General features: G+C 44.5%; 3 protein-coding genes, 2 long non-coding RNA genes and 2 pseudogenes across 21 annotated transcripts; 2 read left to right on the top strand and 5 right to left on the bottom strand.

Moving 5' to 3' along the window:
* The first annotated feature begins 39,210 nt into the window (after positions 1-39,210).
* On the top strand, positions 39,211-42,221 carry LOC116576716. The gene is made up of 3 exons (XR_004280255.1): positions 39,211-41,291; positions 41,634-41,764; positions 42,197-42,221. It is a non-coding gene; the product is annotated as an uncharacterized LOC116576716 (long non-coding RNA).
* Positions 42,222-78,504: 36,283 nt separating this feature from the next.
* Positions 78,505-265,693, top strand: POU2F1 (POU class 2 homeobox 1). Of its 15 annotated transcripts, none has more exons than XM_032317601.1 (17): positions 79,060-79,175; positions 180,884-180,949; positions 207,999-208,099; positions 212,562-212,615; positions 214,443-214,562; positions 216,851-217,045; positions 218,515-218,641; positions 219,713-219,807; positions 225,573-225,746; positions 231,018-231,159; positions 232,130-232,275; positions 233,514-233,693; positions 235,535-235,652; positions 248,012-248,354; positions 248,982-249,070; positions 252,715-252,856; positions 264,714-265,693. In XM_032317601.1, exons 1-17 carry the CDS (start codon positions 79,115-79,117, stop codon positions 264,772-264,774), a joined length of 2,214 nt encoding a protein of 737 aa, XP_032173492.1. In that variant the 5' UTR covers positions 79,060-79,114; the 3' UTR covers positions 264,775-265,693. The 15 variants fall into 15 exon arrangements, with proteins under 15 accessions (XP_032173491.1, XP_032173492.1, XP_032173493.1 ...); XM_032317598.1 differs by lacking the exon at positions 264,714-265,693 and adding an exon at positions 103,618-103,651 and having other exon boundaries at positions 79,126-79,175; positions 252,185-252,806; XM_032317597.1 differs by lacking the exons at positions 79,060-79,175; positions 264,714-265,693 and adding exons at positions 176,836-177,335; positions 179,187-179,297 and having other exon boundaries at positions 252,185-252,806.
* On the bottom strand, positions 126,236-126,612 carry LOC116576675 (annotated as a pseudogene).
* Positions 148,442-163,376, bottom strand: LOC116575986. Its single transcript, XR_004279997.1, has 2 exons — positions 163,037-163,376; positions 148,442-148,803 (listed from the first exon to the last, which is right to left on the bottom strand). It is a non-coding gene; the product is annotated as an uncharacterized LOC116575986 (long non-coding RNA).
* A 14,908-nt stretch (positions 265,694-280,601) lies between the features above and the next one.
* CD247 (CD247 molecule) lies at positions 280,602-349,029 on the bottom strand. Of its 3 annotated transcripts, none has more exons than XM_032317611.1 (8): positions 348,799-349,029; positions 287,186-287,289; positions 285,969-286,031; positions 285,406-285,486; positions 283,985-284,017; positions 282,975-283,031; positions 281,959-282,000; positions 280,602-280,852 (listed from the first exon to the last, which is right to left on the bottom strand). In XM_032317611.1, exons 1-8 carry the CDS (start codon positions 348,905-348,907, stop codon positions 280,787-280,789), a joined length of 555 nt encoding a protein of 184 aa, XP_032173502.1. In that variant the 5' UTR covers positions 348,908-349,029; the 3' UTR covers positions 280,602-280,786. The 3 variants fall into 3 exon arrangements, with proteins under 3 accessions (XP_032173502.1, XP_032173500.1, XP_032173501.1); XM_032317609.1 differs by having other exon boundaries at positions 283,985-284,020; positions 348,799-349,026; XM_032317610.1 differs by lacking the exon at positions 348,799-349,029 and adding an exon at positions 290,063-290,186 and having other exon boundaries at positions 283,985-284,020.
* A 47,405-nt stretch (positions 349,030-396,434) lies between these two features.
* LOC116575984 (protein kish-A-like) lies at positions 396,435-396,834 on the bottom strand. The gene has a single exon (XM_032317615.1). It carries the CDS (start codon positions 396,789-396,791, stop codon positions 396,573-396,575), a length of 219 nt encoding a protein of 72 aa, XP_032173506.1. The 5' UTR covers positions 396,792-396,834; the 3' UTR covers positions 396,435-396,572.
* Positions 396,835-407,641: 10,807 nt separating this feature from the next.
* LOC116575983 lies at positions 407,642-408,736 on the bottom strand (annotated as a pseudogene).
* Positions 408,737-451,100: the final 42,364 nt, after the last annotated feature.

The raw sequence follows: 451,100 nt of genomic DNA, 5'->3' as shown, positions 1-451,100 counted from the left end.
CCAGGCGTGGAGCTGGAGGCCAAGAGAAGACAGGCACAGCAGAGGCAAAATCTGGGGGCCAGCACACCAGCTATCTCGTGACCTATTACTGTGAGGCTGGTTATAAGACTCTGCCTGTGGTGTCAGGAAAGTTACCAGAAAAGGGCTATGGATTTCTCCGGCCTCTCTGAAGCGTTCGCGCCTGGTGTGGCTGGGGAGCATTAGCAAGCGGGGACAGATGTGCGCAGGCTTCTCGGTCTTCCGGATCCTTCGGAAGAGCGTCGTTCGTGGAGGTCACGTTTGTCCCCTCCCTGGCCCTCTTGCCTGCAGCCGGGCCAGGTAACCCCCGCCCATTACATTTGCCCCCTTCGTCCTAGTCCTCTCACGGCTCCCCAGACCAGGCCCCCTCCGCGCACCGCCTGGCTATTGCCGCTGCCTTTCTAACCAGTTTTGGCCTCACCTCTTGTCTATCTGGTCTAGAACCAAACTAATCTTCCCAAGGTTCACAATTCTGGTTCTTTGTATTCCTCTGCTTCAGAGCTGTAGTGCTCCCCACTGCCCTGCAGTGCTCCCCACCGCCCAGGCAGTGACGCTTCAATCCCTTCAACGGCCATCAAGGCCTCCCTTATCCTGCATGTCCAGCCGTTGGTTGCTCCCCTTGTGGGCCACACCTCCCACCCTGTGTGAGCAGCCCACCGTTCCACACCCTCTACCGTGCTCCTCCCGAGGCTGTCCCCTCTGCCTCCGGCGCCCCACTGTGCCCCGCCACCTCACTGCAGTGGTCCCACCACCCTCCAAGCCTCTCCTCTGCTACTAACCCTCCTCCAGCTCCCCTGGCCACGTGAGTCTCTTGCTCCTCTGAAACCATGCAGCGTTTTGCTTGCACTTGACTTTGATGCTTGGCCCAGTCTGGTCTTTATCATAGGAATTTGGTTCATAAGGATAAGAATGTCTTTTAGGATTATTATGGACTTATAATTAAGTAAGATATAATTTTAACATACCGAAACAGGTGATGGCACACTGTAGAATTTAGTAAGCTGTACATTGTTAGGAGTAATTCTATAATAACAATGTGATTACCGTTATAATTATTATAGACACCGTGCAGTAAAGTCTTTAAGAACACAGCTTTGGTATCCGATGGAAAACAGCCGACACTGTATCAAGTGTTTACCATGTTCCAGGCACGAAGCTCAGAGCTTCGGCAGGGATTACCTACATCTTCTCCTCAAAAATCTTACCCTTTACTTTTTTACCCCCCCCCTTTTTTTTTAAGCCTGTGGTGTCCTAAACACAGCGAGAGCCACTGGAGAATCAGGAGAAATCAAGAGAGATGAGAACTTGTCCTCAAGGAGCTAATAATTTTATGAAGGGAGATAGGCAATAAAGAGGAATTTTGAATATTTAGAAGATTATTTGTTTATCTGTTATCCACTTGCCTGTCTGTCTCTCTACCTACTAAAATGCAAGCCCTGGGATGCCTGACGGGCTCAGTCAGTGGAACATGCAACTCTTGATGGTGGTTGTGGGTTTGAGCCCCAATAGGGCATAGAGCTCACTAAAAAATAAAATAAAATGACAAAATGCAAGCCTGCAGTTCATGGATGTAGCCCCACATGTAGAAATCAAATCTAGGACAAAAGGTGCTCTTCACAACCTTGTGTTGTGGCTGGAGAGAGACCAGACAGGTAACAGTGAAACAATGTTGTGTGTGGGGAGTGCTGCCGTCATACAGAGATCAGGAGACCCTCTCTGAGGAGCTGAAACCGAAGCAATGAGATGGAGCCAGCCTGGTTAGGACCTCGAGGAATCCTCTGCAAAGGAACTGACAGAGACACTGGGTTTGGAGGGTGAAACCATGAAGGACCCGAGGCCATATGGCAACTCCAAGTTGAAGCCAAAATACAAATCGAGACCATCTGACTTCAGAGACTGCACACAGCACAGAGTATGTGACATCTGTAAACTGCTTAGGACAATGCCTGGTCCATAATAAGTGCTCAGTAAGCATTTTATACATCCACAACTAGATGGTAAGTTTTTAAATCAATCTTGTTTTAAAAGCATAAAATTATTGATCAGCTACATAATTAATGATTCAGCTTGGATCTTTTTAGGACCCAAAGAAGTCAGGGTGTTTCTGGCTACTTTCAGAGTGATCTTTTTCCCCCCGATGAGTGAGCAAGGGGGCTAGGCGGTGAGAGTAGAGAGAATGTCCCAGGGACTCGAGGTTGGAGAGACTCCCAGAGGTCTGTGGGAGGCACAGCAGATCAGCCCCCCACTTGGGAGAGCAGCCCCCATTTTACTGGCACTACTGGGCCAGAGTTGCTGAAAGCACTTTGCTCCAAGTCACAGTGACATGGAAGTTGCTTCAAGAGAGGCCAGTTTTGACCAATGTCCATGTTCTCAAAGGTGGAACAGAGGCTGGTACGGAGGGCCAGCAGGGAAAGGAAAGTCAATCCAAAAACCATCACAGTTGTGACTGGTCCTGGCCCCGCGGTGGGCCAGCGACAGCTAGCCAGCTCTGACCTCACTCCCAGGAGGCTGCTAAGAGCTGTTTTCGGAGAAGTAGGCATTCCTCAGAGGAACACAGAGCCACAAAGTTTCCCTGCAGCGGGCAAAAGGGCAGGTGGCTGGCATGACTCATGGCCCTTTGCAGGACTTTGAGAAGATTTGGCTTAAGTGGATCTTTGCCTTGTTCAAGTTACTGGAACACGACGACAGTACAAAGAAGCCCTCAGACAAGAAGACAATTCCTGTTCCTGGCCCCGGTGGCCCCAAAGACAGAACACACACACACACACACACATACACACACACACCCTGCCCGCTATTCTTTTGGAATTGCATTTAGACCTGCAGCTGACCACCTCTCTGCCAGGTCCCATTAAGCCAAAATCACTGTAAAAATCCCCCTTTCACAGATGTGAAAAGTCAGACATAACGGGGTGATGTGCCCCAAATCACAATGGAAGTAGGAGAATAAAAATTGGACCTAGATATGTCTGATTTTAAAGCCACTCTTTCTCCCACACCATTTTGCCTTTAAGAGGGATCTATGCCCAGGGAGGGATTAAAACCCAAATTGCAGAGAAATCTGAAATCTGACTGGAGGGCTGCCACCGTCCAGAAGAAGCAGTCTGCGAACAAAGCCGGCGCTCCAGCCGGCCTCCCGTTCTCGGTGTCGGCCCTCTCGCTAACAGACAGCCCAGGGCAAAGAAGTGTGGGGGGGTGACAAGGATGGGGCCCCGGGGGACTGCTCTTAAACGGAACCTTACCTAAAGGATGCGATGTTCAAAGAGGTTCAGTTTTCAGTGCGCGCGCTCCTTCCGACTCCTGGGAGAGAAGCTGTCATTGAAGGCAGTCACAATATTTGTGCGTATTGCAGACAGCTTTTCTCTTTTGAAAGCTGCACACACAGGTAATTAGTTACGTAGCTCTTGATTTATCACAAAGGCTGCTGGGAGATGGCAGAGAGCTGGAGGGCCCGTGTGCACGTGTGCCTGTGTGTGTGTGCGAGCGCGCGTGTGAGACAGAGACAGAGCAAATCACTCACTCCCACAGTCCCTCCAACTGCAGGAAAATGGCCCCTGCTTGATTACAGTGGGGTCAAGAGGAAGGAGGACCTCACATACAGCCAACGTTTAGACCCTAGTTAACACTAGACCCATTCAGTTGACTTGTGTTATAATATATTACACAGCAATAGTTGGGACCTGCCGTAAAAGATCTTCACTGGTTTCATCCATTCTTTCCTCCTTTCGCTCAACCAGCATTCAGGAAGTACTTGCTAGAGGACAAGATTGTTCTGGGTGATGGAAATGCAAAGAAGAATGAAAGACAGTGTCTTTCTCTGAAGAGTAAATGCATCTGGTGGGTTCTCTGACAAAGAACGACACTTGGGAGCCCAGGGGCAATGCTGGCTTGAAATCCCAGCGTTAGGCTCATTCCTTTGAATTAAGGCCCAGCTGCGGTTAACGTGTCTGTGAATTGGGGGTAACTCAGTGGTGTGGATTAGCTGGTCCCTTTGAAATGAAACAGACCCGGAGAAAGTAAGTTTCTATGAGGATATCAAAAGGTCCAGGAGCCTGTAAATTGTGGCGGAGGCATAACAAGGGCAGCATGAGGCCATTTGCAAATCAAGAAAGACCCCCTTCCTTCCTTTTTCCGCTATCGCGGTAAGTTTCTTGAAATACACAGCTCAGTGTATGCTGCAGGGAATCATAAGACAGACAACACAGCTCACTTTAAACTGATTTTTTTTAAAGATTTTATTTATTTGACAGAGAGAGATCACAAGTAGGGAGAGAAGCAGGCAGGTGGGGCGGGGAGCAGGCTCCCTGCTGAGCAGAGAGCCTGATGCGGGGCTCGATCCCAGGACCCTGAGATCATGACCTGAGCTAAAGGCAGAGGCTTGACCCACTGAACCACCCAGGTGCCCCCCCCCCACCTTTTTAACTGATTTTTTTCAACACAGCTCACTTTAAACCTACTGGCTCTCCACCCCAAGAAATTATCTTTTTTGAAAAATTTTTATTTAAATTTTTACTCAAACACAGTACAATATATTGTTTTCAGTATAGTTCAGTGGTTCATCACTTATATGTAACACCCGGTGCCCATCATAACAAGTGTGCTCCTTGCTACCCACCATCCGTCGGGCCTTTCCCACACCCATGTCCCTCCATCACCCCTGTTCGTTCTCTGTTGTTAAGAGTCTCTTACGTTTTTTTTTTTTTAATCTATCTCTTTTTTTACCCCTTCCTGTATATTCCTCTGTTTTGTTTCTTAACTTCTACAAATGAGTGAAATCATATGGTATTTATCTTTCTCTGACTGACTTGTTTCACGTAGGATAATACTCTAGTTCCACCCATGTTCTTTTTGATGGCTGGGTAATATTCCATTATATCTACATACCACATCTTCTTTTTCCACTCATCCATTCATGGACACTGGGGCTCTTTCCATAGTTTGGCTACTGTTAATAATGCCACTGTAAACATTGGGGTGCGTGTACCCCTTTGAATCTATATGTTTGTATCCTCTATGTAAATACCTAGTAGTGCAATTGCTGGATCAGAAGGTAGTTCTATTTTCCACTTTCTGGGAACCCCCATACTGTTTTTCATTGTGGCTGCACCAGTTTGCATTTCCACCAGCAATGCAAGAGGGTTCCCCTTTCTCTGTGTCCTCGCCAACACTTACTGTTTCTTGTGTAGTCAGTTTCAACCATTCTGATATCTGTGAGGCAGGATCTCATCATGGTTTTCATTTGTATTTCCCTGATCATAATTGATGTTGAGCATCTTTTCATGTGTCTGTTAGCCAGTTGCATGTCTTCTTTAGAGAAGTGTTGTTCATGTCTTCTGCCCATTTCTTAACTGGATTTTTTTTTAATTTTATTTATTTATTTGACAGATCACAAGTAGGCAGAGAGGCAGGTAGAGTGGGGGGTAGAGGGGAAACAGGCTCCCCGCTCAGCATGGAGCCCAGTGCAGAGCTCGATCCCAGGACCCTGAGATCACAACCTGAGCTGAAGGCAGAGGCTTTAACCCACTGAGCCACTCAGGTGCCCCTTAACTGGATTATTTGGGGGGATTTTATTTTGATATCGATTTTGGATACTAACTCTTTTTTTTTTCTAACTCTTTATCAGATATATCATTTGCAAATGTCTTCTTCCATTCCATAGGCTGCCTTTTAGTTTTGTTGGTCGTTTCCTTCGCTGTGCAGAAGCTCTTTACCTTGATGAAGTCCCAACAATTTATTTTTGCTTTTGTTTCCCTTGCCTCTGGTGATGTGTCTGGTAAAAAGTTGCTACGGCAAAGCTGTAGTTATCAAGACAGTATGGCACCAGCACAAAAACAGACGCATAGATCAGTGGAAGAGATTAGAGAACCCAGAAATGGATCCACAGTTATCTAGTTGACAAAGTAGGAAAGAATATCCCATGGGAAAAAGGCAGTTTCTTCAACAAATGGTGTTGGGAAAACTGGACAGCCACATGCAGAAGAGTGAAACTGGGCCACTTTCTCAACACCTTACACAAAAATAAGTTCCAAATAGATGTAAGACCTAAATGTGAGTAGGAAACCATCAAAATCCTAGAGGAGAACACAGGCAGCAACCTCTTTGACTTCCACAAAAATTTTCTCTTTTTTTAAAATCTATGTGTCAGCGGTTCAGCCAAACCAATCAAAGTTGTTGGGGTTTTGTTTGTATTTTAAGATTCAATTATGTATTTGAGAGAGAGAGAGAGCAAGTGAGGGGAGGTACAGAGGGAGAGAGAGAATCCTGAAGCAGACTCCCCACTGAGTGCAGAGCCAGACTCAGGGGTTGATCCTGAGATCACCACCTGAGCCTAAATCAAGAGTCGGACGCTTAACCAACTGCATCAACCAGACATCCCAAGCCAATTAAACTTTTTTTTAAGATTTTATTTATTTATTTGAGAGAGAGAGCACAACCAGGGGGAGGGGTAGAAGGAGAAGCAGACTCCCCACTGAGCAAGGACCCCGATGTGGGACTTGATCCCCAGAACCCTGGGATCATGACCTTAGCAAAAGGCAGAGGCTTAACTGACTGAGCCACCCAGGTGCCCAGCCAATCAAACTTTTTATTTGATTGCGGAGTTTTAGGTCATAATATTTACTTGACACAAAAATATTGTTTCTGCTCTGATAATATACTGGATGGTTTTTAAAAACTCTGTTTACTATCATAAAATATTTTCACCACAACCACAATAATAAACGATATGAACTAGGCCTTCTAAACTCTGACCCTCAGTGAAGTCTCAGCGTTGAGACGATGTTCTGTCCAGATGAATGCCACACAACTGTGATAGTTGGCCTTCAGGTCCCCACAGTACCTTCATTATCACCACTTGCGTGGCAAAGCCAAGGCTATTTACTTTGGAAGACAAGTGAGCAGACAATTTAATTCCATGGACAGCATTCAAATTTCCCTTCCCTTAGCCCATAAAATGTCATTTCATTAACTTGTGCATTCATTTATGCAGGAAGACTAACATGCTGTGTTTATTTCATTAAGATAAAACTAAGAAACCATCAAAATTATAGAATAAAATGGCTTCAGACATTATACTTCCATTTTTTTTCTTGTTAAATAAAATTGTGTTTTTTTCAAGTCTGAAGCTGTAAGTCAACTTTCAGAGAATCTCCCCTCTGCATCTTAGCTGCATGGTTGTAGCTCAAGCTACCCCTATCCCCTAAGTCTCCACGAAATTTCTCAAATTGACTCCCCAAGATGTTCCTGTAAATCAGGGTCAGCATATCTCAGCTTTTGTGACTCAACATCATCTCAGTGATCTAACAACAACCACAAAAAGGTATTTTATTTTATTTTATTTATTTATTTGACAGAGTTCACAAGTAGGCAGAGGCAGGCAGAGAGAGAGGGGGAAGCAGGCTCCCCGCTGAGCAGAGAGCCTGATGTGGGGCTTGATCCCAGGACCTTGGGATCATGACCCGAGCAGAAGGCAGAGGCTTAACCCACTGAGCCACACAGGCGCCCCCCCCCCCAACAAAAAAGCATTTTAATCACCATTTTGTAGATGGAAAAATAGGTTTGGGAGTTAAAGAAATTATTCAAGGTTAATCAATTGGGAAAGACTGAGTAGGGAATCCAACATGTAACTTTGAGCCTAGATCCCAAATTTCTTCATTGTGCTTTGATTGATTTTAGTTCTAGATCCATAGCAATATGTGACAGAATTTTGATTATTTTACTTAAAAAATAACTAGTTCATAATTAAAATGTAACTACTACATAGCAGACTTTTCTCTATTTTTTTTTTTAGTATAATGGATCAGTAAAGTAATCTTTCATATTTTTTACTTCAGTGCCCACCCTCTAACCATAAGAACTTTCTAGAAAATTATCAATTTCCTTGGGGTGATTTTTAAAATTTTCTCTTTAAATGAAATTTTGATTTTTCTCAAGAATACCTTTAAATTTCTAGACAACACTTCTCCCCCTCCCAAGGTTTTTCTGGAATAGTGATATCTTTTTGCCACATTTTGAGTGTGGAAGAGTTGAACTCAAGATTGGTTGCTTTAACCCCAGGAGTACTCTTAAACAAAAGTGTTATTTTCTCCAGTAAGGAACTAGATGCCTTAGCATGCAATCATTTGGGTTTGTTTGTTTGTGTATCAAAGTGTCTTTTGCTGCTCTGTGGTATTCTATACCCTGGTCCCTTAATGTTTACCAGTAATTTTCAATGCCACCACTGGTGGGATGTCCACAGGCACTATGCATTCTTTTATTTCGTATTCACAACAATCCTAAGAGACAGGCATTTCTATACCTATTTGACAGGTAAGGAAATGTATTCAGAGAAGTTTAACTCCTGGCTCCATATCAGACTGGTGGGACTCACCTTAAAACACATTTCTGCCTGACTCTGGAGCTAAAACCCTGTCACACCCTACTTGGCCTCCCAGTTGCAAAATGCCTGAGCAGATAGGACAGGGGATCTTGAGAAAGTCCACGGATTTTTTCTGATACTCCTACATCACTTATTTATTTATTTATTTATTTTACTCCTGCATAATTTTATCTACCATTCCCAGGCCCCCAAATCAGGAACTAATATCCTAAATCAACCCTGGGCACATAATGTTTAATTGAGTGGTCTATAATACAGATGTCTCCCCAGCTGGACATCCTGATATGCGGGGGATTGTTTTCTTTTGGTTTCTTTTTCCTTCGGGGAGGTATGTTTGATTTGAAATCATCTGTTCTTTTCTGGAACAATTTTCTTGTTCGGCTTTAAGCTTGCTCTAGGTATCTCCAGATTTGTTGGTGCACGCTGCAAACATCATTAGTACTTGTTGCTTGAGCAAGTTTGCGTAAAGCGTGAATGACCTCTGTTAGTGATGCCTCTCTCAGCTTAAACACAATTACATTGTGGCTACTGGGTGTGCTAGGGACCTTGAAGGAGAGAAGGGAGATTAGACCTGCTCATGATGTTCTGCCGCCAAGCACCTCAGCACAGGACCAGTAAGAGATTCCATCACACAGTGATTCCATCACGAATCACCAGGAACTGCAGGTAAAGGGTTGTAAGATTAGTAACTTCTACAGACTTCTGAGGTCATTGTGAGTAGAGTTGAGGTTCAGGGGCATTCATGGCTCTGGTCTGACAGAAACATTGAGGATAAGAAACCCCACCATGCCAAAACAGTTTCCTGTAAATAAGACTACAATTTCCAGTTCAGAAAAGACAAACCCAATGCCCCCTGATGAATTAGAGAACAAATTAAAGAATGTAAAAAAAAAAAAAAGTAGATAAGGAAGCATGAACTCGGGCAATATAAGTCTTTTTTTTTAATTTATTTTTTATTTATTTTTCAGCATAACAGTATTCATTATTTTTGCACCACACCCAGTGCTCCGTGCAATCCATGCCCTCTATAATACCCACCACCTGGTACCCTGACCTCCCACCCCTCACCCCTTCAAAACCCTCAGATTGTTTTTCAGAGTCCATAGTCTTTCATGGTTCACCTCCCCTTCCAATTTCCCCCAACTCCCTTCTCCTATCTCCCCATGTCCTCCATGCTATTTGTTATGCTCCACAAATAAATGAAACCATATGATAATTGACTCTCTCTGCTTGACTTATTTCACTCAGCAGAATCTCTTCCAGTCCCGTCCATGTTGCTACAAAAGTTGGGTATTTATCCTTTCTGATGGAGGCATAATACTCCATAGTGTACATGGACCACATCTTCCTTATCCATTCGTCCGTTGAAGGGCATCTTGGTTCTTTCCACAGTTTAGTGACCGTGGCCATTGCTGCTATAAACATTGGGGTACAGATGGCCCTTTTTTTCACTACATCTGTATCTTTGGGGTAAATACCCAGTAGTGCAATGTCAGGGTCATAGGGAAGTTCTATTTTTAATTTCTTGAGGAATCTCCACACTGTTCTCCAAAGAGGCTGCACCAACTTGCATTCCCACCAACAGTGTAAGAGGGTTCCCCTTTCTACACATCCTCTCCAACACATGTTGTTTCCTGTCTTGCTAATTTGGGCCATTCTAACTGGTGTAAATTGATATCTCAGTGTGGTTTTAATTTGAATCTCCCTGATGGCTAGTGATGATGAACATTTTTTCAGGTATCTGATAGCCATTTGTATGTCTTCATTGGAGAAGTGTCTGTTCATATCTTCTGCCCATTTTTTGATATGATTGTCTGTTTTGTGTGTGTTGAATTTGAGGAGTTCTTTATAGATCCTGGATATCAACCTTTTGTCTGTACTGTCATTTGCAAATATCTTCTCCCATTCCGTGGGTTGCCTCTTTGTTTTGTTGACTGTTTCCTTTGCTGTGAAGAAGCTTTTGATTTTGATGAAGTCCGAAAAGTTTATTTTCGCTTTTCTTTCCTTTGCCTTTGGAGACATATCTTGAAAGAAGTTGTTGTGACTGGTATCGAAGAGATTACTGCCTATGTTCTCCTCTATGATTCTGATGGATTCCTGTCTCACATTGAGGTCTTTTATCCATTTTTAGTTTATCTTTGTGTACAGTATAAGAGATTGGCCGAGTCTCATTCTTCTACATATAGCTGCCCAGTTTTCCCAGCACCATTTATTGAAGAGACTGTCTTTTTTCCACTGTATATTTTTTCCTGTTTTGTCGAAGATTATTTGACCATAGAGTTGAAGGTCCATATCTGGGCTCTCTACTCTGTTCCACTGGTCTATGTGTCTGTTTTTATGCCAGTACCATGCTGTCTTGGTGATCAAAGCTTTGTAGTAAAGCTTGAAATCAGGTAACGTGATGCCCCCCATTTTATTTTTGTTTTTCAACATTTCCTTAGTGATTTGGGGTCTCTTCTGATTCCATACATATTTTTGGATTATTTGCTCCAGCTCTTTGAAGAATACCGGTGGGATTTTGATCGGAATGGCATTGAAAGTATAGATTGCTCTAGGCAGTATAGACATTTTAACAATGTTTATTCTTCTGATCCAAGAGCATGGAATGGTCTTCCATCTTTTTGTGTCTTCTTCAATTTCTTTCATGAGTGTTCTGTAGTTCCTTTACCTCTTTGGTTAGGTTTATTCCCAGGTATCCTATGGTTCTTGGTGCTATAGTAAATGGAATCGATTCTCTAATTTCTCTTTCTGTATTTTCATTGTTAGTGTATAAGAAAGCCACTGATTTCTGTACATTGACTTTGTATCCTGCCATGTTGCTGAATTGTTGTATGAGTTCTAGTAGTTTGGGGATGGAGTCTTTTGGGTTTTCCATATAAAGAATCATGTCATCTGCAAAGAGAGAGTTTGACTTCTTCATTACCAATTTGGATACCTTTTATTTCTCTTTGTTGTCTGATTGCTGTTGCTAGGACTTCTAATACTATGCTGAACAAGAGTGGTGAGAGTGGGCATCCTTGTCTTGTTCCTGATCTCAACGGGAAGGACGCAAGCTTTTTCCCATTGAGGATGATATTTGCTGTGGGTCTTCCATAGATAGATTTGATGAAGTTCAGGAATGTTCCCTCTATCCCTATACTTGGAAGCGTTTTAATCAGGAACAGATGCTGGATTTTATCAAATGCTTTTTCTGCATCAATTGAGAGGACCATGTGGTTCTTCTCTCTTCTCTTATTAATTTGTTCTATCACATTGATTGATTTGCGAATGTTGAACCATCCTTGTAGCCCAGGAATGAATCCCACCTGGGTGGGCAATATAAATCTTTACTCTTTTCCCAGTAACGTTCTTGAGTTTTTCCCTCCATTGCCAAAAATTTTTTTTTAAACTTGCAAATAGGAAAATTTCATGAGAGCAAATTTGGAACACACAGAGAAACACACAAAGAAAAGAAAACATGCCTGTAGTCATAGTTCACTGTTGGTATATTTTTTAAAAGATTTTATGTATGTACTTGTCAGAGAGAGAGAACACAAGTAGGGGGAGCAGCAGGCAGAGGAAGAAGCAGGCTCCCTACTCAGCAAGGAGCCCAAAGCAGGACTTGCTCCCAAGACCCCAGGATCCTGACCTGAGCAGAAGGCAGAGATGAACTGACTGAGCCAACCAAGGACCCCTCACTGTTGATACTTTTACATGTATATAAATACATATTTTTTCACATATTTGAGATCATATTATACGTTTTTAAACTTAACTTTCACTTACTATGTTTTCATTCAGTATATTTCCCTAAAACACGATTTTTATTTAATTTTATTTTTTTTTTAGATTTTATTTATTTATTTGACAGAGAGAGAGAGATCAGAAGTAGGCAGAGAGGTAGGCAGAGAGAGGGAAGCAGGCTCCCCACTGAGCAGAGAGCCCAATGCGGGCCTTGATTCCAGGACCCCAAGACCATGACCTGAGCCAAAGGCAGAGGCTTAACCCACTGAGCCACCCAGACGCCACTAAAACACGATTTTTAACAACTTCATAGCATTCTGTCTTGGAGCTGCCTTTTTCATTTTACAGATCTTTATTACAAAACAATGATGTTTTCTAGTTTCCCCTGCACTCCCTGCAGACCCACCGTCTTCTCTGAGTGCCCTCATCCTCTCCTAGCCTTAAAAGAAATCTGGCGTTTCATTCAGGACACAACATCAGTTGAAGCCTTCTTAAGCAATCACTGTTTTTGCCTTTACTCATCCCGTGCCCCAGGGCCGCATGTCACACTTGCTAGATGAACAAGCTGAAGAGGGCTGCCCACAGAAGGCAGAAATCAGCAGAGATGAGAGCAGATACCGGAGTCGGCTGATTTTTGTGATTACTTTTGTCATTTTATTTAATGTTGGAAATCATGTCCATGTAAAGCAACACACGTGTACTACTTTGATAAAAACTAAAATTGAATTTCAAAGAATTGTGGGAACTGTAAGTAGCTTGCCCCAAATCACATAATAAAATGCCACCTCATCATTTTGACTTTTTTAAAAATATTGCTCCTGAATTTGACTTTTTGCTGTCTTCTGACTTTTGATGTTTTGTAATTTGTAAGTTGCTTTATTTGCACCGGCACTCCCCTTTGCGCTTTGGGTATTGACCTTCTAATTTACATATAGTCTGTAGTTATGATACTGTTTGACTTTGTCCTATACATTGCAAATCATTTCCTCAGTTGATTTTCTGGTAGTTTTATTAACGTTATTTTTCAGATATATAGATATTTTATGCTTTCAGATAGACAAAATTTCAGTCTTTTTCTTGATGGTTTCTGCTCTGAAAATCCTTCCCTATTCAATGATTCCTGCAAATCGTTTGTGTATATAACGATATATTTATATGCACAGATGTTCATACTATTCCCTTACAATCCTTTTTATTTCTGTAAGGGTGGTAATGACATTTCCTTCTGCATCTTTGCCTTTAGTTAAATTTTGTCTTCTCTCTTTTCTTCCTGCTTAGTCTAGCTAAAGATTTGTTATCCAAGGGGCCCCTGGGTGGCTCAGTCAGTTAAGCATCTGCCTTTGACTCAGGTCATGATCCCAGGGGCCTGGGATCAAGTCCTGCATTGGGCTCCTTGTTCAGCAGGGAGCCTGCTTCTCCCTCTGCCTGCTGCCCAGTCTATCAAATGAAAAAAAAAAAAAAAAAAGATTTGTTACTCAAGTCAATTTTTTTAAACAATCAACTTTTTATTGATTAATATTTTCTATTCTATTTTAATTATTTCTGCTCTACTAAGAGTTATTTACTTCTTCTATTTGCTTTGTGTTTACTTTGCTCTTCTATTTTCTTATGTTAAAAGTTAATTTTTAAAATTATTTTATTAACATATAATGTATTATTTGCTTCAGGGATACAGGTCTGTGACTCATCAGTCTTCCGCAGTTCACAGCACTCACCATAGCACACAACCTCCCAATGCGCATCCCCTCCACTCAAGCAACCCTCAGTTTGTTCCCTGAGATTAAGAGTCTCTTATGGTTTGTGTCCCTCCCCTGTTCCATCTTGTTTCATTTTTTCCCTCCATTCTCCTCACAAACCCCCCGCCCTGCTTCTCAAATTCCTCATATCAGAGAGATCATATGACAATTGTCTTTCTCTGGTTGACTTATTTTGCTTAGCATAATACCCTCTAGTTCTATCCACATCATTGCAAATGGCAAGATTTCATTTCCTTTGATGGCTGCATAGTATTCCACCATACACACACACACACACACACACACACACACACATACATACATATACATACACACACCACTTCTTCTTTATCCATTCATCTGTTGATGGACATCGAGGCTCTTTGCATAGTTTGGCTTTGTGGACATTGCTGCTATAAACATTGGGGTGCACGTGCCCCTTCAGATCACTACATTTGTATCTTTAGGGTAAATACCCAATAGTGCAATTGCTGGGTTGTAGGGTAGCTCTATTTTCAAATTTTTGAGGAACCTCCATACTGGTTTCCAGAGTGGCAGCACCAGCTTGCATTCCCACCAACAGTGTAGGAGGGTTCCCCTTTCTCCACATCCTCACCAGCATCTGTTGTTTCCTGACTTCTTTCTTTTAGCCATTCTGACTAGTGTGAGATAGTATCTGACTATGGTTTTGATTTGTATCTCCCTGATGCGGAGAGATGTTGAGCCCTTTTTCATGAATCTGTTATCCATTTCAATGTCTTCTTTGCCAAAATGTCTGTTCATGTCTTCCAGTTCTTGATTGGATTATTTGTTCTTTGGGTGTGGAGTTTGATAAGTTCTTTATAGATTTTGGATACTAGCCCTTTATCTGATACATCATCTGCGAATATCTTCTCCCACCCTGTTGGTTGTCTTTTGGTTTTGTTGACTATTTCCATTGCTATGCAAAAGTTTTTTATCTTGATGAAGTCCCAATAGCTCATTTTTGCCCTTTCTTCCCTTGCCTTTGGTGAAGTTTCTAGGAAGAAGTTACTACAGATGAGGTCAAAGTGGTTGCTGCCTGTGTTCTTCTCAAGGATGTTGATGGATTTCTATTTCACAGTGAGGTCTTTCATCCATTTGGAGTCTGTTTTTGTGTGTGGTGTAAGGAAATGGTCCAGTTTCATTCTTCTGCATGGCTGTCCAATTTTCCCAACACCATTTGTTGACGAGACTGTCTTTTTTTCCATTGGACATTCTTTCCATCATTTTCAAAAACTAGTTGACCATAGAGCTGAGGGTCCATTTCTGGGCTCTCTATTCTGTTCCATTGATCTATGTGTCTGTTTTTGTGCCAGGACCATACTGTCTTGATGATCACAGCTTTATAATAGAGCTTAAAGTCTGGAATTGTGATGCTGTCAACCTTGGTTTTCTTTTTCAACATTCCTCTGCCTATTGGCAGTCTTATCTGGTTCCATATAAATTTTAGGATTATTTGTTCCATTAATTTGCAAAAAAATTGATGGTAGTTTGATATGGAGTGCATTAAATGTGTAGATTGCTTTAAGTAGCATAGACATTTTCATAATATTTGTTCTTACAATCCATAAGAATGGAACATTTTTGCATTTCTTTGTGTCTTCCTTAATTGCTTTCATGAGTACTTTATAGTTATCGGAGTACAGATTCTTTACCTCTTTAGTAAGGTTTATTCCTAAGTATCTGATGTTTCTGGGTGCAATTGTAAATGGGATTGACTCCTTAATTTTTCTTTCTTCTGTCTTGCTGTTAGTGTATAGAAATACAACTGATTTCTGTGCATTGATTTTATATCCTGACACTTTACTGAATTCCTGTATGAGTTCTAGCACTTTTGGAGTGGAGTCTTTTGGGTTTGCCACCTGAAGTATCATATCATCTGCAAAGAGTGAGAGTTTGACTTCTTTGCTGATTTGGATGCCTTTTATGTCCTTTTGTTGTCTGATTCCTGAGGCTAGGACTTCTAGTACTATGTTGAATAGCAGTGGTGATAGTGCGTAGCCTGTCGTGTTCCTGACCTTAGGGGAAAAGCTCTCAGTTTTTCCCCATTGAGAGTGATATTCGCTGTGGGTTTTTCATAGATGGCTTTGATGATATTGTGGATGTACTCTCTATTCCTACACTGTGAAGAGTTTTGATCATGAAAGGATTCTGTACTTTGTCAAATGCTTTTTCAGCATCTATTGAGAGTATCATATGGTTCTTGTTCTTTCTGTTATTAATGTATTATATCCATTGATTGATTTGTGGATGTTGAACCAACCTTGCAGCCCAGGAATACATATCAGTTGATCGTGGTGAATAATCCTTTTAATGGACTGTTGGATCCTATTGGCTAGTGTTTTGGTGAGAAGTTTTGCATCCGTGTTCATCAAGGATATTGGTCTGTAATTCTCCTTTTTCTGATTTGGGGATCAAGGTAATGCTGGCCTCATAAAATGAGTTTGGAAGTTTTCCTTCCATTTCTATTTTTTTTGAACAGTTTCAGGAAAATAGTTATTAATTCTTCTTTAAATGTTTGGTAGAATTCCCTTGCGAAGCCGTCTGGCTTCCTCTGGTAGAATTCCCCTGGGAAGTCCCTGGGCTCTTCTTGGGAGATTTTTGATGACTGCTTCAGTCTCCTTACTGGGTATGGGTCTGTTCAGGTTTGCTATTTCTTCCTGGTTCAGTTTTGGTAGTTTATATGTTTCCAGGAATGCATCTATCTCTTCCAGATTATCAAATTTGCTGGTGTATAGTTGTTCATAATATGTTCCTATAATTGTATTTCTTTGGTGTTGGTTGTGATCTCACCTCTTTCATTCATGATTTTATTAATTTGGGTCCTTTTTTTTTTTCTCTCTCTCTCAGATAAGTCTGGCCAGGGGTTTATCAATCTTATTAATTCTTTCAAGGAACCAGCTCATGGTTTTGTTGATTTGTTCTGCTGTTCTTTGGTTTCTATTTCATTGATTTCTGCTCTCATCTTTATGATTTCTTTTCTTCTGCTGGGTTTAGGCTTTCTTTGCTGCTCTTTCTCCAGCTCCTCTAGGTGTAGGGTTAGGTTATGTACTTGAGAACTTTCTTATTTCTTATATTGCTATATACTTTTCTCTCAAACTGCCTTTGCCATGTCCCAAAGATTTTGAACAGTTGTGTTTTCATTTTCATTTGTTTCCATGAATTTTTGTAATTCTTCTTTAATTTCCTGGTTGACCCATTCCTTAGTAGGATGCTCTTCAGCCTCCATGTATTTGAGTTCTTTCCAACTTTCCTCTTGTAGTTAGGTTCTAGTTTCAAAGCATTGTGGTCTGAAAATATGCAAGGAATGATCCCAGTCTTTAGGTACCAGTGGAGACCTGATTTGTGACCCAGGATGTGATCTATTCTGGACAATGTTCCATGTACACTAGAAAAGAATGTGTATTCTGTTGCTTTGGGATGGGATGTTCTGAATACACTTGTGATGTCCATTTGGTCCAGTGCATCCTTTTAAGCCTTTGTTTCCTTGTTGATCTTTTGCTGAGATGATCTATCCATTTCGGGGGGGGGGGTGTCAAAGTCCCCTACTATTTTTTTGTATTTTTTGTTGGTGTGTTTCTTGGATTTTTTGTTGGTGTGTTTCTTGGATTTTGTTATTAATTGGTTTATATAACTGGCTGCTCCCATGTTAGGGGCATAGATATTTTAAATTGTTAGATCTTCTTGTTGGACAGATTCTTTGAGTATGATAGAGTGTCCTTTCTCATCTCTTATTACAGTCTTTGGCTTAAAATCTAATTAATCTGATATAAGGATTGCCACCCCAGGTTTCTTTTGATGTCCATTGGCATGGTAAATGGTTTTCCACCCCCTCACTTTCAATCTGGTGGTGTCTTTAGTTCTATAATGAGTTTCTTGCAGACAGCATATTGATGGATCATTTTTTTAATCCATTCTGATACCCTGTGTCTTTTGACTAGGGCATTTAGCCCATTTACATTCAGGGCAACTATTGAAAGATATGGGTTTAGTGCCATTGTATTGCCTGTAAGGTAACTGTTACTGTATATTGTCTCTGTTCCTTTCTGTTCTGTTACTTTTAGGCTCTCTCTTTGCTTACAGGACCCCTTCCAATGCTTCCTATAGCACTGGTTTTGTGTTTGCAAATTCTTTTAGTTTTTGTTTGTCCTCGAAGCTTTTTATCTCTCCCAGGTGTGTCTGAGTGTGGTAGAGCTCTCAGGCACCAGAGCAGGGAAACTGGGGGACAGAGAGCCGAGAAGGGGGTTCTCAGCTCGGGGTTGTCATAAACTATGATCTGAGGGACAGTCTGACCACTGCTCTTTGAGCAGGGACCCCACACGTGGCAGATCTGGAGAGACTTACCTTTCTCCATGGGAGGAGTGGCGAGGGAGCACCCTGCAGGAATCACCTGGGTTTGGAGACTCCAAACAGGGAAATGTGCCAGAGATAGAAACACCCGGTCACAGGCCAGGGGAGCTCGGAGCACGGCCAGAGACCAGGGAGATGGGAGAGATTAACGGCTTTTTCCTGAGGGTGCACTGAGGAGGGGGGGCCCGAGCTCTCCGCTCCTTCTGCCAGAGACTGGGCGGCCGCCATCTTCATTCCCGTCCTCCAAAGCCGTAGGGAAAGCACTCAGGGAACAAAAGCTCCCAGAGCGAATCAGAGATTACTTAGCACGGCCCCTGGCAAGAGCGGTGCAATTCCGCCTCAGGAAAAGACATTTGAGAACCATTGCAACAGGCCCCTCCTATAGAAGATCGGCAAGAACATCCAGCCTGATCAAGCTCATTGATCAATGAGAAGTGCAGAACTCCGGATTAGGAGAAAGCAACACAGAGAATTCATGGCTTTTCTCGCATGATTCTTTAGTCTTTCAAAGTTAAAATATTTCTTAATTTTATTTTTTTCTTATTAAATTTAAAAACTTTTTCCTCTTTCCTATTCTAACCCTTTTAAATGATTTTATTTTATCATTACCTTTTAAAAAAATCTTTTTAATTTTCATTGTCATAGTCATAGTCTATCCCTTTATTGTAATCAACCTTATTTTCTGTATACATAGAGGTTTTTCTTTCTTTAAAATTGTGGAATTCAGTTTCTTGTAATAGATCAAAATATACCCTAAATCTAGCACATGGCTTTGTTTGAGTCTCCAGCTCTGCCACACTCAGACACACCGGGTCTTCCTGTGACCCGAAGGATCCTGAGACCACACTGTCCCCGCAAGGGCTCCACCTCCCACTTAGCCCCTGGAGTGACATCCCTCAGCAGAGCAGACTTCTAAAAGCTCTGATTTTAGGGATGCTTGGGTGGCTCAGTGGGTTAAACCTCTGCCTTGGACTCAGGTCATGATCCCGGGGTCCTGGGATTGAGCCCCACATCGGGCTCTCTGCTCAGCAGGGAGCCTGCTTCCCCTCTCTCTCTGCCTACCTGTGATCTCTCTCTCTCTCTGTGTCAAATAAATAAATAAAAGTTAAAAAAAAAAAAAAAGCTCTGATTTTGTGTTCTGCTGCTCTACTGCTTGCTGGGAGCCCCCACCCCAATCAATCTTTGCATATATCACCTCAGCTTCACTTCTCCACACATCCTACCTTCCAGAAAGTGGTGGGTTTTTTATTCCTAGAATTGCTTCTATTATCTTCATCTCCTGTTGAGTTTGTAGGTGTTCAGAATGGTTTGATAACTATCTAGCCAAACTCCTGGGACCCCACGATATTTAGGTCTCCTATTCCTCTGCCACCTTGCTCCTCTCCCCAGAAGGTAAGATTATTGACCTGAAGCAATTCTTTTTTAAAATATAAATGTTTACAGTTATAAATTTTCCTCTAAGCCTGCTTTAGCTTTAGCTTTAGCTGCATCTCATAAAATTTGGTATGTTTTTTCATTTTAATTCATCTCAAAGTATTTTCTAATTTCCCTTGTGATTGAGTCATTGACCCAATCTTACTGAGGAGTGTATTGTTTAATTTCTTTGTATGCCCATTTTTTACTGATGTCTAATTTAATTCTATTTCATCAGAGATCATACTTGTGTGATTTTGATCTTTTTAAATGTACTCACTCTTGTTTTATGAGTTAGTGTATGGTCTAGCTAGACAAAGTGCTTTTGAGAAGAATGTGTATGTTATGCTTTTGTGAGCTATAGAGTCTTGTAGATGGCCATTAAGTTTGTGGGCTTATAGTGTTATTCAAGTTTTCTTTTTCTGTGGTGATCTTCGATCTAGTTATTCTATACAGCATTGGAAGTGGTTCTTCCATGGGCTTCGGCTTATTATTTTTTGTTATATATTTTTATTTTTTATATTTATATTTATATTTATTTTATATTTTTATTATTTTAAAATTATTTTTATTATTCCTCTTTTTGAGGAAATTTTAATTGTCTATATTTTCCTATAAAATTGTTTGTTTAATGCAAATTTTCAAATGTATTATATGAAGCATCTTATAATATGAATCTTAAACATTTATGTTGTATTTATGACTCTATTCTTTCTCATTTCTTAATGTTTTATATTTATCTATTCATTTTTGTTTCAGACTAGATAGTAGTTTACCTACCTCCTTGTATTTTGACAAAAGAAATTGCATTTTGCTCTTTTTTTTTCTAATTAGAGAATGTCTGCTCTTATTTTTATTAATTTTATATCCTTACTTTCCTTGTGTTTGTTCTATTGTTGTTGTTGTTGTTGTTTTTTGCTAATGTCTTGATAGAACATTTGATGCACTTATTTTTTATTTATTTTTAAGACTTATTCATTTATTTGAGAGAGAGAGAGCATGAGCAGGGGAGGAGCTGAGGGAAAGACTCTCAAGCAGACTCCCTGCTGCACATGGAGCCCTACGCTGAGCTTGATCCCACAATCCTGAGATCATAACCTGAGTAGAAATCAAGAGTTGGGTGTTCAACTCACTGAGCCACACAGGCTCCCCTATTTACATCTATTTTTAAATAAAAATATGATATATTTAATATAAATGTATATTTACTTATATTTTTATTAAATTCTCAAAGGCCACAAAGTTGACTCTGAATATAGCTTTGGCTATTCCTCATAAGTTTTGCTATTTGTTATTTGTTATTTTTAGTATAATTTTCTAAATATTTTACAATTATAATTTTGATTTTTTTTCTTTGATCCAGTAATTACTTAAAAGACCATTTAAGAATCTCCAATCATTTGGTTGTATATTTTTTTCAAATTTGTGGCTGAAAATTTGCGTCAATATTTGTCAGTATTCAATTCTATAGGGTATAGAGCGGGAGTCAATAAACTAGGTCCCTCTAATACTGAATAAGCACTATTTGGAGTACTGCCTGTTTTTGCAAATAAAATTTTATTGCAGTATATCCACATCCTGCCCATTTTTCATTGTCTATGGCTGCTTTCACACCACAAAAGAGTTGAGTAGTTCTGGGCTTTTTAAAAGACTTATTTATTTATTTGAGAGAATGTGTATGCAGCACACACAAGTGGAGGAAGGGGCAGAGGGAGAGAATCCTCGAGCAGTGTCCATACCGAGCATGGAACCCCATGGGGGCTGGATCCCATGACCCATGAGATAATGACCTGAGCCTAAAACAACAGTCAGACACTTAACCAGCTGAGCCACCCAGGGACCCCACAGGGTTGAGTAGTTTTGATATTGACTGTATGGCCCACAAAGCCAAGTGTTTGCAATTTGGCCTTTCATAGAAAAACTTTGCCAATCACTCCATAGGAGTAAATTATGTAGGGTACAAAAACGAACAAGACTGCCCTTAAACAGAACATCTATTTTTGTAAATAAGTATAAATTACCACTATACAATATAATTTCATAAATAAATAGAACACAATGAAAGGATTTACTGTCACCAGAAGTGACTATGTTCCTGCAAGAAATACTGGGAAGTGTCCTAAGCCAGTCAAGGTGATCATAACTCAATACCAAAAGGAAACCAAAGAAAACCCAAATTGGGGGGCACCTGGGTGGCTCAGTTGGTTAAGAGCTGAACTCTTGATTCCAGCTTGGGTCATGATCTCAGGGTCTTCCATTGGAGCCCAGCATGGTGCTCTGCTCTCCGTGGGGAGTCTGCTTCTCTCCTTCTCTCTCTCCTTCTGCCCCTCCCCCTGCTAGCGCACTCTCTCTTTCTCAAATAAATAAATAAATCTTAAAAAAAAAAAAAAGCTCAAATTGGATCATGCTATCTGGAAATACATAAATATTATGGAAAAGTCAGTCCTGGGATATCATTCCTATTTCCTGGGATATCAATATTACCAGACGATTACTGAGTTAAAAATATTAATGTAGAGGTGCCTGGGTGGCACAGTTGGTTAAGCATCTGACTCTTGGTTGTGGCTCTGGTCGTGATTTCAGGTTGTGAGATCGAGCCCCACGATCCCGACACTGGGCTTTGTGCTCAGCTGGGTGTGCTTCTCTCTCTCTGTCCCCCTCTCCCTCTGTCCCTTCCCTTGCACTCGTGCATGTGTGTGCTCTCTCTCTCTCAAATAAATAAATCTTTAAAAAATATATTAGTATAAATTCAACAATGCCAAGGAGTAAAATGTAGAATTTGTATCCACTTTTTAAGACAAAACAAATTACTAAAATATATTACCCTTGATTGCAGTAGGTTAATTAAGCTTCACCCTAGACACCTTTATTTACTTTGTGGTGGGAAGTTGCTGTGGAATAATGTTATAAGAGTAAGATGTTCTTTGTAGTAAGTATCAGTGTGTGTTTATGTAGCTGGGCCAAGTTCCCAATTCACCTCCGTTCAATACCTAAGAGGCGGGCCCAGAAGGCATTAAGCTTAAAACATTCTGAAAGTGAAGCAGAAATTGGCAATGTGAATACCAGCCAAAGAAAACTTGATCTAATACTACATAAAAACTGTAGGTCAAGGCAGAATTCAGATGCCTAATGTGGAAAAGGCATCTGAATGCCCACACAGGACAATGGGAATGAGAGGACCCCCATCCTGAATGCAGACTTCTGGTACATACAGAAATTCAACTTTGTAGTTCACTGGGAGTACAGAAGTCCTTAGGAGCTTGTTCTAGCCACCAGGTACGTTATACCAACCTCAACTGAATGAACACAAGCTTTGAGCAGCTTCCCAATTTCCATCCAAAGGACCCGAAGGAGTGTTCCTCCTGTCAGCATAGCCAGGAAGCCAGAATTCTCTAGCACCTTCTCTTCCCAGGACCCCCTGTTATGTCATTGGTTTCCCTTTGCTCCCTCCTTTCTGGCCTCATAGTTAAAGGGCATACAGGAAGACTCTTCCTCTCTGAGGGAAGTCATAAGCCTCTGCTTTTTTCTCCCCTTTCTTAGAGTGAAATTATCAACCAAAGAGGAAACGTCAGGATCTTGTTCAGTATTCAACATTCTATTCATAACAGAAATGGGTGTCTCAGTGGAAATATAAGTGGCTGATCAGGCCCACCATAGTGTGGTCTGCACGATTGTATGGTGGAAGAATGTTGTGAGCACTCTATCAGTTCCACTGGGGGGCTCAGTTGGCTAAGTGTCTGCCTTCAGCTCAGGTCATGATCTCAGGGTCCTGGGATCGAGCCCCGCATGGGGCTCCCTGCTCAGTGGAGAGCGTGCTTCTCCCTCTCCCTATGCCCCTCCCCTGCCATGTTCTTTCTCTCTCTCAAATAAATAAAATCTTAAAAAAAAAAAAAGAAAGAAAGAATCTGATCCTGTTTCCTCAATAATGGCGGAGATTGCTAGTTGTCTGCCTGGTATTCTTTCTGTCCCCTTCTTTACGACATAATCATGATTTTGGAAAGAGTGAGAGTCGTGAAATCCCCAGTTCCTCTTAAAGAGATTAGGTAGCCCTGTGACTAAGTTCTGGCTTCTAAGATGTTGGAAACCTTTGGGGAGAGCCCCATAAAGAGGATATTTGAGTCCGTTTGGACTCCCCATTGGCCTTGCCGTTCCTTTTCTTCCTGCCAGAACTGTGGATTCAATGTGGAGAGGCAATGTCCAACTTGTGACATTGAGTGACCTTGTGAATGGAAGCCATGCAGTAAGGATGCTTATTGAAGGAGTCAGGAGCGCTGATGACTCTACAAAGCCCACATATCAGCCCTTCATCGCCCGCATCTAAACTTCATTTACATGAGAGAAAAATAAACTTCTATCTTCCTTAAACCACCATTATCCCAGAGCTCTGTTGCCAATAGTGGCACACAATTCCTAATACCCTATATGCCAAGCAGAATGCCTAGGGCTTGCCGGTAAGGGATATCTCCCTGTGCAGATACATACACCAATCTCCTGTAAATCTGGTTAATAGGAAACAAGCTCCTAAGGACTTCTGTACTCCCAGTGAACTACAAAGTTGAATTTCTGGGTCCTGCAACATCAAGAGTAGGAGATAATAAGATAATAATATTCTACTTAGGACAACAGTTAAGGAAACAAGTCCTTGAATTGGGATCAAGGGAAAATGGTAGTGAGAAGGTTCTCTGAGAAGTTTGGAAATAAAACACTATTAACTCAGAGAGGTAGGAGTGTTCTAGACAACGAAGGCAGGAGGCACGTCAGTATTCTTGCAAATCCAAGCTGCCATCCACCCATCCCACCACTGCCATATTCACAGAGCCCTGGGAGCCCAGAGCCCAGGCAAGGTCCCAAGCTTCAGGAATCGGTAGCACTGACACCACTGACTTTCCCCATGGGAAGCAAGTTTCCTTTCTTGCTGCCCCAAATCAACATTTGGTGTGTTTGCAGCATACTGGTCCATCATAGGATTTGATCGTTGTCTCCTACGTAACCCATGCGCGGTAAATACTAGTTGGTTAATGGAGAAAGAAAGAAATCACCAAAGTTAAAAGTTGCTGGAATTAACCAAAGTTAAAGTGGTGAATGGTATTTAAAAATAAAATCAGGCAATGAATAGTTAAGATTTGTCCCAGCAGTTAATGGAAGGTAAGGGAAAAGTCGCATGTAAGAATACTCGGGCTCTGGCCCACGGTATCATTACTTTCCAAGAAACAATGTTGGTGGTGGGGGACGGTGCTGAAGAGGAAGTGAGGAGAGGACACTGATGACCAGCCTCCCTGGGCAGGGCCAGCCCTGGTCACCATGGTGATCATGTCTCTCTCTGGACGACCCCTCTTCAGGCCAGCGGCCCACTCGGTCCTGCTTGGCTTCTGCTCTCTGCGGTGGCCAGTCCATTTATTTGCTTGATCCACGCACAGAAGGACCTGCCCAGGATGCCCGTGTCTCCCAAAAGCAGGGGAGCTGGGACCCCAGGAACACAGGCAATGACCACCTCTGAAGGCTCCCCGTGAGGATGGGTGGTCCAAACCAACCCCAGAGAAACCCGCTCTTTCAAAGTCACAGCCCCGGAGTAATTTCAGCTGCGGAGCACTGCGACACCATGGCTAGTTCACCGATTCCTCCCTCCCCCACGGAGTCTGTTCTGGCAGGAGCCTGCTCTGCACTTGAGGGAACAAACCTAAACAGGGCAAGTCCTCATTTGTGTCAGATCACGGTTCCTGAGCGCTAGTCCTGGAACTCCCACCCAGCCAGGGCACTCTTGAGTCACTGTTTTCTATAAAATACAGAAGAGGGAAAGGAAGAGAAGAAAATCACCGCTGATTTCACCAACAGAGATGACTGTTGGTTTTATTTCCTATCTGCGGTCCTTAGCACCAGTCCCGCAGTAATGTCAGCTTTTCAGCTTTTTCAGACATGTTCCCATGGGAAATTATGTCTCATCTTCCCAGTGAGGGGCGTATCTTGAGACTTGCCTTGGTAAAGTCTGTGCCTGCCGCCCCCTCCAGGGGACCCCTGCTGGGCCCACACCAGTGGGGTTTCGTGACCAGACCCAAGGCCTCACCTGTTCTCCTTTCCCACACCAGGGCCTGGTTTCTGCAGAGGACAGCTCTCTCTTACATCCACAGCCAACCTAATAATCGCAGGTAATAATGCTGAAGTGTTTGTTGGGGAATCCTCGCAGGTGACACATTTCTAAAGAGAAAGAAATCTTTAAGACAGCTTTTAGCTGGAAGTGCAGTATAGAGATACACTGGGCTCAGCCAGACTTTTTGTATTCTCTTCAAGCATGCCATCCCTTCTTCGGGGCTTACCAGTGGGAGAGAAGGGCTTTCACAGTAAGACCTCCAGTGGGGGGAGCTGTGATGAGGAGCGTGGGCAAGTGGGGGAAACAGGGGAGGTGCTTCTGCTGCAACACAGGCAGTCACCGAGCTGGGAGCCCCTGAGTACTCTGGTGAGGTCCATTCATTTTGAAGGTCATTCTCTCCGGCCTCAAAGCCTAGACCGACTACAAGGCTCCTTCTGCCCCCAGAGCACAATTGGAGGGACAGAAGCCGAGTGCCAGGGCCTGACAATGGAGCAGTGCAAGGAGAGAGAAAGTTGATGACAGCGCTCTTGGACACCATGCTTCCCTTTTGTAAGAAATATTTCCTAATATCCCTTTTACTTCTGCAAATGAAATTCTTAAATAATACAACCTACAAAATCAAGAGGATGTCCTACCTGTACTATAAGGTAAAAATAAAAGGAAAAGAATCAGAAATAAAGTATGCTTAAAAATGTGATCCTAGGGGCGCCTGGGTGGCTCAGTGGGTTAAAGCCTCTTGCCTTCAGCTCAAGTCATGATCCCAGGGTCCTGGAATCGAGCCCCGCATCGGCCTCTCTGCTCAGCAGGGAGCCTGCTTCCTCCTTCTCTCTGCCTGCCTCTCTGCCTACCTGTGATCTCTGTCTGTCAAATAAATAAACTAAATCTTTTAAAAAAAAAAAAATGTGATCCTAGCACAGGACTACACCAGAAGACACAGCAAAGAGTCCGACGCTCGCACCTTTACTGAAAATCATCATGAGCACAAGAGTTGCAAAGACAGATTGATGTTGTTGTGGTTAAATTGGTGATTTAGTATCACGAGAACTATAGCTGTCAGAAACATGCATTTCCAAAACTGTGAACTTCTGGTAAATAAAGTTCCAAGCAAAACCTAATATCATCTCCCTTTGATTCACAGTTACATTCTAGGCTTAGATAATTATCTGTAGGATTTTCAACTACACTAATGTCTAGTGCAATTTTCCAAAGTCGTATGAGACTCAGAGCAGGTGCTGTTAGTGGGGAAGACCTTGTGCATTTCAGGAACTGCTTCATTCTTGACCCCCTCCCTAAGACATCAGTGGTGATGTAGGAAACAAAAGCAGAAGAAAAATTATTAAATTTCCTTACTACCTACAGCCCATTGACAAGTCCTTGAAACAGGCAGAGGGACATTCTTTAGGAACTCAGCTGCTGCCTTGATGTTAATACTTTGCTAAGGGCAAAAGACAATCCTAGCCTGACCCTTGGGCTCCTGTAAGTCTACTTTAACGTATAAAAATTCCTTTAGAAACTTCCTTTCTCTCTGACCTCCCCTCAAGATATGTGTTGGCAATCAGCCCTCAAGCATATGACACACTGATATATATCTGAAGTGTCTCACGACTCAGATTTATTAGATGGTAATAAATGACCCTTTCCCAACAACAGCTAGCCCCCTCAAGGTCCTGGAAACCTTGCTTCCAAAATTCCTTGGAGACTTACACTATCCCTAACCCTCTCCCAACTTGAAAGTATATACTGGGCCACTCCTCATGACCCCAGCGAAGCTCTTTCTCCCCATGGGTCCTGTCCCCATGCTTTGATAAAATTACCTTTTTGCCCCAAAGACACCTCAAGAATTCTTTCTTGGTTGTCAGCTTCAAACCCTAATGTCTTTCTACATCAAGTGGTACCCTTTATTTGTTTGTGACAAAACTGCCCCCATAAATTTCCAAAATACTCCCAGTGGTGTGACCCTCCTTGAGAATCAATGCCTGGGGAGACCCCAGGAAACTATTTACAAGAAGATCGCATGCCCTAACCAGGTGTGTGCTGTGAATAATTCAGTAGAATCCTAGAAACAGAGACTCAAATTCTGATAAACAGTACAGGCATGTGTTAGTGACATTGTTTCCCAAGAAACTAACACTACGCTTGTCCTCAGACTAAACTACACAGTCAGCACAGCAGGAGTCAATCGGGGGTTTGCTAAGTCACTTAAGATGACTCTCTAAGAGCTAGAAGTGCCTAAGTCCAGAGATTTAATGCTAACCTGTATGATGGCGGTAATAAATTCAAAGAACTTTGGGTAAATTTGATGAAAACCAATTGATCAATCACCAAAAGATAAGTCACTCAGTGGCCAATTCATCAAAAGTCAACACGATGAAAATTACTTTACTGAATGAGTAACTTACCCCAAACCGCCAAACCTGGTACCTGAAACCTTAGACTGCTGGAACTGCTCACCGGAGTGATTGCCGTGGAAGTCAGTTTGCTACAGTTGTGTCACCGAGACAGGCCAACTGCTAGTGAATTTGGCCCTTTGGGTCTATGTCATTAAGTCACAAGAGGATCTTGTACATTTCAAATTTCACAGAGTGTGCACATCTCCCATTCAAGGATTTGATAAATAGTAAGGTAGTTTTCTCTCTGCAAGTACAATTCGCCCATTGTCTTTCGTATTATCCTCAATCATGGCCTTGTGAATGAGCTCAATCAGATATCGTGCGCCTGTCTCAAATTTCACACTCCTTTCGCTTGAATGTTACATACGTGAAAAAATGGTTTGCCTTTAGACACAGTTTTATACTAATTTGCCCTTCCCTATTTTTGTTGTCTTTACCCGTCTTTTGGACAAAGACTTTTGTCTACTTGTTAATTTTGCTTACCCAGGACAAACGCGGAAACTAGCAAAATCCTTTTCATGAAATGCATTCTCTCTCTCATTTTAGGTGTGTGGCCTATAAAATCCAAGTTATGTGTGAGGCCTCAAAACGAGAGAAGGCAGGCAGCTGTGCTGAAGAGTGAGCTCGGCTGTGAGCATACAAAATGCTGCGTGGTAGAGATTGAACAGCAGAGAACATACAACCTGCCTTCCACCGGGTAGACCTGGCAGACCGTTAGTGGGATTGCTGGGTTCCCAGGGGCCACACCAGACAGACCCTGGAAACAAAGCCTCCAAGACAATGGAAGCAACATTCTACGGCCGCCTGCGACGAGCCCCAGAAGTAGGCAACAGGGGCAAGGTGTTGGGGAATCAGTAATTTGGTAAGTTGTTCGCTTGGCTTTTAGCAGACTGGGATACTGGCCGTTGGGAAGTTGGTTTGCCTCCTGTAATGATGTGAGAGGCAGAACGGGAGTTGGAAACAAGAGTGACACAGCGAGCATGGGGTCCCCCTGTCAGCAGCAGGTTCACGACGCCCATTTTCATTCTGACCTGTGCGTGGATCCCCCTCGGGCTAGCTCGGGCCCCGCCAGGAACAGGGGGCCCTCAGAGCCCATCCTTCTGGCTCCACACTCACCTGGAACGCTTCGGATGACAAATGAGCTTCCCCACAGCTTTCCCTCAGGGAGCGAATTTGTAGGTCAGGGGCCAGGGGTACCTAGTCACCTTGGCGGACATAAATCTAAACGTGCATTAATAAAAGGCCGTCTCTGTTTTGCCATCTGCCCTTTATGAGCTCTGTAAAGTGTGGGTCAAAGCCACCGGGTCTGATCACCCCGAGGACCTTGGTAAGATTAATTTCTCGCCGTGGCTGCGAGTCCCGGCAGGACCCAGGTCTGGTCTGGGCCCACACCCAGGTGGCTCTGCGGCCTCGCTTTGTATCTTTACAGTCACTGCAAACATGGTTGAGGAAGACTCTGCATTTCAGGAGGGGACCTACGAGAATTACCGAGAGAAGAAAGTATCTTTATTAGAGATTTCATCTAGAAGCCCTGACGCACTGGCCTGCGTCCAAAGCCACGTGGGCCTGGGGGCTCCGGCAGGGTCACAGGAGCAGAAAGAAACGGGATTTCTCTTCGGTCGGCTACTGGGGCCTTGCCCCTTGCGCCCCTCCTCCGCCCAGCCGTGCCTTCAGGGGTTTCCACAGAGTTCTTGCGCGGGTGAGGGGACCCCCTGGCGACCCCCTCCCGCTGCCCCGCTCTGCTTCGCTGGCATCTGCCGCGCCCCCTGCCCAGGGAGCTCCTTGCGACGCTCGCAGCCCGGTGGGCACCAGAGGGCCGCCCTGGGCTGGGGGCCTCCGCCCACTGCTTCTCCGGCAGGAGCGGGAGCCTCGCCAGCTCGGCCAGGTCCTCCGGTGCAAACCCGGGCTTCGCTTGCCGCTGCCCTGCTCTTGGCACACACGCACGGAAGGGTGAGTGAGGAACGTCTCCCTCTTCCCCTGTCCTTGCGGTGCTGCCGCATGTCCCCAAAGAGTTGTCACAAGTGCCCGCAGGGACTGCCACTAAGGCTCAGCCAAGGCCCCTGGAAGAGAGAGTGACGCCCGCTCTGCAGGACGGAAAGGTAAACGGGGTCCGCGCATCAGACGGTCGGGAAGCCATGCAGACTCACCCCACCCCAGAAGACAGGTTTCATCAAGGTCAGGGTAAAGGGGGGCCCTGGGCTACCCCTGACCTGTCGGACCACCCTGGAGAGAGATGGAAGGGAAGATGCCATCAACACACCCTAAAGAACACGGGTCACTTTTACAACCACGAAAAAAAGGTAGCGTTTCAAACTGCCATTGTCACCCAAGAATACATTCCTTTGGTTCATGCTTCCAGCGGGGTGTGCCCGCGGCCACCAGAAGTCCCAAGAGTGTGGGTGCCGTCACTCTCGATGAATCATCTTGCTGCCCCCAGAAAGTCACAAGTGAGCAAAACCCTTCAGGTGGTGTCGAAAGGCGCCTGACCTCACAGGACCCAAGGAGCAGCTGCTTCCCAGGTCCTCTGACCCTGAGTGGGCAGGCCAGCTGAAGAGTTTTCCATCCCGCCCTCCTGCTCCTGCACCGCTGGACTGGGACCCCCGTGGGGTTTGGTCCGGCCCGCTCAGGTTCCGTTTCTGGTGGCTAGGACTTCCAAGCCCCTCCCTCGTTCTGTGTCCGTGAAAGATCACATGCACACACACGTGCGCGCACGTCCACACAGTTTGCTCTTGAACCAGGTGATTCCCGACTGCTGGTCCACCTGGTACTGGTTTCCTGTCAATAGTTGCTCACGCCAGGCTTCACCTTGTAAACCTGAAGAATTTTCCCGGTTCTGCTCTGTTGCTCCGAGAAAGCAGAGACCCTCTGAGCAGCCCGGAATCCCCCCTTTCCAAAGTCATTTCCAGACAGGACTCACGGAGGACATATGTGTCCTCCGGGGGGATCTAAATTGTCATTCGGCGGGTTCCTCTAATTAGTTTCGGCTTTCCCTTTCTTGTGGAGTCTGTCTTTTATTCCATGGGTCTCCCTCTCTCTCAGTCTCACTCTTTTTTCAAACCAAGTTAGGAGAGGGACTCTGCTATTTACGGTTGACCTTATCCTGTGTTTTATAAGGTACGCTAAAGGATTTTTTCCCCACCCCTGCCACACGGTTTCAAAATTAATTTTGAAAGAGAATGCGAGCCCGTCTGAGCCCGTCCTTCCTTGAAGGGCATTTTTTATCCTCTGTGCAGCATGTGCACAGACGACTCGTCCATAGAAGAAATCGTTTCTGGACCTCTGTTTTGTCTTATTCCTGCTGTAGTTTGGGGGATGGGTGACCCGGGGACACAAGGAACAGGAAGGGAGCGTCCTCACTCTCTGTCTGAGCTTAGTTTACGACCTAATCAGGGCTAGCGGTGGATATCCTGAAATGCTGGCCACGCTCTCTACAGAAAACATCGTTCTGCCCCAGGCCAAACCTATTCACGCTTATGGTTACTCTTAGTCAGTGTCTAGCATCTTGCTCGCAGCTACCATTCTTGGTCCCCCAGTGATTAAAAAGAATACACAGGGCTTGTTCTACACACACACACACACACACACACACACGCACACTCTGGGGGAAATGCGTCTTCCAGAAGTGTTCCTTTTATTGCTGCCCAAACCTGAACCTCTGTCGAGTGCTGTGCCAGCTGGGGACTGTGTCTCCACACCTCCGTGGTGGGCCGCAGGGGGAGGGGGCGAGGGAAGTGGCCCCAGCAGGTGGACCGCGGCTGCTGCAGGGGAAGCTCTTCGCTTTCCCCTGTTCCGTGGCCAGGGTTGACACCCCGGCCCACACGGGTGGGAAGTGGAGACGTTTCCGTTTGGGGACATTTCCATACTCAAAAACAAAATATAGGAGCTCCTGGGTGGCTCCGTCGGTTAAACACCTGCCTTTGGCTCACATCACAATCCCGGGTCCTGGGATCGAGTCCCACATCGGACTCCTCGTTCAGCGGGGAGCCTGCTTCTCCTTCTGCCTGCTGCTCCCCCTGCTTGTGTGCTCGCTTGCTCTCTCTGTCAGATAAATAAAATCTTTTAAAAAATATATAAGAAACCAAAATATAGCACCCAGACTCTCTGAGTTCGTTCTAAAGAAGTGGTAGGACCATTGGTTGGTGGAAACCCTCCCAGGGCTAACTGTGGACCATGTTGATACTGGTTGAGGATGAACACAGTGGTGATGGGTGTGTGCCAGCACGTGGCTATGTATCCTTTATTTTCTCTCTCTCTCTCTCTCTCTACTTAGTTTTGCATTTGTCAGGACAGGTGAGGGCAGCTGGTCATTCCCAATTACAACCAGCCACGAAGCCCACAAAACCGAAGGCAGACCACTCTGAGTCCCTGACCCTGGTTCTACCCAACCATTCCGGGTTGGGGACTCATCATTCATCATTCAGAGGGACCCAAAGGCGACTGCTGCCCATATACGTATCTGACTGTGTTTTTAAAAGACAGTGAACCTAAAAAAACAAAACAAAAAACACACACTCACTTCGACTGGCTGAACGCCAACTAACTAGAACCCTTGTTTTATTGGGATTATAAATTACAAAGAAAAGACAGAAGCGAAGTGATAACAAAAAAGATAAAAAATAATAGCTATTTGTTGTGTCACTTCTACGTGCCCAGTAGTTAGTTTATATAATAATTTTATATAACATACAGTATTATATACAATATATAAAATTTATATAATATTCCCCCCTGAGGGAAACCCTAAGGGTCACAGAGGTTCAAGTCACTAAGACAAGATCCTACCACTGTTTGCAAGTGGCGGAGTCAAAATTCAACCCCAGGTCCTGTGCTCTAAACAGCTATGCTGTGTTTGTCTTGTTTTGTTATTGTTGTTGTTGTTGTTGTTGTTTGGTTTTTGTATTTGAGCCCTAAATCATGCAGTGGGTAAGGATTTTACACCTACAGGAGTAGTTATTAGTGCTGTTCACCAAATATTTTCAGATCGCCACCTGTTGGATACAGATTTCCTAACCTCACCGGGTTGCACGAGGGCCCGAGACGCATTTGGGCGGATGAGCTGTGAGCGGAAATACTAGACAGTGATGCGTGTCTCTTCCCTGTGAATGGCCCGGTTCCAGCTCCGTCAGCGCAGGTCCTGAAGTGAGAACGACACTGAGCCAAGCCCTGGCTGACCCAAGGTAGATGTGCTGTGTGCCTGGAATTTGGGGGTTATTTGATACTGTCTCGTGGTCCCGCCTACCCTGACTGAAACAGCCTAGAAAGCACAGAAATGTGCCTTTATTTCCTCTTAACTGAACTTCATGATCAAGCTGTCACTTTGACCAACGTAGAAAATCTGGTCTTACCCGTTGTGCTCACATTCAGTGTAATGGTCGGCCATTTTTTGAGGGACGGATACGTGGCAAAGTCAAGGTCCTTCTCCCCGCCTTGTCCAGTGGGGTATGGGGAGGGTATATCTAAGGTTTGGGTACTGGAGGGAGTAAGAAGAGTAGGTAAGTGGACCCCAGTGCAGGAGAGGCTCGGGGGATGCCTTTGCCCCACAGCTGCCTTCCATGCTGCAGGCCATCACGCCCGGCATCTTTCCTCTCAACCTTTGCTGTGGATGGCCGGCTCTGCCACGGCCTCCGAAGACCAGAGGCACCACTCTGGCCCCTTTCATGCCAACCCAAGGCCTCCGGTATCTATCAGCCCTTTCACAACATTTCTCCTCCCGCCATGGACCTCAAGGTCTTTAAGATGCTGTGAGGTAATGACCGCCGCTCGGCACCATTCCCCATCGCGGGTGGTGTGGTGGGAGATGTCTTTCTCGAAGAGCCTCACCCGCTCCCGAGGCTACACCGTGCGGAGCAAAAGGCATGAGCGTCCGCTCCACGCAGGCCCTGACCTGCCAGCGCTGACTGTCGGGTTTGCTGCTGGGATCAAGCGCCAGGAGAGGAGTGTGGAGATGGCGGTCAGGACTCCACGCCCTCTCACCGGGAAGCGACACAATGGCGTCTTCTCTTGTTCTCTCTCTCACCTCCTGCTCTGGGACGGGAAACCGTCTCTTCCGTGCGGCTCCTCAAAGTGCAGGACTGCGGGAGAGAAGGACGCTGCGGCACCGTGGGAATCCACGCGCTGTTCCCGTCCTCCAGGAAGTCCGGCTACCGAAAAAGAAAGCGCCAGCTCAACTGAAGAGTGCTCGTGGAGACGACGCTGACTTACTCGCGTTATGAGCTCTTTATCTCAGTAATAACCAGTTCTCGGGAGGCAGCCTATCCTGTCATGCTTTCCTACCTGTCCTGTGGTTTGTGGATCAATGTGATGCCCAGCTTCCTTCCCGCCTGGCTCCTGATGCTCAAAGCCAGCTTCCGGAATTTAAAAAGCCTTTCCACTCTCTGGCACCTTGCCTTTCAAGACCTTTTTGTTTCAGCCGCGACTTTAAAACAACCTCATTCCGCAACCCGGTTGACTTCCTTGGTCCGTTCTGGATCTGCGGTCATCCTGGGAACAGTTTTGAGAAAACCATTGCCAAGAGACGGGCGAAGAAAAGCTGACATTGATGCCTTTGTGCTCTTTAGCTTTTAAATTGTATTTCCTGTTTCCCTCCTTAGAACACTGCATCGTTCTTAAGGGAGAGACTTATTCTATAAATGAGAATTAATTCTCTAAGTACTCAGATTAATCGAAGTTTGCCTAGCTCTTGGTGTGGATGAATTTTATTACCAGTCATTTTGAAACTGTTCCCTTCTAACAATACACATAATCAGAAAGTTGCCTGGTTAATGTGCTATTTAGTAAGAATTTGTAATAACACGAATAAATCCTTCTTATAAGTTGAACTGGAAAATGAGTGTTATAATATGAGGTAGCTCTATGAAGGTAACTTTAAAAACAATCCCAAAAAGGCTAGGAAAAAAAGACAATAGAAATAAATACATGAATTGGTATTTTTAATTTATATACTGCTCTTTAATAGAAAAAAGAATTTTATTTTTTTTAAAAAGTGAATTTCCCAAATGACTTATAACTTGACCAACACATTATTCTTGGTTACATTTTGCCTTATAGTGTTCTTTAGTGAGTTTATCTGCCCAGCTTCTTTTCTAGGAATCTTTTCTGCAATTTTAATAACCTTAGAAGGTAATCAAACCCCTCAGTTGTGGTACATTGTTACCATCATTAAACCCATTTAAGACCCTTCCCCTCATTCCTGACCATCAGCCCAGCCCAGCCCCGCATGCCCATGTCTGCCCCAGGTCTAGGAAGGTTCGATCACTTTGCTCAGCCGATGCAGTGTTTTGGTGATTGATCCCATCACCAAACACTTCTTCTGTCCTATCTTGAACAGTTAATGTGTTGTCATTTGTGACTGCTTTTCACTTAGCAGAGTGTTTTCAAGGTTCATTCGCGATGAAGCATCTCCTATGTTCCTTTTACCGCCCAAACAATAGTCCACCATCTGATATTTCGTGTATCCCGTTTGGCTTCTACAAGTAAAACACATCACTTCCCGTGCTTAAACTACAGTCAGTTTGGAAATTGCTGTAATACATACTTACTGTCAAGTACTTAGAATTAATGTTGTCTTTTTTTTTTTTTAAGATTTTATTTATTTATTTGTCAGAGAGAGCAAACACCGGCAGACAGAGTGGCAGGCAGAGGCAGAGGGAGAAGCAGGCTCCCTGCTGAGCAAGGAGCCTGATGTGGGACTCGCTCCCAGGACACTGGGATCATGAACTGAGCTTAGCCAAATGAGCAACCCAGGGGTCCCAAAGTTGTCTATTTTTTAAGCAATTTAGGCATTTCGGCAAGGTGAAGGGGAAAAAAAGAGAGAAAAGGCTTGGGGAAAATAGGAAATCTCCGTGTTTTTCTATTCTTTCAGACAAATGGAATTTTATGCAAACCAGAAATGCTTTTCCACTTGTTCCCTATGGCCACACTTCGCTCTACACTTTCTTAAGCCCAGAAAACTCAGCATACAGTACTAGGGCCGCTGGGTGCTGAGTCCCCAGCAAGTGTCGCATAAAGGCTGCTGAAGGAATGAGAGCTGGCACCTGGCTCTTCCCACTGTCTCCCTGTCTCCCTGTCTCCCTCTCTAACTGCCCCCCCCCCCCCCCCCGCTGTGCCGGCCTCTTCTGGTGCCCTGCGTTGAGGAGGCAACAGCAGAGGGGCTGTGGGAGAGCTCTCACTTAAGCTTAATTACAAGTAAATACAATTTCTCCAGGACGGCGGGGGAGGCAGCAGATAAGATCAGTGAAAGTGCTCAGAGGCTCAGAGGGCCTTGGAAGGCAGCTCCTCTACAAATACGGGATTGGCGTTTATTGTTGCTGCTGTTAATAAAACAGATGTCCTCAAAACATTCCTCCAACCACTGACAGGACTTGGAAAATTGCTGTCCCTTTATTGGTTGCTGAAACCAAATAAAAATCAAATTAAAGTTTAATTCACGTCATAATTTTCTTCGTGGCAGTTCTGCTTGGCCAGCCGTGAGGCAGAGCCAACTCCCTCCTCCTCCTCGGGGGTATACATCACCTTCAGCCTGAAGCTCCCCCAAGGTCAGCTGCTCCTTCTCCCTCCGCCAGAGACCCGGTGTGGGTGGGATTTGCAGCTGGAAGAAGGGCCACAGCTTAGGCCAAGATGAAAGAAGGTTGGAAGCTGCTGGATGGTATCAGAGAGGACCTCCCTCCTCGTGGCCCTGGGGTCTCCATGGTAACTGAGGGGGAAGCTGCTAGGTATTCCAGCTATGTGACCTGGGCCAGGCATATCCCCCCGGGCTGGCAAGGGCCGCTGGACCGCAGACACTGAGGCCCACAGCCACATCCGCCATGTTCCCTCTTACGTTCCTTAGATCCAGGACAGGGCCTGGGATCACGGAGGCCCAGTGAAGAGCTCACGTCTCTGCTCAGGAAGTGTTTTATTCAACTAATCCATGAATGTGTGAAAGAAGAAATGAAGTCATTTTCTAGCTCTTTCCTTTTTAAATCATCTCCATTCCTTCCTCTTCTTCCTTCATCTCTTCCCTTTTCCCCCATAATATATGAATAATCGAGGATTTCCAGACGCTCTTCCAACTCTGGCAGGTGATTCCACACACACTGGGAATGAAGCCCTTGCCACTGACCGTTAACTCGGAGTTGGGCGGAATTGGGCTTTGCTTCAAGTGTTCTACGAACGCAAACCAGTGATACTTTCCTGTACGTCAGACAAGACACAAAGCTGAGGAGGGGATCACAAGCACCAAGCACAGTCTTTGAGGTCAAGACGTGTCTCAAGTAAAGCTACTGCCGTTGGCATGAAAACTTCAAAACTAAAACCCAGGCAGGTCTACAAAGGCCCCTCAGAAGTGAGGCCCGCACAGCCCCTCACTCAGCCCGTCTCGTACCATTTCTGGGCCTGGACAGCAGACTGGACTCTCAAGGGATAAGAGAGACCAGGAGGCTGACACGGGGGCGCCTGCAGGCTAGTGGGGGGAGGGGCACACCACACGGAAAAGGGTTGTCACCCGGACGTGCCAGGAGGGTCCGGCACAGACACAAAGCCCAGGCGGCACAGAGGGATGCCGGCGGGATCCTCCGTGGGAGTGACACGGGAGGGCGTGGGTTTGGTGGCGTGAAGATGAGGTCCGGAGGAGCAAACATGAAACAGCGTGTGTCTCGGTCGCCCTCCATCCTGTCTGAGGCGAGCACACCTCCGCCGGGCGCTTCCCTCCTGAGAGGGAGACGCTCCGATGGGCGGATTCAAGGCAGCACTGATCTTTGCACGTACGGATGGGAGGAGTCTCTCTTAAGGAGAACTAATGATGGCAAATCTTCTGGCATAAGTTCAAAGAGAAGAGGATGTGGAAATTATGCCATTGTTAAGAGGGATTTTTCCTTCTCTTACAGAATGTAATGCATTTTCTGGAACTGTGTACAAGAGAGACAACCTCTGTTCCCTCCATCACAGAAGGAGCTGAGCAGGTAACATTCTGATTTCAATGCCTTAACCAGGACATCTGCAATGGCAGGTCCTGGTGAGTTTCCAGTCTGGCTGCTGACAGGTAGAGAAATGTGTTCTCTGCAGTCCCTTCCTCTCCATCCGTGTCCTGCTTCCCAGACTCCCCCGAGCTGGCGGGAGACGTGGTGGACAGTTGAGGGAAGGCAGCGCATGTTTGAAGAACTGAAGACGGCTCTGCAGGCAGCCCAGAGCCAGAGAAGGGCTATGTGTGGACCGAATGTCACTCAGTGAGATGGATTCTTCTTTCTATTCTTCTCACCCACCTCTTAAAAATTTCAGGATTTCGTGGACAAGATTGGGCTTACTTACTCCAAGGTAGTGCTAGATACAGCGGATGTTAGGTGAAGAAGGAGAAAATCAGGGAAGGAAAGGGAAGAAGAGAAGTTGTGGGAGAGATTAGAGAAAAGGAAGGGGAAAGAGGATGAGGAAACTGGAGAAGGAAAGAATTAAAAAAAAAAAAGGGTAGACAACAATAGTATTGACTTTCCAGCTTTGTTGTGAGAGCCTACCTCAGGGCCTTTGCACTTATTGCCTCTACCAGGAACTCCCTCTCTTCAATGTTTTCACTTTCTCAACTCACTTCAAATGGCAGCGCACAGGGAGGCTGTCTTGATCTCCCTGTAGTCCACTGCTTGTCATCACTCTCTAATCGCTCAACTTGTTCTGTTTTTCTTCAGAGCAATTACCATCACCTGCCATATTTTATGTTTTTTTGGTTTGTTTTTCTTCCCTCAAAGGAACGTAAACTTCATGAGCACAGAAGTTTTTCCTGTAGGTTTTTCAGTAGGCTGCCTTGTAGTTTTGCTGATGATTTCCTTTACTGTGTGGAGGCTTTTCAGTTTGACGTAGTCTCACTTGTTTATTTTTGCTTTTATTGCCTTTATTTTTGGTATCAGATTCAGAAATTGCAAACTGACTGATGTCAAGGAGCTTACTGCCTGTTTTCATCTAGGAGTATTATAGTTTGGGGTCTTGCATTCAAGTCTTCAATCCATTTTGAGTTAATTTTTATGTGTGGTGTAAGATAGCAGTCCAGTCTCATTCTTTTGCATGCAGCTGTCCACTTTTCCCAACATCATTTATTGAAGAGACCATCCACACAGGGAAGTTCTTTATTTCATTTCTTGCTGTATTTGAAGCATCTGGAACAGTGTCTCGCACATAGTTGTTCAGTATTTGTTCAGTGGATAAATGAAAGGTCCAGGGACTCCTTAAGAAAATAAAACTAAACCTTCCTCCTTCCCCACCCAATCCCAGTGTCTCTGGGAAGAATGGGAATTTTGATGTAGAATCTTTATCTCCTGGAGAGATTTTGGTTTATTTGCTTAAAGTTTGAACCTTACCCTCCCTTTCATCATTTTTTCCTAAAAGCACCCCAAACCCCAACAGAAAGAGAGAAAGAGAGAGAAAATTCATGGATGCGCACACACCATTAAAGGAATCCTTTCTTTCATGGCCATTCTTTGGGACCAACCTCATGCCTGCAAGGCGAGGACCATGATGATCCCTTACCACCTCCCGGAAGAGGACAGGGAGAAGCCGGTGACGAAGGGAACAGCGTGACGAGAGACTGGGCTCACATCACAGAGATCCTAGGGGATGTTATTTTTTTTCTTCTTTCTAAGTCTCTGTAAAAAGCTCCATATTTTTGTTTCTTCGTTGTGACCACTTGGAAGACTGCAGAACGCGAGCGAGGTGACTGCCATGTGATGTCACCTCTGACTGCCGGTGTGAGACATAGCCCTGGGCTCTGGTGGGGCGGGTTTGGGGGGTGACATCTGCTTGCGGCCTTGGGGAGGAGTGCAGATGGAAACAGATGGAAAGGATGGCTCTGTGGGATGCTGCTGTCAGTGGAGTCTGGGGCTCTGGGCCAGAACTTTCAGGCAGGAAAGTTGGAAGGAACTGATGAAAAGGCACGGCAGGCAGAAGTGGAGGGAGATACAAGGCTGAGGACAAGGGAGAAGCTAAACAGAGGTGACTTGTGCGGTCTTTAATCCGGGCTAAGCTCCCCTGCTGCCCTGTGGACAGGGACCAAGGGAAATCTTCAACTCCGTTTTTGGTCAGTGTAGGCCAAAAATCTACACTTGCAGCAACTCTTAATCATTCGGTAAAGTTTTCTACCCAGTGTATCTTAGTTGGTATAACAAATTTGTTATGTTGTAAAGAGTCTGTGGGATTTTTTTCCCCACCAGGTTCCTAGCATGGATCTTCTCACATCCTTGGGATTTCCTGAGTGATCGAAGTACCTTTGTTATTCCTGAGTCCCATGGGTCACCATGCTATCATTGCGTTAGCAAGGTGACTCATTGTGGGCCCCTAGATGGCTTCAGAATGGGAGCGGGTCACCAGGAAGACGGACCATTGGATTAGAGGGTCTTTAGCGGGGTCATTGGTGCTCTGGCTCCAGGGAGGGAAGAAAGACTGGTAACGGGGTTTAATCATGGGGCCAATGGTTTAATCAGTCGTGCCGAGGTAATAAAACTCTGGCCGCCAGAGCTCCGCAGAGCTTCCCGGCTGGTGAGCCCTTTGATGTTCTGGGAGCATGACGCACCCTCCTTCCTCGAGCAGAGGGCCCAGACACCCCCAGACCTCACCGTATGTGTCTCTTCATTGGGCTGTTCCTGATCTGTATGTGTTTTTTATAACAAATCTACTCGTAATATAGCTCTTTGCTGAGTTCTCAGTTGTCCTAGCAAATTGTCAAAACTCCAGTGGTCATGAGAGCCCCTAAATTTATAGACAGTTATCCAGAAGAAGGGCAGGTGGCGTGGGAACCCCCGAACTTGTGGCTGGTATATGAAGTGAGGGCGGCCTTGTGGAGACTGTGCAAGCTCTGGGAACTTAGCACAGGAACTGAACAGCAATAAGCCACTGGGTGTCAGACTAGCCTACTTACTCAACTCAGCATAAATGTCCACTCCGTGGTGAAACCTTCCTTGACTACCCCACCATTCGGGGCTCTGTCTCTTGTCTTTTCATAACAATCTATTGAGGTCTCTATTACAGCACCTGCCTTCTTTTGGCACAAACACAACTCTTCTGTTAAGAAGTCGGCTTCCCCTCCCGTCTAGGCTCCTGGAGGACAGGGCTGTGTCCTGCTCCCGTCTGTCCCCGCACCTGGAATCATCCCTGGCCTGCAGCAGGTACACAGCAAACGTTAGAAGAGCAATGGGTTGTTCTATATACAAAAAATACATTTTTTGGTGAGAATTAGTTTTTGAGAGTCATCAGCCCAGAATAGAGAACTAATGACGGCAGAGTGAATTTCCTATAACTTCATTTAAAAAAAAATTATCTACCCCCTATTATCGATCATCTGTCTATATTTAAATAACAAGGCTATACAGACCAAGTAAATGTCTTATTTGTGACCATGAGCCCCACAGAAAAACGTAGCCCTCCTCCAAAAACGGTTGTGGATTGTGGGGCATCCATGGGCACATGGGATAAAATGCAAAGCGGAGGTTCAAAGGTGTTCGTTTAATGAGACAGAAGCTCCTCAGGGGTGGGTGGCGTCTATGTCTAAGATCTCGATGTGCATTTAGGTGCTGGACATAGGTAAGGAGGTGCCGCGAACAGTCCCAGGAAAGTCACCCGCGCCCTGTCCACAGGACAGACAACCGTACCTGCCCTGAAGAAAGTGCCAAATTCGTAAGGAAAACTGACGAGCCTCTCGGTTAGTCTTTCATCTCCAGGACTGCGATTCAACGTGGTCGTGCACAGTTTCCCATCCAGCCCCAGCTTCCAAGAATCCCTCTGCACACCGCATCCATCTTCGCCCCGGGCCTGGCCGCATTCTCAGCGGGGGCCCCCCACCAGCCTCCCCTTAATTCCCGCTCCTCGTCCTCCCCGCCCCCTTCCCTCCTTGGAGCTGGCAGGAGCAGCAGCAGGTTTTCTGCGCCTTTTATTGGTTGCAAGGTGGAGGGTGTGACAAGAAGGGTTCTATTCTGGAAGCCCTTGGAGCTTCATCTGGGACTAGGGTGGCCGGTCTCCAGAAAGGGAAGCGGCTCCAGACAGGGTACAGATTGGAAATTAAGGTGAGGAGATTTTTTGCCTTCTTTTTTTTCTTTTTTTCTTTTTTTAAAGATTGTATTTATTTATTTGACAGAGAGAGAGAGACAGTGAGAGAGAAAACACAAGCAGGGGAGGAGAAACAGAAGGAGACTCCCCACTGATCAGGGACCCCGATGGGGGCTCGAACCCTGGGATCATGACCTGAGCTGGAGGCAGACGCTTAAGGACTGAACCAACAAGGCGCCCCCAAGGTGAGGGGGTTTCTGCAAACTGGGCTCCAGCTCCATGAAAGCAGGAGGAGGAGGGAGCAGGGGGCTGGCGCCGCAGGAAGGCCGGGTTTGGGGCTCACTAATGCAATTACCCTTTTGGAATTCATCTTAGGAGAGGGAAGAAGTAGACCAGAGGTGACAAGCTTAGACATTCTTGGTTTTGTCTGTCTCCAATCCTCTGCTGGTTAAGGGGACTGAGGAAGGAAGAAGAGGTGGAAAGAGACTAAACAGAAAGCAAGCGTGTACTGTGGCAAGGAGTGTGGCTCGGGGGGTTAACACTGGCCCTCAGGCAGGAGAGGGTACCAGTCGTGATCTTCCCAGAGGTCTGGCTGCAGTGAAAATGCATGGCTTTGGGGCAAGGGCTGGGTGGCAGGGACAGCGGGGCAGAAAGTCATGACACAGGAGCACACAATCTCTCTCCTCACCTGACAGATGGAGTCCCTGGCTTGGGAAGGCCTAGGAACTGGGAGAAGAAACCACAGGAACTGGATTCATTGGATCAGAGGGTGAATGGCTTCCTGCTGCTGTCTCTGCCCCTCAGAACAATATCGTCTGGCCTGTCCTTAAGGTTCTAGAACACTGGGAGCCTGGATCTGGCGATGCTTGGAGGTGCACCTCACAGATCCGCTTGAGACGAACACGACAGTAATACTCCGGCGTTAGAGGCCCGCCCAATATTTGGTATCTCTCAATTAGGAAACCCTCCACACACACACACACCACGCTCCAGGCTACTCTCTCGGGAGATTATGTAAGCAATGATTTCTAAGCTGGGAAAACTCACGTAACCTTGCAAATGAGTTTGAACTCTTCTCTCTGCTTCCTCCAGCTGGTTCCTTGCTTAAGAGAATATAATTAGCAGGAAAGTCAATAAAGTCTGGACTTTTGCAAACTCTTCCCTAAACTGTTATGCGGCGGTGTTGGACGGCTGTTAGCGCTTATCGAGAACGCCCACTGCAGTTGGGAAAGCACCTTCCCTTCACTTTCTCACCTCCTCAGCCCAGGAAGGATGGTTTTGGCCACCGGCTAGCAGTCCCGAGTCTAAAGGCAGAACCACCTGTTTTCATCTGATCCCGCGAGCAGCCACGTGCAGGACCTCGGGCTGGCTGATGACGAGGCGCGTCGGTGCTTCTCGATCTGTCTGTCCGCACACCCTGGGGCAGGGCTGTAGCAGCTCTAGCTCTCTTCCCTGCATCTATGATCCCTCAAATACATCAGATCTCTTTTAGCCCCAGTAATCCTCCAAGAATCTACAGCAATGGAAAGCAGTTTGAATTAGCCTGGAATATGGACAGTCTGTAGCTGTCTCAGCCAGGACAGGCTAGATTATGCTGTGATGATAAACAACTCTAAAATCTCGAGGCTGACAGCCACAAAGATTTATTTCTTGCTCACGCCTCACATCCGTCTTGGATCAGCTGCATGGAGCTCCGTGCTGCTTTCACTCCAGGACCCGAATCGATGAAGCAGCCTTCTTGCGGAAGGGAGCTGGCATCACGATAGAGAGAAAAGGGAACACGGCAAACGCAGGCTGGCTTCGAATGCTTCCAGACTGTGCCAGACAACCCACATTGCTCATACTGGTATTAACTCCATGTGTAACAAACCACTTCAAAAAATGGTGGCTTACAACAGTAAGCATTTACCATCTCAGTTTCTGTGGGTCGGGAGTTCGGGCACGGTGGTTCTCTTGATGTCTCTCATGAGAGTCCAACTGAGGCCGCTTCATCCAAAGGCTTGTCTGGGGCTGGAAGACTGTCTTCCAAGGTGGCTCACTCCCAAGGCTGTTGTCTGGGGCCTGAGTCTTCTCTACATGCATCTCTTCCTGGGGCTGCTTCTGTGTCCTCCCAGTGCAGCAGGTGACCTTTTCTGGACCAAGTGACCCCACAGAGGAAGGCAGAAGCTGCTAGGCCTTTTATAGCCTCATCTTTGAAATCATGCATTTTGCCATATTCTGTGGATCTCAAGGGCCAGCCCTGACTCGGTGTAGAAGAGGGTTCCACAAGGCCATGGGTACCAGAAGGCGGAGATCACGAGGGCCCATAAGGCTACCTTGCTCACATTTCTTTTGTCAGATGTTGTCTTGAGGCCCAGGTGACGTCAGTGAGATGGCAGTGCCCAGCCCCCGTATGGAGGGAGCCGTAATATTGAGTAAGCTAGAATACCGGCTACCATCGTGGCCGACTGAGTCTCTCTTTTTCTCTAACACATCACTAATCCAGTGATGCAATCTTTTTCCTGCTACTGCTGCTCAAAGTTCTTGCCTCTTCCAACAGCACAGCCTAATCCTGCTCAATTTTCTTCACTGGGCTTAGGGACCACTTTCAGGAAAACCTTAGAAATGTAAAACCAAAAGCCCTCAGTGGGATGAAGAAGGCTAGAGGTCACTGGTGTGATGACTCTTACGTCTCTTATTGTAAGCCAAGGCTTTGGAGAGGGGTGCTAATGTCTGCTAGGTCTGCATGGAACAGTGGGAAATGATAGCAAAGCCTTGAGGTAGAGCCCAGGGAGCTAGACAGAGGCTCGCGTCAGACCCCTGTGTACTGGCCAAAAACAATGAGGCGGGGCTCTCAGGTTCCAAGCCAAGAAGAAGCAAATCAAACACCAGAAGAATAGAGCAGTGGCACCAGGAGGGTGTAGACCTTGAAGACCATGGCAAGAGATTCAATGCTCGTGTATCAGCAGGAAGTCAGGGGTTGGGGTGGGGTCAAGGACCAGCCTCACAGCACCAAAGAGACCTCAGTTCTGAGATAAATTCCTGTCTCGGATCTTAGAATAATGGTGCCCTTGACCTGATCTTCTAGACATGTTCGATTTACATGAGTACAGCCCTATTTTATCAAACCAAGATTGTGATTCCTACAGTTATTGTGATATTGAGCTCTGGGATTGTTATTACGGTACAAAGCTCTGTCTCTCGTGGGTGCTCCGTAAATGCCTCTTGACTATTAACAATCGCCATCAAGTTTCAGCACAAAATAGAGTAGTTCAACATGATCGGGGATCTAGGTCCTGAATTTTGAGTTTCCCTCAGCAACCTAGATGAATGATCTCACCAACGAAAGGGAGCTGGCTGCGAATGTTTTACACTCCTCTTGAGCGATGGGGCTCATTTCCCGCCCCCTCTGAACCGGGGAGGCCTGGTTGCTTTGATCAACGGAGAGAGTGACAGTGTGGCAGACTGGGCCTGGCTGCTGAGAGGACGGACACTTCTGCCTGGGCCTTTGGGGCCCTGAGCTGCTGTGTCTGGCTACCCTACTGGAGAGACACTGCGGAAAGGACAGAAGAGGAGGAGGCCTGATTGAGCCCAGCGCTCCAGCTGTCCCCACCAAACGGCCTACAGAAGAGCCCAGATGTCACCTGCGTCCTACCAAGTGACCTTCTTCAACCACATGGCTCACAAACACTTGCCAGCTCCCCCATTTTGGCTGAGCCCACAGACTCCAGGTGAGCGGATGAGAAAACACACGCTTATTTACATATTGGAAGCGACAATCACGTCTCAAGTTCTTCCCTTCTACAAAGCACTTGGAGTGCTTTCAGCAAGAGGCCTGCCACTACCAAGTGTCTTTACCACTACCAGCCCCAAGATGCACCCACAAATCCCATTACAGAGAAGCTACTCGGACGTTCTGTTCCTGCGGTATTTCACGAAGCTGCTCTCCAGTTCAAGCACAATCAAGTGGCAAGACACTCAACTTTGCGATTACAACGTGGGGTAACTGGGTGGCCCACATCCCCTTGAGATCCTTTCTAAACAGCTAAGCACCTGCGGGCCACTCTGGCTCAGGTGTGGCCCACACCTGACAGTGGTCTCATGGTGGTCCCGGGACCAGTGCTGGACTGGCTGCCTCAGTGTCGCCCGGGAGCTTCTGGTGCAGTCTCGAGGCTCTCCCTCTGGTGACAGAGTCTGTAGATCTGGTGTGGGATCAGAGGGAAACCAAAGGGTTCATGGGACAAACTTGCAGCTACAAGCTAATGAGCAGAGCTGCAACTTTCCCCCCAAACTTCTTTCTTTTGCCTTTAAATTTCTCCAAGTGTCCTTTGGAAAGGCCGACTTGAAGCTTGTCTTCCCGCTTCCTTGTTTAGCCGCCTCTCCAACCAACGCTTCCCTTGCTGCGGACCAGGGGTCTCTGATTTCCTTTGCTGTACACCAGGCATGCAAACTTGGGTTTGATTACGAAAGGATGTGTCTTTTCCCCAAAGCTCCCAGCTAATGCTGATGCGCAGCCCGGGTCGGCGGCTACTAGACGAACATCAGTTTAATTCAGCCACTCGAGATGAGCCCGACATGTACGGAGCCAAAGGCCACAGCCCCGCCGGCATCCGTCACACGAGCGCGAGTCTGAATGCTGCCCCTGGAGAGAACGACAACAGACACCTGCCACGTCATCAGTAATTGTGCGGATTTAACGGAGGCGTCAGCAAAAGACGGTTTGTTACAAAGAAACGGGACCTTAACAGAGCCCCAGGCTGAGAAGCAACGGCCGGGAATAAAAACTAGAAGCTCGTCAAGAGCCAGTGTGTCTTTCTACCACATTAAAAAGCAAATAAACATCAACCAGCCCTGGTTCTGCCATCGTTACCTTCTTCCTCTGCATCTGGCTGGCCCTTCTCCAGATGCACAGACCACACCCAGCGGCCGCGGACCTGCCTCACCCGCTTCCCTGTCCTGCTTCCCACACACCCGCCCGAGCAAGCCCACGGTGCAAACTCGTGCTCCCTAGCAGAGACGGACGACACCCTTCGCTTAATGTAAGATCAGCTCAGTGTTGTCAAATTGTGACTTGAGGACGTCTACAAGCCTCAGAAAACCTGGGCAACAGGGCTCCCATGTGGCAGCCTCTGGCCCGAGGGAACTAACCGCCAGCCCTTTGCACGGAGCACACGCCCTCCAGCCTACCGGCTCCAGCTGGGCGCCTCACCTGTCCTCCCCAGTCCCGGCTGCTGTGGCAAGAATGCAGAAGATCGGCGGGTTCCACACCACACACTTACTTCTCATGATTCTGGAGACGTTCTGGAAAGTCTGCGATGAGCGTGCCAGCCTGGTTGAGCTCCGCGGAGAGCTGTCTTCCTGGTTGTCTCACATGGTGAGGGAAGGAAGAGAGAAGCAAGTTCCCTCTCGTTCCTTCTGACGAGGGCACTAATCTGTCCACGAGGACGCCACCCTTGCCACCCAGCTACTTCCCAAAGGTCTCATCTCCAAATACTACCACAGTGCAGGTTGGAGTTCCAACATAAGAATTTGGGGGACACAGACATTCAATTCAGAGCGGGGTCCCTGACCCCAAGATTACAGGCCAGGAGAATTGGCTTCCTGACACCTGGCCGCCATCATCCATCATGTTACATCTTTGACTCTTGCAGGCATTTGAATTTGCAACCCCTGTGACTTTTCTAAGTGCATATTCTGAAGTCCCAGAAGAAGAGCTAGACTGGTCTAGATGAGGTCACCCAGCCGTGACCTCGGACCGGCCTCTGGTCCAAGCAACTTGGCCACAGGAGTCATGGGACACAGGCCTCACTCAGCAGGGCCCAAGGGAACAGCAGGGCTGAGAGGTTGTGCACAAGTTCGGCAAGAAGACAGGAAGGGGTCAGAGAAAAAAAGGTTAGTAAGTTTCTTTAATTTTTTCTTCTGCGGGGCTGGGGCAGGGCAGAGGGAGAATATTAAGCAGGCTCCCTACTCAGCGTGGAGCCTGATTTGAGGCTCGATCTCACAACCCTGAGATCACGACCTGAGCCAAAATCAGGAGTCAGATGCTTCGCCGGCTGAGCCCCCCAGTAACCCCATTAGTGATTCTTGAAGCAGGATTCGTGCACTGATCTTCCGTATTTTATCTCCCTACCCTTATGACCAAAGCACAGGCATTTGCAAGAAGGTCAGCAGAGTTCCTGGGTGCCAGTGAGTCGGTGGACAGTGCAGAGCTCTGGGTGAAGATGTTTTGTTTTGTTTTAATATACGCTGCAGAATAAGCTCCGAAGGACAGGCATTTTTTCCACTTTGTTTTCTGATTAATTCCACACACCTAGGGGCACCTGGGTGGCTCAGTAGGTTAAGCGTCTACCTTCAGCTCAGGTCATGAACCGGGAGTTCTAGGATAGAGCCCCACATGGGGGCGTCCCTGCACAGCAGGGAGCCTGGTTCTCCCTCTCCCTCTGTTACTCCCCCTACTTGTGTGCTCGCTTGCTCTCTTGCTCTCTCAAATAAATAAATGAAATCTTAAAAAAAAAAAATTCCACACACCTAGCCTAGTGCCTGACGCATAGACATGTGCTGTACAGAATGTGACCGAGGAAATCACAGAGCCGAGCCCGCTGGTACACTGTGCTGCGCTTCTCAGCTGGACGTGCCCTTGCAATTATCTGGAAACCCTTCAACAATAGAGGCTCCCTGGCCACATCTTAGACCTACGGAAGTAAACCTTCCAGGGACAGGGTAAAGGGTCTGCATTATTAAAAAAGCATCCCAGGGGTACTGATGAGCAGAGGTTATTTTAAAAACCAATACAGAAAAACTCCAAGATCTTTTCCAAGGTCGCAGATTCTTTCCTCAAATTCCATAAAATAACTAAAAAAAGCCAAGGAAGGGGGATAAGTAGAAGGAATATGGATAAACAGAAAAATCGAAACCCAGTGAGATAGACAAAACAAATTTTCCAGGCTTTTCCAGCAAGCATTTCTATCTATCAGTGTTTACTTAACACAAGCTAAATTAGCGCGGACTGGATCTTAAATCTTTCTGAAAATACGCTGTATGTTAAGTAATTAGAATTTAAACAAAAACCTAAAATAATAAATAGGTATTGGGGATTAAGGAGTACACCTGGGATGGCCACCGGGGGTTGCAAGGAGGTGTTGAATCACTGTCTTTTACGCCTGAAACTCCCCATACATGGTATGTTCTCGAACTTGAATGGAAATGGAAACTTTAAAAATAAAGAAATAAAGTTCCCTGGAAGCAATTGCTTCCATTTTCCTCATGAAAAAGCAAGCGGCCCCTTTGCAATTTGTAAAAGGTTGACTTTCAGGCGACTGCTTTGTCACCTTCACTGCCCGAGAACGTCTAAATGGCCCACAGGATGGCGTGCAGAGTTTTCTCTCCGAGGAATCAGTTCTGTTCTGAGTGTTAGAGGCTGGAGGGCTTTAAGGAAGTCCGAGGGGGCCCGGAGCCTGAGAATTCCTCTGGGCGAGGCTGGCCTGCTGGGGTTCGGCCCGAGGCGCAGAAGACACAGACGCCGGTGCCAGCACTGCTGTCCTCGTGGCCGAGTGTGTCGGCGAGTGATGGGGCCGGATCCACCGCGGACCCCATGGCGCTCATGTGAGCCCCGCACGCGGCTGCCCCAAGGTCACTGGCGTTTGCAGGCGCGGTCGGAGCTGGTCAGCTTTCACTTTCATCACAACAATCACGTGTGGGCAGGCCGCGCTGGGCGTCGGGAGGGCTTTGTGTGCCTGGTGGTGAGCTCCCCGTGGCCTCCCAGAACACTGGTGACCTGGGGCTCGGCAGCAAGTTCATGGGACACAGAGAACGGGAGTCTGGGTCCCGGGTCAAGCCCAAAGGTTTTGAGTAGGAGCCTGACAGCAGCAGCAAGTCGGCGGGTGGGAGAGGGCCGGGCAGGGGGGCGCAGGGGGAAGTGAAGGGGGGGATAACAGTGCAAAGAGGATTCTCGAAAGGATGGAAACCAGGGACCCAAAGACTCAGGGAATGAGCCCACCATCCTCTTTCTCATGTGGTATGTGTGCGCTGGCTGGAAACAGGCCCAGCATTTGTGTTTATTTTTGTTTTGTTTTGTTTTGTTTTTTAAAAACGCCCCTGCCTTTCTATGTGGATCTGTTTGTTTCATGATGCACACGGAGTCTCTGGAAAGACATGCAAGAAGTAGGTGGTGATAGTTGCCTCCGGGGAAGGAGACTGGGTAGCTGTGAGATTTCTTCTCTCTCCTGGTGTGACTCTCGCGTGTTCTATCAAACAATTATTTCACCTATTCAACAAGCTGTGTGACAGTTAAACATTGTACCCAGGGGGAGAATGTACCTGATGTGGCCTGGAACTCAGAGCTGATGTGGAGCACTGGGAGCCCTGCACTCTGACCTGGGGGCAGAGCCTTCCTCGGGCTCAGCAGACTGGCCCTACCAGACCAGAACCTAACGCCAGCCTCCCTGTCCCCCAGGTCTGATAGGAGGGGAAGAGAGAGAGTGGGTCACTGGAGCACAGGCCAGTGGTCACCCGCCCCGTCCCTTCAGTGCGCGCAAGCTGGCTGGTCCACCAGCCTCCTGGGGTGGGCTCCACAGCCAGGGAGTCTCTGTCCTGCCCCTGCCCACCCCCGCCGCTGGCAACCTCACTCCTGGAAGGCAGGGACGAGGTCCGTTCATCATTCAATCCGAGCCCCAGCACACTGCCTGGCCCATGGGAGTGCTGGGTACAATGTTTGTTGAATGAATAGACAAGTGCGTGAATGAATGAGTCCATGACATCTTGCCCTTTACTGCCCAAAGTCCCCAGAGAGGAGAAATGTTACCCGAGGCTGACAAGTCTCTGGACAGTATCCAGTGTTTGTAGACAGGGCTTCACAGTCTGCACAGCACCTTTGTGCAAATTAGGAAAATGCCCTCCTCTGGGCAGATGCCACCGCACAGGCCACAGCTTGGTGCAGAAGGAGCCCCTAGGAGAAGGAAAGGGGAGACAGCCTACATCGCTGAGTTCGGGTTGGATTTTAAGCCCTATTCACCCCTGGGCTGGGCACCTCTGTGCAGGGCCCAAACCACAGGAGCTGGGTGGCTCTGGGATTCCTTCCCTTCGCCCCGCGGCTCCTCTGTTGGCCACCTCGTTCCCCCATTCTCCTGTCCAGCCTGGCCACTGGCTTCCCCACAGCTCTTCCCTGTGTCCCACACCCACTCAGCCTCTCTCAGCACCTGTTCTCCCGTATTTCTCAGCTGTACCCCTCTGTGTTTTCAACCCATACCACACGCTGGAGGCATTTTCTCATTCCGTCCTGGGGTGCTGAGTTGAGGAAACTCATCTCTACACACACACACACACACACACACACACGTCAGGCAGAAAATCCGCTGAGGCTCAGGCAGTTCATGGAGCCGGATGGAGGTCCCCCGAGTCTTAAGGAACAAAGTCAGCAGTTTAACCCAAGTTCACAGGACTTCAAACGTGCCCTTCAGGCTTCTGCTCCGGCTGAGATGGAGTAACGGACACTGGTTTCATCCTCCTGCCTGAAATAACAACTAAAAGGCACAAAATAGATGAAACAGCAGTTTTGATCACTGAGCGTCGGGTGACAAAGGGCAGTGAGCCTGGAGAAGTGGAAAATAAACCTAAGGAGCCCTGTGATTGCCATCACCTCCTGCTTTGAGACCGTGTCCTGATGCCACTCAGGAGGGGAAACTGAGGCCATGCCCTATGACCTCAGTGAGTGGAGAAGACAGAGCTGAGAGTCTGGGGACATGGAAGCAGCCAGAGTGGAGGACAGAATGTGAGAGAGGACGGAGAACCCTGGAGATCGCCGAGCAGGGACCCTGGTCAAGACACCGGCTTTGGGGAAGGAACCCAAAAGGCTTGGATGGAACCATGCCTGGGGCCAACACAGGGCCAGGAATTGTGCCCGGATTGTGTTCTTTTCAGCCATACTGACAAAAACTTCTAATTCGTGGCGCATGGGGCAGTGCACTCAGGAAAGCCTTATGTCCGTGTGGGGAATATTTAGCACGAGCCTAAGCCCTGTTCTCAGCCCACCTAACAAATCACGGCGGCAACACTGGAAAGGATCAAACTGCCTCCAAGTAACAGCATCCCAGAACAGTGTCCAGGAAGCTTTATAGTAATACACAAATATCCAACACAACAGCAGTTCACAGTGCCTGGCATCCGATCAAAGACTGGCAAAGAGGCAGGAAACGTGATCCCGACTGAGAATAATTAATCACCTGCCGCAGACCGGTCCACCCCAGAACTGGCCCTGTTGTTCGAATTAGCAGAGAAGGTCACGAAAACATGTAGTAGGTGCTCAGTAGATCAGTAGATGTGAGCTACCATTATTATTTAATCTCTTCCTCAAAAAAGCTTATCTCGAGAAGGACATTCTCGTTCTCTGAGACAGAAGATAAAACTGAGGCACAACCGAGGTCCCAGAGGGAATAACCTGCAGAGCAGGGGGCTAGAATGGGTTGCTTCCTTTGCGTGTTGCCCAGGATTGGAGTCACAGGGATGCAGCCTTCACTGTAGCCTTCACTGATGCCTGCTGCCCCAGCTGCTTCCAACAGGGCAAAGCCCTGGGACCTACAGGACATCTCTGGCTACTGCAGTTCAGGCTTTGTTGTGCTGAGATGCCTCCTGGCATCAGTGGTCTGTGCCCACTCAGCCCCTGGAAGGCCTAAGACATTGACCTTACCTGGAGGGAAAGAATTTGAAATTTGACTGAACCTCTCGCTCCCAAATCAGGCAGCTGGGAGAGGCCTGCTGGTTTGGCTACCTGTTGGTTTAAGATAACTTTGCAGTAAAATCCACAGACCAGGGCGATTTGGCCATTCAGCATTGTCTCTGCATCACTTGAGTATGAGCTTTGATGAAAGACTCTTCATGAACATTGGCTCTACCGGCATCGGGGGAGTTGGGAGAAGCAGCCGTCCAGAATTAATTGCTGCATTGAATCTGGAGGGGGGAAAACCAACCAACCAAACAACCACACAAAAAAGAGAGTATTTTAAATACTGATTTGCATTATCTGTAGGGCGGTATGAGAATCAGTTGAGATAGCCCATTCTACTCAAAGCCATCACAGAAGGAATTTTGCACACGAAAATATATAAAATGATTAGTTTTAATTTATGTTGACTATGCCTTTGTTTCAGAGAGTCAGAAGTTGTGGTAGCAATTCATGGCATTAGTGTCTGTCGGGCACTGGAAGTAGACTGGTTGGATTACAGCTTGGCCTTGAGTGTCTTTCTCTTGTTACTAGATACTGTTACTGTGATTATCTCAAAAAGAGCAGCCCTCCTCCAGTTCGTGGCCGACTAAAACCATGAGGCCTTTCTCTTATGCCATGTCTGCTTTCTATAAAGGGGAGGATGCTTCTTTGTTCAATCAACATATTCCTCCCCATTTTTAGAAGGTAATGTTGCCTTCTAGCCAGACCTTCACAAGTAACCCTATTTATCTTGTCTTCTGAAAAAGTAATGATTGAACTAAAAGTCCATCATCTAAATTGTTGATGAAGATATTAGATGGCTAGAATTAAGTTCTGCAGGACTGTCCTTAACACTATACACTTTCATTGGCTTCAGACCAACTGGGTACCATCTAACACACTCTACCCACTAATTCTAAACCACCGGGTCATGAATTTGGGGGTTTGGGGTAGAAGGGTGTGTGGGCAAGGAGTTATCCCTAGGTTTCTGAGTATCTCTCATTGTTTGTAGATGTTTGTAAATAATGTGTCATGCATATGTGTATTTCTGCTTTTAAAACGTATCTGAAGGCTGTAATGAATACTAAATCACAAATTCATTTAAAATTGTGACTTGGGCATCATGTGCTCACTGGGACGTTACTTTGTGGTGGCTTTCATACAGCTGGCATAGTCACACAGGCAGCCTTTCCTATGTGGCCCTAGGAGGGGCCCTCTGCCCCTCCCCCTTCTTTTCCTTTTGCCCCTCCCCCTCCCTTTCCTTCTGCCCCTCGCTTCTCCCGGCTCTCTCTCTCTCTCTCAGTAAATAAAATCCTTAAAAAATAATAAAAAATAAAATTCAAAAACAAAAAAACAGAGGCTTAAATGTGGGATGAAACTCAGTATTGGCAAATATCTCCATAACCCCCAGGTCTCCTTTTCACAGCGTAAGTAGCTGTGGGGTATCTCTTCCTCACCCCAGCAGCAGAGAAGTGGTTAGTGCCTAGAAGTAGAAGCAGAGTATCTCTGAGCTTAGGGACCCCTAGCAGTGCTAGAGGTAGGAGGGAGACACCGTACTGAAAGATAGCCTATTGAGTGGTAAGAATCCCCAGATTCTTGGCTTGAATTCTAGAATGCTCTCAGCTAAATATACCTCTTGGGCATAACTACTGCTCCCAGAAAAAGTTGAGAAGATTCCCCTCTGGGGAAATTTCCCATCCCAAGCAAAAGACCCATAGATACTAACATTTGGGCTCTCCTAATGAAGAACAGTTCCCTGTGGTTAGCCCATTAGTTGACAACCTTTGCCCACACCCACAGAACTTCCAGTCAGATTTGTGGTGCCTTGTTCTTAAATATGAATGGACTACTAGACATGGGAGGAAATCCTATAGCTTTGCAGACAAAATAACTAAAGAAACAGAAAAAGTATTTTAGAAGACTGACAGTGCAGGGAGCAGAGTCAAATTCACAGAAGGGATGAGTAATAGGGGCAGACAGATAAAAAGATATTGCATCTATTAAGTAAGAATATAGTGTTATGAAAAAGGAACATTTAGAAAATGAGAAAGAGCTCTTTGTAGTAAAACAACTGACATATAATATCAAAAATTAAAAGTCCATTAAATGGGTTGGGAGATCAAGTAGAGAAGATATACCAGAGAATGCAACAACAGAGACAAACAAATAGAAAACAGAAAAAAAAAAAAAAAAGACAGCAATTTAGATTAATCTGCAAAGTACGAAAAATCCAGAAAAAGAAGAAACAAAGGAGAGGAAATTATCAGTAAAGTAATAACAATAGCAAACTTCCCATACTATAGGGAGAAAGAGAAGATTTGGAAAGTTTTTGGAGCCAAAAAAATGAGAACGATTCAAAGGAATTAGCAGGTAGAAGGCATTGCAGTAATGCTTTCAAAATTCTCACAGAGCGTTATTTCAACCTGCATTTCTAGTTCCAGCTAAATATTTAATTAAGTAGATAGTAGGATTAAGGTTGTTTAAGACCTAAAAAAAATAAATTAAAATAAAGTATTTCTATGCCACCTTTGGCACAGAAATACAAATGGATTTGTTTCAAAAGAGTGAGGAGACAAATCAAGGAAAAGGAAAATGTGGGTTCCAGGAAGGTGGGGATACCACAGGGGGCACAGTGAAGGGGATTCTTGGGCCGTTGGCAAAGAGAAGTTCAGGATCAGCAGGCTTGGGAGGTACCCAGTAGAGGCCAGAAAAAAAGGGGAGGAGGGCCCTGGAGAGATCACTTCAAGAAAAACATAAGCATAAAATTGATCAATTTATGTTGATCATATTGAGAAGAGTAGCCTATTCCCAGAAAGTTTGGAAATGAATTCATAATTATTACATGGAAGCCTAAGCAAACAAAAAATAAGCCAATTCTTTATTTTAGGGGGAAAAAGTAGTCCCTGACAGTAAAGAGAATCAAAGAAGACTCAGTGGTTGAAACGGACCTATGTCTGCCAAGCAATAAAATGTCACATATGATTTTTATATTGTTTAGTGTAATTTTATTTATTATTTTTACTTATTCATTTATTTGATAGAGAGAGAGAGAGATCACAAGTAGGCAGAGAGGCAGGCAGAGAGAAAAGGGGAAGCAGGCTCCCCGCTGAGCAGAGATGTAGGGCTCGATCCCAGGACCCTGGGATCATGACCTGAGCTGAAGGCAGAGGCTCAACCCACTGAACCACTCAGGCGCCCTTGTTTAGTATAATTTTAAATGTTGATTTCCTAAAAATAATAGTAACATAGCTCCTTCAGTAGACAGAAAGTGAGGAAGTATGGGTATGGTGGTGTGGGGGGGTATAAGGAAATAAATCCTTGTCTTCTATAATCAGAAGTGAGTAAGCAATGTCCAAAACAGAAAATTTTGGGGAAAAAATAGCAATATAAGCATATTTAGAAATACGAGAGTAAAAAACAGAGGAAATAGCTAAAAGATTTTCATATGGTTGCCCCTAGGAGCAGGCAGTAGAATGGGGAGAGAGATTGGGCACATGGGTACATTTGTAAATTCTAGAAGTTATAGGGCTATTGAATATCTATATATATACATATATGTGTATATATATATACATGTTTTAGTTTGATATACTTAAAAAGATTTAATGACAGGAGAATAGGAAATGAAAGTGCTTTTTTAGTGATAGGAGGCAAAGTTCCCATTAATTTAATGGACTTAAGGCAAAAATGAAAATCATTGTGCTAAAGTGTTCTGTCTTTAGGCTAAAACACATGTTCATCAGGCTTGATGTTGTCAAAGAAAAAGCAAAACAAAACTCCACACCCCAATCCAATGCATTGAATTATAAATTATAAAGGCACATCAAAATAAAATTGAAACAGAGTAAAGATTCTGTCTTAAAGGCACGGTGAAATTATGGTCTTTGTGATCTTTTTAAGATTCCAGAAATGAAACATAAATCCATTTGTTCACTATTTTATGTCTACTTTCCAGGCAGATTCTTAGAAATACTTTACAGGAGGGTGTGGAAATAGGGTGTGTGAACCTCTAAGGCGCTTGCCTAAAGTAAGCAGACCATCTTGATTTTCCTCTTCAGTGAAAGACATTTCATTTTCTTTTTCCAGGTTCTCAAAGACCCATTCCCCTGGTGCATTTTGCTGCACAGAGGCCCTTGTAAATATTAATCACTTTGGGTTTGTACAGCAGAAGGCTCTCTTTTCATTCCGTGGGGTTTGTTGCGTGCTTCCAGCTGGGGAGAAGCTGTCTTTCCTCGGGTTTTTGGATTCTCCTTTGCATCCGGGATCTCGGCCAGCCAGTGGACTACTGGGCTATTGCAGACTCCAGATTATGTTCGAATGATTCTCTTTCCCCCTGCCCTGAAACCATCACCATCATCAGTGTGGACAGGCTGTTCTTTTTTTTTTTAAGAAAGCACGAGAGCAAATCTCATGTGTGTCAGATGTCAGAGAAACAGTGTTATGTGATTTCCAGCAAACCAAGTTCTCCCTTCCAGTTTACCCTGGTCCCACCAACAGGTAAGTTTCTGCTCGGTTCAGGGGCCACTCATGGCATTCACTGCGTGGCACGGAAGTGGCCTAAACTTGCCTAGTGTTCAGATTCTAAAAATACCTTGGCTAAGAGGTGCGGTGGTGAGCAGAGCAGTGGGGAGTATCATGTGTTAAGGGACCATCTGGACCGCCAGGAAGATGGAAGGGGCAGAAGAAGGAAGTACGGAGAGTAATTTGGCTCTACTTTCTCGAGTTCTTTTGCAGCCAGAGTTGCATTAGGGCAGCTCTTTAGAAGGCTTTCACAGCGAGGCAGGGAAAGGTTCATCATCCTCCCTCCAGCGTGGATGAGCACCTGCCAGGCACGGGGTCTGCCTTGCCCTTTAATCATGTCAGGGAGAACAGAGATGAGAGGCTTTTCATGATCTTCTGAGATCTCCAAAGAGCTATCTAGAAGTGCTCCCCTACCCATTTTGTGAACTTCAAAAGTCTCTACCTCCAAGAGCAGAGATCCAGACCATCTCCCCAAGGGGATCCTCCTGCTTTCCTGGATCACAAGTACCTCAAGGACAGAAAAAGTTCACGTACAATTTGGCATCAGACATGAAACCCAATGAAGGTCTTTTCCATGGCAGGACAAAGGATGCATGACCATGGACGCATGGTCAATGAGGAACTGAAGATGCCTAGAGACATGTCTTCTCCTTTGGATGTTTAAAAATGATATTTATGGTGTCTGGGTGGCTCAGTCATTAAGCGTATACCTTCAGCTCAGGTCATGATCCCAGGGTCCTGGGATCGAGTCCCACATCAGGCTCCCTGCTCAGCGTCCCCTGCTTCTCCCTGTCCTACTCTCCCTGCTTGTGTTCCCTCTCTGTCAAATAAATAAATAAAATCTTTTTAAAAAAATTATTTAAGGGGCACCTGGAGGTCAGTTGATTAAGGTCTACTTCTTGGTCTCAGCTAAGGTCTTGATCTCAAGGTCAGGAGTTCAAGTCCTACACTGGGCTGTACGCTGAGTGTAGAAGCTACTTTAAAAAAAGTTACTGGGGCATCTGGGTGGCTTGGTCATTAAGCATCTGTCTTTGGCTCAGGTCATTATCCTAGAGTCATGGGATCAAGCCTCACTTCGGGGTCCTGCTCAGAGGGAAGCCTGCTTCTCCTTCTCCCACTCCCCCTGCTTGTGTTCCTACTCTTGCTGTCTCTCTTTCTCTGTCAAAAAGTAAGATCTTTAAAAAATTCAAAAAATTTAAGAAGTCATTACTTAATTCAAAGGGATGCATGCTTTCCTATGATTATAGCAGTATTACCTACCATAGCCAAATTATGGAAGCAGCCTACGTTTCCACTGACAGATGAAGGGATACAAGGAAGTGGTGTAGAGACACAGTGAAATACTATTCAGCCATAAAAAAGAAAGAAATTGCCATTTGCAATGACATGGTTGGAGCTAGAGTATAAAACTTAGCAAAATAAATCAGAGAAAGACAAGTACCATATGATTTCACTCATATATGGCATTTGAGAAATGAAGCAAATGAGTAAAGATAAAGAGAGAAAGAGACAAACCAAGAAACAGAGTCTTAACTATAGAGAACAAACTGATGGCTGCCAGAGGGGAGTGGGGGGAGGGGTGGGTGAAACTGGTAAGGGGATTAAGGCATGTGCTTGTCCTGGTGAGCCCTGGGTGTTGTATGGAAGTGCTGAATGACTGTATTGTGCACCTGAAACTAGTAGAACACTGTATGTCAACCATACTGAAATGTAAGAAAAGTGATTATTATTCTTATCCAGGACATATTTTCTTTTATTTATCTTTTTATTTTTTTGTTCATAGCCAACGGACCAAACTCCAAGGAGTGATTTTTACGGAGTTTTTATTTTTTTATTTGTATTTTTTTTTTAATTTTATGAATTTATTTGGGAGAGAGAGCACATGCGCAAGAGCCGGGTGGGGGCAGAGAGAGCAGCAGACTCCCTGCTGAGTGGGGATCAGGACCTGAGCCCAGGGTAGGAGCTTAACTGACTAACCCACCCAGGTGCCCCTTTTACATAGTTTCTAAACGAACAAAACTTTACCCAATTTTCTTCCCGACTGAGGCTACCAAGAGATTACTTGAAGCAAGAATTGAAGTTCCAGAGACTTTTCAGAGGTGCAGCAACTATCTTTACACCAAGAGCTCCCATCTCTGTTGGTTCTGTTATCTCTGTGAAATGATCCTAATTTCCTTAAAAAAAAAAAAAAATCAAGACACATACAGGCTATTCCTCTGCCTTGATTACTAGGGTCCATCCCCTGACCTACCTTTAAAACCCAACCAAGTAGTCACCTTTTCTGGGAGGCCTCCCCTGCCGTTGTCCCATCTCCCGACTACATGAAGTTATCTGCTCCTGTGTGGCTGGAAGGTCTTCGGATGGTTATATGAATCACCGAATTGTAGCTTATTGTTTACTTTGTAAGAGCCTTGAGGGCAGAGACAATGCCCTATTTACATGTAGGCTCCCTAACTTAAGAACTGGCGTACCTTAGAGCGGTCGGTAAATGTTGGTTGAATTGAATTGAATGGTAATAAAAATGTTTCCTTATCTGTAAATGTAATCATACGAAATCTCATCATTCTATTAAATGATCCCATGTTTAGTTATATGCTTAACAAATTGCCTTTATTAAGATTAAAATTACATGAAATCAGTGTCCTGGAACATCATCGACATATGGCCGTGCGGCTTTCAAGTCACATAACATCACCAGCTTGGACTTAGTTGATCTGACAAAGCGAGGTGCTCATTGGCATTCAAGGAAATGTCAGACAACACCATGGGGATGGAGGATGGGGGTGGGGAGGGGGAGAGGGAGTTGTTTCAATTAATTTCAGTTGCCAAAGGGAAGTGATTCACTTCCAAGTGATTTGTTTTGACTCTGATATTATTTTCCTAGCACGGATCTGGTCTTACATCTTCTAGTAATTGGTTTAATACCATAGGGTGTTATTTGGCCCTTTTTCACATACGCACTGAACAACTCACTTACAAAATATAAGAAAGCACTTATTTTAAGAACTTGCCGATTAAAGAGCTAGATTCTCCCACTGTTAAGTTCGGTTCTCAGGGAAATTAGGAGGACTATTAGTACAGAGTTACTTTAAAAGCAGTGAAAATTATTGGGGTTAAACCCATTGGATTAGGAAAGAATAGGGGAGAGGGGTGGGAATTTCATCTTTCTAGACTGGAGAAATAAGACCGGGTGTATTAAAGCCTTTCACTAATTCATTTGTTCATTCAACAAAATTACACTGAGGCTCCCAAATAGCATGGCTGTGGCCATGGCATACAATGGGATCTTCCAAAAAGTGCTGGAAAGAATGTCCCAGAAGCTTGACAAATTAAACATCCTTCTCTAATAACTCAGCTGAATGTCCTAACTTATTTTGGCTGCTGAAGCATAAAACAAGTTATAATTGGGGTCTTAGAAGGATGGTCAACATAAAGCCGGACTCAGTCTCATCTGAATTGGATTAACCCTAATATTGTGTCCTTAACTGTATATTTCTGCAGACAGGACTTAATCTACAAAGAAGCACTGGTGTTAGCAGGGTTTGTGTGCACACAGTTCAACCGTGAGTTATTGCTTATTTGTTTGTTTGTTAATGAGCTATACCCTTTGGTATGAGAAAAATAGGCAATTGAGTGTCTAGAATCTGGCTTCTTCTGGGCTTCATCCTTTGTTTTCAAGAACCTCAGAATCGGGGCACCTTGGCAGCTCAGTGGGTTAAAGCCTCTGCCTTCGGCTCAGATCATGGTTCCAGGATCCTGGGATCGAGTGTTGCATGAGGATCTCTGCTCAGTGGGGAGCCTGCCTCCCCCTCTCTGCCTGCCTCTCTGCCTGCTTGTGATCTCTGTCAAATAATTACATAAAATCTTAAAAAAAAAATAAAAAAGACCTTCAGAATCAGATAATTGAATGTGGGTGTTCATCTGAACCAATAAGCTATCATGTAAAAACAGTAATTTTGTACCTGTTACACCAAGTGTATAAGCTATGGTCTCTGTCTTTACTGGGCTTTTAGACTCTCAAAGGGAAGAACATATGTATAAGAAAATTTACAAAATTGGAGAAACATGCCAGGTGCTTACTGTGAAATAGACCATAGGTCCATATAGTCTGTAGAGATCTACTGCAGTAAGACCCAGGCCGGAGAGTCTGGGCGGGGAACTGGAGGAGGGAGGACTTGACTAAGGCCTTGACAGAGGGGAATTAGGATTGTAGGGGTGGGAGAACTGGAGGGCCTGCCAGGGGGCAGGGAATGGGGTGGGGTGGGGCTGCCAGAGAGGAACAAACAGGCCGGTTTTGTCCCGGTGCAACGTTAGCATCGACCAGTTTATTAACTGGAGTCTGATGCCTGATTTGGGGCTGTGGCGTATGTATCATGCGGCCTGGATGTAGTTGGGTATTGAGAAAATGGCAGAGGTCGCATCAACAGGCAGACGGTGGGTATCTCGGAAAACCTGGCAAGTCTGGTAGCCGTGGGTCTGGGTCCCTGGAGGGCGCACATCCGGGGAGGCTCCGCAGAGCAGAGCGAGGCTTCTCCTTCGAGGAGGTCCCCGCCTGGCCCACTTGCTTTGCTTCCCCCGCTCGCGCTCACCAGCATTCAGGCAGTGCCCTCCTGCGAGGTTGTGCTGTGGTGACCGACACTCGCCACGACCTCGGTGACTCACGACCCCCAAGTTCGTCTCTCACGCTTAGCACGCGTCGCTACAGTGGGTTGCGGCCGTGCTGTGCGCGTCTCCCCTGCCCTCTGGGCTCTGAAGAAACGACACCTGCCCCGGATTTAGTGTCCTCCGGGTGGGGGGTGGGGGGAGGAGACAAGAGACCGGAGGCGCCTCTTAAAACCTGCGCTCCGACCCGGCACGGGTCACTGCTTCCGAGAGAGCCCTGGGCGCGGGCAGGTCACACGCGAAGCCCGCGCGGGGCTTTGGGAAGACAGAAGCCTTTCCCGGAGCTTCAGTGACTGACCCGGAACCTGCGACACGGTCTGAGTTTACTTGTCCCCTGGTGAGGACACGTGTCGGAGCGCGGGGTGGGAGCGAGGAGCAGAGCGCGGGCAGCCGGCGACCAGGCTGCTGACCGACGGCACATCGGACGCACACGCACACACACACACACGCACCGGACACACACACACACACACCATACACACACACACACCCCGGACACACACACACCCCGGACACACACACACCCCGGACACACCGGACACACACACACACACCATACACACACACACACCCCGGACACACACACCCCAGACACACACACCCCGGACACACACACACCCCGGACACACCGGACACACACACACACACACACACCAGACACACACACACCCCGGACACCCCGGACACACACACACACACACCATACACACACACACCCCGGACACACACACATACACACACACACACACCCCGGACACACACACACACACACACACACACACACCCCGCGCCGGGAAGGCCTGGCTCTGGGAAGCGGCGCCCACACACACCGGCCCGACGACCGAGCGTGACAGAAGCTAATCGCGGAGGAGGAAAGGCCTGGATCCCTCTGCTCCCGTCTTTATTTACAGCAAAGGACAGAAGCTTCGTCGCCTTGGAAACAGCCAACAAAGGCCGAGCGCAGAGCTCTGAGGACGGTGGGCCGTCCCAGGGGCGCTGGGCTAAGTGCAGGGGTGGGGGTTCGGCCGCGCCCCGGCCCCGGCCTCGGGTATCGTGCGGTCAGGGCTGCTCCGGCGGGAGGAAAAGGCTGTTTGGCCTTTGATGGCCGCAGCCGTCTGCGGAACACGGACGTCCTTGTCTCCGGTGTTCAGCGACGAGCCTGCGGACAGAGGGCAGCGTGGCCACAGCGCTGGAACCCGTGACTGACACGGGGGACAGTCGGTCTGTCTGCTGGACGCCTGCGCTCCGCGAGTCCTGCGGTGGCTTTCCAGCCTCTCCGGCCTCTGTTCGGAACAAGCCACAGCCACCTGCGGACTTTGCCTTGGTCCCCAAAGGTCATCTGCGCGCTGCTGCCTGCACCTGTCTAGCTCCTACCCTTCTCTTGCCTGTCTATGCTGAGTCGCATACACACGGCACTGGTAAAAATTCTTTCTTTTAAAGATTTTTATTTACTTCTTTATTTTAGAGAGAGTGAGTGGACGGGGGGGAGGGGCAGAGCGGGAGGGAGAGGGAGAGAATCTCAAGCAGACTCCGCACTGGGCGCGGAGCCCGATGTGGGGCTCGATCTCACGACCCTGAGATCATGACCTGAGCAGAAACCAAGAGTCAGTCACTTCACCGACTGAGACACCCAGGCGCCCCACCAGGGAAATTCTTTAAGAAGCTGGATGGGCTTCTGTCACAGAGCAGAAGGTGACTCTGAATTAGAAGATTGGGGCACCTGGGTAGCTCAGTGGGTGAAGCCTCTGCCTTTGGCTCAGGTGATGTTCTCAGGGTCCTGGGATCAAGCCCACCATCGGGCTCTCTGCTCAGCAGGGAGCCTGCTCCCCGCCCCCCCTGCCTGCTTGTGATCTCTCTCTGTGTATCAAAATATTTAAAAAATAAATCAGAATATTGCTCGCTCTTACTGCTGTGTCATCTTAGAGCCCTGTGGATGCCACCGTCACAGTGTTCTTGGCCTGGGAAAGAGGACTTTGAGCTTCTTCGGGTTTCCAGGCATTACCAGTTAGGTAAGAGCACACAGTGAAGGGAGCCCAGCCTGTCTTAGTCCCACTTCCCGGGGTCCTGGGATTGAGCCCCGCATCGGGCTCCCTGCTCAGTGGGAAGCCTGCTTCTCCATCTCCTACTCCCCCCGCTTGTGTTCCCTCTCTCACTGTGTGTCTCTTTTTCTCAAATAAATAAATAAGTCTCTCTTTTTAAAAAAAGATTTTATGTATTTATTTGACAGAAAGAGACAGCCAAACGGGGTGGGTGCAGAGGGACAAGGAGAGAGAATCTCAAGCAGACTCCAAATTTAAGGTGTTCTTACTACTATATATTAGTGATGGTCACAGGAAATCTGTGATCGTGTTCAGAATATTGGGTGCTGATGTGATTTGTGTCTTATTGGCACCATCTGTAGTTGTAGTCTAATAGTCTAAATGCCAGCACTCCTGGCATTTTTAAGTGAGCAGGTACTATGGCAGCAGTTTCAGAATACAGAGCAAGGACAGTGGGGACTGCTGGGGAAGCCATCGGGGAGACACGCTAACTCGGACTGGAAGCCCGGTTTCCCCTTTTAAAGTGTAAGAGCTGGGCAGCCTCTCTGAGCCTCATTTTCCCCTCTACGCGGTGGCCTTTGTGACTTCCTCTTAGGGTCATTGCCAAGTTTATGTGAGTTACCACAGGGAAACTGAAAAGCAAAAGATGTGACCCATGGGCTGTGCCCTATAAATGTTAGTTCCTGAGGCTGAAAAGAGAGTTTAAGAGCAGCACTCCAGGAACTTTTACTCAGTTTCTGAGCAAAAGACTGATAAACTTACGAGTCAGGAAACACTTTCAGTCAGAGATAATATATTTTTTTTATTTTAGTGCGAGAGAGAAGCACCCAAACTTAGCTCACCGTCTTCCTTCAGAACAAGGGGAGGGCTGGAGCACAAGCCCTCCCTCCGTGAGATTGGCGTCTTTCGCCGAGCGAGATGTTGCAACTTCTTTTTATTTAAAACAATTAGAAAGTGGGGCGCCTGGGTGGCTCAGCGGGTTAAGCCTCTGTCTTCGGCTCAGGTCATGATCCCAGGGTCCTGGGATCGAGCCCCACATCAGGCTCTCTGCTCAGCGGGGAGCCTGCTTCCCTCTCTCTCTGCCTGCCTCTCTGCCTACTTGTGATCTCTGTCTGTCAAATAAATAAATAAAATCTTTAAAAAATTATAAAGTTTCAAGGGGACGAAAACGAAACGAGAATGAGAAAAACGAAATGAGAAAAATCCACGGGGAGAGTGAAAAGGCGAACGTCGGGCTGGGAGGAAGATTAGGTTCCCTCCAGGCAGCGGAGGGTCAGCGCATCCGGCCGTCCTACTGCAGACAACACGGTAGGAAAATGTGCAAAACCCTGAAAAAGGCATTTCACAAAAGAGCTCACAAACGTCCTAGAGGTGACTCAGCTCTGCAAGTCCAGAGGGAGAAGCGGAGCCACCGCCCGGGGAGAAGCTCCCCTGCTCTCCGAGGGTCCCGCGGGCCCGTCACACGGGCGGGAGGACCCCGACACACTCAGGAGAAAGAGTCTCCTCTTCAGTCACACCCTGAGGCGCTGCCGGAGAGTGAACAACAGAACTATTTTCCAGTAATTATCGAACATTATTTTTCATCAGTGTCTATGATTGTTTTTAAGTCATTTGGAAAACTTTGCTGTTCAGGCCGCCAGGAGAGTTTTGTTCTTCTCAGCGACCCCGCTGGGTTGTCTTTGTGGAGTCCCGAAGCGGAGGCAGTCAGGGGAGGCCGCGGAGGATGTCAGGGGAGGCACATCACACAGGCGCTTCCAGTGAGGCGCTTCCGGTGAGGCGCTTCCGGCGAGGCGCTCGCGCACGACGGCTTCCCGGCAGGTAGCGCAGGCGTCCCCTCGCCGGTCAGGAGCCTGTCGCCGCGCGGCTGCGCCCACAGAACCACGTCCCGGAATCTCTGTTCCTGGGTCGCCCGCGCTCCTCGACGAGCACCGAGTCCTGTCAGGTGGGGATACAGTGGGGGCTGCCGGAGCCCCAGGACGGGCTCTTCTAGAGAACACCGCAACGCTTTACTTTTTAGGAGGGACCAGAAGCTATCCGGTGAGGCGACGCGCCGTGAAACAGGGAAGGACGAGCTCAGCATCCAGTTAGGGAATGAGACGGTCCCCGGGAGGAGGCATGGTCGGAGGTCACGGATCCTGCTTCAGCCCAAAGATGTCACTGCGCTGCTGAGGAGATGCGGCGGCTCCTGGGACCGGGACGGGGGTGAGGGAGCAGAGCTTCCGAGTTAAGACTGGGTTTAAAGGGAGCGTTTCCATGATTTAAAAAAAAAAAAAAAATAGGACTCCATATAATGGCTTCTACTTCCTCCTCTCCTCCTCCTCCTTCTTTCACAATTTAAGAACGTCAGGAGCACCACGGGGGCTCAGTCCGCTGGGTGGCCGACCCTGGATTTCAGCTCCCATCGGGACCTCAGGATCCTCGGATCGAACCCGCGTCGGCTCCGCGCCCAGGACGGCGTCGGGTGGAAGATTCTCTCTCCCTCTCCGTCTCCCTCCCCGCCCCTTCCCCCCTCCTGCGCACGCATGCGCGCTCTTTCTCTCTCAAATAAGTATTCAGAAAAAGAAAGGAATTTAAGGGTTCCGAACGCGTCCTGTCCCCCGGCCCCGCTTCCCGCGAAGCGCAGCTGTGGAACCCGCGGGGGCCGCCCCAGGAATCTGTGCTGCTCGCGGGGCGCGTGGAGCGAGGGACGTTCGGGGGAAACACTCAGGACGGGGAAAAGGCGTTGAGGAGGGCGCGCGTTCCGCAGGCTGACTGGGAGCAGGACGGTAACCCCAACCGAAGGCAGGGTACTTGGTGGGGTCTGAGGCACAAGACTGCAGAAAAGTGAGACGCCTCTCCGCGGGAGCCAAACACCCGGCCCCTGCGGTGGCCCGGGGAGGCCCCCTTCTGTGGCAGGCACGGCGGGTGGCCCTGCGCAGAGAGGACACGGCAGGACAGCTTCTGTGGGACGTGCTGATGTCCTGCGGGGACGCGGCTGGTGCTGCGAACGGGAACTTTGGGACAATCAATGATAACGTGACTTCATTTGTACCCACAGGCCCGGTAGGGTCTTGGGACATCTGGGGTGTATGATATCAATGTGGTTTGCATGGTTTATTTAATTTTTTTAAAGAATTTATTTATTTGAGAGGAAAGAGAATGCGCAGGTGCACATGGGTGGGGGAGGGGCAGAGGGAGAGGGAGAAGCAGACTCCCCCCGGAGCAGGGATTCCCCACACAGGACTCGAGGGGAGGACCCTCAGGGATCTTGACCCCACGGAAGGCAGACGCTCAACCAACTGATTCACCCAGGTGCCCCTGCTTTATTACTATTATTTTTTTTAAACAGAGGAAAGAGGATTCAACTTATATTGTATAGTAAGACCGTCACTTATTTTATATTATTAGGAAATGTGATATTCCAAGTAAGTTTTCCAAACTATTGGAATAGCCCTCTAAGATCGCACCATTTCAATCTTTCTGATGGAAAGACTGCCAAAATACACTACACTCTGGTATTTTCTCAAACAGAAAAAGAAGGAATTTAACCCTTCCCTGGTATCTTCAAGTCATCATGAGCACTGATGACTTTTTGTGCCATGGTATGGCAAGGCCCTTGGGCTGTGACCTAAGAGCCCTCCCGAGATAAGTTGGGCCTGGTCTTCTCTACTTTGTTGGTTCCTGTGTCACTCTGCTGGCTTTTCCCTCTTGCGTGGTTATCGGCTGTCAGTGACACGTCTTGCTTCTCTGGAGGGGACAGTGTCTAGGAATCTACTTTAAACTCATCATCCTTTTAATTCGATATTTAATCTGCTTTGGATCTAGAAGTCATGACTTTTACGCATGTTCTCTCTTAAAAAAGCAAAAAAAAAAAAAAAATGCATTCTGACACAGGGTCCGAAAGGTTTGCCCAGGAATGAAGTGCAAATCTTTAAGATAGTCATTTTGTCTCTTTGGAGACATTTTGATTTAACTTTTGTTCTTGACTGTGTTGCTCCAAATTGCAGTTACCGGATAAGGGGCTTCCAGGGAAGTGGTTTTAGTGTACGTATAATTGAGATCCTGGGGAGATGGGAAAAGATGATGGTAGCCCCCCATCTTACCCCGAGCAACATTATCCTATTTGTTTTATGGAAATTGTAGTTAATATTTGGAATTAATTAGATTGTACAATCAGTTTCAAAAGCATAATGCAGTGGTGTATAAAATTTAATAATGCATAAAACTTGTTATGGAAATTTAAAATTTTAGGGCCTAGATGAAATTCAAACATGAATTTTGTATGAAGAAATGAAGCAAAATAGTTTTGTTAGAGTAATTTGCTTTATTACAAGGGAGAATAGCCACGGCATCATTTAAATACTATATTCATCACACGCAGTGCTTCCCAGCAAACTAATTTAAGATAGACTCTAGACTTGATAAATATCAAAAGGGTATATCACTGTCCTGTCTCTGCCTGTTTTTTTTTTGTTGTTGTTGTTTTTCTTTTTAGATCGGCAGGCTTAGTAAAAACGGATTTTTTAAAAGAGGCATTATCATATACAGAGAAGACTGGAAATCATAAATGATGGGAGCAACTTCCCTTGATTATGACAGGAAGTCTGCATATGTAATCTTTGTAGCGAATAAACATCTTCAATTTCTAGTATTATATCATCCAATTCCAGGAAAACATTATCATAATATGAAATAGATGAGAAAGTAAATAGCAATCAGAACTATCTGGCAATGGAAGTACTAGGTTTTTGTCTCTCCTGAGTTGGAGCTGCTTGGCTTAATAAGAAAAGCTGATGGAAGGTGGTCTTGGGTTCAAATCCCAATGCCTATGTGACTTTGGGCAAGTTTCTCAATTTCTCTCAACTTTTGTCCCTCTGAGCATCATGCAATGGAAATGATCTTTCCTTCACAAGGACGGATAATATTTAAATGGGATAGTATACATTTAGCACTTCATCCTACATCCCTCTGTTGGGAATCTGTAGTCCTACACCATTGGTGTACTGGTTCTCACCTCCAATCCCTCTTGTATCTAATATCTTTGTAGAGTCCTCCAGGCACCCGGCTGGGAAGCTCATGGTTGTCCCTTTCCTCCCCTTCCTCCCACTAGTTCTGAATGACTCCCTGCTCCCAATTCTTGCTTGAGTTAGGAGTCAGATGTATCTACTTTGAGATTGCCTGATCTACGCATGCTACAAATTATGTTTAACCGTCCCTGGTGAATACTCTATAACCTGGAATTTTCTTGAGGGGAGGAATTATAGTTTTTATCTCTGGAGATGATATCTATGGAGCTGAAGTAAAATAAAAGAGAAATAGCTTAAAAAATCCCAGTTGGCTCTCTCCCTATTCCCGCTTAGGCTCACGATGCTGGCTTGTGTGGTTCTGGTGTCACTGGCCTTGCCCCGCCAAGCCAGGCAGGTCTGGTCTCCAAGGGGATTTCTGGGAGCCTTGTGGGTATGTCCCACGTTCCTTCTACCACCTGCGATGGCAGCACTGGGGGACCACTGTGATCCCCAGGGCCTTCAAGTCTCTTGCCTGCCGTCAAATGGTGAGGGGAGAGGCAGAATGGGACGGATCTCAGATCTAGCCAATGCCGGAACTCAACTCATCTTCTCACTCAATTTTCTCCTTTAATACATCTGATCAGAGGGTGCCTGGGGAGCTCAGTCACGTAAGCATCTGACTCTTGGTTTTGGCTCAGGTCATGATGCCAGGTCCTGGGATTGAGCCCTGCTTCCTGCTCACAGGGGAGTCTGCTTTTCCCTCTTCCTCCTCAACCCCCCCCCACTTGTGCTCTTTCCTTCTCTCTCAAATAAATAAATAAAAACTTAAAAAAAATGCATCTGATCGGGTTACCCATGGCATCCCCCATTTTGTACCCTTTCATTTACTTGAGCTTCCCTCTCTGAGCATTGCTGTCATGCTGGGTTGGTGCTACTAGTCACTTCGGTTTTTTATTTGCCGGAGTTGGGCAGAGTTCTCTCTCTCCCCTGCATTAAACTTGATCAGAGAAGTGCTGGAGCTTCTCGTGTCTCATCATCCTACAGAAAGTTGCATAGAATTGTCTTTATGAAAAGGGCTGAAATTCATCATATATGCCCTAGTAAGGCATGGGGCACAGCAGGCATCTACTCTGACGGGTTGCTTCTCTTTTCAGTTTGGTCAATGCTTGTGCCAAACCGTGTGCAAAATATTTTGAATATCCCCTCCGATTCCAGAGCTGCTTCTCCGTAGGAATCCACAGATGAGTGCTCATGGGAGTCTGAGCCAGAAGTTCAACCAGAGTTTAACCAAACCTTGTTGCCCTTCCCCTTGAAAGACCAAGATGGACTGGGATGTAGAGTCAAGCCCTCAGTACCAGAGTCATTTAGGAGAGTTTTTCTCCCAGAAGTTTCCTAGACCTTTAAGCAAACAGGTGTCTGCTGATCCATTGTCCTCTGCCAGGTATGTCCAGACACCAACAAACATGAATGCTGTGCAGTTGGGGCTCAGTCAGAAGGGTCCAACTCTCCTGATTGTAATGCGAGGGGAATGGGCATCATGGTTACTTTCCATTTCTGGTTAAGTAATAACAAACTCCTTTTATATTAAAATCTTCTATGCTTATGATCTTGTCAGTCCTTGTCATTTAGTTTTTATTTTGTGTATTTCAAGGTAGGTCGCTAATCGCATACAAATTCATGATTGTGATAGCTTCTTGATGGATTAACCTTCTTTTATCACATATTTTTATTCCTTTTTCCTTAAATTCTAATTTTCGTGATAATAGTGCTAAATAGCTTTCTTATTAAGGACTTCATTCATGTTTTCTTCTAGAATTTTTATTTTTATTTTTTACATTTAAAGCTTTGACCTATTGGGAATTGATCCTCGTCTAGGTCTGAGATACAGACCCAATTTTATATGTAATATATATTAATGCATACACACATGTATTTTGCTTTTGAAATATGTATATATCTGCACAAATCCATATGTACATACTGTTACAAAGTCTCTCTCCCTCTCTCTTTTTTTGAGTTTGATAGTTTTGCGGTTACCTTCACCCTACCTGCCAGGTCTCTAGTCCACATCTGGGTCTTCTGGTGGTGGTTAGGGCACCTGCAATATTAGAGAAATCCAGGGAGCAGATCTGTTCACTTCCTGGTTGCCACGCTGTGTCTTGGTCTTCCTATTTGGCTAATCGTCAGCTTCCTAAAAAGCTGTAGCCTCAGGCAGCAGTCAGGAAGCAATTCTGTTCAGCTTCCGTTCACAAAGGCCTGTGAGAGTGAGTGTGAAACGGCACAGGTGAGAAGGTTGCTCCTTATGAGTCCCAGGGAAATTTGTAAATGACTTGTCTCGCCAGAGAGGAGGGCTGGTTGAGTAAACCACGGTTCACACACACGATGAAGCACGCAGGTATAAAAAAAGATGAGTAAAATCTCCATGTCCTGATAGGGATGATGCAGGTCAGTGAGAAAAGCTTGGCATGGAACAGTGTAGATGGTATCTTATCTTTTGTGAAAGAAAAGGAGAGAAATAAGAATTTATATAGTTGCAAGAAGAAATGGTTAAGGATAAGCAACAAATTGCTATAAATGGTTTCCTAAAGAGGAGGAGAAGTAGGGACTGGGGTGAACAAGGGAATTCTGTGTATCATAAAATGCTGTAGTTGAGTTGTGATTTTTCTAAGATGTGTCTATAGAAGATGATTTATGTAAGATAGAATTATAACAAAACCACACCAGATAAAAAAGAAGGGTGTGTGTGTGTGTGTGTGTGTGCACGCGCGTGCGTGTATTCTGACTCTTCTCTGTGGCACTAAAACTCCAGGCAGTACTTCGTGCCTCCCGGGCTGGAACTCTGACGGGCCCCAGGACACACTCCCTCATGTGCTCTTCCTGATTCATGGAAATGGTAACTGCCTTTGAGTGCGCTTTTTTTTTTTTTTTCCAGTTTTCAGTCTTTATACTTTATCTACCGTTGCTGTATATTTATAGCAGAGGAAATGCTTGGATGTGTGAAGCTTCTCTAGCCATGGAAATCTTTTTCCTCTGGTTTTAACCCTTATGATTGAAAACCCTTTAAAATATTTCTTTTCCTGGGGCACCTGGGTGGCTCAGTGGGCTAAAGCCTCTGTCTTCGGTTCAGGTCATGATCCCAGGCTCTTGGGATCAAGCCCCAAATTGGGCTTCCCTATTTCTCCCCCTCTCTCTCTTTGCCTGCCTCTCTGCCTACTTGTGCTGTCAGATAAATAAATAGAATCTTTAAATTAAAAAAAAAAATAGGGGCGCCTGGGTGGCTCAGTGGGTTAAGCCGCTGCCTTCGGCTCAGGTCATGATCTCAGGGTCTTGGGATCGAGTCCCGCGTCGGGCTCTCTGCTCAGCAGGGAGCCTGCTTCCCTCTCTCTCTCTCTGCCTGCCTCTCTGCCTACTTGTGATCTCTGTCTGTCAAATAAATAAATAAAAAAAAATCTTTAAAAAAAAAATAAAATAAAATACTTATTTTCCTGCCTTAGAAAGTCTAGTATACTCAGTATAATTAAGTATTTCTTGGCTGATAAACCATGTTAGAATGAAGTTTTTAAACCATAAATGTTAATATAAAAGCCATATTTCATAGAATTTAAAATGCCATTGATTATAGGATATACCATTATTTCATGTACCATTTAAAAAGGCTGCCAATTAAACTATGATGCAATGTTTTGTTGCATATCCTTTGTAAGATGCATTTTGATTTCAAAGATATTAAGATGTGAAAAAATAAATGTGTATCTTAGGGTAGATAAAACATAGTTATAGATATAGACCTGAAACATTAAAAGGTCAAATTAAATGTGTACTCATCACAAGATGTTCCAAAAACCACAAGGAAATATTTTGCCTAGAGCAATGCTCAGTACCTGGCAGAAAATTAAGAATGCTTGTGAGAAAATAAAGCCTTCACACAGACATTGGATGATCACTAAAATACAGAGAGAGGTATGAAAAAAATTGTTTTAAAAAAAATTAAGCATAGACTATGTCCAGCTCCTGAGCTATGACCTTAAGTATAAGAAGATAAAAAATAATGAGGACAAGATGGACGGCCCCTTGAATGCTTTATACTCTAGTGAAAGAGACAAATGGAAACAAATGTAACAAACATAGTCGGACACTGGAGGAGAAAGCAGGATGGAAGGTGTAGATTTGGGGGTTGTCTTCAGAGAGATAACAGCTGAAATTGTGGGGATAGATAATGACATCAAACAGGTTTGCAGCTATGAGGGGAAGGACAGGGACAAATCCTTGGAGAGTACTTATATTAGATGGGAAGAAAAAGAGGATCCAATGAGGAAAACCAAGACCTGGTTAGAGAGATAAGAGGAGAAATTGGAGAGCAATTTGCCACTGAAGCCAGAGAGAGAGATGGGTTAAGAAGGAAGGAAAAATCACCATTGTCAAATTGCCGAGAGATGGAGAGGATGAGGAGTGAAGATGTTATCAGAACTGGCAGTTGGGAGGTCATCAGTGACTTCCAATAAAGTAATTTCAGGAAAATGATTGGAGCAGATGTCAGACCATAATGAGTTGATGAGTAAATGCAGGAAGAGTTTATCTTGAAAAGCTTATGAGAAGGGATAGGAAGAGGCTGGAAAAAACAGGAAGGGCAGAAATGGAATCAATGAATGCAGGAAAAAAAGAGACACCAAAACTCATGGAAACAGAGCAAAGGGCTGGATGTCTAGATGTAGTCAAAATGTCAGGATGGGGAGGCAGATGGCCGCCAAGGCAGAGAGGACAAGGGATCAGGCAATCTTTGGTCCAACTCCTAGCTCTGTTGCTTACTGTATGAATTTGGGCAAGTTACTAACGCTGCCCTTCAGATATTAAGAAAGAATACCCAGAAAGAAGACAGATACTCCAAAAACACTCATACAGTAAATATGATACATTTCTCAGAGGTTTTTTTTTCTCTTCTTACGATTTTAATGTAGGCTGATGACATAAGTCCAAAGCATTATTCTAGGAAAGAAGGCTACAAGGGGATTAAATGATGTATTTCAAGTGCACAGCTTTCTGACAGTTCAGCTTTTAAGAGTATCTAGGGTTGGAGTTACAAATGGATTTCATCCTGCATGCCAGGGCTGATGAGATGCCAATGACTGCCCGAAGCACTGGCTGGGCAGAATCATGTTTGAGTAAGAGTCTAGGCTCAGCATAAGAAAGGGCTGTGGATGAAAGAAGTTGGCCAGAGGCTTGGAAGCGATGGTGGTAAGAATAGCACAGTGAATTTGCTGACCCTGAACCAGAGGCGGAGAATGGGCTGTGTATCCATCAGGTAGTTTTCCATCAATGGTATTGAGCTTTTTGATAAGTATTGACTTGTTAAAAACATCAGTGTCCATTTTCTGAAGAGTACAAATACTCTAGTTTCTACCTTCAGAGTAGAAACATAAATTGCAGCAGTCAGCTATAGCCAGGGGTTTGACGTCCTTTTGTTAATGTTAATACATATGATTGGAATCTGTGCATTCATAATAGAAGTCCTCTCCACATGTTCAAGGTAGAGGACCATGGAAACACTGGAGGCAAGATCAAAATGTTCCCTGGCCAGACTCTGGGTACGAAGTAAGACATGGAGGAAATGGAGATAAGCTCCTGTTGCTTCATATACGATGGCCATAGATCATTTTATTTTGAGAACTTTTAAGTTACTACTACCAAGCTTGCTTTACTGCAATGAAGTATCCATAGCCTATGCATCTTTAAGCAATGAAACAGTAAATTTCGTGTGTGTGTATGTATGTATGTGTGTGTGTATATTATATATACATACATATATATATTATATATATATAATTAAAAACAGCGATACCATGTTTTCCAATGAAACCTTGTCTTGAACTCCAATACAGGTAAAGCAGAGCCTTTCTGATTAAAGAGGAGTTGGAGGAGTGATTATCATCCCACTTTAAGGGGCTTGGAAGCCTCTGCTATAAGATTAATTAGTTACGAAATGCAGCCCCAGGTCATTAAGCACATTAATTTGCTCTATTAGAATGATAATCTTTATGAACAGGCAAAATGTTGGAGATGTTCATAAAAAAATGACAATTTTTAAAAATTTAGTCACTTAGGGTCATTACAATCATTAAAACACATCCCCCAGGGCCTGGATTCCTCAGTCTTTTTAACAAAACTAACCTAGCAGCACCAAGAGTTAACTTCCGTACAAGGAAGGCAGTGCCAGACCCAAGCCCACGCTTTTCTTAACATCTCTGTGCCTCAGTTTTCCCCATCCTGTAAAACTGAAGCAGCTGGCAGTGTTCCCACACTTGATTCCCTGACCTGTGGAGTGAGGGCTATTATAGTGGTAAGGCCACATGGAAGCCACTAGATCGGCCACGATCTAGGAAAATAATATACCCAAAGCAACACTGCTTATTGGAGGGATTGGAGACATCAGTGCCACCATCAAGGATTTGGGAAATGTAGGGATGGCTGTTCCTAGCACATCCCCACGAAACTCTCCCATGTGCCTTGTACCGAAGACAGGTGGATCTCAGAGAACGACAGTGGATTATTGTCAAGCCGAGCTGTGGTGATTCCGCTTGCAGCTGCTGTACCAGATGTGGTTTCGCTGCTTCAGCAAATTCACTGGAAACTGGAAACTGGAAGAAAAACTCCTGGAAACTAATATGCAGCTACTGGGCTGGCAGATGCCTTTTTCTCCATCCCCATCCATAAGAACCACCAGAAGCAATTTGGTTTCAGCTGGCAGGCCAGACACCGTCTCTGTCCCACTTCCCAGCTGTATGTCATAACTGAATTCATAGGAATCTTGAGCTCCTTTCCCTTCCACAGGCTATCACACTAACCCATTACACTGACGATATCATGCTGATTGGACCCAGTGGCCACTTAGACTTATTGGTAAGACCTTGGTGTATCGAAAGATGGGAAATAAATCTGGCACAAATTCAGGGGCCTTCTATCTCAGTTAAATTTTTAGGGGTCCCGTAGTGTGGGGCATGTCAACATATCCCTTCTAAGGTAATGCATTAAGTTGTTGCATTTGGCCTCTCTTACAATTAAAAAAAAAAAAAAAAAAGGCACAATGCTGAATGGGCCCCTTTGGATTTTGGAGGCAACATATTCCATTTGGGAATGGACTCCATTTTCCAAGTGACTCCAAAAAGTTGTTGACTGAGAAGACTCTGTAATGTGTCCAGTGTGCCAGGCAAGGTGCTCTGCCGTTTGGGCCATAGGGCCCAGCAGATCCAAGGGTGCTCGAAGGGTCCGTGGCAGGTAAGGATGCTACTAGGCGTCAATGGCAGGTCCCAACAGGTGACTTGCAGCTTGGACTCAGGATTTTAGAACAAAGCCCGACATCTATCCTCTATGGATAACTATTCTTCATTTGGGAACTAGCTCCTGGCCTGCTACTAGACCTTAGTAGAGACCTAAAGCTTAACCATGGGCCACCAAATTACCATGCGACCTGAGCTGCTCATCATCTGGCTCACGAGGAGGGATACTACACTCTGAAAGAACTATGTGAGTTTACTAATTTATACAGACAGAAATCTAGGGAGCATGTGTGGGAATGGGTATTAAGGGTATGGGCTGTCAGCAATCCTAACTGTGGCTTGTTGAACTATCAACTACATAATGAAAGTAACATATATATCACCTATTGGTTTTGTTTCTCTGGAGAACCCTAATATAGGCAAGTTATGTAACATTTATTGTCTCAATTTCTTCATCCTGGAAAATTGGGGAAAACACTTTCTACCTCCTAGAGTTGTGAGGATTTAAAAATTTTTTTTTGATATACGGAGTTTGCTGAGGTCAAAGCAGTGTTTTATACATTTTCGTATTTTTATCACCTAGTAGAGCTTATGGCAGAATGCAGATGTTCATAAATATTTGTTGAGTAAATGACTTTATCAATTTTTAAAATAATCCTAACATATATCACTGTATTATTCATTACTTTTTATTCAGTAAATATTTATGAATACCTACTAAGCCAAGGCATAAATATTTTCATTAAGAGGAAAATAAATCATTGATACAGACTATTTTAAACTTACTTTTTTTCTCACAGAGCTATCCTTCCTTAAATAAAAATTCATTCCATGAAAATTTCTTTTTATGGAAAGGAGATAATGAATAGCACATGCAGTAGCTTCAGTTACTTTCAGAAATTCGTGTTAATTCACTTTTAAAACTAAAGAGCTAAACAAAGATCAAATAGAAGCTAGGAATTCAAGTAGTTATTTAGGCTCTTTTTCTTAGGGGAGGTAATTTCAAATTCCCTGCCGTCAGAGCAGGGGTAGGTAATTGACTGTGTTCCAAATAGTTCGATGATTTTGAGACCTTCCCCCACGGTACTGCAGGTGAATCTAATTTAGGTTGTATTTCCGGATTAATTGCAACATGATTGAAATTTGCATTTCCTTAACTGTGTTGGATGGTGTGGCTGGAAACAATTAATTATCTGGTGGCCCAATTACTTGGTCTGAACAGTCCCGCACGCACCCTGCGGCTTCATTACCGCGAACCCGTCGGTCCCACCCCGGGTTCCCCGGGCTCGCACGCGCTGGAATCCCAGAGGCCGGGACCCGTGAGCGAAACGCGAGCCGTTGGGGTAACCGCTCTCCTCGAGATCCGTTTATCTTCAGCGCAGAATCTGCAATTCCACTCGGCGGAAACTTCAGTTCTCTCTTAAAAACAGACAAATTAGGTTTGAATTTTTTTTAATTAAAAAATTATATTTAAACAGTCTCTACGCACTACCCGAGGTGGGGCTTGAACTCAGGGAGCCTGACGCCCGGCGCCTCCCGCGCTACCCCTGGGCCACGCGGGCGCCTCGCGACGCGCTTCTCCAACCTCGCTCCCGGGATGCGCTTTTCTTCTCAGCCTTACAGAGGAGGAGGAAAAAAGCCGGAAAAGCCTAGGACTTTTCAAAGACTTCGTAGTCAGGCGGGGTCGCGCCCCGGGAGAGGCACCACGAGGGACTCGCAGAACCGGACTGCGACAAAGTCCCCCACCGCGGGCGCGCCCGTCCGGTGCGCCCGGGGCAGCGCCGCAGAGCCGAGCTCCGGGCGAGCTCCCGAGTTCCGCCGCGTTGCCCGGTCCTCCGCTCCCGTTCCCGGCCGGCTTCGCTCACACTCGGCCCCCGCCCGCGACAGGGGGAGAACGCGCACCCTCGGGCGGGGACCCGGCGGGCGGCCCCCCCGGGCGCGAAGCCCGCAGGAGCGGCAGGGCCGGACCTCGGCGCCCGGAACGCCGGCTCCGGGACGGCGGCGACCGCCGAGCGGAGCGGAAGACCCCGGGGCTCATCCGGACCCGCGCGAGACACGCCCCCTCGCGGTGGCCCGGCCGCGTCTCCAGCTTCGCCGACTTGGGGGCGGGGACTAGGTAGGATTCAAATTTGAAGCGGGACGTCCGCGCCGCGCTCAGCAGGTGCCTCCGGCCGGCTCCCCGCGGCGGGCGCTTCCGCCCCTACCTGCCCCGCGGGCCGGAAATTACCTAGCGGGGGAGCGGCCCCTCCTTTGTTGTGCGCGGCTCTCCAGCGCCCAGAGCCTTAAAAAGTGCGCGGCGGAGGGGACGCAGGGGTGGCCCGCCCGCGAGCCCTCCACGCGCCTCCACGCTCTCGGCCGCCGTGTCCCCTGCCCTTCCTTTAAAAATGCCACTGTCCACTGGGGGCCGGCGGAGTAGAGCTAGGAGAGCGGAGAGGCGGGAGGAGAGGGAGGACTGTGAGAAGTGACGAGCGCTCCACGTCCCACACAGGTTACGCTTCGAGAAGGAGCCCAGGAGAGGTAACGCATGCGCCGCCTGCGTTTCAGGCGCGTGGAGAAAGCTGCGCATGTGCAGAGCCCAGTGGAAAAAAAAATGCAGCGGAGGGGTGACTGGCAGGTTGAGGGCGCTTTCGCTACTGGAGAACCACGGCGGCCAAGAGGCGCGTGCGCAGAGCGCCCGAAGGGGTGGGGCTCCTCCAAGGGGACGGCCTCGCGCGCCCCCTGGCGCGCGCCCGGGGAGAGGAAAGAGCGGGAGGGGGCGGAGAGGAGGGAGGAGGCACGGAGGGCGGGAGGGGGGAGGGGAGCCGGAGCGAGGGAGGGTTTATCGACCGGGCGATTTTGGTTAAAATATTCAAAATGGCGGACGGAGGAGCAGCGAGTCAAGATGAGAGTTCAGCCGCGGCGGCAGCAGCAGCAGGTAATCATTACAGCATTTTACATATTCATATTCATACTCAACCCCGGCTCCCGCTGCCCCCCCCGCGACTTAGCATAATTTATTAGTACTCAGGATTATTATAATTAACGGCGGGGAGATGGGGGGCCGGGGAGCACGGAGCCCCCGCCGGGCGCCGAGCGGAGGGGGAAAGAGGCTCGGAGCGGCCAGGCGGAGGGGAAAGACAAGGGGCAAAGGGGGCTGCGATCCACCGCCCTCCTCCTGCCCCCGGCCCACCCCGCCGCCGCGGCTCGCCCGCCCGCCCGCCCGCACCGGCCCTCCTCCTCCGCCGGCCGCCGCCGCCTCCTCGCCGCGGTGCCCGAACCCGAGCGGGTCCGCGGCGGGTCCGCGGGGCCGGGGCACAGGGAGAGGACAATAAAGACATTTTACATATTCATAGCCGTGGGCCGGCGGGGCGCGGGCGGGCGACCCGGGCCGGGCGGGCGCGGGGTGGGGGGGGGCGTGGAGGGGGATGGAGGTGGCGGAGAGCACAATGCCGGGGAGGCGGCGCGGCCGGAGCGGACCCCGGCGGCCGGACAGCCGCACGCGTCCCGCCCCCCCCACCCCCCGCCCCGGGAGAGGGCCCGGGAGGGGCGGGGGGGCGGCCTGGGGGTGCGCCCGGGGAGAGCGTCCTGCCGGCGCCCGCGCCCCGCCGCCGCACGGGGGGTCCGAGCGGGGCTGCGCCCGGGGGTCACGGCCCCGGGCACCTCGGCCGCGCCCCGCTGGTCCCCCGTGCGGCGGCCTGACCGGAGCCAGGCCTGCGCTCTAGGTGGGTAGGGGCGAGCGGTCGTGGGCGCCGGGAGGTGGCCTGGGGAGCGGCGGGGGTGGGGAGCCCGCGCGGGGTCCGCTTCGCCCCCTCCGCGGCGGACAGGGCTGAAAGGCGGCCCTCGTGGAAAGTTCCCGTCGGAGGGGGTTGTCCTCCGGGGCAGCCGCATGTGCTCCGGGCCGTCGGTCCGCGGTGCCCGCAGGTCCTGGAGAAGCCCCCGCGCCCTCGTGGGTCGTGCCTTCTCCGGGGAGCTGGGTGGCAGGTCCCTGGCGTGGTCTGGTCTTCATCTGCCCCCGCGCGTCCCGCGCCCCCGCCCCCGCGCCGCCCCCGCACCCCGACAGACGGGGCCGGGGGCCCTCGCTCCCAGGCCCCAGCAGCGCCGGAGGCCTCTCGAGAACTCGGCTGTGGAGGGCTGCCCTCCCGCGCCCGCCCCCGAGCCGGCCTGACAAGTTGAGAGCGTTCCAGATCGCCCCTCTCCCGCTGGGGGGCCGGGGGGCGGGGGGCCCCCTCCCCGGGGCCGCGGGGTTGCTTCCCTGCTGGGCGCCGGGTCCTCCTCGCTCTGCGGAGCCGAACCTCGCTCATTTGAATAATGTCTAATTCGGGGAGGTTTATATTATTGAAATGGCCGCCTGGCTTTCCCCGCCTCTCATGTTTAGTAATTCAGACCTTTAATAACAGCCACTCACAGCCCAACGCCGTGTTTATATTTTACATTCGCCCCATGTGCTTTTGTGGTTCGATATGATTCTTCTTTTTTTTTTTTTTCCTTGGCAATCCACGGGGCTCTGAGATCAAACCCAGGCTGTGCTGGGAGAGCAGGGGGAGCTAGGCCTGGCTCCTCTAGCAGTTGCCTAGGCCTCGCTCTCTGCCGCCTGATTTATTTACTAATAACCAAAATGACTTTCCCCCTCCAACTTCCATGCACAGACCCGTCCTCCGCGGGCAGGACCAGCCCTCCTGGGGCCTTCACCGGCACTGAAGCAGCTCCTAGCTCGGCTTCAACTCTGTCGTGTTTTGTTTTCTCTTAAAAAGACTTTCTTGGAGTTTGCAGCAATATTAGGCCTAAGGAAAAAAAAAATCTCATTCTCAGAGACGAAATGGACCTATTTTGATTTAATACAAATAAAATCACTTTAGTGATAGTTCTCCCCTGCCCCTTGGCTTCTACCTCTAAGTTAAACACTTTCAGGCTTTGTAAAGGGCTGCAGTATTTGTAAAACCAATGGTTTTCTTTCTCTTTTTTTTTCCTTCTCCCTAGGAGTTGTAGAGTAAGTGTTTTAGAAATTCCAATTAACAGCAGTTTCAGAATGTCTCAGTGCTGCATTTCCCTTTCAGCTTCTTCATTCTGATTTAAAATGGGGCTGATATTAATTTTGTGCTATCCCTCCCTGTCAAGGCCTGCTTGTTTTAATGTAGCACTCCCTAAAGACAGAAGCAGGCTTATGTTTTCTTTGAGTGTTTGTGTCTCAGTTAAATGAGAGAACATAGAAGAATAAACATAGGCATTGTGTCTCCCCTGATCTTGGAACTTCTTCTCCTCCCAGCACACCCACCCATCTTTAAGTTGTCAAAATTGATTTTATGTTTTATGTAGAATTAGGACAGTTGGTCTGAGAAAGTCAGGCTGACTTTTGTTATTTAGAAAAAACAGTAATTTCCATTTTTCAGTCTTTCCCTTGGTAAAGTTTTCTTTCCTTTTTATTTTATACAGTTTTAGTGTGTTTCTTAAAAACACAGTGTTGCTTCTCACTGGTGTTTTTTTTTTTTTAATCCCTGCTGATAAAGTACCAGGGAAGTGTTATTTAGCACTGATGTGTTAAGCCTTTGAAATTATGAGGCACTTTATGGTCAGTTGCTAGGTACATATTTTTGGAGACATTAGTCTTCAGTTTAATTTGTAACAAAATTGTAGATTTGATGGGCTAACAGCAAGCCAATTTCACCTGACCAGTTCTCATCATTTTTCCTCTCTCACCTTCGGTAGGCAGGCCCTGAATGTAGCAGGAAAAAAAAATCTGTAGCTTTCATGTGAATGTCCAGGTGAATGACTGTTTCGGAGACCTGAAGCATGAGGTCGAATGGACAAGAAGCAGTAATATGATTTCATGCCTTAAATAGCATATGTTTTTGCACCCGATTCCCAAGATGTGGTCAAACTGATGATGTCATTGGACAGAGGACAAGGTGCAGTTAATTTGATTTATTGTCCAGGGGTGAAGTGTAGCAGTGAAACCTTCTCATAGGGAAACCATTTATCTCAGGACAATTTCCTTTATAGCTGCAATTTAGCCACTACCGAGGCTGTAGATATTTTATCCAAGATGATAAAATGTATGCTGCATTTTGTAAACAAAATTACACCGTTTGAATTTTTGTAATAGAGGAAAGGATCAGTATTGTTAACTGGCCTTATATTTTGGTTGGCATTCCATGCTATTGTAAAAATTAATTTCTTCAAATTCTCAGAAGGAGACTAGGGGTTTTAAGGAAGTATAATCATGGAAGAGATCAATATAAATGCTATTTTAGAGAGGTTCTTTGTGATCTCCCAAACTCAAGTAAGAAGCTGCCAGGCTAAAGGAGAGATCATTTGCCCTCGAACCTATTTCAATGAGTAAAGCAAAGTTGATGAGCATGAAGGCTCTGTATCTTTTAGGTTGGAATTATAGTGTTTACAGTAAGGTAGATACTTGTAAGAAAGCATGTGCTTTGCAAACAGTTTTTTAAAAATAAATCGAACTTCTTTTTGGATAAGGTTGTGTATTTATTTTGAATGGTGATTTTTAAAGTTGTTATGTTGTGAGGTCATGATTCTACCTGTGATTTCTGACAGAATACTTTCCTTTTAGACGTTTTTCATCATAGTTTCTATCAGTTTGTTTTAAAGTACTTATTCAAATGCTCTGAGAATGTTGTAGGATGCTGTGCCTTATTCCTAAGTGTTCCAACCTTGATACAGAATTTTAGATTACTGTTAAGCTTTAGTTTATAATCTTTCTGTCCCCTTATGCATCTGTCAGGCAGTTTCTCAAAAGTTTTCAGAAGATCCACTGCCACTTCCTTCTTAACTTACCCCACCTATTAATTATAGTGGTACTTTTGAGGTTAGATCTTGAAAATTAATGTGACAGCTGACCAAATATTTTTAATATCTGAAAGGACCATTCTGTTTCCAAGGTGTTAACTGTAATTTTTAACATCTTTCCCAAACTAATTTTGAATTCCTTTCATTTTGTCATTGTCAAAAATCCCAGTAGTCAAGGAGAAGCAAACAGTGACTATTATTCAGGTTTGAATTGTATAGTATTATTCTGCCATATTTTTAATTTTCTATTCTCTGCATCAATAAGCAGCATAAGGGAGAAGAAATAAGTGTGTTTTATTGCTGCCTAGATTGAAGTAATTGTTAATCTGTTATTCATCTGGTTATTGGATTTTGGAATAAGTTTAGGGCTCAGAATATTAAATTGCTCTTATCAAGCCACCAAAGATGTTTAAAGGAGCCTTGAATATCTTAGGTCAGTGCTTCTAACATGACAGAACTAGAAATTTGAATGTTATCTTTCATATGTATTTTGCATTAAAAAGGAAATATTTGAAGTTTCTTGAATCTAAATTATTTGATCTTGGATTTATTTGTGTGTCTCTGTGTGTATGTTTAAGTTTTTAAAACTGGTCACTCACTTTAGTGAAATGTGTTTGCTTTGTACTTAGGAAGACTGTAATAATACGTAGTAGTGAATGCCGTCTTATTATTAACGGTTGTTTTGTTTTGTTTTTATGTTGAAAAGCCACCGCTTTAGTCTTTGCATATGTCTTTCAAGCACTATTAAAATTAGTTTTCTTTTAAAATACTGGTATATGGCTGTCATTAACTTGCTTTTATACAACATTATTTGTTCAATCACACAGTTTTTGTGACTAGTAAATACTATGAAAGCACAATTTTAAGCAGGATGTGTTTTCCCAATGGAAGTGATTATGTTTAGAACTATTTAATAATTGTTTCCTGAACGGAACAAGTCATGGGCAAAACATGCTCCTTTTAGGTCACTAATGTTCTTGTTTCTGTTTCTTCTTTTAATGTTAAATGCTTGGGCGACATGCTTATTACTTATTTCTTAAAGGAAATCAGTGTTCGGTGTTAAGAGTATGTATTTAGTTATCATACATCTCTCTTCCTTGAGTTTCTGTATCCCTTCTGAATGAATTCTTTCGTCCTCTTCCTCCTCTCTTTTAGGAAACTCTTTGGGCAGGGATTTTGCTTAATTCTTGTATTGTATTGCTTAAATAAGATAAGTATTCTTTGCAGGGGATCGGGCTTGAAAGAAGTAATGATTACAGATTGTAGAGAAAAGCAGTTTCCTTATCCATCTTTTGCTCAACATTTTTGCACATTTTGTGAATAAAGATAATAACTGAAGTTACATTTCTTCTTAGGTTATTTACACTGATGTAAGTATTAGCCAGTTGTGTCCGTGGAAGGAGGCGAGCTTAGGGCGCTTCTACTCCGCCATCTTTCCAGCCTTCCTCCTGTAGTTCTTTTCTTTATTTTTTTTGTACTGAAACATTTCTACGTTCTAAACTAGCTGTGAACCCTTATAAACTCTTTCAGCAATAATAACAGTGGGGAAAAAATAGTATGAGTGACTTTCTGATCCATTTACCACATATTTAGAATTTGGAATATGAGAATTATCTTAAGTTTCAGGTGCTCTGATTTAAAGAAGCTCCTTACACGGTGTGCATGTAGTTGATAGTGTGCATGTAGTTTATACAGTTCGGTGTGTCTTTACTAGAGGGTGTTACTGAGCATTTGATAGGTTATCTTGTTTGTGTTCCATGGCTGATAGAGCTTCCTTGTTTTTTGTTTTCCAATTAAGCAAATACTCAAGTTTTCACTGTTGCCTAGATTTGCTGACAAGACTATTAATGAACAAAAGAAGAATCAGTAAACCTTTAGATTTATCAGATTTTTTTAAGTACTGTCCATAAAACTAGGTATTCATCCAGAAAAGGGTATATAATATTTATTAAAAGAAAAAAAAAAGACAATGTGAGAAGAACTACAATAAGCTCAGTGTGAGTACTGTTAGTAGTTTTACTTAGTCTGCAACCTTGAAAGTCATTGCAAGTACAGTTTAATTTGTCGCATGATTTATTTCATAATTCTCCGTAACTTCATTGGTTTTTATGTTGGAATCATAACAATAGTATATAAAGTTCAATCAGTAAAATAAAAATTATGGGTGGTTTTTTTTTTTGTGGTTTTTTTTTTTTGACTAGTCAACTTTCTCTTCGCAGTAGAAGTTTACAATACAAGATATAAGCATTTATGGCTGGGAAATGAACATTTGTTTTTTGTTTAACGTGGTCACCTCAAATAATGGAGTTGTACTGACTGGCTTTGTAACTTATGGACTGAATATACTTTTTTAGAGAAAAGTGACTCACCTGTTTTCTTGTTTTAGTACACTTATTTTAATGGTGTGCTTAATGAAAAAAAAGTTGTTTTTGTTTTTTTGCTGATTCATACTGCAGCAAGAAAGTATATTCTAATCAGTCTTTTAAAACAGTTATTTCATTGCTTACAACATGTATCTGCTGTGTATCTGGTCTTATGCCAGTTGTCTTTGGGGATAATCAGGGAAATGGAAGACTCTGTTGTGGAGGAGTTGGTATGTTTTCTTTGCAGAGAAAGTTAAAAAACAGTGTGTGTAATTATATATTAAAATATGTAACAGATAATAATGATCAGAGTAGAGATCAGGGTGTGTCCAAATTTGTAGGCACCAAAGCATCCTAGAGCCGTTATGGCTGGAAGGTAGTGTAGATACCATCTGTCCTAAAGCCTTTGCAGATGAGGAAGTGCTCTCACCGTGGGTTAGTGTCTTGCCCTCAGTCTTACCTGTTAAGCATCAGAACACCAGGCTTCTGACTTCCTAGGCTCCTCCTCCCCACACCCCCAGTCCTCCCTCTACCACACTGCTGCCAGTCAGAGGAGACTTGAAGGAGAAGATGAGTCTTAAAGCTGAGCTAAGAAAAGCAAAAAGAATTTGGAGGAATGAGAAGACAGGGAAGCGCATTGCTGGGGAAACAGGATCGTAGTTGAAGAATGAGGCATTTGTTCTATGTGCGGGGAAGCCTTTGGAGGTTGTAGGAGTAAGGAATCCTGTGATAGAAGTGATTTTTTAGGAGTAATATGGTGGTGTGCAAGATGGTTGGAAATAGGAAGCAGAGACCATCTGTGGAAACCAGTATTTAAAAATTGAGGCATGTGGTTTGTTGACTAATAATTGCTTTTAGCACTGTTAGAGGTACAAACAGGGCAGTTACCTGACCTCGACAGGCTTTCAGTCAAATAATGATATTATAAAATAGAGAATCCACGATAAATATGTTGAAGATGTGTCCAGGTGATCACACAGAATAAGGACCTTGGGAAGAAATTCTTGCCAGGTCTTTATATGAGGAACTGTTTTATTTCTGAGCAGTGGTTTTGTTTTTAGTCTTCTGCACAGTGGATTATCTAAGTGACATAGTTTCCTTTTAATCAACTACAGTGTTTAGACCAAGTTATTAACCTGAAGGGTGAGATGGGTAATTATGGAATGCGTTTTTCTTAGCCTCCTCATTCCCAGTTCCATTTTGTGTCGTTAACTTTTGTTTTAAATTTCTTTTATTGCTTCCATCTTTAAATGCTTGTTATTTTGTGTTTCATGTGGGCTGCCTTTATATCCTTTCTGGAGCAAGTCAGGTGTAAATAAAATGAAATTACCATCACCATGACATAATGATAATGTCTGTATTTTTATAGTACTTTAAAGTTTATAGCAGCACTCTCATTTTCATTACCTCAGTTGGTCCTTTCAGGCAAGTATTATGATGCCCATTTTATAGTTGAGTAAAATAAAGCATAGATTAAGTAGCTTTCACAAGGTCATGTGCTCGGTAAGCACGAAGTGTTTAGGGAACAGCAGGACTTGCAGGTCATTTACTGCTGAGCCTGTGCGGTGCGGAGTGGTGGGAGCTGGTTTGGGACTCCGTGCGGGAGAGCTCTGAGGGCTCGGCTTTGGTGGTGTGGGAGTCTGGATTTCTGCTGCTGCGCAGTAGGGAGCCATTGAGGTTTTTTTGGTTGTTCTGGACTGGCCATGATCAAAGCCCTTAATTTTAAGTGTTTAGCAGCCAATTAGAGTCAAGGGGGATGCTAAGGTTTTGAGCTTAAGATTACCAAGAGCAGTGCCAAATAAAGAGAAGTGGGGAGGTGGGAAGAGGGAGCCATTTGGAGAATGGGCAATGAATTCAGTTTTGGAAATGAGACATGATTGGGTGGGCAGTATTAGGTTACAGATTCATTGTGACGGTCAAAACCGTTCTGCTGAACTCTGTGTGTGATAAACATACACATATTAGGATGGAGATCCGTGCTTAGGCCACTCTGACTGAGCATGGAGTCTGAGCCTCTTAAATTCCAGACCTCTCGTTCCGACTTTGCCACTGACTGTGCTGGTTTCCCCGACAGCAGGATGGTGATGACCTCAGTGCCAGAGCGATGCTGTGGGGAGTCACAAACTGATGGCAGAAGCATTTTTAAATACTGTCATAGTTTTTCTTACAGGAGCGCGTGGGTAAAATCAGCAATTTTATTACTTGTGCTGCTGTAGAGAAGGAGAAGCTTCAGCTTCAGAACAATTCTGTGGGCCCTTCCTGCGGGTGGTCAGGGTCTGTGGGCGGCCGCGCCTCGGGAGAGGAGGACACTGCCCGGGGCCTGCGGCGGGTTTGACCAGCGGAGGCGCTGCCCTTGCAGCGAACATGAACTCTCGAGGTGTCTGTTGTCTAGCCCCGTCCCTGCCTGTCCATTCCTGTCTTCGGCTACTTCCTTACAGAGCGTGACTCAACAGTTCCACCCAGGAAGTCCCCTTAGACAGGCCCACCACAAAACACTGTTTCTGTGGCAGGTTTCAGTTTTTTTAAAAAAATCTACCTAAAACTTGGTGCCAAAGAGCTGTTCAGGGAGGGTGGCAGTATTTTACTCTGATGCTTGTCTGGGCTCTTTTTCATCCTCTGTCCCCAGCCCCTCCCCATCCTGCTCCACAGCCCCGTCCCAGCTTGAAAGGAAACGCACCAGGGCTTCTAGGTGGCCCAGTCGGTTTAGCATCTGCCTCCGGCTCAGGTCCTGATCAGGTCCTGATCCCAGGATGAGCCCCACGTCAGGGGAGGCTGCTTCTCCCTCTCCCTCTGCCTACCTCTCCCCGCCCCCCCCCCCCCACCACTCCTTGTTCTCTCTCTCTCTCTCTCTCTTTCAGATAAATAAATAAATAAATAAAATCTTAAAAAAGAAGAAGAAGTAAACCTGCTGCTCCGGTCACGCCGGCACCTGGGTGCTCTGTGAGCAGCTCTGCGCGCATGGGCCCTGCGGAGTGTCGTCGTGTGTGGTGTGGTGTCTGGGTTGAGAGACCTGGTTCTAGGTCACTAATCAGCTTTGTGACTTCCAGACAAGTTACTTCACTGGTATTTTTTTTTTTCCCTTTTCTTCATATTTGTAAGTGAAAGAGTTTTCACACTTTTAAAAGTCATTGGAGTTTTTTTGAGTTCTTTTTAAAATGAATTTTAGGCAGATGCTTATTGTGACTGAAACAGCCGTCGGGCAGGGAGAAGCACCCTCCCTCTTTCCTGTTGTGGCCCTTAAGACACTTCCACGGGATCCTTAAGGACTCTTGCTGAGCACATTGTCTGAAAGCTGTTGTCCTTGTTTACCATAAAGGACCTGTCTGCTATTCTGTCTCCAAAAATAGCTGATCTCTCAAGCCTGTGCTACTGTCCTAGTTTCTCTGACTTTAACACTTAATTTGTGTTCGTTTAGCTAATTCAGCACTTCATTATACACAGTCTTATTTTCTTCTGTAATTGAGTTATGTAAGTAAATCTTGTCTCCTCTAAGAGCCTTGAAAGCAAGAACACATTGCAAGGGACAGAGAAGACATTTAGCAGATAATGCTTGATGGATTAAATTAGGGGTTCTCGGTCTTTGCTGGGATTAAGAATCACCATTGGAACTTTCTCAACATGCGAAGCCCGAGGCCTTACTCCAGAGTTTCTAACGCAGTTGTGATCTGGCCATCCCTAGTTTCAGAAAGCTTTACAAATGATTCAGGAGCATTGAATGAGTAGGATAATTTAAATTAGGGTAGTTGCATTTCAAGACTTGCTTAGACTGTTTTGAGCAGTGGTTCTTAATGTACCAAAAAGGCTCTATAATGGAAAGATACACAGAACTAGGAAACCTAGGTCTGGGGCCCCTGGGTGGCTCAGTCCGTTAAGCTGCTGCCTTGGACTCAGGTCATGATCCCAGGGTCCTGGGATCAAGCCCCAAGTCAGCAGGGGCCTCTCCCTCTCCTCCCTGCTTGCACACGCTCTCTCTGTGTCTCTCTCAAATAAATAAGATCTTTAAAAAAAAAATGGAGGAAGTTGAAGTCCTCTTCAATACCAAAATTAAAAACATTAACAAAACACCCAGGTCCTTATTCTGCTTGTAGCACTATGTAGCTTTCTTTTCTTTTCTTTTTTTAAGATTTTATTTATTTATTTGACAGACAGAGATCACAAGTAGGCAGAGAGGCAGGCAGAGAGAGAGGGGGAAGCAGGCTTCCCGCTGAGCAGAGAGCCTGATGCGGGGCTGGATCCCAGGACCCTGAGATCATGACCTGAGCTGAAGGCAGAGGCTTAACGCACTGAGCCACCCAGGCGCCCCGGACTGTGTAGCTTTCTGATGCTTAACTTTTCAGGGCCATAGGATTCTCATTGATAAACTGTGGTTTGTTTTCATCCTTCTTTCCTTTTTTTTTTTTTTTTTAAAGATTTTATTTATTTATTTGAGAGAGAGAGAATGAGAGAGAGCATGAGAGAGGTTAGCTGGAGAAGCAGACTCCCTACCAAGCAGGGAGCCGGATGTGGGACTCAATCCTGGAACTCCAGGATCATGGCCTGAGCCGAAGGCAGTCGCTTAACCAACTGAGCCACCCAGGCACCCCTACTTCTTTCCTTTTAAGCTATGGAATTCTTCAGTACTGTGTTTTGGGTGAAGGCCAGTAAACATAGATATTTTAAGTAGTTTGGCTTTCATCTAAATACCATTTTAATAAGTATATTAAGAACATAGACTGACTGATAGGGATGCCTGGGTGGCTCAGTCGTTAAGATTCTACCTTCAGCTCAGGTCATGCTCCCAGGGTCCTGGGATTCCACCCCTCATTGGGCTCCCTGCTTGGTAGGGGTCTGCTTCTCCCTCAACCTCTTTTTCTAGCTTGTGTTCTCTCTTTCTGTCTCTCAAATAAATAAAACCTTAAAAAAAAAATAGACTGATAAATTATTGAACACCACATCTGAAACTAATGATCCTAGTGTAAGTTGGCTAATTGAATTTATATTAGAAAACAACAAACAAAAAACCTCCAAACAAAAAAAGATTACAGAGCATGATAGACTTGATCCTGTCTTCGCAATAGAGCTCAATCATTTGAGATAGGTAGTCCAGAAAGGTGGTATTTAGATTTTAAACTTGAAATATATTATTAGAATGTGAATGAACAAGGACAGCGCTTATCAGGAACTGCAGTAGCTTTTCAATGTGAGCATGAATTGGATTCTTATTAACCAACCCAACTGGTCCTTCTGCATTCACTTAATTCAGTAAATATTTATAGAGTGTCTTTTATTCCTTGCTATGCACCCAACGATTAGAAATAAAATAGTGAGTAAGATGGATACAGCTTTAGCCTTCAAAGCTTACAATCTGTTGGGTAAGTCCTACATTAAATAATGCTGTTCTTACTTAACTGAGTAAAAAACTCTGGGAAATCCAGAGTGCTCTGAGGAAGATACGGCCATAAGCAAAAGATACCTTATGGGACACCTCATCTGGACGAGAGGATTTGGGAAAGGCTCCCTATGGAAGTGATGTTTACACTGAGGCACGAGGGATGAATGGAAGTTCATCAGTGCAAGGCCAGTAGGAAGTCGGATTGCAAATGTTCATACGTTACTCTTGAAACTGGTGAAAACACAGCACTGTCAAGGAACTCAAGTTTGGTCTGTCTGATCCGGAAAGAGTAAGATTTAGCTGAAGATGATTTTATTAGAAGGCTGTTGTTTTTTTATGATCTTTGTCCTTTTTAATGGCCAGATACACAGGCACAATCTGTGGAAGAGATTTTCATACCCTCCAGCAAGCGTATTAATTCCCAGTGACTGTCACAAAGAACATTTACCGAGTGTTTGTGCCATTACAGAGTGCTTCATGTGCGCTTTTACATTACTCTTTCCAGTGGCCCGCGAGGTGTGTGCACTTGTCCTGCTCCTCTTCCATGTGAGAAAACTGTGCTCGGAGGAGGCTCCGTGGCGCACTAGGTCTCTGACCAGTTTTGATTGGGCGGTAGGCAGTTAAGAGAATTATCATGCTCTTAACCATTGAATTCTGTCTCAAGGCACTTGGATGACGAAGTATACAGCAACTGTTATTTTTGAGTTTATCCTTAGTGCACTGACACAGTTGTGTGGTCCAGCGCCGGCTATATATTCATCTCTGTCTTGCTGTTTGGAGAGATGGACAACTGATGACCGCATCTGTTACTGACTTTCAGGGTATCTCCAGATGTTGGTTATTAAAAATATTTCACAGGGTGCCTGGGTGGCTCAGTCGGTTGAACATCAGGTTCTGTGCCCAGCGCAGAGTCTGCTTGTCCCTCTCCCTCTGCTCCTACCCCTGCTCTCTCTTTCTCTCTAAAATAATAAATGAAATATTTAAAAAAAACATATTTTGAAACTGTACAGATTGCTGAATCTGGTATCCTATAAATCCTGAACATTTTGGATTTCTGTTAAGAAATTAAACTATTTGCAGATGTTAATATTCAGATAAATTTTATTTGGGGCATCATTTATTTTATATTTTTTCATGTTTTCTACATAGGAAATTAGGACTTAGACTGTTACATATTATCTTGATTAGCATGTCTTTAAAATATTTTACAGAGAGGGAAGCAAACCATAAGAAACTGTTGACTTTAGAGAGCAAACTGAGGGTTGCTAGAGTGGAGGTGGGTGGGGGGAGTGCCAATCACGGTGATTGGCATTAAGGAGGGCACTTTTTTAAATTAAATTAACATAAAATGTATTATTAGCCCCAGAGGTATGGGTCTGTGAATCTTCAGGCTTACACATTTCACAGCACTCACCATAACATAACCCAGTATCCATAACCCAGCAAGCCTATCCCTTCCCTCACCCCCTAGCAACCCTTAGTTTGTTTCCTGAGATTAAGAGTCTCATGGTTTGTCTCCCTCCCAATCCCATCTTGTTTCGTATTTTCCGTCCCTATCCCCCATGACACTCCATGCCCTGCCTGTCAAATTCCTCAGATCAGAGAGATCATATGATAATTGTCTTTCTCTGATTGACTTATTTCGCCTAGCATAATACCCTCTAGTTCCATCCACATCATTGCAAATGGCAAGATTTCAGGGTTTTTTGATGGCTGCATAGTATTCCATTGTATATCTACACCATGTCTTTATCTGTTCATCTGTTGATGGACATCTAGGTTCTTTCCATAGTTTGGCTATTGTGGACATTGCTGCTATAAAAATTCGGGTGCATGTGCCCCTTCAGATCACTACATTTGTATCTTTAGGGTAAATACCCAGGAGTGCAGTTGCTGGGTTGTAGGGTAGCTCTATTTTCAACGTTTTGAGGAGCCTCGTGCTGTTTTCCAGAGTGGCTGCACCAGCTTGCATTCCCACCCACAGTGTAGGAGGGTTCCCCTTTCAGGGAGGGCACTTGTGATGTGCGCTGGGTATTGTAGGTAAGTGGTGAACCACTAAATTCTACTCCTGAAACTAAAACTACATTACATGTTAACTAACTTGAACTTAAATAAAATCTTGGAAGAAAATATAAATAAGTAAATAAATAAAATATTTTAATGTTTAATGAGTTGTGACTTAAAGTTGATGTACAGGTAAGTTGCATGCACTTGTCTACCATCCCTCCTACCCTCCCTTTACCCCGTACCAAGCTGCTGTCGGACCAATGGTGTAGCTTTCATTTGAGGAAATGCGGCCGTTGATTATTGTTTCTGAGAAGTCAGTCATTATTTCATCGTACTGGTGTTCTCAGTCGCATATACCTTGTTTAGTCTTGCCCAGTGTCACCCTGAGTAGTTATGCTATTTGTGTCTGAAGCATTTTCTTTCCACTGCCTTGCTGAGAGCCACTCCCCCCACTCTCCTGGTGCTTTCTCACGCAGTCAGCCAAGAATGCTCTTCAGGGAGACTGATACGTACACACTCGTACACCATGCCAGTCAGCTAGAAAGGAATTGGTGAAAGTCCTTTGATGTTATGAGAGACAGTGTAAACATCACTACAGCCTGTGAGGACGAATTAATAATTTAATGAGTATTGCTGTAAGAAGTCACGTTGTGAGTTCAGGGACTTAGACGGTGGTGTCAGGCGCCGTGGCGGGCTCATGATGCTGGACTCTTGTCTTTTCAGTGATGTGATGCTACAGGGACCGGTAGGATACTGGGTCACTAATTGAGCCCCTTTCTGGAATGTGCTCGTGAGTATGTGCCCATACCCCCGGTGCACAGAGCGTCATCCTGGGTGTGCCTGACCCCTCACGTATGTGCGCATAATTTTGAAAAGGAATCCTAGTGTACATCTGTGATGTAATCCACGCCTTCCTCTTTTCTTAAATTTTTGCAAACCTCCCTCCCTATTTAGGATTTGTTCAGGTCAGTGAAATAAACAGGGTTTTTGTTTGTTTGTTTGTTTGTTAGCTAGGTATAACCTTTGGGTTATGAAGGCTAACTTATTTTTTCTTTACTTTTTTTTTTAAGGTGTATTTAGTTGAATAACTTCTAGGGGCATAAATAGCAAATGATAAATTAATTGTTGAATTATGACTCAGTGTGGCCATAGCTGATCAAGGGTGATTCTTTTATTTTATTTATTTATTTGACAGAGAGAGAGAAAACACAAGTAGGCAGAGAGGCAGGCAGAGAGAGAGGGGGACGCAGGCTCCCTGGTGGCTGGATCCCAGGACCCTGAGATCATGACCTGAGCCGAAGGCAGAGGCTTAACTCACTGAGCCACCCAGGTGCCCCTCAAAGGGTGATTCTTAAGTTGAACAGAGAGGCCCAGTGAAGTCAGCAGAGGGGCAATTTCTACCTTGTCTTATAAAACTGGAAAATACTGACATGGCTGCAGGTTTCAGTTCTTCAAAACTAACAGAACCTGCCCTTCTTTTCCCTAAAGAGTTTATTTATTTGAGAGAGACCAGGGCAGGGGGTGGGGATAGGTTGTTAGTGGAAGAGAGAGAAGACGACCCGCTGAATAGGGAGCCCTGACACGTGGGGCTCCATCCCACGATCTCAGATCACGGCCGGAGCCTAAACCAAGAGTTGAATGGTCAACCGACTGAGCCACAGAGGTGCCCCGGCCTTTTTTTAATCTAACAATTGTTAATAAATAGCCTTCCACATCTTACGTCATCTTTTTCAGTGGTTACACAGTATTTTACTGTATAGGTGGACCAGCCAGTTTACTTGATCTCTTTTGATGTTAGGTTTTTTCCCATAGTTATAAGCATCCATCTATAGTGATTTTTTTTTTTTAAAGATTTTAAATATTCTCTATACCCAACATGGTGCTCAAGCTCACAACCTCAAGTTTGAGGTGCATGTTCCACCCACTGAGCCAGCCAGGCATCCCTATAATTTTTTTTAAAAATATAAATTCTTAGGAATAGAATTACAGGATTAAAAAAATTACAGCTTTAAAGATTTTGGATATGTTGCCCTTGTGTATTTTTACCTACAGTATGGATTTTATCTGCAGTATTTAATAGTATCAGTTTCCCCCACAAGCTCTTTTAAATTTTTGCTATGTTGATAGATGAAAAATATCTATCAACATATTTTCATTTTCATACTTTCACTGTATGTTGGGCATCTTCTAAAAATTTTTTTCTGTATATTTTTCAGATGTAAAACAATGAGGTTTTGTTGTTGTTGTTGTTGTTGTTGTTTTTGCTGTATTGCACTGATTCTAGCCTTTCAGAATATTTGTGATTTTCCTGAAAATTTATAATTTAAATACTCTTTTCATGAATACCTTCCCCTTATTCCTTCTAATAATTCTTACCTGTCTATTGAGAAGTAGTTTAGGGATGAGAGAAGCAATTGGGTCACGGGCCGGGAACTCTTCAGCTTCCTTATCGCCTTCCCCGTTTCCCCAGACTTTCAGAGTCCAAGTCAGAGTCCTTTTTCTCTGTTTCTGTACATCCTATTCAGCCATCTAAGGTAGCACTTTTAATTATTGGTGAACTTGTTTCATTTTTTCGGAATAGCCTGAGCTCTGTGAGGTTAAGGACTGCATTTTATCCATGACGTTTAACACATGCTTCCTATGTTTTTGGCGCTTAACAAGGATGTGTTTATTACTTGTTTCCTGCTTCTACAGAATTAATTTTACATCTGTTACACCAAATAGCATCTTAAACACTGACCTGTATCAGCTCCCTAATGAGATGAAGCAAAGACAAAAAGCATCACCCGAGAAGCCGCACCAACGCTTAACAGTCTTCGCGCTTTATTGCAGTTTGACCTCCGTAATTTGGCCGCGGAGGCGGCTGGTTTTAGCGCGGAGCAAGCGGGCAGAGCCCACTGCTTCCTTAGCTGAGCACTGCGCAGACGGGACGGGTGTGGCGGGGGAGCTGAAGAGCGCGGGCTGTCCCCGGGCTGCGCGTGTCCGGGAACGCGCGCGTGTCCGGGAACCCGCGCGTGTCCGGGGACGCGCACGTGCCAGCCCTCGCGTCCTCCGATGGTGGGGACTGGTCTGCTGGTGCGCGGGGGTGGCAGCGTTTCTTCCCACAGCTTAATGGAGTGGACCAGAGGGGACAGCCCCTGAGAGCTTGTGTGTGGAGTCCTCACCCACCCAGGAAGAGCTGGGGGCCCTCCGAGCCGCGTAGCGAGGTCCAGCTCGCTCCTGGGCACCCCCGAAGGCTTGGGGCCGATTCGGCTGGTTCATGGGGTGCTGGCCGGGCCTGCGGGGGGGCGGTCCTTAGGGACTGGGCTTCTGCGGCCGCGGTGCCCGCCAGCCCTCGGCGGGGCCAGAGTGCTGGAGCGGGCGCCCCCCGCGCCTCCAGCGCCCAGGCCGCGCGGCCTCCGCTGCTGCCTGCCCCGCAGCTCCTGCGCGCTTGGGAGCCCGTCTTGGCCTCGGTTTCAGCGGACGACCTCGGCCCGCTGGGGGCGCGGTCAGCAAGTGCTGATGGACGGGAATTTGGTTTTCCGGTTTTCTTCGGTTAGCGCACGTCTAGTGCAAGACGGGAATGAATTTGTATTCCTGAGAGAGCCCGGGCTTATCACCAAATGAAAAAAAGTCATGGCCCATGTAATCTAAAATTAGTAATTATGAATTATTTATTCTATTTCCTAAAGCATTGGTGTTCGTTTTATAGATCAGATATTTAAAATTATGAAACTTTGAGTAAAATCGACTTTCCAGGGAGATCCAGCACGTGTATCTGCTCTCTCCGCCGTCCTTGGCACAGATTTCCCACCGTGGGAAGCACGAGGGAAGGGAGCAGAGCTCTGTCTCCGGACCGGCCAGATCCGCGCTGGAGTCTGTTTCCTGGCTGTGGGCCAGTGGGCTAGTTACTTCGCCTCTTTGTAGTAATCTGCAGAATAATTTATTTCGTGGCGTGCCTGGGTGGTTCAGATGATTAAGTATGTGCCTTCGGCCCGGTCCTGGGATGGAACCCCGGATCGGGCTCCCTGCTCGGTGGGAAATTTGCTTCTCCCTCTCCAGCTCCCCCTGCTTGTGCTCTGTCTCTCTCTCTCTCTCTCAAAAATGAATGAATAAAATCTTAAAAGAATAATTTATTTCATTTAGCAACTTTATTCGTAGCATATATTTTCTGAATGTTTACTGTTTGCAAGGCAGTCTTCTGAGTTTGTGATAATGGCCGTGGTGCTTGCTTTTATGGGGTATCCCATGTGCCAAGGTTCTCTTGTCTGTGACTGTTACACATTTGCCCTCTTTCCCTGGGTCTGTAGCTCACTTCCCTTGCACTTAGCAGGGCTTTGGTGACAGCCAGATCTTACTTGTATGCAGACTAACACATTGTTTAAAAGAAATGGTGCATTTTTGAAAGAGTAAAAAATGATCAGCAGAAACATCTACCTGTTTTAAGTGATCTCTCCTTGACCCTTGTATGGTAGTCTGTAAATGCTAGCTGTATTTATCATCTTGGCAGTCAGATGCTGCATTTTTCTAGCCATCTATTAGCTGTTCCGTCAGAGAGGGGACAGTTGCAGTCTGGGTAGGGACTGGTCAGTGGCACTGTGATCTTAGCACAGTCATACCTTACCCTTGTACAGAATGTTCCTTTTAGCACAGAGAAAGTAGAGTGAGCGTAAATTTTTACTCTGTGTGCTCTTAGTTTAATTTTTTTGATCAGATATTTGGGAGGGGAAAGTAAGGGAGGAATGGAAAGATAATGCTGTTTGGACAGTATAAGAGTTTATTTAGACATAACGTACTTGATGGAACTCAACCTAAAATCGTTCCAGTGCTGGATTGAACTGAGGTCTAACTTGTGAGCAAACACCGGGTTCTCTGAGACATGGGTGGAAAGAAATATAAAGAAGCTGACCATTGGGAATAGAACTTAACTTCTGAGTGGAGATGGCTCAGTGGTGTTCTGTGTGAACCGAAATTGACATACAGCAGTGACAACATTGTAAAGTCTCTTGGTGCCTAGGAATGATGACAGCGGCCTTGAAGGAGAGAGGCCACCCAGCAAGAACATGATCATGCTTGTTGTGGTGTTTACACATCTATGGAGATGACGCTGGGTTGTTTAGAAAGCCAAGAGGTCAGTAGTCTCAGATTTTTGCAATGTGTAGGGCTTTTCCTAATACTTGAGGGGCGGGGAAGGGCTCAGATAAGATACAACTCAGGTTAACAGTCTGTTTGTATCCAGGTAGTATCCTTTTGGCCATTTTTCAAATAGTTATGTTTTTTTGTCATTTTTACAGTGTTGAGTGATGCCTGTGGAACAATAAACATTTCTAAGTATCATGCATAACATTAACTATACAGTAAGTTTGGTTAAGTTTCCACAGTCATTTTTTTAATTTGTCTAATTTCATTTGTCTAATTTACATAAATAAGCCAATTATTTGGGTATTTCCTCATCTTTTCTCTGTACCCTTTTTCTTAATTTTCCTTCATTCTTTTTCCATTTAATTGAGAGTTGGCTGTTTTTGATTTTTCAATCCATACATCCTATTCTCCAAATCCTTCCTCTCCTTTGACTTCTCATGTGACACTTTTTTCCTGACCCCTTAAATTTAGAAAGAAAATTGTTCTTATGATGCATTATGCAGACTGTCCATTTGTTTCATTTTGACCTGTCCCCACCAAATTTAAGGTGGTTTTTAAAGATTCAAAAACTAGCAAGAAATACAAAAAAAAGATGTAAAATAAAATCAGAGGCCCAATATAAAAATCAAATATTTGCTTTCAGTGGAGCATAAATACTTCTCTAAACTTCATATTAGGTGGTGCAAATAAATTTATGCCCATAACATTTTAAAAGCAAACACGCTTTTGTTTTAAGGAAAGTGCAATTCTTTGACACTAAGATTAGAAGGAAGTTTCTCCTCAGAGGCTCTACGAACAGGCTGGCATCGTGTGGAATGAGCCCTGGCCGCACTGCAGTGTGCTGTGGGCGCACCAGTGGATTTCATGGCGCCCCTCTCTGTAGGCCAAACGGAGCACCTGGGGGACCTCAATTAGAAGCCCTTCTGGGTGGAGAGGTGAGGACCATTCAAAACCAAGTCTGAGCTAAAAGAGGAAGAGATTTTGGACTATTGAGAAGGATAGTGGACTATTGAGAGGTAGTGCATATCCTTTAGTCAATCTTCTATCAATATGCCTTCTCTGAACTTTTGGTTGAGGAACAGAGTATATATCTATGTTCACGCTAGTGCAGGAGAATTGGCAGTAAGAAGTTTTTTCAGAATAAATATGAAGCTGCACTGTGTTTGAAATTCTGTTTGTTGGTGCTTCCTATCGGAGGTGGAGAGAGAGAAGGTGGTCTTGCTCAGGAAGATTAGGGGGCTACTCAGGCGGCCCCTCAAAGGGTGTTACTACGTTGGCAGGCTCATTGGCAGGCCTGCTTCTAACTCAATTCGATTACCGAAATTGCAGATAACTCAGTTCAAGGGAACTGTTGCTAACCAAATACGGGATCAGACAGAAATAGAAACAATGCTTGTTTGTGCGAACCTGTCATAAGAAATGTACTTGCATGGTAGACGAGAATCCTTGACCGTTCAGCAGTACGCAGTCGTGCTTTAGGAGAAGCCAAATTATAATCAGAAGAGTTGCTTAATGACTCTTCCTTGGTCAAGGCCAAGAAAATGAGTTAATTATGCTAATGGTCAGGACATACCTTTTCTGCTCGGTAAAGTATATTTTGCCCTGAACAGTCCTGGGCACCTCCTGAAAATTTTTGTTTTCTAGGCTTCCCTTTCTATTCTTAATCTAGGAACTGTCCTCTAAAAACACTGTTTGCTACTGACAGAGAAACCTTGGTTAAGTAGGCTACTTAAAAGGTGTTATAAATAAGGGAAAAGTTTGATATTTGATATTTGCATTATGTGTGAATTTCAGCTCCTCATTTTGTTCTTGTTTGCCAACCTGTTAAGGCGTAGTTAGCTCTCAGTTAATAAATATGGCTATCTTGCACAGTTTTCACTGCTTTGCCAGCGTAAAAGAACATATCTTAAAGTGCTGCCTGTAGGCAGCAGTTCATATGGTAATTTTAATGCATATGACAGGTGTACACATGCATATTAAATTGCTCTGGTGGTTTAATGGTTATATTTTGGCATTGTAGTCAAATTTGATACTCCGATCCCGCCTTTCTTCTTATGTTCATTCTGGCAGGTGTTGGGAGTGCTAGAAGCAGAATACATAGCCCCTTGAACAACAATATGCTTTGAAAGTGATCACTTTAATGCAGACATGAAAATTACTTGTCAGCATGAAACCAGGGTTTAGGGGCCTGGAATGATTGAAATTCATTAGGTGGAGGGCCCGGTGGTATTTAGGACAGTTGGCTGTTTGAAAAAAGAGATTGTGTGTCAGGATCATTCCTTATTCCATACACAAAAATGAGCTCTGGAGTGATTAAAGATTTAAATGTTTAAAGAAAAACTCAAAAAAGTACTAGGACGAAAGTAGGAATAATTTTACTTTAGTTTTAGAAATGGAAAGCCTTTCTGACATGACATACAACTCATAATAAGATTTGATAGGTTTAATTGTGTAAAAATATGTGAGGTTCTACCTGCCAAAAGAATCTACAGATATAAATAAACTATGTAATATGTGGAGAAAATACTAGCAGCCTATATGATAGAGTTAATTTTTTCTTAATATGTTAAATACTTTTAGACATCCAAAACAAATGACAAGTATCTCAGTAGAAGAATGGTCAAAAGTATGAATAGGCAATCGCTTAGGGCTGTGAACAAATATTTGAGCCCTGATGAAGATTCTCCGCCACAAAGACAGAACCTCCTTCAAGTTAGGAAGATAAAAACTGAAATGAAAGGTGCTTTCGGTGGGGTAATGGGGAAGTTAACATGTTAGCTGGGAGAAGAGAGTCGTAATCAATTTGGCAATTACGTAGAGGTGATTTATGAGTGTCTTTTATATACTTGGTAACTTCATTACTTTAAAGGAGGAAAAAATATTTAAAATCAGGAAGTAGCTCAGTCGTGAGGGGATTCCTGCTACTCCTGCCCTGCTGTGTGGGACGGCAGGCGGGTGCTTTGTTAGGCCCGCCCCGGCTTGTGCGTGATCATTAGTTTGTTCCAAGACAAGCGTCTCACAGGTGATTGAAGGTCATCTGTTGTGTTAACTCACTTTTCCTTGTGCTCCCGCACAAACATGAATAAACGCGTCCAGCGTCCTGATGAAGGTACCGTTTTGTGGTGGTTTGAAGCCCCACCCGAATTTTTCAGCATTATGGGAATTTCCATTCTGATTCAGAACTGAACTCTGGAACTTGTGAGTTCAGGGACTCCTTGTTTTGTAATGAAGTTGTCACCCAGGAGATAGGAGTTAGCTAGCAGTCTCCTTCTGTCCTGTTTCTCATGGCCCGCAGAAAGCAGTGACCTCCACCCGGCCGTTTCCTCTCTGAGACCTCCTTGTCTTCTCCAGGCACGACTGCAGATGGTCTACAGAATCTTTTCTCTGGTGCCGGGTGAAATAACTCCCCTGTCTATCTGTCTGTCTGTCTGTCTAGATATTTATTTATGAAGATTTTATTTATTTGACAGAGACACAGCGAGAGAGAGAACACAGCAGAGGGAATGGGAGAGGGAGAAGCAGGCTTCCCACAGAGCAGGAGCCCAATACCGGGCTCAATTCCAGGACCCTGGGATCCTGACCTGAGCTGAAGGCAGACGCTTAACGACTGAGCCACCCAGGCGCCCTGAAATAACTCCTTTAAAAAGGAGTAAGAAATCTCCTGTTTCTAAGTACAGCTGGCTTGTAGACATAGTGGTATCAGCAAAGTTAATTGAGCGGATGCAGTGATGCTGTTACAAGGATTTTAAAGCAAGATTTGCTATAGGTAAATTAACAGCAAGTTTTTTTGCTTGAGCTGAAAAATTAATTAACAATCTCAACTGGTGGTATTAGCTTCACAGAATTGTTCTGTGTTATATAAAATAATTTATCACGGTTGTTTTTAGCTCATGTGCCCGCCACTGTTTTCTGTTTATTGCCTCATTTAATCCTACTTCAGCACTACCACGTGTATACTGTTTTCTGTGCTTTAGAGATGTGGAAACTGAAGCACAGGGAAGTTACGTAATTTTCCAGTGTTAACTGGGAATTGATGAACTTAAGTTTAAAATAATTTGAGAGTATTGCTTCCAGTTTTCAGCTAACTTTGCTTGACTTCCTTATTTGATTGTTTAAGGAAGATATTAACAGCAGAAAATCTGTTACTGTCGATTGCTTTTCAAGATTTGGAAATCTATTGAGTGGTAAAATATTTTTAGGGACAGTCGTGCATTGAAGGGCTGCTTACTCTTTTGCACTTGTGGACACTTGTACTGTGGACATTAATTGTGGCTGGAAAGTAAGAACCAGCTTTAACACTTTTAGTTTGGGGCATTGAGGTATCAGTTCGGAGCTGTTCAGCCTATCTGGTGACCGTCGGAGTAAGTGCCATGAATGCAGCTTTCAGCACTACACAGGGTGATAGAAACAACAGGACAGGGGCGCCTGGGTGGCTCAGTGGATTAAGCCGCTGCCTTCGGCTCAGGTCATAATCTCAGGGTCCTGGGATCGAGCCCCGCATCGGGCTCTCTGCTCAGCGGAGAGCCTGCTTCCTCCTCTCTCTGCCTGCCTCTCTGCCTACTTGTGATCTCTCTCTGTCAAATAAATAAAATCTTAAGGAAAAAAAAAAAAAAAAGGAACAACAGGACATGGATGTCTTTGAAAAGTATGTGTGTTCCAGCTTTCTGGTCTGGACCTCTTGGAAGAGCTGTTTGCCCTTGATGATTCTGAAAGACGGTTAACGTTAGTATTTGAAAAACAGAATGAAAAGCTCCTGGTGTGAGAACCCAAATCACAGAACTTTCTTACACTGGAGTTATGTTGAAACAGTAAATGCTTAAGTCTATCCCACAGGATGGTCTGGGCTCTAGAATTGACTTGATTTTGTCCTGAGGTAGATGAGAAAAGCAAATGGATGCTTTTTCCCTGTAGCTTAACTTTTACTTATGTACCTTTTATGTAAACTTAATCCAGATCAGGAGCCACAATTTAACTGATTTATGTGGACCCAACTTTGCATATTTGGAATTGTTACTTGTTTTCATTAGCAGAGTAACCAAAAAAATGAAATATCTTCATGAGTTTGTACTAATTGTTTTGCTGTGAAATGAAACTCAGATGTAGTAATATATTTATGATTCTTGCTTTGGATAGGATAAATATATCTCTACATGAATAAACAATTCAGAAAATGGTATATCAGTCCTGCTTATTAATATGCAAACATAATGAGTATATTCTCTCTCTCTCTCTCTTTCTCTCATTCTTTAGTCTCCCAGAATGAGTGCTTTTTTTCTTTGAGTTGAATCTTGAAGAATTCTCTGAGTTGATCCTTTATTCTTGACTGCCTCTATGTAACTTACAATCCCTGCTTCTGCTTTTGTCTCTACTTTGTATCTTAACGTGAAGCATTATTTTGTGGTAATTAAGAATACTGGCCCAAGAATCTGACAAATTGATGTTTGAATACCTCACCAGTAACTTTCTTTCTTTAGCAGATATTTCATGCTTATTATGTGTCAGACATTATTTTAGGCACCTAAAAGAAAGAAAGAAAAACTAGGCTCTGAGAATTTACCTGTAAAAATCCTTCCTTACATACCTATGTTTAGGATTAAATGTAATAATGTACATAAGTTGCTGAGCACATTGCCTAGTAATTGGAATCCAAAAATTTTTCCTACCCCAGAACCTATTAATTTATATAAGCTCTTTCTTCTTACTATTTTCAGATCTTATGATGACTTGGAACCTCCTGATAAAAACGCAAGTGTAAACAAGTGCTATAATTTTTAATGTGTCATACAAAGTTATAAACATACAAAGCAAATGATTATCCATATAAAAAAAAAACTCCTTTGATTATAAAATGTTGTAAACTGTGGAAGACAAAATTTTTCAATAGCAAATAAAACAAAGCCAACAACATGTTTAGTGTTACATAATTTTTATTCTTTTCAAAGTGGGTTTTATTTTCCATTTTATTTTTTTTTAAAGATTTATTCCGGGGTGCCTGGGTGGTTCAGTCAGTTGGTCTGCCGTCAGCTCAGCTCAGGCCATGATCCCAGGGCCCTTCCTGGGACTGAGCCCCGAGTGGGCCCCCGCTGGCTCTCCCTCTCCCTCTGCCCCCAGCCTCCTGTTTGTGCACACTCTCTCTCTCAAATAAATAAATAAGATCTTAAAAAAAAAAAAAGATTTATTCCAGAGAGCGACAGCAAGTGTGCATGTATGAGTGGGAGGAGGGGCAGAGGGAGAGTAACAGATTCCCTTCTAGGCCCAGAAGGGAATCTGCTTCTCTCTCAAACGAATAGATAAAGTCTTAAGGAGAAAAAAAAAAAAAAAAGACTAGAGAGTGTACTGTGGACCTTTGAAAACCCGGTGGGCTAGGTGCCTAGCCCTCCCCCTCCCCCCAATAATTTTGCCTCCCCCCAAACTTAACTACTAGTAGCCTACCTGTTGACTGGAAGCCTCATTGAAAATATAAACAGTTGATTGATGTGTATTTTATATGTTATGTGTATTATATGCTGTATTTTCAGAATAAAATAAGCTAGAGAAAAGAAAATTATAGGGAAGAGAAAACACATTTACAGTACCATACGGATATTTATTGAGAAAAACTGTGCATATGGGTGGGCCGGGCCAGGACAGGAGTGAGGGACCTCGGCTGGGGAATAGCAATGTTCTGCAGCCACTGGTGGCCTCGGCTCAGCAGGGGCAGCTGCAGGGCAGCCTGACAGACAAGGGCTCCCAGACAGCCCGATCTGCCTGGAGGGAGACCACTAGCCCATGGCCATTGGCAGCTTCGGCTGCACATTAACGTGCTGGCTTCTGGGAGACCTCCAGACTGGGTACCACACCGCGCAGGGATTGATGCCTTGCTGGAAGGGGCGCCAGGTCCACAGCTACCCTGTTCCACAGCAGGGAGGACTGGGGTGGGGAGTGGGGCTCTCCTACTCAATGCAAACCCTTCCCCTGGGCTCATTCCTCTGTGTCAGCCCAGCATCTTGCCCACCAGCCACTTAGCACATGGGGGCTCCCAGGAGATGCTGATGGCCTCCCCAGTACTTAAAGGGCAGCAGGTGTGATCCCTCTACCAGGTGCCTAAGAGTCAGCCCTGTGGAGACGAGTGGGCACTTGTAAACAAATGCCATGTGTTTTTGCTGTCAACTCTTCAAAACAAACAAAAATCCGCGTGTAAGTGGATCCACTCAGTTCAAAGCCATGTTGTTCAAGGGTCAAGAAAGGAGTGTTGGACAGAAGTCATAGCCGTTGTAGCTTAATTACAGAAGTGCTATCCCATTTTTTTTTTTTTTTAAGATTTTATTTATTTATTTGACAGACCGAGATCACAAGTAGGCATAGAGGCAGGCAGAGAGAGAAAGAGGAGGAAGCAGGCTTCCGGCCAAGCAGAGAGCCCGATGCGGGGCTTGATCCCAGGACTCTGGGATCATGACCTGAGCCGAAGGCAGAGGCTTTAACCCACTGAGCCACCCAGGCGCCCCATCCCATCTCTTTTGCACTGTTGTGTTAGAAGCAGATCACTTGGTGCAGTCACACGCCAAGGGGTGGGGGATACACAGAGGCTCCAGCAGCAGGATTTGGGCTCATTTGGGGCCAGCTTAGAAATCTGTCTACCATGGAAGCGTCAATAATTTTTAAGGGTGTAAAGGGGCCCTAAAATTAAAAAAAGTTAGAGTACTGCTAATCTAGACATACTAAATTGATAGACTATGTCTGGGAAATAATCCCTTCCATAAAAAGGTATTTTTTGGGAGTCCGATCTTGGGCCTGCTGAGTGAAAATGAAATGAGGAAAGCCTCTGATTTTTATGTATGTCATTTTCTGAAGAGAGGGATGAATAAGTATTACATATTTTACATAGCGGTTTTCTAGCAACATCTTTTAGGAAAGGACACAGCGTAACAGGAAGAATAGCAGATGTTGTAAAAGCCGGAACATCTCTGAAATTTGTCATACCGGCTTTGAGAACACAAAGCGCAATTTTGTCCCAGTCACTGAAACTTCATGTCATTGGTAGGAGGAGAGAATGCAGTTAATTAGGGTACCTGACCGACAGGAGAAATAGCATCTAACCAACATTTGTGTTATCCTGTGGGACCTGAGAAGCCAGAGTGCTTGCGTTCTCAGCCAGATTTTGAAGAGGTTCCACTCCCCAGTTGCCACTGTGACTTCAGTGGTCTTAATCTCTAGGGACAAAAATTTTGTTATCTGGTAAATGGGGCCATTTGTCTTCGGACTTAAAAATGTCTTAAGATGCTCTGCATTGGGGTAGAGAGAGAATGAATTACCAAAGCTGTGATGAATCTTGCCATTTAAAAAGGAATGGATGTGAATGATCTTGTTCAATCTAAGTGCCACAATAAAATCTTACCACAATTTTTAGAAATTATTTGGGTCCTATAATGGATTTTAGCCATACTGGAATTTGTCTGGAACATTTTAGCAACCATTTAAAAATTATTACCCCAAATTCCTTCTCTTTGAGAATTGAGTTCAAGAGTTGCATGCTCTTCTGACTGAGGGGGCCAGCTAGGAACCCCTGGAAAGATCTTTAAAATGTTTATGACTCTTGGTCTGGAGATGGTAAGTTTGAGCCCCACAATGGGTGTCGTGATTACTTAAAAATAAAATCTTTAAAAAATGTTTTTCATTTCAGAATATGAAATATAGTTAGATTTTTGGTTTGGGAAAGCCCTCTAATGACACTGCTACCTCACATCATTTTTTTGTTTTTTAAAGTATCGGGGCACCTGCGTGGCTCAGTGGGTTAAGCCTCTGCCTCCAGCTCAGGTCATGATCTCCAGGTCCTGGGATCGAGCCCCGCATCCGGCTCTCTGCTCAGCAGGGAGCCTGCTGCTTCTCTCCCTCTGCCTGCTGCTCTGTGTACTTGTGCTCGCTCTATCAAATAAACAAATAAAATCTTTAAAAAAAATGATGTGTTTATAACCTTAGTTGCCATTAGAAAATAAGTAAATTGGGTTGTGTGGGTGGCTCAGTCGGTTAAGTTTTTGACTCCTGATCTCAGCTCCAGGCTTGATCCCAGGGTGGTGGGTTCAAGCCCTGCACAGGGCTCCAAGCTGGGCATGGAGTCTACTTAAAAACAGCAACAAACCATAAGTATGTTGTTAACTGTGAACAAACGGTGCTTTAAATTTAATTCTAAATGTAACTTTGTAAGTAAATCAGGTTATATATGCATCATTCAATTATTGTATCTCCAATTTTTAGAAAGAATTTGAATTTATAAAGGACCCTTATGAAGCAGTGCGTAAGTTTTAATAAATAAATTACATAAATTAATTTTCTCCTCCCAGCTTTTCCCTCTTGCAGATCTCTTCCTCTTTCCCTCTTTTTGTTTATTGTTACAAAATTTTCTGAAAATAGTACGTCCCCCATTGAATTTGTTTTGAGCTATATAGTACTTCTGAGGCTTGTATTTTCTTAGTAGTTGGAACATGGGATTTTTCTAAGTTCTCTTTTTTTCCTGCCCCTAGTATGATGATCTAGGATATATACTCTACCATACAGTTAACTTCTCAGTAGGAATTCTGTTGTTGGTCAGTAATGTAAGTATAATAAATCTTTCTGACTTACTGGGAAAAAAAAGGAGCTTGGCTTCGATACTTTTTTTTACATATATATGTTGAAAAGGTGTGCTTAAAAAGTTAGCTTAAACAAAAAGTGCAGGTACAATGATTACAGCACACAATCAAACCGTTCATGTTTTGAATTGTTTGAATTTTGCTGCCTCTAGGGGTTTTTCAAGCTTTATGTAGAGAGAGACACAATGGACTCTAGTCAGTTTCTGATCACCAGTGAGGGTGAAGTATCAATTTCTGGTAATAGAATGAACTAATATTTATGAAAAGTTGTGTGGTTGGGAGTTGTATGTTTTACTTTACAATGTATATAACAGTTTTACTTCTTTTAAACCATTATCAGATTTATTTTGGAAAGACTTAGTTGTTTGAGTAATACGTGTTTAAGCTGTTTGAGTAATGTGCTTGTATATTCTGAATTTAGAAGCATTGCAGAGATTTGTGTGTGGTGATTCTTTGCAGCACAGTGCTCTTCAAGGACTTGGGGTGGTTATATGTTTTAACTTAAGAGTTTGACTGTAGCACATTTTATAAATGATAGACATTAAGTTAGTAGATGAACTTGTTTGCTGCCTTGCATAAAACAATCCTCTAGACTAGAATAGCTGATTTATTCATTTATTTTGACATTCATTGTTACCCATCTAGTACAGTGTTCTACTGATTTACATACATCACTTATTCTTAAACCCCCTGAACTTAAATTAGAAAAGATGGCTTCCATCCTGGAAGAACTCACAGTTCAGTTTGGGGGAGGGGGAAGACAGATGTATCAGTGAAAATTATAATACCTTGTGATAAATATTGTGAGAATATAAACCCAAGCTTGCAAGTGGAAGAGACTCACTTAGCGCAGGTGTCTTACAGGGAGGAGGGAGAGGAAGAGCCAGGGGAGATGTGGATCCAGAAGCTAATAGAAATTAGGTTGGGAATATAGGGGTCAGGGAAGTCTGCTGTATTGTGGACTGAAAATGAGAACATCTAACTAACATTTTAAGTTTTTAGCCAGAAGAATAGCTAACATTCCATATAGTGCTTATTATGTGCTGGTCACCATTCCAGGTATGTTCTGTGTATTAACGCCTTTCATTTTCACACCATCTTATAATACATAGGTATTATAATTATATCCCCATTTTACGGATGAGGAAACTGAGGCACAGAAAGATGTGATAACTTGTCTAGGAAATAACATAGGTAGGAAGCTGTAGAGCTGGAAGTCAAAGTCAGGCTGTCTGATTTCAGAGTTTGGGCTTTTACTATGCAAGACGTTAAACCATGGGTTGCACTGGAAATAAACCCTTTTTAATTAACTTGTATTACTGAATCAAGTATATTATTTTCATAAAATGTGAAGCAATGGATCCTGTCCATTTCTTTCCACTTTGGGAGGAATCCTGGACATCTTTATCTTCTTCTTGCCTCCAGACTTGCTCCAGTTACCAACCCTTTTAAACCTCAGCGGGATCCCACTTTGTTTTGGCTCCCTTGCATAACCAGCCTTTTCCATCTCTTTCCTTTTCTCCAAGCTTCTTTGAACATAATGTAAACTCATCAACTCCCTTCATCTGCTCTACACCTTTAATTCCTTCCTCCACCCATTGAAATCTGGGTTCTAAAGAGAAGTTCATGGGGACACCTTCAGGATTGTGAGGACCGGCCTGTAGGGCTGTGCCTTCTGTTTTTAATTTTGCTAGCAGTGCTTGGAAGCCCAAAGTGTATGAGTGGAGAAGACAGTCAGATGGAATCTGCCAGGCCTAGGAGCGTTGTTGGGAGGTACAGAATGACGAGGAAGCAGGGGAGTGGAAAGTAGCGATAAGAAAGTCGTTAATGGACCTTATGGTCTCCGTGATTGATACGGAACTGAAGAAAGGAGCCGATTAGTGGTCTCAGGAGACATGGAGGGCAGGAGGTTTGCCTAACTAACTTGTTGAGTTGGGGGCTAGTAGATCTGTAGTGGGACTGAGGGAGTGACAGATCCAAGAGGAGTGGGGTTGCATTGCGAGAGTTTAAGGTGTTAGAGAAAGAAGAGCTCGGTGGTGGGGAGGGGGGTTCAGGATCTGGCTTTGGTGTGAACAGTTATTTCAGTGGAAGATACTCCTAATTATAGTATCATAAGTAAAGGAACTCCTAACTAAAGGAACAGTTATTTAAGTGGAAAATACTCATCCCCTGGGGTGCAAAGAGGCCTTGTGTGTTCAGTGAGCACTGTGATGAGAATGAATGCAGAGTTTGCAAAAATGCTTTCTATTATCTCTGCCCCTTGCTCGCTGTTAGATGAAGATACTCATTTTATTAATGGGGATGTGTTTACTTTTGTAATTGACATATTAATTTTGTTTGCATAGAATAATGCAAAGGCTTTAGTGACAAGGAACATTATTTGTATGATCAGGTTGTTGTATGTGTCTTCTTTTTGGTATATTTCCTAGCATAGCAGTATTTTGACCTTAACTGTCATTCTGGGCGATCTGTTCTGGCATTTTCTTTCCAAAAATCAAAGAAGAGAAAAGGATATGAGATGAAGATGTGGATGGACACTCATCTTTACTAGTTCAGAGTGTTTGAATTATGCTGATAGTTTTGGGGAATGTTCACCTGGGTCGGGTAGAAAGAAGGCAATAATCATGGTTTGGGAGATACCGTTGTTTTCTTTTTGTTGTTCTTGTTTATAGGTTCTTATCAGAATTTAAATTATGGTGTTTAAATTTTAGTAAAAATGGAAAATGATGCTTAATAGTACTTTTGTATTTGATGATGTCACCACAGGAACATCAGGGGAAAAAATGTAATCTTCTGTTTGAGAGAATTAGTTCATTGTCAGCCTCCCCCCAAAAGAATACGACTTTGGGGCTAAACATTGATGTACACAAGCAACAAAGGTAGTAGTACAGTCTGTTGGTTTTCTATGAGCTTTGGGCATAACTGTACCTTTAGTGGACTCTGGAAGCACCCCCCCCCCATTATTTAAGTCAACAGAGTGGATTAGACAGACTCTAAAACATGGTTTCTTATAACCTCATAAACAGAGGAAATCTAAGTGCCTGGAATATATTATGTGCTTCAGTTTTCTGGTGCACTGTGGTGTTATTTTAAAAATATATCTTAATAACACCCTGTCTACTTTTATTGTAAGTTATTTTATTTCTTCAAATTTTGTTACCTTTCCTACTTATGTTTAGATTAGATTAAAAATGGTACACATACACAGACTTTATTTTGCTAGGATTCTGTAAAAATAATTAATGTTATTGTAGTAGCTTCAGAACTGTGTCCCTTAGGAGATCAGTAAAGATGTATAACCAACTCAACAGTTTCAGGTAATAGATTGATGTGTGTATGAAAGAGCGACCTATTTTAAGAAAATCTCATGAGCAGACTACGAGGTTTTTAGCTTTAAAACTAATCTTGGATTCATTTGTCCCTCAGAAAATTAGAGCCAATATTTATCAGTATTTTCCTGAGTATGGAGAGAAAAGAGTTTAGAGAGAGAGTTTTAACTAATATTAGTGGGAAATTTTAATTTTTATTTTTTTTAAAGATTTTATTTATTTATTTGATAGACAGAGATCACAAGTAGGCAGAGAGGCAGGCAGAGAGAGAGAGAGGAGGAAGCAGGCTCCCTGCTGAGCAGAGAGTCCGATGTGGGCCTCGATCCCAGGACCCTGGGATCATGACCTGAGCCGAAGGCAGAGGCTTAACCTACTGAGCCACCCAGGCGCCCCTAATTTTGATTTTCTTTCATGTTTTCTCCATATCAGGTACTAGGAAAATAACATTTTTCCATTAAAAGGTCATACCTCTTAAAAGTTCCCCTGGTTTGACAGCCTGAGCTTGTGTCCTGACCATAGGATGTTTCCTGCTTGACATAATAGGCTTTGCAGAGTGAGTGAAGACACGCTACCATTTTTGTCATCACTGAATATATGGTGTGACAGGCTTCATGATGTATAGTGTAAAATGATTTTCTGTATTTTGTCATTAAGAGACAAGGATGGGAGAATAGATATGACATAAGATAATATTAAACTTTTCCTGTTTATTCTGGATACACTGATTATTTAAGTCAGATGTATTTCTTTTCTAAGGGTTGGCAATTTTCTCCATTTTTTAAATGTGTTTTCTTATCTTTTTATGTCATAACAAGATCCCTCTGGATGCTTCTACAAATAAAGGCCATCCTGTTTGCTATTAGGATTATCTGAACAGATCTCCAGAGAGTCTATATTTAGAACCAGTAGTTCAGGTTTCATGTGTTGTGTCTTTGCAAATGAGGAGAAGCACAGATGTTTGCAGTTTCTTCGTAGAATATACCCGCAAAACAGCAGTCCCCACCAAATCTTCCCTGAAAGACTTGAGGAATTCAAGTGCGCTTTTCCAAAGTGCTATCCAAATTTAATTCCTGTATAGTTTTCCATATTGAAGAAGCCCATGCAGGAATGGCTAATGATGAAATTTTGTAGGGGGACCTGAGATCCCCAGATCTGTTTCCACTGTTAGTTTTTTCTCACCGTGAAGGGGAACTAGCACCATAATAAACTCCATTGTTGATAATTTGAGAGCACTAACCAGATAATTATCTGTATTCTGTGTAATTGTGTAGTTAAGTTGCAGCTTTAAAAAAAAATTTTTTTTTTATAAATGTATAATGTATTATTAGCCCCAGGGGTACAGGTCTGTGCATCGCCAGGTTTACACACTTCACAGCACTCACCATAGCACATACCCTCACCAATGTCCATAACCCCACCACCCGCTCCTGACCCCTCTCCCCCAGCAACCCTCAGTTTGTTTTGTGAGATTAAGAGTCTCTTACGGGGGGTGCCTGGGTGGCTCAGTGGGTTAAACCCTCTACCTTCGGCTCAGGTCATGATCCCAGCGTCCTGGGATCCAGCCCTGCATTAGGCTCCCTGCTCAGCGGGGAGCCTGCTTCCTCCTCTCTCTCTGCCTGTCTCTCTGCCTACTTGTGACCTCTGTCTGTCAAATAAATGAATAAAATATTAAAAAAAAAAAGAGTCTCTTATTGTTTGTCTCCCTCCCGATCCCATCTTATTTCCTTATTCTTTTCCTATCCCCCAACTCCCCATGTTGCATCTCCACTTCCTCATATCAGGGATATCATATGATAGTTGTCTTTCTCTGATTGACTTATTTCGCTAAGCATAATACCTTCTAGTTCCATCTATGTCGTTGCAAATGGCAAGATTTCATTTCTTTAGATGGCTGCATAGTATTCCATTGTATATATATACCACATCTTCTTTATCAATTCATCTGTTGATGGGCATCTAGGTTCTTTCCATAGTTTGGCTATTGTGGACATTGCTGCTATAAACATTCGGGTGCACGTGCGCCCTCGGAACACTACATTTGTATCTTTAGGGTAAATACCCAGTAGGGCGATTGCTGGGTCAAAGGGTAGCTTTATTTTCAACTTTTTGAGGAACCTCCGTGCTGTTTTCCAGAGTGGCTACACCAGCTTGCATTCCCACCCACAGTATAGGAGGGTTCCCCTTTTTTCCGCATCCTCGTCAGCATCTGTCATTTCCTGACTTGTTAATTTTAGCCACTCTGACTGGGGTGAGGTGGTATCTCATTGTGGTTTTGATTTGCATTTCCCTGATGCCAAGTGATGTGGAGCATTTTTCATGTGTCTGTTGGCCATCTGGATATCTTCTTTGTAGAAGTGTCTGTTCACGTCCTCTGCCCATTTCTTGATTGGATTATTTGTTCTTTGGGTGTTGAGTTTGCTAAGCTCTTTATAGGTTTTGGATACTAGCCCTTTATCTGACATGTCGTTTGCAAATATCTTCTCCCATTCTGTCAAGTTGTCTTTTGGTTTTGTTAACTGTTTCCTTTGCTGTGCAAAAGCTTTTGATCTTGATGAAATCCCAGTAGTTCATTTTTGCCCTTGCTTTCCTTGCCTTTGGCAGTGTTCCTAGCAAGAAGTTGCTGTGGCTGAGGTCGAAGAGGTTGCTGCCTGTGTTCTCCTCAAGGATTTTGATGGATTCCTTTCGCACATTGAGGTCCTTCATCCATTTTGAGTCTGTTTTCATGTGTGGTGTAAGGAAATGGTCCAGTTTCATTTTTCTGCATGTGGCTGTCCAATTTTCCCAACACCATTTGTTGAAGAGGCTGTCTTTTTTCCATTGGCCATTCTTTCCTTCTTTGTCAAAGATTAGTTGACCATAAAGTTGAGGGTCTATTTTTGGGCTCTCTATTCTGTTCCATGTGTCTGTTGATCTATGCGTCTGTTTTTGTGCCAGAACCATACTGTCTTGATGATGACAGCTTTGTAATAGAGCTTGAAGTCCGGAATTGTGATGCCACCAACTTTCGCTTTCTTTTTCAATATTCCTCTGGCTTCGAGGTCTTTTCTGGTTCCATATAAATTTTAGGATTTTTTGTTCCATTTCTTTGAAAAAATGGATGGGATTTTGATAGGGATTGCATTAAATGTGTAAATTGCTTTAGGTAGCATAGACATTTTCACAATATTTGTTCTTCCAATCCAGGAGCATGGAACACTTTTCCATTTCTTTGTGTCTTCCTCAATTTCTTACACGAGTACTTTATAGTTTTCTGAGTACAGATTCTTTGCCTCTTTGGTTAGGTTTATTCCTAGGTACCTTATGGTTTTGGATGCAATTGTAAATGGGATTGACTCCTTAATTTCTCTTTCTTAAGTTACAGCTTTTATTAGATTTGGTTTTTTACTTTTTTTGCAAACTCCGAACGCAAGAATGTTCATAACTGAGCCACAAGTGCCCAAATGAGTAGTATTTCTGGCCAATAGAAAAGGTGGACAGTCCTCTGAGTGTAGCTGCATTGGGTGGTTTCCTTGCTCACAGCAGCGTCTACAGGGTGACTAGGTTATAGCTTTCAGTCTGATGTGTTTTAGCACTAGAGAAAAAAGGCACATATCCCTCTAGGATGGCATTTCTAATGTTTCTTATGCCAAAGACTGCTGGCTGGCATTTTGCTAGGAGCCTTGGGTATTGACTGATTTATGTATGTATTTAATTCAAATTTACATAATCTAATTGGGCCTTCGGGTTTTTAAGAAATGGCCTTGTTTTATTGCAGTACAGTATTCATTACAATGCATATTTTTAAGTGGACTAGCCCAAAGAGCCCGTTATGATGAGTTTGCTAATGAAATATGTCTGAAACTCGGACAAACTTGATCATCACTTATGAGGCCAAGAGTTTCACTTCAGAAGGGAAGCCTGTAGTACTCACTTTTAATGGTTTGAATTATGCTTTTATTTCTCATCAACCCGAGACTTTGTAGCCTCTGAGAATTTACTCCTGGTACAGTAAGTTATCATTTTGTAGCCTCTCAGAATTTACTAACTCTCTTATACAATAAGGTGTCATTTTTTCCCCCCACTAACATGTTTCATCCTTTATTTTTCTAGTTCTTTTTTTTCCCAGAGTGAAACTTGGAACTATATTAAGGGTTTTTTTCTTTTTTAAAGTATTTTGTTTATTTTAGAGAGAGGGAGAACGCGTGCGTGCATGATTGAGAGCCAGCACAAGGGCGGGAGTGTGAGCAGAGGGAGGGGGCGAGCCGACTCTGCACTGAGAGGGAAGCCAGATGTAGGGCTCCATCCAGGGCCCTGAGATCATGACCTGAGCCAAAATCAACTTAAGTGACTGAGCCACCCAGGTGCCTTTATATTAAGGATTTTAAAATTTTATTTGAATTTTTTAAAAAGATTTATTTATTTATTTATTTGACAGAGAGAGACATAGAGAGGAAGCACAAGCAGGGAAGTGGGAGAGGGAAAAGCAGACCCCCCCTGAGCAGGGAGCCCCATGTGGGCTTGATCCCAGGACCCTGGGATCATGATCTGAGCCGAAGGCAGATGCTTAATGACTGAGCCACCCAGGCACCCCAAGGATTTTTTTATTTTAAAAAATAAAGTTCCTCTTAGATTTTTTTTTTCCTTTTTAACTTGATGCTAGGTTTGTTTGTCTCAGTGTGGAAAAGAATAGAAAATACTGGCTGAAGGAAATTTTAATGTCTTTTCTGTATCACTTCATTTTTTACCTATTTGCTCCCTTCTTTTATGATTCTAGAAAAAAAATATGGCAACTTTTTTTTTCAAGAGGAAAAATTTGGATAATCCATTTCAAACTAGGAAAATGCCTTAGTGTTCTTTTAAAAACATTGTATAAGATAAGAATATTGATCTTACTTAAAGGTTATAATGGAATACAGATAAAACATTTAGTAGTCTCACTTCTGGCTAGTGAAAATTTGAGGACCAGAACATTCTTTAGCTGCTGTGTTCCTGAATCTCAGCTCCCTGAGGACAGCTGCCGAACCTCTTGTTCTCCTTATTAATATACTGAAACTAGTGTTTGGCCCTGAAGGTAGGCAGGAAATATTTATTAAGTTGGATTTGACATAGGGAGTGGTTGTTTCTTTGAGTATTTAATTATAATTCATAATAGAGCTGTGTTCCGTATCTTGATTCCCGCTGCATAGAAAGCTAATGCAGGCAGTATTAGTTTTATTCATCGTTAAAAAACAACAAGTACTCCTGATCATAGAGGACCTTGAAGCTGAAGTTAGAAACATTGGTCCTTGGCTTCAGCAACTGAGCATACAGGACAACGTTCTGTTTTTGGTTATCAGAGGAAAACATGGTTCAGGTAGTTTTCTCATCTGTCTTTTTGCTCATCCCCTCACCCAGTGTATAAAAATTTTTACTTAGTTGGAATGCCTGAAGATGGTATGTTATGGTAATTTTCTTCCATTGGGTGATTTTTGGTAACTGTAATTCACAGCGATGTATAAGATTTACATTCTGTAACATTCCATAACGTTTATTGTTTCCCTACTGTCAGGAACAGTTTGAAGGATTGGATATATTTAATAGGAATTGTTTTCCTCAAGTAGATTATCACCTGTAAGTGGTTTTTGCCTGGAGAGATAGGTTAGGTAATGTTAACTGCCCTGAAGCTTTTTCGTAGTGCACAGGCCTGGGGCTGAACTCTGCTTTGGTGTGTCTGGTGTGGCGTAGGTTCAGGCATCTGTGCTTTAGAGCTTTTCGGATGATGCTAAGGCCTGTTTGCTTTTGAGAATTACTTTTACCTGCAAATAGGTGAGTGCAATAGATTGTTATGGGTGCTGTGAGCGAGAACTGTACTGGGTGTTGTGAGGGCACAAGGAAAGAAGTCCTAGCAGGTACCTCGGGACAGGTTTCATAAAAGTGGAGACACCTTAGTTGAGTCTTGTTCTCCCAAGTGGTTTAGAGTTAAGGGAATCCCTTGAAGTCGCAGAGTAGCCCAGGCAAATTTCGATCTACAGAGCAAGGTGAGCAAAAAGACTGGTAAGAAATAAGTGATTAAGTTTTGGAAATTGCAGTAATTGGCATGATTAAACTATAAGGTGAAGATGGTAAAAAATAAGATCGTTTTTATACTACCAGAAACAAGGAGACATTAAAAAGTATTTTAAAGGGCGCCTGGGTGGCTCAGTGGGTTAAGCCGCTGCCTTCGGCTCAGGTCATGATCTCAGGGTCCTGGGATCGGGTCCCGCATCGGGCTCTCTGCTCGGCGGGGAGTCTGCTTCTTCCTCTCTCTCTCTCTCTGCCTGCCTCTCTGCCTACTTGTGATCTCTCTCTGTCAAACAAATAAATAAATAAAATATTTAAAAAAAAAGTATTTTAAAAAAAGAAAAAACCCAAAATATAAAGAAGGAAGAATAAGATTGGACTTGAACTTTGGAGGGATACAGGTGACAGTATGGAACATGGATTTTGGGGTGGTGGAGACCGGAGGTGGGCGATGGGTCGGAGACAGTCTCAACACCTGGTCGGGAGTGGTGGGAGGGAGGCCTGCACGCAGGGAGGGGGGTGCGAGCAGCTGGGGGGGAAGAAGACTGAAGAAGAAGCTGAGGAGGTGGAGCCTTGGAGAATTTGTGACTGACTGGATTCCGGAGATTAGGAGAAGACGGTGATTTCTCCCATAGATGGAGAGTGTGAGTAGTGGGCAGGAATGGAAGGGAAGGTTTAAAGGCTCATGAAGTTTTGGAAGAAGATAGTGGGCTGGGGATGTAGCTGATGGAGGAGCGAAATGGCCGCGGGGCCTCAGTGGAGGGATTTACCTTGGGTAGGAGAAGGTGTAAAGAACATCTGTTTGGTGTGAAGCGTCGCACTCCTTCCCGCTCCCAGCTCCTGCCCGATGTGTGGCGCCGACTCCGCTCTGGCATTTACGTTGTGTTCCCTCAGGTGAGTGATCGAGTGACCGGGCAGCAGCTTCTCAAGTGAAGGCAGCTTCCGTTGTTGCTGGAGCAGAATGGGAGGAACTGTCCTTGCTGAGCCTAAACCTGGGCCCACGAAGGACACGGGCGGCTGCAGTCAGCTGGTACCGCATGGCGCCCAAGAGTGAGGTCGGAGTAAGAAGAGAGACAAGTTGAGCCGGAGGGAGGGAGAGAGGGAGACGGAGACGGAGGAATAGGGCCTTGAAGACGCTGCTTGAGGGTGGGTCGTCTGGTCTCCTTCTGGCTATTCCAGTCACTTGGGCCACCCCTGCCCCCTTTTTTAACTTATCTGTCCATGATGGATTTCCTGTGCATTGAAATTGATAGGATCCTGAAGTGATAGAGAAATGGTAGTGATTTGTTGTTGTTGAGACAGGAGAATAAATGTTGGAAATAACAGGAGTTCTAGCTGAAGACTTGGTGAGCATGTTCACACCAAATAACTTTGAGTTCCTAAGCAGGAAACAACTGAAATTAAGTGACTTGTTAGAGATCAGTCATCTGACAAGTAATAGCGAGACTAGAATTCAGATCTTGGACGTCCAGCTCAGCGGTTTTTATACCACATTATCTTACGTAGGCTAACAGGAGAGTTTAAAAAAAAAAAAGTGATTGTCTTTTGATGAGCTGCCTGTGGATAAAGGGAGAGATGTGTCTCCCCCCAACCCCCACCCCTTTTAGTGATAGTATTGGACAAGCTCTTTGGGATACAGCAGTACAATGACTTTCCTGCTCCGAAGCGCCTCAGTGCATATCTATTGATGTATTAGGGTCTGGGTACACTGGTTACAGCTACACAAATCTTTATTTTGAGGCAGTCATAATTTTGAGTCGCTTCAGGGAGAGAGATACTTATAAAGCAGTAAAATCCTGTTTGAATGTGGCAGTGCCTTTTCACTGTCTGGATGTGCTTGTGGAAAATGTCTCCCTAGGACCTTTAATTTTGTTCCTAAATTTATAACAGAGCCACTTCCTGATGCTATCTAGTGCTCAGGGTACTTCTGGTGATAAGATTGTTATTAAGTTGGGTAGGTGAGCTGGAGACTGTATCCTGCAGGGAGCCATTTATTGTTTTGTACAGGAATAGGTAGTGCTGGAGATCATGTCTCATTTTGGGCATCAAATGGTCTCTCACTTTAAAATCTGACACTGGCACTACTTTTTCTTTGATTTAAACAGAAAAACCAGCAAATGCTCATATGCGCATGAGAAAGATAACTTAAAAACAACCTCTTTTGAGGCATTGGCTCTATTTTATTTGTTCTATGGAAAATAAAAACGAGGAAGAGCACTACAGTAACATTATATACACCTGTGTCCAAATGATGAGAAGTAGATGGCAGTTTGGTCCAATGTCAGTTACTATAACTCTTTCCCCTAGAAAAATATCTTTCTTTTGAGCCCCAATATCGATTTTTAGTTGGAAATGTTAGAAATATATAGGGCTAAGAATATATATATAGTAGCTACAAATCTGAAGAAATTGGCTGAGAAATAAAACAAAAGCTTTATTAAGGACTGTCTGAGGCAGAAGAGTATTGGAGAAATTGGAAAATGCAGACTACAGATGATTGGCTTTCTAGGAAATACTAAGGGATCCGTTGAGACGAGACTCCGGTGACTGGTCCTAATGATACCCTCGTGCGTTGCTCACTGGGCCGAGCTGTGTTACCCTCTCTGCGCGCAGGAGTCTTGGGATGCAGATGGTGTTTTTAACCATCGTTTTACAGAAGAGAAGTCCTGAAATTTAGGTTAAGTACCTTGCCCAAGGTTTCAGAGCTGAGCTATCAATACCGGACCTGAGGTTTGAACACGGGCACGTTGATTCTCATGCTCCACTCTTAATCAGTAGCTCTGCTGCCTGCAGGTGTGTTGTTAACTCCAGAAGTGACCACAGAAGGAATGCACCTCATTTTGAAAAAGATTTTATTTTCTTTTTTGAGAGAGAGAGAGAAAGAGAGAGCGAGCAAGCACGAGAGCAGAGAGGGTTAGAGGGAGAAGCAGACTCCCCATTAAGCCAGGAGCCCAGTGCAGGGCTTGATCCTGGAATTTGGGGATCATGACCTGAGCCGAAAGCAGACGCTTGACCAACTGAGCTACTTAGGTGCCTCAAATGTACCTCATTTTTTGCTATTTCTCATGGCTTGGGTATGTCTCCATCTCTTGAGGGCTGTGACTTTAGGGACAAGAATCAGCAACTCCTCCCCATTATATTTCTTTCGTATTTATTCCTTTTCTGAATGTGATCCTTAGGCACTTTTTGGTGTCCTGGCTGTTACCTGTCTCTGTCCTTTATTTCCTTGATAGCACTTACCGTACGTTGCAAATCATTGTATAATTGTGTTTTCTTTGTTTGTTTTGTTTTTGTGTTTTCGTCACTAATAATAATATCCTGTATTTATTGAGCCTTTCCTAGTGGTCTGGTTTGTTCTATATATTTTACTTCTATTATTATTTCTTTTCTTTTTTTTTTTTTTTAAAGATTTTATTTATTTATTTGACAGACGGAGATCACAAGCAGGCAGAGGCAGGCAGAGAGAGAGGAGGAAGCAGGCTCCCTGCTGAGCAGAGAGCCCGATGCGGGGCTCGATCCCAGGACTCTGAGATCATGACCTGAGCCGAAGGCAGCGGCTTAACCCACTGAGCCACCCAGGCGCCCCTATTATTATTTCTAACAACTCTTTTAGATAGATAACAGATAAGGAAACTAAAGCATGGGGAGTTTAAGAACCTGCCTAAATTTCCACAGCATTCACCATGGCTGTTGCTCTTAATTAGAGGCTGGCAAACCTTTTCTGTAAAGGGCCAGATGGTAAATATTTTAAGCTTTGAGGCATTTCAAGAATATGATATAGATACTTTTTTTAAATGGAGATACTTCTATAATAAGAGAAAAAAACATTTTCCATGTATTTCTAGTTACTGAAATTCAAAATACAATAATTGAGTAAAAATTTTTGTGATATGTCTATTTTTTAAAAAAAGATTTTATTTATTTAACTATCAGCACAAGCAGGGGGGGCAGCAGGCAGAGGAAGAAGCAGGATCCCCACTGAGCAGGGAGCACGACATGGGACTCCATCCCAGGATCCTGGGATCATGACCTAAGCCGCCCAGGCATCTTTGATTCAGGTCTGTTAATGAGGATAATAGAATTGTTGGGGGGGAGGCGGGTAACATTTCACTTAATTGGGGTTCAAAATTAGTGTCCTCTGTTATCAAATCAATTGAAATGTTCTTCTGTAAAGACTCTTCTTAGCCTGCGGACGGACCACATGAAACAGGTAAGAGGGCAGATTTGGCTGCAGCCTGTAGGTCGCCCGCTCCTGTCCTTAGCTGCGGCCATGGCACTAACTGTTCAAGGCCGCAATTCTCTGTCAGGGGTGGAGATTATCATTACCTGGAAGCCTTAAATTAGAAGGCTCCAGTCATTATTCTGGGAGCTACAAACACAGTACAAATCTTTGCTTTTATGGAATTAACTGATGGTAAGTGCTTAGTAGAAAAATAAAGCCGAGAAGGGAATATGGAACAGGGTGTATGGGGAGGTTTGAGATTTTAGGGAGGGTCTCTCTGGGGAGCTTGAAGCCCCTGTGTGCCTCTCCCCAGTGGCATTTCCTTTCTCCAAACCTGCAGATAACCATCATTCTTCATGCGTATGTCGAACAACTCTACCCAATGCTTTTAAAACATATGTATGTATGATAACATAGATTTTTCTGCAGTTTTTTACATGTAGTATTATTTGTCCAGTTTATTCACATTAATATGTATTGCTTTAATCCATTTGTGTATCTGTTATCTGTCACTTTGTGACAAGCCCCCAGACGTAACTGACTTAAAATAGCAACCACTGGTTCATGGCTCATGAGACTGTGGTCAGCCACGTGACTCGCGCATCAGGGCTGGGCTTGCTCCCGGAGTCCGGCCAGGTGCTGGAGTTGGCTCCGGTTTGGGCGGGTCAGGATGAGGTGGTTTCTGCTTCACATGTTTTATCCTACGGAAGGCTGGCCCAGTGTTGCTCTCCAGGCAGTTGAGCGGGGTTATAGGAAAGCAAGAGGAAGTGTGCCTGGCCTGGAGGCTGAGGCTAGGAACTGGCACATTCTTTTATTAATGCACATTTCTGATGTTCTCAGGTCTTGGCGCTTACACGCAGTGCTGCTGTGCGTGTCCTTGGGTACATGTGCTGCAAGAGTTTTGTTAAGGGGTGTGTGTGTGTGTGTGTGTGTGTGTGTATGTGCGTGCACGTGCACGGGTGAGAAAGTATGCATGTGCACATGTGTACGTACACACGTAAACCGGAAGGGAGATTGTTGTGTGTTGTGGGGGATGCCTGCTGTTAGCTTGGTTAAGTATTACCGAGTGACTGGATCAGTTTGCAGCCCTAGCAGTGGCGTAGTTCCCGCTGCTCCCACATCTTTGCTGAGGAGTTTTCATTTTTGCCAGCCCCAGTGGCTGTGAAATTGTGTCTCATAGCGGGTTTAGTTTGTATTTCCTTTCTTATTAATGAGATAAGCACCTTTTCATATGCTTATTGGTCATTGTGTCTCTTCTGTGAATTGACAGTTAATATATCTTACCCATTTTTAATTGGACTGTTTTGTCTTCCATTGATTCATAGCAATTTTTTGGATTCCAATCCTTTGTTGGTATTATGTGTTATAACATCCTTTCCCAGTCTGTGGTTTGTCTTTGCATTTTTTTTTAAAGATTTTATTTAATTATTTGAGAGAGAGAGAGAGAGGGAGAAGGCCAAGCAGACTCTGTGCAGAGCCAGAAGTGGGGCTCAGTCCCAGGACCCCGAGATCATGACCTGCGTAGAAAACGAGTCAGAAGCTTAACTGACTTCCCCCGTCTTTGCATTTCTTAAATGGACCTTGAGTAACAAGTTTTTAATTTTAATACTGTTGGATCTACAGCCTTTTCTTTCATGGTTTATACTTTTTATGCCTTGTATTTACTTGAAGTTATAAAGTTTACTTTTTTACTTTTTGGTCATAAATCAACTTGGAATTTATTTTTGTGTATGGTGTGAGGTCAGGACATTTTCATGGACTTACAGTTCTTCCAGTGTGATTGGTTGAAAAATTTTTCCCTTTCCTCTGCTTTTATGCAATGTCAGCTCTGTCATACATTGAGTTTCTATGTGTACACAGGTTCTGCATTTCCTTTAATGTGAATTTCATATAATGTGAATTTCATATGTGTCAGGGAGGAAGACCTCCCTCTGGGTCCTTCCAACTGGACTTAGAATCAAATCGACATGAGACAAAGTAAAGGAGAAAATTAAATTTAATAGATGTCCGTACGTACAGGGAATCCACAAGACATGAAATTCTGAAGACCGGCAACAGGAAGCTTCTAGGAGCTAAGGGAAAAGGGAGGGGCCTGAGCACAGGAAAGGGAGAAGACTCAGCAGAAAGGTGAATGGATATGTTTAGCAAAACAAGATTGTTCTATCATGCAGATAATGCAGTTCCTCCTTAATACTTCAGTGCCCTTGCAGGCTCTACTTTCCAGTGTAAATCAAGGCTGTTGGGGGAGGCAGAGGGCCTTGCCTGCGTCTGCTGGGTCCTTACTACTTTTAACTCGAAATAATCTTTATGCCAAAGGGGCCCATTTTGGGGCAGCCTACCCTGGGCCCCGACACAGTAGAAATGCCTAGTTTTTACTTTTGAAGCTGGTACTTTCTGTTTACTACCGTCATCCCCCTGTATCTGTGGTTTGGCTTTGCGTGGTCGCAGCTCCGCGTGGTCGCAGCTCCGCGTGGTCGCAGCTCCGCGTAGTCAGCTGTGTTCCGGAGGCGCGTCGATGTGCACATCGACATGCACATCGACATTCCGACTGGGCAGAGGTCAGGAGTGGCCTGATGCTCTCCCGCAGCGCCTGTGCCACCCCCTACTCCGGAGGGTCCCATCCCGTGGGCATTTCTCCCCACATCATCAGTGCGATGTGTGAGTGCGGTACAGTGAGATACTCGAGAGAGTCCATTCCTACAACTTTGATTGTGACATGTTGTTACAGTTGTTTTGTTTCATTATTAGTTATTGTTAATCTGTTACTGTACATAATTTTTAAATGAAACTTTATCATAGTTAGGTATGTATGTATGTAAAGAGAAAACAGTGTATGTTGGGATTCTGTATTATTTGAGGTTTCAGCATCCGGTGGAGGTGGTGGAAAGTATCCTCCGTGGGTAAGCGGGGGTGGGGGGGGTGCTGTTACAGTGTGTTAGTGCCTAGGTCATCCTGAGTTAGTGTCCTTCATTCCTTTGAATAATAATAATCGGTCTTTTGGTTGCTCGCTCTGTGCTAGATTACTGTACATGTTACTGATGCTTCGATGCATTTGTTCATTTGTCTCATGACCATACTAGGAGTGAGCTGGTTTTTGTTCTCCTTTTAGAGATGAGTAAACTGAGGCACAGAGGAGGCCTGATTAGTTGGGATTATGAACCCAGGCCAGCTGGCCCACAGGTCTCAACTTCAAACCACCACGCCCTCTGCTTTTTCTCATTGAATGAGTTAAAAGTGACTCTTCTAATCTCGAACAAAATTTGTTCAATTACTGATGCTTAAGGTGGTAATTATTAGACTGAGTCAGGCTGGGGCCATAAAGATTTATTTAGTTTGTTTTTAAAATTTAATTTGGCTTCCTAAATGGTCATCTTTGAGATTTCCCTTTTTTCCTGAGGAAAATGTAGAAAATGATTTTTTTTGTATTTTGGAAAATGCTGTGTTTTCAGATTTCTGGATTTTACATCTGAGGGCTAGTAGAGGACTTCTGTGTAAAGTGAATGGGGCCAGTGAGCATGTACATTTATAGGTCATTGTTTTTTAAACCAAGATGTAGGGAGGATATGACTGTTGGAGCAACCTGAGGGAACACATTGTTTTGGATAATCTTGCCTCTTCTTGCCTGTCTAGCTGTGCCTTTCAGAAGCATTCTTCGTCCCGGCTAGCCAGCTGCGGTCGCTCCGTTCCACACTTCCATGGCACTTGTCATCTATGCCAGCTCTTTTGAAATTCATAGTTTAGAATTTAATTGTTTGATAACAATTTTATTACTTTTCTGAGTGCTGTGGAAATTGTCTTATGTTCCTAGCAATATAGTGATAAGCTTCTTAGGACAGGGGTGGTATTTTATAGTTCTTATTAATCGTCTATACTGCCTCTTAGCACAGTAGCTAAATACAGTGCAGGTGCTTAATAATTGTGTGTGTGTGTGTGTGTTTAGAGAGGGAGTGGGGGAGGGCCGGAGGAAGAGGGAGAGAGAGAGAATCCCAAGCTGAGCATGGAGCCCAGCACAGAGCTCGATTTCATGACCCTAAGATCATGACCTGAGCTGAAATCAAGAGTTGGATGCTCAACTGACTGAGCCGCCCAGGCGCCCCTGTTCTTTCTTTAAATGCGACTCCGTGAACAAGACTGGAGTGAGAAGGGGTGTATTTATTTTCAACTTAAAATTTTTGAGTCTTATTACACAAAGATTTTTAAACAGACACTTTGTTCAAAGAATTGCAAGAAACAAAACATGAATCATAAACAGTTCCTGCCCTCCAAAGGAATAGGCTATTAGAACAGTTTACAAACTGTAAATACAGTTGTTAATTTTGTGTACGTAAGTACCCATCTTCCTTTCACAAAAAGGACTAGAAATTTTTGATGATTTAATCAGGAAGATCAAACGTATAAGGAGAGAGAAAGTCATTCAACATAAGCATGGAGTAAGTTACAAAGCACTGGGGCTGTGAGTATCTATAGAAGGAGAAGTTGTTTTGTACCTGCGGGGGTTTGGAGTGAGACTGAGGGAGGTAGCGTGTGACCTGGGCCCTGAAATAGGAAGGTAGGATTTTGACAGGTGAACTTGGCACGGAGGGTGGGATTGTGTTTAGAAAGATGGAACAGTATGAACCAAGGTCTAGTAGAGACAGAAGAAGCTGGCTGTGTTGGAGCAAAAGTAGTTCAGTTTGGCTAGAATATAGGGAAGTAAAAGCAAGTAAGTTAGGGTCAGTTTGTATAGAGTCTTAAATATCAGGCCAAGGTGTTTGTTTGGACTTAATTCAGTAGACGGTGGGGAGCCACTGAAGTTTTCTGAGTAATATGATATGAGCCATGCTTTGGAAGATTAATCTGGTTACATCGTAGGTGATGAATGAACAGGAAAATCCAAGTGTTTTTCGTTGTTGGTTCCTTTTTGTTTTCTGTATAAAATATAATTAAAACAAACATAAGCTTAATTTGGTCATTAAATAATGCTAAATATCTTCATTAATTATTGTGTAAGAAAGTATATATTTGCGTTCTTACGTTCAACTACCTTTTAAAAGTAGTTGAGGCCCTATTTACCTGTTGGATTCTAATTTAAAAATTTTTTTATATGACTGGCATTTCTTTGGGGGCTTCCCCACTGTCAGAAGTCATTGTTGCATTTGTTTTGTTTTAACAAAAATACAAGAGAACAAATCTACACCTTTTTTTACTTTCTAGTAAGTTTAAATCCTTGAGGGTTGTAGCATCACATGGACTCTGTGGCCAATGGCTTTAGGAGGGAGATTGCTTTGGAATTCGGCAGGGACCGCGCCCCTGTTTCCATGAGCATGAGTTACTTTTCCCCAGATTATTCTGGTACCTGCCACCAACAGGTACCGTGTCATGCTTTGCTTTGTACATATAAGCTCATCTCTTGCCTAGGTAGAGTTCAGTTTCATCTCGAGCGTGAACACCGTAAATTTTAGGAAGAGCTGTGTGTTCTCTCTTGTTCTGGAGACCCCACTTACCACCAGCAGAAATGGCCTTGGACCATAGCCTTTCAGAAGTAATTGTCATTTTAGAAGCCCTGTTCCCAGTAGGCCTCCACAGGCTCCAAGATGGCAGAAAGAGCAGAAGTACTTGTTGCGTTTGGATTCTATTTTGCATTCGGATTCTTCTTCAGTTAGTTATACACTACAGAGAGCTTAATTTCCCAAATACACTGTTCTGCTTGTAGCATTGTAAAGCTCAAAAAGCCTTCAGTACCCCTTCCTTTGGCCACTGAATGAAGTCTGAAGTTAATAACCCAACAATCAAGGCCCTCCGTCATTTCTCTCCCACTCCCTGACTGCTTCAGGAAAACTGTTCCGAAAACTTCTGTGGTGTCCTGTTTGTCTCATTTACTCTGTTTTCTAGGACTTTCTTATAGTCATAAGATTAAAAAGGGGGAAAAGTATGTTGAGGCCCTGAGAACTTAAGAGACTAGATTATGTCTGGCAGAGCTGTGATGAAAGCATTATCGTTTGTTCAAAAATTATTTTTTGGGGTGCCTGGGTGGCTCAGTGGGTTAAGCCGCTGCCTTCGGCTCAGGTCATGATCTCAGAGTCCTGGGATCGAGTCCCGCATCGGGCTCTCTGCTCAGCGGAGAGCCTGCTTCCCTCTCTCTCTCTCTCTGCCTGCCTCTCCATCTACTTGTGATTTCTCTCTGTCAAATAAATAAATAAAATCTTTAAAAAAAAAAAAAATTATTTTTTGTACTTGCTAGGTATGAGACGTTGTGTCACACCTTGCGGTTGTGATGGTAAGTGACACAGACGTAGTCTCCGCTCCTGATATCCCGCAGTCTTGAGAGACACACATTAACCATGAATTATAATTAAACCAGTGTTGTAATTACTAACCAGGGTGAGCGGCCCTATCAAGGAAGAGTCCTTTGGGGTACTTGGGGAGAATATAATGGGGGAAGGGGGCAAAGCAAATTCACAGTGACACGTTGGGGAAGGTCTCTTTGTGGAAGTGAATTTTCCAAGCTGCGAATTGAAATGTGAGCGCTGCGGTGATCATGGGAGCCAGGCCACGAGTGAGAAGTGCTTTTCAGGCTGAGAGAACCGTATGCACGAAGCCCTACCCCATGGAAAAGAATTTGGGGTAGTAGAGAACCTGAAAGAAAGGTCAGTGTGGCCAGAAGGTGTTTTGGTTACTGAGAATTCAGATGACGCTAGAAAAGTTAGGCAGAGACCAGATCTTACAGAGCTGTGTAGGTCATATTAAGGATTTTTCATTTTATATAAAGTGCAGTGGGAAGAAAGTGGCAGCTGAAGGGCTTTTGAGTTGAGCACAACCATTTATGTTTTAAAAAACATTAATTTACGATTAATAATATATCTTAAAATCTGACCATTTCTTATCTTCACTACCCCACTCTGGTCTAATGTCATGTAAATTAACTGGTCTCTGCTTCCGCCCTTACAGCCCTACAGCCTATACTTGACATAGTCCCGTGGTGTTTTCCTTTAAAGTGTTAAGAGCACAGTTCTCTGCTCCAAATCTCCTCATGGTTTCCCATTTAATGCACAGTAGAAGGCAGAGGCATGCTGCCACCTCAGGGTCTTTGTACTTGCTCTTCTCTTTGTCTCAGATACTTTCCCCATATGCACATGCTTCACTTCCTGACCTTCTTCAGGTCTTCATACAACTGGTGAGTCTGTCCCTGGCCACGCTGCGTAACACCAGTCTCCACTCCTGCCCATCGTTCCCTGCCTGCTCTTTCTGCCTCCTACTGCCTTCCCACATATGTTACATTAGAATTTAAGTTTCCGTAGGTAAAGTATTCTGTAAGAAAATTTCGTGCACCAGTGTATTCTCAGTGCATAGAATGCCTGGCATATAGCAGACGTTCAGTAAATATTAGTTGAATGGGTGGGTGGGTGGGTGGATGAGAAGGGGTTGGAAGGGTCTAAAGTAAAAGCTGAGTAGAAACTGAGAAGGCTCTTTGGATGAGTCATGATGTTGGCGGAAATGAAGGTTGTGAAAGTTGCAGAGAAATGATGGATTTAGGATACATTTTGGATATATATTGGGTTCAACATCTATACTTGGATAGTTTACAGTTCCTAGTTCACTTAACAACTTCAGTGTTCTTTCCGTTAAACCACATGAAACGTATTGTTAGCTGGTGATATGTTAGTAACCAGATGAGTCTTTTTTCTTTTTTTTAAAGTCTGTGCCTACTGGTGCCATCTTATTCACTGGTGACTGTAGAATGTGGTGTGCAGGTTATTAAGAATTTGATAAATATTTCGAGTGCTTAACATATTTGTTACTTTTATAAAATTGAATGTGTGAGACAGTAAAATTAGCAGAAGTAAAATTAGCATGCAGTAGTTGTTTTAGTTAGCCTAGGGTAGTGGTTCTCCAGTGAGGGATGATTTTGCCTTCTGGGGAGCATTTGACAATGTGCAGAGACATTTTTTTGGGCCTCATAACTTGTGGGGTGGTGCTGATGGCAATAGTCGTTGGAGGCCGGGAATGTTGCTAAAACGCCCCACCATGCGCACATTAGCCCTCCTCCCCCCACAGAGTTATCTGGTCCAGAACAATGGGATTAAAACTTCACTTTCTGTCGGAGCCAAACCTACAGTTACTCTGTTACAGCCGCATCTAACATAGCTTCTTGTTCACGCAGGCTCTGATCAGAACAGTGGGTCTTAACTTTTAAACAAATACACATGACTGACACGTGCATGCTCGCGTCCTTAAGTCCGGTTGAAAGCTACGTCTGCAAAGTAGTTCCCTTGACAAGGTTATCTGTCTGTTTATGCGAGCCTTCGTTTTTAACAGATGCTTTCAAAACTCGTAGGAAAGTCTTTAAAAAATCTCCTTATTGGTACCACATTTTCTTCTGAGGGTGGATTTGGAAATATCCAGTACTTTCTGAAGGTACTTTAATGAGTAATGATGTTGTGTAGTAATTTTTTTGTAAGATGAAATTGAAATATGACCATAAAGAAATAATTGTTTCTAAAGGTAGTTTATTTTTACTTATTTATTTGAGAGAGAGGGCACGAGTGGGGTGAGGGGCAGAGGAAGAAGCAGACTCCGCCCCGAGCAGGGAGCCTGCCCAGCTGGCACTTCGGAATCATGACCCAAGCCGATCCGAAGGCGGAGGCTTAACTGACAGAGCCACCCAGGCACTGCAAAAATAAATCAATTTTAAAGCTGTGATCTTTTATTGTTTTGAAGCAACCTTTTGTATTAATACATAACATAGCTAAGGATCTTTGAGTCCTGTATTTATATTCATGGATACCTAAAATTGGCCAAAGGTTCCTAGGGCTTTATCTCCATCTGAAATTTTTCACTGATTTTTAAAATTCTTTTTAGTTTAGTTTTTTTTTTAAAGATTCTATTTATTTATTTGACAGAGACACAGTCTCTGAGAGGGAACACAAGCAGGGGCAGTGGGAGAGGGAGAAGTAGACTCCCCTCTGAGCAGGGAGCCTGATATGGGGCTCCATCCCAGCACCCTGGGATACATGACCTGAGCTGAAAGCAGATGCTTAACGACTGAGCCACCCAAGTGCCCCTAATTTTTTTTAGTTCTTGACTTTAAATTGGAAGTGTCAGGGCACCTGGGTGGCTCAGTTGGTTAAGCGTCTGCCTTCAGCTTGGGTTATGATCCAGGCACCCTGGAATGGAGACCTGGGTCTGGGTCTCTGCTCAGCGGGGAGCCTGCTTCTTTCTCGCCCTCTGCTGTTCCCCGCTCTTGTTCTCTCTCTCTCTCTTTCTCTCTCTCTCAAAAAAAGTGTCAAAGTGTCAAAGATTAATGTGACTTTTTTTTTTCTTTTTAAATATTAGGCTTTGAAATGTTGCGGAATGCTCATCTGTGTGTATCCTGCAGGGGGCGCTGGTGGTTTTGCAGAGTTTTTGGTGCTGTTTACCACTCAAGTAAAATTCCCCTAAACTGGAAAATTATTTAATTACTGGTTCTGCTTGTAGAATGCTGTCTTGTAATTGTTGAGAATCAACAGTTTTATTACTGTTATTTTAAGAGCTGTGGTGTAGCAGAAAAAAATTGTAACAGGTTCTAAGGACATAATTCATTTTGTTCCTTATTTATCTATGTTATTTCTTGTTACAGTCTCTGGGAAAATTAAATTTATTCCAACCCTGAGTGATATTCTCTAACTCCTTTAAAGTTCCCAAACTTCATCAAAACTGGCAAGAGAACTAATTTTTACAAATGAATTCCTTTTGAAGTCCCCCCTTTCGCTTCCCTTTGTGTGTTCGACTCCCCCGCTCTTCTCCCTCTCTTTCTCTCCGTCTGTCAAGTTCAAGAGCAGCTCAGATGCCATGAATTAGGTGAAACACAAAAGGGGGAAAGGAGACCCTTTTGAAGAACAAAGGCCTCCCATTAGGCTGCCATGTTCTTTTTTGACCAAACGTGCCCCCTGCATGGTTTCTATTGTTGCCCACATGCCCTGCACATAAGGTAAATACAGTAGATCCTCATTACCTCACGTCTTCCTCCTCTTCCTCCTATGCCACACACAGCCAGTGAAGCTTGCGGGCTTTGATGTCGTTAGGCATTCTTATACAGTTGCTTTATCTCCTTTAAAAAACTACAGGGGTAGAAATGGCCGTGGAGAGCAATGCACACCAAGTAAAACCCCACACTGAGAGAAAATTAGCTGATAGAGAAGCTGCAACCCAAGAATCCAGGGCAGGTGGAAGGAACCAAAGATTTTCCTGCTTTTATTCTTCTGCTCTGGGCCTTTGAATACCCTGTATTTTTAAAATAATAACTTTGATTTATGCTCCCTATAGGTTGGTGAGTTAGTTTTTGCTTTCTTTGTCTATGTAACAAAACACACAAATGGGAATAAATTTAATTGCTGAGAACAGTTCTTGTCCTCATGAGAAACTCCTGCCAGTCTGCGCCTGCTTATTGGGTGTTTGCTCTGGTGTCACGTAGATGGCTTCACTGTGGGTGTGTTGTCTTCGCAGTACTTTTCACTGGGATGGAGCAGAGAAATGATTTTTTAAAAAGCTTTAAATGGGAAATAACAAAAGGGATAACCTATGTAGAAGAAACTTAAAATTTCACGGAAAATTATTTCATGTTTTACGTACTTGAAATTTAGCCTGCTTATGGTCAAGTTGTTTAATGTTGCTGGCAAAGGTTATTTGCTTTTACAAGAAGTGTGAGGTTCTATATATTTACATACTGTTAATCATTGAGAAAAACATGATCAGGTTAGCAAGTCTTTAGGAATGGCCTTAATTCACTGTGAAGATGGCGTATCAGATGATTAGAATTTTAGAATATGGTTTGATTTATTTTTATTCTTCAAAGAAATTGGATAGTAAGTGCTGTGTGGTAGGGTTTGGGGGCTGTCCAAAAGATTTGGGAGAGAGAGAATGTCGATGGGGAAAGAAAGAATGATATTTCCTTTTTTTGTATTTTTGAATTAAAAATTGCCATCTAGGGAAGAGCAAGGTTAGAGCTTCTGACTGTGTTTTATTTGATGTTGAACTTATGGTGTGCTGCTTGTGACAACATACGGTAAGGGTGTTGCCTTTTTAGGATTATAGAAGTCATTCAGTGGAGTAAAAAAAAAATTAAATAATTCCTTTGTAGGAATTTGTGGGAACTGTAGTGCCATTTTATTTGAAATTTGAAAATTCTATGAGGAAATTTTTAGTATTTGTTTCTTTTTCCACAGGCATTCAAATAAAAATATATAGTACAATAGCCCTTCTCCCTTTTCTTGGTACTGAGGATTTTTTTTTTTTTTTTTAATACTAAAACCTCGCTAGAGCACTTGAAGTAAAACAAAACAAAACAAAAATTAAACGTGTTAACTACTTGAGGAAATGTTTTGACCTTCAGTGGACCCTGAATGTTGCTTTTCAGGAACTGTATCCCTTGGTTTTTTGTTTTGGGGGAGGGGGTACAGTAGTTTGCAAGAAATCCTTTGGTTTATGTAGTTGACAGCAGAATAAAAGGCAAAGAGCTTCTTGCTTTGTGCTGTGTAGGAAATTACCATTTCTGTTGTCTGTGCAGGACGCTCTAAAGATGGAGCCAGGGAGCCTCAGAGGCCAGAGGGAGAGAGACTTGCAGTTCTAATCTTTTCTTGCTGTTGCCTCTGGTCATAGGATGGATTGTTTTTCTGCTTTTGTTCCTTGGGGTGGCATCTGTCTTTAGGAGAAATCACTTCACAGTCAAACACAGATTGCTGAACTGTGGCATTTTTGCTGTTACTGTTATGCTGAATTCACTGGGAACCGTTTCAATATAGGTGCATTTAAACACTTGTTATTTATGAATGGGGAGAGGTGGAGAGCGAAATCTCATTCTTTACTGAATGCTTCATCTCCTGCCCATCACCTTTCACAAACACAATTCTGCCCTAGCACATGGCTTTTCACGAATGCCTGACTATTTATGCTAATCTGAGAGATCCCCTGCACCAGGGATTGCACATTTACACACTTTCCACATAGAAAGACACTTACGAAATTGATGATTTCTTGACACTTTCCAGTTTATGATTGTACCTTTCCAAATTAGTATTGATTTTATTTCAAATATTATACTTTGATGTGTACTTATAATGTTTCAGTTATTAAAGTAACATTTTAGGACTTTGTGGCTTTAAATTTAAAGAGATGCAAGTTTTTAACATATTATGAAACATTGCCTTCGTAATGATAACAATAATAATAGTAACTGGAAAAATAATAAAGTTAAATAATTAAAAAATAGAGAAGGCTACTTAACCAGGGAAGTGGAGACAGAGCATTTTAAAGCAGTAGATCATCTTTTTTCTTGAGATGCCATCTGAACAGTTACAGGCGAGATTTTAAACATTAAGTGTATTTGTGACTAAAACCTGCCTTCTCAAGAATGCAGCCTGATTGCCACAACCTCACAGGGCTCTCACTGTATAGAACCAGACTTAAATGATGGCTGAAAGAGACGGGGCATGATAAGATTGGCTAAATCTATATTTATTGAAAGATTGAGCATGAAAAGATTTGGAGCTCTACGGGAGTTCAAGGAAGTAGGATTTATAAAAAATTGCAACGAGTGACTCCCCCCACCCCCCCACCCCCCCGCCATGGGTAGATTTTGATTTAAAAACATCCAAGGGACTGGCAAGCTGTACCCTGGGGAGGGGGATGTGCGAGGAGGGAAGGAATCTGATGAAATCGGACTTTATTATTATTTTTTTAAAGATTTTATTTTTATTTATTTGACAGAGAGAGATCACAGTAGACAGAGAGACAGGCAGAGAGAGAGAGAGGGAAGCAGGCTCCCCGCTGAGCAGAGAGCCCGATGCGGGACTCGATCCCAGGACCCTGAGATCATGACATGAGCCGAAGGCAGCGGCTTAATCCACTGAGCCACCCAGGCGCCCCGAAATAGGACTTTAGAAAGTTACTGTGGAAGGCTTGAAACTGGGAATGGAGAAAAAAAAATTAAAGAAATATCAAGAGAAATATTTTTATAGACATTCATAAATTTTTTTTTCTGTAAATATTGTTAAAAATAACATAGGGATGGCATAAAATGGTCCTCAGGCTAAGAATGAGTTTTACATTTTTTGCATTTTTAAGTGGACAGATATAAAAAGCATAATACTTCATGACACTTGAAAATTATATGAAATGGACATTTGTGGATCCATAAAGTCTCACTGGGACACAAGCATACCCTCACGCTTAGTGTCCGCTGTGTAGTGTGTTTGGCTGCACCACGCGTGCGGCAGGGACACAGGTGAGCAATTGTGAAGAGACTGGCTCGGAAAGACGTAAATGTTTGCCTCCTGGCCTTTTCCAGAACGTGTTTGCTGTAATAAAGGATTGCCTGCAGAATGTCAGAGTGAACAGTGTAGACTCTTTGCTAGGGTTAGGTATGTTTGATTTGTGTTTGTTTTCTGTGTTCTCGTACATATTCATCAAGAATCAATGCTCTTTTTAGTGAGTTTTGTTAATTCTGCAGAATGCCAAGATAGTAAATAAAGCCCTTGCGGGGTGGGGGGGCTTGTAATGCTTTTATGGGGGGGGTATCCTTATTCAGGTTCATTCAATATGTTCCTACTCATTGAGATTTCAGAAGATCAAGCCATACTGAGAACTCAGTCTGAACTCAGTTTTGTTGTGCTCTCTCTTGAGAGAGCATGGGAGATGCCATTGTTTGAACACCAGGAGAGGTATTTACTGCTGTTACGGAATAAAATTCAGCCAAGGAAATTCAGAAGTCTAATTAGCTGTATTAAAGGATTCATGAATTAGATTGCATCCCATGTAGCAAGTAGAGGGGAACTCTCAGGAGTTGTACAAAAATGGAAGGTTTTTATTGGGAAGGAGGATGGAGCAAGAAAGTTATTCCCGAAAGAGAAGGATTGTTCCAGGCGAGCTCACTTTTCCTTCGGGGTAGAGGCAGGTTGTCTTATCCTCTGGACTACGTCATTTTCCTTTGGGGGGTAGAGAGGACCCTTGTGCCAGATTACCTCACCATCACCAGTCAGAAAACTGCTGACTGACCAGCTGTGAGTACGTTTCTGCGGGCGGTTGAAAACAATCAGATTAGGTTTTGAGCCTCAGCTTGGTGACTTGGCCTGAGTGCTGCTATTTTGGGCCTGTTCTTCACGCTGCTGTTTGTGCAAGTTTGAGGTCTTAGAATTAGTACCCAAAGTTTGCCCCATTTGAGCCAACTACATTGAAATGGGCAGTGAATCTTTCTTGAGAGTATTAGGCCTTCCAAAATTTGTAAATCGGCCTTTTAAAATGCATTTAAAGAATTGCACTGTAGACTTGCTCATTAGAACAGTTGATTTGTTGGGGTTCCTGGCTAGCTCAGTCTGCAAAGCTGGTGACTCCTTGATCTTAGGGCCCAGTGTCGGGGTAGAGTTTACTTAAAAAATTAAAATTTAAAAATAATAAAGTTAAAAATAAGATAAAACATTTTCCTTTCTCTTATCCTCTGGACCAGTAGCTTCTGTGCTTCCCTATTATACCTGCTAGGAGGTGGCCCTTGTGGGGAAGTAACCCGGAGCTCTCCTGGGCTTCTCTGGGAACAGATAGGACGACCCGCGCATGCTGGGATCTACTGCTGATTTGCCTGGCTGGAGGGAGCGGTGCAGACAAGAGTTTGAACTTGTCCATTTCCTCTGGTTCTTCTGCCTTCCTCCCTCCTAACAGCTTCACATGCTCAGGAGAATAGAATTAGGGATTTTGAAATGTCATAATGAAATAAATTATTGGGTTTAACCAAATTATAGAAGTCATAGTTAAAAAGAAGTTATTTAATTTCCTTGTATTTCTTCTCTTAAATAATTGAGCCTGAACCATGAGCACTTTGTTTATGACTAATTTCTGTGAAAAAACAAAGGTAGTAAGTGTAGATCAAACTCCTGATTTATGCTGAATGACCACTAGCTGCAAATTAAGTGACCCCCCCCCCCCACCCACCGAACTAGGTCTCTTTTCCTAATCATATCTAAAGAATGACAAGGTTGATATTTTCTTTTTTACTGCTTTTGGTTCACATTGTATTACTCTATGCAGGATTTTAAAAAGTACTTTAAGTTATTATGCATGTTTTTACTCACTTATTAGAGCTGTAATCTCTAGCAGGAAATATTTTGCAGTTAAATCCATTGCTTCTGTCTTCTAGTCACACCCTTCCTCCCCAGCACTTTTAGGTAAAGTTTAAGGAATTTTGTAATAATGTGCCTGGATATAGAATGAAGCTGTCAAAAATCCATATAGCTATAGAACTAATCACAGTACTCAGTTTGATTATTTTGATTTCTTTTTTAAGATTTTATTTGTTTGTTTGACAGAGTGTGCACAAGCAGGGGAAGCAGCAGAGAGAGTGGGAGAAGCAGACTCCCTGCTGAGCTGGGAGCCCCACATGGGGCTCGACATGGGGCTGGATCCTAGAGCCTTAGGATCATGACCTGAGCCACCTAGGCACCCCAGTTTGATTATTTTTGATAATTTCTTTCCCTAATTTTTTTTTCTTAGCCTTCTAGCTCCAAGTACTGCCTAAAATAATACCTTTTCTGGTAAATGTGTAGAGGAGATGTGGCAATATTTGAAGAGGCCGATGTAATTTTAAATAAGTTACCTATTCATGTTGTTTGATTGGCTTTGCTTTTCGAAGAGTTTGCTGTATGTATTTGGTGTGTGCTCTGCTTTAGAAAACTTCAATATTTACTCACTGCCCTGAGTTCTAACGTAGTTAATATGTTTGGTAATTAGGATTACCTCTCTATAGACTCAACTGTTCCATCAGAAAGATTGAGGAGTTAAAGTAGTTTGGTTCTTATTTGTTAATAAGTTCAGTTGTGTATATAAACCATGAATTTTGGTAAAGTTACTTTTTTTTTTTTAACAAATCAGTTTTTGTAAGAATTCTTGTCACTTTTCATTAATGTCAGCATCTCCGTCTAAGACTATTGGCACTCCTTCCACTTTCCTTTGCAGTCTTTTCTTGTTTTCAGCCTTTTTTCTTATCTTTTTGAGATACTTGTTTGGAACATGCTGTTTTAGCCCTCAGCTTTGCTGCTGCTGAATTCCAGGATTAAGTTAACTTTTATCAGATGAATGAGATCATTATAGATGGTGGAAGCACTGTGATGAGACCAGCAGTGTTCGCTCGTTCATTTGCTCATTCGTTCTTTCTTTTTCCTTTTTGGAAGTCCTTGTGCATTTTGCAGCAAGGAAGGAAGGAAGGTAGTGGTGAGGAGCTTTATCAATTTGCCCAAAAGGAATTAGTGTTTTTGGAAGGAGTATAGAGGAATGGTTTGATTTTTATTTTATTTTGTTATTCTTGCAGTGGTTGTCCTTTTTTCCCCCTGCAGATTATTAGAAGTTTCATTTTACTGTTTCATGACTTCCCTTGCTATGTCTGTGATAAAGAAAAAGGACTGATTAAACCACACAAGAAATCTGTTGTCATTATTTAATAGCTTTATTTCCTTTTTAATTAATTTTTCTCCTTACCATTTATATTTATGCGTATTTTTTGAAAGTCATGGTTTCTCCTACTGGAATGTATGTTGCATGCGGGCACAGGTATTGGCATGTTCTCTGTGCTGTCCCCAGCGCCTGAATAGTGAGCCGAGCTCAGGCGGTCCTCGGATACCTGTAGAATCAGTGCACCGACGTGCAGACCGCGGAGGCCAGGCCGGGGGTGGCAGGCGCTCTTGTCTGGGAGCAGCTTGCTGAGGAGAAGCCACGCTCCCACCAGTAACGTTTTCTTAACACCAAGTCAGAGTCTCTGGAGTCTCTGGAGTCATTCCCAGTAGCCCCCCTCACTCCCCAAATCCTTATTATAGCAAAGTTTGTGTATTTTCTATTCTTTAGGAATTCCCAGATCTGCCCAATTCTCTGTCCAGCTTCTCTGCGGCCCCAGTCTGAAGAGCAGCAGCGCACCCCTGTCTTGCAGAATAGCGCCGGTCCCCCCAGTGCCCCCAGTGCCCCCAGTCTTCCTTTAACTGATTCTCTACACTGAAGCCGGGATGATATTTGAAAATACAAATCCAGTCACGTCATTCTCCCGCTTAGAGTGATTTCCGCTGCTCTTAGGCTGAAGACGAACGCATCCCATGCCCGAACGCATCCCATGCCCGCTTCTCCAGCCCTCCTCCTCCTCCTCCTCCTCCCTCCTCCCTCCTCCCCTCCCTCCTGGCACTTGAGGCACCCAGGCCTTTGTTCACGTCCTCACAGGGGCCGAGCTCTGACCTTCCACATCCCCTTTTGCCCAGTCAATTCCATTTCATTCTCCAGATCTAACAGAAAGAGAGTTTCCATAGGAGAACTGCTTCTTGATGTAATGTTTTCCATTTATAGCATTTATCATAATTTATCATTGATGTCTGCGATGAGACCGAGAACTCCCAGAGGATGGAACCATGTCTTGTATCCATTGCTGAACTCCCGGTGTCTCTAACACCTGGCACCTGGTAGGTGATTAATAAATAAATAGTGGTTAAATGGCTTAAGTTTGTCTTTTCTGTAGATTTAAGGGATCCATTACTGGTCCATAGATTTTACTTTCAAGAAATCTTAGGGCACAGCATAATCTTTTTAGGCCTCAAAGTTAAGGATAATATTATGTTTATCTTTCAACACAAGTTAGAAACTAATGATCTAGTAAAATCAGCTGATTTCTGAGCCGGACTTGAATCTATTCAGGGTGTCTGGGAACTCCCATTTTTTCCTGCCCTGACATGCTTCCTAAGAGAAGATATGCTGATTTAGGGATTTAGCTTTAATTCAACAAACATTTGAAGACCTATGTTATACCAGATACTTTGCAGACTTTAATCGGCTATTTCCCCTTCATTTATCTTTCAGTGATAATAGAATTTAAAATAATTTTAACCTAAGATTTCGTTTTCAAGACCTCTGTTTCATATGATTATGTATTTGGGTGTTTGAGTGTGATTCTTTAAACAGTGCACTTTGTAAGTAAAATGTTCACTGGAAAGCTGTTTTTTCACTTGGCTGATAAGTTAAATAAATGCTCTTTAATTAGTACATAACTATGCATGTTAAAGGTATTCAAATGCTATTGGAATAAGGTTTGTGTCCCCAAGTTCTTCTCTTTCCCCTGATCATGATGGTTCTTAACCGTTACTGCGTAAGCCTGATAGTATCTAATGGTTTCACATTATATGTAGAATACTGCCCAGATATTTGGTTGGGGTTGGCAGTATGTAACAAATGTCATTAATGGACGAGAATTAGCAAACATAATTGGGGGGAAAAAGGTTTAATCTTGAGGAAGAAATTCAATCCCCTGTTTTACAGATAGAATACAACCACCGACTGCTCAAAGATATGGACCAAGAGCTGTTACAAGTTTTCAAATGTAGGCTTATGCGGAACCATTTCTGTTTCCCGTAGATGTCTTCCCAGCCGTGACAGAATGTGTATACCAGAGTTAAGGGCATAACCTGTGACCTACCCTTGCAGCTCAGATAACTATTGAAATACTTGGTAAATTACTTAGAAGAGCTTGAGGAATATGTAAAAGCTGAGAAGAGATGTGATTCAGAGTGGGGGCGGATACGCAGTTCTTGGTGGAAGGAGCTACAGCATAGACGGTCCAAAGGGAACAAACCAATATTTGTTGGAGTTGGGCAGTGATGAATGGGATCAAGTAGAAGGCTTAGGAAGCAGGTTTCTTGGGAGGTGAGGAAAAATTTTTCCCCTATCCTTCTAGGTTCTTTTGACTGAACATTAATTAAATTCATGTTAGATTAGCAGGAGAGAGGCTCCAGATAGGCAGTGGGGCTTTATATGCATCCTGACCCAAGGAGAAGGGGTGAGGGGGTCTGGGGCCTCAAAGCAGAGGAAGAAACATCTCCTCAGGAAGATGAGGAGAGCGAATGACAAACAAATGTTTGTCATCAGGTAGAATGGTACACCGAGGAGAAGCTGAACAAGCCAGCCCCGCAGACACCCGGCATGCCTCGCCCGTGTTCTTTGTGGTTGTCCCCAGTGATAGCTCTCTTCCTGGACCAGGCCCCTCAATCTTAGAGGCAGTTACAGGGGAGGTAAAAATAAACAAACCTGAACTTTCAGGGCCTTTCATCTTCAGCCTAAGATAATGCACATGTCAAAGTGACACATTTTGGGGAGGCTCTTTCTGAACCCCTTCACTGTGTAGAGTGAGAAAAAGGTGGTGATTAGTCGGAATTACGATTGGAAACATAAGCTAAGAATTCTGACTTAAGACAGTTATTTGTATTTTAAAATATAGTACAAATTTGTGATGTAAAAAAACTTCCTCTGTTGGTCTTGTGAAAATAAAAGTGGACATGATGGGTAGCAAAGATGTTTTATATTTGAGCTTGACTTTTGTTTGTTTTGTCTTTGAGGTTTTATAGCTGGTCTGTTCATTCAGAGAATTTGGAAAAATAACTCCGAACACTTCTCATTAGTGAACATGTTGTTAGGCTCTCAACAAAACAATTTCTGGAGCCTTTTATTTTGTGCCAGTATCAGCCAATGTCACTAAAGGGTATTGTTGGGGAGGAAGAATTTCTCCTGCCTGTCCAGGTCCTTGTAGCTAGACGAAGAATCAAGAGTTGACAGGAGACAGAGTAACAGGAGAAAATAAAACTTAATAGCATATGTATGGAGAATCCACATAGACATGAAGTCACAAAGACAATGAGGCTTATTTGAGCTTGGGAGAGGAGTAGGGGCCTAAGGGCACAACAGGGAGAAAATGCATTAATAGGAAGCTGAGGAGAGGTTTGGAAAGCAAAGATATTGTCCTACCCGTTCAGATTGCAGAGAGGAATCTTCGTTAATACCTTTCATGCTGGTAAAACGACAGTTTTGAGGGGGCAGGTAAAGAGCTTTTCCTGAATCTCTGGGTTTGGATTACTTTTAACTCAAAATAATGTTCGTGCCAAGGTGCGCCATCTTGGACAGCCTGCCCTTGGCCTCTACAGTATGAATAGTGCTATGATAGTTACCTTTACAAAGATAGTTGATAGTTGACATTACGTTTTTACATGACCCCCCCATTTTTTTGAAGGTGAGAATCAAAGTGGGTTATAAACCGATTTTGCTTTTCTTTGAAATTATTTTAATTTAGGCTTTTGTGAACCTTTGACTTTCCTTCCCTTTTCATCAAGATGGTTTCCTTTGCATGTTCTTCCATGTTCTTTATTTTTCAGCCCCAGCTAAGCATAGAAAGGGTGATCTTTCTTCTAACCCCTTCCCTGAAATTAATTGTGCTAAATTACCAGCTTCTTAGATATCATGCAGTCCTCATACCAGAGGCATTTATTAAGTGTCCATATGTGCTTGCTGCTATGCTAAGTGTTGTAGTAATAAAGTAGGAACTCTTGGGACTCATGTCTATTAAGGGCTTTTAAAGTGCCAGGTAACACTAATACAAATCACATTATCAAAGGCATTCATATAACTAGTGTCCCTCTGCCCCTGTCCCACCAAGCTAAGTGCCTTAAATGCTTTAAGATTGCATCCCCATAGGAGGAGGGTGGAGTGTTTAGTTTTCATTTGGGTCTGGTTTAGATGAAGAAATGTAAGTTATACAGTTCTCCAGAGGTCCATTTATAGGCTAGTCTTACTTAAAATGTACATAAAGTATTTGGGAATGCTCTCTCAGTAGCAGAATGCGCAAGACTGCGATTGTCTGAATGAAGAATAGTGGCAAAAGAGCTATGGTGTGCAAGTTAAAAGTAATGCGTTTGGGGGGAAATATTCTAGTTAACACTTGTAGGATTATGGTTTTCAAGCTATTGCTAGGGAAAGAGAATTGAAAAGTTACTGTTTATTATTATTGCAAATAGCAGATTGATGTACTGCGGCCAAAAGACTAGTAAAAGAAAGGTTATTGGAAACAAAAGAAAATATTTTTCTACTCTTACACCAAAATGATCTCCGTATGTTATATATAGATTTGGACACATCGCTTTGGCAAAGAAGGAAGGTCCAGAAGAGCGACAATGAAAGACCAGAAAGACAAAATAATTGCAACACTTCCATCTGGGTTTTTATAAAATGTAGGATATGTAGGCTTTCATTCAAGCGGTTGTTTATTGAGGGACAACTGTGCTCTAAGCCTTGTGCTGGTCTCACAAACGTTGTTCTTTGTTGCCTTTGTCAAACAGGATACTACTCGTCTGTGTGAACTGTGTCCCACTAACTATTTTTTTTACGCTGTTATGGGAAAACAAAAAATCAAGAAATACAACACAAATAAAACCTTGAAATTGTGTAAGATCACAGGTTTTAAATCTTGAATGAGCGGAATAACGAAATGCAGAGTTTGGTTTTGTTTTATCAACATTTGGGACACAGGGTTGATTGAGTAGGATTTGAGAAATGGGGTTCTAGAGCCGGACTATCTGCATTTGAGTCTTGGGTTCGGAGCCTGCCTCTGTGTGTCTTGGCTGCCTCATTTATCATCTGGGCTGTTTTGAGGATAATGTATGCAAAGAATTTAGAACAGTTACTGAACCACAGTAAGGGCTCAGTAAATGGTAGCTGTTAATTTGAGGAACACTAGAACTTCTTAAGGATTTGGAGAACTAGATACTGGACAAATGAAAAATAAAAAACATCCCCACAATTAATCAGCATGTCCTTAAACAAATTTACTGGCAAACTGAAGATCAGATCCAGTGGAGAATGCCTTCCAGTAGAATGTAAATATTCATGTTTTTAGAATCCTGGGATATAATTATGGTGCTTGAGATTTATTAAAAGGGGTTTTAAAGGGTTGTTTGAATAACAAAAGATTGGCCTGCTGAATGTGGAAGAGCATTCCAGGAATCAGGATTAGTTTAAGAGGAGAGTTCAAAGCTGGAAAGGGAAGCACAGAAAACAGGATGTTAAATCCGTTTGGATGGGTCTAGATCAGTGTTCTCAAACGTGGGCACATTTGTCTCTGAGGAGACATTTGACTATCGAGACATTTTTTATTGCATTGCCCCGAGTTGGGGCAGAAGGGCGCCACTGGCATCTAGTGGTTCGAGGCGGGGCGTGCAGTGAAATATCCTGCAGTGCCCACGATAGCTCCCCTAGCAGAGACTTGCCAAAATGTAAGTAGTGCTGAGGTTAAGAGTGTAGTAATGGCTACCTGGTAATAGAAACCTACATTTATAATCTTATCTCCACCACTTCCTCCATAAAACAAATATGAACACAGATTTAGCTCAGTTTAATCTAATTTGCCATGGTGCATACAAACACATTCTTAAACTGACCACCCTGCTCTCAGTGTTACCTTTTCTCTTTTTTTTCAGTAGATCACTTTATTCCCAATGGAAGAAAATAACAATAGATTTAGATTAAACGTATCAGGGATATGGGGCGCGTGGGTGGCTCAGTGGTTAAGCCTCCGCCTTCAACTCAGGTCACGATCTCAGGGTCCTGGGATCAAGCCCCGCATCGGGCTCTCCGCTCAGCAGCGAGCCTGCTTCCTCCTCTCTGTCTGCCTCTCTCCCTACTTGTGATCTCTCTCTGTCAAATAAACAAATTAAATCCTAAAAAAACAAAAACAAAAACAAAAAAAACGTATCAGGGATCTAATCCCAGCTTTTCCATTCATTTCCTATGTGCCATCAAGCAAATTATCTTGCTTTTCTGAGTCCACCCCCCGCCCATTTTTTCTCACCTATAAAATGAGTGTAGTTAATAGTTACATCCAGAGTTGATAGACAGACTCAGTGAGTCAAGGGCAGAAACTCAGATAGAAACAGATTGGCCATAAATGACAGGGAATCCCTGGAAAAGGCCTCGTAAGACAGGTTTTGTTATCCTAGCTCATATGCCGAAGTTCAAGATTTAGTCTCCAGTCCGACGGGTTCAGAACCCCATTTATCAGTACGTGTCTTTAGACAGGACTCTTACAAACCAGGCTCAAGAACGCCAGTTTGTAGCTTCAGATTGTTTCCATTGCTTGGATCTTCCTTAATCTTCCTGATCTCTAATTGTTAGTGTCCAGAACTCACAATCAGACCTTTCTCTCTTCTTGCCACTCTCTTTCCCTGGGTATGTTCCTGGTTGCAAATACTATCTGCAATTTAACTCTCAAACTTATATATCCTGCTCTGTCGTCTTCCTTGTTTTCAGGTTTTTTGGTTTGCTTTTTTAAAAAATATTTATTTATTTGACAGATTACAAGTAGGCAGAGAAGCAGGCAGAGAGAGAGGGGAGGCAGGCTTCCTGCTGAGCAGAGAGCCCCATGTGGGGCTCGATCCCAGGACCCTGGGATCATGACCTGAGCTGAAGAGGCCTTAACCCACTGAGCCACCCAGGCGCCCCTCTGGTTTGCTTTTTAACACTAAGTAGCTAATGTTACTGAAATTTCCATAATGCCAGATGCCTGGCTAAGTGTTCTACATACTTTTTTTTTTTTTTTAAATTACAGTACAGTTAACATATGGTGTTACCTTAGTTTCAGGTGTACAATACAGTAATTCAGCAATTCTGTGCATTATTCAGCTCACCATGGTAAGCGGACTGTTCTTAATCCCCTTCCCCTCTTTCACCCCCGCCACCACCAGTTTGCGCTCTTTTTAAGAGTCTGTGTTTTTGTCTTTTTTTTTAATTCAGTCAGCCAATATATAGTACGTCATTAGTTTCAGATGTGGAGTTCAGTAATTCATCAGTTGTGTATTGTCTTTTTTATCTTTTCTCATTTGTTGTGTTTCTTACTCCACATGTGAGTGAGATCACGTAGTGTGTGTCTTTCTGTGACTGCCCTGTTTGACTTAGCAGTACACCCTCTAGATCTATCCACGTTGTTGTAAATGGCAAGATTTTGTTCTTTTTATGGCTGAGTGATACTCCATTTTGTGTGTGTGTACACATATATATGTATATATCACATCTTTATCCATTCATCTGTGGATGGACACTTGGGTTTTGTTGCTTCCACAAGGTGGCTGTATTAATAATGCTATAGTAAACATAGGGGTGCGCTTTATTCCAGACCTGCAGATTCAACTGTTTGCTAAAACTCTGCCATGGGCACATCGACTTAACCGTATTCAAACTCCTCCTTTCCCTCCACTCCCAAGTCTTCCCGTCGCGGGCTCGCTGTCCTCGGTAGCTCCACCACCGCCCTGCCCGGGGCTGCAGCTCGAACCTGGTCGTTACTGCGCTCATCTCCTTCACTTAACTGTCAGCGCTGCCAGCCCTTCCGGCTTACTGTGCTCGTACCTGTTTGCTGTCCGTTCTCTTAGCTGCTGCCGTACTTCTGGCTTCCACTCTTGCCTCGGGACATGTGTTGGTTCAGTTTTCAGATTTAGTCCCTGTAACCTGCATTCATAGAGCTACCAAGTAAACTGTCAAAAAAAATGGGCTTTTAAAATTATTATCATATCACGCTAGGCCTAAAACCCACACAGCTTTAACGACAAAATTTAAACTTTAAGTTGAGCTCAAAGTTCAGCTTGAGGAAATGATCCTGTCCTTGCCCACCTTTCCACCCTCACCCCCGACACCTGCTCACCTTCCCCTCCGACTGGCTCGTAGATTGGCCATTTCCTGGGCTGCTTGTGCCTGTCACAGCTTTTTCCCTTCCTGTGTTTGACATTGTATTTATTCCTTTATTTTCAGCTGGAGTGTAGTTGGAAATGTTCTGCTTTTTCTGTTCTCGTCTGCCTCAGTCTTCTTTGCTTCCCTTGTTTCTGCCTCTCAAGGAAGCGGCAGCTCCGACCGCGCCTCCGGCGGGCGCATCTCTTCTCTGCCGGTGCGGCATCCTTGCAGACGCTGAAGGCGAGGCTTGCTCCCGAGGCAGACTGTCCGGCCTCAAAACAGCCCTGCTCTTTGCTGATTCGTCTCCTTGGGCAACTTACTCAGCATCTGTATCATTCGGTTTTCTCGTGCAAAATGAGAGCAATACTAGAACGTACCTTACAGGCTTGTTCTTCTGAGAGTAAATGAGTTCCTGTGTCGGACTCAGGGCCTAGCGTGCCTGGCACCCGGGAACCCGGACGGAGCGGTAGTTTGTTGTTATCTTGTGCGTCCCTCGTTCGTAGCAGATGTTACTGGCACCGAATCACCAGTTTAACATGTTCCCTTTTCCAGTGAGTTGTGAGCTTTTTTGAGAGAAGGGACTAAGTTGTACTCAACTTAAATTTTATTAAAAAATACTTATGGGGCATCCACTAAGTCAGGGATAGTTGGCGGAGCCCAGACTGTGGCCTGCTTTTGTAAGGCCCTTGAGGTAAAAGAATGGTTTTTACATTTTAAAAGGATTATTCGTGGTGGGGGGAGGAGGGCAACCAAAAGAGGGAAAAGTATGTGAGCGGAGAGCAGGAGCCCACAAAGCCTAAGATACTTACGACCTCTGATACATTTATTCGTAGAAAACATTGCTGATGTCCGAGCAGAGGCCAGAAGCAGTGGCACTTGCATGGGATGGTTGGGTGGATAGATAGTGAGTAGGTCCTACAGATCAGGGTTGTGGGTATTTGTGCGAGGAAACGGCAGCTACATTGTGAAAATACGAAAGTCACTGGAGGAGGACGCCCTGGTGGCTCAGTGGGTTGTGTGCCTGACTTGGTTTTGGCTCAGGTCATGAGCTCATGAGATTGAGCCCTGCGCTGGGCTCTGCATGGGCTTGGAGCCCACTGAAGACGCCCTCTGTCTCACCGCCTGCCCCCGCCTGCCCCGGAGAGTCCAGAGTCATTGCTTTCTCATTTGGTGACATGGGTTTAGACTGTCTGTTCTTCGTGTGTAGGGACATTTTCAGGTCCTGCGTTTTTCTGTTGTGTTTGAGAAGTTGGGTATAGGAGTGCTGTTCAGATTCCCAGGTCTCAACGTGTGAAAGAAGACAAGCATTTGCTGGCTCCTGCGGTTGTAAAAATGAGAAGTTACGGGGGGTTTGTGTTTTCCATGAGGCATTCCTGCGCATCCATGCTAGTAAACAAATAGTAAATACTGACTTTAAGTTTAACTGGCTTCATATATTTTGCCTGTGTAGATTTGTAGAAATAGAGAAGGCTGAGTCATAGTAAATTTAGACTAGATTCTTTAATACTTATTTTTGCCGTTCTTAGGGACTTTGGCCAAAGCAATTTACCGTCTATCTTATTTTCTTTTTATGGCATTGAAACAATTTCTTTTCCCTTTTATTTCCTTAATGATTCAACTTTCTATTTGCTCTAAATAGTATATGTCTTAAAGGTAATATCCAATTATAATAAATATTGATTTTTAACATTTTTATAAAAAGATTTATACTTACTTATTTGACAGAGCGAGAGCACAGCAGGCAGAGCAGAGCGGCAGAGGGAGAGGGAGGAGCAGGGAGCCCGATGTGGGGCTCGATCCCAGGACCCTGGGATCATGACCTGAGCTGAAGGCAGTCACTTAACCAACTGAGCCACCCAGGTGCCCAAATTAATTATTTTTTTTTTTAAGTTAATTGGCAACCATTTGCATATTTCTAACCTGAAAATACCAAAATGTATTTCACAGGTTGGTCAGTTGCGTAAATCACAAAGGCAGGTAGCAGTATAGTGAGAGCTGGAAGCCCAGTGCTTCGACTTCCGCACGTTTTGCTCCCTGGTAGACTGCACTGACTGCTGGTCCTGCGGTCCTGCGTAATGGATGTTCTTGGTGCAACTAAGATCGATGCATTTTAATATATGTAGTTCCCACCTCTGTATTCTGATTTGGAGGAAAAACTTTGCCCTAGAACACTGCTTTGTGGAAAAGACTTTATGTCACTATTAGGTTATGTTTTCCTCTTAAAGGGATTTTTTTTTTTTAACAAAAAATGGAGAATAACTTGATGTTTAATCTTTAGTGTTAAGCTATAAAATTTCCCTCCATGCTGCCATGAGCTTTAATAGTTAACGATGATAGACTCTCTGCTTTAATATTTTTCTTAGACTTTTTCTTTGAGAATTCTGTTAATGCCTTTCACAATAAATATTTGTTGAATTGAACCTGCTGAGTCGATGAATTGTTTTGCTTTGCTGAAACAGATTCTCTCACAAGTGTAAAAGAAGAACTTGTGGCTACTTGCTGTCTGTACTGGGTTCATTCCTGTCTATGAAACTTTCAGTGTATTTTTTCTTATTTACTTAGATGTGGAAATGAAATGATACTGTAAATCAGTTGTTTGCTATGATGTTAGTGTAAGAGCAGGAAGCTTGAAATCGGAAGATCAAGTCTGTGCCTCGACTCTGGCACTTTGGAGAGCATTTGTGTTAGGGCAGTCTGCGTCGATTCCCTCATCTGTAGAAGAAAGAAGAGAGTAAGGCTTCATAGGGTTTTATTAGGATTAAATGGGATCACATTTAAGCCTACCTAGCACGGTACCTGGTACGTGAAGAGTGGATAATAAATATTTACCGGATTAAAAACCAAACAGTGCTTCAGGTATGTCTTAAGACTATTTTACTAGAAGTTTTATAGAATCACAAAACCTTAGAATTAGAGGGGCTGTCAGAGTTCAAGGCCAGCCTTCCTTGTAAGAACTTAATTCCTTCTCTGGTACCCTTGCCAGGTGTTCGTTTCCCAGCTGCTAGCTTTCGTCTTCAGACCCGACTCCTGGCAGGTTTTCCGGAAGCTCTGACTTGAGACTGCTGAGGGTCTGGCTTCGCCAAAGACCCGGCCCTGGAGCGCGCTCTCGGGAGATGGGTTGAATCCGGTGTATTTACGGGGGCTTCTCACTGCAGGAGTCGGTGGAACACAGTAAAGGATATAGGGCAGCCACGGAAAATCATGAACCCGAGTCATTGCCTTTAATAGGAGATTAGGGGAAGGTAAAAGGATAGTGAAAGGAAGGGCCGGAGCAGGTTATGGCCAGAGAGGAGACTCCTCGATGCACAGCTTCAGCCTGGCCTCCTCGTACCCACCGAATGTAGTACAGAGAGAAGTTCAACTGGAAGTGATACACTCGGATTTATTCCATTTTTAAGTAAATGTTCTGATTTTTAAATAGTTCTCCCTTAACTACTAACTTGAAATAGATTCCCTTTTTGTTACTTTCATCTCTTTATTCTAGTTCATTCTCTGTAGCCTTACAGAGTCAATACCTTTCTCATCCCTCGTATCAGATCAGACACCTGCCAGCTTTACCTCTAAAACACACAGAGACTCGGTCCCTTTTGCTACCATCTGAGCTTAGGCCACCATCATTTGTTTTCTAGATTACTGTCATACATGGCCCAGAATCAACCAGTAAGTTTCCATTCCAGCATTTGTCAAAACCTCTGTAGTCCTTCATTCTCAAAACAACTGCAGAGAACAACTGCCCCTGATCTTTATCTCCTGAGTTAGAGTGAAGCTGAAGAAACACTCCCCTAATTCCTGTTTTCTTGTAGGAATTGCTGAGGTATTGTCATTGTTCCTATGTTCCCTTGGGTTGCCGAACACTCAGAATGTCTGTTGAAATCCAGGCAGGGAGGAGAGGGTCCACCACATGACAAGGTGGGGTAAAGGAAGAGCGATCACGGGGTGTGCTCTGGGCTGTGGGAACACAGAGGAGCAGACAAAACTCAAAGTTTGCTTGTGAAGATTGAAATTGCTTGTTTTAAGCAGTTAAAACTCTCAGACTTCTGTTACTACACCAGATTATTCTGAAGTATTCTGCAAAATTCCTACAAATGCCCATGATATAGCTCTTTAATGTTTTCTTGCAAGATTAAGGATATAGGGGATTTCGCCAGGGCCAGTGAATAGGAGAGGGTGTGATCATCTAGCTAATGGAGGGCCCTTGGCCCGAGCTACATTCTAGATCCTTCTGTTGTAATGTCTGAAGACTAGACTTTTTAGGATGGTGAAATGGAGCTGAGATCCCTTCATGAAGTTGTAACTCTTGAATACCTATATTCTGTAGCAAAAGGGTAGGCGAGGAAAAAACCCACCCACTGGCAAAGTATAGCAGTGAAGTCTTTTTTAACTTTAGATCTAGGGAGATGTCCTCCTGAGAATTCATACCAGAGCTCTTTTTAAGAAACAAATTCTGAGTTTGAATTCATGCCACCTGTGTGATCTGGGAAACCAGGAATAAGAAATAAAAGTGATAGTGGGGTAGAGGCAAATATATGGTCTTTTTGAAGGAACGTACTTTCAACCCAGGCTTCTCAGACTCCTCCAGAGCCTGTATCCCCAGATTATAGAACCTAGGAAGGAAGAAGCCAACATCAGAGTTGCAGCAAAACAACCAACAATAGAAGTAGACTCTCCCCATCTCCATGGACCTTAGATTATTGGAATTAGTCAGATTATCATTCAAATTAACATACAAATGTTTTAATAATAAAAGAGGGGCGTTGAAAACCCGGGCAAGAAGCAAAGTAAAAAATGACAAGGTAGATTTGGCAAAGGAACAATTTCTAGAAAGGAAAAAAATTTAGAAACTCAGTGGATAATAGTGGACTACGAACTTTTTAAAGAGTGAATTAATAATAGAGCTCAGGAGATTAACCAGATGTAGTACTAGTAGTTATGGATGAAAGGCAGGAATGAGAAGGTAGGAGATTTGGAGGATGGGATGAGAAGATTTAAAATGAATCTAATTTTGGAGTTCAGAGAGAATAGAAGTAGTTCTCAGCTATTGTCAATTCAAATACTATATAATGGTTGAGAATTCTCTAGAATTGATGAAAGGCATGAATTCTCAGCTTTAGGAAGCACAATGAAACCCTAAGTAGGATAGATAAAAATTCTGTCCCTAGAAATATTATAGTGAAACTTCAGAAAATCCAAAGAAATAATCTTTAATAGGGGACGGGAAGAATAGATCATTGCCCACACAGAGCCACATTTCACAGTACTCAGTAGCAGTAATGGAACCCTGAAGACAATGAAATTATAAAATGCTGAGAGAAAATAACTATTAGTCTTAAAATTATTACCCAGCTAAACTTTTATTTGAAAATAAAGATGAATTGACATTTTAAACAAATAAAAACTGAATTTGGTGCTGTCATACCTTCACTGAAAGAACTTTAAAATGATATACTTAAAGAAGGAAATTGAACTCGGATGGAAAGACCAAGATTCCAGAGGGAATGAAGCAGATACTGGTCACTTGGGTAAATCTAAGTAACCTCCATACACCTGTCTTAAGATGTTGGTACTGAGTAAATGCTGGATTGACAGATAGTTGATCCATCAACTTTCCTGAGAGAGTGTGCTCTCTCATTCCTCCGTGGCAAAGGGGGACACTGACTTCTTAATTTAGAATTTTTCAAGGGAAGCTGGAATTTCAGCAGGACTCCCAACATGGTTAGTCTTATTTTACAAAGTTAGGAGACACATTCAATCTCTTGGATGTGATTTAGAATGGCTGAATTTCATGAAAGATTTCTATTTATTGGTTGCCGAGCAAATTTTAAATTAGGTATCAACAGGGCGCCTGGGTGGCTCAGTGGGTTAAGCCGCTGCCTTCGGCTCAGGTCATGATCTCAGGGTCCTGGGATCGAGTCCCGCATCGGGTTCTCTGCTCCGTGGGGAGCCTGCTTCCTCCTCTCTCTCTCTCTGCCTGCCTCTCTGCCTACTTGTGATCTCTCTGTGTCAAATGAATAAATAAAATCTTTAAAAAAAAATAAATAAATAAATTAGGTATCAACAAACTTTACCCCCTGTTTACCAAGATCTTAAATGTCACTCTTGATTTTTATTTGAAGATTTGAATTTCTACTCAAAATGTTCTCAGATTTTACATCCATTATTTAAAAGACAGTTCTAGATTTATTGTTTCTGAGAACCCATGCTAATCTAAGGCAAATTTTAAAATAATAAATGAAATAGAATTTGATACTCTTTAACTGGCCAAGAACATCACAACCAGAAACTTCTCTCTCTCTTATGGTCCTGACTCTTAAAAAAGTATTTGCTAGACAGAATTTTTTCTAACTGTTGAAATTCAGCTATGTTATCAGTAGTATACTTTCAGTAGGATTTTGTTAGGAGGGCCAAAGTCAATAGATGAGTTCTCTCGACACATATTTTTATATATTTTTGAAAGTTGTTTTTTTGTTTTTTTTTTTAAAGATTTTACTTATTTATTTGACAGAGATCACAAGTAGGCAGAGAGGTAGGCAGAGAGAGAGGGGGAAGCAGGATCCCCACTGAGCAGAGAGCCTGATGCAGGGCTTGAGCCCAGGACCCAGAGACCATGACCTGAGCCAAAGGCAGAGGCTTAACCCACTGAGTCACCCAGGCACTCCTGAAATAGTTTCTTTTAAGGAGTTTTGTGGACTTAAGTTGATATCCTTGATCCACCATTTATTGGACTTTCTGGGCACCATTCATTTATTTATCGAGCAGGTATTTTTGCACACCTGTCAGGTTCTCGCCTGCACTGAGGTTGCTGTAGCGAACAAGATTAATAAGGTGCCTGTGCTCAGGAAGCTTGCCTTCTAGTGGGGCAAGTAAATGAGTTTTAAAATTATCAGAAGTACGTAAAAAGACCAAAATAGGGTGACATGATAGTAACTTTGGGGAGAGGGGCATGTGTTTTGGTCTGAATGGTGAGGGAAGGCCTCTTTGAGGAGATGACCATCAGAGCCTGGAAGAGAGGCGAAGCCTCCTGAGCAGGAAGCCTCCCAGGCTGACCGAACAAATCGCAAAGGCTGTGAGGCCCGTATGAGCCGGTGTTTCCAAGCGCTACAGGAGCATATTAATGTGGTTAAAAAGGACCGTGCGTTGTGTAGAAATTGATTTTGATTTTATAATGGTGTGAGAATCACACTGGAGTGTCATAACTTCAGTTCATATCTTTTACTGGCCCAAGTGTTGCTGCTGTAATTTTTACTCTGTTCTGTTTTCAGCCGGTGAACTCAGTAACGTTTGATTGGAGATGTTTGATTTGTTTGCTGGTATGTGGTCATTTTTCATTTGGGCAGTTTGTAGTGACCCCACTGTAATATAAAAACATTGAAATATTTGCTAAACTTAGTTGAATTATAAATCTAGTTTTTTACAGAGGGTGATAAGAGAGAATAACAAATGATCATTGTTTATTACACATGGAAGAAACTTTAAAGGGAGTATCCAAAATGTTAAATTATGCTATAGAATTTAAGCATCTAGTCTCTTTTCTTTAGAATAAATCAGTTTCATAAATATCTAGTTATTCAGTTATACTACATAAATAAGAAACCCTTAAAATCACAGGAAAACTATGTTTCTCTTTTATTTTGAAATATACATATATTTGTACTCTTTTTCAAAAAGTAAATACTTTTTTTAGCTATTACTCTTGAGTCCTGTGCTGTCTGTTCTAGCTCTTCAGCCTGCCAGACTGAAGCTTTCCAAGGTCAGAATCCTGTCTAATGTCTGGTCCCATGGAGAGAGTACAGGGCGTTACACATAATAATCTCTTAAAATTGTTTGAGTGCCTGAATGAACAAATGAATGAATATATGAACTTTACTGTGGAGGTAGTCTTTGGAGAATAATTAACCAATAATCGGCATACTTAAAAAGATAGATATTGACTGCTTTTTTAGAAAGTGCCTTTGTCATATTTGGAAAATTTAAGCATTTCTGAAGGGGGTGGGGTAGCCAGTGTGAAGAACACTCATATGGACCCAGAATCCGAAAACGGATCTGAATTGAAGCTGTGCTGTCACTCATGAAGTGTTCTGAAGTAAATCATGCTGTCTTGCTCGTAGTTTCCTTGTTTGTCCAGTGAAGGGATTAGATTGATTGTTGCTAACATTTTTCGCTACTCTAAAACCCTATGGTTTTTATCCTTTGCTATTTGCAAGAGCCAGGAGAGATAAATGTTGCCTTTTATGTTAGATTTGATTCTAAATCTAATGATACAGGACAGTGGTGCTTAAACTATTTTTCGTTAAATGGTAGAGAAACGCTGAAAAATGTTTAGTGGGGGTATGAGTACACAGTGTGCTATGTTATGATTAACTGCCACTTCTGTTTTCTTTAGTGGCCTGTACTCTTCATCTGCCTATCTAATTTTTCTTGGTATTGAGATTATTTTAGTACAAACAAGTAGTGTGTTTGTAAAAAAGGGCCCAGCCAGTATGGTAAGCTGTCTGGATAGTTTAAAAAAAGAAAAGATGTCTGGATAGTTGATGGTTTCTAAGTACGGGCTGGTCTACAATACAGTACATGTTTTTAAAGTTTTATTTTCTCAGAGTGGGAGGAGGTGCTAGGTACTTCTCTCTTTAAAATTAAGCATAGCATTCTCTTTTATACCATGTTAGCATATTGTTGACGAAGTTTTCTAAAGTGAAAATCTGTTTAGTAGCATATTCAAGTTTCGGATAGAGAATTTTTTTTTTAAGATTTTATTTTTAAGTAATCTCTGGAACCCAACATGGGGCTCGAGCACACACCCCGAGATCAGTAGTCACACGCTCTACCCACTGAGCCAGCCAGGCACCCCAGAAGAGAGAATTTTAATAGCCTCATCTTGTGTCCCAAATAGCGTGAGGTCAGGGGAGATGATTGGAGTGACGTGACTGCGGGTGCTCTGGTTTCTTCCTTTGTGGTGGCGGCTGAAGTCCGGCTGCCCCGGAGAAGGGCCGCTGCCCGGGAGCTCCTCACGCCCGGCTTGCCTGGCACACTGTCATTACTTGTTTTCTTTCCAGTTCACGTTAGGAAATGCACTTACGTTACCTTAATAACCTCTTCTCGGTGCCTCTGGATTGGGGAGAATGAGCTAGCGAGCCTTCTTACGGGTAGATTATAGTTTTTCTATCTTTTTAGTCTCTTTTGTAACAATCTGTGTAGGAGAGGGAGGAATGATAATATGTACTAAATCCTAAGTCAGGATAGGTTCTTGATCGAATTTCGCTAAAATGCCCCCCATTTATTGATCCTTTTTCTGATAATTGTTAACCATTCCTCATTGTTTGGAATTGCTATCTTGACTTTCTACTTTGAAAGTTATTAGCAGTTCTAACGTATTTTGGCTTTACTCTCTGGAGGGAGCACTGAGTATATACAAGGTTATCGAATCATCTGCCATTAGGTTAATAGCTTTAGGATTTTCATCTAGAGCTTTATAAAGTCCTGCCCTCATTTTTGTGGCATATGAACATTACTTCAGGGGCCAAAATTTTAATAAAATGTTCTTTTTTTTTTAACGGTGTTCCGTGGAACCGGTTGCTTGATGTTCTCATAACCAGTGTGATGTGAATGTGTTGTGGACGGTCTGTCTCTCTACCATGTTGACCGGAAGGCCTTTCTGTCTACCACTTTGAACCCCTTGAGGGTCATTGTTAATTTTTTGTTGTAGTTTTCTGATGAATGGTTCGACTATGAAGTAAGTCAAAACTTTAACAGGTATGTTCTGGAGGTGCTGTTTCTACTATAGGTAGCACAGAAAGGGTCTGTAGTGGCTGCCATCATATTAAAAAACAATTACTTTATTTTGTCTCAAAACAAACAGTACAACTAAAAAATTTCGTTTACTTCTACAGTTGAGTCATGAGTTGACAAGCTATTATATGAAGTTCGAGCAAGGACAGCATTTTGAAAGTTCTTCCAGTTAGCTTTTTTGCATTTAGGTAAAATGGGACCCTAATCTAGGGCAAAATGTAGAGGTGGCAAAAAATAAAAAAATAAAATAAAATCCAGTTTTGTATTATTTTTGGGCAACCTGAGCTTTTTATCTGGAAAATCTTCCTTTGTATTTGCTAGTTTCCTCTTAATTACAGAACTTTCTTTTATTATAACAAATCTTTATATTTAAAACCAGTATTGGGGTGCCTGGGTAACTAAGTGGGTTAAGCCTCTGCTTTCGGCTCAGGTCATGATCTCAGGGTTGTGGGATGGAGCCCCGCATCGGGCTCTCTGCTCAGCAGGGAGCCAGCTTCCCCATCTTTCTTTGCCTGCTGCTCTGCCTACTTGTGATCTCTCTCTCTGTGTCAAATAAATAAATAAAATTTTTAAAAATAAAAAAATGAAACTGATATTGTCAAATGCATTAAAAATAATTTAAGAAACGTTTAGTAATAGAACAATTTCACAAAAACTATGTATCTCTTGAAACCAAAAAACAGATGCATATGCTAAAAATTAACCATTTGTTGTAAATCTGTACATATATGTGCCTATAGGTACAGATAAAAGTGGAATCATACCCAGAACTCATCTAACATAGTCTTCCTTATACGCAGAGCACTTTACTGTGAAATATGGGGACTATTTGAACATTACTGACTTCTCTCATGGAGGCTGTTCTTTTGAAATCTGATAAGCTAGAAATGTTGGTGCAAATATATAACTAAATTGATATACGAAATAGGAAAGAATAGTTGAGACTGAAAACCTATAACTTAATATTGACCAGGCACAATTAATAAGACCAGATTTTGGAAATTCCAGTTTGTACATTACGTATGTGCATGCACATTAGGAGGTTTGCAGAGTTGCCTCTAACATAAGTGGTAACTACATTTCTTAGCAGACTCCAGTAACTGATCTAATTATAATCAATGAGCACCAAATTAGTAACTCTAAATAATTTAAATATATGTTATTGGTAGGTTGCTTTTAACTTCAGATAATGAAAACTCAGTCTGGCTTCAACACAAGGAAACTGGCTTGGCTCACAGGATTGAGAGACCCAGAGCTGCAGGGTCAACAGCCTGTGCTCTCTGTGTTGCTTTGCCCTGGGGTTCTTTCCATGATGGTTGCAAAACACCTGCTAGCAGCAGCCAGAGAAGTAGCCTCCTGGTTGAAATCTAGAGAATGGGGAGTAGCCACTTACTTTCTATGAAAAGTGAGACTAACTGTCCCAGAAAGGTTCAGGAGCTCTGTCCTTGATTTCATTGGCTAGAATTGAGTTATGTTCTGGATTACAGTCTATTCCTGAACAAGTCAGTAGCTGGGATTGATCATTCACCTCTTTCCCTTGAGCTGAGGTCATTTGCTAAACAGCATTGCCCATTTCCAAATGGGGAGAGTTGGGGTCGCCATCAGCATGTACTGTTACTGTAGTCCAGAGTGAAACCTCAGAATGAATGGAATTAGCAGCTGCTGTAAAAAGTAGTATAGAGGTTCCTCAAAAAATTAAAAACAGAAATACTGCATGAGACAATAATTCCACAACTAGGTATTTACCCGGAGAAACTGAAAACACTAATTAGGAAAGATATATGCACCTCTTTGTTTGTTGCAGCATTATATACAATGACCAAGATGAATATGTAACCCAAGTGTCCCAGCTTTATCCATAATGAATGGAGAAGATGTGATTACACACACACACACACACCAGATTATTCAGCCTTTAAAAGAAATCTCACCCTTTGTGACAACATGGATGGTATTATGCTAAGTGAAGTAAGTCAGAGAAAGACAAACACCTTATGATTTCACTTATATGTGAACTCTTCAAAACAAAACAAAGGTACAAATGGAAAACAGAAACAAATTCAAAATACACAGAGCAAATTGGTGCCAGAGTGGAGGGAGATGTGGGGATGAGCAAAATAGGTGAAGGGGATTAAGAGGTACAGACTTCAGTGATGAAATAAACGAATCATGGGGATGAAAAGTACAGAGAAAGGATCACAGTCAGTAACAGCATAGTAACGTCGCCAGTGGCGGTGAGCACTGTGTAGTGTATGGCATTGTCAGTCACTGTGCTGTGCCTGAAACACAACACTGTATGTCAACTACACTTCAATAATGAAAAAATTTTTAAATCAATAATTAGCATTTGGGGATCAGTTCTGGACCTCTAGTAGCAGCAAGACAATACTTTGACAGTCATTGGTATAGTGAGAATGGGCTGAGGACAGACCCTGAGCAACACCAACATTTAACAATTACAACGAGGGGCGTGTGAATCAGTCTTCTAGTTAAATTTATTTTGTGTGTATTTTTAATTATGAGCTACAGAAAGCTGTTATTTGGCCTTATTTCATTAGTTCTAACAGCATATTTCATATTTGATTTGCTCAGTGGTTTTCTCTCTTGGTCTCTGGTCACTTTAATGTCACTAGCATGGTGTTTCTTTCAAAGAAAGAAGAAAGTGCTGCTCATTGTCTTAAAGGAAATAGAGAAGAGATTATAAGTGGGGTTTCTTTAACTGAAGTTAAAGGAAAAATGAATGGGTACTTTGTAGCGTATTAAGTGTCTAATGAGTTAGATACGAAGGAGGAATGCATTCTTGTATGCCCCTTTTTTTGGAAGCTCCTACAAGTAGAAACTTCAGACTTACGCCTACCTACATGTTAGGTGTCTTGGAAAAATTATTATTTGTTTATTATAAAGGAATAAATGATAAGGTTTACTGCCCTGTGTCTGAAGACCTCAGTGATTAGAAACAGTTTGTGATCAGTAATGGACTGTAACTGGTAGTGGGTTGAGTATCTTATGTGCGAGGACCCTCTTCTTGAGGTATCACGAGCAGACAGTATAACTCTTGTCTTCTTGTGCTTGGCATGTGTAGGACTACTGTTGACCTCTGCATCGTATTTTTTAGGCAATGAGTTACTAGCCAACAGACTCAGTTGAGGGGCCCATGAGTTCTCCTTTACATTTTGTGGAAAAACCGATTGCTGGGCCTCCACCCCCCAGAGTTTCGGATTCAGTAGTTCTGACGTGGGACCTGAGAATTTACGTTTCTAGTAACTTCCAGATGATACTGATGGTGCTCTTCCGGTACTGCACTTCGGGAATCGATGTTGTGAAACATTTATGTTTAATGAAAGCAAGGAGCAGTCGTACTGAATTTGTTTAAGGAGAAGATACATGGTACTTACTGCTGTTTAGGTCAGACTGTATTGGTTTTTCTCTCTGGTGGTTGGCTATTACATTACATGACCCACAGGGAATACACCCTCAAATTCTACTTCTTTAGTAAAAGAATAGTTACCTTTTGATGATTGACATCTCTCAACTTTTGACAGATGCATTGATTATGGCTGCTGGGCTGAAAGCTACTTTTGGCCTAGATGAAAATACTGGCATTATTTTGCTCGATGATCCCAAAGATAGGATTTTTTTTTTTCTATTTCTTCTTTTGTAAGATATGGTAATTGTTATTTCACTCAGTGAGTATTGAAACTTTAAACCGGTCTGAGGCCAGTACAACCCTTTGCTGTTGCCAGCTGTGCATGTTTCTATGGAAACTCAGTAGGGGCTAGCGGGATTACTGTTGTAAGGAGCACACCTGGCTTATTTGCATCCAATTTAAGTTGGGGAAATTTCACAAAAGAATGAAAGGTCTGTAGACGTGTCAATGGACAGTCAGAAGGAGCTTGTCATTTGTAACCATCATATTGGTCTAAAGAGGAAGAGTGGGGTGGGTTTTCCTTACTCATTATAGTTCATGTTTCTGGAGGGCTTTGGTTGATATGCTAAAGTTTATATTTGTCTCATTGTGTTTTGTTTTTGTTTTGGGAATATCCTTTTAAATATTCTAATATATATTCGTAATTAAATATCTTTATGGTTTTAAAATTCTCTTAAAGAATTTAAAGTGCATGTAGATCAGACTCTTTTTCAAGAAAGAAGGAATTTAATTTCTTTCCAGTTATACATTGTAATCAAATGTCTTAGTTTTTGACCACAGTTGCAGAATTATGGCAGAATTTCATTGTTGATCTCTACTTTCAAGTGTTAGGAACTACTGTGAACCCCTTCTCTCAAAAAAATAACTTTTTTTTTTTTTTTTAAAGAAGGCAGTTGGAACTATTTATGTATTGGATTTTGTTTGCACCATTGAACTTAAGCCTTGTTTCAGAGTTTCATAAATGGTTAGGTCCATCACTGAATGTACAGAAAATATTATATGGACTAGTTACGTGAGCACAGAGTTACAGAGCACAGATACATAAAATTTAGGTGCTTTTTACTAATAAGTTACACTACTCAGTTATACTGACTTATCCTAGTTGTACTAATTAGTTATGCTAATTCAGACATAGCTACATGGTACAGGTGTGTGGCAAATGAGAGCGCAAGTATTGACTCCTCTTCCTTGGTTAAGGCTGCTTGAACTTTCTTTCTTTCTTTCTTTCTTTCTTTCTTTCTTTCTTTCTTTCTTTCTTTTTTAAGATTTTATTTATTTATTTATTTGACAGGTCAGAAGTAGGCAGAGAGGCAGACAGAGAGAGTGAGTGGGGGAAGCAGGCTCCCTGCTGAGCAGAGAGCCCGATGGGAGGCTTGATCCCAAGACCCTGGGATCATGACCTGAGCTGAAGTCAGAGCCTTAAACCACTGAGCCACCCAGGCGCTCCCACTTGAACTTTCTACCCGTCTGAATTCTAAGGTTTTCTGGCAGAGTGTGGTGATCAGCGAGTGATGGTGAATTTCCATACTTGTGTGTGCCAAATATTTATTTTCTAGAGACAAAATTGTAATCCTGTACCTTTTTTTTTTTTTTCAGAATATTTTGCAGTGATGGTCGTGTATATTGATCTGTCACCTGGGAACATATGTGTGTGTGTATATATGTATACATATGTGTATGTATATATGGTGTGTGGATGTGTGTTTATATAAAGCCAGTTGAAGTAGGTTCTTGTAAATTTGGAAGGAGGTAACATTGGATTTGGGGATTTTTTTTAATTAGTGAAATATACTCTTTAAAGAAAAAAGTAGGCTATTTTATTCAGCTTTATGAGAGAGTAGCACCTTATAATACATGTTCCAAGGATCTTCTAATTCACCTCCACGTTCTGAAGTCAGGGCTGGTGCTAGTATCCCCATCCAGCAGATGAGGAAGCAGCACAAGGGCGGGGCGCGCCTCCAGTCCCCTGTGCTCAGGCAGCGAACTACACCCTCACCGGTGGCCCAGTGCTCCCCACTGTGTATAATTGTTCACCCTTAAAGTGTCAGGTTATTTTATGCAGTTGACTCAGTATTGCCTTTTTCTCTTTTTGTATTCATAGACTGGAAAAGTAAGAAGAGCTTTCCTGCCTTTTTAATTACCAAACTACTCTCAGTTTTCAATGAATCAATTCAAAGAAAGAATGCAGTCTTTCTATACCTGGTAAATATTTTCTGCTCATAAAAGCTGTTAATTAAGTAGCCTCTGATAAATCCAGGTGTTTATGATGAGTGCCTTTAATTTTGTGGAATGACTATAAAAATGACTTACCATATTTATATATGATATTAGCTCTGAAATTTGTTTGATATTTATTGATGCGATGGAGTGATCCTTAGAATGCCTGTGACCTAGCCGGCGACAGAAAACAGTTTAGGATTGGCCCTAGTACTAGATTAGGATGTGCAGGGTGGTTTCTTTTGTTTTGTTTTGTTTTTGTTTTGGGGACATTTTTGTTTGGTATTGGAAAAAGTTGTGAATTTGGTGCAAATAGTGTACATAAATATACTAAGTTTTCTCTTTATTTGGATAATATAACAGTAGCAGTAACCCCTATGTGGCAGTTTAGTAGTATTTTGTAAATAATAGTTTTACAGAATTAAGCTAGTAATCAGAATATTAAACCTACATTTTTTCATTTTACGGATGACCTAAGTGAAGATTAGCGAGCTCAAGTAACTTGCTTAAGAAAGTTGAGCTAGCTGGTCTAGAGCTGAGGTCAAACTTTAGATCAGAGCCTACATATTTTGATTCCTACTCTAGTGCCTTTTCAAAATTCTTATTTTTTAAGTACCTTAAGTAAGAATTAACATGCCTAAGAGAGTAAACAAATCATAACGACATTTCCTATGGGTCTAATGTATAACTTAAAATGTTAATTTAGGAACAGAGAGGACAAAATGGATCTATATATATGCCACATAGAATACTTTATCTATATTAACAATGGTATTAACATTAATAAGCTACTAGGTACCATTTAAGCTTTTAGATACACTTTAAGCCTGAGGTGAACCCTTGGGCATATTTTGGACCTGTTTTGCAGAAAAGGAAACTGAGGCTTTCAAAGAGAGTGCTGTAGCTTAGGATGTTTAGAAAGTGGAGTTTAAAACCCAGTGCTCTCAGACTTAAAAGCACATTACTAAGCTGTGAAGCCTGTTGATTTTTGGAATTAAAACTCAATCATAAATCCAACCCATCCCATGTTAACTATTATTGATTATAGAATAATTTCCTCTCGTAATTCAGCCATCCAAAACTCTGAGCCTTTTAGGGACATATTGAGGTAATGCAGAGAAACCATGTCTCCTCTCTAATGATTTTAACCATAAGAATCATATTAGCTCTTTTTATAATGTCATTTAAATATGTAGGTCTTACGCCTCTCTACAAAAGAAAGGTGTTTATAAAATATTTGTATATTCTAAACATGTGCTTAAACTACACTAACTAGAGCAAGTTGAAAGGCGTATTTCCTGTGATAGAACATTTGTCTCCGTGTTTTTACTTATTATAACCGACCAACAACGAACAGTTATTATTTTTCTCAAGTATTTTTCAGACAGACCTTTCAAAATTAGTTAAATGTTAATGAAAGAAATCAGTGTTACAGCAAGGAGTATCATTCGAAAATTAATACATTTCAAGTGTTTGACTGGCTGGAGGATAAGTAAAAGCTTATTATCTGAAATGAAACAGTAATGATGAAAGTACAAAGAAAATGCCGTCTTCTTTATTAAAGTACCCAGCGTACCTGAGTTTGCCCAAACCAGGTGTATCTTTGCCTTAAAACCTGACTTAGCCCCTAAGACTCGCCTTTCCCCACAAATCTCCCATTTACCACCATCCCCTGCCTGGCCCAAGGAGGGTGGGAGTGCTTAGAATGTAGGCGATGAGATACTAAAAATACACTTTATTAGCAGATCGTGTGAGGTAACTGTTTTATTTCTGGTAGTGTGGAGAACTTACAGCAAAGAAATGTAATTTGTGTGCATTTTAACCTGTACCATTCGGAATAAGAAATGTAATTAGATAGCCTGGAATCTCTCTACTTGGGGCAGTCATATGTTAGGACTGGATGAAAGGTGAGATACACTGGCAGATTTTATTGTTGGTTTTGTTAAATTCTTTCTAACCGGAGCTTGCGAAGATGGTATGAAACTTACCGATACAGTGATGTTTTGAGAAGATTCCGAAGTCGCTTACCTGCCTTCATGTGTCTTAGAGCTGCTCATCGTCCGAGTAGAAGGGGAGGAGGTGAGGCGGGGCTGGGGCGGCGAGTGGGTCTTGACTCCCGACTCCGCTGGGCATCTGCGAGGCACAGTTTTAGCAGAAGTGTGGAAGTACAGGAAGTAGAGCCGAGAGAAGTGCTGTGTACAGAATTAGGTGTTGCTTTTGTTCGGGCGATCATCTTGTTAACCCACCATATTCTTTTCATCGTTTGCTTTCGGCAGCACCAAGTGCTCCTGTTTCCAGTGCTCTGAGTCACAACCACCTGGGATTGCTTTCGGCGCTTATGCATCGGTGTTCTGGGGTTGGTTGGTTTGTTTGCTTTTGGTTTCGGTGGGAGGGTCAAGTTTTAAATTTTCAGAAAACTGTAGTTAACAGTACTTCCCTGTAATACTTAAAAATTTGCACAGAGGGTAGATCTTGGGTGAAGTGCTCTTGCTACACATGCAGGTTTTAATGAAGAAAAAGGAGGGGAGGAAACTTGGAGGTCATGGCCACGTTTATGGCCTTGTTTGTACTCTCAGAGGAGTATACTTACCGCTGAACTTACCAAGTTGTATACATTAAATATATACAGCTTTTGTATGTCAAATAAAACTCAATAAAGTGTATTTTCAAAAATGATTGCAAAGAAGAAAAATTACACTTCTTAAGTTATTTAAGGATGAAAGCATGAGGAAAAAAGCAGGAGTCCGCCATGTCCAGATAATTGTAACATTATTAAGACTCTGTTCTTACCATGTACAGCAAAGGTGATCTTGAGGCCTGTGGATTAAAAGTCAGTTAAAAAACACAGAAATGAAAAAAAAAAAAGGAAAAAAAAACCCAGAAACGTTCAAGAGTTTCACTTAAATTTTTTATTATAATAGAAGAAAAATCTTGACAGTGGTATTTATTAAATTTTCTAGCGCATAACAATACCATTGTCATTTTTATAATTCTTGGTTATTTTCAAAATAACTTCTATTCTCATTTTAAATTTAAGAGCAAACGTGGGTGATAGCATAATCTTCATTTCTCAAATGAGGAAATTAAGGTTCAGCTGTTGCGTTAAGTTTCTTAGGGGTGCCATAGCAAGGCACCATACACCAGGTGGCTTAAACAACAGAAATTTCTTACCTCATGGTTCTGGAAGCTAGAACTTCAAGATTGAGGTATTAGCAGGGTTGGTTCCCTTGGAAGGCTGTGAGGGAGGATGTTTCACGTCTTCCTTCTTGTCTTGCCTCTGTTATGTATCTGTGTCCAGATTTTCCCTAAGGATACCAGGACGATGGGAGTGGGGCCCACGCTTGACCTCCTCTTAACTTGATCATTTGCAGAGACCCTATTTCCAAGTTAGGTCACACTCTTCTTCTGGGGGACACAGTCCAACCCGTAACAGACAGTACGTCTTTCAGTCAACATCTCTTAAGTAAGGAGGTTAGACATGCCACATTGTCGTGCTGATAAAATTATAAGTTTTAAAGACATGTAAAAATAGATATATATAATATATTTAAAATTTATTTGCTGATATTGCCTTTTGTCTGGGTATATTTTATTTAAAACTATATGAGATTCTAAAATATTTAATAGAGGGATGCCTGGGTGGCTCAGTCGGTTAAGCGGCTGCCTTCAGCTCAGGTCATGCTGGCATCGAGCCCCGTTTCGGGCTCCCTGCTCAGCTGGCAGTCTGCTTCTCTCTCTCCCTCTGCCCTACTCATGCTCTCTCTCTCTTTCTTACTCTCTCTCAAGTAAATAAAATCTTTAAACATAAATAAATAAGGTGGTAGTTAATAGAATTTGGGGTTGTGATAGGTTTCTGGCTCTTTTTTGGGTATGTGGTATGTTACCGGTTGTGGAAAGGTTGTTCAGTTCTCAGTGCTCGCGTGGACTTTCACTCATGCAGTGTAGAGCCTCACAGTGTGGACTCCTCCATATCTTGAGATGTCCATCAGAATACCATTTAAATTGTTTCAAGTGCGCTCTGACCGTAGGTAATCTGTGCGTTTCGTGATTCTGTAAGAACTGTGCTCCTGTCTCTGTTAATGTGCACCTTGCAATCTGAGATTTCTAGGGATGGGGATGACAGGGCTCCACTGGAATTAGAGTAAAACACTGGTAGTTTGTTGAGCTCTCCCCCCCTTTTTTCTTTTTTTTTCCTTTGCTATTGTTTTATTTTGATTTTAAAACACTCCCAGTACTTCAGTGAATAATCCTATAAATAAGGACATTCTGCTGCAGAGCCACAATACAGACATAAAATGCAGGAAATTAGCGTTATTACTTTACTGTCAACTAATCCATAGACCTGATTCGGATTTGCCAAGTTATCACAAAAATGCCTTCATAGTAAAAGTACCTACTGCAGGATTCTATACAGCATGTAATCATCCTATCTCTTTACTGTTCTTCAACCATATTCCTTAGTCTTTAATTGATTTTCAAGACTGTGACACTTTGGAAGAATATATTTTGTGGAATATCTTTGAATTTGTATATGTGGTTTTTGATTTTTTGTGGTTTTTTGAGTTTTTTAAAAAGATTTTATTTATCTATTTGACAGAGATCACAAGTAGGCAGAGAGGCAGGCAGAGAGAGGGGGGGAAGCAGGCTCCCTGCTGAGCAGAGAGCCCGATGTGGGGCTCGATCCCAGGACCCTAGGATCATGGCCTGAGCCGAAGGATCACTGAGCCACCCAAGTGCCCCTTTAAAGATTTTATTTACTTGTCAAAGAGCACAAACAGGGGGGTGGCAGGCAGAGGGAGAAGCAGGCTCCCCGCTGAGCAAGGAGCCTGATGCTGGGACTCAATCCCAGGACCCTGTGATCATGACCTGAGTCAAAGGCAGGTGCTTAATTGACTGAGTGACAGGCGTCCCTGAATTTGTGTTTATCTGATAGTTCCCCATAATAGATTCAGGTTCTACGTCTGTGGCAGGAATATCACAGAAGTGATGTTGTGTTCTCACTTCATCTTTTCTGGTAGTGTACAATTTTGATTTGTCCCTTGACTAAGTGACCTTAACTGATCGCTTGATTATGGTGATGCTTACCAGGCTTCTCAGTAAAGCTGCGTCTTCCCTTTGTAATTGCTTAATATTTTGTAGGGAAACTACATTTTCATCATCAAATTTTTGATATTAGATATTTTATTAGGTAGAGCATTTTGACTGAATTTATATGATGATGGTAGTTTCCAAATGCTGACTTTCTATTATTCTTTCTATATTTATTTGGAATTCTACAAGGAAAAAACCTTCTTTTCTCCCTGTTGATTTATTTATTTCAACATGAATTCCTATGAGTAATGGTTATAATTTTTTACAGACTTTTATTTATTCACTTGAGAGAGAGTGTGAGCACGAGGGGGGTGGGCGTGGCGGAGGGGACAAAGGGAGAAGCAGACTCCCTGCTCAATGAGGAGTGTGACGTGGGGCTTGATTCCAGGACCCTGAGGTGACCTGAGCCAAAGTCAGACGCTTAATTGACTGATACTTAACTGACTGAGCCACGCACCCCAGTAGTGGCTACAATTTATTGTTTTTATTTATTTTGTCATATTGCCTGAAATTTAGTCAATAGAAGGTTCTTTTAAACTTGCTTTTGTGTCTTTTCTGCATATTCCCGTTATTCTTAGAGCAGTCCACTACTAATTTCTTCACCAAAACAGTAAAAAGAAAGAAAGGAAAAATAAAATGCAGAGTTTCAGCCTAGAAACAAAAAGCCTCCATAAAGATATAAAGAAAATATAAAGAACTAAATGAAAATTTTAGAACTGAAAAAAACAATAACTGAAACAAAAACTCAGTGGATGGCTCACAGCAGAATAGAGGGGACAGAATGAACTGGAACATAGAACAGTAGAAATTACCCAATTTGAACAAAAAGGAGAAAATAGAACAATAAATGAGCAGAGCCACAGGGACCTGTGGGACTGACAGACCACAGAGGAGGAGAACGGAAAGGGGGGTGGTCTGTAAAATTCTCGTAGAAAGACTGGCTGAAAACTTCCCAAACTTGTCAGAAGATACAAACCTATAGATTCTAGAGTCTGAGCAAGTTCTAAACAATATAAACCCAAAGTAGTAATAATAAAGTGTTGGTAAACTAAAGACAAAGGAAAGATCCTGAAAACAGTGAGAGAGAAATGATGCCTTTCCCTGTGGAGAAAAACAATTCCAATGATAGTGGATTTCTCCTCAGAAACCATGGAAGCCAAGAGGTAGTGGCATCACATTTTTCAAGTATTGAGAAAGAACTAAAAATACCAACTTCTGTATTCATCAAAAATATCCTTCAGGAGTGAACGGGAAATCAAGACATTCTTAGATGAAGGAAAACAAAGCATTCTTCTCTGGTAGACCTTCCCTAAAAGAATGGCTAAATTAACAAAATATGTAGTTTTAAATCAACAGAATATACTTAGGACTTGTGTACCAAAGACTACAAATGCTGGTAGTAAATCAGTTTCTTTAACTTCAGGATTTCTTACATAGTTGCAAGAATGAAGCCTGAGGATATTGGTGAAGAAATTGACACATTAATCATTGGAACAGAAACAAAACCCAAAATAGGTTTACACAGGTATAAATGACTAATTTGTGACTAAGGTACGAAAACATTTGGAGCAAATAGAGGAAGGAAAATCTTTTTGACAAACAATTAAAAAAGAATTTAAAAAAAAAAAAACACCTTTACTGTTCACACTAGGAAGAAACATAGAAGGAAACCTGTAGAACAGAGGACTTGATGAATAGTTCTTAAACATGACCCCAGAGGGGCAACTGGCTGCTTCAGGCAGTACAGCATGCTGCTCTTGATGTTGGGGTTATAAGTTCAAACCCCATGTTGGGAGTAGAGATGACTTAAACATAAAAATCTTAAAAACAAAAACCCAAAACACGTGACACCAGAAATACAGCCTACAAAAGGAAAAATTTGATAAATTAGACATTACCAAAATTAAAATATTTTGCTGTGTCCATTAAAAGGATGGAAAGGCAAGCTCCACAGTGGGAGAAAATATTTGCAAAGCACATATCTGATAAAAGGCTGTTATCTACAATACGTAAAGAGCTCACAAAACGCAGCCCTATGGAGGAAAAGGAACCCTCATACACTCTTGGTGGGAATGTAAGTTGGTGCAGCCACTGCAGAAACCAGTATGTATGTTCCTCAAAAATTAAAAATACAATTACCATATGAGCTAGTAATTCCATTACTGTGTATTTACCAAAGAAAACACTAATTCAACAAGATACATGAATCCCTATGTTTATTGCAGCATTATTTATAATAGCGAAGATGTGGAAGCAGTGCAAATGGCCACTGATAATGGAGAAAGAAGTTGTGGACACACAAAGAAATATTACTCAGCCATAAAAAGGATGAGATCTTGCCACTTGTGAAAACACAGACAAACCTATAAATCAGACCTATAAATATAGGAAAAAACTAATGGTTGCAAGAGGGGAAGGGGTTGGGGGGAATAGGCACAAATGGGGGCGGGGACTGAGAGATCTAGGCTTCCAGGTATGGGATGAACAAATCACAGCAATAAAAGACAGCGTAGGGAATATAGTCATGGTATTGTAGTAGTGTTGGACGGTGACAGGTGGTAGCTACACTTGTGATGAGCATAGGAGACATATAAATTTGTTGAATCACTGTGTTATGTACCTGAAACTGATATAACATGTGTCAGCTGCACTTAGACCTCTCCTCCCACACACAGTGAAACTCAGTTCTAGAAATCGAAACAGTCCTTTAGAAAAGGGAGATTTGGGGATTTTTAGAAAAATCCAAAAGAATTGAATAGACATGTCGCCGAGGAGGATACACAAATAATAAGCATATGAAAATACGTTCTGTATTGCTACAATGAAAAGTAATAATATCAAATGCTGGTGTAGATTTGGAGAACCCGGATCTCTCATACATTGTGGAACCCTAAAATGGTACAGCCATTCTGGAAAATATTTGGAAATTTCTTCAAAAACTAAATATACACTTAACCATGTGAAAAGAAAAAGAAAAAGAAGAAAAGAAAAGAAAAAGAAATGGTTCTCCTCTATCGTGATTGCAGTGGTGGTGTTGTGGTCTACCTACACATGTGACAATAAGATGACAGAACTACACATACCCTTTTTTTTTTTTTTTAAGATTTTATTTATTTATTTGACAGAGATCACAAGTAGTCAGAGAGGCAGGCAGATAGAAAGGTGGAAGCATGTTCCCTGCTGAACAGAGAGCCTGATGCGGGGCCCGATCCCAGGACCCTGGGATCATGACCTGAGCTGAAAGCAGAGGCTTTAACCCACTGAGCCACCCAGGTGCCCCTACACATACCCTTTATACCAATGTCATTTGCTTGGATTTGATAGCATATTGTAGGATGAACTATTTCAAACAAAAAGAGATACTGTCATTTGTATATGGTTTTGGAGAAACAAATAGTTACCTGACAAGGAGGGCAATAAAGGAAGATCTGAGGTCATAACTTTTGAACCTGTCTTTATATGTTAGGTGGATAGACTTAATCATGAGTTCATCCAGGGAGGAAAGATCCTGTAGAGAGATTGGCAGTCCGTACATGTTTTTGGAATGACTGCTACTACACTGTTGACATTGTTAAAACGTATTAGTAACATCTGATTAGTCAGAAGAACATCTTCATTAGTTGAGTAGAGAAATGTGTTTTTAAATTTATATCTCACATAGACTCTGGGATACTTATTACCCATGTATCTTCACACAAATTTATGAAACCGAGAATAAGAGACACACAGGACACCTCACCGATATCGTAGATGAAACCTAATAGTTCAAAGGGACGGGTGGGAATCATTAAGCAGCATGGGGTTTCAAATAAAACACAATAAATAAAAGCCTGTATTTCATGGATTTAAGAAATGGAATCAGAGAAGTCACATTGCAGTTGTTAGGAGAACTCTAATATTAGCCAGAGATGTCAAGACAGGCTGTAGGCCTGTGTTAAAGCCGGGTTGTCACCTGCTCTTCTCCTCCGTGGAATCTTCTTACTTGGTGGTCGTGTTTGGGGTGATTGTCGGGTTCTTCTGTCTGATCAGCTGGGAGCATTCTGTGTCTCAGCCTTGTGCCCCCACTTCCTGTCCCACTGCCCGGCTGCAGCGAGTCCGTATTTGTTGAATGTGCTCGTGCATGAAATCAGTGACTGCAAAACTCCATAAACTAGGAAAAAGAAAAGACATTTACACCATCAAATCAGATGACAGGCTGAGCTGGACAGCAGTGCGACGGCGACCCTTCCGTAGAGCTGTGCGGAGTTCAGACTTCACAGCCAGAAATGCAGGATGGAATTCTACAGTGACGCGTCTACTAGGAGTCGCCGTAGTGGTCGCCCGGGTGGCAGGTGGGTTCCGTGCACGACAGTGTGTGTGTCGGCAGAAGTTACGGAGAAGCGCAGAAGCTCCAGCCTCTTCACCGGAGCTCGCTGCTGTCCCGCGGGGCGGCTTTCCTAGCGACCCGGTGGCCGAGGGACTCCTCCGATCACAGCTGCCTGCACTGTCTGTCCGTGCCGTCTGCGGCCCCTCGGAGGCCGGCCGGCCCGCAGCACCGGCCCTTGTCTGCGCTCCCCAGCCTGTCCCGTCCGGTTGGGCTCTCACCTCGTTCCACGGTTTAAACCGTTATCATATCAGCTAAGGGGTAGAGAAGGAGGAGATGATGTCTCTGTGAAAACTTCAGTTGAATGTTTTGAAAAGTGTAGATAAAGGATAATTACTGAAAATGCTGCTGAATTAGATGTGAGAAAAGAGCTGTAAAATATTAGGGATAAATTGTTCTTTAAAAAGGAAAGAAAAAGATTCTGTGCTCTCAGTGCTTGATGTGTCTTTTAAGTTCTTGCCTTTTTCTTTTAAAGGTTTGTTTATTTTAGAGAGAGAGAGAGTGTATGCAGGGGGTGGAGGAGTGAGGGAGAGGGAGAGAGAATCCTCAAGCAGACCCTCCCCGAGCGCGGGGAACAGCATAGGCTCCGTCCCAGGGCCCTGAGGTCCTGACCTGCTCCGGAACCAGGAGTGGGCTGCTTAACTGCCTCAGCCACCCACGCACTCCACATTCTTATCTTACCTTTTTTTATATATATATATTTTTAAAAGATTTTTATTTATTCATTTGAACAGACAGAGATCACAAATAGGCAGAGAGGCAGGCAGAGAGAGAGAGGAGGAAGCAGGCTCCCCACCAAGCAGGAAGCCCGATGCGGGGCTTGATCCCAGGACCCCGGGATCATGACCAGAGCCAAAGGCAGAGGCCTTAACCCACTGAGCCACCCAGGTGCCCCTTGTCTTACTTTTAAAGCAGTTTTTCAATTTGTGGGTCATGAAGTCAATTCAGTAGATTGAAATCAACAGTTAAAAAATATGTATCATATTGCACTACATCTAAGAAGGAGCATTGTTTCATGAAATTCTTCTTGAGTTTTTTATATTCTTAATATATATGTCAAATATGAAAAGCTTGAAAAACAAACTCAAGAAATTGAAACTGAAAATACTGGAGTAAGTATTAAAGGATATGATTCACCCAGAAAAGAAGAGGAAACTCAAATGAGTGGATTTAATTTTAAAGCAAAGGCTTTGATCCACCATCAAAAGATGAGTAAATAAATGTATGCTTATGTACTTTCTTTTTTTTTTTTTTAAAGATTTTATTTATTTATTTGTCAGAGACAGAGGGAGAGAGAGTGAGTGAGCACAGACAAAGAGGCAGGCAGAGGGAGAGGGAGAAGCAGGCTCCCTGCCGAGCAAGGAGCCCGATGTGGGACTCGATCCCAGGACCCTGGGATCATGACCTGAGCCGAAGGCAGCTGCTTAACCAACTGAGCCACCCAGGCGTCCTTGCTTATGTACTTTCTGTTAACATGAAATGTTTATGATATAATGGTTTTATAATATTTAAGTTGACCTTTTTAATTGACCAACTACAAATCTCCGTGTCATGGGTAAGAGTTTCAGCATGTTTTATTTTACTTAAACTTTCCTCTCATGCCTCCTTGTTATGTCCTTTAGCCCCTGCTTTCTCTGCCACTTAGTAGTGTGACCTGTGAGTCATTCTCTAGGTCTCAGTTTGGTTTTTCGGAAAGAAAATCATCCCTACGATCTCTTGTTATCGGGCAGTGCTTATTTGCCAGGTTGATAAAAATAGATTCGGTCTTGGTGTTTGCCCATCGAAGATTTTTCGTAAATACAGCAGACATTGTTTTCTTAAATCTGTTCCTCTTAAGCTCTGAAATTCCATATTGCAGCCTTGGGGTGGGGGGGATGTTATTCACATATACTGTGATATTCCGTGCAGAGGAATAGTGGCAGTGCTGATACCCATCACTTGATTTTGGATCTAAGAAATTTCCAGATCCTAGAATGTTCTTTTGTATTTGAGCCTTAGTAAATTATTTTAGGCTTTCTGTGGATGATGAGTTTTGGGATGAGGTTTTTGGTAAGATAACGGTTTATAATTCTTGAGCTAATAAAACATTTTTGTATTACTGAGCATCTGCTGAAGCAGTGTCATTGTTTTCTGTAAAGAAGCTGGTGAGGAGATTAAAGTAGTGGTAGATTTTTTTTTTTAAGATTTTATTTATTTATTTGACAGAGAGAAATCACAAGTAGATGGAGAGTCAGGCAGAGAGAGAGAGAGAGGGAAGCAGGCTCCCTGCTGAGCAGAGAGCCCGATGCGGGACTCCATCCCAGGACCCTGAGATCATGACCTGAGCCGAAGGCAGAGGCTTAACCCACTGAGTCACCCAGGCGCCCCAGTAGTGGTAGATTTTGAAAATAGGTGAGAATTAAAAAGACAATTGCAGGAGCCTGGGTGGCTCAGTCCTTAAGCGGCTCAGTCCTTAAGCGGCTGCCTTTGGTTCAGGTCATGATCTCAGGGTCCTGGGGTCAAGCCCCACGTTGGGCTCCCTTCTCAGCGAGGAGTCTGCTTCTCCCTCTCCCACTCCCCCAGCTTGTGTTCCCTCTCTCCCTGTGTCTCTGTCAAATAAATGAATAAAATCTTTAAAAAATAAAGAGGCAATTGAGATTGCCTAGGCGTGAAAGCAGTGGGGCTAGGGGATGATAAATCCTACTGAGAGGCAGACGGGATGTGCCGGTGACCAGTTGCTGATTATACCTTCCCGTTCCCCGGACTAGCTGGACGGCCAGTCCTGGGGTGTACAGTCGGCTGTTCATCTGACCTGTGACCAGGTTGGAATTTGATAAGTGAGGTCGGTGGAGTACAGGCCTGCTTCTGTTCCCTCATACACAAAAGATGTGTTTTAAAAATCTAGTTTGTCATTGAGTTGTTATTGTCCTCAGTTGCCTTTCTAATGAGACCGAGACTAGCCATATGATCATGAGTGAAGAACTACTCTAATACAGATGCTGTGAGCCATGAATTCTGGATTCTGGAAGAGCATTTCTTCCCATTCTTAAGGAAAAGGCTCAGGGGTGCCTGACTGGCTCAGTTGGAGGGGCATGCGACTCTTGATCTCAGGATCAGGAGTTCAAGCCCCACGCTGGGTGTAGAGATTACTAAAATACTACTACTACTACTAATAATAATAATGAAAAATACAAAAAGCCTCAGTTTTAAGCCTGATTTTGAAGTATGTGAATTTTAACTTTGTCTTTCAGCTCCTTTTTATACTACTGTACGCTACTATTTCCTATTTTCTGCTTTCTGTGAACCCTTTCCCCATCCCCCAAGTACAGGTCAGCTAATAGCATTTATTTTATAAGAGTATTTACTGGCCTTTTTCCAATGGGAACAATTATTACCACCCTACAACTCCTCAGTGAGGTGTTAAAGGAAAGCAGTTGAATTGGATTAATTTGTGCTAAAGTGTGAATGACTGACAGCCCTACAAAATTTTCCAGAAATTTCTATTTTTAGAAGGGTATTCTTTTTAGGTTAAGTTTTAATCTGATATTTCAGACAGAGGGCCCAATAAAGTGAATGCCTGAGCTTTGTGGGAAAACTGTTCCCTTCTTTTGGGTCTAACTTTGCCTTGGTTGGGGGAGTGCAGGGGAGGGATGGATGGTAGCCAGCCTCCTACAGTCCATCTGTAGAGGCCTAGACAGCCTTCTAGTATTTAAACCTGCCTTTTAGAATGTGCAGAATACCTACATCGAGGGTGGCGAATGGGAGTTTTCTTGTCCTGTCCATTGTAATGAAGTCCGCTGCATGGGTGAGGCTCCCCGTCACTGTGGACAGCTGCATCTCAGCACTGCCTCCGCTTGCCCCTCTTTCTGTTCTTGGAGTGAGGACAACGAATGACTTGCAGCAGAGGGGACAGGGGTCCCTCTCTGGATAGCAGCCTCTGTCAGCTGGTGAGCTCTAGGCCCCCTGCTATGCAGAGGCCCTGTGCCACTCTCTTGGCTTGGGGGGCGGTGGTTAGTACACTGCCAAGGCCCCACCCCTGAAAGGGCACCTTCCAGCAAACACTTCGTAGTTGGCAGTGATGGCCTGGCTGAGGCTTCAAGTCCCACTTAGCTGATTTATGAAAGACCAAATTGGTGTAAGAAAGGTAGCTTAGAAGTGCCACTGCAAACAGCATAAAAAGTAGATGGTGAGTTGCAGAGATCGTCTGTAATAAGTACAGGCAGTAAACGTAAAGTTTTATGAAGACGAAAGTGGAGGGAAAGAAACATACACTGATGTCCCCTCCTTACCAGTCACAGTCACGCTTCTGATATTTTCTCACCAGGTACAGCTTGTATAGTCCAAGGCTTTCAAAACTCATTTGAATTTTGTATTTTGTTGTGTAATACAGTCTTTATTGTTTTACTACGAAGTGTTGGGAATTATTATTGAGTAAACTTGGTGCTCTTGAAGGTGGTAGCTTGCTTATCCTGTGTCGTGGTCTCTGTCCACTGGCACAGCTGCCTCCTGCCTCGCCCCACGATCGGGTCTGAGAGGCACAGGCCCCTTTATCCTCACAGCAGCCTCGTGGAAAAGATCTCTCATTTTACAGATGAGAAAATTAGGGTTCAAAAAGGGAAGGCACATAGTCTCCCTGGTACAGAGTGGCAGTGTTACCTTTCTCTCCTGTGAACTCTCCCCTCATAGGAATTTTGTGATTCTGCACAACGGAAGGACTAGAAGTACAAATAGAGTGCTTATCTAGAACTTGAGAGAGGGTTTTGGTTCTGTTCCTACCTAATTTATTGACCTGCAAAGAAATCTTTTTAAAGTTCTGTTATAGAAGTCTTGTCTTTTGTGTCCACGTATGCATGTTGAGTTTAATTTCAACCTTAATGTTGGGAAAACATACGTACTTTGGGGACACCTGGGTGGCTGAGTTGGTTGAGCATCTGCCTCTGGCTCAGGTTGTGATCCCGGGGTCCTGGGATCCAGTCCCACAGCAGGCTCCTTGATCAGAGGGGAGCCTGCTTCTTGCTCTGCTTGCTGCTCCCCCTGCTTGTGCCCTCTCTCTCCCTCTCCCTCTGACACATAAATGAATAAAAATCTTTTTAAAAATACATATTTTTAATAATCAGACACATGGCATGCTTGAAGACTAGTTCTAAATAAAAAGTTGTTAACGGGGTAATACCCTGGAGAACTCCCCTCAATTCTAGTGCACTCTTCTGTGTATCTGTACATACTGGACTTTTAAACACAAAATCTTTGTCACTAGTTATTAGTGTCCTCACTGCACTGAAAACAAGCTGTGTTAATCTGCTGCCCTTTTTAAGCCCCGCATGTCTGCTACTTCCGTAAGTGGACCACTGGGCCACAGGGTGTAATAATAGGCAAGAAAGAGCTCAGGTTTTGATATCAGCAAAATCTGATTTTAAATCTGACTCCAAATTATTAGTGTCACATTGGGTAAAGTGCTTTAGCTCACTCTGCCTCAGTTTCCTCTTTAAAAAAAAAAAAAAACCACAAAGCAGTCAGTTATACCTACTTCGTGGGATTTTTATAAGTCTTTTCCTGAGTTGTTTATGGTGATTACAGTGGAATGTCCTGTCATAATGCCTAAAGAGTTTTGGACTGATGTTTTACCTTGTAAATTTACTTTAAATTGAATAGATATATTCTCTAGTAAAGAGTACAAATATATATATTTCCTATACATGAAGTGAAATTTACTTGAAAAGACTAAGTCCATAATTTGTATGACCCATTTTTTTTTTTGGTGATTGATATTGTAAATGATGAAACATCTTCTTTCGATTGATTTCGATGAGGGAAGGGTGCTTCATGATATGTGGCTAATCTGGTCTGTTAATTTAGTAGCCTGAAAAGATTTATAAATGATGAGTTTCCATACTCTTGAAAATAATTTTACAGCTCTTGCACTACTTCTGGGTTTATATTGTTACCTTGTTTTAAAGTAGGACTTTCCCCAGACAGTGCACGTTAATATTTGGAAAATTCCCTATCAGTAGGCTAGCACCATCTTGACAGCCCTATGTTCTGCTTCTACCTTGCTAATTGTTTCCTTGGGATTATTTGGATTGTGTAGAAAGCTTTTTGCAAATCCTCTTATTACTGAAGTCATTGTTGCCAGCAGGAATAAGATTAAAGGTGCTTAAGTCTGTAGAGTTGTTTCTAATTTGTACGTGTCATTTCAGTGCCATTTTAACAGAACTCTGTCTCCTGTCTCTTCCCTTCTCCCCTGGTACTATCTCAAGTTAGGTCCGAGGAGCCAGGCCAATGGAAGAAATCTCATTTTATCCTCCTAATTATTATGCTGGCACTCAGGAGATAATTTTTCCCTTCATGCACTGCCAATTAATATGCAAATGGGCTGATAAATATTTATGCAATGATTTAAATTATGCAGGGAGTGCTTTCAGTGTGTTCTGTAAATGAATTGTTCGTGGACTTCAAAGTGCTGGCTGCTGTGCTAACGAGGAGAGATTTGCATAAGGCCCTAATCACACGCATACTGATTAAGCTTCATTATGGAAACTGCCAGCTGCAATCTTTGTTTCTATTTTATTACAAAAAGGGGAACTTTTCATGCTTCAGTTGCCTTGACAATGTCAGTCCTAGCTGGTAGGAGAGACTAAAACTCCTCTGAGCAACTGAAGTTTCCTTATTCAGTTGAAGATTGCTATGGTGTAACTGAAGTTGTATTTTGCCTCGCCCCCTAATCCACTTTCCACCTCCCACCCTTGTTCTCTGAAGAACATAGTGTAGATTTGTTAGCAATAGTAGTACCTTCTTCCCCCACCCCAAACTGCTACCTGTTTCTTCCTTGCTCTGGACTGTCTGAACCTCTAGAAGACCTCACAGCAATGCTGGACTGCAGTGACTATGTTCTAGGTGGGTACCAGCACAGTTCTTTCTTATAAGCTTTAGTATGGAAATGGCGTGTGTGGGGTTGACTATGCATAAATGCTTAATCGCATATGCAACCAGCTCGGGGAGGGAGGGGAGAGGTGGACTGCGCAGAGAAGTAGGAAAGCATTTGCAAGGCAGGAGCATACTTGAATTTGCAGTAGGTCCCTCCCTACCACCAGCTCTTCTGGTTCAGAGGACATTTCAGTACATAGTGTGGATTTGGAATTCACCTTAAAGAGAGTACCTTTTTGCTTTTTGGAAATTTCTATTGGGAGCATTTCATGTAGTCCTAAAAACACTCTAAATCTGAAACAATATTATAAAGTGTACCTAAAAAATGTGTACATATTAATAAAAATGTTTTGCATACCTAATGTCAATGTCTTATATAAAAACCAAAAGTGGACAGTGAAAAATAAGGCGGAGCCCCAGTGGCAGAATGGCTCCCATGAATACTGACGCAGAGGGCCACGGCAGCGGTTCCTGCCATAGGACTGTTGGTTGATCCGTTTCCAGCTTTGAGAAACTATCAACTTTTCAAATTTTGGCCGATATTAGCCTTTTTTATTTAAAAAAAAAATCAACTTCTGTTCTTCAGAAAACAATTTTAAGTGCTGGAAAGCCTGTATTTAGAGTTCTTTCTGTAGAACAACAAACCTGTTAGGAGAGGGGGTGTGACGCTTGATTATATAAACTGTCTTTGGTAACTGAGATTTAAAATAGATTGAGACGCAGGGTGACTCCTGGTGGCTCTATTTTGTGTTGAGATTTGTCTGTTTGTATGCAAAATTCTTGAAACCTCCTTACCTTACTCTGGTCACCTGGGGAGTCAGATGCTATAAACTCCCAGGACGGAGGTACTTTAGGTTGAAAACCTTTGCAAGTGATTTTTTTTTTTCCTGTACATCATTTTTTGTGCTTGAAAATTTGAAGCTTAACCCCTCCACCCCCATCTCCTTCACAGTTGCTAAGGATAAAATTAAACGATAGCTCTGAAAATGTTTACTTTGTTAGGCAGAAGGAATGACCTAAACTCAAGACAGTAGTAATATTTGTGTAGCACAATAACAACCACAATCAAAACAACAAACTGATACCAAGAATTCCATCCGAGAACAGTTTGTAGACTGTGTGTTAGACTCATACACAGCTCGCTGTGCCCAGAAAGAAAAAAAGAACAAACAAACTTCAGATATCAAAAGAGAACTTACTTGTATTTACTCTTTTATATCTACTATGTTGGGAACTCAAGAAAGAAAAGAAAAATACCTTTGAAATATTTTTAGCATTATATTTTAGAATTGGAAATTGTATCTACACTATTTGTAACAAACAGTAACTGTCATTTGAACAGTTTTCACATTGTTGTACAGTTAGTCAGAATTTTGTTTTATTTACATGTGTCTGTATGTGTGTGTGTGAAGTAATTTTGTTCAATGTCTCTAAAGCTAGACAGTTCAATAGAAAATGCTTAGAAGAGTCACACAGTACCTGTGACATAATTTTTAATTTAGATGTGTGGAAATAAGGGTATGAGTTTCACAAGCACAGGCTCATGACTTGTTAAGAATTATTCCTACTTCTTTGTATAAAAGATATGTTACCCTTTTTATGAATATTAACTGGTTCATACTTCTCCCACTTTCTTTTACTATTCTAAAGGAAGCATTGAGCAGAACGTATGTTTAAGGGTATATTAACATTTGTTCTGATCTTTGTGGACTTCGTAAGATTTTGGTTAAGTCATTCAGAAAGCTGGTTTTCACTAAGTTGTACACCTGTTCCTTTCAAACCTTAGTACGCTTTCAGTGACATTTAAATTTTTCTGTGCAGTAGATGCAAGGAAGTTATAGAACTACTCTCCTTTATGACCACAGAAAAAACAAATTTGAATCCTTCGAACATCTGAAGAACAAACTAAAGATGATAAAACTGCTTAAGACTGTAAGACAAGCATCTGTTTCAAAACCTGTGTTAGAAACGCTATCACACAGCGTCCAGGTTGGAAATGAAATTTATGAGGAGGACTCTTGATTCTCTCTCATCACTTGTGCATTTGGATAAAGCAACTATGGACAGGGTGGTTGGGACTTCTGATGATGGTTTTGGTTTTCTAGTTAAACATTAAAGCAGATGACAAAATGTACCCTTGAGTGAAAAAATCAAATATATGTGGTTTACTTATTCTAAACTAATAATTAGGGGCGCCTGGGTGGCTCAGTGGGTTAAGCCGCTGCCTTCGGCTCAGGTCATGATCTCAGGGTCCTGGGATCGAGCCCCGCATCGGGCTCTCTGCTCAGCGGGGAGCTTGCTTCCTCCTCTCTCTCTGTCTGCCTCTCTGCCTGCTTGTGATCTCTCTGTCAAATAAATAAAATCTTAAAAAAATAAATAAATAAATAAAAATAAATAAATAAACTAATAATTATAGTTAAATGGTTCTTAACTCAGTAGGGGAAAGCGGGGAACTTGGTTGATAGTAAACTTGATTACAAATATGCTAAGTTTGGGTTTATAGTAGAAATACAGTAAGGTATGTATTAAATGTATATTTAGGTTTTACCCTGTTAAAAAGGTGGAAGAAAAACAGACTTGTTCTTGTCCCTTGTATATCTCCTGGGATACTTTATATTGCTTGATGAAAATTTTTTACTATGAAAACCTTCATTAAAGAGATAACCCTCAAGGAGATAAGCCCAGGTCAGGAGGTTCATATGGGATATCACATAGTGTTTTTAGGTGGGTGTGGTTGTGGTTCAGTTTTGAAATTATTAGAATATCTGTCATGCCTTGTGGTGCACCTTCTTGGACTGGCTTACGGTTGGGTTATGCATTTGACATATTCTCACTTTGACGCATAGTTTGGGTAGGGAGTAGATAAGGAGATTTTTTTCTTAGACATGCTTTCTTTTTATTCTGTGAGGTTGAGTTACAGTACAGTCTTTTTAGGAAGAGTACTGGTGAATTGTTTTGGTTGTAACTAACAAATGCGAAGGCTTATGAGAAAAAGAAGCTTTCTTTGAGAGTAACATGTTTACTCTGTAAGGTGCTTGGCCCTAGTTTGTTTCTTTGAGGTATTTTATGCTTCATATTTTATTTATTACATTTACATGTTAGACTCTATTGTAATTTTTTTCCGGTTAGATTTCAGTTATCTTTGTTAGGAGAAAGTTAAAATTCTTTGGAAAGTGAGTTTATTTGTGGATCACTTCAGGGTTAAAGGAATCCTGAATTTCGTTCAGATAAAACTTTTATTACAATTTCCAATGTTTTAGTGTTGACACTATCTGTTTTTGAACATTAATTAATGTAACAGTCAATATTCTTTGATGTTTTTGAACATTAATTAATGTAACATAAATTACACAAAACATCAAAAATCATGTTGTGATGTAACACTAGTTACATTTGATGTTTTTGAACATTAATGTAACATTAGTCAATATTCTTAAACCTTTCCTTTGCCACAATTTTGCCTTCCTAACCACATCCCCAATTTTTAAAAAACCTCATTCACCTCTCATTCATTGCAGACTCAAGAATGAACAATCCGTCAGAAACCAGTAAACCATCTATGGAGAGTGGAGATGGCAACACAGGTAAGAGATGATTCCCAGATCCAGCTTTTTAACTAGATCTAACGGAGTTAAGAGAAGAACTTTCCATTTAACCGTGACTTCTGTTCGGCAAATGAAGAGCAGTTGGAGTGTTGAGTTGTCAAATGTAATTTAGTGCTTGCGGGAACTGGTATTGTATTTGCTTAAGATTATTTAGTTTTGGTTATTTCCCCCCAAAATACAAACGCAGTGATCCAAAGGGGCACATGCACCCCAATGTTTATAGCAGCAATGTCCACAGTAGCCAAACTACGGAAAGAGCCCAGATGAACATCAAGAGATGAACGGATAAAGATGAGTGTGAGTGTGTGTGTGTGTATGTGTGTGTGTGTGTGTGTGAGAGAGAGAGAGAGAGAGAGAGAGAGAGAGATGGAATACTACGCAGCCATCAAAAGAAACGAAATCTTGCCATTTGCAGCGACACGGATGGAACTAGAGGGTATCATGCTGTGCGAAGTAAGTCAATCAGAGAGACAATTATCATATGATCTCACTGCAATGAGGAATTTGAGAAACAAGACAGAGGATCAGAGGGGAGGGGAGGGGAAAATGAAGCAAGACGAAACCAGGGAGGGAGACAAACCACAAGAGACTCAATCTCAGGAAACAAACTGCGGGTTGCTAGGGGTGGTGGATAGGGATGGGGTGGCTGGGTGATGGACGTAGGGGAGGGTATGTGCCATGGTGAGTGCTGTGGAGTGTGTAAGACTGAGGGTTCACAGACCCGTACCCCTGAAGCAAATAATACATGGTATGTTAATTAAAAAAACAAGAGATTATTTAGTTTCTCCTGCAGATTGCTTCATCTCTTTGCTGCCGTTTTTCAGAGAAACTCTGAAGCAGTTGAGAGAGGAGTCCTTTATGGTCAAATAGTTCTGGGTGTGAATTAGGGATTTGTTACTAGCTTTGGACTTAAGGCAATTTCCCCATTCACCTATAAAATGGAGATAATATATTTCATAGGTCATTGTGAGTATTAAAGGAAACGGTTAAGCACAGTGCTAATAGCTACACAGTAACCATTCAGTAGAACGTTGCCCTTGTTACTGGTGTTAATCAAAATAGTAAATATTATCCACCCCCCATTCAGTATAAATTGAAGTTATGATGATGTCAGTAGATAGTTAAAAACACACACCTATTTCTAATCTGTTCTTTCATCTGGTAATTTTTAAAAATTTATACTTGATTTAACTCTTTATCAGGAGAAAATTAATATCATGTAAATGAGAAACCTGAGGCCCCATGAGAGAAAGGCAAATCCGTGAAGGGTAGAACGTCTCTACAAGCCCTGCTGTTCATTCATTGCATCGCTCCGAGGACATCCCGCCGGGCGTCCTCATCGTCCACCAGAGCGGGCGCCGGGCCGGCCCGGTTTCTGGGGAGGAGGCAGGAGTTTCAGTACTCGGCCGTGTGAGACGGAGTCAGGGGCAGGGCTACACAGACAGGAACAACTTCTGAAGTAAACTAGGTTTTTCGCTTGCAGAGGGGGTTGCCTCTTTGACCCATCATTTTTTTTTTTTTAAAGATTTTATTTATTTATTTGACAGGCAGAGATCACAAGTAGGCAGAGAGGCAAGCAGAGAGAGGGGAGGAAGCAGGCTCCCTGCTGAGCAGAGAGCCCGATGTGGGGCTCGATCCCAGGACCCTGTGATCACGACCCGAGCTGAAAGGCAGAGGCTTTAACCCACTGAGCCACCCAGGTGCCCTTGACCCATCATTTTAAAACTGCCCGACTGTGGGAGGTCGTATGCCTGGGAGTCACCCCTGGAAGCAGCCTTTGTTTTCACCTCTGTCGGCCACGACATCTTGTAATTTGAAGCAGATGAGTCGAACCAGTATAGTGGTTCCCGCCTCCATATCTTTCCATTCGAAATTGTTCTCCACATGGAGGTACTTCTTAAGCTTTTAATCCCGAAAGTGAACCTGTCTCTTGGTGGGAGTTGAGCCATGGAACAGCCCGCTGCACTGAGCGGGGCGCCCAGAGCGCGCCAAGGCCAGCCGGGGAGGCCACCGCGGGACCTGCTGCCGTGGGACCTGCCGCCGCAGGGAGAAGGGCAGCGTTCCCTTCTGTCTGGGCTGTCGGCTGCAGTCTCATTTTTGCTGTTTCTCTGTCCTCTGTTCGGGTGCTCTCTTGCATCATTTTGTAGCACGGATCCATCTGCCAGTGTTCTGGCCAACGAGCTTAGGTGTGGGACTTGTTTGCAGAGGGAAGCAGGGCGGTTGATCCCGCAGGACGCTGGGGGGTGTACAGGGCACTTGCGCCCAAGGAGCCACTTCAGAGGACAGGCGTGCATTCCTCAGGGAAGACAGACTAATGGTTGGGCCAGCACTGAAAATGTGGCTACCCTAGAGTCCTTGAGAAACCCCTACGAGTAATAGACGTTTCATAGCTACCGTTTGTTGAGCACCTACATTTATTTAATAATCCCCCGAAGACATGTTTTAAAAAATCTTAAGCACTGTTCCCATTACCTGATTTCAAGTTGAGTTCTTAATGACAGCCCTGTAAGTTAGGTATTATTATTTCAAGGAGTAGGAAGTCAAGGCACAAAACCAGCCAGGAAATAAAGGCAAAATGAGGATTTACACCCTGCATATGGTTTCTTCCATGAATTGCAATAAAATAAAACAAAATTTAAGCTGTGCTTGATTTCAGGTAAAACCATTTTCAGAACCATGTATAAGAGAAGTTCTAGATGGAGCACTTGCTAAAGCAGTCTTGGGAATTTCTTGACTTGTTTTAATATGCAGTGTGTGATAGACTCAGAACTGGGCAGTATCAATATAGATTTTTACTTTTTAATGTCTCTAAAACTCAGCATTTGTTGCTTTTGTAAAATTACAAATCACTTCCATGTTACAGACCTTTACATGCACTTGAAGATAACTAGAACCTTGAATGTCAATTTCTGAAACGTTAAGAGCCTCTCACTCTGTTCTTAGCATCTCCCACTGATGTCAGTTCGTTAGTTTAGGAATATAAGAACAACTTGGAGTTCCAGTTTGCCTATTAACTTAAAATGCTCAGTGTATCAGATATAGATAGATTTCTCAGACATTACATGCCTACAAATTGATTTTTATTTAAAAATAAAACAGACCTACAGATTGTTTAATTGTAAAGGATGTACGGAGTCTTCGTTTCTGCTACTTGAATGACAAGTAAAGTTCTCAGTAGAAAGAACGCTTAGTGGTGTAAGAAGACGGAAGTCTTACCTTTTCTTGGATTTGGAATACTTTTGTGTAGATTACTAAAACTTTAAATATTTCTAGAAAAAATAACTTTGGTTTGTGACATTTTAGAGGGAGTAATACTGTGGAATTATTTAAGATCGCGTTTGAGAGGTGTCTTCTTTGCCTTTCTCCTGCCAGAGCGATCGTGTAAGTTGAGCAGGTAAATCTGATGGTGCGCTTTGGTCAAACAGCCCTGATGTGTTCCCAGAAAATCTGTAGTTTAGCTTTATCAATGTATTGACTCATTAAGTGCCTGTTACATGTAGAATATTGTGTGTGGTGTTTATTATAAGGTGCTAGTGCTAATAGATGAGATTCCCTTTCAAGAGTTAGCAGCCCGTTAAGAAAACAGATACACAGAGAAGAGATTCTGGGTAGATTATTGTAATGCAAGAGGAGGTATAGAAAAATATCAGAGTGGTATTTCTTTGAGGAACTTTGAGTATTTTTTTCCTTGACATATAATTGACATTCAACATTATATTAGTTTCAGGTAGACAACATAATGGCTGAATATTTGTATACATTGTAAAATGACCACTAAGTCTGTTTCTTCCTGTCACTGTGTGAAGTTACGTAATATGCAATACAGTATTATTGAATACAGTCATCGTGCTCTGATTACATCCCTGACTTACTATTCTGTGACCGGAAGTTTGTACCTCATGACTTCTTTTCCCTTTTTGCCCAACTCCCAGTCACCCTTCCCTTCTGGCAACCACCAGTCTGTTCTCTGCATTTATGAATTTTGTTTTGTTTGTGTTACTTTTTAGATGCCACGTGTCCTGAGATCTGTGGTATTTGTCATTCTCTGAGCTCCTTCACTCAGCGTAATACCTCCAGGGTCCATCCATGTCATCCTGAATGGCAAGACTCCCCTCTTGGTTATGGCCGAGTGGTATTCCGTTGTGTGCATAGACAGCATCTTCTTTATCCAGGCACTCACGGATGGACACTAGGGTTGTTTCCATTTCTTAGCTATTGCGAATAATGCTACAGTGAACACGGACATGTGTGTATCTTTCCTAATTTGTGTTTTTGTTTTGTTTTGTTTTGTTTTTGGATCAATATGCAGAAGGAGAATTACTGGTATTTCTATTTTTAGTTTTTTCAGGCTCCTCCATACTGTTTTCCATTGTGGCTGAACCACTTTACATTCCACTGACAGTTACTAAGGTTCCCTTTTCTGCCCATTTTCACCAGTACTTGTTACTTCTTGTCTTTTTGATAGTCGCCATTCTAACGGATGTGAGATGATATCTCATTGTGGTTTTCATTCGCATTTCCCCGATGATTAATGATGTTCAGTATCTTTTCATGTGCCTGTTGGCCATCTGTACGTCTTCTTTGGGAAAATTGCCCATTTTTTTACCCAAAAAATGAGTTGTGTGAGTTCTTTCTATATTTTGTCATAAATTGACTATATGTGCATGGGTTTATTTCTGGACTCTGTACTATTCCATTGATCTGTGTGTCTGTTTTTATACCAATACCATATTGTTTAAATTATTATATATTATAAATTATTATATCTTTGTAGTATAGTTTATTACAGGCAGTATGATGACTCCAGCTATATCCTTTAAGAACCAATTGATTGGTTTATTTTAAAGGAAGAGTGAGCAAGCGGGGGGCAGGGGGAGATGGAGAAACCCGAAGCCGACTTCTCACTGAGCGCAGAGCCTGATGCAGACCATCTAGATAAGAGAATAGTAATGATAGTTCTTACAGGTTTTTGGACAAAGATGCTGCCAAGGATATTGCCTGTAGGGGAAGCAATAACTCCATTTCTTCTTCCTCCCAGCCCTTGATAACATCTGCTCTATGTTCTGTCTCTAGGAACTGGCCTCTTCTAGATATTGTATATAAGGGGAATCACACAGTATTTTTTCTTTTGTGTCTGACTTATTTCATTTAGCATATTTTCAGGGTTCATCCACGTTACAGCATGTATAACTGGATAATATTACATTGTGTGTATATATTATATATACACCACATTTTGTTTATCCTTTCATCCATTGACGGACAGCTGGGTTGTTTTCACCTTTTAGCTACAACTACTGTGAACACTGGTGCACAAGTCTTAGAGTGACTCTTTTCAGTTCTTTTGGCTAAATAACTAGTAGTGAAATTGCTGGGTAAATCAACACAAATTTATTATCTTTATGGTTTGGAGGTTGAAACTTCTAAAACTTAAAACAGTAAGGCTTGCATTCCTTCAGGAGCCTCGATGGAGAATCCATTTCTTTCCCTTTTCTAGCTTCCATAGGCCACCTACATTCTTTGGTTTATGGCCTCTTCCTCTACCTTCAAAGCCAGAAGTGAGGTGTCTTCAGGGCGGTCATTCTGTGTGACTCCTGCTTCCATCATCCCATCTTCTTTGACTCTTCTTGCCTCCCTCTTCCTCTTATAGGCTCCATTGTGATTACCCTGGGTCCACCCAGCTACCCGGGCATACAGTCTCCCTATCTCAAGACTCTTAAGGTAATCAGATCTGCAGACTCCTTTTGCTGTATAAAGGAACTATTCACAGCTTCTGGGGGTTGGGACATAGACATCTCTGGCCATTGTTCTGGCTGCTACACTTCTTTATCCTGAATTAAATCTGTTCCACTGTATTAGAGATAATATTTGGAAGAGTAAAAAAAAGTTGTGTAAAGTTTTGTAAACATCAGTAGGAATAACCAAAGCAGGTTTTTTTGACCTTAAAGTCTTGCTGACTCTTAATCAAAGGGCAGACTTCTACTTCTGACAGATGGTCACCTCCCCTGTGCTTGGGCTCATCCACTGACAGGGAATCATAGTTTCTGATACATCTTCTTCTGTTGTTGTACGGTTCTGTTATCTATATTCTTTTTGAATTCTGTCCTTAGGAGTAACACAGATTGAAATGATTTTCCATAACTTTTAAAAAAATGAAAGCTCTTTTGGAAGTCATTGCCATATTTTAAGTCTTCAACATGTACTTGATATTTATTTTCAAATGCTAATTTGTTATGTTATAATTTATTATAGAGTAATAATTTATACTATAGTAATAGTGGCTGTCATTAAGTATTTACCAGGTGTGTTAACCACTTTGTGTGGATTGTCTCAGTTAATCCTTGTAACAACCATATGAGGTTACACTGTTACACTGTTTTTCTCTTTTTATGAATCAGGGAATTGAGGCTCAGAGATGTTTGGTCACTTTTCAAAGGTCCCATATACCTGTAAAAGTGAGCAAAGCTGTTCTCTTGTCCTTTGAGCTATGTTGTTCCTTATGTCTTGTTTTCCATGTGCAAGATACTGTACTAAGTATGATCACTAAAGTTCAATCAAACATTGATTTTGTTCTCAGTAAACTTATCTTACAGAGAAAATATCTTGAAAATGTAGGAGCAGATTCATAAGAAGTATGCAGAGGTCTGTGAGATTTCGGCATGGGGCAGGTTGTTTCTGGCTGGGAGGGCGAGGGAAGGCTTTGTGGAAGGTGGAGCTACCGCTGGACCTAGAGGGCTGGGCCGGATTTCCGCGTGCCGGTGGGGGCGGTGTGTTTGCTCGGCCTGAAGAAGCAGTTAAGCCAAGATGGGAGAAGGAGACCCATCCTAAAGTTCTCTGATCCCTTCCGAGTCTTCCCTAGAGCCCTGTGATTTCTAGATCCTTTGTCGTTCTGTCATCCTCACAGGTCAGATGACCCGGCTCTTCAGACTTCAGTACAACCGTGACCGTCCCCGTCAGCTGATTGTTATTTTTGAAAACTTACCATTGGCTTATTGTAATTATTTTTTATAATTAAGGTAAAAATGATGTTAGATTTAAATTTTTTAAATATAAAGTGTTTTTTTTTTCTGGTAATATTTAATTATTTTGAAATAATGAAACCTGTTTCAAAGCATCTGACTAACTTGCTGATTCATTGAGTTTGGGGTCAATTAACTCTAAGTCTTTTTTCTTTTTACCTGAATTGCGATAGTGCTAAAGCTCCTCCCCATTCTGTTCTGACTCACTTGATGCTTCATTCAGATGATTTTTCCCCTGGGAGGATGTCAAGATCTTTTCCCAGCTGAAAGACCAAATAAATGTATTAATGCAACCCAATATATGTCTGATTGCATTCCAAAAATATTTTATCAGAAGTTTCTAGAAACCAGGGATATTTGTTCTGTGAAATGTATTAGTGCTGTGGCTGATTTTACAAATTATATTAGTAAGAGAGCTTGAGCAGACCTCATTATCTCCAAGATAAAGAGAAAGGATCCTGAAGGGCCAGGGCACCAGTGAATACACCTGCTAGTCGTCATAGTAATTGAAGAATCTTGAAGTCTTGAACCAGCCAGCACTAGTTTTGGAAAACATTTCCAGATAAAATACGGCGTTTTCAGAGAAGAATCAGATATTCACTGAGGAACAGGCCTCACATAAAGTTCTCATCAAAACAGTAGAGCAGTTGCAAATTTCAGACTCAGAAGAGCTGTTTTCCCTTTGAACTTTCGTTTATCCAAGGGCCATTTCTGATATTCTTACTGCTGTTATCATTATCATTTTATTTTATTTTATTATTTTTTTATCATTATCATTTTAAACTCATTACGTGTTTCACTGTGTAGACTACGTTCTCTACTGGCCAGAGTGCTCTTACATAAGCCTGAGGGTGGAAATACCAATACTGATTTTTCTTGGAGTTACTGGAGTTTTAAATAGTGAGTAGTTCCCTGGGTGGGTGAGACTGGCCGGAGCACTTCTGGAGAGCCTTGGGAGCACAGTGGTGGGCGTTCTGTGTAGTCTAGAAGCAAAAACCACATGCCTGTATGAAACGGGGATCTCCCCCTGGTGTTCAGTTTGGTAGATATCAGTTATAAGATACTGCTTCTAAGAGCTTCTGACCACTGCGTATCAGAGAAGCTTGTCCTGGCCCTCCCCACTGGTGCATGTGGGGAGGATGGTGGTGGTGGTGGTGGTGGTGGTGGTGATGATGATTTTAGGTGTGCGAGGCAGGGAGCTATTGTTACTGAACCTGTGAGAGTACTAAGTGGCATTGGAATTAAGATTAAGTTTTTAATGAATGAAGGAGTGAGTGATCCTTTTGCCAGGAGTAACCAAATAGCAAATACAGAATTTTAAAAGTAGTATCTGTTTCATTTTACTCATTACCAATAAGAATTTGGGACATTAATAAAAGAGGATTTATTGCTAAAAGGCCATTTTAAGTACAGATTGTGACCTTCCTGTAATTTTCTCCTTTTTCCCTTAGAGGGAAGTTTTGTTTCCGGCCATGTTAAGTATGTGTGTGTGTGTGTGTGTGTAAAAGAATTTTCTATATGTGTTATACGTTACATTTCACTTGGAGCAAAAGAAGTAGACTCATTGCTCTTTCAGTGAGACCCATGACGTGGTGCTCTGGCTTGGAGCAGTGGCAGCGGACACCCGGGGTCAGATTGAATGCGCATTCGTGGGAAGGAGAGCGGAGATTGCGGGGGGAGCAGACAGACACCGGCCAGCGCGATCCAGCAGACGGGCCTGCGTTTCGGTCGGCCGCGGCTGGGGCGCCAGGCCGGAGCTGGGACGGGCCGCGCTGCAGGGGGCTCGCCCGGGCCGGATCCAGTAGGTTCTGAAGCTGCGGCGCAGAGGCCGCACGTGGTCCCTGCGGGTGAGACGCAGCGTTCGGAGGACGGAACCCGGAGGACGGAACCGGCCGCCCGTGCGGAACGGGACGTCCGAGCCGGGAGGCGGCCCTGGGACGGGAGTGGAATGAGCCAGGACAGGAGCCGCGGACGGACCTCCCCACGGCTCCGACGGGCCGGCGGAGGAAGCGGGGCCGCCACGGAGCCCGCCCCGCCCGGGACCTGGGCCGCGGCGTCGTGCGGCGTCCGCGTCGGAAGGAGGTTCGGTCCCCGCCGCCCCCGCCGCCCCCGCCGCCCCCGCCGTCCCCGCCGCCCCCGCCGTCCCCGCCGTCGGCGCTCCGTGGCCACGCGTGCGGGAGCTGCCGTGCTGGGCCGCGCATACACCGACCTTTCCGGCGCTACGGAAGCTGCCCCTGGTCGGTGCCTCGTTGACTCCGGAGCCACCACGGGGACGAGCCGCGAAGCTGGCAGCGTCCACGGGGCTAGCGGGCAGGGCAGCCGGGGCCCGCGGCGAGGTCAGGACCCTGGAAGCTTAGCTGCGACCCCGATCGGTGACAGTTCGGGGTTGCCAGGGGGCTTTTAAATGGCTTTAGGTTCGAGGCACAGAAAGAAATTTCTGCGGACAGAATTGAGCGACTGGGGAAGGGGCCGGGGATGACGAACGTCCGCAGCCCTTGTGGCCGCGCGGCTGTGCACCGCGGAGGCCTCGAGCTCGGGCCCTGGAGCCAAACCCCCCAGTTCAGGTCCCTGGTTCCTTCCCCTACAGTCGTTACTTCGGGCATATTCCTCCTGTGACACAATTTTCTTAGCTGTGAAGTGGCAAATAGTAACAAGTCCTTGTTTAAGGGTGATGTACACGTTGAAAGCCAGTAGACGTGCGACTCAGGAAGTGCTCAGCAGGGGACAGCGTTCATCTCGAATATGACGATGACGGCGGTGATTCGGGAAGGAGAGAGCAGGAGAGGGAGTCCAGCGTGTGTGTGCGAAGGAGAGGAGCCAGGCGGAGGTGGTATGAAAAGCATGGATGCGCGGGCATCAGAGCTCCCAAGGAGGAGGGAAGCGTGCGGTTTCTGGGCGCTGGTCTGTGGAGTAGCTTGGAACAGAATAAGCCCCCCCCCCCCCCATTTAAGGTAAGGAAATGGGAGAGTGGAGGAGTTAGAGATACATACAGTTAACGACTGTAGATAAGTTTGTAGGTAGAAGGGAAGGGAAGAAAGCCCTCTAGATAGGACTAGGAAGGAGGCAATTAGGGCTGTCCTTGTGATACTGGGAAAATGAAACCAGGGAACAAATTGCAGTGAAGTCTGGGAGTAGATAGTTCATCCAGATAAATAAACAATATAAGAAGGATTGATAGCAAAGGGTTATAATTCAAGCTGGGAACTTGCCATCAGATAAAACCAGAGGCTCCAGAGTTTCACTGCAGCTTCTCGGGCACTTTGTGTTTGAAAAGAAGGCAGGAAACTACCACCTTTTAGCAAACTTCCATCTCAAAGGTTGAAGTTGAGTAAGGAATACTCGACTAGGTTAGGAGGCAGGAGAAAGACGGAGCAGAGTAAATGTTTGGTAAATTTTTCTGTCAACAAACTGTTGGCATGGTATTACAACTTTAGAGCAAGGACTTTATTTCTGGTTTTCTTGGTCCTTGAAGCATTCCCTGTAGGTGACATGCTTAAGTTACTTGAAAAAGACGTGGTCTGAATAACTAACTGGTAGGTCATAAGCCATTCATTTCTCTTCAGTTGGGCAGAAAGTTGTGTTTCAGTAATACCTTTCATCCAGATAGACGTTTAACAATTTGACAGACGGGGTGCCTGGGTGGCTCAGCGGGGTAAGCCTCTACCTTTGGCTCAGGTCATGATCCCGGGGTCCTGGGATTGAGCCCTCCATCGGGCTCTCTGCTCAGCAGGGACCCTGCTTCCTCCTCTCTCTCTGCCTGCCTCTCTGCCTTCTTGTGATCTCTGTCTGTCAAATAAATAAAGAAAACAAAACAAAACAATACCACAGTTGGACAGACTAACCATTCATGGAACTCTTGTCCTGCATCACTAATATGCAGTCATCTCCAAGGTAATATATATATAAGCAATTTTTTAAAAATACATCATTATTTAGGAAGTGAAGACTAGACAGTATGATAGCAGGGGACATTTTTAGTCGATACCCAATAGTCACCCATCCTGTAGATGATCTGTAGCATAATTTCTGATTATGCTTCTTGCTTTTGTGGTGATGTAGAACTTTTCTAAGCTTTAAGTGGTTTTCTTTCTGGATTTCCGTTATCCCAAATTCTTCCCATTTTATGATGACTCATAAGGAAGAAACCACCTACACACACCCACACACACAGACACATGAACATAAGCTAAGTTTTCCTTGAAGATCTTTTAGCTGTTATTATGTTAGTTATGTCCCATAGTTACATGACTTTCTGTAAACTTGGTTTAGAATTTGTGCTTGCTTGTTACGGCAGTGCAGTAACAGGCGCAGACCTTGTTATTCCTTCTAGGGCAGCTGAAGTTTAAGCTCTTGGCAAATTTCACTTTGAGTGCCTTAAATTTACTGACAGGCAGATTCCACAGGGGTGGCCTGGCATTACTTGGTCTAAGGCATAGTGTAAGTAGCCAGTCGGGCCGTGAGGCAGGCAAAGCCCATAGGGAGGTCAGAATTGTCCTGTGCTGCAGATTTCTTTTTGTTTTTGTTTTATTGAGGTGAGATGTGTATAGCATAAAATGAGCCATTTAAGGTGAACAATTCAGTGCCATTTAGTATAGTCACAGTTTGTATAGCCCCCACCTCCGTCTGGTTCTGCAGTGTTCCCATCACCCAAAAGGAAACCTTCACTCATCAGGCAGTTGCTCTCCATTTTCCTCGGCTCCTCAGCTCCTGTGCCTGTAGTTGTACCCGTTCGGGGTGTTTCATATAAATGGAATCATAGGCTACGTGACCTTTTTGTGTCCAGCTTCCTTCACCCAGCAGAACGTTTTCGAGGTTCGTCCATATTGTGGTATGTCTAATTCATTCCTTTTAACGGCTGAGTGATAGTCCACTGTGTGTGCATATATTGTATGTACGATTTGTTTATCCAGTCATCTGTTGATGGACACTCGGATTGTATCTGCTCTCTGGCTGTGGTGATAGTGCTGCTGTGCTCATTCGTGCCCAAGGATTTCTTTGAGTACCCGTTTTCACTTTGGGATGTATTCCTAGCAGTGGAATGGATGGGTCATATGCTGAGTCTATGTTTAACTTTTTAAAAAAACATCAGACTCTTTTCCACAGTAGCTGAAGCATATTGCATTTCCACAGCCAATGTACGAGGATTCCAGTTTCTGCCAACACTTCTTATTTCCCTTTTTTTCCTGTTAATAGGTATCCTAATGGGTTGAATAAGCTACTTTTATTTATTTATTTTTTATTTTTTTTTATTTTTATTTTTTTTTTTTTTAAAGATTTTATTTATTTATTTGACAGAGAGAAATCACAAGTAGATGGAGAGGCAGGCAGAGAGAGAGAGAGAGAGGGAAGCAGGCTCCCTGCCGAGCAGAGAGCCCGATGCGGGACTCGATCCCAGGACCCTGAGATCATGACCTGAGCCGAAGGCAGCGGCTTAACCCACTGAGCCACCCAGGTGCCCTATTTATTTATTTTTAATGTACTTTTAAAGTAGCAGCTCTGCGCTCTTTTTTCCAGTAGTGTCTTTGTGTATCTCCCTCTGCATTATGGTCAGACTGTCTTGGAGAATGAGATGAGCAGTGGCTAGTAATCAATTTGTGTTTACATCTGAACCAATAATTTTCACTTTTCATACCATGGCGGGTCAGGCCTCACTATGTAACCCTAAACCACCTTTATATCCTAATCTCCCTTTCTTAACCATGCTAGAACTCGCAAAGCACTTTGTACCTTTCTTTGAGCAAATACCATATTCTGCCTTGTTTTGTTTGAGGACGGTGAATGTACTGGATTCTGTTTGTGTACTACTTTCTGCCATCTTTTTGTAGGTAACTTCTTTAAAGTGCTTGTCTTTTACATTATAATTATTTGTGTTCTTGTCTGTCACGCATAGCTAGCTGTGAGCAACTTTTGGTGTGGGAGTATGACTTGTTTACCTTTGTAAACCGAGGACCTAATAGAATGTCTAAAATTGTTCATTCGGATTCCTGGATGTTAAACTTGTACTACAATGTCCTCTACTTTTGATAGAGAAATTGACATTTTCCTTCTTCAAATAGCCAGTTCTTGTTAATTCCATCTCATCCTCTTAAGATTCAATCAAAATGTTGCCTCCAAGAAGTTTCCCTGCAATCACCTTTTCCCTTCTCCCTTACGGGCCCCTTGCTGGGTCCCGGTCCCAGCGTGTGAGTATCTGCTGCTGTTTCCCCTGCCGTGCTGTGTGTACCTTTTACGGAACTAGAACCACAGTTGTTACTCTGCACCTCCACCAGACTCCCTATTCCTTTTTCTTTTATTTTTTTATTAGCACTTATTTTTATCTAATGTTCAGTATTTTTTCATTTGTATTGTCTCTTTCCCCACACTAAAATGTAAGCTCTATGAGGACATGGTTTCTGTCTCTCTTCTTTCTTGTTCTGTCTCTTGCATCTCGAACAGCGTCTGCCACATAGATATTTGGTGAGTTTTTCTTTAATGCGTGAGTTAATGGGCCTGAGAGCTACTTAAGAACAGGACTGTGTCGTTTTCTTCTTTACATAACCTCAGCACTTGGCACACCAACGCACAGTATCTGTTGAATATAGCATTTATTCTTACAGGAGGCTCTCTCCTCTGCACAATATATTCTTGGTTCTCTTTTGTTGTTGTTTATATCTAAATAATTATATAAAAGCAGAAAATGTGCCTGAGCGGAAAGAACAGTCTCTGTGCACGTGGGAGGTGATTCAGTCCTAAGTTTCACATATACAGCCATAACAGTAGGTTTCTCAGAAGGTAGTCCCTATAAAGGTAAAACCGTTCATTTAAAAGGAGAGATTTCTTTTCAGTTGTAAAGATGGACAAAGCTATTGGTTAAAAAGTTAATCATTTAAAAAATAGCCAGATAATCTCTGTATCAGTATTCCAAAGTAGTCACTATCGGAATAGATCAAAAACAGTAAAGGGAGCGTAGAGTTCTGGGCGGATCAGATTTGTAAGGGGAGACCACGTGCGCTGCAGATGAGAGTAAGTTCCCAGTTTAATTAGCCAGAGATACCAACTGTTACTGGAAGCAAAGAAGCCTCAGCACAGGCGCAGTGTATTTAACGTGGCTTCTCCCTTGTCCCCAACATCGTTAATTGGGTGGGGGTCAGCAGCTGCCTGTGACACTCTCCTTCCAAGTAGGGTCTTACCAGATCCGAGAAGAAAAAAGGGTACCTTGCCCTTTTATATATTCAATGTTTAGGTCTCCACTCAGAGTTAATAATTTTTGATCCTCCTTTGAAATCCAGGAATATTTACAAGTATTTTCAGGGATTCCAGAAATCTCACATCTCTATAACCAACGTCTTTACTCTGATTTAATTCTCTTTGGTGATGTGAGTGATTCTGAATGTTGGTCTGAGCACCACTGTAACAAATCCATTTCCATGCATTTAGCAAAAGAATCTGAGGCTACTGACATTAGAAAAAAGAGATTTTTTTTTCCTTTTTAAAATATGGCTTCTTTCAACATAGCTGTATCCTGAAGAGACTACGAAAATACATTACTGTAAGTTTTAAATTCTGGCCTTAACATGTTGATCTGTTGAAAAACACTAACGTTATCTCTTCAGTAAGGATTAAGTGTCCTTACTTAAGAAAAACTAGGCCATAGAGGCGTTAAGATTTGGGCAAGATTGGCACGCCTGGTGGCTCTGTTGGTTGAGCTTCCATTCTTGATTTCAGCTCAGGTCATGATCTCAGGGTTGTGAGATTGAGCCCTGTGTTGGGCTCCGAGCTGGGCTTGAACCCTCTTAGGATTCTCTCTCTCCTGCTCCCTCTGCCCTCCCCACCCCTCCAAAAAAAGATTTGGGAAAGATTTTTCTAGTTAAATTGGCCCTTAAAGGGGGTAGACTCCGGCTGCATGTTGAACACTACCTGGGACTTTGAGACCTAGAGAAGACGGCGGAGGCCATCTGCGGACCCTCCCGTGACGATATCACCTTGGGTTTCTGTCTGTCCTTCCTTCCCCCATTCTTCTCCTCCTTTCTCTGTCCTTCCCTCCCCAGTATGTTATGTTTCCTGCCCCATTTATACATTGTAACATGAGCGTTCGGAAGTATAGATTTCCATTCTCAGTTACGGAGAAAAACAGTAGGAATAGCGACAATGAGCAAACTGTTCCCCTTGTCCAGAACTTTTCAACTTTCTTTCTGTCTTGCTGTTTTTGTTTTCTGAAAATGGCTACCTTTTGATTACCGAGAAAATTGTATTGATTTGAGCCAGCTGCCTCCCTCTGCTTTATATTTTTTTCTTTCACCCATCTTCTCCTTTTCATTTGCCTTTAAGAAATATCCTTTTTCATTATTCTGATCTTCCATTTTTCACTCTTAATTATGTGTCTTCTCATTTCTTTCAAGTTCCTGTCCTGTCTTTTCACCCCATTTGGTTCTAAATCATCAGTGTATCCCTTCCCATAGAATCTTTCCTCAAAATACTGAGGTATGCATGGCTTGATCAGCCCACAGACCCCACCCCACCCGCAGTCTGCGCCTCTCACTCCCACCACTGCCGGACCTACGAAAGGAAGGCGCGCCCTCACGCTTTGGCTTCATGACCGCATGCTTTTTCCTTTGCTCCTTGCCATTTGGATGTGTCCTTGAAATTTTACTGCAATTATTTTGTCATTGTGGATGTTTTACTGTTTTAATGTAAATGTAATAATCTTAGAAACCTGTATGTAAACATGTATGTATCTTTTAAGTACTCCTATGTCTACCACTCTATGAAACAAAACATTACCGTGTCCCAGGAGGGGATGCTGTGGGGTCCACCCTGGTCATCGTCGCTGCTTCTGCCACAGAGGTAACAGTCATCCCAAATTCAGTGTTAGTGGTCACGTTGCTTTTCTTTTCAAACTTTTTCATCTGTATATTTACTGTCATACTCAAATCATACTTAGATTCATCTGTTGCTGTTACATAAATTGAATCATACTGTATTCTGACCGGTTTCTTTTGTTCAACATTGTATTTTTGAGATTCATCCAAGTTAGTGCATATGTTTATAATTCACTTTCACTGGATATAATATTCCATTAGATGAAGATATTACAAGTTTTCTATCCATTCTATTATTGATGGACATTTGGGTTATTTTTAGGCTTTTGTTACTACAGACATTATTGCTATAAAGTAATTTCGTACTTATCTCTTATGCATGTGCATGAAAGTCTCCAGAGGGTACGACCTGAGCTTATCCAGTGCAATTCCAGGACTGCCGGCCACTTTTCCAGAGCATTTGTACTGGTTCATATCGCTACCAACGGCAGATAAGAATTTCACAGTCTGGCCACAACTTGATAGTAACCAACTTTGTAATTTTAGCCAATTTAGTGGCTATAAAATGGTATTGTATTGGGATTTTAATTTCATTTCCCTAGTTTCCAAGGAGGCTGAATCTTTTCTAGTGTTTGTGCACAATTTATGTTTCTTCTGTGAAATTCCTGTTTGTTTGGGCTTTTTTCTGTTAGTTTGAGGTTTTTTTAATTGATTCATAGGCATTCTCTCTGTGTTCTGAATACTAATCCTTTGTTGTTGTGTATGTATTACAGATATTTTCTCTTTTACATTCTCTTTTTATAGCACTTTGATGAACACAGCTTTTAATTTTGAAGTAAACTTAAATCTTTTCATTTTTGGGGTCTTGGTAAAGAAATCCTTTTCCCAAGGTTGTCATGATGTATTCTTAGTTTGTCTTCTGAAAATGTAATAATCGTGTACTTTATATTTAGGCTTTTAATCCTTCTGAAACTTTCGTTCCTTCCTCCTTCCCTCCCTCCCTTTTTTCCTCTCTTTCTTTTATACGGCATGGATTGATCTAATTTCATTTTTTTCCCAAATGGATACCCAGTTATCCTTTTATCGAAAACTCCAACCTTTCCTCACTGAGGTACCGTACTACCTATCGCATTGCAAGTGTCTAAAGATACGTGTGGCTTCCAGACTCTAATCTGATCTGTTTGTCACTGTACAAATACTACACTGTTCTGATTATTGTTGGTCTATTATAGCTCATAATATCTTAATAGGATGGGTCCCTCAACTTGCTTTTTAAATTTTTTTTAAGATTTTATTTATTGTTTGTCAGAGAGCGAGCGAGCATGCACACGGACAAGCAGGCAGAGGCGGAGAGAGAAGCAGGCTCCCTGCAGGGGGCCTGATGCGGGACTCGATCCCAGGACCGTGGGATCATGACCTGAGCAAAAGGCGGTGGCTTAACCGACTGAGCCACCCAGGCATCCCAGCTTGCTTTTTTTAAAAAAAAGCATTTTCACCCTTTGCCCTTCTGGATCAATTTTAGAATTCTAGTGCCTCCAGCGGGCTCGGTTGGAAGAGCATGTGATTGTTCATCTTAGGATCATGAGGTCAAGTCCCATGTTGGGTAAGAGGAAAAAAAAAAAAATTTAAATAATTTTAGAATCAAGCTGTCAATTACACACACACCCCAACCCTGAAAAGAAAGGAAGGGAAAAGAGAAAATAACTTGTTGAGATTTTGATATGAAATTGCTTTGAATCCAAAGATCAGTTTGTAAAGAATTGATTGATATCTTTATAATGTTGAGTCTTCCAGTAAATGAGCATTTATTTATGTCTTCTTACAATTTTAAATAAGGTTTATAGTTTTCCATCGATTAGGACTTGCTATAGTTTCATAGATTTAGTCCTAGGATTTTATATTTTCGAAGTGTTAAAAATAATATTGAACTGTTCAAAAATGTTTTCATTTGGTGTATGAAAGCAATTTTAAAATGAATTTTGTGTGCTGTAACCTTATTAAATTCTTTTTTTTAATTAACATATAATGTATTATTGGTTTCAGAGGTCCAGGTCTGTGATTCATCAGTCTCACGTAATACTCACTGCTCATTACATCCCATGCCCTCCTTAGTGTCTATCCCCAGTTACCCCGTCCCTCCATCCCCCTTCCCTCCAGCAACTCTCAGCTTGTTTCCTGTGACGAAGAGTCTCTTACAATATATCTCCCTCTCTGGTTTCATCTTATTTTATTTTTCCTCTCTTCCCCTGTGATCCTCTGTTTTGTTTTTTAAATTCCATACATCAGTGAACTCATATGGTAATTGTCTTTCTCTGATTGACTTACTTCCCTTAACATAAAATCCTCTAGTTCCATCCACATCACTGCAAATGGTAAGATTTCATTTTTTGATGGCTGCATAATATTCCATTGTATTTATATACCACATCGTTTTTATCCATTGATCTGTTGATGGACATATGGACATAGAATCTTTGGCTATTGTGGACATTGTGCCATAAACATTGACTTTCAGAGGAATCTCCACACTGTTTTCCAGAATGGCTGCACCACCTTCCATTCCCACCAACAATATAGGAGGGTTACCCTTTCTCTGCATCTTTGCCAGCATCTGTTCTTTCCTGACTTGTTAATGTTAACCATTCTGACTTGTGTGAGGTGTGGTATCTCACTGTGATTTTGATTTGTATTTCCCTGATGCCGAGTGATGTTGAGCATTTTTTTATGTGTCTGCTGGCCATCTGGATGTCTTCTTCACAGAAATGTCTTCATGTCTTCTGCCCATTTCTTGATTGGATTATTTGTTCTTTGCTTGTTGAGTTTGATAAATTATTTATAGATTTTGGATACTTGCTCTTTATATGATATGTCATTTGCAAATATCTTCTCTCATTCTGTAGGTTGTCTTTTTTTGTTTTTCAACTGTTTCCTTTGCTGTGCAAAAGCTTTTGATCTTGATAAAGTCCCATTAGTTCATTTTTCCTTTGTTTCCCTTGCGTTTGGAGACATGTCTAGCAAGAAGTTGCTGCAACCGGGATTGATGAGGTTGCTGCCTGTGTTCTCCTCTAGGATTTTGTTGGATTCCTGTTTTACATTGAGGTCTTTCATCCATTTTGAGTCTGTTTTTGTGTGTGGTATAAGGAAATGGTCCAGTTTCCTTCTGCATGTAGCTGTCCAGTTTTCCCAACACCATTTGTTGAAGAGACCGTCCTTTTTCCATTGGACATTCTTTCCTGCTATGTTGAAGATTCGTTGACCGTAGAGTTGAGGGTCTATTTCTGGGCTCTCTATTCTGTTCCATTGATCTTTGTGTCTGTTTTTGTGCCAGTACCATACTGAAGTGTTGATGACAGCTTTGTAATAGAGCTTGAAGTTCATAATTGTGACACCACCAGTTTCAGTTTTTCTTTTCCAACATTCCTTTGGCTATTGAGGGTCTTTTCTGGTTCCATACAAATTTTAGGATTGTTCATTCCAGCTCTGTGAAATATGTTGATGGTATTTTGATAGAGATTGTATTGAATGCATAGATTGCTCTAGGTAGCATAGCCATTTTAACAATATTTGTTCTTCTAATCCTTGAGCATGGAATGTTTTTCCATTTCTTTGTGTCTTCCTCAATTTCTTTTGTAAGTGTTCTATACCTTTGAGAGTATAGATCCTTAGCTCTTTGGTTAGGTTATTCCTAGGTATCTTACATTTTTTGGTGTAATTGTAAATGGGATTGATTCCTTAATTTCTGTTTCTTCTGTCTCATTGTCAGTATCTAGAAATGCAAAGGATTTCTACGCATTGATTTTATATCCTGCCACTTTGCTGAATTCCTGTAGGAGTTCTAGCAATTTTGGGGTGAAGTCTTTTTTTTTTAAGACTTATTTATTTGTCAAGGAGAGAGGGAGAGAGAGTACAAACAGGTGGAGGGGAGGGATAGGCAGAGGGAGAAGCAGTCTCCCCCCAGAGCAGTGGAGCCTGCAGGACTCAGTCCCAAGACCCTGGGATCGTGACCTGAGCCTAAGGCAGACACTTAACTGACCAAGCCATCCAGGAGTCCTTGGGGTGGAGTCTTTTGGCTTTTCCACAGACTATCATGTCATCTGCAAAGAGCAAAAGTTTGACTTCTTTGCCAGTTTGCCAATTATGATGCCTTTTGTTTTTTTTGTTGTTGTCTGTTTGCTGAGGCTAGGACTTCTAGTATTGTGTTGAATAGCAGTGGTGGTAGTGGACATCCCTGCTGTGTACCTGACCTTAGGGGGAAAGCTCTCAATTTCCCCCATTGAGAATGATCTTCGCCGTGGGCTTTTTGTAGATGGCTTTTATCATATTGAAGTATGTTCCATCTATCCCTTCACTGAAGAGTTTCAGTCAAGAAAGATGCTATACTTTAAATGCTTTTTCTGCATTTTTTTCTATTGAAAATAGAAAAGAAATCCTTTCTATTGAGAGGATCATATGGTTCTTGTCCTTTCTTTTATTTATGTATTATATCACATTGATTGATTTGTGAAGGTTGAACCAACTTTGCTGCCCAGGAATAAATCCCACTTGGTTGTGGTGAATAATCCTTTTAATGTACCATTGGGTCCCATTGGCTGAGTATTTTGGTGATAATTTTGGCATCCATGTTCATCAGGGATATTGGTCTGTAATTCTTTTGGTGGGGGTCTTTGGTTTTGGGATCAAGTAATGCTGGCCACAGAAGAAATTTGGAAGTTTTCCTTCCATTTGTCTATTTGAAAGAGCTTCATAAGAATTGTTAGTAATTTTTCTTTAAATGTTTGGTAGAATTCCCCTCGGAAGCTCTCTGGCCCTGGGCTTTTGTTTGTAGATTTTTTATTGCTGCTTCTATTTCCATGCTGGTTATGGCTCTGTTCAGGTTTTCTGTTTATCCCTGGTTCTGTTTTGGTAGTTTATACATCTCTAGGAATGCATCCATTTCTTCCATATTGTCTAATTTGCTGGCGTATAGTTGCTCATAATATGTTTGTTCTTTTAATTGTTTGTATTTCTTCAGTGTTGGTTGTGATCTCTCTTCTTTCATTCGTGATTTTATTTATTTGGGTCCTTTCTCTTTTCTTTCTGATAAATCTGGCCAGGGCTTTATCAGTCTTATTAATAATTCAAATAAAAAGCTCCTAGTTTCTACTATTCTTCTGGTTTCTGTGTCATTGATTTCTGCTCTAATCTTTAGGATTCCTCTTCTCCTGCTGGGTGTATTCTTTCTTTGCTGTTCTTTCTCCAGCTCCTTTAGGCATAGGGTTAGGTTGTGTACTTACGACCTTTTCTTGTTTCTTGAGAAAGGCTTGTATTCCTGTATACTTCCCTCTTAGGACCACCTTCGCTACACTGCAAAGATTTTGAGCAGTTGTGTTTTCATTTTCATTTGTTTCCATGAATTTTTTAAATTCTTCTTTAATTTCCTGGTGATCTATTCATTCTTTAGTAGGATGCTCTTTAGCCTCCATGTATTTGAATTCTTTCCAAGTTTCCTCTTGTGATTGAGTTCCAGTTTGAAATTATTGTGGTCTGAAAGTATGCGGGGAATGATCCCAATCTTTTGATATTGGTTGAGACCTGATTTGTGACACAGGATATGATCTACTCTGGAGAATGTTCCATGTGCATTGGAGAAGAATATGAATTCTGTTGCTTTAGGATATAAGATTCTGAGTATATCTGTGAAGTCCATTTTGTCCAGTATGTCATTCAAAGCCCTTATTACCCTGTTGACCTTCTGCTTAGATGATCTCTCCATTGCAGTGAGGGGGTTGTTAAAGTCCCCTACTATTAATTGTATTATTATCAATGTGTTTCTTTAATTTTGTTATTAATTGACTTATATAATTAGCTGCTCCCATGTTAGGGGCATAAATATGTATAATTGTTAGAACTTTGTATTGAATGGGTCCTTTAATTGTATAGTGTCCTTCTTCATCTCTTATTATAGTACTTGGCTTAAAAACTAAGTTTTCTGTTATAGGAATTGCTACCCCAGCTTTCTTTTGAGGTCCATTAGCACTCCATTAGCATGATAAATGGCTTTCTGCGCCCTCACTTTAAATCAGGAGGTGTCTTTGGGTCTAAAATGAGTCTCTTGCAGACAACATATGGATGGGTCTTGCTTTTTTTATCCAATTTGATACCCTCTGTCTTTTGATTGGGGCATTTAGCCCATTTACATTCAGAGTAACTAGTGAAAGATACAAATTTAGTTCCATTGTATTCTTGTAAAGAGACTGTTACTTTATATTGTTTCTGTTCCTTTCTGGTGTATGTTACTTGTGGGCTCTCTCTTTGCTTAGAGGATCCTTTTAATATTTCTTGTAGGGCTGGTTTGGTGTTCACAAATTCTTTTAGTTTCTGTTTTTCCTGGAAACTTCTTGCCACTCCTTCTGTTTTGAATGCCATCCTAGCTGGGTAAAGTATTCTTGGCTGCATATTTTTCTCAGGTAGAGCCCTGAATATATCGTGCCAGTCCTTTCTGGCTGCCAGGTGTCTGCAGATTGGTCTGCTGCCAACATAATGTTTCTACCCTTGTCGGTTACAGATCTCTTATCCCAAACTGCCTTTGGGGTTTTCCCTTTGTCTCTGAGATTTGTAAGTTTCACTGTTCTATGTAGGAGTGTTGACCTATTTTTATTGATTTTGAGAGGGATTTCTTTTCTCCTGGATTTTGATTCCTGTTTCCTTACCCAGTTTAGGGATGTTCTCTGCTATAATTTGCTCCAGTATACCTTCTGCTTCTCTCTCTTTCTCCTTCCTTTTCTTCTGGAATCCCAATTATTCTAATATTAAACTGCATGGTATCACTTATCTCTCAAATTCTCCCCTTGTGGTTCAGTGAGTTGTTTATCTCTCTTTTTCTCAGCTTCTTTGTTCTCTGTCATTTTGTTGCCTATTTCACCAATTCTCTCTTCTGCCTCAGTTATCCTAACAGAGCCTCCATTTTTTATTGCATCTCATTAATAGCCTTTTTTATTTCAAAAATTAGATTTTAGTTCTTTTTTTCTCTAGAAAGGGACTCTCTAGTGTTTTCTATGCTTTTTTCAAGCTCAGCTAGTATCTTTATAAACGTTATTCTGAATTCTAGCTCTAATATCTATGTCCATACTGATTAGATCCCCTTATTAAACTCTCTTATTCTAGAAATAGATCATTAGATTTCTCAGGATACTCTATATACATTATAAAAATCATCTGAAAAGAAAGTTTTGTTTCTTTTTGCAGTTGGTATATTTTCTTTTCTTACCTTGTTTGTTGCTTGAGGCTTTCAGTAGCTGGCACACTTATCTTGTTCTTAATATTAACGGGAATGCTTTTAATGTTAATTTTTATCAAGTTAAGGAAGTTTATTTCTGTTCCTATGCGTAGAATTTTTGTCATAGGTGGATATTGAATTTTATCTAAGGATTTTCTTTAATCTTTTGAGTCAATTAAATGATTTTTCCCCTTTAATTAATGTGATGAATCACATTGGGTTTTTTTAACCCTTAAACTCCAAATATTCTATCTTATTAGCTTATTTTTGCTAATACTTTTTAGGATATTTTTATGTATGTTTGTGAGTAAAACTGGCATGTATTTTTGTTTGTTTGTTTTGTTTTCTTTACTCATCTTTTTTAGGTTTCGTAGTGAGGTTATGCTGACCTCACAAAATGACCTTAGAAATTGTTTCCCTTTTTTCCCCATACTCTGGAAAAGTTACTTAAGATTAGAATTATTTGTCCCTTTGATTTCTGGAAGCAAGCAGAGTAAAATTGTTTAGGTTTTCATTTTTCCTTTTGGGAAGATTTTTACCTACATATTACATTTCTTCAAATGCTGTAGGACCCTTGGCATTTCCTATTTCTTCTTGAGTCAGTCTTGGTAAGTTATAGTTTCTAGTGAGTAACCTCCATTTCTCAGTTTTAATTTTATTGGTGTATATTTTATTGGTTCATGATATTCTGTTTTTAGCAGCATTTTTTATTATGTTTGCAGCATTTGTTTTATTATTTTTAAAGCATTTTTTGTTATGTCCTTCTTTCTGTTATCCTTAAATCATTTGCTCCTTCCCTTTTACTTTTTTCTTCAATCTTAGCAGAAGTTTGTAAGTTATATGATTCTTTTGAAAGAACCAAGTTTGGTGTTTCTGTTATGTGTTTTTTTCCTATTTCATTAAGTTTTGGCCTTACTTTTATAACTGCCTTTCATTTAGACTATCTGGATTAATTTCTTGTTCAGTATTTGATCCTGTTCTGTACCATTTGACAGTAGTAAACTACCCCATCCTTGTAGGATTCTTTTGCCTGGCTCCTGAAGCACAGTAGTCCTTGAGGATTTTTTTATTTTTTTCTCCCTGTTTTCTCACTGCTTCCTCTCTGGTTCTTTGTCTCTACATCTCCTAATGTAGGTGCTCTCTTCAGGCTTCTTCTCTCTGTACCCACTCTTAGTTGATTGGCATTTTTACTCCAGATTACAACTATCACTTCTCTGTGAGCAATCACACAGAATCAGGGGACCCTGTCCTTGTCTTGGCTCTTCCACTAAGTAGCTATGACATTTTGAACAGTTCACTTAAGATTCCTTAATCTGGGGGCACCTGGGTGGCTCAGTGGATTAAGCCGCTGCCTTCAGCTCAGGTCATGATCTCAGTGTCCTGGGATCAAGGCTCTTTGCTCCACGGGGAGCCTGCTTCTCTCTCTCTCTCTCTGCCTAACTCTCTGCCTACTTGTGATCTCTCTCTCTCTCTGTCAAATAAATAAATAAAATCTTAAAAAAAAAAAAAAAAGATTCCTTAATCTGTCACCAATAAAATAAGAAGGTTGGATTCAAGATCTCTGAGGTCTACCTCAGTAACACTGCTCTTGTGGCAATCTTATAGAATCTTTAGCTTTGGACTTTGTCATTTCTAAATGCCTTCTGGATCACTTTTCTTACATGTTTTGGGGTTTCTCAAATTCTGTATGTGCTATTTTATCTTCTTAAATCGTTCACCTTCTCTCCCAACCTGGTGATTCCCCCCTTTCTTTATTTGGATGTTCTATTTTCTCTGACACGCATTTGGTTTTGGCTCCCACCATCATTGTCTCCCTGTACTGTCTTCAAATTATGTTAAATGTGTGTGTATGTATGGGTGTCTGTCTGTCTGTTCCCCTCTCTTTTCCTTTTAGCCCAATTTAGGTCTTTATGATTTACAAGAATGATTTCTATGTGATATCTACTTTCTTCCATCCCTTACCTCCTCGTGGAGCCTCAGAATTTTACTGAGAAAACAAAACAAAACAAAAAAACCCCTCTTTTGCATCCTGAATCTCTGTTTATCTGAATTGTTGTCTAGGAATGTTCTTGTACTTCACTAGCTTTGGGTGTCCTGCCTTTATGTGTCCTCTGAGCTGGTAGAGCCAGGGTACTTAAATAGCATTAGCTGTAGGCCACTGCCGTAGGCTCTGTACCAGAGGTAGAAATTAGCCAGTCTTTTCATATAGTGCTTTGTGATTTACAAGGGGTATATCATTTTTGCAGCGACTTGATAGTGGAACCAGTGTGTAGAAGTTTCATGGTCTCCATGAGAGTGAAATTTTTGGTTCTGGAAGAGTTCCTATATTGGTGATGTTTTAATCTTTGGGTGCTTGTCTCCATTTTTCAAAACCTCATCTTCTTTTAGCCTTGTGGATTTGTGTAATATATATGGAGCATAATTCTCTAAGGGTGAACAATCTTAAAATCAACCTCAGTAATGATTTTCTGCATAGGAATAGAGACAGCAGCTAATGACCAAATGTGTAACTTTAAAATAATTAACTTTCTGCATGTGGCCAATGAAAGTGACCCTTTGTATGTCTAGATGATTCTTTCGTTTTCTGCTTATAGGAAGCCAGGGAAAAAATGCAAAAGAACAACCATTATGAGGTTTTAAGCAGGTGATATGTATAGACACTCCTTTTATAATTATCTCAAGGAAACCTTTAATAGTTCCTTGGAGTCATGTGATCTACCTCATTATTGTTATTAAAGTGATACATTTGCCAGATGTTAGTTCGGATATATAATGGCAGAAGTGGGTAGCCATTTAGAAATACTGCTTAAGGTTCTGGCTTATCCTGTCCTGACCAGCGTTCTCCTTGTGTGCACACACTGGAGTGAGGACGGGAAGGGAGGCTATCGGAGTGGTCAGAAGCGGAAGTTCAGGGCCACATTTGTGAGCCTCGGTGATTCTTGCAGGTTCCTGTGGCCTGTTACGTTTTATTGCATACATGGAATTTTGGTAATTTCTAAATTATATCTGGATATTATAGTTTGAAAACAATATATTATATCCTTAATAAATATTTCTGAACATTCGGATGGTATGTCTTTCCATAAATTAGTCCTATCCTATCATCAGACTGCAGCATAAGTGGTTAAAATGCACAGGCATAACATTTGGAAGATTATAATTATAGCAGGGCTCTTGCTAATTACATGTATGCAGCAATCTATACTTTAGGATTGAAGAAATCAGTAAAACTATTTTGTTTATCATGTAAATTGCTGTTTTGCCATCAGATTATCATGTATTAAAAGTGTAAGTTAAGAATAAATCACCTTGGGGTGCCTGGGTGGCTCAGTGGGTTAAGCCTCTACCTTTGGCTCAGGTCATGATCTCAGGGTCCTGGGATCGAGCCCTGAATCAGGCTCTCTGCTCAGCAGGGAGCCTCTTCTCCCCCCGCCCCCCACCTGCCTCTCTGCCTACTTGTGATCTCTGTCAAATAAATAAATAAATAAAAAGAATCAATCACCTTGCAGAGTCACCAGTGAATTTCTTCTGCCCATGCCAAATATTGAGAATGGGGAGACCAGAAGAGCGCATCAGTCCCTCCTTGGAAGTCTGTCTGTACCATTCTTTACAACAGTAGTAGTGATGATAATCTCTTCCTTAAGGCATGTAAGTGCCATGCTTATTGTGACCCCAGTCCCTGCATCGCTTTTGAATTCTGTAACACCATCTTATGATTAGAATTCAGTATTTATATTTTTGTTTCTGTTTCTTAAGCTTTCTGTTCATTTACTTGTCCCACAGTCCTCCCTTCAGAAAAGAAAACCTTGTGCTGTAAATCCCTTCTTGTCCCTGGGGGTACTTAGGGAAGTGCTTCTACAAAATAGTATGCCTAATCAATGCTTGTGACTGAAGTCTAGTGCTTGTTTCAGTTGAGTTTGTTTTTTAACAGTTACGTGCTTTTGCTTGCTTTCTAGGCACACAAACCAATGGTCTGGACTTTCAGAAGCAGCCTGTGCCCGTCGGAGGAGCCATCTCAACAGCCCAGGCCCAGGCTTTCCTTGGACATCTCCATCAGGTAGAATGCTCTCTGCTCAACCGTAAGGGAAAGTAAAAACCGGAGGCATGGAATGTGAAGGCCTGGGGTAGTTATTTCAGTGTGGGGGACTTTTTAAATTGATTAAAGCCTGGTGCTAATCACATCTGATTTTGAATGGTTAGTCTGGAATCATAGTTTAATTGACTGTATTGTTATTGACCTCACAGCTTTGTGGAAAAAAAAAAAAAAGAATTCTTTGTTATGAATGGAATGTTCATAACAACTGAGTTACTGTTTTTATCACTGTGGGTCTGTGAGGCTCACTGAAGGTAGTAAATTACAGAGTCATCCAGAAGGACATGGCCACCATTGCCCAAGACCTGTGTAAGGCTCTCTGCTCAGAATGTCTTCATAAATTGTGTCTTCATATGTCTTCTGAGCTCATAAATTATGTCTTTAGACTACCTCAACTTTTTTTTTTTAAAGAACTCTTATTTATTTGACACAGAGAGAGCACAAGCAGGGAGAGGGAGAGGGAAGCAGACTCCCTGCTGAGCAGGGAGCCAGATGAGGGGCTGGATCCTAGGACCCTGGGAACACGACTGGAGCTGAAGGCAGTCAGTCCCCCCACCAACTGAGCCACTCAGGCGCCCCCTCCCTGAATTTTATATAAAAGAAGCTCCTGCACTTGAAACAGGTGCAATTTTAGAAAGGTCCTCAAAAGCCCATTTATTCACAAATTCAAAGGGATGGTGTGCAGGAGGCAATTAGCACCTTCTGTTGGAGTGAGGGCCTAGCTGACACAGTTTTGCTCAGGTGCATAGCTTTGTTTGTGTTTCCCAAAGTAGAGAAACTTCTATATGGAACTTTTAGATAAAATATTACGATGTATTAGCATCTAAAATAATTTAAGAATATATTATAGAAAACCAAAAATGTTATCTTCATTTCAGTTCTTTCTTCTGAAAACATTTGTAGGGGAGCTCGGGTGGCTCATTCGGTCTAGTGTCTGCCTTCAGCTCAGGTCATGGTCTCAGGGTCCTGGGATCGAGCCCCGCATCAGGCTCTCTGCACAGTGCGGAGCCTGCTTCCCCCTCTCCTTCTGTGCACTCTCTCTCTCCCTGTCTCAAATAAATAATCTTCAAAAAATAAAAGTAACCCCTGGGGATAAAAATATATGTTTATAAAAAAAATAAAAATTTAAAAAAAAATAAAATAATAAATAAATAAAAGTAAAAGTAAAAAGTAAAAACATTTGTAGCTTCCAACAAGTTTTCTGGTTTCTTAGAGGAATAAAATTTTTGGTAGTCAATGCCTATGGTGCATATTAAGCCTGTATCTGGCTTAAATTTGTGATGGTCATAAAGTATTCAAAAGTCCCCAAAGATACAAGATGATATGCAGTCTTTTCTTCACTGGATCCAAATTCTAAGAAGAGTGCAACTCTTACATCAGCTCCAAGGCCTCCAGCTGCTGATTACCAAAATCACTGAATCTTCAATATACCCCAAACCAAAGGACTTTAAACCAAAGAATTTGATAGGAAATCTTGACATCACGGACTTCTCCAGCAAGATGTCAGTCCCCTCAGAATTGCTCACCGTCTGATTAGAGACATAATTAGCATAAGTGTGACACTTACCTTCTGTTTCTAGCCCTCTTATTGACCGGGTTCACACTCTGACCTTTTCCTTACCATAATTACAAATGTGTGTACACGTATACAAAGTAGATGACTTTAGTTCTGTTACCGTGTAAGTTCCATGAAGATGGGCACTTTTTCTCATTTATCTTTATCCCAGCATTTTCCAAAGAGCCCAAAATATAATAGATGTTCAGTAATTATTTACTGAATAAGTGAATGGTAAGGTTGTATAGGAATAGAGAGGTAGAAATAATTAGTTCAACCTGTACAATCTAAGACATTAATCAGAGAGGATGACCTTTGAGCTATAGTTTGAAGGATGTTGGGAGTTCGCTAAATTAAGTGGCGAAAGGATGCTCTCACTCTTTTTTCAATTTTCTATTTTGAAAATTTTCAAATCTGTAGAAAAGTTATATCTACAGAACAGTTTTCAACCAAAAGCCCTTCACCTGGAATCACCAACAATTACTGTTCTTATCTTTGCTGTGTGTGTGTGTGTACAAACACATATAAAAAATGTATATACTTTTTTTTTTTTTGGAATCAAGTTGCAGGCGCTGTGACCTTCTACTTCTAAATACTTCATCACATTTTTCCTAAGAACAGTATTTTTTTATACAACTATAATATAAATTTCAAATTCCAGAAACTTAACATCGATGAAATTTGTTATCTAATGTTCAGTCCATATGTAAGTGTTCTCTGATCTGCAGTCCGGTCCACACCTTGCATTCGGGTTTCCTGTCTGTCTGGCTTCTTCATTCTGTAAGAATTTCTCAGTTCTGTCTTCATCTTTCATGAGGTTGACATTTTTAAAGAGTAGATACCAGCTGTTTTAGAGAAGACTCCCTCAATTTGGGTTTGTTTAATTTTTCCCTCGTGATTGGATCCAAGTTTTTGACAGGAATACATTGGGTCTGTGGTATCACATTGTCCCATTACTGTGATACAAAATTTGATCATTCGATTCAGGTAGTCCACTCAGCAAATAATCCATGAGGGGGTACTTGAAGACCTATAACTGTCCTGTTCCTCAACAGACTTCTGCCCAGAAACAACATGATTTAAATAAAATCCCACAGAAACTTTATTTCCTTCAAATCTGTGTACCCAAAACTCTTTCCTCTGGCTCTCTGGCTGAATTCTTAGCCTTTGGGTCTTAAACATATTATCTTTTCAGATAATCCTCCCTTGACTACACTGCATCTAGAATACGTTCTCTCTAAATGTCCAGGTTTGCTTCTGAGAGCTCTCAGCTCCTAGCAGGACTATTAGTTGTAAATAAAGGGCATCTCTCATCATTTTCGCTCTGAACTCCATCTTGAGCTCATATTAACACTTGTATTTACCTTCAGGAAACTTTGATGCCATGTGATGATCCAAAACGGAACTTACTGGCTTCCCTGGCAATGACGTCACCTTTTTTTCAGTCTCTCAGATTTGAGCCCTGGAATAATTCATGACTTTTTTATCTATATCCATTCAGTTGCCAGGATCCTGTGTAGCACCTTGCAGTGCCTCTTGCGTTAACTGCTTTTCCTGCTGACTGCTGCTGTTCTCCTTTAGGCTTCCGCTTATTCTACCCTAGTTTATCTTCTTTTTCTTCTAACAGAGTGTTTTTGTTTTCAAGACATTGACTTTTTTTTTAAGGATTTTATTTATTTATTTGACACAGAGAGAGATCACAAGTAGGCAGAGAGGCAGGCAGAGAGAGAGGGGGAAGCAGGCTCCCTGCCCAGCAGAGAGCCCGATGCGGGGCTCGATCCCAGGACCCTGAGATCATGACCTGAGCCGAAGGGAGCGGCTTAACCCACTGAGCCACCCAGGTGCCCCAACACTGACATTTTTTAAGACTGTTGCTCAGTCGTATGGTACTTACATACGACGTACATAATGCTGTGTTCTTAGTGGATCATACCAGAAGGCACATGTGTCATCGCTGGGGACTTTGTCTTTTGTAATTAGTTGAGAGCTATGAAGAGATACGGAGAATGTGTGACTGTCATGTTACTCCTCCGGTTTCACCCACTAGAGCGTCCGTGGGTGACACTTGGCAGAACAGTTCTCGCCGACATGGTTGTCAAATAATGATCCTTATTCTAATGAAAATCATGGTTTTAACTTTCTGGATGCATGAAATGTATTAAATAAATACTACGACACTTTCACGTGTGGTTTATAGAACAGATTCTCTTTTTCAGCCAGCACTCTTGAGTTATGACTATAAATGTTTTAAGGACTTGACTGGGTATGTATATATAAGGTTTTTACTCTGGTATGTACATGAAATTTTGAAATTAGAATGAGTAGATAATTCTGGTTGTTTATAATGACGACAGTGACGTATATGAGTAGCTTGTTCTCATGTGTTCTTTAATACAGAAGATGAGTTGGGCTTTTAGGATCTCAGTGTCCGTGGGTACAAACAGGATGGCACCTGAGGAATGCCTTCTACGAGTACGGCATGCCTGCTGGCGCTCATTCGGAAAACTCGTCTGCTAGACTTTAGAAAAGAAATGTTAGATGTGTTTTTGGTGACTATCATAACACAATAAAAATTTTAAAAGAAAGAATGAAGGTTAAAGCTGTTGGCAAAAGAAAGAAAGAAAGAGAGAGAGAAAGAGAAAGAAAGAAAGAAAGAAAGAAAGAAGAAAAGAAAAGAAAGAAAACATAATTTTCTGGTGGGAGCTTTTCCATAAAGTTTTAACCCTGTAAGATAGACCTCTTTGTGTTCTCAGTTCTAACTCAGTGACATACACTTAGTAGGGATTCTTGAAATACTTGTCGATGTCGACTTACAGTGATGCAATATCCATAGTACTAGACTAGAACTTTACCTGATTATTGTACTTGTAGGTCCAGCTCGCTGGAACAAGTTTACAGGCTGCTGCTCAGTCTTTAAATGTACAGGTAAGCTGGGTCAGGGGATTATGGATCAGTTTTACACTTTTTTACCATACTTTTTAGATTTTTTTATAATGAGCATGCAATAATATAATTAGGAAATATTTAGAAGTATTACCTTTCTTCATTGCCTAATGTCATTAAGATCCAAATAATGATAATCACTGACATTGATGAAAATTCAGTTCATATTATGCTACCATGCATGACAAAAGGTGAACAGGAAAAGTGTACTTTCAGAGTTGGATATGTAAGTTTAATAACAGCTTCTCAGTTATGTAGTGATAAACATACCTGAACACAAAGCCACATAGTGTCTTAATGCCCTTTTGTTTCCAGACGTCTTTCTCGTCACTTTCTAGTGTGGAGGAAAGAACACTGGGCTGAGGTACAGAGGTCTTGGGTTTGCATTCTCCCTCTGCCGCTGGCTAGCTGTGTGACCTTTGGCAAGTCACTCCACCTCCTGGGGTTCCTTTTCTCTTACATTTATTTAAGTAGGGAAGTGTAGAAGCTTGGCAGGGTTCCTCTCTGCTCTAAAATGCTGTGATTCTAAGGTTTATAACTAAACCTGTTATAGCCTTGATGGGCTTCATACAGTCAAAATTTTAAAAACCAAAGTTAAATCTGGCTACTTTGCTGATACAAACCATATGGTAAAACATGCAAAGTTCGGTTATCATGCATTACTCCATAATTCAGTCGATCTGTTGCTTCCTTTCGTTGTAGTGTTTGGGTTACTGACAGTCAAGAGGGGAAAACCGTTTTCTAGAAGATTGATTCCAGTGTTGCTAATGACTGAAGACCTTGGGTTGAGCATTCCATGAAACCCAGTGGAATATGGACCTAGTAATACATGGAAGCGAATAGAGAAAAGAAAAGGAGATAATGTGACCTTCCTTTCTGAGGGAGAGGAGGCGGAAAATCGCCTTGGTTGCCATGGTGAACTTCCGTCCCTTGGAGAGATGTCGGCAAACAGGCTGTGTCCCCAGTGCAGCATGTTTACAGTCCTGCACTGTAATTCTCTCTCAGTGACTGGCAGGATTAATCAGAGCCTTTATGTTAATTAGCCTTGCTGCGGTCCCCAAAACAGGTGGTGGGAAATATGCAAATCTATGCAGAATTTTAATGTTCTGCATAACCAGTTTTAATTACCATAAAATTTCCTCTTAGTGTCCCTTTTAGGAGTGTGTTCTCTTTCCCTCTTGACTGCAGCATTTTCCCTCTAAATTTGTATATTACTTGATGGGAGATTCTAAATTTACGTTTATTTTAAATATTAGATGGAAAGTTTTGTGGGTCAAGTAACCAGTCTCTGAGAGGATGTATAAGGAAGTTTAGGCTGACCACCAAATACATCTCAGAATGTCGGCTTGGACGGTCCGGCGCAGAGGTGGATGGGGAGTGTGCTCTTCCCTTACTCCGTACTTCCAGAATTTAAGGATTTGGGTTTCTAAACAATCTGTTGATTTGTGGAGGACCCAGTTATTTTTGCTTCTTCAGAGTTGTAATTGCAGTTTGGCTACTATTGGAATAAAAAATCTACACCAAAAACTTGTATGTGGATAATTTTTATATTTTATTTTTCTACTTTTCTAGGTTCCATATTTGATCATTTCTCTTATAGTTGGAAAACAGCAAATAATAAATTTTTTAAAGAAAAAATGTCTAAAAACTTATTATGTTAAAATTAGGAAAATACAAAGATTGGTAAGAAAGAAAAAGAATGAAACCAGAATAGATAAATCCATGTTGTAAAACATTCTTAAAATACAGAGTTTTTAATCAACTATTTGAAATCTCTTCTTCCTTCCCACCATCCCCCGCCCACCTCAGTCTAAATCTAACGAAGAGTCGGGGGACTCACAGCAGCCGAGCCAGCCTTCCCAGCAGCCGTCAGTGCAGGCGGCCATCCCCCAGACCCAGCTGATGCTGGCTGGAGGACAGATAACTGGGGTAAGTCTTCACTGAGAGAATTATAATAAACTTTCATAAACTTTCTTTGTGTCAGAACTGCCATTGGCCCATACTCGGATTAGAACTGTTTGCTATGCCTGGCACCATTTTCTTTCAGGATTTTTCTATACCGTAGGCAGCTCTGAAAAAGGCATTTGTCCTAAGTTTTCAGAGTATCTTTTCTGACTTTTGCAGATGCTCTGGATAAACTAAAGACTTCTTTAAACTCGTGTTTCAGCTGCTTCTTCATCGTGTGGTGGGGTCATCCTGTGGCTGAGACCATGACATTGGTGTAGTCATAGTGATCAGTTTGGAGTTCTGCTACTGGTGCAGAACAGAAGCGAGAGAAAGCGCTAGTACCTACAAAAGAAAAACATTCTTTTTAAGATTCTGTGTAGTGTTCTCCGATGAAATCCCTGGTCTCCTATCTTGGTTCTGCAGTTTGCTGTTTGGGCTGATGATCTTATCTCTCTGCCTCAGTTTTCCTTCAGTTAAATGGAGGTGTTTCCCATGTGCGGTGCTGTCTCACAGTACTGTTACAAAGATTAAGAGCAACAATACTTGAAAAACTTAAAGAATGGTGCTGGGCACATTACAGTCAATAAATAAATGTCATTTACTATTATTGGTAAGAAATTGGCCTTTATGGATATATTAAGCTTTTAACTTTTCAACTCTCTTTTCTGTAAGACACAAAATATTTTCCAGGGTTAAACACTTGTCTGTTATTTTTGTGGCTGGAAAAGCTAGGAGAATTATAAGAAAGAGTTATTTGTTATTGTTAAATTCACATCACATCAGCCCACACAACTTTTTATTTCCTTTATTTTAGTTAAGTATGTCTTGGTAGTGGAAAGGCTCTTTTAAGAATTGTTGTGAAACTATTCTCAAAATCCCCTTAATGGAAACAAACCATAAGAGAATCTTAACTTGCTGGTGGTGGGGGGGTGGGTGGAGAAGGGGTAACTAGGTGATGGGTATTAAGGAGGGCACATGATGGGATGAGCACTGTTAAACGCTCATTAAATGCCACTGATGAATCACTGAGCTCTACCTCTGAAACTAATAATATACTATATGCTAATTGAATTTAAACAAAATAAAATTTAAAATAAAAATCCCCTCAGTAAAAATTAATATGTTTATATACTAGAGAAAATATTTATAAGCAAATATAGCTTGATAGGTATTTTGGATGGTTTGATTTTGATACTTACGCCTCTGGTGCGGAAGTTCTGTTGGGTCCTTCTAGAAGGAGGGTTGTGCCACCAGGTGAATGCACCTAAGAGTATATCCCAAGGTGGGGCGACTGGCTGGCTTAGTCGGAAGAGCATGCGAATCTTGATCTCAGGGTCCTGAGCCCAAGCCCCATGTTGGGGGTGGAGATTACCAACAAAAAGAAAAGCATACGAAAAAGATTCTGTGGTTCCTTCTTGTTTGATGGGAACATGCCACCAAAAGGAAGGCAAAACACACTTACTACTTTGTATTTGCAGTAAGTTGCATTATGAAAGCCAGTTTAAATCTGCTCTAAATACATTTTTTGTTTTACTCTATGGGTTTGTTTTGAGAGACTAGTAGTGTCCACCAGAGTCCCAAGGATTCCAGGTTCCTGTGGCTGGTGCTTCCCTTAAACCTGGGCTTTAGCATTCATTTGCATGTGAAGAGCGGCTGTCACCACCTGTTTCACCGAGATAATGTATTGGAAAGGGATGTAAAGTTGCCCAGACCCAGTGCTTTCAATAATAGAAAAGAGTGGGTTAGGGAGGGGCTGTAGGGAGACTTGGAAAAGAAACAAATGGAGCTCATATTCTTTAGTCATATCTTAGGACATAATGGAAATGATGGAACATGGCAGAGACTCATGCTAATGGGAAGCAGCTGGGCCTTATCAGTTCTTCCCGTGGTCAGATCCAGCATCCTTGTTCCTCATGCATCTGACTAATCACTTGCTGTTCTGTTGGGTGTAAATTTCTTTTCATATCCTGTCAGCATTGATTCTTTTTTTTCCCTTGCTTACTAGTTAATTACTTTTTTGCCTGAACCCTGGGACCCAGGACAAGCTTGAATGACTGTTTAAGTCCAGAGTGAGGGCCACCATTTTAATTTAAATGTTGGGCTGGGGAGTGTAGCTTGATTGCCGATGAACGTTTCCGTCTCCGGCTCGCTGGTGCGGTTGGCCAGCTAAGGTCTTGGACCGCCGGCGTTACCTGCCACAGAGCAGGTGCCTCGCACTGGGGGCCCTTCTCCTTCACACCGTTCAGACTGTGGCTTGTGCTTGTGCTCAGCTCACGTTGACGCCGGCGCAGCAACAGTTACTGCTCCAGCAGGCCCAAGCCCAGGCCCAGCTGCTGGCCGCCGCCGTGCAGCAACACTCGGCCAGCCAACAGCACAGCGCTGCCGCTGCCGGGGCCACCATCTCCGCCTCTGCCGCCACGCCCATGACGCAGATCCCCCTGTCGCAGCCCATCCAGATCGCGCAGGTGAGTGTCTCCGGTGGCCCGGGCACGGCGGGGGGAGGCAGAGAAGGGCCGGTTTCCTGTGCTGCAGCATTCACCCTCGGGTTGTCAGTGTGGCCCGTCAGGACCCGAGAAGCTCCGGCTCAGGAAGGACACAGCAGCCTTCCTTGCTGCCACCGAGCTGGAAATAACACGTTTGTTTGCTAATTTGAGTTGATATTATAAACACCTAACTGATTATTTGAATAACTGACTGTTTATATGAAGTGACAATTCTTGAATAATTAGTTGGCATATTTCTGGAGCAGAGGATGACTGTATTTATTTTAATTAGCTAATTATGGCAGGCCTGGTTCTTTCACGGGCGCGGCGGCGACCGGTGCCGCTCGAGTGGGCGGGATGGCGCCGGCTCTCCGCTGCCAGGGGAGGCGCTCACTTTCCGGAGTGAGGAGAGTGGGCTTTGGTTTCCACATTCACGTTTTAGGGCAAAGTATCCACAGATACTAAAAAGTTATTTACGATGCACAGACAGTGGTACCAAGGAAGAAAGGTCAGCGAAACCCTTTATCTTGAGAAGAGGAAGAAAGTACAGGTAGTCGTATCGGTAAGTCCTACCAAGAATTCTTCGGAGTCTAGTGCGAGACGATGGTCCTTAACCGCCCTAGAGGAGACTCCGAAGTGCGGCAGTGGATTTGCAGTGTAGCTCGAATTGGACTAGATGTTGCAAAGGAGCCAGTTAACTATTGAGTAAAGAATACGTGTCAGACTAATTTTTATGACTGTTCTATACAAGCTTTACCAAGATGTTTAATTTTGGCCTCTTGCTTCATCACCAAATACGCGTTAAGTGTGTAAGATTTGAGACCCTGTGTTGACATTATTCTAATAAGATAACGTGCACGGAAGCACATTGAAAACTATGAAACACTAAGCCGAGATAAGCAAGTTCAGTATGCTGTGGATTGGATTTTTATGTGGATAGCTCTTTTTAGTTGTTTTTACACTGATTTTGCAGTTGAGTTAGACTGGTACCAATTTTAATGAATCATTATAGATACTTTAATTTATTGATGCAAATTCAGACATAGTGCTCTCAATTTTTATTTAAGAGAAAGATCAGTTGAACATTCAAAAACTCAACATACTCTTTCCTCACTTGATTTGTAAATCCCATATTGGTCTTTACATGTTACAAACTCAACCGTAACCGTTTGTTCTGAGGAAATTCGTAATTACTCTTGGAAACTAGGTTTGGCCTGGTCAGGACGCAGTAGCTTGCCACAGAGCTCCTGAGTCCTCCTGGCCGCTCCGGGTTCTTCTTCGTTTCCTCTTCGCGCACATCCCCAGGCACACCCCTTTCCGAAGATGGAAGACTGTAAAATAAATATTGACTCTTTTTTATTTAGATGACCCGGTTTATCCTCTGCGGAACCTGATGATTCAGGGAGTTTGATTTCGGGATCTCCAAGCTGTGCTTTAATTGTGTTTTCCAGGATCTGCAGCAGCTGCAGCAGCTTCAGCAGCAGAATCTCAACCTGCAGCAGTTCGTGCTGGTGCATCCGACCGCCAACCTGCAGCCCGCGCAGTTCATCATCTCCCAGACGCCCCAGGGCCAGCAGGGTGAGCGACGGCGCCGCTCCTGTGGGCGCACCGGGCCGCCGCGCGGGGGCTCCTACACCGGCTACTTTCGCCGGCCCGGGAACTGTCCGTCAGCACAAACGCTCTACTGCATCGACTCTAACTTCCAACTCAGTACTCGTGTTAAGAAAAATGCACCTTTCGGTCAAGTCCTTCACTGCCTTTCCTCGGTTTAGTCACGAAGGGGGAACCGAGAGCTTGGCCAAAACCTAAATGAAATCTTTCACGTAAATTACTTCTAGTATTTTGATAGTTTTTCTTGAGAATGTATTATGACATGTGGGCTGAGCATTAAAAGCATATGCTTTTAACAATCATTTGTTTTAAAATTTGAGAAGGACAAGGGTATTTACTATATTAGAAGTTGCAGGTTTTTGAGTTATAAAAAAAAGTTTGAGGCCTTTTAATACCAAAAGTTGTTTTGTCATTTCTGTACCAAACAGTTAAGTTCAGTCATGTTTGTAAGATTGGTTACTGGAGTCACTGTAGAGAGATTTCAGGGTATCACGTCTTCACCCCAAGAAACATGAGTGCGTCTCTACCAATGCCTCATTATTTCTGTCCTTTAGCCCTCTTCGTCTTGGTGATTCATTCTAAAACCTTTCATTGTGTAAATACCTGTCCCACTTAATAGATAGCCTGCTCCCTCCCTGAACCAGACAGTCCTCTGGTCCAGCATCTACTGGCAGTTTCCAGTGCAGTCTGGGTTAAGAAGGTGAGCTCTTTTTAGAGTTTCAGGCTGCTTCCATTTAGAGTAAGTACTTGTTCATTTTCATCCATTCCTTACTAACATAAAGGATTCGCCAACCAGAGAGCCCCTTAGAGCCAGTATCAAACAAATGCGTCACGTTTACTTTAATGGTCCTTGTCTTCCTGCCCAACTTGTATTTAACAAGATTGAATTTTTAGCAAATAAGACATTAAGAGTTTTAAGACTGATAAAACTATCAAGAGATCAGTTGGGAATTTTCACTTCACTTTCTTACTCTCGGTTTTGCTGTATGTTCAAAGCAATCTTTAGTGTTTCTGACACGACATGTTTGTGTTTTACAGGTCTCCTGCAAGCGCAAAATCTTTTAACGCAACTACCTCAGCAAAGCCAAGCCAACCTCCTACAGTCACAGCCAAGCATCACCCTCACCTCCCAGGTCAGTTTTCTCCCGGGGACGGTTGTTTTCTCTTACCCTGATGTTTTGACGGATTCTTTGACTTGGTTAAATCATAAAACACAGCAAAACCCCATCATACCCTGATAAAAATAATCCAGATAGTTTTCACAAAGTGATCAAAGATTCAAAACAGAACTTACCAGCTTGATAAAGCAATGCCACCAAACTGATGTCGTCTTTGACCGCCTTTAGGGAGTTCCTGTTTGCTCATGTGTTTATAAAGAATAACTTTGTTAGTGGCAGATGAGCAGTGAGTTCTGGCTATTTGAGCATCATCTCATCTCCCTGACCCCTCCCCTCAGTTGTCTGTAGAGATTTCCACTTGCATTAGGAACCTCGTGCCTCAGTTAAAACACATCATTGTCCTTTGCACTTTCTCAGAAATTGCAAAGAAATTCTGACCTCTCTGTTCTCTTTCCTTTTGGCTCTAAGATCTTGCTTTGGCTCATTTCTATTAGAGTTAATGTGTCAGCATCTTGAGATTTAATAGATCATTTGCTTCGTAACCACCTGTGACTCTGAGCAGGTCATTTTACCTCCGTGGACCATCATTTCTTCTTCTGTTGTTGAGGAGGTTGAACTGACTGATCTTGAGTCTCTCTTCCAGCTCTGATTCTCTTTGTTTATAGTCTTGAAAGTTATCATGAGCACATTGCCACATTTGAACATTTGACAAAATTCAACATCTGTTTATGTTTTTAAAAAAAAACTCTTGCAAACTAGGAATAGTTTTCAAACCCAGTAAAAGGCATCTACCGAAAACAAACAAACCCCACATCATACTTCCCATTAAAATCAGGAATAAGGCAAGGATGTCCACTGTCAGCACTTACTCAGCATGGTACTGTAGGGCCTAGCAGTGCAGTAACACACGAAAAGGGAATAAAGGACATACAGATTAGAAAGGAAGATGTAGACCCGTCTTAATTGGTAGACGACATGATGGTCAATGTAGGAAATCCTAAGGAATCTACAAAAGGCTGCTGGAATTAATAAGTGAGTTTAGCAAGAATGTAGGACTAGTGATTAGTCAGTATTAGCAAGGATTGTTTGGAAGTTGAAATTAAGAGGAAAAATATTTACAGTATTTATGGGTAAATTTAACAAGTCATCTGAAGGACTTACATATTGAAAACTACAAAATATTGCTGAGTGAAATTAAAGAAGACCTAAATAAATGGACAGATATAATATGTTCATGAATCAGAAGACCTACATTGCTAAAATGTGAATTCTTTTCCAAGTCGAGCTATAGATTGAACACAATTCCAATCAGTACCCAACAGGCTTTTTAAAATAGAAATTGGCATGGTGTTTCTAACATTTATATGGAATTGTGGAGGACGTAGAGTAATCAAACAATTTTGAAAAGTAAAAAAGTTGAAAGACTACCTCATGTCAGGAAATGTTATAAAGCTGTAGTAATGAAGGTAGGATGATAATGGCCCACGGATAGAAGTAAAACAATACAAGGGTAAGGAGACCTACACATCTATGGCCAACTGATTTTCCACAAAGATGCCAAAGGACTTCAGTGAGAAAAGGAAAGCCTTCGGTTATCCATAGACACCCCCCACAAAAAGAATCTTGATTCTATTTTACACAATTTACAATGATTTATTTGAAATGGGTTATGGACCTAACCTTCCAGAAGAAAACTTAGGAAAAATCTTTGTGTCCTTGGAAAGAAAATGACTTCCTCCTCCTCCTCGTGCAGAGGGAAAGGGAGAAACAGACTCCCTGCTGAGCAGGGAGTCCGATGCCCCGCCCTGTCCTAGGACCCTGGGATCCTGACCAGGGTGGAAGGCAGATACTTAACCAACTGGGCTCCCCAGGCACCCGAAGGTAATGATTTCTTAAATAGGACACAAAAAGGGGTGTTGGGTAGCTCACTCAATTGAGCATCTGACTCTTGATTTCAGCTCAGGTTATGATCTCAGGGTGGTGGGTCAAGCCCCACTTTGGGCTTCATGCTCAGCAGGGAGTCTGCTTTTTTCCTCTTCCCTCTTTCTCTGCCCCTCCTCTGGCTCTTGCATGTGTGTTCTCTCTCTAAAATAAATAAATCTTTTTTTTTTTTTTTTTTAAGAATAGGACACAAGGCAGTAATCATAAAAGAAAACGATTAATTTATAAAAATGAAAATTCTTTGTTTAAAGAATTTAAAAAGGCACAGACTAGAAGAAAATATCCTTCAAATTTATATCTGATAAGACTTATGCTCAGAATTTAAAACAAATTCATACAACTCAATAATATTTTAAAAAGGGGGGTATGTGCAAAATATTTGAAAATACTTCACCAAAGAAGAAGGTATGTGAATGCCCAGTAACCATATAAAAAGATGCTCAAGATCATATGTCATTAGGGAGATGCAGAGGAACTATCACTACACGCACTAGAATGGGCAAAATTTAAAAGGCTGTGACAATACCAAGTGGAAAGCAACTGGGTTCTTTCATATATTGTTGGTGGGCCTGCAAGTTGGGGCAAACGCTCTGGAGAACAGTTTGGCAGTTTCTTACAGAGTTAAATATGCAGGTACCTTATGGCCCAGCACTTCTGGTCCGAGAAATGAAAGCATATGTCCGAGCCAAGACCTGTATATAAATGTCCAGAGCAGTTTTATTCGTCATCATCCTAGCCTGGAAACAACCTAAGTGTCCAGCAGCTGGTGACTAGGTGACATCATTTTTGGCATATCCTTATGATGGAATGCTGCTCGGCAATGGGAAGAAATGGACGTGTGAAACACTCACCAACGTGTGTGCATTTTGGAAGCATCGTGTTACGTGGAGGAAGCCCAGCACGAAGGGCAGCAGACTGTATGGTTCAGCGTGTGTGGTGTCTTAGAAGGCAGAACTGTAGGGACGGAAATCCTGTCAGTGCTTGCCAGGGGCTGGGGGCTAAGGGTGGAGATTGGTGGCAAAGAGCACAAAGGAACTTTTGTGGGGGGGTAGAATGTTGTATATCTTAATTGTTGCAGCAGTTCTATGTCTATATACAGTTGTCAGAGCATCAAACTGTACACTTTTAAATTTACATTTCATTGTGATTATGCTGCATATAAAAATCAGGTTGGAGTTTGGAAAAAAGCCTGTACCAGCAGTTCCTTCCCAGGTTCCACGCTCAGCTCACAGGGCAAGGCTGGTGTGGCTTCACCTGACCCCTGCGCGTTGACTTCTCCTCTGCTGTTGCTAGCTTTGGCCCGGTGCAGCCTGAGGTTTCTGGAGTTGGGGTAACTTATCTGTAACCACCCCAAGAGGGACGCTATTTTTAGTCCTTTCTCATTGGAGGATGGGGCTTGTTCAAGCCTGGAGATGAAGTCACAGTTCAATAGCCGAGACTCACCTCTGCCTGGCAGCCAGGGTCCCTGGGGCGTGCGCAGCTGCAGGATTCTAACTCGGTTGGTGCGGAGTCGGGCTCCTCGCGCACGGTCAGGGTGAACGACCTGCCTCGTTAGCAGCATCTGAGGGAGAGGAGCTTGGTTGTCCTCACCGAGACAGGACGACAGAGACGCGCTTACTCCAGTTGTGGGCCTGGGTCGTGTCTACCGCGTGGTTTCTGGGCCGGCTGGTTGGGTTGGAAAGAGCACATCACTCTCCAGGTTGAAGTTTGGGGTGTAGGACGCATGTAAATTACAAGAAAACTCACAGCCGCAGGCTCTGGCTGTCATGCCGGCTTCGACACCCTCAGCTGGGCTACTTCCCAGGAAGGCTCGAGTCTGCAGCTCGGCTGTAGTCAGGCAGCACCTTCCACGATCGAAGACTCACACCGACAGGTGCCAGTCAGGGCTTGGGAGCAAAACAGAGTAGCCTTATGTTTGTGTAATAAGGAAATCTAGTATTTTATTCAAAAGAAGAAAGATTATACCTTCATATCTTCAGATAAACTCTAGATAGATTTAAATAAATATTTAAAAACAGAGAGGAAGCCAACACACTGTTAAAGGAATTTTATCTGAGTTAGAAATAAGTGAAAGCTTTCTCAGATTTGAAGCAATAAAATATTAGAAAGAAAAAAAAAGTTCACCCAAATGACAGTTTAAAACCTATGTACACTGAGAAAGAAAAGGAAAAAAACAGATTGCGAAATCTATTTGTACTAATGCAACAAAGATTTACTCTCTAACATCTGGTGAGCTCCACAGGGATTAGAATAAAGAGACCATTAATAGACACATGGCTATGGATCTAAATTGATTGATAAAGAAATACAAGTAATAATTGACACATGGGAAAATTTTCTGAGTAATAAGAAATTCAAATTAAGGCAATAGTGAAGTACCATATACTCCTTTAATTAGCAATACATCTTTAAAAACTGCTACCACAATCATGTCGAAGAAACTAGCATTTTATAGTGAGAACCAACATGATGTGTATCAAAAGCCATGGAATTATTTATGATGTGCCCTTTATCCAGGTATAGAAAATCACTTCTGAATTTATCTCAACTAGTTACAAAGGTGGGAAAAAGAATCCTATGTATAAAGTTTTTTATTATGTTATGTGGTAACTATCTTAACGAAAACATAAATGAAAAAAGTATCTAGCAATGAAGAAATTGTTAAGTTAGTTAGGATAATATCTCCTCAGTCAGCCTTTGAAAATGATAATTATAAAGCAGAGCATAAAATTATATATATTATAATTACAGTTAAAGTTAAGAATGTAGGGGCCCCTCGGTGGCTCAGTCATTAAGCATCTGACTTTGGCTCAGTTCATGATCCCAGGACTGGGATCGAGTCCCGCATCGGACTCCCTGCTCAGTGGGAAGCCTGCGTCTTCCTCTGCCGCTCCCCCTGCTTGTGTTCCCTCTCTCTCTCTCCCTCTCTCTCTCTAAAATCTCTAAAGTTAAGAATGTAGATCCAAGGCAGGGAAGAACCTGGTAGAGGTAATAAGTAGGTTTTAGGGCATTGTGTATGGTGACAGTATCCAATCACGAATGTGTCCTTATCTTCTGACTCCTCAAGATGCACACATTAATTGTATACAGCTTCTTTTACATCAGTCATACCTGAGTAAAAACAAAGTTTACTGTTTGACTTTGTGCCCTGTGGACCCTTCCAGTGTCTTAATAATATAAAAGTTACTCTGATGTGTGAGATGCAGGACTTGTTATTGAAGATATGAAAATTACTTAGAACTTGTGTGAGATACATGTAGAGGTTAAATAAACATAGTGCAACAAATGAAAACAGCATAAAAAAGGAAAGAAGTGTAGGTCTACGAAAAGATATACGAAAAGATATACAAAAAAAAGAAGCTAAGTCATTTAAACTGTAGGTGATTTACTCTCCCCTTAAACTGTTTTTATAACACTGTGTTGTAAGTTGGAGATGTGCTAGTGATGAACAAAACGGATGTGGTCCCTGCTCTTTTGAAACTTACACCTTAAGTGGCATATTGATGAAGAGATTCTTTAAAATAGTCTAATTTGTTATGTATGCTCTGAACACAAGTATCTTATGCACACATATATTTGAAAACTCGAGTATAATGGGTTTCATTGTTGAGTAGTTAATTTTTTCTCCTGGACTGGACGTGTCTAACTGTAAGCGTAGCCGTGGCACACACGGGCTGGCACGCTGCCCTCCTTGCCGGGCCGGTACACTGTGCCTTCCGCGGGTCCCACGGTCCACGTAGTTCTTACAAAGGCTGCTGCTCCGTAAGTTGTTCGCGTGTGGCACATCTCAGTGGGTCATTGTGTGCGCTTGTTCTCATGTCCTTCCGTCCCCGGAACAGCCAGCAACCCCGACGCGCACGATAGCGGCCACTCCGATCCAGGCACTCCCCCAGAGCCAGTCGACACCAAAGCGAATCGATACCCCCAGCCTGGAGGAGCCCAGTGACCTTGAGGAGCTTGAGCAGTTTGCCAAGACCTTCAAACAAAGACGAATCAAACTTGGATTCACTCAGGTAGGACGCGGAAGGTTCCCCGGCTTTGGTGTCGCCTAGTTTTAGATTGGAACTTGTTCTTAGCCGTTTTCTGCGTTTATAGATTTAGATTGCTAATCATATAGTCAGTATAAATGTATGATTTAATGTTAGGTTAAAATCTTTAAGATGTCTCTCAGAACACTGGCCTCTGCAGTCATAATTAGACCAATAAAAGGTGAGAGTTTAAAAGATATGTTTGGGAATACTGTAATTATAGTGAGGGTTTTATCTGTGGGACATCTGGTTCTAGGCCTTAGTGCTCTGAATAAAGGTTGCAGGGGGAAAGTCTGAGAGACTTGTTTCAAACAGATTTTTGGGAGGGAGTAGGGGGCCAGTGGAGAAAGACAGACAGACACACACACACAATAAGCCCAAACTGAAAGTAAACAAATAGAAATCTGTTAAATCTGAAAAGTCAAAATTAATCAAAATCCAAATTAATTTTTTTTAATGTCACCTAGCAGAGGGCTTTTAATGTGGAATAAGTTTAACGGTCTGAACAGGCATCTGGGTATGCGGTATCCTTGTTCCAAGTGCTACCACGGTTACCTCCGATGAACAGGTCACAAATGATACTTTGAAAGCAGGGAAAGAATTAAGCCGTGTAGCAGTTATGTAAAATGATATGAGATCATTAGATGGAAAACAGTTGCCGAAGTATAGAGGATTGGGTGTTTTTATGGAATCAGGAAAAACCTGCTGTTTTCTTAGAATATAATTACCATGTGAAGATTAAGCCACTACTTAAACGTTGTCCAAATTATTTTCAGTTGAAAGTAAAGTATGCGCTGTTGTGGTAGATCAAAAACCAGGGATGATATCCCTCTTTCCTCTGTGTTTTTAAGAGCAGACTTTTTGTTCCTTATATTTCTCTGGTAAGTTATTTTTGCTTAAAGAAACTAATTACATATTAGGAACATGAAACGATTTTTTAAGTAGATACAGTTTTAGAGAAAATGTAGTTATCTTTGTGAGCAAACAAATTACAATTCATAGAGTTCAGTACTTTTGAAATATCTCAACAATCTGGCTTGTTTTTAAAAAAGAAAGCTAGGAGTACCTGGGTGGCTCAGCGGGTTAAGCTGCTGCCTTCGGCTCAGGTCATGATCTCAGGGTCCTGGGATCAAGCCCCGCATTGGGCTCTCTGCTCAGCGGGGAGCCTGCTTCCTCCTCTCTCTCTGCCTGCCTCTCTGCCTACTTGTGATCTCTGTCAAATAAATAAATCCTTAAAAAAAAATTTTTTTTTAACTTTTACCCAAATAGCGTTTAGCCTTTCTGTGGCATTTGAGCCAAAACATTGCTAGTGTTGTTTCTCCTTCTCTTAACTTTCTCTTTCTTTTTATGGAAAGGAGCTTCGTTATGGTCTGGTGCTTTTTGGTTTTATCCTGTTATCTGGGATGACTCTTACTGATTTTTCAGAATGACTTTGACATACCAGTGGCAGCATTTTGCAGAATTTAACTGCGTGGATTACAGCACCTATTACTGGCGCAGGATGGGAAAATCAACCTTTATTTATTTATTTATTTTTAAAGATTTTATTTATTTATTTGACAGAGAGAGATCACAAGTAGATGGAGAAACAGGCAGAGAGAGAGAGAGAATGGGAAGCAGGCTCCCTGCTGAGCAGAGAGTCCGATGCGGGACTCGATCCCAGGACCCTGAGATCATGACCTGAGCTGAAGGCAGCAGCTTAACCCACTGAGCCACCCAGGTGCCCTCAACCTTTATTTTTAAGTCACACTATCCCAGTTGTAGTTTTTCAAAGGTTGTTTTGTATCCTGTTTATATACACACACAGGGGTAGTTGTTAGTTTAAACAAACAAAAACCCCCATGTACACGTTAGTAAGTGTTTTAAACAGCAATTTTTTTTTTTTTTAAGATTTTAGTTATTTGAGAGAGAAAATGCGAGAGAGAGCATGAAGGGAGGAAGGAGCAGAAAAAGAAGCAGATTCCCTGCTGACAGGACCCCCCCCACACACACTGGCCTTGATCCTAGGACCCTGAGATCATGACCTGAGCCTCCCAGGCATGCCCTAAACTGTAATTTTCTATTTACTTAATTGGTTAAAAGATTGCTGTAGGTGTCACTATATAGTTGGGAGGCATACCAGAGTATAACACTTTTATCACATGTAGTAGATTCATTATTTCCAAATTGCAGCCTTTGCTCTTTTAAAAAGTATCAGGGGCTCCTGGCGATCTCAGGTGGTTCCATGCCTGACTTCAGCTCAGGTCATGGTCTCAGGGTCCTGGGATCAAGCCCCGAGTCAGGCTCCCTCACTTGGTGGGGAGTCTGCTGGTCTCTGTACCTCTGCCCTTCTCTCTTCCTCTCTCTCTCTCTCAAATAAGTAAATAAAATCTTGTCAAAGAAAACCATATCAGAGATACTATAGAATTCAGATAATGCATGAGGCCACTAGTTCACACATTTACTTTTGTGAGGAAGAACCCAAAATGGTAGTAATAGCACTGACCTGAGCAAATATAAAATTAATGAAAATTAGTATATTAACTGAGGGGCCTGTTGACTTTTGTGAGGAAGAACCCAAAATGGTAGTAATAGCACTGACCTGAGCAAATATAAAATTAATGAAAATTAGTATATTAACTGAGGGGCCTGTTGCTTTTTATTCATTTAAGTAATTTAGGGGCACCTGGATGGCACAGTCGGTTAAATGCCCAACTCTTGGTTTTGGCTCAGGTCATGATCTCAGGGTCATGAGATCGATCCCCATGTCAGACTCTGCACTCAGTGTGGAATCGGCTTAGGACTCTCTCTCCCTCAGCTGCACAACCACCTCCCACCCCACCGCCTCACATGCTCTCTCTCAAATAAATAAATAAATCTTCTAAAAATTTTTTAAAATACGAAGTAAAATTGTATTATAAATCCCACATGGATAGTTGATGGCATGGCTCTATGTGTAGCCACCATTTAAGACATTTATTTTTATAGTGATGTGATTTTTGATGTGTTATTTTTGTATACTTACCAATAGTGTTACTTTTCATAGAAAGATATTACAGAAGTTTTTGAGAAATTCTTAGCAAATTATGCAGATATGATGTCAGAAGACATTTATTTTCATCTGACTACTACAGCAGCTCTTCTTCTCAGAGAATTGCAAGGTTTAGTTGGCGCAGCTTTCTAGAAAGCTATAATCTAAACAGATAAAGTGGCCCAGACATGCATATATGTGACAAACAAAGCATGTTTGTAGTGAATATTTATTGATTGACTGAAGTAAGATCTAACAAATGTATAATGATACCGATATAGATAAACCTGTTTCTACAGATACATTTGTATATAAATGTAATGGACACCAGTTATACCCATTCACACCATCCTGGTTCTTTCGGTTTTACTATAATTGGAAGGAAATCAATAAGCAGTCCATTTCTGCTTTTAGAGATTATATGTTCAAAGCTGTCAATGAAACTTTTTGTGATGGTGGGAATGTTCTGTATTTGTGTGTTCGGTACAATAGCCATTATCCACGTGTGGCTACTGAGCGTTTGACAGACAGCTAGTGGTGCTAATAAGGAACTGAGTTTTTAATTTATTTGATTTGAATTAATTCAAGTTTATGTAGCCACATCAGTTGAAGTTCTGATATTCTCTCTACCTCGTTTTATCATGTAGTTTGAACATTTTTAAAAGATTTTATTTATTTATTTGACACACAGAGAGAGACCACAAGTAGGCAGAGAGGCAGACAGAGAGAGGGGGAAGCAGGCTCCCCGCTGAGCAGAGAGCCCAATGTGGGGCTCGATCCCAGGACCCTGAGATCATGACCTGAGCCGAAGGCAGAGGCTTTAACCCACTGAGCCACCTAGGCACCCCTAGTTTGAACATTTAAACCTATACCTCTGTTAAACTTTTTATCAGAAGTTGCGCACTAGTAAGAAAATGGAGTTTTCTTAAGAATGTTTGTTTTTGGGGGGGCCCCCTGGATGGCGCAGTCAGTGAAGCGTCTGCCTTCGGCTCAGGTCATGATCTCAGGGTCCTGGGATCGAGTCCCTCATCGGGCTCCCTGCTCGGTAGGAAGTCTGCTGCTCGCTCTCTCCCACTGCCCCTGCTTGTGTTCCCTCTCTGTGTCAAGTAAAGAAATAAAATCTTGGGCAGGGGGAAGGTTTTTTTCCTTTCCTTAACTACCACCTAGATGCAGGTGCTAATAAATGATGTAGTATCGGATTGGGAGGGCTGGGGGGTATCCAAGGACTAGGATAATCTCAGTTCAAAATAAGTGTGGTTGCAGTTGTTGGGAGTTGGCTGTTGCATGGTAGAATTGGCTGTGTAGTACTTAGGACTAGAAATGTTGCCTTTCTGTCCTGCCACTAAACTAATTGAAATGAGAGCATGAATCATTTAAACTCCATGAGTTTCTATTACCTGTATATAAAATAACTACTAAGATAACGGCTTTTTTCAGCTTTAACAGGAGAGATTCAGCTGGAAGAAAAGCACTGTATACATTTCAAAGGTTATAGGCTTATAAAGAAAGACATCTTTTGTAATATATTCAGGGGATCATTGTTCTATTGCTATAAGGTTACCAAGTTTCCAGTGCCCATGAAGGTTTAACTAAGTGGGTCAAACCTCTCTACTGTGAATTTCTGTCTCTATAATGGTTACAAAAGTAGTCTTTTAGGATACCTGTTTTTGTAACCAACTTTGAAATCCAAACTAAGGGTGGAAAATAGATTTTTTTTCACTGCTTCCAGAAATACTTTACGGGGGGCAGGAGGAACGTGCATGGAGAGTGAGGCCTTATTTCTAAATTCTAAAGTGATTTATAGGAAGTTTGGCTAGTTCAGAAGTACCTGAAGTTATCTAAGCATTTACCTCTATTAACTCTATAGGACACACAGGTAACTGGCTTTAAGGATTATTTAAATCATTGTGGTTGCATCAGTTAAGGGGCTTGATAGGATATCAGCACTGTCTTTTGAAACTTAGAAATATTTGATAGCTTGATTGTTACATGAGGTAGCAAGAAGAGACTCAAAACAGAGAGAAAATAGGAGTTACAAATTTTGTCATAATTCAGGCCTAGTAACCGTCCTTGTTGAATGCTGTGCTTGGCCCAAGGTTGGATGCATTTGTGGGACCCGATAAATGGAGTGATTGTTGAGTCTTTAGAACAGTTTCTGCAGCAGCACCCTTGAGTGAGGACTTTGGACATTAGTGAGACAAATTTCTTCTCTTCCTCTCCCCCTCCTGCTCTGTATTACCGTGCAGGGTGATGTTGGGCTCGCTATGGGTAAACTGTATGGAAATGACTTCAGCCAAACGACCATCTCTCGCTTTGAAGCCTTGAACCTCAGCTTTAAGAACATGTGCAAGCTAAAGCCACTCTTGGAGAAGTGGCTAAATGATGCAGGTGAGTGACTGTATAAGACACTTCCTCACTGTCCAATGGAATTTTGCAGCAGATGTTTACACGTGGGTTTATGTTTCCTGTTGCATTCTTGGTACTTCAGAACATCAAAAATCACTCATGTTGGAAGGGTCATTGTCAGTTATGACGCGGTAAGTCAGAGAGTCATGCACTTAGCTCTAGTAATTACAAAGTACACAATGAACAATGATTTTTAGCCTTGGAATATTTCTTGTATTTGAACCAGAGTTAGGGATAATCGAAGCAAGAGGATAAGAAGTCCTGTGTATTTAGATAACGCTTGAAAAACAGATTTATAGGTTCTTCCTTGATGGATCATCATAAACTTACTATTGATCATATTTCTGCTTTTGTTAGTGATATTTCATAGAGAAAAAGTTGCACTGCTGGTTTTAACTTCGGTCTTTTGTACTGAGATTTCCTCTTGGAAAATTTGGATTTTGAGTCACAGAATCATAGGCTCTGAGAGCCGTAAGGAACCATAGAGAGCTTCTAGACCGTGGTTCTCACTGTAGATATGAACAAAAGTCAGGTCTTTGGAAAAGACAGACCTGTCATAGCCACCCTGGGACGATCTGCTTCCACAGCTCGGGGGGAGGCCTCAGCATGAGCAGTCTTACTGAGTTCCACAGCTCGGGGGGAGGCCTCAGCATGAGCGGTCTTACTGAGTTCCGCAGGTGAGAACACCTCATTTTCTGTCCAGTGCAGACAAACGCAGAGATGTCTGTGACATGACCAGGGCCATTGGACTATTAAGTGCCCGAACCTTGTTTAAACTTTACTTAGAAAGATCTATGGTAGAGAATGATGTTTTAATGTAGGTTATGAAAACCTTCCCGTGCTTGCTTTTAACTTAACATATTTTTGTCAGTTTTGTTTTCCTTAATATATGTATCACGTGCATGAATCACACTCCACTAACTTGACTTCTGTGTTTTCTTCTTTCTTACAGAGAACCTCTCATCTGATTCAGGTCTCTCCAGCCCAAGTGCCCTGAATTCTCCAGGGCTGGGAATGGAAGGCTTGAACCGCAGGAGGAAGAAACGCACCAGCATAGAGACCAACATCCGTGTGGCCTTAGAGAAGAGTTTCTTGGAGGTTAGGTTTTTACTTCTCTTGTACATATGATTGTCTGTGTAATGTTCGGTGCTGTAGGTGACAAAAGACGGACTTGTCGGCCTCAGTCCTGTAACCTAGTTGAGAACAGTGGGCAAAGCCGGTTACTGAACATCAGAAACAGAACTGGCGTGCAGGGTGCAGGAGAGCCCAGGCTCGAGCCATGTGAGCCCCAGTGGGACAGGCAGCAGCTGCCCCGGGAGAGCGGGGGAAGCACTGGAAGCAGAGGAAACGCAAGAGCAAAGGCATCCAGGGAGGGAACACCTCGAGGTAGATCCGGCGACACACGGATGGTTTGGTGTGACTAAATTCTAGTGTCTGGGCGCCTGGAATAGTCGTTTGGTACCGGCAGGCTGCGGGCCTTGGATCGCCAAGAGCGGGTTGGCCTGTTCGTTTGTTAGTTACTGCCCCAGGGGTATCGCAGTCTGAGCTTCCCATCACATTTTCACTTCCCTAATGTAGAAAAGGCGGGAGGAACACTGAGTCAGGAATCTTTATCCATTGGACCACTTTTATTAGCCGTGTGACTGGTCAAGTTACTGGATTTCCTAGGCTGAAGTCCCTTTATCTGTGAATCCCCGCCCTTCCTGCCCAGTAGGCTTATTGCGGGCCTCACTGTCCTGGTGAAGGCATGTCATGAAGCAATGAGAAGCTCTTAAATTTCTACTGAGATAACGAAGTTGTATTGATGATAAATCGAATAAAATTGATAATTTTATTCAAGATTGATAGCCCTTAAGAAAAAATATATATATATATTCAAGAATAACTTGGGGCACCTGGGTGGCTCAACTGGTTAAGCATCTGCCTTCGGCTCAGGTCATGATCCCAGGGTCCGGGGATCGAGCCCCGTGTTGGGCTCCTTCCTCAGTGGGGAGCCTGCTTCTCCCTCTGCCTGTCGCTCCCCTGCTTGTATTCTCTCTCTTTCTCTCTCTCTGACAAATAAAATCTTTAAAAAAAAAAAAAAGAATAACTTACTCTTAATTAATATGAATAAGTTTAATAAATATATGCTCATTAGAATGTTTATCTGTAGAAGTTCTTCGTTAAAAGCCAGCCAATATGGTCATAGGTATCCCAGCTTCATTCTCCGATTTGTCGCTCCCCATTAGTTTATTTATAATAGTCAGTAGTTTAAAAAGCTGCCCCCCCCACACAAAAATTTTCTTAATTAAAATAATAAAAAGGTATTCCAAAAGATGATTTTTTTTCCCCTTTAGAATCAAAAGCCTACCTCGGAAGAGATCACCATGATTGCTGATCAGCTCAGTATGGAAAAGGAAGTGATTCGTGTTTGGTTTTGTAACCGTCGCCAGAAAGAAAAAAGAATCAACCCACCAAGCAGTGGTGGAACCAGCAGTTCACCTATCAAAGCAATTTTCCCCAGTCCGACCTCACTGGTAAGGATAAAAAGTAGAGGACGCAAGCTCAAGGACGGATTTCTATAATTTTATAAATGATCTATGAAATTGACTTACTTCCTAACAGTACTTTATTGTATATATATGTTCACGTTGAGTAAGTGTATGTAAATTTATATTTTGAATGTTACTAAGTGGGACACCTGGGTGGCTCAGTTGGTTGAGCGTCTGCCTTCGGCTCAGGTCATGATCAAGTCCCACATCAGACGCCCTGCGCAGCGGGGAGCCTGCTTCTCCCCGTTCTTGTGTTCTCTCTCTCTCTCTCTCTCTGACAAATAACTAAATAAAATCTTGAAAAAAAAAAAATAGACGGAGGTTTAAAAAAAATTAAATGGTACTAAAGTAATTAAATCTCATGTTGTCATTAAGCCAAGAACTTCGTGATCTTTCTTTTTTAAAGTGAGCAGTTTGAATCTTTTCCTGTTTCATGGTGGCTTGCTTCATTATTCTCTTCTCTGATGTAGTGTATTAGGTTACTCTGGAACTGTGGGAGCAGATTTGCTGGGTTCCAGTTACCTGAAAAAAAATCTTTAGTTGCTTTTTCTTCATGTTGGGTCTTGGGGTTTTGTTGTTCTTCCTTTGTTTTGTTTTGGGGGGGGTGGGTGGGGGTTCTCAAGCAGACTCCCCACTCAGCACGGATCCAACGCGGGGCTCAGTCTCACCGCCCTAAGCCGAAATCAAGAGTGGGATGCTTAATCGGCTAAGCCACGCAGTTGCCCCTATATTCATGTTGGGTTTTAAAATCCAGTTTATTAAACTTACATGAAGAGGTGACAGTAAATTCCATATAACCTTTAGCTCTGAACTGGTATGAATTCAACCATCTCACGTCTTCACTCTCAAACATATGTGGGACTGTTCTTTGCTGACCTCATTGAGTAACTTGAATGCATTGCTTTGGAAGAGTATTCTAGAACTGAGGGAACATGCGGCGGTCATGTATTCCCCTGATCTTAAGGATGATGGCAAATGTGACTCCATATTTCCAACCAGGATTCCACAGATGAGAAGTAGATTGTTGGGTTTGGATTTTTGATCTTCCCTTATTAATTTGTTCTTATTATATTTGAATATCACTCGAAAACTGCTTTTTAAACTAAAATCATGATTAAGAGCGCGTACTGGTTGTTAAGGGAAAGCTGTGGTTGTTGAGTGGTTGGGCTTTAATCATGAAGTTCCTGACATAGTAGTTATGAAAAAGATAGTCTTTAGATACGGTCCTGTTTTATGTAGGTGGCTATTTTGTGTTTTGGATCTATTTGTTACTGAAAGGAAGACAGTGTTTCTTACAAAACTGTAGAAGTATTTTGTGTTATTTCAAAAAGAAACTGCAAGCTTTTAAAAAATTTGCCTCACATTCTTTCCATAATATCATTTCATTAAAAACAAAAACAAGACAGTCTTGTCTCCACCTGACCAAAAGTAAAAGCAATCCAAGATTCCCTGATTCTCTGATCCTGTTGAATAGTTTTCGTGTAGATTAAGTTGATAATTGGTATAATATTTTTTATTTACTTAGAGTAATTCTGACTCACCATCATTGAAATTTAGGAATTTCTAAATTATTTCTTTTTAAAACCTGGGCAAAGCCATTTTTCCTATCAGAAAGAAAACCAACTTCTAATAGCAGCCTTTGAACATGTCTATTTTCTCAGTTCCAAGATCAAAAGATGATTATAAAATTATTCCCTCTTAGGCCCTTTTAATTCTTTTTTATCTGGAATTTAAAAATTGTTACAGGCAAAATACATCTTCAGTATTGGTATACATTTTCTGATTTTTTTAAAATGCTTTTGCATATTTCCATTTCTGACCTCTAGGTGGCAACCACACCAAGCCTTGTGACGAGCAGCGCGGCCACGACCCTCACGGTCAATCCAGTCCTCCCGCTGACCAGCGCGGCGGTGACGAGCCTCTCTGTTACAGGTAACGTGACAGGTAAGGCAGCCGGGCTGTGCTGCTTGCGCACCAGCGGCAGGCCTGTGACAGGTCTCTCTGAGAATTGTGAATGCTACTGCGAATTAAGGCTCTAAATGACAAATATGTATCACTTTTTTGTAAAGTCCTATATAAAAACCTGAACTCCAGAAAAGAGGCATAATTAATTTTTTCAGAAAAAATAACTTTCACGTAAAGTTTTTTTTTTATCTCTTTTGTTCTTTCCCACATTACTCTTATCTTCTACATTGTTCCAGACTTACCTTTCACAACTCCCAACTTTTTTTCAAGTAACTCCTTAAAAACCTTCAGTGGCTGCAGCTTTTTGTATTCCGGAAAGCATCCAAGTTCATCATCAATTCACGGCAGGTTATCTCCAGTCTGGATCTTGTCCTCCGCTAGTCTTTTTTCCCTTCCACCCTCAGTGCACAGGAAGATTCCATCTGTGCCTTTGTAAACACCCCCACCGCCTGAAACCTTAGCCCTGCCTGCACTTCTCTCCGATAGCAGGGAAACTGCCCCAGCATAGGTATCGATTCTTTCTGGAAATACTCTTGCTTTTCCAGGAAACTGTTCTTTTCCACCTGCTTATATTATAAATGATTATATTTTTCTACTTTTGTCTTTTCCAGTAGACTTTGTGCTTCTTAGAAGATCTAAATATTCTTTTTGCAGTCTCAGTGTCTAGTTTAGTGCCTGACACATTGACTATAAAATGAATAAATAATTTTTTTCCTTTGGCCTCCTTTAAAATAGCACATTTCCCAAGTACTTTTAAGATAATTCAGTGTTGGGGCGCCTAGGTGGCTCAGTGGGTTAAAGCCTCTGCTTCGGCTTAGGTCATGATCTCAGGGTCCTAGGATCAAGCCCCGCATCGGGCTCTCTGCTCAGCGGGGAGCCTAATTCCTCCTCTCTCTCTGTCTGCGTCTCTGCCTACTTGTGATTTCTGTCTGTCAAATAAATAAATAAAATCTTTAAAAAAAAAAAAAACAGCATTGTCATCAGAAGTTTTTTAGTGCTATATGATGCATGGGGCATTCTGTAGTTATTCACCGGGTTGATTACTGCTAGTAGTAAAGCCTCGAATGGATTTGTGCTATTTCACAGTCAAGCGTGAATTTAACCTAGAGTTGAGGAATTTGATTGTCTTCACGCATGTTTTAAGTTTGTTGTAGCACTTCTTTGGTTCTATGATCTCACTGGGCTTTTATATAGTTATTAAATTTCTAAGTCATTAGAAAATCTCATAATTTTGTTTACTTATTTAGAGTAGCACTTTTTTAAAAAGGAGGCTTAAAGCGGAACCCAGTGCAGGGCTCATAGTCATGACGCTGAGATCAAGACCGGAGTTGAAATCAAGAGTCGGCTGCTTAACAAACTGAGCCACCCTGGTACCCTAGAATAGTATTTTTTTTTTTTTAAAGATTTTATTTATTTATTTGACAGACAGATCACAAGTAGGCAGAGAGGCAGGCAGAGGGAGAGGGGGGAGGAAGCAGGCTCCCTGCTGAGCAGAGAGCCTGATGCGGGACTCGATCCCAGGACCCTGAGATCGTGACCTGAGCTGAAGGCAGAGGCTTTAACCCACTGAGCCACCCAGGCGCCCCGAGAATAGTACATTTTGACCTTTTTTGGGTTTTAGAGCTCCTGGAAAACTTGATGAAAGCTTTAAACGTTCCCTTCACAAAATAGATAAAAGCTCAATTTTTAGTAAAATACAGGGAGGTTCATAAATGACAACTCCCATCAATCCCCACCTCATCGGGGCCGTCTTCGGATGCCTTAGGAGTGGAGATTGGAAGAAACCCCGTGTGCACGAGGGTACAGTAGACAGTGTTCAGTACTTCGGCTTCGTGAGCAAACTGGGGGCGACTGGTCGCTGTTGTTTGGGGCACTAGGAATGTGGAATTCTGGCCTTTAAGGAACTCACCATCCGCCTGCCTGCCGCCTTCTGTTAAATTATAAACTGAACTTTTCCTTCCCAGCAAATTATGTCATATTTTATTAGGACTAAAAATACCCATCTTTTGCAGAACAATTCCTTGTAGTTCAACTAGAACTTGGTAGAACAGATAGCTTTGCAAATTTTCTAAAAATGTGGCAAAAATCTGAAACAGAAGGTAATTTTTAGGAGATATACATCCCGAAAACAGCTAAAACTTTCCTATCAGTTTTTGATGGTTCCAGTTAACGAATGACATTTTCCTGAACTCACTTGCTTGGCCCATTTATGTGCATTTAATTATAACTGTTTTCTAAAATGTTGGTAACTGGGGTGCTGGGTGGCTCAGTCGGTTAAGCGATTGACTCTTGATCTCAGCTCAGGTCTTGATCTCAGAGTCGTGAGTTCAAGCCTCCTGTGGAGCCTACTTAAAAAAAATAATAAAAAATAAAAATCGAAGTGTTGGTAACTTCTTTAGAATGAATTTTTCCTTCAGTTCTTAAAAAAATTGAACATTATCAGAAGCTCAAATAGGAAAAATAATCACAATGAGCTATTTATATTTGCCTTTAAATCTTTTATGTACATATGTACAGTTCTAATAGTGTTCAGTGTGTACTTTTTTTACTTCTGATCTTACAATAAGTACTATCCCCTGTTAATAGTTTTTACATTTCTACTTTTCATTTGCCCTTATTTTATTAAATGTTTGTATTAGAACTTCGTAAACATTTCCATTTAAGTGCCATCATGGCTGAGTTCTACCTAGAATGACCAGCTTTTTCCGTTTGAGTCCCAAGAAACCCCTCAGTCTCCGAACCACACAACTGGTCTTGTTTGTTCAATATTATATCCTTTGTGTCAAGCACACCACCTAGAATATAAGATAATGTAAGATACTCCGTATCTTATATGCTAATATAAGATACTCAGTAACTATAAACTAATTATTAAAGGAATTAAGTTTTCACTGTTATAAATAATGCTATAATGAGGACCTTTATTATTTTTTTAAGATTTTATTTATTTAAGGGCGCTTGGGTGGCTCAGTGGGTTAAGCCGCTGCCTTCGGCTCAGGTCATGATCTCAGGGTCCTGGGATCGAGTCCCGCATCGGGCTCTCTGCTCAGCAGGGAGCCTGCTTCCCTCTCTCTCTCTGCCTGCCTCTCCATCTACTTGTGATTTCTCTCTGTCAAATAAATAAATAAATAAATAAAATCTTAAAAAAAAAAAAAGAATTTATTTATTTAAGAGAGAGAGAGTATGAGAAGGGGGAGTATCAGAGGGAGAAGCAGACTCCCTGCTGAGCAGGGAGCCTGATGCGAGACTCCAGGATCATGACCTGAGCTAAAGGCAGTTGCCCAACCGAGTTATTTAAAACTGTAGGTGATTTACTTTCCCCTTAACATTTTAATCTTCCTGGTTTTATAATACTGTGTCGTAAACCTGGGCAAAGCCATTTAGGACCTTTACTTTTATGTAATTTCAGGTTTACAGAAAAGTTACAAGAATAGTTAAGAGAAATCCCACATCTCTTCCCTTAGATTCTCTGTATGGGAAAATCTTGCCATATTTGCTTTTTCTCTCCTTTTTCTCTTTTACTTGCTATGTATGTGATGTTTTTCTGAACTATTTGAAGATCAAATTAATGGATATGCTACTTTATCCCTACTTCAAGACATTACCACATATAGTGAGAATACAGTTATCAAAAATCAGGAACTTGGGGCGCCTGGGTGGCTCAGTGGGTTAAAGCCTCTGCCTTCAGCTCAGGCCATGATCCCAGGGTCCTGGGATCAAGCCCCACATCGGGCTGTCTGCTCCACAGGGAGCCTGCTTCCTCTTCTCTCTCTCTCTGCCTGCCTCTCTGCCTACTTGGGATCTCCATCTGTCAAGTAAATAAATAAATAAATGAATAAATAAATAAATAAATAAAAATCAGGAACTTAACATTGACTCAGTCCTCTATCTAGTAAACAATTCACATTCATGTTTTGCCAGATGTGCCAATGATGCCTCTTAGAGGAAAAAAATCTTAAATCATGCATTGCATTCAGTTGCTGTGTCTCTTCAGTCTTAAACTGGGGACAGTATGAGTCTTTCTTTGTATTTTAGGAAATTGATTTTCTGAAGAATGTAGCTATTTATTTTGTAGATGTTGTGTCTGACGTTTCCTCGTGATCAGATGCAGATTATGCAGTTTGGGCAAGAAGACCGCAGAAGTGATGTTGAGTCTTGCTTGGTGCCTGGTGTGGACGCACGTGCTTTTGATCAGTCCCACTCCGGGTGGCACCGACTTTGACGGTCTGATGAAGGTGGTTTCTGTCAGGGTTTTCCATCATGTCGTTACTGTTTGACTCTTTACAGCAGTAAATGGGGAATTTCTTCACACCTTTGCCCACTAGTGTCCATTGATAATTTTTGCATGGATCTCTTACTGTGATTCTCAAGTAATTGTTATTTCTTCTACATTCATTAGTTGCTTTTGAACCGTAAGGATACATTTTTCCTTTTCCCTTATTTATCTGTCTGTATCAGTATGGACTCAGACGTTCTTTCCGTATTCAGTAGGTTAGAATCCTACTATTACTTTTTATTTTAGTGTTCAAACTCTTTTTCATTTTTCCAGTGGGAGCCCCTTGGCGGTAGCTCCTGTGCTTTTTCGACATGTCCCTCATTCTTTGCTTTCTTAATTCTTTGGCACAAGATGTTCAGCCTCATCCTGAAGGTTCTCTGCGCCAGGCCTGGAATCAGCCATTTCTTCAAGGATCCCTAGTTCTTTTTAGTGAGGGAAGGTATGCAGATGCCAGGATCTAGATGCGTCATTGATGCTGTGCTGTCATTGCTGCTAGGGCATCTCAATAGAAATAGGTACACGTGTGCATATGCGTGCCTTCGTATGTGTGCTTAGACCGACACATGTAAATTCATTTTTATACATAGATCCATACATAGCTGTGTGCACTTTAGCTTCTTTTATTCAGATCCATGAGTTCATACTGAGAGCTCCAGTTCCAGCCCAGCACCCTAGAGTTTACTCCTTTCTGTCCGTTTTCCAAGTTAACTGCCTTCACGGTGAGGGAGCAGCCTGGCTCCCACAGTAAGAGGAGTATCGTGACCGGATTGCTGGGTCCTGTAGTGAAAACAGAGTGGTTTCAGAATGGCCAGTCCACGCCTCTAAACGGAGAGCCCCCTGAGTCGAGTTCCCTGGTTGTTTAGGGTCCTTGCCTTTAGCCTGAAGGCACGTGATCCAGAGACTGTGTAGCTGTTTGGGTTGGTTATTTCTCTGTCCTCTTCAGTGTAGCTACATTATTCATGTGAAATTCCAATATTGATACTCAATATTGGTGTTCTTCCTCTCGTCCTTGTGGGGGTTTTGTAAGTATATGAGCTAATAGCATATCATGAAACATAGGTTTCAAAAGTCAGGACTATACAGAAAGTTCTCTTCAGAATAAAGTCATTCCCTTCTATTGTAATTCTCTTTCTCTGACAACTCTGAGCTTGGAATCTCCTCAGGGCTCTGCTGACGTGAGTAATTCTCACTGCTGGACTCCAGTTGGTTTCCCTACCACCAAATTTCAACCTCTTTCTCATTTGCGAGTCTATCAAAATCTCAAGTCCTCTGATATCTGTCCCCAGAACTCTTACTTCCTTTTTTCTTCACCATCATTTGAAATAGGATTTTAGAAATGAAGAGCAAAGAACCATATCCTCAGTTTACCATCTTCTAAGAGAAATCTAGTCTTATTGACACAGTCGCTTTTATTTTCCCAGTATTTAGCATAGTGCTTGGCACGTGACCGCTCTCTGGTGAGCTTTCCTAGAAGAGATAGAGTAATGCTCGTGGGTGTACTACTCCAGAAAGACATGTGCGGATGTGTCTCAAAGACGAAAATTCGACAGCCTTCAGTAATCTCAACTAAACATGCTCTGCCCCAATTTTCTTCCCAAAACGTTGTTCCATAATGAATCCTAGGCAACCCCATACCCATTAGCAGTCCTTCCCCATTGACTCCTCACCCTAGTCCTGGCTGGTCTGCTTTGTCTCCACGGATATGCTCGTTAAGGACATTTCATACAAGTAGAATAATGTATTATTTGGTGTGTGTTTGGCTTCTTCTGTTTAGTATATAACATTTTCCAAGGTTTATCGTCTTACAGAATACCAGTACTTCATTCCTTTCTTCTGGTTTTGTGATATTTAAGTGTGTGGATATAACAGATTTTGTTTATCATTTATCAATTGATGGACATTTGAGTTGCTTTCTGTTTTGGGCCATTTTGAACATTGCTGCTGTGAGCATGTGTATGTAGGTTTTTGTGTGGACATGTTTTCAGTTCTCTTGGGTATATATTTAGGAATGGAATTGGTGCTTTATGTGGCATACTGGAGTATTATGAACAACTTTATGCCCAAAAAATTAAGGCAATTTAGATGAAATGGATAAATTCTGAGAAAGACACAGATTATCCAAACTCATTAAAAAAAAAAAGAAAACTTAAATAAACTTAAAGCAAGCAAAGTAAATGAATCATTAATGTAAAGGCTTTCCAAAAAGAAAAGTTTAGGCCCAGATGGCTTTAGCAATGAATTCTGTCAGATATTTAAAGAAGAAATAAAGTTAATCTTCAGCTCTCTCTTCCAGAAGACAGGAAGGACAGCTCATTGTATGAAGCCAATATTACCTTGTTACTAAAGCCAGACAGAGATTTCACACACACAGAGAAAGTATAGGCCCATATCCCTTATGAAAATATACCAAAAAACACTCAGCAGATTTTAGCAAACCAAATCCATTAATGTGAAGAAAAGATTATTCATCACCACCAAGAGGGCCTAATCCCGGGAATGTAAGGTTGGTTTAATAATAACTGAACATCAGATAATGTACTACACCACGGCAGCAAAAGAAAGGACCAGAACCACAGTATCATCTCAGCAGATACAGGAAAAGCACTTGACAAAATCCAACACCCATTCATAATAAAAACCTGGAATAAAGGAGAACTTCCTCACCAGATAAAGAATAAAGAGTATCTATTAAAAACCTACCGCTAACAGCATACTTCATGGTGAAAGACTGAATGCTTTCCCCATAAAACTAGGAACAAAGTGAGCTCTTGTCGACGAATTAACATTGTACTAGGAAGTTAGAGCCAGTTTCACAAAGGGGGAAAATGAAAAACATCCAGTTTGAAAGAGGAAAAGTTAAACTCTGTTTGCATTATTCTGTATATATAAAAGTCCCAAGGAGTCCACATACCAAAAAAACTATTAGGATGAATAAATGAATTTCATGTTGTTGCAGGATACAAGATCAACATGTAAGAGTCCATTGCATTTGTACATGGTATCAGTGAGCGTGTACGAAAATAAAACTACAAAAATAATTTTATTCACAATAGCTTCAAAAAGAATAAAATACTTGGGAATAAATCTAACAAAAGAAGTGTAAGACTTATACAGTGAAAACTGCAGTTTGCTGAGAGAAATTAAAGAATGTCTAAATAATGGAGATATTCCATGTTCGTGGTTTAGAAGACTCAATATTTTTAAGATGACAGTATTCTCTGAATTGATCTATAGATTCAGTACAATTATAGTAAAAATTCTAGCAATTTTCTTGCAGTAATTATGATAAACTCATCCTAAATATATATGGAAGGGACCCAGAATAGCCAAAACAATTTTGAAAAAGAATGAAGTTGGAGGACTTAAATATCCTGATTTCAGAGCATGGTGTAAAGCTATGTCATGAAAACAGTATGTGGCCAGCGTGAAGACAGACAATAGATTAATGGAACAGAATTGAGAGTCCAGAAACAAACCTTTAAATTTAGGCTCTGCTGACTTTTGACAGAGGTACTGAGGCAATTCAGTAGCAAAAAGATACTCTTCCCTATATAGTTCTGAGAAACCGGATGTCTGTATTCAGGAAGATGAATTCAGGTCCTTTCCTGATACCATGCATGGAAATTAAGAAGCCGAAGGGATCAAAGGCCTAAATTTAAGAAATAAAATTTTTAGAAAACAGGAGAAAATCTTCATGACCTCGGGTTAGGCAAAGAGTTTGTAGATACAACACCAAACACAATCCATAGAAGAAAAAAAATGATAAATTGGAATTTATCAAAAGCAGAATCTTGTACTTCAGGAAACATTTTAAGCAAATGAAAAGACACCCACAGCCTTGGAGAAAACATTGTAAATCATGTATCTGATAAAGGAACTGTGTCTAGAGCATGTAAATAACTTACGGTTAAGTAGTAAAAATATAAACAACCTCATTTTTAAAAAGGGAAAAATTCTAATATATATATAATGCCAAAGAACATATGGAAATGACTAACAAGCACCTTAAAAAGATGCTCAGCCTTGTAACTCATTAGAGAATTGCAAATTAAAACCATAGATAAAATTTCATACTCACTGTATAATTGCTGTCATCAAAAAGACCAAAAATAATAATTGCTGGCCAGGAACCGTCCTGCATCGCTGGGGTAGTGTGAAGTGTGATGTAGCCATTTTGGAAAACACTTGGGTGGTGTCTTTAAAAGTTAAATGTAAACTTACCATTTGGCCTGGTAAGTCCGCAAGAGAAATGAAAGCATGGCCACGCAAAAACCTTGGTACAGATGAGCCTAGCAGCGTTCTTCGTAATAACCAAATACGGGGAACGAGGCAGTGCCCGTCAGCTGGTGAAGCCCTCAACACGGTGTGGTCTGCCCATGCGCTGGAGTACTTTCCAGCCAGGAAAAGGAGGTACTGATTTGCACTACAACATGGATGAACCTTGAAAACAGTGTGCTGACAAAAGCCAGATGAAAATGATCACAAATCATACAAGTCCATTTCTGTCAAGTGTCCTGAAAAGGTAAATCTGTAGAGAAAAGCAGATGAGGAGGAGGGCCGTGGGCGGAGAGGGGTGTGACTGCGGAGAGCCACAGGCGATCTGGTCATAAACCCGGTGCAGTGGGTGGTAATTGTACAACTTTGTAAATATATGAGAAACCATTGACTCTTACATTTAAATTATATCTCAAAAATGTACTTTCTAAAAAAACAAAGATGAGGCAGGAAGTGAGAGGATGTGCCTAACACTATATATCCTTGCACGGAACTTCCCACTAACCCTCTAGGTGGGTGATGGCATCTTATTTTGTTGTTGAGGACATTGAAGCTGAGCAAACATCAGTTCTCTGGTCAAAGTAGCCCAAGTAACTGTGTTGCCAAGAATATAAGGTCATAAAATGTTGATTAAAATGTGATTCACTAGGGCACCTGGGCCACTCAGTCAGTTGGGTGTCTGCCTTCAGCTCAGGTCATGATCCCAACATCCTGGGATCAAGATCCACGCTGGGCTTCCTACTCAGAGGGGGGTTTGCTTCTCTCTCTCTGCCTGCCACTCCCCCTGCTTGTACACTCACTCTCTCAAATAAATCAATCTTCAAAATAAAATGAAATCCAATTAAAAAAATAAAATGTGATTCACTAGGTAGGAGAATTTATTTGAAAATTACAAGTGCTCACATGACATTCTTTTTTTTTTTTTTTAATTTTTTTTTTTTTTTTTTTTTTTTTTTTTTTTTTTTATTTTACAGAGAGAGATCACAAGTAGTCAGAGAGGCAGGCAGAGAGAGAGAGAGAGATAGGGAAGCAGGCTCCCTGCTGAGCAGAGAGCCCGATGCGGGACTCGATCCCAGAACCCTGAGATCATGACCTGAGCCGAAGGCAGCGGCTTAACCCACTGAGCCACCCAGGCGCCCACATGACATTCTTTTTTTAAAGATTTTACTATTTACTTGACAGATCACAGGTAGGCAGAGAGGCAGGCAGAGAGAGAGGGGGAAGCAGGCTCCCCACTGAGTAGAGAGCCTGATTTGGGGGCGATCCCAGGACCCTGAGATCATGACCTGAGCTGAAGGCAGAGGCTTTAACCCACTGAGCCACCCAGGCGCCCCTCACATGACATATTGTTATTGAAAACACCTGGAATGTGGTTCAAGGATGACAACCAGAAAAAAACACCAGGGAGTGGTTTCTGGAGTCATCTTCTAGCCCAGGTTAACTTCACTGCTGAGAATGACCGGGACCTTCTTTGTATACATAGGGGATTTAAAGAGAGTGATGCTGAATGGTCTGTCTGAAAGCAGTGGAAATGGAGAGTGGGGGGGGGGGGGGATCCTATTTTAAGTTTTTAACCTCAAGATAAGAAATCTTATGGAAATTACAGTTTCAGCACTTGGAAAGGGAAGTAGTACCCATAGATAAGGGTAGATCAGGGTAAATAAGGTGAGAAAATAATCAAGAAAAGATTGAAAGTACATTGAAATTTCCTAGTAATACAAAGATAAATGAGAAAAGACATTTGCCTTTCTAGATAGAACAGGGGCAGTTCTTCCAGGTGTCAAAAGTGGAAGAGTGTGAACCTGCCCAACGTAGGACCCAGCACAACATCAGGGGCTCAGAGGGAGAGAGTGATCAGGTAGATTTAGAACTGAAACGGTAACGGAGCCTGATTAATGATACAGGTGTAGCTGTATTTAGTGAAAACAGCAATAAAGAGGCAATTTTATCTATTTTTGAGAAGGGGAAAAGAGGAATACATGGTCCCTTTTTGATAAGCAATAAGAAAGAGGTGTTTATGGGATTCACTGAGACCACGTAACACTTCTGCGCAGCAGAGTGGGGGCCGGAAGAGCAGACTCAGTACTGAAACAGATGTCTGATTTCTTCCCAGCTCCTTGCCGTGTGAAAGAAACACTGCCTTAGAGCTAAAATGAGGAGAGTCGAATTCTGGATGTTCTTAGTATAGACCAGAAGGCTCAAAAATAGGTTTTAGGAGGACAGAACTGAATTTTTTAAGAGAGAGTCTTTCTTCTTTAGCTTAGTGATAGATTTTATCACCAAAAAAGTTATCTTTTACATAAGGTATTTGTTTCAATGTATTTATGGGTTTGAAATATTTATTTTGATTGGTCTAGTTCTTCTATAATGTATCAAGTCTTTTATACCTCACAGAAATACTACGCTGAAAATTTATAGGCGCTTTTTGTCTTCTTGAGCTCTCTGTCCTGAGAAAATACCTCTGGGGTTCTGCTTTATACATATATATGGTTGGGGAGACCCTAGAACATTGTGAGCGTCAGTGAATTAGGTTCCAGCTGGTGTAGGCAGCCCGCGTTTGTGATTATGTGGCATTTACTGAGAACTGACAGAGAGGGCCTCTTCTCTAGTGCCTTCTGTAAATAGCATCAGAATTACAGCTCACTGGGGACGGCTGGCATCTGCTTTATGGAAGGTTTTCTATCCTATGACTGCCTTATGAGTCATTTCTGCTTTGGGCAGAGAGACTGTATTCTTTTCGTCACACTTGCCTCTGTGACTCCACAGGCCTAACTTCTAGACATATTTTAGACCTCTGTTGGCCAGCGTGGCAGGCATTAGCCACCTGTGGTTTTTAAGCACATATAATGGGGCTAGTTCTAATTGAGATGTGCTATTACATATAAATCACACACTATTTTCAAAGACTTAATATAAAAAATAATTTTTGAGACTGATTTAATGTTAAAATGATAATATTGTGGAAATAGTTTAACCTATTCCTTTTTAATATTTTCAGTAGGACCACTAGAAAATTTTAAATTACATAATTATTTAAGTTTCTGTTGGACAACATTGATCTCGAACATTAAGTAATTCCAGTGAATGTGTTTTAGTTTCCAGCACTATATTTATAATGTCCGTTAGTTGTTTGTATACAAATGTTTGTTCTCTTTACAACAAAAAGAAGTTTGGGCATCTTGATTCTTTTTGTAATGATCTCTCAAATAACAGTTTCCTCGAGCTTCATTTTTCATTCTTTTATGGGATTCATCATACCCTTGCGTGTTACTGTCTCCAGGAGTGGGAACATGTTTCCGACAGGCTGCGGGAGAGCTGATCTCAGTGCAGAGCAGCTCCGTGAAACTCGGGCGCCGAGAAGGCCTCTGGGCGCGGCCGCAGCTGTTCCCCGCTGTTCGCAGGTGTTGTTGACCCTGAACTTCAGAGGAACACCCAAGTTTTAGTTCTCGCCTTCGCTGTTTTGTTCTGATTTTTCTAGAGAGGCCACTGCAGTTTCTGATGGAACCCGCTTCTCAGGGGCCGGGGCTCTCGCGTCTTTCCCCCCAGACCGGCCCCGCCCCGCCGGCTGGTTCCTGATTTCCCACCTGGGCGGCCGCGTCGCTCTTGCCTCTAAAGGAGGATCGCGGTTTGGGTTCTCATGTCGGTTTCCACAGAACCGCGACGGGTGGCAGGGACACCCCCGCGAGAGGCCACCGGGCGGCCGGTGACCGGTCACCGCGGGGTCGGGACGCGGCCGGGCGCAGGCCTGGGCGCCGCGGAGGCTCACGCTGTCTGCCCCCGCCCGCAGGCAGCACGGACAGCGCGCCCAGCAGCACCGCCACCGTCATCTCCACGGCGCCGCCCTCCGCCGCCGCCGCCGCCTCCCCCGCGCTGAGCCCCTCCCCGTCGGCCTCGGCCTCCGCCTCCGAGGCGTCCAGCGCCAGCGAGACCAGCACGACCCAGACCACCTCCACGTTGTCCTCGCCCCTCGGGACCAGCCAGGTGATGGTGACCGCGTCCGGGCTGCAGACGGCGGCCGCCGCCGCCCTCCAGGGGGCCGCCCCGCTCCCGGCCAACGCCAGCCTCGCCGCCATGGCCGCGGCCGCCGGCCTCAGCCCGGGCCTCATGGCGCCCTCGCAGTTCGCAGCTGGGTAAGCAGCGCCCGCCTCGGGCGCGTCCCGCAGCCGCTGGGGGCCCTCCCTGCGGTCGCTCTTGGGGAGACGCCACCCCCCCAGGGCCCCCCGACTCTCCTTAAAGCCGTGGGCGGGGGGCGGGGTGGGAGGCGCAGGGGCGGGGCGGGGGGCGGCCGCGCCGGGGCTTCCTCGCGAGGACGAGGACGGGGATGCGACCCGCCGCGCGCGCTGTGGGGCCGGGAGGGGGCCCCGGACTGTGGCGCGAGCGCTGCCCGCCGCCGCCGGCCGCTTCGCAGACCCACACGACCGAGCAACGAGACCCCGGTTTACTGTCAAGCGTGGAAGGGTCGCTTGAAATACGGTCCTTTCTCTGGCACTTTTGTGTTTTGTTCTGGAAAAGGGGAGAGACGGTCCTTGAAAGACGAGTCACCAGAACCGCGGGTTGTAGGTCCGGGGGACTTCATGTCCTTATTTGGCTGCGTGCCGGGAGCAGCCGGAAAGCACGAGGCAAGCCCTGGTCCCGCACGGAGGGTGACAGAGACGTCCTTGACCTCCGAGCCCCGGTTCCCTTGCCCTTGTCCTCCGGCGGGAGCTCAGCCCGGCAGCCGCGCCGTGTAACGAGTGGCCCCTCTTTTGGCCTTGCAGAGGTGCCTTACTCAGCCTCAACCCAGGGACCCTGGGCGGCGCCCTCAGCCCGGCCCTCATGAGCAACAGCACACTGGCGACCATTCAAGGTCAGTGGACCGCCCCCCTCGCGGCGCTCTTTCGCGCGCTTTCTTGTTAACCCGGGGGGGGGGGGGTCTGCTGTGCTCGAGCGAAGGTGGCGGGAGGGCTGGGTTGGTGATGCCCATGAACGCCACGACCAAGAAAACGTCCTCGTAGAAAAGCTTCTTCCCGCACGCGGTATAGGGATCGTGTGTAAGAACCGGAGTGTGCTTAGTTGGGAGTGTCTAAGAAACGAGGACTCCGTGCTGCTGTTTGTCTCCGTAGGTGAGCAGCCGTGGAGGCAGAATTCCCCCCTGACAGACTGACCTAAGTAGACACCCAGGACCCATCCCAGGCAGACTTGGCCCAGAGACAGTCTCCAGTCCCCGCCGCGCCCCTAAGAGCGGCTGTAGGAGAAGGTCCCGGAATGAGTTAACTTTGAAGCCCGTTCTGCGGACTCCGGGCGCACTTGCCGTTGTTAGGTTCCGCCCTTCGCCCGTCCCCGTCAGCACAGCACGCGCAGGCCCTTGGACGGTCTCCTGTCGAGGCCCGCGGGTCGCCTTCGGCCTCCGCGTGCTGTCCAGGCGGGAGCCGCTCCTTCCAGACGGGAAGGGTTTCGCTTATTTGGCTTCGGAGCTTTGTGTCTGAAGATGCTGTTAGGTGATTCAGGAGGACAACCGGAGACATCAGTGTTTTGTACTTAAATGAGAGTTCTGGGGCCAAACAGAAGCTGTTAGCCAACCTCAAGTCCGACCAGTGTTTCCCGAATGGTGTCTGCAGTCTGCGGTAGCGAGTGGGAGGGACGGACACATCTAAGACGTGACCTCGGTCACTTTCTAGGGTTCCTAGACCCAGTTCCAGCCACCGTGCCCTCCCCACCCCCAGCGGCGAGCAGCTGTCGCATACCAGCAAGGTGTCGGAGAGTTCAAGTGGACTCCGATACCGTCTCCCTAGAGGCAGCGCCCGACATCCCGGCTTGGGGTCCAGCCCTTCAGACCGCGGTCGCAGGCCCCGGCGCTTCCCGGGGCCTTCTGACCAGTCACAGATCCAAGGGCCGCGCAGTCTCCTCCTTAGGCTGCGGCTCGTGCTCCGCTCGCAGAGCTCAGGGAAGCCGTTGCTTATGCTCAGCGGCTTGTGAAAGGGCACGAGGAAGGGCCAGGTCCGCAGCCAGAGTGGGAAGGCGCGGCAGGTGGGGTGCCAACCCGAGGACTCTGTCCAGGGGAAGCCTGGGGCCTGGCTCAGTGGCGGGTAGAAGTTTCCTGGTTCTCCCAGAGAGGAAGCTCTCCAAAAAAGACCCAAAGCTGTCCTCTTGGGTTTTAACAGAGGCTTCATGACCGTCATGATCGACGAAGTCCCTGGCCCTTGGCGGAGTCAGGCCCCGTCCCCTCTCCCATCCCGCGAGGCTGGGGGTGGGACTGCAAGTTCCGACCCTCTGGTCACGTCGTTTGTCTTGGGGCAGCCAGTCCCTGCCCTTGGGTGGGGTCTAAAAGCCACCATCCCTGATACTAAGACACCCATTCCACCTTTCTGGCTCTGAAGCGTTCTCAGGAGCTGTGGATGTCGACTCGATCTACCTAAGAATTACTAATTTGGTCACTCAGGTGACTGAATGACCAAATCCGTATTTCTTATTAATCGTTACGTGACAATTGGCTTACGTTATATTGGGTTTCTCATTGACTAAATCGTATGTAAAATTGATGGTTAGGGCTGTAAACTTTTTGATATGAGGATTTCTTTCTGGCATAAGATTTGTGATAAATTACTTTTCCTCTTGCATGAGGGTGTACCTCTGGGCTCTAGTGATGCCACAAAGGCAAATGCCTTCTGCAGGGCCCAGCTGAGATTAGAACGAGTACTTTCTGGGAAGCTCTGCAACTGTTCGATGACTAGAAGCCTAGAACCTCAGAAAACGTCAGGCTACGCCAAGTCTTGTTAATCTTGCTCTTTGTTGTTTTGTTGTTGTTGTTTTTTCTTGTTTTTTTTGTTTTGTTTTGTTTTAAAGATTTTATTTATTTGACAGACAGAGATCACAAGTAGGCAGAGAGGCAGACAGAGAGGGGGAGGAGGCAGGCTCCCTGCCTAGCAGAGAGCCCGATGGGGGGCTCAATCCCAGGACCCTGAGACCATGACCTGAGCCAAAGGCAGAGGCTTAACCCACTGAGCCACCCAGGTGCCCCTAATCTTGCTTTTTGTATGCCATGTCCAGAGTCAGAGACTTTCCCTTCAGTCCCCCTAGCTTGCTTTATGTATTGTTAGAAATGAACCAGATTTTTAGTGCCATTAGAAAACCCCTCAGATCTTCACGTGCAAATGTGGTTATATGGGTGGGAGGGCCATGGCGGGTTGTCAGATCGAAGAAGAAGGGATTAAATGAGAGTGCCCAATTATTTAGAAGTCCGGTGATACCTTCTGTGGGGACAGAAGTGACAGCATCGTAGAGAGATTCTCCCTCATGAGAGCAAGTCCTAACCTCAGTGAGCCCCTTAGGCCACCCCCGTCTGTGCTGTCCTCACCCCTCCCTCTCTGCGTCCTCCTCCTCCTCCGTAGGAGTCCTGGGAGTCCGATGTGATGCCTCAGCAAGGGCAGCACTAGCCGCACCTTACACTTTATTTGGTTATAGATAATGATTTTAGCACTAAAGTCATTTGGAAAGATGGTTTTCATCTTTTTTTTTTTTTTTAAGTGCTCAGATTTATGAATAATGCCATTTGGCTAAAAGCAAATTATATCTTAATGCCCCAGTCACTGTACCTAGTTTGCCTTTTGAATCAAAGTGTAAAATCAGCACTCTTCATTAAAGATGAAATTATCAGACTTAATATTAATACTCCTCGGAGGGCGAGGTCCTCTAGGAAGTTGAGGCCCCGAGACGGCCTGGCAGCTCGGCTTTGCTCGTTCCTGGCCCCCCCACCTGTGCTGCTTGCGCCCATTCGTTCAAATACAGCAGTTCAGGCTCTTCCAGAATTACAGATGCGCTTCAGCTGGTGGCAGGAGAGCGCTGGGATTAAGATAGAAAGTCAGTTAAGGGTTGCCCCTTTCCACCGAGGTTGTGGGAAGACTACACTAGATGAGCCACTTGGCTTCTCCAGAATGGTTTTAACGTTCTCCTTTCTGCCTGTTTGTCGGGGTTTTGTCTGTAGCTCTTGCCTCTGGTGGCTCCCTTCCAATAACGTCACTGGATGCCACTGGGAACCTGGTCTTTGCCAATGCAGGCGGAGCCCCCAACATCGTGACTGCCCCCCTGTTCCTGAACCCTCAGAACCTCTCTCTGCTCACCAGCAACCCCGTGAGCTTGGTCTCTGCTGCCGCAGCCTCCGCAGGGAACTCTGGACCTGTAGCCAGCCTTCACGCCACCTCCACCTCCACCGAGTCCATCCAGAACTCTCTCTTCACAGTGGCCTCCGCCAGCGGGGCCGCCGCCGCCACCACCACCACCGCCTCCAAGGCACAGTGAGCCGGCTGGGCTGCACGGGGCTGCCACCAGCCTTGTCCACTTGCGGCACGATGGGCTGCCGGCCAGGCTGAGACTGAAAAATGTGATTGGCTTCCTCTTGCCATGTTTCCGCAGCAAGGGAGAGAAGGGAGAGGAGGAGAAAAACGCATACCAGAAAAAAAGGATGGAGAAAGGACAACATTTGCCTAATTTTGTAATAAAACACTGTCTTTTCAGGATTGCTTCATGGATTGGAGAACTTTCTAACCAAAAAGTTAAAAAAAAAAAAAAAAAAAGCAGAAACAAAAAATCAAAAACAAACAAAAAAAGAAGTGAAAGGACTACTTATCATTTCCAGCAGTCATGATGACAAGTTAAGGTGGGTTACCAATTCCAATATAGGAAGGGGATTTGTTTGTCTAAATTTCTTTTTTTCTTAAAAAAAAAAATCATTTTTATGGGTCTGTTGTACAGGCCATTAAGTCATAACAAGGTGTTTATAATCGTATCAATTGTGTTGGGGGTTCCTTTCTTAACTGGTACAATTTAGGCAGGCCTGTATTACTGTATCTCTATTATTATTGTTGTTGTTATTGTTTTTTATATATATATATATAGTTTGGACATGTTTATCTCTTGCTCCTGGATCCTATTTCAGTGAGCTCCCACACTGTGGGGAGGGTGGGTTTGGGGGTAAGGGAGACTTACGTTCTTAACTGCGGGGAATGTTCTTGCTGGTTTCCTTATCCTTGATGACTCTTACAGAGGTGCTAGAAAATTATTTTCTTTTGCCACTTATGCAAGAGGCTTGGTGCAGAAGCTGAAGGCAGTGTGTGCAAACACGCCCACTCCACACACGCCCCCTCCCCCCCGTCAGGTGGTGCCTTCGGAGCACTTTTGTGTAGGAAGGAATTCCTGCTGAACTGTAGCTCTCACTCACCCCAGATCACTGAATGACCCTGAGGCCCAGGTCCTGCGGCGCACGGGTGCTGCTTCCGCGACTTCCCGTGGGGACGGCCGTGCGCGGCAGGGCAGGATCTGGGCCCAAAGCGCAAAGACTACTGCAGACCCCTGACTGGGCGGTTCTCCTGATTTCTTATCTCCTGAAAAATGCTCCTACTGTTGGTGTGTTGGTTTGTGTGTTTCCATTTCGTGGAAGCTTTTCATCCAAACTTCCTTTCACTGACTTGGCAAAGAGGGACTGATTGACTGAGATTGGGAAACTGCCCTTCTTTTGTTTTCCGAAGGAAGCCACTAGACGGCTGCCATCAGCTCTGTGTTCCCAAAGAGGAGTGATGGGAGGAGTCTGAGGCTCCCCCCTTGCCCCCTGGCCGCAGACCTCTCTTTCCCTGGCCGGCGCATGCATGCCTCTGAGCCGTGTCTCTCCTTGCTTCCCCGGCTGCAGAGCGCACCGCTGGCTGGGCACGGGGTCTTGAGAACCTTCGAAGGCCTCTGAGCAGGAACTTTGCACACACCTCAAGTGTCTCCTTGGTTTGCTAGTGATGCCCCAGCTATGCTCCAGCTAGGCAGGTCACAAGGGCAGCACACGTCTGGCTCTACGACGGAGAAGGGGATTAGCTTCTGGAATTGTTGGCAGGGAGTTCTAGACTATGTAAACGAGCCCGTGGAAAGGAGGAGTTGATGGAAGTCGATGCAGAGGAATGAGGGTAGCTTGGACATTCAGTTCCCCTTCCTGTCCGCATGCTGTGAGGACGGTATCTGTACCCGAACGGTTCGCGGAAGACCGGATCGCTGCGCTGGGGCTCGTCTGAGCTCCCCTTCGTGTTGGAGGTCACGGTTCCCGCGTGCTGTCCGTGGGTGCTCGCTTATGTCTCCAGTGGCCTGAGACTGCACTTGCACCCCTGCTTTCGAGCTGGGGTCTCAGAGAGGGTGTACAGGTCATCTGCGTTCTGAGTGTTCCGCTTGTGTCCCCGAGGGAGCTTGGGGTCTGTGTATCTGTCTCTTTGCGGCATCGGGAAAGGTGGTGACAGGGACACGGTGTGTGTGTTTCTTCGTGGTCGTCCAGGTGGGAGACAGGCACCTTAACAGTAAAAGGCCGGAAACATTTGTAGTCCCTTTGTTAGTCTTTCTTTTGTTGCTTCTGTCTTCCTGTTTTATTTCAGAGTATTTAATTATCAACCTAAATTTCCTCTTCTCACCGTTCACCTTCCCTAAAATCCCTCCCAAATCCGCAAACTGCAAGCAGGGAAACTAACAAATGTCCATCCACCTTTTTAATGTGTGGTGTGTGTTGTTTTGTCTTTTATGTTGTTGTTGTTTTTAACTAAGCTTGAACCAAAGTCAATTTTTAGCAAGCTGCTGTACTAATGGACTAGTTTATAACGTGCATTTCAGACACATTGAGGAGATAGATGCTACTGACAATTTCTTTTCTCATTTGTCTTTATTAATTTTATATAAAAGTTGCTGCTTGTTTTAATCATTTATGTTGGTAAATCGTAATACCCTCTGGGCAGACATTAACTTGATTTTAACTAGTTTATTTAGTTCGGTGTGTAAATAGAAGGGCAGTGTCAGTTACTAGTTTCTCTCCTCTCCATCTTGCTATTTCTCTGATGTAGTTACGTTTACTCTTTTATCCTGACTTGACATCTCTGACTTTAGTCTGTGCAAATGGTTTAGGGCTCTCAGTGAGACTGTGGCTGCCCATTGGAGCGATCCCTCCCCGGGGGGTGGTAAGTTAGGAGGATGGGCTCAGGGAGGGAAATGCTGATGCCCACCGTCCCAGATTAGAGGCTCCAGCGTTAATTTCCCAAAATGGCTACCAAAGGAAGTGTGGAGTCCTCGGGGACTCACGCCCAGTGGGTGAAAAGGAAGGGCAAGGAAAGGCTGTGCTTGCTTGTTTTCCTGTGTGGTTCAAAAGATGCCCCCTCTCCCAGGTACGATTCGCCAACGGATTGCAATGGATTTCAATATTCTAAAAGATATTAAGCTTTAAATGTCAGTACAACGGCCTTCCATTCCCTGCCCTGTGTGTGTGTTCTCCGGCCATCCTGGGATAGGGGGATTCTGCCTTTCGGTGTGTGCAGATCACTTTTTGAGTATAAACCTTAAACCAGCGTAAAAATCTGTGTTTAAAAGAAATAAATCCTTAGACAAAGGTAACTTTAAAAAATTTTCTCATTTTTTTCCTTAAAGACAGGTTGTAAAATGAAAGGCATATCTGCACATGTACACGTGGAACACTAACACTTTGTTGACAGGTGTTTAGCTTAACATCGCCTCCCCATCAGCACCCCTAGACAGGCTCCTGATCGTACTGTTTCACGACCCAAACTTTAGTCCTTTTTTACTTTATATTTCTTTACCATCTCAAGAAATGCTTTTTGCTTTGAATGACTCTCCGAAGCGAAGGTACTCAGACTTGACTTTTAACCCCCTTTTATGGGACAGTCTAGAAATTAAGGGGGCCCTTTGATGAAAAAGAGGTGTTTGGTAGTTTCTGCGTTTCTCAGCAGATGGGCCAGATAGGTCATCATTAACTCATTGTACATTCTAATTTTATCCCCCCTAATGATTATGCAAATTTTATTTCATTCCTGAATTTGGTGAATACATATTAAACCAAAGACTAATTCTGAATGCATTTATGGTGATACTATATTTGCCCATGGTAATGGGCCCTCCCTAAGGAGTGGTGAATGTAACTGAATCCTTCTTATCACAAGCAGGCAGTTTGGACATGAACTTTATACCCTGTATGAATCTGAAGGACAGAGCAGAAAGACCTAGAAAAGGGCTTTTCATAGGAACAATATTATTGTTCCTACTTTAATAAGTTGAGTGCTATATTAGTTTAAATGTTTCTGAAATTATATAGACAGCTTTTTAGAATTAAAAAAATGTTCATCTCCATTACCTGATGCAGTACACACTTCCATTTATTTGATAAGAACGACCAATACCATCCCAATTTACTCAACTTACTACTCAAGAAATGGAACCAAAGTAATCCAATTTTGATTTTGTGTAGGACCATACCGATCTGTACTTCATGGTGGCATTATTAGAAATTAAGTTTTTTTAAGGGAAAATAAGGTTAGAATTAAAAGATTTTTAGTGAGATTATCATGCTGTTTTGTTCTACATAGTTCATCCATTCTTGGGGGAAAAAAGCACAATTATACCTCTTTTTTATATTATTTTGTCCTGTTCTCCCTCATGTAAATGGGAAGGTGGGGGAACCCTAGTCTATATTACCCAGAAGCACAGACATTGCTTGATGCAATATTTAAGGTCAGCCCAATCTTTAACATTAAATTTCCTATTTAAATCGCAGGGAAAGCGGGATACATTTGCAAATACAGGAAATCACTGCAGATGTTTAAAGTTCTAAATCCTGATGGTAAACAGAATTAGTGTGTAACAAACACCTGGCTCACAGAAGAAACTCTGTGTAGCTCATAGTCTAAAGTTGTTCCCATCCCTTGTCATCGTCACAAAACTTTCTTCGGGGGGTTGGGGGGGGGGACAAAACCCCTTGAGAGGAAGAAAAGGGAGAAGTGCTGGTGCGGAGAAGTCTACGGGCGCCGTAGACTACTGGTGACAGGCGGTGACGTGACAGGGAGGCGCGCCCACCTGGCCTCCTGCTGGCCGCACCCCTGGGGCTCAGACCCCTTAGGGGCACCCCGCAGGTCAGTCTGCAGCTTGAGAACCCTCAGTTAAAGAAGAGCCTCAACAACTTAGTATGAGACGCTGGCCACATTTTCATTAAAGCAGCATTTAAATGGATGACTTTAAAGCTTTATTTATTCCTCAAACCATGATTATTGGAACTGAAAATGTTGAGAGACCAGCAGTGCTAACGGAGAAAATGACTAAAGTCCTGAAATTTAAAGTTAGTTACTCAAATGCGCAAGAACAGATGGATGACTCTGCTCAGAACCGCAGCGCGTGCGTGTGTGTGTGCGCGCGCGCACAGAGGCCTGTCGTGTGCGACATTGTTCGTGTCGTCACAGCCCTGGCCATTCTGATGTCATTTTCTGGCTTAAAACATTTTGACGACAATGCTATAAAATGGTAAATCTTTCTTAGCATTTACCTTCATTTCTGAGAAGGAAAAGGAATCTTTTGCCGTCGTTTAAGGACAGGAAGGGCCGCCGGGAGGCAGGCTCGCACGGTGGCTGACGCAGCACGGATGTGCGCTTGGACGGGCCTAGGGGGACTAGACTGCTCCGGCCATGGAGAGCTGATTCTAATCCTGTTCTGCCTCATTCTTTTCTTGATCCAAAGAGATGAAACGGGACACCCCTGAGATTTCCCGTAGGATCTTTGAAGGATTTCATGAGGAGGGCAGAGAATGTGTTTTCTCCTCAGATTTGTCCCATTTACAGCCAGATTTGCGTGCGGTTCGGGAGCGGGTGCTGTCTTCCGCCGGTCCGTGTCCATGCAGCTCGGAGTTCCTTGTTCTGGCTCTTCGCCCTACTCGCAGGCTTCCCTCCCAGCAGCAGCTTGAGCGGATCTTACTCTGATTCTGTGGCCCGGAGCCCCTTTCCCTCGTCCCTCTCTCCCTTTCCTTTCCGAGTGGTGATACCTTAATCTGCGAGGGTGATGCTGGAGGGTAACAGCTAGCTTCTGGCACCTTCATAAAATACCTCAGTGTAGCTTAGCGTTGTTGCAGACCTGGTTTTAATCTAAAAACCAAATAAATAAAAAAGAAGAAAACTTTATAAATAGTGGAAATAATTCTAGCTGTAGCATTTAGTTGAACTGATGTTATTATGATCGATAAACATGATCGATGCTGTATGTATTTGGGTCCTGTTTATAGGTTACAGTTTATAGGGTTAGGGAGGGTTGGGTGGGGAGAGGAGAAGTTGGTTATGTTAGAAGGAAAATGTTTCTCATGAGTGTTTGTTTTTCCTTACACCTGTCTTGCCAAAGGAAACTTAATTACCCCTGTGATGGGTTTGGGATTCCCTGGCCTCGCCCTGGTCAGCCCCGCGCTGCCGTGTGCCGTGGTGGCAGGCAGGTCACACGTGGGTTGTCCTGGAGGTTCAGGGTCCTCTAAGACATTGAAATTCCTTCCTATGGTCGCCCTTGCCCTTGCCCCCCAGACCCTGCCATCCTCGCCTAAGGATTCATTACCTCTCTCTGTAGCAAGAGCTTAGGCGAAAGATGCATGCGCGGCCGTCTGGGGCTGTGGTGAGAAGGGAGGCAGAGCTGGGCGGCGCCGTATGACTGGGAGAGGAGAGATGAGGGCGGGGACATTCTAATCGAGGACAGTTAAAGTAAAACAGGTTCTTTTTGTCACCCTCTGTCATGCTATTGAATGTTGTGCTGGTAGCCCAACATTTTAAAACTCGACTTCCTCTTTCCCTGCCCAAGGCTAATTCTGTCTAGACCAAAAATGCAAACAGAAGTAAAACCAGACCAAGCAGATGGAGGCCAGCTTGCTTGCCTCACACGTGCGACTTGAGGCGTGACCTTTGGGGACCCGCAGGTCAGTGAGGTTGAGGAGGATGCTGTTCTCGGTGCACATGTGAATGAGAAATGATGCTGGTTTGGGAGAAAGTGAAGAGCCCTTTCTGTCCAGACAGGCCGTCTTGGCTCTCCACGTTCAGATACAGACTACAGCTCCGAAAAGGTTATTTTTAAATAAACCATCCCTCTCACAGAACTTGAGTGGGATTTGGTTTGGACACCAAAGACACTGCTATGTCGCTGTTTATTCTTAGGTTTTCAAAACCAGCAGAGAATAGGAATCAAAGGCTGACGTTTGGAAGAAGTTGCACCTGTGACTCCTTCCTGTCCCTCTCGCCTCTGTTCTCTCCTCCCTGACCCCCTTTCTGAAGGAAGTCTTGTTGCTTATCCTGGCTTTGGAAAAGAGACTGCTTTCACTTCACTCCGTGCGCTCTGTGAGGATGGGGAGTCGCGCAGCGTAGCCGTGATGGTCTTACAATTGCTGGCAAACTGGGGGGGAGGGCGAAAGATGGAGGTAGAAATTTTTTTATTTCCCTTTTTCTAACACTTATAAATAGAACCAGTACAGCCTGTTTGAATTCAGCTGATACCAAGGTGTGCTATCTCTGTTCTGTCACTTGTAAGGGATAAGCATTTTCAAGAGCAGGATTACATGGAGAATCAAAAGACTTTCCTTTACTCTCCCAGGGAGCTGTATGCCTCCAAAATGGTTTTATACATGGTTCTAGAGAGTTTTATATATGAGTTCTAGAGAGTTCCAAAGTTCGCTGTCTTGGTGTACTCTTGATGGGACATTTCTTCCTCTCTTAATATTCTGTCCAGAAATGATCAGGTTGCAGAACTTCATGAAAGCTTTACTAATACTCCGGTGGTTCTGCCATTATATGAAAGTGGTATTAATCTTGTGTGACTTTTCAAAGCGCTAGGTAGGTTTGTAAGTAGGTGATCGGGATATTGAGGCAAGAGCACGCCACGCAGACATTAAGGAAACCAAGGTGCGCGTGACGGAGCGCCACTCTGAGCCGGGAAGTGAACCTCCCCCGGCTGGGGAGGGAAGGCGTCCCCGCATCTGCCTGCGGCTCTGTTGCTTGGCACCACCTTCTGGTTCAAACCCAGGACACTGTCAAAACGTTCAGACCCCAAAAGTAATTTACCGTAAAAAAAAAAAAATACTGAGGTCTGCTGCAAAGTTCCCCTGTGTTTTCTTTGTTGACTTGTTCATCCTTGTTTTAAGTTGGCCACGAGCTTACAAAAGCAGCTTTTAAGGCTTCTTTCCTAACCCAGCAGCAGCACTGAGCTCTCACATTAGATCCCGAAGTCTGCAGGCAGACAGCCGGAGAGCGTGCTGTGTGCGCACAGGAGACATCCAGACGCTTCTTGCAAGTTGGAATCTCCTTGGAATGAAACAGTGAGAAAGGACAGAGCCCAGGAGAGCAGAGACGATGCTCCTGCCGAGCCCTCCCGGGGTCTCCAGGTCTGACAGTACAGCAGGAAAGGAAGTGCACTTTCAGAGGCTGACGTGTAGGCGGTTCTGTCAGGAAAGGCTGTGGTCGTAGGCACGTGGGGGTGCCACGTCTCTGGCTCCAGTGATGCCCAGGTCTGCAGAAGGCTCGGACCTTCCTAAGAGCGGAGCGGACTGATGCCCGCCTGCGTGTGATGAAAACCGCAAACCCTGGGGGTGGGGGGTGGGGCGGGCAGGGGCCGCGGGGAGGAAGGAGCAAGACTTGGCAGTCCTACGACATGGGTTCTCCGCGACATCTGTGGGGCGGTGTCCCTGAGACAAAGGGAGAGGCCAGGCTTCCTCCAGCCTCTCACCTCGGCCTCGGGGAGCAGATGTGCGCGTTACTCAGACGCGGGGAGGGCGGGCGCCCTCTGCAAGGGAACGGACGTCCCGGACCCGTCCTCTGCGGTAGTAGCAAAGGCTAGGTGAGTGAGTCGGGGGCTTCTGCCCACCCAGTCCGCGAGCTGTCGTATACCTCATTTCTAACTCATGGTTGAGTAACTTGCTTTAACTTTCGCTAAACCCTTCAGAGTTGCCAAGTCCGCCCTCCCTCCTCTAAGTAACGTTGAACTCTGGCCTATAGCATCACGGGACCTGCAGCCTAGGGTGGGACCTCCTCGAGCCTCTGAATGTCGCTGCTGAAAAGCTACTGCAAACCGAGGGCAAATTGCAATCTTCTATTTCCTTTTGTTGCAAGGGGTCTTCACAGGTCTCTTAACATCTCCTTTCCCCGCCACCCTGCGTGCGGGGGGGCTGGCCCGCTCTCCACGCCCCGCCCCTCCTGTGTCAGATGTCCCTGGTGGGGTGGAGGCCATCCCCTTCCTCCCTGAGGCCTCAGGGTTCTGCTTATTTTCAGGACTTTGGGTGGAAGGGAAAAGACACCAAAGGCTCCTTTAAGCTGACTGCTGCATACACATTTCACTTTTTTTCCTTTGACATGACCAAAAAAAAAAAAAAAAACTCCAAATATTTAAGTTTTTATTGTTATTAATATTATTATTTGACAATCTTGTATCCAGTGGGCTCTCTAGAAGCCGCATCCCCAGCCCTTTCACCTTTTCTTTGAATGTAGTTCCCAACCTTCGATTCCCACCCCCCAACGTCGAAAGAAAGCTTTGCCAGGTCTGAATACTGCTGCTATAAGCCAGGGGAGGGTGGTTTCTTTGTTTTGTTTTGTTTTTTAAATTTCCAGCCAAAACCAAAGATTCCTTAATGATTGTATAAACTCAAAACAAACAAAAAAACCAAAGAAAAGGGAAGTCTTCAGCATCAATCCAGTCTGTGGTGTCCTGGTGTCCAGAGGAGTGGGGGTGGGGGGGGGCCTTTGACCCCCAACCCGGGAAAGCAGGGGGCTCTTCCATGTTTTGGGGTTCGCGGAGGTGGCACCCTCAGTGGCTTCGGCTCTGACCAACTTGTGAATGTGCCATGGAACCAACTGGCATTTCAGATTTACCAAAACAGTAGACAAAATGCCATCACTGTACTGAGGTGACCCCTGAGGACAGCAAACTAGAATCCCGCGGGGGCTGAGCACAGCGGCCTGGCCGCGGGACACCCAGAGTAGAGGGACGCTGAAGACACTGGTGCAGGACTGGCTGCTCTGCCGGGTGCTCCGACCTCCGGGGTCATGACAGTGAGTACAGCCAAGGCGCCCTTCAGAGCCTTAGCTCTCTTCCTTTACTGTGGCCGCTGGGAAGGGGCTGCCCTGTTTGCGAGAAGACACGCAGAACGATTCCCAAGCTCTCCATTTCTCCTTGCCGTGGTTGGTTTCCTTTGGCAGCACCGCTGTGCGACTATGCATCGTAGCTCACGACCTCTGTGCTAGGTAGATGCCTGTGACTTTTTAACTTGGGGGGGTGGGGGGCTTGCAAATGAAGGAACTTTTTACATGGATCTTTTTAATCTCAGTTGATTGGGGGAGGGGGGTATTTGGTTCTAGGGTCATACAAGCTCTATCCCAAAGCAAAATCCAAATGTTAATAATATTAGCCTGATGCAGATACCAAAGATGATTTCTTTCCTGCAGAACCTTAGACTTGTGTATTAAGTACGATTACCCAGCACTTGCATTAGTCTAACCTCAGTAATTCCAAAGCTTAGATGTATATTTTGGTATATTTCTGGGATATTAAAAAAAAAAAATGTCGTTTAACTTGTTTGTTTCAGTGTAATGCTCTTAAAGTCATAGCATGAAAATAACTGAACTGTCTATTCTTAGTAGTTTGAAATAATAGTATTTTTGTATGTTTTGGGTGTGTCTATGTATGTATTAACATAACAGTTTTCACTGCCTAGGTGTTCATAATAAAAAAAGAAAATGAAAAAGTTCTGAGTGTACATAATATTCATAATAAACTTCCACCAGGTTCAATTTGGATTGCATATTTGCTGATTACTGTTCCCAACTGGGATTTTGTTTTGTTTTAAAGAGACAGTGATCGTGTTTTCCTAAAGATGTTTTCTCGTCTTTACATCTTTACTCCCCTCCTCACCTTTTTCTTTTCTTCCTTTTTTTTTCTTTTTTAAATATTGATTCAGGGGTGTTTTTCCACTGTTGTCAAGGGAGAGTCATGAGGCGTACTAGCCCCTTGGTCTCCCGAAACTTTTTGTTTTACGTACTTAAATTTAAAATGTGAGTTTGAGTTCTCTTTTGTGGAAACTTAAGACGTGGTGTAAATGATTCTTTCCAAAATTGTCCAGCAGCTTTAACGAGGCAGTGACAGTTTCCGAGTAGCTGGGTGGGAGTCCTTTTACATTTCTCCTTAGATGACTTTGCAGTCTGGGTGGCTGTCGTACAGCCTCACTGGCCCAGAGTGCTTGCTTAGCCACATTCCCTCTGCTAGGGATGTTTTATAAGAATCTGCTGATACCTTGGGAGTTTGGGGGACCTTGTTATCTGGGCCCCTGGAAAACATGTGTTTTCTTGATTTCAAAAACCCAAAACACAAGCAACTTTACATTTTGGGGAATTAGCTGATGTGCCTCCCAGAGGCCTGAGGAGGCGGTGGGGAATATGAGCGGTGCTGTCTCTTTAAAAGTGCCCTTTATATGATTCCCCCTCCTGGGGCCTCCCGCAGGGGCTGTAGGCTTGGGCGAGATTGCGTAGGTGACAGTGAATCAGAATGAAATGGTAGATTTTGTGTAGATGCATTTGTCTGCTGTAATTTTTATATATATATAAAACTTACTGTAACTGTACAGTTCGTTTCTGTTGTAAAACATCATTAAACCATTTTCCAAGTGTTTTCACATTGTTGGAGTTTCCTTGAAATTGCTGTTTGCTGTTCTGGATGCCTCCTGCACAGAGGGTCACATAAGCCTTCTGGTTTGTCTTTTCCAGCAGAAGCCCCACCCCTGGCGGGGTGGGGAGGCAGCACCTTGGTTCCTAGCCCACCCCCACCCTGGGTCCTACACTGTGCTTCCTCCTGTACCCTAGGGGTGTGTTCTGACCACACCTCTCCCTCCTCAGACTGTCTGGGTTTTCTGGGGTGGGGGTGAGTGGGTAGTGCTCATTCGAGAAGCAGTAGTCCCCAGTGCTCTGTTTGACCAAACACAGGGGCCACTGACTAGCCCTGCAAGAGAACTCTTCGAAGCTCCCATTTCACTTATGTCTTTGACAGCAGACCTGGTATTGAACTTGACTTTTCCACATTTACTGTTTGTGCTCTTGGGCCCCCTCCAGCCTTCCCTGGCACATTCTGAACACCCACTCTCTGGGGTTCTCTGAAAGAGGCTGGGCCCGGACTTGGCATCTGCTTCTCCTGTCAGAGGGCACACAGCGTAGCTCCCTCCCTCCTGTATGGACTAGTTAGTTCACATTTAGTGCCTCAATGCAGGCCACTGTTTGGAAATTTGAATTTTAAATAAGTGAAATTCCCACGGAGAGCAAACTTGAGCTTGTGGAAGAACTTTCAGAGGCATTCCTGTCTAACTGGGGGCTATGCCCGACTGCACCTGCCCCGTGTGCTCCCCGAAGGAAACAGCTGTTGTCTCAGACGTGCCTGGCCATCCTGGCCATCCTCCCCAGGGCCGACGGTGGGAAGGGAACCCGGCTCTTCCTCTCCCCTGCTCCTACCTCATGACCATCCACCCATTTCTTGTGTTTATACCTTGCAGGTAAGTTTGGGGGCTTTTTTAAAAATACAAATCCTACATTTGGTAGAGGCAGCGGCATGCTCACTAGCCTGGGAAAGACTTCAGGAAGCAAAACGCATTTGTCAAACCTAAATAACAGGGGTAAGTAGTGACTAGATCCTTACCCTGTAGTCCTTTCATAAAAATGTGGTTCTAGGGAGGAGCAAGACGGCCGAGGAGGAGAACCAAATAGCCTCAGGTCCCAGGAGTTCGGCTAGTCCGCAAACCATCCCGAGCACCTACAAACTCAACAGGTGATCGAAAAGAACGGCAGCAGTTCCATGAAGAGAAAACCAACCGCTTTCCGGAAGGCAGGGCGTGCGGAGAAGAGAATCGGACGCGGTATGCCCAGAGGCCGCGGGGTAAGGGCCGCCTCCTGGCAAGCGGCAGAGCAGCCGGGCACAAAACGGGGACTTGTACAAGTCAGCTCCGCGGAGGGACGCCACTCCGGCGGCTAAGCAGGGGGTGGAGCCCTCGTGGGCACAGTGTGGTCTCAGGACCCGCAGGGACACAACAAGACCAGGGGTGTCTGAGTGGCAGAGCTCCCAGGTATTGGGACAGGGACGCCACCTGCAAGACAGAGCCGAGGAGGGGCTCTCCGCTCAGGGCTGCCTAAAACCACGATCAGAGGCAGCCCGGGCACTGCTCCTTGTCGGTGGTGGACGCGGGGAGACTCCCGCCTTCCTCCTCTGGGAAGAGCGGCACAGGAGCGTGTGGCAGGATCCGCTGGGTTCGGAGACCCCACACGGGCCGCGCACCAGAGACAGAAACACTCGGTCACAGGCCGGGGGAGCTCCGAGCGCGGCGGGAGACCAGGGAGACGGGAGGGACTGACGGCTTTTCTCCGAGGTCGCACTGAGAAGCGGGGCCCTGAGCTCGCAGCTCCTCTGGCCAGAGACCGGGGCCGCCATCTTCATTCCCATCCTCCAACGCGGTACGGAAAGCGCGCAGGGAACAAAAGCTCCGAGCGAGAACCCGAGCAGATCGCGTAGCCCGGCCCCTGCCCAGGGCGGTGCAGTTCCGCGCCGGCAAAAACAATGGAGAATCACAACAGGCCCCTCCTGCAGAAGATCAGCAAGAACGTCCAGCCAAGACCAAATTCACGCATCACTGAGAACTATGAAACTCCACTGCTAGGGGAAAGCAACACAATTTATGGCTTTTTCCTTGATTCTTTAGTCTTTCAAAATTAAAATTTTTAAATTTTACTTTTTTATTCTATTTTTAAAATTTTTTCCACTTTCCTATTTTAATGTTTTTTAACTATTTTATCTTATCAATACCTTACAGCAAATTCTTTCAAGACATGTCTCCAAAGGCAAAGGAAACAAAAGCAAAAATGAACTTTTGGGATCTCATCAAGATCAAAAGCTTCTACACAGCAAAGGAAATAGTCAACAAAAAAAAGAGGCAAACCATGGAATGGGAGAAGATATTCTCAAATGACACTACAAAGGGCTGATATTCAAGCTCTATAAAGAATTCCTCAAATTCAATATCCCCAAAACAGATAATCACATCAGAAAATGGGCAGATGAATGCACACATCTACAAAGACATATGAATGGCTAACAGACACATGAAAAAGTGTTCATCATCATTAGCCATCAGGAAGATTCAAATCAAAACCACACTGAAATACCACCTTTCACCAGTTAGAATGGACAAAATTAACAAGACAGGAAACAAGGTGTGTTGGAGAGGATGTGGAGAAAGGGGAACCATCTTACACTGCTGGTGGGAATGCAAACTGGTGCAGCTACTTTGGAAAACAGTGTGGAGATTCCTCAAAAAATTAAAAGTAGAGCTACCCTATGACTCTGTAATTGCACTACTGGGTATTTACCCCAAAGATACAGAGATATTGAAAAGATGTGCTATCTGTACCCCAACGTTCATAGCAGCAATGTCCACAATCGCCAAACTGTGGAAAGGGCCAAAATGCCCTTCAACACACAAATGAGTAAAGAAGATATGGTCCATACATAGAATGGAGTATGATGCCTCCATCAGAAAGGATGAATACCCAATTTTTGTATCAACATGGGTGGGACTAAAGGAGATTATGCTGAGTGAAAAAAGTCAAGCAGAGAGAGTCAATTATCATATGGTTTCACTTACTTGTGGAGCATAAGGAATAACATGGAGGACATTAGGAGAAGGAAAGGAAAAGTGGATGGTGGGAAATCAGAGGGGAAGATGTACCATGAGAGACTGTGGACTCTGAGAAACTGAAGGTTTAGAGGGTAGTGGGATGGGGGTGGTGGGGATTAAGGAGGACACCTTTTGCATGGAGCACTGTGTGGTGCATACACAACGAGTCTGGGACACTGAAAAAATAAAATATAAAAAATAAAAGTAGATATAAAGAGATATAAATAAATAGCAAACAAAGTAAATAAATATATATTTAGATATAAAGTAAATAAGTAAAATAGATATAAGTATAAAAAATAGATATAAAGGGACGCCTGGGTGGCTCAGTTGGTTAAGCGGCTGCCTTCAGCTCAGGTCATGATCCCAGCATCCTGGGATCGAGTCCCACATCGGGCTCCTTGCTCAGCGGGGAGCCTGCTTCTCCCTCTGCCTCTCCAGGCCTCTCTGCCTGTGCTCGCTCGCTCGCTCGCTCTCTTCCTCTATCCCTGACAAATAAATAAATAAAATCTTAAAAAAAAAATTTTAAAAAATGGATATAAGTATAAAAAAATAAAAGAATATAACAGAAAACAATTTTTTAATGGTTATAAAAATCATTTTTAATTTTCACTGTTATATTCTATCCCTTCATTGTATTTAAACTTATTTTTTGTGTACACATAGTTTTTCTTCCTTTAAAATTTTGGGATGCAGTTTTTTCTAATAGATCAAAATATACTCTAAATCTAGCACATGGCTTCGTCTGGTCTCCAGCCAGATCATTCTTTCCTCTTTTTTCAACCAACTTCTTAACAATTCCTTTTTGAGACTTTTTAACTTTCATCTTTACAGTCATTTTCCATCCCTTCATTGTGTTTACCCATATATATATTTTTTTTCTTTCTTTAGAATTTTGGGCGTTAGTTTCTTCTAAGAGACCAAATGTGTATGGCTCTGTTCTATTCACCAGTCTAATACACACACACACACACACACACACGCACGCATCCTTTTTTCTTTCTTTCTTTCTTTCTAATTTTCCACCTTTCTTCTCCCCTGGGTTTCTGGACTCTTTTGATTTGGTTACTGCATATTTTTCTGGGGTTATTGCTACCCTTATAGTATTTTATTCTCTTTTCCGGCTAGTCTTATCTGGATAAAAATGACAAGGTGGAAAAACTTAACTCAAGGAAAAAAAAAAAAAAAAAACAAGAGGCAGTCCCGACAGCTGGGGACCTAATCAATAGGGACATTAGTAAGATGTCAGAACCAGAGTTCAGAATGACCACTATCAAGGTGCTAGCTGGGCTCGAAAGAAGCATGGAAGATACAAGAGAATCCCTTTCTGGAGAAATAAAATCCCTTTCTGGAGAAATAAAAGAACTAAAATCTAAAACAAGTTGAAATAAAGCTATTAATGAGGTGCAATCAAACACGGAGGGATCCCTACTGCTGGGATAAATGAGGCAGAAGAGAGAATGAGTGATGAAGACCAAATGATGGAGAATAAAGAAGCTGAGCAAAAGAGAGACAACTATGGACCATGAGGAGAGAATTCGAGAGAAAGACAAAACAATATTCGAATAATTGGGCTCCCAGAAAAAGAGAGAAGGGGGCAGAAGGTATATTTGAGCAAGTTGTAGCAGAGAACTGCCCTGATTTGGTGAAGGGAAAAAGCATCAAAATCCAGGAGACACAGAGAACCCACCCTCAAAATCAACAAAAATGGGTCCACACCCCATCATCTAATAGTAAAACTTACAACTCTCAGTGACAAAGAGAAAATCCTTGGGACAAGGGGACTGTAGCATACAATGGTAGAAATATTAGATTGGCAGCAGACCTATCCACAGAGACCTGGTAGTCCAGAAAGGACTGGCATGATATAGTCAGAGCACTTAATGAGAAAAATATGCAGCCAAGAATACTATATCCAGCTAGGCTGTCACTGAAAATAGAAGGAGAGAGAAAAACCTTCTAGGACTAAAAGAATTTGCAAACACCAAACCAGCCCTACAGGACATATTGAAAGGAGTCCTGTAAGCAAAGAGAGAGCCTTAAAGTAACAGATCAGAAAGAAACAAAGACAATATACAGTAACATTGACCTTACAGACAATACAATGGCACTAAATTTGTATCTTTCAATAGTTACCCTGAATGTAAATGGGCTAAATGCCCCAATCAAATGACACTGAGTATCAGAATGGATTAAAAAAAAAAAAAAAAAAAAAACCCATCAACATGCTGTCTGACAGAAACTCATCTTAAACCCAAAGACACCTCCAGATTTAAAGTGAGGGGGATGAAAACAATTTACCATGCAAATTGAACAAAAGAAGGCTGGGGTGGCAGTCCTTTTATCAGATAAATTAGATTTTAAGCCGAAGACTATACTAAAAGATGAGGAAACACTATATCATACTTAAAGGGTCTGTCTAACGAGAAGATCTAACAATTTTAAATATCTATGCCCCTAACATGGGAACAGCCAATTATATAAACCAATTAATAACAAAATCCAAGAAACAAGAGGGAGGGTCAAGATGGCAGAGAAGCAGGAGACCCCGTGTCAATGGGTCCTCTAAAGTGAGCTAAATATCTACCAGAAACTGAACACCCAGGAGATCAGCCTGAGATGTAGAAGTGCACACATCTGAATCTCTATGGGGGCAGAAGACATCAGTGGAGAGGTAACGTAGAAGGGGAATGCTCAGACTGATATTGGAAGACAAACAGAAGGGGGAGTGAGCCACCAGAAGCGACCCACTGGAATGTAATACCCCAATACGAAAGTGCCCTGTGGTTGGGGACCAGCATTAACTTGGAGTCTGGTTAAAAGCGCTCAAAAAGAGCAAAAGATCTGAAGGGGCAACTGGTGGAAATGGACGGGCCCATATGAACACGGGCCTAAGACCACATTCCCAGGACCATCACCACTGGCAACCACCCATGCCAGAGAGAGTCCAGCGGGGCCTACAGTCCCTGAACCCGAGGCTTTCTGCTGCTTGCACCACCGCTCAACTGGGTGCACTCCCGCCCTCGTCTGAGAGAGCCTGGTGTGGGCGCGGGCTGGCAGTCTCTAGGAATACAGCCTTCCACGACCTGGGCGACCACAGGGTCTGAGTGCACCTGGCGTGGGCCTGGACTCCAGACAGCAGTCCTGGCAAAGGCAGACACCTGAAGTGGGCTCACTGGACCAATATCGCTTGTGGTTTTAGTGGCACGGGGGTGCAGAGAGAAGCAGGGGCCTCGGGTGAGTGATGAGATGGTGGCTGGGGGTGTGCACCCCTTGCAGGAGGCTGTGCTGTTCAGTAGAGTTTGCACAGGAGGAGTCTGTGTGCTCCGGACCATCCAGAGGGGAACATTCTAAGGTTCCTCTCTGAGGCAGAGATTGGGATGCAGATGGATTCTTTGCTCTCACCCTCTGAAAAGCTGCAAAAAGCGGCCAAAGAACAAAAATCTCCAGAGAACAAAAGCCCAGAAAATCGGTTACATGGAGTCCAGCCCCTTGACAGCTTGCAGGACGACTCAACCCAAGCAAGACTGACAGGAGAACGACCCAGCAGGCCCCCTCCCCAGAAGACAAGCCAAAAGAATTAGAGGACAAGCACCACAGGGTCCCCATAAAACTGTAAACCCTCATTGTCAGGGTAAACAATATATTAAGTTCCCAGTATTCCCCTGTTACCTGTATAGTTCATAGATACTTTTTTTTTAATTCATTCTCACAATTATTGTTCTTGTAAGTTTTTTAACCCACTTACCATTATGATTTGAGGTTTAATAGAACATATTTCATAATTTTTAACCTGAACTTTTTTTCATAGATATACTGGTGTTTTACCTATTCTTTTCTTTTTTTAATACACATACAGATATAAGCTTCAAGGTAATCCATTTTTCCTGTTCAATACTATCCCTATATATAAGCCAGTTTTAATTTCCCTGTAGCTCTGTAAAGTTAAGTCCTTTAACAAAATAACAAGATACACCCAGGAAGAACAGAAATCACCTTCTTTGCTCACATTGAGGATTTAGAACCACCCTCCTATCTTATTCTTCTGTCAGTGTTTCTGTGTATCTGAAAAATCACCAATACACCAACTCTCTTTACACCTTAAAGAACTGGAAAATCAGGGGCGCCTGGGTGGCTCAGTGGGTTAAAGCCTCTGCTTTAACGGCTCAGGTCATGATCCCAGCATCCTGGGATCGAGTCCCACATTGGGCTCTCTGCTGAGTGGGGAGTCTGCTTCCCTTCCTCTCTCTCTGCCTGCCTCTCTGTCTACTTGTGATCTCTGTCAAATAAATTAAAAAAAAAAAAAGAACTGGAAAATCAACAACAAATTAAGCCAACCCCACACATAAGGGAAATAATCAAGATTAGAGCAGAGACCAATGATTTAGAAACTAGAGACACAGCAGAACACATCAATGAAACTAGAAGCTGGTTCTTTGAAAGAATCAGTAAGATGGATAAACCACTGGCCAGACTAATCAAAAAAAAAAAAGAGAGAGAGAGAGAGAGGGCCCAAATTAATAAAATGGTGAATGAAAGGGGAGAGATCACAACTAACACCAAGGAAAGGAAAACAATCATCAGAAATTATTATCAACAGTTATATGCCAATAAGTTAAGCAACCTAGAAGAAATGGATGCATTCCTGGAATCCTATAAACTTCCAAGATTGAAATAGGAAGAAATTGAAACCTGAACAGACCAATATCTAGTAACAAGATTGAAGCAGTGATCAAAAACCTCCCAAAAAATTAGCATCCCAGGACCTGATGGATTTCCTGGGGAATTCTACCAAACATACCAAGAAGAAATAATTCCTATTCTCCCGAAGCGGTTTCAAAAAATAGGAAAACTTCCAGACTCTTTCTATGAAGCCAGCATTACCCTGATCCCCAAACCTGGCAAAGACTCCATCAAAAAGGAGGATTTCAGACGAATACGCTTGATGAATATGGATGCTAAGATTCTCAACAGATCCTATCTAATAGGATCCAACAGTACATTAAAAAGATTATCCACCATGACCATGTGGGATTTATCCCTGGGATGCAAGGGTGGTTCAACATTCGCAAATCAATCAATGTGATAGAACAAATCAATAAGAAGAGAGAGAAGAACCACATGGTCCTCTCAACTGATTCAGAAAAAGCATTTGACAAAATACAGCATCCATTCCTGATTAAAATGCTTCAAAGTATAGGGACAGAAGGAACATTCCTCAACTTCATAAAGTCTATCTATGAAAACCCACAAGGAGTATCATTCTCAATGGGGAAAAGCTGACAGCCTTCCCTTTGAGATCAGGAACACGACAAAGATGCCCACTCTCACCAGTGTTGTTCAACATAGTGCTAGAAGTCCTAGCAACAGCAATCAGACAACAAAAAGAAATAAAAAGTATTCAAATTGGCAAAGAAGAAGTCAAACTCTCTCTTTGCAGGTGACATGATACTTTATATGGAAAACCCAAAAGACTCCACCCCTAAACTACTACAACTCATACAGCAATTCAGTAACGTGGCAGGATACAAAATCAGTGCACAGAAATCTGTTGCTTCCTTATACACTAATAATGAAAATATAGAAAGGGAAATTAGAGAATCAATTCCATTTACTATGGCACCAAGAACCATAAGATACCTTGCAATAAACCTAACCAAAGAGGTAAATGATCTGTACTCGAGGAACTACAAAACACTCATTAAAGAAATTGAAGAAGACACAAAAAGATGGAAAAGCATTCCATGCTCATGGACCGGAAGAATAAACATTATTAAAATGTCTATACTGCCCAAAGCACTCTATAGTTTCAATGCCATCCCAATCAAAATTCCACCAGCATTTTTCAAAGAGCTGGAACAAACTATCCTAAAATTTGTATGGAACCAGAAAGGACCCTGAATTGCTAAAAAAAAATATGGAAAAAGAAAAACAAAACTGGGTATCACATTGCCTGATTTCAAGGGATTTACTACAAAGCTGTGATCACCAAGACAGCATGGTACTGGCACACAGACAGACACAGGGATCAATGGAACAGATTAGAGAGCCCAGACATGGACCTGTAGGTCAAATAATCTTCACCAAAGCAGGAAAAATTATCCAGTGGAAAAAAGACAGCCTCTTCAATAAATGGTGCTGGGAAAATTGGACAGCTATGTATAGAAGAACCATTCTCTTATACCATACACAAAGATAAACTTGAAATGGATAAAAGACCTCAACATGAGGTAGGAATCTGTCAAAATCCTAGAGGAGAACATAGGCAGTAACCTCTTCAACATCAGCCACAGCAAATTCTTTCAAGACATGTCTCTAAAGGCAAAGGAAACAAAAGTGAGAATGAACTTTTGGAACTTCATCAAGATCAAAAGCTTCTGCACAGCAAAGTAAAAAGTCAACAAAACAGAGGCAACATATGGAATGCGAGAAGATATTCTCAAATGACACTATAGACAAAGGGCTGATAGCCAAGATCTATAAAGAACTCCTCAAACTCAGACCTCTAAAAACAGATAATCACATCAAAAAATGGGCAGAAGACATGAACAGACACTTCTCCAAAGAAGACATACAAATGGCTAACAGGCACATGAAAAAAAATGATCATCATCATTAGCCATCAGGGAGATTCAAATCAAAACCACACTGAAATACCACCATTCACCAGTTAGAATGCACAAAATTAACAAGACAGTAAACAACAAGTGTTGGAGACAATGTGGAGAAAGGGAAACCGTCTTACACTGCTGGTGGGAATGCAAGTTGGTGCAGCCACTTTGGAAAACAGTGTGGAGATTCCTCAAAAAAATTAAAAATAGAGCTACCCTATGACCGTGTAATTGCACTACTGGGTATTTAACCCAAAGATACAGAGGTATTGAAAAGATGTGCTACCTGTACCCCAACGTTCATAGCAGCAATGTCCACAATCGCCAAACTGGAAAGAGCCAAGATGCCCTTCAACACACAAATGGGTAAAGAAGATATGGTCCATACATAGAATAGAATATTAAGCCTCCACCAGAAAGGATGAATACCCAACTTTTGTATCAACATGGACGGGACTGGAGGAGATTATGCTGAGTGAAAAAAGTCAAGCAGAGAGAGTCAATTATATGGTTTCACTTACTTGTGGAGCATAAGGAATAACATGGAGGACCTTAGGAAAAGGAAAGGAAAAGTGAATTGGGGGAAATTGGAGGGGGAGATGAACCATGAGTGACTATGACTCTGACAAAAAAAAAACCTGGGGGTTTTGGAGGGGAAGGGAATGGGGGGGATTAGGTGAGCCTGGTGGTGGGTATTAAGGAGGGCACGTTTTGCATGGTGCAGTGGGTGTGATGCATAAATCATGAATCTGGGAACACTGAAAAAATAAAATTAAATTTTTTAAAAAATCCAAGAAACACATCGACAATAATACAATAACAGTAGGGGATTTAACACTCCCCTCAGTGAAATGGGCAAAAGATCAACAAGAAAAAAAAAAAGGTTGAACACACTGGACCAGATGGATATCACGAATATATTTAGAACATTCCATCCCAAAGCAACAGAACACACATTCTTCTCTAGAGTCCACATCCTGGGTCACAAATCAGTACCCCCAAGGCTGGGATCATTCCCTACATATTTTCAGACCACAATGCCTTGAAACTAGAACTCAAGCACAAGAGGAAAGAGAAAAATCAAATACACGGAGGCTGAAGAGCATCCTACTAAAGAATGAATGGGTCAACCAGGAAATTAAAGAAGAATTAAGAAAATTCATGGAAATAAATGAAAATGAAAACACAGGTGTTCAAAATCTTTGGAACACAGCAAAAGCGGCCCTGAGAGGAAAATATATGGCAATACATGAAATAAGAAAGGTCTCAAGTACACAACCTAACCCTACACCTAAAGGAGCTTGAGAGAGAACAGCAAAGAAAGCCTAAACCCAGCAGGAGAAGAGAAAATCATAAAGATGAAAGCAGAAATCAATGAAATAGAATCCAAAAGAACAGTAGAACAAACCAACAAAACTAGGAGCTGGTTCCTTGAAAGAATTAATAAGATTTATAAACCCCTGGCCAGACTTATCAAAAAGAGAGAGAGAGAGAGGACCCAAATTAATAAAATCATGAATGAAAGAAGAGGTATCAAAACCAACACCAAAGAAATACAAACAATTATAAGAACATATTATGAGCAACTATACGCCAGCAAATCTGACAATCTGGAAGAAATGGATGCATTCTTAGAGACATAAACTACCAAAACTGAACCAGAAAGAAACAGAAAACCTGAACAGATGCATAACCATTAAGGAGATCATCAAAAATCTCCCAACAAAAAAGAGCCCAGGGCCAGATGGCTTCCCAGGGGAATTCTACCAAACATTTAAAGAAGTAATACCTAGTCTCCTGAAACTTTTCAAAAAAATAGAAATGGAAGGAAAACTTCCAAACTCATTTTATGAGGCCAGCATTACCTTGATCCCAACACCAGACAATAACCCCACGAAAAAGGAGAATTACAGACCAATATCCTTGATGAACATGGATGCAAAAATTCTCACCAAAGTACTAGCCAGTAGGAACCAATAGTTCATTAAACAGATGATTTACCACAACCAACTGGGATATATTCCAGGGCCGCAAGGTTGGTTCAACATCCGCAAATCAATCGATGTGATACAATACATTAATAACAGAAAGCACAAGAACCATATGATACTATCAATAGATGATGAAAAAGCATTTCACAAAGCACAGCATCCTTTCTTGATCAAAACTCTTCACAGTGTAGGGATAGAGGGTATATACCTTAATATCATCAAAGCCATCTGTGAAAAATCCACAGCGAATATCATTCTCAATGGGGGAAAACTGAGAGCTTTCCCCTAAGGTCAGGAACACAGCAGGGCTGTCCACTATCACCACTGCTATTCAACATAGTACTAGAAGTCCTAGCCTCAGCAATCAGACAACAATAAGAAATAAAAGGCATCCAAATCAGCAAAGAAGAAGTCACTTTTTGCACTCTTTGCAGATGATATGATTCTTCACATGGAAAACCCAAAAGACTCTACTCCAAAACTGCTAGAACTCACACAGGAATTCAATAAAGTATCAGGATATAAAATCAATGCACAGAAATCAGTTGCATTTCTATACACCAACAAGACAGAAGAAATAAATTACAGAGTTGACCCCATTTTCAACTGCATCCAAAAGCACAAGATATCTGGGAATAAACCTAACCAAGAGGCAAAGAATCTGTACTCAAAAAACTATAAAGTACTCATGAATGAAACTGAGGAAGACACAAAGAAATGTAAAAACGTTCCATTCTTATGGATCGGAAGAACAAATATTGTGAAAATGCCTATGCTACCTAACGCAGTCTACACATTTAATGCAATCCCTATCAAAAGACCATCAATTTTTTTCAAAGAAATGGAACAAATAATCCTAAAATTTATATGGAAACAGAAAAGACCCTGAATAGCCAGAGGAATGTTGAAAAGGAAAACAAAAGTAGGCATCAGAGTTCCAGACTTCAAGCTCTATTACAAAGCTGTCATCATCAAGACAGTATGGTACTGGCACAAAAACAGACACATAGATCAATGGAACAAAGTAGAGAGCCCAGAAATAGTCCCTCAACTCTATGGTCAACTAATTTTTGACAAAGCAGGAAAGAATGTCCAATGGAAAAAAGTCTCTTCAAATGTTGTTGGGAAAATTGGACAGCCACATGTAGAAGAATGAAACGACCATTTCCTTACTCCGCACACAAAAACAAGACTCAAAATGGATGAAAGACCTCAAAGTGAGACAGGAATCCATCAACATCCTTGAGAAGAACACAGGCAGCACCTCTTTGACCTCAGCCACAGCAACTTCTTCCTAGAAACATCGTCAAAGGCAAGGGAAGCAAGGGCAAAAATGAACTATTGGGATTTCATAAGATCAAAAACTTTTGCACAGCAAAGGAAACAGTCAGCAAAACCAAAAGAGAAGTGACAAAATGGGAAAATATATTTGCAAATGACGTATCAGATATGGCCTAGTATCCAAAATCTATAAAGAACTTATCAAACTCAACACCCAAAGAATAATCCAGTTAAGAAATACGCAGAAGACATGAACAGACATTTCACCAAAAAAGACATCCAAATGGCCGACACATGAAAAAGGGCTCAAAATCACTCAGCATCAGAGAAATACAAATCAAGACCACAGTGAGATACCACCTCACACCAGTTAGAATGGCTAAAATTAACAAGTCAGGAAACAACAGATGTTGGCGAGGATGTGGAGAAAGGGGAACCCTCCTACACTGTTGGTGGGAATGCAAGCTGGTGCAACCACTCTGGAAAACATAATGGAGGTTCCTCAAAAAGTTGAAAATAAAGGTACCCTACGACCCAGCAATCGCAGTACTGGGTATTTACCCTAAAGATAACAAACGTAGGGATCTGAAGGGGCACGTGCACCCGAATGTTTATAGCAGCAATGTCCACAATAGCCTAACTAAACCTAGATATCCATCCACAGATGAATGGATAAAGAGGCTGTGTGTGTGTGTGTGTGTGTGTGTGTGTGTGTGTGTAATGGAATACTATGCAGCCATCAAAAACCCCGACATCTTGCCATTTGCAACAACATGGATGGAACTAGAGGGTATTACGCTAAGCGAAATAAGTCAATCAGAGAAAGATAATTATCATTCGATCTCTATGATATGAGGAATTTGAGAGGCAGGGTGGGGGGTTGTGGGGGGTAGGGAGGGAAAAAATGAAACAAGATGGGACCAGGGAGGGAGACCAACCGTAAGAGACTCTTAATCTCAGGAAACAAACAGAGGGCTGCTGGGGGTTGTGGGGGGAGGGATAGGGTGGTTGGGTGATGGACACTGGGGAGGTTATGTGTTATGGTGTTCTGAATTGTGTAAGACTGATGATTTACAGACCTATACCTCTGAAGCAAATAATACATCATATGTTAATTTTTTTTTAAATGTGGTTATATTTTAACCCACTCCTGGTTGTCATCTGTCGAGCTGAATCACCTGTAAGACGAAGTGAATGATGTCTACTCTTACTGTTGCCTTTTCTTCTCCAGAAACGAGGGCTTTGAGTTGTAGGACATACATTTGTAGTTAGGCCTGAGTCATAGGTTCACAGAATTATCCAGGGCCAGGTCATAAAAATGCATGAGTTACTCAGACAGAACAAGATTGACAGCTAAACGGCTAGAAGCAAATGTCCAGGCCCTGAGTCCCCTTTGAAGCTATCCTGTTAGCTTGAATGGATCACCTCCCCTTTTCATACCTGCCACACCTGGCCTTCAGTGACTATTGTGTTTGTAAACCAGGGGCCTAAGGATCATGACCTACACTGAAGGCAGACGCTTAATGACTGAGCCACACAGGCACCCCAAGAATGTTTTTTGTTTGTTTTTAAATTAAAGTATGTTGATGGCCCATCTTTTATGATCAAGAACTTCCTGGGATGAAAAGGATCCAGCTGTGCTTTGGAAAGAAGACTGCCAGACTGGAGGAAGGGCAGGAGCTGGGCGGCGCCGGGGACACCTTGTCTTGGCCCCTGCTTCGCTCCACTGGCGCGTGCTCATCTCATGCCCAGCTGTCTGTCTTGCATGTGGTCCAGTACGTGTCCTCACCCACCCACCCAGGTCAGCCACAGCACCCACACCTGGTTGCCAGCTTTCCTCCCTGCCTCTTGAGTCAGATTCTTGATGGAATTGGGTCAAACTCTTATTTTCAAGCCAACAGTACGGGTCATGTGGCCTGCAGATAACTCAGCGGACCTTGACTAGGCCTGAGGCTTACTCATTTTGACTAACAGATGAACTCAACCTCAGGTTTTAAAAAGCCCAGTGAGAAGACAGAAAAGTAGTAACCCAAAAAGGGCCATCTGTTGTCTTGGAATCAAGGCAGCTGAAGCCACTCCTTATCATTTTCCCATTCCATTGCCTGGTGACCAGGTCGCCTAATTAGGGCCAGCTGTCCTCAGAAGCCATCCTCCCATGAAACCCGCTCCACTTCCCCAGCCCCTGGCTGGGCTCTGTCTGCACCCCTTCCCTGGCAGCAACCCCTCCTACCTGCCCCCTGGGTGTCATGACCGGCGGGACGATGCTGCTCTTTCCGTGATGTGGCTGGAATCCAGCTCTGCGGTGGCTCTTCTGTGTCCTCGCAGGGAGCTTGCAAAGTGCTGGGCACAGAAACAGGTCGGTGCAGGGTAAATATTTGTTGAACGGAATTGAGTTCCCCCCACGAGGTCAGGTTTCACATGGCGCGCCGTCTCTTCCTGAGGTGTTACATGCACGCCTCGCTGAGATGCGAGTCGCTCCCGCCGGAATCCCAAAGGCTCTGGGCTTTTAACAGCCGTGACCTTGGGTTTTTGATCTCGAAGTCTACCCACTGTTAATTGGCAGCTTGACGAGTTGGGGCTGCTTTTACCGCTTTTACATTTAGAGAGAACCTGACCCAAAGGGACCTCTGTCATCCTCCAGCCCTCCCCAAATCCTGCAGACAGAGGGTTTGTGCGGAGGCGTCAGCGGCCGTTTGCAACCCCCACACCCCCACTCTGCTGACCGTGGCTGCTCCGGGGCCTCCCTCTGCCACGTGCCCGTCGTCCCCAAGCTGACCACGGGGCTGGGAGCCCCGCGGTCCCGGCGGCTTCCCCGGCCCCTTCCAGGCCTGGCCCGGCCTGACGCCCGCTCGTCCCGGAGACACGGCCACCGGCCCGGAGGGCAGCACTCCCGGTCCCTGCACGCAGGGTCCAAGCAGCCACCGCGCTCGCTGGGAGTCGGCAGTTTCGCCCCAAGGCAAGGGCACCGGCTGGGCAGCCCCAGACGGAATCACGGGAATCCCCGTTACCCGCCGCGAGCTCGGGGCGAAAGCGGCATCTTCGCCGGCGCGTTTACCATGCGGAAAGTAAGCAGGGCTTTAGCACAACGGCTAAATGACAACCGGCCGAGCGGAGCGTCACACACGACACCCCACGCGGCAGCGCTCCCGGACGTCCGCCCAGGCGACCCCGGAAGCCGGCGCCGGTGACCCCGGAAGCCGGAAGCCGGCCGCGGGAATCCCAGCAGGTGGCGCAGGCGACCCCGGAAGCCGGCCGAGGCGACTCCCGCCTGCCGCAGCCTTCGGGTGTCTGCAGGGGTGCGGGGCGCTGTGCCGCCTGTGGAGCCTTCACAGGGACGCCGGGAAGTGAACGGGTGCCTGGGAGGGGTGTGCGCACCCCCTTCCCTCGCCCCGCCGTTCGCACTCCGCAGTGGCACACACCATGTGCCTTGAGGCCGGCAGTTCACAGCTCACGGCCCCCGCGGGAGGCGGAGAGCTCCGTGAGGGCGTGCGGGGCTTCTTCATCGTCGTCCGGCCCCGGGTGCGCAGCCCACAAATGCTGTTTCGATAAAGAGGGATGACGCTTGATTGAGGGGGGCCCGTCCTCTGCCCCGCAGCCCGCCCTGCTCTCGCGGAGCCTCCGTCGCCGCTGCCCCGCGCCCCTGCCTCAGCCAGCTCGAACGCGCGCCCCCCACCCATCCTCTCCCCTGCGCCCAGGCCTTTCACGGGGAGACACAACAGCCCCTTTGCCCCAGTGACAAATGACCTTGAAATGAAGGCACAGGTTGATGACAAAAGCCAAATTTACAGCAGGAGCAAAGCCACTCAAATCCCGAGGGAACAATAAAGGCTACTGGGATATGTGCTAACATTTGGGGTTTCTCTGGGGACTTGACAATACATGGACAGAACACGGCTGTGAGGAGGAGCCCGGGGCCTCCCGGAGAGGGGCCCGTCCCCAGTGTCCAATGCACCGGAAGACACCCCCCCACGCCCCCGCAGAAACCCCCAAAACGCGCCGCCCTCACACTGCCCTCCGGAGTCCAGGGATGATGGTTTCCGATTTGGATATGTCCAAATGTTAACAATGCAAAGCATCCAGTTCTTAAGAGGGAATGCTTTGGAGGTGAACTGGGCGTGAACTGGGTTATAAATGCTTTGTCCTGTGTCCTTAACAATCTGGGCGTCCACGGGTCTGGCTTGTGGTTAGTGCCGTTAGCGAGGAGGCAGGCTCTGCATGTGGAGGGCGTCATAGGTGTCCTTGGTGGCCGTGCTGAGCCCCTGGTGAAAGCAAATCAGAAAAGAAAAATGGGTCAGGAGTTCCGCATGGGCACAAACCTACCTAGAGGTCAACGAGGAGAAGGAGCCCCTCGTGCCTCCCAGAGGGCTGCAGGAGAGACGCACTCTCTGCCCTGTGCGTGGGCCTAGAAGAACTTTCTGTTGGATACAAGAGGAAGGGGAGCACCCCATCCCTGAACTCTGAGCTGGAATCAGGTTTGCTCCAGAGAGTTTGCTGTCCCTCATACCTGGGCCTCCAGGAAGCCAGGACTTGTCACGGGGAGAGAGTGGCCCCCTGACCTCAGCCCTCTCCCCCCAGCCTCCTTCCCATGTCACCTTACTACATTTATGCTCTTTGTCGGGGGTTGGGGGGGCAGGCAAGCTGGTCCCAATCCCACTGGAACAGCTCTCCCTGGTCCAGAAGACAGATCAAAGCTGCCACACTCAGGAAGATTCTGAGGGCCCTTTGACATCATTCTAAACTCAGGCAAGCTGGGTGGTCTGACACGTTGGAGTCACTCGAGCAAGCTCTGAAGAGCCCAGGGGAGCCAAAAGTAGCCAAATAAGAACCTGATGGGGATTATATTTTAGAGACGTAGGCTGGGTATCCTTGGTTTGCATAATTTTTCACACTGATTTACATAAACCAGGCACCCAACTGTAACATCTTCTTTTTAAAGTTATTATTTCTCTTTATTTTTTTCCCCCTTCAGTTTTCCCATCCATCCAGCCATCTTATTAGGTCTGAGGATACAAGGCAGAGCAAGGCTTCTTTCAAGGGCCCAGAGCAGTGGGGGAAGAGGCAGGTGTCTTCTGCCTACATCAGCCCTCTGGGCAGCTGCTGCTTTTCTGTGGCCGGTGCCTCCCATGGTCTCCTGGTTGGAACCAAGTCATATGCTTGGATGGCTGAATCTCAGCCATGCCCCAGGGCCTTCCGGGCAGATGTGGCACTGAGACGTGAATTGAGACCTGTGGTTTTTGCCCTGGCCAGCTGATGGCAAGAGCTGGGTGCTACCAAGCAAACAAAAGAGGGGAGTCTAGACTTGCCCCTGATTAGACAGCACCAGGCAGGAAGGGGGTGCCCGCAGCACAGATCAGAGGCAGCTTACCTGGTAAAGGCCATCATGTCCCTTCCCTCTCCGACGCTGGTTCTGTGAGAAGGAACCAAATGAGCAGACAGTCAATCATCAGCAGCCTCCTACTCAAGGCCCCAACTCTCAGGGCCCCCAGAGAGTCAAAGGTGACTGACTGTTTTGCAGGCAGTGGGGAGAAGGGTCAGGCGACTGGTCAGACCTCACTCGGCAGGTAAGGTGAGGACTGGCTTCAATGGGGCCCAGGTTTGCTGGTCCCCACTCACGTGCTCAGAGACATCAGAGTCCTGGAATCCAGGCTGCATGGGAGCTGGCCATGTTGCCTGACGCTTGGAATAAATGGGCGTCCCTGCCACTCGCAGAGTTCCTGGCTACGCTTCAGTGCTCACTGGGAGTGACAACTACGCAGTGGGAACAGCTCTGGCTGCAGAGTCCCTTCACAGCTGGGCTCCCCTAGTTACTAGCTAAGCGACCTCGGGCAAGTCGTTTCACCTCCCGTGCCTTGCAGGGCACACATTTCTCGCTGGGTTATTGTGGGGATAACGTGAGACCACCTACCTGGTAAAGCACTGACCAGACCTGCTTTGGGGACACGTGACCTACACAGCACCTACTCGGGAGGGGTCAGCACTCCGCTCTCATCATTCCGAAATTCTTAATCTTTTAGAAATAAGGGGCCCTGCGTTTTCATTTTGCCCTGAGTCCCAGAGTCCTAAGTTCTGAACCCAGCGTGGCACACAGTAAGCACTTGGTGATTACTGATGGTGACAGATTCGCCTTGCTCTTTACAAGCTTAGTGCGTCTTGGGATCTAGACTTGGTTCCTGAAAGAACATCACCTTCCCCCACTGCCTTAGGTGCTGTTGAGTGGGGAAGAGCTGGGTTACGCTTTGCCCCTGACAGCTACCACAAGGCATTCTGTTGGTGATACTCGGACGGAGGCCTACAGCAGGGACCTCTGGAAGGTGAGGAGGGACTCCCTCCCTGCCTGGGGGCCTCTCCACCCTGAGCCAAACCTTGGGAATCAGCACTCACCTCGCCTTTTATCCCAATCTCACTGTAGGCCTCCGCCATCTTGTCTTTCTGCAGCGCCTGGAAAAAGCAGAGGGCGTGGGACACTGAATTTACTAACTAATGCAGAAAACAGTGGGCTTCTGCACAAGAGGAAGCCTCTCAGCTTCCTACCTGGCAGGGAGCTCCCACAGTCAAAGCTCCGGTCCTTATTCTCACAAGCCTCTCTGGCCACAGCCAGCTCCTCACCCTTGGGAACATTCTTCTCAGCAGGCAGTGGGAGAATCAGGCTCCCCGCTGAGCAGGGAGCCCGACGTGGAACTGAGTCCCGGGACCCCGGGGCCCTGGCATCACGACCCAAGCGGAAGGCAGACACTTAACCATCTGAGCCACCAGGCACCCCCTTTGGGACATTCTCTGAGCGGCCAGCCCTTTTGCACTGAACTGAGAAGCTCAACCTAGATTTGAAGATGAAATGTGGAGTTCTAGCCGAAGCACATGAACGGGGACAGTGCAAGGGCTCACCCGGAGTCGCCAGCACCATCTATTTGAGCTACGTGTCTCTTTATATGTCCAAGGCCATGGGCCGTGCCTCCCCCATATGCAGGAAGGACGAAGAGGTGCCTCTCCTCCCAGGAGGTTACCTGCAACCGTCCCCTTCAGGGCAGCCCCAGAGCAACAGCCTGAAAACCACAATCAGATCCACACCCAGGTGGCGAGCTGACCTTCCAACAAGAGGTGACACTCAGGAACAGAGTCTGGCCTCTGGGAGCAGAAGCCCCTCCGAGGGGCTTGCCCCCCCCCCGCTTCTTGCCCAGCCCGACCTTGCTGCCCCCCAGCACCACCACCAGCAGATCCAGGTATGGAAGGGGAGAAGGCAAAGGAAGGGGGTGTCCTTTGAACATCCAGTCCCTGCAGGCAGCAAGCAGGTGAGTCCCGTGGCACAGGAAGGTGAAGGTCAAGTGAGGCAAAGACACAGGGCAGGGAGCAGGGCCTCCACCCAGAGCCTCCCTCCAAAGTCCACCTGTACTCACATTGTACACGACTTCCTGAGGATTCCTCTTCCTCTGCTGGGAAAGATGAGGGGCAGGTTAGGGGTGGAGAGATGGGGCTCCAGGCCAGGACAGTAGTAGCCCCCTTCCTGCCACCTCCTTATACCCTGGGCCACCCCTGCCTGCCCCCCGTCCCCGGCCCTGCTCCCTCCTACAGCCCTGCCCCCGCCACCCCTACCCTCACAGCTCTACTGAGGCTCCTACTTCTTAGCACACACGCACGCGCTCCGGGGCACACTGGCTTCACAACCACCACCACCACCACCCCCTACCCCTGAGGGCCTCCTCAGCCCAGTCTTGTCCAGGGTTGGCCTCGGGGGTTTCTGCTGATATGATAGCCGGTTCGTGTCCCCTTGCAGAGACAGTGCCAAACATGTCACAACTGGCTTCAAACAAAAGGTGCCAAGTACCCTCACTTAGAGCAGGGCCAGTCACTGCCCAGCAAGCCCTAGTGACCCCCAACCCCCCCTTCACCCCTCCTCATCTAAGTGAAAAGAGGAGAGGCGAGCTGAGGCTGGACGGCAGGGACCAAGGAAACTGCCAGAGTCTCCTCCCCGCCCGTTGGCTCTAGCAACAACATGCCCGGCACAGGGCGGGGCTGGGGGGACAGGAGTTGGCCAGAAACATCAAGGGCCGCTGGGCACTGTCAGGCAGCAGTGTCCTAAAACCTGGGCAGCCTGGGCTTTGGGGCTGAACCCTGCTTTTTTTTTTTTTTTTAAGGTTTTATTTATTTAACTGAGATTGGTGGAGAGAACATGAGTGGGGGAAGGGCAGAGGGGGAGGGAGAGGGAGGAGCAGACTCCCCGCTTACTGGGGACCCCAACTACGGGCTCCACCCCAGGACCCCGAGATCATGACCTGAACCAAAGTCAGATGCTTAACTGCCTAGGCTGCCCAGGCTCCCCTGAACCCTGTTTATAAGAGGACCCTGCCCTGGCCTCATCCAGCCTCCCCTCCCCGCTGGGTGCAGAGATCACAGGCAAGAGAACAGAGCCACTAGGAGCCTGGAGCCGGACCTTGCTCCAAGCGATACCTGGTGCCCAGAATTCCATGTCCAACGGCCTTGGGCCCTTCCTGCATGGACCTCTTCACCAGATCTGTCCTTTTGGGGGCCTGCATCTCAGGGTGGCCAAGCAGGTTAAGGGGAGGTGGGTGGTGCTTGGTTGCAAGGGCCAAGTGCCGTGTTCCCGTGTGGGAGGTCCCTCTGATGCCGAATGGAGTCCCGGGAAGGAAGAGGAGGGGCTGGAAGCAGCTGGGGCTCTGGCTGTCCTGGGGCCCCAGGCCCCTAGCGTGTTAGGACGGACTGTGCTGATAGAGTGGAGGCCTCTCCTGTCTGTCCTCAGCACGCCCGCTGGCACACTCACACTCACTCACACTCACAGGCAGACAGAGGAATACCCTACCTGTTTTCCTCCTATCTCAGGGTCCAGGCCTCGTCTCTTGTCCAAAACCTCATACTCCTCTCTTCCTCTTAAATTGAGCTCCTACAACAGACAGGAAAGCCTCAGAGCCAGGAGCGACACCCTCAGGAGGACTGGACCGCTGGACGGGGAGTCCCCTCTGGGAGGCGGCTCTCACAGAAGGGAGCAGGGACTGCGCTCTGGGTGAAAGCTGGGGGCCAGCTGGGGACCAGCCTCTCACAGGGCATCTCCGAGAACATGCAGCACCCTGGCTCGTGTGCGTGTGGTGCGTGTGTGTGTGCGCGCGTGTGCGTGTGTGAACGGATCCGACCCAGGTCCACTGCACAGGGAGAGGGAATCTGCTCCCCGCTACCCTGGAGGCCGACTGACCCCCTCCCCCACCTGCAGGGGCCCCGCCAGCCGCGGACAGGAGGGTTGGGGGGCTCCGAGCCGGCCGCCGCGCATCGGCTGCAGGACGTGCAGGCTCGCAGCCCCCGCGTGGCCCCGACGGTTCCTGCGCCGCGTGCGGACTAGAAAACCCGGGGGGTGGGACAAGGCGGACTTACGTTGTAGAGCTGGTTGGGGCCCTGCGGGTCCTCGGGGGCGGCCGCTCTCCCGCAGAACTGGAACTGGGAGAGAGGGTGGCCGGGTTAGAGCCCCGCTCCCTGCCTGGTTGCTGCGCCGTGCTGCCCCCCGCGCCGCCCCCCCCCCCCCCACGGGCGACTCCGAGGTGGGCGGTGGCTGCACGGGGCCCCCACTCCTCTCGCGACCTCGTGCGTCGCCGCGTCGCTCCAGCTTAGTGTCCTTGAGCCTCGCCCTCGGCGCTGTTCCCGCCGCCCGAGGGAGAGAAACGGCGAGATCCTACGGGGGCACAGCCCTGGAAGCCCCCCAGAGGTCATCTAGGACAGCTGTGCTCACACTTTTACTTTTGTTTTTTAAGATTTTATTTATTTACTTGACAGACAGAGATCACAAGCAGGCAGAGAGGCAGCCAGAGAGAGAGGAGGAAGCAGGCCCCCTCTGAGCAGAGAGCCCGATGCGATGCCATGCGGGGCTCGATCCCAGGACCCTGGGGTCATGACCTGAGCGGGAGGCAGAGGCTTTAACTCACTGAGCCACCCAGGCACCCCTGCTCACACTTTTAAAAATAAAATGAGTAGGTAAGACTCTTCTACAAATGAAGACTTTTGCCGAAGTCTGCCGTCCTAAAGGGCAGTAGGCGCGAGGACCCAAGTGGTCGCAGGGACCGAGTTACGTCCCACCCGCTGTGGGCACCGGGGCACACCAGTCCAGCCCTTTCAAGAAATCCAGGCTCTGTAGGCACCAGCTGAAAACCCATGCTCTGGGCCCCCCTCACGTGCACTGACAGGGACCCCGAGGTTTCCAGAGACAGGTTGCTTCCACCTCCATCAGCGGTGGGTCAGCAGAGCCTGGGAACACACGTGGGTGCCCCACCTCCGGCTCTCGGTTGTCTGAGACATAAGCCCTTTTCCTGCTAGCAGTAGCCCTGCCCTGGGATGCTCTGATGTTTGCTCATCTGTATGGCTCCTCAGGAGGACGCCCAGCTTCCCACTCGCCCCCCACGCCACCGCAGGGCTGTGGCAGACACCACCCCGCCCCCTTCCCCCACCACCCAAACTGCAACCTTGGCTGCTCCCTGCTTTGCCATGGACACCAAGCTCCAGGCCCTAACCGTGCTTGAGACTTGCCAACACTAAGGCTCTTCTGAACATGCACCAAGCAGGGGAGCCCACGCCTTCTCCCCAAGGCCCATGGTACCCACCTTTGCTCTCAGGAACAGGGCAGTGATAATGACACCATAGATGAGGAGGATTCCGTCCAGCAGGTAGCACAGTTTGGGGTCCAGCAGGCCAAAGCTCTGTGCCCCTGTGCCAAGAGATAAGACTGATCAGCCAGGCCCAGGGTGACAGCACATGGCCCACCATCCCAAGGTGGCCCCAGGACTGACTAGGCCAGGAAATCCGGGCAAGTGGGGCAACTAGATCCATTCTCTACCCCTTCTAACCACAACTTTCCTCCTGTACCCTTGGACCAGCTCTGGGGAAAACCCAGCCTCCGCTAACAGCCAGATGTGATGCTTGGTGGGGCCTCAGGTCCTGGGAAGACTGGAAAGAAACAGAAACTAGGTAGAAAGTGAGGCTGCCCAGCGCACACAGGATGGTGCCTTGGGCCCACTGGAGCCCAGCTGTGTGCGACCTCCCACATGAACCATGCCCTGATAAAATGCCCATGTCTGAATGAATGACTCCACCTGAACTAGGGTATGTAGCTCCCTAAGGCCCACTCGCAGGCAGAGAACAGGACTGATGTTTGAATAATATCAGTAATTAGGACTGTGAGAATTTGGGTTAACTCTCCCCCCTTGACTCGCAGTTTCCTCAGTGCCAGGCGCTGAGCAGGGTCTACCGCTCAGGGCGGTGGGGGTGTGGGGCTGGGTCCCAAGGGGTCTCATGAGCCATAGACAAAGGTGTATTTGGGGAGCCTCTCCCCGCCCGAACCTGGCAGTCTCCCTGCTTACTGGTCTCAGCCCCACGGGCTCAGCTTCATCTGTCCCTGCCCCTTCCCTCCCCTCCCGCACTTAAAATCCCTGGGACACACCTTGCTCTTCCAGACTCTGCCTCTGTGCCTTTGCATGCACTGTTCCCTCTACATATTCTCTCCCTCTCTGTCCCTGCAACCCTGCCATCTGGTAAAGTCTGACGCATCCTACAAAATGTAGCTCAGAACTCCATCTAGATTGCTCCAGCCCAGTTTGCAGATGAACCCCGAGTCCTCACAGCCATATTAACCCTTGTCAAACCAGCAGCGCACATCTAGCGGGCGCTGGCATTACTGTGCAAAGGGAGCGGGGAAGGCCGTATGGTAAATGTTTGGGTTAAATCGGAGCGTGTTTGTTTGAAAGCTCAGGGCACTGCGAGTGAGAAGGCGTGGACTTTAGATTGTCCTTCCTGCTGGGGATGTGTGCCGCAGCTCAGCCTGCAAACCGTCCTAGCACCGGCCTCCGCCGAGCGAGCCCGCGAACGCGGCGGGGGCCCGCAGTGGCGGCGTCTCCCAAGGCCAGGGTGCCCCCTGGTGGCCACCTGCAGCCCTCCGCCGCGGCTGTGGGAGTGGAGGCCGCGCGTCCGTGGGTTGACTCAGGGCAAAGTATTCACCCTCTATCAGTGGCCTCTTCCACTAAAAAGGGTGAGAACTAACGTTTCTTCAGTGTTTACTATGTGCCAGACACCCCTCTAATGGAATAACTTACCAGATCCTCCCAACAACCCCGCATAGAAACACAGAGGACTCCCCCTAGCCAGCAGCAAGCCAGAGGCTGTGCCCAGGACTCTGGCAGGGAGTGAGTCCCCCTCGCATCACTTTCCTGCCCTGGGCCCCGCTCCGCCCACCCTTCTCCAGGAGCAGCCTTTGGGCATCTACCCCCCCTCCACCTGCCCTATGGGAGCAGGTGATCCCAGGCTGACCCCGGGTTCCACCTCTAACGTCCCTGAATCCCAATCTCAAACCTTCTACTCCCACCCTGATTCAGGACCTCTTGGGGCCCTGGTGGCTGATCTCTTTGTAAGCTTCCCGCCACCAGCCCAGGCCCAGCTGCCCCATGCCTCCCCGACTGCCTCTTCTGCTCCACTTTGAGCTCCCCAGGACTTTCCCACCCACTTCGAGCTCCCTCCTCTCCCAGCTCATTGCTAGCTGGCCCCCTTCCCTCAGTGGTGAGACTTATCCCCCCACCTTCGCCCCTGGAGATTCAATAGCTGATTCCAACCCCCCCAAAGCACCCCACACGCATAACTCCCAGATTCCGAGCTTCCCCTCCTCCTAGGCTGTCCGGGCTGGACGGCTGGAGACCAGTGGCTGAGCTTTGAGCACAGGGTGCCTGGGAGCCGTTCATTAGATTTCCTGGGTTTTCAGCAAAGATGCAAAGTTGGCCTGCCCTCGGGCCCTGAGGCAGAGCCACAGGACCCCCACTGACCACAGGTAAGGGTCCAAACCCCCTGGGAGGCAGGCCACCCCCCCCCCCCCGCCCCGAGAAAGGCCACCGACACTGGGGTGATTTTTTTTCTTTTAGGAATGGAGAAGAGGTGTCAGCAGCAATTTATTGGGGTGGTTGAGATTCAGAAAAAAGGCTGGGAGAAAATCGCTCAGCTGCCTGTCACATAAAATGAGGACAGAAAAATTACTGGACAGTAAATTTAGAACAAATGAGAAGAAATATTTCTTCATGTTGTGCAGAGCCAGCGCCGTGCGGGAGGAGACTGGTTGCCTCCCCCAGAGATAAGTAACAGGGACAGGTTTTCTTTCTTTCTCTTTGAAGAGCAACATGATTTTATGGCCCATGACAAGTTGGCTGTGTGTGGTTTGGCCGAGGAGAGGATATTAACCGCAACATATTTCCTGGGGTAGGGATCCGCCATCCACCCAAGCCAGCTGTGCTTGTGCTGGGAGCCATGGGCCTGCGGAAGGCAGTGGTCACACGGAGAGTTCCACAGGGACCCAGGACCTGATTCAATGCGGTAACTGATTAACTACTTCTTGGGCACCTGCTCCGTGCCAGGGAATGCTGGAAGAGAAGGAGCCCTGGAGCTGGATTCTAGCCCCTCCCTTGCCGCCAAGTAGCTGTGTGGTCTTGGACAAGTCACCTCACCTCTCTGGGCCTCAGTTTCTTCATCTGTAAAATGGTTGGTAATCAGATCTACCTTAAGGGTGTGGTGAAAATAAAATAAAAAAATATATTGGTAGATGTTTTTGTCCATTTCTTCCAGAAGAACAGTGACATCCAAGAGGTGGGTAAGGTCTTCTGAGTCTCTGCCTTCGTGGGGCTAAGGCCATAGTTTCCACTGGGTTGAGGGGCTTCCCTCAAACAGCAGAGAGTTTTCTAGGATGCCCCCTCAAAGGCATGAGGCAGAGACACTGGCTCCCTGGTTCTAGCTTCTTCCCTGCACCCTCATCGCCAGGGCAGAGAGCTGTTTGCTCCTTCCCTGAGCCCCTCGCACACCTTCTCAAATCCTCATTACATCCGGTCGCGAAGGAAGGTGAGTATTTAACATGGGGGATGGTGGCTGCTTTTCTCTACAGCTACGATTGTTTTCTCTCACGATTCCTGGCCTCTGCCCCAGGCCCACAGCACCCAGGAGAAACCAGGGTCTGAGCAAGGGCCCAGAAACTGACTGAGGGTCTTGCTCAGACTCTCCGTCATGGCTGCCCGCCCCCATCTCCCTCTGCTTCTCATTGACTAGTTCTTGGCTGGAGCCTCGGCCAGGGGGTCTCCAGGGTTGAGATTTGGGAAGGGACAGCATCACATAGGTGCAGCCTCGCACACACATACCCTACAAGAAAGTCACGTCCCACAGACTGACGTGGAGAATGAAATTAAGGCCTCAGTCCTTATATGCTGTGTTTTCTGTAAAATTCCCAACTGTGTGCCCCTCGACTTCCTTAAGCTCAGTTCCCTCATCTGGAAGATGGAGCTAACACCCGTCTGTGTCTCACTAGGCGGTAGTGAGGACTGCAGGTGCCCAACCCCACGCGTCACGAGTGCTCCAGGTCAGCTGTTGTTGTCACCGTAATTGCCCCCCCACCCCCAAATCATCACCAACACATTTTTTCTTTTTCTTTCTTTTTTTAGGAAGAAAGGGTCAAATTTCATAAAGAACTTTTCAACTAGGTAGGACGAGAGACGCTGATGTGTCTAACTTCTGGGTGTTCGAAGCCGCACGGCTAACCAGATCCTGCCCTCACCGTTAAACTGGGGGGCATTTGATGAGGGGGAGGTATTCTGAGCAGTCACATGATTTCCCATTTAGCAAATGCTGCCTTCCTATCAGAGTTGTGTTGACGAGAGCAAAGACAACCTAACAATAGCCTCCCAGCGCAGGCCCAGACGTGATGGCCACCAGGGGGAAGGCGACAAGCCCTATTTGCAAAGCAGGAGAGCTGGGGTAGGATCTGACCCCCTGAGCCTTTTTTCCATTGAACCCGGACCTCCACAGGCCATTCTCTGGCCCCCTGCCCAAGACACACTCAGCAAATCTGGAAAATAAGGAGACCCTATTTTCCAGGCCTAACGGGGGACCCGCACGCCAGACCCTTGCGCCTGGACAGACACACGGCAAATGTGGAAACTGAAGTCCAGGTGGGCTGCAGACATGGGGAGCACATCTAGGTGTTAGTCAGGCAAGCTCCCAGATGATCAGGCTGCCTGGGGGCCAGGCTGATGGCGGGCAGTGATGTTTTAGGGGATTCTAGGTATTCTGGGTAAAACACAAGCACGAGGACACCTGGCAGAAAAACAAGCCAAAGCCTTGGAAGAGCCCGCCTTGCTCACTCACGTAGTCCCAGTACTGGACACAGGATTAGAACACTGGGGGAGGGGGGGTGAGAGGGGGAGCCTGGCCCGGAGCCTGACCTTGTCCACGGCCAGGAGGTCACTGCCCAGATGCTTACGACAATCCCCGTCACCAACACGGTGTAGCTCAGCACCGCCAGGGCCCGGCTGAAGTGGGAAGCCGGACGCTTGTCCCTCCCCTCCAACAGCGCTGACCCTGGGACACATGCAGAGGACTGTGGTGGGCGGCCAGCATGTGGGACGGTGTCGGTCACCATCTGCAGAGTTCTCCTTCTCTTCACGGGGCTCTTCATATCCTGCTGGCAGGAAACCTGCTGATCTCACCTGGAGGGAAAACCTTTATGCCACCCCAGGTCCCCGCGGCCAGGACGTTAGCCTGCACAGTCTTGGGGAGGGGGGGCAGGGTGAGGGGTCTCAGCAGAGGGAGGGCCTCCCTCTCCAGCACATGGTCCTAGTGGGGGGCAGGGGGGGCCTCAGGCTCAGGATCCTGCATGAACAGTCTTCCCTAGAGTTCCATCTCCTGCTCACGCCCAGTGCGACGGAAACCATCTCCCGGACAAGCTCCTCGATGACCCGGTGTTGTCTCAGGCTCCCGCCCTGACACGCACAGTCTTCCCGCGGCCACGTGCAGTGAGTGCACGATGTACCCTGGGCTCTGGCCTCCAGTCCCCACCCAGCCCCAGATGCTGCCCACCCCTCCACGACCCCCCCCCACCCTGCCCTGCTTCACGGGAGCTCAGGGAGCACCTTCCTGCTCTGAAGACCCCCACCCGTCGTGCCACAATGTTTTTTACTTGAAGCCCAATAAGCCAGAGTCCGCCTGCCCCACGGTACCTGGAACAGGCTACGTGAGACGCCCAGAGGAGACTCCATGGCAACGGAGAGGGATCACAGAGTCTCTGTACCCACAGCCCACGGCATCTAAAAACGTTATGAGTCTCATTAGTGAGCGCGAGCCCAGCCGGCTCTCTACACCCTGTTGTCTCTACAAAAGCTGCCTGTTCAGGAAGTTTCCTGGCACTGACCACTCACAGGAATATTGCGGGGGGGGGGGGGGGGGGCAGCCTGGAGGAGGCACTTGCCCTTACAGAGTCTCATTTCTTTGGATGAGGTATGTTTGAATTGTATTGTGTCCCAGTCGGACCATGAGCTTCTGAGAACAGGAAAAGCAGGTCTCAGTCCTCCTGGCTTGGCCACGAGAAAGCTGAGAGCACACACTCCTGCTGGCCGCCCCCAGCCAACTTACTCTTCTCACCAACCCCCCCCCCCCTTTTGGGAGCAGAGGGACTGCCAGCTCCTCTTCCAACTGGTAAGGGTCCTCGCACTTGAACCCCAATTTGTATATTTTTTAAAAGATTTTATTTATTTATTTGAGAGAGAGCATGAGAGAGCATGAGAGGGGAGAAGGTCAGAGGGAGAAGCAGACCCCTGTGGAGCTGGGAGCCCCATGCGGGACATGGTTCCAGGACTCAGGGATCATGACCTGAGCCCAGACAGTGGCCTAACCCACCCAGGTGGCCGCCAATCTGTACTTTTAAAATTGCTTCCTGTGCCTGATGGAGCTCGATTCTGTGAGATACAGAATGTCGCCAGGGCTCTCTTATGGGGCCTACGCAACTCGGGTATAACGGAGACCGAGACCGGAGGAGAAAAGTAACTTCCTCAGAGCTGGTGGGGTTCCTGGGACTTTTCCTGCCTCTCTGCCTGGGGGTGGGGCGGGGCGAGGGACTCACCTGTGCGTGCAGGACCCAGACTTCTCACCTAGCCCTAAACTCACACACCTCACTGTTTGCCAGGTTTTCGCAGGTGGTCCCAGCAGCTTAGGGGCCTTTCGTGTCTGGTGCCCTCGCCCCAGCAAGCCCTGGAAAGCACAAGTGATACATTTTGGTTTCACTTGCTTATTTCCCCTCCCCACGAGGCCACGTGAGGAGAGGAAAGATCATAGGCCTTGGAGCCAGAAAGACGAAGATTCCAGTGCTGAATCGGCCTCTTCCTGGCTCTGTGTTGGGGGGTTGCTTTCCTGACCTCTCTGAACTTCAGTTCCCGCACCTGCCAGAGGGCTGGGAAGACTGACCTGCCGGGTAGTTATGCAGGTGCACGGAGATAAGGGGCGCTGAGCCACGGTCTCAGGGGTCTTCTCCACTACCACAGAGGCCTTGTAGGGCCAAGCAGCCGCAGGAGTGGACCAGGCCTCCCTACCTCTCACTCCTGCCACGGCGGGGGACAGAACCTGCTCGGCTCCCCTGCTCACCATGAAGACACCCGCCTTTCAAGTGTATGAGGATAAAATCAAACAAAGATCCATGAAGTGCTTGGGAGCTCGAGATGGGGGGCGTTTCTGAGCTCTCCTGGCCTCGGGAAAGGATAACAACGTAACTCTCACCTGCACTCAGTGTAGACTTGCCCTCGCGTTATCTGTTTGAATCCTCAGAACAGCTCTTTAGCGCATGGGCAGAATTACTACCGACTCTATCTTGCGGACAAGGAAGTTGAAGCAGGAAAGTTCCCACATGCGTCTGACGTGAATTCCCTTCCTTGTCTTTCCACTTTATCCTGGCGCTTCTGGAATTCAAGTTCTCCAGGGGGCCTCCCACCTTCTGTAGGCATTTCTCCTCTGATACCCTCAGCCTCTGCTTGAACACCCTGGGTGACCGGGCGCTCACCACGCAGCAGTCACTGGTGGAGAGCTCACATTTTCAGAGTTGTTCAAAAACAGCTTTGGTCCTGGCTCTGCTTTCAGAAGCCCAAAGAGCACAGACTGTCCCGCTCCTATAAGGCAGCCTTTGAAATCTCACCCGTGTCCAGCTGGTCTCCCCCTCAACAGGAAACACTTGGGCACCACAGCAAAAACCAGTCCTTCAAAGGTAGAGGGCTTGAGCACAAGTCTTGGCTCTGGCGCATCTGTGTCACTAACGGAATCATGTCACAGCTACCTCACCGGGTAAGCTCTCAGTACAAAGGCACTCGTGGCACCAATATTCCTCATAAAGACCACAGTGCAGGTAAGATCAGCCGGGTTCCGAGCCGCCTGACCCAGCCTCCTGCAGCCTGAACCTTGAGCCCAGGCCCTGCTGCAGCCCAGCCTCACCCCCAGGCCCCGACCCGGCTGGAGACGACATTGCAGGCTGAGAATTTAGAAAACAGGAAGTCATGTGTGTTCAGGAAGGCTGTGGCAGCAGTCTGGGGGTGCCTGTGCTGGGGGTGGTGCCCAGCTCATTGACCACAGCCCCAGAGGCAGCCAGACCTCCCCTGCGAGGGGTTTGCTCCCATTCATGGAGCAACTAACTTTCACCGCTGTAGGAAAGATAGACACCCCGAGCAGTGACGACCACCACTGGTTGAAGCAGCTGGGAGCTTTCTCATTCAGTCCTGACAGTAACGGTGACTTTACAACGAGGCTCAGAGGGGTTCACGACATGCCAAAGTCGAGGTCTGGGGTTGAGCTCAGGCCTGTCTAGAGCTGTAGTCTAGATACCATCTCGCCCACCATTTGGACCGCGTACTGACCTTGGGCCCTTCCTGGTCCTCAAGGCCAGGGAGACGGGTTCCCTTCAAGGCTGTGGACGGGCTCGTACCTTCCCTGAGACTCACACCCCACCCCATTAGCAGGTGTGTTTCTGACCCCACACTTGGCTTTGTTTCTTTGAGGCAGCCGGACACCGCGAGGCCTTCAGCGTTAACAGGGGCAGAAGGCGGCTGCTAGATGTGCGGCTGTGTGAGCCGGTGCCTTAGAGGCTGACCCACCCGGAGCCAGCCTTGATCTGCAGAATGAGTTTGCATAACATATTGGTACCACATAGCTTCTTGCTACTCGCTTGACTTTGGCACAGTCCCCGCAAGCCCCCTGCCCCTCAGACGCTGGATTTCATTGTGAAGTGAATGTCTGCTCCTCACTACCTACAGATTTTATAACCCCACAGGCAAGGATTCCAAGGCAAAGGGGGAAGAAAGGGAGTTGTTTGATTTCTTAGAAGTAAGGGGATTCTGGAAGAATATTTCCCTGTTTGTATTACTTATGACTTTCATTACATTTGTTATGATTCGTGCAATAGTTTTTAAAATTTATCTACAATCACTTTTCATTTTCAAGTAAATCAACTCATTATGAAAGTGCAGGAAAGTACAAGATAATCAGAATCACCCTTAATTTAAACACAACCACTCTTCCCTGGATGGCAGATTACCTTCCAAGGTGTTCATTATTTATAAATGATAATTATTCTACGCAAAAACGTTTTCCCTGAAAAAATTTTCCCTATTTTTTTCTGTTAGTATTATAATTTAACATTATATTTTCATGTTATTTCACATATCTATTTTTCATGTTTCCTGCTACTTCACAGGTCTACTGAATTGCCTTTTTAACGGTTGCACAACAATTCCTCCAGTAGTTACTTACTATTTCTGCATTGGAGGTGGTTTGTTTTCACTTTTTCACCACTGTAAAGGACTCTGTGATGAACAGCTTCTTTCCTAAAGCTTTCTACAGGTTTAGAATTCAATCAACAAAATTTCGAAAAACGAATGTTAAGACAACTTATCCAAGAGAAAAGTCAGCAAGATATAAACAGACAGTCTTTAGAGGAGGAAAAACAAAACTGTTGAAATCTTATATAAAAAGACCCTCAGCCTCCCCGCTGGTTACTCACTCCTGAAAGTACAAAAGGACAGAGAGAGGGACCCCTGTTCACAGAATCGGAAGGCCTCAGTTGTAAGAATATGTGAAGGAAGCACCCCCTTTGGCAGAGGAAGAGACAGTGCAAAGGTCCTGTGGTAGATCTGGTGTATCTGAACAGTAAGGAAGTAGACATGGCCAGGGTGGCATGAAAGAGGGAGCGTGCTAGAAGATGCGGTCAGAGGGTAAGAAGGTTGAGGCATTAGTTAGGACCCTCTTGGCCAGTGGACTTTACTCTGAATGAGATGGGGAGCAACTGCAGGGTTTTCCATGTTTACAACAAATGCACATTGTTTTCGTAATTTCAAGAATGTGAATAAAATTTAAAAGAAAAAATTAGCCAATTGGAATAAATCTGGTTCATGGTTGCCTTTACCCAGGCAGGCTTGTAGGACAGGCCTAAAATCCAGGCTCTGCCACCAGGATGCGGACTGCCCTAGAACGACCATCTATAGTCTGTTCGCATTCACCTGAATATTGTAATCTTCCTGCCCTTGCCCCACGAGCGGAGCTCTGGTTTGCACACAGTAAGTGGTTGATTTCTACTGAACGATGCAAATCCCTTCATCCTTGTGCTCTTTTATCATTCAGGAACACATATTCATCACCGAGCCCTTTGTGATGGGCTGAATTGTGTCCCCACCCCCCAAATGCAGATGTTGAAGTCCTAACACTTAGTGCCACAGGATGTGACTGTATTTGCAGAGAGGCCTTCACAGAGGTAATTGGGTTAAAATGATGACCTCGGGTGGGTCCTGAGCCAACTGTGACTGGTTGATCTGGGCCAATCTTCTTTGTTCCACTTTACAGATAAAGACACGGAAGGTCAGGGAGGTCCTGAGGCGCTTATGCAGCAGAGCCTGGATGACAGACCAGGTCTTGCCAAGCCTGTGTTCTTCCCCACACAGCACACAGCCCACACATCACGCCCTTGAACATTAGCATTACTTAAATCTACTCTATTAAACTCCTTCATGTCAAAATTCCACGCACGATTTTGCCATTTCTTTTTTCTTTATTTTTTTTTAAAAAGATTTTATTTACTTGACAGAGAGCACGCATAAGCATACGTAGAGGGAGCAGGACAGGGAGACGCGGACTCCCTGCTGAGCAAGGGAATCTGATGTGGGACTCAACCCCAGGACTGAGGGATCATGACTGAGCTGAAGGCAGAGATTTGACCGACTGAGCCACCCAGGCGGCCCAATTTTGCCATTTCTCTGAGACTTTAATTTATTCTGCAGATTAAATCTTCATGGTACATGTGCATAAACACACACACACATACATGCACAGATGTTTATTACATAATTATCTGCGGAAGCAAAAAAAGAAAAAAGGAAACAACATAAACATCCACCAGCTGGGCACCTAATTAGTAAATGCTGGTGTATTGATATGTAGCAGCTTAAGAAACCAAAAATACAACAGACAGTTCTGTATCTGCAGCTATGGAAAGCTCTCCAAGATAATTAGGTGAAAAAAGCCAGCTCTAGAATGGTATGCATAATATTTATATATGAAAAAGAAAAGATATATAGGCTGTGTATGTATAATAATATGGAAATCCCTATCTGGTTAGAGTTTTTGTTTGGGATGGTGAAAAAATTCTAGAAATGGAGAGTGGTAAACATGATTGCACAACAACTTTATGCCACTGAATTGTACACCTAAAAATGACTAAAAATGGCAAAATTATATTTTTGTATACTTTACCACAATAGAAATGTTTATTTATGTACGTCTATATCACTATTGATACTGACATCCACAGCTGGATGGCTACATACACAAAAAATGTTCTCCCACTCAATTCAAGAGGAGCGGGAAAAGCGGAGGTCGGGAGAAGTTTACTTAATTTCCATGAATGACGTGAACACTTCAGTCACACTGAGCGTGTGTGGACGGTTCTAGGGTGGTACAGACTGGAGGCACAGGGGCCCGTCTATCCAGCAAAGTACCCTCAACTAGGCCGTAGCTCAGTGCATTTCTGGTGATGACTTACTGAGGGTTGGAAATATCTCCAATATATAGAAATTGTCACTATAATGGTGTTGGGGGAATACAGTTCCATTTCTGTATGAGCACGAAAACAATCACTGCTGGCAGACAGCCCGATTATTACTGGTGCTGTTATTCCCTGGAGAGGCAGGCATGGGAGGCAAAGTCCCGCCCTCCCTTCCCCATCACCCACCCGAGCACCGGTCGGGTCTGACCCTCAAGTGAGATGAACACAGCTCCGGCCAGAGCACCCGGCCCTCCCTCGGGGAGCGGGCCATGCAGGAGGCCGAGAGGGTTTCTGGACAACCAGAGCGGGCCGAGCGGGCTGGGCAACCGAAGTAAGGCGCGAGGTGGAAGGGAGCCCGGGGCTGGGGTCGGGCCTGGGGCTGGGGCGCGGCCTGTACCTGCAGCCGCACCAGTCCCGGAGCTGTTCTGCAGGCCCCAGGCCACCGAAGGCACGACCCCAGGGCTCCCGCTGCACCCGGAGCAGAAACCTGCTTGCCTGAGGCCCCCTTCAGCCGGGGGCTTCCTGAGCCCCGGGCCACACCTTGTCCCCCTCTGTGGGGGACCCTGCGCCTCCCACTCTGCCGGACACTGCGGCAGGCCGGCCGCAAGCGCAGGAGGCGGCCGGGGGCAGCTTCCCACTGGAGGTCGGGGTCGGAGGAAATGCGACTTGGATTCTAAAGGAGACACAGAGACCTCCGGGGACGCAGTTGACAGCCCCCTGGGATTTCAGAGGCGAGCCTGGCCCTCCCGGGGGTGGTCAGTGTCCCGCGGCGGCGGAGCCCCTCGCGGAAAGCGGACGAAGAGAACGAGGGGCTCCGGAGGCTTCTCGGAGGCGGCCGCGCTCACACTCGCTGTCCCCACCCGCGGCCGAGGCCCCCCGGGCGCGCTCGGCCTCTGCGCTCCAGCCACCCCCGAAGCCGGGCGCGCGCTAGACCCCAGCCCCGAAGTCCCCAAGCCAATTCCTAAATAAGCAAGAGGGAGAGAAAACCCGGGACGCGGGAAGGGGCGCGGGGGCGCTTCCTCCGCACGCGGCCGGGCTCCCCGCCCCCCCGCAGCCGTGCGGTTACCGCGAGCAGCGGCCCCGCCCCTCCTGCCCGCCCCGGCTCCTCCTCGAGGTTTCCTGTCGAGCTGCCATCCAGGGCCGGGGTTATCGCCCGTGATCTCCCGTCTCCGCCGCTCGCACTGCGGCGCCCGCCCCCACTTGCGGTCCCGTCCCCCGAGCCGCGCCGCCCCAGCCCCCTGCGCGAGAGTCGCCGGCCCGGGAGCTCTCGGCGCGGCGGGGGCGGGGTGCGGGGCTGGTTCCCAGGCCTCGGAGAGCGCCCCGGGGGGTCCCCTGCGAGGCGGGGGTCGGCCTGGGGTGGGGTCGGCGGTCGGGGCAAGGCCTGGCCCGGGTTACCCCGGCGAATGCCCACACGTGTCCGCGCTGGTGCCCGACCTGCAGGCGCGAGACGCCGCCGCCCGTCGGGGCCGCCCCCCCCCGCCCAAGGCGCCTCGGAGCAGGGAGGAAGCGCGGGGGTCTCTGCTCTCCCACGGGGACTCCGCCTGTCGTCAAGCTGCCGCTCTCGGCGGCGACGGCGACTCTCCCTTGGAGCCCCACCGGCATCAGTTTCCGGGCTTTCCTGGCGCCCCCCACCCCCCGCGGCAGGTGCGACGGGCCGGGCCCCGCGGCGGAGCTCGGATGGGGCTCGCGGGGCTCCGGGGTCCGGCGTGGCTGTCCCGCCCCGGCTGCAGCGAGGAGAGGGGGCGCGCGGGCGAGCCGGGGCCACGCGGTTCCCGACGGCGGCGTTTTCTGCCTCTGACCCGAGCTGCCCCGTCGCACGACGAGGTCTTTATGGAAACACAGATGCAGAGTTTTGACTTAGGAAGACCGAAGTCAGTCGAGCTAGTTCCTGGGCAAAGACGGGTTTCTCGGCCCCTCTTGGCTTGCTGCCAAGTCCTCACCCGCGCTCCCCAGTTGGGTCTGGGGCCGTGTCAGGATCACCCCAAGGCCCTGAATTAAGAGCCCCTGGGCATAGGTGTGGGGGTCAGTGCTGTAACCCGCTCCCCCACGTTCTCGTGCGCGCCGTGCTTTGGGGACCCCTGCTCTCTGGGCTGTTTGGATCTGGAAGATTCTGTGCCTGCATCTGCCCCCGCCTCGACTACTCTCTGAGGGAGGGCGGCCCAGACCTCTCTTGGCAACCAGAGGGACCACATGTGGGCCGACGCGCACAAGCTCCCTCGCTTTTGTCAGAGAGACCCCCGAGGGAGCCAGACTTCCACGTCCTGATCCACGCGTCTTCACGCCCCCACATTTATTCACGCCAGTGTGTCATCTCATCGCCTCGCCGTGTTTAAAACACACCAACGAGGACCGTCCTGGGATTTCTTTTTCTCCTTCTGCCCTGCCTTCTTCACAGCCAGGTGTTTGCTGAGGACCAGCTTCCTGGGGGCCCCGCCGAAAAGACCTCATGGCCACCTGGTTTTGGGAGACTGGGGGCGGCTCGTGGTGTGAGGTGCGGGCCTGGGCAGGTCCAGGAGCTGGGCTGGGGGTCTCATGATGCCTCAGCTTGGTGCCGGCGGTGTTCTGTGCTCCCGGGAGGGAGCCACAAGCTGCTCTGGGCCTTCAGGGACTCTGAGCTTTTCTGAGGACTGTGTTCATGGGGTGAGCCCCCCATTGGCTGCTTGAGTCCCTCTCCCAGGGTTAGTTGGTCACAGAGAACAAGTCCAATTTCCAAACATACCAACAAAGAAAGGAAGAACCAAGAAATGTTGCAGCCAAAATGGAGCTGGCATCTGGACACTGATTTATCCTGGGCGGAGAAAGAGCAGAATGAGCCACCAAGCCCAGAAGGTGGGATGTGCCGGAGTGTGGGAATGGGCACAGTCTGACCTGCAAACGAGCGCTTGAGTTTTCCCAAACGTTGCCCAGGGCCCTCCATCCCGGTGCCACCTTTCCCTGCCCGCAGGTCATCCTCTCCAAGCCTTTCTCCGATGTCACCTTCGCCCCTGGCTTTCTCCCACCAGGGCTCCAGCCCACACCAACTTGCACCAGTTATTTTTAGTGGGAAGAGCACTTCATTTGTTACCCTCATTGCTTCTAATGGGTTCTTTCCTGCTCAACTAGATCACAGGTTGCTCAAGGCCAAAGACCATGGCTTCTAGTTCTTTTGTTTCTGCTGCTGTAGGAAGCCCAGTGGTAGGCATTGCCAGACTCAGTAATTATGTAATCGCTTGGGTAACTAAGACAACGATTGGTTGACTGACTAAGTAGTGGTCATCAATGCAATAACATGAATGAATTTTGCCCCTTACCCGTCCAAGAATCTGTGAGTTGGAAGACGTCTGAGAGCCCATTTTTCTAGTCACCTTGGCTAATGCTATCACCCAAAGTGCGTGTGTCCTTAGGGAAGTTACTTCACTCTGGTTTCCTTGCCTCTGAAATGAAGGTATGAATTTAACAATCTCTGTGGCTCTGTGATCAGTGCTCAAGCTAGTCATCAGGAAGAAAATGACTTAAAATTTCATAATGAGGAGCCATCACAAAGTGTCAGCCTCGCAGACATGCTGTCTACTTTCCCTACTGTCCCTCTGCGAGCGAGAGAGATGGGGAGTTTGCAGCTCCTGAGCCCTGAGCCCTGGAGGGAGTAAGGTGGGCAGGGAGTTTTCTCATGGGCGGACCCCAGGTGAGCAGACACTCTGCCACGCCAGGCAGCATTCTGCCGACACCTGAACACAGGGCAGCCAAGGATCACCCGGAGAAGGGCTGCCAGCCTTCTGGAAGAGCCAGCACCTCCCAACCTTCCAGTATACCTGTGTACTTGTCTCCAGCTTGGCAAACTTTTACTCATCATTCAAGGCCCCCCCTCAGGGGTTACCCCCCCCCCCCCCGGGAAAACTTCTCTGCTTGCTTCGGGCAGAACCGATCTCCCTTCAGTGGTACCTGCTTCTATTCTATTAGTCATGGGTGAAATTCACTATTAAACAGAATATAAGTTACATTTTCAAATAATACATTCAATATGTTTTCCTTCAACTTTCAGATACCTGTTCAACTTTCAGAAGTATTTCTAAATGAAGGAAAGGGATCCAATCGTTAACCTCGTGAAAGAAAAAGTTACAGGGATTACAGAAGTTTTTCTATGTTTCCAGGCGGTAGTATGTTTCTTGTCCTTTTTCACATTAACAATGGGACTCATCGCTTTAGACTTAGAAGGACTTTCTGATAAGGTGTCTAGGGGGTTGAAGAAAATCATATTGAGCATATTATTGGAAAATGTAGTTAATGTTCTGTTTAAAGATAAGTACTATTTAAAATGGCAATATTTCTGACTTTTCAGACACATTTCACTAATTACTCAACGAGGGGTCTGTCTCCATTAAAAATTAAACTCCATAACATCTGGCATAGATTTCATTCTTCTTTGACTTTCCAGTCCTTGGCTTGCACCAGCATAAAGGAGGTAATTACAAGGGTTTGTTGAATGAATAAATGATAAAGTCTGGTAGATTTTACTTGAATCCTACACTGAGGCTGAGCCCAGAGCGGGCTGCGTCCCTCATCCCTGTGTGTTCAGCTCTTTCTCCCTAATCCCTCCAAAAGTCTGACAAGAAGAAATAAGGTTAAGACTAACAGCTTTCTGTCTTTGATATTGAGGAATCCGGCCCTGTATGCAGGCAGAGACCAGAGCAAGACCACTTTCTCACCCGGCTGGGCGGCTGACTGGCCTCGCAGCCTGGGACAAACTGTTTCTGAGCTCCTCTGGGTCTATGCTGAGGGCCCGAGCCCGGAGAAGGGCTGCGCGCTTTTCCAAGTCTCCTCTGTGGGTCTCTTGTGAGACGGCAGGGCCGTTGCTGCACGGAACACGGAAGCCCTGCAAGAGTGGGAAGGCTTTCCTGGAGTGTGATTGTCTGTTTGGCAACCCTCCGTGTGCCCAGCAGCCCACGCCCCACGAGTGCTCGCCTGTGACGTACTTCGTTTGCATGGATCAAAGGCCCCACAAAGCCAGCCGCCCCTGCAGCTGGGGAGGTGCTAGGGGACGTGGGCGGTGGTGGGCTGACAGCCTCTCCCAGGGGGGAGTTCACCCTGAGGCCTTCAAACAGGGCCCTGGGCCTTCCCCCTTCTGGGAGGGGAGATAGGATGGGGTGAGCCTTGGGCCTGTCACCTCCCCTCTTGCTCTCTCCGTTTCCTCATAGTCCAGTCCTTAGGACATCTCCCCAGGACCACCAGGGAACAGAGCTGACGGTGACACCTGCAGGACCCTCTCGTCATTCCTATCCGACTCAACTTCGAGATTACGAGTATAGACACAGATTCGGATATTCCTCTAGAAAAGCGACTGGAAGGAACTACAGCAAAGTGTCAGCAGCGTTGTCATCTCTGGTTTGTGAAATTGTGGCTGATTTCGATCTCTTTATGCCTTTCCCTATTGTCCAAGTCCTACAATACATTAAAGATATAAGATTAGGAAATAAGAGAAAATAGTAAAAGTCCATTTTTGAGGCCTCTCTTCACCACCCCTCTTCATCCTTGGCCACACTTCAGGTCAGTGACTCGCTGAATCACTGGGCGTTCTTCACTCCAACACCAGCAGGAGGTAGGGAGTGGGCACTTAGCGCGGTCCAAGTCCCCCGGGGCTCTGCCGGCCAAGCAGGCCTGAGCCGGTGTGGAGCCCAGGAAGCCAATGGGAGCGCATCTCCTCGTCCCACTCAGGACCTGACAGTCCCCGCTCACATGCCAGTGCAAGGACCAAGCTGGGGTCTGGGTTTGCTCTGGCAACATGGGACCCCTCCAAACTATAGCTCTGCCCCGTGATGGAGGAAGAGGCCAGAGTGTGCCCTGCGCCAGGTCTGGCCGTGCTGCTAGGCCCACGAAGCCTTTGCAGCCGGCAGGAAGGCGGACAAAGCTGGTGTGCTGTGGGCACCCCCACCTGGGGCCTGGGAGCCTCTGCATGTGTGAGTGAGTCTGATCACAGGAGGGCCGCGGGAGGAGGGTCGGCTACAGGCTTGTCCTGCCTCTCAGGACAGTAGAAAAGTAGGTGAACAAGCCTTTTGGGCCAGGGCCAAGCCGGGCGAGAACTGCGGGGCCCGTGCAGAGGGCGGCCAGCTCCAGACCCACTCGCAGCAAGGCGGCCCTGGGGGCATTTCCTGACCAAGGTTCTCTCTGCAGGGTCGGAAGGTGACCCGCTGGCCGAAGGAGCAGACGGAGTCTCCCAGCGCTGGAACACCCTCCCCTCCCTGCTGGCGCCCCTCCTCTGCTTCCCTCTGGCGCGGTCCTGTCTTCCTCCCTCTAGTTTTCTCTTATTCTCTTCTCTCCGCAGCCCTCCCTGCCTCTCCGTACCAGACTTTTCTTTCTCTCTCATCCTCTCCTCTCCCCCACCCCTCCTCGTTCACACCTGGTCCCTTCCGGAAGTGGCATCAAGGCCTGTCACCTCGGACGGCCTGGACTGACATGTTGCCCCCAAGCCTGGGCCTTAAGGACCTGGGGCCTGTTGCTTCTGCTGGATGGAGCTTTCTGGAGACAGCGAGTCACCCGTCCCCGGGCTGTGCGCCGCTGGGCTGCCGGCCTGCCGAGCTTAGGTTCAAGGTCACGCTGCACACTCAGCAGAGGGAATTGCAGTCCAGTCTGGACGTGACCTATGACCCGGGCCAGCAAGCCTTTCTCACCCCCCAGCCAAGCCAGGTGCAGACAGCGAACTCGGAAACCCGCGGTCACACTGGCCGCCCTTCAGAGGAGCGCCCCGGGATGTAGCCAATTAGCGGCGCTCGCTCCTGCCTCCCGGCGGACTTCAAATACTCGGAGCCCTCCCCGTCTGGAAGCCGAGCCCTGAAAAAGTCATCATTTTCTTGTTTTCAAAGGAGAAGGGCGAAAGGGAGGGTAACACACATATGCTAATTCACACACACACACACACAAATGAAAGGCGTTTCCATGGAGGGCATCCGCCGGGCTATGTCGAACCCGGGACCTCCGACTCGCACTCTTTCCTCTTGATCCTGCAGGCCGGCCTCCAATTTAGTGCGAGCGGGAACTAAATTTGTGCTAATGTATTGGTTGAACATCGAATTCAAAGGGTCCTTTTTTTTTTTTTTTTAACAAAATCCAACTTTTCAACTTAAAAAAATAGACCTCATGGAAACGAATTGTTGGAATTTGATCGGAATCTACATCAACTTATTTCTTCAGATTATTAAATTAAGGAGAATGCCAACCTACGGCCTGAATCAATACCAGCCATTCATTTTGGCTAAATAAGTTTTCTTTTTCTGGAAATACTGTGTCCTACAGCTGTAAAGGGGGGTGGTCAGGGAAGTGGCGAAGAAAAGCTTTGTCTTTAACGTTTTGTTCGCTGGCTTCAGAAGCACAGGACCCGAGAGAGGGCCTCCTCATTCCGTGAGACAACAAAACACCCTGAGATCCTGACTCCAGCTAGCAGGACGCATTTTAATAACTGCCTCAAAAAGAGACTTGAGCGTCATGTGTTCAGCTGCACACTGTTTTTCTCCAGAATGTGCCGATCGTGGCAGCAGCAAGCACCTCTTTATTGGGCAATAATAAAACTGTTTTTAAGTTCCCTTCCTTTGATAAGCTTAAATTACAAGTGGAAATAAGAAGCTGAAATTTTCCCCACAAGCAGATGCCACTCTTCTGGAACAAAATCACCCCCGGGTTGCTGTGGAGCCCAGCACGGAGCCCCAGTGTTTCCGCTTCCCAATTTGTGATGCATTGAAGGTGGCTGATTTGTCTCCCAGCCCGCATTTCTGACTGGCTTTTTTAAAGCACTTAACTCCACAGACAGAGGCTGCCTCCCTGCCGTGAGTTGTGTGTTGTGTGTTGGTTCCTCTGAGCATCCCTGATTTTCTTCTGGGGAGGAGGAGTGGGGTTTCAGTTCTGAGCCTCTCTAGGGGTCCCATTCCCCACCCCACCCCCAGGGAAGACTGGCTCCCTCCTGCTTTAGGCTGAGAGCAGCTCTGAAGCAGAGAGGCGCCCCAGGACCTTGAGGTCTTTTTCTCAAACCCCCCCTGCCCCCCACACTTTCTGAAAGCAGAAAGGTGCAGAGCAGGAAGGTGGGAAACCGGGGAGAATTCTGCCTGTGGCCGTTGTACCTCAGAAACACCTGGAAACAGGGACAGGGCTAACCCACAACTTTGATCGTCTCTGCTTTAAAGGCAAAAATTGTCAAGTGAATGCCCAAAAAGCAAAGAGAAAAAACAAGAGATACACAGTTACTGAAAAGGCTTCAAGACTGTAATGTTTACCTGCAGTGTGTCCTCCATTAAAAAAAAAAAAAAAAAAGTGCCCTTTGCTCTGAGCTTCCAGCATTCATCTTTTCACTCCGCCCCTTTCTCCTCCTGTCCCTCTCTCCCAGTCTCTCCCCATCAAGATTTCCTCTTTTATCGCTTTCACAGTTTCCTGTCTCTCTCTTCTCCCATCGCCGTCTCGTTCTGTCTATCCCCTTCCTCCCTCCCCGCCTTTCCCTGCTTCCTTCCCTTCCAAAGACCTGCCCAGACCTGGATTATGTTTGCAAGCCTCACATTCAGAGTTCTGGAAGCTCCCGCACTGCCGCCTCACCTGGCCTACCTCCCCAGGGCCGCGGGGGCAGCAGGCAGCTTCCCCACCCGTCTTCACGCCTCGCCTGGGCCGCTTCCTCAGCTCCGTGCGGCCGGGAGAGACTGACAGTCAAAGCAGTGGTTTCCCTGAAATATTTCAGGGAGTTTATTTATTTCACAGCAGGAATTATTTATCTAGCCCCGGCTGCCAGAAAATTCTGAGGGTCTAGTCATTTGGAGGTCACCGAGGACTGGGCCAGCCCCCTCCATATTTCTCCGGCTACAGTGAAAGCGGTTCTTGGAGCCGAGTCAGCTGGGGGATATTAACTCGCTATCTCTCTTCCTTGCTAATTCGAGTGCTCCGATGATACATGGCCAGGCACAAACACACTCCCGGCAGCAGTTGCCAGGGAATATTGCTTTTTTGGACTTTGACACCAGCTCCAACTTTGAGAGGAATTTAAGTGATATTTACTACATAGAAATTTCCTCGCTGGAGCTCTGGCTTAGCCCACTGACAACACGTTAGATTTATCCTGGCATCAACTAGCCTGAGACTCAAACTTAATTAACTTCCCTGGGGGCTTGGTTGCTGCTTTGGAGTTTGGGGCTCAGTGCAGACCTTATGACTGGTACCCATCACCGTGCTTAGGAGCACCTCATAGCAGACGAATGAACCACGAAAAGAACCCTCTCCCTTGCACACTTGTCTGGCTGTTTGCCAGGTTAACTCTGACCCCCTTTAGGGGAAAAAAAAAAATCAGTTTGTCTTTGGATTACTGGTGCCAGACGGTTTTGTGTATTACATTTGAGTCTATCTTTAGATTGTATTACTTTGGTTGGGGTTTTAAAAAATATTATAATTGGGGACTAATGTTTTTGGGGAAATTTACACTAACATTTTTGGGGAAATTGACACTTAATCTAAAGAAAAATTATTTCCCTTGCCCTGACCTTTTAACCCCAACTTTTCCCCCCAGTTTTAAGAGTCACTTGAATGCTGAAAATAAATTTTAATTTCACTTATGAGGGAAAAAGTGTGCTTCTATGTATATGTGTACATATATGTATATATGTATATGTATAGGTACAGGTATACACATACATGGGTGTGTATGTGTATGCATTTGACAATGTATATAATGTATGTATACGTGTATATATGTATACACACTTGACAACGTATACAATGTACACACAAGTGTATACAGACGCCCTTGACAACATATGCAATGTACGCATACGTGTATATATACGCACTTGACAATGTATACAATGTATGACAAGCAGCAATTTCAGCGTTCAGGGGTGAGGACTGTTGAGAAGCCAGCTGAGTGATACAATCAGGTAGCGCAAGCCCCACCAGTTGGAACGCCCCTGATTAGCCAGTTAATGGGAAAAGGCATTGGAAGTCCTGTCTCTTGTCCCAAATGTACTTCATTCTTTTGAGCTTCCAGCCCAGAACCCAAAGACATCCAAAGGTCTATCATGAAAGCTCACTGTGCTGTCCTCTCACTTTTAAACATTTATTGTGGACTCCAAGCTTGTTCATGAAGATTCACCATTTGCTCCTGGCTAATTCCTGGGTAAAAAATAATCTGATTTTTCAGCGGCCCTTGTACAAACAGAGTCACAAAGTCACAAAGCTCCCCAGTGGAGGGCCCAGGGCATGAATTGTGCCTTGCTATTTTCTACTTTTTTTTTTTTTTTAAAGCACCTGAAACCTCGCATCTCCCATTTGGAATGTTCAGAGACTGGAATTCTAGAGGGGAATTTTCTGTTGGAGAAATAATTCTGTTGTATTGGGTTATTACAGGCATCCCGCCCGCTTCTCTGCCTCAGCACTTTGCAGATAAATAGGAAAGGCAGTAAAGGTTTACGCTCCCTCCCGGGGACAGCCTTGGAGGAGGCTGGTGCGTGCTCTGATTGTCGTTAGGGGTGTAGAGCACAGATCTCAGTGCTGGGGGCTGGCTGTTGTGACTCGTTCTCCTTGGACTTCCTTAGTTTTCATTCATTGTTCTGGCCATTCCTGGGGCTCTGCTTTATTCTCAGATTTATGTGGCTGCCTATCCATCCCCCAACACCGTCTGCCCCCACCCCTAACCCACTCAGATGAACACCAGCAGGCTTGCTCTCATCCCGGTGACCTAGGGCCTCTGTCTGGTTGGTTTAATATCCTTATGGTACGTCTGTGGGCTATTTCCCACTGTGGACACTTCCTCATTCCAGACATTTGGTAACAAATCGAAGTTGCAGAACCATATTACACGCCACAATCCTCCAATCCCCTTAGCCAATTCGTAATTGACTTTTAAATCATTTAGGTGCAAAAGCAAATAATAACAGCCCCACTGTTCAGTAGCTAATAAATTCTAGCTCATGAAAACGGAGGGAGAAGGCTTGGACCATAAAAATTAAATATTTATATAGATACTATATCCACATAGACATATAAATGCATATACACACACATTTTAGACATCACTATTCATTTTTAATTTCTTATGTGATATTCAATAAGAAGAGATTTCTAGTGGGGAAAAAAAGTGAAAGGAAGATTTATCACTTCCAAATTAATAAAAGAAAACACCCCTGTAATAGCGTCCTTCCCCCCTCCCCCGCCCAAGTAAAGGGAAAAAAAAAGGATACACAAATATTGAATTGACAAAATTATCTTTTCTCCATTGTGAGAAAGGTGAGTTCATATCCATAAAGAATGTGGAGCTCCCTCAGTTGAAGGATACTCTATAAATACAAAGCATCATTATAATTTATTATTGAACAGAGTCAATTTTTTCATCCAAGCCATTTTTCAAACCTCTCATAGCACAGGCCTGTCTGATGGGGGCTCTGACACGGAGCCAAAACACCTCTCCTAGACACGGAGAGGACATCAATCAGTTTAATGGGAAGGCTCCTCCAAGTCAGCCTCCAGGAGCCCGGCAGGACTGCTGGAGACGCCTGCCTGTGGTTCAGCGCAGCGACTTACACTCTGAGCCCACATCCCCCGGCCCAGTCCTGGGGAGGGACTGGTCTTCCCACCCTGGCCACCTTCCTCCCAAGAAGGGAAACTGAGGCTCGGCAAGCCCGTTTTTCTCTTTCCACTGCCATTGCCAGACCTGCCTTCTGCTAAATTGTAACCAGCCCATCTACAGGGCTGAACACCTCTGTTCCCAATGAACCGGTCGCTCCTAGGCAGAAGTCCTCCAGCTAGCTGGTGGGTTGTAAATGAAGAGAATGGGGAAATACAGTGTTGACTTTCCTTCCAAGCAGTGGAAGGAAGAACTACAGTCCCACGTACAGAAAAGAAGCAAGCTGCAGTCAAAAACAGGAGTTCCTAAAACAGAAAAATTTGATCTGGTTTTGAAATAAATCTTGTAGAAAGTTTGGCAAGTGAGATTGAAGCATTTTGTGGGACTGAGTCCATTTAACATGCTGGCCCCAAACCAGAGCATGAATGAGAAAGTTAAAATTACCCCAACCCCCCAAACACAATCTCTGCTAACATTTTGCTATATTTTCCTCCAATGTTTATTCGAATTTTTCTTTTTCAAGATTGGGATTGTATCCTTAGGGTTTTTTTATTTGTTTTTTACTTAGGACTACCTATTTTGGGACTGTTTTTAGGTATCGTTATGTATAATTACTTAGCACACCCCCCATATTGTGACAATATGGGTTATTATTGATTTTTGAGTATTACAGTGTTGCAATAAATATCCTTGAACATAGATATTTTATCCATCTGATTATTTCTTAAGAAATAAATGAAGACACACGGAAATGTGCAACCGAAGGGAATAAATATTTTTGAGACTCTTTCAGCTTAGGGCTGGATTACTTTCCAGAAAGACAGGGCTAGCGTTCACTTAGCAATTCTTGAGAGACTCTAATTCATTTACGCTTGCCAGTGCTGTGTATTATCATTAAATAAAACCCGAAATGACCTACACAGTATATATAAAACCAAATCTAGTTTAAAAATCTGCATTTCCTCGATTATTAGGGATGTTGAGCATTTTTGTGTGGATTTTCTTCACCATATCTGTTTACTGTTTTATGAATTGTGTGGCAATGACCTTTGCATATTACTCTTTTTTTGGACGTGCCTTCTTAAGAAGTGATTTCTAAAATCGCATTACTTTTCGCATCGTATGTTTTGTGAGTATTTTCCCACTTTGTCATCTACCTTTCACCTGGTGTCTTTGACACATAAAAATAGAAATTTAACCCTAGTCAAATATTTTGCTTTTACTTAGAAAATATTGCTTAGAAAATATTTCCTCATTTTGAGATCAAATGTATATTCACTTATATGTTCTTGAAGGTACTGTTTTCAGTGATGTTCCGAAAAACATTCACAATGAAAAATTAAGCAATGTCTTTGGCGGCAGCCCAGGTTGATGGATTATATCTGTTGCTAAATGTGTTTGTCTACACTGACACACACAGTGTGAGCACATAGGGAAAGCAAGTCCAATAGAATTGACTCTTTCTATTTAAATGCAGCAAAATTAACAAGGCACAGTTGTGGGTTTTCTCAAGGGGACAATGACAACATAGGTGAGGTCATTTTCGTATAGCCAGGTCAGGCATGGTGTCATACTACTTTTGTTCGGATTTTGCGAACACTAAATTCGGGTCCCTCTGCAGCTTATTTAACTTACCAGTTTCTTGCAAGAAAGAAAACTCAAAGGTACAGAGGCCTCCGTAGGAAATGCTGACTGTACTGCACGGCTGCCTATCTCGTGTCCGATCAAGCCCCCCTGCTTGTCTGGCGTGGTGGTTCCGTGGCCTAGTGACTTCATGTCTTGGAGAGGGAACCTTTCTGCCTGGTCTCTGTCTTGCATATCCTGTGTCTGGGAGCATCTGTGCTTTATCTCAATCTGCCTCACCAATAGGGCTTCTGGACACTGTTTTTGAAAACAGGTGTGGTTGTTTCTTACCTGGCTCCCAGGGTCAGAGAAGAGATGTGAGACTCACTTAGCCATACTCACACCCAGCGGCTCACAGGACTGCCCAGCTCCCTGACTCCCTCACCCCCCACGGCAGCCTTGAGGATGAGGCATGATTATGATCTCCATTGTGAAAAAAAACAATAATAAGGAAGGAACTAGGCAGACCGAGTTCACACAGCTGGCGTGTCCACCAGTCAGCCCTGGGCCTCTTCTCCTCTGCCATGTGCAAATTCACGTTCTCTCTGTGAGCCCGTGCCCAGTGGCCACAGTGGAACACCCCCCACCCCACTACCCAAACATTCCTGACTAGAGACTGACCAGACTTTGCGGACTCTCGTGGTGGAGGGCGACTCCCTGCTCTGTGTAGCAGCCCCTTGCTCGGTTCCTGGGTGGTTTTCCTTCTTACCAGCCTCCCCACAGAGTCTAGCTGCGTCCTTGGAAGTAACGAGTATGTCCTTTCTCCTTCTTGCTGGTGCCTCACAGAGCTGAAGACTGTTCTTGGCCCATACGCCTTTGGTCTTCTGTGCCCTTTTCATCTTACACTTGTCTTGGTGGGGGTTGGGGGGCTCTGCCTACTGTGCAAACCCCTCTAGCCCCGCCCCAGCAAATGAAATTAAGCTATGAGAACCCAAGGTACCCCACTACCTCTCCTTGAATGTTTCTCTCTGATTTTGCTTGCAAGATAAGTCTGCCTAAATAGAGACCAACGGAGACAGCGAATACTGAATACCCTCACTGCTCTCTGAGTCTGGGGGCGGAGCTGCCCCCCGGGGAGGGGGAGACAGCCTCAAGCAAGTTACTGCCTGAGCCTTTAAAGTCAGATTTTAATCTCCTTTCCCTCCACCCACCTACCAGCACAGTCAACGTGTTGAGACACCTGCTTGGGTGGGGGTGGGAGGCAGTGGCTGTGGGGCGGAGGGGAGGGCGGCAGAGGCACCCTTGCTGGGTATGTGGGGAGGAAAAGTCTGCTCCTGTCTATAGAATGTAACTAGATCTCAGAGAGATCTTTTTAGGTAACAGCGACCAGGCACAAGAAAGACGCTTAGCGAGAGACAGCAGCTCTACCTTGGAAAAATGTCCCAGGTCCTTGTAGGAAAGGTACATGGACAAATGGACTCTTGTCATATTGTAAGCAAGGGCACCATCAGGGACTACCGCACTGATGTCAAAAGAAACTTCTAGGAGCCACCTTGATGAGGGTCCCGTTGGCAGTGAAATGTCAGTAAGAGACAACTACAAGATCAAGACACGTAAGTAGGCTAACGTGCGTACGGACGTCCTGACTCTAAAAGCAACCGACACATTTATGGCTCGCCTTTGGAGGATGCCAGGGAACGCAACCATTCCTTACTTTTTTACTGAAAAAAACAAAACAAAACAACAACAACAAAAACAAAAAAACACCAAAACCCCCCAAAACCAACCCCCCCAAACCAAAAGCCTCCTTTTTGTTATAAACTATACCAAACATACATTAAAGCAGAATGGTGGAATGAACTCTGTGCACCTGTTACTCTCCAGTCAACGGGGACCAGCCCACAGCACTCCCGCATGCCCATCTTCCCCCTTCCCAGGATTATGTGGACCCAAAGCACAAGCATTACATCTGTCATGTCATCTAACGATAACCAGTCCCTGTACATAGGGGAAGGAACCAAGCATTTACCCTGGCTGTTTATCAGGAGCAGCAAATAGTATGTCTTTATAACAATATTCCAAATATTTCAAGTATATGAAAGAAGAGCTGACCCCCACTGAAATAGCTGCTCTGGACAGTGACCATCCGTGGTCCCAGCATCACCCAAAGCAAGACCCCGGGACAGCCTGAGCTTCCCGATGAACGCACACTGACGCGCTCCTGGAATGCAGCCAGACCTCTAGACCAGCATCCGGACCTCAGCCAGAGGCACAGGGCTCGGGACACCATGGGGGGGGGGGGGTGGGGATGTGACCAGGGCCATTCAAGCAACCTGGCTTCCTCAGCACATACGGCTCAAGGAAGGGAAGGGGTGAGGAGCTCTCAGTAGGAGAGAGACTAAGCAACACACAAGCCAGTTGGCTCCTACTTCAAACCAATGGAAACGTTTACAAAAAGAGAGAGCTAGTGGGAGAAGTGTAAACACGGAGCAGGGTTTGACGATATCAAGGAATCAGTGTACGTTGTATAAGGACGACGGTATTGTGCTTATGTTTTTAAAAAGTTCCCTATTTTTTAGAGATACACACTGCAACGTAAACGTGGTGTCGATTTTATTGTTTTCCCTGCTTTTACACACATTTAAAACAGAAAGAGTCGCTCTCTGCTCCTTCAGAAGTCAAGAGTTGGTTAGAAGTGAGGCCTCGCGGGTCACTGCAGCAGCCGCAGGTTCTCGGAGATTCTAATGAGCTGCGGAGGGTGGGGGCAGGGTCTGGGCTTCTCCTGCGCCCGGGCCCCGCTGCTCCCTCCCCTGCAGCTCTCTCTGCCCTGCCCTGCCCTGCCGAGCCAGGGGGACCATCCTCTTGGAGAGACGGGCCCTGCTCAGCAATCACTTGCTCTCAATTCCTTTCCTTATCTGTGAAACGGGAGCAATAAACGGAACGTGCAGGGCTGTCACGAGAATAAAAGGGCAGAACGCCTGCGAGCAGCTCTCCAGCCAGAAGTAACAACTCGCAGGGACAACGAGGGCTCCCCGGCACTCAGGGCTGATTGGCGGGTTGGATTCCAAGGGCTTCGGATGACGGATGACGCATCAGCGCACTTAGTTAATTCTTGCAAACCCCTGGAGCAGCGCCCAGCGGTGGCCCTCCTCTCCCCCAGTGGGGACAGCCAAGAAGAGACGTAAAATGTGCCCTTTTGGTTGCAGTCTTTGCTCTTACTGCGCCGAGAGCGTTTGTCACCCTGTTGGAAGCGGAGGGACAACGGGGAACCCTGCTCTGGAAATAGCTTCAGACTGAGGCCTACGGGTGTCTAAGAGGTCCCTGTTAAAATAGAAACTACCCTGGGCGCCTGGGTGGCTCAGTGGGTTAAGCCTCTGCCTTCGGCTCAGGTCATGATCTCAGGGTCCTGGGATTGAGTCCTGCATCGGGCTCTCTGCTCAGCGGGGAGCCTGTTTCCCTCTCTCTCTCTCTGCCTGCCTCTCCATCTACTTGTGATTTCTCTCTGTCAAATAAATAAATAAAATCTTTAAAAAAAAATAGAAATTATGGGACGCCTGGGTGGCTCAGTTGGTTAAGCAGCTGCCTTCAGCTCAGGTCATGATCCCAGCGTCCTGGGATCGAGTCCCACATCAGGCTCCTTGCTCAGTAGGGAGCCTGCTTCTCCCTCTGCCTCTGCCTGCCATTCTGTCTGCCTGTGCTTGCTCTCTCCCCCTCTCTCTCTGATAAATAAATAAAATCTTTAAAAAAAAAATAGAAATTACCATGAGAGGTGGCGCAGGGAGCACCGCGAATGCCTTAATATGGGATTGTTGACTAGAGTCCTCCCCCTCCTGTATCAGGACCCTGAGAAATAGGACCCGTCAGACCAGGTATTGAGGATGAAAGCCCGTGACCTTGGAGGTTTTACCTGGGGCCTGCCCTGACCCCTACCTCGAATGATCAGTGCCGGTGACTCCAAACGAAGCTAGCTTCCTCTTTCTTTAACAGGCCCCGGGGGTGGGGGAGAGGCCCCTAGTAGATGTGCCCTCTGTGGGGTTCCAGCAGTTTCCCTGAAGATCTTCCTTACGGGCTGGTCCCACCCTCTCAGACTCTTCCTAACGTGCTCTTGTGACTGCTGATGACTTCTTGGTTCAAAGATCAGGTGCAGGGTGCCTGGTGGGCTCAGCTGGTTGGGTGTCTGCCTCTGCCTGCTACTCTCCCTGCTTGTGCTTGCTTTCTCTCTGCCCTGTCAGATAAACAAATAAAATCTTTTTTTTTTTTTTAAGATTTTATTTATTTATTTGACACATAAATGGGGGGGGACACATGCAGGGGAAGCAGGCGAGGGAGAAGCAGGCTTCCCGCGGAGCAGGGAGCCCAATGTGGGGCTCGATCCCAGGACCCTGAGATCACAACCAGAGCTAAAGGCTGAAGCTTAACCCACTGAGCCACCCAGGTGCCCCATGCCCAGGGTTGTTGTAACATGAGTTGATGTATGTGAAATGTATCAAATGGCCCAACTCCTACTAAGTAACCAGAGTTAGGTTAGTATAATGTCCACAACAGTCAGAAACTGGAAACTTCTATCACAGGATAAATGAAGACAGCATGATACAAAATGTATGTGGTGTGATTCCAGGTTTTTTTTGTTTTGCTTTGTTTTCATTTTTTAAAAGATTTTATTTATGTATTTAACAGAAAGAGAGAGAGAGTGATCGAGCACAAGCAGGGCGAGCAGAAGAGGGAGAAGCAGCCTCCCCACTGAGCAGGGAGCCCGATGTGGGGCTAGATCCCGGGACCCTGGAATTGTGACCTGAGCCAAAGGCAGACGCTCAACTGACTGAGCCACCCAGGCATCCCACCAGTTTTGTTTTTAAAGTACACACTGTTTTGGATGAATATTAGAAGAAAATACCACAGGGGCATCTAGGTGGCTCATTTGGTTAGACATCTGCCTTCGGCTCGAGTCATGATCTCAAGATCCTGGGGTCGAGCCTCGTGTCGGGCTCCCTGCTCGGCAGGGAGCCTACTTCTCCCTCTCCCCTCACCTGTGCACGTCCTCACTCTGTCTCTGTCACACACACTCTCGCTCTCTCTCTCAAATAAATAAAATCTTTTTTAAAAAATGAAGAAGAAAATACCACACAAGATTGGGTGATTTCTGGACAGGAGGGTTATGGGTGATTTAAATTTCTTCCATTTTTGAATGCTGCACACCTTCTAGGTAACCAGTCCTTCTTCATAAGTGAAAAAGCCCCATTTTTAGTGCCCTGTTTTGGAAAGGGATAATAATATGCTTAAGAAGGTAGTGAGATCCTGGTCACTAAACTGCCCCCTCACTAAAAATATCCATGTCTATATGGGTCCTGGTCAGGTGGATTACTTAGCTTAATCCCAAGCCCGCAAAGACGCCAGTGCATACGCCTAAAGACTGGAAGGGGACAGGTGACAGCGGCCGCTGCCCCGCAGAGCGGGATGGCGGGGACGGCTTGTTCGCGTCTTTCCTCTTTTCTGTTCTTTTAAAAATGTCCAAATTAAATGTGCATGACTTTGAACATGGAAGGGGACATTAACTGGAATAAAAACCAAAAAGAAATCAAAAGAAAAGGCCAGTCTGCCTTAGCTCAAAGGCCCCCAGAGGCCTGCGGCTCTAGTCACCATGACCGTGCTTCCGTGACCACAAGACGGTGGCAATTACATCACATGACATCCTCCTCCGTCCGCCGCACCATGCAGCCTGACGGTGGCCGTAGCCCCCACCTTCAGACAAACCACCTCAGAGTTCCGGTTTGTCTTTGCGTCACGTGGCAAAGCCTCCTCACTGTGCGGCTTCAGCCTCTCACACTCTGGTCACACAACTTTCCGCTTACGTTCCCTGTCCACTTGGCCAGGGCTGCCTCCGTGGGGCCTCCCTCGCCCCTGCCCTGTCCATGCCTCAACTGCCCCCGAGGCCCCAGCAGGTCCCACCCATGAGCCAAGGTCACTTTACCAGGTGCACAGAGCGGCTCCTTTCCTACACCAAACCCTCACGCCTGTGTTCTTTGCTGCTTCCTGACCCAAGTCTTGCCTCCCCCATGTAGGGTAAGCTTCTTGAGTGTGGAGGCACATTTTCTATGTCTCTTTTGTCTCCCATGTCCGCAGGGTCAGCAGAGGCCAGGACCCGTCTGGGCAGACCCGGGTCTGAGAAGGCAGTGGGCCCGCAGATGGAAGGCGATGTGTCAGGGTAGCCCTGCGGTTGAGACATAGTCCTGCCCCAGAGTCCGCTCTCCTCTGACCAGGGTAGAGCTCCTCAGCACGTGCCCCATGGAGAGGGACCAGAAAGTTCTCGGTGGATGCGCACAGAAGAAAGCGGCTTGGGAAGTGCAAAGGCAGCAGAGGAGTGTTCATCAGGCTGGAGAAAGAGGGGACGCTCGCGTTCACCACACAGAGAAGAGCTTGGCAGCTGTGAGTGCTCCTGGTGCCCCCTCCCAGAGGTCACCCCCCGTCCCCCAACAGGCCTGTCTGTCTCAACCAGCCAAGGAGCCACCATGAGGCCTCTCTCGGCTCCCAGAGCTCTGTGTAGGGCACCTCAGACTGTGGGCTCTGAGGCAGGTGAACAGGGGTGACTCCGGACACCCTTTCTGGTGATTTTAAAGAAAATAAAGATTTATTTTAAAGGATGGCTTGGATAGGACCAAATTTTAGATCTTTTACCTCTTTGAGCCACCCCACCTTAAATCAAACGGGAAGGCACATTCCACATAAAATATACAGCTATTTCACTACAAAACGATGTAATGTTTTTATACGTTTGATTTAGAAATCATTTGGTTGTAAATAATTCATTTGGTTTGTAATAGGCTATGATTTCTTGGCGTTCTTGGGAATTTTTGTCGTGTGACTCTAACTTCTAGCTTGTTTTCACGGGTAAGATTTATGTGACTCTGAAGGCAACACTCAGGCTGACAGACGGCACCACTACAGTGTTGCCTGGAACTCGGCGTCTTGTGTATTATTGGTTCTCAACCACAACCAAAAAGGACGTCTTGCAAGAAAATTGCTATGTAGAATAGAATATAAAACTTGAAAACAACTTGCTCTATTAAAAAATTTAAAACAGGGGCGTCTGGGTGGCTCAGTGGGTTAGGGCCTCTGCCTTTGGCTCAGGTCATGACCCCAGGGTCCTGGGATAGAGCCCCGCATCAGGCACTCTGCTCAGCAGGGAACCTGCTTCCCCCCTCTCTCTCTGCCTGCCTCTCTGCCTACTTGTGATCTCTGTCTGTCAAGTAAATAAAATCTTTAAAAAAAAATTTTTTTAATTGTGTCAAAGCTATACCCATACTAAAATCCTGTTCTCTCCTTTGCTTCCCAAAATCTTTCTTGATGGGTGAGAAATTTGGAAGTAGGGTAAGAGTGGAATTTCGTAAGCATGAGGGGAACACACACATTGGTGCCATCCTTGTTGGGTGGGGGGTTGAAGGAACAATCCAGAATTACTGCTCTGATCCTCTCGGGCGGATGTCTTCTTTCTTTTCAAACCCGCGCAGTTCTGGAGGATAGATGCGCTCAGTTCCGATGCGATTTACTGCGGAGCCCTCCCCCCATCCCCAGCTTGAGAAGGAACTTGCTGGGTTGATTGGTATCTGTACTCCAGGCGGAGCCACGTTCCAAACGGGACCCTCATCCCAGCGTCTCCTGGGAAAGCAGTGCGGATGGCGGGATCCTCGCTTCGTTTAGTCTCATGAGGGTGTCAGGAGTTCCTACTCGAACTTGTGTTACCAGGGACCAGGGCAGGTGGGGCTGGGGCTGAGAAGGACCCCAGGCCTCGGGGGAGCTGGGTTTTGGGCCTTCTGCAAAGGTACTTGTCGGTGCGGGTGGCCGGGTGTGCTCCCTGCTAAAGCAACCGGCCCCCTCCGTTCCCTGCCTCTCAACCAAGACTTCCTGGGGACTGGCTCATCCCCTACCGGACAACCTCGTAGGACACTCCACCGTCTGAACTCCCACAGCAGGAACCCCTCAGTCTGGTGGAAAGTCCCAGAGCAGCTCTGGGCCTCTCCCTGCCCAGCTAGGGACAGCCCTGTCCCCCACCGTTTTGGGATGAAGAGGTCAAAAGGACATGTCCTTCTCACCTTTGGATCCTTTCAGAACCTGTACGTTCTCCTTCGTGCTCACAAAATGTTGAGATCCTGCAGATACTGATGGTAAGAAAAGAAGGTGGCTGAGACCTGGCCACGGACAGCCAAGAGGCCACGCGTAGAGTCGAGCTCAGACTTTGGGGTCCTGGAGGGTTTGTTTTGAATCTCACCTTGCCTCCGGGGGGTCTGGGGTTGCGTGAGCCTTCCTCCTCTCCCAGTGTCTCTCAAGCACAAACCCCTTCCTGCCTCCGCCTACGTCCCTCTCCCATCTGTCACCCTCCCCAGAAGCGAAGCCTCTGGTGGCCAGGCCAGGTGCTGACCTTGAAGAGCACGCGGCTGACATCAGACAATGAAGGAAACCCAGCAGCCACGGAGGCGGCCGCCCAGGGAGGCCTGGGCCTCGGGTCTCTGAGCACTTGGGAGGACCTGGAATGACTTTCAGGAATCCTCTCTCACTCCTGTCCTCAGGGCCTCGTATCTCCTCCTGTGGAAGAGAGCCTGCAGCTGCCCCAGCCTGAGTAGGGGAGGTGGGGGTGGGGGGGTTTATCCTGAACATGCGGCCACAGTCCATTAGGACAGAGCGCAGGCTTGCTTCAAGGGCATGTGAGGAACTATAGTGTAGGGAGGGAGAGGTCTGAGCGAGCCCTTATCCAGCTCCTGGTTTGGGCCCTTCCTGAACTGCTTAATGTGATCCAGGAACCCCACAGCTGGGCCCACAGAGCAGCTAACCTTCCAGTACCTTTAGCTTATAAAGCACAGCGCCCAGTGGAGAAAATCGAGCCCCTCTCAGGGATTTGGGGCTTAGACCCTGCACACGGCCGCCCGCCGGCTCCCACTCTGCCTTTTCACCAACCTTGGGTATCCTCATGCCCTTGACACATTCGGGCTAGTTTATCCCCCTGAGGGAGCTGGGTTCCCAGCACTGGTTCCAGATGTTAGTCCCACTTAACCCTCCGAGACTGCTCAGGGACACGGGCCCTGGGCGCAGCTGGGAGGCCGGGGCTCAGGGAGGCTGCGTTCCCGGCCCAGGCCCCAGTCAGGAGGTGAAGGAGCTGTTCCGTGACGTGCAGTAGAGCGGCTGCCTCCGGAGGCCGGCTGGGGGTGGGGAGGGCATCACGTGCCCTGCCATGAGGACGACGACACTGACAGGGACCATGGGAGAGTGTCCCATGGGCACACGCTTTACAGCAGGGCTCCTCGGCTCTGAGTTGGGGGCGTGAAGCCCAAACAGGAGAGCGGTTGCCTCTCTCCTCCAGCCCCAGAGTCACCTCAGCCTCAGCCTTTTCCTGTCTGGAGACACGGTTCGCCCCCCGGGCTGGCTCCTGGGACAGCGGGAGGTCTCCCCAGAGCAGAGCCCCCGCTCCAGGGCACCCCCAGCAAGTGGCTCGCTGTCCTGCCCTGCGTGTGAGGTGGGGCCTTCGAGGCCAGCTCTGCTGGGCGGTGGCCCGGCCGGCAGCTGACCGTCGAGGCAGGGTTTAGAACGTGCCGTCAGGGGTGGGGCGACACGGGCCCCGCTTCAGCGGCCACAGCTCTCCTCCTTCTCATTCCTTGTGCTCTGGCACAGAGGCCAGTGGCCCCGTTCTGTCCTCTCCTTATTTCTCTGGGAGCAGCTTGGCCTTGGGAGACGGATTCCTTCACCTCCAATCGCCAGACAGATGCTGCCGGCCCACCGTGCGCGGCCGGTTCCCCCCTTCCTCACGGGCTGCCGTGGATCACACAGGATCCCACAGCTCCCCCTCAGTCCCAGGGACAGCTGGCCGGCCTCCTGGCTCCCCACAGCCCCCTAGCTGGCTCGGGTGGAGGCCCCGGGGGTGGTGGGTCTGGAGCATTCGGAGGGCTGGTCCCCCAGGCAGGCCCCACCTTTGCCGCTGGGTGAACACGAGGCAGGCCCGGGGCTGGCTGGTGCCAGGACACCCTGGCCTGGGCAGAGCTGCGGCCGGCCGGCACCGTGAGGGTGCCCACACCTGACCTTGCAGGGTGTCGGCCCCGCAGCCAGCTGCAGCAGCAGGGCGGACAGAGCAGTAGTGACGGCAGCTGGATCTCGGGCCAGGCGTGCACTCCGGAGGCTCAAGGAAGTGGTCTGTGAGCACAGTCGCCTCTCCTGCCTCCCTGCGGGCCCTGGGGACCTGCACCCGGTCTGTCCGTTTCTTGGCAGCTGCAGGGCTGCCTGGCACAGAGGAGGAGAGGCCTGCCAGGCAGGGTTTCCTGGTGATCCTGGGGCCGGGGCGGGGGACATGAAAGGCAGAGCTCAGGAAACCCTCCTTCAGTCCCAAGTCCCCAACCCCCTTTTGGTGAGTTTGGCTCATCTTAACTATTCCCCATCATATGAATTTTGCTTTCTGCCTCCCTTGGGCTGAGCCCTGGAGACCAGACCCGCCGTAGGGTGGGAGTGGGGGTGGGGGTGGGAGTGAGGAAAGAAGCTGAGGTTGAACAACCAGGTCATTAACCAAAAAGGAAGTAACCTGAGGGCTGGGGTGGGGAGGGGTACAATTTGTTGTTGGCGCCTTCCAGGCAACTCCCCCCCAATACACACTGCCCCTCGGGGCCCTTCAAGGACACACCCTCATGCTCCGAGGGCAGATGGTCCCCCTCTGCTGCTCCTAGGAGACAGCGGCAGAAGTATTGCCAAGCCAAAGAAACGAGCAACATGGAAAAGTTGGTAGAAAGAAAACATGTTTTCATCACAGCAAAATCAAGAAACTGGTTTGGTTCTTACACCAGCCCCCTCATTTTTCATATGAGAAATCAATTCAGAAGGGACACAGGACACCATAGCTGGCGAGAGACAGCTTGGGGAGAGGGCAGGCGCCCTGGTCTTGGAGGCAGAAGTGCTGTGGACCCACAGGCAAGTCACTGACCCTCTCTGAGCCTCAGAGCAGAACAAGGGTGCTCTGACCCTAGAGGCCGGCGGTGGCGTCCACAGAGATTGCTGCTGTGAAAATACCTTGTAAACTGGAAAATAGGAGTGGGGTGCGTTGGGGTCAGCGGCAGAACCGGGACCAGGGCCCGGATGCCCACGGGCCCTGCCCCCGCACCGTCCAGAACTCCACTCCACTCGAGGCAGGGCAAGCAGCTCAACAGCCTCGCTGCCGATGGCACGCAGCTGTTCCCACGCTAAGGAGGCCAGTGTCTGCTACCACATCCTCTCTCTCTGGCTTGTGGGACCGGCTGCCTGCTCAGAGGGTCAGCACAGAATAGCCCCCTCCTAGCCGGGGAAAGACTCTGACCACCGATGCAGGGCCTCTGCCTTCGTGTGCGGTAGACACCGGGATCCCTGCGGAGGGCAGGCCCAGGCACGGCACCGCAGGGGGCACGGGCCGCTGCCAGGACCCACCGGCAGCCTTAGCCTGGTGCTTTTGTCCAGAGCTCGGACTGATCACCCCCCTTGCCCGTACTGACCGAACTGGTCACTGGTCTCTCTGGTGAGGGTCTGACACACCATTCTTCCAATAATACCGCGTTGAGGGGCTTTTTGTGACCAGGCAGCAAGGCTAACTGGAGGCAGCGCTGGGCTGAGAGTTAAAAGATGCAGGTCCTGGTCCCACAGTATTACTTTCTAGCTGCGTTCCCTTGAGGCACTCACTCAGCCTCCCCAAACCTCAGTTTCTCCACCTGCCAGATGGGAACGACAATCATTCTTTCCAAGCGTTTATGATTAGGCACAAAGGAGAGGAGCCGATGAGAAAGCTTTGCAAAGTGGGAACCAGAATACGGCCATGTTACCACGTGTCCCAGCAAAGTCTAAAGATGACATAAAATTAAGACTTATCTTAAAATTAGGGGGGAAAACCACTGTCTGATGGGGCAAATAAAAATTTCCCTTTCTGCCTGTGCATCCATGTTTTTAGGCTACATTCCTGAAGTTTGAGTGGCTCTTAATAAAGACTCAGGAAAGTGAGAAGACGATGGGTCTGAGCATCCCCTGCAGGAGCAGCGGTCCTTGGGCCAAGGGCAGGGGCTCCCTCCGCCACCTCAGGGAGCGGCACATCAAAAGGCAGGGCTGAGGAGCACAGCATGGACACTACAGGGTTTCGCACCCCACAGCCTACAAAAGACTAATAAAAATCCAGGGCAAGCTTTTTCCCAAGAGGGATGTGGCACTGCAGAATTCAAATGAAAGACCTGAAGGAAGTTCCTAGAAGGACTGTCCCCCCAGACTCTGTGTGTATAGGGGCGGATTTTGTGTTCCTGGACGCCAGTTTCAAATATCCATGATGCTAAATTAGCTCACCAGTAACCAAAAGGAAAGAGGTTCCACTTCGTCTTTGAAAATATGGATTCAAATGGGCTGACATGTTACCACGGGCTTTTGTGTATGCACAGAGGGTTACTGAAACCTCTCCTGGCTGCCTGTGAGTGGGTGACCCTCGGCTCCGTTCACTTTCCTTCTGTGCGTCTGGTTTGGTTGTGGAATTCCACGGAAGTGTGGCACCCCCCACCCCCAACTCAGGGATGAGAGACGCAAACTCAGGCTATTTGCCCAGAACCGCACCGCAGAGACGCAGGGAGGCAAACCCAGAGAGACAAGCCACAGGGGCCCGGGCCCTCTCTGTGAAACGTGCTGTGACTGCGCCCTGGGGGAGAGGCCCTGGGGTTCCCGCCTGTTGCATTTCAGAGGGTCCGAGCCCAGCAGTGGGGGAGCAGGGCTTTGTCGGTGGGAACCCCGGGTGGCCCCCAGCTTTCCCCACCCCCTCAGGAAAGAACTGGGATGCACCTGTTTCTTCAGTCGCTTCTGAAATGCACGAACCAGGAGACTGAACACGGGCTCTCCAGGCCTTGGACCTGCTGCTGTGAGGAGGTACGGGGCAGCCGGGCCCTGAGGCGAGGCAGAGCCCGGTCAGCGGCCACTGGCCCCGTCTCCACCCTTCCCGGACCTTCCTGACCTTCCAGCCCAAGTCAAGAAAGCGGCTTGCCCATTTTTGTGTCCCTCCCGGCCCAGAGACACACTGTAGGAAGCCATCAACGTCCCTCAGGCAGATACAGACACACAGGCCTGCGGGGGGAGGCGGGCCACGGCCTCAAAATCCCAGACAGGATTCCGCTGCCCCCTCAGAGCCTCTTCCCTACGCCTCGCCCGCGTTTCCCCACAGCTTCTCCTCCCATCCTGTGTTTGCCTCTCCTCCTCCCTCTCCTCCTTGCCACATCTCTGAAAGAACGTGGTATTATCAGTTACGATATTCTGATGCGTGCGCCAAAATCATTACTTTGTGAGGGGCGCCTGGGTGGCTCAGGGGGTTAACGCCTCTGCCTTCAGCTCAGGTCATGATCTCAGGGTCCTGGGACCGAGCCCTGCATCGGGCTCTCTGCTCGGCAGGGAGCCTGCTTCCTCCTCTCTCTCTTTCTGCCTCTGTCTACTTGTGAACTCTGTCTGTCAAATAAATAAATAAAATCTTTAAAAAAAATCATTACTTTGTGAAATTACTTTGTCACATCTGAAATAGCATATGTCGTGCTATACCTATAACTTCTGAAATCTTTGCATGGCCCTTTCTTCCTTTTGAATGACATTTTGCCCTCTTGCCCTCTATCCCAATGGATTTTTGTCTGTTTATTATCAACAGACAAGGCCAGGCCTTGGCGAGCACGTTGGACCCCAGAACACAGTGTGGGGCTCCCTGTAAACACAGACCCCTCAGGACCCAGCAATTCTTCCTCCAGCGACACACCCAGGGGCACCGGGAGCAGAGTCCAGAACAGGTCATTGCACGCCTGTGTTCCCGATCGCGAGAGTCACGCTCGCCCAAAGGCAGCCCAAAGCCACCCTTCCACCGAATGCATGGCTAAGCCAACACGGGCCACTGGCGCAGGCGCAGATGACCCAGCCCTAAAGGGACCCAGGCGATGGTGTGGATGATCAAAGGGACAGGACATTCCGCGAAGTGAAATCAGCCAGGTGCACAGGGACCCGTGTTTTGTATTTGCACTTGCAGAGGTACCCAGAGGAGTCCAATTCATCGAGGCGGAAGGTGGTCGCCCGGGGCCGGGGAGGGGCCAGCACAGAGCTTCAGTTTTGCAAGATGAAAAGAGCTCGGAAGCTGGGTGGTGATGGTGGTTGCACAGCCTTATACACGTGCTCGGTGCCACGGAGCGCACACTTGAACGTGATCAAGGTGGTAACTTCCGTGTGCTTTTTTACCACAATAAAAACAGGGGAGGGGGACGTTAAAATTATAGTTTGCTCTTTGCTATTACAATTGTGTTAGGCGTGAGGGCTGTCTTGGGAGTACTCCCCAAGTTCAGGACGTGCATTTGGGAGGGAAGGTGGTGAGCCAGGTTAGGAGTCCAGGCGGGCTGCTTGCCGTGCACGGAAAGGTTTAACCCTTGCAGCGCCAGGTAAAGTGGAGACCTTGCCTCTATCTGTGACTTTATTATTCCCCAGTTGGTCATCACTTACTGTTGTGGGTCCCACATTTTCCACTGCTTTCAGAGAAAAAAAGTAAGCAATAGCTTACAAAACTTCGAAGCTTATGTGCGCACAGAGAGAGAGAGGAAAAAAAAAAAGAGAGAGAAAACAACATGTTGGTGAGGTCTGTGAAGCCTCTTCCTAACAAGGAGGGGAATTTTCATCTCCAGCGTAGGCTGTTGTCTTCGGTTTCAAATCACAAACAACCTCCCAGCCAGGGTGAGCCCCGGGTGGGGGACACCCTGTTCTCCCAACGCTCCTGCTTGAGCTAACAGGCTCCCCTAGTAGGAGGTGAGAAACCTGTCAGATCCATGTCAAAGGGACCCCTCCGGTGGGTGGGTGTCCAGGGATGCCCCAGAGGGTGTCAGCCCTGAGAAGAGTGCCCCGAAGTTACAGAAGGCTGCATTCCCGGGGTGTGCCAGGTCTACCGGCGGCGCAGAGGAAGGAGTTGGGGGGATGTTCGGGAGTCCATACACATCATTCCCCTCCTGGGCAGGTGGAAATGATTCCACTGTCCCCCTCGAACCTTGCCGGCCTCCCCCTCCACCCTCCTGTTCAAGCACGAGAAACAGCTGTTACTTGGTTGAGCCCTCTCTCAGGGTCAAGGGCACCGTGGGTTGCATCACAGCAGTCATGCGAGATAGCTGTTATTGTGCCCATTTCACAGACGGACATGCTAAGGTTTAGAGAGGGTAGGTCAGTTGTCCAAGGTCACACAGCTGGAGCGCGGCAGAGCAGAGATTGGAACGGGCCGGTCTGCCTTCAGAGCTCAGACTTGTCATCAAGTTACTGTATTTTGTTTTTTTTTTTTTTTTTTTGCAAATTCTCTTCCCTCCTTTCCTTATTCCCTTCCACAGATTCCTTTTCTCATTTCCCCCTTAGGGCAGTAGGTCTGGCGGAAACGGTGCCAGCAGGGAGTGGGGAGAAGTTTGACAGGTAAGGGTAGGGACAACCAGGCTCCTGACAGGAATGTCGCTGTTTCGCCGGCCGCCTTTTCCAGGATAGCTGAATTCTGGGGCTGAAAGTAGACTCACTAATTATCTCTGCCCAAAGCTTCCATAGCATGCAGAAGAAAACAGGATCAGAGACTCAAGTGAAACGCTTAAGGTCACAGGCTGGGTAGTGGCAAAGCCCAGACCCAGGAGCTGGCCACCGAATGCCAAGACTCTGTTCTAGAGGCCTTCTCTGTGGATGGCTGGCTGCTAGGTTTACTTGTCCGGAATCAATAACTCATCCAGGCAGCACTTACTGGGCGCTTATCCCGGTCCAGCCTAGATCAGAATACCCCTCCACAGGCCTAGGACACATGTTAGGTTCTTATTTTGTTGGATCTGTGTCTGCTGGTACAGCCTCGGGGACCCTGGATATTCTCTCTGGGGCTCACCTCTGCGGGCCGGGAGGGGTTGCAAAATGAGGACGCAGGTTAGGGCTCTCACGGGATAAGCTGGGCTGGGTTTCCCCAGAGTTATTAGGGGAGCAGGGCAAGCGAGGAGATATCACGGTCAGGAGTAACTTGCAGAGGGAGGGTTGGGGCGCTACATAAACACGCTTTCTGAAGAATGATTTGCTGTGTTTCTTGTGTATGCTAGCCATCAAGCCAGAAGCCCTGGAGACCAGGGCAGCAGAGCCTCTGCCAAAAAATTAGGGATTGATTTTATCTTTTTTTTTTTTAAATATTTTATGTATTTACTTGACAGACAGACATCACAGGTAGGCAGAGAGGCAGGCAGAGAGAGAGAGAGAGGAGGGGAAACAGGCTCCCCACCAAGCAGAGAGCCCGATGCAGGGCTCGATCCCAGGACCCTGGGACCATGACCTGAGCCGAAGGCAGAGGCTTTAACCCACTGAGCCACCCAGGTGTCCCCGGGGTTGATTTTATCTTTTCTGAAAGAGCCAGATGTTCTCCTTCTGCGTGGGCAATGGCCAGGTACTGTACTTGGAATATGCTAGAGACTGTTGGATTGGCAGCGCACTGGGCTGCGGTTCACCCCCCGAATCCGGGAATCCTTTCCTCATCCCGCTCGCTTCTCAAGCTGTGAGGGTCGGAGAAGCAAATAGGCGGGAGGCGTAGCGGGAAAGCAGCACTCACAGGTGTGGTGGGCTCGTGGCGTTGTCCTAGTTCTATCTTGCACTGTGGCTCTGTTTTGCCCACTTCCCTGGATTGTTATAAGGACCAGATAAGATCATGAATCACAGGGCCCCTGGGTGGCTCAGTGGGTTAAGCCTCTGCCTTCGGCTTGGGTCATGATCCCAGGGTCCTGGGATCGAGCCCCGCATCGGGCTCTCTGCTCAGCAGGGAGCCTGCTTCCTCCTCTCCTTCTGCCTGCCTCTCTGCCTACTTGTGATCTCTGTCAAATAAATAAAGTCTTTAAAAAAAAAAAATCATGAATCACATGGTCCTCGGAGGACAGGAGCTTTGCCCTGCATTTTGTATCTCCAGGCAGAGGGAAATGTTTATTAACGCAATGGGTGTCGGGTGTGAAAGTCTCATCAAAAATCAAATGCGAGGGGCAAGGCAATGATCATATCAGATCCTGTACTCTTCGGATTCTGGGGCTAGAAAAAGGATTAGAGACCCATTCCAGGGCCTTATCCTAGAGCAAAGAAGTCGGGTTCAGAGAAGGGGAACAGCTTGCCCGCTCGGTTCTTGGGTCCCTGCATAGTGTGCGGGACCCTCCATTCAGACACAGCGGGAGGGGAGGAGGACCAGGGCCCAGGGGCCCTGAATGAGCTCGGTGGGCTTCTCATGCTGTTTTAGAGACACTTGCAAAGTCCAGCCTTAGAAAAAGTTTCCAGCCATAAGGGTTAGGATGGCAGGCTCGGAGTGGAATAGCCCCCACTAAGATCCTGGTTGGCTAGTTGCTAGCTGCATGGGCTCTCTGAGCCCAAGTTTCTCCATCTGTAAAATGGGGATCTCAGGGGCTTTTACTTCACAGGGTTTTGAGAGGCGCAGTTGCCATTGGATGGGGTGTGTCCGGCCTGGAGCTCAATACTGGCTACAGGCTCATTACAGGATAGAAGTGGGAGCCGTCGTGATACAGACCTACGGGAGGGCGGACAGTTTGCTCCCTGGCGTGTCCTCATCACTTAGTTTCATGTTTGGTACAGAGGAGCTCAATAAATGCTTGTGGAACAAATGACACTATTTAAGTAGTACTTCTGTCCTCAGTAAAGTCAGTAAATTCCAGCCCGGCTGCTGGAGTGATCATGCTGAAAGGTAAGATGGCATTAACGGTGGCTTTTGCTTGGATCTTACATGGCAAGAATTATGGAATAAGGCAGAAAGTCAACAGGTAGTGAGTTGGTCATTACCAAAGTATTTCTAACCATCGAGATTTCCACCCACCCAAGGATCTGTTGAGTGATAGCTATGCTGGGAAAAGAGCTTGGACTTGATGGCCTTGAAGTCACCTCCCACTCTCCGACTGCTGCGCCCAGCTGGGCCTGCATGTGCGGAAGCAGGACCTCAGGAGCCCTGCGCGCCTCCCCCACCCCCCCACCCAGCCCTGGGGTCCACCTGGCTAAGAAGCTGCCCAAATGCAATAGCTCACCACCGAATCCTGAGGTTCATAAGGGTTTGCCTCCTTTTGGGGTTTTGCATCCCAAAGGAGGGAGGGTCTGTCTTTCTCCATGGAGTAAGGCAGGGAGGAGGAAGAAGGGGTCTAGGAGGTGGCAGCTGGAGGTGCTGGGCTAAGAGAGAAATTAACCAGGCCAGAGGACACGCGGGGCTTCCTGAGTGGGGCTGAGAGGTGGACCCAGAGTGGGAGGAAGAAAAAGCACAACCGGGGATACTACCAGGCAAGGCAACAGTCTAAACAGGGACCGAGCTGGTTGGAAAGTCGAGATGTGGGGGACTGTTTCTAAATGACCTCTCTGCACTTCCTCAGAGTGGCCTTTGCCCCAGAGTGCTGTATCCCCTGTGGTCCTCGGTCACCGTCATAAATGCCTGGGAGGACCGATACAATTCTTGGTCTTGACCACCATGACCACCATGACCACCATGACCACCAACGGTCATCAGCTCCATGCTTCGGGAGCCGTCAGGCGGGGTTTGGCGTGTACCGTGTCTCCTGTGAGACCTCGGTCATGGAGTCGAGGAAGCTTCCTGAAGAAGATGGGGAATGAAGTTGGGCCCACGAAGTCCCAAAAAGTGGACCCCTGGGAGCAGTGGCATTTCCACTGACAAGGGATTAGTCCAAGGAAATAACCCCAAGCGGGGACACCAATAAATGCACGGCAGTGCCCGCAGTGGTGCTGTTCATAATGTGTCAAAATGGGAAGCCATCTAAATGCCTGACAATAGGCGGTGGCAGAATAAAATGTGACACTCTCTAGGCACTAAAATTGATGGAGAGAAATATTTAACAGCAGGGAACGATGGCCATGATTTATTGCTCAGTGAAAAACAGTTATGAAACTTAATGCCTGTATTCAGACCTCGAAGGACAGTCACTGACATACTAATGAGTCTCAGTGGCAAATTTGTAAGAAACGATTTTTGTTTTTGCTTTGTTCTTTTCTGTATTTTCCGAGCTTTCCACAGGAAGTATACTTTGACCTTGTGAACACTAAAAATGCGAAAAGTATTTTCCTTTAAAGTGTGTGTGCTTTTGGTTCTAAAAGCAGAAAATTAAATCCAACCACTTTTAAATAAGAATAAACAGTGACCCAGCTGACTTCCAGGTCTTGTTTTGCTTATTTCTAATTTTCTTTAGTCTTCTGGGGCAGGGGAAATGTTCTCGGTGGTAAATTGCTACTTTTAGGAGAAGCGTGAAATAATGACAAGAAGATAGCAAGTGTGGCTGGTATCTGTCTTGGAAACTATCCTGATCTCTCCGAATACCAGTTATCTTGGAACATAGAACTAAAACAAGACATGGGGCTGAGCAAGGGAGCCCGGCATAGCAGAGCCCTGGGCTGGAGGCCAGTCTGGGTTGCAGATCTAGAATCGCACCCTCACAACAGACTTAGAAGCCCCATCCCCATCCATGACCCGACTTCACATGCAGCATATTGTAGGCTCTGCCCCCAGCTTCAGGACAGCCACCTCCTTTCTCAGCAAGATAGAGATTGGGACCTAGGAGATCATCTACCAAGCAGAGGTTCTATGATGCAGAAAGGGAAGAGAGATGGGACCAGAAAATCCTTCTTCACCATTTTACCCAGGGCTGTCCTGGCCAATATTCTACTGAGGACCTGGCCTTTTCTGCTTGGTGCCTAATGGAGACCCTATTGCCGATGGGTGACAGGTGCCAGCAGCTTAGCCTTGGGTGTCCTGGTCTGTGCAGCTTTCTGCCATCCCTCCTGTCCTCTAGCCTGTCCTGTAGCCCTTGCCAAAGAGCTGCCTTCCCATCCACCCATCTGTTCACACTTCAGTCTCGCTGTGGCTCCTAATTTTGGTTGGTTGCGCCCCAAAACAAATTAGCCGCTAAAGTAACAAGGCTTTGGCATCTTTCTACAGGAATCCGTGTCTTCACAATCCTTCATTCTAGAAAGCTCAGGTCCCCCAAGAGTCAGACAAGCTGACTGACCTGGCTGAGGCCAGGTCAGAGGGCCTTGAGGGGCTAGGGAGGGCGCAGACTTCAGGGTCATTGGGAGACCACAGAGGTCAGCCGCAGGCATCCATGGTCTCTGGCATTCGCAGAGATGCACCTCAGGAGCTCCATTTGGGATTTGTACTTTCCTGTTCAGGCATTCGTTTTTTTAAACTTATAGTAACAGAAAACATTCATTACACTGCTACTAGGTGTGTAGCTCCATCCAGGCCCTATGACCCAGGGATTCTTCAAGGTAGGTAGAGCTATCTTCATTTTATAAAAGAGAAGATAGTTTGAGGGGTTGAGTTACTCACCTAAAGTCACATAGTTAGGCAGTGCCAAAGCCAGAATTTCAGTGTGGGGCTGATTGCCTCATAAATCTCTCCTCTTTCCACTTCCTAGTGAAACTGACCTCAATCCCACCATCTAGATGGAAATGCAGGTGGAAAAGGAAGGAGTCACTTACCGACGGTGGACACCCTGCATCAAGCAACTGCTTTCCCTATCTTTTGACTGTCCCCCTTGGGAAGAGCCTCTCCAAAAGCCATGATCATAGGACATCCCTGAAGCCATCATTTCAACTAAAGATGGGAAAGTGATTAGCAATGGATTAATTGCTAGCCTCCTGTGCTGGTCAACTTAAAGGCCAAAATGAATTTTGGCTAGATTGGATTGTCCCTCATAGCCTAACCCATTACTGAGTGATTACAAACAAAAATTATTTCTTCAGTCACTGGGCCTCCACCAGGGGCAGATTTTGCCTGCTGCAATATTGGCAATGTCTGAAGACATTTTGGGTTGTCACAACTTGGAGGTGCTACGGGGATCTAGTGTGTAGAGGTCCGGGATTCTGCTAAATATCCTACCACGCACAGGACAGCCCCCCACAGCAAAGATCCATCTGACTCCAAATGTCATGGCACAGCAGCTGAGAAACCCTGTTGCAGACGCTTAATTCAAAGGGATACGACGCAACTGGAGCTTAATTGGATATCAGGAAGAGCAGCTATTTTATTCCTGGGCATTTGTTGTGTTCGCTGTGGCCAAGGGTGTCTATATCCTGTTCGGCTAGTCAGTGGGCATTGTGTGTTTTTCCCAGTTTGTCTTACTCAAGAGTGGTCCATGGAATTTACTTAGTGTTTCTTTGATTTTTAAAACCAAGAGTGGAAAATTTAACCTCTGGGAGGAAAAGAAACAGAAAATGAAAAATATGTGTAATAATGGAAGATCGTGTACAAATTTTAGTAGTGTGAGCTCTCCTCTATAAGGTTACTTGGCCCCCTGCACACCACCCCTCTGGGCCACAGGTATGTGCAACTTGCAGGAGGAGATCTTGGGTTTGGATCCAGAGGAATGGATTTCACATTCCTAATCTACCAACAACTGATCTTGAACAGATCACCTTCTTTAAGCTTTAGCTTCTCCACCAGTAGGAGGGGGCTCTGCCTGCAGATCCCAGCGAGCTGTGGCTTCCTCACAAAGTAATTTAATAAAAGCACTTGGCAAAAGTACAAAGTATGATCTCATTGTTTGCATGAGTTGATCACGCACACACAGAAGACTTCTCTTCATGGGCGTGTGGATATTCTGTATCCTATTTTCTCACGGGATTGCTGGCTCTGTTAGTTTCTCTTGGGTGATTCTCCTATTTCTTATGCCACACTGGAGAGATACTCTCTATAGCATGAAATGAAGCACTGAACTCAACTTATCTTAATCATGTCCCAAAGGACATTACTGCATCTGAGAAGACAGTACCTCCCATTACAAGAAGGCTAGGACCATCAGGCAGACAATATTTATGATACAGCTTTCTGGTTTCCAAGTGATGGAGTCTTGACATCCCTCTATGCTTTATTGGTCCTACAGCAGTTCTCCCTACTTTGAGCCAAATTCTCACTGCTCTTTAATTCTTGTCTGATTCTGTCTTTCCTTAACTGACAGGATGCTGGATTTTCACTTTCAAAATCAACACAATTTCAAAGGTTATAAAAAAGTTTAGAAGAGCCCATGCCACCCTTTCCGTACAACTCGAGCTTCTGCTGTGAATTAGAGAAGTGTCCTGTACATGTGTCACTAATGAACTTCCCTCTGATGATCTCAAAGCCCTTGTAGTGATTCTGACACACATGGTTTCTCATAACTGCTCCCTTTTCTTGCCTGTAAAGTCCTGTGATGCAGAGGAGAATTATTTTGAGAACTAATGAGCTATCATTTGTGATGGGCTATGAGTTCCTGAGAATAGAAACTCCTATGACTAAACTCTCCATGAACAGAGCAAATCAGAGAAGAAGAACAGACCTCTTTATTGCTCAGGCTGGCCGAATCACTCCGGGTTTTCCCTTTCACATCAGTGAGTGGGCATTGGCCTTGAGGGCGGGCGCCATTTTTGTTTGAAGCTTGGCACCTGTGCTAGCTGCTCCCTGAAGTTGGCCCCCCTTTCCAGCTGTGTGGGTGCCTGAGGAGGCCACCACTGGTGTCTCCCTGGTGCTAGGGGAGGAGCACATGCAGAGGTGGGAAGACACTTCCTGATGGGGTCTCTTCTCAAACCCTGAGGTGGAAACTGGGGCACAAGTAGTAGTTAGTGAAGGTAGGCTTGGACCCAAGCATTCGACTTCTGATCATTGCTCTTAACCAGGGGTTCGCAAAGCATGGCCCGTGGCCAGATCTGAGTGGCTGCATGTTTTGTAAATAGTTTTACTGGAACATCACCATGCTTGTTGGTTTATAGATGGTCCCTGGGCCCTTTTGTGCTACACCAGCGGAGTGGAGTAGTTGTGATAAAGACCATATGGCCTATAGAGCTTAAAATGTTTACTACACGGTCCTTTGGAGAAAAAGTTTGCTAACCACTCATCTGAGGGAGCCCCATGGCAAATACTTAAGGCATATAGGGAACACAGAGAAATAAATATCAGAATTCCTGCTTCTCAAATCTTTCCATTGGCAAAGCAAAGCATAACTACACGAGAAGTTAATTAATAATACAAGAGTCAGGTGATGACATGAGTCAGCAATCAAGGATAGCACAGTGCGATGATCTTATGAGCTGGCTTTCTGGTATACCAACGCTACAGTCCTGGGCGCCAAGCCCAGCCCTTTTCATGCATTACTGGGTTTGTTCCTCACAAAACCCCTGTGAGGTAAATATTAGTATACCCACATCACACAGGTGACGAGTGCCAAATCCAGAGAGCCTTTATGTGTCCCCAAGACATACTGCTAGAAAGTACTGAAGGCAGAGTTTGAAACCAGCAATGAGGCATCAGAACCCAGGCTCCTCACCCCCCCGTGGAGTGGACAGACAGTGAGTGCCTCAGAGGCTGAGGAAGGACGGCTTGACGGCGGGCTGGGGTGGGCTGCAAGGGTGGGTCTAAGCAGCACCAAGGGGCGGGGGAGAAGAGTCCTAGAGACCGTCCGCCCCACCCCCATGGAGGAAGACCCTGCGACACACTGTAATGAAATGAGAAATGGTTGCTAACAAAAAGAGAAAAGGAACCGTGAGAGTGTATTATTTTCCTCATGAATATCCTTTTACCACATCTTCTTATACCTTCCGACTCCTAATTCTCACCTCTGACCCCCTCTTTCTCTCACACGTGCGCGTGCACACACACACATACACACACACACAGAGCAGAGAAAATCGAGGTCATCCCCAGTCCCGACCTGTACACCTGTGTTGTCAACAAACAGGTCTCACTAGAATGAAAACTTTTTCTTAACTGGAACACATTCATGTCCCTCTCCTTGTAAGTCAAGGCTGGGCCTTCACCCAGTTTCTCAAATGCTCATCGACTGAAGAAAGCTACAGAGAGAAATGACCAATACCTAGGGATTCTTCCCAGGGAGAAGAGCTTTGAAGCATTTCTTGACTCAGAACAGAACTAGGACCATCCGGCCTCCCAGCCGAGGCCCCCCAGCAGCTGTGACCTGGAAACGCAACTGTGTGTTCTCCCCTCCCCAGCCGAGGAGACCACGCAGAAGGCGGGAGGGGCCTGCCACGGCTGCTGCCAAGTCCCCTGCTCGTTGAGACCTCGGCGACGCAGAGCTGACACGTCAGAGCTGGGGCAGGGACGAGGAGGCTGGGGAGCCGGTAGGACTGTCTAAAATGCAGACCAAGCCCCAGTGCTCGAATTACCGTTCAGACTCATTTCAAGATTGCAGAATGTGCTGGCGATGTTTTTCTAAAGGGCAACCCCGGTGCTCCCGAGATGGGAGGCACCCTCCCTTCTGACATACTTATTCCATTTTCCGGAGGTAGGGAGGGGACAGCGCTGGCTCAGCAGCCCTGTAATCTGCATCTGTAGCACCCATTTCAGCAGGGGCGTGAAAGCCACCTTGCTTGGAAATGAATGTTTATGTCTTAAGCTGGGAGGGTCCTTGCTAATTTCAGGATGCGGATGGCAAAGACCCCTGTACCTTTCTTGGATGTTCACATGACTCTCCTCTCCAAAACTGAGCCCGTCATGGTGAATGGCAATCAGTGTTCAAAACAAGTAAATTGAGCCATCATGGAAAGAACTTGGGAGACGCCCCCAGTCTCTCTGCCCCAGGACTCACCCCGAGGGTGCGGAGTGAGGGTCCCAGGATTGCAGTGGGAGGCTACTGGGAGCACTCACTGGTTTTGGCTGGTTTCCTTGGGTGGGGACATGGTGTTCTGTCCACCGGATCTGTCCTTTTCAACTCTATTCTCCATGTGGCAAACCAACCCCAGCATCTCCCCCGACCCCGCTCCCGCTGAAGTTCATGAGACATGCGGGGCTTTACCCCCACCCAGAAGTGACATGGTTCGTGGCAGGTCGCAGGCTGCCTGGGGTCAAAGCACAGCTCTGGTATGTGCTAGCCGCACGCCACTGCCTCAGTTCCCCCCTGCAAAATGAGGACGGTGGTAAAAGTGCCACAAGATCAGATGACCTAATACATGTGAACGACACACGAAGTGAGTTCCTCTCCAGGAGGGTTAGCTGTCCCTGCCGCTTGTGTCACTTTACTAAACCAGTCCGACCCATCCAGCAGCCCCTGGAATGTGAGAGTTAGTGTGCGATTTCTCCAAGTGCAGCAGCCGGGAGTTCCCTCACGGGGATCAGACATTCAAGGCCCAGATACATCCAGGATGAACCGAGGCAGGGCTGTGCTCTGAATTTTCTATCACTGATGTTTCTGACGATGAAATATATTGTTAAAATACACTCTCTTCACTAATAGGAAAATGACTTGAATTTCTTTCACTTGCTTTAACCTTCTCTCCCCAACTAGATGCTCCTAACAGATGTCCCACAACTATGAGTGGTGGGTTTGGCGGCGGGAATCTTCCATCAGTGGGTCACTGTCTTTGTGGTCACCACGGTCCTGGACAATGTCAGCAGAGAAGAAGCCACTGGCCATCCAGACGAAGGCATTTACCTTTCCCTCCTGAAGGGGGTACAAGGCAGGAGGGTGGGGATTCCAGGGGAAAAGACATCACAGAAAACCCTGGAAGGGAAATCCTTCTCAGTCCTAGGACTCAGTCCTGCGCACGCTAGGGAGGTGAACAACCAAAAGGAGAATCTGGGCATGTCTCTCTTTAAGAAGATTAAGCATGGAGTCTATGAAAATTCAATAAGTGAAAATTCAGCAAGTAAAAATAGCTAAATTAGAAAATAAATCCTGAGGTGCCTGGGTGGCCTCATCAGTTAAACGTCTGCCTTCGGCTCAGGTCATGATCCTGGGGTCCTGGGATCAAGCCGCGTGTTGGGCTCCCTGCTCAGCGGGGAGGCTGCTTCCCCCTCCCCTCCCCATCACCCCCACACGTGCTCTCTCTGTTTCTCAAATAAATAAACACAATCTTAAAAAAAATAAAAGTAATAAAAACAAATGAAAAAATAGAAAATAAATCTTCACGTTACTAAACAATTCAACAACACTCTCCCAAGTATATTTTCAGCTCATGGAGGTGACCTGTTTGCCACCATCGGGGCCTTCACGGGCAGGCTGAGCTAATAGCATCCAGCCTCCTGAGCTCTCTGTGGTTGTTATTCCAACATGCTGTGCCTATTCCCAGGCACCTAAGACCCAAGTGACCAGCTCAGGAAGCACCATTTATTTACAGCTAGGCAACCTGCCCGGCAACCTGCTGGCCCAGAGGCATGAGAGCCAGAGCAAGAATCCAGAAGTCTTTGGTTCAAGGACTGGCTCTGCCGCTTGCTTGCTATGTGATATTCAGCTGGTTTACTGGTTTCTTGGGCAAGCATTTCCTCCCTGGTAAAATCTGGAAGTGGAACTTGAAGATATCTATGCTCCCCAGCTCAGATATCCTGTGATTTGACCACATCAGTCCACCCCACTTTGATCATAGACAATCTTCTCAGAGAGGCTCAACGTCCTCTTCCTGTCACTGCAGGTAAAATTCAGTGGCAGCAGCCCGACTCCCACCCCAACCTAATCATGATGTGACCACGAGCCCCTTCTGATAAGACAGTAGTTCCACAAAGTGAGAGCTGTATTCTTGGCGACTTTGCAAAATTGATTTCTCATGGGAATAAGTGTAATTAATAAATAATAAGTGCACATTATTTTTAATAGTGCACATAAATCGAAGCATTAATTTTTTGTATTGCATTATTTTGAATTTGCACAGTTCAAAATCCCATTACGTGTAACTTGTGCATTCCCTCTGATTTTTTTAAACCTTCAAGAGAGGGATTGGAGGTGGTAGGAGAGATAGGTGATGGCACAAGGTCAGACTCGTTGGGGAAAGACCAGGGGTTTGAAGGAACCTTGCCATAGAAGCATCCAAGACCAAGGAGATGCCCTAGAGAGGACCTAGGTCCTCCCTTGGGTGATCACTCTGTACTGACTTTGAGATGATTAGCCAATTTGGAAGTTAGATTTCTTTTTCTTCTTCTTCTTCTTTTTAAATAGAAATCACTCGGCTTGAATGCTGCCAAAAAATGTTCAACCCCCAAATTAAAAATGTCTAAATAGCCAAATCCTCTCTTCATCCTTTGGCACAAAGGAGCCATTTTGTGTTCTTCAAAATGGCTGACAGGAATTTTCTGAGGAAGCTACGGTCTGAAAACAAACCAGGGATTAGATCAGCTTCAGGTCTGAGACATTGTGTTTGCAGCCACAGCTAGAAGCTAACGGATGTGTTTTTCCCAAACCAATGAAATCAAGAAATAGCCATGAAGATAAAAAATTAAAAAAAAAAAAAAAAAAAAACTGTTCTCTAAATCTTCCCTTCCACATCCTCCCTGCTGGTCCCCTTTAGATTGTAGAAGTTTGTGATTATAACTTTATTCACAACCCATTTCTCGTTTTCAAGTAGCTCCCTTTCCAAGATGAGATCGCAAAGCTTTGAAAATTGGAGGCGCTCCTCCCCTCACCCCAAAGAGCCATCCTTGACGAGGTGCTCTGTCGAAGCGGAAGGAATTTGCTTTATGGCAGCTTCCCTTGTGGAATTATGTATGGGGACATTTAACAATACAGCATTTGCAATGGGCAGGTGAGAGCTGGCCAAGTTTTTGAAGGGGATTTCACAGACCAGGTCAGCAGGGAGATGGACGGGCGAGCTGCAGCGGATACAATTATCTGACTTTCTGAGCTGTTCTTTTGAAGCCTCTCCACTTAATAGAAAGAAAAAGAATAATCCTCTTTGCCAACCTTTTGTAGCTCAATCTTTATTGTTCCCACTAAAATCCAAAGAAAACGGACAAGATTCATTTTGTCCAGAAAGCATTTGTGTATTTTATGTAGGTCTGAGCTTTGAAGCATTGATAGTTACGTGAGAGAAAAGACAAAGATTTCCCTCTAATCGGAGGAAATCCAAGGGGGAATTTCTGAAGCTCTCTGGCCTAACTCAAAACAGTCCTGGGTGGCATCTCCAGATATACACTCCCTTTGCTACTGAACTCAGCATGGAAATTAGCACAGGCTCACAGAACGATGAAAATTAGGCCAGACCATAAAGAAGCAAGTCTGTCAGCAGATTAAGACTTTTTCATAAAACCTGAGAACGTGACCTATGGGACCAGGGAAGCTTTCTTTTCCTTATAGGCTCCCAATCACTCAACATCCTTCTCCAAGATACTGGCCTGGTCAGCAGGGCACTTGGCCAACCATCTGTAGGACTTTTTGACTCGGGGTGCATGAGAGGTGCTCGGTTAATATTCACTCACCGATACAGCCAGTAGCTGACCAGACGGTTTGAATGAGTGGATATTAGCAATAACTATCAGTCTGGCAATACCAACCCTTGATGGCCAAAGTAGGTCATCAGAAACCACCTTATTGGGTTGCTCGCCGTTCTATTCTCAGGGCAGAAACAAGCATCGCATGCATTTTGACTATTTTCATCAGAACTCATAAGACGGCCGCCGTGGAAAGAGTTAGTGAGAATTTGGGGAGCTCGCAACATTTTCTGCTGATGGGTAAGTGTTCCTGAAACTACTTGTGTGCTGGGCTTCCACTATGAGAAAGGCTCACCATAGGGAACTAGTCGTGCTGGGTTTTTAATTCTGAGTTCTAAGAACAACAACTTTTCCACCTTCTTTTGTCACCTCAATGCAGATGACAATGTGAACGGTGGGCCCAGGCGAGCCACACGTATCTGGGCTTGACTGTATGGAGGAAGACAGGATTCTACAGGTGGCCGTGAGGTAGAGTCAGCATTCTCTGGAAGAAAGGTGGAATGAAGGAAACGAAAGAAAGACAGCAGGCTTACTTGGGAGATGGGGGAGTTGGGGGCCAAGAGATTCTGCATCTCTAGGGAGACCACCCCCACCTCTCGAGGATCCTAGACCTTCTAGTTTGCACAGAAGTTTTCTTGTCTCCCTTCTGCACAGAGTCCCTAGAATGTGACATCTCAGCCCTACTGTTCACCTCCCCAGATCGCCAGCTGAGTTCAACCAATGTTTGTCCTTCCTTCTTCAGAGCTGTCCTGCTGCCGCCTATCACCTCTTAAAGACACAGGCCATACACACAAAACCACTCACTGTTGTGCACAAAAACACGTATCTGCAGACGCGAGACCTGTCCATCAGCATATGCATGCGCTAGGCAGAGCAGTGTAGGAACACTGGGCACACACACACACACACACACACACACACTGGAACACACCAGAACACACGTACAGCACAGCATCTCACACCAGCACATGCACAGCACTCAGGCACAGACCCCCGCACCCCCACCAGAGCACTTGGGTAAACACACACAGGCACGGATGTTTGCCAGCACCCACCCTGAGCCACCACCTATAGGACCGGGCTTGGGGACAGGCTTCCCCATGGTGGATTCCCTTGGCTCAGATGCCTTCTCCCTGGGGCAGGTCGCTCTGGCCATGCTGCCTCCTGTGGCAACAGGCTACCACCCCCACCTGTACCCCCAGGTTGTTTTTTCTGTTCTTTCCCCTATAACACCTCTTCTCTCCAAGTCCCATCGTCCCGCTCAGCCCACAGGAGGAAAGGGCAGTTCTAATGCAGGGCCGTCATTCACATTATGTCTTAGAACCAGTACAGTATTGCAGGGAGGGGACCGGGGGAAACACAGAAGCACACAGCTGAGCCTCTAGTATTTACAGTAATCGCGAGAAGGAGGAATTTGTCGTCTCCTAAATGGTGGTGGCAGCTTACATTCTGGGCTGTGCTCCCCGACCCCGAGGTTTGCCAAGGAAACGCACGCTTAGCCCAGTGCCCTATACATGTTCTGCAGAATCTCCTGAGTGCTCCTCTCCCCGGCCCTCCTCCCAGGCAACTTTGGGAAGGCAACAGATAGCCACATATTTGGTTCTTTAATGCTTCACTTTTGTGCCCTGCCTTGGATTTCTTATCTTGGTTTGTTTTGTGCCAGTCAACAGCAAAAGTGTTTGCCCTCCCTGAGCTCAGATCAAGCAAGTGGACTCAAGGGGACGATCTGGCAAAAGTAATTGAAAACTGATTACAGACCTTTGTCATTCAGAGACCATCCTCGCACTCCTTGAGGGTCTTGTAAAAACAAAAAACCCCCTAACAACAACAACAACAAAACACAAATCTCAGCTCAGTCTGTGTGTAACGGTGCACTGTTGCTTTAGAAAACCTCACACATACAAAGCCTTACATTCTTACCAAACAGATCAGTTACAGTCTGTGACTTAGAATCAAAACCTCTCGATATCATTTACTTAAATTTTGCTTTACGATTTCATTTTCACATACAGGGAGGGCTGTGGTGGAGACAGGGCGCACATGGAAACGGCTTGATTGCACACGGATGGGCATCCCTCCCAAGACAAGCTCCCAGATAGATGTATTTATTTATTTATTTATTTATTTATAATATTTTATTTATTTATTTGTCAGAGAGAGAGAGAGAGAGGGCAAGCGAGCACAGGCAGACAGAATGGCAGGCAGAGGCAGAGAGAGAAGCAGGCTCCCTGCCGAGCAAGGAGCCCGATGTGGGACTCGATCCCAGGACGCTGGGATCATGACCTGAGCCGAAGGCAGCTGCTTAACCAACTGAGCCACCCAGGCATCCCTAGATGTATTTATTAAGAGTAAAACAGATATGGGGCACCTGAGTGGCTCAGTCATTAAGGGTCTGCCTTCAGCTCAGGTCATGATCCCAGGGTCCTGGGTTTGAGCAACGCACCGCATTGGGCTCCCTGCTCAGTGGGAAGTCTGCTTCTGCCTCTCCCAGTCCCCCTGCTTGTGTTCCCTCTCTCACTGTCTTTCTCTGTGTCAAATAAATAAACAAAATCTTAAAAAAAAAAAAAAGAGTAAAAACAGATAAGATGGATTTTTCCCAGATTTGTGGGAAATGTGAGTTCAGAATTACAGTAGCATTCCAGATAAAAAACATAATTTCATATTAACAACCAAACATTTCATACTCAGCAGAAAAATTTATATTACGTGAGGATATTCAGCATCAAAATAACTATTTCTTCAAAAATTGAGAGGGAAATAGGAGTGAGTACTGACTAAAGGTAATACCTTCAGAAGTCTGCTTCAGAGCTCGATCCCTGGGCGTATGCCATTGCAAACTGACGAGCAAGGACCTGGGCTGCACAGAACATTTGAGAATACATACGCTGAACAAGGGATCAGAGAGACAGTGTTTGGGGCCTGGTTCTGCTCTTAGGCAAGTCGTCAGACTTCTAAGCATAATTTTGTTTATTTGTGAATAGAGAATCCTACTCCTTTATCCGCCGCCTGCCGTAGAATGTGGTGAGAACCAAGTGAGGAAGGCACTTTGCGAATATAAGGATCTGACTGCATTAAGTGACCGGCAGTCTGGCCTGGGCGGGCAAGGATCCTGCCTGTCCTGTTCAAATGTTTTCTATTTATTTTTTTCCCCTTGAGCCTGAAAATTGGTTGCTGAGTAGCACAAATCACAACAAGTAAGAAGAGGGGACAGTGGACGCTCCTAAGGTTTCCCCCTCTGCAAATTTGGCTGCTTTAGACAGCAATCTGCTTTCTTTTTGAGTCCGTTCTTACCAACAAAGTCCTTGGGGGGCCCCGATAAATCTGCAGTCAATGCACAAGCATAAGGGACATGCCAGAAAATGCTGGACTTCGTCCTTGGATTTTTCACAACAGAGGCTCCCGCTGGAGAGTTAAAAATATGTGATAAGGTGGAAGCCCAGATTTTAAAAAAAGCATTTGGAGCTGCAGGGAATCATGAAGTTTAGTTTCCTAATTCCGTGAGCCAATACCAGGAGGATGGGGGGCTGATCAGTAAGTGTTCTTAAGAATTTTGTAATTTCAGGGCACCTGGGTGGCTCAGTTGGTTAAGCGGCTGCCTTCAGCTCAGGTCATGATTTTAGGGTCCTGGGTTTGAGCCCCACATCAGGCTCCTTGCTTGGCAGGGAGCCTGCTTCTCCCTCTGCCTACTCTGCCTGCTGTTCCTCCTGCTTGCGCTTTCTCTCTCTCTCTGATAAATAAATAAATAAAATCTTAAAAAAAAAAAAACAAACAAGCAACCAAAAAACTTTGTAATTTCAAGAATACATGCAGTTCATTTTGTAGGTAAAAGAAGTGTTCAACTCTCTCCTTTCTTGTCTCACAGACGAGAAGCCAAAGCCCAGACAGTGCTCTCTGCTCAAGTTTGCACAGCAATTTAGCAGCAAAGAAAAAGAAAAGTATTACTACCAATGTTTCCAGCTATTGCGTTGGGAAAATGGCCTTCTTTCTCTTTGGCAAGTTGGGAGACTCAGGCCCCCAGGATATCGGCTACTGCTTTTCGAGCACCTTCTGTGTGCGGTTCTGAGTGACATTTCTGCTCCCCATGCCCGCAGGAGGCAGACATCACCACCGCCATCTTGCAGAGGAAGAACGGGCTCTGAGGGCCGGCAGCTCCCCTCAGTGAAAGGCTGAGAAGGAACCACCGCTTGAATCCAGATCTTTCTACCTCCACGGCCCTCTCTTTCCTTCCTGATGTTAGAGCTATAGAGAAGACCTAGAGAAGAACTGCAGATGATCAGAGTTGGGAAAAAATTCTCTTTGCTCCATGATTGTTTTCAACAGAAGCCTCGAGAAACCTGTGAAACGTTCTTTTACGTTAACCAGTTCTTTTCCTTGTCAGTCCTGGAGAAAGTAGCCCAAGGACGGAATTCTAAAGAAATTTTAAGAGCTATGAAAGTAAAGATTTTCTTGCAGGATTAGCTACAATAACAAAAATTAGAAACAGCCCAAGTGTCCAACAATAAAGAAGTAGGAAAATACGATGCATAAAATGGATATTTTACTATGGAAATTTACATAGTAATTAAAAACAATCGTGTGGGATAAGCAAAAAAAAAGTGTTCATGATGGATTGCTAACAGAAAACAGTGCACGGAAATGCTTTTATGATGGTAACTACATAAAGATATGTATACACTTATAAGAAATATTGGAACGGCACACAAAGAAGTAAAAACAAAAAGTTACTGGGCTAGCTTATAAGATTATGGATTTAAACAATGTGTAACTTCCACAAATGGGTTTATGATATTTTTATTAAAATACTTCAAATTAAGAAGCGGGGGAAACAGCGATAGCTACTTGGAACATTTAGTTAGTAACCTAGACCAAATCACACTACACTGGTTAGGCAACCTGCTTGTTTCTTCTTTCCATATTTTGAGGCAATTGGATACTGTGATTTTTGCCATAATCCACAAAATTATTTTTCTGCTGGTACCCCTCCTTAATTAGTTTTCTTAAAGTTTATTGGTCAACATTCCCCAACATTTGATAGCCTTGTTTGTTTTCTGCATTTCCCCTAGGGTTTAAACCAAGTCAGAAAAAATTAATGTTTTTCTTTGCTTATCGATTTATTTTTTGAGATAAAATATTATTTGAATCATATGAAATTATCTTGTTTGTAGGTCCAAAACATATATTGGAAATTTTATATAAAAAAATTTTAATAACAGCAGGTTTTATCTTAAACCATCCTTGCAACGCATTTTGAATCATTTTGTTCACTGCCCTGTCTCCTCCACGACCTTAATTTTTTGTTTGTTCGGTTTAGATTTAAATGCTAAGCTCTCTAGAAGAAACGTCCAAATAATGCCACTCCAGTATATTCCCCAGCCAATAAACCATTAAAGTTAATTTAATTTAATGGAAACATCTAGATTCCTTTCATTCATTCACTTTTGAATTCATTCAACGAATATTCGGCTCCCGGCAGGGTGCTAAGCTCTGGACACCTCGCTGAGCAAGGCTGAGGACTCCCTTCCCTCAGGGAACACACTGGTTTTTCAGGCCGGGAGGAATGGCTAAATAAAGCAGTGACTAAACAATTCATTTCAACTAAAGTGTCAAGTGACTGGTGTGATTATTTTTTTAACCAAACTGACTGAATGTTTGCTCAAATTGATTAAATCTACCATCAGCTCAGCGTGAATAAGAGCTAACGTTGGCCCAAGCAGAGAAGAAGTCTGTGTCGAATGATCCCTGCTGTTTATTTAATCCATTAGCTGGCATCGGTACACACGGCTCAGGAGAAGAAAGATTCCCGAAGCCCGCGTTTGGACCTCTCTAATGCAAAACATTTCCCGAGTCAGTGCCTTAACCCTTCTAAATAAAACACAAGACATGATGCCTGGGGACTCCGGAAAGTAAAAACCAACATCCAGTAAAAGTTAAGTCTAATTTTTTAAAGACAAAGGCAAACAGAAAGAGAATTTTAAACACATACAGTGGGGGTCGTTCTGAAGCAAGAGCTTCCCAGGACGGGGGCCCCTTTCACACAGCTGTGGCTGTGGTCTGTGAGCCAGCAAGTGTGGGGAATGCCCAGGGAGAAAACGGAAGTAGCGCATCTGGATGAGAAGAGCCAGGTGGTTGGATGTTGGTGAAAATACCACCGAGGCAAACCTTGTCCTGCATCACTCAGAAGCTCCCCTCATACCCAGATCCCAGCACTTTAGCAACGATCTGGCATTCGAGAAGTTTGCATTTAACTATCCCGTCCCTGGGCAAGCACACTAAGCTTCCAGCCTCAAACCCGGGTGGCCATCGTGACCAGCGACAACCTGGAGGATTTTGTCTCGCATTCCGCCCCCCATTTATATTGCATATTTTGGAGCACGTTCTTACTTACACCCCCAACAGAACAAATTGTCTTAGAAAATAAATATGGCGGTTCTAATGCTCGTCCTGTGACCTGTCAAAGCTTGGATGCTTGTTCATGATTGGGCCCACCGCTCAGCTAGAGCCCCACGATGTTCCTGTGCTAGATGGGTATGCTCAGAACTCGAAGGAGGGATGAGTTGGATTTCGACAGATGGAGAGAATGCCCAGTGCTGTTTACAAAACAGTTGAGAGCAATTTAAGAATTCTAACCATGGGTTTCCATTTCCTGTTGCTAGATATTGAGAACAAGAAAACAAACCATGATGTAATAATGGTAATAATTAATACCATTTCCATGTTTTGGCTGTCTGCTATGGATCAAGCACATTACATTCATTTCCCATCTTTACAACTTCACAAGGACAGTCATCCTTACTTTAGAGGGGAAAAACTAAGACCCAGAGAAGTCAAGCAACTTGCTTAAGGTTGCACAGCTAGGAAAGCGGCGGCACTGGGATTCCATCTGTGATTGACCTACTTTTGCTACCACATCCAGCTGCCTCCCTAGAAGTGGAGTATGGGAGTCTGCAGTCCCCAAGATTTTGTGTCACAGCTGCATGTCCTTGCTTCACAAGACAATGGCCACATAGACCATGGAGTATGCTCTGGGCCACTGTGGGGTAGGGAGTTATAGGAACTGAGTAGCTGGCGGCACTGCAGGCAAATTAGGCCTGTGCCGTTAAGCACACCACCTTTGTCTCTTCCAGCCGCAGACCCCGGGGACCGTCCTGGCAGACTCTCACCCAGGGACACCTCCTCATGTAGACAGACTAGGTCATTATTTGCTTTGCTCCTCGTGATCTGGACATTTCCATAAAGGGCAAGTGGAAAAATCTTAGTAAAAAGTGGATTTTTAAAAAGCAGGGTGGTTTGGGGATGGGTGACTTAATTGAGCAAGAACAGAGAGAAGACCTCAACTCAGATTCTGTCAGCAGCCTTTCCGCCAAATGAAGTCGCAAAGGCAACACGGTGCCATTTGCAGCCCTCGCGGTTGAAGACCCAAATCTCCCCTCACCCCACCGCATCTGGGCGAGACACTTGGAAGAACGTTCATCTAGGAGCCTTCTCTAGGAGTCGCTGAAATGTCCATCTCCGCCCCAGCAAAGCAAGGGGCATGGAGAGATGAACAATCCAGTCGATCTAACGTTCCCCTCCTGGGCGCCATTTGTGGAGATGGGCACAGTCCCCAGCCAGTCTGCTGGGTGGGGTTTTGTTTGTTACTCTTGGCAGCCACCACCACCCAAGAAGCTTTTCTTTTTCTCCTCTAACCCTACTTGACTGCGCCCTTGGCCCCAAGGCCAACACAAACGGACCGGTGAGGAAACCCTTCTTGGCAGAAATATCTCCGTGGCCTGAAGCCCAGGGTCTGAGGCTGTTGCCGTCCACTCTTCCCGGGAACTCGCTGAGCTCACAGGCTGTCGTGGTCGTCTTGTCCCCTGCACACAGGATGGGCTGCCTCAGGCTTGCTGAGAGCCCTCACCCCAGAGCGCCATGTGACTCATACCCGACAAAGGCTTTTCTGAGAAGCAAGCTGCGATCGTACAGAAATCCCCACGATTGCTTAGTCCTCAGAACCCCTGAGGCACCAAGCTGAGGCCGTGCCACGTCCCCTGTCAGGAGCAGAGGCGCCAGCGGCCTCTCCAGCCCTCCCACCGTGGTGGCTAAACGCTCTCCCGCGAGGCGGAGGAAGGTCGTTGGTGGTGACAACCCTTCCCGTTTCTCCAGATTCAAATGCAGGTGGTCCCGTTTCTTCTAAAAGTGCCGTGGCCCAACCCCTCGAGACAGTCTGTTTTGTTCATTCTTTTCACATGTTCTGCGCGTTACCTGGCCTAGGGCACACGCTGGGAGTGAAAGGGTTCTAGAAAAGCCAGGCTCCCATGGGCTAAAACAAGGCGAGGGTTGGCTGGAAGTCCCAGTGGCGACTGAACAGGTCACATCCTCTCATCTGTCCCTGCATTCTGTCAGCATCTCTAGCTTTCTGGCCTCGGACGGACGGAGAGCGGCTCGCAGTGAGGGGCGGTGGGTGAGTCACGAAGCCCGCGATGGGTGTGTCACGGGGCCGCCCTTGGCCGCGGACGTGGGGGCAGCCATGACAGAGCTGCGTGGGGACACGCGCCCCGAGGAAGACCCCTTCCGACCTCCGCTGACCCCGCTGCTTAGTCCCTGCCCGTCCAGTGCTCTGACCCCGGCTGACCACCGAGAGGAGCTTCTGTTGGAAAGGGAGGAAGGGAAGGGGCTGAGGGACGGAGCCAGCGAGGAGGTGCCGGGCCTGCCGAGATCCTCGCTCTCCTTTGCGGCGCCCTGGGCCTGCCTCAGTCGCCTGCCTTCCCCTGCCCCTTCCTCCCCGTCCCTCCCGCCGTGGGCTTTCCTCTCTCCTTTTATTACTGGAAATACCTGTGTCTGGGGCAGGTGTGTTCAAGCCGCTGGCCCTGAGCCGACGCCCAGCTGGGCCGCGAGGAGCCGATGCCGGTCCCGCCGGATCCTCCCGGCTCGGCCGCCCCTTACGTGAGGAGAACAGGACTCAGACGCTCCAGCTCCTCACTCGCCCTCCGCTACGTCCCCCCAACACACAGTTTCTAGACGCTCCTTGCCATCGCTCCGTCGGCCTTACCTGTAACCGGGAGCTGTGCCTGCAGCAAGACCAGGGAAACCAGCGCCTTCCACGCCATCTTGTCCTTCCCCGCAGGACGGTGCCCGGACGCCGAGGCTGTGGCGGCCATGGCCGGGGCGCGAGAGCAGGGGAGCCCGCTGGCTTTGTTCTGCCGCTGCCTCCTCAGGAAGTGGAGGACTATGGGGCTTTGAGAGGCGCACACCTGCCAGCGGGGCCAAGCAGCTCACACTCCCCCTTTCGGTTCACAGGCAGGAAGCTCTGGAGGTTTGAGGGTTTGGGGCGGGTGTGGGTCTGAAATTTTGCCTTTTTTCTCACTTAACGATTGTTTTAGTCTCCTTTTTTCGTCGAACTTTTGTCAAATGTTTATCCAATTCCTGTCTGGGTTGGTGAAGTCAGTCCCAAGGCCAATAGGAGCTCACATTGCCTGTGTGAGGACATTTGCCATTTCCCTAGACTTCCATATCTTCTGGAGGCCGGTGAGAGGGCAGAGCCCCGGATCCTGAGCCAGGATAAACACAGAGACAGAACCCTGGGCGCTGGTGCCCTTCCCTGCTGCCTACCCGCTGTGTGGCCTGGACAAAGTCACTGAGCGTCTCTGGGCCTCTGCGTCCTTCCCTGTGAAGCAAATTGCTGGGGGTAGATCTAAAGTTGCAGATCAAAACTTGGCCTGGATTTGAACCACACAGTTTTCCAAAATTTATTTTTTTATTTTTTAATTTTTTTGGTTCAAACACACTGTGGTAGGGTACGCTGGGCCCTTACTGCATGAGGAGGCCTCGGAAAACTGCAAGAAAGACTCGGATCTCAGAGCCCGTTCATGCTCCGTTGGTACTTGACTGACAGCTTGCCCGGGGAGAGCAGTGAGTGCAGAGAAACATGACAGAAGCTGAAAGTAGGTGGTGACCATTCAGGAGGCAGCCTCCTTGCCTTTCTCATGAAAGCCCTGGGCCACCGTCATTTTGGAAGGGGGAGGGGGGCAGATCTGGAGCTTTCGACAGACAGAGCAGTTCCAGGAGCTCAGGGTTCCCGGAGGAGAGCGGAGTGCATTCTGCAGGAGGGTGTGGGCAGGGCTGGCTCCAGGGGTGGCCATGGGTCCCCTGTGTGACAGTTATGACAGGTCAGAGCTGTGAGCAGGTTCCTGGCTGAGGACAGGGAAGGCCCGGGTGGACAGCAGGCCGGGCACCTTCTTCTGTGCCACCAGCCTCAGCAACACACATGAGCTCTCCGTCTGTCCCTGTCTCTCCATCCCTCCGGTTCAGAATTCCCCGCGTTGCCAGGCGGAGACGCTGGTTCAGGCTTCTTTCTCTGAGTGTGGGTGAAGTTTCAGAAGTTAGATGGTGGAAAGGACGGGGCATCCGAACCTCTGTTCCTCTTGTGTTTCCCGCTCTCCTTTCCATCATGGAGGTCAAGCAGACCTGCTAGTGGGAGGGGTGATCTGTGTGTTATTTCCTGATTTAATTAAACAATGGGAAAACAGGCTTCTGAAATCATCAAAGGATCCCTTGTGGGGGTTCATGTTTTCCTCTTCTGTGAACCACTTTCTAATATCAGAAATTATTTTTTAGAGGCACCTGGGTGGCTCAGTCCTTAAGTATCTGCCTTCGGCTCAGGTCATGATCCCAGAGTCCTGGGATCGAGCCTCACATCAGGCTCCCTGCTCAGCAGGAAGCCTGCTTCTCCCTCTCCTGCCCCCCCTGCTTGTGTTCCCTCTCACTGTGTCTCTCTCTGTCAAATAAATAAATAAAATCTTTAAAAAACTAGAAATTATTTTTTAAAGTAAAGCACAGCTGTAACCGGGTGCGGTGCCCTTTGCGAGGGGGAGAAATGGAGAAGGAGGGTAGGTTCCGTAGGAGCTGCGGGGGAGGCTTGTGCTCCCAGTGTCACCTTTCCCTGGCAGGGGTGGGGCGGGGGGTGCTGCTCACCTGGTGGCCCATCCTGGGCTCTGAAACCTGACCCAGTGAGTCCCTTGTGACTTGACCTGGGGAATTTATGAAGAAAACAAAATGCACCCTGGAGGGCACCTGCATCCTTTGCGCTCGGACGACTCCACGGAGCAAAGGAACCCATCACCCGTGAGGCGTGTCAGGATCCCTGAGGGTCTGGGCTTTGCTTCCTGGGAAGAGGTTGTGTCTTCATCCTTATCTGAACCAGAGCTGTGCTGTCTGGTTATGGAGACCCAGATCTTTACGTGACCACGTCATTATTATTCTTGTTATTTTAAGCAATATAGACATTGACTTTGAGATCCAAATACCAAAAGGAAAAACACGAGGTCAGATATATCTATGAGGACTGAATTGTGGCGTCTCTCACTAGTATGGGCAGCGTAGGGCTGCGCGGATGAGAAGAACACAGAATTCTATTCGGATAGAAGTGAGCTGTGCCCACGGCGGGCTTCATTCTCCTCTTTCCCTTATCTCTCTGAAGGGAAAATGGAGCGGTGCCTGGAGCTTGGTTTCTGATTTGAAGGAATGGGAGACTCGAGATTTGAGAGCCGTGCTCCTGCTGATGTGGTGCTCCGTGCCAGTGAGTGAGGGTTTGAAGCCTGGACTTGGAAGCATGGGTGTTCAGGGAGGATGTGGTCCGGGTTTCCCGCACACCCACACCGAGTCACTGGCTGGTCTGCCTCACTGGACCTGTTCCTGCCTTCTGAAGGTCAGCTTGAGGTGGCTCGAAACCCTAGGGCATTGGAGGAACGTTCTGGAGGGGACCCCTGGGTGGACCAGTTAGACAAGCCCAGGGAATTCCAGAGCTAACAACGAACATGTTTCTGAGGCTGGAGATGGCTTCTCTGCGAGCAGCAGTGCGCCGGGGAGGAAAGCAGTCTCCGGGTTTAGGAGTCACCATGTCAGCAGGTGTGGGCCTGGCAGGGGAGTCAGATCAGAGCTGGGAGGTTGTGAGCCGTGGCGGTGGCCTTCGCTCTGGACACACGGGCCAGTTTGCTCCAGGGGCAGGGAGCAGGGCCCAGCCCTCCTGCTGCAGATGTGATAGGAAACTTGCTTCCCGTTGGGTTCTCAGGCCCTCATCTCAGCAGGGGGCTTGGTGGGAAGCAGCACCAGGCAGCATTCTGGATTCTTGCCCAGTGTGCCCCTTGCTTCCTCGGACGAGGCACCACAGGCGTCCTCTCCTGGCATCTGTGCACTCTGCCGGCAGAAGCTCTTCTTCCAGAGCCACACCCCTGAGAAATCCTCCGCTCCTCTGTGCTGTCTGGACGAGGCCAGTGTTCATTTGGAACTGACATCTCAGCTCCTGCCATCAGGTTCCAAGGCCACACGGCACACCAGTCCCTTTGGAGCTCTCGGTCCACATGGGGCCTCACGTGTGAGACCGAGACCCAACCTGGGTGGCTGCCGCTGCTGCAGGTTCCTTCCTGAAAACTGTGTGGCAAGGCTGGTTTGAGATGATGTCCCAGGAAAGAGGGCAGGTGCACCATTCTGCCCCAGCCCAGGAGGACGCGGGACGTCTGTCACAGGCGGCTGGTGCAGGGAGGAGGGCTGTGTGTTTCCCAGGACCTTGGCCGGGGGGAGACATGGACCCTGGCATGCTTCTCTGCTCAGCTTTCTCAGGTGAGCTCATCAGGCAAGAGGAGGACGGGGATGCGCTCCCCTGGAATCAAGGAAGGTGTCTGGTTCCAGGTTTCATGTGCAAGTGGATTCCTCTTATGGCTCAGTTTCCTGATGGTCTTCAGGGTGCAGCAGGGGCACCCATTGTTCCAGATTCCTGGCTGTGCAAGAGCTCTGGTCACCTTTTCCTCCAGGGCTCTGACTGGGAAATCGGAGGGAGTCCAAGGTGAAACCATCCATGCAGGCTTCCATTTCCCCCTTGCCGAGATGGTGACTGTGATAACTGCTCTGGAAGTAGAAAGCAGCAGACGGGACTGGGGTGCTGAAGGTGGGGGCGCGATGGTGCTTGCTATTCACATGGGGACCAGGTGGGACTTCGCCAGGAAGATGATGCTTGAGTCAAGATCTAAAGAAAGTGGGTGATATCACATCAGAAGCAATCGAAATGGAAGGCAAAGCATATACAAAGGCCCTGGGGCAGAAGCCTACCAGGTATGTCCAGAAGCAGCACAAAGGCAATATGGCCACAAGACAAGACTTAGGACATGATATCAGGGAGGTGACAGTAAGGTGATAGAAAGCCATTGCAGGGCCGTGCCCCCATGGGACCCTGTTTCATGGGGCCATCCTGGCTACAGTGTCGAGAACAGATGACACAAGGTTGAGGATGGGCAAGGGAGGTCAATGATGAAGCTTTTCCAGACACTCAGGCTAGAGATGGGCTCCAGCGTGGGCCAGACAGGTGGCTGGGAAGGAGTGGTTAGTCCTATCCCAGGTACCAATTGAAGATGGAGGTCACAGGGTTTGCTGATGGGTTAGACATCGGGAATGGGAGAAAGGAGGAATTGAGGTACCTTTGAGCTCCTGTGGGTTGTCCTCAGTGAGGTGAGGGAGGAGGTTTCTGGGGTAGGAGGAGTCCTTATTCCACGTGCTGAGGAAGGTGCCTATGACCTCTGGTCTGCCGATTTTTGTGTCTGGAGGACAGTTAACAGGTACTCCCTCAGCAGCTTTCAAGGACAAGTCTCCCCCAATTTCTCAAAGTTCGTGGTAAGACACCTGGCATTTTTGAAAGACCTACATTATTATCCAGCTCCGGTAGCAGGAAGAAACACGAAGAGGATTTCCCTCTTATGAGAAAAGTAAAAAAAGTGGGCATCGCATTCAGCTTCTGTTTTGTGGGGAACCCCTACAGAGGCAGCGTGCACCCCGACCGGCTCCTTCCTGGAGCCGAAGGCAGCACCTTAACCCACTGAGCCACCCAGGCGCCCCTTCTACCTAGCTCTTAATTGGATTATTTGTTCTTTGGGTTTTGGGTTTGATAAGTTTCTTTCTAGATTTTAGATACTATCCCTTAATCTGATATGTCATTGGCAAATATATTCTCTCATTCTGTTGGTTGTCTTTTGGTTTGTTGACTGTTTCCTTGGCTGTACAATACTTTTCTGTCTTGAAGTCCCAACAGTTCATTTTTGCTTTTGTTTCCCTTGCCTTTAAAGATGTGTCTAGGAAGAAGTTGCTGTGGCTGAGGTCAAGAAGGCTTCTGCCTCTGTTCTCCTCAAGGATTTCGATGGATTCCTGTTTCACATTTAGGTCTTTCATCCACTTGGAGTCTATTTTTGTGTGTGCTGTAAGGCAATGGTGCATTTTCATTCTTCTGCATGGGGCTGTCCAATATCCTGAACACTGTTTGTTCAAGAGACTGACTTTTTTTCCCATTGGATATTCATTCCTGCTTTGAGGAATATTCGTTGACCATAGAGTTGAGGGTTTCTTTCTGATTCCATCGATCCATGTGTCTGTTTATGTGCCAGTACCATACTGTCTTGTTGATTACAGCTTTGTAATAGAGCTTGAATTCTGCAATTGGGTTGCCACCAGCTTTTTTTTTTTTTTTTTTTCCCTCAACATCCCTTTGGCTATTCAGGGTCTCTTCTTGTTCTATACTAATTTTAGGATTTGTTTATTCCAGTTTTGTGAACTATGTGGGCGGTATTTTGATAGGGTTTGCATTGAATGTGTGGAATGTTCCAGGTAGCCTAGACATTTTCACAATATTTGTTCTTCCAATCCATGAGCATGGAATATTTTTCCATTTCTTTGTGTCTTCCTCAATTTCTTTCATGACTATTCTATAGTTTTTGAGTACAGATCCTTCTTTGGTTAGATGGATTCCCAAGTATCTTATGGTTTTGGGTGCAATTATATATGGGATGGACTTCTTAATTTCTCTTTCTTCTGTCACTTTGTTGGTGTAGAAAATGCAAGTGATTTCTGTGCATTGATTTTATATCCTGCCACTTTATTGAATTTTTGGGTGACTTCTAGAAATTTTGGGGTGGAGTCTTTGGGGTTTTCCACATAATGTATCCTATTATATGCAAAGGGTGAGAGTTTTTCTTGTTCTTTGCTGATTTGGAAGCCTTTTATTACTTTTTGTTGAGCAATTGCTGAGGCTACAAATTCTAGTACTATGTTGAACAATAATGATGAGAATGGGCATCCCTGTCGTGTTCCTGACCTGAAGGGAAAAGCTCTCAGTTTTTTCCCATTGGGGATGATATTCGCTGTGGGTTTCTCATAGATGGTGTTTATGATGTGGAGGAGTGTACCCTCTATCCCTCCATGGTGAAAAGTTTTGATCAAGAAAGAATGTTGTAATTTGTTAAATGCTTTTTCTGCATCTGCATCTTTGGTTCTTGTTCTTTCTTCTATTAAGGTAGTATGCTACACTGATTGATTTGCAGTGGCCGAACCACACTTGCAGCCCAGGAATTAATTCGATTTGGTCGTGATGAATCATCCTTTTAATGTACTGTATTGGCTAGTATGTTGGTGATAATTTTTACATTCATATTCATCAGGGATAGTAGTCCATAATTTTCCATTTGGGTGGGGTCTTGTCTGGCTTTGAGATCAAGGTAATGCTGGCAACATCAAGAGGTTAGGAAGTTTTCCTTCCAGTTCTACTTTTCTGGAAAAGTTTCAGAATAAGTATTAAATCTTCTTTAACTGTTTGATAGAATTCCTCTTGGAAGCCATCTGGCTCTTGGCTTTTGTTTCCTGGGGGATTTTTTGATGACTGCTTCAGTTTCCTTGCTGATTATGCATCTGTTCAGGTTTCCTTTTCTTTCTGGTTCTGTTTTGGTTGTTTCTACATTTCTGGGAATGCATCCATTTCTTCAAGACTGCTTGATTTGTTGGCATAGAGTTGTCATTATATGGCTTTTGTTTGTTTGTTTTTACAGGCATATTTCATTTTATTGTGCTTTGCTTTATAACACTTTGGAAACTGTATTTTTTAAAAATTTATTTTGTCATCATATGTTCTTATAATTGCTTGTATTTCTTTTGTGTTGGGTGTGATCTCTCCTTCTTCCTTCATGATTTTATTGATTTGGGTCCTTTCTCTTTTCTTCTGGAGAAGTCTGGCCAGGGGTATATCAATTTTATTAATTCTTTGAAAGAACCAACTCCTAGTTTTGTTGATGTGTTTTACTGTTCTTTTGGTTTCTACTTCATTGATTTCTCCTCTAATCTTTATTATGTCTCTTCTCCTTCTGGGTGTAGGCTTTCTATGCTGCTCTTTCTCCAGCTCCTTTAGGTATAGGGTTAGGTTGTTTTTTGATGCCTTTCTTGGTTCTTGAGAAAGGCTTATAGTGCTATAGACTTCCCTCTTAGGACCACCTTTGCTGCCTCCTAAAGACATTGAACAGTTGTGTTTTCATTCTCATTTGTTTCCATGACTTTTAAAAATTCATCTTGAATTGACTGGTTGACTCATTCATTCTTTAGTAGAATGCTCTCTAGCCTCCATGTATTTGAGTTCTTTCCAACTTTCCTCTTGTAATTGAGTTCCATTTTCAAAACATTGTGGTCTGAAAATAAGCAGGGAGTGTCCCCATCCTTTGGTACTGGCTGAGATCTGATTTGTGACCCCGTATGTGATCTATTCTGGAAAATGTTCCATGTGCACTAGAAAAAAAATGTGTATTCTGTTGCTTTGTGATGGAATTTTCTGCATATATTTGTGAAGTCCATCTGGTCCAGTATGTCATTCAAAGCCCTTATTTCCTTGTTGATCCTTTGCTTAGATAATCTGTCCATTGCAGTGAAGGGTGTGTGAAAGTTCCTACTATTATGGTATTATTGTCCATGTGTTTCTTTGATTTTGTTATTCACTGGCTTCTACAACAGGCTGCTCCCATGGTGGGAGCATAAATATTTACAAGTTTTAGATCTTGTTGGATAGATCCTTTAAGTATGATAGAGTGTCCTTCCCCATCTCTTATTGCACTCTTTGGTTTAAAATCTAATTTGTCTGATAGAAGGATTATCACCCCAGCTTTCTTTAGATGTCCGCTAGCATGATCAATTGTTTTCCACCCCCTCACTTTCAATCTTAAGGTGTCTTTGGGTCTCAAACAAGAATCTTTCAGACAGCATATCTGATGGGTCTCACTTTTTTATCCAATCTGATACCTTGTGTCTTTTGGTTGGGTCATTTAGCCCATTTACATTCAGGATAACTCTGGGAAGGTATGACTTCAGTGCCATTGTATTGCCTGTAAGGTGATTGTTACTGTATATGGTCTCTGTTCCTTTCTGGTCTATGTTCCTTTTGGGCTCTCTCTTCTTAGAGGAGTCCTTTCAATATTTCCTGGAAGACTGATTTGGTGACCACAAATTGTTTGAGTTTCTGTTTGTCCTGGAAGCTTTTGATCACTCCTTCTATTTTCAAGGACAGCCTAACTGCATAGAGTATTCTCTTTTGTTATTAGTTATTTTTATTAACATATAATGCATTATTTGCCTCAAGAGTACAGGTCTTTGAATCGTCAGGCTTACACATTTCACAGCACTCACCCTATCACATACCCTCCCCAATGTCCATAACCCAACCACCCTCTCCCTCCTCCCACTTCCCCCCAGCAACCCTCAATTTGTTTTTTGATATTAAGAGTCTCTTATGGTTTATCTCCCTCCTGATCCCATATTGTTTCACTTTTTCCTTCCCTACCCCTCAAACCCTCCACCCTGACTCTCAAATTCCTTATATCAGAGAAACCATATGATAATAATTGTCTTTCTATGATTGATTTATTTCACTCAGCCTAATACCCTCTACTTCCAACCACATTGTTGCAAATGGTAAGATTTCATTTCTTTTGATGGCTGCATAGTATTTCATTGTATATATATATTCCACATCTCTTTTATCCATTCATTTGTTGATGGACATCTAGTTTCTTTCCATAGTTTGGCTATTGTGAGCATTGCTGCTATAAACAGTTGGGTTCATGTGCCCCTTAGGATCACTACATTTGTATCTTCACAGTAAATACCAAGTAATGTGATTGCTGGGTCATAGGGTAGCTCTATTTTCATCTTTTTGAGGAACCTCCATACTGTTTTCCAGAGTGGCTGCACCAGCTTACATTTCCACCAACAGTGTAGGAGGGTTCCCCTTTCTCCACGTCCTTGCCAAATCTTCCGTTTCCTGACAGATTTCCTGGTTAATTTTAGACATTCTGATTGGTGTGAGGTAGTATCTCATTATGGTTTCAATTTGTATTTCTCTGATACTGAGTGATGTCTTCTTTGAAGAAATGTCTGTTCATGTCCTCTGTCCATTTCTGTATTGGATTATTTGTTCTTTTGGTGTTGAGTTCTTTACAGATTTTGGATACTACCCCCTAATCTGATATGCCATTTGTGAATATTTTCTCCCATTCTGTCACTTGTCTTTTGGTTTTGCTGATTGCTTCCTTTGCTGTGCAAAAGCTTTTGATCTTGATGAAGTCCCAATAGTTCATTTTTGCCCTTGTTTCTCTTGCCTTTGGTGGTGTTTCTAGGAAGAAGTTGTTATGGCTGAGGTTGAAGAGGTCGCTTCCCGTGTTCTCCTCAAGGATGTTGATGGATTTCTGTCTCACATTGAGGTCTTTCATCCATTTGGAGTCTATTTTTGTGTGTGGTATAAGGAAATGGTCCAGTTTCAATTTTCTGCATGTGGCTGTCCAATTTTCCCAACACCATTTATTGAAGAGACTGTCTTTTTTCCACTGGACATTCTTCCCTACTTTGTCAAAGATCAGTTGACCATAGAGTCGAGGGTCCATTTCTGGGCTCTCTATTCTATTCCATTGATCTATGTGTCTGTTTTGGTGCCAGTACCATACTGTCTTGATGATGACAGCTTTGTAATAGAGCTTGAAGTCTGCAATTCTGATGCTACCAACTTTTGTTTTCTTTTTCAACATTCCTCTGGCTATTTGGGGTCTTTTCTGGTTCCATATAAATTTTAGGATTTTTTGTTCCATTTCTTTGAAAAAAATGGATAGTGTTTTGATAGGGATTGCATTAAATGTGTAGATTGCCCTAGGAAGCATAGACATTTTCACAATATTTGTTCTTCCAATCCATGAGCATGGAACGTTTTTCCATTTCTTTGTGTCTCCCTCAATTTCTTTCATGAGTACTTTGTAGTTTTCTGAGTACAGATTCTTTGCCTCTTTGGTTAGGTTTATTCTGAGGTATCTTATGGTTTTGGGTGCAATTGTAAATGGGACTGACTCCTTAATTTCTCTTTTTTCTGTCTTGTTGTTGGTGTATAGAAATGCAACTGATTTCTGTGTGTTGATTATATATCCTGACACTCTACTGAATATGAGTTCTAGCTTTTGGAGTGGAGTCTTTTGGGTTTTCCACATAAAGTATCATATCATCTGCATAGAGTGAGAGTTTGATTTCTTCTTTGCTGACTCGGGTGCCTTTTATTTCTCTTTGTTGTCTGATTGCTGAGGCTAGGACTTCTAGTACTATGTTGAATAGCAGTGGTGATAGTGGACAGCCCTGCTGTGTTTCTGACCTTAGGGGAAAAGCTCTCAGTTTTTCCCCATTGAGAATGGTATTTGCTGTGGGTTTTTCATAGATAGGTTTGATGATATTGAGGTATGTATCCTCTATGCCTACAATGTGAAGAGTTTTGATCATGAAACACTGCTGTACTTTGTCAAGTTCCTTTTCAGCATTTATTGAGGATATTATATGTTTCTTATTCTTTCTTTTATTAATGTATTGTATCACATTGATTGTTTTGCAGATGTTGAACCAACCTTGAAGCCCAGGAATAAATCCCACTTGGTTGTGGTGAATCATCCTTTTAATGGACCGTTAGATTCTATTAGCTAGTTTTTTTGGTGAGAATTTTCGCATCTGTGTTCATCAAGGATATTGGTTTGTAATTCTCCTTTTTGATGGGGTCTTTGTCTGGTTTTGGGATCAAGGTAATGCTGGCCTCATAAAATGAGTTTGGAAGTTTTCTTTCCATCTTTATTTTTTGGAACAGTTTCAGGAGACTAGGTATTAATTCTATTTTAAATGTTTGGTAGAATTCCCCTGGGTAGAATTCCCCTGACACTGGGCTCTTGTTTCTTGCGAGATTTTTGATGACTGCTTCAATCTCCTTACTGGGCATGGGTCTGTTCATGTTTTCTATTTCTTCCTGGTTCAGTTTTGGTAGTTTATATATCTCCAGGAATATACCCATTTCTTCCAGATTGTCAAATTTGCTGTGTATAATTACTCATAGTATTTTCTTATAACTGTATTTCTTTGGTGTTGGTTGTGACCTTGCTTCTTTCATTCATGATTTTATTAATTTGGGTCCTTTCTCTTTTCTTTTTGGTAAGTCTGGTGAGGGTTTATTTTTTTTTTTTAAGATTTTATTTATTTATTTGACAGAGAGAGAAATCACAAGTAGGCGGAGAGTCAGGCAGAGAGAGAGAGAGAAGCAGGCTCCCTCTGAGCAAAGAGCCCGATGTGGGGCTCGATCCCAGGACACTGAGATCATGACCCGAGCCGAAGGCAGCGGCTTAATCCACTGAGCCACCCAGGTGCCCCTGGTGAGGGGTTTATCAATCTTATTAATTCTTTCAAAGAACCAGCTCCTATCTTTGATGATTTGTTCTACTGTTTCTTTGGTTTCCATTCATTAATTTCTGCTCTCATCTTTATGATTTCTCTTCTCCTGCTGGGTTTAGGTTTTCTTTGACGTTCTTTCTCCAGCTCCTTTAGGTGTAGGGTTAGGTTGTGTACTTGAGACCATTCTTATTTCTTTTCTTTCTTTTTTTCTTTTTCTTTTTTTTTTATTTGACAGACAGGGATTACAAGTAGGCAGACAGGCAGGCAGAGAGAGAAAGAGAGGAGGAAGCAGGCTTCCTGCAGAGCAGAGAGCCCAATGTGGGGCTCGATCCCAGGACCCTGAGATCATCACCTGAGCCGAAGGCAGAGGCTTTAACCCACTGAGCCACCCAGGTGCCCCAGCATTCTTATTTCTTGAGAAAGGCTTGTATTGTATATACTTTCCTCACAGGACCGCCTTTGCTCTGTCCCACAGATTTTGAACAGTTATATTTTCATTTTCATTTGTTTCCATGAATTTTTTCAATTCTTTAATTTCCCAGTTGACCCATTCATTCTCTTTAGTAGGATGTTCTTTAGCCTCCACATATTTGAGTTCTTTCCTACTTTCCTCTTGTGACTGAGTTCTAGCTTCAAAGCATTATGGTCTGAAAATATGTAAGGAATGATCCCAATCTTTTGGTAGCAACTGAGACCTGATTTGTGACCCAGGATGTGATCTATTCTGGAGAATGCTCCATTTGTGCTAGAGAAGAATGTGTATTCTGTTGCTTTGTGGTGGAATGTTCTGAATACATCTGTGATGTCCTTCTGGTCCAGTGTGTCATTTAAAGCCTTTGTTTCCTTGTTGATCTTTTGCTTAGATTATCTGTCCAATTCAGTGGGAGTGGTGTTAAAGTCCCCTACTGTTATTGTATTGTTGTTGACGTATTTCTTTGATTTTGTTATTAATTGGTTTATATAACTGGTTGCTCCCATTTTAGGGGGATAAATATTTAAAATTGTTAGATCTTCTTGTTGGGCAGACCATTTAAATATGATAGAGTATCCTTCCTCATCTCTTTTTATAGACTTTGGCTTAAAATCTAATTTGTCTAACATAAGAATTGTCACCCCAGCTTTCTTTTGATGTCCATTAGCATAAATGGTTTTCTACCCCCTCACTTTAAATCTGAAGGTATCTTTCGTTCTACAATAAGTTTCTTGCAGACAGCCTATTGATGGGTCATTTTTTTTATTTTTAATTTTTTTAAAAGATTTTTTTCATTTATCTGACAGACAAAGATTACAAGTAGGCAGAGAAGCAGGCAGAGAGAGAGGAAGGGAAGCAGGCTCCCCACTGAGCAGAGAGCCCATATGCAGGGCTTGATCCCAGGACCCTGGGATCATGACCCAAGCTGGAGGCAGAGGCTTCAACCCACTGAGCCACCCAGGTGCCCCGGGTCATGTTTTTAAATCCATTCTGATACCCTGTGTCTTTTGTTTGGGCTGTGTAGCCCATTTACATTCAGGGTAACTATTGAAAGACATGAATTTAGGCCATTGTATTGACTGTAAGATGACTTTTACTGTATATTGTCTCTGTTCTTTTCTGGTCTGTTACTTTAAGACTCTCTCTTAGCTGAGAGGCCCCCCTTTCAATATTTCCTGTAGGGCTGGTTTGGTGTTTGCAAATTCTTTTAGTTTTTGTTTGTCCTGGAAGCTTTTTACCTCTCCTTCTATTTTCAATGATAACCTAGCTGGATATAATATTCTTGGCTGCATATTTTTCTTATTTTGTGCTCCGAATATATCATGCCAGTTCTTTCTGGCCTGATAGGTCTCTGTGGATAAGTCTGCTGCCAGTCTAATATTTCTATTATTCTATGTTACAGACTTCTTATCCCAATCTGCTTTCAGGAATTTCTCTTTGTCACTAAGACTTGTAAGTTTTACTGTTAGATGATGGGGTTTGGACGTATTTTTAATTGATTTTGAGGGGGATTCTCTGTGTCTCCTGGATTTCGATACTTGTTCTGTTTGCCATCTTAGGGACATTCTCTACTGTAATTCACTCCAATATATCTTATGCCCCCTCTCTCTTTCTTCTTCTGGGATCCTAATTATTCTAATATTGTTTCTTTTTTTTTTTTAATTTCTTTTCAGCATAACAGAATTCATTGTTTTTGTACCACACTCAGTGCTCCATGCAATGTGTGCCCTCCATAATATCCACCATCTGGCTCCCCCAACCCTCATTGTCTAGTAGTTGTTTGTCTCTCTTTTGCTCAGCTTCTTTAGTCTGTGTCATTTGGTCTTCTATATCACTAATTCTCTCTTCTGCCTCATTTATCCTAGCAGTAAGAGCCTCCATTTTTTATTGTACCTCATTAATAGCTTTTTTGAATTCATCTCATTAGATTTTTGTTCTTTTATTTTTCCAGAAAGGGATTTTATTTCTCCAGAAACGGTTTCTCTAGTATCTGCCATGCCTTTTTCAAGCCCAGCTAGCACCTTGATCATTGTCATTCTGAGCTCTAGTTCTAATATATGACCAATGTCTGTATTGATTAGGTCATTAGCCATTGGTAATGCTTCTTCTTCTTCTTCTTCTTCTTCTTCTTCTTCTTTTTTTTTTTTTTTGTGGTGAGCTTTTCCACCTTGTCATTTTATCCAGGTAAGAATATATGCATGAGAGAATAAGATACTAAAAGGGTGACAAAGACCCCAGAAAAATGTATGCTAACCAAATCAGAAGAGAACCAAAACTGGGGTGGGGGAGAAGAAAGGAGGGAAAAAGGAAAAAAAATATATATATATATATACATATGTATGTATATATATTTATCTGGTGAATAGAACAGAGCCACCCATTTGATTTTGGGTGTATTCTGGTCTCTCAAAAGAAACTACCTTCCAAATTTTGAAAGAAAGAGAAATACACACACACACACACACACACACACACACACACAAGAAGGGTAAACATGATGAAGGGATGGAATATGACTGTAAGGATGAAAATTTTAAAAAAATTCTAAAGAAGGAATTGGTAAGATAAGTTGGTTGGAAAAACTAAAAATAAAGAGGAGAGAATGTGATCAGGCTGGAGACTAGAACAAAGCCATGTGCTAGATTTAGGGTATATTTGGTCTATTAGAAGAAATTGTATCCCAACATTAAAAAAAAAAACCATATGTATACAAAAAATAAGGTTAAATACCATGAAGGGCTAAAATCTGACTATAACAATGATGATTTAAAAAGGATTTTTTTAAAGAAAGGTCATGTTAAAATAAAAACTAGTTAAAAAACTTTAAAAGAGGAAAGAGGAAAAGTTAAAATAATAGAATAAGAAAAAAATAAAATTAAAAAATTTAACTTTGCAAGACTAAAGGATCACGGGGAAAAAGCCATGAATTTTATGTGTTGCTTTTCCCTAGCTCTGGAGTTTCACAGTTCTCATTGATTGGTGAACTTGGTCTTGGCTGGATGTTCTTGCTGATCTTCTGTGGGAGGGTCCTGTTGCCATAATTGTCAAATGTCTTTGCTGGAGGTAGAATTGCGCTGCCCTTGCCAGGGGCCAGGTTAAGTAATCTGCTAGTGTTTGCCCTTGAAACGTTTGTTCCCTGAGCACTTTCCATACTGCTGTGGAGGATGAGAATGAAAATGGTGGCTGTCCAATCTCCAGCCCCATAGGAGCCAAGAGCTTGGATCCTCACTTCTCAGGGTGCCCTTAGAAAAAGAAGTCAATCCCTCTGTCTCCCTGGTCTCTGGCTGCACTCCAAGCTCACCCAGCCTGTGACTGAGCGTTTCTATCTCTGGCACATGGCCCCATTTTGAGTCTGCAATCCCAGCAGTTTCCTGCCATGTACTCCTGCACCATTCCTCCCAGAGGAGGAAGGTGAGTCTCCCCAGTTCTGCCAATTGTGGGGTTCCTGCTGGAACAGCAGCGGCCCAACTGTGCCTCAGATCACAGTTTATGGCAACCCCAAGCTGAGAGCCCCCTCCTTGGCTCTGTCTCTGTAGCTGGTTTCCCTGCTCTGATACCCGGGAGCTCTGCCACACTCAGATACCCCCGGTCTTTCTGTGACCCAACAGGACCTGAGACCACACTGTCCCTGCAAGGGCTCCACCCGCACTTAGCCTCTGGAGCCATGTCCTTCAGTGGAACAGACTTCTAAAAGTTCTGATTTTGTTCTCAGCTGCTCCACCACTTGCTGGGGGCCAGCCCCTCCCCCTACAGTTTATCTTTCCTTCATTTCGGATTCACTTCTCTGTAGGTCCTACCTTCCAGAAAGTGGTCAATTTTCTGTTCCTAGAATTGCTGCTCTTCTTCTCTTCTATCTTCTGTTGAGTTTGTAGGTGTTTGTAATGGTTTAATAACTATCTAGCTGATCTCCTTGGACCTGATGTCATTTCAGTCTGCTACTCCTCCTCCATCTTGCATCTTATATTCTGCATAAAGTATTCTTGGCTGCATATTTTTCTCGTTGGGTTCCCTGAATAGACCTGGCCAGCCAGGTCTCTGTGGCTAGGTGTCTGCCAACCTAATGTTTTTACTCTTGTAGGTTACCAACCTCTTGTCCCAAGCTGATTTGAGGATTTTCTCTTTGTCTCTGAGTTTTTAAAGATTTTCCTATTAGATGTTGGGGTGTTGACCCATTTTTACTGATTTTGAGGGAATTCTCTGTGCCTTCTGGATTTTGATGCCTGTTTCCATCCTCAAAGTAGGTAAGTTCTCTGCTATCATTTGCTCTGATATACCTTCTGCCTTTCTTTCTCTTTCATCTTCTTCTGAGATACCAATTACTCTAATATTGTTTCACCTTATGGCATCACTTCTTTCTTGAATTAGTCTTTTTTGATCCAGTAGTTGTTTATCTCTCTTTCTCTCAGCTTCTTTATTCTCCATCATTTGGTTTTCTAGATCACTAGTTCTCTCTTCTGCCTCATCTATCTTAGCAGTTAGAGCTTCCTACTTTTTAAAAAAATATATTTATTTATTTGACAGAAAGAGTACAGCAGAGGGAGCAGCAGAGGGAGAAGCATGCTCCCTGCTGACCAGGGAACCCAATGTGGGGCTCAATCCCAGGACCCTGGGATTATGATTGGAGCCAAAGGCAGATGGTTAACTGATTGAGCCACCCAGGCACCCCTAGAGACTCCATTTTGGATTGCATCTCATTAGTAGCCATTTTTTATTTCAACTTGGTTAGAGTTAAGTTCTTTTATTTCTCCAGAAAGGGATTTTCTAGTGTCTTCTATGCTTTTTTCAAACCCAGGTAGTATCTTTATAATCTTTATCCTGAACTCTTGTTCTGACATCTTACGAATGTCCATATTGATTCAGCCCCTGGCAGTAAATACTGCCTCTTGTTCTTTTTCTTGAGGTGAGTTTTCCATCATGTCATTCTGTCTAGAGAAGAACAGATGAATAAGAGAACAAAAATACTCAAAGAGCAACAATGAACCCAGAGAAATACACACTAAACAAAAGAAAGGGGGATGGTGGTAGAAATGAGTATATGGTCAGGCGAGTGATTGGAACAGAGCCATACCCTAGATTTGGGGTACATTTTGGTGTGTTAGAAGAAATAGCATCCCAAAATTTTAAAGAAAGAAAAACTTAACTATATACACAAAAATAAGGTTAAATACAATGAAGGGATAGACTATGACAATAAAAATGAAAATTAAAAAGGATTGAAGAAAGGCACTTAAAAGTTGATTGAAAAAGAAGATTTTAAAATTAAAGTTGAATGGTTAAAGAATCATTGGGGGAAAAAAAGCCATGAATTCTATATGCTTATGCTATATGCTAAATGAATTCTATATTCCCTTAGTGCTGGCATTTTTCAGTTCTCATTGATTGGTACATTTGGTCTTGTCTGGATGTTCTTGCTGGTCTTCTGGGGGAAGGGCCTATTGTGTTGATTCTCAAATGTCTTTGCCCAAGTCAGAATTGCACCGTCCTTGCCAGGGCCAGGCTAAGTATTTTGCTCAGGTTTGCTCTCTGTAGCTTTTGTTCCTGGAAGGCTTTCTGCAAAGCTTTAGAGGAAGAACATGAACATGGCAACTGCCCAATCTCTGTCCCTGGAACTGAGAGCGTGGGGCCCCACACCTCAGTGCATCCTCAGAGAAAAACGGTCAATCATTCGTGTCTCCCTGGTCTCTGTCCATGCTCCATGCTCACTGGGCCTGTGACTGAGCATTTCTACCTGTGGCACATGACACTGTTTGGAGTCTCCAAACCCAGCAGACTCCTGAGTGTGCTCCTGCACAGCTCCTCCTGGGGAGGAAAGGGCTCTCCTTGGTTCTGTGCTTCTTGGGCCCTTCTCAAAGAGCAGTGGCTAGACTATGCCATGGATCATAGTTTATGACAACCTCCAGCTTAGAGCCCACTCCTGGGCTCACTCTTTGCAGCCGGCTTCCCCACTCTAATACCTGGGAGCTCTGCTGCCCTCAGGCACCCCTGGCCTTTCTGGGACCCTAAGGATCCTGAGACCACATCAAGGGTTCCACACCCTGCTTGGCCACCAGAGCGACATACCTCACCAGAGCAGACTTCTAAAAGTTCTGATTTTGTGCTCCGCTGCCCCTAGTACTTGCTGGTAGCTGGCTGAGAGAGGGTCCCTCCCCACTCAGTCTATCTCCTCATACATAGCCTGGGATTCACTTCTCTGCACCTTCTACCTTGTAGAAAGTGGTCACTTATCTGTTTGTGGTGTATCCCATTGGTGGATGTGCAGATGTAGAGTCATCCTTCATCCCTGGACCCACTGGATCGTGTTGTGTGATCCTCCTGATGGATTGTTGAATTAAAGTTGCTGAAAATTGTCGAGGATTTTGCATCTCTGTTCATGAGGGATATTGGCTTTTCCTTTTCTTGTAGCGTACTTGTTTTGGTAGCAGGGTAATACTGCCTTCATAAAATGAGTTTGGATGTATGTATGCCCTTCTCTCCTTTTTTAAAAAAAAAATGGTTTGAGAAGGGTTGGTATTAATTCTTCTTCTACCATCTGGTTGAACTCCTCAGTGAAACTGTCTGGTCTTGGGCATTTGTTTGTTGGGAGGATTTGATTATGGAATCAATCTTTTTACTAGTGATCAATCTATTCAAAAAAAATTTTATTTTCCTTCATGGTTCAGTCATTCTAGGTTGTTGTTAGGAACTTATCCATTTCTTCTAGGTTGTCCAAGGTGCTGGCCTTTACATACTCATAGTACTCTCTAATGATCCTTTGTATTTGGTGGTATTAATTGTAATAGCTCATCTTTCTTTCTTTTTTCAAGTTTTTCACATTTTTATAAAAATTAAATTCAGTTAGCCAAGGTATAGTTTTTGATGTAATGGTCAATGATTCATTACTTGTATATAACACCCAGGGCTCATCACCACATGTCCCTTCCTTAATACCCATCACCCAATTACCCTGCCCCCCAGCCTACCAGTTTGTTTCCTATGATTAAGAGTCTTTCATGGTTTGTCTCCCTCTCCGATTTCTTCCCATTCAGTTTTTCCTCCCTTCCCCTGTGGTCCTCCACACTCTTCCTCATGTTCCTCACATGAGTGAAACCATATGATTATTGTCATACTTTGTTTGACTTACTTCATTTAACATCACCTCCTCCAGTTCCATCCATGTCAATGCAAATGGTGGATAGTCAACCCTTCTGATGGCTGAGGAATATTCTATTGTATGTATGTACCACATCTTCTTTATCCATTCCTTTATTGAAGAACATCTCAGCTCCTTCCACAATTTGGTTCTTGTAGACATTGCTGCTATGAACAATGGGGAGCATGTTCCCCTTCTTTTCATGCATGTGTATCTTTGTGGTAAATACCCAGGAGTGCAATTGCTGGTCGTAGGACAGCTCTATTTTTAAGTCTTTGAGGAACCTCCATGCTGTTTTCCAGAGTGGCTGCACCAGCTTGCATTCCCACCAACAGTGTAAGAGTGTTCTCCTTTCTCCACATCCTCACCAACACTTGTTTCCTGTCTTGTTAATTTTAGCCATTCTAACTACTGGAAGGTGTTATCACATTGTTGTTTTGAAATCCCTGATGATAAGTCATGTGCAACATTTTTTCATGGTCTGTTGGCTATTTGAATGTCTTCTTTGGAGAAGTGTCTTTTCTTGTCTTCTGCCCATTTCTTGAGTGGATTCTTTGTTTCTTGGTTGTTGAGTTTGAGAAATTCTTTGTAGATCTTGGATACCAGACCTTTATCTGTAATGCAATTTGCAAATATTTTCTCCTATTCTGTGGGTTGCCTTTTAGTTTTGTTAATTGTTTCCTTTGCTGTGCAGAAGCTTTATATCTTGTTGAAGTCCCAATAGTTCACTTTTGCTTTTGTTTCCCTGGCCTTTAGAGACATCTCTTGCAAGAAGTCTCAGTGTCCAGGGTTGAAGAGGTTGCTGCCTGTGTTCTCCTCTAGGATCTTGATGTGAGACAGGAATCAATTATCTTTCTTTCCCCATGTATTTGCGTCCTCTCTCTTTTTTGGTGAGTCTAGCTGAAAGTTCATCAGTTTTATTTATTTATCTTTCCAAAAAAGACAGTTTGTATTTTCATTGATCTTTTGCCTTTTTTTTTTTTTTGTCTCCATTGGATTTATTTCCCCATTCCATTTTGTTATTTCCTTACATCAGCTGATTTGGGCCCATTTTTATTTTTCCACTTCTTTCCCATGCTTGGTTGGTTATTGGAGAGCTTTCAGGTGGATTGACGAGGACCTGAATTTCTATGAACTTCCCCCATAGAGCTACTTTTTCTGCATCCCATAGCTTTTCATAAGTTCTCTTTTTCATTTGTCTCAAGGTACTTTTAAAATTTCTTTTGTTTTCTTCTTTGACTTTTGGTTATTAGCATGTTGTTGAATTCCACATATTTTTGACTGTCCCATTTTCTTCTTGTGACTCGTTTCTACTTTCATACTATTGTGGTTGGATAAGATTTGAACCAGAGTGTGAAGGGAGCATTCAGTTTAAAGATTAGTTTCCTGGGGTATTTTCTAAGGGAAGACTACAACATCCATGGGGACAGAAAAATGTTTTATGAGACTGGGGACGTAGGGGTGGTCAACGCTTGTTAGAACTACTGACCACCACCATGCAGGCTGTGTACCACCATTCACACTGTAGTCCTGATGGACATGTACTTCCTTAGAAACATTTTGTAGGATGTTCAGGGTGGCCTTCTCTAACAGAAAGGGACTGTGAGCGTTCATGGCATGGTCCCAAGTCAGCAACCAGGATGTATGGCAAATTGGGGGATCAGATCTCAATCCCACTTCTGTAGGAAGTGACAGAAATGAGGCATGGTGAGTTTCATGACAATAGCCGAAGTCCCAAGTGACCCACTGGGGGTTGGTGGTGGGTGGGGTAGGGAGGCCTGTGGATCTGTCTCATCAGAACCCATGGAATTCAGGGAAACCCTCCTGTCTGTTGAGTTGTGTGCAGATAGGTAGACAACAGTCTCTGGCCCGACATTAGGGTCACACTAGGCCGCCAAGAGAAGGGCAGTGTGTGGTGGGAGGCATTGCTCGGTTTCCATGAAAACTGATCAGGATCTGGTGGCTATGATTCCTAGCAATAGCACAGGGAGAGGAGGGCAGTGGTGGTGCATATTTCCTAGGGTTGTGGTCAGGGCTTGTTTGGAGCCCACTGAAGTGAACCATGCCTGGCAGAGAAGGCACCCAGTCACTGTAGCTGTGGGCACTATGCCCATGGCACTTTTGTGCCAGCCAGCTCCCATGCTGCTGCCTCCTACTTTCCATCATCTTCATGGCCATGAGCCTCTGCTCTTGCTCCGTGGCCCCCCAGGGTATTGCCTCCCTCCATCTGGCCCTCATCCTCTGCCTTGTGCAACCCAGTGCCAGGGCAGCCTTCTCGAGAGGCCGCTCTGTCAGTCCCCCGATGGAACACTTCCATCAGTCGCCTGAGAGGTGAGGACGAGGCCTTGCCCTGGAACGGGCTGCAGGTCTGCAATCACGAAAGTCATGTCTCCCATTTCAGGCTGGCCTGCCCTCCCCTCAGTCCTCCTCAAGGAAGCTCTCCTTCCTTCCTGAGCTGACAGCTCTGACCTTGAAAACCAATATTGTTTTCTCTTTCTCCATGCCTTAGTTCATCCATGGCATATCTTTTGAACCTCTCAGTGGGTTTTCAGCCATCCTGAAGGGCTGCCTGCTCAAAGAGGCGATGACCTCAGAGTGCAGCGTTCCCTGCCACCTCCCTCAGCATGTCCCTGACCCTGGAGCGAGCTGTCTCACGGAGTGTTGAGGGACGCAAGCCAGCCCATCTTGAGCTGAGGCTATGTCAGCTGTGTAGACTGATGTGTGTCAGGAGCGGTGGGCAGCTGGCATGGGCCAGGTGCAGGCAGTTTCTCTTCCTCATTCCTCCCCCTCCCTCCCAGAGGCAGCTCAGAGCAGCCTCCATGCCCTACACCTCGAGCTCTCTTGACCTGTGCCGCCTGCTTTTAGCTGGTGAGCTTGGTGGTTTCCCGTTACTTCTGTCTTTCATACCCGCACCCATGACAGTTCCTGGATCGGGGCGGGATCGTACCCTGGTCTGTACTTGATCCTCTTCCTATCCCGCACGGAACCCACCCACCTTTGTGTCTTCCAGGGATGTGCTTGGAAGCAAGCTTGTCCGCAGAGAACCTGTTAGCCAAATGAATCGAGGGAGTAATCACTGAATTAGCGACCCAGGATAGAGAACAAAGCTGCTCTGAAACATGTCCCAAACTCTGGCCACCTCATATTAAACAGAAACAGTAATAGCTTTCTGGATTATGAAGTGGCCTCTATCTCTACTTACACTCTCTTGAATGCATAGGTGCTGATCCTGAACGGAGAGGGTAGGATTACAGGTAACTGTAGGCTAGGATTAACAGGTAAAATAGAAGAATTCAGTGAAATTTTAATTTGAGGCATAGAGTGGATGATTATTGTCAAGGAAATACTCCCAAGTAGGGCACACGAACATTGTGTACCAAAGCTTTTTCAAGTAGGTTACTGAAAGAAAAATCTTATTTGTTGTTTATTTTAATTCCAATCGAGTTAACATGCAGCGTTGAATGAGTTTCGGGTGCGCAATAGCGTGAGTCAGTAATTCTATACATTATACTTCGTGCTCAAGAAAAGTGTACTCTTAGTCCCCTTCATCTATTTCACTCATCCCTCCATCCACCTCCCCTTTGGCAACCAGCAGTTTGTTCTCTATTGTTAAGAATCTGTATGTTGGGCGCCTGGGTGGCTCAGTGGTTTAAGCCGCTGCCTTCGGCTCAGGTCATGATCTCAGGGTCCTGGGATCGAGTCCCGCATCGGGTTCTCTGCTCCGCGGGGAGCCTGCTTCCTCCTCTCTCTCTGCCTGCCTCTCTACCTACTTGTGATCTCTCTCTGTCAAATAAATAAATAAAATCTTAAAAAAAAAAAAAAGAGGGGCGCCTGGGTGGCTCAGTCGTTAAGCGTCTGCCTTCGGCTCAGGTCATGATCCCAGGGTTCTGGGATCGAGCCCCGCATCGGGCTCCCTGCTCAGCAGGAAGCTTGCTTCTCCCTTTCCCAATCCCTCTGCTTGTGTTCCCTCTCTCACTGTGTCTATTTCTATCAAATAAATAAATAAAATCTTTAAAAAAAAAAAGAATCTGTATGTTGTTTTGTCTCTTTGTTCTCCTTTATTTATGTATGTTTGTGTTTCTTCAATTCTACGTAAGGGTGACATCACATGGTATTGTCTTTCTCTGACTGAAGTTTTCACTTAGGACCATACTCTCTAGATCCTCATGTGACTGCAAATGGCAAGATTTCATTCTTTTTATGGCTGAGTAACATTCCACTGTGTGTGTGTGTGTGCGTGTGTGTGTGTGTGTGTGTGTGTGTACAAATCTATCATTCATTTATCACTTTACCAACAGATACTTGGATTGCTTCCATACTGTGATCTTGTAAATAATGCTGTAAAAAACATAGGGGTGCATGTATCCTTTTGAGTTATTGTTTTTATAAGCTTTGGGTAAATACCCAGTAGTGTGGTTGCTGGATCCTAGGGTAGCTCTATTTTTAACATCTTGAGGAACCTCTATACTGTTTTCCAGAGTGGCTGCACAGGTTGCTTTTCCACCAACAATGCCCTTTTTCCACATTCTCCCAACACCTGTTGTTCCTTGTGTTGTTGACGGCAGCCATTCTGACAGTATGTGGTATTATCTCACTATGCTTTTGATTTCAATTTTCCTGAGGTTGGGTGATGGTGAACATCTTTTCATGGGATCACTGGTCATCTGTATTTCTTTGGAGAAATGTCTGTTCATGTGTCCTGATGAGTTTTTTAGCTGGATTATTATCATTTTTTGGGGGGGTTGGTGTTGAGTTGTATCCATTCTATATATTTTGGACACTATCCCTTTATTGCATAGGATATTTGCAAATATCTTCTCCCTTTCAGTATTATTATTACTTCTTCATAATTCTGTGGCTGCGTGGAGACTTTTTATTTTGATATAGTCCCAGTAGTTTATTTCTGGTTTTATTTCCTTTGTCTTAGGAGACAGTCTAGAAAAATGTTGCTTTGGTCCATGTCAAGAAGTTACTGTCTGCGCCCTCTTATAGGATTTTTATGGTTTCAAGTCTTCCATTGAGGTCTTGAAACTGTTTTGAGTTTATTTGTCTGTATGACGTAAGGAAGCAGAGTAATTTCATTCTTTTGTGTGAAGCTGTCCAGATTTTCCAACACCATTTGTTGTAGAGACTGTCCTTTTCCTTTTTGATATTCCTGTCTGCTTGGTGGAAGATTAATTGGCCACATGATTGTGGGTTTATATCTGAGCTTCTATCTTATATATTTTTGTGCCAGTACCTTAGTGTTAGGATGACTACAGCTTTGTACTACAATTTGAAATCTGGAATTGTGACTCCTCCAGCTTTTTCTTCTCAACATTGCTTTGGATGTTCAGTATCTTTAGTGGTTCCAGGCAAGTTTTTAGGAGTGTTTTTTTAAGTTCTTTTTGTTTAACTTAAATTCAATAAACCAATTTAGAGTACCTCATTAGTTTCAGGTGCAGTGTTCGCTAACAGATCAGGTGTGTATAACATCCAGCGCTCATTGCGTTACGTGCCCTCCTTAATGCCCATCACCCAGTTACCCCATCTCCCATCCACCTCCCCTCCAGCAACCCTAAGTTTGTTTCTGTAATAAAGAGTCTCTCGTGGTTTTTCTCCCTCTATGATGACTTCCCATTCAGTTTTCCCTCCTTTCCACTCTGATCCTCTGTGGTGTTTCTTCTATTTCACATATGAGTGAACCCATTGCCTATTGTCTTTCTCTGATAGACTTATTTCGCTCCGTGTAATACCCTGCAGTTCCATCCAGGTGGGTGGGATGGTAAGTCTTCATCCTTTCTGATGGCTGAATGATATTCTGTTGTAGATATGAACCATGTCTTCTTTATCTATTCATCTGTCTGTGGACATCTGGGCTCTTTCCGTAGTTTGGGTACAGCAGATGACGCTGCAATGAACATTGGGGGGCAGGTGCCACTAATTTTCACTCAATCTGTATCTTTGCAGTAAATACCTAGTAGTGTGATTGCTGGGTCATAGGGTAGGTCTATTTTTAAGTTCTTGAGGAAACTTGATAACAGGTGGCAAAGTGGCTGTATGAGCGTACACTCCCACCAGCAGTGTAAGAGTGTTCCCCCGTCACCATGTCCTTGCCAACATTTGTTGTTCCCTGCCTTGATAATTTTAGCCATGCCAGCTGTTGTAAGGTGGTATCTCATTGTGGTTTTGGTTTGTATTTCCCTGATGGCTATTGTTCTGGAGCACTTTTTTGTGTGTCTCTTGCTTGCTTGTATGTCCTCTTGGTAGAAAGGTGTGTTCATATTTACACCTATGTCTTAATCTAGGATGGGGTGGTACCAGGGGCATGGAAGGTGTGATGTGCTTGGTTGTGGAGACCTTCACAGACATCTGAATTGAGGGCTAGAGTTAAGGAGAGTATTGGGCTCAGGCTTTGCATTCAGTCTGGTATGAAAGTATAAATAAGCAGGGATTGGTTCAAGATGTCATTCAGATTTCTCCTGCTCTAAATCCTTTCTACAGTTCCAAAAGGCATGATTTCTGACTTTGTTGTAGGATGAGCCCTCTGCTCCACTCAGATGTCACATTCCCTAGGGATTTGGAGCCAGGTTTCTGGGAATTGTCCTTTTAAAAAGCCAACCTAGGATTAGGGTTAGGGTTAGGGCCTAGGATCATGGCAGGTTCAATCTGTCAGCTGTGTGGCAAGATTCTCAGAGAGCTGAGCTGAGCCCCAAGGACTCAGCTTGTGGGGGTGGCCTCAGGTGGGCATGCAGATTTCTTCTGCTCTGAAGCCTTTCTGGATTTCCAAATGGCATGTTTCCCTTCTGAGTGGCAGGTGGAGTCCTCTGGAATGCTTGGCAGTCCCCAGTCCTTGGGGTTTTGTCGCCAGATCTCTAGGGACAGACCCCTCTGAGCCCAACCTAGGGTCAGGGTTGGGGTGAGGCTTAGGGTCAGGGTTTAGGGTCATGGGTTAGGGTTAGTGGTTAGGTGTAGTGGTTTGCTAGGGTTAATTTATTTGCCTTTTAATACAAGATGTCCATGCTTAAATAAGACCTTTCCTTAGAGTGTTTTACATTGATCAAAGGTTAGCATGTAACCCAAACAGTTACGGAGAAGAACAAAATATTCCAAAGCAACACCCAAGACAACATTTCTTCTTTTTTTTTTTTTAAAAGATTTTATTTATTTATTTGACAGAGAGAGATCACAAGTAGGCATAGAGGCAGGCAGAGAGAGAGAGAGAGAGGAGGAAGCAGGCTCCCTGCTGAGCAGAGAGCCCAATGTGGGACTCAATCCCAGGACCCTGAGATCATGACCTGAGCCAAAGGCAGCGGCTTAACCCACTGAGCCACCCAGGCGCCCGACAACATTTCTTGACATTTATGTTTTATGGTCAAAATACTTAAAAATAGAATTGCTCTGTCACTCTTCTCACAGATGGATTTGTTGGCTCTGTCTTTCTGGTCTTGGCTAAAAAGCAACTTCTCAGTGGGCTTCCTTAATGGGCCTCTCTGAATAGGACGGCTCTCTTAGCCCTAAGCCTGCTTTCCTTCCTATCTTTGATCCAATGATTTTATCCCACCTCTTCGCAAGCTCCCAGGTAAGACTAAGGCTATACGTTTGCACTAAGTAGATACTCCATAAATATTTATTAATTGAACAAGTATGACTTTCTTTTTCATCAAAAATATCCATGTTTTATCAGTGAATTTTTTACCATTTCAGAATATATTTGGAGAAATCTCTTGCTCCATGAATATACATGTCAAGACTGTGTCTTTATTGCGTCCTGCGTCATGCTTCCCTGATCCAACCAGAGCACTCATGACCCATGTATGAAGCTCAGTTTAAACCTTAAGGTGAGTTCTGTGAAGGCACTGGGGGGGTCTTTGGGGGGCTTGTCGTGCTGACCACCACTGTGTCACCTGGGGCCAGATGTGACACGAGAACTCCCTCTTTCCTTAGCTTTTCCATCTTCCTCTACCCTCTGTCAGCCTGTGGATTTCCCACCAACCATATCTTTTGAGATGGCCTATGGCTTGGCAACTCTATGGACGTCACAGAATCTCGCTATAGCCAGTGTCAGAGGTTTCTGTGGCACTGACATGACCCTTGTTTGCACAGTATGCCCTGTGAAGAGTCCATGAGAGTCTGGGAGTCCAGGAAAGATCAATGGGTGTGTGCCCCCACGCCATCTGATGTGACTGAGGGCCGTGAGCAAATCCGAACCCAAACCAAGGTTTTGGCTGTGTGGTCTTACTTGCATAAAAACAGCAGTGCCTGGATCAGGCTTTCACGGCAACAGCTGAGCCAGCTTAGTGAGGACCTTGCCCAGGACACTAGCCCCGTGACAATGTGTGGGCACTCGGAGTCCCCAGTTAAGTCATGCAACACAACCAGTGATTCTACATCAGAGTAGATGATACAAAGTATAGTTTCACAGCAAACATGACAAAAAACATTTAAATGACAGAATAGGAAGTAGTTCAATGTACTCCGTATTACGGCAGAGAAAGGAAAAGTGAACGATGGGGTCAGAAAGGGGAATGGGTGTTCCAAGCAGCAGGCTGGAGTTGCCGGGGATAAAATGTGTCTGGTGGAGGCAGGGACCAGGAGACTTGTCACGGGTTCTAATAGTGCAGCATCAGGGTGTGTGCTCTGGCTGACCCACGACTCCCAGGGGCACTGGGGACATTCTAGCTCCAGAGGATCTACAGGCTGCAAATTGGTCTGAGCAGAGCTTCTGTGGTCTGTCTTCTTGTTTCCTGGGTGTGGTTATTTCTCTGCTTCTGGAGGCTGCTGATTCTCCTTTTGTTTTCCTCTGAGCTGCACTATTTTGTGTGGATTCAGTGCTGTTAGTTGGCTGAAATTCTTTCTGAAAAGAAGTGGGATAGAAGTCATCCTTGTTTCCTAAGTAGACCTGAATAGATTGAACAATAATAGCCTTTTCCCAGGCCCCTGGGCCTTCATCTGCTTGCCAACTCCGAGATTTTTGAAAACATATTCTATTTTTAATAGATTGAAAGAATTTCTTTAGTTCTTAAATCAACAAAGTCACACTTTTCATAATCTATAAAATGATCTGTAAACACTGAATGAACAAGGTTTGGCAGGATGAAGGAAGAACTGGCTTTGTACTGGGGTTTGCGGCAATGTTTACTCACCATTGCCCCCGTGTGGCCACTCTCCAGATAGCACGTGGCCCAATCAGGTGCAACTTAACCAGATTCAAGGTAAAGACAGAAGAGGGCTGGTTGCTGAATTCCTTAGCTCCTAAAAATCATCCTTTAATTTATGAGCGATATTCTAAATCAAATATATATTAACTAGAGATTAGGGCTACGGTCAGGGTCAAGTTGCAGACATTAACTACGGACAGCTTTTTATAAGCCAATCTTACCTGCCTATAGTGTTTTCAAAAAATAAAATGGGAGAGGATATAGTCACCAAAGCACTGAGCATATTCTCTGTCCTAGGAAATTGGTCACTAAACACAATTACTGTTTCATCTTAGCTGAGGACCAGGAGCTGGTCCTACTGGTACTCAGCAGGTAGCATCTGTGGCCAGCTGGCCATCTCCCCCTGACACCCACACCCAGCTCAGCACATCGTCTGCTCTGCTCAAGGGCAGCAAACAGACAGACCGGGACCAGGTGCAGCTGAGACTCCCTCCGGTCAGGCATGGCTTGCTTCTGACAGGGAGAGAAGTGGGCCAGCTCACATGTTCGTGATGCATTCTTTTGGTTCCTTGCTATCTGCCTCCCCTTTCTGTCACCCTGGTGCTGAATCTTTAGCTCCTGGGAGAACCTGGGTTTTCAGATTTCTGTCAACATTTCATAGTGTAGATCTCTGTTGTCTTAGCTCTCTGTCCTTGGTGGGAAAAGTCATCATACTCTGAAAGCAGAGTATGAACTATCCAGTGCGCTCTGCCCCCGGCACCTCAGGTTTGAAAGAAATGGCAAACTGTGTCCTTCATGTTCTACACAATCAGCTTTAGGGACTCATAGATGCATGTGAAATGAAGTTGTACTGAAAGAAATCTCATTATGGGATTTTGCTTTGTAGAAGACAGTTTAGGGACACAGGCCCTCGCCCGCCCTATCATTTCCCATCGGGCCAATGCCCACTCACACTGACACGTGCAGCCACAGAAGGGAACAACTGTGACATCCTCCTGGAGCATTCCTGGTCCCCCTGCCTCCCGGTCTGGCTGACCCTGCACACCCCCAGTCCTCCTGAGTGTCCCCTGTCATGGCACTTGTCACACAAGGCTGTCATTTGTTGTCTCTACGTCTGTCCTTTCTGCTTGGAGTAGATCTCTCTCCCAGATGCCTGGCTGGGTGACAGGTAGATGAATGGTTTTGGGATCTTTTGTCCTGGAATAGCAGACATCCTTTAGAACCCTGATGGGCAGGAGGAGTCTCTGTCCCTCTGTGCGCCCCCAGTCTCAGTGGAACATAGTGGCCAGGCCAAAGGATTTGAGAGTCCTCCCAGATGAAATTTGTTCTATGAAGGTGGCTTCCTTCTGAGATCATTATGGAACCACATTGTGTGGCCATTCCTGGGGGACAGAAGGCATGCTACTGTATTGTATTCTCCTTGCACACTGTGGCTAACAAAGAGGAAACACACACTCACACTCACGAGTTCACCCTTACACCTCCATTTCTGAGCATCACTACAATGGAAACCACACTGAATTCCCATTGGTCTGCAGACCCATCGCCGTGCCATTCCAGGTGTACATAGAGGAGGATGCAGATGGCGTTCTGGATGAAAGAATGGAAGTCCTTGCCTCTGGGGGTGAAGAAATTAGATTTTACCCAGAAGGCACTACGTTCTACTAAAAGAAGGGACGTGGTCCTAGGATCTTCGAGACCAGAGATTGGCCCAGACTTTTCTAGGAAGTCTTCTGTAAAGATTTTCTGTCAAGTGCTGCAGTCCATGTGGTGTCCATGTGGTGTTCTGAGTTTCATACTCAATATTTGTTGTTACTTCTAATAGCCCTTCTTGTACTTGGTATTCTAAGGAGCAGTGCATTGCAACAGTGCCTGCATTTTACTCATGTGTTGATGAGGATTTGAGAATGGAAAATGTTGTCAGTGCTTCCACAAATTGTAAACTGGAACAGCCAAATAATAAAATTTTATTTTTGACACAAAATAGGAAGTATCCTGCTGTGATTCTTAGTTTAAACCAGGGGAGGGAGGCTTATTTTGGTACTGGTAATGAGTGTGATAGGCCTTCCCAGGGCATATTATCAGATTCTGTTAGAAACTTGGACTTATTGTGGAAGAATCAGGAGTCAATCAATTATTTGTCTCCTATTTCATTTTCCATGAACATTTCCACAATATTTGATTTCCCAGCTCTACCACTGGGAAATCATACCAACTTTGGCACCAGCCTGCCCTTCTCTGCCAAGGGTATGTTTGAGGCAAGAAGAACATAAATTCTGGGTGATTGGAAGACTCTAAGATCCGAATGCTATCAGTAGGGGGCTACTGGGTCTCTAAATTCCAAACCAGCTCCTGACACCCAGACAAAATACATTTCAGATTTAGAAACTTCAAATAGAAATTTTGTGTCCACAGTAACAGCTGAAGAAAATGTGTCATCCCTAAACCTAACCTTAACCCCTAACTTGAATGTTGAAACCTAACCTGATTTTAAAGCCCAAACTGGAACCCTGAATCTTAAACCTGAAATGGAACCCGAAGCCTGGACTCTGAGCCTGAGCTCTGGATCCAAGCCCTGAACCATGAACCCAAACCCTAGCATGAACCCAAACCCCAAATTTGACCTTGCACTTTATCCCCTATTCAACCCTAAATCATAAACCTAATGCCCTAACCCTAACCATTCCCTTGTCCCTCACTCTAAATCTTCACCCTGATCCTAGACCCAGATCCAGTCAGAGTTCTAGATCCTAGATCTAGAACTCTGACTGGAACTTGAACTTGCACCCAAATTCAAACCCTTCACCACACTTTGTTTATGCATTCACAACTGATGGATATTTGCAGTTTCTCCATTTTGGTTCTTGTGAACATTGTTCGGGCTGGGGGCTAGGATTAGGGTCTTGGATTGGGGTCAGGGCTAGGCTTGAGACCAAGTTGAGGTTAGAGTGTGGGTCTGCGTCCAGGGTCATGTTCGGTGCCACTTTTTGGGTCAGGGACTGTTGTCATTCCATATTGTTTCCAATTCATTGTTCTTTAGCTATTTTTGGAGGAGCTGGGAGGATATTGGGCTCCATTCAGATTGAATTTCCAGAATGAAATGACTTCAGCTGGACCCCGAGAGGGAGCAGGTGCTTCTTCCACTGAAGGGTGAGCTGCCCTAGTCCTGCACTGCCCTCCACCACCTGCAGAGGGCACCGGACCCCAAGTCCCGCCCTGAGCCCGGCCTGCGCAGGCGCAACTGGGACAGGAGCCCGGCCTCTTCAGGACCGGCTGTCGAAGCTTCTGGAGGACATGGGAATGTTCCTTGACGGGACCTGCTGTGGAGACTTTGAGGGGTTGTGGGTCCGCTTCCACACCAACAGGAGCCTGGTCTCCTCAGGACCCGCTGTTGAGGCTTCCGGGGGATGTGGGGCCGCGTCCACACCGACAGGACCCGGTGTGGAGGACGTGGGGCCACGTCCACACCGACAGGACCCGCTGTGGAGGACGTGGGGCCGCGTCCACACCGACAGGACCCGCTGTGGAGGACGTGGGGCCGCGTCCACACCGACAGGACCCGCTGTGGAGGACGTGGGGTCGCGTCCACACCGACAGGACCCGCTCTGGAGGACGTGGGGTCGCGTCCACACCGACAGGACCACTGTGGAGGCGGTGGGGCCGCGTCCACACCGACAGGACTCCGGCGGGGGAGGAGAAGGTGAGGAGAAGCCGCCGGGGCGGGGAATGGCGAGGGGGTGCGCGGTCTCGGGACCCGACGGAGGAAGCGCGCGCCGTGCGGACACCGGGGTTTCCGTGGCCTCCCGCGGGGCTGGCGCGGGGCTGTGGGGTCCCCCCTCTCTGGGCTCGGACGCCCCCCGCCCCGCGGCTCTGTCCGCGCCCCCGGACTCGGTTCCTGGGGCTCCTCAGACGGTCTGCGGTCCCGGAGCGGCCGCGGGCGTCGGGGCTCGTGCTCCCCCGCCCGGCCCCGCGGGTCCCCCCGCGTCCACACCCGCCGCAGGGCTGGGCCGGAGTCCAGGCGTGCGGAGCGACGGCGGACTGTGGGGACGGCTGTGGGGACAGAGGGTGTTTCCCGGCGCCGGCGCCGGCGCGTCTCCCTCCGGGTCTGTCGTAAGCGTCGCGCGGCGTCGGACGGCAGCTCCGTCCCCTTCTGGGTTCGGGGCTCCTCGTGTCTCGTTCTTGCGGCCGAGGCCGCTCCGAGGTTCTCTGCGACGGTCGCTCCGAGCCCGCGGAGACGCGGACACTGAGGCGCGGACACTGAGGCGATCCGCGGGTTTCGTGAGCTGCTCGCTCGTCGCCTCACGCTCCGGCCCGGGTTCTGGGCGCGGCTCCGCGGGCGCGTCTGGGAGGCGGAGGGCGGCGTCCGGGGAGCGAGCCACGCCCCCCGCCGGCCGCGCCGGGAGCCGGGAGGCGACCGCGACTTCGCGGAGGAGGCGGCGGCCGGGAGCGGCCGGGAAGGCGGGTCCCCCGGAGGACGACGGGCCGGGCTTCGGGGGACGGGGGACCCTCGCCGGCGGCGGGGACGGCGACTGCCTGTGGGACGGGAACCTCCGGCTTCCCCTGCGGGGCCCGGACGCAGGCGGCTCTCCCGCGGCGGCGTCTGACGCGGGTCGGGGACGGACGGTCGCTCCCGGGACGGACGCTGAGTGGCGGCGCCCCCTCCCCGCGCCCCGCCCCCCCGGCCCGCGCCCCGGCCGCTGTGCGGAGGCCCCCGCCCGCGCCGGCGCAGTCCGAGCCCGGCTGTGGGGGGCGCGGGACACTGGAACCAACCCCCGCGGCTTCCCGCCCCCGAGACCCGGCCCGGTTCAACCCTCCCGCGCGTCTCTTGCTGGCGTGAGGCCTCGTGCAGGGGCGAGTGGCCGCTCCGTGGTGGGCGAGCCGGAGCTGGGAGGGCTTGTCCTCCATCCCGAGGTCTCCTGCCCTCCTGCGGCTGTGACGGGCTGGGACAGTCCTTTGCTCTGCGGTGACTCCAAAGTGCCGTCCCCTTGTCGCCGCAGCGCAGATCCCCGCCGTCCCCGCCCTCGGACTCCGCGGCCGTCGGGTCTTTCCCACGTGTGCCCCTTCCCACGCGGTGCTTCGGTGCGTTTGACCCCGACCAGGGACAGCGTCCTGTGGACACAGCCTAACCTGGCTGCGGAGACGGCCACGGGTTCCAGCTTACAGGGGAGACTCAGGCCCGCTTCAGCTGTGCCCCCGCGCGGCGGGCCGAAACGTCTTTCCCGGTTCTCCAGGCGGCTGCTTCTGGTTGGGGTGAGGGTTAGGCATTAGAGGCTGGGAGTTAAGGTTACTGTTTAGGGTTTAGGATTAGGGTTAGTTTAGGGATAAGGTGGAGGTTAGGCTCAGAGTTTGTGTTCAGGGGATCGATGAAAGTGGGGGTTTTCTGGGATGGGACCAGCTTTGCCTTCAGATTTCTCCAGCTCTGAAAGCTGTGTTCGAAACGGCACAGTTTTCTTCTGTGTTGCGGCCTGAGTCCCCTGGTGTTGCTCAGGTGTCCGAAATCCCTGGGGCTTTACAGGCAGGCCATCGGGTCCCCAACCTATAGAGTGTGGGTGCCAGGCTTCTGGGACAGAACCCTGAAAACCGGACGTAGGGTTACGGTCTAGGGGAATATCAGGCATGACCGCCACTCTGTTTCGATCCTTACTGAGGGCTGAGTTGACAGAGAATGTAAGGTTGAGTATCATTCTCTGGGTTTGTGTCCAGTGGGCCACGGAACATGGGGACAGCCTCAGGTGGGCATGCAGATTTCTCCAGCACTGAATCCTTTCTGGTGTTCCAAAAGGCAGTTTCCTTCTAAGAGGCAGCCTGAGTCCTCTGGTATTGTTCAGGTATCCCCAATTCTTGCCCTTTGGAGAATGGCCCCTGGGAATGGACCTCATGGAACCCAGTGAAGCGTTCTCAGGAACAATATAAAGGCATCGCAGGAACAATCTAAAGGCACATTGGAGAGTTTAACAGATGCTGAGTTGAGGTGATGGGTCAGAGTGAGTGTCTGACTCTGGTTGGTGTCCAGGGGTTGACTCAGTGTGGGTTCAGCTGGGCATGCAGAGTTCTGTTCATCCTATCCGTAGTTCCAAATGGCAGTGTTTCTTTCTGGGGGGCAGTCTGATTCCTCCACTATGGGTCCAGTGTCCCCAATCTGGAGGGCTGTGTGCCAGGCCTCTGGGGACAGAACCCTCTGAATCGAACCTACAGTTAAGGTTATGATCTAGTGGTATGACAGGTCCAGACCGCCAGCGCTCATTCCATCTTTCCTGGAGGCTGAGTGGGGGGCCTGGCTCAGGGTCAGTGTCAAGCTCTGGGTTTGGGTACAGGGGCCCGCTGTATGTGGTGGGGGGGTGGGGGCAGAGGTGGGCATGCAGACTTCTGTTACTCGGAAAGCTTTTGAGAGTTCCAAATGGAGCGGTATCCTTCTGGGGGGCTGGCTGAAATCACTGGTATTCCTCAAGTGCCCCCAATCTTTGGCTCTTTAGATTTAAGCTCTTGAAGACAGACCCCTCAGAAAGCAACCTAGGGTTAGGTTTAGGGACTAGGGGTATGGCAGGTCCAATCTCCCAGGTTTGATTCGACCTTTGTGGAGGTACATGGCCTTAGCCACTCTCTACCCCTGTTGTATGAATTTCCTATTGCTTTGATGACAAATTATGACATAATAGTTTAAAACAATGCGCACCTACTGTCTTATCGTTCTGAAGGCCAGAAGTCTGAATTGGGTTTCATTTGGCTAAAATCAAGGTGTCAGCAGGGCTGGATTCCTTCTAGAGGCTCTAGGACAGAATCTGTTCCCTTGCATCTCCCAGCTTTTAGAAACTGCCATCATGCCTTGGCTTAGGCTCCTTCCTCCATCTTCAAAGCCAGCAGCCTCACTCTCTGTCTCTGACTTTCTTGTGTTCTCTTTATAAGAGTCCTTGGGATAACGACCCACTGGAATAATCCAGAACAAGCCCTCCATTTAAAAATCCAAAGTCCTTTTTGTCATGTAAGTTAATGTAGTCATAGTTCTGAAGATTAGGAATGGACATCTTTTGGGGGGCTGTTATTCTGCCTTTCACTCTCCTATAACAGAGAATCCAAAGGAGTGGAAAATTCATCAATAGATCTAAAGAGTGATCCTAATAGAGAAGAGAACAACAGTGTGTAGAAAGTAGAAGCAGTCATGATTTGGTTATAGTCCGCAGACTTGGCCTACGTGATGCTGGTTCACAGAAGCTTCCACGGACACACAAAATGCTCTGTGTGTATTTACCGTTCACCATCCCCTTCAACATGACTGAACTGCTCACTGCTGGAGGAAAAACCAGAGCTGGACATAGAGTGGAAAGAAAAGATTTTATTTAGAAAAACTATTTCAGTAGGAGAAAGGCTGACTGCAACAGAACGTGTGGAGATTTATTGCTAAGGTAGTTTTGTTTTACTTCCATTCTGTGCCTTTGTACAAATTGTTTTTTCTCTCCTTTGTATACCACATGCTTTTGCCAGTTCATAGCTACCACGGTGTTCAAGACCTGGCTCAAAGCCAGCTCTTCCTACAGGACTTCTCTACTGAGTCTAGGCCACTGTCATCGCTTTTTACCCACACAGATCTGTAATTGCCAGACAATAGAATCATTAATTATCATTGCCAGTCATCAAACTGTTACTGAGTACTTGGTCTGTGAGAGGCTGTACTGTGTCCTGGGAGGTTGGGGAAAGCTTTGCAGGGCAGGTGGGATCTAAGCAGGGTCTTGAAGGCTGTGTTTTCTTGAAGACGTGAAACGGAAGGGGAAATAAAATTATGTGTGATATTGAAAAGTTCAATTCCTACTCAACCTGTTACTGGTAACCTTGAGAAAAACCATTTAATCTCGTTAGGGATCAAGTTCCTCTTATGTAAGATGGGGATAATAAAATCTATGCTTGGATGGTTATGAGAATTAACATGGAAGGCTCAGAGATTGGTTAGAACTCTTTTGGTTACAAGAGATTTTAGGGTAGTTAACCAGGATGCAACATGTAACATTTTCAGCACATGGCTTCCATTTGGGCTCCCTTCTGCAGGGGAGCACAGTTGAGTGTCTGCTGTCCTAGTTACTACAGATTGCTCAGTAATTCACTGGTTTCCCAAGGAGGAGGAGAACTGAATTGTTTCTACCTCCCCTGTGTACATTTCACTGTTTTAAGTCTGTGCTTTGATTTAGTGTTGCCTTTTCTACCTGGAATGCATAGTCTTTCCAAGTTGAGCCTAGCCAGCTCTCATGGCCCCAGGAAGGGGCAGCAGAGGCATCACACTAGGACATCACCTTGGCCCTTTTTGGCCACCTTGAGTGTCTCAGGTTCCCCTTGTTTCTGGGCATCACTCTCTCATTGCACAATTAACACACTGCGCTACGAAGACCTGCCTCTCTCACAGGACTCCCCAGCCCTGCAAGCCTGGCACATAGTGCTCACTTAGCACATAGCCACTAAACCAGTGAGTGGACTTCCTTCATTCTCGCCCAGTCCTAACTTTTTTCCCTTTTTTTTTTTTTTTTTAAGATTTTATTTATTTGACAGAGAGAGATCACAAGTAGGCAGAGAGGCAGGCAGAGCGAGAGGAGGAAGCAGGCTCCCTGCCGAGCAGAGAGCCCGATGTGGGACTCGATCCCAGGACCCTGAGGTCATGACCTGAAGGCTGAAGGCAGCGGCTTAACCCACTGAGCCACCCAGGCGCCCACTTTTTTCCCTTTGGGCACCATCATTTCTTCTCTGTCTTTCTGCATTGTTTATGGTATATTCATTACAAGACCACTTCCTGTTCTGACCATCACTGTTGCATACACCCCTCCCCCCCTCATTTGAAAATGAATGACGTTAGCTCACATCTACTGACCACTTGCTATTTGCCTGGCACCCTTTCAGGCACTTTACATGGATAACCTACTTTACACATTCTTTGTTACCTAATTTTTGTGCCAGAGATTAACCTTGACCTTGTGGAGGTAACCATCCTGCTATAGTCCGATCACAGTGCAGTAAATGGTGTAGTAAGACAAGCTGGTTGGATGTACTATCACTGAAATGTTGGAAGATATGAGTAGGAGCAAGAGCCACAAAAAGCTAAGCTTAGGATGCCTCCCTGTGAATGACACTACAGCTTGTTTCCTCTTTGTGTTTGCGTTTAAATGACTATATTATGTTTCAGGTAATGTAAGCCAGAAATGGATGGATGGATGGATTGTTGTATTTTAATTTCAGTTTACAGAGGTAGCCTTGACAGAGTTATGGAAATGCGAGTAACAATATGAAAAACATGAGGGAGGTTTTCACTGTTTTTTTCAAAAGAGGTATGTTAGCAAGGAAGGTAGATTTGGGAACATTAGTCATGAGAATTCACCTTTCAGTGAATCCTTCTCTGTGGGGAAGGAAAGCTTTTCTTCTGGTAAGCTGGGAATGGTGATGGGTTATTTTACCAGGAGATGGAAGCAGCTGGCAGATGAAGATAACTCCCTGGACAATAAGGGGCAATATAAAATGGAAGAGATGGGGTTCAGTGAGTCTAGGGTTCCTCTGTGACCCTGCTTACCAGGTGTTAGCTTTGTTCAAGTTTCTTATCTTCCTAAAAGGTTCAGTTTTCTTATCCATAAAAATAGGATTGGGTTGCCAGTTTTACCAAGTGAAAATACAGGATGCCTAGTTAAATTTGAATTTCAGATATCCAATAATTTTTTTAGTATGAATATGTTCCATGAAATATTTGTGTCCCATGCAATAAGTATGTCTTTAGTATTGCATGGGACATAGTTATACTAAAACATTATTCATTGTTTATTGGATTCAAGTTTAACTATTCTTTGAGTTCCTGAACTCAGTTCCAACATGTATATTGGGGTAATCTTCACACCTTTAAGGAATTCTTTGGACACCAGTTGGGTATCCTACCATTCATAAACGGAAATGAGAAAGAACACAGGCAAACATCCAAGTGAAAGAGGTAGAAAGGACAAGGCAGGGGGAAAAGGCACGAGCTTCCAATGCCCTCTCTAGGCATGCTGTTTCTCAGCACCTCTGTGTGTTCATGGACCTGGAGGTTCTCCAAACCCAGTCCTTTTGGGGAAGCTCCATTTAAACGGACTCAGCAGGGTTTTTGCTAAAACTGGGTTTTACAAGGAAATTTACAGATGGGCCTAGGGGAAGGTTTAAGAGCCTGACTAAAGTTTGGTCAAGCAAAGACTCATTGTCAGTATCATTTTAAAAATTATATTTAGTTTATGTTAGTTAAGTTGATCTGTTTGTGGTTTTAGATATTTATTTTCTTTGTTTTGTTTTCAAACAGAGGGAAAGTATATTTAGCTTCATCTTATGGAAATTATGTGGTGGTTAAAAGGGCAGGCGGGCTCTTCCGGCAAGGAAAAAGACATTTAGTGTCACCTGGTGGCCGTGGCTTCTTACTGCAATGCTCCCAAGAACAGCCCTTGAAGAAGGTCAGCATTTGAACTCGCCAGATTCTGAGGGCACTAAGGATGTGTTATGACAGCAAGAGACCCGAACAACAGTACTCCTACCCCCACTCCTCCTTTTCCCAAGGCTTGAGGTTGAGAAGTAGCAGCTTGCCAAGGGCCGCAGCGTAGTGAAAATGCTGAAGTCTATACCCATCCCCTTTATACTGTGGGTTTCCAAGCCTGAAGTGAAAAGCCAGAGAAGGAAGCTTTGTATCGAGCAGAGTACTGATTATTACATCGGACTGGTCTTTTAAAGGCCACGACAAAGGGCCTCTTTATTTCATGGCTAAAAGTGGCTAAAAAATCCTTGGCGTTGCTCAGCATTCACCCAAAGGGCAGGCAAAGTGCAAATCCAGATGGTGGCATTGAAGGGACAAAGAAAAAAGAAAAAATCATGGGTTTCACTTGCATCCTGTTGTGTGTAGCTCATTCAATATACATGTTTCAAATGCATAAATGTGAAAGGAAAAAAGTGCATAAATGTGAGGAAAAAATCAGCAGGAAAGGAAGCACAGTGGTTCTGCCAAAGAGCAGACAAAGTGAATCACGTTTAGATTCCGGCTTCTCATCTCACTCATGAACAAACCAAGTTTAAAATCAGGGAAGGCAGGAGCCCAGGGTAAATTTATCAGGAGAGTCTGCTCTAGGATTCATAGTAAGTCTGTTTTTTTAAAAAAAGATTTTATTTATTTATTTGAGAGAGAGAACACACCAAGGAGCGTCAAAGGGACAGGGAAAGCTGAGTCGGGAACCCTATACAGCACTTGATTCCAGGACGCTTGGCATCGCAGTCTGAGCTGAAGGTAGATGCTTAACCAACTGAGCAACCAGGTGCCCCAATAAATCTATTTTTTTTTTTTAATCTGAAAAAAATTCTCAAGTCTATTATAGCCAGGACACACACAAGTAGAGTCTAGTCCTGCTCTACTGACCCCGACCCAGCCATGGTTAGAAGAGCTATTTCTTTTTGATCTCTCTTCTCTCTTCATGGGTCTTTTGCAGGTTCTGCATGCAGGTGTGGGGGCTGGTTCCATCAGTTCCTTTTCCCAGATTTCACCCTCCTATCTTTCCTAAGCACCCTCTGTCTTCTGCCTCTCTTGCCCCAAATAATTGCCTAACCTTTGCACATGACCTGGCTGGCAGCCTGTATTCACACCCAGCAGCTCAGTGAGTCTTTTCTGCCTCCAGGAGCCATATCTATCTCCATTTGCCTGGGAGGGTCCCAAGCGCGTGGGCTGACATGCCCGAGGCCATCACACACCTGGAAATGGCAGGGCCAGAGTGAGGCCAAGTCTGGGCCTCTCTCCATTACATTTACTGCGCTAGCGTCTCTGCTGTCTTTTTCTGGCTTTCCGTTTTGGACTATGACCATTTTTTTTTTTTAAACTTTTTTTTGGGTGTGAAAGTTTTCAAGACGCCCACGAGTGGAAAATGTACTCCCCCCAGCCAAATCGAACTCCGCCAGATTCCTTACAGCTGTGTGCCGTTGAAATGAGTAATGAAAGCACCTTCTGCTACTGGTGGAACTTTCCCATCGGGCACCGCTACGGCTGCTCACCAGGACCCCACCCCGCGTATTTACATACTGGATGTCACCCCAAAAGCCCCCGACCAGGGGATTTCCGGGATGTAATAAGAACATCGCTCTGGGCCTTGGAAGGTGTAGTGTCTGAGCACTTGTCCTGCAGGAAGGTGGGGGGTAGCATTTCGGACCCCTCCCCTCCATCACCAGACTCCTCCTAGGGAGATGCCCAATTTAGTCACAGGCCCCTCCATGGCAGGACCCCGCCACCTGCCTGCCAAGCACGGAGGTGCTGGGAATACGAGTGGGAGGAATTCGGGGCCCCTGGACACCCGGAGCTTGGTGCCTGGCTAAGGCACGAGACCCAAATGCCCTGATAAGTTGAATCCATAACACGGGTAGACAAGGGGCATTCTGGGAGCTCATCTGAGGGGCGCCTAACTTAGGGGAGGCTTCCTGGGGTTTATCATGACTGGACTGTCTTGAACATTCTTTTTAAAGTCTTTTTTTTTTTTCTCTTAAAAATAAGAAAATCGGGGCACCTGGGTGGTTCAGTGAGTTAAGCTTCTGCTTTCGGCTCAGGTCATGATCCCAGAGTCCTGGGATAGAGCCCCGCATCAGGCTTCTGCTCAGCAGGGAGCCTGTTTCCCCCTCTCTCTCTCTGCCTGCCTCTCTGCCTACTTGTGATCTCTGTCTGTCAAATAAATAAATAAATAAAATCTTTAAAAAAAAAATCTAGCTACAAAGGTAATGCATCCTATTGGGAATATTTAAACTTCACAGAAATATATTCCTTTAGAAAAGGTTTAGGGAATGAAGAAGAAGAAAAAAGAAAACTTTAGTAAGTAGGACTTCTATTCAGTGCTGTGGCTTTCTCCCTGAAAAGTTGTGTGTGTGCGAGTGTGTGCAGGTGTGCATGTGTAAGAAGGTGCAGTCATGCCCTAAAGAGAGAGGCAGAGACTCTAGGGAAGGCCTTGTTTCTGTGGCCACAACTAGCCTGAGTGAGAAGTCAGACAGCCACTTACTGGGGACCACCCGCTCTGAGATTCTGGTTTTTGTGACTTGAATTTCCAGGTTTGGGTCCTGGCTCTTCCTGTCCTATAACTTCAGAGTCTCGTGTCTGTGCACTCTCCAAATGGTATATCAGGGTGTATTTGTTTTTTTTCAAGATTTTATTTATTTGACAGAGAGAGACACAGCGAGAGAGGGAACACAAGCAGGGGGAGTGGGAGAGGGAAAAACAGGCTTCCCACCAAGCAGGGAGTCTGATGAGGGACTTGATCCCAAGACCCGGGGATCATGACCTGAGCAGATGCTTAACGACCGAGCCACCCAAGTGCCCCTCTGAGTGTATTTCTATGTGAAATGGATCTCTCCCTAAAAAGAATGAAGAGATGGTTTCAATGTCAATACTTAACCTGCTACAATGTAAGAGCTCGAATTTACTAAGGACTTTCTGCGCTCAGAGCTTTATTCCTTCATAACATTAATGCTCACAACAAACTTCTGAAACAGGTGTCATCACTCCCATTTTATGGGTGAAGCAATAAGGCTATTCCTTGCTCAAACTGCATGGCTAAGTGTTGGCAGAGCCTGGCCTCAAACCCAGGTCTGTGTGATTCCCGAGTCTATGCTTATGGACATGTTCCTCCCTTGCCTTCTTTCTCGAGCATATCCGGCCACAGAAGTATTTTTAATTTCATGATCCTTCTCTCTTAGCGTTATTATTACCATTCTGTGGATCACAATGTGGGAAATGGTGCCCCAGGAAAACACTTTGCCCCACCAGTAAAACAGAGATAATAACACAGGGTTGGAGCACCTGGGGGGCTCATGGGTTGGGCTTCAGCCTTCAGCTCCAGACGTGACCTCAGGGTCCTGGGATTCAGCCCCGCATCGGGCTCTCTGCTCAGCGGGAGCCTGCTTCCCCCTCTTTCTGTGCTTGCTGCTCTGCCTACTCGTGATCTCTCTCTCTCTGTCAAATAAATAAATAAAACCTTTTAAAAAAGTAGCACAATCTCTGTGCCTGGATGATTAAAAGATATTTCACAAAATGGGCGCTGAGGGTACTTACCTCCCACCAGCGACATGCATGTCTTAAAAAGAACATTTGTAATGTCATTGAAGAAATGAAGCCGTGTTTTGGCTGGAATGACAATGGAGATGATGGATACTAGGTACAGAGAAACCCCCCATCCCTGCCCTGGGGGCCAAGGCTCTGCACACTAAACTGGGCTCAGCTGGCAAGGGAGGCCTGCTGGAGAAGAGGGGTCAGAGCTTGACTAACGTTTGTTCAACGAGGGCGTTCTTGTCCGCAGTCCAGAAGCAGCTGAAGAGTCAAGACCTACACAGAGGACTCAGAATGATGAGAGTCCGGGAGAGTATGTCAGTCATGGACTCAGCCGGAGCTTGGCCAAGCTCTAGTGGGTGGATCTGGCTCCTCCAGCCCCTGGCTTTGGGGCTGACCTTTGGACAGTCACACATGTTCCCCCCATTTTTGTTTATGTCTGACTATGTCCACGTAGTTTTGTCCAGTGCTTTGCAAGCTTGCTTTTCTAGGATTTCATACTTTCTCTCCTTATTGAGACTGGAGAGCACAAAGGTTTTACTTAGACCTTGCGCAACGGTATTAACCTCTTCTACTATAGGGGAAATACCTGTTATTGACTGAATTGTGCCCCCCCATTCATATATTGGAGACGTGACCCCCCAATGTGACTCTTTCGGAGATAGGGCCTCTAAGGAGGCAAGTAAGGTTGAATGAGCTCCTAAGGGCAGAGCTGTAATCTGATAGGACTGGTGTCCTTCTAAGAAGAGGAAGAGGCTCCACAGAGGGAAGGCCATAAAAACACAGCAGGTAGGACCCGGCTGGAAGCCAGGAAGAGAGGCTCACCAGAAACTGAAGTTCACAGCACCTTGATCTTGGACTTCTTGCTTCCAGAATTGTGAGAAAATAAATTTCTCTTGTTTAAGCAATCCCGTGGCAAGGAGCATAAACTAAGTCTGGTTGACTGAGACTGAAAAGGAACTATGAAAAGGATACTGAATCCAGTCAGGAAGACTGGAGGTGCAGTGTGGGGTCTCGGTAGACACCCGTGTAGAAGGGTGTGCGAGGACCACAGAGCCACACCACAGGACACTGGCCGCTGCCGCCTGACGCTCTGACACCTCCAGGACTGGACTGAACGAGCAAGATGGTGGGCCATCTCATAGAATGAATGTACCTGTGGTCCCCGTACCCCATAGTTCAGGAGCAGGGCTATCTCTTTGGCAGAGCCTACATTACCCATCTGCTACATTCTAGCTACAAGGAAAGCTGGAAAACCGAGCATTTGGCATTTGCAGCACTGACAGTGCTCCCATCGAGATCTACAAGGTGGGGGAGCTCTCCCAAACAACAAAGGGAGATTCAAAATGCCAGATGGCCAACAGGCATGAAAAGCTGCTCCACGGATAAGGATTCTTACAGAGCCCCAAAATAGAGAGTGTAGCTCCGCTCATAGGACCAAGAACCAGAAACTGGAAAGCCAGGAGCGGGGTTGCTCTGCCAGTGTCTCTCTGTAGTCTTTCTTTCTCTCTGTCTTCCTGAGGACTAGGTTTCCTGATTCATGGTGAGGCCGGTTCCTTCCTGACTGTGGGAAATCCGTCGTCTGCCTCCTCTTCCTGAAATACTTCCTCATTCCCTTTTCAGGGACCCTTCTCTGTCCATTAATGCTCTAGAAAGGAAACACTTGACCCAGGTCCACGCCAATCATTGTAATTCCTTGGCCACAGTGACTGATCCAGGGATAGATATATGACCTAAGAAGGCTGGCACTTAAAAAAATTGAACTATAGGGGCGCCTGGGTGGCTTAGTGGCTTAAAGCCTCTGCCTTCGGCTCAGGTCATGATCCCAGTGTCCTGAGATCGAGTACCCCATTGGGCTCTCTGCTCAGCAGGGAGCCTGCTTCCTCCCCTCTCTCTCTCTGCCTGCCTCTCTGCCTACTTGTGATCTGTCAAATAAATAAATAAATAAATAAATAAATAAAATCTTAAAAAAAATTTGAACTATAACTGGGATGCCTGGGTGGCTTGGTTAGCTAAGTGTCTGCCTTTGGCTCAGGTCATGAACCCAGCCAGGGTCCTGGGATTGAGCCTCATGGCTGGCTCCCCCTGCTAATGGGGAGCCTGCTTCTCCTTCTCCCTCTGCAGCTCTCCCTGCTTATGCTTGCTCTCTCTCTCTGTGTAAATAAATAAATAAAATCTTTTAAAAAATTGAACTTTAACTTACATGTAAGATGCATGAATTTTAAATGTATGGCTCAATGAATTTTCCATATTTATACACCTGTGGAACCACCACCAAGATGGAGCTATGGGACATCTCTAGCAACCCAGAAGGCTCCCTTACACTCTTGGCAGTCCTCTATCCAGAGCTGATCACTCTTCTGACTTTCATTACCATAGATAGAAATCTTACCTTTTTTCGACAGCCATTTAGATGAACTCATACACTATGGATCTGGCTTTTCTGCTCAATGTTATGTCTGTGAAGTTCATCCAAGTCATTTTATATAGTCTTGGTTTATTCATTTTCACACTACATGGTATTCTATTTTATGGATTTTAGCATAATTTATCCATTTTACCGTTGAGGGACGTCTGGGCTGTTTCTGGTTTGGCACTATTAAATAATGTTGGTAGGTACTTTACTGTGTATGTTTTGGCAGATATAAGCAGTCATTTCTTTGGGTGTAGATCAAGAGTGGAATTTCTAGGTCATAGAAAAAATACATAATTTTAGGAGGTATTACCAGATAGTTTCCCAGGTGATTGTACCAATTTACACATTTGCCAGCAGTATAGGAGACTTACCGTTGGTTCACATGCTTGCCTATACTTATTGTTGGCCTTATATGTTGTGACCATTTTGACTGGACATCACAGTATCACATTGTAGTTTTAACTTGTATTCCCATGATAACTAATGGCGCTGAACACTTTCCTATGTATACTAGCCATTTGGATATCCTGTTTGGTCAAGTGGCTGTTTAAGCTTTTTGCCTGTTTCTGAAAAACACTGGTTGTTAGTCTTTTTTTTTTTTTTTTAATTGACTTCTAGCAATTCTTTATGTATCCTCAATGCATGGATCTTCTGACACATGCCTGGTATTTGCTTGATAACATATATTGCAAATGTGTTCACCTACCCCCTGCTTTGCATTTTCAGCTTCTTAATGATGTACTTCTAGGGACATAAGGTCAATGTATTAGTATTTTCCAAGGTTATTGCTTCTTAACTTGTTCTGTTTAAGACATTCTTTTTTTTTTTTTTTTTTTAAAGATTTTATTTATTTATTTGTAAGAGAGAGAGAGAGTGAGAGCGAGCACAGGCAGACAGAGTGGAAGGCAGAGTCAGAGGGAGAAGCAGGCTCCCTGCGGAGCAAGGAGCCTGATGTGGGACTCGATCCCAGGACGCTGGGATCATGACCTGAGCCGAAGGCAGCTGCTTAACCAACTGAGCCACCCAGGCGTCCCTGTTTAAGACATTCTTATGGAGTTTATATACTACAGGATTTTGGAAATTACTTGAAAACACTTTCTTATATTCTGGATTCAGAAACCAGGGTGAGGATATGGTAAATCATTTTCTTGTCATCATAACTGGGGTAAAACCACTGGTAAACAAGAACTGCAGCTAAAACTCGGGTCTCCTGGATTGAGCTCCCACCTTCTACCTGTAGTCTGTCAAAGAAGGACCTGAAGGTGGTGATGAATGTCATCACTTTCAGTTTGGGCCTACAGTAGACTGAGGTAGGTGGAGGTTTTCCTCTCTTGTTTTGACCCTGGGCAAATAGAAAGTGAGATCCCCTCTGGTCTTCAGGACCCACACAAGTCAGAGGGCCAAAGTAGATCAGTGTCAACAGGCAGAATTCAGAGGGACTTCCCCGAGGTCCTTCCTGTCAAAGAAAGAAACATTAGAGATCTTTGTGAAGAGAAAAACAGCTCAAGGACTATACCAGCCTGGGTGATGTCTCCCTGGTGGGGCTGCTATGCCTTAGTTTTCAGGACAGTGGGCTCCGTCCCACTGTGGCCAGTCCTGGGAATCTGGGATTGAACTCTGGATGCTTCAAGCAAATCCGAGGCGAAGGCCCAGTTCCAAGGAGCAGCAGAGTCTTCTCATTGGCAGCCAGAGGGAAGTGATGGACATTTGGATGCCTTGGTATTCACTGATGAGCAGATTAGCGACCTGGTCATGACTCCACGAGGCCTTTTCTGACCTTCTCTCCCTGTCTCTGATTCTCACCACCTGACTGCAACACCCAGCACCAGTTGGGGTCACTTAGACATGCTTGTGACTGTCAAAGTGTCACTGGGGTCTCTATACCAACAATAGACATATTTTGAATGTCCCCTCACATGATTAGAGGAAGACAGCACATTTCAGAGTGGTCCCTGAAATCACATGTGTGGACTGGTGTCAGGCTGTGTAATAATTACCCTTGTGGGTCTTGGCTTGGGCCCAGGAACCTGGCATCTTTTTGAGCCATCCAGGTGAATATGATAAACAGATGATTCTGGAAATCATTTTGGTACTTAGCATTTGGGCTCAGACTGGGCTTTCAATTCTGCCTCTGCTTTACCCCTTAACAATTGTACTTTCTTGGCCACAGATAGCCTCTTGTGCCCTCAGTTTTCTTGTCTGCAAAATGGGGCAATATGTACCTCATGATGTGGTTACACAGAGAGAACGAGGTAAGTCAAGCCTGGAAGGCTGAAGCCCAAGGCTTGTCCCTCAGTGAGTCACAATGGCATGTGCTGCTGTCATGACTATTATTATCAGCCCAGAGGCCTCTTCCCCACCCTCCACCCTCCCCCATTCTCAGGGTTCCTTTTTATGCCCTAACGGCATGTTCACATCGCTTAGTTATATAAAACCAACTGCCCACACTACATTTTATTTAATACATAAAGAACAAAGAACACAGTATCATTTTGTTCTTACTGGTGAGCAAAGAGGAGAGAGAAAGTGGCATTGTTCGCCACCCTCGTCCCCTAACTTGTAAGGACCTGAGCAGTGGTCTCAACCCAGGACTGGAGGTTCCACGGCCAAGAAGGGTGTCGTGGAGACGAGCGCGCACGCGGCGGACGAGGCACCGTGCACGCACACCCAGCTCTCGGCCTCACGTCCAGGCTTTGAGCGCGTCACTGCAGGAAGCACAATTCCTCCTCCGCTCAGTCTTCACAGATCAACTCCTTCCCGCCAAGGGGAAGCGAACAGATGAAACGAAGGTTCGTCCTTAACGCCTGGCTGACCAGGCGAGGCCAGAGAGCAGTTGGAAACGCTAGGTCGCCGCCCTGCATTTGAACCCACATTTCTTTTCTTTTCTGATTTTTTTTTTTTTAAATGGTTACATCCTATTTATATAGAACATTGGTCCAATAATAAAAGTAGAGAACAGCAGCTGGAAATTTATCTCATTCAATGTTCAGAGATAAAAGGGTTAACCATTCATTCCATTATTTTCTGTAAATAAGTCCTTTCCCATACTGAAATCTGATGGCAATTAAATTCTGATATTCTTCCAAGCTACTGTATGAAGAGAATGCTGAAGGCCATCACTATACAGCATACTGCAATGTAAGGACTCTTCCGTTCACCAATTCTGGCGCATTTCCAAAATATACCCAACAATCCAGTTTTATTTCTGTCCAGGAGGCTGGGTGCCAAGGATCGGATGTAAGCACAGGTACATATAAGCAGCAAGATTACTGTCAACAGACTCTGAAAATTGAAAATGGCAGACATAGTGAGGCCGGCGAAGCCCCAGCCACATCACCCTTCCGGGCCCAGAGCGCTCTTTTCTGATTTTATTTATCCATTTGAGAGAGAGAGAGAGAGAGAGCGAGCTTGGGGGGAGGGCAGGGAGACGGTCAGAGGGAGAAGCAGACTCCCCGCGGAGCTGGGAGCCGGATGCGGGACTCGATCCTGTGACTCCGGGATCGTGACCTGAGCCGAAGGCAGCTGCTCAACCAACTGAGCCACCCGGATGCCCCTTGACCCCACATTCCAACCAGGTCCCAAGGTGCCGTCTGAGAAGCGGTCAGAGGAGGCAGGACCACCGTGTGGGTCAAGGGGTCCAGGTGCGCGCACGGGCCGCGTTTCCCGACCGCGGGAGCCGGGGTTTCCAGGCGGGCGCGACGCGGCTGGTGCGGGGGACGCTCGGCTCGGCGGCGCGTCCCTGTCGCGCGCGGGCCACGGCCGGTGCGTTCCCACCTCCGTCCCTGCGAGTCCGGCCGCGGCGTTGTCCGGACCGCGGCGCGGGGCCTCCGGAGACGGGCTCCTGACTGCGCGGCGTCCCTGGAGTCTCCGCAGCGACCAGGTCCCCTTCCAGGGGACCCGGCTGAAGGCGCGACCCTTCCCTCGCGCGGTCGAGGAAGGCGGGAACCAGGCGGTAGGAGAACCCGGCGCGGCCCGCGGCGGCGGGTGCAGACGGCGGCGCGGCTGACGAGCGCGGGTGCGGTTCCTGCTTTGTTCGCTCGTCGTCGTCGTCGCGGGCTGTTGCGGCTTCCGCGGGTCTCTTGGAATTTCTTTGACCTGCAGATTTCCGCTGTGGATTCGCGGGGGTGACCTGCAGCTCCCACGAAGTTGCCATGTCTAGCGTTTATGGTGGTTTGTGGGATTCTTTTTTAAGATTCGGGACTATTTTTAAAATTAGAATTAAAATCTTAATTTTTAATATTAATTTTAATTTATTTTATTTATTATTGTTATTATTATTATTATTATTTTAAATTTGATTTTATTTTTCAGTGTTCCAAGATTCATTGTCTATGTACCACACCCAGTGCTCCATGCGATACGTGTCCTCCTTAATTATGGTTTTTAATTTTAATTAACTTTAATTTTTTAAATTTAAATTTAAATTTTATTGAAGTATAACATGCATAGGGAAAAGAGCACAAAGCTTTAGCATAGACCTTGAGGGAATGCATAAGGATGCATGCACGCAGCGCCTTGGTCAGGAAACAATGCTAAAACTGCAGAAGCTCCTCGCTGCTAACAGTCACTACTTCCTCTTTCTCCTCCCACCCGGGGGGACCAGAGTCCTCTCTTTTCCAACCATACATTCGCTTTGCATGCGGAAACCATATTTTTATGTCAGAAAAAAATACTTCGTTTAAGACATGTTATAAACCTCTAGAAGCACATGTTCTTCAGGAAACAGACCACTTGGGTTACAAGTTCTGTAGTCCTTGGCTTTACTCCTAAAAGTTGGATTTTCAATTTAATTTTATCTTCTTATATTGCAATAATTTCAAACAGAAAACTTGCAAGAATAGAATAATAATTTTTCTCTGGAATCATTTGAGGGGAATTTGCTGGCACTGATGCTCTGTCCCCACACCCCTCCCGCCAATATTTTGGTGTATAGTTCTTCCACACAGGGCATCCTTCTACATAATGATAATAGAGCCATCAAAATCAGCAAGATAACACGGCTACGTTATTACCACTTGCTGTGAAGACATCATTCAAGTTTCGCCAAGTCTGGGATCACCTAAAGCATTTACTTGCTGTGTCTCCTTAGTCTTCTTCAAAGTGGACATTCCTCACTCTTCTCTTGACTTTCAGAACCTTCACACTTTATAAAATTACAGGGCAATTATTTTGTGATGTGTACTTCAATTTGAGTTTATTGGGTATTTCTTCATAATTAGATGTAGGTAACCCTTTTTTATTTTAGGCCAGAGGATCACAGACGTGATAGTCTTCTCATTGCCTCCAATAGGTGGTGCCCAATATTAATTTGTCTTATTAAAGGTAATACTTTGATCACTTGACCAAGAGTATCTATTAGGTTCCTTTTGTAAAAGTATTCTTTCCCCCTTTTTACTTAGTATTTTGTGGAAAGTATTTTGAGACCAATTAAATATCCCATCAAACATTCACCATTAGTCTTAGCATCCACTGATTTTTTTTTTTTTTTATCTAAGTATAATGAACATGGTGTTATATTAGTTTCAGGTGTACAATGTAATGATTTAATAATTTTATACATTAGTCAGTGCTTATCGTAACTGTACTCTTAATCCCCTTCATCTGTTTTACCCAGCCTCCCATCAGCCTGCCCTCCTGAAACCACCAGATTTAAAGGTCTGCTGGGGTTTGTTGTTGTTGTTGTTTGTTTCTTTTTTCCTTTGTTTTGTTTCTTAAATTCCATATATGAATGTAATTATATAGTATTTGTTTATCTCTTACTGACTTAATTTGCTTAGTTTTATACCATCTAGATCCATCCATGTTGTTGTAAATGGCAAGATTTCATTCTTTTTTTATGACTAATATATATATATCTATATATCTTATACATATATATACATGTATATATACATATCTTTCCATAGATATATATCTCACATTTTTATCCATTCATCTATGGATGGACATTTAGGTTGTTTATATCTTGGCTATTTTAGATAATGTTGAAAGAAACATAGGGGGCCATGTAGCTTTTCAAATTAGTGTTTTCATTTTGTTTGGGTAAATACCTAGTAGGGGATTTACTGGGTCCTATGGTAATCCTATTTTTAGGTTTTTTTTTAAATTAACATATAATGTGTTATTTGCCTCAGGAGTACAGGTCTGTGTACAGTGTCTCTGTATTTGCTTCAGGGGTACAGTCTTATACAATTCACAGCACTCACCATAGCGCATACCCTCCCTGATGCCCATCATCCAGCCACCCTCTTCCTACCCCTCCACCCCCCAGTAACCCTCAGTTTGTTTCCTGAGATTAAGAGTCTCTTATGGTTTGTCTCCCTCCCTGGTACCATCTTGTTTAATTTTTTCCCTCCCTACCCTTCGTGATCCCCCCACCCTGCTTCTCAAATTCCTCATATCAGAGAGATCATATGATAATTGTTTTTCTATGACTGACTTATTTCACTAAGCATAATACCCTCTAGTTCCATCCACATTGTTGCAGATGGCAAGATTTCGGGTTTTTTTGATGGCTGATGTGTATATATATGTAGATATATATACACACATCATCTTTATCCATTCATCTGTTGATGGACATCTAGGTTCTTTCCATAGTTTGGCTATTGTGAGCACTCCTGCTATAAACATCTGGTGCACATGCCCCTTCAGATCACCACATTTATATGTTTCGGGTAAATACCCAGTAGTGTGATTGCTGGGTGGTAGGGTAGCTCTATTTTCAACTTTTTGAGGAACGTCCATGCTGTTTTCCAGAGTGGCTGCACCAGCTTGTATTCCTACCAACAGTGTAGGAGGGTTCCCCTTTCTCCACATCCTCACCAACATCTGTTGTTTCCTGACTGGTTAATTTTAGCCATTCTGACTGGTATGAGGTGGTATCTCACCATGGTTTTAATTTGTATCTCCCTGATGCCGAGGGATGTTGAGCACTTTTTCATGTGCCTGTTGGCCATTTGGATGTCTTCTTTGCTGAAATGTCTCTTCATGTCTTCTGCCCATTTCTTGATGAGATTATTTGTTCTTTGGATGTGGAGGTTGGTAAGTTCTTTATAGATTTTGGATACCAGCCCTTTATCTGATATGTCATTTGCAAATATCTTCTCCCATTCTGTCAGTTGTCTTTTGGTTTTGTTGAGTGTTTCCTTTGCTGTGCAAAAGCTTTTGATCTTGATGAAGTCCCAATAGCTCATTTTTGCCTTTGCTTCCCTTGTCTTTGGTGATGTTTCTAGGAAGAAGTTGCTGGGGCTGAGGTCAAAGAGGTCACAGCCTGTGTTCTCCTCAAGGATTTAGATGTATTCCTGTCTCACACTGAGGTCTTTCATTCATATTGAGTCTATTTCTATGTGTGGTGTAAGGAAATGGTCCAGTTTCATTCTTCTGCTTATGGCTATCCAATTTTTCCAATACCATTTGTTGAAAAGACTGTCTTTTTTCCACTGGACATTCTTTCCTGCTTTGTCAAAGATAAGTTGACTATAGAGTTGAGGGTCCATTGAGGGTCCATTTCTGGGCTCTCTATTCTGTTCCATTGATCTATGTGTCTGTTTTTGTGCCAGTAGCATACTGTCTTGATGATGACATCTTTGTAATAGAGCTTGAAGTCTGCAATTCTGATGCCACCAACTTTTGTTTTCTTTTTCAACATTCCTCTGGCTATTTGGGGTCTTTTCTGGTTCCATATAAATTTTAGGATTATTCCATTTCTTTGAAAAAAATGGATAGTGTTTTGATAGGGATTGCATTAAATGTGTAGATTGTCCTAGGGAGCATAGACATTTTCACAATATTTGTTCTTCCAATCCATGAGCATGGAACGTTTTTCCATTTCTTTGTGTCTCCCTTAATTTCTTTCATGAGTACTTTGTAGTTTTCTGAGTACAGATTCTTTGCCTCTTTGGTTAGGTTTATTCCTAGGTATCTTATGGTTTTGGGTGCAATTGTAAATGGGATTGACTCCTTAATTTCTCTTTCTTCTGTCTTGTTGTTGGTGTAGAGAAATGCAACTGATTTCTGTGCATTGATTTTTATATCCTGACACTCAACTGAATTCCTATGTGAGTTCTAGCAGTTTTGGAGAGGAGTCCTTGGCTTTTCCACATAAAGTATCATATCATCTGCATAGAGTGAGAGTTTGACTTCTTTGCCGATTTGGGTGCCTTTAATTTCCTTTTGTTGTCTGATTGCTGAGGCTAGGACTTCAAGTACTATGTTGAATAGCAGTGATGATAGTGGACAGCCCTGTCGTGTTCCTGACCTTAGGGGAAAAGTTCTCATTTTTTCCCCATTGAGAATGATATTCTCTGTGTGGGTTTTTCATAGATGGGTTTGATGATATTGAGGTATGTATCCTCTATGCCTACATTGTGAAGAGTTTTGATCAAGAAAGGATGCTGTACTTTGTCAAAAGCTTTTTCACATCTATTGAGAGTATCATATGGTTCTTGTTCTTTCTGTTATTAATGTATTGTATCACATTGATTGATTTGTAGATGTTGAACCAACCTTGGAAGCCCAGGAATAAATCCCACTTGGTTGCGGTAAATCATCCTTTTAATGGACTAGTATTTTGGTGAGAACTTTTGCATCCATGTTCATCAAGGATCTTGGTCTGTAATTTTTCTTCTTTTTTATGGGTCTTTGTCTGGTTTGGGGATCAAGGTAATGCTGGCCTCATAAAATGAGTTTGGAAGTTTTTTTTCCACTTCTATTTTTTTGAACAGTTTTAGGAGATAGGAATTAATTCTTCTTTAAATGTTTGGTTGAATTCCCCTAGGAAGCCATCTGGCTCTGGGCTCTTCCTTCTTGGGAGATTTTTGATGACTGCTTCAATCTCCTTACTGGTTATGGGTCTGTTCAGGTTTCCTATTTCTTCCTGGTTCAGTTTTGATAGTTTATATGTCTCTAGGCATATATCTTTTTCTTCCAGATTGTCAAATTTGCTGTGTAGAGTTGCTCATAATATTTTCTTATGATTGTTTGTATTTCTTTGGTGTTGATTGTGATCTCACCTCTTTCATTCATGATTTTATTAATTTGGGTTCTTTCTCTTTTTGTAAGTCTTGTGAAGGGTTTATCAATCATTAATTCTTTGAAAGAACAAGCTCCTCGTTTCGCTGACTTATTCTACTGTTTTTTTAGTTTCTATTTTATTGACTTCTGCTCTGATGTTTATTATTTCTCTTCTCCTCCTCGGTTTAGACTTTCTTTGATGTTCTTTCTCCAGCCATTAGGTGTAGGGATAGGTTATGCACTTGAAACCTTTCTTGTTTCTTGAGAAAGGCTTGTATTGCTATATACTTTCCTTTCAGGACTGCCTTTGCTGTGTCCTACAGATTTTGAACAATTACATTTTCATTTTCATTTGTTTCCATGAATTTTTAAAAATTCTTCCTTAATTTCCTGGTTGACCCATTCATTCTATAATAGGATGCTCTTTAGCCTCCATGTTTTAAACAAAATTTTATTTCATTTTTTCAGTGTTCCAAGATTCATTGTTTATGCACCACACTCAGTGCCTCCATGTATTTGAATTCCTTCCAACTTTCTTCTTGTGGTTGAGTTATAGTTTCAAAGCGTTGTGGTCTGAAAATACGCAGGGAAAGAGCCCAGTCTTTTAGTACCAGTTAGGACCTGATTTGTGACCCAGGATGTGATCTTTTCTGGAGAATGTTCCATGTGCTCTAGAGAAGAATGTATATTCTGTTGCTTTGGGATGAAATGTTCTGAATACATCCGTGATGTCCACCTGGTCCAGGGTGTCATTTAAAGCCTTTGTTTCCATGTTGATCTTTTTGCTTATATGGTCTGTCCATTTCAGTGAGGGGGTGTTAAAGTCCCCCACTGTTATTGTATTATCGTTGATGTGTTTCTTTGATTCTGTTATTAATTGGCTTATATAATTGGCTGATCCCATGGTAAGGGGATAGATACTTAAAATTGTTAGATCTTTATGTTGGACAGACCCTTTAAGTATGATATAGTGTCCTTCCTCATCTCTTATCATAGTCTTTGTCTTAAAATATAATTTATCTGTTGTAAGGATTGCCATCTCAGCTTTCTTTTGCTGTCCATTAACATGGTGAATTGCTTTCCACCTCCTCACTTTAAATCTGGAGGTGTTTTTGGGTCTAAAGTGAGTTTCTTGTAGAGAGCATATCGATGGGTCTTGTTTTTATTTTTATCCATTCTGATACCCTGTGTCTTTTGTTTAGGGCATTTAGACCATTTACATTCAGGGTAACTATTGAAGGATATGAATTTAGTGCTGTTGTATTGCCTGTAAGATGACTGTTAACTGCATATTGTCTCTGTTCCTTTCTGGTCTGTTATTTTAAGGCTCTCTCTTTGCTGAGAGGCCCCTTTCAATATTTCCTGCTGGTTTGGTGTTTGCAAATTCTTTTAGTTTTTGTTTGTCCTGGAAGCTTTCTTTCTCTCCCTCTATTTTCAATGACAATCTAACGGGATATAGTATTCTTGGTTCCATTTTTCTGAATATATCTGGCCAGTCCTTTCTGGTCTACCAGGTCTCTGTGGAGAAGTTTGCTGTCAATCCTATATTTCATTGTATGTTTCAGATATCTTGTCCTGAGCTGCTTTCAGGATTTTCTCTTTGTCACTGAGACTTTTAAGTTTGACTATTAAATGATGGGGTATGGACCTAGTTTTATTGATTTTGAGTGGGTTCTCTTTGCCTCCTGGATTTTGATGCTTGTTCCCTTCACCAAATTAGGGAAATTCCCTAATATAATTTGCTCCAATATACCTTCTCTCTCTCTTTTTTCTTATTCTCTGGGATCCTAATTATTCTAATATTGTTTCTTCTTATGGTATCAGTTATGTCTCAAATTCTCCCCTTGTGATCCAGTAGTTGTTTATCTCTCTTTTCTCAGCTTCTTTATTCCCCATCATTTGGTTTTCTATATCACTCATTCTCTCTTCTCTCTTTATTCTAGCAGTAAGAGCCTCCATTTTTTATTGCACCTCATTAACAGCCTCTTTGATTTCAACTTGGTTAGATTTTAGTTCTTTTTTTTCTCCAGAAAAGGATTTTATTTCTCCAGAAAGATATTCTCTGGTATCTTCCATGCTTTTTTTGAGCCCAGCTAGCATCTTTATAATTGTCATTCTGAACTCTAGTTCTGCCATGTTCCTAATGTTGGTATTGATTAGGTCCCTAGCTATCTGTATTGCCTTTTGTTCTTTTTTTTTTTTTTTTTTTGAGGTTAGTTTTCCTGCTTTGTCATTTTGTCCATATAAGAATAGATGAATGAGAGAACAAAATACTAAAAGGGTAGTGGCAACCCCAGAAAAATACATACTAACCAAATCCAAAGAGACAAATATACTCTAACCAAATTGGAAGAGACTTGAAACCAGGGAGAAGAAAGGAGAAAAAGAAAGAAAGAAAGAAAAATATATATAATATATATATGTATATTATATATATAATAGAGTGATGAGTAGAACAGAGCCACACACTTGATCTTAGTTGTAGTTTGGTCTGTTAGAAGAAACTGCCTCCCAAAATTTAAAGAAAGAAAAACTTATATATATACAAAAATATGGGTAAACAGGATGAAAGGCTGGAATATAACTGTAAAGATGAAAATTTAAAAATATTCTAGAAAAGGAAGTGATAAGAAGTTAGTTGAAAAAAGAAAAAAAAAAAAGGAAAGACTGTCATCAGGCTAGAGACTACAACAAAGCCATGCACTAGGGTATTTTTTGGTATAGGGTATTTAGGGTTTATTTTGATTTAGGGTATATTTTTATCTGTTGGAAAAAACTGTATCCCAAAATTTTAGAGAAAGGAAAACCTATATGTATACAAAAAATAAGATTAAATATAATGAAGGGATACAATATGACTATAACAATGAAAATTTTAAAAGATTTTTTAAATGGTATTGGTAAAATAAAATAGTTTAAAAAAAGGTTAAAATAGGAAAGAGGAAAAATTTGAAAAAATAGAATAAGAAAAAAAAAATAAAATTAGAAACATTTATTTTGGAAGATTAAAGGACCATGGGAAAAAAGCCATGAATTCTATGTGCTGTTTTCCCCTAGCATTGGTATTTTGCAGTTTTCTTTGATCAGTAGACTTGGTCTTGGCTAGATGTTCTTGCTGATCTTCTGCAGGAGGGGCCTGTTGCCCTGATTCTCAATTGTCTTTGCTGGATGTGGAATTGCACCACCTTTGCCAGGGGCCGGGCTAAGCCATCTGCTCGGGTTCGCTCGGAGCTTTTGTTCCCTGAGCGCTTTCCGTACCGCTGTGGAGGACGGGAATGAAGATGGCGGCCGCCTAGTCTCAGGCCAGAGGAGCGGAGACCTGGGGCCCATCCTCAGTGCGACCTCAGAAAAAAGCCGTCAGTCACTGTCGTGAGCCAAACCCCTGCGTCCGGCCAGGAGGTCGCAACGTGTAAAGAAGAGATAGAGAGATGGATATGATGTAACTCACTTGATCTTTATTGGGATGAGGTCCGCACCACTATGGTGGCCCGGTCACGGTCCGCTGACGTTGTCACGGAGAAGGAGACGTCGCCTCACAATCTAGACAGAGAGGTCACTGCAGAAGTTGAGACTGAGAACCAGCGAGTGGTCGGCAACGAAACTGTCGGGGCGTCGGTAGCACCGGCGATGACGTTCTCGCGACAGGGAACTCGCTTCACCTCAGTCCAACCCGATGCCTCTTTATATACTGTGCTAAGTCTCCTTCATAAACACATTACATCACTTGTTTTTCTTATGCTTACACACCAAAAACATACACACGTCGTAAACATGTTTTGGTCTACGATATTTCGCACGAGTTAAAATATTTACAACTTGTTACTGCGCGCTAATCTTATGGTCTAGGCCTACTTGCTATGTGGTTAGTTTGCAATTTGTTCCTGTTTTTCATTTAGTAGGGGTTTGCACTTACTACATATTATTTATTTATTCATTCATTTATTTATTACACTTTATTTATTAAAGGTTCGTACTCACTACGGTCCCTCTCATCTCCCTGGTGTCTGGCCATGCTCTGCTCACTCGGCCTGTGGCTGAGCGTTTCTGTCTCTGGCCCGCAGCCCTGTTTGGATTCTGCAAACCCAGCAGATTCCTGCGCCACTTCTGGAGAAGGAAGGACGGGTTCTCCCCGGGTCTGCCACTTGCTTGAGGAGCAGTGGTCTGACGGCACCTTGGATCACAGTTTAAGGTAAACCTGAGCTGAGAGCCCCCTCCTGGCTCCGTCTCTGCAGCCGGCTTCCCCGCTCTGATACCTGGGAGCTCTGCCGCACTCAGACAGCCCTGTCTTCCTGTGAACCCGCAGGTCAAGAGACCACACTGTCCCTGCGAGGGCTCAACCCCCACCCCCACCCTTAGCTTCTGGAGTGACGTCCCTCAGTGGCACCAACTTCTAAAAGTTCCGATTTTGTGCTCCGCTGCTTGCCGGGAGCTGGCCTCCCCCCATCACAGTCTATCATCGCGTATATCACCTGGATTCACTTCTCCGCTCATGCTGCCTTCCAGAAAGTGGTCACCTTTCTGTTCCTGCTCTTCTTTTCTTTGATCTTCTTTTGAGTTTGTAGGTGTTCAGAATGGTTTGATAGCTATCTAGCTGAACTCTTCTGGCACCCAATAATATTAGCTCTCCTACTCTGGCATCTTGTTATCTTTTCTATTTTTAGTTTTTTGGACTCTTTTGTGTTAACTCCCACTTCTAATAACACAAAGTCAGCTGGTTTACCTTGGCTATATTTTTATCATTTAGTGTAGGATACGCTTTTTAAACTAGTTACACTCTAGTAACTTTGTGAATGAAAAAATTTTAAGAAAGCTAAGAACAGGGGCGCCTGGGTGGCTCAGTGGGTTAAAGCCTCTGCCTTCAGCCCAGGTCATGATCCCAGGGTCCTGGGATCGAGCCCCGCATCCGGCTCTCTGCTCAATGCAGAGCCTGCTTCTCTCTCTTTCTCTCTCTCTGCCTGCCTCTCTGCCTACTTGTGTTCTCTGTCAAGTAAATAAATAAAATCTTTAAAAAAAAAAAGAAAGCTAAGAACAAATAATGGAGTCATCCTTTCACTGGTCCTCATCCAGTTTCAGGAAAACCACTTCACAAAAGCAGCAGTTCTGTCTGATAAATCTTCCTGTGTCTAAACAGAAACTGGAATAACAGTGACATGATGGGAAACCTATGATGGTTTACTAGATATTGTGTGCTTTTAACAGCTCAGCACTGGTAATATTTGATCATTAAGAGTAAAGTGATAGCTAACATTGGAAAATGTGTACTTCAATAAGTATGTGAACAGTTAGGTAAGCTTGAGGAGAAAGCTGACTGAGTTACATGTATTAGGAGATGCAAGTGTCCATCTAAATTTTCTGTATTTCATTTTTTTAACAGAATGTTTATTCAAGTTGCTTTATGTATAATTTCTCATGTGCCGTTTTGGAAGTCCTTTATTGTAAAGACACTTTTGTTTGATGACAAAAAGCAGCCACAGTGTCAGTGACTATTCTAGACCTCCACGTTGGATAAATCCATTTCTTCTTGAAACACATGTTTCCTTTTGTATTTCTGTCCTGAGGTACTGTTTTTATTATTTCTGCAGTGTCTTGTGGACCCTCACAATGCCGTGAGGTTGAAGAAGAGTGAGGTGGTAGTCCCATTGATCTCAAAACTTCTGATACATTGGGTTTAAGGTTTTCTCTTCTGCCAGGGAACTTGTTTATGTGACTTGCCTACCTGAGTGACTCTGCTGGATGCCATGTCACTGCCATTCATGACCTAAATTAATTTTTATGGAAGAAGGGAAGTATCAAGGCCTCATGAAAGTTGCAAAGCAGGCTTGTTGTCTTGATTAGTTTTGTAGGTCCACTTGTAGGGTTTCTGGAACATACTATATACTCAATAGATGTGAAATAATCAAATGACTAAGTGGCCAAGCATTGGAGCTTGCGTTTCTTGTTTTTACTATGGCAGGCAAGAACAGAGGAGAAAAAAAAAATCATATTTGTTGATGGCCTGTTTACCAGAATGAGTGTTTGCTTTCCCTCAGTGGTTCAAAGCTATTTATATATCTATTCATCAATTCAAATATTTACTGACTACCTTTTTTGCACATGGTTGTTCTCCCTTTGTGCATCCGTATGGGATTGTGGAATGTCTACTTTAGTCTTAGGAGAACAGGGTGTGTCTCTAAGAACAAAGTCCTGAACTAACCAGCCAGTGTGGGAACTGAACTGACTCCTCCTCCCCAGCAGAGCCCTCCAATCCACAGGGCTTGCAAGTCAGAAATGTGCTGAGATAATCCTCCAGCTCCAGTAATACACGTCCTTACTCTGTGCAGCCTTTTCTATACCGTTGACATGAGCCAACTTCATCTTTTCTCAGTATGAATCATTGTCAAAAATGTAGACATTGTCTAAATGGCTTAGTTCCTAGTGCTGTCAGTTGCTTTTTAAACAATAATAAAATCAAGTCTAAGGCTCATGTTGAGAACTTGGTTTTATTGATTATGTACAATTTGAGATGGATGAGATATTTGGGGCCAGAATTATTTACTATCAACCATTTTTATTGAAAACTTTCTTATTCCAATCTAATTAACTCAAATGAGTCATAATTCAGAGAGTGGATAAGGTTAAATTTTCATCCGTGCTGACTATGAGAAGTACTTGACAAATGCAATAATAACATAGACGTTATTGTATAAGGAACAGTCAGTATACTGAGAATAACACAGAACTTTCAAGTACCCTCAAGTACTTTGGCATAAAATCTTCCATTCAGACCTTTACTGGATTCTAGGTCAGCTGTTGGCAAGCTGTGGCCTGGAGGCTACATGCAGCCTTCTCCACACCTCTTTTTATGGTCTTGTACACTAAATATTTAAAAAAAATTCTTTTAAAGATTTTACTTATTTCTCTGACAGAGAGAAAGAGAGTGCACAAGTAGGCAGAGCACCAAACAGAGGGAGAAGGAGAAATGTGGGGCTCGATCCCGGGACCCTGGGATCATGACCTGAGCTGAAGGCAGATGCTTAACTGACTAAGCCACCCAGGCGCCCTTTAAATGTTTTTAAGTGGTTGAAAAAAATTAAAAAAAAGAATATTCTGTAACATACGAAGATTATATTAAACTCGGGTTTCAAAGTCCATAAATAAAGTTTTATTCTACTCAGCTACACCCATTTGCTTATGTATTATCTGTGGCTACCTTTGAATGACGAAGGGCAGGGTTTAGTTGCAACAGACCCTATATGGCTCCCAAACCCAGAGATATTTGCCATCTGAAACTGTACGGAAGAATTTGCCTTCCCCCGTGTTGAGGTCCTTGAGACACATCAGTGAACAAAACAAGATCCCTATGCTGGAGGAGGTCATCACGAGGGTATGACTGCCAGCTGATCTGTGAGCTAGAGCCAGGAGATGAGAGGCTTCTTAGTCCCTCCCTGTCCTTGGAATGTGTTTTTCCAAGGACCATTCCCATGATCAGAGCTGTATCAAGGACACAATCTTAAAAAAGTAATGTGTTGTTCAAACAAACAACTGTGTTGTTGAGACCATTTGGACTGTGCATGTGACAGACCCTGTTCAGGCCTCTATTTACACTTTAAGTTCTGGCAGGTAGGCACGAGGAGCTGCTCATCTTGTTGTCACCCAAGACAAGCCTTGTATGTAAACTCCCTTGCTTGTTGAACGTGCCCCCTACCAATCCCAAGTGGCCTGTCTCTTTCTTTGGTCTCTCCCTGCTCTCCTTACATGGCGGCCAGGTTTGAATTTCACCCAGAGAACTCCCAAGGTTACAAATCAACACCCTGCCCTCGGGAAACTTACATTTAAGTAGGGAAAGCCGGTAAACACTATATGTAGTATATGAGAAGGTGATCAGCGTGATCATGGAGAAAAGGTAGAATAGGGTAACGGGAGTGAAGATTGTTTTGGGCAGGGAGGATGTTACAATGTTGAAGAGAGCAATCCGGGTAGAACCTCCTTAAAAAGGTGGTACTTGAGGAAAGCCTTGAAATGGGTGAAGAAGTGAGCCAATGTGGGTGTCTGGGGGAAAGATATTCTAGGCAGAATATGGCCCCTCATCACAGGGTTGTTGTGAAGATTAAATGAATAATGTATTTAACTAGAAATAGTGCTTGGCAAATGGTAAGTTCTCAAAAAATAGCTCTTTTTTTAGTACCAGCTGGGTGTAGATGCTCCTTTCCTCTTTGCAGGGGCCTGCTGCCCTGAGTAACCCTCAGTAAGCCATCTCTATAGCAGAGGAAGGCTCTCCGGAGTACAGGGGATCTTGATATCACAGCTTTATCTGTCCCAGGATTAGCTTTCATCCCTGCGGCTTAGCTTCCAGGGACAGAGCTGCGTTGGAGAATCGTGGGCTCAGGAGATACCATATCTGTGGTCTGCATAATCACGAATAGAGATTCCAGAGTTTGTGATCACACACAGTTGAAGGGACTTGCCCCACCATTGACAATTAGTGAGCAGCAAAGCTTTGATAGGCATGGGATCTTTTGCTTCCAAGTCGAGTGTTCTGTTCCTGGTCTGCACTCTTTGTCCTGCACCAAATCTATTTTTATGCAGCTTATTTCTTCCAGCAAATTTTCAGGTGTCTTTGTTCAGGGACCATGTCTCACTCAGTTTTGTTTTCCCCTTCAGAATGAGGCACCAAACAGACAAATAACCAAAACTGTTGAGAGAATACTCAGGACTTGAACTTGTTCGGTACCATTTCAAATCTTAACCATTATGTACGTAAGTCTGCCCAAAAATGTCACCATGGAACTGACTGTGCTTTGTTCCCTGTGTCTGTATAAAGCATGGGGAGGTAAATTGTCCTACAAATTAGGGAGCTCCTAGGAAAGACCCCAGACATTTGCATTTTCAAACTTTTTCATGTTGCTAAATATCATATGAAGATCCTGAAGCATAAAGCTGCATTCATGAGCTTTTGGGCTTTGATGAGCCCGTAAGGCTAGCAGTAGTGTTAGGCTGCTAGATGAGAGATGGCCTTTCCAGGGCAAAAAAATTGGGCAGATGATGCAGAACAAACACTTTCTTATCCTTTGCCTCTGTCCAGGGAGGTTCTCTAAGTGTGGTTTATGAACCAGCGGCATCAACATCACCTGATGCTTGTTAGAAATGCAAACTTTCAGGCCTCACCTCAAACTCACTGAATTTGAAACTCTGGGTGTAGGGCTCAGCAATCTCTGTTGAAATAACGCTCCAGGTGATTCGGAGGCATGCTAAAGTTTGAGAGTCCCTGGCCACTCTTTTGTCTTGGATCTCTGGCCAGGACTCACGCTGCTGTGCCATATGTCTAAGCGATGTGTTGAGTGAGCAAGGAGCTCCTTTTATAAAACTTGGTGATGACCTCAAGGCAGGAAAATCTCTCTGGGGAAAGTTGAAATTGTATCACATTTTCAGTAGGTTTAACATATTCCCTCTGACTGATGAAGGTGGGAAATACATTGGCATGAAAAATAACCTAGATTAGTTGTTGAAATAAAGAAAGCTTTTAAATCCTAAAAATTAACTCTTGTTGGTCTTTAGCCAGATATGTATACCAGCTGGGCCCTGACGGGAGCACTGTGGAATCTGGGAGCTCTGCTCTGATCTGGGCAGGCTATTTGAAAAATTCTCTTGCAAAAAAGCAGAAGGCCAGTTAATGGTAAGTGACTTCTCCAAAGTCCCACAGCAGATCAGCCTGTAGGAAGCACACATAGCAGTCATTCCAAGCTTGCAGGATTGCAGATGCGGTGTACTGTCGGCAGAGGTATGGGAAGAATGACCTAAGAACACATCTTGGACAAAAGACTCTGACAAATCCTCCATGCTCCCACCAATATATAAAATAATTGAGTATACAAAATGAAGCTTAGAATCTGAGACAAATAGTTAAAAATACCTTTGTAAAGAAGACATGGATTTTCAAGACCATCTTCAGAAGGCAAGTGCATAGGAACAATAGGAAGATGACAGAGCTCTACCCAGCACAGACATTATATTAGCAATGTTACAAGGCAAAAATAAGGATGATCTAATCAGGTCTGACAAATGGCTGATCATAAAATATGACATTATCAACTTTTTTTGAAAAATTGATTTATTTTTAATAAATCTCTTCCTGGGACGTTAGGAGGACTTGCCTAAATGCATAGTATACCTTCAGTGATAAAAAATAGCATGAGGCTAGCTTGATTAGCATGGTCTTTGAAAACAGACCCATAAAATGACGATTTCAGTGATGTCTGCCTTAGGTCAGTATTTTACAACATTTCACTAATCTCACCGATACGTTTTTAGAAGTTGTTTTGAAGTTTCTTGACTAGAACGTCAAAAGACATGATGTACCATGGGGGAAAAGCATGTGCTTTCTGCTGAAGTAGGCATGTCTGAAATCATTCAAAGGAAAAATGGCATGAAATTAAATTTCATTCTTTGTCAGGAAATATTACTGCAAAATATACAAAAATATCATATGAAGAAAGAATTTTATTGATAAATTGTTCCCTATGTGATGCTTGTGACATAAATGGTTGAAAGAACAGTTGTTTCTCCCAAGTCTCAGCTAAGGAAGTGCTAGATTCTGTTTCCGTAGTGGAATTAGGGAAGAACCACATTTCTGAATGGATTGCCAAGGGAAATAAATACTGATATTCTCAATTGTATATGATTTATTGACAACATTGTTCTGTGGGGAAAATGCTGTAGTACGTTGCTTTTCTGTACTTTTAAACTATCTTTAGGTGAACTCTGAGAAATGTCACTCTCACGCTTTTCTTCCTTCACACTGTCAAGCGCAGTGCAGAAGAATCTCAAGGCCAAGAAATCAGCATGTGTGTTCTGCTTGAGGCTTGGACTCGATCCTGGGGGAAAATGGGTGAGATTTGTGGTTTTGGGTGGTCAGAGGCTAGATGGAGGTGGCACAGGGTCCAGAAGGAGACAAAGTCAGAGGCGGGGACAGTTGGAAAGCAGGGGAGGGGGGTGAGCTGGAAGGACAGTTAGTGACACCCCGGATTAGGGACATGGGGATGGCTCAGAATGTTGAGTGAGGATGACAGAAGGTCAGGAACGGCTCCCAGTTTTTTGGCAGTGAATCAGGGAATGAGAACATTTGGAGTGGATTTTTGGGAGCAGACCCGGGAGGCAGGCTGAGCTTTCAGAGGATGTTAGCTGCTTGGCTCCCTCTTACATTTCGCTGTCACAACCTGCTCCCTGTCCCGGGAACCTCCACGTCCAGATACCCTCCCACAACTGGGCTCTGGACTGCAGAAGTAAAATGGCATGACTGGAGGAGAGAAGCTCCAGAATTTATCAGCTAATGCTTGCATTTCAACTGTTTTATTTGGAGTGAAATTTCTTTAAGCAGTTTTAATGGTATTCCGTAAGTTTTTATGGGAGGTGTTGATATAGTTTTAAAATACAGGTGATGTTTGGTGGGGTGAGGTCTGGAGCCAATGACCAAAAAAGAATTCTTGAGACATCTCTGGTGCAAAATGGTGGTTTTATTAAGGCACAGGGACAGGACCCATGACAGAAAGAGCTGTTGCCCCGGGGTCATGAGGCATGACTGATTATATACTTGGGAGTTGGTAAGGAAAAGGGAGGTTTCAAAAGGGTTTTCATGTGTTAGAGAAGACTCACAGAATGCTGGAGCCTTGCCATTGTCAAGTTAGGTTAAAGTCAGGTTAAGGTTGTTTTTCCCTCTAGCAAAGCAATAACTTGAAGATACCTGGGAGCTTCCTGGAAGAATGTCACACGTGTCCCACCCAGGACTGGGGTTTGGGGGAGGTTGCAGGGGTCAGCCTCTGCTTTGTCTTCAGCTAGCCTTCTATGCCCTCATCAGTGTGTTTATAGTTAAGAATTATGGGTGGTATAGTTATAATTTTATTTTATTTTATTTTATTTATTTTTTTTAAGATATTTATTTATTTATTTATTTATTTATTAGAGAGAGAGATCACAAGTAGACAGAGAGGCAGGCAGAGAGAGAGAGAGGAGGAAGCAGGCTCCCTGCTGAGCAAAGAGCCCGATGTGGGGCTCGATCCCAGGACCCTGAGATCATGACCTGAGCCGAGGGCAGCGGCTTAACCCACTGAGCCACCCAGGTGCCCCTATAATTTTAAAATATTACACTAAATATCAGGCTTTTTCTCCTAGTTTTGTCCAAAGTCTTTTCCATCCAAATTGTCTGATTTCACAATTATGGATGGGCTTTTCTCTTGCTTGTCTAATCTGAGACAAGTCTGGTTTCTTTGCTTCTTAAAAAGCCATAGAATAAGTTTCTTGTGAAAGATATTTTTTCTTCCTATTCCAAGAACTTATTTAAATATTTTAGCATCACCTCTCAATAAATAAATGTATATTCAGTGTGCAACAGTGAGTGAAGACTAGGCTCTTGGCACTTAAGCTAAAAACGATACAAATATGAATTACCAGTCGGTGAATGCCAGGCAGCATGGCATAATTTACACCAATTCTTTCCTTCTTTTTTTTTTTTTTTTAAGAATTTATTTATTTATTTGACAGAGAGAGATCACAAGTAGGCAGAGAGGCAGGCAGAGAGAGAGGAGGAAGCAGGCTCCCTGCTGACCAGAGAGCCTGATGCGGGACTCGATCCCAGGACCCTGGGATCATGACCCGAGCCAAAGACAGTGGCTTAACCCACTGAGCCATTCAGGCGCCCTACACCAATTATTTCTATTGTAAAAATAATACTGTAACGCAGACAGGTGCTTGGCAGAGTAGTAATGGGGGTCTACCAATTGTCTGTTTCCTTTCCCTCTCTGAGTTTCTGGAAAATGACATAGTAAAACTTGGTTTGGTTATGCAAGAACAGTACTGTGTTTATTAATATTTGTTCAAATTTGGAAATGCTTTCATGTAAAATATTTAATACTTCATGCTATGGCATAAATATTAATCTTTATTTGAAAGAGGAGGAAATTGAGACTCACAGGGTAAACAAGGTAGCCATGGAATTGATAATAGAGCTCAGGCCTTCTGACTGCCCAGCTGGCTCTTTTCCCACTGCCTTGTGTTTTATATGTACTAGATGAGTAATTTCTTCACTGAGCAGTGCATAAGCACTGTGCTTGCTCAGGATTTTTTTTTTTTTTTTTTTTAACCTGTGATTCCCCCATGACATTTAAGTGAAGTACGTAATGTATTTGCAACATCCTGTATCCTGTTCTCTAGGATCTGTCAGCCTCGGGGCAAGAAAAAAAGAAAAAATAAACCCAAATCAACAGAGGTATATGTAGAATCCTGGGGGCTTTATGCATCCAGTCAGTTAAGACGGTCATGGCTGTAGGGGCGCCTGGGTGGCTCAGTGGGTAAGCCTCTGCCTTCCATTCAGGGTTCTGGGAGCGAGTCCCACATTGGGCTCTCTGCTCGGCAGGGAGCCTGCTTTCTCCTCTCTCTCTCTCTCTCTCTCTGCTTGCCTCTCTGCCTACTTGTGATCTCTCTCTGTCAAATAAAATCTAAAAAAAAGAAGGTCATGGCTGTAGGATCAGGGGTGATGGGTTACAGATATGGAAACCTACTCTTACTCTCTAGGTTGCACTGGTCTCTACCATTGGCTGACATGGAGGGTTAAGTGGGGAGATAATAGGCATTATTTCTTGTGCAGCTTGAGATTGCTCAAGGCGCTGTCCTTGTTCTGTTTGGCTTGGGAAGAAGAGCTGCCTCCAGATCTTCTCAGGATTGTTTCTGCAATGATAGCTGTTATTCTATAGGTCAGGACCAATGAAGGCATTCTGCCAGGATACCATTTTAACTTTGTTCTCTTAAATTGGAGAAATGGTTAAGGGTATGTGAATTTCCCGTGGACGTGTGTGCAGTGACACTGGATTGTATATATCACCTTATTCCTGTACACGCTTGCTAAGACTGACTGATTTTAGAGTATTCCAGGCCCTAGGAATTAATATTAACTTAGGGTTTGTAGCCAACATTTCTCAAAAATTTAGGGGACTTTTTTTTTTAATTTTTTATTTTTTATAAACATATATTTTTATCCCCAGGGGTACAGGTCTGTGAATCACCAGGTTTACACACTTCACAGCACTCACCAAAGCACATACCCTCCCCAATGTCCATAATCCCACCCCCTTCTCCCAACCCCCCTCCCCCCAGCAACCCTCAGTTTGTTTTGTGAGTTTAGGGCACATTTTTTAGGTAAATGGCTACAGGCCCATTTGGGCAAAGTTATGAATATTTCGAGGCCCCGAGGTTAGAACATCTGGCTTATGTAACATACATGTTTGCAAAGTCATGCTTTTATTGTATTTTTCTAATAAAAATCACTCAAAACCTCTCAGTTTTTGTTCTTGGAGGCTCCATGTCCTATAAACCGGAGTTAAACATCTCTGAGTGTCAGGCTACTGATTCCTACAAATATTTCACGGTAACTGCTAATCATCCTCACTCCTTTTAGAGATTGGTTTAAACTGTGCAGTTGAATCACCAGTGTAGTATGGGTTAGACTGACATTGACTGGGGAGAAGGAGCTATCAGGAATGTGGGGAGAGGGAGATAAAACTGTGGATTTCTGTAGTGGTGAGAAGGGATGGTGATGAGCCACTAGTTCAAGTCCAAGTAGGAACAGGGTCATAGGCGGTTTAATCCCTAAGAGAATGAAGGAGGTAGGAAACAGCTCTGGGTATATAAGGCTGAGATGATATAGGACAAATTTCTTTCTTTTCTTTTCTTTTTTTTCTAAGGAAGATGCACTATGCTAGTGGGAAAGCCATAGATATGTCATATGTTTTGATGAGTTTGTGTAAGTTCATTTGGGAAAGGAACCAGAGAGAGATCCTGTCTGGTATGTGCCAGAGAGAGAGGGAGAGAAAAGATTGAAACTGAGGATGGGGATGCATCAATACGGCAGGAGGAGAAGGAGCCCATGAGACCAGGTGCTGTGTAGGAAGGGCTAGAACAAGACTCCTTGGATGGCAAGACTGCCCGGAAGGCTGATAAAAAAAATATTAAGTGTAGATTTTTAACATGTCTGCTGTTTGTGTACTCTTTAGTAGTCAAAGCAAGGGGAAGACATGACTGGTTCTATAATTTACAGTTTCTTATAACAAAAGAATGTTGAAATTATATTGGTAATAATATTGACAAGGGATTTTGTCTTCCCATTCTCTTATGGTGTTGGAGAAATGCAGAGATTTAGGTCTGAGAAGGGAAAGAAGTTGGAGGATAATTTTGGTTTCCTTTTAGGTGACCTAAACTTGAACTGTTGAGAACAATGAAGACTTCTGTTTCTAGCAATATGAAGACTAGATAGTCTGTTACCTCTTCCAATGCAAAACACTTAAAAATGCTAGACAGAGCACAATGGGCATTCTTTTCAGCACATAGCTGAATTTATAGAAAAGAAGGGGAATGTCCAGGGCCAAAACTTGAGAGTAAAATGAAAAATTAGAAGGGTTTCATTAAATGAAAAATTAAAACCAATATGCTTGGATTTTGAAGGCCTCAGAAGGACTGGAGACAGGTTTTAGGTCCACTGGAGACAAAATTGCTATCTGTGTTTATAAAGCAGAGACCTACAGTGGCTGCAACCTGAACAAGTTAGACTAGACGATAACCACTTTTGGCCAGTCACTGACTGAAAAAAGTGTTTCCTAATGAATGGTAACTCTAAGACTATTCTCACATGGTTGAGGGGTTCAAATTTGTATTGTGCACATGCTCTCATAACATTCAAGCCAACAACTTACCATGAAAGTGCATCCTTGGACACCTAGCAGAAGCAAGCGAAACGTCTGGGAGCGCAGAATCTTAATCCAGGTCCTAACAAAACAAACCACAGAATTAATCCCCAGGATCTTCAGCTACCAGAATTAATCAAGTCTTTAAATATGTTCAAGTGAATAAATAAATCATAATAGAGAAACAGAACCTTACAAATATTAGATATTAGGTATTTGGAAAAAAGAATAAGATAGAACTTCTAGAACAATTATAGCAATTGACATTAGAAACTCAGAGGAAGGGTTTTCATTGCATATTACAAGCAGTGAAGTGAGAATCCATAAGTAAGAAATGCAGAAGTAATCACAAATGCACCAAAGGTAAAAAGGGGTTCCTTCTTTGGCTATACGCATGTGTCTCTTTGGGTTATAATTATAGTTATGTCAGTTTAGGAGTTGTTAATATGCTGGCAAAGAGAAGAAAATGAGTTAACCCTCTAATGCATTTAGAATTATTTTACTAGCTTAAAATTAACAATGGAAATTTTTTATAGTCATAAACATAATAAAAGTTTCTCAGCCTGTCATTGGCAAGTGAACATCCAAAGAAAAGTGGGTGTCCTTGAATGCCTCAGTAATATTTGGAAGGGAAAACACCACATGCTTCCAAGGGCTTTTCTAGAAGGAAGAGTTGGAAAGTGTGATGAAATAAGGATGACATCACATTTTTTCCCCTTATTTCAAAATTCTCAATGTACATGATATGTTATCATTTGTAGAAATAAAAATAATATGTAATACATATATATGCATGCAATACACACGAAACTAACCGAGGCTGTCTCTCATGGAGGGAACTGTGAGCCCGGGGGCAGATAGTTATGGGAGAGAGATTTATTCCTCACTGTGTTATTCCTCACATCCGTTGTTCTTAGTCTTATGACCCCTTTAGGTGTTAAAAATTAATGAAGTTCCTTGGGGTAACTAGGTGGCTCAGTGGGTTAAAGCCTCTGCCTTTGGCTCGGCTCGTGATCTCAGGGTCCTGGGATCGAGCCCCGCATCAGGCTCTCTGCTCGGCGGGGAGCCTGCTTCCTCCTCTCTCTCTGCCTGCCTCTCTGCCTGCTTGTGAGCTCTGTCTGTCAGATAAATAAATAAAAAATCTTTAAAAAAGTTAATGAAGTTCCCAAAGAGTTATTGTATATGTAATATGTATATCAACATTTACTGTACTAGAAATTAAAATGAATCTTAAAAATACTTATTTAATAATTCACTTAAAAATAACAATGGGGGCTCCTGAGTGGCTCAGTTGGTTAAGAGTCTTACTTTTCATTTTGGTTAAGGTCATGATCTCAGGGTTGTGAGATCAAGCCCCCTTTGGGCTCAGGTCTCAGCTCAAAGTCGGCTTGAGCTTCTCTCCCTTCCTCTCTCTCTGCTTGACCCCCACTGCATGTGCACACGTGCGCGTGTGCTTTCTCTCTCTCTCTCATAAACAAATCTTGAAAAAAACTCAATAAACCCATTATGTGTTAACATAAAATATTAAGTGAAAAATAACTGTATATTCTAAAACAAAATTTAGTGAGAAGAATGGCATGCTTTGACTTTTTCTTGCAAATCTTTGTAGCATCTGACTTAAGAGACATCTGAATTCTTAGATTTGCTGCTATATTCAGTGTTTGTGATATCACACATCTTGAAGTGTCTGCAGAACACCACTCTACACTTGAGAGAGAGTCAGACTGAGAAAAGCAAGCAGTATCTTAGTATCATTGTGAAAATAGTTTTCATCTCACAGACCTACGAATAGGATCTCAGACACCCTGAGAGTTTTCTTGGACGACAATTTCAGAATTGCTTCTGTATAAAATGTTTGAATTTATACGAGGTGCTTAGATCAGCAAGTCAAAATACATTTAAAGTTACATCCATACAAAGATCCATGCATGCATATGCATATATAAATGTACACCTTTAAAGACTCTTTTCTGATCTTTCTGGAAGGCAAAAAGAAACATAATTGAGGGTTTCTGTGAAACAAGTGCATCACAGTTTTGATATCAATGCTACTATCTCTAGCTTTATAAAGGAGAGGCTAATATATAGCTAATTATTAGGTTTTGTATTTTTAAAAAGATTTTATTTATTTATTTATTTAGAGCACATGCGTGAGCAGGTAGGGGAGCAGAGGAAGAGGATGAAAGAGAATCTCAAGCTGACTCCAGTTGAGCACGGAGCCTGACTGGAGGTTCAGTCCTATGACTCTGAGATCATGACCTCATTGGAAATTGAGTGTCTGGTGCTTAGCTGACTGAGCCACCCAGGTGCCCTGATGTCTAGTATTTATTGGGTTCTTATTATGTACTGGGCTGTGTACCAAGAATTTTACCTTTATTCATTTTTTAAGGAGAAACTGGGACTTAGAGAAGTTCAGTCATGTGCCTAAGATCACGCAGTCGTTAGAATTTTGCTGTGTCCAACTCCAAAGCACATAGCACTCTCAAAAACCGCAAGTAAATGGTCTTTTTTCTTTGTTCGATTTTTAAAATTGTGGGAAAATACTTATAACATAAAATTTACCATCTTAACCCTTTTTTTAAAAAGATTTTATTTATTTATTTGACAGATAGAGCACAAGTGGGGGTGGGGTAGAAGGAGAAGCCAGCTTCTCACTGAGCAGAGAGCCTGATGAGGAACTCAGTCCCAGGACCCTAGGATCATGACCTGAGCCAAAGGCAGACGTTCAATGAACTGAGCCACCCCCATCTTAACCCTTTCTAAGTGTACCATTTAATACCATTAAATACATTCATGCTGTTGTGCAACAATCACCACTATCCATTTCTATAATTCTTTTCATCTTATGGAACTGAATCTCTATACTCACTAAAAAATAACTGTTCTGTCCATTCTTCCTCTAGTCCCTGATAACCCCTTTCTACTTTGTCTCTATGATTTTGACTACTCTAAGTATCTCATTTAAGTGGAATTATATAGTATTAGTTTTTTTCACGTGGTAAAATGTCTTCAGGAGTCATCCAAGTTGTAGAATATGTCAGAATTTCTTCCTTTTAAAAGCTGAATAATAATAATATGTTACACTGGGGCACCTGGGTGGCTCAGAGGTTAAGCCTCTGCCTTCAGCTCAGGTCATGATCTCAGGGTCCTGGGATCGAGCCCCGCATTGGGCTCTCTGCTCAGCAGGGAGCCTGCTTCCCCCTCCCTCTCTGCCTGCCTCTCTGCCTACTTGTGATCTCTCTCTCTCTCTGTCAAGTAAATAAATAAAATCTTTAAAAAATAATAATACGTTATAGATATACCACATTTCACTTCATACAAGGATAAACACTTTGGTGGCTTCCACATTTTAGCTATTGTCAATAGTGCTGCTGTGCACACAGTTGTAAAAGTATCTCTTTGAGACTGTATTTTCAAATTTTTTTAGTGAAATCTGAATAAAACTTTTAGTTTAATTAGTATTATTTTACCCATGTTCCTAATTTTGACAAATGGGCCATAGATATGTTAATAGTGGGGCAAGAGAGTTGAGTGGGTGAAGGGAACTCTCTGTGCACTCTTGCAAGTTTTCTGTAAATTGTAAATTATTATAAGTAAAGATATCTTTAAATAGTGAATTATAAGCTTTTAATATTTGGTCAGTGATAAATGTACCTTTAGGAAGATTCTTCTCGTATGTAATCTTTTTCTATTTCAGTATAAGCACATTTTGCTATTTTGTCCATTTCCTCTTAGTCATTAAGAATCTCTGCTCTTCATTTGCCATAAAAAAGTTCTTTCATGACTTAAATTTTGAGAATTACAACAGCTTTTCACGTACATTTGCATTTTAAATAATTCATATTATTTAACCAACTTAAAATTATGGTTCAGTTTTAATCCCTTTATAGCTATTTGGTCATATTCTCTGACAATATTGTCTTCAAGTCACATAGGCTCAGCAGCCTGACAATTATTATGATTGGATTTTTAAAAAATTTTATTTCATTTTTTCAGTGTTCCAAGATTGATTTTTTATGTACCACAACCAGTGCTCCATGCAATACATGCCCTCCTTAATACCCACCACCAGGCTCACCTAACCCCCCACTCCCCTCCTTCCAAAACCCTCAATTTGTTTCTCAGAGTCCACAGTCTCTCATGGTTCATCTCCTCATCCAATTTACCCCAATTCACTTTTCCTTTTCTTCTCCTAATGTCCTCCGTGTTATTCCTTATGCTCCACAAGTAAGTGAAACCATATGATAATTGACTCTCTCTGGTTGACTTATTTCACTCAGCATAATCTCCTCCAATCCTGTCCATGTTGATACAAAAGTTGGGTATTCATCCTTTCTAATGGAGCCATAATACTCTGTTGTATATATGGACCATATCTTTGTCCGTTCATCTTTTGAAGGACATCTTGGTTCTTTCCACAGTTTGGTGATTGTGGCCATTGCTGCTATGAACATTGGGGTACAGATGGCCCTTCTTTTCACTACACCTGTATCTTTGGGGTAAATACCCAGTAGTGCAATTGCAGGGTCATAGGGTAGCTCTATTTTTAATTTTTTGAGGAATCTCCATACTGTTTTCCAAAGTGGCTGCACCAATTTGCATTCCTACCAACTATGTAAGCGGCTTCCCCTTTCTCCACATCCTCTCCAACACTTTTTGTTAACTGTCTTATTAATTTTGGCCATTCTAACTGGTATAAGGTGGTATCTCAATGTGGTTTTGATTTGAATCTCCCTGATGGCTAATGATGATGAACATTTTTTCATGTGTCTGTTTACCATTTGTATGTCTTCTTTGGAGAAGTGTTTATTCATATCTTCTGCCCATTTTTTGATGTGATTATCTGTGTTTTGTGTTGAGTTTGAGGAGTTCTTTATAGATCTTGAGTATCAGTCCTTTGTCTGTAGTGTCATTTGCGAATATCTTCTCCCATTCTGTGGGTTGCCCCTTTGTTTTGTTGACAGTTTCCTTTGTTGTGCAGAAGCTTTTGATCTTGATAAAGTCTCAAAAGTTCACTTTCACTTTTGTTTCCTTTGCCTTCGGAGACAAGTCTTGAAAGAAGTTGCCGTGGCGGATGTCGAAGAAGTTACTGCCTATGTTCTCCTCTAGGATTTTGATGGGCTTTATTTTTTAACTTTATTGAGATATAATTGACATAGCACATTATGTAAATTTAAGGTATACAGTGTGTTGATTTGATACATTTATATTTTGCAAAATGATTACCACTCTAGTGTTAGCTAATACTTTCATTGCATCATCTAATGACCATTTCTTTTTTGTAGTCAGAACATTTAAGATTTACTCTCTTCACAACTTTCAAGTATATAATACAGTATTGTTGTTATAATCCCCATGCTGTATGTTAGATCCCCAGAACTTAATCATCTTTTAACTGAAAGTTGCTCCCTTTGACCACATCTCCCTGTTTTCTCCATCCCCACCCCCTAGTAATCACCATCCTATGCTGTTTCTATGAGTTTGATGTTTTTAGAGTCTACATATAAATGAAATCATACAGTAATTTTCTTTCTTTAACTTATTTTACTTAGCATAACACTCTCAAGTTCTCTCCATGTTGTCACAAATAGCAGGATTTCCTTCTTTTCTGAGTGACTAAGTACTATTCCATTGTATATATACCACATTTTCTTTATCCATTCATCCATTGATGAGCACTTGGGTTGTTTCCACGTCTGGGCTATTGTGAATATTGCAGCAGAACATGGGAGTGCAGATACCTTGAGTTAGTATTTTCATTTCTTCCAGATAAATTCCCAGAACTCCCAGAAGATCCAGATTTCTGGATCATATGGTAATTTTATTTTTAATTTTTTTGAGGAATCTCCATACTGTTTCCCATAGTGACTGGACGAATTTACATTTCCTCCAATAGTGCACAAATATTCCACATTCTCACCAATACTTGGTATCTCTTGTCTTTTTAATAATGGCCATTCTCAGTGTGTATGGAATCACAATACCCCAGGTAGCCAAAGCAATTCTGAGAAAGAAAAACAAAGCAGGGGCATTACCCTTCCTGATTTAAAACTGTACTATGAAGTGACAGTAATCAAAACAGTATGGTATTGGTATAAAAGCAGATACATAGATTTTATTCAGTGGAACAAAATAGAGAGCCCAGAAATAATCCCATGCATATATGGTCAATTAATTTACAACAAAGGAGCCAAGAATATGCAATGGAGAAAGAACAGTCTCTTTAATAAATGGTGCTGGGAGAACTTGATAACCATCCACAGAAGATTAAAATTGGACTCTTATCTTATACCACACACAAACAATAAACTGGTAGGAGAAAACATAAAGAAAAATCTCTTCGTTGTTGATCTTGACTTTTTTTTTTTTTTTTTTGTGATTTGACATCAAAAGCACAAACAAACACGAAATAAATGAGTGGGATTACATTGAACTAAAAAGCTTCTGCATAGCAAAAGAAATAATCAGCAAAATGAAAAGGTAACCTATGGAATAGTAGAAAATATTTGCGTATCATATATCTGATAAGGAGTTACTGTCCAAAATTATGAAGAACTCATATATAACTCAATAGAAAAAAAAAAGAACAATTAAAATATGGGCAGAATAACTAACTAGACATTTCTTCAAAGAAGACCTATAAATTGCCAACAGATAGATTCTCAGCATCACTAATCATCGAGGAAATGCAAATCAAAACCACAATAAGAAACAACTAATTGTTGGTGTTAACAAAATGGATTCCACTGAGTCATGCTACGGCCAGAAGAGATATGAGGAAATCATTAAGGAAGTCACTACCTACATTAAGAAAATTGGCTACAACCCTGACAGCAGCATTTGTGAAGTTTTTGACTGTAACGGTGACAACATGCTGGAGCCAAGAGCTAACGTGCTGTGGTTCAGGGGACGGAATGTCACCTGTAAAGATGGCAGTGCCAGTGGAACCATGCTACTGGAAGTTCTGGTTTGCATTCTGCTGACCACTTGTGCAATGGACAAGCCCTTGCACCTGCCCCTCCAGGATGTCTACAAAATTGGTGATATTGGTACTGTCTGTGTGGGCTGAGTGGAGACTGGTATTCTTAAATCTAGCATGGCAGTCACCTTGGCTCCAGTCGGTGTTACAGCTGAAATAAAGTCTGTTGAAATGCTCCATGAAGCTTTCTTTGAGTGAGGTTCTTCCTGGGGATAATGTTGGCTTCACTGTCAGGAACGTATCTTTCAAAGATGTTTGTCATGGCAATGTGGCTGGTGACAGCAAAAATAACCTACCAGGAGCAACCTGGATGGCTCCTTGGGTTAAGTGTCTGCTTTCAGGTCATGATCCCAGGGTTCTGGTGTTGAGCCCTATATCATGGTCCCTGCTCAGCAGGCAGTCTGTTTCTCCTTTTCCCTCTGCGCCTCTCCCTGCTTGTGTTTTCACTCTGGATCTCTCTCAAATAAATAAGATCTTTTTTTCTTTTTTAAGATTTAAAGACTTAAAGATTTTATTTATTTGAGAGAGAGAGAGAGCACATGAGCAGGGGCAAGTGGCAGGCAGAAGAAGGTGAAGCAGGCTCCCTGCTGAATAGGGTGCCTGACATGGGATCCAGCCTCAGGACACTGGGATCATGACCTGAGCTGAAGGAAGACACTTAACTGCTTGAGCCACCCAGGCATCCCTAATAAAATCATCCATTCTGGAAAAAAAGTTGGAAGATGGTCCCAAGTTCTTAAAATCTGGTGATTCTGCCGTCAAGGATATAGCTCCTGCCAAGCCTATCTGTATTGAGAGCCATTTTGTTGTTTGTGACACGAGACAGACAGTTGCTGTGGGTGTCATCAAAGCAGTGAACAAGAAGGCATCAGTGAACAAGAAGGCAGCTGGAGCTGACAAGGTCACCCACAGGGTCTGCCCAGAAAACTCAGAGGCTAAATGATTATTATCCCCCATACTCGCCACTCCGGTCTGAATCAGTGGTGGAGAAACAGTCTTAGAACTATGTCAATTGGCTATTTAAGTTTAATTGTAAAAGACTGGTTAATGATAACAGTGCACAGTAAAATCTTCAGAAGGACAAGAGAACGTTTTGTGGACCTCTGTGTGTGTTTTAAGTTATTAGTTTTTAGTTAATACTTTTTAATGAAAACAACTTAGCCAAAAATCTGTCACAGAATTTGAGACCCATTAAAACAGAAGCTTAATGAGAAAAAAAGCTACAGTGAGATACATTCCACACCTGTTAGAATGGCATGACAAAAGAAAGAAAGTGTTGGGTCTTAGTGCTTGATTTTTTTTTTTTTTAATTTGGCCCCAAAAGCAAAGGCAATAGAAGCAAAAATAAACAAATGGGAGCACATCAAAGTAGAAGGCACAGCAAAGGAAACTGTTAACAAAATGAAAAGGCCACTCCCTAATGGGAGCTCCCCCATCGTCTTTGTGCCTTGCCCTTTGCCCGTCACAGGACTGTGAGGAGCTCCCTTTGCCTGAACCACAGTGTCGGTGTTGGCCTCCCAGGTTTCCTTGAGGCGTCCTTCTTGCTCACATGATGACTTGAACAATTTCTGGAGATTGTTACTTTCCCTGCACCCCCTAATTTCTCACAGCTGGGTTTCTGGCCCTCCAGGGAGTCCTGCTCTGAAGTTCCTTTTCCCCAAATGGCGCCTCAGTCTACAGCCTTGTTTAAATTCTTCCTTGTTTCTTTGGATATCTACCTGTTTCTGTCCTGGAGGTACCACAGCTGGATCTGCTATCCCCAACTATCCATCTTTTGTCATCCAGCAGTGGGAACCAAAGCAACAGGCTAGCAGAACTTCATTGCCAGGCTCAGCATTTCCAGTGGAATTAACCACTCACCCTTTTTGAAGGCCGTCTTTGATCTTCAGAATTACCATATTTATTTTATCACCGTGCTTAGCTATTGCAGTGTGGTGGGAGGAAATGTTTAAGTCTTAAGTACTTGAAAGGCTTTTCTGCCAGAGTCAGCAGTGACTTTTCAGGCAAACAACACTGGAGGCGTGACTTTGAGCTGGATGGCCCTCCTGCGATAAGGCTTTGAAATGGGAAATGGAGAAAGACTTTGGAGCAAAGGTGTTTATTTCATGGCTAGACATGGGTCTTCACCAGCCACTAAACAAAGAAGATAGATACATACCTCCTTCTCGAAGGTAGCATCAGAACTGTATCAGCCAGGCTAGCAGGACTGGGGAGAGGCCAGGGTTAGTGGTTGGTCATATGGCGAGTGGTCTGTATGCTCATCACAGTTGAGGTGGCGTGGACAGTATGATAAAGGAATCATTGACTCTGTGGTGAAATGGTCCGACCAGTGTTTTCAGATTGACAAGCTTTCCCCTCCAGTGTGCTATGGATACTCAAGTGTAGAAAATGAGTCGTAAGGATAGCTCGTTACATTATAAGGGTAACAGTGAGGAGAGAGGGCAGTGCCATCAATGGTTAAGGAAGGCAGCAGATACGGTGATTTGTGCTTTACAAGGGGGGAAAAAGAAAGTCCTTGGATTTTCCTTTTAAAATAGAACTCTCAGACTGAATGGAATTCATTTATGTTCATCTGTCTCATTAGACCATGAACTTCTTGAGACTAGGTTGTCTTTTTAAGAAATCTTTTTATCCCAAATACGTAACATAGTTCCTAATGAATAAATGTTTGATTGAATGGCCAGGCACAAACTAGTTGTAAAAGAAGAAATTCATTCATTCGTTCTGCTCAACAGACATTTTGGAGCCACTATTATGTGCTGGGGTTTGGGCATTCAGGTGAATTAGAAATGCCACAGTCTCCTTCTGGTTCACAGTTTAGAAGAGGAGACAGACATTGTTACAGATGGCATACCAGAAGCTTAACAAGAGAAAAAGGAAGGGAATGGCCAATTTTTTCCTGGGGGTGGGTAGGTACCCTGGGGTGATGCTTTAACTGGGTTTCTTCTGAAAAGGTACACACATGTGTACATGTATGGTGAATGTACAGCTTCATGAATTTTGGTAAATCAAACACATCATATATACCAGTACCCCTGGAACATCGCGTTTTCCCTCCAGTTTACTATTCTCCTCCTGAAATGAACACCCCTTTGACTTCAAGCAGCATAAAATATTTGCGCCTACAACCAGTGCTTTAAGTGGCAGAAATCATATATGTGCTCTGCTGTGTGGCTGGTTTCCAAACGTTATAGCTGTGAGATTCACCTACATTTTTGGTATTGGGGAGGATCATTCAGTCTCATTGTGTAATGTTCCATGGTATGAATATTCATTTTTCATTCATTCATTCATTCATTCATTCATTCATCTTTCCTGCTGTTTGATGGACATTTTCAGTCTTTGTTACAAATAGTGATTATGAGCTTGGGTGGCTCAGTCGTTAAGCGTCTGCCTTTGGCTCAGGTCATGATCCCAGAGCCCTGGGATTGAGCCCCGTGTGGGGCTCCCTGCTCAGTGGGGAAGCTGCTTTTCCTTCTCTAGCTCCCCAGGGGTTGTATTCCCTCTCTCACTATCTTTCTCTGTCATAAATAAACAAAATCTTAAAAAAAAAATAGTGGTTATGAAATTGTAGTACATGTGCTTTAGTGAAAATATGTATGCATTTCTGTTGAGTATATACCTAAGGAGTGCAAATTGCTGGTTCTTCTGGTATGTTCAACTTTAGTAGACACTTCCAGTTTTCCAAAGCGGTTGTTCTAATTTATACCACCAGGGGCAGTATATGAAGGTCGAAGTATAGGAAGGCTCCACTTCCTTGCCAGCACTTGGTAATCTTTGCCTTTTTATTTCAGCCATCCTGTGGCCAGTCACATTGTAGTTCAGCCGACTTTTGAAAGATGCATTGTGTGTTATCAGGCAAATGGAGTAGTAGAGGGTTTTCTGGAGAGGATCAAAAGGGGTGCTCAGGAAAGGGGGGACAGTGGGAGTTTTCAGGTGTGAGCCTCATGAGTTACATAAACTGCAGGTAAGTCAAATACACAAATGGTATGTCCCCAAAGTATTGTATGTAGTAGAAAATTACAGTAAAGTTTATAGTAGAAATAGACTATGAGCAAGGCAATTTGCCATCAGCTGGTGAGTCCAACACAGTTTCTGTAGGCTTGCAGCTCTGAAAGGAATAAACACATGGCATCTCTGATGGAAGATTCCGAGACATTAGTGGCTTGTGCACAAGTATAGGTAAAAACAACTGATAACAATAAGAAAGTGATGCTCCTGTAGGAATACACCTATTAGATGTCTTCGTCTATGAAGTAAGGAGGTGATGTCCAGGGGAGCACCTCCAGAGGGCTTCTGGCATCTACCAAACTACTCTGTAACATGGCTGTGTCTTCTAGCTGTCTACCACATGAGTAGTCCTTTCTATGAGTCCTAGTAATAGAACCCCCGGTTTTATTTCTGGAGATTTCAGTATGCCCAGTTAAAGACCATATTTCCCAGTCTCCTTGCAACTAAATTCTGGCCACATGAAATGTCAATATAAATATTGTATGCCACTGTTAGATACTGTTCTTAGGGAGAAGATATACCCGCTCTTTCTCTATTTTCTTTCCTGGTGACTTAAAAGGGGATGTGATGACCGGAGCCTGAGCAGCCACCTTGGACCGTTAGGTGGAAGCCGCATGCTGACGATGGCAAAAGGAACCTGAACGCCTGGTTTCATAAAGCAGCCATACCAGCCCCCTAGACTTACTACTTTTGGACTTCTTTTTCTATGAGGGAGAAATAAATTTCTATCTTGTTTAAGTCAGGGTTCTTTGTGCACGTGTGAGCTTGCTCTCTCTCTCTCTCTCTCTGTTATTTGTAGCCCAATCCAATATTAACTAAAAACTGTGTACCGGGAAGGGGAAAGCTCTGCCTAGAAACCAGTGTGTGAGAAGAAAGGACATGAGGTTTTAAGTATAAACACTTCCGGTGGTTCTCTATAATGCCATAGACATCGGGTTTGTGTGGAGTCTGACACACTGCACATAAGCCTTTGCTGAATTGAATTAAACTACTGCTTTAATCAATATAAGAAAGTAAATGTATCACTTTTCCTACTGCGGCTGTAACAAATTACCACAAACATAGTGCCTCAAAACAATTTTATTATCTTATAGTTCTGGATGACAGAAATCTGAAGTCAATTCCACTGGGCTAAAAATCTTGGTGGCAATAGGCCTGTGTTTCTTCTGGAGACTCTAGAAGAGAATTCATTTCCTTGGCTTTTCTAACTTCTAGAAGCTACTCATGTTCCTTGGCTCGTGGCCATACATCCTTCTAACTTTGCTTCTATCATCACACCTCCTTCTCTCACTCCTACCCTCCCACAACCCTCTTATTAAGGACCCTTATGATAATGGAGCATAGTCTTCCCATCTCAAGACCCTTAACTTAATCACACCAGCAAAGTAACATTCACAAATTCCTGGGATCAGGACATGCACATCTCTTGGGAAGCCCTTATTTGTCCTACCCATGTTATAGCCCCAGCTTGTCTACAGTGTGAATTATTCTTATTTATGTGTGTCAGGTGCTAGGCAGAACAGTGTGGTGGAAGGAACCCTGCTTCGGAGTTAGCACACCTGAGTCCCAGAGCTGCTTCTACGTAGCTGTGAGGCCTTGGACAAATCATTTAAATTCTCTTAGCTCTTGTCTTTTTTTTTCTTTTTAAGATTTTATTTATTTATTTTCCAGATAGAGAGCACAAGCAGGGGGAGAAGCAGGCAGAGGGAGAAGCAGACTCCCTGCTGAGCAAGGAGCCTAATAGGGGACTCGATCCCAGGACCCTGGGATCATAACCTGAGTGGAAGGCAGATGCTTAACCAACTGAGCCACCTAGGCTCTTACTTTTAGTTTACAAAATGAGGTTATTAGACTATACCAGGGAAGGAAATACACGGTGAGGAGCAAACTGCCAGCCCTTCCTCCTATACCTATAACAGAGATGACTTCTTTTTTTTTTTTTTTTAAAGATTTTATTTATTTATTTGACAGAAATCACAAGTAGATGGAGAGGCAGGCAGAGAGAGAGAGAGGGAAGCAGGCTCCCTGCTGAGCAGAGAGCCCGATGTGGGACTCGATCCCAGGACCCCGAGATCATGACCTGAGCCGAAGGCAGCGGCTTAACCCACTGAGCCACCCAGGCGCCCAGAGATGACTTCTCTTGTGAGCTTGTTTCCAGTCTTTCAAACAGCCACTGCCAGGTAGCTGGACGTGATACTGAGATGAAATCTATTTTCTCTCCCTGAACAAGATCATCTCTAAGGCTTGTGACCTGAGCTATGAAAACACATACAGAGCTAAAACTCCTTTCTTTTCAGTATATTTTTCCTCCCAATTTTTTTAGACCTATTAACTTGTCTAAGGTTAGTGTTTCCTATTTCCGTGCTTTTTCTTTGAAGGGAGCAGTTAGGAGCAAAAATAGACATAGAAGATCTGAAAGGTCTTCCACCTGTTTTGTCAATTAAGTATAAATGAGAGTTGCCCACACAGAACCCCTGCTCTGCAACCACAGCCAAGACCCCAGGCATGACCAGGATAATTCATAGATACAGATACACCTACACCTTATAGCCACACCTATATTTACTTTGACCCCAAAATCAACACACACACCTATATTTACACTTGTACTTAAAAGCTCATGTCCTCCTTTTTTTGAATCCACTGATTTCCAGACAGAGGTTGCCTCTTACTGATAAACAGAGAACACTGTAACAAGATCTGCTGTCTATTGCCAGATTTATAAGCCAGAAATGATTCTCTCAAAAACAATTGGCAGCCAGTCATGACCACACATGTGAAGCATCTCCCAGGGAGTAGGTATAAAACATTAAAAACATAGCTTGGACCACGAAAAAAGTTGCAAGACACGATGTGAACTCCTTTCTATTGGAAAGAGTGTAATTAGAAAAAAATAAAACAGAAACAAAACAAAACAAAACCCCACCAAAAACAAACCCCAAAACCCAACAACAACAACAACATGGTGAGACTTGCTCACCAGGAGCAAAGTCAGGTGCTAGGAAAACCACGGAATAGTCCAATGGTCCAGTTGTCTAGAATATGTGGTTTTTGGAATGCATGAACAGTGAAAGGCCAATGTTCTATTGAGGTAATTATCCCTTTTCAGAGTCTGCTTAGAATTGTTGAAACCTAACTCTTTCAACATTATTATCGGTAAGACTTTTCAGAGGAGAGGTAATCTTTCTGCTTATTCTTTTTTTTTAATTTTTACATTTTTAAAATTAACATATGTATTATTTGCCTTAGGGGTACAAGTCTGTGAATCATCAGGCTTACACATTTCACAGCACTTACCATAGTACATACCCTTCCCAATGTCCATAGCCTAACCACTCTCTCCCTATCCCCCAACCCCCAGCAACCCTCAGTTTGTTTCATGAGATTAAGAGCCTCTTATGGTTTGTCTCTTTCCTGATCCCATCTTGTTTCATTTTTTCCCTCCCTACCCCCCACGACCCCCTGCCCTGCCTCTCAAATTCCTCATATCAGAGAGGTCATATGATAATTGTCTTCTCTGACTGACTTATTTCGTTTAGCATAATGCCCTCTAGTTCTATCCACAAATGGATCACATCCACAAATGGTTACATCCACAAATCTTACAAATGGCAAGATTTCGGGTTTTTTGATGACTGCACAGTATTCCATTGTATATATATACCACATCATCTTTATCCATTCATCTGTAGGTGGACGTCTAGGTTCTTTCCATAGTTTGGCTATGTGGACATTGCTGCTATAAACATTCAGTGCATGTGCCCCTTCGGATCACTACATTTGTATTTTTAGGGTAAATACCCAGTAGTTTGATTGTGGGGCCATAGGGTAGCTCTATTTTCAACTTCTTGAGGAACCTCTGTACTGTTTTCCAGAGTGTCTGCACCAGCTTGCATTCCCACCAACAGTGTAGGAGGGTTCCCCTTTCTCCGCATCCTCCCCAGCATCTGTCGTTTCCTGATTTGTTAATTTTAGCCATTCTGACTGGTATGAGGTGGTATCTCACTGTGGTTTTAATTTGTATCTCCCTGATGCTGAGGGATGTTGAGCACTTTTTCATGTGTCTGTTGTCCATTTGGATGTCTTCTTTGCTGAAATGTCTCTTCATGTCTTCTGCCCATTTCTTGATGGGATTATTTGTTCCTTGGGTGTTGAGGTTGATAAGTTCTTTATAGATTTTGGATACTAGCCCTTTATATAATATGTCATTTGCAAATATCTTCTCCCATTCTGTCAGTTGTCTTTTGGTTTTGTTGAGTGTTTCCTTTGCTGTGCAAAAGCTTTTGATCTTGATGAAGTCCCAAAAGTTCATTTTTACTTTTGTTTCCTTTCCCTTTAGAGACATATTTTGAAATAAGTTGCTGTGGCCAATGTCGAAGTTACTGCCTATGTTCTCCTCTATGATTTTGATAGATTCCTGCCTCATGTTGAGGTCTTTTATCCACTTTGAATTTATCTTTGTGTAAGATGTAAGAGAGTGGTCAGGTTTCATTCTTCTATACATAGCTGTCTAATTTTCCCAGCACCATTTATTGAAGAGGCTGTGTTTTTTTCCACTGGATATTTTTTCCTGCTTTGTTGAAGATTATTAGAACATAGAGTTGTGGGTCCATATCAGGGCTCTCTATTCTGTTCCACTGGTCTATGTATCTGTTTTTGTGTGAGTACCATGCTGTCTTGGTGGTCACAGCTTTGTAGTAAAGTTTGAAATCAGGTAACGTGGTGCCCCCGGTTTTGTTTTTCTTCTTCAAAATTTCCTTAGCAATTTGGGGTCTTTTCTGATTCCATACAAATTTTAGGATTGTTTGTTCCAGCACTTCGAAAAATGCTGGTGGAATTTTGATCGGAATGACATTGAAAGTATAGATTGCTCTAGGCAGTATAGACATTTTAACAATGTTTATTCTTCGGATTCATGAGCATAGAATGCTTTTCCATCTTTTTGTGTCTTCTTCAATTTCTTTCATAAGTGTTCTGTAGTTCCTCGAGTACAGATCCTTTACCTCTTTGGTTAGGCTTATTGCAAGGTATCTCATGGTTCTTGGTGCTATTGTAAATGGAATTGATTCTCTAATTTCCCTTTCTATATTTTCATTGTTAGTGTATAGGAAAGCAACAGGTTTCTGTGCATTCATTTTGTATCTTGCCACATTACTGAATTGCTGTATGAGTTCTAGTAGTTTGGGGGTGGAGTCTTTGGGTTTTCCATATAAAGTATCATGTCATCTGCAAAGAGAGAGAATTTGACTTCTTTGCCCATTTGAATACCTTTTATTTCTTTTTGTTGTCTGAGGGCTGTTGCTAGGACTTCTAGCACTATGTTGAACAACAGAGGCGAGAGTGGGCATCCTTGTCGTGTTCCTGGTCTCAATGGGAAGGCTGTCAGCTTTTCCCCATTGAGAATGATATTTGCTCTGTGTTTTTCATAGATATATTTTATGAAGTCGAAGAATGTTCCTTCTATCCCTATACTTTGAAGAGGTTTTTTTTTTTAAATTTTTAATTTTTTTAATAAACATGTATTTTTATCCCCCAGGGTACAGGTCTGTGAATCGCCAGGTTTACACACTTCACAGCACTCACCATAGCACATACCCTCCCCAGTGTCCATAAGGAACGGATGCTGTATCTTGTCAAATGCTTTTTCTGCATTGATTGAGAGGGCCATGTGGTTCTTATCTTTTTTCTTACTGATTTTTTTAACATTTTATTTTATTTTATTTCTTTTCTGTGTTACAGCATTCATTGTTTATGCATCACACCCAGTGCTCCATGCAATACATGCCCTCCTTAATACCCACCACCATGCTCACTCAACCCCTCGCTTCCTCACCTCCAAAACCCTGTTTCTGAGTCTACAGTCTTTCATGATTTGTCTCCCTCCTTCAATTTCCCCCAACTCATTTCTCCGCTCAATCTCCCAATGTCCTTTATGTTATTCCTTATGCTCCACAAGTAAGTGGAACCGTATGATAATTGACTCTTTCTTCTTGACTTACTTCACTCAGCATAATCTCTTCCAGTCCTGTCCATGTTGATACAAAAGTCGGGTGTTCATCCTTTCTGATGGAGCCATAATACTCCGTAGTATATATGGATAATATCTTCTTTATCCATTTGCCTGCTGAAGGGCATCTTGGTTCTTTCCACAGTTTGGCGACTGTGTTCATTCTGCTATGAACATTGGGGTACAGGTGGCCCTTCTTTTCACTACACCTGTATCTTTGGGATAAATACCCAGTACTGCAATTGCAAGGTCATAGGAAAGCTCTATTTTTAATTTTTTGAGGACTCTCCACACTGTTTTCCAAAGTGGCACCAACTTGCATTCCTACCAACTGTGTAAGCGGGTTCTCCTTTCTCCACATCCTCTCCAACACTTGCTGTTTCCTGTCCTGTTAATTTTGGTCATTCTAACTGGTGTAAGGTGGCATCTCAATGTGGTTTTGAGTTGAATCTCCCTGATGGCTAGTGATGACCAATATTTTTTCATGTGTCTGTTAGCCATTTGTATGTCTTATTTGGAGAAGTGTCTATTCGTGTCTTCTGCCCATTTTTTTGACGTGATTATCTGTGTTTTGTGTTGAGTTTGAGGAGTTCTTTATAGATCTTGGATATCAGCCCTTTGTCTGTAGTGTCATTTGCGAATAAATAATAGTAATTTATTAATAATAAATAATAATAATTTTATTAATTTGGGTCCTCTCTCTTTTTTCTTTTGGATTAGTTTGGCCATTGGTTTAGTGAGTCTTTCAAAAAACCAGCTTCTGGTTTCATTGATGTGTTCTACTTTATCTCTAGTTTCTATCTCATTGATCTCTGCTCTAATCTTGATTATTTCCCTTCTTGTGTGTGGGTTTGGATTAGTTTGTTGTTGATTCTCCTATTCTTTAAGGTTAGTTTGGCCAATGGTTCATCAATCTTATTGATTCTTTCAAAGAACCAGTTTCTAGTTTCGTTGATGTGTTCTACTATATCTCTACTTTCTAGCTCTTTGATCTTGCTCTCATCTTATTTCACTTCTTGTGCATGAGGTTGGCTTAATTTATTGTTGATTTTCCAGTTCTTTAAGGTGTAAAGAGAGTTGGTATAGTCAGGATTTTTCAATTTATTTTGAGTGAGGCTTGGATGGCTATGTTTTTTCCCCTTAAGACCATCTTTGCCATATCCCATAGGTTTTGGACTGATGTGTCTTCATTCTCATTGGTTTCCATGAATTGTTTAAGTTCTTCTTGGATTTCCTGGTTGATCCAATCATTCTTGGCAGGGATGGTCTTTAGTTCCAAGTGTTTGAATTCCTTCCGAACTTGTTCTTGTGGTTGAGTTCCACTTTAAAAGCATTGTGGTCTGAGAATATGCAGGGAAGAGTCTCAATCTTTTGGTATCAGTTGAGCCCCTTTTGTGACGCAGTTATGTGGTCTATTCTGGAGAAAGCTCCATGTGCGCTCAAGAAGAATGACTATTCTGTTGTTTCTGGGTGGAATGTTCTGTGTATATTTATGAGGTCCATCTGGTCCAATGTGTCCTTCAAAGCTCTTGTTTCTTTGTTGATTTTCTGCTTGGATGATCTATAACTGAGAGTAGGGTGTTAAGATCCCCTACAATTAATGTATTCATATCAATATGACTCTTCATTTTGATTGACAGTTGGCTTATATATTTGGCTCCTCCCATGTCGGGGGTATAAATATATACAATTGCTAGATCTTCTTGGTAGATAGACCCTTTAAAATGATGTAGTGGATGGAACTAGAGGGTATCATGCTTAGTGAAATAAGTCAAGCGGAGAAAGACAACTCTCTTATGAACTCCCTGATATGAGGAAGTGGTGATGCAGCATGGGGGGTTAAGGGGATAGGAGAAGAATAAATGAAACAAGATGGGATTGTGAGGGAGACAAACCATAAGTGACTCTTAATCTCACAAAACAAACTGAGGGTTGCTTGGGGGAGGGGGGTTGGGAGAAGGGGGGTGGGGTTATGGACATTGGGGAGGGTATGTGCTATGGTGAGTGCTGTGAAGTGTGTAAACCTGGTGATTCACAGACCTGTACCCCTGGGAATAAAAATATATTATATGTTTATAAAAAATTAAAAAAAAATGATGTGTCCTTCTGTATCTCTGACTACAGTCTTTAGCTTAAAATCTAATTTATCTGGTATGAGAATTGCTACCACAGCTTTCTTGTGAGGCCCGTTGGCATGAAAGATGGTTCTCTATCCCTTCACTTTCAGTCTGGATGTATCTTTAGGTTCCAAATATGTCTCTTGTAGAGACATATGGGCATATGGATGGGTCCTGTCATTTTATCCAGTCTGCAACCCTGCACTCTTTTATGGGAGCATTTAGGCCGTTCAGGTTGAGAGTGATTATTGAAAGATACGTTCTTATTGACATCATGTTGCCTGTGAAGTCCTTGTTTCTATAGATTGTCTCTGTGAATTTCTGTTCTATGTCATTCTTGGATTCTTTCTTCTTTTATAGAGCCCCTCCTTAATATTTCTTTTAGTGTTGGCTTGGTGGTCACATAATCTTTTAAACCTTGCTGGTCTTGGAAGCTCTTTATCTGTCCATTCATTCTGAATGTCAGCCTTGCTGGATCAAGTATTCTTGGCCTCATGTTCTTCCCATTTCATGCCCTGAATATCTCTTGCGAGCCCTTTCAGGCTTGCCAGGTTTCTGTGGACAGGTCTGACGTTATTCTGATGGTCCTCCCTCTGTACATAAGGAATCTCTTCTCCTAGCTGTCTCTAAGACCTCTTGTCTGAAATTGTGATTCATGAATTTCACAATTAAGTGTCTGGATGTCTTTACAGACTTGTTGATCTTGGATTGTATCCTTTCTGCCTCTAGGACATGAACACTTATTCCATTCCTCAGATTAGGGAAATTTTCATCCAGAATTTGTTCATCTATATCTTCTAGTCTTCTCTCTTTCACCACCCTGTCAGGGATCCTGATAATTTTGATGTTGATATGTTTCGTGGAGTCATTTATTTCCCCAATTCTGTTTTCATGGCTTCTAAGATGTTTGTTCCAAGCCTCCTCCTGATCCTTTTTCTCTATCACTTTGCCTCTAGATCACTAATTCTGTCTTCTGCCTTGGTTACCCTAGCTGTTAGAGTATTTAGATTAGATTGGATCTCACTGATAGCATTTTTTACTTCTGCTAGGTGGACTCTCAGTTCCACCCTTAGAGATTCTATGTTGTTACTAATGGTTTTCTCCAACCTAGCCATTGCCTGGATAATTGTTACCCTGAATTACCTTTCTGACATACTGTCTGATGAGGGAGCAGGAGGCTGGCCGAGGTCAAAGCAAAAGCTGGCGCCTTGCACCCCCCCCCTTCATCCACTCCCCTCCATATGTGTAGCATTCCTCAGGCACCCCTGACTGCCATAAAATGATAAATAGTTAACTTGCTGAGATCGCAATCCTGCAAGACAGGAGTCTCCCTTGGTTTGCAAATTTCCTTGAGATTACAACAAAGAAGTTACCTTATCAATAGCCCAATTTCCAAAGACACAGAACTCAGTTCCTCAAGCCTAATGTTACCCTCCCCTCCATAAAAACCGAAGGAGGTGGAAGTAGAAGGAAAAGTAAATAAAGTTAAATTTCTTCTAAACTTAAATCTCATTAACAAGGATGCTTGATAGCAGGAATGTAACATTCCACCAGACTTCCAATTGTCTTTACTTGATAGCAACTAAGCCTTCAATATCCTGATAGTATTCTTTGCCCCAATAGCCCTTCTGAACACCCCTTTGTCCTCACCTACCCAACTCCTGTGTATATAACCAACCACTCCTCACAACCTGGGGCAGCCGCATCTCCGCCTGCCCACGGGCCCTGTCCCCGTGCTCTAATAAATCACCTTTTGCACCAACGACGTCCTAAGAATTCTTTCTTTAGTCGTCGGCTCCGAACCTCCTCACCCCACCGAACCTGACTTAGGTTCTGGGACTTCATCACTGTCTATATCCATATCCAATAGTTCTGAGGGAGAGGGCACAGTCTCTGAATTTTTCCTCTGTTGGTCATTCCTCCTCCTAGTCATTTGGTGAGAGGTGGTTGAGGGGATATATAGCTGAATATATCAACTCTGATCCAGGCAAGGTGCACCCTGGAAAGTTTTGGAGCAATTGGAAGTCACCACCAAAACGAAAGAAAAGAGAAAAAGTGAGCGAGCGAGAGAGAAGCAAAGAGAAAACCCAGCCAAAATGAGCCCCCAAAGTAAAATTTTAAGGTAAATAAACAAAAACGAAGAAACAAAAAGACTGACAAAAGTAAATGACAAGGAAAAAAAGAACCCAGCCGAACTGCATCCCAAGAACAAGATTTATATAATACCAGAACAAAAACAAATACACAGTAACACTGACAGAAGAAAAAGATGGGAGGGGGGTTCTAAATCCTCAATATGGGGGAGAAAGGTTATTTTGGTTCTTCCTAGGTGTATCTTGATATCTTTTTAAAGGATTCAACTTTCCAGAGATAAAGGGAGATTAAAACTGGTTTACATGCAGGGGTAGTATTGAATAGGGAAAAAGGATTACTTTGAAGCTTATATCTATATGTATATTAAAAAAAATAAAAATAAAAACAAAAACACAGGTATATGTATGAAAAAGTTCAAGTTAAAAGGTTATTATGGAATATGTTGTATTGAACCTCTAGTTGTAACGGTAAGTAGCTTAAAAAAAAACAAAAGAACAAGAATCGTGAGAATGAATTAAAAAAAAAAGAATAAAAGTTGTATCTATGAAATATGAAGGTTTTAGGGACATGCTGTGAGCTTAATATATTGTCCCCAGATGTTGGGGCTTTACAGTTTTAATGGGACCCTGTGGTTATTGTCCTTTGTTCTTTTGGCTTGCCTTCTGGGGAGGGGCCTGCTGCATTGTTCTGTTAATCTTGCTTGCGTTGAGTCGCCCTGCAGGTTATCAAGGGGCTGGGCTTTGTGGAAACTGGTTTTTCAGGCTTTTGTTCTCTGGAGGTTTTTGTTCTTTGGCAGCTTTTTGTGAAAGCAAACTGTCTGCACCCAGACCTTAGCCTCAGAGAGACGCCTCGGTCTGCTCCCCTCTGGGTGGTCCAGATTCTCCCTCTGCAAACTCCGCTGAACACTGCAACCTCCCACAGGTGGTGCACACCCCCAGCCACCTTCCCAGCGGTTGCTCGAGGCTCCCGCTTGTCTCTGCACCCCCGCGCCACTAAAACCATGAGCAATATTGGTCCAGGGAGCCCGCTTCTGGTGGCTGCCTTGGCCAGGACTGCTGTCTGGATTCCAGGCCCATGCAAGGGTGTGGTCAGACCCTGCGGCCGAGCAGGTCACAGAAGGTGGCTCCAAGGGATCCCAACCAGAGATCGCACCGGGTTCTCTCAGGCACAGGCGGGGAGCGTTCAGACTCTCAGCCGGTCACAGAAGGCTGCTAGAGACTGTGGGCTGGTGCCCTCTAGTCCTCTGGTCCTCGACACTGTGGGCTGGTGCCACACCAGGCTCACTCAGATGGGGATGGGAGTGCATCCAGCCGAGCGGTGGTGCAAGCAGTGGAAAGATGGGAGCTCGGGGACCACAGACTGGAGGCTCCACCACACTCTCTCTGGCATGGGTGGTTGCCGGAGGTGGCTGTCCGACTGCGGGCTTAGCCCTGTGCCCATGACTGCCCGATTCCACCAGTTGCCCCTTAAAGACCTTTTGCTCTTTGTGAGTGCTTTTAACCAGACTCCAAGTTACTGCCGGTCCTCAACCGCAGGGCACTTTCTTATTGGGGTATTACTTTGCAGTGGGTCACTTCTGGTGGCTCCCTCCCTCACCTTCTGTTGATTCTCCAATATCTGTCTGAGCATTCCCACTCTGGGTTACCTCTCCACTGGTGTCTTCTGCCGCTATAGAGATCTAGAAGTGTATAATCCTACATCTCAGGCTGATTTCATAGGTGTTCAAGAGTTTTCTGGTAGATATTGAGGTCACTTTAGGGGACCACTTGAAACAGGGCCTCCTACTTCTCTGCCACCTTGCCCCTTCTTCTATTATACTATCCCTTTTATTTCTTTTTGTTAGTTTATTTCATTGGCTAGTACCTCCAGTATGAGGTTGCATTGAAATGCTGGGAGAGTATCTTTGCCTCATTTCTAATATCAGGGGCAAAGTTCAGTATTTCCTCACTGAATTATGTTTGCTCTAGGATTTTTGTTGAATATTCTTAATTACATTAAGAATTTCTCTTTTCTTTGGTTTTTAGAAATTTTAAAAAGGTGTCAATGAGCGTTGAATTTCATCACATGCTTTTAATGGGTGTACTGACATTATCATGCTAGTTTTGAACATTAAACATTGCATTCTGGAGTAAATTCAATTTGTTGATAATGCATTATTTTTTTTTATATGTCTCAATTCAATTTGGTCATATTTTCTTCAGAGTTTTTGAATTGATATTTATGAACAGATTGGGATTTCTTCTTCTCCCCCTTGTGATAGCCTTACCATGCTTTTGGTAATAAGATTATGTTGGCTTTATAAAATCAGCTGGGAAGTGTTTTTATTTTTTCCAATTCTCTGGGAGAGTTTGAATATGTTAGTATTATCTCTTCCTTAAATGTTTGGAAGAATTTATTGGAGTAGGTATGTAGGCCTGAAAATGTCCTTGTGGAGGGGTCTTAAATTATAGATTCAATTTATTTTAAAAAAATATATATATATATTACTATTCAGATGTTCTATTTTATTTTGTTTCAGTGTTGATGTTTTGCATTTTTCTAAAACTTGTCCTTTTTAAACAGCTTTTGAGTATAGTTGACACACAATGTTACATTAGTTTCAGGTGTACAACATAATGATTTGACAAGTTTATGCTGTGCTGCTACCATCTGTCACCATGCAGTACTATTGCAGTATCATTGTCTACGTTCCTTATGCTGTGTCTTTTATTCTCGGGACTTCTTCAGTCCATAACTGGAAGCCTGTGTCTCCCATTCCCTTCACCCATTTTGCCCATTGCCCAAACTCTCTTCCCTCGGTAACCACCTCTTTGTTATCTGGATTTTCATAGAAGACTTGTCCTTTTCATCCAAATTTTCAAATTCATTGGCATAAGGTTCCTAACATCTTATGATTTTCAAAAATATTTTATTTATTTTTTGACAGTGAGAGAGAGCACAGGCTGGGGGAGTGGCAGAGGGAGAAGGAGAAGCAGACTCTCCACTGAGCAGGAGGCCTGATGTGGGGCTCTATCCCAGGTCCCTATCATGACCTGAGCTGAAGGCAGCTGCTTAACTAAGTTGCCAGGTACCCCCCTGCTTATGATGTTAATGTTTGTAGGATTTGTAGTGCTTTCCATGTTTCATGCTTGATGCTTATAATTTGTGCCTTGTTTCTTTATTATTTTTGATAAGATTATATAAATTTCATCAAAGTTTTCAAAGAACTAGATTTTGGCTTTGTTGATTTTTCTCTAGTATATACTTACATTTTCTCTATTGTACCTTTATTCATATTTGTTGATCTTTGTTTTTATCTTGACTATTTTTTTCTTTTATTTGATATGGGTTTGGTATGTCTTTGTTTTTCTAGCTTTTTGAAATAGATTATGAATCTTTTGTCTTTCTCCTTTGTTACGGATTTAAAGCCAATTTAATCTCAGTAGTGCTTCAATTGCATCCCCTAAATTTAAGATTCATTGCTTGAGGTTCATTCTTAGGATTATGCTTTAGACCAGTGATTTTCAACTTAGGTGATTTTATTGCTGCCACCCCTACCCTCAGGAATGTCTGGCAGTGTCTGGAGACATTTTTGGTAGTCACAGGTTGGGCAGTGGAGCTACTAGCATCTAGTGGGTAGAGGCTAGGGCTGTTGCTAAAAATTCTACAGGACAACACCTCACAACAAAGAAGTATCTGTCAATAGTTCTGAAGTTGAGAAACCTTGCGGACTTAGGCCTATTTATTAACCATAAATGTTCCCCCTCCCGTAATATCCTCCACATGACTTCTTTCTTTCCTCTTTTTAGGTTCTCATGGTGCTGTCCCTAATCACCCTATACATGTAGCTCTAAATCATGCTCTATAATCTCTATTATATTTTCCTTCATCACATTATGCATGTTCTCATATGATGTAAATATATATATATATATATAAGTATATAAATCCATATATGACCATATATATGTAATATTTATTTCTTTTTGCTTGACTCCTTCACTAGAATAGAAGATTTCTATTTTGTTTTTAACTTCCTTTTCCCAAAGTCTAGAACAATCCTGCGTGGTGGGATGAGTTAATATTTGTTACATGATTGAATGCATTGTTGCATTGGAATAAGTGCCATTTCCAGTTCAAGGCACTGAAAGTACAATGGTGAATAAAGCAGATGTTGTGTAAGGGGAAATACAAATGTGATAAAGAAAATCCTGAATTTTTCCTGCTGCAAGAAGGGAGACTCGTCTTCTCCCTTTCCTTAGCATGTTTACTTAAAGAAAACTGTAACTTTGAGTTCTTTTTCTGCCCTCTTGAGATGTCTATAAACCTTTTTAAAAGTTAAATAAGCCTCTAGCTAGTTTTGTAACCTACAAATACTTTTCAAAGACTTGGCAGCCATCCTTTTGATATGTGACCAAGGAAGAGAGCAGCACCTCTATTTCCCAGTCTCTGGGAGTGCGTGGGAGCCCAACTTTGGTAGGTGTGTGACTCCCCATTACTAATCTATCTCTTGTCATAAGTAAATAAGAAATTTGTTACCTTTTTTTTCTTTTGTTTGTTTTTAAATATTTTATTTATTTATTTGACAAAGAGAGACACAGCAGAAGAGGGAACAAAGCAGGGGGAGTGGGATCAAAGGGCTCCATACTCCAACAGTGTCTCTCTCTGACCCCCAAATTTCTCCTATAACAGATGTGACTGAAATTTCATCTATCATGTAAATATTCAGTATTGGAAAATACACTTGCAGCTCTCCAGGCAGAAGTGTTCCAGTGAGAGACTGCACCAAAGTTTTGAACAGGTGTCTTTATTTCCATATAAGGCTTTGCCAATGATTTGTTGAAGACATATCAGAGACTGCAATAAATCCTAAGTGAATGTTGAAAATTCACATACAACTTTCCAGACTATTTTTTGTGAGTAAGCTGGGTATAAAGTAATTCATTTGATATTCACCCTCTTCCTGTGTTCTCACAATACATTTGGTCTCCAGATGTTGAAATGAGGAACTTTTTTCCTGGAAAATGAAAGTGTCGGGGGGGCTGGCATATAGAAGAGACCAAAGCATGTCTCAGAATGAAGCTAATGTACATCTAAACCCCTGGGACCTCTGACATAACCTTGCCACAGGCTGAACTTGGGACTGAGAAAGAGGAGGCCCAATGATTCTGTTAAAGCACCAAGTAGTTCAAGGGATCATTGTAGAGGTTTTCTCATATTTTATCCTATTACATTTTTCTTGACAACCTTGCCAAGTAGGTTTTTTCCTCTTTCTCTCTCTTTCTTACAAACGAAGAGAGTCAAGCTGAGGGATTAAAGGAGTTTTCTAAGGGCCCCAGACATTCTGGTGTAAAGCGAGAACTCCGGACTGTTTGACTTAGAAGCCCTTGTGCTGTCCCACGTATCATACTGCCAACCCAAGGAGTTCAAAGTCTGCATGTCCTGCTACGCAGTCAGACCCTAAGTGTTACTTCAGAACAAAGGTGCTGTGTATGGCCTTGCTTCTTTAGGATTTCATGCCTGTGTGCCATTGAAGACTGGGGTCGTGAATATCTAGCTATTCAAATGGATGAATGAATTAAACCTGGCCATGCTAAAACCTTTCCCAAAGGAGCTCCTCTTTTAATAATTTCTATTTCTCTTAAGCCTGCTAGTTATTAGAACCTAAGAGATCCTTTGAGAAACTTTTTCTCCTTGGCCACTGTAACATTCACTGAACTATCAGACACGTCATTCTACTTCCGCGGTGTCTCCAACACCGTCTCGTCCTTTTTAGTCCCATTGCCACCACCTTCATTTCAGCTAGCCTCAAGGCGTGTGCACTTCCATTTACTGTTTTACTCCGTCTCATCCATATATCCATCCTTCCCTCTGTCTGTCCATCATCCGTCCTTTCATTTCGTCAACAAACATTTTGTGAGTACTTACTCAAGATACAATCGACAGGTTATCACAATATGGTATGATAAATGCTTAAGAAGATGTTGTTTAGGGTGCTATGAGAACACAGAAAGGGGACACTCTTACCCAATTCAGGGAGAGAGACTCAGAAAAGGCTTCTTGGAGGAGCTGTCAATCTGAGCTGAGCCTCAAAACGTCAGTTGAGTTAGAAAGGTGAAGGGGCTGGAGAGGGCAGAGTAAGAACCACAGAGTCCCTCCCCTGCCGCCTCACTCTTCTCTTGTTTCAATCTTCCTCCGTAGCAGTTTGCAATACCTGCATACTATGTAGTTTCATGCCATACTGCTTCCCAGAATTATCCAGTGATAATCCCTGACACCCCGATAAAAGCCAGATGGATCACAGCGGCTGCCCAGGCTACTGCGGTATGGCTCCTGTTGGCCCTCTGACCTCTGTTCTCTCCACTTTTCTCCTTAGTCACCCTGCGTCAGCCACACCGGGCTCCTTGTTGTTTCCTGACTGTATCGGGCCGCTCCTGCCTCGGAGCCTCCACCCGTTCTTCCCTTCCTCTGTGTGCAGCGGCCTCACACAGGTCGGCATGACTAACTCCCTCCACTGCCGCAGGACTTACTCGCACTATTACAACACAGGGCTTTCCTGATTATTCCATTGGTAATTAAATCCACTCACCTTCCCACCAGAGCCCTCTATCCCCTAATCCCCCTCTTTTTAAAGTAGGCTCCACGCCCCGTGTGGAACCCAATACAGGGCTTGAACTCAGGACCCTGAGGTAGAAACCTGGGCTGAGATCAAGAGTCAGGTGCTGAATTCACTGAGCCATCCAGGCAGCCCTCCATCACCCTTTTTTGCTTCGAAACTATCAGCTTGATCTTACCATGCATTTATATGTTTATTTCATTTATTGCCCAAAGAATGTAAGCTTCATGGGAACAGGGCTTTTTGACTCTTTTAAAGTCAATTGTGTTTTCACTGCCTAGATGAGTCCATAGAAAATCTTTTTTTGGGGGGGCAGGAACAGTATACTACGTTGATGGCATATAGCAACGTAGGGCTCTTCAACCCGCCCCCTCCCAGGGGCTCTGGGACAGAAACTGTGGAAGTTGGGAGATGGTCAGTGTGCTGGGAGATGTGGTAGAGCAAGGACTGCCCGGCAGCCGAGGGCCTGTCTTCCTTTTGCTATTGCTGGGGCTGGTGGTCCAGGGGGCTCTTACTCCTTGGAGGCCATGTAGACCATAAAGTCCGTCATCTAGTTGCTGTGGCCAAATTCACTGTCACACCAGGAAATATATTTGACAAAGTGGTCACTGAGAGCAATGCCAGCCCCAGCATCGAAGGTGGGAGTGGTTGTCACTGTTAAAGTCATGGGAGGCAACCTGGTCCCCAGTGTACCCCAGGCTGCCCTTCGGGGGTCCCTCTGACGACTGCTCCACTACCTTCTTAATGTCATCTTATTTGGCAGCCTTCTCCAGGTGGCATGTCAGTGCCGCACTGCGGGAGTTGATTCAGTAGTGTGGCACCACCTTCCTCAGACTCTTGCCAGGTGCTGATGTTGCTAAAGGGAAGGAAACATTTCATTTTGTGTGGTGGTGGTAATGACTGACTTTCCCTCTCTCTCCCAGATGATGTTTTCAGCCTTTTACCACCACCAAAGGGTCACTTCTGTATTTCTCAGCGGGGCTTTTTCCCTTTGACTAACACATGGGATTCTTGCACAGAGCTACGGATTTCTTGGTTGTTGGTCACTGTCACAGTATAGATACTAGGAGGTGAAGGAAGGGGATGTTGGAGTTTTCAATTAAAGGCCTCTGTTTCCTTGGTGTGTAGGAGGCTGGACCATCTGGCGAGAGAAGGTAGAGACAGGGTAGAGATGATGAAATTTGGAACTGTCACCCATCAGATTGGGAAATGTGACCAATGACAGAAAACACAGGGATCCTGAATACAATGACATGTTTGGAGAATACACAATATCCTTGCAAGATGTCTGATGTCGATTTTTTTTGCGTAATACATCAGTGCTGCTGATTCTTTAGAAGGAATTCTTTAGGGGGAATTCTGATTCCTCAAGGAGGAAGAATGAATTGAACTCAAATTCTCATTGTTAGAAAAGTAACAAGCACAAAGTAATAATGCGCTGTGATTTTCCTGTGCGAATCCTGTTGTCCTCAAAGAACAGGAACTGCTGTAGCCCACAAGGCAGGCTAATCCTTAACACTTACCAAGTGATCAGACATCCAGCAGATATATGGGGGAGAGAATAAGAACCCTGGGCCTTTTGGAAGGCAAACCTTGTGGTCATTTCCTAATCCTGGAGAGATTAATACTGAAGCTGAGGTTTACCAAGGGTTCCTTATGGGCGCTGTATGAGTACTGGGTAGACCCTCCTGAAGGAACATCTGCACTTGGTGGGCCCCTCCCTCTGGTGGTAGAAGAGGTTCCTACCTTCATCAGTCTTCTCTGAACTTCAACAGTGGGATTTATTTTTGAGACCAGAAACTTGGATTTAGTACAATTTCTGGGAGTGTGCTATGATCGTACTTCAGACAGGCCAGAATAGGAATCTAAGAAGTCAGGTCAGGGAAGGAGCAGGAGTTTTAGAGGGAATCTTGGAGCCACTGAGACTTCCAGGAGGGGTCAGGGTACATCGATAGGATCCAGGACCTTTGGGATTTGGGGGCAGGAAATTTTTAGGGCACTTTCTGCAATGGAATATGGAGAAATTTCATGGCAAAGGGGCACATTGAAGCCAAAAGCAACAGAAAAGGAAGGAAAGAAAACATTTATGAGGCATTTACTATGTACCTGGGATTTGTCTAATGCTTATCATATGTCAGCCGTGCATATCAACTATATCTTTTTAAAATTTTTTCAGTGTTCCAAGATTCACTGTTTATGCACCACACCCAGTGCTCCATGTAATACGTGCCCTCCTTAATCCCCACCACCAGGCTCACCCAACCCCCCTCCTCCTCCCCTCCAAAACTCTTAGTTTGTTTCTGAGTCCACAGTCTCTCATGGTTCATCACCCCTCTGATTTCCCCCAGTTCACTTTTCCTTTCCTTCTCCTAAGGTCCTCCATGTTATTCCTTATGCTCCACAAGTAAATGAAACCATATGATAACTGACTCTCTCTGCTTGACTTATTTCACTCAGCATAATCTCCTCCAGTCCTGTCCATGTTGAAACAAATGTTGGGTATTCATCCTTTCTGATAGCTGTGTAATATTCCATTGTATATATGGACCACATCTATCCATTCGTCTGTTGAAGGGCATCTGGCTCTTTCCACAGTTTGGCAATTGTGGCCATTGCTGCTATGAACATTGGGGTACAGATGGCCCTTATTTTCACTACACCTGTATCTTTGGGGTAAATACCCAGTAGTGCAATTTCAGGGTCATAGGGAAGCTCTATTTTTAATTTTGTGAGGAATCTCCTCTGTTTTCCAAAGTGACTGCACCAACTTGCATTCCCACCAACAGTGTAAGAGGGTTCCCCTTTCTCCACATCTTCTCCAACACTTGTTGCTGACTGTCTTGTTAATTTTGGCCATTCTAACTGGTATAAGGTGGTAACTCAATGTGGTTTTGATTTGAATTTCCCTGGTATCTAATGATGATGGACCATTTTTTTCATGTGTCTGTTGGCCATTTGTCTCAATGGGTAGGTTGTGAGTTTTTCCCCATTGAGAATGATATTCACTCTGTGTTTTTCACAGATAGATTTTATGAATTTGAGGAATATTCCCTCTATCCCTATACTTTGAAGAGTTTTAATCAGGAGTGACTGCTGTATCCTGTCAAATGCTTTTTCTGCATCAGTTGAGAGGACCATGTGGTTCTTCTCTCTTCTCTTATTCATTTGTTCTATCACATTGATTGATTTGTGAATATTGAACCACCCTTGCATCCCAAGGATAAATCCCACCTGGTCATGGTGGGTAATCTTTTTAATGTACTGTTGGAGCCTATTAGCTAGGAATTTGTTGAGAATCTTGGCATCCATATTCTTCAGGGATATTGCTCTGAAATTGTCCTTTTTGATGGGGTCTCTGCCTAGATCAGGGTAATTCTAGCTTCATAAAAAGAGTCTTGAAGTTTTCCTTCTGTTTCTGTTTTTTGAAACAGCTTCGGGAGAATAGCCATTATTTCTTCGTTGAATGTTTGGTAGAGTTCCCCAGGGAATCCATCAGGTCCTGGGCTCTTGCTTTTGGGGAGGTTTTTGATCACTGCTTCAATCTCATTACTAGAGATTGGTCTATTCAGGTTGTCAGTTTCTTCCTGTTTCAGTCTTGGAAGTTTATAGGATTCCAGGAATGCATCCATTTCTTCTAGGTTGCTTAACTCATCGGCATGTGACTGTTGATAATAATTTCAGATGATTGTTTCTATTTTCTTGGTGTGAGTTATGATCTCTCCCCTTTCATTCATCATTTTATTAATTTGAGTCCTCTCTTTTCTTTTGGATTAGTTTGGCCAGTGGTTTATCTGTCTTACTGATTCGAAGAACCAGCTTCTAGTTTCGTTGATGTGTTCTACTATATCTCTACTTTCTCTTTGATCTTGCTCTCATCTTGATTATTTCCCTTCTTGTGCATGGGGTTGGCTTAATTTGTTGTTGATTTTCCAGTTCTTTAAGGTGTAAAGAGAGTTGGTGTGTTCAGGATTTTTCAGTTTTTTTTGAGTGAGGCTTGGATGGCTATGTTTTTCCCCCTTAGGACCACCTTTGCCATATCCCATAGGTTTTAGACTGATGTGTCTTCATTCTCATTTCAATGAATTAAATTATTCTTGGATTTCCTGGTTGATCCAAACATTCTTGAGCAGGATGGTCTTTAGCTTCCAAGTGTTTGAATTCCTTCCAAACTTTTTCTTGTGGTTGAGTTCCACTTTAAAAGCATTGTGGTCTGATGGGTGCCTGGGTGGCTCAGTGGTTTAAGCCTCTGCCTTCAGCTCAGGTCGTGATCTCAGGATCCTGGGATCAAGCCCCACATCGGGCTCTCTGCTTGACGGGGAGCCTGCTTCCCCCCCCCTCTCTGCCTGCCTTCTGCCTACTTGTGATCTCTCTCTGTCTATCAAATAAATAGATAAAAATCTTTAAAAAAAAAAAAAGCATTGCGATCTGAGAATATGCAGGGATTAGTGTCAGTCTTTTGGTACTGGCTGAGCCCCTTTTATGACCCAGTATGTGGTCTATTCTGGAGAAAGTTCCAAGTGTGCTCGAAAAGAATGAGTATTCTGTTGTTTCTGGGTGGAATGTTCTGTGTATATTTATGAGGTCCATCTGGTCCAATGTGTCCTTCAGAGCTTTTGTTTCTGTGTTGATTTTCTGCTTGGGTGATCTCTCTGTTGCTGAGAGTGGCATGTTATGGTCCCCTACAATCAGTTTATTCTTAGCAAGATGAGTCTTTATTTTGATTAACAGTTAGCTTATGTAGTTGGCACCTCCCATGTTGGGGACATAAGTATTTATAATCTTCTTGATGGATAGACCCTTTAAGAATGATGTAGTGTCCTTCTGTACCTCTGACTACAGTCTTTAGCTTAAAATCTAATTTATCTGATACGAGAATCACTATCCCATCTTTCTTTTGAGGCCCACTGGCATGAAAGATGGTTCTCTATCCCTTCACTTTCAGTCTGGATGTATCTTTAGGTTCAAAATGCATCTCTTGTAGGCAGCATATGGACGGGTCCTGTCATTTTATCCAATCTGCAACCCTGTGCCATTTTGTGGGAGCATTTAGGCCATTCAAGTTGAGAGTGATTATTGAAAGATACATTTTTACT

This window comes from Mustela erminea, chromosome 17, assembly GCF_009829155.1.
Source record: "Mustela erminea isolate mMusErm1 chromosome 17, mMusErm1.Pri, whole genome shotgun sequence".
Classification (NCBI taxonomy): domain Eukaryota; kingdom Metazoa; phylum Chordata; class Mammalia; order Carnivora; family Mustelidae; genus Mustela; species Mustela erminea.
Note: the sequence above shows the minus strand (reverse complement) of the source record. Positions and strands in the feature narration are given on the sequence as shown.

Coding starts and splice junctions, on each gene's coding strand:
- CD247 (XM_032317609.1), bottom strand. CDS start 348,907: ATGGCCGCCACAGCCTCGGCGTCCGGGCACCGTCCTGCGGGGAAGGAC. Junction 283,032..283,984: donor CTCAGGAAGTCGTGTACAAT/GTGAGTACAGGT, acceptor TGCTTTTTCCAG/GCGCTGCAGAAAGACAAGAT. Junction 282,001..282,974: donor AGATTGGGATAAAAGGCGAG/GTGAGTGCTGAT, acceptor TCCTTCTCACAG/AACCAGCGTCGGAGAGGGAA.
- LOC116575984 (XM_032317615.1), bottom strand. CDS start 396,791: ATGTCTGCCATTTTCAATTTTCAGAGTCTGTTGACAGTAATCTTGCTG.
- POU2F1 (XM_032317591.1), top strand. CDS start 79,115: ATGGCGGACGGAGGAGCAGCGAGTCAAGATGAGAGTTCAGCCGCGGCG. Junction 208,100..212,561: donor TCCTTGGACATCTCCATCAG/GTAGAATGCTCT, acceptor TTGTACTTGTAG/GTCCAGCTCGCTGGAACAAG. Junction 225,747..231,017: donor TCAAACTTGGATTCACTCAG/GTAGGACGCGGA, acceptor ATTACCGTGCAG/GGTGATGTTGGGCTCGCTAT.